Here is a 503,960-nt window from a genome sequence, read left to right on the forward strand (position 1 = left end):
TGCGGCCGCTTTCCCCCCGTCACGTGATATAGTTCAACCACTCAAGACGACCCTAGCCTCCCAAACGTTGTGCGAGGGGGCCACGACTCCCAACCTGCTGCACAGCAAAGGCACCCACCACCACATCCTTTCCCTCCCGTGTTCGTAGATGGTGCGCCTGTGACTTCGGACCGACGGAAGGCCGAGACGGAAAGTAGACAGGGTTAGCATCTGAGACTAATAACCGTGGACACCGCCAGGTGGCTGAGCGTGGTTCCTACTGGGAGATGTAGTCCCGGCGGGGGCGTGGGGTTCCGCTACCACGTTGCCGGGCCCACGCTCCGCCCCGCCCTCCTGCGCGGGAAAATGCCAACGGCCCGCGAAGGTTGCCGCAGCACCCACCTGGCTTCAAGCAGCACCTCCACTGGGCGGGAGGAGCCTCGCAGCGTCGGCCCTGTTGAATGTGGGCTCGAATTCTGCACCCCCAAGCCCCTTATGCCTGAAACCACATTTATGGAAAGCCCACTCGTTGTCGGTCGTTTATACAACCACTGTTATTAAATCACAGAATCAACTCTTTGAGGAAGGGATTGTCCCGGTTTTAAGCGTAGGGAAATCATTCGGTTTGCTGGCTGAAGAGACCCAAACCAGGTTTTCTATCTCCAAACAATGAATAACCCGCCTTGCAAAATGACCTCACCTGTTTTAACTCCAGGAATTAGGCATAAAAAGAAGATAATGGTTTATAATTGTAGCATAGTATTTTAGAGTTTAAAGTATTTTCTCATTTACTGCCCTATTTGATCCTCAAAGGCAGTATCTGAGACTGGTTAGACACACGAACTTTGGAGTCCACCAGGCCTTACCTCAATTCGAGCTTTTCTTTGTGATAACACCACTTCACCTGCTTGTGAAATTAAATGAGATTACGTGAACTACCACTTTGGCGCAGAATAAACCTTCAGTAAGTATTAGTAATTATTTTCACACCCTGTATGCATCCTTTGGGCACAACATGTCTAAGTAAAGGTGAGAAGGGAGTTAGCATATAGTGAGTGATCTTTGTGTAGGGCACTATGCTAATTACTAACTTGCTAGTTTCAATAATAGACTAGTTACAGATTAAATTACTTGATGAAAAACACTTGAAACCTTAATGTCCTGCTCAGTTCAGGGGAAGCCTTTGTTATTCATCTGCATTGATCAAAGAATGCTCAGGCTGTGCCTTTAACAAACAACTTATTATCATGACCATTCATGTGTAGATGTATCTTATCTCTCTTTTGACAGTAAGCTAGGATTTTGTCTGGTCAATTCAGTCTTTCTCCTTTTTGTATTCCTGCCCTACCGAAAGGTGTGGGAGAGTCTAAGATGAAAATTACCCTTGAGAAGCAAAGACTTGATGAAAAGAGCATAAGAAAACACTTCCAAAAGGATGTATACAAACCTGATAACAGCTGTATCTGAGAAGTGGGAAAGAGGGTTGTGATTGAGGGTGCTAGTCAAATCTATAATGTTTTAATTTTCTACACGGAGTAGTACTGGTGTTTTAATTAAAGATTAACTTTTAAGAAAAGAGAGACCAGGGACTTCCCTGGTGGCACAGTGGTTAAGAATCCACCTGCCAATGCAGGGGACACAGGTTCAATCCCTGGTTCAGGAAGATCCCACGTGCCGCGGAGCAACTAAACCCGTGCACCACAACTACTGAGCCTGCACTCTAGAGCCCACGAGCCACAACTACTGAAACCCGCATGCCTAGAGCCCGTGCTCCGCAACAAAAGACGTCACGCAATGAGAAGCACGTTCACCGCAAGGAAGAGTAGGCCCCTCTCACCACAGCTAGAGAAAGCCTGCACGCAACAACGAAGACCCAACGCAGCCAAAAATAAATAAATTTATTTTAAAAAGAGAGAGACCAGGGACCATGTGTTAGCTTGTACATGCTATGTTACCTCTCCAGACCTCAATTTCCTCTCGTTAATATATTTTAAAACATCTGTCTGGCTTCCCTGGTGGGGCAGTGGTTAAGAATCTGCCTGCCAATGCAGGGGACACGGGTTCAATCCCTGGTCCGAGAAGATCCCACATGCCGCAGAGCAACTAAGCCTGTGTGCCACAACTACTGATGCCACAACTACTGAAGCCCACGCGCCTAGAGCCCATGCTCTGCAACAAGAGAAGCCACCGCAAATGAGAAGCCCGTGTACCCCAACAAAGAGTAGCCTCTGCTCACCACATCTAGAGAAAGCCCACGCACAGCAACGAAAACCTAACACAGACCTAAATAAATATTTTTTTAATCTGTCTTTCTATTCCAGGCTTACTGCACTGGGTGCTTTCACTAAATTATCATTCATCAAGGAGGAAGTCCTACCTAAGACCTAGGATCAGTGGGAAAAATAAGGGCGTCAAAGTCCTAAAAGCTCACTGAATAAAGTTATTACCACCTGGATGCAATAGAACTATCCTCTCAAAATAATCTCTCCTAAGGGATATTACTACCACCCTGTTCTACCCAGCCTGACTGAGACATCGACTCTGAAACTAATTTCACATCCTGTAACTGCAAAGAACATCACCATCCCTTTCACTAGTTTTTGTTTAATTGCTCTTGGCTGGACTGAAGTGAGAGCATTTTAATGTGATGGAAAATACACTGGAGAAATTCTCAGAAGCCTGGGTTTTTTATTTTCAAGTCTGTACCTAAGGTAGGTGAGTGAAATCAGTCATTTTTAAATGAGGCCCATTTCAGAAAAAGTCAGTAATAGGTGGCTGACATTTAGGAAGGTAGAATCAAAGTGTATAAATTCCAAAGAATTGTCACAACCTAGATAAAGCTAATCACAATTCAAACCTAATCTACTCACTTACAGTAAAATAAATGGTCATAATCAAATACAGTACACCCTGCATGAAGAATGTGATAACTCGGAAAGAATGGTCTATATAGAATCTTTAAAAAAAAAAAAAACCTTAAGCAAAAATGTACACCATGCAGGGAAAAGGGTGACCTGACCGGCACATGGAATATTTTGGTCCCTTTGGCAGATCTCTGCATTTGGCAGATAGAAATGGGGGCTCCATGCCTATTAGTCATAAAGATGCCCTGAAATTTCCATGTCACCAACAACCTTCTGATTAAAATTTGGCCTCTCATGAAGATTTTTCCACAAGAGATGTGAATGTGTTATTAACCAGAGGACCATATGCTGTTTGTTTGGCTGAAAATTAGTACAGTGACAATGACAATTTACAATATACCGTCAGTTTCTGAGGTATGTTTATGCCCAGAGCCAGCTAAGCTGTGTGGGCATGCTGACCTTTGAAAGTAGTAAACAAACAGTTAATGTGTGAATGAGTCTGTGTGAGACCTGTGTGGAATAGCCAAAAAGACTCCCTGGTAACACTGTTGTGCCTTGTTTCTTTAAACCCAGTTCCTGGGCTTCCCTGGTGGCGCAGTGGTTGAGAATCTGCCTGCCAATTAAGAGGACACCGGTTCCAGCCCTGGTCTGGGAAGGTCCCACATGCCGCGGAACAACTAGGCCCGTGAGCCACACTACTGAGCCTGTGCGTCTGGAGTTTATGCTCTGCAACAAGAGAGGCCGCGACAGTGAGAGGCCTGCGCACCGCGATGAAGAGTGGCCCCGGCTCTCCGCTGCTAGAGAAAGCCCTCGCACAGAAACGAAGACCCAACACAGCCAAAAATAAATAAATAAATAAATAAAATTAAAAGTCCAGTTCCTTCCTAACTCTACTAATTAATAACTTGTCCTTTCTAAACTTGTTTCTTCATCTATATAAAGGAGCTAAATTCTGCTTACTTTATAATGCATTGTCAGGTTCATACAAGATACTGCCTATGAAAGTCCTCAGAAAATAATTGGACCATAAGAATTGTAAGGAACGGACTTCCCTGGTGGCACAGTGGTTAAGAATCCGCCTGCCAATGCAGGGAACACGGGTTCGAGCCCTGGTCCGGGAAGATCCCACATGCCGCAGAGCAACTAAGCCCGTGTGCCACAACTACTGAGCCTGTGCTCTAGAGCCCATAAACCACGACTACTGAGCCTGCGTGCCACAACTACTGAAGCCTGCGCGCGTAGAGCCCGTGCTCTGCAACAAGAGAAGCCACCGTAATGAGAAACCCGTGCACCACAATTAAGAGTAGCCCCCGTTCACTGCAACTAGAGAAAGCCCACGCGCAGCAATGAAGACCCAATGCGGCCAAAACTAAATAAATAAAAAGAAAAAAACAGTAAGTAGTGAGATGGGACTTCCCTTGTGGTCCAGTGGGTAAGACTCCGAGCTCCAGTGCAGGGGGCCTGGGTTCGATCCCTGGTTGGGGAACTAGATCCTGCATTCATGCCACAACTAAGAAGTCTGCATGCCACAACTAAAAAAAAAAAAAAGGATCCCCCATGCGGCAACGAAGATCCTGCCTGGGGCAACTGAGACCCGGCGCAGCCAAATAAATAAATAAATATTAAAAAAAAAAAGTAAGTAGTGAGACAATTTATTACCAATCTGGGGGAAAGATTTAGAGCTACACTGCACTCTGTACCAAAATGGTTTAAAGATAAGGCGGTAAATATTTATTGTCTTCAGGCACAGTGCTATATATATGTCCATCTTATTTTTATCCCAATTACAAATATTCAAGGTAGATATTCAGATTTTACAGAACAGAGAGGAGAGGACACCTTAAATAGCAGAGCCAGTATTCTAAACTATGACTTCAAAGCCTGCTCTTTCCACTAAACCAGGCCGCCACTCAGCTTGGTTTAGTCAAAAAAAACAGCCTGATTTAGTGAACAAGAACTGTCATATTTTTAAAATAGAAACCTTGGGACTTCCCTGGTGGTCCAGTGGTTGAGCATCCACCTTCCAATGCAGGGTACATGGGTTTGATCCCTGGTTAGGGAACTAAAATCCCACATGCCATGGGGCAACTAAGCCCACACGCCACAACTAGAGAGCCTGCACACTGCAACTAGAGAAGCCCACACACCGCAACGAAGACCCAGTGTAGCCAAAATAAAATAAATAAATTTTAAAATTTTAATTTAAATAAATAAATAAAATAGAAACGCTTGAAGGAAACAGAAATAAATATTCAAGCCATGGAGAAGCAGAAAGGAAGCAATCAACAGATAAAACAACTCTTAAATAGAAAACTTCTTTATGTAACATTAGAAAAAAGATAATAGATAGAGGAAACAAATTTTTGAATGTCTAATATTTTTACCATTAAAAAACCTCGTACATGGGCTTCCCTGGTGGCACAGTAGTTGAGAGTCCGCCTGCCGATGCAGGGGACACAGGTTTGTGCCCCGGTCCAGGAAGATCCCACATGCCGTGGAGCGGCTAGGCCCGTGAGCCATGGCCACTGAGCCTGCGCGTCCGGAGCCTGTGCTCTGCAACGGGAAAGGCCACAACAGTGAGAGGCCCGCGTACCGCAAACAAACAAACAAACAACCACGTACAGGGACTTCCCTGGTGGCGCAGTGGATAAGACTCTGCACTCCCAATGCAGGGGGGGGCCTGGGTTCAATCCCTGGTCAGGGAACTAGATCCCACATGCATGCTGCAACTAAGAGTTCACATGCCACAACTAAGGAGCCCACCTGCCGCAACTAAGGAGCCCTGGAGCCGTGACTAAGGCACCTGCCTGCCGCAACTAAGACCGAGTGCAACAAATAAATTAATAGGTAAATATATTTTTTTTAAAAAAGCTCATACAAATTGAGAACCTGAAATTTCTGTAGATAATAGGACAAAGCATACCAACAATTCCTAAAAGAGGGAATAGAGCCCATCAACAAACATATGGGAAGATGTGTGACTCACAATTCTTTAAGTTGAAAGTTATAACAATAATATGCATTTTGCCTACCAAATTAATAAAGAGTGAAAATAATGGTGTTACTTAATGCTAATCAGTGTTTCATAAAAGAGGCACTCTCTTATTTGCCTAATAGAAATATATGTTGGCATAAACCCTTTGGAAAGCAAAAAGTTATATTAAAACTCCTTCATCCAAAGCAATTCTGGTACTCTGCCCTAAGGAAATAATTTTAAATATGGAAAAATTGTTATGCGGAAAAAAACGTTTCTCACAGCTTTATTTATAACAGCAAAAAATTGGAAGCATCTTCCACGTCTGACTGTAGAGGAATGGTTAAGTAAATTATGGCATTCTTACTAGATCCCACACTATGCAGTCTTTATAAATAACATTTACAAAGAACATGCCAGGACATGGGGAAATGCTGGCTATATACTGCTAGGTATAAAAAGCCAGAACCAAATCTGCTGAGTGAATGTAACTATGTAAGAACACTGTGCATAGGAAAAGCTATAAAAATACATCAAAAGAATATTAATATGGACCATGTTTAGATAATGGGATTGTAGCTAATATTTTCTCATTTTCACTTCTGTATTTTCAAATTACCTTTAATACTCAAGTCTTTTATGATTTAAAAAATGTTTAAACAGGGACTTCCCTGGCAATCCAGTGTTTAAGACTCCACGCTTCCACTGCAAGGGGTGCGGGTTTGATCCCTGGTCAGGGAACTAAGAAAACTAAGGACTAAGATCCCTCATGCCCCGCAGCGCAGCCAAAAAAAAAAAAAAAAAAGTTTGAACAAAGCATTTAGAGCTGGGATATTGAAAGCTGTATGCTTTAAGAGAGGACTCCAAGATATATAAATATGAATATAATAACTGACAAGAGAAGACTGAATTTCTAGGGTGGTGTTACAGGCTGAATTATGTCTCCTTCAAATTCATATGCTGAAGTCCTAACCACTAGTAGTATTACCGAATGTGACTGTATTTGGAGACAGTTTCTTTAAAGAGGTAATTAAGGTTAAATGAGGTCACTGGGGTGAGCAGTAATCCAATATGACTTAGGTCCTTATAAGAACATTAGTGAGAGAGGAAAGACCATGTGAAGATAAAGGGAGAAGATAGCCATCTGTAAGCCAAGGAGAGAAGTCTCAGGAAAAAAAACAAAAAACAATGCTGCCAACACCTTGATCTTGGACTTCTCCTGAACTGTGAGAGTTCTGTTGTTTAAATCACCCAGTCTACGGTACTGTCCTAGAGCAGGCCTAACAAACTAGTACACATGGGATGTTAGAGCACTACTAAGCAGGAAGAATATGGACTGGCAAAGAATTGCCTTCCTTCCCCTTGGAAGAGATTTGTTTTCATTCTGGTAATTGCATAGTTGGGGAAGTAGAAAGACTTAGGACCATTACTGTCTGATGAAGAACAGGACACCCTGTTTGAATAAAAAAAAAAAAAAAAAAAGAATAGGACACCCCACACACACCTTGTACCCAACCTTCATTGGTCCTCAAGGTCAGAGACCTCACTTAATGCATAAATGTCTCCTTCAAAGACAATTGTATATCCATCCTTTATAGATTAAGTACGTTTTACATGTATAGAGAAATTATATTTTTAAAACACACTTTTTTGAACACACTCTGTTCAAAAATCAACACGGTACTTTGAAAATAAGCATAAAATAACTCTGACTTTTTCTCAAAGCCCTCCACAGTCCAGTTCGTACTACCTGCTCCACTTTATTTATCTCTCCTACCCATTGGAGCCCCTCCACTCCTGCATCGCAAGACCTTCATGACTCCCTACCTTCACTATCCGCCCAATACCTACACTTCCACAACGTAGATCTCACCTCCTCTCCAGGCCCACCTCTCCAGGGAATCCCAGCCCTCCTTAATCCAGTCTCACAGTATTATTAACTCTTCATATGTGTGGATCTTGCTACTCTAACAGACTATAAATTAGCAGAAAATCACAGCTGGTACTTGTTCTAAATTCCCTCATGGTCTAGCCCTCATGAGACTCAGAGGAGTGACTCTGTAAATACTTGTGGTTTAAAGAGAAAAGAAGGAAAACAAATATTTATTGAGCCCATGTGAAGTGCCCAGTGCAAGATGTTTTATAGAAATTACTTTACTTTTCCACAGCAACTCTGAAGTACCATCATCATCATCATCATCATCACTCCTCAGAAAGAGTTAATTCAAAACATACTGCTAACAAGTTGCAGAGTCAGGATTAAAACCCAGGTCTCCCTAACTCCAAACATAGTGCTTTATTTTCTCCAAAATCATTAGTGTTTTTGCCTGCCCCTCCCCATGGGACTGTAAGCTTCTAGAGACAAGGGGAGCATGTCTTTTCATGTCTGAATTTCTAGCTCATAGCAGGCATACTCAGTATTTTTTAAATGAAGAGTGATACTTTCAATGGTTATCTTTTAAAATTCTGTTTTTCACTTTTTTTTATATATTTTATTTATTTATTTATTGGCTGTGTTGGGTCTTCATTGCTGTGTGCGGGCTTTCTCTAGTTGCACCAAGCGGGGGCTACTCTTCGTTGCGGTGCAAGGGCTTCTCATTGCGGTGGCTTCTCTTATTGCAGAGCATGGGCTCCAGGCGCGCAGGCTTCAGTAGTTGTGGCTTGCAGGCTCTAGAGCACAGGCTCAGTAGTTGTGGCGCACAGGCTTAGTTGCTCCATGGCATGTGGGATCTTCCCGGACCAGGGCTCAAACCCGTGTCCCCTGCATTGGCAGGCGGAATCTTAACCATTGTGCCACAAGGGGAGCCCTTCACTTCTATGTTTTGCTTACAAGGGAGATGCAGAAACCAATACATACCCACCTGCATGTCCAAATTATAACTCAGCAAATTCTAGAGATGGAAAGAATACAAGGCAAGTTTGACCTTGGGTTTATTGTTTGCCCGCTATGTGCCTAGCTTTGCTCTGGGCTCTGTGAACAATTAAAAACAAAAAACCTGACACAGTGCTTCACTGTAGTAGGTGATAAATAAATGTCTACTGAGAAAAGGAAGAGAGGGACTTCCCTGGTGGTCCAGTGGTAAAGAATCCGCCTTCCAATACAGGGGACACGGGTTCAATCCCTGGTGCAGGAACTAAGATCCCACATGCAGTGGGGCAATGGAGCCCGTGCGCCACAACTACTGAGCTTGCGCACTTCAATGAGAGAGCCCACGTGCTGCAAACTACAGAGCCCATGCACTCTGGAGCCCACTCGCCACAACTAGAGAGAGAAAACCAGCACGCCACAACTAGAGAGAAGCCTGTGAGCCGCAACGAAAGATCCCGCATGCCTCAACTAAGACCTGACGCAGCCATTAAAAAAAAGAAGAAAGAAAAAGAAAAGGAAGAGAGACAGACTAGGGGAAGGTGGGTTGCCGAATATTCCAGGCAGGGGAAATTGTGTGAACAGCAGGCAGAGGGGGAAATAAACGCAAGGTAGGCTCAAAGAATAGTTTGGCTAAAGGGAGTGTTCTTTGGGGGTCAGTGTAGTGGATGATAAAATTATAGAGGTCAGTAGCATCTGATTGTATAGTATCTTGATGCTAAGCTAAGGAATTTATTTCTTCCTATTACTAATCCCAGCTAAAATGCACTTTCCAGAGGAATTGGAATGTCAAATGGGTTTCTAGAAGCAGAAAAGCCTCCTTAGAGACGCTGAGGAATTAAGATCTAATGGTGGAATGACAGGTGGAGGGGTGGATATTTTAGATGAGGAGGCCACCCCCTCAGATCCTCTGCTGATATGGTGCCAGTTCTGCCAACTTGAGGGTGGGCAGCTGTGCTCGCTAAAGAAAGAATATTTTCACTCAGCACTCACTTGCCTGTCAATTTTCAGTTCCTGAGTAAACTTAAGCAAAACTTTCCTATTGGGCTTCCAAGAACATGCACATGGTAGTCGCCAGGAGAAATCTGCTCTGACAAGGATGAGGAAAATTCCCAGCCTGGCTGTGGAAGAAAGTGCACCTCCCATAGCACACTGGCAGGGGAAGGCGGGGGCTTAATAACCTGTTCAGCCCAGACCTTCCCTGACATTCCGCCAGCCAAACACTAATCTCCCAGCAGCCTGGGCCTTGTTCCGGGCCAAAGATAGCTCAGTATGGCCTTTTGCAGGGACAGAATGGCTACACCTGTTGGCTTCTTAAAGTAAGATCAAATGTCTTTGGGGTGAAGGACAAAACCACAGTGCTTCTCAACATTTCTGATACCGGGCTCTGCTCCAGGGGAAATTGTGACGTTAGGTCATGGATCTGGGAAATGACTTGTGAGCTCATCTCCTTCAGCTTCCTGGCAGGCAAGGAAACATTATCCTTATTGTAAAAAGGAGGATCTGAGGCCCAGAGAGATTAGCTGTTATGCTTTCCTCTCCCTAGGCTGCCCCTTTGATGAACAATTATTGTTGCCTACTAAATAAATGCCTGAGACTAAATTGGACAATGGGAGACAATGAATCAGATTCTGTCCTCAAGGCTTTCATAATCTATTAGGGAAACAGATATGTCAATTCTTTTTTTCTCCAGCTTTGATGAGATATAACTGACATATAACATTGTATAAATTTAAGATATACAATGTGATGATTTGATACACATATATGTTGCTGAATGTTTACACAATAGGGTTAGATAACAAGTCCTTCACCTTACATTATTACCATTTTGTGGGGGTTTTGTTTGTTTGTTTGTTTTGGTGGTACTGTGTGGCCTGCAGGAGGGATCTTTGTTCCCCGACCAGGGATCAAACCTGTGCCCTGCAGTGGAAGCGCAGAGTCCTAACCACTGGCCTGCCAGGGAATTCCCTCTTTTGTGGTGTTGTTATGGTGAGAACATGAAAGCTCTACTCTCATAGCAGCTTTAAGTATACAAGACAGTATTGTTAACTGTAATCACCATACTGTACATTAGATCTTCAGAACTTATTGTCTTATAACTGAAAGTTTGTATCCTTGACCAACATCTCCTCCATGTAAATCCTTCCAGTGTAGGAAAATACTAGAGAATTAATTATGCCAGAGGGGATGGGGATGGGGTACCAGCTAAGACCTCAGAGAGGAGAAACTATGCAAGCAGGATGTGAAAAAATGGAGATGCCTCTGGGTTAGAAAGGAGTAGGGGGGCATTCCTGGTAGGGAAGGGACTCCAGCATGGTCAAACGTCTGAAGACAAGACAGTGCAGAGCAAGTTCAGGGGAAGGTAAATGGCCCCATGAGGCTGGATAGAGGGGTATAGAATGCAGTAATAGTGATTAAGCTGGAAACATGAAGGACCTAGATAAAATTTAGAATTTTATCTTGAAGGCTGGAAGATATGGCAGGGATTTCAGCAGAAATGTGTTGTTTTTTTGTTTGTTTGTTTGTTTTGCGGTACGCGGGCCTCTCACCGTTGTGGCCTCTCCCGTTGCGGAGCACAGGCTCCGGACGCGCAGGCTCAGCGGCCATGGCTCACAGGCCTAGCCGCTCCGCGGCATGTGGGATCTTCCCGGACCGGGGCAGGAACCCATGTCCCCTGCATCGGCAGGCGGACTCTCAAGCACTGCGCCACCAGGGAAGCCCAGAAATGTGTTTCTTAAAAATAATAAGTTATGTGGAGGATGACTGAACTGATAATGTTATGGACATTCCCACTCTTCATCCTCAGTCTGGAGATTTCAGGCCTCCCTGACCAATTTACCCCTTTATCTAACCTGCTCCCAGATTTCTTCAGAAAAGGCATGAGAGTCTGACAATAGCTCAAATAGTGCCCACCTCTTACTTCCCTCCCAAATTAATTTAATCAGGTTCTTTAGGTGGCAAGGAACTAAATAACACTAAAATTACTTTCATTCATTTATGCCAGAAGAATTTATTGAGTACATATTATGTGCCAGGTATTATTTTCATGGAGCTTACAATCTAGTAAGGAAACCAGGGTGTGCTGGAGCTGGCTCCTGTGGGCTCATGAGAGTCAATTGCTAAATTTTCAGAAATTTTGCAAGTCCTCAAAAATTAAATTACATAAACTTAAAGTTAAATAAGTTATATAAAAATAAAGATAATAAATATTCCAATTCATTGCCTTCTAATAATTTCACTATTATCTATGCTAATGTATCTGTGTGGTGGAAAAACTACATAATGGTGTGCTACTATGCATTTCTTCCTAACTCATGTTCAGTGACATCATTGTTGGCAGCTTGAGATAGGCTATGGTGGGAGTATTTACCCACAGAAATCAGCAAATGCTACAAATCAGGGCTAGTTTCGGTCATTGTCTAGACTTAAGAAAGTGATGGAGAAAATATGAATAATGCATATTAAAAGTGTGTCTATAGCTGTTACATTGTGGATACCACAAAAATTAAATAAATATTTTTCCACCATTCAAAAGCTATTATTCAGGGACTTCCCCAGTGGTCCAGTGGTTAAAAATCCGCCTTCCAATGCAGAGGAAGCAGGTTCGATCCTTGGCCGGGGAACTAAGATCCCACATGCCGCAGGGCAACTAAAACTGCATGCCACAACTAGAGAGCCCGCACTCTGCAACTACTGAGCCCGCGCATTCTGGAGCCCACACGCCACAAGTAGAGAGAAGCCCTTGCACCACAACAAAGATCCCACGTGCCGGCAACTAAAACAAATAAATAAATTTGTCAAATAAATAAATAAAAAGCTATTGTTCAATTCAGCAAGTAAGTTGCTCACGTCTCTGATGAATGAGAGACATTCCTACACTTTCCTCTTACTTACTGTGTGATAAGAAGTATACACATGTTGGGAATTCCTGGGTGGTCCAGTGGTTAGGACTCTGTGCTTCCACTGCACGGGGCACGGGTTTGATTCCTAGTCAGGGAACTAAGATCTCACATGCCAGGTGTCGTGGCCAAAAAAAAAAAGTATACACATGTAACGCAATTCTGCTCCTGGGTATATGTTAGAAAAAAACAAAAACACTAATTCAAAAATATACATGCACCCCAATGTTCATAGTAACACTATTTACAATTGCCAAGATATGGAAGCAATCTAAGTGTACATTAACAGATGAAAGGATAAAGAAGATGTGGTGTATATATACAATGGAATACTACTCAGCCATATAAAAGAATGAAATTTGGGGGCTTCCCTGGTGGCGCAGTGGTTGAGAGTCCGCCTGCCGATGCAGGGGACACGGGTTCGTGCCGCGGTCTGGGAAGATCCCACATGCCGTGGAGCGGCTAGGTCCGTGAGCCATGGCCGCTGAGCCTGCGCGTCCAGAGCCTGTGCTCCGCAAAGGGAGAGGCCACAACAGTGAGAGGCCCGCGTACCACAAACAAAACAAAACAAAACAAACTATTATGTATAAAATAAGCTACAGGGGCTTTCCTGGTGGCGCAGTGGTTAAGAATCCGCCTGCCAGTGCAGGGGACACAGGTTCGAGCCCTGGTCTGGGAAGATTCCACATGCCGAGGAGCAACTAAGCTCGTGCACCATGACTACTGAGCCTGCACTCTAGAGTCCAAAAGCCACAACTACCGAGCCCTCATGCCACAAGTACTGAAGTCCGTGCACTCTAGGGCCCATGCTCCTCAACAGGAGAAGCCACCACAATGAGAAGCCCACGCACTGCAACAAAGAGTAGCCCCTACTCGCTGCAACTAGAGACAGCCCACACGTAGCAATGAAGACCCAAAGCAACCCAATAAATAAATAAATAAAAATTACGAATAAATAAATAAAATAAGCTACAGGGGAATTCCCTGGTAGTCCAATGGTTAAGACCTGGGGTTTTCACTGCCTGGGTTCAATCCCTTTACAGGAAACTAAGATCCTGCAAGCCAAAAGTGGCATGGCCAAAAAAAAAAGCTACAAGGATGGATTGTACAACACAGGGAATATAGCCAATATTTTATAATAACTATGAATGGAGTATAATCTTTAAAAATTATGAATCACTATATTGTACAACTGTAACTCACATAATATTGTACATCAACTATACCTCAATAAAATTTAGAAACAAAAATTTTAAGGAAATATACAGTTGTCCCTTGGTATTGTTGATGAAAAAATTAATCAATAGTCAATCTAAAAAAAGTGGAAAATTTTACTAGAGCCAACCTGAGGATTATAACCTGGGAGACAGTTTTTCAGAAACTTTGAGGGCTGTTCTGTCCCTTGGAGGTCAAAGTACAATTATAGAAGTTCTTGAGACAAAGGGTTTACATCAAATGACATATTATTGATAGTTTACACCATCCAGATCTACAGGTACAAAGAAGTGGCTCCTGAGTCACGTTGGCCCCTTGCAAGATTAAGAAGGAAGGTTATCTCCTAATGAGTTGTGACTCTTGATGAGATTAAAAAGGAATGTTATCGCCTAAGGAGGTCTGGTTAATGCAGATGCACAATACACAGTAAAGGGGAGGGAGGAGGCCCAAAGGGGCAAAGAAAAAATTTATGTTTAAATATTTTTGTCTTGCCGTTAATTATGAATTTTATTTCATTAGCATCCAGAGGGATTGGTTCCAAGATCCCACCCCACCCCCGAGAGGATGTATCCACAGATGTTCAAGTATATTATATAAAATGGCATAGTATTTGCATTTAACCTAGCTATACACGTGTCCTCCCATATACTGTTTTTTTTTTTTTTTTGGCAGTGCCAGGGGCTTGCAAGATCTTAGTTCCCCGACCAGGGGTTGAACCCACACCCTAGACAATGAAAGCTCGGAGTCCTAACCACTGGACTGCCAGGGAATTCCCCCTCCCGTATACTTTAAATTATCTAGATTACTTATAATACCTAATACAATGTAAATGCTATGTAAAGAGTTTCTGGTGCACAAGAAATTCAAGTTTTGCTTTTTGGAACTTTGTGGAACTTTTAAAAAATATTTTCCAACCTCCCTTGGTTGAATCTGTGGATGTGAACCCACAGATACAGAGGGCTGGAAGACAAACTGTATTTGGCCCCTGGTTCCTGGCACAAAGCTCCTAAAATCTTTGTAATTATCTCAGTGGGAGGATTGTCTGTCTTTTGTTATTCATAATAAGCCCTTTCTCTCCCACCTGAGTTATCCTAATGGATGACCTGGAGGAGTTCCCTACACAGCCTCAGGATGGAGCTGGTTATCAGGAAGACCCAGTGATTAGAGAGTTGGAACTTTCAGTCCCGCCCACGGAACTCAGGGAAGATTTGATGAGCTTCTGGACTGGATGGTGGTACACCCCAATTCCACTCTTGCTCTCAAGATCCTTCTGGACCTTGACCCGTGTACCTCTTTATCTGGCTGCTCATCTGTATCCTTTATAATATCCTTTACAATAAACTGGTAAACATAAGTAAATATTTCCCTGAGATTTGTGACCTGTTTTAACAAATGAAGAACCCAAGGAGTGGGTCATGGGAACCTCTAGTTTACAGCCGGTTGGTCAGAAGTCCAGGTGCAATGTGTGCTTACAGTTGGCATCTAAATTGAGGGCAGTCCTGTAGGACTGAGCCCCTAACCTGTGAGATCTGACACATAGTGTCAGAACTGAGTTACAATGGAGGGTACCCAGTCTGTGTGCACCTGAGAACTGGAGAATTACTTGGTGGTGTTGGACAACACTCTATACACAAAAATATCAGCCAATTTTTATGCTGGAACTACACTTGTTAGCTGCAAAGATAGACTGGCCATGGATACAAGAGTTTGTCAAATAGCAACAAAAGCATTCTGTGAGAATATGGAATTTACAGTAAGAGCATTTATATTTTGTTATATGTAAATTGTGTTTTACACATCCTTTGTATCACTAAACTTATAAATAAAATTAGGTATGTAGGGCTTCCCTGGGGCACAGTGGTTACGAATCTGCCTGCCAAGGCAGGGGACATGGGTTCAAGCCCTGGTCCGGGAAGATCCCGCATGCCGCGGAGCAGCTAAGCCCGTGCACCACAACTCCTGAGCCTGCACTCTAGAGCCTGTGAGCCACAACTACTGAGCCCGTGAGCCACAACTACTGAAGCCCACACACCTAGAGCCCATGCTCCGCAACAAGAGAAGCCACTGCAATGAGAAGCCCGCGCACCGCAACAAAGAGTGGCACCCCGCTCCCCCCCTCGCCGCAACCAGAGAAAAGCCCTCATGCAGCAACTAAGACCCAATGCAGCCAAAAATGAAATAAATTAAAAAAAAATTAGGTATGTATATATATACGTTTGAAACTGAGAAGGGCTCTGTGGGGCCCTCCAGGATACAAAAGCCTTACTGTGTCCCCTATTTCTTGTTTGTAGGAAAAAGGTTTCATTAAGCTTCCTTGACCTTCCCTAAGTTTAAAAGGGCAGATTCAGAAAGTTGCTAATCAGGGAAGGGAGGGGTTGCAGAAACAAGGGAGGAACAGTCAAGAAACATTAGTGCAGCCTTGGGGTAGGGTCCTGTTTCCTCCTCAAGGAATATACAAAATAGGGACCTCCACTGCAAGGGGCATGGGTTCGATCCCTGGCTGGGGAACTAGGATCCCACATGTCTCGCAGTGTGGCCAAAAATAAAGCGGGGGGGGGGGATATACAAAACAATATCTTTGAGTTATTCTGTGAGAACTAAGGTCCCTGAGCACAAGATTCCTGGAGCTCTGCCCTGTTACCTCACCACCAACCAACTGGAAGAAAGTCACACACCCTGCAGCCCTCACCCCAAATTTTGCCTATAAAAACCTTTCCCCAAAAACCATTAGGGATTATAGCTGATTCACTTTGTTATAAAGCAGAAACTAACACACCATTGTAAAGCAATTATACTCTAATAAAGGTGTTAAAAAAATTAAAAACAAAAACCATTGGGGAGTTTGAGCGTGGCCCTGCAATAAACCTTTTTCTGCTCCAAACTCCGATGTTTCGGTATGTTTGCCCTCGCTGTCCGTCAGGCTCGTGAACTGTGTTCTGTAACACATTCATACCGTTACCAAAAGCTTGGCCTTTCTGTACACTGGTGACAAATCAAATCTCAGAGACAGAGTTTTGGGTGAAGTAGAGAAGGATAGCTTTATTACTTTGCCAGGCAAAAGGGGGCACAGTGGGCTCCTGCCTCGGAAAAACTATGTGTCTCAACCCGGGAGGATTTGATGAGGGTTTATAACAATAGTTCAAAGGTGGGGTCTCTGACAAGATTAGAGTGCGAGCAAGGCCTGCCCTCCTTAATCTCGTCTTGGTCTCCTAATCTTGATGAGCTTCTCTGATCCCTTTAATCTTGCTTGCGTGGTTTTTTGGCTACTCCTCCCTTGATGAGCAACCATTTGAATCTGCCCTTTGGAACTCAGGGAAGGTCATGGAGGCTGGTGTCTTGGCCACAAGAAGTGGGGGACAAAAAGGCCTCCATGCCTGGAAGCCCCACCGGGCCCCGCTCGGTTTCAATAGTTTTCAGAGAGCTAGTTGTTAAACATTTTACCAGCATACCCGTTCGAAGAAAAAGACAGTAAATAGACATAATATAATGTGAGGTTTTGGGACTTCCCTGGTGGCGCAGTGGTTAAGAATCTGCCTGCCAATGCAGGGGACACGGGTTCGAGCCCTGGTCCTTGACGATTCCACATGCCATGGAGCAACTAAGCCTGTGTGCCACACAACTGAGCCTGTTCTCTAGAGCCCATGAGCCGCAACTACTGAGCCCATGTATCACAACCACTGAAGCCCACGCGCCTAGAGCCCATGCTCTGCAACAAAGAAAAGCCACCACAATGAATAGCCCACGCACCACAACAAAGAGTAGCCCCCGTTCACCACAACTAGAGAAAGCTCGCACGCAGCAATGAAGACCCAACACAGCCAAAAATAAATTAATTAATAAATAAATTAATTAATTGAAAAACAAAACGTGAGGTCTTAAGGACTAGGAGAAATAATAAACAGAGACTGGGGTCAGAGTGTCAGGGAATGTGCTATTTTGGATGGGCAGTCGGGGAAGGTCTCTATAATAAGATAACAGCTGAACAGAGACCTGAATGAACTGAGGGAGTGAGCCACGTGAAGAGTGTCTCAAGTAGAGAAACTGAAACTGTGTAACTCAGACTGGGACTTGAACCCATGGGTTGGGACTTGAACCCAGCAAAAACCCAGATTGGGACTTGAACTCATGGTCTTTTAATGGACATCACACACCTTGTCTCAGTTTCTTAAGGTCTCATTACAGAAAGAATTCAAAGACAAAGTGATAGGTAAGAAGTGTATTTATTTAGAGAGAAACACACTCCACAGACAGAATGTGGACCATCTCAGGAGAGAGCAGCACCAGGGTATGGGTTTGTCAGTTTTTATAGAGGTGGGTAATTTCATAGGCTAATGAGTGGGAGGAGTATGCCAGCTATTTTGGGAAAGGGGTGGGGATTCCCAGAAATTGGGCCACCGCCCACTTTTTCACCTTTATGGTAGGCCTTGGAACTGTCATGGCACCTGTGGGTGTGTCATTTAGTGTGCTCAGGGTCTGGCGGAAGTCAATCATCAGCCAACTTGGACCTATTGGTTCTAACCAGTTTATGTCATGTCCTCAGACTATGTGATTCTTTTTTTTGAATTTTATTTATTTTTTTATATAGCAGATTCTTATCAGTTATCTATTTTATACATATTAGTGTATATATATCAATCCCAATCTCCCAATTCATCCCACCACCACCACCCCCCTGCAAACCAGTTCATCTGTACCATTTTTCTAGGTTCCACATATATGCGTTAATATACCATATTTGTTTTTCTCTTTCTGACTTACTTCACTCTGTATGACAGTCTCTAGATTCATCCACGTCTCTACAAATGACCCAATTTCGTTCCTTTTTATGGCTGAGCAATATTCCATTGTATATATGTACCACATCTTCTTTATCCATTCGTCTGTCGATGGGCATTTAGGTTGCTTCCATGACCTGGCTATTGTAAATAGTGCTGCAATGAATATTGGGGTGCATGTGTCTTTTTGAATTATGGTTTTCTCTAGGTATATGTCCAGTAGTGGGATTGCTGGGTCATATGGTAGTTCTAGTTTTAGTTTCTTAAGGAACCTCCATACTGTTCTCCATAGTGGCTGTATCAATTTACATTCCCACCAACAGTGCAAGAGGGTTCTCTTTTCTCCACACCATCTCCAGCTTTTGTTGTTTGCAGATTTTCTGATGATGCCCATTCTAACTGGTGTGAGGTGATACCTCATTGTAGTTTTGATTTGCATTTCTCTAATAATTAGTGATGTTGAGCAGCTTTTCATGTGCTTCTTGGCCATCTGTATGTCTTCTTTGGAGAAATGTCTATTTAGGTCTTCTGCCCATTTTTGGATTGGGTTGCTTGTTTTTTAATATTGAGCTGCATGAGCTATTTATATATTTTGGAGATTAATCCTTTGTCCCTTGGTTCATTTGCAAATATTTTCTCCCATTCTGAGAGTTGTGTTTTTGTCTTGTTTGTAGTTTTCTTTGCTTTGCAAAAGCTTTTAAGTTTCATTAGGTCCCATTTGTATATCTTTGTTTTTTTTTTTTTTTTTTTTTTGCGTTATGTGGGCCTCTCACTGTCGTGGCCTCTCTCGTTGCGGAGCACAGGCTCCGGACATGCTGGCTCAGCGGCCATGGCTTATGGGCCTAGCTGCTCTGCGGCATGTGGGATCTTCCTGGACCAGGGCACGAACCCGTGTCCCCTGCATCGGCAGGTGGACTCTCAACCACTGCGCCACCAGGGAAGCCCTATATCTTTGTTTTTATTTCCATTACTCTAGGAGGTGGATCAAAAAAGATCTTGCAGGCTTCCCTGGTGGCGCAGTGGTTGAGAGTCCGCCTGCCAATGCAGGGGACACGGGTTCGTGCCCCGGTCTGGGAAGATCCCACATGCCGCGGAGCGGCTGGGCCCGTGAGCCATGGCCACTGAGCCTGCGTGTCCGGAGCCTGTGCTCCACAACGGGAGAGGCCACAACAGTGAGAGACCCGCGTACCGCAAAAAAAAAAAAAAAAGATTTTGCTGTGATTTATGTCAAAGAGTGTTCTTCCTATATTTTCCTCTAAGAGTTTTATAGGGACCTGTCTTACACTTAGGTCTCTAATCCATTTTGAGTTTATTTTTGTGTATGACGGGAGTGTTCTAATTTCATTCTTTTACATGTAGCTGTCCAGATTTCCCAGCACCACTTATTGAAGAGATTCTCTTTTCTCCATTGTATACTCTTGTCTCCTTTGTCATAGATTAGTTGACCATAGGTGTGTGGGTTTATCTCTGGGCTTTCTATCCTGTTCCATTGATCTATATTTCTGTTTTTGTGCCAGTACTATATTGTCTTGATTACTGTAGCTTTGTAGTATAGTCTGAAGTCAGGAAGTCTGATTCCTCCAGCTCCGTTTTTTTCCCTCAAGACTGCTTTGGCTATTTGGGGTCTTTTGTGTCTCCATACAAATTTTAAGATTTTTTGTTCTAGCTCTGTAAAAAATGCCACTTGTAATTTGATAGGGATTCCATTGAATCTGTAGATTGCTTTGGGTAGTATAGTCATTTTCACAGTATTGATTCTTCCAATCCAAGAACATGGTATATCTCTCCATCTGTTTGTGTCATCTTTAATTTCTTCCATCAGTGTCTTATAGTTTTCTGAGTACAGGGCTTTTACCTCCTTAGGTAGGGTTATTCCTAGGTATTTTATTCTTTTTGTTGCAATGGTGAATGGGATTGTTTCCTTAATTTCTCTTTCTAATCTTTCGTTGTTAGTGTATAGGAATGCAAGAGATTTCTATACATTAATTTTGTATCTTGCAACTTTGCCAAATTCATTGATTAGCTCTAGTAGTTTTCTGGTGGCATCTTTAGGATTCTCCACATATAACATCATGTCATCTACAAACAGTGATAATTTTACTTCTTGTGTTCCTTTTATTTCTTTTTCTTCTCTGATAGCCGTGGCTAGGACTTCTAAAACTATGTTGAATAATAGTGGCAAGAGTGGACATTCTTGTCTTGTTCCTGGTCTTAGAGGAAATGCTTCCAGTTTTTTACAATTGAGAATGTTTGCTGTGGGTTTGTCATATATGGCCTTAATTATGTTGAGGTAGGTTCCCTCTATGCCCACTTTCTGGAGAGTTTTTATCATAAATGGGTGTTGAGTTTTGTCAAAAGTTTTTTCTGCATGTATTGAGATGATCATATGGTTTTTATTCTTCAGTTTGTTAATATGGTGTATCACATTGATTGATTTGCATGTATTGAAGAATCCTTGCATCCCTGGGATAAATTCCACTCGATCATGGTGTATAATCCTTTTAATGTGTTGTTGGATTCTGTCTGCTAGTATTTTGTTGAGGATTTTTGCATCTATATTCTTCAGTGATATTGGTCTGTAATTTTCTTTTTTTGTAGTATCTTTGTCTGGTTTTGGTATCAGTGTGATGGTGGTCTCACAGAATGAGTTTGCAAGTGTTCCTTCCTCTGCCATTTTTTGGAAGAGTTTGAGAAGGATGGGTGTTAGCTCTTCTCTAAATGTTTGATAGAATTCACCTGTGAAGCCATCTGGCCCCTTTGTTGGAAGATTTTTAAATCACAGTTTCAATTTCACTGCTTGTCATTGGTCTGTTCATATTTTCTGTTTCTTCCTGGTTCGGTCTTGGAAGCTTATACCTTTCTAAGAATTTGTCCATTTCTTTCAGATTGTCCATTTTTTTGGCATAGAGTTGCTTGTAGTAGTCTCTTAGGATGCTTTGTTTTTCTGCAGTGTCTGTTGTAACTTCTCCTTTTTCATTTCTAATTTTATTGATTTGAGTCCTCTCCCTCTTTTTCTTGATGAGTCTGGCTAAAGGTTTATCAATTTTGTTTATCTTCTCGAAGAACCAGCTTTTAGTTTTATTGATCTTTGCTATTGTTTTCTTTGTTTCTATTTCATTTATTTCTGCTCTGATCTTTATGATTTATTTCCTTCTACTAACTTTGGGTTTTGTTTGTCCTTCTTCCTCTAGTTGCTTTAGGTGTAAGGTTAGATTGTTTATTTGAGATTTTTCTTGTTTCTTGAGGTGAGCTTGTATGGTTATAAACTTCCCTCTTAGAACTGCTTGTGCTGCATCCCATAGGTTTTGGATCGTCATGTTTTCATTGTCATTTGCCTTGAGGTTTTTTTTTTATTTCTTCAGTGATCTCTTGGTTATTTAGTAACATATTGTTTAGCCTCCATGTGTTTGTGTTTTTTACGTTTTTTCTCTATAATTTATTTCTAATCTCATAGCATTGTGGTCAGAAAAGATGCTTGATATGATTTCAATTTTCTTAAATTTACGGAGGCTTGATTCATGACCCAAGATATGATCTATCCTGGAGAATGTTCCATGTGCACTTGAGAAGAAAGTGTAATCTGCTGTTTTCAGATGGAATGTCCTATAAATATCAATTAAATCTATCTGGTCTATGTGTCATTTAAAGCTTGTGTTTCCTTATTAATTTTCTGTCTCGATCATCTGTCCATTGGTGTAAGTGAGGTGTTAAAGTCCCCCACTATTATTGTGTTACTGTTGATTTCCTCTTTTATAGCTGGTAGCATTTCCCTTATGTATTGAGGTACTCCTATGTTGGGTGCATATGTATTTATAATTGTTATATATCTTCTCCTTGGATTGATCCCTTGATCATTATGTAGTATCCTTCCTTGTCTCTTGTAACATTCTTTATTTTAAAGTCTATTTTATCGATATGAGTATTGCTACTCTATCTTTCTTTTGATTTCCATTTGCATGGAATATTTTTTCTATCCCTTCACAGTCTGTATGTGTCCCTAGGTCTGAAGTGGGTCTCTTGGAGACAGCATATATATGGGTCTTGTTTTTGCATCCATTCAGCAAGCCTGTGTCTTTTGGTTGGAGCATTTAATCCATTCACGTTTTAGGTAATTATCAGTATGTATGTTCCTATGACCATTTTCTTAATTGTTATGGATTTGTTTTTGTAGGTCCTTTTCTTCTCTTGTGTTTCCCACTTAGAGAAGTCCTTTTAGCATTTGTTGTAGAGCTGGTTTGGTGATGCTGCATTCTCTTAGCTTTTGCTTGTCTGTAAAGCTTTTTTGGTTTTTTTATTCCTATCAAATCCAATATAATCAACTGAAAAATTTATAAAATAATTATTTAACATATAAAATGTCACTAGGAATAAAATAATCAGTTTGGGCTTTTCATCTGTTCTCTTTTTTAAAATTTTTAAATTTTATTTATTTTTTATACAGCAGGTTCTTATTAATCATCAATTTTATACACATCAGTGTATACCTGTCAATCCCAATCGCCCAATTCATCACACCACCACCCCACCTCCCTGCGTTGTCTGTAAAGCTTTTGATTTCTCCATCAAATCTGAATGAGATCCTTGCCAGGTAGAGTAATCTTGGTTGTAGGTTCTTCCCTTTCATCACTTTAAATATATTGTGCCAGTCCCTTCTGGCTTGTAGAGTTTCTGATGAGAAATCAGCTGTTAACCTTATGGGAGTTCCCTTGTATGTTATTTGTCGTTTTTCCCTTGTTGCTTTCAATAACTTTTCTTTGTCTTTATTTTTTGTCAGTTTGATTACTATGTGTCTCGGCGTGTTTCTTCTTGGGTTTATCCTGCCTTGGACTCTCTGTGCTTTCTGGACTTGGGTGGCTATTTCCTTTCCCACGTTAGGGAAGTTTTCGACTATAATCTCTTCAAATATTTTCTCGGGTCCTTTCTCTCTTCTCCTTCTGGGACCCTTATAATGTGAATGTTGTTGTGTTTAATATTGTCCCAAAAGTCTCTTAGACTGTCTTCATTTCTTTATATTCCTTTTTCTTTTCATTTTATTTTTAGACAACCTACATGACATGTTTTTTTATTTTCCTCAAAAACAGTGCCTCCGCTCCAAACAAATCAACATCAAAACGAAGAGCTCAAGTTGACATCAGTCCCATTTGTCTAAGTCTTGGTTTTATGTGGATGAAAAGCAGCAGCCAGCCAGTTATGATGAGCAGGTGATAGATCCAAACAGCCAAATTTGTTAACATTTTTCAATTTCTAGACCATCCTTAAAGAAAATCATATTTGGTATCACACAATCCTCACAGTAGTCCAGCAGAGCAACCATGCCATCTGGATTCATGTTTTCACCAATAAAGAACTGATAGTTTTTGAAATTACCAAGGATGTGCTTGATTTGTCCTGCAGTTCCTGTCATAAAAGGTTTTACCCTTTCTGGTCTCTGTTCTTCAAGCTTCCCTTTGATTGACTTCATGTAATCCTTGATGTAGTTCTTGTAGGCTTCTTTTGTGAAGCTGGTTTCTTGCACGTGATTGTTCATGACAGTATCCACACCAGTGATTACTGTGCTTTCAGTACCTTTGCCCTCAGGGCCTTCAGAGGAGGCATTTCCACCAATGAGCGAGTCATCAATGTTACCCTCTCTCCTACTGACCATCTTCCCCTCCACCTCCAGACACAGCCTATCCGCAATCTCTTGGATCTTGTACATGTCAGGGAACATCTCATCATGGTTGATGAGGTCCTGGTAGATGATCATGATGGCGACTGGAGGGAGACAACGGTGGCACTAGCTTAGTAGGAGCCCGGAGCTCAGAGAGAGCGCAGTGCAGCAGAAGCGGCACTTGCAGGGAGGGGGGAGTGGGCGGAAAAGCCATTCTTTTTTCTTTATTCTGTTCCAAGGCAGTGAATTCCACCATTCAGTCTTCCAGGTCACTTATCCGTTCTTCTGCCTCAGTTATTCTGCTATTGATTCCTTCTAGTGTATTTTTCATTTCAGTGATTGTATTGTTCATCTCTGTTTGTTAATTCTTCTATGTGTTTGTTCTTTAATTCTTCTAGGTCTTTGTTAAACATTTCTTTCATCTTCTCAATCTTTGCCTCCATTCTTTTTCCGAGATCTTGGATCATCTTCATATCATTATTCTGAACTCTTTTTCTGGAAGGTTTCCTATCTCCACTTCATTTAGTTGTATTTCTGGGGTTTTATCTTCTTCCTTCATCTGGTACAAAGTCCTCTGCCTTTTCATTTTGTCTATTCTTCTGTGAGTGTGGTTTTCCTTCCACAGGCTGCAGAAGTTCTTCTTGCTTCTGCTGTCTGCCCTCTGGTGGATGAGGCTCTATGTCATTCTTTGAAAGGTTGTGCCCTGCCCCTTCTCTCCTGTTTCAAAACCAGCAAGGACAGGGACTTCCCTGGTGGCACAGTGGTTAAGACTCTGTGCTCCCAATGCAGGAGGCCTGGGTTTGACCCCTGGTCTGGGAGCTAGATCCCACAAGCATGCAGCAACTAAGAGTTAGCATGCCACAACTAAGGAGCTGGTGAGCTGCAGCTAAGACCCAATGCAAGCAAATAAATAAATAAAACACACACACACACACACACACACGCACACACGAGCTGATTTAAAAAAAAGAACCAGAAAGGACAAAGTCTGTGAGGGGGGAATGTGCTTGTGTGTTCTGGGAATAGCAAAGAGGCTGGTTTGGCTTGAGCCTGGTAAGCCAGCAGGGAGCAGTAGATTGAGATCCAAAAATTGGAGACGACCTTACAACGGTAGAGATCTTGAGGTTGATTCTACTCTGAGAGATGGTAAGCATTGGGGCGTTTTACAGAGCAGTGTCATGATCTGAATTTACATTTTTAAAAGACTGCTCAGGCAGCTGTGTGAACAGACTGTATGAGGAGTGGAGGAGCTTGGGAAGGTAAGGAAGCTGGAGACCGGTCAGAAGGTGAGAGATGATGTGGCTTGGACCAAGGAGGCAGCAGTGGAGTTGATGAGAAGCAGTTAGATTTTAGATATATTTTGAAAATCTACCTGACAGGAAACACTGTGGATGTCGGGTGTGAGAGAAAGAGATGAGTCAAGGATGACTCTAAGGTTTTTGGCCTGAGCAACTGGAAGACTGAAACACCATATACATGAAAGAAATCAGAAAATGGCTGGGGGAGGGCAGGTTGGAAGCCATGGTGGAAATTTTACTGGTTAGAGGCTTGAACGAACTTTCTGGAATGATGGGGATGTTCTCTCATTTAGAGTGGTGGTTGCCTGGGGGTAAACACTGTAAAAACTCACTGAACTGAATTTTTAGTATCTCTGCATTTTATTTTATATAAATTATACCTAAACACACACACACCCTTTTATTGATAACGGGGAAGACTTAAGAAAAAAGGAGTTTATTTTAAAGGTTACACATGAGAGAGAATGGGATCCATACTGGAAGCTCGTTGAGATTGATCCTCCCAGCTCTCTCATGGGGGTCCCTGCATCTCCCCGTGCTTCGGCATTTTCATCACTTTCTCTTTTTTTGTTAATAATTTTATTTTATTTCATTTATTTATTTTATTTTATTTTATTTTACTTTTTTTGTCTGCCTTGGGTCTTCATTGCTGCGTGTGGGCTTTCTCTAGTTGTGGCGAGTGGGGGCTACTCTTGTGGCTACTCTTTCATTGTGCTGCGCGGGCTTCTCATTGTGGTGGCTTCTCTTGTTGTGGAGCATGGGCTGTAGGCATGCAGGTTTCAGTAGTCGCAGCACGCGGGCTCAGGAGTTGTGGCTCATGGGCTTAGTTGCTCTGTGGCATGTGGGATCTTCCCGGACCAGGGATCAAACCCATGTCCCCTGCATTGGCAGGTGGATTTTTAACCACTGCATCACCAGGGAAGTCCTTCATCACTTTCTTAAAGTGTGACAATCAACAAAACAAGCTGATTTGTAGTATTTGCTGATTTCTGTGACATGAATACTCCCACCATATTTCAAGCCACAGGCTACATCAAGCTACAACATCATCCTTGGAGGCGGTAGATTGAAGTAGTGGAGAACACAGACTTCAGTGCAGGCAAGTTCTTTACCTCTCTGGGACTGTTTCCTCATCTGTAAAATGAGAAGGTGCTACTAATGCTGTCTCCATAGGGTTGTTATGAGGATTAAAGGAGTTAATATGTGGCATCTTGTACCTTTTAACTGTTAATAGCTCTGCTGTTACTTTACTGTGTGTCCTTGGGCAAGACCCTTCCTCTCTCTGCATCTTAGTTCCTGTATTTGTAAAACATAGAGGTTTTGTTATAAATAATCTTTGAAGTCCTTACAGCTCTAGAAATCTTAGGGCCTTCTATGACTCCAGTTACAGAGAAATCTCAGCCTCCCTCTCTGGGTTTTAAGCTCTATTCCTGAAATCACAGGTACAAGGCACCTGAGTGGTGTGAGAAACAGCCAGGTAGATTCCAAAGTGGATTCAGTCTGAAGTGGAAAGTTAAAATTGTCAGGCTTAATTTCAGCCTGGGAAAACTCCTCCTAAGCCAAAAATTTCCAGCATTTGCGACTCTTAACTGGCAGCTCCAGGTGCTGGTCAGTTTGAACTGCTTCATTTGGATGCCTGCCAGGAGCCTTTGTTTAGGAACTTTCTGATTTTCCCCTGCTAAGTAGGTACTGAAGGGAATACCTTTTTTTTCTTTTCTTTTCTTTGTTGTTTGTTTTTTTTTTTTAATTTTATTTACTTATTTATTTTTGGCTGTGTTGGGTCTTCGTTGCTGCACGCAGGCTTTCTCTACTTGCAGCGAGCGGGGGCTACTCTTCGTTGCGGTGCACGGGCTTCTCATTGCGGTGGCTTCTCTTGTTGCGGAGCACAGGCTCTAGGCGTGAGGGCTTCAGCAGTTGTGGCACGTGGGCTCAGTAGTTGTGGCTCACAGGCTCTAGAGTGTAGGCTCACTAGTTGTGGTGCATAGGCTTAGTTGCTTTGTGGCATGTGGGATCTTCCTGGACCAGTGCTCGAACCCCTGTCCCCTGCATTGGCAGGTGGATTCCTAACCACTGTGCCACCAGGGAAGTCCCTCTTTTCTTTGTTTTAATGGAGAGAAACAGTAATAAAAAGAAGAAAACAAATACAGAGAGAGACTAGGTTAATAGAAATAGATTAATAGAAGTAGAGAAAAAAACACCAAGAGAAAGAGATTTTTCCTACATTTTCTAACAAAAGAAGACAAATACAAACAGAGCTGAAGACAAAATAAGAGCTGATTCCTACCACAAGTCTGGAGAATTTCTCGGAAAGGATCATGTTTAAAATAAATACACATGCAGCACAGGTGGAGGTATTTCTTGCCTTTTCCTCTACCAACTCTTAAGTCTGAGGTAACTCCTGTAACCCCTACTCCCAAATGCCCAATGGAATAATTTTACATATTTTTCCATTCAGACCCATATTCTCCTGGTTAAATTCTGTAGGACCTAGACTTATCACCTTAGAACCAAAGATTCTAAACTGAAAAGTGATCTCAGAGCATACCTCCTCTCCCTGCAGTATTTTACATATGAAGAAACCAAGGCTCAGAGAGGTTGAGTAACTTGTCAAGGTCCCACAGACATGTGACAGAGCTAGGTTAGGTGGTAATTCATATATCTCAGTGGCACTTGTCCTATCTATGAGGGTCCCAGAAATAAACAGATGAATAATTGAGAGTTTAATAAAGGAAAAGCAACAAGAAATGATGCAGTATCCCAGGGCCAATGACAGTGGGAAACTTGATCACTATGGGACCTGAGGGGAAAAAGGGAGGAAGCAGAGAGCGTATGAAAGGTGTCTGCAGAGACCCTGCTTTTAGGAAGGTGGGGTGTATGATGGGGAATAAACAATCTCACATCCCTCTTTTTCCCACTTTTAGCCTCCATTGGCTGAACCTAACTAGAAGCCAGAGGACAAGGAAGTCTGTTGATAAAAGAGCAAACGGAGGCACTGAACAGGGAGGGTGGAAAGCAGATCTGGAGGCTACAAGGAAGCAACCTATCACCATTCTATTCACTGAAATTTCAAACAATGCTGTTCATGCCCCATAATTTGGCCTTAAAGTGTGCAACACAGCAAGTTGTCAGGAACATAAGATACAACAGGAGTCAAGAAAGCTCCAAGTTAGGACACTGAGCTGTCATATAGTGCTGGAAGCAGAAGACTAGCTGGGTGGATGGAAGTTTCCAGGGGCTGCTCTGCTCCTCAGCCCAGTGCCGAACCCACACAGACTTGGCGGAGAGCCTTTCAACAGCCCTGCCCTCAAGGAATCCAAGTCTAGTCTGCAAAGGGTGAGGCCTGACCGTAGATGACTCCTCCTGGAGACCTGCATGATGCTGATGGGCAGGGAAGACTTCTCCACCAGGGCGACTTCCTGGAGAATCAAAAGTGATGCCAACTAGGGCCTCCCTGGTGGCACAGTGGTTGAGAGTCCGCCTGCCGATGCAGGGGACATGGGTTCGTGCCCCCGTCCGGGAAGATCCCACATGCCGCGGAGCAGCTGAGCCTGTGAGCCATGGCCGCTGAGCCTGCGCGTCTGGAGCCTGTGCTCCGCAACGGGAGAGGCCACAGCAGTGAGAGGCCTGTGTACCGCAAAAAAAAAAAAAAAAAAAGTTAAAAAAAAAAAAAGTGTTGCCAACTATAGGAGAGAGGGGCTGGCGTCTCTGTCCTGGGACATGTGAGGAGATAGTTTGGTGGAAGCTCAGGGAGACCTAGGGAAACTTCTCCTTCCTCAGAATAAAGTTACTTCTGCAGGCATCTCCTGATTTCACAGTTCCTTTTGGCTGTATCCTGTCTCCTCCCCTCCCACTCTTATACCTCTCTTCCCTGAAGCCAAAGGAGTCTGAGGTGGAGTTAATAAGATTCTCAAAAGCAAGTTAAGCCGGTTCCTGCAGGCCTGAACATGTTCTGTTGAGGAGTAGCCCCTGCAGAAAACTACTGTCCCCAACTGTAGCCACAGTCAGCTACAAATAGTGCAGAAAGAGGGGTAAGAGCTCAGAGAAAACACAAATCGGCACCTGACTCCAAACATAGATGAACCCAAACTGGACCTGTAGATGCTGGGGCCTTGCCTGCAGGGCAGAGCTAATGCTCATCGTGCCCTAACCCTGGTCAGCAGTGGCCACTTCTAAAAACATCTCTTTCCTTGAGGCCTTGCTCCAATTCTACCAGCTCAGCTTCTAGCAGAGTTCTAAGAGAAGCTGCATTCCAACAATGACTCAAGAAGCCCAGCTTTCAGCTTCTCTCTCTAGGGTTGTTCAGGTCCCCTGTGTCCTAGGGAAAAGCCACACATGGCTCCCTTTGGCAGGAGCAGCCTGGGTAAGCCTCTCACCTCTCTGTGGTTAAAAGGGGAGGATGCAACCAGGAAGTGTAAAGGGGCCCCTAGTTCTAGCTTGGGTAAAGGCCTGGCTGGACGCTTGAAGGCTTGGATCCTCTTGTCCAAGATAACTCCAGCTAGTTCCCATGCTCCTGGCTGTCCCATAGTCACAATTATTTGGACTGAGTTTAAGTGAGGGAGGTTGGCCATCTTCCAGGGACTGTGAAATCTACGAATGCTTCACAGTTGTGCCCTATTTCAAAGCACCTTCACATCCCTTATCGCAGAAGTTCACAATCAGCCCAGAGAGACTCAAACAGCCTACAGTCAAACAGCTGGTTAATGATTAGAGACAGGATACAACTAGGAACATCAACCTCAGATCCAGTGCTCTTTCTCCAAGCTGGCTCCTACCTAATTCCTCCAACCAATGCTCAGTTTATTGAATTTGGAGATGCCCTGGCAACATCCTGTTGTTCCTTGAACAGCAAGGTCTATCTGGCTTTAAACAACACACACACACACATACATACTTTTGAGAAATTGTGTGCATATATTTTTGTAAGTCAAATCTGTACATAAATGCATAGAGGAGCTTGGTTCAAGGATTGTCACTCTGAAAAGTTCATTATAGAAAACAAAACAAAAAGACCTCCTTAAAGACTTACATTACACTACAGCCCTGCCTACCTCTCCTCCCTCCCTTCTTAAAAAAATGTTTTGTGCATATCTTTGATCACACTCCATATGGAGTTTGTTTACACAGGGGTGGTGCCTCCAGAGGTTGGGAAGTAAGTTCTGGCTCCCCCTACTGGGCTCATGATGAATTCATTGGCCCAAAGGAATTTTCTCAGTCTCCCCAGAAGATTCTGGGGCTCTGGGGACGATCATGTTCCTGCCTGTGCTTGGAAAGACCCCAAAAAACAGGGCTCCCTGAGGAAGGGTGTGATCATAGAAGACTTTCTAAAAGAGGTCCTGAACTACACTTTGAAAGATTTTGACAGGAGGAGTTGGTGGTGAGCAATCTTGAGAAAGGGAAGTGCTGTGTGAATTAAGAGGATTGGATGAGCTGGCTGGCCTAAGCAGGATGTTTGTACCCCAGGAAAGGGAAGTGAGGAATTTTCGTTCTAGAATTTTTGAGCAAAGGAGCAATCAATATTCTCTCTCCTCCTTTATTACTAACTTCTTATTCACAACCAGCACATGTTGAAGAAAAACTGGGAGGGTGTATTTTAAGTGACACTACTAGAAAATACAGATAAGCAAAGGAATTAAAAAAATATCATTGAGGGACTTCCCTGGCGGTGCAGTGTGGTTAGGAATCCGCCTGCCAATGCAGGGGACATGGGTTCGAGCCCTGGTCCGGGAAGATCCCACATGCCGTGGTGCAACTAAGCCTGTGCACCACAACTACTGAGCCTGCGCTCTAGAGCCTGTGAATCACAACTACTGAGCCTGTGTGCCACAACTACTGAAGCCCATGTGCCTAGAGCTCATGCTCCTCAACAAGAGAAGCCACCGCAATGAGAAGCCTGCGCACCACAACCAAGAGTAACCCCTGCTCGCCACAACTAGAGAAAGCCCACACGCAGCAACGAAGACCCAACGCAGCCAAAAATAAATAAATTCATTAATTTAAAAAAATCATTGAAACTCTGCTGCCAAGAGACCCACTACTGACATTCTAGTGATAACATTTTAGATTTTTCCTGTACCTAAATGTAGATATGTATGAATTTTACAAGAGATCCTGCATTAGAAGCTGGCTTATAACTTTGTTAATCAATAATATATTCTATGTTATAATCATCCTATGTCACTACATATATATTTACTTGTTATATACCACTTTTAAAACTTTTATTATAAAAAAATTCTAACATTACATAATTAGAAATACTAGCATCATAAGCCCCCATATACCCATCTTGCAGCTTCAACAATTATAAAATTACCTCTTTAAAATAATCTAGGGACTTCTCTGGTGGCACAGTGCTTAAGAATCCACCTGCCAAGGCAGGGGACATGGGTTCAATCCCTGGTCCGTGAAGATCCCACATGCCGCGGAGCAACTAAGCCCGTGCGCCACAACTACTGAGCCCGCGCTCTAGAGCCTGTGAGCCACAATACTGAGCTTGTGGGCCTACAGCCTGCGCTCCACAAGAGAATGCAATGAGAAGCCTGCCCACCGCAACTAGAGAAAGCCCGTGCACAGCAATGAAGACCCAATGCAGCCAAAAAAATAAGAATAATCTAACCCTCTGGATTATTTATTTATTAGTATTTTTTTGGCCACACTGTGTGGCATGTGGGATCTTAGTTCCCCAGCCAGGGATTGAACCCGTGCTCTTTGCAGTGGAAGTGCAGATTCTTAAGCATTGGACTGCCAGGGAAGTCCCCCTCTGGATTATTTTAAAACATAACCTTGACATCATGTAATTTCAGCTGTAAATAAAATATCTCTAAGAGATAAGATTTAAAAAAACATAATCAGTAAAACAAACAAACAAACATAATCAAGGTATCATTGTTATACCTAGAAAAAGTAACAGTAATTCTTTGCTATTATCTAATACCCAGTCAGTGTTAAGTTTTCCCTTTTTTTTTTTAATAGTATTTTTTTCCCTTTTTTTTTTTAATAGTATTTTTTTTTTTCTTGGCCGCATCGTGTGGCTTGTGGGGTTGACCAGGGATTGAACCCGGGCCGGCAGTGAAAGCGCCGAGTCCTAACCACTGCACCGCCAGGAATTCCCTCCCTGATTATATTTTTCAGTTACATTGTTTTGAATTAGGATGTAAACACCCTCTACACATTACATTTGTTTTCTACGCCTGTCTCAAGTCTCCCTTAATATACAATAGTTCTCTTTTTTTTGTGCTAGTTGTTTATTGAAAAAAGTAGATCATTTTCCTTACGTTCAGCATTTGGTTGTTTGCATCCCTGCTCTACCATTAATATGTTCTTCCATCCACTGTATTTTCTGAGAACTGATAGATCTAAAAGCTTACTCATATCAAGTTTGATTTCCTGGCAAGAATACTTCTTAGGCAATGCTGTTAACTTCCTATTGTGACCCATCAGGAGGAACATAGTATGTAGTGGTCTCTCTCTGTAATAAGATTGAGCAGAGAATATTTAAAATTTTTATTTAACCACTTCCTTATTAATAGACTTAGGATACTTCCAGTTTTTTGTTTTGTTTTTTTTTGCTAATTAACGCTACGGCAACCATTCTTATACATCTGTCTTTGCATGCTTGCCTAGAATATTTCCTAAAATTCCCAGAAGTCTGGGTCAATGGATATAATCAATAACTTTTTTTTTTTTTTTTTTGAGGTACGCGGGCCTCTCACTGCTGCGGCCTCTCCCGCTGCGGAGCACAGGCTCCGGACGCGCAGGCTCAGAGGCCATGGCTCACGGGCCCAGCCGCTCCGCGGCATGTGGGATCTTCCCGGACCGGGGCACGAACCCACGTCCCCGGCATCGGCAGGTGGACTCTCAACCACTGCGCCACTAGGGAAGCCCAATCAATAACTTTTCAATGCAGTAAATACCAGTTTGATAGGCTAAGCCTTCCTAATAAAGACCACAGTAAATAAAATAAACCAGTAGCCCAGGAACAATAAAGTCAATGCTGCCTTTTTCTGCTGACTTGGGCATCCTTCTCATTCTGGCGAGCAGGTCCAGGTCTGCACAGGCAGGCACAGGGCAGATCCTATTGTAAAGCTAGTTTAGGTATGTTAGGCCTTAGCTAGATCTTCTATTTTCTCCTGGTATCAAGGGGGACTGCAGAGAGCTGTCCATGTTATTGGCTAATAAATTCAGGATGGGAAAGCATCCTGAGACTCTGCTGTCTACACTGTGAAAAGATGACCTAGGGTAAAAGTTAAAAATGTTGAGGCAGTTTGACACAGTTAGGAAAAAGCAACCAGAGGTAGGCAGTTTGGGGGATTACTGCCTCGGTCCTGGAAGGAACAGGTTTGTCAGACAGAAGCAATTAAATTATGGTTCTGAGCTTTAATTTTTGCGTTTACAAGTCTTAGCACTACTATATAAGTACATTTCCTCTTTGTATCATCATAAAAGAAAAAAGTTTTTCTTAAATCTCAAATGTGATTTCATAAAAATTGGTATCTGAAAATTCCTTAGACTACTCCTGTATTAATTTGCTAGGGCTGCTGAAACAAATTACCACAAACTTGGTGGTTTTAAAACAACAGAAATTCATTCTCTCACAGTTTTGGAGGCCAGAAATCCAAAATCAAGGTGTCAACAGGGCCACAATCCTTCGCAAGGCTCTAAGGGAGACTCTTTCCTTGACTCTTCCAGCTTCTGGTGGCTCCTGGCATTCTTTGGCTTATAAATGCATCACTCCAATCTCCTCCTGTCTTCAGGTCATCTTCTCTGTGTGTCCCTGTACATCCTTTTCTGTCTCATAAGGACACTCTCATTGGAGTTAGGCCCTAGCCTAACACAGTATGAGCCCATCTTAATCCTTCCCCTAATTACATCTGCAAAGACCTTATTTCCAATTAAAGTCACACTGAGGTTCTTCTGGTAGACTTGAATTTTGCGGCGACACTATTCAACCTACAATTCCCAATGTTTTACTGGAAACCGTTAGGAAAATAAGATTCATTTAACAAACCTGCTATATTTACCTGCTTTGAGGACAAACTGCTTGAGGATCACTGCTTATTCTTCTTAGCCTTCCCTGCACCACTAGAATAGTTGTTGTGGATCCAGGAAATCTAACGTCTAATTTGAACTCCTGTCCTCATCGTAAAAGATTAAAAAGAAAAATGATGTCCAGAGGGGAAAAGACTTGTTTAAAGTCATGCTCATGAGCAGCAGCAGTAGATCTATAACTGAGCCCACATCCTCCCCTTTCAGTCCACACTTTCCTTGCGCAATTGGCATTTGGGGGTGGCATGAATTTACCTCCTCCAGGGAAGAGCAATAGTATCTTTTTTGGGGGGGGGGCGTGCCGTGCGGCATGCTGGTTCCCCAACCAGGGATCCAGGGATTGAACCCCTGGGCTCCCTGCACTGGGAGTGCAGAGTCTTAACCACTGGACTGCCAGGAAAGTCTCTCTCTTTTTTTTTAGTATCTTTAATTAGGTAATATAACATCCCCCTTCCTCAAGAAAAAAGAAAGGGCTAATGGTGGGAACTTAAGCATGGTGATTGGCACAATAATTCTAGGGGGTAGAGAGCTGCAGTGGTGGTAGTTAAGGATGTTTCTGGGGCAAGCAACACATTACACGGCCCAAATGTACACTCCTCAGGCCAACGTACCCAGCACAGTGTTCTATGCATCAACAAATGGCCTTGACCCTGGAGACAAAAGAAGCTGCATTATTTTTTCCAGTCCTCTGTCCAGGCTGTCACCAGCTAAGAAAAATGTAGCTACGAGTAAGGGAAGTTTATTTTCTTTAAGATGGGAGTTGATCATTTGTTTTCTTCCTGTTCTTAGCACTAGGGATGTTAATTACAGCTCTGAATACTGCTTAACAAGAAACGCAGGAAACATGTGACTCTGAGCTCAGTTAATGAGTATTATTATCTTTTAAAAATTCTGATTTCGGCAATTACACACTAATCAAGTGTTCACATATGAGGCTCAACCCAGGGGGAGTTTAAGAGGACAGCTCATACCTGTCTTGGAGAGCTGAATCATGAGTTTACAGTCCCATCTTGAGTTCAGTTCACACCTCTGTCTTTAGTGGTAGTTTAGAAACAAATTTCTCACATTTGTTTCTCTAGATTATTCTTTGGAGGAGCTGAAATGAGGGCAGGAGAATCAAGCTAACAAACCCGAACTTTCTTTTGTCTTCATCAGTAATTCCAGAATTAGAAGCCCACGTTTCTACCTTCCCAAAGCTTCCAGCCATTTCAGCACAATAGCATGAAATGAGATGTGGCTAAAAGCAAGAAACATTGAGTGTTCCTCTTCTCCCTTTTCCTCTCCACATTGTTGTCTCCCAGACACCAGCCAACTGAAAAGGAAGGAAAAAAACACTTGGGTCATAGGATCTTACAAGATTGACCCCCACCCCAATCCTAAGCCATGGGTCTTGACACCCTGCTTACTTTTCCTGGGTACCTGCTCTAGGAAATGTATGGGATCAGAGGGCCCTGGACTGGCAATCTTTAGCTTTATTAGGAACACTAATAAATTTAATAGAAAATTAATAAGTAAAAAAAATAAATTTATTTATTTTGACTGCATTGGGTCTTCGTTGCTGCATGCGGGCTTTCTCTAGTCGTGGTGAGCGGGGGCTACTCTTCCTTGTGGTGCGCAGGCTTCTCGTTGCGGTAACTTCTCTTGCTGCGGAGCACGGGCTCTAGGCACGTGGGCTTCAGTAGTTGTGGCACGTGGGCTCTAGAGCGCAGGCTCAGTAGTTATGGCACACGGGCTTAGTGGCTCCACGGCATGTGGGATCTTCCCAGACCATGGATCGAATCTGTGTCCCCTGCATTGGCAGGCAGATTCCTAACCACTGCAGGACCAGGGAAGCCCTAGTTAATTAATTTAATGGACCAGATTAATACTAATCAACTTCGGAAGTGGCAGGCATGAGGGAACCTGGGGCATAAATGAGGTTCCAAAGACTTCTGCAAAAGGACCCAAAGGATGATGGGAGGAGCCAGCAGCCCATCTGGAATGAGGCATGCGCCTGAGAACAAGGAAGTTCTTTCATGGCCTGGGAGTAAGGACTGCTGGCAGGAAAGGGAGGGACCACATGAAGTCCACAAAGCCCTTCTGTGATACACACTTTGCTGCAAAGTTTGGTTGGAAAGTGAGAGCAGGGCCAAGATTCCACAGAGGCCAGAGGTCCAGGCTAGGCCCTTCCCACATCCTGTGTTGCCTTTCTCTGAGCATGTTTCAGGCACATGAGTCCCATGGTAACCCCAAACCTCAGGTTGTGAGAAGCATGTCTGTTTTCATCTGCATTTCCCCAAAATAATTTGACCATGGAGCATTTTGCAAACACCAATTACTGTTCCATGGATTGGGGATTCTGAAAATCTCATTTTGGGAAAGGCCAATTCCAGTCCTTTTCCAAATATTAACTCTTCTCCTCTAGGAAGCCCTCTCACTTGCTTCAACTCATTCACCTCCCCCTTCCTGTTTTGCAGCCTTTGATCATATAGGTAGGTGCCTGTATGAGTCATGTTCTGAATCAGTCTCTAAGGGCAGCTGTATTCAGCTTGCCTGGCTCTGTGGCCCAGCCCTGATGGGTCTCCCAGAGATGACTGAGGAGAGTGGTAGGGTTCAGCAGTCTGCCCTTCTCTCAGCTACAGCCCCAAACAGCTTCCGGGAAGAGCATCACTCACTATGGACACTGTATCCTCTCTTAGAGCTAGGATCTATGGTTCCAACTGCAAAAAAATGATACTGTTCCCAGGGCACTATCACAGTCATTCTCAGGGCCCCTCCACTGAAGCAGACGGGGCCTATCACCAACCCTCGTTTATGTTAGAGGAGCTGGTCACGTTGCTCACATCCACAGTGATTCAGAGCAAGGACTAGCACGCTCCCTCATCTTCAGTCTGTTTTTCTCTCCAAGTACCGCACGACTTCCCCCGGGCATACCCACTCTCAACTGGACTCCAGAGCAACTGATCTTGGGCCAGGGCTGGGGACAAGGAGCAAAAGCAGGTCTTAGTGTTTGTGTGTTTGCCCTTGACCTGCCTTTACCCTTGAGGGAACTCCTGTGTTCTTCTGCTCCAAGCAATCCAACCACCCCAAGCTGACCTTCCAACCAGTCATTTGGGGCCTTTTTCCTGCTGTCTCTTGGCTATACATACTCAAACTTTGCATTGGAATAAGATTTATTTATTTTTTTTACTTGGCAAAAAGTCAAGTGCTACATTTTTAAAAACAAAATCTCAAACAATCAAATGCATTACCCATCACAGAAGAGGGTCTGGCAACAGTACAAAACATCCTACTTAAGATTTTTTTTTTTATACAAGTAGGTTTAAAATGAGTTCTGTGAGAACTAAGAAATCTACAGCTTGTAGTTTAATAATAGAAAAAAATTAAGACAATTAAAAGATCTGTAGCATCCAGCATTTTGCTTAATTCCCTGTTTTATAGCACCTATTTCTCTAGGTTAGAAGATGAGAATTCTAGATCCTGTGGTGTATGCCTTGTACCACAGCAAGATAGGGTGGACCTGCTGTCTCCCCTCCCCACCAGCCCCCATCACCAAGGAGAAGACACTCTTTTTTTTCAATCTCCCCACTTACTCCCAGAGCAGAGGGGGATAACTGGGAAAGCAACTTAGAAATCAGAGTGCAGGAATATGACTTCCTTTCCCCAGAATGGGCTGCTGACAGAAGCAGAGTATGTGTTTAGAATGGTGGAGGAGTTTGTGGGTGGGAACAGCTATTATCTGCAACATGATGCATAAAAAGCAAGGAGTAACTGGACATCACGGTCAGTTGCCTGCAAGTTTAAAAACCTCAGACTAAACAGACAGTTCGAGGGAGGAACAAATTACTAATCACATAGATGCTTTACATGCACACCACTGTTGGCTGTAGGCCACCTCATCGCCATCCCAGGGCTGAGCCAACAGAGTGGCTCCACTGTACTAAGAAAAACAAACATTACACACAGGAAGCACTCACTACACACAGATAAATCCCCTGTTCACCCCCACCCTCCAGAACTGAACCCAATTTAGAAAACAAAAGCAAAATCCACTGGGGAGATTAGAAGAAGGGCAAAGAAGTTTCTCCCCAAAGCCAAGGGGACCGAGTATGTGAATTTTAGCAGACTTGAGGCCCCCAGCTCCAGGCCCCTGAGAAACCAGATCAGGTCTTATTTGAGAGGAGGGAGAGGGAGGTTTGGATGTAGATTCTTTTTACAAAGTCCTACCAAGGCTTCTGTAGCCTCCAGAGCTGCATCTTGGATGGAGACCCTGATGTTTTGGGGGGAGTGGCCATTGATTTAACCAGATGGGAAACTGAAGTGGAAGTGACACATACACAGAAATGTTCTCACCTGGGGGACACACAGATGGGAAGGCAGGTGGGAGATGGATTACTTTGGAGTCCTGGCATGAGTCCCCAGGAAGCTTTCAATCTAACTCAAAGGGTTTCCTACTGGTGATTTGTTTTCCTTTCTATTTTTACTTCCTATAATCAGTGTTGTTAGACTTTACAAAACAAGATAAAAACTAGTCCCAAAGCTGGACTCTGTGAATATAGTTGTTTCTTTTATAAATATTTTAATTACAGTAATCCTCACTCCAGATAATTTCAGTGACAAACGGTACTCGCAGGCACACAAGTTCTCACTCACACACACACACACACACACACACACACACACAAACACACAGCCCCCAAACTTTCACAGAAAGTCTGACAGCAACCATATAATTATAAAGGAGCCCCACCTCTCAAGAGTGAAGTAAGGGTGAGAATGACTATGTCAACCTAAAGAAGCCAGAGGGGAGACTGTGTGTCACTTAAAAAAAATATATAAACAGGAATTAACAATGTCTGATTGAGAAGCCAGAAAGAAAAAAAATAGTAAAGTAAAATTCTGCTTACCAAAAGGGAAAAAAGGAAAAAAAAAAGAGAAAACCCTTTAGATTTCTGTACAGAGGTTCTTCCTGTCAAGTGCCTAAACCATAGGCAAACTCTGGCATTCCCACTAAAATATGAGGGACTCACACCACTGGAAAAAAATCAAAATAAGAAATGGAAACTGAGGATGGAAGTTAGTGAATTTCTGTGCATTCTGGGAGAGACTTAGTTGCCGTTAACTCCAGAGCCCAGCGTAGTTTCCATGGAGTCCTGAAGGGAGGGGTCCTCCTGCCACGAAGAGCTTCGTTCCAGACGAGTCGTAGCAGTGTGTGTAGACAGCGTTGGGGAAGGAATCAGTGTCCGAAAAGTAACTCCTCCAGGTTTCGTCATGATTCTGTGGGAAATAAGAGACTCTGAGCACTCGCCGTGGGGCAGAAAAGGGAAAGAAGGGACAAGAATGCTTTCTGGGCTCCTTAAGAGGAGAGGGTCCTATATCTATACAGGAGACTGGTGCTCAGGGGAGCTGGAGCCCCATTTTTCCAAATGAACATTAGGGAGGAGCCAAGCAGGCTGAAGAATTGCTACACAAACCGAAGGTCTTCTCAGGACTGCTGGAACCAAATGCTTTCACAATTCACTGGCAGCCTCAGTGGGAGGTTCCTCTCCTTCCAGCTCTATTATCACCTGGGGGTTATTCTGGGCCAACCGGTGTGTCTTACTGGGCCTGTTTTCCCGCAGACATGCAGACACAAAAACAAAACCAAGGGAAAGTGCCTTTCTCTGCTCCAAGGAGTGTCTCCTACTAGTGAAAAACTATGTGGTAGGTGGTGTGTCAGTGGGGGTGGGAGTGGGTGGGTAGAGTGAATACAACTTTTCTGTCACTGTCCAGTAACCATGTGAGGCATGGGCTTACTCACCAGCCAGCCTCTGCCAGTCGTTAGTTTCAGATTCTCCCCTGCTAGTCTGGGCTTGGACCCATAACAAGCTGAGAGCCTCTCTTCCAGGAACCTCTGAGCTCGGATGTCATAGAATAGCAGGGAGCCCTGCCCTGTGCCCACAGTGATGATGTGCTCATAGAAGCTCACTGACCGGATACCTGAGAGAGAGAAAAGTAAAGGGCAATCAGGTCTGCTAGCCGGAACTTCTCTGACACTGAGTTCACATGGCACCCCTAAATACCACAGCGCCTTTCCCAAGGCAGACCTAGCTCATGCACAAGCCAGAGAACCCCGATGCCACACTGCCCATCCGCACACTAACAGGAACCTTCCCATAAGCCTCAGAAGTACCAAATGCCTGATGATGCCCAAGATGCTTTGGGCCCAAGACCGTAAGTATGCCCTGAACCTGCTTGCCTCCCCTCGACTCACTCTGAAGCCACCTTTCATAACTCTAAGTTCTCCTCCATTATATGTTTCCAACCCGTACTGAAACTGAGGGTAATCTGCATATTTACAAATCATGACATTAACAAGGACTTTCTTGTGTTTGACCTAAAACCACTACCATGGCACTGCAAGAGGTCTTTATCTGGTATTAAGTGTGTCATGAGAGTGGCAAACAGCCTAGAACTGAAGCACTCAAAGGTGCACTGTCTCTCACTGTGAATTTAAGACAAGTCACCTGATCACTTTGGGTCACAGGGAAAATACATCTGCTGCATCTGTGGATCAGATAAGTGCATGGGATGTGAAGATGTCTCTAAGTACAAAAGAGGTGCTCACTAATATCTGTGAAATCAGTATTTCCTTATTAGGTTTGCAAGCTACTCCTGTAACAGTAACCAAAATCTCTTAAAACTTCATTGCAGACATCATTCCGGCCAAGACTATTTATTCTTTCCCTTACTACTTTCCTTACACACAGTATTCTCTCTGTTCTGAAATGTATTTCAAGAATAACTGAAAACAAATCTAAAACAATGGCCAAAACTGCAGCATCTACACAAAAATAAATACTACTTGAAAGAGAAGATACTGTGCCTTTTAGGACTCCCAGGATAACGTAGCCACATTTTTGCATGAGAAGGGGGACAATGTCAGATGAAGAAGGAAACACATTTTGTTAAGTTGGACAACCTGGATTCTGGTCCTTGGCTGTTCCCCCACCAACCTGTGTGGTGTTTGGCAAGTTATTTAACCAATCTGGGTCTCAGTCTCCTCATCTATAAAATAGGGTGTAAACTGCTTCCCACAGGGTCCTTGGTAAGATGAAATGAGATGTCAGACAAAGGTATTCTGAAATCTTAAAGTACAGTACAAATATAAGTCTCTTTTTATTCCTCAATGAAGAATGAGGGTGCCCTCAGAGAGAATATGCTATTAAAGATTGGGAGGCGGGGGGGCCTGAAGCCTAATTCACCCAGTGGGTAAGAACTAAACTGAAAATTTTCTTCAGCTTTATTGAGGTATAATTGACATAGAATACACTGCACATATTCAAGGTATACAATTTGAAGTTTTAATATATGTATATATCCATGACACCACCACCACAATCAAAATAACATATTTATCACCTCCAAAAGTTTCCTCATGCCCCTCTGTAAAATCCTCCTCACCCCACCACATCATCCCTTAGCATAAAAGAATTTTATAGTTCAGGTAGGGTCCCAGCAAAAAACTACCACAAGGAGTAGGGCTCTGTGGAAGAACAAAACCACCAATACGCTGACTATTGGTTTCCATCAAAGGCTTCTGTGGCCACACGTTTGTGTGCGGTGTGCGAAGCTTTGCTGCCATATGGAGGTATTCAATCTCCCCTCTGTGTCACCAAACACCTCCACCAGGTTCCATAAAGATCACTATATTTGCTCCACCAGGTTCCATAAAGATCACTATATTTGTTTGGATCAATATTGAAACAAGGTCAAAACCCATTCACAACGCAGCTGTAAGCCTGAGGGGCACATGGGGGCCTCTTACCACTGCCTCGCTCCCTGGAGCAGACAGACTTGACGTTGTATGATGGTTGCCGTGGATCCAAGAAGGAGACATGAGCTTGGGAGCCCACTGCATACACTGACCACTCACTACCATAGGCCAGGCACACATTCTCACGGCAATATGGCAATTTGGTGGAGAGGAGCTGAAAACAGAGAGAGAAGAGATGCACCTATGGCATTACCGGAAAGCACACGGCAGGGCATTGTTCTTAGATGCCCACCTCTGTGGGCTTTCCTCATATACCAGACAAACAAAGTCACAGACAAAAAGACATGTACCAATTAAGGAAATAACATCCTGCTCCACCCCTACGTATGTAAGAGAAAGAAAGAATGATGATACTAAACAAGATCTAGGTACTGAAGAGGACCAGTTAGGGAAAAAGGTCAAGCTCGAATTAAATAATCAGAAGCAGAGAGAAAGGCCAAAAGCCACAGGCTGTTTCCAGGGATAACCCCAGGGCACTAAAGCCAAGGTCCCACTCTGTTCTCTCTGCTGGGAAGAGCCACTACCCTTCTCACTGGTCTTCAGGTAAAGGGGCTGATTTCTGGCTACCCTCAGCCTAACTCCCCAACTGTATGGGAGTTGTACACTATAGAAAGCACACTCGTGGGACTGCTCAACCCCAGGTAACCCCAATCAGCCTTAACCCTGGATCCTTGTCATTTAGCCAATCCTCAGTGGCTACTGCACGTAAGGGACCAAGCAAGGTCAGTGGAGCTCAAAGGCTGCTGTGACACGAAGGAAATCAATAATTCCTGGAGCTCTGCTTCCTCTTGAAAAAGAGTCTATCATAGAAGTTATAAGCAGCAAAGGCCTCTGGAATAAGAAGAGGACAAACGATCCACGGGTAGGTTTAACTTTAGGTAAAAGGTGCTTGCAAATACTGTAAATTAAATCCATACCTTACATGATTATTTTAGAGATGATTAATCTTAGTTTAATTGATCTTCGGTTGCCAATGGCTCCTAACATTTAGGTTTTTCCTGCCCTCACAATATTGCAAATAGTCAATAATCCATAAGCAAATACTTAAATGCACTGTGGATTGGAAGACTGCTAGTTAAAGGAGTCTCTCAGCAAGTCTTTGCAATGTGAAAGAATCACCCCCTCCTTTTTTTTTTTTTTTTTTTTCCCCAGTTCTGGACATTAGTTTAATCAGTCATTTTCATCTTCTCTGAAGAGCAAAAAAATTTACTCAGTTTGCCAGTAACCCTGTCATGAAATTGCTGTAAGTTGTTCTATATTAATTATTTCACAGGAAATAGACAGATCTCTTATTGTTGGGTAATGGAAATGCGTAGATTATCCTGTACATGTTACTCCGATCAACTGATAACATAGTTTCTGCTGGGTTCCCTCTGACTTCTTTAAAAGACTTTTAAGAGGGGCAGGCCAGACTCAGAATTTCATGCACTATGCAATCGCATGCCCAGATCCTTGGAGAATTCGTGCTTTAGACAAGAATGAAAAAGTTTAGGGAGGATTAAAGTATTTTAACTATAAGGTGAAACTACTAAGTCATGTTCATCATACCTTAGACAGTGTATTTTCAGCCTTCCAGAGATGAAAGTAGCCATCCAGAGATACTGCTCCCAATTCCTGCAAAAGCAATGAAAAACAGGTTATACTCACAGCAACTAATATATAACAGTAAGCAGGGGAAGACCCTGCAGGTTGGGGTCCTCCCATTACTCACTCCTATCCTATGATGGTGCCAGGGATTATCAGCCCATCATCTTACCCTACAAAATGCAGCTGTACAGCATATTAAAGCAAGGCTGCTTCTTGACAGAACCCAAGAAGCAAGTCCTGGTTTGAACATAGACACCCATGGTTAAAAAAGCCCATACTATACAATCATACACACGACATCCTGTTTGATAGTTAGAGCAGAGCATGCACATGAAAGACAGTTTTGTAAGTCTCAGTGTGAGAGCTTCTATAAGTAGAGGGTCTAAGCTGGGAGAGATAAGTCTACCCCTAACCCATAAATATGGATGAGAGATAGGAGGCGGCTAAGGGAACTACCCCTCAAATTGTGGCCCGATTCAAATTTTGGGAAAAGAGCCTTTCTTCTCTTCTGGCTCTGGGTCTCCATACTAACACTCTACTTAATAGCCCAGCAGTTTCAGATCTGACTCAAATGATTAAGTTAAGACTTGATGGCAGTGTTGAGAAGAGGCAGTAAAGAATGAAAAAAAACTGAATACAAGAGAGAAGAAAGTGATTGCATGTAGGAAAATCACACCCAAAACAGAGCACCGGCAGGGATCACGTGCAAATGAGACAGTCAAATCAGAGTGGCCCTGGGGAAACTCTGAGAGGCTAACAGATATAAAACATCCAGAGAATACTCAATGCAAGGGGTGGCTTTCATAATTTCAGTTATAATCTTTCTCAGAGAGAGATTATAACTAAGCATCCCTCAGCCTTCAAGAGATGCTCTGTGGGCTCAGAACTGAGTTATGTAGTAAGCTCTGACTTGGGGAAGGAGAAGGAGAAGGACAGTGCACCTCCCAAGACATAAGCCAAGAAGCTGAAGCAAGAGGAACAGGCTTCAGGGAACCTTTGGCAAGCTCATACCTTGTTCTTGTTGTTGAAGGCCAGAGCTCGGACCTTGCAGTTGTCAGGGTTTGTGTCCTCCTTGGGGATGTCCTTTAAGGCCTTGTGAGTGATGTGAGCATACACAGGGACCTGTGACACATTGTGCCTTGCGTCACTTTTTGTTAACACATCATCTGTCACCTCCCAGAGTCCCATAGAACCATCGCGTGAGCCTGTAGGGCAAGGAAACCACAGATGTCAGACATATCCAACTTTCCATGAGACAGTCCCACAGAAGCCAAATGGGATTTCTTAGCCTAGCTCTTTGTGCACCATGCTCATATGTGCTGAAGCCCGGCCAGGTAGCCCACACCAAAACAGAAAGCAGTATGTATTTTAAGAGCTACACCAAGAGGATGATTCAACTAAGGTGTAGGAGTTAAAATATAACCTTTAAGTGTAACATAGTTGGTGGGACTTTTGAAAAGAGAGAATACATTTGATAAAGCTCAGTAATTTTCCAAGCCAAATGCTTAGGTCACTTGGGCATGCATGCATAGGTGATTTCTACTAGGCAATAGGGTTTGGGAACTTCCACTCTAGATCAGTGATGCTTAATATTTTCTGAGTCATGTACCCCTCTGACAGACTTAGGAATGTTAAAGACCCCTTTCTCTAGAAAGATACACAAAAAACCTACCTTGCACACTCAGTTTCAGGGAGCTTCATGGGCCTCTTGAAGAAACCATAATCCCTGAATTAAGAATGACTGTTCTGGGCTTCCCTGGTGGTGCAGTGGTTAAGAATCTGCCTGTCAATGCAGGGGACACGGCTTCGAGCCCTGGTCCAGGAAGATCCCACATGCTGCGGAGCAACTAAGCCCGTGCGCCACAACTACTGAGCCTGCGCTCTTGAGTCCGCGAGCCACAACAATGGAGCCCGCGTGCTGCAACTACTGAAGCCCGTGCGCCTAGAGCCCGTGCTCCTCAACAAGAGAAGCCACCGCAGTGAGAAGCCCGCGCACCGCAACGAAGACGCAACACAGCCAAAAATAAATAAAATAAAATAAAACAAAATGCCTTAAGAATGACTGTTCTACATTAAGATGAATGCTTAAAAACATAAACAGTTTTCCTTAGGGAACATAATGAAGCACTTAAAAACAAGTCTATGGTATAGTCATAAAACAGTATATCAAGAACCAATAAAAAGAGCTTCCCTGGTGGCGCAGTAGTTAAGAATCCGCCTGCCAATGCAGAGGACACGGGTTTCAGCACTGGTCTGGGAAGATCCCACATGCCGCAGAGCAACTAAGCCCGTGCGCCACAACTACTGAGCCTGCGCTCTAGAGCCCGTGAGCCTCAACTACTGAAGCCCGCAAGCCTAGAGCCCATGCTCCGCAACAAGAGAAGCCACTGCAATGAGAAGCCTGTGCACCACAACGAAGAGTAGCCCCCGCTCCCACAACTAGAGAAAGCCCACACCCAGCAACAAAGACCCAACTCAGCCAAAAATAAATAAAAAAATAAAATAAAATAACCAATAAAAAAAATGTTTTCAAATTCCTTTCCAGTAGCATTATCTGCCAACACTCCTTTGAGACCAGAAGGTGCCCTTCTCACACTGCAAATCTCCTGAATAGTTCACGGTAAAAATTGTCTAACATGGGATAAATATCATCCAACTTGTTTGTATCATAAGGTTTGTGGACAAAGGTTCAAAGTAGAGGGCTCATCATGTGTGAAATCTAGAAAAGGCCAGAGAGTGAAGGGCACATCTAGAGAACTACGTACGGTTTATAATACAAATTAAAAAAATAAAACTATACAAGTCTTATGAAAAATTTCAAGCATATTGAAATGTTGAAAGAATTTTACAATGAATTGTATACTTACACCTATAGTCTACTATCAACATTTTCTTATATTCAGCATATCATATATCTATACATATATCCATCCCTCTATATGATCCCATTTTAACCTACTGATAATCCCATTTTAACAACTCAAATATGTACTGAAAAAAGACTAGCAGGATTGATTTCAAATTGTTAACAGTGACTATCTCTGGGCACAAACTGTGTGGGTAATTCTCTCCTTTTTTGTTTATTTGAATTAAAAAAAATTCTTACAATAAACATGTATTACTTTTACAGTAAAGAAAAAATTATTTTAAGAACTAATCTGGCAGCAACATGAAGATTAGATTGGAGGAGACAAGACTAGAGGCAGAGAGAAAATATGGAAGGACATTGGGGTAATTCAAAAGATAGATGATGAGCACTCAAGTAGACAAGATAGAAAAGAAATTGATGGATATAAGAGATATTTTAGAAAACAGAATCAACATGGCTTGGTAATCTAAGGATACTGAAGAGTCTTAGTTCTCTGGCTGTGCACCTAGGTGGAAGGTAGGAGAATTTACGAATATATGTCAATGGCAGGGGGAGGTGAGGTCCTGGAAGGGAGATGATGAGTTTGAATACACTGAATTTGAGGGGAATGTTCAGGGGTTGATGCTCATCATCAAGTCTAAACATTAACACTGGTTAACAAGTATTGAGCATTTTCAATATGGCAGCCACTAAGCACTACCTCATCTGATCTTCCCAATGACCCTGTGAAGTATATATAATCATTATCCATGTTACAGATGAGGAAATCCAAGTCTCAAAAGCCTTAAATAACTTGCCCTCTGTGCTAATAAGTGGTAAGACCAGGATTCAAATTCAGATCTTTATTATCAGAGCCAATAATCTTTTTTTTTTAAATGCAGCAAAAACTACTGTTAATGGTACATCAAACACTTTTTTATAAATAATAAAACCTCGTTTATTTCCAATTTAACAAGACATCTACATTGACTTAAAACTATTTCGACTTTCTTGCTGATGTGACCTCTCAGAGTATGAAATTCCTGATTTGGATGTGAACAAAGCAGAACTGAAAATTCAAAAGAAACTTTTTTTTTTTTGGCCGTACCATGCAGCTTCTGGGATCTTAGTTCCCTGACCAGGGATTGAACCCAGGCCCCCTACAGTGGAAGCATGGAGTCCTAACCACTGGACCGCCAGGGAACTCCCCAAGAGAAACACTGTCCCCTGCCCTCCTGCACAGCTGAACGTTAGAACTATTTCCAACTGAGCTGCTTACTGCAAAATTTTGAGGCAGTTTCTCAATCTTTGTATAGTATAACACTCCTCCAAATTGGGCTCCTGGTTAATTGTCTCTGCACATATTAGTTTTAAAATGTATACTGGGGACTTCCCTGGTGAGCCAGTGGTTAAGAATCTGCCTTCCAATGCAGGGGACGCAGGTTCGATTCCTGATCGGGGAACTAAGATCCCACATGCCGCAGGGCAACTAAACCCGGGCGTTCTAGAGCTCTTGCGCCACTAGAGAGCCCACGTGCTGTAACTGCTGAGAGGCCCGCGCGCCAGCGAATGATCCCGTGTGCCTCAACTAAGATCCAACACAGCCAATAAATAAATATTAAAAAAAAAAAAGACAGCACAGATCAGTAGCTAACACTTCCTGGGCTTCTTTCACTGTGGTTGTTCTGCCTTTGAACAAATGGGAAGGTTAAGCTGGGAGGATTTTTAAAAAATAAATAAATAAAATGTATACTGTGTTTTTACTGTCTTCCATAATTGTCAACAGTATGTCACACAGCAACTCCATCACTAAGGTAGGGAAGTGTACTAACTTACTTTGATGATTAGGAAACTGAAACACAGCTTCTTTCAACATTTAACAATTTGGAGAACAGAGCATTTGAAGATTAGTACTTTTACAAAGCTATATTTCCTCAATTTAGATGGCAAAATTATATATTAGGAACATCGATGGAAGGATTTTTGTTGTGTATGTTGATTTACAGTGATTCTACAGTTTATAAGGAAGGTGTATTCTATATTATCATAATTAAAGTCTCAGTAGAAGATGAGAATTATCACGAACATTTAGATCTTAATTTTTCATTAAAGTATAATTCACTTACAATATAATATTAGTTTCAGGTGTACAGCACAGTGATGCATTATTTTTATACTCTATTTAAGGTTATTATAAAATAATGACCATATTTCCCTGTGCCATACAATATATCCTTGTTGCTTATTTTATTTTTTATAAATTTATTTATTTTATTTTTGGCTGCGTTGGGTCTTCATTGCTGCACGCGGGCTTTCTCCAGTTGCGGCGAGCGGGGACTACTCTTCGTTGCAGTGCGCAGGCTTCTCATTGCGGTGGCTTCTCTTGTTGCAGAGCATAGGCTCTAGGTGCACAGGCTTCAGCAGTTGTGGCTCACAGGTTCTAGAGCACACGCTCAGTAGTTGTGGCACATGGGCTTAGTTGCTCCGTGGCATGTGGGATCTTCCCGGACCAGGGCTTGAACCCATGTCCCCTGCATTGGCAAGCGGATGCTTAACCACTGTGCCACCAGGGAAGCCCTGTTGCTTATTTTATACATAGTACTTTGTATCTCTTAATTCTATACTTCTATCTTGCCCCCTCCTTCTCTCCCCTGGTAACCACTAGTTTGTTCTCTTTATCTGTGAATTTGTTTCTGTTTTGTTATATACGTTCATTTAATTTATTTTTTTGATTCCACATATAAGTAGTAAAGTGTTTGTCTTTCTCTGACTTATTTCACTAAGCATAATACCCTCTGGGTTCATCCACGTTGTTGCAAATGGCAGAATTTCATTCTTCTTTAATGGCTGAGTAATAGTCCATTGTGTATATATACCACATCTTTTTAAAAAACTTATTTCATATTGGAGTATAGTTGACTAACAATAGTATGTTAGTTTCAGGTGTACAGCAAAGTGATTCAGTTATACATATACATGTATCTATTCTCTTTCAAATTCTTTTCCCATTTAGGTTATTATAGAATGTTGAGCAGAGCTCCCTGTGCTATACAGTAGGTCCTTGTTGGTTATCTATTTTATTTTCTATTTTATTTTTTTATGGCCACGCCACGTGGCTTGTGGGATCTTAGTTCCCTGACCAGGGATTGAACCTGCACCCTCTGCAGTGAAACCACAGAGTCCTAACAACTGGACCACCAGGGAATTCCCTGGTTATCTATTTTAAACATAGCAGTGTGTACATGTCAATCCCAAACTCCCAATCTATCCCTCCCCGCCGGTAACCGTAAGTTCATTCTCTAAGTTTGTGAGTCTGTTTCTGTTTTGTAAGTAAGTTCATTTGTATGAACTTTTGTTGTTGTGTTTTTTTTTTATATTCCACATGTAAGCAATATCATATGATATTTGTCTTTCTCTGTCTGACTTACTTCACTTAGGATGATAATCTCCAGGTCCATCCATGTTGCTGCAAATGGCATTATTTCATTCTTTTTAATGGCTGAGTAATATTCCATTGTATATATGTACCACATCTTCTTTATCCATTCATCTGTTGATAAGACACATAGGTTGCTTCCATATCTTGACTATTACATATGATGCTACTAGGAATACTGGGATGCGTGTATTTTTTCGAATTAGGGTTTTCATTTTCTTTAAATATATATCTAGCTGTAGAATTGCTGGATCATATAGTAGTCCTATTTTTAGGGGTTTTTTTCAATTTTTTTAAATTGAAAAAATATTTATTTATTTGGCTGCGTTGGGTCTTAGTTGCGGCACATGGGATCTTCGGTGCGGCATATGGGATCTTTCGTTGTGGCACACGGGCCTCTCTCTAGTTGTGGCACATGGGCTCAGTAGTTGTGGCACGCAGGCTCTCTAGTTGTGGTGCATGGGCTCTAGAGTGTGAGGGCTCAGTAGTTGTGGCATGCAGGCTTAGCTGCCCTGAAGCATGTGGGATCTTAGTTCCCTGACCAGGGATCGAACCCACGTCCCCTGCATTGGAAGGCAGATTCTTAACGAAGGCAGATTCTTAACCACCAGACCACCAGGGAAGTCCCTATTTTTAGTTTTTTGAGGAACATTTATACTTTTTTTCATAATGGCCACACCAATTTACATTCCTACCAGCAGTGTACTAGGGTTCCCTTTCCTCCACATCCTCACCAACATTTGAAGACTTTTTGATGACAGCCATTCTGACAGGTGTGAAGTGATTATTATCTCACTGTGGTTTTGATTTGCATTTCTCTGATGATTAGCAATTTTGAGCATTTCCTCATGTGCCTGTTGGCCACTGTATATCTTCTTTGGAAAAATGTCTATCCAGGTTTTCTGCCCAATTTTTAAATGGGTTGTTTATTTTTTTATATTGAGTTGTATGAGCTGTTTATATATTTTGGATAACCCTTATTGGTCATATCATTTGCAAACATTTTCTCCCATTCCATAGGTTGTCTTTCTGTTCTGTTGATGGTTTCCTTTGCTATGCAAAAGCTTTTAAGTTTAATTAGGTCCCATTTGCTTAATTTTGCTCGTTTCTTTTGCCTTAGGAGAGAGAGATGAAAAATATTGCTACAATTTATGTCAAAGAGTGTTCTGCCTATGTTTTCTTCTAGGAGTTTTATGGTTTCCAGTCTTCCATTTAGGTCTTTAAACCATTTTGTTAGTTTTGCATATTGGCGTGAGAAAATGTTCTAATTTCACTCTTTTACATGTAGCTGTCCAGTTTTTCCAGCACCGCTCTTCACTGGAGACTGTTTTTTCTCCATAGTATATTCTTTGTCATAGATTTATTGACCAGAAGTGTGTGGGTTTACTTCTGGGCTCTCTGTTCTGTCCCATGGATCTATATGTCTCTTTTTGTTCCAGTACCATGCTGGGTTTTTTAAAAAAATAATTAATTAATAACTTTATGGCTGCGTTGGGTCTTCGTTGCCGCACACAGGCTTTCTCTAGTTGCGGCGAGCAGAGGCTGCTCTTCGCTGCGGTACATGGGCACCTCACTGCGGTGGCTTCTCTTGTTGCCGAGCACGGGCTCTTGGCACGTGGGCTCCAGAGCGCAGGCTTGGCAGTTGTGGTGCATGGGCCTAGTTGCTCCGCAGCATGTGAGATCTTCCCGGACCAGGGCTCGAACCCGTGTCCCTTGCATTGGCAGGTGGATTCTTAACCACTATGCCACCAGGGAAGTCTTACCATGCTGTTTTGATGACCAAAGCTTTGTCGTTTAGTCTGAAGTCAGGGAGCATGCTATCTCTAGCTTTGTTCTTTTTTTCCTCAAGATTGCTCTGGCAATTTGGGGTCTTTTGTGATTCCATATAGATTTTAGGATTGTTTGTTCTACTTCTATGAAAAACGTCATGGGTATTTTGATAAGGATGGCATTAAATCTGTAGATTGCTTAGGGAAATAGAGACATTTTAACAATATTAATTCCTCCAATCCAAGAACATGGGATATCTTTCCATTCCTTTGTATCATCTTCAATTTCCTTCATAAATGTTTTACAGTTTTCAGAATATAGGTCTTTCACTCAGAGCCAATATTCTTTTTTCTTTTTAAATTGAAATATAGCTGATTTACAATATTATATTAGTTTCAGGTGTACAGCAAAGTGACTCAGTATTTTTGCAGATTACATTCCATTATAGGTTATTACAAGATACTGGGTATAATTCCCTGTGCAGCAGTCCCCAACTGCTGGGACTAGGGACCGGTTTCATGGAAGACAATTTTTCCATGGACCGGGGGGTTGGGGGGGGTAGGGGAGTGGAGATGGTTCAGGCAGTAATGCAAGCATTGTGGAGCGATGGGGAACGGCAGATGAAGCTTTGCTCGCTCATCCGCAGCTCACCTCCTGCTGTGTGGCCCAGTTCCTAACAGGCCATGGACCGGTAGTGGTCCGTGGTCTGGGGGTTGGGGATCCCTGCTATACAGTATATCCTTGTTGCTAATCTATTTTACATACAGTAGTTTATATTGGTTAATCCCATAATCCTAATTTGTCCCTCTCCCCTCCCTCTCCCCTTTGGTAACCACAGCTTTGTATTCTATATCTGTGAGTCTGTTCCTGTTTTAGAGCCAATATTCTTAAAACCTGCTATACTGTTCACAAAATGTAGACTTGGAAGCTATCAGCCTGAAAACATAGAATACTCACAGCCTATATGAAAAAAGAGAAGGGAAGCTCCCAGAATAAGCCACGTCCTGGCTCCTAACAATCACACTTAGTGCAAGTTACTGTCATACAGATACTCCCTATAGAGGTGACATGATTCAGCCTTTGCCTTCAAGGAGCTCTCATTTCTTGGGGAGACAAATGACAGGGAATCCAAAAGCTTCTGAACCACTACTGAATAATTCTGAACTGTGACTATGCTTGTCCATTAGATTTATTTTCCCTCCTGGCTGCTTTCTATTGCCTTGCAAAGAATCCAAAGAAGAAACATTTACGTTCCCTTAGCTTTGTGCGTAGCAGTTCTAAGCATGGGCTTGGAACTCAGAGCTGGATTCAGATCCTGAGTCCATCTCTCACCATCTGTGTAGCCTTTGGCAAATCATAACTTCTCAGAATCTACATTTTCTCATTTGTGAAATAAGGCTCATAATGCAAACCTTCTAGGACTGTTCTGAGGATTCTATGAGATAACACACATGAAGTACTTAATTTAGCAACTCTTACAATTTTTTTTTTAAATTTGGGAATCTGGAATGGGGGATTATATTTTTACATATACCTACCCAGCAAAACTGCTTGGCACTCTGAGCCTACTTTCTAGGCTGCTGTGGGTATTCAGAAAGCATTTGAGTATCTCTAGGTTATCTTCTCTACACTCATTTCCATGTATTTTTTCTGACTGTTCTACCACTGGGAGAGAAATTCCCCTAATCCTATATAGCTTTATCAACACTATATAGTTGTACAGAAAGTAACAGTTGCTCCTAATACTTTGCAGAGCACACCAACTTTTCCAAAAGCACTTTCACAACTATTGTCTCAGTGAAGCCCCACAAAAATGTTGAGGCTAACATGCTAATACACAGGCTCTTTGGAACAAGGCAGAGTATGAATAATAATTGTGCTAGTACTTCCACTTTGCAGATCAGGAATATACAAGGGGGATGACTTATCCAAGGTCACATGGTAAGTCAGGAGAAAGAGTATTAGAAACAAGGTTTCCTGGCCCCTCGCTGATGGTCGGTTTACTGGGCTATTTCCAATCACACTACTCTCCTTCTTCAAATTCTAGCTTCCCTCCCTCCCTGCCACACCAGAACTCCCTACAAAAGGGCAATTTTACCAGATACCGCCATAGTGTCACTGATCCATGCAATGGAAAAGATCCAGTCCTTGTGTCCATCCTTCAAGAGGAGGGAGTGACAGGTACAGAGAGAGAAAAAAAAAAAGGAAAAAAAGAAATCAGTAAAATAAGGATTACAATGTACACCCCTGAAAAGCTTACGAGTCTGACTGAAAATATCTTTGTAAAAATTACAATTCTAATCTCTGGTGATTTCAACCCAAATGGAATGATCCCACAATTTTTAACTTCTGTCTTGAGAAGCTCAAAGCTGGAATAAAACTGGCATTCTTGTGGACAATAAACATGGCCGGTGGACACACAGCTCTAGCATTCTATCTCTGGATGTTCTACTTGTGGTTCCTACGCACAATTACCCACTTCTCGTCCCTCCAACACACCCCCTCGCACTCTCCCCTTGCTTCCTGGGAGAATATAGCTACAACTGACCTCTATGCTGTTCCATCTGTCTGGTACTCTCTTCCTCCAGACATCAGCATATCTTGCACCCTCATTTCCTTTAAGTCTCCCTGCTCAAATGTCATTCTTATCAGAGGCCCTCCCAACTATCCTCTGAAATAGCGTTCTCCACCATGCTCTCTCCCTTTAGCCTGCCTTTACTCTTCTCCACGGCACTCATCACACTCTGACATACTGCTGGTACATTTTTGTTGGTTTATATGCCTCCCTTCACTTGAGTGCAGGCTTCAAGAGGGTAGGGGCTTTGTCTGTTTTATTCACTGCTATGTCCCCAGTGTCTGAAACAATGACCGGCCATAGAAGGGTCAAAAAATAGTTGCTGAATGAATAACTTAATAAACCCTTCTGACTGTGGGCAGTAGGAGATGTGTAACCACTGTGGTGTGGACTCAAACACCAACCCACCGCTGATGGCCTCTGAGGTGTACTGCTCGCCTCTTTATCAGACATACCCTCTGCCAACATATCTGATACTCCCTGTGGTGAGTGGAATACCAACTCTGAAATCTCCACCCCCATACCTCACCATTACGCACCCCCAACCCAAGTCCACAGAAGTCTAGAGGAAACTGTCCCTTCCTGGGGGGCTTGTGGGATGAGGACTGGGCTCTGTTAAAAAACAAGGCTACCTCTATCTACAATTATTGGGGAGACTTACATCTCCCACACACACAGGATCTAGTGTAGGCAGCCGGTAGATAGCAAGGCTGTTGGGGTTGTCTCCTCCGGTGGCTAACAGTGTTCTAGAGGGATTCAGCTCGATGGCATGGATACCACAGCCCTGCTGTGTCACACCGCCGGGCTCCCGGTCCTTCAGAATGGGGATCTTGGTGATCTGGCTTGTCTGGACATCCACTACAAACAGCTACAAGAGAAAAGGGATAAAGAAGCTGAACGCAGTTTCTCTTCAGTGTGGCTAACGCTGGGTACAAACATCCATTCATTCACTCAGTTACCCATCAAACATTTAATTAATGTCTACTACGTTAGACCCTGGGCATTATTAAACGCATGGTCAGGGCGACACTAGTCAAATGAAACATGTAAATAAGAAAACATCACAGAGATAGATATAATATGCTACATAAACACAGAGAGGAAGAAGTAAATTCTGCCTGGGATTCAAAGATGGCTTCAAAGAGGATTATGGATCTAATGAACCTGATGAAAGGTTTTCTACCAGTTCAAGCATATTTTATATAACTCTTCTTTTTTACTATTTATTTATTTTATTTCTTTATTTTCCTTAACTTTTTTTTGGCTGTTTTGGGTCTTAGTTGCGGCACACAGGATCCTTGTTGAATCATGCCAGATCTTTTCATCATGGAGCATGGTCTGCTTGGGTTTCTCTCTAGTTGTGGCGAGTGGGCTCCAGAGCACATGGGCTCTGTAGTTTGTGGCACGTGGGCTCTCTCGTTGAGGCGCGTGAGCTTGCTAGATGTGGCATGCAGGCTTAGTTGCCCTGTGGCATGTGGGATCTTAGTTTCCCGAGCAGGGATCAAACCTGTGTCCCCTGCATTAGAAGGTGGATTCTTTTTCTGTTTTGTTTTTTAAAGATTTTTTTAAAAATTTATTTATTTTATTTTTGACTGCATTGGGTCTTCCTTGCTGAGTGCGGGCTTTCTCTAGTTGCGGTGAGCGGGGGCTCTTTGTTGCGGTGAGCGGGGGCTCTTCATTGCAGTGCGCGGGCTTCTCATTGCAGTGGAGAAGGTGGATTCTTTACCACTGGACCACCAGGGAAGTCCCTATATAACTAATTCTTATCTAACCATGCACAGAAGCTTATAAACAAAACACATCAAAACCACTATTAGACATACCTATAAACATTACCACATTTGCAAGAGTGACCTGAGACAAGACAAGGTAAGAGATATTCATCTCACTGCTTATCTATTACACACACATTCTGTTTTGTGCCACCATGCCTTTGCTCATGCTGCTGCTTCTGCCTGAAATGCTCTTATCCACTTCTGTACCAAACTAACCCCTTTTCACTCTCCAAAATTCAATTCAGAGAAATACTTTATGGAAAAGATCAGTCTTAGACAAAGGGCATTCCCAGTGGAGTCTTTTTTTTTTTTTTTTAATATTTATTTTTTAGGGTGTGCTGGGTCTTAGTTGCGGCAGGCAGCTCCTTAGTTGTGGCTTGCAGGCTCCTTAGTTGAGGCACATGAGCTCCTTAGTTGTGGCAGGCGGGCTCCTTAGCTGTGGCACATGAACTCTTAGTTGCGGCATGCATGTGGGATCTAGTTCCCTTACCAGGGATTGAACCCGGGCCCCCTGCATTGGGAGTGCAGAGTCTTAACCACTGCGCCACCAGGGAAGTCCCTGGAGTCTATTATTATTAAACTCTTTATGTGATTCAATGATTCATTTATTCACTCACTGATTCAGCACCAACTAAATGCCAATAATTGTTCTAGATGCTAGAAATATAACTACTAGGAATGATCTCTGGCCTCATATACCTTATAGTCTAGGTAGTTCATTTAAAATCCTATCAGCAATTCTCAGAGTGAAGCCAAATCATGTTATATCGTTGTATAAAATAACCTACTGCTTGTACAGGAAGATCTATGAAAGGAGAAAGCAGGTAAGCCTTAAATTTAAAATAGAAAAAGGAAAGGAAGAGTAGCTAGAACAAGACCGCCAGGTAGAGACTGAGGAAAAATTTTAAAAGGGAAGGTGGAGAGAGGGGAACCACTCCTGAGTCTGTAGGCCCTGACAACTACTTAAGGCAGACCTCCTGCCTAACAGTCACAGTCACTGATGTGTCTGATGGGTCTGACAGGCATTTTTTTTTTTTTTCGACAGGCATTTTTAAACTCAATGTGTCTAAAACAAATACTCTTCCTCCCCAAATTGCTCATTTCATCTAATGCCACCAAAATCTCCCTGGTCACACAAGCCTGGGATTCATCCTAGACTCTTCCTCCCTCATTCCCACCATCCCAGCTGGTCCTGCCAAACTATCTCCTAAATATTCTTACAGTTGGCTCCTTCCTCTCCATCCTCTCTCCTCTAGACAACTGCAACTGGTCTTTGTGCCTTCAGGCAAGGTCACCATCAAAACTATCCTCCTGGGCTTCCCTGGTGGCGCAGTGGTTGAGAGTCCGCCTGCTGATGCAGGGGACGTGTGTGGGTTCGTGCCCCGGTCCAGGAAGATCCCACATGCCGCAGAGCGGCTAGGCCCGTGAGCCATGGCCGCTGAGCCTGCGCGTCCGGAGCCTGTGCTCCGCAACGGGAGAGGCCACAACAGAGAGAGGCCCGCATACCGCAAAACAAACAAACAAACAAACAAAAAAACCTATTCTCCATACTATAATCATTCATCTTCATAAAAATGGAAATCTTCCCATGTCAATTAAAAAAAATCCAATGGTTCCCCTTTACCTAAATTCAAGCCCCTCAGCATGGCATCAAGACTCTTCTCAATGTGGCCCCTACCTATCTCTCTAGCTTCAAATCCTGCCATGGACCTTATACTCTAGAAAGAACTGCTTATTAATTATTATTCACACAAATAATAATTATTTTATTTTTGACTGCATTGGGTCTTCAATGAAGACTCTCCAATGAAATATAATTATTTTGTTTCATGCTCATGCTGTTCACAATGCCAGAAATGCTTCCTCCTACTCTTTTCTTTACCTGGCCATCACGTCCTTACCTTTCATGATTCAGTTCAGACATGTCCTCTATGAATATTCCTTAATGTCCAGGCTGGTTAAGTTCCTCTCTTGTAGGCTTCCAAGACAGCCCTCTACCCACAATACTTAGATATTATCACAGTTTCAAAATCTTTACTTGTCTCGGGCTTCCCTGGTGGCGCAGTGGTTAAGAAGCCGCCTGCCAATGCAGGGGACACGGGTTCGAGCCCTGATCTGGGAAGATCCCACACGCCACGGAACAACTAAGCCTGTGCACTACAACTACTGAGCCTGTGCTCTAGAGCCTGCGAGCCACAACTACTGAGCCCAAGTGCTGCAACTACTGAAGCCTGTGTGTCTAGAGCCCATGCTTTGCAACAAGAAAAGCCACCGCAATGAGAAGCTCACGCACCGCAACAAAGACCCAACACAGCCAAAAAAAAAAAAAATCTTTACTTGTCTCTCTTCTCCATTAAGCTAATAATGTCCTTCCAATTCCAAGAGCAGGGGGTTTACCCTATTTGGTTCTATTCTCCTGCCCCAACCATGCAGAGCTACATAGTAAGTGCTTACAGTAACCACCTTTCAAGGGACCTGCCCAATGATGTTAGGGGGCCCCCACATCCCTGCACTCAGAGTGGGGGCCTGTAGCTGAGTTTGATACAGCCCAGATTTCCAGATCACAGCACTGTCCTGGGGTGGCCTCCTGGCTCAAGGAGAACCAGTCCAGAGGCTAGACTGGACTGGGTCATTCAAATTCTCTCAGCAATATGGAACTGGCTGGTGGCACTAAACCAAACTGTCTGGGTGGCCATTTTCTACCAAAGCCAGTCCCCAGAGAAAAGGAAACAGAAGACAGGAAGCATGGACATCCCTGGTTCCTAGGGGCTTTCCAACTCCTAGTTGTTTTTCTGAGATCCAGGGATACTTCCTGCTCTTCAGGTTTGCAAGCTAGCCCTTCCAATAAATGTGAGTGGATTTCTTACCCTTTTAAACAAACGATCTCTAACCAACACAGCCCCTCAAATGTTTAATAAAGCAAAATGTACTGCCCACTTACACTTTTGTGTTGTGTGGGACAGTGCAACCATAATATATTGGCTTCTAGATCAGTGATTCTCAAACTGATTATAATACAATATAATATAATACAATAACCTGGGGAATTTTCTTTTTTTAAAAAATACTACAAAACAAACACAACTCCCAAGGACTTCCCTGGTGGTCCAGTGGTTAAGACTCCGTGCTCCCAATGCAGGGGGCCTGGGTTCGATCCCTGGTCAGGGAACTAGATCCTGCATGTCACAACTAAGAGCCCGCATGCCGCAACTAAGAGCCAGCACAGCCAAATAAATAATAAATAAATAAATAAATAAATTTAAAAACAATTCCCAGGCCCTACCCTAAAACTCCTCCAATTAGAATTTCTGAGTTTGGGGCCAGTAAAAGTGAATTTTTTTCAAGGATCTCCAGGTGAATCTAATGACTGCCCATGTTTAACAATCACTGATCTAGAGCTTTGCTATTCAAAGGAGTATCTGGAAGCTTGTTAGAAACAAAGAATCTCAGGCCCTCACCCTAGACCTATTAAATCAGCATCTGGAGTTTCTCAAGATCTCCAAGTACACTGAAGTTTGAGAAGCACTGATGTAGAGAAATCTACTCTGTACACTAAGGACGATGCATTTGATAAGACACAACCCTATGCCTTAAAACAGGGCTCCATTTCTGCCACCCAGAAAAGGTGAAGAGAAAAAGCTTCATCTATTCATGTCCAAGAAAGTCTTAAGCCCAACCTCTCCAGTTTTGGACTTGGGAGAGACCTAGGTTTGAATTCCATTGGTTACTTAGTAGCTATGTGATCTTGATCAAGTCACTTTCACCTTTCTGAATCTTGTTTCTTATCTATAAAACTTGAATAATATTATTTATCTAATAGCGTTGCTAGGAGGTCTAATAAAATGTAAAGTATCTAGCACAGGGCTCAGCACAGAATAGGTACTTAACAAGTACTAGCTAATAGTAACATTCTATTCTAATGTTTGTTTCATTCAGTAGGTTATAATGGCTTCTACACTAGATGAAAAAGATTTCATACAAGGGAAATGCAAACAGCTGGCTCTGTAGAGGCCCAGGAAACCAAGAGTTTACCCCCAACCTCACCCTCATCCTTGCAGAGGAATGACTAAGCACCATGTGAAGGACAGAGCCTTTTTGCTTTTTCAAAGGAAGGAACAGGGATGTGGATGGAGTGCCAGAGACTATCTCCCCAAGCTGTCTGACAAAGGGTCAAGGCTTCAAACAGCTCCTGTAACGTTTCCCAGAATGAGGCTGCTCCACATTAACCTACTGGGATTCCTGCCAGAAACCAGCAGCACGGCAAGATAAGCTTGAGGCTTAATGGCTCCCTGCAACTTACAAGTTAGGACAGAGGGAAAAAAGAAAGCAAAGGCCTTACAATCAGGAAGATTGTATGACTAGTGAGTACACCTCTAAATGCATGTATCTGCATATAGACATATGCAATTGTGTGTATAGAAAGTCAAGGTGGCTTAATAAAATGGGGGGAGGGGAGATTCACAAAGTATCAGAGTGTTTTAGATGGAGGTTAATGGAGAAAGGAAAGCAAATCCACATAGGTAGCACAGAGAAGATGACTATACCAAGTCAGATGATAAAAGGCAAGAGGGCAGCTTAAGTATGGGAAAGGGAGGATAATTGAAATCAAGCAGAGGAATACATTTCCTCTCCCAAACGGAGATGGGGAGGAGCAAAGGAGAGAGCCAAGATCCAGAAACACAACAGGAAATGGTTAGACAATATGTATCTAAAATGAAAAATGTGTAAACTCTGCAATTTCAATTTTAGAAATTTATGATAAGGAAATAATGACAGGTGAACAATTTTAATTATAGTGAATTTAATTAATTAATTTATTTATTTGGCCCTGCTGTGCAGCACGCGGGATCTTAGTTCCCTGACCAGGGACTGAACCAGTGCCCCCTATAACGGAAGCACAGAGTCTTAACTACTGGACTGCCAGAGAAGTCCCAAATTAAAGTGAATTTTAAACCAGTGAAACACCACAGGGGATTGGGAATATCCACACAATGGATTATCATACAGCCTTTAAGAATGATGGAGTAGAGGATATTTATTAACATGGAAAGTCGGTCATGCTATGTTATTAAATGAATACCCTCCCTTTTAAAAACATGAGTCCAGGGACTTCCCTGGTGGCTCAGTGGTGAAGATCCCCAATGCATGGGGCCTAGGTTTGACCCCTGGTCAGGGAACTAGATCCCAAATGCATGCCTCAACTAAGAGTTTGCATGCCACGGAGCCGGCGAGCTGCAACAAGGAGCCTGTGAGCCACAACTAAGGAGCCTGCTTGCTGCAACGAAGGAGCCCATGTGCCGCAACTAAGGAGCCCACCTGCCACAACTAAAACACAGTGCAACCAAATAAATATTTTAAAAAAATAATAATAAATAAAAAATAAAAATGCATCCAGGAATGTTGATTTTTTTTTTCCCTCAGGGAACACATATGACGTGCATAATTAAAAGATAAAAGAAAAGGACCACAGGCCGTGAAATGAGCTGCACTTACTCAGGACTCCAATGATGTCCAAGAGAATCGGGCATTCTGTCCAGCCCATCTCTAAAAGCTTGCTGCCTACTCACCTGCATCCTGCTGTGCAGGAGACAGGGGTATGGCCGAGATCAATAAGCTGCTTGAACAATATCAAGACTCTATAGCTATAAATATTTTAGACTGTTCAGGAGCTAGAAGAGTTGTCACACCTAGAAAGTTGAGTCACTGTTTCTATTGCAAGTCTATTAAAGGAAAGACCCATGTGGTTGTTTAAAGTAAAATAACATGGTTGGGGTCCAAATTACAAAAGTAACACGTCATAAACTTGTAAAACATAGAAAAGGGGAAATCAGAAAATGAACACCACCACTACTACCACTTGGTGTATTTTTTTCAGGTCCTTCACTATATACCCAGTCAAATGCATATATATTTTTCTCCATTTATAAAAATGTGACCTCATATATATTATTTTATATCTTTTAACACCTTTTCAAATTAATCTATATACCTTTAAATAATTTTTAATGGCTTTAAGGTGATTCGCTGCATGGGTATGCTAGAATTTATCGAACACATTCCCTGTTATCGAACATTTATGCTGTATCCAAATTTTCAGTAATGCAAAACACACTGCAGTGAACATTCTTGTATCTAAATCCAGGAGCCTGTGCTATGCTAAGATCTCTTACTCTTTGAATTGTGAATCTAAGCTGCTCCTCCAAAAGACGGCTATAGGGCTGGCTTGCTGAAATCAGCAATGGTACTTGGTATTAGGTCCTGAGTTCTGATACTTTCCCACTAGAATCATGATTTTGTGGGAGGAGGACCAAATTAGGATTTACAATTATCCTGAATTTAAGTAACATAATAATTCTTTTTTTTTTTTGGTGGGGGGGCGCGTAGCTTGCAGGATCTTAGTTCCCCAACCAGCGACTGAACCCAGGCCCTCGGCAATGAAAGCATGGAGTCCTAACCACTGGATCACCAGGGAATTCCCAGTAACATAATTCTTTACAAGTGTTTAACATGTCCAGTAAACTGATTCTTAACCCCTGATCTTGGAGGGCTCTGTTGAAAATGGAATAAGTCCTGAGAGTCAGCTTTGGCAAGACACCTAAGATTTTGCCTGGTATCCGCCAAAGTCATCTAGCGAAGAGCCTCTGACAGTACACCACAGAGAGCTACCTCAAGCACCGTGACAAACATTTGGTAAAAAATTTCTCTTAGGTTGTAAAATCAGAACTCAACTGAGTGTTGCCTTTATCTAAATACAAAGCCCATGTCCTACTTCCAAGTGATATACCATCCAATCAGAGAATAGAAGGGTAAACAAAAGAATTGGTCAACTAGCCTGATTTTACACAGATCCTCATTTCTTCCTATGGAAGATGAAAATTAACTCCTATAGTACTGAAGGATACTAATAGTTAATGTATAGATTATTCAGAAGAAAACAAGATATTCTCAGCTTTTTGTTCCCCAGAGCATTTCAAGGCATAAGACCTTCTACTCAGAATTAAAAGGAAGCCTTATCTCTAAACTGCAAACTACTGGAGAGCAGATTGTCATTACACACTAATTAATTATCTAGTATATTAAGAGATTATAAACTTTTAATAATAACAGTTTAAAACAATAACATAATCCCTATTCTCTCATTCTTACTTCCTGAGCCTTACAGCACAAAGACTTAATGATAATATGATTATGTATCTGCCCACTGAAAAGCAAGAACTCTCTCCAGGTGTTATCTGGAGCTCCAAAAATCTTCTGTGACTTGAGAGGGGAACTCCTTTTGCCGTATATCCTACCACTGTATTTCCAAGCTCTTTCTTTACACCCTTTCCCTAGAGAGGAGGTATACTCCATGACTGCTCAATCTTCGTCAGCAAACAAGACAAGCATTGAATGGCAACCTGGCAAGGCCACTTTCACCATTGCTTTAGGCTAAGAAAAAACATCTAGCTTAAGTAACTTTTTCTTTTAATTATAGAGTTTATTGACAATACTTTACCTACAATACTGGAAATAAAAAATGCAAGAAAGATTGCTCAGAATCCTATCTCTTGGGACTTCGCTGGTGGTCCAGTGATTAAGAATCCACCTTCCAATGCAGGAGACTCCGGTACCATCCCTGGTCAGGGAACTAAGATCCCACATGCCACGGGGCAACTAAGCTCGCACGCTGCAACTACTGAGCCTGTGTGCCACAACTACAGAGCTCACACGCCCTGGAGCCCCTGTGCCACAACTAGAGAGAAGCCCACGCGCTGCAACAAAGAGCCCGCACACCACAACGAAAGATCTTGTGTGCCGCAAGACACGACACAGCCAAAAAAAAAAAAAAAAAAAATCCTATCCCTCTTTTCAAGTCTGTTTTTCATTTGTCAAGTTCCTGTTCAGTCCTTAATCACATGCATGTATAATGGTGCATAGCTATAATCAGCAGAGAGAATTCTGTATCTCATTACATTTAACATATCAAAAGCTCTACATGTTATTACAGTCTTCACAATTATGTCAATACCTCCATAATATCATGCAGATTTGATTTACCATAAATTACTTAAGTATTCTATTGTTAACATTTTGATAAAATAGCTTCCAATAATTATTTTGTTAAAAAAGACTTCTTTCTTCCTTTGGATAATTTCCAAAGTATGAAAATATTAGGTCAAAGGGTATAATACTTATTAGGCTCTTCATTCAACAAACAATACACCCCAGGTCTTTGAAACATAATGCCAAATTACTTTCAAAAAAGGGTTTTAGTGACAATAAATATATGACCTGTTCCACCACATCCTTATCAGAACTGGTTTACACTTTAATTTGTATACAGAAAAATATTTTGCTTTTATCTATATCCCTTTAATGATGAAATTAACTATAATTTCCTAATTGTATTTTTTCTTATATAAATTATATCTAAATGAATTATTTTTAAATGTTTAAGCTCCTTGGGATGTGACTGACATACAGAAAATAACCAATTTACAGGGTAGAAAAATGGTCACTTCTTATCTTATCTTATGTACCTGAATTTGGCCAGAAATACACCTAGAGGCTAGAACCATCAAACTACTGTTACCACTTCCTCCTCCACTGCCATTAATTACATCAACAATTTACTAAGTACATGTTCTAGGCACCGAGCTAACCAACATCTTATTTAATTTTCTTCATGACTGAGCTAGGCAGATACTACTCACTCCATTATTATTATTATTTTTTAAATATGTATTTATTTACTTATTTGGCTGCACTGGGTCTTAGTTGAGGCACGTGGTATCTTCGTTGCTGCATGTAGGATCTTCGTTGTGGCACGCGGACTCTTAGTTGCGGCATGCATGTGGGATCTAGCTCCCTGACGAGGGATCAAACCCGGGCCCCCTGCACTGGGAGCGTGGAGTCTTAACCACTGGACCACCAGGGAAGTCCCCACTCCATTTATTTTAAAGGTGAAAGAAAGGCTAAGGAGAAATTACCTGGCTTGTCCAAGGGTACAAAGCTAGTAAGAAATGGAGCCCAGATTCAACCCATGATTCTCTGAATCCAAATACACAATACAAAATGACTTAAACTTGTTGATATTTCTGACTTGTTTACTATAACTCTTCTAGTAAAGAGACCAAAAAATTGGAAAGTAATGACTTAAGCTAAGATCTGACTTAAAAAAAGAATGGGCAGGGTCTTCCCTGGTGGCACAGTGGTTAAGAATCTGCCTGCCAATGCAGGGGACAGGGGTTCGAGCCCTGGGCCAGGAAGATCCCACATGCTGTGGAGCAACTAAGCCCATGCGCCACAACTACTGAGTCTGCGTTCTAGAACCCGCAAGCCACACTACTGAAGCCTGCATGCCACAACTACTGAAGCCTGCGTGCCACAACTACTGAAACCTGCGCGCCTAGAGCCCGTGCTCCACAACAAGAGAAGCCACCGCAATGAGAAGCCCACACACCGCAATGAAGAGTAGCCCCCGCTCGCTGCTACTAGAGAAAGCCCACGCGCAGCAACAAAAACCCAACGCAGCCACACACACACAAAAAAAGAATGGGCAAATTTCTTGCTTTGTCTGTTGAGACCAGAACTGGCATATAAGGAAAATAATTATTTGTCAAGGGCTTCCTCAAAGTGCAGAAATAAGATCTGATTACATACTACTGGTTGCTGAACAGATATTAACCAAGATGCCTACAAGAAAATTCTTTCAGATCCATTAAACATGATGTTCCACCTATGCCCTGAGTGTGGTTTAGAAAATACAAGGAGAATTCAAATGAATGGTCTAGATTTAATAAGGTGACAAAAAAATTATTGCTATACAGCATAAAGTCTAAGCCAGTGATTCATATAAAAATTGCCTGAGAGCTTGTTTAAAATTCCAATTCCTAGGTTTCACAGAAGGAAAAATCCTGAATCAGTACTGGAGTGGGGACCAGGAAACTTGCATTTTAAACACATACCTCAAGTGATTGTGATGCAGACAGTTCCTGAGTCATGCTTAGGAAACAAAGGCCTAAGCAATCAGAAATCAAATATACATCAATTTAGAAGAAGGCTGACTGGCAAAAGAAGACTAAAGGAAGAGCCCAAGGAAAACAGGAACCAAATCAAGTAACCAGACTACCTCATTACTAACTTTCAGCAGGTAGTTAGCCTGCCAGGCACCTCCCAGCAAACCTCTGCTCTCAGCTACCCACGTTTCCCCATCCTCCAAGTCTACAGGGCTGCAGGAAGAGGCCATAAATTCACCAGGGGCCATGCAGCGAAGCATGTGACTCAATTCTCCAGATGAGAAAGGTGATGAACAGGATTATTCATTATTAAAGGCTAGACATGAGTCAGAAGGAAAAGAAAAAAAAAAGTTACCTACAGGAGATTCAGTTAGTCTTGTCAACCAAATCCCCAGCGACTTGAGTCGCTCTCCCTTGTTTCTTCCCAGCATCAGCCAAATGGGTCTATCCAGAGTTGCTCAACATTCCTTGTATATTCCTGACTCTGCTATGGAATGGACATCCCTGCTTCCTTCCCACAGTTGAAGACTCTTCCTCCTCTAGCAAATCCTCTCTGAATACCCTAGCTAGGAATGACTTCCTCTCGGGAGCACTCCTGGTTGGCGCGTCTAATGAGGCATCTATGTTGTTATTAACTCTGCACACAGCTATGTATTGTATCCCAGCCAAGCTAAGCAGAGGTCAGGCAGTCCTCTGCCATTACAGGTATTGCAGTGAAAGTTTGAGGAGTACTTGGCATAACATAAAGAATTCTGACAAGGAATAAGGAAAATTAGGACCCAAACTTAACTCATTATAGAATCTCAGGCAAATAACTTTTCTCCCTTTGGGTCTGTTTCTTCAACTCTAAAACAAAGTGGAGGCCAGTGGTTACAGTCCCTTCCAGCTCTGTCTGAGATTTGTTTCTATATCACTGCAACCCCACATGAAGCAGTGTCTTGCTACACATGGGAAAAACTCAATAAATGGTTATAAATTTAGTAAAAGCAGACACAAAACACAAAGTTGTCCCACTACATTCTAGCCAATGAAATGCAGAAATATTACTGCATTTCTTCTCACATTCAAAAACTGTCCTGATGAAAACATCCCCACCTACAAGTGAGAGGGACTGATGGCCTCCAAGGATCCAAAGGCATATAAGGGCATTCAAGTGGAATCAGCAGTTTAAGTAGCTGAATGTTGGGACTTCCCTGGTGGCGCAGCGGTTAAGAATCCCCCTGCCAATGCAGGGGACATGGGTTCGAGCCCTGGTCCAAGAAGATCCCACATGCTGCGGAGCAACTAAGCCCGTGTGCCACAACTACTGAGCCTGCGCTCTAGAGCCCGCGAGCCACAGCTACTGAGCCCGTGTGCCTAGAGCCCGTGCTCTGAAACAAGAGAAGCCACCCCAATGAGAAGCCCATGCACCGCAATGGTAGCTCCCACTTGCTACAACTAGAGAAAGCCTGCGCGCAGCAATGAAGACCCAACGCAGCCAGAAATAAATTAATAAAAAAAAAAAAGAAGAAGAAGAAGCCAAATGTTGCAGTCCAACCATAATCCTGGATTGAACCCGGTTGCCAATTCTGGGTCAGTTTCTCCCTTTTATCTCTACACCAGGAAATATATGAAGAATCCTGCTTAAGGTCAAGCTAAAAAGCAATACTCCTAGATACCACCAGGAAAAACTCTCATTCATCTTGAACCCGACCCGGGCACTGCTCCCATTCCAACAGAAAAAACGTCCATGTGTGAGCTTGAGAAGACCTTTTTCTCTGACTGTAATGTCTATCAAGGATCCAGCTAGAAAAAAAAGCCTGGAGTGCAAGAGTCACTATGTTACTCCTATGTTCATTCTCCAACGTCCCAAGCTTCCAACAGACTATACCTGAAATAAAGGGCTCAGATCACTTAAGAGAAAAACTGCCCGCCTCAAGCTCTGAGGTGGTTGTCAACTGAGGGCACAATGTTTGAAAATGCATGCATGTGTGCCTGCGTGTACACATGCATGTGCCTGATTGTCACAATAACTGAGGGTGCAGGGTAGAGGGGGACTGCTGGCATCTATGGAGCAGAAGCCAAGAATGTGAAATCTCCAGCAATACGAGGTAAAGTCCCAGAGAAGGAAGAAACCACCAAAACACCATCAATATTCTTGTTGAGAAAAGCTGCCCTAAAATTCTTGAATCCTTCCATAGGACTGCTGTTCAGGCCCTAACCCTTTTTTTTTTTTTTGCGGTACGCGGGCCTTTCACTGCCGTGGCCTCTCCCGTTGCAGAGCACAGGCTCCGGACGCGCAGGCTCAGCGGCCATGGCTCCGCGGCATGTGGGATCTTCCCGGATCGGGGCACGAACCTGTGTCCCCTGCATCGGCAGGCGGACTCTCAACCACTGCGCCACCTGGGAAGCACGGCCCTAACCCTTTTTATTAATTTTTAAATTTTTATTGAAGTATATAGCTAATTTACAATATTATATTCATTTCAGGTGTACAACATAATGATTCAAAATTTTTATGGCTTATACTCCATTTAAAGTTGTTATAAAATATTGGCTATATTCCCTGTGTCGTACAATATATCCTTGTAGCTTATTTATTTATTTATTTATTTATTTTTTGCAGTACGCGGGCCTCTCACTGCTGTGGCCTCTCCCGTTGCGGAGCACAGGCTCCGGACGCGCAGGCCCAGCCGCTCCGCGGCATGTGGGATCCTCCCGGACCGGGGCACGAACCCGTGTTCCCTGCATCGGCAGGCAGACTCTCAACCACTGCGCCACCAGGGAAGCCCCGCTTATTTATTTTATACATAGTAGTTGGTATCTCTTAATCCCCAACCTCTATCTTACCCCTCCCCCCTTCCCTCTCCCCACTGGAAACCACTAGTTTATTCTTTATATCTGTGAGTCAGTTTCTGTTTTGTATATACATTCATTTTATTTTTTAGATTCCACATATAAGTGATAACATACAGTATTTGTCTTTCTCTAACTTATTACACTAAGCATAATACCCTCCAGGTCCACCCATGTTGTCGCAAATGGCAAAATTTCATTTTTTATAGTTGAGGAGTATTCCATTGTTGTGTGCAAGTGTATGTATATATATATATGTATGTGTGTGTGTCTGTGTGTGTGTGTATATCTCACATCTTATCTGTTCATCTGTTGTTAAGACATTTAGGTTGCGTCCATATCTTGGCAATTGTAAATAATGCTGCTATGAACATTAGGGTGCACGTTACCTTTTTGAATTAAGAGTTTTTGCTTTCTTTTTCTTTGGCTATATACCCAGGAGTGGAACTGCTGGATCATATAGTAGTTTTACTTTTAGTTTTTTGAGGAACCTCCATGCTGTTTTCCATAGTGGCTGCACCAATTTACATTCCCACCAACAGCATACAAGGGGTCTCTTTTCTCCACATCCTCACCAACATTTGTTGTTTGTGGTCTTTTTGATAAAAGCCATTCTCACAAGTGTGAAGTGATACCTCACTGTGGTTTTGATTTGCACTTCTCTGATGACTAGGGATATTGAGCATTTTTTCACATGCCTGTTGGTCATGTGTATGTCTTCTTTGAAAAAATGTCTATTCAGGCCTTCTGCCCAATTTTTTTTTAATAAATAAATTTATTTATTTATTTTATTTATTTTGTTTTTGGCTGCGCTGGATCTTCATTGCTGTGCGCAGGCTTTCTCTAGTTGTGGCGACCGGGGGCTACTCTTCATTGCAGTGCGTGGGCTTCTCATTGTGGTGGCTTCTCTTGTTGTGGAGCACGAGCTCCAGGTGTGCAGGCTTCACTAGTTGTGGCTTGCGGGCTCTGGAGTGCAGGCTCAGTAGTTGTGGTGCATGGGCTTAGCTACTCTGCGGCATGTGGGATCTTCCCCGACCAGGGCTTGAACCCGTGTCCCCTGCATTGGCTGGCGGATTCTTAACCACTGCGCCACCAGAGAAGTCCCCGGCCCTTTTTTTTTTTTTTTTTTTTGCGGTACGCGGGCCTCTCACTGTCGTGGCTTCTCCCGTTGCGGAGCACAGGCTCCGGACGCGCAGGCTCAGCGGCCATGGCTCACGGGCTCAGCTGCTCCACGGCATGTGGGATCTTCCCGGACCGCGGCACGAACCCGTGTCCCCTGCATCGGCAGGCAGACTCTCAACCACTGCACCACCAGGGAAGCCCCTGCCCAATTTTTAATCAGGTTGTTTGTTCTTCTGATATTGAGTTGTATAAACTGTTTACATATTGGGGGTATTAACCCCTTATTGTTTATATCACTTGCAAATATTTTCTCATTCAGTATGTTGTCTTCTCATTTTGTGGATGCTTTCCTTTGCTGTGCAAAAGCTTTTAATTGGGTCCCATTTGCTTATTATGCTTTTTTTCTTTTCCCTTAGGAGATATACCCAAAAAATACTGCTATGATTTATGTCAGAGTTTTCTGCCTATATTTTCTTCTAGGTGTTTTACGGTTTCCAGTCTTAAACTTAGGACTTTAATCCATTTTGAGTTTATTTTTGTATATGGTATGAGAAAATGTTCTAATGTCACTCTTTTACAAGTAGCTGTCCAGTTTTCCCAGCACCAATTTTCATTGAAGAGACTGTCTTTTGTCCATTGTATATTCTTGTCTCTCTTGCTATAGATTAACTGATCATAAGTACATGGGTCACACCCTAACATTCTTGACCATTAATTCCCTCACATACAGAGGGTGACTAAAGTCTGCAACACACTACATGAAACAGGATTCCTGGAGCCCATACCTGCGTTAATCCAAGCAAGACCTTCTCAAGATGAAGACAAGTCAGAAAAGGGCAGCCAACTCTAGCACCATCACATATAAGAGGCATAAACTTATTCCTACTGCTCCTCTTCCTAAAGCCTTATAACATCAATTAACCTGACATAGTACTTTAGACTTTTTGAAGCATTTACACAATGATTTTCAATCTACAAACACTTCTGCACATGTGCCCAGCAGAATGAACTTGCCAAGATAGCAATTCTATCACTTCCACATCTAAAATCTTCCTCTCAAAAGAGTCAAATATTCTCAAAATAAGATAAAAACTAATTCTGGGATAACTGTGAACATTTCTTACTAGACAAAGAATAACCATATGCCATTTAAAAAACTAAAACCTAATTAGCAGGTTAATATCCTAACTACAAAATATAGAAGGATCATACAGATAAGAATGCTGTTGACAAAGGATTAATCTCTAAAATATATAAACAGCTTATGCAGCTCAATATTAAAAAAACAAACAACCCTGTCAAAAAATGGGCAGAGGGCTTCCCTGGTGGCACAGGAGTTAAGAATCTGCCTGCCAATACAGGGGACATGGGTTTCAGACCTGGTCCGGGAAGATCCCACATGCCATGGAGCAACTAAGCCCATGCACCACAACTACTGAGCCTGCACTCTATAGAGCCCTCAAGCCACAACTACTGAAGCCCGAGTGCCTTGAGCCTGTGCTCCACAAGAGAAGCCACCACAACGAGAAGCCCGCACACCACAATGAAGAGTAGCCCCTGCTCGCCGCAACTAGAGAAAGTCGGAGCACAGCAACGGAGACCCAACACAGCCAAAAATAAAAATAAATAAATAAAATAAATTTATATTAAAAAAAGGGCATAAGACCTAAATAGACATTTCTCCAAAGAAGACATACAGCTGGCCAACAAATACATGAAAAGCTGCTCGACATCACTAATTATTAGAGAAATGCAAATCAAAACTACAATGAGGTATCACCTCACACCTGTTAGAATGGGCATCATCAGAAAATCTACAAACAACAAAAGCTGGAGAGGGTGTGGAGAAAAGGGAACCCTCTTGCACTGTTGGTGGGAATGTAAATTGATACAGCCACTATGGAGAACTGTATGGAGGTTCCTTAAAGAACTAAAAATAGAATTACCATATGACCCAGCAATCCCACCACTGGCCATATACCCAGAGAAAACCATAATAATTCAAAAAGACACATGCACCCACTATTGCATGCACACACACACATGCAATAATTCATTGCAGCACTATTTACGAGAGCCAGCTCATGGAAGCAACCTAAATGCCCATTGATGGACGAATGGATAAAGATGTGGTATATATATACAATGGAATATTACTCAGCCATAAAAAGGAACGAAATTGGGTCATTTGTAGAGACGTGGATGGACCTAGAGACTGTCATACAGAGTAAAGTAAGTCAGAAAGAGAAAAACAAATATGGTATATTAACGCATATATGTGGAACCTAGAAAAATGGTACAGGTGAACTGGTTTGCAAGGCAGAAATAGAGACACAGATGTAGAGAACAATCATATGGACACCAAGGGGGGAAAGTGGGGTGGGGTGGGGTGGGGGGGATGTGCTGAGATGAGTTGGGAGATTGGGATTGACATGTATACACCAATATGTATTAAGTAAAGAACTAATAAGAACCTGCTGTATAAAAAATAAAATAAAATTCAAGGGCTTCCCTGGTGGCGCAGTGGTTGAGAGTCTGCCTGCCGATGCAGGGGACATGGGTTCGTGCCCCGGTCCGGGAGGATCCCACATGCCGCGGAGCGGCTGGGCCCGTGAGCCATGGCCGCTGGGCCTGCGCATCCGGAGCCTGTGCTCCGCAGCGGGAGGGGCCGCAACAGTGAGAGGCCCGTGTACTGCTAAGACAGAAAAAAAATAAAATAAAATAAAATTCAAAAAAAAAAAGAAGAATGCTGTTAACCCGAGATGTACACTTGGCCAAACCCAAGGAATTCTGCAAGCATTTTAAAGCATTTTCTAAAGGGCTGTAACCCCATTGGAAAAATAAAATAGTAATACGAGGAGGAATGAATAAAAAATCCAGTCAGAAAAAAACTCCCACATTTTTCCTTTGTTTGTTTCCATGTGTCTCAAATTGAGTTTCATATTCTGCTTTTATGATTTCGGGAGTTTGAATATGTAAACTCAAGTTTATAATATTATAGCTATTTTCTCAACCCTGGTAACTACTATTCCACCCCACCCCCCAAATTAGGCTTCTCCAAGTGCTTCTTCCTCTCATCTGGCAGCAAATTGCAGCCCAAGCCTCATCTTGTCTGCTTCATTGTGATCCACCAAGCCTACCTGTGAAGTCAGCAGTATACCTCTGACCATTACTTTGGGAATTGGTGAGAAAGATAAAAGCAGCTCTGGCAACAGGAGTTAGCCTGGTACTATCACTTAGGCTTTGGGGTCTTGCTGAAAATAATTCCACAGGAGATTTTCCTGTGAAAATCCTATCCACTTAAGCCTTTCCCCAAATCACCCTTGCAAATCCTTTCTAACACTCTCTTACTGAGTGGCTTCATGGTTCCCTGCGGTGGAGGTTCACCCTAGCTGCAAGGAGCAATTTTATCTATTATAGGTGAGTGAGTCCTTGAAAGTCAAAATATGGGAAATAAGAGTTGTCTAAAATTAAAAACCTCAAACTCTGCACACGTTATCACTCTGCCTATCACCATCCTTCCCAAACCAACCCCTCTCAAAATATCCACTTTCTTGAATTGTTTTTGGTACTCTCCTGGTTTTCCTCTGACCTCCCTGCTCCCCCTGTAGCAGATCTTCCTGCACCATAAATGTAGGTGTTCTCCAAGGTTCTGTTCTTAACCCCCCTGTCAATATCAATGGTTCTTACCCATTTTTGGCTCACAATGTTCCCTCCGAAAATGTAATGAAATCTATGGACTGCTCCCCTACACCACCCTCCCACATCATGCTCAGAAAATATACATCTAATGATATTTTTGCAATTTTAGGGAAGGTTTATGGAACCCAAGAGTGACTTCTCTACCCTCTCTCCATGGTAATAGAACAATTTTAATAATCCCTTATACATATGTGAATCCTAAACCACTAACTTCAATCTTTACCCCCTCTCAAACTTCAACTGATTGAAAGCACAAAACTAAACATTTTCTCTTTAAATGTTTTTTTGTTTCAAACGTTTTTCTGGCAAGCTTCTCTTATTTAGCTTTTCTGTATGGCTCTGTACATAACCTGAGTTTGTAACACTAAACCGGGAAAATATACCTACCCATCCTGGTTCCCAAACCCACATTTCAATTAAGGTTATACTACCTCTCCTTCTTTAAATAATTTAGTAAAAATATGAGTGTTGTAATGTTGTTAATGATTAAAACATAGGCTGGGGAATTCCCTGGCAGTTCAGTGGTTAGGACTCCGAGCTTCCAATGCAGGGGGCATGGGTTCGATCCCCGGTCAGGGAACTAACATCCTGCAAACTGTGTGGTGTGGCAAAAAAAAAAGCAAAAAACATAGGCTAGCAATCTTATTCCTGTGCTTATTAGGCCCAGGGAATTCAGAGAGGTTGAATGGACTGCCCCTAGTTTGAGTGTTAGCCCATAGCACAGGGAAATTCCCACCCCACCAATCAAGCTACAGAATAATTTACAAAACCTCTACTGCTTTTTTCACAGATGACCCACTGCCTCAGCAAATGTTTCTATACTATAGCCCCAAGTCAGTTAACTCGGAAATGGCCTAACTTTTTAGCATCTGTTAGTTAACGCTAACAGTTAAACGCTTAGTTAAACGCTCATGAATACCAACAGCAGCCAAGAGAAAAAGCACTTCTAACCCACAGATACATATTAAAAAGATTATTTTAGAATATAAACAGTTGTGGTATACCTTTCCTACTGAATACATTTAAATCATTTCACTGATGGTAAAATTTCAATACATCAAAACTTAATTTACTCTTGAGAATCCAACATGAACTCCTCCCTCCCCAAACTCTTCAGATACTATCCAAAGATAGTGCTAACTATTTAAGTAATTTTCCTTTTAAACTGAGGGAAGTCCCAGGGAGTGCCAAGAGCATTGGAAAAGGCTTTGGATTCATTATCACTACTACTATTTCTGAACAAGTAAGATACTGCTAACTTGAAATATTTCCCAAGATGTATACAGCTACCTTCTCAGCACTTGCATTTTACAGATGGGAAAACAAAGGCACAGATAAGAGAATCATTTGCCAAATATTACAAAGTTCAGAGAAGAACACTGTTCCTGATTCCCAATTTTGGTTCTGAAAGCTAAGCAAAGAAAAACACTAATTATAAAAAGAAAAGAAAGCAAGACTCTACTTAAATACTTTAAGTCATGAGGAAACAGGAAGACAGAAAGGCACGTATCAAGAGTAGGTTAAATTACTACTCAACATTATTCTCACCTTCAAAAGAGGGTAAATAAATTCAAGAAGCAGGAGATTATGATGATCAATTCAGTTTAAAATTCAGCAACATTTGCTGGGGCAAAACACTATGATGGTTTGTATGGTTATGGGGTGTGAAATGAATTCCTCTAAATGGAAGACTCTTTCTAATCCAAGTGACAAAGATGACAGTTCTCTTAAACCAAGACAGTTCTCTTAAACCTGAGAGACTAGGAAAAGGAAGTTTTGTAGGAGCTTGCCACCACTATTTACTTTTGAAAGCCTTCTTTATAACAAGCAACCTTCAACAAAAGAGGAAATGAAAGCTTGGCCTCAACCACCATGGTATTATATCGTTCCTTAAAACTCATGTTTAAACCTTTGCCTATGTCCTTTATAAATAAATACTTCTCCTAGTACTTAAGACTTTCTTGATCTAGAGCCATCTTCTCTTTCAATTAATCCAAGATGTGTTTCTGTCCAGGGTAAATTCACCCAGCCATTATGACATTTCTTGTCTATTCACCCAGGGTGAGGTGAAAACAGAGCAGCTGGACCTACATCTGATCTTTTCTCACATGTTAATCAGAATCACTTTGCAGGGCTTCCCTGGCGGTGCAGTGGTTAAGAATCAGCCTGCCAATGCAGGGGACACGGGTTCAAGCCCTGGTCCGGGAAGATCCCACATGGCGCAGAGCAACTAATCCCGTGAGCCACAACTACTGAGCCCATGTGCCACAACTACTGAAGCCCGCGTGCCTACAGCCCGTGCTCCGCAACAAGAGAAGCCACTGCAATGAGAAGCCTGTGCACCACAATGAAAGAGTAGCCCCTGCTCGCCGCAACTAGAGAAAGCCTGCGCACAGCAACAAAGACCCAAAGCAGCCAAAAATAAATAAATAAATAAATTTATTTAAAAAAAAAAAAAAAGAATCACTTCCCACCTGTAGGCCCTGTTTTTTCTCACTTGCCATTCCTCTGACATCATGCTATTTGTGCTCTTCTGTTCTAATCATATCCACAATATTCAATCATGGATTGATATTTTATCCATGCCTTTAATTGTTCTGGTTAAATTTACTGATAAAATTTCCCCTTCATTCACTTATAACTATCTTCTAAGTCATTCTACGTAAAAATACTCTCCTACTCATGTCATATTCAATTTTTCTTGCTACTGAATTCTTTTCAGAAGGCTACTTTGCAAAGACCAAACATTTATTGGGTTGGCCAAAACGTTTGTTCAGGGCTTTCATAAAATCTTATGGAAAAACCCGAATGAACGTTTTGGCCAACCTAATACATCCTGAAATATACCACCGAACATACTTCCCTGCCCTTTCTTATAGGAAATACATCTTTAGATTCTATCCCCTAAAAAGAAAGTGTTTGTCTTATTCCTATCTTTAGCCAAGTACGAGTTTAAATACTTCTACATATGCCTTTAGCCTAGCAGACAACACCTAGGTTTTCACTATCCTGTATCCTGAATGATGCCCAGATCATCATTCTTTCCTCTGAGGCCTCTGACTTAAAAGACAACATAAAAACGGGGGGAAAAAAATCAAGAAGCAGTGGCATATCCATATGGCAAGAGGCCTAAAGAAACAGACTCCTCTGAAGATTTACCAGAAAAGAAATGTGGAAGTGGGAAAAGGAATAGAAAAGGGAAGAAGTCATGAACAGATAGGAGGGAATGGAAAGGAGAATAAGGCAATCTCCTCCCCCAAAGAGCTAAAGGGGAAAACCAGCAGTGAGAGATTCTAGGACATGTGGAGCCATATATCCAGAACTAAGAGATAGTTCACATCCACCCAGAAACTTACCGTGTTGCATTTTGTGCCACACACCACTTGCCTATGATTCAGCCACTGAGATGCAAACACTTTATTAAGTGTCCCCAAGTGAAACTCTCTCTCCTTCAGGAGGCTGGGAAGTTGCTGTGCTGCATAACCATGCAACACTCGAGAGTAGTTGGTTTCATTCTGTAGCCTGACTTCTCGGTTCTTCAGGTAGTACACTAAGGATCTCTTCACTGGGGGGAGTCTTTTCCTTTTGTGAAGTGAGTGATCCCAGCCAAACTGTGGAAAGCAAAATTAGAAATCACTGCTTTGGCTACCTTTGTCAGAATAAGGGATCCTACTGTATTAGAGAAATCACTAAGAACTCAACCTGCAGGATTTACATACAACAGAAATACAAATACAATGGAACAGGAAAGTCAAGCTAGAAGTCCAGTTTAACTCTTCCAACATTGAAAAGATGCTGCTCATAGTGATACCTATGGAAAACAAGGGCTGAAAAGGAAAGGAATGTAAGCAGAAAAGAGTATGAAAGGTTTACTAAGGCCTTTTATAAGTGAAGGAATCAGGTACCTTAAAGCTATCCTTGATAGAGAAGGGAGTGAAGGGCCGAGAGATTAACATACAGACCTCGGCTGCATCTCTAACGGACCCCCTTCTCCCTCTCAGCCTGTACTCCCCGCGAAGCATGGACGGTGCAACCCAAGGAGCCCAACTGGGGTCCCAGGTCTTTCAGGGATGCCCTATCAGTGGCCGCCTTCCTGTCACCAGGTCTGCGCTCCAAGCAGTTACAGCATTCCAAAAATCAAACACCAACGGGGTGGGAGGCACGGGAAATCTGAGTCTGAAGGGACCCAGAGAGCAGGACAGGAGTGATACCTGGAACCTGCTGTTTCATCTAGGGGTCCAAGTGCCAAAAGGCCCAGCTCAGAGCTTGGGTATCCAAAGGGAGGCTCATTCCTATACGAGAGACGCAATCATTTCCCCTTCCCCGGGCCACAGGAAGGCGGACTTCACGGTCTCTCCCGGTATTTTACGGGAGGTTTTGTTCCCGATTCTCCTCGACTTCGGTTTCCCTTCCTCAGAAACCCAGTTTGTTTTCTCCTCAAGCCCCGTTCCCGGCTGCAGGCCTCCCCGGAATATGTCTCGTTTTCACATTCCCCTTTAGTTCCTCACCCCGGCTGCCTATCTGCTTTTCAGTGAACTCCTGCTGGCCCAGCCCGGATCCTATTGACCACGGCTCCGCTCTTCACCCGCCCCCCGTCCCCCCAAGACCTTGGACCTCGTTCCGGTTCCCTGATTTGCGAACCCTATCCTCTGGGTGCCTCGGCCTTATCACCCGGGGCCCGGCCTCTCAGCCCTCACCTGTGGGCCCTGAGCGTCGCTCCCAGCTCCCGGCGAGGCGGGCGCTTTCCGCTTCCTGCTAACTGCTTTCCGGGCCATAGTGGGCAGCGCCGCCGCGGCCCCGCAGCCACATGGGGCGGGGGAAGCGAGCGGGAGCAAGGCGGCAGGTCATATACTGGGCCCCGGGGCCGCGCACCGTAGTGCGCCCGGTCCAGAAAATGGCCCGGACCCCGGGCGGCAGTAGAAAAACAGGGAGGCAGGGAGGGAGGGAGGACCGGGGCCGGGAAAGGGAAGGGGAAGGGGAAGGGGAGACAGGAACCCGAAGCTTTCCGACGACCAAGTCTGGAAAGGACGGCGAGCGGCTGGAACCAAAACACCCTCTCCCTTTCGCCCGCGCTCCGTCATCCTCGCGCAGCCGCACTTCGTAGCGCGTCGCCACGGAGATGCAGTGCGGACAGAAGGATTGGGTTTAGGGCTCGCTGTAGAGTTCCCGGCAGTTGCTCAGCGGCCTCCAGCCCTTTTTCAAGGGCCATTTGACTGCCGCTGGAGGTGGGCGACCTGGGGGCAAAGGAATCTGGGTTCTGGCCCCCGACCTCGGAGCCCCACCCTCCCATCCGCAGGCACCCGGAAGTGAGGGCGATTACCCTCGCTCGGGGAAGGAATCCCTCCCAACACGCCTTTACCCCACAGTCACCGCTGGTTATCTCAAACAAGCGCTGCACGTTTCCCCAAACCTATGAAGCCGAGCCCTGGCGCCAAGGGCTGGACACTGTGGAGAGGAGGCATTAACTTCCTTTTCCCAACCCGCAAGGTGGTGTCCGACTCGAAATCCACGCTGGGCACAGTCAGCCCAGGTCCCCCCAACACCAGACCCAGGGCCTCAGGCCACCCTCTCCCCACTCCTGGGGAGCTCTCAGGCTTCATTTTCCACTCAGTCTTCTCCCTCTGCTGGCCTCCTCCCCGCCCCGCCTGACCCTCTGTGTTGCCCTAATCGCAGCAGCCTCTCAGTTACCTCTTCCTTAGCTGCAGCGTGGTACCTCGCCTCCCTTTAGAGTCCCGTGACCTGCCGGCCACACAGTCTTTTGTGCTCTATGAAATAGGCCTCCCTCCGTAATTTATGTTTCTTACGTCTTCCATGCAGTCCTAAGGTGAGGACTAGAACAGGGGACTGCTACTGCCTGCCTCTTCCTTGGGGCCCAGGTTACGTCTCCATAGGGCAGATTGGGTGAAATTCTGAACCACAAAGAGAGGAGCCTTTAACTTGTCAGTCCAGTTAGGACAGTCATTGGTCACCAGACAAGGGGGCTTCTTCAGGATCACCCTTGCCTCCATTTTCAGAAGATTCTGTACGGATTTGTGTGCCAGCTCCCACCTTTCCTCAGGCAAAGAAATCCTTTGAGGAAGCAGGAAGCTCTTCCTTGGGGCTGATGGCCCTCAGGCTGTAGTGCCCAGTTACCCGATGATCCCTTCAGGCTTCAAGCCTCATACCTCCAGGGAGCTCTGTTGGCCCATCTGAAGTTCTGCCTACGAGGAGATTTGGATTTGTTTTCCAATCGGAACCAAAGACCAGATTGAGACAGTGTCCTCCGCCATCCCAAGTCAGCACTGCCACTAACCCCTAATGCCACCTTGGGAAAGGCAGCTCCATCTTACTTGGTCAGACCTATCCCTTCAGAAACATACACGCAGTGAGTGGGTCAGTAGTGGGTCAGCTTCCTTTTTATAGCCTGTTGTTCCAATTCTGTCTTGCCTCACAATGCCCTGGATGACCTAGGACAAGAATCTGGAATTCCTTTGAGAATCTCTAGGTTTTTGTTGGGCTGTGCTTGGATCTTGGTCTCCTCTGCCAGTGTCACAGGCTGTAGGTTCATCCTCGAGGTTGGTGCACTTCCTTTTGACATCCCAGGAACTATCCCCTAATGCACCTTCCAGCAGAGCTCACCATTTCTGTGGAAATAAAATAGAATGAAGATTTATTTGAAAGTTTACAATTGTTTTTAAAAGACTGATAATATGAACTATTGGTGAGGAGGTAGAATGACTAGAACTCTTATATATTGCTAGTGGGTTTGTAAATTGGTACAAACAATTTGGAAGAAATCTATGGCAGTACCTACCAAAGCTAAACACGTGTACCTTGTGATGGAGCAGTTCTACTTCTGGTTGTAAACCCAACAGAAATGAGTGTTTATGTCCACCAAAAGGCATTTACAAGAATATTCATAGCAACTTTATTCATAATAGCCCTAAACTGGAAATAGTTCAAATGTCAATCAATGGTAAAAAAGATAAACTGGGGTTCCCATGACCTCTTCAGGTGCGATAATTTGCTGTAATTGGTCATTGAACTCAGGAAAATAAATACTATTACTGGTTTATTAAAAAGGATTTAAAAAAGGATGCAAATAAACAGCCAGGTGAAGAGGTACATAGGGTGAGGTCTGGAAGGGTCCTGAGCATGGGAACTTCTGTCCCCATGGAGTTTGGGGTGTGCTACTGTCATGGCACGTGGATATGTCCACCAACTTGGAAACTTTTCAAACCCTATAGTTTAGGGTTTATATGGAGGTTCCATTATATAGGCATGATTGATTAGATCATTAGCCATTTATTAACTCAATCCCCTGTCCCTCTCCCCTTCCTGGTGGTTGAGAGGGTGGGGCTGAAAGTTCCAATGCTCTAATCACAAGGTTGGTTCCCCTGGCAAATAGCCCCCATCCTAAAGTTACCTAGGGGCCCATCTTGAGTCACCCCATTAACATAAACTCATGTATGGTTGAAAGGAACTTATTATGAATAATAAGAGCTGCTCCTCTAACCATTATCATTTGGGAAAAGAGTTTTAGGAGCTCTTGTGTCATGATCAAATGTATATATTTCTTATATCACAATATCACAGTCATAGAAGTCAGAATAGTCATTATTCTTGGTGGTTACTGTAAGGCCAACTGGCCCGAGGCAGGGGAACACAATCAGATTCACAGGTTGCATCAGACCGAATTCTCCGGACCACCCAGTTCCAGGAACTGACCTGGGGACTTTGAGCCCAGCCCAGACTTCCCGCCTTTCGAGGGGCGGGACTGACGGTCCCCCAGGATACCCGAAAAGACCACCAAATAAGGAATACCCTGCGCCCTCCCAGATTCACCACACCCCTTTCCCTTCTTCCCCTGTAAAATCTTGCCCAACCCTCGCCCGGGTGCGACTTCTCTGGCCCCTTTCTCTCCGACCAGTGAGCCTCGCCCGGGAGCGCTCCCTAATAAAGCTCACTTGAAGCTTTCCTCTGTTTCGCGGTGCCGTTTGTTAAGATCCGACCTTACAGTTACTAGCTGGGAAGAGAACCCAAGGAGGCTTCTGGTGTGCTGGAAATTTCTATATCTTGACCTTGGTGGTGATTATACTAGTGTATACATATGTAAAATTTCATCAAGTTGTACATTTAAAATTTGTGCAGTTTATGTAAGTATACCTCAATATAAAGAAATAAACATTCTATGGGAATTCCCTGGTGGTTCGGTGGTTAGGACTCTGTGCTTCCACTGTAGGGGGCACAGGTTCGATCCCTAGTCGGGAAACTAAGATCCTGCATGCTGCACGGAACGGCCAAAAAAAAAAAAAAAAGAAACAAACAAACAAACAAACATTCTAGGGGCTTCCCTGGTGGCACAGTGGTTAGGAATCCGCCTGCCAATGCAAGGGACACAGGTTCGATCCTTGGTCTGGGAAGATCCCACATGCCGTGGAGCAACTAAGCCCGTGCACCACAACTACTGAGCCTGCGCTCTAGAGCCTGCAAGCCACAACTACTGAAGTCCGCGCACCTAGAGTCGGTGCTCCGCAACAATAGACGCCCCCGCAATTAGGAGCCTGCTCACCGCAACTAGAGAAAGCCCGCTCGCAGCAATGAAGACCCAACGCAGCCAAAAATAAAATAAATTTTAAAAATAAATTAATTAAAAAAATTAAACATTCTAAATTCTTTCACCTGGGTTCCTCCTCTGTACTTTATAAGAGACAATCAGGCTAGGAAGAGGAAAAATTTTAAAACCATACTGTAGGCTGAAATGAACCTGAGAGGACATTGAATTCATCACTTTGTCCTCAGCTCTATAAACAAAACAAAAATACTCTCCAGACATATGAAAACCTGGGAATCACCTTTATCTCTCCCATTCCTTTTTTAAAAAAATTTTTATTATTGTTATTTTAAAATTTATTTATTTATTTTTGGCTCTTTTGGGTCTTTGTTGCTGTGCATGGGCTTTCTCTAGTTGAGGCGAGCGGGGGCTACTTTTCATCGTGGTGCACAGGCTTCTCATTACGGTAACTTCTCTTGTTGAGGAGCAGGGGCTCTAGGCACAAAGGCTTCAGTAGCTGTGGCTTGCGGTCTCTAGAGCGCAGGCTCAGTAGTTGTGGCGCACGGGCTTAGTTGCTCCATGGCATGTGGGATCTTCCCAGACCAGGCCTCAAACCCGTGTCCTCTGCATTGGCAGGCGGATTCCTAACCACTGCGCCACCAGGGAAGTCCTCTCCCAATTCTTGTACCTTCTTCTCTCACACACTCACACATCTATTCCATCACCAAGTCCTAATTATTTTACCTTATTAGTATCTTGAGTCAATTCACATCTCTCCATTACCCTAGTCCAAGTCTGTCACCTATTGGTCCCACCATTTGTGAAAGTCTCCTAGAATAGCTACCAGCATCCACTCTGACCTCTTTTGTTATTCTGTTCTGCATTCTGCAGATACTTATCTTTTTTAATGCAAATTTGAACAAGTCATCCGCATTCTCACCTCCAGGTTAACTTTCTTCATTTCTCACCTCCAGGTTAACTTTCTCACCTCCAGGTTAACTTTCTTCAATGTCTTTCTCTTGCTCTGTGGATAAAGATAAAATCCTTAATCTGGCCTATAAGACCCTGCATGACCTGGTTCCTAACTTGACTCCAGCCACATCTCATACCATAGTCTTTTGCTTTTAGAAAATAAACACTCAAGTACTTAGGGGTTTCTAACTTTCCAACACTCTAGTGATATTTCCAACTTACTCTCAAGAGGTTCAGAAAAGAGAAGCAGGTTTGCTAATTTAGTAATCATTTCTTAGGCCCTTCTGTGTGATGGGTGTGGTGGATGGCAGAGATCTGACTTGGACTTCATCCCTGTCCTCCAGGAACTCATAGACTAGTAGAGGAATCCATCTACCTAAAATGCCAGACAGTCTAAGGGCCGTATGATGTGTGAAATGGGACCATGGGAGCTCAACGGAGGGAGAGGAACAGGAATGGCTTCTTAAAATGGGTCATATAAGCTAATTCTTGAAGGCTGTAGAGTGTTTCAAGGGAGACAGATGGGTAGAAGCTGGCTTTGTTTGGAGGGGTGAAAGACAGTGACTGCTAATTGTTCCCCAATACCCCCATCTTTCAGTTAGTAATGAATTCTCCCTAAGTTTAGCTGGGTGCTTGGCAGTCAGTTATAATACATTTTTAACCTCTCTTACAGCTGGCTATGACAATGTGACTACATTCTGGCCAAAAGGGAAGTGAGCCAAAGCGATGCTGGCAACCCCCAGGTCACACCTTTAACAGGAAGCTGCATGCCTTTCTCATCCTCTCTTTGGGATATAATAATGGTGAATCAACATTGACCCTGTGGATGAGTGTATTACCATGGGTGGAGTAGCAAGATGGCTAGAACTGAGTCCCAGGATGACCTTGGGGAACAGTGCTTCTGATCAGCCCTGCACAGTCTACTAGTTCAGAGTTTTACCTGGGAGAGAAACAGAACTTCTACCTTGATTAAGCCATGGATATTTTTGTCTCCGTCTAGTCAATATCCTAACTAATAAAAGCAGGAAGAAGAGAAGAAAGGCAATGAGGATATGGAACATACTTAGAAAGACAAACTCTCACTTTTTCCTTTCTTCTTTCTTTTTTTCCTTCCCTTCCCCTCTTCTAATCTATCCTTTGTTTCCTACAGTTATACATAAATGTATATACACACACAAACACACATATACACACACATTTGCTCTTCCATATCCCCTTGGTTCCAGATTTTTAGCTCTAGACATATCAACAGATTCACATCTTCTATGTTCTTCCTGCTTAATCTAGCCACCAGTGAAACAGCTCTAAGTATGGAAACCATTTCCTTCCTCAGAGGCTCCCCACAGAGCACAGTGAGGCAGTAGGCATCTGGACAAGCAGTGGACAGGACGTCTTCTTGATCACAGTGGGCAGAGGGTATTGCTTTCTTTGTACAAATCGATTTGTAGGGAATAGAGGAACTGTATTTTTCCTGGGAAGCTTTCTCTTTTACCATAAAAGGGTGTTTTGAGGAAGTCTTCAATGTGGGAATCACAAAAGCCTTATGTTCCTCTTTTCCAATCAAAATGTCTAACTTCTCTATGTTACTTTACAGAGTATTGTAAGTATTGTTTTGGTCTTCTCAGTATCCATGCTTTTGGTAACAGAATCCTGTTTTTACTTTCAGTTTCAGGTCATGGGGTTTGGCCTGGGGCTGACCCAGTCATTTGACCCTAGGATTGCATAAGTAATCCAGTTCTGGTCAAAGCTGGAGGTATTGGGAAAAAGACTTTCATAATGCTGGGGTTACTACACTAGAAGAGTATAAGGCTGGAGCTGCTGGGATCAGTTTGCCATGGGGGGAGCCTAACTAAAAATAAAGTCAACACTGAGGAAAACAGAACCAAGGGATAAAAGCCAAGCCTGATGACTTTGTCTGGGAATCCGCTGCAGTTTAAGTAGAGTTTCTCTCACTTGCAACTAAACAAGTCTTGACAATCCACTGGGCATATCAAAAACATCTAAGTGACACTTTGACAGTTGTTATGCCTACCCATATGTTTCTTTTTAAAATATTGACTTATGTTCCATCCTATTCCAGAAAGTATTGTTGGTCCCTTCTAGTAAGAAGATTCCTCCTTTGTGTTCTGTCCATTTTGCTGTGTAGGAAAAGGATCACCAACTGGAATTTAAGGTTCTTATTCCCACCTCTACCACTTCCTAACAGTAAGACTCTGAACAAATTAAGGGAATACATCTGAACCTTGGTTTCCTTATTTGTCAAATTGATGTATGATTACATACATGTATTGACTTATACTGTGGATCACATAAGATCACATATATAAATTATAAAATGCTTTAAACATGTTAAGAATTATTATAAAGTGGACTTTCAGGATCTAGGGAATCCTTCTTCCTTTCCATAGCCTGATTGTGTTGTGAAATTTGGGGTAGAGTAGAAAGGCCTCATCATCCTCCAAAGATTCTGCTATTTACACTTCCCTTATGAGAGTGTCTATTTTCCCACATCCCAGCCAACACTCAGTATTATCAATTTTTAAAATATTTGCTAGTCTGAAAAAAGCAGCTAATTGCTACATTTTAGCCTTGTGAATGGTGCTTTCCAGGCAGCTGGAGATATTTTTAAAAATCTTCCAAACCAGCATCCTAAAATCTGCACAAAGAGCAGAGCAGCAACTGCTTTTCTCCTGCCCTAGTACCAGCTGACTGTTCAGCATGGCAGTTAGATAAAATAGTTGGCCAGAGGCTTTTACAGGCTGTTGTGGCAGCAGAAAAGGACACCTTCACTTCTGCCTCATTTGTTGTGTGAAGGAGCGAACACACACCCTCAGTGAACCTGCTCCATCATGGTCCAATGATCCACATCTCTTCAAATCCATTTCGGTCCATGCTTGGTAACTTCTGAAATCATTCAGTTCAACTTTGTTCTCCCAGGAGTAAGTATCTGGGATGAGGGACCTATTCATACATTTAAAATATAAAAGAATGATTAGGGGAAAAGATGGATAAAATAATATTCTATTCTATTTTATAACTCTTTATGCTTTTCAAAACACTATCACAGCACTATTCTGATTAAGCCTTTCAAAAACCCTGAGAAATAGACAGTATCATCTCCATTCTACCAAGGAGGAATTTGAGGCCCAGAGAGGTAAGGCAAGTTGCAGAAGCAACACAGTGAATTATGGCAGAGGCAGGGCTAAAACCATATCAACTCTCACCCAATCCAACAGTCTTTCCCCTATATCACACCGTTAAGGACACTGTTCACCTTCTGTAGTGGTGAGATAATACTCACAAAGCCCCATCACAGTCTAGGAAGTTCATTCTAGGAACAGGTAGCTCTGTTAAGGGCATCTGTCCCTCTGGTTCTTTGTAAAGCCCTTTCTCCTTGGCCAGAGCCAAGAGGTACCTCTTACACTAGATCCTGTACACCTGTCACCATCAGTGTGTAGTCAGAGCTAGTGACAAAGGGTTCACTCATCCTTCACAACTAGTTAAGGATGGGGTCAAAATCAAGCAGTAATCACTATCCCAGGCTCCCAGGTCAAGTTGTAACATTACTGAGGATGTTGATAATGAAGTTTTTCTACTATTAATGGGAATTCAGCTGAAACAATCAGCAAGAACCTATAAGGGAGAAATTTCTGGCCTCAGCCAAGAGATTATATTTCAGCCAATTCTCCTAATTATATGAGCCGGATGGCAGAGGGTGGGGGCTAGAGGAAGAGACAAAGGATGAAACATGATTCAGGAAATTGTAAAAGAGGAAGATGAGAAACCCTAGTGCTTCTGGGAAGGAATATCAAGATGTACCCCTTTGCCCAAGCGATTCAAAGAGCCTTTCACCCTCCTCCCTCTCTCCCTTCCTTCTTTCCTCCCTCCTTCCTTTCTTTTTCTTTTTTTTTTTTTTTAGCAGTCTGGCTGTACAGGGATTAAAAAATGCTGGGGATTCAATTTCTCTAATTACTTGGAAGACCATCTGTGCCCTTCTTTGACACATAAGCCCCTGCTCTGGTGAAGGGACTGCCTGCTAATCTGGCCAGTCCTCTTCTCCAGACTTCCTTACTCCCCATTCCCTACCATCTGGCTATGGGATCACTTTTGTCAGAGAATAGGGCTGGGAGATGGAGCTCTAGGCAGAAATCCTTCCCATCCAGCTGTGCCCCAATACCCTGGGCATTGGCAAACATCAGGGGACCATTTGACATCCTCCCACTCTTGGCCACCAACCAATATCCAAGAGCTGCATCTGGGTGGAAACCGACTCTGGCTGAAGGAGTGTTTTTTTCCTCTCTCCATAGAGACTTCTGCACATTTATCTCCCTTTTGCAGACCTGACTTCAGTTGAAGCCTGAGTCATCAGGGTGAGCAAGGAAATATCTTTTCTGCACTCAAATGCAGTTTAATGACATTACAGCAGAATTCTAGTAACGATAGTATATTGATCTGGTTAAAATTGATTCTCTATAATGAAAAATCATGAGCAAAAATGAATTTTTCAGATTCCTATTTACCATTTAGAATGACACTGATTGTGGGCTGTTTGGGAAGAGGAGAAAGTTGGTTTAAATTATTGCTTTTTTTTTTTTTTTTTTGCCATTGAGCAGCAAACTCCTTTCAACTTCATCTACTCCTCCCTACTCTCCCAAGAATATGGGAAAGAAAGAAAATAGAGCTAAAGATGAGGGCAAGAGGAGTAGAAAATGAAGTTTCCTCAAAGGGTGGCCCACTTTTCTTAACAAATTCTCTTTCTTGTAGCTCACTGTTCACTCTACCCAGACATTTCTCCGACTGATCTGCAGCCTACCTCCCCACACCCAGCCTTCCGGAGCCCCCTTCTTTACTTGAATAAACCAAGTCCCTTGGTTCAGAGCTTGGTTCAGGGCTGGTCCTGGCACAAAGTCCATTATGTGGGACCTTGCTTTTCCCTCTGTCTGGGTTTTACAGAAACTTCATACTGTTTCTTTTACAGAAACGTCATCCTGTTTCTGAGTGTGACGTGTCCAGGGAATCAGCTGTGAGCTCAAGAGGTTAGAGCCCTGGTCCAGGAAGATCCCACATGCCGTGTGGAGCCGGTTTTCGAGGAACCACCATACTGTTTTCCATCGTGGCTGCACGACTTTAATATTTGCATGGGGTTCAGGCAGATGAGGGTCAAGAGAACACACACCCACAAGGGCCAGGTCCATCAGCATGCCCGTGGCCACAGGAGCCTGTGGGCAGAGCTGGGCTTGGAGTAATAAAGTGATAAACTACGAAGACTGGCTCCTGTGTTATGGGAAGAACCCCTCCTCTTGCTCTCCTACTCCAGTTACCTCTGGTGGCCCCAGAGATCTGGAGCCTCTGAAATGCTGAATGTAATCAAAAGCAACCAAAACATCGCCACATTAAAGCCTTGCTTAGAAGTAAGCAAGGCTTTAGTAAGTCAAATAGTAAGCATTTGAAAAATGGCTAATATTATGTATTTCATTACACCATGCTTTATTTTTTCTTCATCTTCTAATCAATGACAGAAGAAACAAAGGAAATAGGAGGCCACTCACTTCCAAGAGAGCCCTGGATGCTCTGCAACCCTGTTAGCTAAGATATCCAAGCTACTCAGGACACCCAGAGCAAGTAATTACTTCTTTCTACTGATGGGAAAACTGAGAAGGAGTAGAAATTTAATCTTCTACCCAGTGGAATAGCATGCTGTAACAGAAAGAGCATGGGTTTTGAAAGTAAGGTTTTGACCTGAGTTCAAATGCTGTTTACGCTGCCTAATTTGTTCATGATGTTGGACAAATTCCATCACATCTTTGAGTCTTTCTGAGAGATATTAATACCTATCACACAGGGTTATTGTGAGGAGTAAACAAGATTATGTATTTGTATGCCAAGCACATCTAAGTAGTGGTGGAATCTATTGCTTTTGCCAATTCCAGTATTTACTTTCTCTTATTCTAGTAGCATATTTTGATTTTTCTTTGGAGAGCTCCCTTTCCCCCACTGCACACTCTAATGGTGGATCTGGCAGTCAAGGTGCCCTTCTGCCTAGGACAAGTGGGCTTATGACCCAACTTAGGCTAGCCAGACCCTTGATTCCTGTAATGTGAACCCTTTGCAGAGTGAAACAGAGATGAAAACTGGTTGGATTTGATTCTTCCCAGGTGTCATCTAGATCCTTGGAGCCACCTGGTTCTTGTCTTTTCTAAGGCCTGGTGGTCCAGCTGTTCTTTCAAGGTTGTGAGCACCCCGTGTCCTCCTCCCAGCAATCCTCCATACTCTCATGTCCTCCTCACATACAGAATATTCCAGTGTTTCAGGACAACCTAAACAGTGGACTTCTGTTGTACTTAGGCTGGAATTAGGTCTAGACCATTGATTCAGTTGATGTTACCAATCCATCAGCAATTCCTTTTTTTTTTTTTTTTTTTTTTTGCGATACGCGGGCCTCTCACTGTTGTGGCCTCTCCCATTGCGGAGCACAGGCTCCGGACGCACAGGCTCAGCGGCCGTGGCTCACGGGCCCAGCTGCTCCGCGGCATGTGGGATCCTCCCGGATCGGGGCACGAACCCGTGTCCCCTGCATTGGCAGGCGGACTCTCAACCACTGCGCCACCAGGGAAGCCCCATCAGCAATTCTTATCAGTTCTACATTTAAAATCTGCAGGATCTTATCACCTTCAACTCTTTACTACTTCACTAGCATAAGCTACCATCATCTCTTGCCAAGACTACTGTAATCATTTCCTAAGTGCTCTCCATGTTCTCATTCTTGCCCATTACGATCCATTCACCACCTGGAAGCCAATGTGATCTTTTAAAATTATAAGTTAGATCATGCCACATCCAGCTCTCAACTTTCCAATGATTTCCCATCATGTTTCGAATAGCACCAAAGTCTTTCCGTGACCTTACAAGACTCTGTATGATCTGGCTCCTGGCCACTTCTTCGATCTCATTCCCTTCCACTCTCATCCTTGCTTACTGCTCTTCACCAACACTGACCTTGTGCCCTTTGAGCATGCCAAGCTTGTTCTCGTCTTCGACCTTTGCACCTGCTGTTCCCTAGGTGTCCCCCTTCTCATGAATTTGCATGGTTCTCTGCTCTCTTCCTCGCACAGAGTGGATGCACAAAAGATAGATACTTGTTGAATTAATGAATGGATAGAGTTCTGATATATCAATAAAATGGAATACTCTGAAACTGTTGGAAAAGAATAAGGTAGAATGTGCTAATATGGAATGACCTCTAAGATATAATGTAAAGTAATAAAAAAGAAAGAAAAAATATACAGTACATTGTGTGTAATAGGCTTCCTCCTGGTAAAAAGATGTACTTACGGAAATTTACATAAGAAATTGATAACATCACTCTACTATCTACGAGGGAGACTTTTCACTGCATATCCTTTTGTTCTACTTAATTTTTAAAATCATATTCATGATAAAATTGCTTCTTCAATAAAAACTAGTAATTACAAAAATTAGTAGTGAACTAGAGAAAAGAAAATATTTAATAAACCTAGGACAGAAATTGTTATAATTTGGTACCATTAAATTTTGTGATATCTTTTTTTTTTTTTTTTGGTCTGCTTGAGTTCATAGTGCTAACTGTAATAAAATGTGTTGACATATAGTGTTCCTTCACTTTTTTTTCTCTCATAACTTTTAATTTATCTAGATATAGTGAAAAATTAATGTGCAGTGATAACCTAGGTCAAAAATAAATTTAATCAGGAATGCTCTTCAGAAACACTTGCATATTTTTATAGTATTTTAATTTAATTATTTTGTTTAATTTAAAAATTTTAAATTTAATTTTGTAATGATTTTATGAAAGGAGTAATTACTTTAGGAACAGATAAACATTTCTCTTGAAACTTCTTTAGATATTAGTCAATTATTTTTCCCCTTTTAATTCAATTTTTTTTTCAATTCAGCTTTTTATGCTGAAGTATTTTAAGGTAATCTAGACATTACTAAATCTCTTTTCTTGCATCCCCAAACGATCTAATTCTCAGTTTCTATTCACATTTCTCCAGTTGTACCAAAAATGACTTATACAGGTGGTCTGTCCAAAGTAGAATCCAATCACAGATCAGATTGCAAATCTTTGAATCTGGTTGTTATGTCTCTTAAGGCTTTTTAAATCTATAAGAGTATTTTTTTCAAATAAACTTTATTTTTTAGAGCATTTTTATGTTCATGGCAAAATTGGGCAGAAAGTACAGAGAGTTGCTATGTAGGCCCTGCCCCTCCACATGCACTGCCTCTTCAACTTTCGACCTCCCACACTGGAGGAGTTTTCTTTTTTTAAATTTGATAAACAATATATAACATAAACTTTGCCTTTTTAACCATTTTAAAGTATATTTTTCTTTTCTTTCTTTTTTTTTTCCCCTTTGTTTAAATGACACTGGCTAGCTAAAGAACCCAGGCCAGGTTTCCTGTAGAATGTTCCACTTTCTAAATTATTCTGATGGCTTCCTTGAGCTGTCATTAAATTTGGTCTTCTATTTCCTGTAAGTGGGAGTTAGATTTAAAGGCTTGATTAGTTCAAGTTAAGCACTTTTAACCAAAATACATCATGGGTGATATTGTATATTGCCTCCCCGTCACCTCCCTGGTTTGTCCCACCATTAATGAAAGTGAGACTTACCTCAATCACTGGACTGAGGAAGTGACAGTTTGATCCCTCCACTTGAAAATTACATTTTTCTTCCCCTTACCATCAGAGTGGGGTTGCTTTGGACATGCAAATGTACAGTTCCCTATCAACCACTCACTAATGATTAGCACCAATTAATAAACTTTGCCTGAATTAATAATATGATTAAGTACTGGGAAATGATGGTTTTTCAACTACTTTCTTTTTATATACCTTTATTAGCAAGCCATCTTTGATATAGCAGAATATTCTCTCATTACTTGGGCAATTTAGTTTCAATGAAATACCTGGAAAGGTAGGATAAATGTTTAATTATTTCTGTTTAATTTGTAGCTGCTTCAAATGGTAAAAGTTCTTTTCTTCTGGCTTTATGTCTTTGGATTTCATTTTGAATTTTTAAAGATTCATTATGTTTCATTCAATAACAATCATTATATTTTCAGTTCTCAAATTGACCTAGCTTTGGCCAATAGGAACTCCTTCAAGATCAACTCCTGTGGGGACTTCCCTGGTGGTCCAGTGGTTAAGAATCTGCCTGCCAATGCAGGGGACATGGGTTCAATCCCTGGTCCAGGAAGATCCCACGTGCTGCCAAGCAACTAAGCCCGCGAGCAGCAACTACTGAGCCCAAGTGCCACAACTACTGAAGCCCGTGCACCACAAGGAAGAGTAGCCCCTGCTTGCTGCAACTAGAGAAAGCCTCTGTGCAGCAACGAAGGCCCAGCGCAGCCAAAAACAACAACAAAATATTAACTCCTGTGAGCTCTTTTTTTTAAAATAAATTTATTTATTTAGGCTGTGTTGGGTCTTCATTGTTGCATGTGGGCTTTCTCTACTTGCAGCAAGTGGGGGCTACTCTTTGCTGCAGTGCACGGGCTTCTCTTTGCGGTGGCTTCTCTTGTTGCGGAGCATGGGATCTAGGCACGTGGGCTTCAGTAGTTGTGGCTCGAGGGCTATAGAGCGCAGGCTCAGTAGTTGTGGAGCACAGGCTTAGTTTCTCCATGGCATGTGGGATCTTCCCGGACCAAGGATCAAACCCGTGTCCCCTGCACTGGCAGGTGGATTCTTAACCACTGTGCCACCAGGGAAGTCCCAACTCCTGTGAACTTTTTTTTTTTTTTTTGCGGTACGCGGGCCTCTCACTGTTGTGGCCTCTCCCGTTGCGGAGCACAGGCTCTGGATGCGCAGGCTCAGTGGCCATGGCTCACAGACCCAGCCGCTCTGCGGCGAACCCGCGTCCCCTGCATCGGCAGGCGGACTCTCAACCACTGCGCCACCAGGAAAGCCCTCCTGTGAACTTTTGATATAACTTCATTAATGTTTGAAAACTTCCTTGATTTTCCATGTAACATGTCCTAAGCTCACCTTGTAACCTCCCTGACACAGGAATGTAATCCACTATTTTTCTCTGTGTTAATATGCTCTTTAAACATATTTATAATTGCTACATTGCAGTCTTTGTTGGTGAAATCGGACATTTGGTCACTCTCATAGGCAGTTTCTGTTCCCTGATTTTTTCTTTTTTTGGCTCTCTCTGACTATCTCTCTGACTACACTCTGCTATTAAACTCTGCTAACTGTCTGCTGATTACTCTATTTTCCACAATCCTAGGGCGTAGATTGCTTCACAGAGCAATCCAGTCAAATTTGGGCTACTTTGAAGGGATGGTTCCTGAGGTCAGTGTCTGAGATTTGTTCTAAGCCAGGAAGGATATTTGCAGTTATCTCTTTTCCTATTTCTCTCTGGCATAGTAGCTGGTTTATATCTGAGCCTATTGTCAAAGAATCTATCTCCTCGTAGTTGTCTTTTGCCACAACTTCCACTGGTTTTGAGAGCACCCTTAGGATTGAATTTCTCCATAGTTGGTTGCAAATGAAGGGATTAGAACTCACTTATATGTTATAAACTACTGTTCTATGGTGTGCTTCTCCCCTGGTCAAAATCTGTGAGCCACATCTCTGGTGCTGGATGTGGACACAATGGTGCACTTCTTTCTGAGTGACAACCCCACTTTCAGAGCTGAGCGCTCTGTGGATGAGGGGAAGAAGCAGGCCTGGGTCTCCTTGGCTTGCCTCTCTGCCTGAGACCCCTGCCCATGAGCCACAAGAGCAATCAGTATTCCCATCTGCACCATGCGCAATGAGTGGGGGCTGGGGATAATAAAGGAATCCCACACCTCTTGGCTGGCCTCACCCAGAATATAGCCTCAGCAACAGGTAGCTGGGGGCAGAATGAGAAACGCTGATGTATTGTCCCTTCCAAGAAATACCCCTCTGACTGAGAGCACCTTGGGTTCTCGACTGTACAGTCAGGAGTAGAGTTTCTGTCTCACTGAGTTGGGAGGAAGGGAACAGAGAGTGAGGTGCTTGGTTCAAACACCACAGACTGTGACCACTCTTACTGAGTTTTAGTAGATTTTTTTTGAATAAATGTTTCTTCATTTGCTTTATGCTCTTAGGGCCATAATCAAATACTTTAATTTTTTTTTAAAATAATTTTCACCAGCTGCTACTGAGATCCTCATGCTCTCATGCCAGAAGTGGAACCTCTAGATCATTTATATTTAATGTAAGTACTGATATGGTTTAAACATACCGTACTGCAATTTGTCTTCTATTTGTCTTGTGTGTTCTTTGTCCTTCCTCTTCTCTTCCTCTTGCTCCTCCCCCTCCCTCCTCCTCCTTCCTTTTTCTCCTCTTGTTCTCTGTATTGTTATTGCGATATATTTTATTCTATATATGTTATAAACTACAAAATACATTCCTATATTTTTCATTTAAAGAGTCAATTATCTCAAATATATTTTAAAATGAGATATCTTTTGTTTGTATCTACATATTTACCATTTCTGGCTCTCTTTTTCCCTTTATGTAGATCTAAATTTCCATCTGGTATCATCATACTTCTAACTAAAGAATTTTCTTTAACATTTTTGGTATTATAGATCTGAAGGTGATAAAATTTCTCAGCTTTTTTTTTTTTTATGTACGTTTCAAGTGTATAGCATCACAGTTCAACACCTGTATATACCACTAAGCCTATTACTCTCCATCATCATACAGTTAACCACCTTCTTCCTTTTAGCCCACTCCCCAACCCCATCCCCTCTGGTAACCAGTAATCTGATCTCTGTATCTATGAGTTTGTTTTTGTTTTATTTTGTTCTGTTTGTTTGGTTTTTTTTTTAGATTCCACAGGTAAGTGCAATCATATGATATATGTCTTTCACCTTCTGATTTATCTTAATTAGCATAATACCTTCAGGATCCATCCATGTTGCCGCAGATGGCAGGATTTCATTTATTTTTATGGCTGAGTAGTATTCCACATCTTCTTTATCCATTCATCCATCAATGGACACTTGTGATTGTTTCCATATCTTGGCTATTGTAAATAATACTGCAATGAACGCAGGGGTGCAATATCTTTTCAAATTAGTGTTTTTGTGTTCTTCAGATAAATATTCAGAAGTGGAATTGCTGTATCATATAGTAGTTCTAGTCTTAATTTTTTGAGGAATCTCCATACTGTTCCACAGTGACTGCACCAATTTACAGTCCCACCAACAGTATATGAGGGTGAAATCTCTCAGCTTCTGTTTGTTTTTAAAAAGTCTTTATTTTTCCTTCATTTTTAAAATTAATTTTTAAATTTAAAAAATTTTGGAAAACACAGATAACATAAAACTGATCATCTTAACCATTTAAAAATTTTAAATTTTTAAAAATTAATTCTTATTGGAGTACGGTTGATTTACAATGTTCTGTTGAAAATTTTAAATTTTTAAGCAGGTAAAATACACATAACATAAAACTTACTATCTTAACCATTTTTAATTGTACAGTTCAGTAGTGTTACGTATACTCATGTTGTTGTATAACCAGTTTCCAGAACTTTTTCATCTTGCAAAACTGAAACTCCATTCCCTCATTCCTGCCAGCCCCTGGCAACCATCATTCTACTTTCTGTCTCTATGAATTTGACTACTCTAGATACTTCATGTAAGTGGAATCATAAAATGTTTGTCCTTTTGTGACTGGTTTATTTTACTTACCATAGTGTCTTCAAGGTTTATCCATGTTGCAGCATGTGTCAGAATTTCCCTTTTTTTTTTTTGGCTGCACTGTGAGACTTGTGGGATCTTAGTTCCCTGACCAGGGATTGAACCTGGGCCCTTGGCAGTGAAAGCACAGAATTCTAACCACTGGATTGCCAGGCAATTCCCAGAATTGCCTTTTAAGGCTGAATAATATTCCATTATATGTATAATCATTTTTCAGTGTGCTATTTTTACTTCATTAAAATAAAAATTATTTATTTATTTGGCTACGCCAGGTCTTAGTTGTGGTGGGCGGGATCTTTGAGTTGCAGCATGTGGGATCCAGTTCCCTGACCAGGGATTGAACCTGGGCCCCCTGCATTGGGAGCACAGAATCTTAACCATTGGACCACCAGGGAAGTCCCTTTCCTTCAATTTTGATGGATATTTTTTGTGAGTAGAGAATTATGGGTTGCCACTAAATGCTTCATCAACGTCATTCCATTGTCTGGCTTGCATAATTTCAGATGAGAAGTCTTTGACCTTTCTTATATTTATTCCTGTGGATTTTCTTTTTCTTTTCTTTTCTTTCTTTTTCTTTTTTCTGATTGCCTTTAAGATTTTTGTCTATATTACTGTTTTTCAGTAATATACTTTGGAGTGGTTTGTCTTTATCCTGATTAGGATTTATTGAACTTTCTAGATCTGTACATAAATGGTTTTTCAGAAAAATTGAGAAAATGTGGACATTATATATTCAAAAAAATTCCCCAACTCCTCCTTCTGGTACTCCAATTACACATATGTTAGAACACTAGATATTGTCTCACAGAGCAGTGAGACTGTTCACTTTTTTTTCTAGTCTTTTTTTTCCTTGTATTTTATTCTGTATAGTTTCTATTGCTATGACTTCAATTTCATTGATCTTTCCTTTTTATGGTATCTAATCTGCTATTAAGATCATCCAGTTAAAATTTTCTTTTTGAATATTGTAGTTTTCATGTCTAGAACATTTTGTTTTTCTTTTACATCTTCCATCTCTCTCCATTATGTTCAAACTTTTCTTTAAATGTTTGAGCATATTTAAAATATTTATAATAATTTTTTTAAAGTTCTTGCCTGTTAATTCCACTATCTCTGTTTCTAATGATTGATTTTTTAAATTGAAGTATAGTTGATTACCGTGTTGTTTAATTTCTGCTGTACGGCAAAGTGATTCAGTTATACATATATATACATTTTTTATATTCCCTTCCATTATGATTTATCATAGGATATTGAATATAGTTCCCTGTGCTATACAGTAAGACCTTGTTGTTTATCTATTCTATACATACTAGTTTGCATCTGCTAAGCCCAAATTCCTACTCCACCCTTCTCTCACCTCCCCTCCCCCTTGGCAACCACTAGTCTGTTCTATGTGTCTGTGAGTCTGTTTCTGTTTCGTAGATAAGTTCATTTGTGTCATATTTTAGATTCTGCATATAGGTGACATCGTATGGTATTTGTCTTTCTGACTTACTTCATTTAGTATGATAATCTCTAGGTCCATCCATGTTGCAGCAAATGGCATTATTTCATTCTTTTTTATGGCTGAGTAGTATTCTGTTGTATATATGTACCACATCTTCTTTCTCCATTCATCTGTCAATGGACATTTAGGTTTTTTTCATGTCTTGGCTATTGTGAACAGTGTTGCTGTGAACACAGGGGTGCAGTTATCTTTTGAAATTATAGTTTTGTCCAGATATATGCCCAGGAGTGGGATTGCTGGGTCATATGGCAACTCTATTTTAGTTTTTTGAGGAACCACCATACTGTTGTTCATAGTGGCTGCACCAACTTACATTCCCACCAACAGTGTGGAAGGGTTCCCTTTTCTCTACACCCTCTCCAGCATTTGTTATTGTAGACTTTTCAATGATGGCCATTCTGACTGGTGTGAGGTGGTATCTCACTGTAGTTTCTCTTTTTTTCTTTTGGCTGTGTTGGGTCTTTGTTGCTGCACGTGAGCTTTTCTCTAGTTGTGATGAGCAGGGGTCACTCTTCGTTGTGGTGCGTGGGCTTCCCATTGCAGTGGCTTCTCTTCTTGCAGAGCACGGGCTCTAAGTGCATGGGCTTCAGTAGTTGTGGCACGTGGGCTCAGTAGTTGTGGCATGTGGGCTCAGTAGTTGTGGCTCACAAGCTCTAGATCACAGGCTCAGCAGTGGTGGTGCACAAGCTTTGTTGCTCCGTGGCATGTGGGATCTTCCCAGACCAGGGCTCGAACCCATGTCCCCTGCATTGGCAGGTGGATTCTTAACCACTGCACCACCAGGGAAGTCCCAATCTCATTGTAGTTTTAATTTGTGTTTCTCTAATAATTAGTGGCGTTGAGCATCTTTTCATGTGCCTGTTGGCCATCTGTATATCTTCTTTGGAGAAATGTCTATTTAGGTCTTCTGCCCTTTTTTTTTGGCCACATGCACCACGTGGCACACAAGATCTCAGTTCCCCAACCAGTGATCGAACCCACGTCCCCTGCAGTGGAAGAGCAGAGTCCCAACCACTGGACTGCCAGCGAAGTCCCAGGCCATTTTTAAAAATATATTTATTTAATTAATTTATTTATTTTGGCTGCGCCGGGTCTTCATTGCAGCACACGGGATCTTTTAGTTGCAGCATGCGGGCTTATTAGTTGTGGCATGTGGACTTAGTTGCAGCATGCATGTGGGATCTAGTTCCCCCACCAGGGATCGAACCCAGGCCTCCTGCATTAGGAGTATGGAGTCTTACCCACTGGACCACCAGGGACGTCTTTTTGATTGGACTAATGGCTGAATTTTTTTCTCCTGGTTCTGGGTCACATTTTTCTGCTTCTTTGCATGTCTTGCATTTTTAAAAATTTCATGCCAGAGATTGTGAATGTTACATTGTTGAGAGTCTGGATTTTTTTTCCCCCTTTATATAGCATTGACTCTTGTTTTGGCTTGCTGTTAAATTACTTTCTGATAAGCTTGATCCTTTCAAGCCTTATTTTTAACATTTGTTGGGAAAGGTCTAGAGCAGCTTTTGCTCTAGGGCTTGTTCAGTCCCACTTTAAGGTGAGATCCTCTGGGGCTCTCTACTAAATTCCCCAGGTTTTCAGTGGGTTCTCTCCTCTCCTTCTGGCTGGAAACTGAACTTCCTTCAGCCCTGTGTGAGCTCTGGGACTTGTTCAGCCAACAGTTCTCTTATAGTCTGACAAAGACTCTCTTTGATTAAACTCTAGCCAGGCTCCTCTGAGCCCTCTTATTCATGGACTCAATTTTGGCCTATAAAATCTATAGACTCTCAGCACAAATTATTTTGTTCAGTCCCCTTCCCCCACATTAAAAGTCTTACACAAACACTAACATTGTTTCTAACAGCTCAAGGGTGCATCCTTAGAATAATTCTCCTTAAAGTGCCCTAGAAAGCTCAAAGTTACCAAAGGAATTTGTTTTATCCAACACCTGACAATAGGCCCCTGACCGCTCTTTCTTAGAGCGTGTGTTTCAGGAAAGGGGACCCCTTCCAGGGCCCGAGAGTGGGGTCTTGTCTAACACTCAGAAATGAATTGTCTGAGGAGACACACGTGCTAACAAAGCAAGAGACTTTACTGGGAAGGGGCGCCCGGGCAGAGAGCAGCAGGGGAAGGGAAACCAGGAAGACTGCTCTGCCACCTGGCTCGCAGTCTTGGGTTTTATGGTGATGGGATTAGTTTCTGGCTTGTCTCTGGCCAATCATTCTGTCTCAGGGTCCTTCCTGGTGGTGAGGGCAGCCGCTCAGCCAAGATGGATTCCAGCAAGGAGGATTCTGGGAGGTTGGTAGACCATGTGGACTGGCGTCTCCTCTCTCCCTTTGACCTTTCCAGAATTCTTCTGATTGGTGGTGGCTTGTTAGTTCCGCGTTCCTTACCAGGACCTCCTATTCTAAGATAACTTAGAATACTACTACCCTGCCTGGCCAGGGAGGGCGGTTTTAGTTAGTGTTTCCCCTAACACATGTACTAAAAAGGGCTTACAATTATGAGTCTTTCTTCTGTCCTTTTGAGATGTATCTATATCTTTTATAACCCCAAAGTGTCTTTCTCAAGGGCTGAAAGCTATTCCTTTGAAATGTAATCATCAGGATAGATAAGGCTCTGCCAGGCTCTGTTGAAGGATAGACTTAGATAATTGCCAGCTAACAGACACAGCTGACTTAACTGGCATTTACCCTGACCAGGCCTTTGTAATTTTTTAAGTCCCTTAGTCTTTTCAGGCCTCTACCTTTCTCCCTGCCTACTCCCTCATTCTCTCCCAGTCACCCCTGTACCAATCAAAATTAAGCTTGGTTCATGCTGACTCCCTTCCCTGTTGCAACAGTATGTTACAGATGAAAATTTGTCCTTCCCACTTTGGCTAGCATCTGGCTTTGTTTATCTTTAAAAAGGTATTTATCTAGCCTTACGGAGTTTCACCCTAGTCACACGCAGCTTAGTGTGTATTCAGCATCAGATTTAATGAGGCCACTATGTATATTTCTGGGTCTCCTTTTCCATGGTGCTTCTGATGGTTAAGTCCTGCCATCTGGCCTCTCATTATTTTGGGATCCTGATGAAACAGTGCACCTCAGATTGGGACTTGAACCGATGTGCCAGGACTCGAACCTGGCCAAAACCCGTAGTCTTCCAACTGAGACCACACAGCTGGTTTCAGGACTTAATGAAGCTCAGGTTCTTGATGTCTCATTGCAGAAAGAATTCAGTGAGAGACAAAGTGATAGGTAAGAAGTAGATTTATTTAGAGAGAAACACACTCCACAGACAGAGTGTGGGCCATCTCAGAAGGTGAGAAAGGCACCAGGGTATGGGGTTGTCAGTTTTTATAGGGGTGGGTAATTTCATAGGCTAATGAGTGGGAGGAATATTCCAGTTATTTTAGGAAGGGGTGGGGATTTCCAGGAATTGGGCCACAGCCCACGTTTTGATCATTATGGTTGGTCTTGGAACTGTCATGGCGCCTGTTGGTTTGTCATTTAGCTTGCTGATGTAAGTGTATACTGAGGCTCAAGGTCTAGTGGAAAAAGTTGACTTGTCTGCCATCTTGGACCCAGTTGGTTCTAATCAGTTTATGTCATGTCCTCGGGTTATGTCATTCTTTCAAATGTTGTGCTCTGCCTCCTTCCCTCCTGTTTCACTACCATTCCTATTGCTACCAAGGAGCCCTGTTCTGAAAATGCAGAAGTAGCCACCACTAAGCTTCTCAGTGATGTCAATGCCCCTTTCCCCAGAGCATTCCTCAGGGTCCTCCTGTGGAATGGTCATTGGTGAGTTTTCTGGTTTTTACATGCTATATCCACTTCAACTTTCCTCTTCTCTGAGCCTTCGATCCCTACTGGCACCATCTCCCATAGCGGTTCTGACATTTCTACTTCATATACATAGCTTTCTGCAAGAACCTTCCTAGCAACATGTTAGCACTGTCTCTCAGAGTCCTTGTCAGGGTGTTAAAGCCTGTGTCCTAGGAAATACTCCCATATTGATAACCTCTCCCTCACCTAATTTTAGGTTCAACTTCTCCCAACGTAGATGCAGCCTCAGAATTCTCAAAATGCATTCCCATTTATATTCTCCTGGCTTCTGTCAGATCATATTGGTTATGTTCTCCAGCTCTTTTAGGCTCCTTTACTCCCTTGTCAGGTCCTGGACATTTGTGTTGTTACTTAATCCCAGTTATTGGTCTAATGGCCGGGTTGGGATGTTGGGGTAGATCCAGATGGGGAGGCACATTTGTAGTAAGGCAGAGATTTCTGCATCATTTTCAAGCAATGGGGAGAACTAATCTTTAAGGAGTGGGTAACTTATAAAGGCCCAGAGGTACAGGGGTAACTGGAGGTTCAAGAGGTACAGGCAATTAGATTTTACCATCCTATGCCTCTGATTTCCTCTCCTCAATCAGGACTCTAACCTGGGTGTAGTCAATTTGCCATGGTTGAGATTTCAATTCTCTGGAATTCCTGAAAATCTTTTTTTTTTGTTGTACGTGGGCCTCTCACTGTTGTGGCCTCTCCCGTTGCGGAGCACAGGCTCCGGACGCGCAGGCTCAGTGGCCATGGTTCACGGGCCCAGCCACTCTGTGGCATGTGGGATCCTCCCGGACCGGGGCATGAACCTGCGTCCCCTGCATCAGCAGGCGGACTCTCAACCACAGCGACACCAAGGAAACCCTGAAAATCTTATAATTAAGTCCTTGGCCTGATCCTGATCCTCAAGTTTTTCTTCCCTCTGGCTACAGGAGATGATAGTCTCTTTATAGGTGGCCAAGAAGACCCTTTGACTTTCACACTTAACCTTTATAGTCTTTCTCCAAAGTATTTATTACTCTCAGTGACAAACATCCTATTCTCAAATGCCTGGTACATTGTTCTCCCCCACCCCCCACGTATTCCTTTCCTCAGGCAAAAACATTCCAATTTACTATTGGTGAAAAAATTTTTTAAATTTATTTAATTTTTGGCTGCGTTGTGTCTTCGTTGCTGCGTGCCAGCTTTCTCTAGTTGTGACGAGCGGGGGCTGCTCTTTGTTGTGGTGTGTGGGCTTCTCATCGCGGTGGCTTCTCTGGTTGCGGAGCACGGGCTCTAGGCATGCGGGCTTCAGTAGTTGTGGCTCGCAGGCTCTAGAGCACAGGCTCAGTAGTTGTGGCACATGGGCCTAGCTGCTCCGCGGCATGTGGGATCTTCCCCGACCACGGCTCGAACCCGTGTCTGCTGCATTGGCAGGCAGGTTCTTAACCACTGCGCCACCAGGGAAGCCCCACTATTGGTGAAAAATTTAACAATTGCATTACTACCACAGGCTACACAATGCTGCACCTACCACTAGTGATGGAATCCTCATTGCCAACAGGCTGGTGAGTGATCCATCTCTGAAATCCCATTTTAGAGTTTGCTTTCTTGGCTCACTCCTGGCACCAATTATTGTCAATCAGCTTCCCCAGGAAGCAGAAAGTTGAATCGTGGAAGCTTATTGGAGAAAGCTCTTGGGTTCATTGTGGGAGAGGGAAGGAAGCAAGGCTGGGCAGAAGTTAGGCTGCAATGTATTCACAAAAAAGCTTCAGTCTATTCCAGGCAGAGCACTGGAGCTAGGATGGCCCTGTGGAATTGTCCCTATTTGTGTTAGGGGAAACACTGACTGAAACCGCCTGCCCTGGCCAGGCAAAGACAGTAACAGTTTGCATGAGTTATTTTACGACAGGAGATCCTGGTAAGGAACGTGGAACTAAGAAGCCACCACCGATCAGAAGAATTTGGGAAAGGTCAAAAGGAGAGAGGAGATGCTCGTCCACATGGCCTACCAACCTCCCAGAATCCTCCTCGCTGGAATCCATCTTGGCTGAGTGGCTGCCCTCACCACCAGGAAGGACCCTGAGAAAGAATGATTGGCCAGAGACAAGCCGGAAACTAATCCCATCACCATAAAACCCAAGACTGCGAGCCAGGTGGCAGAGCAGTCCTCCTGGTTTCCCTTCCCCTGCTGCTCTCTGCCCGGGCGCCCCTTCCCAGTAAAGTCTCTTGCTTTGTTAGCACGTGTGTCTCCTCAGACAATTCATTTCTGAGTGTTAGACAAGACCCCACTCTCAGGCCCTGGAAGGGATCCCCCTTCCTGCAACATTTGAAGCCAGGGTAACGAGGCCTTTATTACGAGGCCCTTGCACCAATCAGTCTTTGAATGTGGGCTGCCCTGGGGAAGAAGGCATGATTTTAAATGAACCTCAGGTAAGGTTGTATGGGGAGCTTAACTGCAAACTATCAGTCATTAACACTGCTAGCAGCTGGGAGAATGAATGTTTCAGTTTTGAAGGGTGGAGATATGGGGAGCACACCAAAACAGTCCTAAAATATACTTCCTATTCTTTGAACCATTTACAGTGGGAAAGTATTTGTGCGTTTTGTGTAATAAAAAATGTTCAAAAGCATTTTAAAATAAGCAAGCAAAAAGAAATTAGAAATTACCCATAATCTTTCCACTGATTTAACCACTGTAAATATTTTGGCATATGTCCTTTCAGAATTTCAGATTCAAAATTATATTGTGCATGTGTGTATAATGTTACCAAAAAAATGAAACCATAGTGTATACATTGCTAGTAACTCTTTTTAAACTTAGTAAGATTTCATAATCTTACTTAGTAAACTTAGTAATGTTTTATAATAATCTAATACTCTAACATCCTTTTTTAGACTTTATTTTTTAGAACAGTTTTAGATTTACAGAAACAAATTGAGTAGCTAGTGCAGCGTTCCCATATTCCCCCAGCCCCACTATTATTTCCACTACTATCAATTTTTAAAAAATTAATTAATTAATTTTTGGCTGCGTTGGGTCTTTGTTGCTGCGCGCAGGCGTTCTTTAGTTGTGGTGAGTGGGGGCTACTCTTCGTTGCAGTGCACAGACTTATTGCAGGGGCTTCTCTTGTTGCGGAGCACGGGCTCTAGACACACGGGCTTCAGTAGTTGTGGCTCGCGGGCTCTAGAGCGCAGGCTCAGTAGTGGCGCATGGGCTTAGTTGCTCTGCAGCATGTAGGACCTTCCCGGACCAGGGCTCAAACCCGTGTCCCCTGCATTGGTAGGTGGATTCTTAACCACTGCGCCACCAGGGAAGCCCTCCCCTACTATCAATATTAACACACTGCATTAGCGTGGTACATCTGTTACAATTAGTGAATCAGTATTGAAGCACTATTACTGGCTAAAGTCCATAGTTTACATTAAGGTTCATTCTTTGTACAGTTGTGTGGATTTTGACAAACCCATGTCATGTATTCACCATTACAGTATCATACAGACACAGGCCTAATAATGTTATGTATTTCCCCTATTCATCCCCCTTCTCCAAGTCCTGGAAACCACTGATCTTACTTTGTCTATAATTCTGTCTTTTATAACACCCTTTTTGATGGCTGCATAACATTGTCTCATGTGGATTTGTCCAACTTACCCTCTATTAAGGGACGCTGATGTTACCGAAAGCTCTGCCTCTTTGTACACTGGTGCCGAATCAAATCTTGGAGACAGTTTTCTTCTGATTGTTTGTTTTTTTGTTTTTGGCCGCGCCGCATGGCATGTGGGATCTTAGTTCCCCAACCAGGGATAGAAGCTGCGTCCCCTGCATTAGAAGCACAGCGTCTTAACCACTGGACTGCCAGGGAAGTCCCAGACCGAGTTTTGGGTGAAGTAGAGAAGGATAGCTTTATTGCTTTGCCAGGCAAAGGGAGCAACAATGGACTTTTGCCTCAAAAAACTATGTGTCCCAACCCGGGAGGATTTGATTGAGGGTTTTATGACAATGGTTCAAAGGTGGGGTCTCTGCCAAGATTAGGGCGTGAGCAGGGCTTGCATGCCCTTAATCTCATCTCAGGTGGTCAGGTCTGCTAATCTTTTTTTTTTTTTTTTTTTTGCGGTACGCGGGCCTCTCATCGTTGTGGCCTCTCCGGTTGCGGAGCACAGGCTCCGGATGCGCAGGCTCAGCGGCCATGGCTCACGGGCCCGCCCAGCCGCTACACGGCATGTGGGATCTTCCCGGACCGGGGCACGAACCCGCGTTCCCTGCATCGGCAGGCGGACTCTCAATCACTGTGCCACCAGGGAAGCCCAGGTCTGCTAATCTTGATGAGCTTCTCTGGTCCCTTTAATCCCTTTAATCTTGCCTCAGGTGGTTTCTTGGCTGCTCCTCCCTTGATTAGCAACTTTTCGAATCTGCCCTCAGGAATCCGGGGAAGGTCGCTGAGGTTGGAGTCTTGCTTACAATAAACAGGGGACAAAAGGGCCTCTGTGCCTGGGAGCCCCACCGCTCAGTTTCACTGATTTTGTTACATGACTTAAAGACTAGAATGATAACACCAAACCTTGTATTCACACAGCAGCAAATCAAATTTTGCCAACCTTGGGCACATGATTGATTCACTTGCCCACATACTCACACTTAACTGTGTGTACTGATGTTTCATAATCGTTGGGCAAAGGAGCCTTTTAGATCTCACACACTATCTTGGAAACCAAAGAAAACATCTGGCATTCACTCTGATGGAAGAACCAAAGCAAAGCTGTAAACACCATCTGTCAATTTTGCCTTCCAAAGGAGCCTTTACAAATTTCTGGAGGTTTGCTTTGCCAAATCCTTGTCACAGCAGCACCAAAAACAAAATCATTGAGGTTTCTAATGATGTTCTGGGTCAGGAGGCTGGGCTCCCAGAGATTTCTGTTGCGCAGGTGCACATCCATATAGGCTACCTCTACTCTGCTTCATAGGTGCCTGTATCTACCTCCTCAAGCCAGTCAGCTATGCATGGATGTGCATTTTGTCCTCTGCACAGAAGTACCTGGCTAAAGATCCAGAGAGCTGAAATTCAGCTGCATTCAGCCTGCCAAATTGTCAACCTTGGCATTGCATCCACTCAGAGAGGGTGACTTTTTCCATCTTACACAAAGGCACAGTTTAGTTTAGTTGCCGGCCTTGTCCTTGAGCTTGCTGAAATTAACTCTGTTGTAGCTGTCTGTCTACATGTTTGTCTTCCTCCAAAAAAAAATTTTTTTTTTTTTTTGGCTTGCAGGATCTTAGTTCCCCGACCAGGGATTGAACCTAGGTCACAGTAGTGAAAGAGCTGGGTCCTAATCACTGGACCGCCAGGGAATTTCCCAAAGGTTCTTTTACTTTTTTTGCAGTACGCGGGCTTCTCACTGTTGTGGCCTCTCCCGTTGCGGAGCACAGGCTCTGGACGCGCAGGCTCAGCAGCCATGGCTCTCGGGCCCAGCCGCTCCGCGGCATGTGGGATCTTCCTGGACCGGGGCACAAACCTGTGTCCCCTGCATCGGCAGGCGGACTCTCAACCACTGCGCCACCAGGGAAGCCCCCCAAAGATTCTTGATGACTGAAACCTGGTCTTATTTAATCTTTGTTCCCCTTGCAGTGCAGGGTTTGGTTTATAGTTGACATCAGTGTATTAGCTAAATGATTACTAGGGACAGACTCTTTTAGCTCAGTGCCAGGACAGTCTACCTATACCATTAAGATTTTTAAAATAAAATTAATTAATTATATTTTACTATTTACTTTTACTCTTTTACAGAATGACTCTTCCCATACCTTCTGCTGTGTTTTTACTAGGTTTTCTCCTGTTTTTCACATCCATCTCTCTTACTGATTCTGTGAACTACACAATAACTTTTTTTTTTTTTTTTTTCCGGTACGTGGGCCTCTCACTGTTGTGGCCTCTCCTGTTGCGGAGCACAGGCTCCGGACGCGCAGGCTCAGCGGCCATGGCTCACGGGCCCAGCCGCTCCATGGCATGTGGGATCCTCCCGGACCGGGGCACGAACCCGCGCGCGTCCCCTGCATTGGCAGGCTGACTCTCAACCACTGCGCCACCAGGGAAGCCCCACAATAACTTTTTGAAGTTGGTCATTACTTTGTCATTCTCAAACCAATTCTCTGTTTTTCTCCTGAAAGCTACATTTCCCAGCTCCTTTGCCAACTGAATACTAGCTAGATTCACTGCCAGCTAGGCACTGACAGGAGAGGGAAGAAGGGAGAAGTCAGGGTGGTTCTTCCTCTTTCTTATAACTGTGGGAGCATTTTCCAGCAGGGCCTGCTGTCTTCTACACGGTTTCTACTTCCCTTCTCCCTTCGTTCCAGGTCCTGCTGCCCATACACCTCCAGACAAGTCCTGCTCCCTCCAGAGACACAGTTGATAGTTTGGTGTGTATCCTTTCAGGTTTTTATCTATGCATTTTATTTATTTGTTTGTTTTTGGCGTTGGGCCTTTGTTGGTGTGTGCAGGCTTTCTCTAGTTGTGGAGAGCGGGGGCTACTCTTTGTTACAGTGTGCGGGCTTCTCATTGCAGTGGCTTCTCTTGTTGCGGAGCATGGGCTCTAGGCATGCGGGCTTCAGTAGTTGTGGCTTACGGGCTCTGGAGTGCAGGCTCAGTAGTTGTGGTGCATGGGCTTTGTTGCTCCACAGCTTCCTGGACCAGGGATTGAACCTATGTCCCCTGCATTGGCAGGCGGATTCTTTTTTTTTTTTTAATTTATTTATTTTATTTTTGGCTGCATTGCTGGGCACGGACTTTCTCTAGTTGTGGCGAGCAGGGGCTACTCTTCATTGCGGTGCACGGGCTTCTCATTGTGGTGGCTTCTCTTGTTGTGGAGCATGGGCTCTAGGCACGCGACCTTCAGTAGTTGTGGCACACGGGCTCAGTAGTTGTGGCTCACGGGTTCTAGAGCGCAGGCTCAGTAGTTGTGGCACATGGGCTTAGTTGCTTCGTGGCATGTGGGATCTTCACGGACCAGGGCTCGAACCCGTGTCCCCTGCAGTGGCAGGCAGATTCTTAACTGCTGCGCCACCAGGGAAGTCCCTATCTATGCATTTTAATATCTGTCTATATGTACTTTTAATTTTTCAAAAATGAATACAATATGCATTGTTCTGCAATTTGCTTTTTTATTCCACAATATATTGTGATAGTCACTGCCAAATTGCTCTACAAAAATTTTTCACCAATTTATACTGTCATCAGGAGTGTGTATACTCACCATCGTTAATCATCAGGGCAATGCAAATCAAATCCACAGTGAAATATCACCTCACACATGTCAGAATGGCTATCATCAAAAAGAACACAAATGGGACTTCCCTGGTGGTGCAGTGGTTAAGACTCTGTGCTCCCAATGCAAGGGGCCCAGGTTCGATTCCTGGTCACGGAACTAGATCCCACATGCATGCCTCAACTAAGAGTTCTAGTGCCACAACTAAGGACCCCACGTGCTAAAACTGAGGAGCTGGCAAGCCGCAACTAAAGAGCCCGCCTGCTGCAACTAAGACCCAGTGCAACTAAATAATATTTTTTTAAAAAGAACACAAATAGGGCTTCCCTGGTGGCGCAGTGGTTGAGAGTCCACCTGCCGATGCAGGAGACACGGGTTCGTGCCCCAGTCCGGGAAAATCCCACATGCCGCGGAGCGGCTGGGCCCGTGAGCCATGGCCGCTGAGCCTGCACGTCCGGAGCCTGTGCTCCACAACGGGAGAGGCCACAACAGTGAGAGGCCTGCATACAGAAACAAACAAACAAACAAAAAGAACACAAATAAATGTTTGTGAGGATGTAGAGAACACTTGTACTCTGTTGGTGGGACTGTAAATTGGTGCAGCCACTATGGAAAACAGCATGGAGGTTTCTCAAAAAACTAAAAATGGAACTATCATATGACCCAGTAATTCCACTCTTGGGTATATATCAGAAAAAAATGAAAACACTAATTTGAAAAGATACATGCACCCCAATGTTCGTGGCAACACTATTTCCAATTAGTAAATTGTCATGAAAACAACCTAAGTGTCCATCAACAGATGAAAGGTTAAAGAAGATGTGGTATATATACACAATGGAATGCTACTCAGCCATAAAAAAGAACGAAATTTTGCCATTTGCAGCAACATTGATGGACTTGGAGGACCTAATGCTAAGTGAAATAAGTCAAACAGAGAAAGATACTTTATGATATCATTTACATATGGAATCTAAAATATACAGTGAATATAACATAAAAGAAGCAGACACGGATATAGAGAAAAAACAGTGGTTACCAGTGGAGAATGGGGGAGGGGCAACATAGGGGTGAGGCAGTGGGAAGTACAAACTACTTGATGTAAGACAGGCTGAAGGATGTACTGTACAACACATGGAATATAGCCAATATTTTGTAATAATTGTAAATGGAAAGTAACCTTTAGAAACTGTATAAAAATTTTTTTAAAGATACAAAAAAAAAGTGTATAAGAATGCTTATTTCTCCATCCATGCCAGCTTTGGATGTAATTAATCCTTTTAGCTCTTGCCAATCTGTTAGGTGAAACATGGGGCCTTGTTTCATTTTAAAAATGACCAGTGATACAGAAACAGAGTTATAGACATGGAGAACAAACAAATGGTTGCTAGAGGGGAGAAGAGTAGGGGGAGGAAATAAGCAGGTGAGGGAGATTAAGAGGTACAAACTTCCAGCTGCAAAATAAATGAGTTATGGGGTTGAAATATACAGTGTGGCAAATACAGTCAACGACTATGTAATATCTTTGTAAGATAACATATTGTAACTAGACTTACTGTGGTGATCATTTTGAAATGTATAGAAATGCCAAACAACTATGTTTTGTAACAGGAACTAACATAGTGTTGTAAGTCAAATATTTCAAAAACAAACAAACTCATAGAAAAAGAGATTTGTGGCTACCATAGATAAGGGTGTGGGAAGGGGGAATTGGATGAAGGCGGTCAAAAGGTACAAACTTCCAGGTAGAACGTAAATAAGTACTAGGATGTAATGTACAACATGATGAATATAATGAACACTGCTGTATGTTGTATGTGAAAGTTGTGTAGAGTAAGTTCTAAGAGCTTCATCACACACACAAAATTTTTTTTCTATTTCTTTAATTTTATATCTATATGAAGTGATGGATGTTCACTAAACTTATGATAATCAGTTCATTATATATGTAAGTCAAATCATTATGCTGTACACCTTAAACTTACACAGTGCTGTGTGTCGACTATAGCTCAGTAAAACTGGGGGAAATAAAGCATGCAGTAGAGCTAGATTTGGCCCATGACCATAGTTTGTCAACCAGTGAAGAGCTGAAAACTTTTAATGAACAGATAAATGGGACTTTCCCGGTGGTGCAGTGGTTAAGAATCCACCTGCCAATGCAGGGGACACGGGTTCCAACCCTGGTCCGTGAAGATCCCACATGCCACGGAGCAACTAAGCCCGTGCACCACAACTACTGAGCCTGAGCTCTAGAGCCCGCGAGTCACAACTACTGAGCCCACGTGCCACAAATACTGAAGCCTGCGCACCTAGATCCTGTGCTCCACAACAAGAGAAGCCACGACAATGAGAAGCCCGCGCACCGCAAGGAAGAGTAGCCCCTGCTCACTGCAACTAGAGAAAGCCTGTGCGCAGCAACGAAGACCCAACACAGCCAAAACTAATAAGTAAGTAAATTAATTAATTTTAAAAACAGATAAATGGCATATAACCTATTTCAAACTAAAAAAAAATCAGTGATATGGGCCATCTTTTCATATGTTCACTAGCTATTTGTGTTTCTTCTTTAGTGATTGCCTCTTAACAAGTTACACCCATATTTTTCTATTGAATCATTCTATTTTTCTTACTGATTTGTAGGGACTCTTTGTATGTGGGGAAAATTAACCCTTTTCCTATTATATAGGTCACAGATATTTTCTGCCAGTTTATCTTTTCACTTTGTGTAGGGGGTCTTTTGCCATTATCAAATCTGTCAATCATTTCCTTTATGTGTTCTGAATTTGACGTCATGATTAGAAAAGTTCTTCCCAATGCATGATTCAAAAAATATTTTTCTATATTCTCTTCTAATATTTTAGAATGTGTGTGTGTGTATGTGTGTTTATATTTTCATCCTTTTGGAATTTGAAATCATCTTTATCCATTCATGGTCATCAGGATAATTGCATCTTCATATGATGGTCATCACATAGGTCTTACAATCAGAAGGAACTCCAGAGGTCACCCAGAGTCCTTGAGCTTCTGGGGAAGGGCAGAGGGTTTCAACCTGACCTCCAAGATTGTAAGGACTCATCCAGACTTTTCTCTTGAATTTCCCAGGAGGAAAGATGTCAGTAATTTTATTTACAGCTTTAGAATTGTTAAACCCAAGCCAAGCCTTGTCCCCCTTGTCTCTCCAGCCTTATCTCCCTCTGCTCTTCTACATATACCCTTTGCTCTACTTATTAAATCTGGATTTCCTGGAACTTTCCTGCATCCATGCCTTTGCTCAAACTGCTTTGTTCTCATTGATTTGGGAACCCTTTGTTCTACCTGTCTGTTAAGGCCTAACTTAACTGCTTCAGCTCTCCATGAAGTCTTCTTTGATTTCTCAAGTCTGCCTGAATTCTCTCTCTTCTCTACCCCTCAGGCAGGAAAAGTGCTACCTAGGAAACTCAGGTTATTTTCTGCCAGGTACCATCATTATCTGTACACCTGTCTGATTTCCTTACTTAACCTTCTTTGGAGCATCTTTACAGACTCATGGTGCCTGGCATATAGTAGGATTTAGTCCATGTTGGATGGCTAAATGAATGAAAGATTCTAGGGCTGCTTGTATGTGTTTCCTGTGCCTGCTTTTAAGTACCCCAAAGCCTAGTGTATGAAGGGAGGGAGAAAAAAGAGGAAAAGTGGGAGAAGCACAAACTGGTGCTCCTTGCCTGGAGAGCTGCTTCTAGGCCAGCAGGTATGCTGGCACTGGGAGGGAAAGACACAGGGCAGGGAAAGTAGAGGACTGGCACCCTGTTCACCATCTTCTGGCCCCAGGTGAGCCAGCACTGGGATTCATGTGTGGAAACTGACAAGTATGAGTCATTCCTAGGAAGATGAAGAACTATTTGTTTTTCTAGGAAATATCCTCACTTCCTTTCCATTTCTCTTTTTAAAAATATTTTTTAAAAATTAAAAATGTTGAAGTATAGTTGATTTACAATGTTGTGTTAATTTCTTCTGTACAGACAAGTGATTCAGTTATACATATATATACATTCTTTTTTGGGTAATATTCTTTTCCATTATGGTTTATCATAGTATACTGAATATAGTTCTCTGTGCCTTTCCATTTCCTAAGGATGAGTTGTCTCCATGGGGGTTGGAGGGACGTGGCAGGCTGCCCCAGTAGTAGGTGGTCAGCAACTTGGTCCCCACTTAAAGCAAGAAGGCAGAGAAGGAAAAATTACTAGATCAGGAGACCTAGGCTTATGAGGAACCTCAGGAAGTCCCTGCCTGATGGGGGAGGTTTGTCTCTGGCCTCAGGGAGTCCTACTCTGAGAGGAGGCACAGGCCCAGTCCTCCAAAGAGTTTTCCTTCCTAATCCTCCCTGGCACCACAGTTCCTGATTCCTTTTCTACTTCTCTGGCCACCACTTTTCCATCTCTCTGCTTTATCTTCCCATGCTGTATTTGTCAGTGTTCCAAAGGGTCGTATTCCCAGAAATTTGAATTAATCTGATTTTCCATTCTTGTAGCCATACCTGCAAAAATTTGACTCAGGTCAAAAACTTTAAAGTCATCCTTGAGTCTTCTCATTTTCTCACACTGTGCATCTAATCTGTGAGCAAATTCTTACAGCTTTATCTTCAAAACCTACCCAGAACCCAACCATTTCTTATCACCTTCACTACTACTACTTCTCAGTCTACAGCACTATCATTTCCTGTCTGGATTACTGCAATAACCTTCTAATGGTCTTTCTTCTTCTGCCCTTGCCCTTCTTTAGCTATGCTCAGTGTAGTCACTACAGTGATCCTGCTAAAAATTTAGATCATTTTCCTTCTCTGCCAAAACTCTCACTTAGAGTAAAAGTCAAAGTCCTTAAAATGATCTACAAAACCCTGTATGATTTAGCACCCTGTTACCTCTGGGCTTTCACCTGCCTTATTCTCTTCATTGCTCACTCACTCCATGCCAGCCATACCTGGCTGCTTACTGATCCTAGAACATAGAAGGTGAGCTTTCATCTCAGGGTGTTTGTACTTTCTGTTCCCTTGTCCTGGCATTTTTTTCTCCTAGGTGTCTGCATGACTCATGTCCTCACTTCCTTCCGGTCTTTTCTCAGATGGCATCTTTCCCTGGCCATCCTTTATAAATTTCAACCCTGGATACTTTCTATTTCCTTTCCTTGCTTTATTCTTCTTTGTAAAACCTGTCACCACTATTATTATTTTCCTCTAGAAGGTAAGATTTGTGAGAGCAGGTTTTTTTTTGGGGGGGTATTTTTATATACTGTTGTATCCCTAGTGCATAGAACAGTGTCTGGTATACTGCAGGCACTCGATTAGTACTTGCTGGATAAATGAATGACAAATTTATTTGTTCAAGGAGTACCACTATGTTATAGCTGTGTACTCCTTATCTCTTTCCTGATTTCCAAGCTCACATTTCCTCCTGAGCATCTCTGCAGAAAATCTGCCATCATCTTAATCTCAGTTTGGCCAGCTAGACTCATTATTATCTCCCCTAGTGCTTCAGTAAACCTTAGGCCTTATTTCTGTTAATAAGACACCTCCAAAACTTGGCTCTTTCTTCTTTGTGATTTCTCCCTCCATATAGCAGGTCTCTAAATCTTGTTGAGTCCATTTCCTAAGTCTTGCTCCAGCTTATCTCCTAGTCTCCATTCCCACTGTCTATGCTTTAGTTCAGGTGTAAGTCTTTTACTCAGTGTAGAAGTCTACAAGGTAGTCTCCAATCCATTTTATTCACTGCTACCATTTTAATTCTCCTGATGAAGAGATTTGCTCAGATACTGCTCTCTCCACAAACCTTCTGTGGCTGCCCATTATCTGTTGAATTAAGTAGGAAAGCAGTCCAAAAGTGATGATTTGCTATTCTCTGTTCAGTTTATTTTTTTAACATGTATTTTAAAAAATGTTTTATTTATTTATTTATTTACTTACTTATGGCTACATTTGGTCTTCATTGCTGCGTGTGGGCTTTCTCTAGTTGCAGGAGCAGGGGCTACTCTTTGTTGTGGTGCGCGGGCTTCTCATTGCGGTGGCTTCTCTTGTTGAGGAGCATGGGCTCTAGGCGCGTGGCCTTTAGTAGTTGTGGTGCATGGGCTTCAGTAGTTGTGGCTCATGGGCTCTAGAGCGCAGGCTCAGTAGTTGCAGCGCACAGGTTTAGTTGCTCCGGGGCATGTGGGATCTTCCTGGACCAGGGCTCAAATCCGTGTCCCCTGCATTGGCAGGCAGATTCTTAACCACTGCGCCACCAGGGAAGCCCGGCAGGCACATTTGTAACCACTGTGCCACCAGGGAAGTCCCTTAATATGTATTTTTATTTATTTATTTATTTTGGCTGTGCTGGGTCTTAGTTGCAGCACGTGGGATCTTCCTTGTGGCATGTGGGATTTTTGTTTGTTTGTTTGTTTGTTTTGCGGTACGTGGGCCTCTCACTGTTGTGGCGTCTCCCGTTTTGCGGAGCACAGGCTCCGGACGTGCAGGCTCAGCGGCCACGGTTCACGGGCCCAGCCGCTCCGCGGCATGTGAGATCCTCCCAGACTGGGGCACGAACCCGTGTCCCTGCATCGGCAGGCGGACTCTCAACCACTGCACCACCAGGGAAGCCCGGAATTTTTTTTTTAGTTGCGGCGTGCGGGCTCATAGTTGCGGCATGCAAACTCTTAGTTGCAGCATGCACGTGGGATCTAGTTCCCCGACCAGGGATTGAATTCTGGACACCTGCACAGGGAGCACAGAGTGTTACCCACTGGATCACCAGGGAAGTCCCTCTCTGTTCATTTTAACTGCCCCCTTCTGGAATGCCCACTTTCTCTCATTGTGGATTAAAACTGCTGCACTCTTCAAAATACAATTAATCTTCTCTGGAGTTCTGGAGAGAAAACAGGGCTAGAGAATTAGACACCAGAGTGTACACATTCTTTACTACAGTGCCAAGAAAGTATAGAGATGTAAATCTCTCCTAATCCTTTAGCCAAAGGTCAATTTTTCCAGAGCAACTGATGTCATCATCACCCTGACTTTTTCTAGAGTTACTGTTTATGCTTCTATTTTTCCCACCAGTTAGGAACTTTTGGGAACAATGACTCATCTCATTCAGTTATGAACCTCAATGCACTTGATTCTAGGAGACATCCAATAAGTACAGAAGGCAGTAAAGGTTTGGGATTGGATTACCTGGTTTAAACCCGTTGAATGTCAGAACTGGAGGGAGATTTAGAGGTCACCTTTCAACCCATTCATTGTGTTGCTGAAATTCGGCCTCTGTTCACTGGTGCCTAATAGAAACATGGAGACAGTTTAGGGTGAAGTAGAAAAGAACAGCTTTATTGCTTTGCCAGGCAAAGGGGGTCACAGTGGGCTAATGCCCTCAAGACTGTGTGTCCCGCCCTGGAGGAGGTAGTGAGGAGTCTTACAGTGTTCAAGGAGCAGGGAGTGGTCAGCTCGTGGACATTCTTCTGATTGGTTGGTGATGAGGTAATCAGGAGTGCATCATCAACCTTCTGGTTTCAACTGGTCTGGGGTCTACATGCTTGTGGGCAGCCTACAGTTAACTTCTTCCACCTGGTGGGGGCAGGGGTTCAGTATCTGCAAAACAGCTCAAAGGACATAGCTCAGAATATTATCTATAGTCCTTCAGGAAGAACTAAAGGTCCTTGACTTTGTTTAATGGCTAAAGTATTATTATTGTGTCTTGCTTGACTGTTTTTCTTTTTTTCTGCATTTTTTTCAGTTCTCTGATTAAATTTATTCTTCGACTAAATTTTTTTTACAGACAAAAAGGCAGGCAGAGGACATGGGTGGGGGTCTGTTCTGGTAAGGCCTCATAGGGTCGTGCTCCCTTACAATTTGTAAATGGGGAAAGCGAGGCCCAGAAAGGATAGGACTTTGTACCAAGTCAATGACCCAGGAGGACCAGAAGCCAGACATCCTGATTTCCAAGTGGGTCTGCTTGGTAAGCCTTTGTGCTTCCCTTCGAGATTCAAGTCTCTCGGACTCCCACCTGGGCCCCTTCTCCAACCCTTACGCATTACCCTCTCAGTGACCCCCACCTTTCCTCCCTCCCCTTGGGTGTGCCGGGTTCACTGGTTCCAACAGCGACGCTCTCAAACCTAGCAATGTTCAGCCCTTGTGGAGATTAGTCACGTCACCGTTGACTCCTCCCATTGGCTCGAGGGATGGAGCGCGGCGCTATGACGTCAGACGCCCAAAGGGGAGGAGCGGTGAGGGGAAGGAGGAGGGAAGTGGGGCTTCAACATGGCGGCTGTGGCAGTGGCGGTGGCTACGGTGACGGCCTGGCCTGGGGAGAGCAGAGTTGGAGGTGGTGGTCTTCGCTCTCCCTAGGGGCCGTCAGGAGCTCAGCGGGGACCGAGCCTGGGAGGCCGGTCGGCGGCAGCACCTTTCGGCTTCTGGGACAGCGGCGCCGGCGTTCAGGTGAGGGGGCCTCCCGCTGGGGGAGGGGGAGAGGGGCGGAGTTGGGGGAGGGAGCAGGTACCGGGAGACGGATGGGGGAGGGATAGGGAGGAAGCTGGAGGCTGAGTGGAATGAGAGGAGCGGCAGCTCAGGGGGTGTGAAGGCGAAGGGGCCAGAGACGGGTGACTTGGAGAGGATTCTGGGAGAAGGGTCGGAGTGAGGGGACCAGAGTTGAAGGGGCGGAGGGCAGATGGGACGCGGGAAAATAAATGAGTTCGGATTAAGGGGACTAATACTCTACTGGAAAATAGGCGCAGTAGACGTCTATGTGGCTGGAGCGAGAGCTCGGTGGGAATTAGAGGATGTTGGGGAGAGGGACCCAGGTTTTAGTAAAGGTTAGTGATGGGGACGACTTGAGGGTGAGCTGGGGACGTGAGATACAGATTTAGTTTTCCCTGAGGCGATGAGGTTAGGGGGAAAGGGAGGAGACCAGATTCGGGGCGAGTGATCTTTGGGGATATATTTGGCCTTGCCTGGTCTTCTCCAGGTATGTTAATCTTGCTTCTTTTGTTTGTTTTTTGGGTGGAGACTTATCTGTACAGTTCCCCTGGGCTTCATAAACAGCCCCTAATCTTTCTTGTGGATCATTAAGTTATAGTTCATTTATTTGATCTCTGTCAGCGATCTCTGACCTTTGTGTTGTCGCCACATTTTTGTTTACAGACAGTTTCTTAAAAGTGTGGCTAGGCATAAAAATACATTTTATATTAAACTGAAATAAAATTTTGAGAGTTTTTAGACACCACGGAGTGTTGCAAAACCAGATTTGGTAATTTAGTTATCTATTAAATAGCTTCTGTTCTAACTCACCTTACTAGGGCTTCTTTCTTTCCTCAGTTCTAATTATTAGAATTTGAGAATTTGGATAGATATGATGGATGTTTCTCTTTAGAATTTTGTTAGATTTGATGATGTGAAAAACGGGGCACTTAGTCTTTAGTGATAGACAGCTCTTTCTAGTTAATGTCCCAAACTAGTTAAACTGAAAGTTTCTGTATTATTTTGTAGCAAAGAATGTAAAATGTCTGAAGTCTAAAAGAATTACATTGTCTGCATTAACCTACTTTTTAAAGTGGGATTTTATAAATTAAATTTTTGTTTCTAATCCATCCTATTCATTCTTTGTTACTTATTTATTCAACGTTTATTGACTGCCAAATGTGTGTTGCATTAATAAGTCATTATAATTATGGAAATGGAAAAATTAATATTTCTCTAGTGAGAATATAATTGCACAGCCTCATTAGAAGAAAAAGTGTTTTTTGGAAATGAAGACTAAGGAAATCTTATAAAATTATGTAAATATAAGAACTTACTGAATTTTTCTGTTGTTTAGTATTTGACTCATTATTTCATCATGACATACTTTATGTATATCTGAAAGATTTTATTTTTCTTTTTAATTTTGAAGAAGACAGTAACAGTATCCTAATATGATAATATTAGGTCTGTGGACAATTCTCATCAGTAGTTTTTAGTTCCCATTTCTCAGACTGGCAAACATCACTTTATCTTGGGTGACTTTTCTTTGATATCTTGACTGTGGTAAGGTATTTAAAATGAGGATTCCTGAAGTTTAATTCAGTGACTAAAATTCTCTGAATTTTTTCAGCATTATAAATGTATCTTCATTACCTCAGAGTGTAGTCAGTATTATACATTTTTCCTGTTATTTAATTATATTGTTGAATGTTTTGAGGTTTTTTTATATGTAGATTATTTTAAGTGTAAACATTTTCCCCACAGAGCAACCAAAACCAAAACCAGACCATCAGTTTATCATTAACCAAGTAATTTTCTTCAGACAGTCTTTCTCAAGAAATGCAAAAGGTAGCATACAGTACCTTAAATTAGGTATTAAATAAGCTTCTTCTTGGAGTCAAGAAAACCTTGAGTTGAAGCTTAGAAATAACTGGATTTAGTTTCCCACATAGCATGGGAATCCTTGCATCTGTATCACGAAGATAAGTGAAAATCTATCCTCTTTTCCAGAATCTAATTCATTATAGGAAAGAGCCTTTCAGTCAGAGAAAGATGTAAGCGGGGTGTTGCTCTTCTAACCTGTAGCACACAATTTCTTGTAATATTGGAAAATAATTTGAATGTAAGAATAATATTTTCCTATGAATTGAGAATTATAATTTCAGATTTAAAAAATTTTAGGTGAGGGCAGCTAGATTTACAAAGGGATATGTGCTAAAATTGGGTCTATATTAATGAGCTAGGCATTGTTAAACACTTTACATAATCTCACTTAATCCTTACAATTTGTTTAGGTAAGCAGGCCGTGAGAGGCATGGTTTTTAGGTGTTGAGGAAACTGAGGATTAGTAAAGTTGAGTAACGTAACCAAGGTTGCTAAATTTGTCCAATTTCAGTGCCTTTACTGCATCTGTTACATCATTTTGCCCCACTTAGATGGTCACAGGGCCATTTAATTCCTATCAAGTAAATTTAAAGTATAAGCATGAGTTTTAAAGTAATACCATTTTAAACTACTTGTTCTCACTGAAATAGTAGTGTAACTGGAATGATAAATAGTTCATTACAATTTTAGTCACTTAATATATCATCAGTATTCTAGGAGGAAGTAAATACCTGAATATTTTGTACTTTACAAAATAAACTGGATAAACTGGATAAGGGACTAAAAGTTTTTATACTTGTATTGCTGAGTCAGGTTGGACCTGCTTCAGCAAGGGCCAAAATTTGTATTTGGCAGTAATCCTCATGTGTTCTCAGAATTTTGGGTTGGTCATTGTCAGTTGCTTAATGCTTACCAAACACTTCCAGGGTTTGAGTCACTGAATTGGCTCATGGTAATTGTGAATCTTGTGGTTTACTGAGTCAAGAGCCAGCAGTGTGTGTGTTTTGGTTGTTTCATTTCCTCCCCAACACTTAATATTGTCAGAGTTTAAAATTTTTTTCTTATCTCTTGGGTTTGAAATAGGATCTACTGTGTTTTTATTACCATTTCCCAAAGTTGAGCATCCTTTTTGTATGTTCCTTGGCCATTTGTGCTTCTGTGATGTGTATATTCAAGTTCTCTGCCTATTTTTGAGTTTTCTTTTTTTCTTACTGATTTTTAAGAGTTCTTTATTTATTTTGTAGTTGATGGTTTGCAAATATCCTCTCCCAATTTGTGACTTGTCTTATCTCTTCATAGTCTTTTGATGAGAAAAGTTCATAATTTTAATGAACTGAACTTTTCATATTTAGGAAATCCTCTTCTACTAGGCATGCTGTTTTAATAAATAAGAGTATACGTGTCTGTCACGTGGCATCTAATGTGACATTTAGTACCAATATTTGCTTGATTAGAAAGGCCAGCTTCTCAAGAGTTGTGTTTGTATTGTCTTTGGAGTTACAGGGCCAGACTTTTTTAAAAAAATAAGTTTATTTATTTATTTGTTTAGTTTTGGCTGCATTGGGTCTTCGTTGCTGCGCATAGTTGCGGTGAGCGGGGACTACTCTTTGTTGTGGGTGTGTGGGCTTCTCATTGTGGTTGCTTCTCTTGTTGCAGAGCACGGGCCTTAGGCTCGTGGACTCAGTAGTTGTGGTGCACGGGCCTAGTTACTCTGCAGCACGTGGGATCTTCCCAGACCAGGGATCGAACCTGTGTCCCCTGAATTGGCAGGCGGATTCTTAACCACTGCGCTGCCAGGGAAGTCCTGGGCCAGAGGGTTTTAAAAGCAGCTTGAGTTGTGCCTTATACACAGGTTACATATATTTCCCCCAACTGGGAAACTAATAGATTTGTGAATGATGTATGCATTTTACAAAATGTTAATAATGTGGTATGACGGTGAGAGAGTTTTCTTGTGCGCACAATTCATGAGTCACTCATTCTGAGCAGTTAGGATTTCTACTAAAATATGTTCAGAAAGATTTTTTGATATCTAGTCCTGTCTAGTGTGGGCTTTATCAAGAATAATTGTGGGTCTTCCCTGGTGGTGCAGTGGCTGGGTGTCCGCCTGCCGATGCAGTGGACACGGGTTTGTGCCCCGGTCCGGGAGGATCCCGCATGCCGCGGAGCGGCTGGGCTCCTGAGCCATGGCTGTTGGGCCTGCGCATCCGGAGCCTGTGCTCCGCAATGGGAGAGGCCGCAACAGTGAGAGGCCCGCGTACTGCAAAAAAAAAAGAAGAATAAAGAATAATTGTGGTTTGTGAGAGAGCTGACGTGGAAACATTTTGGAAGAGTTTTTTTGTTTTTATTTTCAAGTAATACAATATTATATAATTAGGATAAAATTAGGTGGAATGTAATTACATTAAGTAAAAAGGAGAAATATGTAAATTTTCATAGTTAAACAACTTTGGACTTCCCTGGTGGTGCAGTGGTTAAGAATTCGCCTGCCAATGCAGGGGCCACAGGTTCAAGCCCTGGTCTGGGAAAATCCCACAGGCTGCAGAACAACTAAGCCTGTGAGCCACAACTACTGAGCCTGTGCTGTAGAGCCCACGAGCCACAACTACTGAAGCCTGCGTGCCTAGAGCCCGTGCTCTGCAACAAGAGAAGCCACTGCGATGAGAAGCCCGTGCACCACAACAAAGAGTAGCCCCCTCTTGCCACAACTAGAGAAAGCCCGCACGCAGCAACGACGACCCAAAGCAGCCAAAAATAAATAAAATAATTTAAAAAAACCCCAGAACAAAACAAAACAAAACAACAACTTGTTCCTGTGTGTGGGGGGGTGTTTTTTGGGTTTTTTTGCTCGTATGTTTATGGTATTTAACTTAAATTAGATACATTTAAAAGAATGAAATACTCTTCTTAGTATTGGAGAAACTACATCTGTTTAAAGTTATGATGGGGAATTCCCTAGTGGTCCAGTGGTTAGGACTCCGAGCTTTCACTGCCAAGGGAGCAGGTTCAATCCCTGGTCAGGGAACTAAGATCCTGCAAACCACGTGGTGTGGCCAAAAAAAAAAAAAAAATTATGATGAACATTGCAAACTGACTAGAACATATATGAGGGAGGATATAGTTTTTCTGTTTTGTTTTTTAAACTCCCTGCCCAGTTCTTTGGACTGTGTGGCTCCTATCCACCATTAAACCCTTATCTCTTAGGTTATTTTTATAAAAATCTTGAGCGATTTGATTTACTCTGTCATGTATTAAAGCCTCTAAAAACTTTTTTCTTTTTTTCATGAGAAGACTATGGAGTACTATGAATTTTGGGAACTGTTCTTCTAAGCAGTTGGATGTTCTGATCCTGGCAAAGATCATGTTGAAATATAAAACATCCACCAGACTTTAATTATACTGTAAATACTGTATAGTGATATACAGTACACCCTTGGTATTTGTGAAAGATATGTCCCTAAAGTTTTGAGAATCCTTGCATAAATACCATACTTTAGAATGTCTCTCATAGCTTATAGAAGAGTATAATGGAAAATTTTTAGTTACCATCAGATTTGATGGGTAAATAGAAGAGAACAACAAAGTTAGAGATTTTGATGCTAAACTCAGCCTTCAGCTACCTTTAATTCCCAATCTTTTGCTGTTTGTCACTGCTGGCTGGCCTATCCCCAGCCTCTTCTTTTTTTTTTTTTTGCGGTACACGGGCCTCTCACCGCTGTGGCCTCTCCCGCCGCAAAGCATAGGCTCTGGACGCGCAGGCCCAGCGGCCATGGCCCACGGGCCCAGCCGCTCCGCGGCACGTGGGATCCTCCCGGACCGGGGCACGAACCCGTGTCCCCTGCATTGGCAGGCAGACTCTCAACCACTGCGCCACCAGGGAAGCCCCCTCGGTGTTTTATATAAGCAGAATTTTAAGATAATGGAATGTTTCTTCTTTGAGAGCCCATGTTAAAATTATTGGTAGATTATTAAATGAGAATCTTTTATAACTATACCTTTTATAATGCAGTCAGTAATAATGTATGGCTTACTCCATAATAATGTAGGTCTTACTCCAAATGTCTCTAGGAAGCTATGCTTTTTGAGTTGTTGGGTCTCTGTTTAAAAAAAAATGTTTTTGGTCTGTATGTATTACTGGCAGTAAAATTTAATGAAAGAGTGTACATATTAGGGTAACTGAGGCTTATTTTATTTAGTATTGTAAGAAATTATATTTAGGCACAGTTCTAGTTTGAGACGTTCTTGATCTGTCCAACACGATAGCCACATAGTGCAGATATAAAACATTTTTATCATTATGGAAAGTTCTTTTGGACAGCACTGTTCTCGACAGATGCTTGTCAAATTTTATTGTGCGTGTAGATCACCTGGAGATTGTGGTAAAATGTAGATTCTGATTCAGTAGTTCTGGGTGGGCTTGCGATTGTGTATTTTTAATAAGCTCCCAGGTTATGTTGATGTCCCAAGGACCATACTTTGAATAGTAATTTAAAAAAATAATTTATTTTATTTTTGGGCTGCGTTGGGTCTTTGTTGCTGTGCGTGGGCTTTCTCTAGTTGCAGCAAATGGGGGCTACACTTTGCTGCGGGGCGTGGGGTTCTCATTGCGGTGGCTTCTCCTTGTTGTGGAGCACGGGCTCTAGGTGTGTGGACTTCAGTAGTTGCGGTGCACGGGATCAGTAGTTGTGGCTCGCCGGCTTAGTTGCTCCGTGGCATGTGGGATCTTCCCAGACCAGGGCTCGAATCCGTGTCCCCTGCATTGGCAGACAGATTCGTAATCACTGAGCCACCAGGGAAGTCCCTCAATAGTAAAGTTTTGAATTTACTTTAACGTGAGGTTGATTTGGGACCTTTTTATGAGATGTTTTCTAAATATATTATAAGCTTTTTAATTAACGTCTTTTGCCAGGAGAGATTATATTGTAATGGACAGAACTCTGGACAGTGAGTTGAAAGATCTAAAGTTCTAGTTCTGGTTTCCCATTTAAAACTAACCATCTCTTTCAGACTTGAACTTTTTAGTTTGTAGAATGGGGGTACCTGCTTACATCTCCTAGCATGTGAGGTTCATATAAGATGATGTATGTGATGGTCTTTTCAAAAGTACCTAAGACTTTAACATACAGTTTTAAAAATTATAAAGTTTTTAACATATACTTTGTTAGAAGCATAATACTTTTCCACTGTTAGCTAACATTCTTATTTTTCTAAAGCTAATATACTGCATTTTATCCAGGAATTCTCAGTAACTTTTATTTATTTTTTTATGCTTAATGTTTGTCTTTTTCCATTAGAATTAATTTTAATGAGGGATTTTGTCCTGTTATAGTTGCCACTTAGAGAAGTACCAAGCAATAATTGTAGGTACACCTTAAACAGATGTTGAGTGAATGAGGCATGAAGCCTGAGAAATTGCCTTTTGCTGTGACCAGGCAGGGATAGTTTTTCAAGTGAACAAAATTTGATTGGGAACCAGCAAGGGGGGAACAAAAAAGTAATTATTTAGGGACTTCTCTGCTGGTGCAGTGGTTAAGAATCCACCTGCAATGCAGGGGACACAAGTTTGAGCCCTGGTCCAGGAAGATCCCACATGCTGTGGAGCAGCTAAGCCCATGTGCCACAGCTACTGAGCCTGCGCTCTAGAGCCCATAAGCCACAACTACTGAGCCTGCGTGCTACAACTACTGAGGCCCGCGCGCCTACAGTCCATGCTCCACAACAAAGACAAGCCACCACAGTGAGAAGCCTGTGCACCGCAGTGAGAAGCCCGAGCACCACAAGGAAGAGTAGCCCCCACTCGCCACAACTAGAGAAAGCCCATGCACAGCAACGAAGACCCAATGCAGCCAAAAATAAATAAATTTAAAAAAAGAAAAAAAAAAGAATTTTCCCTTTCACCCAAAATGTGCACACACACACACACAAAATTTTAAAAAAAAAGTAATTATTTAGCTAGTTTTTCAATTGGGGGAAAAGAATAAAAGCCAGATAACATCTCTCTTCACTGTAGAATTCTATTTGCATATTCCTGTGTTTTCTTTCTTTTTATTATTTTTTGGCTGCGTTGGGTCTTCTTTGCTGCACGTGGGCTTTCTCTAGTTGCAGCGAGCAGGGCTACTCTTCATTGCAGTTTGCAGGCTTCTCATTGCGGTGGCTTCTCTTGTTGCGGAGCAGGGGCTCTAGGTGTGTGGGCTTCAGTAGTTGCAGCACGCGGGCTCAGTAGTTGTAGCTCGCGGGCTCTAGAGTGCAGGCTCAGTAGTTGTGGTGCACAGGCCTAGTTGCTCCGTGGCATGTGGGATCTTCCCGGACCAGGGATCGAACCCGTGTCCCCTGCATTGGCAGGTGGATTCTTAACCACTTACTACCCAGGAAGTCCCAACCTTTTTTTAATTTTTATTTTTAATCTTTAACCTTTATAGAGGGTTTCCTATTTGATCTTCAGGGACTCACTTTTAAGTCAATGTAAAAAATGAATGGGTTTCTTATTATGGGTGACAGTCTCTTGGTACCAGCTTTCTTTATTCTTTGGAGTATGTACAAGCCATTGAAGTGGGGAAATACTCTTACTAAAATAAGATTTGGTTTAGGAAGGTGAGGAGGTCCCAGTAGACAGTGGTAACTGTTGCTTGTGTTATCTTATTTTGTCCTTATAATAACCCTTTTGATTTACTTCATATTAACATTTCTTATATTATTAATCTTTGCTTTTACTTATAAGAAGAATGTGTTTGTTGAGTTTTGTTATTAGAGATATATTACAACCCGTTTTGATAGATACTTGTACAACAACTAAGATTTGTTGAAAGGTCTGCCATGTGCTTTTTGTTTTCCTTTATTAGAAATCATTTCATAATAAAATATATGAAGTTATAAAAGATAGAAGAAAATTCTTTTGTATATGTATTGTATGTACCTTTAGCTTTAGAAGTAGAGCTGTTTTCTTTCTTTTTTTTTTTTTTTTGCTGTACGCGGGCCTCTCACTGTTGCGGCCTCTCTCCCATTGCGGAGCACAGGCTCTGGATGCGCAGGCTCAGCGGCCATGGCTCACGGGCCCAGCCGCTCTGCGGCATGTGGGATCTTCCCCGACTGGGGCACGAACCCGTGTCCCCTGCATCTGCAGACGGACTCTCAACCACTGCGCCACCAGGGAAGCCCCTAGAAGTAGAGCTCTTAAGACAATTGCCAATAACCTTATTATGTTAATTGCTACGTTCGGTAATCTGAAGCAAATCTGTTAGTGGATAATTTTCAAAGGATGAGGAGCCTTTGTTGATTTTGTTTCCGAGACTCTAACCACACAGATATCTTTTCTATAACATTTCCTATCCTAATTTCCCATTTTCTAAAAGGCTTGTCTTTTATGCTTTTTCTTTTTTTGAACCCAGGCCGAATATTGGTCTTTGAAAAGGGGGAGTAAATTCTATCATATTATGTTTATAAATCTATTTAGTTTTATTCTTATTCTACGTTTTCTGTTTACCCTCCCTTTTTCTTGCTTTTTAAAATCTTTTTCTTCCTTTTGATTAATTTTCTGTATTTGACTTCTTTGCTTTAGTTATTTGAAAGTTGCTCATCCTATTCCTTTTTTTATGTTGGTTGTTGTTAAAATTTTTATATGTAATTTTAAAATTTATTTATTTATTTGGCTGTTCTGGGTCTTAGTTGCTGCATGCAGAATCTTCGTTGTGGTGTATGGTATCTTTAGTTGTGTCATGCAAACTCTGAGTTGTGGCATGTGGGATCCAGTTCCCTGATCAGGGATCGAACCTGGGTCCCCTGCATTGGGAGCGTGGAGTATCAGCCACTGGACACCAGGGAAGTCCAATGTATGTAATTTTTATGCATAAAATCCATGTGTACTGTATATGTAATCTCTACAATAAGACAAGTTTGTTTTGCTTCCTCCTCTCTCCCAAATTTCTCCCATTTTCAGGTCATCTCAGATTTTACTTCCAGATCACTTATTTACTTTTATGTCAGGAGTTGCCTTGGACAACGTATATTTTACTGATTTATTTGCCCACTGCTTTTTCTGATGTTTTCCATTTCTCCTACTTTAGATTAATTTTATGCTTTGGTAAACTATATCTCTGAATTCTTTTTTCAGGGAGGAATCAATGAAGAGTGAATTTTCAGTCTTTAGATCTTGAAATGTTTTCATTTTGCTCCCTTATTTGGATACTAGGGCTCTAATTTTACAACTGTCCTTAATCAGATTTTTGAAGATAATTGCTCCATAATTTTATAGCCTCTGTCGTTGATAGTGAGTTCTTGAAGCTAGTCTTATTCTCTTTCCTTTGTATATAACCACTTTCTATCTGGAAGCTGTTTGTTGTTCAGACTTTTAAAAATCTGGTGATGATCTAAATTTTTGTGATGTGTCTAGATTTCAGTTTTTACCAGTGCATTTTGCTTGGTACTCACCTCTTCTAGTTTCAAGACTGTGTTATTTATTTATTTAGCTCTTAGAGGTTTTATTTCTCTTTTTCTGTACTCTTAGTTCTCTCCTGAAAGTCCTGGTAGACCAATTTGAGAACTGCTTAAAACTATTGATCCTGAGCTTGAAACACTTTCACCATGGCATATTTTTTCCACCTTCTAAACTCGTCTGTATTTAGGGCTGGATTTTTAAAAATAGCTTTATTAAGGTATAGTTCATATATCACAAAATTCAGTCATTAAAAATGTACAGTTCAAAATAAAAAGTGTACAGTTCAGTGTTTTTTTAGTATTCACAGTGTGGTGAAACCGCCACTACAGTCTGTTGAAAATGTTCCAGAGCATTTTCAGTACCCCAAAAAGAAACCTCATGTCCATTAGCATGCACTCCCTATTCCACTCTCCCCACAGCCCCTAGCAACCACTTATTTACTTTCTGTTTCTGGATTTGCCTATTTTAGACATTTCACATAAATGGAAATATGTAGTCTTTTGTGACTTGCTTCTTTCATTTAGCGTGTTTTCTGTGTTCAACCATGCCATTTTTTTCCCATAAGTTTATTTTATTTATTTATTTTTGGCTGCGTTGGGTCTTCGTTGCTGCGCACGGGCTTTCCCTAGTTGCAGCAAGCGGGGGCCACTCTTCATTGTGGTGCGCGGGCTTGCAGTGGCTTCTCTTGTTGAGGAGCATGGGGTCTAGGTGTGTGGGTTTCAGTAGTTGTGGCATGCAGGCTCAGTAGTTGTGGCACATAGGTTTAGTTGCTCTGCGGCATGTGGGATCTTCCCGGACCAAGGCTCGAACCTGTGTCCCCTGCATTGGCAGGCACATTCTTAACTACTGCACCACCAGGGAAGCCCCATGCCATTGTTTTTTATTGCCAAATAATATTCCATTGTATGTATGTATCATGTTTTATTTATCCATTTGTCAGTTGATGGACAGTTGGGTTGTTTCCACTTTGTCTATGTGGATGTATGTTTTCATTTCTCTCAGGGATTAACATCTTAAATTTCAAACAGTCTAGTTTGAACTGATAACCGACTTAACTTCAATATCATACAAAGACTCTGATCCTGTATGGTTCTGTACTACCCCCTTTAAACGTTGTTGTCACAAATTGCAACTTATGTGCAACATGGATGAACCTGGAGGGCATTATGGTAAGTGAAATAAGCCAGGCATAGAAAGACAATAGCATAGATTTTTTTTTTTTTGGTTGCGTTGGGTCTTCATTGCTGCGGGTGGGCTTTCTTTAGTTGCGGTGAGTGGTGGCTACTCTTCATTGAGGTGTGCTTGCTTCTCATTGCGGTGGCTTCTCTTGTTGCAGAGCATGGGCTCTAGGCACGTGGGCTTCAGTAGTTGCAGCACATGGGCTCAGTAGTTGCGGCACGTGGGCTCTAGGGCACGCAGGCTTCAGTAGTTGTGGTGTGTGGGCTCTAGAGCGCAGGCTTAGCAGTTGTGGCGCACGGGCTTAGTTGCTCTGCGGCATGTGGGATCTTCACAGACCAGGGCTCAAACCCGTGTTCTCTGCATAGGTGGATTCTTAAGCACTGTGCCACCAGGGAAGTCCAGTGACATAGATTTATAATAATTTTTGTGCATTAAAAAAAAATCTGTACTAAATAAAAAGGGGAGTTGGAAACCAAAAACAATACTAGCTGTTAGCCCATTTATTCTTTTTTTTAAATAAATTTATTTAATTTTGGCTGCGTTGGGTCTTTGTTGCTGTGTGCAGGCTTTCTCTAGTTGCGGGGAGTGGGGGCTACTCTTCGCTCTGGTGCACGGGCCTCTCATTGCAGTGGCTTCTCTTGTTGTGGAGCACAGGTTCTAGGTGCACAGGCTTCGGTAGTTGTGGCACGTGGGCTCAGTAGCTGTGGCCTGCAGGCTCTAGAGTGCGGGCTCAGTAGTTGTGGCTCACGGGCTTAGTTGCTCCACGGCATGTGGGATCTTCCCAGACCAGGGCTCAAACCTGTGTCCCCTGCATTGGCAGGCAGATTCTTAATCACTGTGCCACCAGGGAAGTCTTAGCCCATTTATTCTTAGCAGAGGTCTTTATTTCTTCCTGAGGCTTTGAGTTACTGTGGTATTCTGCTATTTCAGCCTGAAGGACTTTTAACATTTCTTGTAGGCAACAAACTCTCTCAGGTTTATTTATCTGAGAATGTTTCAGTTTCTCCCTTGTTAAAAAAAAAAAAATTATCTATTTTTTTTGTGCTGTGTCGGGGTCCTAGTTGCGGCATGTGGGATCTTTCATTGCAGTGCGAGGGCTCTTCGTTGCAATGCGTGGGCTTCTCTCTTTCTGGTGTACAGGCTCAGTAGTTGTGGCACGTGGGCTCTCAGGTTGTGGCACGTGGGCTCCAGAGCACATGGGCTCTGTAGCTCTGGTGCAGGCTCCAGAGCACATGGGCTCTGTAGTTGTGGCGTGCAGTCTCCAGAGCGTAGGGCTCTGTAGTTGTGGCATGTGGGCTCTGTAGTTGTGGTGGGCAGGCTTAGTTGCCCTGTGGCATGTGGGATCCTAGTTCTCTGACCAGGGATCGAACCTGTCCCCTTCATTGGAAGGTGGATTCTTAACCACTGGACCACCAGGGGAGTCCCCCTCCCTCATTTTTTGTTTTTTTAATTAATTTATTTTTGGTTGCATTGGGTCTTCCTTGCTGTGCGTGGGCTTTCTCTAGCTGTCGCGAGTGGGGGCTACTCTTCTTCGTGATGTGCGGGCTTCTCATTGCGGTGGCTTCTCTTGTTGCAGAGCACGGCCTCTAGGTGTGCAGACTTCAGTAGTTGTGGCATGAGGGCTCAGAAATTGTGGCTCATGGGCTCTAGAGCGCAGGCTCAGTAGTTGCAGCGCACAGGCTTAGTTGCTCAGTAGCATGTGGGATCTTCCTGGACCAGGGCTCAAACCTGTGTCCCCTCCATTGGCAGATGGATTCCTAACCACTGCGCCACCAGGAAAGTCCCCCTCCGTCATTTTTGAAGGACAGTTTTTGCCAGATACAGTATTCTTGGTTGACAGTTTTTTTTTCTTTTGGTAATTTAAATATGTCATCCTCCTCTCTTCTGTCCTCCATAGTTTCTGATTAGAAATTGACTGTTAATCTGTTGAGGCTCCCTTGTAAATGATGAGTTGCTTCTCTTGCTTTTAATGATTCATTCTTTTTTTTCAACAGTTTGCTTATAATGTGTCTTGGTTTGAATCTCTTTGACTTTATCCTACTTGGAGTTCATTGAGCTTCTTGGATTTGTAGATTTGTCTTTCATCAAATCTGGGAAGATTTTGGCCATTATTTTTTATTTATTTATATTTTTTTATTATTATTTTTTTTGTAGTACACGGGCCTCTCACTGTTGCGGCTTCTCCCATTGTGGAGCACAGGCTCTGGACGCACAGGCTCAGCGGCCATGGCTTACGGGCCTAGCCGCTCCGCGGCATGTGGGATCTTCCCATACCGGGGCACGAACCCGTGTCCCCTGCATCGGCAGGCGGACTCTCAGCCACTGCGCCACCAGGGAAGCCCTTGGCCGTTATTTTTTAAAATAGTCTTTCTGCCCTTTTCTCTTTTCTGTGACTCCTGTAATGTGGATGTTGATATGCTTAATGGCATCCCACAGGTCTTTTGGGCTCAGTCTGCTTTTCTTTATTCTTTCTTTGTAGACATTGCTCTATATTCAAGTTTGCTGATTCTTCGTTTTGCCTGCTCAGATCTGCTGTCATACCCATCTAGTGAACTTTTTGTTTCAGTTAGTATATTTTTAGCTCCAGAATTAAAACTACTGAAGTATAGAAAGTTGAACATGAAAGCCTTCTTTTGCCTTCTTCCAGAACTAACCATGAATCCTTTCTGATTTTTGTGTACATACAAAAAGCCATGCAAATATAGGTGCTTGTTGAGGTTTTTTTTTGTTTGTTTGTTTGTTTTTTGTTTTTTTTTGTTTTTTGTTGAGGTTTTTTAAAGCTTTTTATTTTGATACAATTTCACATTTACCAGAAAACTTACAATGATAGTACAGAGTTCCTGTATACCTTCTATTGAGATTACCTACATGTTTCATATTTTTGTTATGTTCTTCACTCATTCTCCTTTCCTATCATCTATCTGTTCTCTATTTGTATTTACATATACATATTATTTTTTTCATAATTGCTTGAAAGTAAGTTGGGGACTTCCCTGGTGGCGCAGTGGTTGAGAATCCGCCTGACAATGCAGGGGATATGGGTTCGATCCCTGGTCCGGGGAGGTCCCACATGCTGCAGAGCAACCAAGCCTGTACGTCACAACTGCTGAGCTCACGTGCCACAACTACTGAAGCCCGTGTGCCTAGAGCCCGTGCTCCACAACAAGAGAAGCCACCACAATGAGAAGCCTGTGCACTGCAATGAAGAGTAGCCCCTGCTTGCTGCAACTAGAGAAAGCCTGTGCACAGCAACGAAGACCTAACACAGCCAAAAATAAATAAGTTAACAAAAAAAAAAGGAAAAAAAAAAGAAAAGTAAGTTGAAGACACGGTACCCTATTACTGCTTTACAGTGCGTGCTTCCTAAAAATAAGAACATTCTCTTACATAGCTACATACTAATGATCAAAATCAGGAAATTAACTGTTGTTGAATCACCCATTGTCCAGCAGCATTCTTATAGCAAAAGAACATCCTGGATCATGCATTACATTTAGTGGTTTTGTAGTTTTAATTGCCTTTCATCTGAAACAGTTTCTTAGTCTTTGTCTTATGACTTTGACATATTTATAGAGTACAGACCATTTATTTTATAGAATGTCTCTCAAGATGGGTTTGTTTGATATTTCTTCGTGATTAGATTCAGGTTGTTTGATACTTCCTCATGATAGTTTCACTTTTGGCAGGAATACCACAGAGTTGATGTGTTCTCAGTGTATCATATATGGACGTGTCAGTTTGTTCCATTACTGGTAATGTTAATTTTGATCACTTGGTTAAGGTGGTGTCTGCCAAGATAAAGTTACTGTTTTCTCCACCATACTTAATAAAAAATATATTGTGGGAGATACTCTGAGACTATGTACATATCCCGTTACCCTTGTGGAACTTGAACCCACTTGTTTTAGCATCTACTGATACTGATTCTTCAGATTATTGATATGATGGTTGCCAATTATGAGTTAGGTTTAATTCACAGTTTTAGAAAATTAAAATGTGATTATTCTGCAGCCTCTTTCATTTTACACTATAGCAGTAGCATCTTTTTATTTCTTTATTTTAGAAAGTTCCAAACTTATAAATGTAGATCTAGCCATAACAGCTGTCAATCTGCCTTTCTTCCTCCCTCTCTCCCTCCCTTCCTCTTTTTCTTTCTTTCTTTCTTTTTAATAAATTTCAGGTGTACAACATAGTGATTCACAATTTTTAGAGGTTATACTCCATTTATAGTTATTATAACAATCTTATTTCATATACATGCCCTCTTCCCAGTTATTTTGGAGCAAATCTCAGTCATATCATTTCATCTGTAAATATATTTTTGTGTATCCCTGAAAGATAGGAATTATAAAAAAACTGTAATACCATTGTCCTACCTTAAAATTTAACTTATTTAATATTATCAGATATCCAGTTAGTGTTCATATTTTCCCAATTGTTTTCACTTTTTTCTTCAGTGTGTTCGGATTGGGATCCAAATAAGATCTGTATGTTGTGATTGCTTTATTTATTTAAATAATATTTTTTAAAATTTTAATTTAATTTAATTTATTTGGTTGCGCCAGGTCTTAGTTGTGGCTCGCCGGCTCCTTAGTTGCAGCACGTGGGCTCCTTAGTTTCGGCATGCAAACTCTTAGTTGCGGCATGCATGTGGGATCTAGTTCCTTGACCAGGGATTGAACCTGGGCCCCGTGCATTGGGAGAGCAGGGTCTTAACCACTGCACCACCAGAGAAGTCCCTGTGATTGATTTAGATTTATTGCTTATGCTCTTTTTTAACTTACAGATTCCCTCCTTTCTATTTTTCTTTTTTTTTTCTTTGAAATTCTGTGTTGAAGGAAACAGTTTTTCCTGAAAAGTGTCTTACAGCTAGGAGTTTGCTGTTTAATTCAATTTACTACTATTTCAATTAGAATTTAGTGTCTATATATAAATACAAGTATACATATATACAAATATATGAGGTTTGTTTCTTATTTTCCTTTTTTTCTCCTTCCTTTGTCAAATTTTGGTATCAGTATTATGCTAATCTCATATGGTAACTTGGAAATTTGGCAACATTAATTCAATAGGTACTAACTGAGCACTATTTACAGACACTATGCTTGGTGAAATGGTGAACAAAACCAAAGTGGTTCTTGTACTCATAGTGCTTAAAGCCTAGTGGGGAAAGCTAGGCAATAAATAAACCCTGTATAAAACTACAAAGTGCAAAGCTGTGTTTGTTTCCATTTTACATGTTGGAATAATTTAAGTAAAATAGGAATAATTTGTTGCTTAAAGACTTGCTAGAACTTTAAATAAAATCATCTATTCTGATGCTTATATTTACATAAAATTATTTTATTTGCCTGTGGAATTACTTAGCAACCCTTACCTTCTCCCCTCAGATCCTTGATATTCTGTGAAGTTGTGCCATTTTTATATTGTTTGTTCCCTGGTATTGCCCAGTGTTCCCCTGGGGGTATGAGTTCTCAAGTTTGGTGAACAAGGCTCTGTTACTTCTTTGTTTCTATGGGAGAAAAATCATTGAGATTTCACATGACTGAAACAGTCAGAATGATGCAATCCACTGAGTGTGAAGACTCTTGAAAAGACAGAAAAATTATGTTTTTGATTACTTCTCTCAGGTCAGATTAATAGCCTCTGGTATGATAATTAGCTTTTTTGTATTTTAAATTGATCAATTATTTTGTATGGGCTTCTAGTAGAGTGAAATTGTTTTATTAGTGTCAAATAGTAAGCGTTTTCTTCTCCTTCAAAAAACATGGGTGTGGACTGTGTATACCTACTGAGTCATAGATTCAACAAGTAATTACATGTGTTTATGTGCCCTCATAACTAAGAATATGAAGTCTTGTGATATCTTTCTTATATATATTACTATAAAAACGATTGAAGTACTTAGTTATAAAAGAATGTGTCTAGACCCTTAAAGGTTTTGCAAAGATTGTCAGAGGTAATTTACTCCAGACCTCTCTTTTTACAGAAGAAGCCGTGAATTTTTTTTTTCTTCTTCTTCTTTCTTTGAAAGGTTTTGACTGGCTCTAAGCCATACCAAATTGATGAAAGAAGTGAGACTAGAACCTAAGTTTTTAACTGTCCAGAGTGCTCTTTTCTCGCTTGTATTCTGCCATAAGTTGTGATGTGGTTTTTGAAAGAGTTGGGGAGGAGATGATATTTTTGGTTCAGCAATTTCTTGAAATTATTTTTTCCCAGTTAATGTTTATTAATAGTTTAAAAAATTAAGTTGGATAGGTTTATGGCCTTATTTCCTCTTGGGATGTTGTGCTCTTACTTGCTGAACTCTAAATTACATTAAAGGGAATGTTAAGTGAATTTTAATGAATTGGTTAAGATATTGACTTGAAATTTTTAATTGGCTAATGCTTTATGTCATGACTCCCAATTCTAGTTTTTAGCTAGTCAGTACTTTCCTGTTCTTACATTATGTTACCCTCACAGGCCTTACCATTTCATACTATTTATTGGTAACTACAGGAAATCATTGTTTAACTTTTTTAAGGGCATTGTTTTGTCTAGTTTCATTCCCAAGTTACGTATTAGCGATATAAAATTATCATATTTTCAGAAAGTTTGAGAGGGCAAGAAGATATGAAAAGGCCACCTCTGCTAAAGATTAGACACTGTGCTTAGAGGATTAAGAGGAGCCCAGAGTCCAGGAAAATCCTTGTTTGGATTTTTCTTGACCCATTTTGGAATTAACTAGAGTTCTTAACTGCAGTTCTGATAAAATCACATTGGGTCAGTAACTTGCTTTGACACTACTATATTATCTTTTTTATGTACTACTTGTTGCTTTTTAAATTTTAGTGAGCTGATATTTAACTATAACCAGTTTTTTTTTTTTTTTTTTTTTTGCGGTACGCGGGCCTCTCACTGTTGTGGCCTCTCCCATTGTGGAGCACAGGCTCCGGATGCGCAGGCTCAGCGGCCATGGCTCACAGGCCCAGCCGCTCCGCGGCATGTGGGATCTTCCCAGACCGGGGCGCGAACCCGTGTCCCCTGCATCGGCAGGCAGACTCTCAACCACTGCGCCACCAGGGAAGCCCTATAACCAGTTTTTATTAAACTGTGAAATGAACTTTGCATTCAGTCACATTTGCTTGTTTTAAAGCCTTTAGTATACTATATGGTTAGTAGCTTTGGTAAAAACCTCATTTGCAAGAGAAATTAATGAGAAACCTTGTACAGTACCAGAATTTGACTTTAAAAATAACCTTTTGTTTTCAAAGTTTTTCATGAGGCAAGCACTTTGTTGGATTTTAAGTCTCAGAAAGTTGTTTTTGCCCACTAGCTTTCTGTATAGAGTGAAATAGTTTTTATGTACTTGGGCAGTTGTGCACTGTTACTGTACTTTTGTTTGTTTGGAATTTATTTTGGTATGGAAGTGTGAGGTGAGCATCCAACTTTACTTTTTTCTAGGTGGCTACTCAGCTGTCTCATCACTTCACAGATTTTAAATGGCACTTTATTTATTTATTTATTTAATTATTTATTTTTGACGGTATGCGGGGCTCTCACTGTTGTGGCCTCTCCCATTGCGGAACACAGGCTCCGGATGCGCAGGCTCAGCGGCCATGGCTCACAGGCCCAGCCGCTCCACGGCATGTGGGATATTCCCGGACCGAGGCACGAACCCGTGTCCCCTGCACCGGCAGGTGGACTCTCAACCACTGTGCCACCAGGGAAGCCCCACTTTATTTATTTTTAAAAAAATATTTATTTATTTGGTTGCTTCAGGTCTTACTTGTGGCACGCAGGATCTAGTTCCCTGACCGGGGATCGAACCTGGGCTGCCTGCACTGGGAGCGTGGAGTCTTAACTGCTGGACCACCAGGGAAGTCCCTTAAATGGCACTTTAAATGTCTACATTTGGGGTATCTTTAGGGATTTCTACTCTGTTCCATTGATCTGTTTATGTGCCAGTACAGCACAGCTTTAAGTGTTGTATTTTGTAATAAGTATTTTAATATCTGATAGGCTATTCTCCCTTTATTATTTTCTTTGGAATTTTCTTGGCTACTGTTAATTGTTATTTCCATATGACCTTTAGAGTCAGCTTGTCTAGTTAAAAAAATGAAAACAGAAGACTCCAGTTTTCATTTGCATCATGCCAAATTAATATAGCAACTTAGGAAGAGTTGATGTTAATGATGTTGTGTGTCCTAGCCAAAATTATTATATATTTTTCTGCAATTGTATAAGTCTTCTTTTGTGTCTCAGTAGCTTTAGTTTTCTTCCGTTACATCTTAGTTTATTCCTACTTCTTATCTCCTGTGGTATATCATGCTTCCTTTATACTTCTTATCTGGTCATTGTATATATGAAGAGTATTTGTTTCAGAATATTCATTTGTAATTAAACACCTTTTTGTATTATATTTGTAATAGTTTTTCAGTTTTTGGTCTTCCTTGGGAAAGTCTATCTTCTGACATTTTATACTTTTTACTTCTTTCATCTGATGTTAAATAAAGCAATTGTGATAATGGACATCTTTGTCTTGTTCCTGTGCTTAGTGGAATCTTTGTATAGTTTCCCCATTAGTCAGCATTCTCTGGCTTTGATATTGAGAGGGATGATTTTTGTTATTGTTTTAACCTTATGTTAAGGACATGGCTATATGATTTTTCTTCTTAGATCTATTATATATGGTGAATTATATCAACAGATTCCTAATGTTGAACTATCCTGTATTGATGGAATAAATCCCACTTGGACATGATGTATTCCTATAATGTACTACTAAATTTGTGTTTTTTATTTTGAGGATTTTTTAATCTGTATTTATACATGAGATTTTTCTGTAGTTTTTTTCTTTTATGGCGTCATATTCTTACTTAAAAAAAATTAGAAACCTTCCTTCTTTTCTTATGTTTTAGAACCATGAAAATCTCATTGGACTAAGGTTTCTTTTGGGTGGCGAGAGCTCTTTGATAATTTTTTTCTCTTTCCTCTTTGGTTATAGGTCTGGTTAACATTTCTGCCTCGTCTATGGTCAGTTTTGATAGTTAATATTTTTCTAGAAGATAATCCATTTTATCCAGGTTCTCAAATGTATTTGACAGAAGGGGAACAAAGCAATGACTTGGGATTATTTTAATTTCCTCTATTATTTTGTATACATATCCACCCCCCGCCCCCTTTTAAAATTAAGTTAGCTGGATGGTTATAATTTTCCAAAGAACCAGCTCTTGGGTTTATTTATTAGTTGATCTATTTTTCTTATTTTTTTTTTTTTTGCGGTACGCGGGCCTCTCACTGTTGTGGCCCCTGCCGTTGCGGAGCACAGGCTCCGGATGCGCAGGCTCAGCGGCCATGGCTCACGGGCCTAGCCGCTCCGTGGCATGTGGGATCCTCCCGGACCGGGACACGAACCCATGTCCCCTGCATCGGCAGGCGGACTCTCAACCACTGCGCCACTAGGGAAGCCCTGTTTTTCTGATTCTTAATTGATTATGTTCTGTTTATATCTTTGCTGTTTCCATTCTTGTGTTTTCTGTGGGTGTGGTTATTTATACCCTAAGTTCTCATGCTGTGAATTTTCCTCTGAGACTGCTGTGTGCTATAGATTTTCCTGAGTACTGCTTTAGCTGCATGTTGTAGGATCTCAAGTGCAGTATTTTCATTGTCGTTATCTTTTTGCCACGCGGCTTGTGGGATCCTAGTTCCCTGACCAGGGATCGAACCTGGGTCCCCAGAAGTGGAAGCGTGGAGTCCTAACCACTTGACTGCCAGGGAATTCCCTTTTGGTTCCTGCTTTGATCCATGAGTTCTGTAAGAGACAGTTTAGTAATTCAGGTAGTAGGACTTTTTTGTTTTCTGATGTAATTAAATTATAATTTTTTGCCTTTTGACTATTGGCTGTGCTACTGTTGATTTTTGAAATTCATTGGAATTTTCTTTGTGGCCTAATAATTACTCAGTTTTTTGTAAAGTGTTCTGTGGGTACTTGAAAAGGTGTATTCTGCTCTTCATCATGGATTGCATTCTTTATCGTCAGTAAAGTAGGACACCTATTACACTTCCATGAAGTCTGTTACCTAGAACCATTTGTATGTTTTCAGGTATTCTTAGTGGTCTAGAAACCTCCGATTTATTCTTTCTTCTGTCTCTGAGATTACAACCTTTTACTAGTTACATACTATATTGTTTCTCTTTTTGTTTTGTTTTGTTTTAACATGAAAACATCACTTCCTTTATTTTGGGTTCCCAAAGTCAAAAATAAGATTAGAACTAATATTCAGTCTATCACAGATATTTACTATGCTCAGTGCAATAATGCACTAACAGTTAAAAAAACCCACTGCAATATTGTACATCTTTTCTGTGTTTTACATCATTTTCCCCACAGCTATTGAAAATTCAAGTGTCAGTTTGAAACACAACCTACATGACAGGCTATAAATTGTTAATAGTTCTGCTTCTTTGGAAAAGCACTATTGTGGCATTTGCTCATTTTAGCAGACAGCACAAGGGGAAAAAAATAAGAAAAAATAGTTCTCTTATCAGTGTCTGGGGTTTGTTTTCCCTCTGTTGCTCACTATATTTTTTTCCCCTTAATTACAAAGTATGTGTATGTATGTCAGTTGGTAGATTTGTTCTCAATATAGGAAAGTTGGAAAGCAAATAGCATAAAAAGAAAAAACCAAAAGCCTCACCTGTAAACCCATCACCCAGATATAACCACCATTATAAGACTATGTCTTATCCTTATTTGTTTCCATATTCACATAGATATACTGCCCTCTTTTCCAAAATGGCAAGGTGTTTAACATATGGTTGCCAACTTTTAATTTTGCCAGTAAAGACATCTTTATTTATTTATTTATACAATAATTTTTTTTTTTTTTTTTTGTGGTACGCTGGCCTCTCACTGTTGTGGCCTCTCCCATTGCGGAGCACAGGCTCCGGACGCGCAGGCTCAGCGGCCATGGCTCACGGCCTAGCTGCTCCGCGGCATGTGGGATCTTCCCGGACTGGGGCACGAACCCGTGTCCCCTGCATCGGCAGACGGACTCTCAACCACTGTGCAACCAGGGAAGCCCCATAAATTTGTTTTATTTATTTATTTTTGGCTGCATTGGGTCTTCGTTGCTGCGCGTGGGCTTTCTCTAGTTGAGGCGAACGGGCTTCTCATTGCAGTGGCTTCTCTTGTCGCAAAGCACGGGCTCAAGGAGCGCAGGCTTCAGTAGTTGTGGCACATGGGCTCAGTAGTTGTGGCTTGCGGGCTTATTTGCTCTGTGGAATGAGGGATCTTCCGAGACCAGGGATCAAACCCGTGTCCCCTGCATTGGCAGACAGATTCTTAACCACTGTACCACCAGGGATGTCCCTAAAGACATCTTTAAGACGTTACTGTGTAAATGATATCACTGAACCTGAATACTGAATATTTAATTTGGAAACATGAATATTTTTCCTTCATTTTATTATACCATTATAGATTTATGGTATGTTTAGAGTTGGCTGATTATTCAGTCTACTACCCTTATCTTACCCATGAAGAAACTGAGGCTCCAGAATGTCTCTTGAGACCTGAGAGAGAAGAAAGCTTTTTGTCAATGAGTATAATATAGTCTAGTATTGACATTTTCATGGCATTTACATGTGTGATTTTTTTTTTCTTTTGGCTGTGCCACATGGCTTTGACATTTTAATGGCATCTACGTGTGTGATTTTGTTTTCTTTTTCTTTGGCCATACCACAGGGCTTGTGGGGTCTTGGCTCCCCGACCAGGGATTGAACCCGCGCCCTTGGCAGTGAAAGCTTGGAGTCCCAGCCACTGAGTCCCAACCACTGGACTATGCCAGGGAATTCCCTACACATGTGATTTTTGTCATATATATGTTGTATGGGTGTTAACTTGGTTTTCAGACTTGAAATTTGATGATTTCCAAAGCCATCTTTCTCTGTAAATTGGAGAATTTCCAGGATTAATTTGCATCTTGGGAAATTCCTGATTACAGCTCACATTGTGTGATTGGGATAGCTTACTGAGTTGTTAAATTGCTGTTTTGTATTGGGAAGATGTTTGTAGTGTGTAATTTAATGATGATACAAGAAAGGGAAGAAAGAAAATTAGAACATTAATATTAAATTGCCCTTGGGCTTTCTCTTCCCCTTACGAAGCTGCCTGGGCCTTGCTAATATGTTTTCATTCTCCTGGTCTCCTACCCTTACTTCCTTTCCCCTACCCTCCTCACCTTTCCCTTTTTTCATTCCTTACTCTATCTCTCCTGCCTCTTGCATTCTAACTCCTTCTCTCCCTGCAGTTCTATTCTTGTTACCTATTTCCCCATCTCTCTTTGTTCTTAGATGTCTTTAATCAGTGATTCAAAATTTTAAGTTATCCAGTTTTCTTCCTGTAGCGTATGAACTAAAGTGGCATTGAACCAGCAAAATAAAACATTGCTTTTAATTCTTGGTTGCTTCAGGGAGTTCTACACTTTATTAGTGTAAAGTTTATGAATTAAAAATGTGTGTACGGGGCTTCCCTGGTGGTGCAGTGGTTGAGAGTTCGCCTGCCGATGCAGGGGACATGGGTTCGTGCCCCGGTCCGGGAAGATCCCACGTGCCGTGGAGCGGCTGGGCCCGTGAGCCATGGCTGATGAGCCTGCACGTCCGGAGCCTGTGCTACGCAACGGGAGAGGACACAACAGTGAGAGGTCTGCGTACCGCAAAAAAAAAAAAAAAAAAAAGTGTGTTATTGTTAGTAGAAGCATTTATATTTAATAGAAGCATTTATATTTATTTTAGCGGAAATTTATGATGCTTAAGATTTTTTTTCTCACGTGAGCATTTGTAATTTTACATTTGGGGCAAATACATTTTTTTCAGTCTTGTTTTGTGTACATTTGTTACTTAGGAAAAGCAACTTGTAAAAACATTTTAAAACTTATACTTATTTCCCATCACTTATATGCTTTTAATGAACACTCTTTGTGCCATCACAACCTATTTTCTGAATTTTCCATAATTTAATCATTTTCATGATTGAACATTTAGATTATAGGAAAGTATTATAAAATAAGTATTTACAATTAAATAAAATATAGGAAGTTTATGTGGTAGCTCATACACACACACAACACACACACACACACACACACACACACACACACACACACACACACACACACACACACACACACACACACACACACACACACACACACACACACACACACACACACACACACACACACACACCACTTAATTTTGCTCAGATGTTCCAGGAAAAAAAAGTTGACCCTAAGTAGCTATTAAAATGCTTTTTTTTTTTTTGTGGTACGCAGGTCCCCCACTGTTGTGGCCTCTCCCGTTATGGAGCACAGACTCCAGACGCGCAGGCTCAGTGGCCATGGCTCACGGGCCCAGCCGCTCCGCAGCATGTGGGATCTTCCCGGACTGGGGCACGAACCCGTGTCCCCTGCATTGGCAGGCGGACTCTCAACCACTGCGCCACCAGGGAAGCCCTAAAATGCTTTTGATACTTCAGAGATAGTGAAGTGTTACTGCATAGCAGACATTAGAAAAATCTTTAAGTGACCAAATATGGATGGATTTCTCATATTCTTATGGTTTGTGGAAAATATAATAGGAGTTACATTCAGTGAACTCTTTTAATATTTAAAGAAAACCCCTAGATAATCTGCATTTTATCAGCTCTATTGAGGCATAATTTTAAAGAATTTTCACCTGTTTTTTAGTAATAAGGGGTACTGTGTTTTAATTTTCATTTATTAGTCTTTTCAACAAATTTTGCTTTGTTGCTGATAATATGCATGTTTCTTTTTTTAATTTAATTTTATTATTTATTTTTGGTTGTGTTGGGTCTTCGTTGCTGCACGTGGGCTTTCTCTAGTTGAGGTGAGCGGGGGCTACTCTTCGCTGTGGTGCGCATGCTTCTCATTGTGGTGGCTTCTCTTGTTGCGGAGCATGGGCTCTAGATGCGCAGGTTTCAGTAGTTGTGGCATACGGGCTTAGTTGCTCCTCAGCATATGGGACCTTCCTGGACCAGGGATCAAACCCGCGTCCCCTGCATTGGTAGGTGGATTCTTAACCACTGCACCACCAGGGAAGTCCCAATATGCATGTTTTAATGGGGTAGGGTGTAGTTATTGATTTGCATTTCCCTGACTAGTGAAAAATGTGTTAAACATCTCATGTGCTTCTTAGTCATTTGTGTATCTTCTTTGGAGAATTGACTATTCAGATTCTTTTGCCAACTTTCTAATTGGATGTCTTTTTATTATTGAATTGTAGAGTTATTTATATATTCTAGATACAAGTCCCTCAGATAGATAATTTTCAATATTTTCTCCCTTTCTGTGGGTTTTCTTTGGTTGAGGCGTTTTTAAAAAAGCCATTAAAAATTCATTTAAATTTGATTGATATATATACACTAATATGTATAAAATGAATAATAAGAACCTGCTATATAAAAAAACAATAAAATTCAAAACTCTTCGAGGGAAAAAAATTCATTTAAATTTGGTGGAACTTCTTTAAAACATTCCTGATGTTAGCTTGTTCACAGAATTATTTATTAAATCAGAGTCCCCCCCTCCAAAAAGAAATCAGAGCCTCTCCCAAGCCATTTACCTCTCAAAAACAGCTGCTGCTTCAAACAGCTGATATCCCACAATATCAATAAATATTAGGAACACAGAGATGAAAACACTGATTTCCTGCACCTGTCTGTGAGCATATTCCCAGGTCTCATTGCTGGATGCTTAGATTCTGCTGCTTTCAACAGAGATTTAGAAAAAATACATTTCTGGTCTGTACCTCTGTGGGAAGATTGAGGCTGCCAAGAATCTTGCTTCTGGGTTTAAAAGTTTCCCTGTATTATTGTGGTTTATGTACATTATGATAACTCTGAAGCCTGTAAGAGTCTATGAAATGTCTTCTATACATAGAAGAAAGTTAAATCATTTTCAGTGTGGTTTGTTGGTTCTTTGAAAATTGATGATCCATATACTTTAAAATTTTAGCTCTCCATTAACTAGTAGAATATCAACCAGAATGTTTCATGCCAACATCATGCTGGAAAACTTTTAAAGTAAAGCGTTGAAGAGATTATAAAATTAATATTTGTTTGCCATACAGTGTTCAGAAACTGTAGAAAAATTTTATGAATTATTCCTAGTGCTACCACTTAGAGGTAGCCACTTTAAATATGTTTAATGTATTTCCTTCCGATGTTTTTCTTTTCACAAATTAAAAAACGTCGTTTCTTTTAAAATCTGTGAATACTTACTTTTTCCATAATACTTTTTTTCCTTAAAGGGGTTGAGCACAACACTGAGTCTTCTACTCAGTGTTGTGGTTAAGTCCATAGCAGTTAACTAACCAGTAACTTTCTGTGACTAATGGAAATGGCACAGTAATTGTTCGCTGTTGACACTTAAAACTATACTTGAATGACATTTGCTGGCTATTAGGCCTTAATATGGGGTCACCTACACTACCTACAATGTGGCATCACTGGACGTCAGGACAAATATATGCTCTTGCTACTGTTATAGTATGACTTTCTAACCAATGTAGGACAGATAAGTTGGGATGTGAAATAAGCTACGGAAATGCCTCTGTGAAGTGGCCTTGGCAAAGTTAGAATCAAGAATGGGCTATTGGAAGTGGTTTGTTTTGTTTGTTTGGTAGCTGCTTCCCCCCCCCCCCCCACTAAAGAGAGTTAATTTATTATCCTTCAGATTGTAAAAATTAATGAATAAATTTCTCTTTTACCAATGACTGAAATTGTTACTTATTTCACTCATAATAGCCATTATGAAAGTGAAAAAATATCACTCATCTTTCCTTTCCCTTCCTCTGTACCTAAATAATCATTCTTTAGTTTGCATACCTTATCAAATTCAGAGCTACTTTTTTTTTTTGGTAACAGCTTTATTGATATAATTCATATCTCATACAATTCAACCATTTAAGAATACAATTCAACAGTGTTTAGTATATTCACAGAGTTTTGGGACTATCACCACAGTCAGTTTTAGAACATTTTCATCACCCCATAGAGAAATTTGGTTCCTGCTAGCCATGATGACTGCATTGTAAAAATGGTTTTAGCCTTGCTCTTTGCGAAGTTTAAAAGGTATTTTACCAGTTAAAGACATAATGTTAAAATAATGTTAATTGAATTTGTAATTTTCAACTTGTGTTTCATTCTTTCTTTCTAAAGGAGCCTAAGCTAAGAGAGAGATAAACTGATTTACTTGCACTTAAAATTTTTTTTTTGCTTTTAAATTGGGAAGAAATCCATTGTTAGAAACCATACTTCACTGTAGAAAACCCTTGTCATCAGGCAGAAAGCATACTAATAGAATTTGGTACAGCCATATAATATGTTATTTTGAATTTTGGCATTTTAAAAATGAAACTTTATTCTACTCCTAGTGGAGTAGCTTAAAATATTATTAGTGTTATTCAGTGATTCTATTTTATCTAATTTCAATGTGATGGGTATATATATATACACTTTTTAAAAATTTGAAGGTATAATTTACACAAAGTAAAATTTACCCTGTTTTCAGTTCTGTGATTTGTGACAAATGCATATAGTCCTGTAACCATTAGTGCAATCAAATATAGAAGTTTCAATAACTTCAAAAAATTCCCACATTCCCTTTTATATAGTCAGTTCCTTCCCCCACTATTAGTGTCCAGTGGCTAGATTACTTTTTTGTTTTTGTAGTTTTGCCTATTCTGGAATATTGTAAATGGAATCCTATTCCATACATATATGTATGTAACCTTTTGAGTTTGGCTTCTTTCACTTACCATAATGCATTTGAGATTCATCCAAGTTGTTGTAGTGTATTAGCATATCACATACAGTCCACCCATTTAAAGTGTACAATCCAGTGGCTTTTAGTATATTCACAGAGTTGTGCAGTCATCACCATAATCACATTTAGAATATTTTCATCACCCCCAAAAGAAACCCTGTAGTTCTTAGCCATAATTTCCCCATCCCCCTGAGTTAATTTTTATATACGGTGCAAGGTATGGATTGAGGTTTATTTTTTGCATACAAATGTCTGGCATCATTTGTTGAGAAGACTATCCTTTCCCCTTTGAATTGCCTTGCACCTTTGTTGAAAATCAGTTAACTATATGCATATGGGTATATTTCTTTTTTTTTTCACTGTCATTATTTTAATTTCATTTTGAACAAAAAATCCACTTGTTGCATACTTCACAGCACGCAGCTCTTCTGATCTACACATATCTGGGTCAGTTTGAATTCTTTTCTCAGTGAAGTACAGCCTAAAGTACTTGCGTGGTTGGTTGTTATGGTACATCTTCGGGACATTTTTTTCATATGGGTCTATCTGTACTCTGTTCTGTTGGTCTGTGTGATATATTTATGCCATTTCCATACTGTCTTAATTACTCTAATAGTAAGTCTTGAAGTTAGGTGGTAAGTTCTCCAGCTTTGTTCTTTTTCAAAATTGTTTTGGCTATTGTTTCCTTTGCCTTTACATGTAAATTTTAAAATCAACTTGTCAGTTTCTTAAAATCCTGTACAGATTTAATTATTTTGAATACTTTTCACATGATAGGTGCAATATACTCGCCTTCTTTAAAAAAAACTTACAGTAGAACATACAGGCATACCTCAGATATTGTGGGTTCAGTTCCAGACCACTGAAGTAAAACGAATATCACAATAAAGCAAGTCATGCAAGGTTTTTTGGTTGCCCAGTGCATGTAGAAGTTATGTTCTGGTGAGGGGACTAAGATCCCATATGCTGGGGGGGGGGGTGGGCAACTAAGCCCGAGGGCCACAACTACCGAGCACGTGGGCCACAGCTAGAGAGCTTTGTGCCGCAACTACAGAGCCCACGAGCCACAACTAGAGAGAAGCCTGCGTGCCACAATGAATTTCCCACGTGCTGCAACTAAGACCTGATGCAGCCAAAAAAAAAAAAAAAGGTTATTGCTAAAAAATGTCATAACAATTATAATAGTAACATCGAAGGTCATTGATCACCATGACAAATACAATTATAATGAAAAAGTTTGAAATATGGTGAGAATTACCTAAATGTGACACAGACACGAGGTGAGCAAATAAATGCTCTTGGAAAGATGGCGCCTTAGGCCTCAGACTTGCTGAATGCAAGGTTGAGCATACCTTCAATTTGCGCAGTAAAGTGAAGTGCAATAAAATGAGGTATGCCTGTAGATCATTTTAAGTATGATGCCTTGCATTGTACTGTAGGTAATACAGACTAGTAGAAATCATACCATATATTCATTGTATGCTTATGTCTCAGGCAAGTTAAAGGTCTAAACATCATATCAAGGGAAATAAACTTTTAGGTTGAAGGTCTCAGATTGTCTTTGCAAGAAAAGGACTTTGTACTGCTCAAAGTGCAAAGATAATACTAAGCTAGATGTGTGGTTTTATGGGTTTTTCTTCCTTCCTGTTTTGGATTTTTTTTTTTTTGGCCACACCACACGGCTTGTGGGATCTCAGTTCCCCGACCAGGAATTAAACCCAGCCTGGCAGTGAAAGCTCCGAGTCCTAACCACTGGATTGCCAGGGAATTCCCCTTTTTTGAAATTGTATACAAAATTAAAACAGTACAGAAGGTTGTATGTCATTGATTCCCTAATTCAGAAATGTCAGTCTTACAGTTACATTTGTCAGTAAAAGGTCTATATTTACATACTGAATAAAATGGGACATATAAAAAATCTTGACAGAACTACAAATATTGACATTAGTAGCTTATATCAGGAAGATAAATGTTTAGTAATTTTTTTTTGACAGTTTGTGTATAAATTGGTCAATGGCCAGTTTGCTGTTCTAATGTTTTTATTTTCCAGAACATGCAGATTCAGAAATGTTTTTTTTCTGGAAAAGTGGTTTCTCCCCCTTTCTGCTTTCTTTTTTGAGACTTTGGGACTGAGAAGTTTGAGGGTTATGTCAGTCCTGGAACCTTTTAGTCTTCTGGTTTCTTTTTGTAGTCTGAATTTTCTTTTTTTAAGCTATTTATTGATTGATTGGCTGCGTTGGGTCTTTGTTGCTGCCTGCGGCTTTCTCTAGTTGCGGCAGGCGGAAACTACCCTTTGTTGCAGTGCATGGGCTTCTCATTGCAGTGGCTTCTCTTGTTGAGGAGCATGGGCTCTAGGCACGAGGGCTTCAGTAGTTGCGGTGTGTGGGCTCAGTAGTTGTGCTGCATGAGCTCAATAGTTGTGACTTGTGGGCTCTAGAGCGCAGGCTCAGTAGTTGTGGCGCACGGGCTTAGTTGCTCCGCAGCATGTGGGATCTTCCGGGACCAGGGGTCGAACCCGCGTCCTCTGCATCGGCAGGCGGGTTCTTAACCGCTGCGCAACCTGGGAAATCCTCAATTTTCTTATAATGGTTTGTTTGTATCCCCTCAAGGCATAATGCGCCTAAGAAATATTTCTTTGTTTTTCAGGTTCTAAATGGCTTCTAAGAAGTTGGGTGCAGATTTTCATGGTAAGTGGACTGTTAGATATCATGGTTTAAGTTTTGATCTGATCAGAGAATTTGAAATCACATTAAGTAAGTGTCCCTTTTTGTTTATTTAAATGAGCGGCTTGAGGAAAATAAAGTTGTACAACAATGTAACATTCATTCCATAGGACTTCACATAACTTTAATGTGAAGTTCAAATGGATAAACTTCAGAGTATCTCTGTATTTATTGTACTTGAAACTGCTGGAGGTGGATAGGGAGTCTGCCTATTTTTGTTGTTTTTCAGCAGTATTTTGAAGTAGTTACCATTCCTTCTCCATCAGGAGAAGGTCCATCTCTTCTCCATCAGGTGTGAAAAATCCATCTCTTCTCCATCAGATGTGAAAAATTCTAAGCCTTTAGTTAACGTTTTATGATGTTTTGGTTTAGGTTTCTCCTCCCATAAAAAGAAATGATTTACTACAAATAAGACATGATTAGCAGATCAATATATTCCAGAAGTATCAGTAGTAGTAATTACAATTTTGCGTTTGTAACTAATAGTTTATCATCTTTTTCTAAGATATGGCCTCCCAAAATGGAGTACATTAATAAACTTTTATTATCTGCATTTGATAGGAATGGAGGTGCCTAAGAAGTTAAAATTAGACCCTCTTTTTGTACAAAGATAAGAATTAAACATCAGAAATATCCAGACAACACAATTATTTTAAAAGGGGTTTTAAAACTAATGTTCCATTTAAAAAATCGTGTCATTGTAAGAATGATTTGTTAGACTGTGTGGCAACATGTATCGTTATACTCTTCTGATCTACAAATGGTTACTTGATAATATCACTTTTCTGAGTCAGGGTGGTGCAGCAGTTCCTTGGTTTTTAACTTGCTTGTATATTTTTATACAACAGCTTTAATATTTTGAACTGCCACTGTGCATATACTTACATACATTGCTTGCGTATGTTTTGTTAAATTCTTTTGGAATTAAGTCATTCAGACTCTGGAATTTGCATTCTGTATAACCTGTCAGGCATCAGATCTTCAGGTAAGGTATCTCCTGTTGTTTAAGGATTATTACAGGGCTCTTTCAAAGTCTTCAAATGATATAGAGAGGCAGATCTGTAGTTGCCTCTGATCACTTTCTCAAGGGAAAAGAGAGGACAGAGCCAAGGAGAGAGGAAAGACCTAGGGAGAGAAAAGAGCAAAAATGAAAAACTTAAATTTATAATCTTATTTCAAAAGATATGTTTTCTATCTTGAATCTTTAGAAACTCCTTTTTGATAGGAGTCAAAATAAGTTGGACCCCAGTTTATATGTTCCAGCTCAACAATCCAGAGAGAAGATTATAATTCTGAAGTTACCTGATCAATGATGACTTATTTTTTTAGGCCTTCCTCCATCTCTTTACATTCCTAACCAAAATTTTATTGTTTAAATGAAATGCTCTACCTGAGTAAAATTTGAGAAGGATTTTCTCTTTCTCTCTTTGGCTGCTTCTGCTTTAATTTGCTAAGCTCCTACTTGAATTTCAGTGGCTTTAGTTGGGCTGTTAGAATAACGAATCTTATTTTTAGATATCATGTAGTTTAAGGAATAGAAATTAAAGGGAATAGGTGGAGAATATTTAATAGGCAATCTTGTAGGCATCTGCATGCAGGAAATCAAATTCAGACTGGCCTTACAAGGCTGAAATTAGAAAGCCAGGAAACTGAGGCTACTACTCCCTCCATCTTTCACTGCTTTTCTCTGCAGATGTGCTCCATTTTTATTCTTCTGTTTATAGACTTGCTTTTTTGGCCTACTTGCGTAGAGTGCACAGGGCTAAAAATGGCCACCCCAGTTATGGTGCTTCTTGCTTGATCATATAGTGGCTAGCATCATATAGCTGAAGTTTTTGTATCTTTTGGTCAAGGGCGTATCTGACGGGAACATTTTAGTTTATGAGCCTCTGGGTTGGTTCCCCCTAAGTTAGGTGTTATCTGACTCGGGGTTAGAGAGAGAGAGAGAGAGAGAGAGAGAGAGTGTGTAATTCTAGGGCACTTGGGGTGTGGACAAGGAGGTGACAACTGCTCTCATGACTGGATATGAAAATGCTTTTTATTCTGTTTAAATACTTGGGCTGACTATATCTTATGCTGTGCTGTCTTAGCACTAGTATTTGATTTTTCTTCAAGTTCATTCTTTTCAACTGAGGTTGAACTTCTTCCACTGTCATTAATAACCACATACCCCTAAATAATAGAATAAGAAATACAAACAGTTACTTTTCAAAGGCCTTTAAAAATATTGTCCTTATATCATGCAAATTGCAAACCTTTGGCTTAGTTTAAAGCACGCCTTTCCGACTGTCAATTCTCTTTAATTTTTGACTCATTTTCCACTTGTTTAATCTAAGAAAAAAGTTATTTTCCAGAAGTGACTTTTAAAGGATTTTTTAAAATGTTTCAGCAAACAGATAAGTTACTCTTTTAATATCTGGAAAAATGCCCTGATATTCTAATTTGGGAAAAAAATAAGTCTCTGTAATTGGACTTAATAAAACTAAACTCCCTCCTTTGAAATGCCAAGCTGTCATATTTATGACCATTTAGCTAACTTCTGGAAAGGTTTATTTTTCTCTTGGTTTAATTTCTACTAAGATATTGAAATACTTTTTCTATTGAGTGATAGAAAAAGGTGTTTTATTTTAGATTGTTTTCTTATTTTTATTATTGTTTTTTAATTTTTTGTTCACACTGTGCGGCATATGGGATCTTAATTCCCCGACCAGGGATCGAACCCGTGCCCCCTGCAGTGGAAGTGCGGAGTCTTAACCACTGTACTGCTGGGGAAATCCCAATCTGTTATTGCTTTTTAAGTACAGAGTAATGTAGAGCAGTCAGCCATCATTTAATCATTGTTCTCCTGTATGTCATATGCTGCCCATCCCCCTTCTTTTAAGACTTTCTTTTGTTTGCAACATTTTAACTATGATGTACCTTGGTTTGATTTTCTATGTATTTATCCTGCTTGGAGTTAGCTAAACTTCTTGGATCTGTTAGTTGATGTCTTTTACTACTTTTGAAAATTTGCAGCCATAATCTCTTCTCACATTTCTTTTGCTCCATGTCTCTCTCTTATCCTTTTGAGACTCTAATCACATATGCATAGGCTGTTTGATATTGTCCCAGAGATCTCTTAAGGCTCTGTTCCATTTTTTTTTTTCTTTTTTTCTCTTTGTGTTTCAATTCTTTTAATTTCTTTTGACTTAATTTCAAGTTCTTTGATTCTTTCATCTTATGAGTATTGTCTTCTGATTAGCATAGCCTGGCTTATGAACTATCAAAATTTTTTTTCTATGATACTTAAGTTTTCATTTTTAGCGTTTCCATTTGTCTCTTTCTATTTCCATCTCTCTGTTGAAATTCCCTACCTGCTCACACATGTTCACCTATTCTATTAGATCCTTTAACATATTTATTATAGTTAGTTTAAAGTTCTCTGATAATTCCAGTATCTTGGCTACCCCTGAATTTGGGTCTGATGACTGTTTCTTCTCTTGATGATGGATCACATTTTCTTCCTTTTTTGTGTGTCTTTTTTAAAATTTAATGCCAGATACTGCATATTAAAAAGCTGTTTTTGTAGGTTATCTTGTTTTTTGTTAGGACATGAGTAACATTTTCTTTTGACTTCACATCGTGTATTGATATCTGTATAATTGTGTGTGTGTGTGTGTGTGTGTGTGTATGCGTGTGTCTCGCTCTATTTATCTATTGATGTAATTTTGCAAGTGTTACCTGACTTACAGCTTTAAGGTAATGATAGTCATGGGATTGCAATTTTCAGTTAATTTTGAGTTTGATCTGTTTTATTCTTCTTTTTCAAAAACCTCAATTTGAACGCACAGTAAAATCTGAATTAAGCATAATCCAGTTGCTACCCTCTATTAGGAATTTCTCTCCCCACATGGAATTACCTTTTTTCAGAAAAACAGGCAGGTCACAAGATCATAAACATTATCAGCAATTTAGAAAGAAAGGAAACAGAGTGAAACCTTCCCAGAATTTATCCTGAGTCATTACACGTTCAGCCCAGTTCCTTCCACCATAGCATAATGGCGAGCAGTGTGCAGAACCTGACTTCAAGGAACTGCCACAGCCATCAGAGATGTACTTTCTTTTTTCTAAATGGAACTGAGGAAAATGGGCTCAGACATCTTAGAAAGATTTTCAGTAATAAAGACTGAAACTAAAAGGTACTTGGGGGTGAGCCAGAAGATTGTTAACCACAGTGCTTAATTCTCTGGGCCATGTGGTTGAGTTTTTATTGAATCTATTTAAAAAATAAAATGTATTGAGAAATAAGAGAAATTGATGTCTTTAAATAGATATTCTGATATATTGGATTAAAATGAATAGTTCCTAAGGCATAGTTGGTTATATTTGCAAAAATGTTCTTTTTAATCCTCACAGCAACATCATTCATTGTACTTATGGTAGTCTCTGGCCATCATTCAAAAAGTTGCTTTTCTTGTTGCCGCCTCTTAATGCCTTTTGCCCTTTAGCCCTACCCCCTCCTCCCAATAATCACAAAACTGTTTACTCATTCCCGGTTAACAGAGCTTAAAGGGGGGAGGGGGAAGGTTAGAAGATGTGCTAAGTCACCTTGGCATTGGCTTTGTTAGTGAAATGAAACTGCTTTTTAAAGCAATTACCTGTAATTGGTGCTAATGAAGGGAAACAGCAGTTGTTTCAAGGTGTTCTACTTGATCTGGTCTGTCTCTAAGCCAGGGCCTAGTTCCATTTATAGAATATAAATTGTCAGTGTATACAACACTGTCATAGTTTCCTAACTGAAAGGGTAGGCAAGGAAACTGAACACCCTTCTTGAAAGATATTATCATTTGGCTCAGCTATCTCAAGTATAGTACTTTTTAACAGATGGTTTTCTCCCCTCAACTCCCCATTACCAATCTATAATAGAAGTATTCAATTAAGAAAATTTTGTTAGTATTAATGTGGATAGGTTTTCTTAGATTTGTATATCATATATGCATATAAGTATTATTATAGATAGGATTTTTCTAATATGTGTGCGTTATATAATGAACCTACTTTGAATGTATACTTGAAATTTTCTTAAACAAAAGACTTAATTTTGTGATTATTAACTTGACTGTAAATCTTTCCAATGCTTCCTAGAAAATGCTAGTTCCAGCTTTGTTTCCAGTTAATCAGGGCACTAGCCAAAGTTAGACTCTAACTTTCAGTAACTTTTGAGCACCTGTTTCCATGGAAGACGGATAAAAGTTCTCTACAATTAAAAAGAGCGTTGCTTTTGATCTCTATAATATAAAGCATTTTACAAGTGGCAGAAGGTTTTAGTGTTATAACCAGAGTTTTGTTGGCAAGCTGTGATGGTACCTGATACTTTTTTTTGGTACCTCTGGTACATTTTTGTGACTTTCTGCAGAACCTTAGAAATGTGCTTACATCTTGCATGAGTACTCTGTTAAAACATTTTCAGGACTAGCTTTGCCATTTTAGGTAAATCATTTTGAATTTTAATAAATACTAATTGAGTGTGAGTTAGTGTGAGAGTTAAATACAAGAGAAGTGTAAGACCATGTCTTCTTTATTTATTCTCATTGAGCAAATCTCATCTGCTGGATGTTATGCTGAGCTTGGGGGGGTGTGGATAGGAATTTGATCAAATCCTTGATCAAAGTCTCTGGTGCAGGGTGGGGAGTAGTATAAGGAAACAAACTATTAACAATACAGAATGGTAAGACCTATTCTGAGATTGAGAAGGGAGTTGTTCTTAAGCTCATTCTTAAAGGGCAAAACATAATTAATCAAGTAAATAAGGGTGGGAATGTGACAGGCATTGCCAGCTGAGAGAACACTTACAAAGTTATGACCAACTTGGAAACTTTGCTAGAGTGTTAACAGTTATGGTTATGCCTCAGAAAAATTATTAAATTGAACACAGTTGTAGATTTAATTTGCTAGCTGAGTGAGAGATAGTTAAAATGTTTTAATTCTAGCTAGAAGTTATATGGGAAAGAGGTAGACGCCCTCCCCCAGGAGTGGGAGAGGGGGCCTATTCTTCTTTCTTTTGGAGGATTTCAGGTATATCAGAGCAATATCTACCTTGGGAAATGGGAATGATGACAAGATTACAAGTATATCCTGACCTTGCTTGATAAGTCTTGAAATCTACAGAGTTCTTAAAAGGAAGAGAAATCTCTTTATGGAAGAGGTGTAATTGTCTTATTCTGGACATGAGCACTCAAGAAAATATACTAGTGTGAGACCCAGAAGTAAGCCTTATTTTACTAGCTGCTAATACTCAAAAAGCAAAATTTATTTTATGAACTATGTTTCATTCTCCCTGATGCTTCTGCCAGTTAAGTTAGCCCCAAACCTGGTCCAGAAAAGAAATCATGACCTGATTTGGAGTGTATACCTAGTGAGAGTCACATACAAGAACCACTCTCATTTTTGTCTGACCCTATAAATCGATGATAATGTCCCGATCTTTCTGTATTATGCATCTGTGATGGGCAGAGAACATTTAGGGAGTTAAAGCAGTTCAGTTGTGTATGGTTTGTGTCTCCTGATAATCCTGGTCTGATTCCCATGGTCTTGTCTGGTTTTCCTTTTTTCCATAAGTGCTGTACTTCTTAAATATTTCCATATCTCTAGAATGTAGCTTAAAAAAAAAATCTAGAGTAGTTCTTTGTGTTAATTAAAAAATGATTCTTACTAAAGAAATCCTAATCAAGGAGGTTCTTTTGTGAAGATTCTATCATCAATATTTAATAAGTGCCTAATATGTACCAGGAAGTGCTGAGGTTTTGAGACTACATCAGTGAATAAAACAGACTTAAATACTTACCTGCAGGGAGCTTATATTCCACTGGGCAAGACAGACAATAAATATAATTAAAAGGCAAATTACATATATGTTAGAAGGTAATAAGTGCTATGGAGAAAAGATAGATGATAATGTGGGATTACTGCGGTGAGGGTGTAGTAGTAATTTTAAATAGGGTGGTCAGGGTAAGCCTCACTTAGAAAGTGCCATTTGAGCAAAGACTTGAAGGAGGTGAAGGAGTAAGCCATGTGAATATCTGAGGGAAGAACATTCCAGTTAGAGGAAGCAGCCAGTGCAGAATTTTTGAAGTAGTTTTGACCATGTCATAGTTGAGGAACAGAGGATCACTGTGACTTAGTTCAGTGAGCCAGGAATTGAGGGCAAGAGAGGTAATGGGCGTTGGGGAGGACTTTTAGGCTACTATGAGTACTTTGGCTTTTATGCTAAGTATAAGTGAATATAAACCCTAATAAGATCAAGTAACCTCAAATAGGAGTCCTTATTAGAGATCTAGGGTCAGGAGAAGGTGTAAGCAGTCAGAGAAGGAACTCTGTAACTTCTAGTCTTAGGATAGCATAAATTAATGTTGTATCCTAGATGTAAGATTATACCAAAACAAATAATAAGTTCTTTGCTGATATTTTGTACTTTATTTTTGATTGTAGGGACTTTCAGTTACCTTGATGATGTCCCATTTAAGATAGGAGACAAATTCAAAACACCAGCTAAAGTTGGTCTACCTATTGGCTTCTCCTTGCCTGATTGTTTGCAGGTTGTCAGAGAAGTACAGGTAAGTGGTAATTTTTAGTTAAAGTTTAGTACATTTAACATTTTAAGGAGTAAGAATTTGCTGTATAGTGAAATAGAAAAAAAATTTCTCCTGTCTCTTATTTGTGTTTCTGATAGCTCCTGTTATCGCTTGGCTCACACTGTCTCACTCACTCACACACAGGCGTGCGTACACACACACGCACATTTATATATGTTTATATATCTGTTACAGATTTTGTGTAATCTGATTGTATGTTCCTGGGATTCTGTGCCTTGTCCAAAACAAATCCCCATTGCTCATCTGACGTGCTTCTTCCCCTCTTTCCTTCTCTCTATTAATGTCCTCATTACCTTCTTGGTCACTCAAGTTACGTAGTATTTTCTCTCTGCTGTGTCTTCCCTTTGCCATTCAGTTATTCCTTACCTTATTTTTTCACCTGGGCTATTTCAGTAGCCTCTTTAATGGGCTCCTCTGCTTACAGCATTTTCCTTCTATTTTTCATATTGTTTCTAGAATAATATTCCTGAATTTAAAAACTTACAGTGATTCACCAACCTTACTGAATCAAGTCTAGACATAAGGTTATGGTCGAGTACCTTAGCTCATCATCTCCTCTATATTCCCTCCAAACCAGGATACTGTAGCAATTTGTTGAATGTACTGTGTGTATTACCTGTCTTTACCATGCTTTTCTCATGAGTTGTTATCCCCACTTGAAATATTATTCTCTTTCTCACCATACTAAAAGCTGTCTGCTTGTTAAAAATTTATCTATTCTAGACTGTGCTTAAATGCCATCTCCTCAGTAGCTTCTTTTTCAGCCCTTACATTTTTAAAGCTCAGTTATTTATAAATGTATAAAATTACATCTTGAAAGCAGCAAATAGCGCCATGTTACGTGACTTCCTACACACTTATTGACTGCCTGCTTTTGAGTGACGCTCTGCTAGGGTTGAGGATAAAGATAAATGCCTTAACCACTTTCCTCAAGGAGCTTACAGTTTAGAGAAGGAGTTACATGGAAAAACAGAAAGGTACGCTACTCACCCAAACACTTCTTCCTGTGACTCTAGATTTTTTAAAATACAACTTCCTGGCAAAGAAGGGGGATTTACTAAGGAATTACCATGTTACTCTAAAATGTATTCTTTGAAAAAAAAAAATTGGGAATTCCCTGGTAGTCCAGTGGAAAGGATGCCGTGTTTTCACTGCCAAGGGCCCGGGTTCAATCCCTGGTTGGGGAACTAAGATCCCACAAGCCAGGCAGTGTGGCCAAAAAAAATAATAATAATGAAAATAAATAAATAAATAAAATAAAATGTATTCTTTGTTTTACCTTCCAGTCTTTTTTAGGAAATAATCGTAGTGGGAGAACTTCAGTTATATTTTTTAAATAAAAGTTTTATTGATATAATTCACATACCACAAAATTTTCCCTTTTAAGGTATGCAAATAAATTTGTTTTTAGTATATTCACAGTTGCATAACTATCATTACCATCTCATTCCAGAATATTTTCATCACCCTGAAAAGAGACCCAGTGTCCATTAGCAGTCACTCCCTATTTTCCCCTTCCCCCAGCCCCTGGCAACCACTAAATCTACTTTCTGTCTCTCTGCATTTGCCTATTCTGGAATATCATATAAGTGGAATAATACAATATTTAGTCTTTTATATATAACTATTCATAAATATATATGTGACTGGTTTATTTTACTTCAGTGTTTTCAAGTTTTATCTATATTGTATGAATGAAGTATTAGTACTTCATTCATTATTATGGCTGAATAATTCCATTGTATTGATATATACCACAGTTTGTATATCCATTCATCAGTTGATAGACTTTTTTTTTTTTTTTTTGGCTGTGTGGCTTACGGGATCTTAGTTCCCGACCAGGGATCGAACCCACGCCCCCTACAGTGGAAGCGTGGAGTCTTAAAACCACTGGACCACCAGGGAAGTCCCCAGTTGATAGACATTTTTGATGGTTTCCAATTTTTTGGCTTTTAGGAATAATGCTGCTGTGAACTTTTTTTTTTGGCTGCATTGGGTCTTCATTGCTGCGTGTGGGCTTTCTCTAGTTGTGGCAAGCCAGAGCTACTCCTCCTTGTGGTGCATGGGCTTCTCATTGCGGTGGCTTCTCTTGTTGCAGAGCATGGGCTCTAGGCGAGTGGGCTTCCGTAGTTGCAGCACGTGGGCTCAGTAGTTGTGGCGAGCGGGCTTATTTGCTCCGCGGCATGTGGGATCTTCCCTGACCAGGGATCGAACCCATGTCCCCTGCATTGGCGGGCAGATTCTTAACCACTGCGCCACCAGGGAAATCTGTGTTGTGAACATTTGTCTACAGGTTTTTGTGCAGACATATGCTTTCAGCTTTCTTGGGTATATACATAGGAGTGGAATTGCTGGGTCATATATTAACTATGTTTAACCTTTTGAGGAATTGCCAGACTAATTTCCAAAGTGGCTGCACCATTTTACAATCCTACCTACACTGCATGAAGTTTCCAGTTCCTCTACATCCTTGCCAACTTTTGTTATCATCTGTCTTTTTAGTTATTTATGTACATCCTAATGGGTGTGCAGTGGTCTTACGGTTTTTGTTTTTGGTTTTTTGGCCGTGTGGCATTTGGGATCCTAGTTGCCAGACCAGGGTTTGAACCCACGCCCCCTGCAGTGGAAGCATGGCATCTTAACCACTGGACCGCCAGGGAATTACCCCTCTTATGGTGGTTTTGATGTACATTTCTCTAGCTACTAATAATGTTGACTATCTTAGATGTTTCTGAATACTGAATCGATACTCCTTTTGTGTATGGAGACTTTATTGGGCCAGAAGAGATAGAGATTTCCCTTATGAAGTTTTACCTTGTTCTGTTTCCTTGGTGGCTTTTTTATTGGCAGCAACAAATATTCAGTAAATACCACTCTGTGTGCAGAATACTGCTAGCAATATGATTTAAATAACACCTCCATTTTATTTCAGTAGTCCTCATATTATTTGCTGCCTCATTGATTCATTCAGAAGGCTTGTTTGGAATCCCACATCGTTGCTGTTAATAGGCTTTGCTGGGAATTTTCTGTTTGATCAGTGTGATGCACTAATGAGTGCCTGGTACTGTGCCTGTCATACTCATCACACCCACTAATAACAAAAGAGGAGATCAAGGCTCCAAGCTCCATTCCTGTGTGGGCTGGCTGCAGTGTTTTTGTTCTCTAATTGCAGATAGCTTCCTTAAACTTTGACTGCCTAGGGTCTCCAGCAGGGGATTTGGCTGTGGTATTGGTGTGGTGTTGGCGCTGGCTCCCTCTCTATCCAGAGAAGAGTCAGACCTAGAGCCCTAGACAGCTTGAAGCTTCCTGTAACTTTTTCATATTTGCCCTTGCATGACAATACAAACTTGAGATTTCAGATTAAAAATCATCAAAGTGAGCCCGTAAAACATACATAAACCTTTGCACCCAGGTCCGGAAAGTTTTCACTGAAATGGTGGTAGTGGCCACAGTAGTGGAGGGTGGCCTTTAGTGTCACGGTTTAGAGCAGACTCTGGTTCAGCGATTCATGGACTGGAATTGCCATGTAATAGCTGTGTAATCTTGTACATATTTTAAGGTTTTTATAAGGATTAAGTAAAATAATGCATTTATAATGCTTATTCTGGTTCCTGGTACTCCATAAATGTTAGATGATGTTATTATTTATTATTGTACACTCAAAAATCACATTCTTTTTCACTGTAATATTTCTGCTGTTTTTTTCTTTCTGTTTTTTCTTATGTTCCAAGTATTCTACATTACTTTGGTAATTACAAAAAAACAAAAAAGCACTAAAGAGGAAAGAAATTTACACTTATTTTTGGGAGTAAAACTTCAGAGATCTGTGTTTACAGGCAGTGGGAAGTTGGTCACAGCCTCAGTTTTTGATGGAGGAAACCAGTTGCATAATTGGATTTCCTCCACAGTTAGAAGCAGCAACCTTTGCCCAGTGCTATTTTCTCACTATTCAGTTAGTGGTAGAAAGGAAGCCCTGTGATCCCCCAAGTGTCTTTTTGGGGCCCAGTAACTGGCTCAGGGTGTGTAAGTGAACTTCTTGACATGTGCGTTTCCAGGCTTCTTTTGTGTTGTTTGAAGCTGAAACGTTTAGGGATGACCTGAGGCACTTTATTATGTTTCTTCTACTCTAAAACTCTAGGCCTACGTGGCTCTAGGTCATGGTAGGCCTCCTTCCTCTCCCTTTCTCCTCTTTACTCTTATCGCGCCTCCAACCTTGAATGTGCACACATTGTTTAGCTTTTACTCTTTTCCACAGTGGCTGCGCCAGTTTACACTGCCACCAACAGTGTGTATGAAGGCTCCCTTTTCTCCCCATCCTCTCCAACACTTGTTATTTCTTGCCTTTTTGATAATAGCCATTTCGCTGGGCGTGAGGTGATATCTTATTGTGGCTTTGATTTGCATTTCCCTAATAATTAGTGATGTTGAACATCTCTTCATGTGCCTCTTGGCCATCTATATGGCTTCTTTGGAAGAATGTCTATTCAGATCCTCTGGCCATTTTTTAATCAGGTTGTTTGCTTTTTGTTGAGTTTGTATCATAAAATCTTAATTTGGTTATGTCTAGATTTCTTAATAAGCAGTTTTTCTACATTTAGAGTACAGTCTGTTCACTGTAATTTGGTAGTGGTTTAGAGCATAGAATCTGTTGTCAGACTGCCTGGGTTCAGATCCAGGCTCTACCGCTTAACAGCTTTATGACCTTGAGCATAGCCCCTGTAATTGCTGAAAAAATCTAGAGAACTAATATATAAAAAGTGCTTAGAATCATGCATGGCACCTTGTAAGTGCTTAAATACTAGGGGCTGTTGTTTTTATTGAGTGCGGGATCTATTTAGGGCATTGTGTTAGATAATGGAGACCTTAAGAGGGTCTAAAGCCCAGTTGCTGCCCACAAGAGGCTTGTGATAGTGTTGGGGAAATGTTTAGAGGAAGACTAAAGCTACTTGTGGTCACATGTGCTCAGCATCAAATGATAGAGACAGACACTATGTAAGAGTTCAGAGGAAGGAATGGGCCATCAGGAAAGCTTTATAGAGGAGGCAGCTGAGTTCTGCCTGAGCCACCAATGAAGAATTCTAAGAAGGGAAATAGCCTGAGGGGAGAGAAGCAAGGGAAGTGGCAAGGTACATTTGGCCTGGTATGTAGGATTAGAGGTGAGAGGAGCCCTTTCTAGTTAATTTCTAGAAGTAACCAGGGAGCATAGTTTGATTAAATCAAGTAAGATTAGGAAGTCTTAGTTTTCCTGAGTGGGGATCCTCCCATACACCTTAATAAATGCTGCCTTGCCAGGGTGAGGAAGAAGTGAATTGGGTGGAGGAATTGGGTGGGGGAGGGGCAGCCACCTGGGTTCACACTTCCTTTATCTGATATATCTTTGCAGTATGACTTCTCTTTGGAAAAGAAAACCATTGAGTGGGCTGAAGATATTAAGAAAATCCAAGAAGCCCAGTGGGAAGCAGAGCGCAAGGCTGAGGAAGCAGAAGCTAAGGTGAATTCTAAGAGTGGCCCAGAGGGTGACAGCAAAATGAGCTTCTCCAAGACTCACGGTACAGCCACAATGCCACCTCCTATCAATCCCATCCTTGCCAGCTTACAGCACAACAGCATCCTCATGCCGACTCGGGTCAGCAGCAGTGCCACAAAACAGAAAGTTCTCAGCCCACCCCACACAAAGGCAGATTTCAATCCTGCTGACTTTGAGTGTGAAGAAGACCCGTTTGATAATCTGGAGTTAAAAACTATTGATGAGAAGGAAGAGCTGAGAAACATTCTGGTAGGAACCAGTGGACCCATTATGGCCCAGTTATTGGACAGTAACTTGCCTAGAGGTGGCTCTGGGTCTGTGTTACAGGATGAGGAGGTCCTGGCATCCCTGGAGCGGGCAACCCTAGATTTCAAGCCTCTTCACAAACCCAATGGCTTTATAACCTTACCACAGTTGGGCAACTGTGAAAAGATGTCGCTGTCTTCCAAAGTGTCCCTTCCCCCCATCCCTGCAGTAAGCAATATCAAGTCCCTGTCCTTCCCCAAACTTGACTCTGATGACAGCAGTCAGAAGACAGCCAAGATGGCAAGCACTTTCCATAGCACATCCTGCCTCCGCAGTGGCACGTTCCGGAATTCCCTAAAGCCTTCCACCCAAAGCAGTGCCAGTGAGCTCAATGGGCATCATGCTCTTGGGCTTTCAGCTTTGAACTTGGACAGTGGCACAGAGGTGCCAACCCTCACCCATTCCCAGATGCCTTCCCTCTCTGTCTTGTCTGTGTGCACAGAAGAATCATCACCTCCAAATACCTGTCCCACGGTAAGCCTTTTATAAATTTATTTATTTATTTTTGGTTGCGTTGGGTCTTCATTGCTGCGGGCAGGCTCTCTCTAGTTGTGGTGAGCGGGGGCTACTCTTCATTGCGGTGCGCGGGCTTCTCATTGTGGTGGCTTCTCTTGTTGTGGAGCATGGGCTCTAGGCACGCGGGCTTCAGTAGTTGTGGCACACGGCCTCAGTAGCTGTGGCTCGTGGGCTCTAGGGCTTAGTAGTTGTGGCACATGGGCTTAGTTGCTCCACGGCACGTGGGATCTTCCCAGACCAGGAATCAAATCCATGTCCCCTGCATTGGCAGGCGGGTTCTTAACCACTGTGCCACCAGGGAAGTCCCACGGTAAGCCTTTTAAATCCCCCTGAATTAAAGCTCCACAGATTTCTAAATTCTACCCAGCAGTTGCCACCCTCACATTCTTCTTTGCAAGGTTTAGGGCAGGATGGGGCATGACCAAATTGACCTTGCTTACATTAAGTATATGTAGTTCTGTTTATTTTTCTGAGGACAGAGATTATTAGCTTTGCACCTAACCTGGTTAATGTTGGCTTGTTCCTCCCTGCATCTTTTTGGTCTTTTCCTTCAAAAAGATAATGTGTATCATGTGAATGATGTTTTCCTGCCTAATCAATTTGTTCTTTTCTGTGCTGCCATGTCTTGTGTTTGCATTTTTTAAAGGCTTTCTTTCTTTGTACCTTTTTACTTTTTCCTATTAGCTTTCTTAATTTTTTTATGGTTGCTTGGTATTTCTCCTTTTATCTTCTCCCTACCTCCCTCTCCTTCCTCTTTCCATCTCACTCTGCCTTGAAGTTTGGCTCTTTTGTGTTTGACTAATTTGGGGTTATGTTTTTCAAACTGGGCGGTACTTTAGTAACTGGGGCATAATTTGTATTGGAAGTTTCAGCAAAAGATAGAAATTTGTCATTTTTAAACCTATAGGTTTTGATCCTGCAATTACTTTTTTTTTCTTACTACTAAGAATTGTGCAGTTTTCTCCAAAGGGAGGGAGAGGGGAAGGTTGGAAGTCAGATTTAGTGTTGAAGGGTGGATTGATACGAAAGTTGTAATTTGTATCATCTTGAAGAAAATCTGATTTGTCACACAAGAGAGATGCATACATATATAGGGAGGTTACTTTATGTGGTTGTTTCAGCCCCACAGAACAATTGCATTATAGAATAGAAATCACAGAAGACCAAGAACCTTTTGCTACACCAGTTCAGATTTTTTAAATGACAGCATATCAAGACAGTATTTAGAGCCAGAAAGGAGCCTGATTGTATTAGTGGGAAATCTCTGAGAGACCATAATAAGCCTGCTATTAGCTGGTAGAAAAGATGAGCCTTGGCCTGCCTTACAAAGAGTGCAAGTTCCCAGCAGTGACATTCTTGGTAAATGATTTTCTCTGTGTGAGTGCTTCCATTGTCAGAGCTTACTGCTGCCCGTAAACTTCCATGGACCCTGGCCCAGAGAAACTAAATAGAATGCATAACATCTCCTAGGGTGGACCTTATCCTAATTCCTCCTGGTTTGTGGTTGGACTTTGGTCAGTGGGATACTCCTCTTCGCTTTGTGACTCATTGTGTGCTTTAGAGGAATTAAAAGCACTCTGAAAGGTTCCCCCACCCCCACCGACTTAGAGTGTCAGCGGAAACCATGCTTCTCCCTGGCCTGGGGACTGACTGCCTTTGGGGGGCAAATATAAACAGAGTTGGAGTTCTGATGATCTTTTTTTTTTTTTTTTGCGGTATGTGGGCCTCTCACCGTTGTGGCCTCTCCTGTTGCGGAGCACAGGCTCCGGACGCACAGGCTCAGTGGCCATGGCTCACGGGCCCAGCAGCTCTGTGGCATGCGGGATCCTCCCGGACCGGGGCACGAACCCGCGTCCCCTGCATTGGCAGGTGGATTCTCAACCACTGCGCCACCAGGGAAGCCCAGAGTTCTGGTGATCTTTTAAGGAAGTCATGACCCTTACCTCCAGGGAGCAAAGCCTAGTTCCCATCCTGGCTTTCTATCCTTAGTGCGAGTCTTTGAGGCCCACGGTAGGAGCTTCCCAGTGAGAGAAGCACTTCTCTCCAAGATAGGGACTTGAGGCAGGTGGGTGGTGATGGTGGTCAGCTGGACTGTATACATCCTTCAAATAGGAACTCCTAGGGAAGTGTTCCTGGAATTTGGTTCTTGTCGGCTATTTCAGGCCCAGTGTTTGGGTCTCATTTTTTAGATTTTGATTTCATGTTTCACTGTTTTATATAAACTAATCTTAGAAGTTGAGAACTCCATGGGATCATGTTAAGAGGAACAATCTTGTGATGTGCCCTTATTCTGTGTCCAGCATAGACCTGCCTGACCTAGCACCAGGGCCTCTTCCCACTGCCCTTCAACCCTTCAAGGAGTCTTGCTCTGCTCACAGGTTAGGCTCATTCTGCCATTGGGTTCTCTTTCTCCGGCTATGGATATCTATTTCCCACTTTTTCACAGTTACTTCAGCAAAATATTTGCCTTTTTCCTTATACTTCTGAGTTCTCAATTTACTAATTTTGGCCAAGAAGCATACGAGTAGTGCCAGTTTGCTTTTAAATTGTATCCTAAATAATTTTCATTACATACAATCTCTTAGCTTTCCGGTGTTTGAATCTGTTGATCGTTTCTTATGTTGCCATTGCTTTAATACTTACAGTAGAGTCCTTCTCCATCTCTAGATTTAAAAAATGAGGGACTTCCCTACCAGTCCAGTGGTTAGGACTTGGCGCTTTCACTGCTGTGGCCCCAGGTTCGATCCCTGGTTGGGGAACTAAGATCCCACAAGCCATGTGGTACAGCCAAAAAAAGAAGAAAAAGAAAAGGAAGAAATAGGAAGCCTCAAAAAAGAAATAAACAAATGAAAAACATTTTTAATAAATAAAAATAAAAAATGAATTTATTTTTATCAAAGTACTACAAACATATTTTAATGAAATCAAGTAGCATTTAAAAGGCTTGTATTGAAAAACAGTAGCTCCCTGCCTCACCTCTCCCCAGTTCCAGTTTTGCTTCCCATAGTCAGGCACTTTTGACCTTTAAACTGTTTATGCTGGGATTTATCTCTGTATTTCTGAATTAGATGCTTACATTTTTCTAAATTTATCAATTTTAGACAGGTTTATACTTCCTGTTGCAGTAGTTGAGGATTTAGCTCTGATAATAGCCCCTTCTCTACCTTCTTCCTGTACCTCCCATCATATTTATATCACAAATTTCGGTTCAGTTAATGTTATTGTTCATATTATTATGGTTGGGTAAATATTTATTACTGAGTTCAGATGGTGTACTCTGGTGATGATGATGATTTTTTTGGTAGCTTTTTGTTTCTCTAGTTTAACTGCCCCATTAAAAAAGTCTGCATGGTTTCTTTGTGCCTGTTGCTAATTTTGTCCAAATGCTCCAAAAGAGCTGCCAAAGACCTAATGATAATTTTCTTGTTCAAATACATTCAAGCATGTTGGTCAACCTGTCTGATTTTGTCTTTTTGGGGGGGGGGTTCTTTGTTGCTGCGTGCGGGCTTTCTCTACCTGTAGTGAGCGAGAGCTACTCTTCGTTGCGGCGCGCGGGCTTCTCAGTGCAGGGGCTTCTCGTTGCGGAGCACGGGCTCTAGGCACACGGGCTTCAGTAGTTGCTGCGCATGGGCTCAGTAGTTGTGGTGTGCAGGTTTCAGTAGTTGTGGCTCGTGGGCTGCAGAACACAAGCTCAGTAGTTGTGGCGCGTGGGCTTAGTTGCTCCAGAGCATGTGGGATCTTCCCAGACCAGGGATCAAACCCGTGTCCCCTGTGTTGGCAGGCAGATTCTTAACGACTGCGCCACCAGGGAAGTCCTATTTTTGAGTCCTTGAATATCTAAAAATGTCTTAATTTTACCCTCACATGTGAATAATACTTTGGATTTAGATTTCTTAGTTGAAGGTCATTTTTCTTCAAGAATTTTTAAGACATTGCTCCCTTAAAAAAAAAAATTCAAATTTAAGTATAAGCTCCACTGATTTCTAGCAATACAGTGCTATTCTGATTTCTTCCCCTACTCCCACAAGCTTTCTTTTCTTCATTTCTGGAGATTAGAAATTTACCAGTGATGGGCTTTGTTCATTCATTGTGCTTGGCCCTCCTGGATCCAAAGGCTCAGCTCAGTTTTCAAAATCTGGTTGATGTGGTTCGTTGCTTTGTATTTTCTTTTTTGTATTTTCTATCTCTTTGACTTTATGTTTTACTTTCTGGGATATATCCTTGCCTGTGTATAACCCTTTTTTTTTTTTAATATAATCTTTTAAATAAAATTTTTACTTTATTTTAAATTTCCAAGTGTTTTGTCTTTTCCCTCTTCTGGTTTGGTCTTATGTTGGTGGCTTTGGCTTTCTATTCACATTTAAGAGTGAGGCACTAAAATAAATCAAAACGGAGAATGTGTATGTTGGGGTGTGCTTGCTGATCATGAAGATTCACTATAGGCTGAAGGTTAGTTGGCTTTGAGGGGAGCTCTGCAAAACATCAACATGTGAAGGTCTTGGGGGCTATTAAAATTTATCTAGAGAGTTCTGCTTGAATGCTAAAGAAGGTGGGGAATGCTGGTGTAGTTACTTAGTCCCTTTTGGTTCTTGCACCTCACTCTGCCATATGCTGTGCTTGGTATCCTTAGTCCTTTTGGCTCACGTTTTCTAGAGACTTAATGTTCTGCCTCCTGCAAAGGTGAGGTGGGGAAGGTCTGCCTGAGGGTTTTCTGCTCTGATCACTGCCTTCCTTTCTTGCCTTATCCCAACAGTACCCGATGCTTCCAAATGCTGAACCCGTCTCTCTCGGGGTCTCCAGGGGCGTGTAACGTCATTGCCTCTGCCCATTACTCTGCCTCCATTAGCATTCCACCTTCTAAAATTTCATTGAAATATATTGTCCTCTGCTGTTCCCTCTTTTTCTTTGACCTTAAAGGTTAATACAGTTTTAATTGTTTTATTATCATTTTAGTGGGTTTTGGAGGGGAGGAGAATCAGTGTCAACTTATTGTGTTAAATGAAAATCCCCCCTTTGAAATCCTAATAGAGCTCCACTTATTCGGTAACTGATTAGGGGTAAGTTTCAAGCTCAAAGCCAGGCCTTAGGCATCTAGAAATGCATGTGTCATGGAAACTAACCTCTAGGAGCTCATACTGTGTGTAATAAGTACTGTGCCAGCAGTGCGACCAAAATGCTGTTTGGCTATTGGTATTCTCAAGCCCAGGTAGAGCCTGCCCCTGAAAAGAGAGAGACAATCTTGGGGCCTGCAGTGGCCAGAGGGTGTGATGCAGTTCCCATGCCCTGTCGTGACTCCTGTAACCTAATGACTGAGCCCCACGATTGGACTGCCTGGAGTATGCTGTGGGTGAGATGGTTAAGCAGAAACTACTGGCTTTTAGGCCTGTAGAATCTTCTTGGTTTTTCCCAGCTGACTTGGAGGAGAGCATCCGGTTATAGCTATATAATTTGTTTTTAATATTTTATTTTTAGTTTAATAATATATTTTAAAATATTTATTTGTTTGTTTTTGGCCACTTTGGGTCTTCATTGCTGCACACGGGCTTTCTCTAGTTGCGGCGAGCAGGGGCTACTCTTCATTGTGGTGCGCGGGCTTCTCATTGCTGTGGCTTCTCTTGTTGTGGAGCATGGGCTCTAGGCACGTGGGCTTCAGTAGTTGTGGAGCGTGGGCTTCAGTAGCTGTGGCTCGTGGGCTCTGGTGCACAGGCTCAGTAGTTGTGGTGCACGGGCTTAGTTGCTCTGCAGCATGTGGGATCTTCCCGGACCAGGGCTCGAACCCGTGTCCCCTACATTGGCAGGCGGATTTCAAACCACTGCACCACCAGGGAAGTCCGGAGCTATATAATTTTGAACATGCTTTTAGGATAGCAGGCTCCTTCCCCTCCTCCCTCCCCCACCCCGGCCCCCCGCAAAAAAAAAAAAGAAATAAAGAAAATTTTGTTGAAAAACTTTCCCTGGTTCTTCAGAGCTGGGCCAAGCTGTCAAACAGCTTGTGACCTTGTTCCCATGGTGGTTCTGTCCTTTGGCCTGGGAGTGAGCTGCCTTTTTGCCTTGGGGCTGACTCATTATCAGAAGTGGTGGGAGGATTTAATCCTGGGAATCTGTCCACCAGTCAGGCTGGGGTTAGTAAGGTGCAGTAGCAGCAGGGCCCTAGAGACCACAGTCCAGTCCTTGAGGGCACAGCCTGGAGTGGGTAGCAGTCCTTCAGTCTTGGCTCCGTACAACAGCAGCTATTGCAGGGAATCAAAGCACAGTGCATGGTGTGGGGCAGAGATGGAGTGCCCTCAGAGCACGGGAGCCCTGAGCTGGCCAAGTGTGGGAACTGCGCTGGCAGTCTCTGCCCAGCCAGCAATAGTAGAAGCGAGGATGGACACATTACTGGCAGAGTCTGTCCAGAGTGGGGGTGTTTGAGGTTACTGATCCCTTTAGGACTCAGATACGGCAGCCTACGAAAGGGATAAAGGAGCCTTGGAGAGAAATAACAGCAGCCAGCTTGGGCATCAGTCCCGAATGTAGTTTTCAGAACTTCTTTCTCCACCTCAAGCCCAGGGGGTTTGGGCATGGAAGGGCATGTGGCTCTTGTGGTGCTTCCTCACTCTGCAAGGTGGGATGAAGGCAGAGGACAGCCACAGTTGCAGGTGTCTTCCCAGTTTTTCTCTCTCTCAGCTGGAGCTCCCCTACCACTCTTCAGTCTTCTTCAGGATGTCTGGCCAGAAACCTGGCCCTTGCTTGCAGGCAGGTTGCTTGACTGGGAGGTTTCATTAGGTCAGAAACGACAAGCCCCTGGATTGGGCTACATGTCTTTCTTCTTGCCTTAATCCTTTTGTTTCTCCACCACCAGGTCACACCTCCTAATCTCTCAATGTCACAAGTGCCCAACACTCCCAGCTGTCCCCAGGCTTACTCTGAACTGCAGACGCTGTCCCCCAGTGAGCGGCATTGTGTGGAGACGGTGGTCAGCATGGGCTACTCATATGAGTGTGTCTTGAAAGCCATGAAGAAGAAAGGAGAGAATATTGAGCAGGTGAGCGGTTAGTCAGCCATGGGGCAGGGCGGGGGTAGGAGAGAGGTCCCACATCTCTGGAGCTGGAATAGTGTCTTGCCTTTATCCTAGAGTCCCTCAGACTCACAGCACCATTGTCTTTTCCTGTGACTTGAGGGGGTGTGGGCAGGACTCAGGGTGCTTTGTTGGGCAAACCAGCAGCCTCAGCAGCAGTGCTTTGCAGCTTCTGCTTTGGGGGCTGCTCTGAGACCTAGGCTGAAGGAGAGCTTTGAGAGTATTGGAGTTGTTGACTGTTACCCAGTTATCCCCTTCTCTGCCTCTCCTGAGACAGCATTCTAGGCTTGAGGTATGGTCAGATGTCTTCTTCCAGAAATGTTTATCCTGTCAGGACTGCCCAGGGAGTTCCAAAATAGTGTACTGGAGTCCTAAACCTTGGGGGCACTTTCTGACTTGGGTGGTTTCTTAGAAGAATATCTTGGGACTTCCCTGGTGGCGCAGTGGTTAAGAATCCACCTGCCAGTGCAGGGGACACGGGTTCGAGCCCCGGTCCGGGAAGATCCCACATGCCACGGAGCAACTAAGCCCGTGCGCCACAACTACTGAGCCTGTGCTGTAGAGCCCATGAGCCACGAGTACTGAGCCCACGTGCCACCACTACTGAAGCCCATGTGCCTAGAGCTCGTGCTCTGTGACAAGAAGTCACTGCAGTGAGAAACCCGCACACCACAACTAGGGAGAAAGCCTGTGCGCAGCAATGAAGACCCAGTGCAGCCAATGATGATAATGATGCTAATAATAATAAATAAATAAATTTAGAAAAAAGAAAAGTCACCATTAAAAAAAAAAGAATATCCTGCCTAGGCTGTGGAATTGACATCAGCTGGGAGATGTGAGTCAGCTGTGACAGGAACTCCTTTGAAAAATGGCTATGCATGTTTAGAAGGGTGTACCTATCAGCAAGTAGCCACTGAGGTACTGCTGTGTTGGACACAATTCAAGGCACAAAATCAAGTCCTATCTAGGATCTAATAGCCAGGGTGGGGAGCAGATGTCACACTTGAAGGTTTGTGTAAGACTTTTGGGAAGCGCAGACAAGAGTGGCAATAGGTGCTTAAACCTTTCTCTTTTCTTAGATTCTCGACTATCTCTTTGCACATGGACAGCTCTGTGAGAAGGGCTTTGACCCTCTTTTAGTGGAAGAGGCTCTGGAAATGCAGCAGTGTTCAGAGGAAAAGGTAGGAACCTTCATGCTTCACGGGAACCCTCTGGAAAGAAGGGACAAAGTAGTCTGTCTTGGTCCTCCTGGACTACAACCTTCATCCCTTCCAGTGACTGTAGGCAGAGGTAGTTGAAGCACAGAATTTCTCATGTCCAGAAAGGCATTTGGCTAGTTTGGCTCAGATAAAGTATCGGGTTGAAGACTATCTAGAATCCCAGGGAAGAGACGGGAAAAATGACCTGGGCAAAAAGCCATATTTTTGGATGTTGGGGGAGATTGCTAGTCACTTCACCTAGGCTGCTAGCCAGAAAGCAGCCATTTCTGGGTTCAGTATCCTGCTGGGTGGGAACACAGATGTGGATGGTGAGACCTGAGTGAAGGTCAGCAAGGTTTGGGACTGGGCATGGCTCCTGATGAACGATTGGCCATGGCATCAACCTGTCTTCCTCCACAGCCTCGCTTCCTCTACGGCCCTCCTCTGCTTGCTAGGGGACCTCAGAGAGGCTCATGAGGCTCCGGCAAAGAACGCTCCCCCAAGCAGCCCCCTTACACACATATTCCTCCACTCAGCTGTGCTGTGTGGCTTGGACCCCTTTCTTGAGTCTGTATTCTCTTATTTCCCTTAGATGATGGAGTTTCTTCAGTTAATGAGCAAATTTAAGGAAATGGGCTTTGAACTGAAAGATATTAAGGAAGTTCTGCTATTACACAACAATGACCAGGACAATGCTTTGGAAGACCTCATGGCTCGGGCGGGAGCCAGCTGAGACCAGGCCCTGCCACGGAGCCCCCCCCCCCCCGCCGAAGGCCCTGAGGAGACCACCTGTGGGGAAGAAGGGGCACGCTTCCGGATTTTCTTTTGGGGGTGGAAGGTCAGGTGTAGAGACTGTGTTTGCCAAGTCTCTATGAGCCTAGGTCCTGAGCTGGGGAGAAAGTGAGGAAGATTTGGGCGTGCATATGCCCCCGGAACTGTCCCGGCTCCTTCCACAGTAAAAGTATTTGTATTCTGAGAAGTGTCCTTCCCACCTTGGCCATCCAGAGAGACTTCTCTGGTCTTTCTGGGGTCTGTATGGCCTCAGCCGAAACCTGTCCCAGCTGCCAAAAGGAGTTGGGGAGAAGGAGGTGGGAGGGCCAGACTCAGTGCTGCTCTGGGGCTAGATGTTTCCCTTCTCTGCAAGGGTGGACTGACCTCTAATCCAAGTTGAGTGCAATTGAAAGGTTCTTCCAGGGTTTTGTTTTTTTCCCCCTTTAACGATGTCACTTAGTGTTAACACTGGTTCTGCAATGTCTCTGAGGTGCAAAGAATGCCCTTTTCCCCTTGGGGCCCTGAGTTTGCCTTTTCTGCCAGGCAGTTACCATACTTCCCTGCCCCAGCCTGTTTCTTTTGGCCTGGTTTGGACCACAGTCTTCGGCTACCCGAGATTTTAGAGCCCCCTGCTCTAGAAAACAGTTGTCAGTTTAAGAAATCATTGGCCCCTTCCTAGCACATCAAGTGGGGAAGAAAGAGGCTGTGATTTAGTCACCCAGCACTAACTCCACCTCAGTTCTCCCTGGAGAACAGCCTCTCCCTCCAGCCCCCTGCTCTAGGATGACACAATGAATAACACCTAGTCATAGAAATTAGTCTTTGGTTTGTTTTGTATTATGTTGTACATCATTAAAGATCTAAATACAAAGGATATACAGTCTTGATGAATCTAAAGTAATTTGCTAACTATTTTGATTTTTCAGAGAGAACTACTAATAAAAATCTAAAAGGTATATCCTGCTGTGATAACTTCTTTATTGCCAAGGACTGTTATACTGCAGGGTGGAAGTGAGTGAGTGGTAAAGGGATTTGCTGGGGATGGAACAGGAGCTAACCATTTTCTGTCATTTCAGTACTTTCTTCCAACTCTTAGGCCCATGGGACCCAGGAGCTGGCCCCCCAGTCTGCCCTGGTTTTCGGTTTGTAAAGGCAGGTGTAGACAAGGGTCTGTTTAAACTTGACCTAGCCCAGTCTCTGGGTCAAGGACATAGACATATGCCTTCCTGCAAGACTGACTGTGGCGGTGAGACAGGCTGGGCCTTCAGTGGAATCACTCAGAAATGAGGAACAAGCCCCTTGTCCTCTGAGCAGCATCATGCATAATTATGTGTTCCACAGGCAGGACTGGGATTCAGACTGCTTTATTAGCTCTCAGTAGTGCTGATGTAGCTGATGGAACTAGATTTATCCCTAGAGTTTCTTGTCCTTATACTTAATACTGCCCCACAGTCCCTCCTGTGCTCTTGGCTTGGATGGGTCTCTAATTTTTTTTTAGTGATCACGTGAGGAGCGGGTACAGAACCTTTGGGCTGGGAAGCACCAAGCTGGAAAGAGGCTGCCCTCTGGTGGTCAGGTCAGGCATGGCCATTGTCTCAGAAAGCCCCTCTTCTGGCCTTTAAAATTAATTAAACCCTTCTTTTAAAAACCTGTAAAAGTTATCCTTTACCTGTAGGAAATCAAAGTTTCATACCAAAATGGTGCCAGGGCCAAGGGCTTTGACATGAATTTCAACTTGATCCAGGGTGGCCTTGGTTAAGTGGGCCACCTGGAGGCCAGTTGGTATTTCTTAAGCTTCTTTCTGCTAAAAAGATACAGAAGGAACTCACATGAAGGTGTGCGTGTATGTGTGTAGAACTGCTTTACTCCTCCCTTCTTTCACTCTCATCTCACACTACTGACCAGAGCACTCAGTGCCAAGACCCTGAACACAGGCCATTGAGGGGGGAGTAGATTGCCAGGGCAGTCCCGGATGAGGGTGAGGCTAGGAGACAGACTTGCCTGAGATAACTGCAGCTCTTCCACTATTCCGTGAGGGCGTGGGGGTGAGGATTCACAGACAGGAGCCAGAGCATGACGCAGGTGGATGGTCCCAGCACAAGGTAGAGATTGGAAAAGAATAATGCAGTGACGCGAGCACCCTCTTCTGTCTAAATACTGGATTGCAGGGAGGGAGGGGAACTGGAAGCATAAAGCCTGTCCCACATCTGCTGCTATTAAAGACATCAAGGTTTATTCATTTTACATTTTCAAAAGCTAACTAAAGTCCCAAATCAATCTCCAAGGGCTGATGGGGCAGAGCTCACCCTCCCCCGCCCCACTAGCACCAATGTTTTCATTTTTGACCAAGTCCTGGAGAAAGGCACAGAATCCAGCTGATAAAACCTCTGGGCTCAGCATGTTATCTTCCCTAGCTTGTGACATCAACACAACCTCTAGGTTACCACTGACCATCCCCCCATCCACTGATCCCCAAATTTAGAAACATCTACAGGGTTATTAGACCTAACTGTGTTTCCACAGACAAGGGGTCAGTAAAGGCAAATCCTCCTCCAGTCCCAAAGAAAAGGGAGGGGCCTATTAAGTTTTTCAGGCTGATCTGTCCTTCCTTACACATGCTCCTGTGCTTAGAATTGAGGGAAGGATGCTTGGCCCTGAGAGAGGGGCTGGGGCCCAGCCAAGGCCACATGTGGCTAGGGAGAGGCTAGCATGGGCAGGACCAGGGAGTGGGTTCTGATATCTGTAGGGGGACCTGGCAGAGGCCCTCCAGCTCTTGAGAGCCCAGCCACCACATACTGGATCTTGTTCTAAGACACCGCTGTCCTCTCAGGGGCCGCAGCTGGCCTGTGGCAGGCCAGGTATAGCTGCAGCTGGCTCCTCAGACTCTGGATGCACTTGGACTTCAGAGCCATGATTTCATCTAACTGGGTCACAAAATCTTCAAAATCCTGGAAAGGAAACAAAGGACAAGTGGAGCTTTTGCTGTTGCTGCCAGATCAGCTTTTCTAGTCCCTTCTCTTGTATGAAGATTTCAGAGCCCAGGCCCTTCCTCCAGCTGGAAAATCTGCAGGACAGTCACCATGGCACAGTGTGGGACCACTTTTCTACACAGAGAGGTATTTCGCAGGGCAGAAGGGTGGTTTTGTAGAAGTACCTCTGGTCTGCATAAGGCAAGTAAGTCACTGTTACCATCACAGGGAGGGGCACCAACAAGCCACTAGGAGGGCAGAATGGCAAAGAACAGAGGCTGGAAACATTTTGGCCTGGGAATGGGGAGTGTAGCACCATCTCCCACCTGTCCTTGCACGCCCTCAAGCCAACTCAGAGGGGTGGCAAGAGCAGGTCCAAGGCCTCAACAAGGTTAGAGTGTGACAGCAGACCCTTTCTGTACACACAGCTGCATCAAAAAAGGATGACTGTCAAACTAGCTGCAGGCTAATTCCCAACAACCCCTGAGAGTCCGGCCAAGACCACTTACATTAGGAGCCAGCTGGCTCATCAGGGTCTCCTCCTTGAAGCCCAGCTTGGCCATTTCATCCAGCTGTTCCTGGTGTGCTCGGATGAGTACCTGCCTGGGAACCAGAGGGAATGCTGTGGTCCTCCGGGCCTCCCATCTCTCCTGGGCAGCTTTCTGGAAGTGAGCCTCATTTCCAGGCCAGGAGCTGCTTCTGCCCAAAGAGGCCGAGGCTGTGACCAGGACCAGCTCCCCAGCACCTCCTGCCCCTCACCCATTCTTTTCAGGCCTTGTCAAGGGACTAGGGGGGTACAAATGAGATTCTGAGAAGAGATGGGCTTCTGGAGCAGCCCCCTGCCTCCAGATACACTGAGGCACAGGGCTGGATGCTGCTTCTCCTCCACAGGAGCTGCCCACATCTTCCCTGCAAGAAAGCTCAAGGCTGTGCCACTGCAGCTGGCACACTTGGCACAAGGTAGAGCCAGCCACCTAGCCTGCTGTGATTTCTACTTTCTTTGGGGAGTTCAGGGACCAAAGCAAGGGGGTTTGAGCTAGAAGCTGGAGGATCTGCCTTCTGTCAGAAGAATCCAGCTAATAAAACCTCTGGGCTCAGCATGTTATCTTCCCTAGCTTGTGACCTCCAACCTCTAGGTTACCACTGACCATCCCCCCATCCTCTGATCCCCAAATTTAGAAACATCTACAGGGTCATTAGACCTGACTGTGTCAGACTCCACTGATGGATAGAGACCACGGAAACAGCAAGACTGTCTACCTTGTAGAGGTGCACATCCCTACACGCCCTTCTCTTCGCCCAAGGCCCAGGCCTGAGCCCCAGCGAGCAGCTGGCAGACGGTCTGCCCAGGTATCAGGAGCCCTAGCAGAGGGCCGCAGCCTCACATAGGAAGCATCTGTTCCCATTGGCCTGCCTTGCCTTCCTGCTCCTGGGCCTCTGATGCTGCTAGACCTCTTGCCCTCCTTTCTCTCACATTCTCAAAGGCTCTCTCATTCTGCTGTACCATCCACAGCCTCCTTCAGGGAAAGCAGCACAAATCACCAGCCCCTGTTTTTTACCTTCACCATCTTGGAAGGTGACCAGCCAGCCTTGGCTCTGGGGTCACAAGGCTGCTGCTGCTGTGTCCCTGGGGAGCACTTCCAGGAACACAGGCCCAACAGAATGAAGAAGAGGATTCTGATCTCACCATAGGTCTTAGGCTTACTTATAGGGTCAGATCCTCCCTTCTTTCACTCACATCTCAGCTTTCCCAAGCTTCTTTCACTCACATCCCACCTACCCTACCTGGCAGGCCTGCTCCAATACATTTTATTCCTGCTGTTCATGTCAGATGCATCTAGGCAGGCTCCCTTGATAAGGTGGACAAAAAGCCTTTCTCTGAGCCAACCACAGCCATTCCCAGAACAGACAAAACATTCAGCTGTAGTAGGAGTAGGGGTGCCAAAGGGGCTCAAGTCTAGGTAGGAAAGTCCAACTTACTGTGCGTGCCCCAGGATGGGCTGACGGAGTGTCCTGGCAGTCTTGGGAGAACCTAGCCTTGCTAAGTACCTTGGGATTGGCCTGCGTTTGAGCCACGTGATGTCCTCATTGTAGCAAGACAGCTTGATGGGATCTGTGGACAAATCCAGCTCCTGCCAGCCAAGCCCTGCCAGGTGCTTTCTCTCCTGGGCCCAGGGCTGGTCAGCCACATCACTACTTCCTGTTTGGGAGGTGAATGTAGGCCCAGAGTGGGGTCCCCCAGTATGTATGGTGAGGCAGGGTTTTTCTGGGAAACCCTGGGAGCAGCCCAGCTCTGTCTCAGCATCGCCATCATAGTGCCCCTGGGAGAAGAGTGCAGTCTCTCTGCTTTGACAGGGCTCCCCCAGGTCAGCCTCCCTGTTGGGCAGCTTGTCAGGTGGGTGCTGATGGATGGGTGACAGGGACAGAGCTGGAAGATCACCCCCAGGCTTACTGTCGGGGGGAGATGATGAGAGCCACAGGTGCTCAGTTGCTGAAGACATTGGCAGGTCTGCCTCTTGATCACCAGATGACACTGTGTGGCCCACAGCTTGCCCCCCTGTGTCTGCTGCCACTAGACTGTGCGCAGCTCCATCCTGGGCCGACTGCTCCAAGGGAGGAGAGCCCTCATCATCTGGGCTCTCCAGGAGAGACATGGTGAGGGGAGCCATCAGTTCAGAAGCATGCTCAGAGCATGTGCCTAGTTCCCCTCTAGAGTCTTCTCCTTGGAAAGGGTTACTGTTTTTCATTGTTCTGGTTGCCACAGTTGGGCTATCTTCACTGACTTCTCTCAGAGGTGTGCTCACTGTGTCTCTTTGGTCTGGGGATCCAGGAACTGTGATGTGGGATAGTGAGAAAGTGCAACCATCTTCCTCCAGGGATGGTGAGCTGCCCTCAGCCTGCCGAGGAACCTCATTTTTGAAGGCATCCTGTCTGAGGTCAAAGGCTGGGCCGCCCCCCCTTTTCTGGTTATATACAAAGTCTGCCTGTGAGCAGTAAGGCTTCTCTGCCAGGTTTTCTCCAGGAGGAGGCCCTGAGGAGGTGGAGTCCTCCTCTCTGCTCCAGTCCAAGGGCACCTGACTTGGGCTGTGGCCGTGATCAAGTGCTATCCTGTGGCTTGCGGGGTCCCTGGAGTACATCCAGCTTCCAGTTAGACCCTTCTCGTCACCTTCTGTCCTGGGGCTAAAACACAGACTCTGCCGCCTTTCGGCTACCTGTTCCTCAGGACCTTGCTCCCTCTGATGAAGGAAGAACGAGCCTTCGCTATTCTCCAGGGTGTTTCCCTGCTTTGTGGTCCTCTGACAGGAAACATGTGAAAAAGAATCTTCACTGAAATCGCTGTCATCAAGGTCCTCAGCTTGGGCTCCATCATGGCTCTCACAACAAGAGTGGAAGGGAGGAGGGGTGTCATTCTGGAGCTGCCCCTCTGGAGGCCGGGACTGGCATAAAAACCTTTCCAGTGGTTGGTGCTTTAACTTCTGTTGGAGGAGAGGTGGCTGCTGGAACTGCTGGTGATAGAAGCGCAAATGTTCTTCCCTCTCCTTCTGATGTGGAGGGATGTCTGTCCAAGCTTCAGGGGCAGGCCTAGTAGGTGTGCCCCCCTTGCTGCCCTGACTGTACTCTACTAAGTGATGGACGTTGCCAAAGGAGAGTTCAACTCGTGACACAAGCTGCTTTTGCACTGGCTGCACAGTCTGCACCTTCTTGCACCGGGAAGGCAGCTTACCACGGACTGCTTCTTCTCCTGGGCCAGGGGCCCTGCTTCCCCACCCGAGGGCAGTTCTGTTGCCGATTGGATTTTTCTCAGAGCATGATGCAGCTGATTCTTCTGCCCCTTTTTTGGCTAAATGTCCAGGCCGCATGGTTCCTTTGATAGAGCTAGTTTGAATGACCCACTCTTGGGGAGGACTCCCTCTAGAGCCACCCCTTTTACCAGGAGCCTTAGGTACAGAAGCAAAAGGGATATTGGCTGGGTGACTGGCCAGAGGATGGGCCTTCGTTCTCGTGGAGTCAGGTGCCACTGTGAGTGACTGTTGGAGCCCCAGCTTGACTTTTTTGGGAGAACACTTGTCCCCTGGCAGGGCCACAGGAGAGCTCTGAATTCGTTTTGGAGAAGAGTTTCCAGATGTTCGATTTCGACTGCTAGCTGAAGTGCAACATTTAATGCCTTTCTTTAGTTCTTTGACCCTGTAAACGACCATTTTATGTTAAATGTGCATTCTTGCATGTTCTGTAACTTCTTTCCTATAGCTTTCAGGGAAAACAAAAACCAAAGAAAACTATTACAAGGACTGGGAATTACTTTTTTTTTTTTTTTTTTTGCGGTACGCGGGCCCCTCACTGTTGTGGCCTCTCCCGTTGCAGAGCACAGGCTCTGGATGCGCAGGCTCAGCGGCCATGGCTCACGGGCCTAAGCCGCTCCGCGGCATGTGGGATCTTCCCAGACCAGGGCATGAACCCGCGTCCCCTGCATCGGCAGGCGGACTCTCAACCACTGTGCCACCAGGGAAGCCCCTGGGAATTAGTTTTTTATCTGGGAGAGAAATGGAGGAAATGGGGAGATTCTATTTCAGCATGAAATACCTCTCTTTACCTGAACAAAGAAGACCAGTGTCTTCTCTCAGGATAGTAGTGTGCATCCAGTATTCCATGATCAGGAGAGTTCTGGAAATACCACAGTCCCATGTGAGGGCCAGGCCAGAGGAGCTAGTCTCAGAACTATGCCCACGCAGGGCCCATGCCACGCTTCCTGAAGATCAGCCAACTCAGGAGCCTAGTGTCTACCCCTTACCCAGTCTTCCATAATCAGAGTCTTCTTTTCCCTGCAACCACCTCCTTTCAGGCTTCTCTGAGAAAATGAGTTCCCTCGAACCTGCTGGGCACTTCAAGAAGCAAAAGCCCTCTGGAAATAAGCAGGCTTGTGCTAATTCCGTTAAGGGAAAAATGACCTGTCTATTCACAGGGTTTCTCAACCTTAGCACTAGTGGTGTTTGGGGTCAGATAATTCTGTGTTGTGGGGAGCTGTCCTGTGGAGTGTTTAGCAACCTCCTTGGCTTCTACCCGAGATCCCAGCAGCATTTCTCCCCAGTCACAACAATCAAAATTGTCTCCAGACATTGCCAAATGTCCCCTAGGAGGCAAAATCGCACCGTAGATAGAGAAATAGAGAACCATGCTCTATTTTACAAGGGAATTTTAGAGAGCATGGAAAAATCCAGAATTAAGTCTCTGCTAGGATTCAGTTGCCAAGATCAGAGTCTCTCACTCTGTGATACCTAAAACAAAATACAAACAGTGTAAGAATTTGGATTTACAAGGAGACATCAAGTAAAATGTGACTCTCCAGTAGTTTGTTCGTAGATTCTGTGTTGAAATCCCCTAGGTGGGAGCAGTACTTCTGCCTGGGAGCTCCCAGAAAATGTCTTTTCCATTGTTTTGATTTTAATCCACTCAATAGTAGCCAAATGACCCCTCTGGCCATTACTGAAGACCAATATAGTAAACCTGACACTGAGACTTGACTTAAATCTTCCTTTTAGGTCTGGGAGGCAAGGCAAGCAGATAACACAGTAAGCAAAGAGACATAGGATGTGACTAAAGACACGTGAATTGTGTCCTTGGGCCTTTGCTGAGGTATTGCAGTAGGGCATACATCCACGGAATGGGTCGAGAGGTCCCACAGCAAGTCTAGATGGTTCCAAATTACTTCCTGTTATAAAAATCTGAGCTATTAGTTTTGTTAAAAGAGAAACACCAAAATCTCCTCCTAGCAGTCATAGTAAATAATTCTTGAAACCTGAGGGTGCCGGAAGAAATCTTACAGATAATTTTTGGTCGTTGATGCTAAAGGCTTCCAGGGTACTCTACCTTTTACCAAAATCACTCCTGTTACTGAGTTCTCTTCTGATACACCTGTTAGGGGTCCAGCTGGAACTTTATTTTTGGACTATTTAGCAACATTCTTCTAGTATGTGCAGAGATGAAAATTTTAAATCAGAGGAAAATTTTAAATAAGCAATACAATCATCCTCATCCTGTGTGTGTATGGATTGTTACCAACAATTAATTTGAACACATAAAACAAATGACTTTCATATTTATTTTCAATAATTTGTCAGACTGCTTTAAATGAAAGAGATTATTTCTATTATACTTATTCTATTTTTTAACCAAAATTATTTCAAATAATTTCCCAATCGTACTCAATGCATCCCCTCTGAGAAAGGGTTACTTTCATCCTCCGTTACTGAGGCACTGAGAGGAAAGTCTTGTTCTCTGCTCCTTAGTGATGTTCTTACTTCAAGTACTTGATATGTCTGTGATTTGGGGAGTGAATGGGGTTATGAAACAAGACTGACTTAGGGTTAATAATTGTTGAAGCTGGGTAATGGATACATGGGGGGAAAGAACCTGAAGCCATACTGGTTTTTGGGGAACAATTTTGGATCATCCCATGTCTTCTATCTGATCTCAGTCTTCACTGTCTTCTAGTAGTGCTAGGGTGCTGGCATTAGGAAACCATGCAACAAGAAAACCTCCTCGAGGAAACTTATGCCTATTATAGGCATACTTCATTTTATTGTGCTTTGCTTTTTGGATAGTGCGGTTTTTTTTTAACAAATTGAAGGTGGGTAGCAACCCTGCATAGAGCAAGTCTATTGGTGCCATTTTTCCAACAGCATTATTTTTAAATTAAGGTATGTATATATATATTTTAAAATCACTTTACTGTGATCTTTGATCTATTGTGGTGGTCTGGAACCAAACCTGCAATATCTCCACAGTATGCCTGTAATATTACTATTGTTAAAGTTAACATATAATGAGTGCTCACTATTTGCCAGGTGTGGTGCTAAGCCCTTCAAACATATCGCATCAGTGATTCCACATAACTGTTATATGAGATAGGTGCTATCATTATCCCTGTTCACATTAAGGAAACTGGGGCCCAGAGAAGTTGCAAATTTGTCCAAGACCACTCAGCTAGCTAGTGGCAGAGGCAGGGTATTGGCCCAGATAGTCTAACTCCAGAGTCCACTCTGGTAGCCACTTTGTAAATGATCTCTCCTATTTAAATGAGATAAGGTACACAGAGAACCTCACTCAAGCCCCCAAGCCCAGGAGGAGCTCCTCCTTTCATTCACAAATATTTATTACACATCTACTAGGTACCAAGTACTGTCTGGGCAGGAGAGATACAGTGGAGAAAAAGATAAGGTTCCTGTTCTCACGGAACTTAGATGGTGGCTTCTCTTTCCTTCCCAATGAGTTTCATTAAATGCCATGGATACTAAAGATTCTTCAACAGTAATTAAAAAAAAAAACCCAACAGGTTCCCCTCAAATAGTTTGTTATCTTTGGAGATGGATTCTTGGGAGACTGAAGAGGAGGTGTTGTAAGACAGGACCAGCAGCAAAGCAGCCAGAGGAAAGAATGGTAATGAGAGCATTTTCACACGTGAAGGAGACACGTGACCCCAGGGTAAGAGATGGGAGGGACCCTGGCAGATACCAAAGTCACTAGAGCCCTGACCTGGCAATAAGAGGTGCTAGTTCTGCCACCAACTCCCAGTGAGCCCTATTAATGTTTCCACCCTTTTCTGGGCCTCAGTTTCTCCTTCTATAACACAAGGTTGGTCTCTTCTGGACCTACACAGCTCTGAGTACTTCTGCCTTGACAAGTAATAGGTATTCTATCCCTAATAATTAGAGCTGAGGCTAGCAGGAAGAAAACCTCACTAAGCCTTCTACTCTGGAGAAATATTTCATCCCCCGCTAGCCATTTAAACGCCACTGATGGGGAATTCCCTGGCAGTCCAGTGGTTAAGACTCCACGCTTCCAATGCAGGGGATGCGGGTTTGATCCCTGGTTGGGGAACTAAGATCCCACATGCCACGCAGCGTGGCTGGAAAAAAAAAAAAAAAAAAGCCACTGATGGAGTTGTCTCCTAAACAAAGGAGCGTGTCACCTTCCTCTTGTCACATTCACGCTTGTAAAATGGCAGGGCCTCCTACGTCACATTCTCCAAATGACCAATTGCACATTCCCCTGGCAGTAGAATTACTGTCCCAAGAACAGGCTTGTGGAGCTCAAGGTCAGATCCCTGTGTGTGTATCACACACACATACACACACGACCCGCCACCTGAAGGGGACTCACCGGTCAGCATAGCGCAAGGTATTCAGAGTGTGTTCGGTGGCCACATGGCTTGGCGAGATGTTGGCGATCATGCAGGTTTTGGCATTGCCAATGAAAGAGTCCTTCAGAACCTGTTTGAAACAGAAGGCAGGTCAATGAAGTCAACTAACCAAGGGCCTACTGACTACTTACTGTGTGCAGGACACTGGGCCACAGTCACCCTCACCCGCTTCTACGAAAAGGTAATTCACAAAAGGAGAAACACAGTCAATAAACAAAAGGTACTCACTTCACCACTAATCAAAGAAATGCAAACAAACCATTTTAAAAAACTAAAATTTTTGCAACTATAAGATTAAGACTCATACTACCCTGCTCTGCTGAGGGTCTAGGGAAAGGGCGCTCTTGTACACTGCTACACTGCCTGTATACCGTGTAGCATGAATTGGTACATGCCTTTGGGAGGGCAGTTTGGCAATATGGTAAAAATTTGGTAAAAAATGTTCACACTCTTGGTTTGGCAATCACACTTCCAGGACTTTATCCTAAAGAGATAATAATTGCTCAGTTGATCCCCCCCCCAAAAAGTATACACAGGATATTCGTTACCTTATTATAATAGTAAAATTTGGAAAATCTACAAGTCTATAAACAGGTAACAAACTAAATAATTGTAAACTGCATACAACCATAAAAAATAATTATGTATATATGTACTTAGGTACCTGGAAAGATCTAAAACTTATGTTTGAGTGAAAAAGGTATATTATTCTGTAAGTGGATCCATGTGTGGAATTATTTTTTTAATTAAATAGGACACAATTTCTGGGGATGGAGGACATGTTTTGAAAAATAACAAAGCCAATGTCAGAATCAGGACTAACCACCTATAAGAAGGGTTTCCTGGATCCCTGGTTGAAATCATGTTTGAGAAGAAACAATCTAACCCAGTTCTGACTAGTAAGGAGCTATGTTATTATAGGTTCTGCCCCAGGTCCTGTGGGGCTGCCGATCTAGCTGCACAGGGTGAAAATCTCTCCCAGAATACAAAGATCCTCACCTAGACTGCCTTCTACCTAGTCTGTCCCTACTGTGCATAGGATTCGGTGCAGAAGGGAACCAGGGGCACCCATAACTGTCTTCACAGCTGTTTGTACCTAGGCAGACCCCTCCGTGGGCCACTCTTCTGCAGCCATTACAGATGCACACTTATTGGCGTTTCCCATTAATAAAGAAGCACATTTTCGTGACAGAAAAACGGAAGAAAAAAATTACTTATGGTTCTACCACTCAAAATAATCAGCGAACACATGCATAATTTCTGTGAAGTTTTTTCTTCTCATTTCATATTTTTAAACTATAGATCTTGGTCATCTTTCCTGTCAGGACATGTCAAAAATCTATCTCATTCTTTTTAACTGCAGCTATTATTTTTTGTCTTGAAACACTGGTCTAAGTCTTACAACTAAGAAAGTACCAAGTACAGCTGCACTACCATCCCCTTCAAAGGCTCAGAGACTCCACTAAATCAACAAGGTTTCTTTACATTAGAAATAAGCAGAAAGCTGGTGACCACTGCTGCCCCGCAGGGAGCCTGGCTGCTTCGTAGTGCAGGTATCCCTGCCCGAGGATGCCCCTTTCTTCTCCAAGACTGAGAGCTCCTGGAAGGAATGTGACTCCTCCCCCTCCTCTCTCTGCCCCCTCCCTTCCCCCTCCCCCCTCCCCCACTCCAGGGAGCATCACGCCTTGCTGGCAGTGGATGCTCTGCTGAAGGAATAAATGAATGGAAGAAGGAACACATGAGTGAACCAGAACTCAACGCTCATATATAACTTTACCTGAGTTAATTTGCTTTGCCTGAAAGGAGTGTGAGTGTGTTCCTGATCCAATGCACGGATACATTCCTTCAGCTGCAAAGTGGTAGAATAATAAGCACATCAAATATCACATGCAAAGTGAGAATAACAGATCATATTTTTCTTAAGTAAATCACAGTCATGCAATTCCCAAAAGGAAGTCAAAATGCCGGGCTAGTTTCTCGTTCGACAAGAAAAATCAAGCTAGACTGGGAAACATCATCCTGTGCTAGCTGTGCCTAGTTAAGCACCCCCCCCCCCACCAATTTAAAGGCTGTGATCCTAGAATTAGCCCTGATAGTGTAGAACAGACAAACCCAGGGACATTCCCACAGGTCCCAGAGTCCAGCTTACATGGTGGCAGTTCTGGCTTGCCAGCTCCCTTTCTCTCCTCTTCTCACACTCTTCCCAACTACAAGATGCACTTAAATAGAAAGATACTATACTACTCCCCCGCCTCCCTGCTCACACATGCACACCTACAGGTATGGACTCAAGTGCAGATTCAAGTTGTCTGGATGGGACAGGAGAAATTCTAGAGTCAGAGCTGGGAAGGAACAGAGAAATCATCTAGGTCTACCTCCTCATTTAAAAACAAGGGGGGACTGTGGCCCAAAGGCAAGGGCATGTCACTTGCTCCTGGGCAGAGCCCCTCAAAGAAGTGCTCATTGGATATCACTAGTGCTAGCAGAAACCTGCATATGTAGATCTCTAGGGGCAACATGCCTATCAGAAAGAGCAGGGGTTGGGGGGACAGGATCAGGGAGGAGAGATCTTCTATTTCTGAGTCCTGCATCTCCGCTAGGCGGCAGTAAATGAGAAGAAAGGCAGGGAAAAGAATGGAAGGAATCCCTTGGCAGTGCCAGTTCTGGGAGTTCACCAAGAACAGGTAATTAGCTTTGAGAGTCTGCTGTGGCAGCAGCTACAGATGCCCACAACTAACTCCTCTCTATCTAAGAAGCTGCCGGGTTATAAGAAGGTATAAGGGAATTTCCTCTTTTATTACAAATCAGTCCAATATCCCCAAACTTTAGCACTGGGAAGATTCTCTAGAAGGGACGAGCAGGTACCCAAACCTGGTCCCTGAGTTACACCTGCCCCTTATGTACTCAAATCCAAGTGTGGCTATCAATTCTCTATGAGCCTTTGGGTCCCTTTAGCCTTGAATCAGAATGGAAAGTAGACTTTACTAAACTCTAAGGGAAAACCAAGGGAAGTACCCAGGAAAGAAAAAGGGGCACCTCTGTGCACCTCACAAAGCACAAGATTTTGATCCTATTCTATAAGGCTTGTTCTCAGGTCCCTTTACATGCTATCGCCCATGTGAGACAGACACAGTCAAGCCCCAGAGGGTTCTCCAACTTCACAGGTACTTCTTGGGTTTCTTGGTTAATTCCTGGACCATAAATTTAAATATGAGAATCAAAGATTTCTAGCTAGAGGCTGTGGACCCTTGGCCAATTCACTTAACCTGAGCTTCAGAATCCTGATCCATAAAGTGGGAATAAGAGAACCTGCTTTGTTGTGAAGGGTAAACTGACTAGCATATAGTACATGCTCAAATATATTGGTTCTGGGGCTCCTTGGAGAAATGGTTGATTCCAGGGCTAGGGCAGGGAAGAGTGTGTGACACCTTATAGTGCCAAAAGACAAGGAGCTGCTCAAAAAATGATGGGGGCATGTCAAAAGGATACAGAAACCAACCTGAAAGAACTCCCAATGGCCATCTGGGATAATTTGAGCAAGAAAATAAATAATGATAGAAATGGATTCTAATTTAGCAAATAAAAGAAATATCCATTTACTATTATAACTAAATAACCAAATAAATAAATTAAAGAGAAAAAACAGCTCTTTCTTACAGTAGCATTCTAACTAATTAATGTAGAATGATGAACATAGAAAATCCCATCAGGTAAACACCACAGTAATAATTGTTGCAGGTAAGAATCATCAATGGATACTAAAATTAGGCAGCAAAAGTGTGATGTAAACAGGATATTTGCATAGTTTCAAAGTATCTCTCCATAAGATACTTATTACAAAGGGAATAATCATAACTTTACAGTGGAGTAACCTAGCACAAACCACCTTAACTCAGTGATCAAGTTTAACATCACCAGTAATAAGACATATTGACTGATACAATACACTGAGAAGTATACAACTTCTGTGGTATTCTTGCTAAAAATTCATTATCTCAATCTAATAATGAGAAAACATTACGCAAACACAAATTCAGAGACATTCTGCAAAATAACTGGCCAGCATTCTTCAAAGGTGTTAAGGTCGAAATTGACAGAAACTGAGGAGACTACAGACCCATGATAACTAAATGTAACATAGAATCCTGGACCTGAAAAAGAACATTAGTGGGACTATTGATGAAATTCAAACAAGGTCTGTAGATAGTTAATAGTATTATATCAATGTTCATTTCCTGATTTAGATTACTATAGTTATGTAAGATGTTAACATTAGGAAGGCTGGGTGAAGGAATGCTACATGTTTATTTCTGTAACTTTTTTAAAATCTAAAATTATTCAAAAATTTTAAACAATAATAAAAAGATGCTGATTCTCTCACCTCTCTCAGCCTCCCAATTTATCCCTCATGAGGCCTGGAAATAATGTGTCTAGCTGGAGATTTCAGTTCTGATCAAAAGGACTTAAATACTGTGGAGGGGCACAAGACAGGACTATGCATCTATAAGAAGGAATGAGGGTCTCTGTACACAGCCATGGAGTGAGCTCCAGGATACTGTTAAGTGCAAAAAGTAAAGTGTTTACAGTATGCTACCTTTTATTTTTTCCCTCCTGAGAAAGGGGTGAATACAAACATATATATTGGTAGAAAATCATTATCTAAGGGGAGGGAGGTAACAGGATTGAGAGGACAGGGTTGAACACTAGACTTTTCTGAATGTGGCTTATTTTATAACTTTAACTCAATACAAAATTGGTAAGCTTAAACACACAGAGAAGAATTATTTAAAGTGACTTTGCAACACAGTATTATGACTGTACATCCCTAGTGGGATACAATTTAAGGGTAAAAAGGAAACTGCAAAGAAATCTTAATCTGAATTCAGTAATCATATTATGAGTAATATTAACATGATTTGGGTATACATATGTATTGAAGTAGAGCAAATAAATTATATTAATGTTGTTAGGAACTAAGAATTTTAGCATAAGAGAAAAGGGAGGGAAATATAAATTTTAAAAAGTTAAGCAAAAATCCTGCAGTCTTAATTTTGAATTAATTTATTAGTATGAATCCCTGATATACTTTTACCTTTAAAAAAAAATATCTAGGGCTTCCCTGGTGGCGCAGTGGTTAGGAATCTGCCTGCCAATGCAGGGGACACGGGTTCGAGCCCTGGTCCAGGAGGATCCCACATGCCAGGGAGCGGCTGATCCCGTGCGCCACGGTTGCTGAGCCTGCACACTGGAGCCCACGAGCCACAAGTACTGAAGCCTACGCGCCTAGAGGCCCAGCTGCGCAACGAAGAGTAGCCCCTGCTTGAGGCAACTAGAGAAAGCCGCGCGCAGCAACAAAGACCCAATGCAGCCAAAAAAAAAAAAAAATTCCAAGCTCTGTCCACCAAAAAGGCCTAGTAGCGAGGACTAACAGTGGTAGTAAGTACCACTAGCACTCTAAATGGTCTCTAAATACCATTTCCCTCTAAAAACCAAGGCTTGTTGAAGAAATGGCTGATTCAAGGTCTGGGGAAAGAAATGTACAAGATGAGCCTACAACATCTTGTCATACCAGAAAGCCAGAGACTAGTAGGAACATATTTGAAAAGACTCCCACTGGCCAAAAATGTGTAATTTAAGAAGAAGAAGAAAAAAAGATGACAATGTTTATAATAATATGAAAACAAACAAAAAAATAAACAACAACAACAAACTCATGGTCATGTTTAGGTTACCAGGACATCAACTCATTCTGAAAACTGGTGAGTGAAGGCAAAATATCAAGCATTTATCTTGCCTCTGTTGTATGAATTATATTTCAGGATAATCAGATAGTTGGGGGAAAGTTCTTTCCAGTTAATAAATAAATACAGAAGGAATATTAGAATTAGAATATCACCATTTTGGAATCCCTAATGAAGCAATGGATAAAGGTAATAATGCTCATTGACAGCTGCTAAAACCATAAGGTGAAAAAGGTTGATGGGAAATAGTAATGGAGGAATTAGAGTGATAACACTTCAAAATCACAAAAAGAGATAATCAGACATTCTGTACCTCCTGATGTGTTCCTATAGAAAGTGTAAGAACTACTCATGAATTATTCTTGCCAAAAAAACAGAACTTAAATCTGATCAAGGCTCTAGATCAGCATTTTCCCAATCAAAATCTGTGAGCCACAAATACAAACCATATATGTAATTTTATTATAATAGCCATATTAAAAAGAAATATAACCATATTAAAAAGAAATAAAACTAGTATGTATAAAATAGAGAATAAGAACCTGCTGTATAGCACAGGGAACTCTACTTAATTTCGCTGTACAGTAGCAACTAACACAACATTGTAAGACAACTATACCCCAATAAAAAAAAAAGAGAAAAAAATAAAAAGAAATAAAACCAGATGAAATTATATATTAAACATATAATCTTAATTGTATATTATATTAAATATATAATCTTAATTATATATTTTAGTTAATCTGACACATCCAATAATATTTTGGCATGTAATCAGTATGAAAAAATATTAATGATATCTTACATGCTTCAACGTGTAATTTACACTTAGAGCACATCTCAATTCAGACTAGCCACATTTCAGGTACCCAATAGCCACATGTGGCTTAGTGGCTCCCATTTTGGACAGCACAAATATAAATCTTAACCACTTTATAGAAAATAGAGGATAGAGTACCATGTTAAACATCAACATGGAATGCAGATAGCCTAATCCAGAATGTAGGAAATCTCATATGTCAAGTGACTGAGTTTTCTTCAACAAATACATTAATATTAAAAAAAGAGAGAGAGGGGGAAGAACTGATATAGCATGAAAGAGGAATATCAACCAAAAGCAATCCGAGGATCTTGTTTGTATCTTGATTTGAATAAATCAACTGTAAAATGACATTTATGGGACAACTGGTAAAATTATAACACTTACTGGATAACAGGTATCATTAAATAATTATTTCTTTAGGTGTGCAATGGTATTATGTTATATTAAAAGATAAGAGTCCTTATCTCTGAAATACATCATTAAATATTTGTGGAAGAAATGACATGATGACAGGATTTGTTTTAAAATAATCCAACCAGGAGAAGGAAAGGGTTGGTTAGATTTTTCACATGTTGAAGCTGGGAGACAAGTATTTGGGAGATCATTATACTATTTATTCTACTATTATATGTTTGAAAAAATAATTTTAAGACTTGATGAGAGGGAGAAAGTGTACCTAAGTTAACCATTCAAGCAACTGCAGAAATACTTCTCTGTTCCTAATTGTCAGGGATTGACCAGAGGAAGAGAAGGCAGGGAGAGAAAGAAGAGTTGTCGAGAACTGCCAAGAATCTGATTGGGCACCCTTCGTCTCCGTCTCCAGCCTTGGAATTCCACTGCCTTATTCCACCCCACCCTCTCCTACTTTGTCTGCATGTAAAGAGGGGCAAAATCTCTCAAGAATGATTTTTAGATTAAAGGTTTTGAACAACTTACAGCCAGAAGACTCTGGTTTATTTCCGCACCTTCCATCTTTGTCTGTCTATCTGAGTCTCTGGCATCTGCTGCTCTTTCACTGCCAGCCAAGTCAATAAAAGAGATCCTAGAGAAAAGACACAGCAAGGATGACTTCTTTGGGGCTTTGGTTTATTTTTACATCAGCCAGCATTTTGTGAACCCAGCAAGAAATCAGCACTGACCCATCCTCAGGAAAGTAAAAGATATTACTGTCAGCTTTCCAAAAGTATTGCAAGATTCTAATCTGTCAGTTACTGCTGGCACTGTTCACTTAGATCCTTCTGTTGGTTTTAATCATTTGTGAGAAAGTATGACTGAAATTAATTAAACATTCTTCCCATAAGGCTAAATGACCACAATGCAAATCACTTAGGTGACCACTTAGATAATTAAATAGAAACTTCCGTGGGCTGCTTTCCAGCAAATCCCCCCTCCCCGTAAAAAAAAAAAAAAAGACTCATTACTCAGAGGTGAGATAGGTTCATCCATCACTGTGGCAGAGTTTGCTAAGATAGCACCAGAAAGGCAATGAATGTACCCAGTTGTCTTATGGCTTCTTTCAGGAAGGATGGATTAATTTTCTTTCTTTCTTTTTTCTTTTTTTTTGCCTGTAAGCTCTCTGAGATGCATTTCCTACTATTCCTCTGCTGATACTGTTTTTCACATTAGAAGCAATCAATGTCCCTTTTAATAACTTAGGGTTGACCAACAATAGGTCATTACTTCATGGTTAATCAACTGATGGCACTTTAGTACAATGATTTATTTCAGAGTTAATAACTCTACTGTGTATCCCTGTAAGATATAAATAAAGAACTCCACAGTGGCAGGATGTCCTGTTGTTGACAACACATATTTCAAAGTCACATTAGGGAAAGGCACACAATGTGATTCCCTGTGTATTTCCAGCTCACCTGCCAAATGTCCTCTTGGCTGAATCTTTGATCTGAATTTGGATGATAGCATGAGAGCGGGAGGAGTCTGCATTAACTCCAGTGGCCCCAGTGCTGCGCTCCTTGCTGCCCTTCAAGATCACCTGAAAATAAAATCCACAGGGTGACTTCTGCAAGGAGTAAACAAAGCCCTCTGGCTCCTAAGAGTCGGCTGAGAGCAGTAGAGACCAGACATATAGCTTTGTCAGTAGACTGCAGTCTTTTCCCTCTATGAGGAAAGTTGCCTAAACTCTAAATCATATAGAATAAGTACCCAAGAGCAATGAAAACAATGTGGAATACTAATCTTGGGGGAGAACATTCAATAGCTCAAGAGCTAATTTACTTCTTGATCTCATATACTCTTTTTAATATCTTTGATGGATTTAACCTGACTAAAATCCCCAGGGCATAACTTGGCTCCAAAGTAAGGTCCCATCATACCCATCTGTTGTAGTAACCGAAGCAAAGGACAGAAATGTGCATCACAGAATGAATGATCACATCCACCTCTTCCACCACGATGCAGTCATAAAGGAGACCAGGACTGATGTGTGGGAACATGGAAGTGATGAGTTATCACAATTGCCATGAGCCCATGATTTCCCTTGAGACCACTGCCCCTCCAAATGGGAGTAAAGGCTAACTCGGGTCCCTCTGGCCACAAAGGAATGGGGGAGAAGAGGTGAAGCCTCAGGAATGGCCTCAAGCCACTGAAAACACAGCCATATAAGAATATCCTAGGGAGGGTGGGAGGAAGGGAGACGCAAGAGGGAAGAGATATGGGAACATATGTATATGTATAACTGATTCACTTTGTTATAAAGCAGAAACTAACACACCATTGTAAAGCAATTATACTCCAATAAAGATGTAAAAAAATATATATATATCCTGCCCTGGTTTGGGGGAGTGTTGATTATTGAGAATCAAGAAGGTGAAGAACTTTAAAAATATTTGACAGGATCCTCACAGTAGCCTAAGGTGAGGTGAGTATGATTATTATGCCCAATTTACAGCTGAGGAATAAATTCAAAGGTTGATTTGCTCACAAACAGCTGTTTTGTGGCAGAACCAAATTCCACATCTAGTATGTCTGATTCCAAAGCCCATGTAGCTTCTACTACACTGTGGGGCACTTAGGACAAATTCATCTATTTTGCAGTGAATTAGACTAAGAAAGTCCTATTTAATTTTTTTCTCAATCTCTCAGAAGTTTAGTTTTTATCATATTGAACATAGCTACAGCTTCCAGATTAAAGAGTCCAAAAGTTGACAGAGTCAAACCTTCAACAATAGTCCATAAAATATCTTAACAAACAGGGGTAGGTACTTTTTAAAAAATTAACTAATAATAAATTCCTCCATGGCCTAAGCAATAGTTATGTCTCTAAAGATTATCAGTGAGATTCAGAATTGTATTTTAGAATCAAATTTAGAATCAAATTTTAAATGCACTCATTTTGTATATAGCTTGCTTAAAGTTTAAAGGGACTATCTGATGAATCCTTTTGTAAAGAGCAGAAATTGTTAATTTACAAAACTGGATTATCAACTGCATGGATAGCATGTTGCTGCTAATCAGAAATCAGAAGAATTAGAGCAGTAATCCCTTATACTGGGTGGGGCAACTGCCCCCCCCCCCCCAAAAAAGCACTGATAACTAAACCTGGATGCTGGCTAGGTCACTTAAGGCCAAATCTATGACTGAACCATCTAGTTTGTCTGGCTATCTATCTATCTATCTATCTATCTATCTAACCACCCATCCATCCATGCCTCGCTGCAAGGCTTGCCGGATCTTAGTTCCCCAGCTAGGGATTGAAATCGGGGCCACTGCAGTGAAAGCACAAAGTCGTAATCACTGGACCGCCAGAGAATTCCCATGAACTATCTAGTTTAAATGCACTTCCTCATCCTGGCCTTTCTCTATCACTCTGATTTCATATTTTCATAGATTACAATGCAATGATGAGGGATTATTTTAGATTTGTATTAGTCTTTTTTATCAAACTTCTTTTTCATTAGAAAAGAAAGACATGCTTACTGGGGAAAACTTAGAAAATACAGGAAAAATATAAAGAAGAAAATATATACCTTCCATAACCCCAGAGTTAACAAGATTCTGGTGCATTTCCTCCCAGGGTTTTAGGGGTCTCAGAGCTCTTTTGATATATATATATGTCTTTTACAAACCCCATGAAGAGACAGGGGAGATCTTTTAAATGCCTACATTTGTGAATTGTGTAAGCAATATGCTTGATGGATAAAGGAACAATCACAGAGAAGTTAAGTGGCTTATCCAAGGTCACACAGGCAGAATATGGTCAGGCTAGGGATAGAAGCCAGGTACCCTCTGCCACGTGTAATCAATGATGCTACTTCTGCTGGAATATGATGAGAGCTCAGAGAGGCCTTAAGGCCATACCTAGTCAGGAACTGTGGATACTAACAGGAAGCTCAAGGGGTGACCTTGTGGTTCATCCCCAGTGGAGTCAAGAAAGACTGTCTTCTGAGGTTCTATTACAGAGTTTTATACTTGGCTTTTCATTGTGCCATGATGTACTAGATACCTGTGAGTGCATCTCAGAAAATCTAACATGTTGAGGTGACTTTTCCTGACTAAATGCCTTTTAGAGAAAACATGAAGGAATTTTTGGTCTATGGTCCAGTTTCCTCAGCTTCAGTAACAGTCTGCAACCACCATGTTTTTCAGAAACTGTGGTATAAAGCAGCTGAGCTCTGAGGAGTAAAAATGAGGCAGTCTGTGAAGATCATTAGATAGACTTTTGTAAATGATATACAACTCAAGTGTAGCAGTTAAGAGTGAAATCTGAAGTTAGACTGTCTGGGTTTACATGCCAGCTCTGACAATACAGTTGTTTAAACTTTTGCATTGTGAGAACTTTTACAAATCACTTAACTTTTCAGGGCCTCAGTTTCTTATCTATAAAATGGTAATTTCATAGGTTACTTTTGAGGACTAAAAGAGATAATACGTAGTATGTAAAGCACTTAGTACTACGACTGGCACATTATATGTTCTCAATAAATATTAATTAAAGAAAATATACTGGGCTTCCCTGGTGGCGCAGTGGTTGAGAACTTGCCTGCCAAGGCAGGGGACACGGGTTCGAACCCTGGTCTGGGAAGATCCCACATGCTGCGGAGCAACTAGGCCCGTGGGCCACAACTACTGAGCCTGCGCGTCTGGAGCCTGTGCTCCACAACAAAAGAGGCCGCGAATAGTGAGAGGCCCGCGCACCGCGATGAAGAGTGGCCCCCGCTCGCCGCAACTAGAGAAAGCCCTCGCACAGAAACGAAGACCTAACACAGCCAAAAATAATAAATAAATAAATTTTTTAAAAAAAGAAAATATACTAAAGAACTAACATATTTTTCTTTTTTTAATGTATTTATTTATTTTTGGCTGCATTGGGTCTTCGTTGCTGGGCGCGGGCTTTCTCTACTTGCGGTGAGCAGGGGCTACGTTTGTTGCGGTGCGCAGGCTTCTCACTGCGGTGGCTTCTCTTGTTGTGGAGCACGGGCTCTAGGCGCGCAGGTTTCAGTAGTTCTGGTTCACGGGCTCTAGAGCGCAGGCTCGGTAGTTGTGGCACACGGGCTTAATTGCTCCGGAGCCTGTGGGATCTTCCTGGACCAGGGATCGAACCCGTGTCCCCTGCATTGGCAGGCGGATTCTTAACTACTGTGCCACATGGGAAGTCCCAAGAACTAACATCTTTGTGTAAACTTCCAAAACTTAAACTATTTCTTTTAAAAAATGTAGGGACTTCCCTGGTGGTCCAGTGATTAAGACTCTGTGCTTCCAGTGCAGGGAGCATGGCTTTGATCCTTGGTCAGGGAACTAGGATCTGCACAGCAGGAAGCGAAGCTTCATCTGCCGCTCCCCATCACTCACATTACGCATTATCACCTGAACCATCCTCCCCCCACCCCCCCATCCCACCCATCCATGGAAAAACTGTCTTCCATGAAAGCGGTCCCCGGTGCCAAAAAGGTTGGGGACCGCTGCTTTAGACAAATCATGTTATGTGAGTAGTAAAATGGGGACCTGCTACAATAGAAAGTAGAGACAACTATGGAATTCTGTGGCACTGGGAAATATTCAGGGACTTTTTTTTGGGGGGGGGTACGCAGGCCTCTCACTGTTGTGGCCTCTCCCGTTGCGGAGCACAGGCTCCGGACGCGCAGGCTCAGCGGCCATGGCGCATGGGCCTAGCCACTCCGCGGCATGTGGAATCTCCCTGGACCGGGGCACGAACCCGTGTCCCCCGCATCGGCAGGTGGACTCCCAACCACTGCGCCACCAGGGAAGCCCCAGGGACTTATTAATAAGAATAATAGACATGACAAATTTAACTAGCATCACAGTAAGCATTATATGTATATTATCTCATTTCCTTCTCTGTCACACAACCCAATCGTCTGCTAACATCCACATATTTCGGGCTCAGAAAGGTAAAGGATGTGCTCAAGGACACACGGCACTGGGACCCAGCTCCATCCAGACTTTAATCACGAAGCTTCCTGCACAAATACCAAAGACAGGCTATGAGCACTTCAGTAGGGTAGGCACTGTGTATAGACTAAGTCTCTATCACCGGCATACAACTGAGGCTTATCTAGGGGAAGCTCTTACTCTGTGGGCCTCTGCTACCAACTACAGCCAAGGCAATGTTAAAACACGAAGCAGATTTATTAGAAGTTCACGAATGGATACCTATAAGTACATGAACTGTCTGTAGGAATGACTTAAAAGCCCAAAAAACTCTACAAGGGAAAAAATGTCCATCATTTATTTGCCTGACAAGCAAAACCTTGATTCCAAATCTGGTTGCATCAGCAAGTCCTCTGTAAAGGCAGGGAAGTCCTGGTCCCTGCATTGGTAAGACCGGGTAATAAAATACACCTGGAAGGAGAAACTTCTTGGAGGAAGGACAATCCTGTGTGAAAAATGAAGCTGCCAGTTGTGCAGGCAGGTAACAAGTAGCCATGCCTGAGTGAGCCTGAGGGTGATCTGCGATGGTGACATACATGAAGATGACACCTGAGGGTGACACTTGAGCAAACACATAGGTGATACCTGAGTGAGCGTGAATGGTGACACCTGAGAGAGAGTGAAAGTGTGACACCTGAGTTGGCAAGTGCTGTTGTTTCAAGTCAGTAAATGTTTATGAGGGTAACCATGTCAGATATCCATAATTTATATCAACTTTCCACCTTGATCTCAGCTGGCTTCCTTCTTGTACAACCTCGTATGTATTACAGACTGAGGGTATCAATGGCAATAATATGTCCACTAACAAGAAACTTCTGCTTGTCTTAGAAAACACACCTTAGGATAGAGCAGTGCCATAAACTCTTCCAGGGTGAGAGTGATTTGACACCAGATTGCCCACTAACATAGTTATGACCCATAGCCAAGGAAAAGGGACTTCTTTTTAGTGTTTGATCACTTCCCATTCAATTGGTCTAATTTCCAAGGACAACAGCATCATGAGGACCAACTCTCCTGAAACTCCCAGCCAAATGAAGGAACGACTAGGGGAGGTAGCGGCAAGAGGACCACAGGGAATAGGTGTGTAAGAAACAATTTCCTCAGGACTCTGCAGTGGAGGGAGCTCTGGACAGGTTAAGAATGGTCAACAGCCTCGGAAGAACCCTTCAACGTGTCCCACACACCTCTGTTCTGTGCCTGCCTTTGCAGTCACTAGAAAGGGGCTCTTAGGTGCCTGCCTAGAACAGCCACACTAAGGTGCCATCCTTGGATTTTGGATACCAGGATTCAGGAATCTGATAATCACATAAATACAAGGTTCCAGCCCTTAAACAAAATTTACCTATTTGTCCCAAGAAAAAGAAACTGTTAGAGGGCTTCCCTGGCGGCGCAGTGGTTGAGAGTCCGCCTGCCGATGCAGGGGACATGGGCTCGTGCCCCGGTCCGGGAAGATCCCACATGCCGAGGAGCGGCTGGGCCCGTGAGCCATGGCCGCTGGGCCTGCACATCCGGAGCCTGTGCTCCGCAACGGGAGAGGCCACAGCAGTGAGAGGCCCGCGTACCGCAAAAAAAAAAAGAAACTGTTAGAAAAAGACACGTATTAATGGTGGGCCACCTCACCATTTCACACACCCAAGTCCCTGGAGGGATGTACTGTGAAGCTGTTCTAAAGATGGGTATTGTCAAGTACCCAGCCTGTCCTTCGAGCCCTCTCCCTTTGACTCTAGCCAGGCTTGTTGGATATACTAGCGTGACTATGATGGCTGCATGTTAGAATAACCTTGGGAGCTTTTAAAATAATACCCATCTTCATACATTGCTGGTGGGAATATAAAATGGTGCAGCCACTTTAGAAAACAGTTTGGCAGTTCCCCAAAAAGTGACTCAGCACTTCCACTCCTAGGCATATACTCAAGAAAACTGAAAACGTACGTCCATACAAAAACCTGTACCTGAATGTTCATAGCAGCATTATTCATAATAGCCAAAAGGTTGAAACAACCCACATGCCCATCAACTGCTGAATAAAATATGGTATATACATACAACAGAATATTATTCCGCCATAAAAAGGAATGAAATACTGATACATTCAACAACATGGATGAACCTTGAAAACATTATGCTAAGTGAAAGAATGCAGAGACAAAATGTTGCATATTGTGTGATTACATTTATATGATATGGCCAGAATAGGTAAATCCAAAGAGATAGAAATTAGTGGTTGTCAGGCACCAGGCACAGGGGAAATAAAGAGTAACTGTTAATGGTACAGGGTTTCATTTTGGTGTGATGAAAATGTTCTGGAATTTGATAGTGGTGATAGCTGTACAACTTTCTGAAAATACTAAAAAAAAAAATCACTAAATTACATATTTTAAAAGGGTGAAAAAAGCAGATTTTAAAATACCTTTGGAATGATACACAAAAAACTAAAAAATATATCAGGAAAAGGGAATGGAAGGAATATTTTCATTGTACTTTCTGAATTTTGAATCCATGTGAAGGTATTACCCATTAAAATTTTTATTGAAAATAGAATATTTCTCTCCAGCAGCCTTTACCAGAGCCCACTACCATAAAAATACACATTAGCAGCTTTTGAAACTGGCTCAGAAGTATCCTCTCATGCATTAGGCTCTCCCACATGCCTTACTTCCCACTATCAAGGCACTGAGACAACAACCTTGTAGAGAAAGGAGCCAACCTCTCAGAGGAGGATTCATATTTTATAAGTGTGAAATGGTATGTTTGTCATCGCCCTTTGCCTAAACCTGAGTCCATTATATTTAGGAGATAGCAAAATGAAGTCTTCCCTGGTACTTAGGCTGCTACAGGGGGGTAGTAAAGGAGGAAGAATTACCTCTAAGAGAAGCTCCACACTATCCACCTGAAGTTCTCGCAGTCCCACTATCTGTACCACATGCTTGCTATCTTCTCTTGCGAAGAGCCTGTGGGTGCAAGAACATGGTTGGTTTGGCAGAGCTTCAGTAACAGACTCCCCAGAACCCAACCCACCACTCCCCATTAAGTAGCAGTTTTTCTGTTTGTGTGGGATTGATATGCATTCTCCTCACCACCCCCCACACCTCCTGATTCCAGCCCCAGGCTTCAGAGGCAGTCTTTGATTGTTTTAAACAAATCAGCATCTTTGTCTACAATGAATAGAATGAGCATTTAAGCCAGACCTATGCCAATCAATGGATGGTGTATTCCTGGCTACAGTGATTGGTTCAGGAGTGGATATGGGATCTTCGCTGGTCCCATCAAAATAAAGTCCTAGTCTCTGGTTGTTAGGTGCTCTCTTTTTCTCTCTAGAAGTGAAAGCATGTGGCCCTGGGAGCAGTGGCAGCCATTCTACATCCACAAAAGAGACAGTTTTGGAATGATGCTAATACAATGGAAGGTAGAGCAGAGAGATGCAAAGAAACCGGGTCTCTACAACATCACTGAACTGCTAGAGTATAAAGACCCTAAGGCTTGACTGTCCTCTAGGCTTTCTAGTTACACGAGCCAATGGCTTCCCTAAATGCATAAGCCAGTAAGAGTGGGGTCTTATTTTACTAAATACTTGCAACATAAGGAGTCCTGATACATTTTCTAAGGAAGCAAGGAAGAGCTGGTGTTGCACCTGAAAGTCTCAGGCCTGCGTGTAACAAAATGAATGGTTACGGTCTACCATCATCACTGAACCAGATCCACCAAGGGGCATGTATTGAATCTATCAAAGACTCTAAGATTATTTTCTCCCTTAATAAGATACTGATTGCCAAATAAAATAAAATAAAGTAAAATAAAATAATGGAGTTTCACTTCACAGCCAAAAAAAGATTTTCTCAAAAAATTTTTTTCTCCATCTAAACCTTACCCCAAGTTTCCAAATTTTTACAGAAGGATAGGAAAACAGCCTCACCAATGCCCTTGATCTCTTAGAAGACAACTCTATTGGAACAGTTAGGCTTCTGGAATAAAAGAAAGATCTAACTTTCAGAGCCTTCACATCACTCCTGAACATACTTCCCAGGCCCCAGAAAAGTTCCTAATGAATAGCCTAAACTGCACTGCTGTATTTTTAAATCATAGAAGAAAGAAGTATATTTTTATCACTTTTTATGCAAAGATAAAGACAACTTATCTTCCACTTTAAAGAGTTAATTTTAAGATCTTTAAACTTTGGTTTCTAGTTTAAGAGGTAGACTGAGCACATATACTTCTATCTACCTTTGACAAAGCCCCTCTTATAGAAAATATATTTTATTTTAAAAACAACAGGATAAGTCATAACAGCTCTAGGCAAACAAGAAAGAGTATTATCAATGGAGCAGGACATTTCAGAAGTCTCAGAAAAGCAGGAAATAAAGAGATATTAGCCAATTAACCAGAGACATAAAAATTAAAAAATCCCACAGCTCAAGACACTTGGAGAATAAGTGTGGGTATTCCCTAGTGAGCCCTAGAGAAGCTTTAAACCCAGGAGTTAGCATATTCCCATCCCCTTGGCTATAATTAAAGAATGTAGAAATAACAGGACAGTATATTGGGGTCATTCACTAAAGAACTGCACTCGAAAACAGCTGGATATCCTGACTGTCCCTTCACACAAAGAAAAAAAAGGCGCGCGCACGCGCACACGCGCACACACACACACACACGCACACACACACACAAACAGTGGCTTTTATTTTCATGCTAACTGTTCTTTAAAGGAAGTGGCCATTCTGACTGGAAAGGGCTCCTAATAAAAGGGTATTGAGGCTTGAAAGAGAAGCTGTGATGGAGCTAACTTGAGGCTTCAAAACCAACACAGAGAGAGTAGAAAAGAAAAGCAAGTCTTCCCCAAAGCAACCCCAAAGTAGCACCCTTCTTTATCTGGCAATTGTGTCATGACTGAACCCCCAACACCTGTACATTCTCTGAATTGTGGCATACTGAAGGTCCCTTTTGTTGAAATAGTCCATAAGATGGTGGCCTGCCTAAGCCCACTCCAGTGACTTCTCCAGTTATGCTACCCAATACTCTAGTGCCCCTCTATGACGGGGGCCGCCCTATCAATGCTCTCCACGAACCGGAGCTGCTCCTCCACCCCTACTCCCCATTCCAGTGCTTTCCTGGAGCACACTAAACTTGCACGACCTTTTGGACAGCTCTGTAGGGGCTTAGATATCTTTGCTGGGGGCTAGTCTCTTTCACTGATTTGGTTTCCCCAGACTTCCACCATGCTCAGCCTCAACTCACTCCTCTTCACCTGGTGTGGCTGCTCCCAACATGTCTCAGGTCTGGTTAATTCTGTCCTGACAACCTCTTATCCTTCCACTTCCCCTGTTCCCTCTCTCTCCTCCCTGTTCTCCCAGTCAGTTGATACCTCCACAACTTTGTGGCCTCCTACTCAGTTAAAATCATCTGTTTCAACCTAAACAAAACTTTATGCCAGAAAAATACAATAGGGATTTAAAATCAGTTACTCAATTTCCAAAGTATTGTATTATGTGGCAAGGGCAATAGGTTAAGCCTTATAAGAGTTAATGTGAAGAAAAGATTTTCTTTTCTTTTTACTGATATCAGAAAACTATCATTAAGTTTACCCTAAGATTATTGAGAAGAAAAACAAGAGGAAGTGGGAAACATTATAGTTCTTCCAGTGCAACAATAGGTCAAAAGAATAGGAAGGGATTTAAGTATATGTTGCTTTCCTGACTTCCTGAAATTATAATCTTTTTCACAGACCAAAATAAAAGGGATATAGTTTTTTTGATGAGCATTAGGATATTGATCACTTAAAAAATACTAATGGAAGGCTAGTTTATATTCTTCTTTAGCTGAACTGACAGTTTGAAAAAAATATGCATCTGATTCAGGAGACTCTCATTTCACAAAAGGGCATAGTGTACCAAAGCCTCTGATTAAATCCCATGATTCAGTGGGACTCTGGCTTAAAACAATAAAGAACAGATTTACAGTTTCCTACTCATATCCAATACCTTTTTCTTCTATTTAGGAGGTCATAAAGCTGTCCACAGTAGATTTCATAGAAGCTGATCCACACAAAACAGTGCCTTCTTGGCTGGGACACTTCTAGTTGTCTGAAGATATCTTTGGCAGCCAGAGCATACAGTCCTGGGTTCTGATGAGTTCCTATCATGGTATAGGTCTTTCCGGCACCTGTCTGTCCATATGCGAAGCAAGTGGCATTGCCTCTGGGGGAAGAATCATTTGTATTTACTTTTAAATATTAAGAGAAATGCTAATCTACACACAGATTTTTTTTTTTTTTTTTTTTTGTGGTATGCGGGCTTCTCACTGCTGTGGCCTCTCCCGTTGCGGAGCACAGGCTCCAGACGCACAGGCTCAGCGGCTCCGTGGCATGTGGGATCCTCCCAGACCGGGGTACGAACCCGTGTCCCCTGCATCAGCAGGTGGACTCTCAACCACTGCGCCACCAGGGGAGCCCTACACACAGATTTTTAAATGACAAAAGTCAGGTGGAAAAAGAATCCTTGACAAAATTCAGCTAGAAAATATAGAGCCCTTTAAGGAGAAGAGGGCTTTACATCATAAAAACAAGGGAGGAGGAAAAAAATTCTCAAAGCAGTACGTGAGATTTTTTTACTAGGAATTTTTTATGGAACTGGTAAGACCATAAGACAACTCTAGAAAATAAGGAAACAAAGACCTCATGTTAGGTGCTTTAGAGGATCCTAGAGAAAAAAAAAATTGTGTTAATCCTGAAAGATAAGTTTGGTGAAAGAATTAAGAATTAAATACAATAAATAATAGAAGATCATACGATAAACAGGATGGTAGTGACCACTCATATGAATACTAAGGAAGTTTAGACAGAGGTAAAATCAACTTAAGTAAAATATTCGAAGGACTCAGAAAAGAGATCTTAGGGCCTCAGTTTTCACTTTCATTGATAAGTTACTGGACTACTTGATTTCCAAGATCCCTTCTAGCCCTGATGTCCTATGATTCAAAGTGGGAGTCACTATTCTTGCATGTGGATACGTGCATGTACACACAACCTGTATGAGTGTGAAAAAATGCAAAATAAGAGATGGACAGAAGAGTTGGGAGGCCAACCTGCCAGCCAAAGTATGTTTTAGGAGGAGATGAGGCCAAGATCACCTGAGTACTGTGAGGTCCTACGTACTATGTAGCCCTAGTACTATGTAGTACTAAGTAGAGAGTGAACATAACATTATGCAGTCAGTAGCTATTGCAGACTATTGAACAGGAATCACATGGATTAATGATAAAAGTAGCTACTTGCAGCAAGAAAAAAATTCTATGTATGGACACAGGGGAGGGAGGCTGGAGGTGGGCAGAGAGAAGAATACATAGAAGGACATGAAGCCAGATAGAAACCAAAGAAAGAATGATATGACAAGAGCAAAGTAACCATGGAAGTGTGAGAATCAAGAGATGGGAGCTAATCAGATTTAAGCTGTTAAGAAGCAGAGACCGGTTTACTCCTTGTGTTTTAAACCATGGCTCTCAGCAGTGTGGGCACTTGAATACACTGGCAGACACAGTTAGGAAAAGAATTACAAGAGGAAAATTTGAACACACTGAAGAAAAGCTAGCAAAATGAGAATAATAAAGAATAATATCCACCTTATCTTCTGAACATTTTCGTGATGAACTTTTAAAAAAAAAGATGAAGAAAGCTCTTATTACACTTTACAAGAACTAACCTAATAATTTCACCTAACTTGCAATTCTCTTTTTACTAATGTCTTAACATTCTAACTTATTTTAGAAACTTGCTCTCTAAAAAAGCACTCCCTAAATTTGGTGCATAGGAATTGAATCTGAAAGAGATTTCACTTTTTTAAAACATTTATTTTAATTAATTAATTTATTTTGGCTGCACTGGGTCTTAGTTGCGGCATGAGGGATCTTTTACTTGTGGCATGCGGTCTTCTTAGTTGCGGCATGCAAACTCTTAGCTGCAGCATGTGTACAGGATCTAGTTCCCCGAGCAGGGATCGAACCCAGGCTCCCACTGTTGCAAGTGTGGAGTCTTACCCACTGGACCAGCAGGGAAGTCCCCAGAGACTTCAGTTTAACCTGCTCATGGAAAAAAAAAAAGTAACTTCTACACAACAACAATAAAGACAACACAGGGATTTCCCTGGTGGCGCAGTGGTTAAGAATCCGCCTGCCAATGTAGGGGACATGGGTTTGATCCCTGGTCCAGGAAGATCCCACATGCCATAGAGCAACTAAGCCTGTGCGCCACAACTACTGAGCCTGAACTTTAGAGCCCACGAGCCACAACTACTGAAGCCCGTGTGCCCTAGAGCCCACGCGCTGCAAAAAGAGAAGCCACCGCAATGAGAAGCCCACGCACTACAACGAAGAGTAGACCTCTCCCGCTGCAACTAAAGAAAGCCAGAGGGCAGCAATGAAGACCCAACACAGCCAAAAAAAAAAAAAAAAAAAAAAAAAAAAAAAAAATTAGGGACTTCCCTGGTGGTTCAGTGGTTAAGAATCCGCCTGCCAATGCAGGGGACACGGGTTCGAGCCCTGGTCCGGGAAGATCCCACATGCCGTGGAGCAACTAAGCCCGTGTGCCACAACTACTGAAGCCCGTGTGCCACAACTACTGAATCCTGTGAGCCTAGAGCCCATGCTCTAGGGGAAGCCCTAGAGAAGAGAAGCCACTGCAATGAGAAGCCCGTGCACTGCAACAAAGAGTAGCTCTCACTCGCTGCAACTAGAGAAAGCCTGCGCGCAGCAATGAAGACCCAATGCAGCCAAAAATAAATAAAAATAAATTTATAAAAAAAAAACATCATTATGCTATGCAAAAGGAGCCAGGCATAAGATACATATTGTAATGATTCTGTTTCTATGACATTCTAGAACAGGCAAAACTAATCTATAGTGACAGAAAGCAAGTCAGTGGTTATATAAGACCTGGGGGTGAAGGTGGGAGGATTAACTAAAAAGGGACACATGAGAACTTTCTGGGGCGATAGAAATGTTCTATATCTTGTTCCAGGTATTGGTTACTTGGATACGTGCAACTATCAAAACTCATCAAACCTGAGTACTTCTTAAGATCTGTGCATCTTAATGTATGTAAATTATACCTCAACTTTTTTAAGTTATAAAAGTTATTTTAAAAAATAAAAGTAAAAATACTCTGAAATCAGTTACTCTAGCAGGCTGTTCAACATTTTCTACCTGTACCTGACTACATTTTAAATATACAACAGAGGCCCCTAGTACCTACTCTGTCCCATTTAATGTTTATGTGTGAATAATTATTTTAAAATTAAAATGAAACTATAGCTAGAATACATAATTCCTATTATCAAAAGTTCAGACTAACTACAACCACTTACACCTTCTTATTCTGAGGACTTTGATAAAATAATATTGTTGACAGGGACTTCCCTGGTGGTGCAGTGGATAAAACTCTGTGCTCCCAATGCAGGGGGCCCAGGTTCAACCCCTGGTCAGGGAACTAGATCCCATGTGCATGCCATAACTAAGAGTTCGCATGCCGCAAATAAGGAGTCCATGTGCTGCAACTAACGAGCCAGTGAGCTGCAACTAAGGAGGCTGCCTGCCGCAACTAAGACCCGGTGCAACCAAAAAAATTAAAAAAAAAAAATATATATATATATATTGTTGACAGCTTATATTTTTCCACTAAGCACAGAGAATCAATATCTTCAGTATAAATGGAAATTTTGCTGAATATTTCTAAATGCTTTGTGAATCCTATAAATAGAGACACTGAATTTTCCAGAAGAGTCTAATTTAAATTCATTAGGTCAAAACACAATTTCATGTTTAATTCAAAATAACTGAAAAACATAAGTAACATTTATAAAGAAATAAAATTTATGGAAAATAGAAAATAAAAGGCAGGAGGAGCAAATAATATCTATCGTACCCATTGAAAATATGCTGAATGAGTGGGTGAGTAGTTTTCATGTATACATCTTGATTGGTGCACGCCTCATCAAAGACTTCATCAAAATAAAAAACATGCTGAAAAAGAAATTTGGTTTTTATAGAAAGAGACACTTTCTTGATTTTCTTCATCACTATTCTAGTTAACACACGATAACAGCGCAAATACATTTTTAACTAATAGTAATTGTCCATGACAAACTTAGAGATAATAAGCAATCATTAACTGTCAAATGACAGGGCCTTCTTTTACTTGAAATCTCTGTAGACATGTTCTCACAATGTAAAAACTAAACCACACAATTTTTGTTCTCTCTTAAGGGAAGTAAATTAAAGAGTCCAACAGTGAGCCAATCTTACTTAGGTCTAGGAGAGGAACTGAATTCTATGGAAATTATCCTCATAGCCCACCTAGAGCCAGCATATTTGAAATTTGGGGGAAATTCTAGAGGAAGATCTTTATTCCATAGGTTACATAGCTTAATTTATAATTCCATAAATATTTATTGCTCAGCTGGTAGCATGTATATTGCAGTAGGCACTTCAAGGGGTCCAAAGAAACAGACATTACCCTACCATTACCCTACTCCACAACCTAAAGATGTTAATCCGGACAAGTATACAAATGACCACAAGGTAGAAAAAATTTGAGAGATAAAGCACATGTGGAATTCAAAAGAAAAACATAATCTCTCTGATTGGGAAAGACATTCTGAAAAAGCTTGTACTAAGAATGGGCCATGGGGGAAGAGGAATTTAAGAGGTAGGGACTGAGGCAGGGAAGGTATTCTGCGCACAGGGGAAACATGAGCAAAGAGTCAAAGCAGGAAAGCACAAAGAATCTTTAGGGGACAGGGAGGATTCAATGTGTTTGACATATAGGATCTTGGCAGGTAGAAAAGTGAAATAGAAGGTGAGAATAATGAGTTAGGACTATGTTGTAGGCGTCTTGGGGCACCAGCCTTAAGGGAAGGGGTAGAATGCTTATATTTAATTCAGTAAAAGTGGAAAGACAAAAAACTGTGCAAAGGAGAGGGATGACCTGAGCCATTTTATTGGAAGACTAATCTGGCTGAATACTGTGACTGGATTGGAAACAGGAACACTAGTAATTCAGTGGTGAGGTTAAGAAGGGTCTAAATTAGACAATGACAATGGAAATAAAAAGGAAATGGATGCATAAGAAATTTGGCAATGACTGGTTGTGATATCTGGGGAGAGAAAGGAGTCCAAGATGACTCCCAAATGAAAAACCACGGTAATCTGAAAGAGGTAGGAAATCCCATTAAATTGGGTCTGGAAAGCATTACTTCAGTAGCCGTAATAATTTCCATAATTTAGAGGATCACTATGTTGGCAGCCCAACTATATCTGAGTAAGAAATCCTAATAATTTCAAGTGTGACTGTAGCATAATAATGGCAGTCTACACATAATGAATGAGAGATGAGGCCCTATCTTCTGCTACCTTCTGGGCCTGCTCTAAATATTCAGTTAAGAAAAAATTTTATGGGCAAGTCTGGAAAAGTGGACTTGATCCAATTTGTCGTGGGTCACTGTACCCCAAATTCAATTCTGTTTCCTGTACCATTACATTAGAATGGAAATTTGTTAGGTCATCTGAAAAGAAATTGGGTCCACAAAGTCAAATTTATCAATTAGAAAAAATTTCCAGGGAATTTTCTGGAGGTCCAGTGGCTAGGACTCCACGCTTCTACTGCAGGGGGCACAGGTTCAATCCCCAGTCAGGGAATTAAGATCCCGCAAGCCACACGGCATGACCAAAAAAAAGAAAGAAAGAATAAAAAATCTCCAAAAGTTAGGAATTGAGAAAAAAAATGAATCTGTGCAGCATAATAAAGAGATCTGTGAACATTTAGTGCTCTGAAAAATATGATTGATTTTAAGAACAGTTAAATGTTTCTGTTTTAGCTCGATCATAGGTAGATGGGGGTTCATTATACTTTTGATTAAGCTTGAAAATGACAATAATAAAGAGTAAAATATATTTCTAAAATCTGACTTTAATGGACATGATTTATATCTAACTCATAACTGGTCTTTAAGCAAGGAGACAAATCCATTCTTTGCTCAAATATCACTGTAGGTTTTTATAGTTAAGTACGAAGTCAAAAGCACTTTTGGCATTTCTCAGGAAAATAAAAAAATGAACGGAAGTAAATGTGGATATACATTTTTGGGGGGTTTTCTTTTATTTCGTGAGTATATGGCTATTCTTCTCTTTCTATAAGTGCTCTTGAGTAAACACCTTTGAAAGCATGTATTGACTAAAGGAATGAGTATCTTTCCTTCCAATAGGATTTAAGTACTGATTTTCCCAGTAATTTTGTATGAATCTTTCATGAAAGATATGTAAACATACAAGATTACTATTATAATTCATGTGCATCACATATGCTTTCATTTGATCATATTTTATCAATGAAGTTGGATTAACATTCACTTTAGGCAGTTCCCTGGTGGCCTACTGGTTAGGATTTGGACTTTCACTGCCGTGGCCTGGGTTCAATCCCTGGTCAGGGAATTGAGATCCTGCAAGCAGTGCAGCGCAGTCAAAAAAAAAAAAACAACTCACTTCAGCTTTGATATGATCAGAGTTGCATAGTTTATTTTTTAAAGAAGTTTTTAAAAAAGTTATTAGTGTCTTTAGAGAATATCTCTGGAAAAAAACACTTAAGTAATACTGGTTGTCTTCAAGGAGGAAATGGGACTAGAGACACTCTTCATTGCATACCGTTTTGATTTTGAAATAGGTAAATCTATCCTATTCAAAAGTTCTTACTTTTTTTTTTATAAGAGTAACACTGCTGATTGCATAAGAAGATTTTAAACATGGATAACAACAGATAAGAAAAGCAAATTATCTGTAAATCTTACTACTACTAGAGATGGCCACTATTGACTTTGATATATTTCAGTACCATCTTTTTTTCTCTATATATATTTTTTTTTCTTTAAGAAATTGGAATGAAACACATACAGATATGTCTCCTTGTTTTTTCACTTATTACGTTGATATCCTAAAATTTAATGGTAAGTAGGACAGCACACTATATGTATATGATCACATAAGTAACAAAAGAAGATTTGAAAGGGTAAGATGTTTAATTAAAGGACACATAAACCTATTTGAATTCCTGAATAAGTTTAAAAATAAAACCCAAAGAATCTAGTATCAATATTTATTTGCTATGTTTGCTATGAACCTCCCTTTTCTTCTTTCTACTTAAGAAAAAGGGGGCGAAAAAAGGCCTCTCAACACATATATTATAAGCATTGACAGGTAAGGACTTTGACCTATGAGAGCGAAGGTCCAAAGTTCAAACAGCAGAGAAAGTGCTAAGGAACCTATGGGTATTCAATAAGTATTGACCAATGGCAATGACAAAGAAGTAAGGTTATTGTGTTTTGGGATAATGGAAAAATACAAAAGATAAGATGATGCCTCCTTGAGGGAATTACTGCGACAGAAGCATCATTAAGACAGTCTTGGGTAGATGGTGATTGGATAGGGCTATTACCATGGCTATAAGTAGCCATGGAACTGGATAGTATTACAACTAATTGGCCATCTGGACCATCTTCAATATAAATACCTCCCACCCAGACCTAATAGACTGTGCATTGACCAGCAATCAATAAGGCTGTTAAAGTGACTGGGCTGGTTATACAGTGGCCTAGTAATTTAGTGCCCATAGAAAGACACAGTAGATTGCTTTGAATGTTACTGTGAAAGCCAATTTTGGTAAGCAAAGAAAAAAAAGAACAATGCAAGTGTTAAAGAGGGGAGAGTATTAACAATTTGACATCAGTGTTAAAGGATTTATTCCAGTAGAGTAATATCTCAGCTGACTAAGGTGAATTGCTTGCACACCAGATTACTCACCACTTTTTTTTTTTTTCTTTCTACCTGTCACTGGGTTTTGTTTTGTTTTTGTGCACCACGTGGCTTGCAGGATCTCAGTTCCCTGACCAGGGAATGAACCCAGGCCACGGCAGTGAAAAACACCAAATCCTAACCACTAGACCACCAAGGAACTCCCAGTCACTGGGTTTTGAAGCGAGAGAGAGAATAGAATGAACATAATATGAACATGCAGGGAGGAAGATTCAGATAAGAGAAACTCTGAATTCCCAAATCTTAACATCTGGTGGATTATCCCCTGTTTAAGATTATTCATAATTGTTTCATAATTTTAAGAGTACCTAAATTATGGTATCTTCGATCTTTGGGGTTTGCTGCTTTTATAGAGACTGAAGGAATTATCGCAAGGGTACCTATCAGCTAGGAATAAATTCCTTTCAGTATCAAACACTTTGTCCTTGGACTCATCATGATCATTCTGGCAGGGAGTGAACATTTTTTAATGTGTTTGAACTACAGTGTTTTATTTAACTCCTTACATGTTCGATGTAAAATCACATCCCTGGGTTATATTTACTCACTGCAATCTACCTTGTACAAAGTGGCCTGTTCAGGAGCCCAATGTCCACCAAATTAAGCCTAGGCCCAAATACAAGTGAGAATCAAAATAAGCAGTTGGTTGGCAATCTGGGGTCTTTTTGCTCAAAAATATACCCTCCATCATTAAACTCCAGACTCGCACTCAGCAGAATGAGAAGTTCACACTGTGAGAGACAGGAGAGAACTGAGACTGTGTGACTATCTCATAGTCGCTCTGGTGCATACGCTCAGTGACTGGCCCTGCTTACCACCAGTTCATTATTTAAACTCTTTTTATTCCCTCATTCGCTCTTTTCTGACTGAATATATGTAATTAAGTTCACATAAAGCATGTTAAGTGACTGAATGATGCAACTCTATTGCACAAGAGTGGAGGAGTTACGTTTTTGTATCCCCCACGGCGCTATATTTTTTAAAAATGAAGGCTAAGGTTTATCAATGATTTAATGCAATGTCACATCAGGAATGAATGCCAGCACCCAAACCCAGAACTGGATTTTAGAATTTGTACTGCTACTCAAACAAAAAACAGAAAATTGACACTTGATAATGTTAGTTCCAAACATAGAAGGAAAGCATCATACCTGCAGAATATATTGTGTGAGGTCAACTGCTTCTTTCTTCTCATGAACAAGTAGAGTTTCTTTGTCTTCTACAGTAATAATATTAATTTCTCCACGACGTACCTCCCTCATGCCCAGAGGGCGTTTTCGAACACAAACTCTGATTTTCTCCATCTCATTCCAAGGATTCTCTTTCTCTGAGGTGTTCTGGCTGATATATAAGTGGGCTTTAATTTTTAATAATACGATAAAACTACTTAAGAGGTCAAAGTATCAGTACATTTTGTTACATATTAGGTGTAATACACGCACACACACATATACACACGATATGTTACATACTGAAGTGTTGACACTGAGTTCTTTTATTCACTATAAATCCTCCTGATTACTTCTATCTCCCTCTCTACTCCACCCCACCCAAAAGCAGGTTTCTTGCTTCCTTTCAATCCAGTTATTATTGTACATTTACTGTTTTCTGGACCATTCAATCTAATTTCTTTTTTTAATCCTACCTGGGTTTATTAAATACCTTGAATTTGGTGGTAGGTTTCAATGTATTTTCCCCCTGTTTCTCCCAGGTATATTCTGGTACTCCCTTTGTCTTGTTTTCTTGCATCCTCTTTTTGCCTACCCTGATATATATTTATTTGTTAGAACACGATCCTATATTTCCTCTTCCCTTTATGACTGGTGCTAATTCACCACTGGTGCTAATTCACCACTAATTCATCTTTCTGTTCAGATACATTTCTTCTCTGGCTGACTTCAGTGAACTCATCAACCTTAACACCCAGAATATTGAGGCAATATTCCTTGGGTTAGGAACATGCTGTGAAGCACAGGAAGCTCAGCTCAGTGCTCTGTGATGACCTAGATGGGTGGGATGGGGGGTGGGGGTGGGAGGAAGGTCCAAGAGGGAGGGGATACAGGTATACATATAGCTGATTCACTTCATTGTACAGCAGAAACTAACACAACATTATAAAGCAATTATACACCAATTAAAAAAAAAGACTACTCAAGCCCTTTGAAACATGTTTTGTTTTTTTAACCAATGTAGAGTAGACGTCTAAAAAAATGTACCATTTTGACAGTAAGTGTGGCAAAATCTTGACAATCATTGAAAGTGAATGATGGGCATGTGGGGGCTCACTGTTCTATTTTCTCTTCTTTTGCATATGTTAGATTTTTTTATAAGAAAAGAACAATTTTTTTTCTTTTTTGGCCATGCTGCATGGCTTGCAGATCTTAGTTCCCCAACCAGGGACTGAACCCCGGGCCAGCAGTGAAAGCGCTGAGTCCTAACCACTGGACTGCCAAGGAATTCCCCGGGGGGGGGGGGAAAGTTTTAATGTATTCTAAAACGCTCTGGTTTTACTGCTCAACCTTCCTTAGAAGAAATAAAATATATCTGTTTGACATGCAGAGTTAATACATCTAGAGTTAGGTCTGTTCAAGATCTTAAATAAGTCAGGGCAGCCAGTTATCTAAACGCCTTAGACTTTTATTAAAGTTCTGAGTCCAGTAATTTATTTTGAACTTACCTGATTTGAGGTGTCCAAAGAGAATGCTCTTTGGACAGGGATGACTCACTAATAGGAAGCCTTAAGTTGGTGAGGGAGTTTCTCAGGGTTCTGAAACTCTGGCTCCTACTTAGGGTTTGGGTGAGAAGACAATATTGAGAATTATTGGGGAAAATGTACTTTCTTACCTCTATTTCTCTAATATAAAAAGGAATGGGAAGAGTATGATAATAATGATATAAAGTGAGAAAGCTCAATTGAATAGCTTTCGTTCTGGGTTTGCCACGTACAAACCTCTGTGAGAGCTCTTATCTCACTATATGGTTGCCTGTCTTCCCACTTACCCTGCCCCCTATGAGTCTGAGAGTCTCCAGATATCCTAATTATCTTTATATCTAGGATCAGGGCAAGCAGAGGTGGTACTTTATATTTGCCAAATAAATAAAACAGCAATATTTAAACTAAAATATCCATTCTATCTAAATAAATAATGCAAAGTCACATCTTAGTCTATTTATAAATAATTCCAATTTAGATTTTTATGTGTTTTTCAGTAAAAGACTAACATTCAAGAAACTATTTGTTCTTTCACCACTGAGCTCACCAATAGGACAGCAACAATCCTGGCATTGATGATCATAGAACAATCTAGTCCTTTGACAACTGAAAGAAGAAAACAGTACTATATGCTCTGTGCTTTGCTAAACCAAACCAAAAAAAAAAATTTTTTTCTTCCAAAAACACTATCGAATTCACTTATGTATTTCAAATTACTAAAGGCATTTTTACCTTTAAAATTGGGTCTTCTATTTTTTTAGAATAAAAGAACTAGTTGGTTATGAAATCCTCTGAAACCTTAGCCAATATAAGACCAGAGGTAAATACTTTGTTTTAAGGTATGAATAATAGCCTTTATTTTTTTTTTAAAAAAAAGTGGCTTAAGAATGTATTTTATTTCTCCACAACTCACCATCTATAACTTTTAAAATAACAAAACAAACAATACACATTATTTTTAAAAGAATGTATTTTCTATCATATACCAAGGTTGGTATTAGGGATTACTTGATATTTCACCTCTTAGGGACCTTATTTCAAATCCTAACTCAAAGCACTGTCACTCTGACAACCAAACTCTAAACTCCATCAAAAGGGTCTTACTCTTTGAAATGACCAAAATCATCTGTCCTTCCAGGGCTGGAATTGTAGAAAGCACTCAAAATCAGGACCATATTTCAATATGTGCAGGTAAATCAATTGCTCCAAAGACCTATTTAATTCAACTAGTCGAATTAAACAGTTGTTTTTAACTAAGCTTCATGCCTTCTGGCTGAAGTGAATTTGATAGCCTTAAAAAAAAATCCTGTGAATTGTGTAATTTTTTTTTCACTGCAGAGGCTAGTTAACTACTGATATTTTACCTTCATGGATGCATTAGATGTATTATGTTACATGCACTATAATAATAAAAATATGTCTGCTATAGGAATAATAGCAGACCCTGGTAAGTAGCAGCTGCTTGATGCATATGAACAATATCATCTGGAAAGTCCAAATTCTTCATTAATTTTGCCCTATCAAGTTACTTCCATTATCACCGCAGAAGCTGTTCACTATCGTTTTCTGTAAATATGGAATAGTTGGTCTCCTCTGGTCATGGAGAAGCCTGCCCTTGCCTAAGGCTACCCTCCCTCCAAAATTAAAGAAGAAAAAAATAAGTTATTACCTGATATAGGAATGAGGGATTCCATAGTTATACCCTGAAACATGAGAGACTCTTCGTATAACGGGACTATCACAATCTCCCTGTATTGGAGAAAAGTGATTTGATGAAAAGAGTGAAGTGTTAGTTTCTTCTTGTAGGTAGGAATCAGCAGCTGTGGCATTCAGAATTCTTGTTTTTGTACAGTACTGGGAATCATCTGGTAGCAAATGCTCTAGTACTTTTAGGTAACTAGACTTTTGTTCACTTGCAGATAAATGTGATAAATTGCACAGTTCAAACTGATTGCTGCTGGTAGTTCTGTCTTTGTTGTCAGCAGGAGAATCAAAATGCAGTTGCCTTCGAGGGCCAGATCTAGATTTCTGAGGCTTGATGCACAGACTGCTTGTCTGTAGAGGATACTCTGGGCTACTGACTGCTTTATCTTCTTCCTGCATAATCTTAATGATTTTGATAAGTTGGAAGAGACGTTTGCGGTCGTTCATGTCATGGACTCCCAATTTGGAGTAGTCCTTCATTGTAACATTGGCTAATTCATCTATTTTCTGAAGGCCAAGGGCAGTAAAATGAGGATAATACTGTGCTAGTTCAGCTTCACAAAGACATTCATATAACCAGGATGTCATTTTTGTGAATGGGTTTCTATAAACTCTGAAGAGAAAAAAAAAATTCATTCACTTGAAATATAGTATATGTAATACAATTATTCCTTTAAAAACTGAAAACCACAAAAGAAACATCCAGAAAAATCCATTCTAGCATACCAGGTTTTCAATAAATATATTTTTCTTCTAAAATGATTAAACAGCATAGTGCATAAAGATGCTTATAATGCATTTGTAGTAACAGATGTAATTTGTCCATCTGCTTAATAAAAAGAGACTTTCAATTGTGTATACACACAGGTACATGCACACACACATAACACAAGTCACTTACTTATTTCTAGGGAGTTCCTTCCAACCTTGCAATGTCTACTTAACATATACCACAAACTACTAAAACCTTGTTCCCAACTGCTGATTGTTACAGGACTAATTTTAGATGTTCAACTTAATGTCAAGGCATGTTGCACAACTGTTTCCCATGATTAATGAACAAAGGTTAAGAGCTCTTTCAGAATGGAAAGCAGAATTAAATAGTGGACCACAGAGGATCATAAATGAATATAACTCAGAGAAAATCACATTTGTGTTTGCTGAGTATTGGCAGAAGTTAGTTGAATAAAGAGATAAAAACATGATTAATTTAGAACCTACTAATTCAGGATTTCAGATTATTCTAAAAGGTAGCTGGTTGTAGATGTCCATCTATACAGAACATAAATAAAAGAATTCACCTAGGGGGACTTCCCTGGTGGCACAGTGGTTAAGACTGTGCTCCCAATGCAGGGGACCTGGGTTTGATCCCTGGTCAGGAAACTAGATCCCACACGCATGCCGCAACTAAAAGTTTCGCATGCCACAACTAAGGAGCCCACCTGCCACAACTAAGACCCAGTGTAACCAAATTAATTAATTTATTAATTAAAAAAAAAGAATTTACCTAGGCAATTAATACTATGGTCAAGATTTTAAATGGTTATACAGTAAAATCCTTAAAAAAATTTAACACCAAGCTATTTAATTAAATACTAACAAATGATGTGGTAATAACACATAATCCTGGACTATTATTAAAATCCTGGAGAACTCCCTGATGAGTTAATTCCTGTTAATCACTGTTAACAGTTAATCACTGTTAATCAGGTTCGAGAATATTCAAAAGTAAGTAAACTACATTTTTCTCTTTAAAATTTTAAAAAAATAATTCAGAGTTTTGGGGGCCTTCCCTGGTGGCGCAGTGGTTGAGAATCTGCCTGCCAATGCAGGGGAAACGGGTTTGAGCCCTGGTCCGGGAAGATCCCACAGGCCGCGGAGCAACTAAGACCATGTGCCACAACTACTGAGCCTGTGCTCTAGAGTCCACCAGCCACAACTACAGAAGCCTGCGCACCTAGAGCCCGTACTCTGCAAAAAGAGAAGGCACTGCAATGAGAAGCCCGCGCGCCGCAATGAAGAGTAGGCTCTGCTAGCCACAACTAAAGAAAGCCCGCGCGCAGCAATGAAGACCCAATGCAGTCAAAATTAAATAAATAAATAAATTTATTTATTTTAAAAAATAATAATTCAGTTTTCAAAATTCTATTAGTTAGTTCTTGGTAAAGCTTTTTTGTTTTTCATTTTAGTTTATACTTTATCTTCACTCTAGGAGAAACAGAGAAAGAGGTCAGGGCCAGGTAAAAGTGATGATTAAAGGACATTGTGTTGGGACTTCCCTGGTGGCACAGTGGGTAAGACTCTGCACTCCCAATGAAAGGGGCCCGGGTTCGATTCCTGGTCAAGGAACTAGATCCCACATGCCTGCTGCAATGAAGAGTTCGCATGCCACAACTAAGGAGTCCATGTGTTGCAACTAAGGAGCCCACAAGCCACAACTAAGGAGCCCGCCTGCCACAACTAAGACCCCATGCAACCAAATAAGTAATTTTTTTTTTTTTTTTAAAAAAAGGACCCTGTGTAATAAATGTTGGAGGAAATGCTACTTAAGCTAAAGAAAAGGCCAAAGGGGCTAATAAGTAACACATTCTAAACTCATCCTGCCCTTTTCCATTTGTGGTAGATTAAAAAAAAAAAAGTCACAAATTCTTTGCAGGTCCTTCCATCAAGAGATGGAATTTATTTCTCCTGTTGCATCTAGGCTGGCTATTTTTTTTAATTAATTAATTAATTTATTTATGGCTGTGTTGGGTCTTTGTTTCTGTGGGAGGGCTTTCTCTAGTTGGGGCAAGCAGGGGCCACTCTTCATCGCGGTGCGCGGGCCTCTCACTGTCGCGGCCTCTCTTGTTGTGGAGTACAGGCTCCAGACGCGCAGGCTCAGTAATTGTGGCTCATGGGCCCAGTTGCTCCGTGGCATGTGGGATCTTCCCAGACCAGGGCTCGACCCCGTGTCCCCTGCATTGGCAGGCAGATTCTCAACCACTGCTCCACCAGGGAAGCCTCTAGGCTGGCTTTGTGACATGTTTTGGCCAACACAATGTGGTGGAAATGACACTATGTGACTTCCATGCCTAGTCCTCAAGAGCCCTTGCAGCTTCTACTGTTCTCTAGGGACTCTTCTGCTGTCATGTGAAGAAACCCAGCCAACAGCCATATTCAAAGCCAGACACATTAGAGAAGCCATCTGAGACTATTTAGCCCCAGTGGCGCCACCAGATGACTGCAGCCATATGATGGTCCCAGGTGAGACCAGAAATGTGAGCAAATAAAACAGTAATTGTTTCAAGCCACTAAGTTTTGGGGTAGTTTACTACACAGCAGTAGGTAACTGCAACACTGACAGCTTCTATGCCTTTTTAAATGCTGTATCTTTGCCTGAAATGTTCCCAACTCCCTCTGCCTACTAAAATGAGCCATGTCCATTCTTTCAAGAGAGCTCAATAGCTTCTCTTCACCCCCGTGAAGCCTTCTTTCTTATCTCAGCCTCTTCTACCATTTTACCACCAAGCACCCTACGCAGTAGTTAAACCAGGCCACCAATCAATCCCTTTACTACAGTGTCTTCTACCTGGAATACCCGTTTTTCCTTGGAAAAACCCTATTTACATTTTTCTTCTGTGAGGCATGCCCTAGCAAGGGATAACTGGTATTTACTCTGTGCTTCAGTAATAACAATAATAGCAGCTGGTACGTACTGAGCATTTATTATGTACCAAGCACTGTTCTAAGCACTTTGTTAACCTCTAAACAATCCTATAAAATAAATGTGTGACCTTCAGCAAGTTACTTATTTAACATCTCTGAAACTCATTTTTCTCAACTGTAAAATGGAAATACAATAGTCCCCACAGTTTCTAGGGTTAGGATTCAATGAGAAAATACTTGTAATAATGCAATTATTAATCAGCAATAATGCCCAGTATGTACGTAGTACCCAGTAAGTGTTGGTAGCTATCACTACTGAGATTGTTATTTCTGTATTACTATTACTGTATTACTGCTACTCACCCAGAACCTAGAAAAGAATAAGCCTTCAATGTTTTGGTGTGTTTTAAGTTATTTCTAAAAAGTTATATTCCCTACTTGGCTCAGCCTAACCTAGGGGAAGAGGTTAAGTGCTATGCAGACTTCTCAATTTCCACAGGCTGTACAAGATCCTGTATTTCACATACTTATTCCCTCAGTGACATACCCAACACTTCCCAATCCAACTCTGATAATCATGGCTTCTATTGCATCCCTTAATCAGTACCTTCAAGACCAACATATTTATATTGTGATGCTTGGATATCCCATAATATCACGGGAGGGGAAGATACCGGAGTTAGCAGTAATCTGGACATGCAGATTATAGCAGCCAACAGCATGCTTCTACATAAATTGGCAGCATAGTACCTTTCTGAGCCCTATAGTTAGCCTATGTTCTTTTGTTTTAAAATTGGATATGCTTCCTATATATAAAATAGATAACTAATAAGGACCTACTGTATAGCAAAGGGAACTCTACTCAATACTCTGTAATGACCTATATGGGAAAAGAATCTAAAAAAGAGTAGATATATGTGTATGTATAACTGATTCACTTTGCTGTACAGTAGAAACTAACACAACATTGTAAATCAACTATACTCCAATAAAAATTTTTTTTAAATTAGATATGCTTCTTTGTACCACATTTCATTTCACAAAGGTCCAGCCCCTCTCTTCTTCTGGGATAATCATCAGAATCACTCCAGGAACTTTAAAAAATATAGATACCTGAGCCCATCCCAGATCCATAAGAAAACAAAACAAAAAAACCCTCCCAGATCTTGAGGGGGAACAGACATAAGAACACTGAAAAGGTTTCCCCAGGTGATTATGATTGTACTGCATTGATATATCTATCAAAATTACAAATGCAAATACACTGACCTAGCAATTCCACTTCTAGGAACATACCCTATAGATACTACGTACAAGTATAAAATGACATAGGTACAAAATTATTCATTGCTGCACTTTATATAATAGCAAAGAAATGGAATAGAGACTGGTTAAATAAATTATGGTACTCCATTAAACATAATACTATGTAGCAACTATAAAGAATAAACTCTCAAAATATTACTGAAGAGAAAGAAAGCTCTACAATATATTAAGCGACTAAAACAAGGTACAGAACAGTTTGTATAGTAAAGGTATCATTTGTTAAAGAGAAAGAGATAATTTATCTATAATAGACCTATATATTCGCTTATCAGGCATAAAATATCTTTGACAGGATGCACAAGAAAGTAATAATACTGGTGTGGGGGGACTAGTTGGTGGAAGGTAAGCATGGGAAGGAGACTACTTATGCCAATAAATGTGGTAGTTATTATTACCTTTCCTATTGTTATTTCTATTTCACTGCTGTCTCCATCACCCAGAGCAAGACCTCGAAGAGCTGTTTTGTAAATTGTGAAACTATGTAACTATATTACTGATTTTAAAATATATATTTTTAATTTTATCTACTTCCCTTCTTCCCAATCTCCCCAAATTGATCTGATACAACTACTTGTTACTATTTTGGTGTTTTTCCCTCTAGCCTTTTTAAAAAATATATGGTTGATGTACAATATTATATTAGTTTCAAGTGTATGACATAATGATTTGACATTTGCATAAGTTAAGAAATGATTACCATGATAAGTCCAGTAACCATCTATCCTCAAAGTTCTTACAATATTATTGACCATATTCCTTACGCTGTATACTATATCCCCATGACTACTTTATTATATAACCAGAGGTCTGTATCTCTCAGTCCCTTTCACCTATTTCGTCCACCTCCCCCCCACCTCCCAGCCTTTTAAGTGCACTATTTTACACTGTACTCATAACTATACTGAAATCTACTTTTCTATTTAAGCATTTTCATACCTGTTTGTTATAGCCATTAAAAACAATCCACACTATTATAATGTTTGCTGAATAGATGAATTACCCCAGGGAGATGTGATTTCTCTCTTCCAGCTATAGTGTTTTAATTGTAAAACTTACAGGGTATGTATTACAGACTTATATTTTTTATTTTTTAATTTATTGCCAGCCTTGTTCCAGAGACGATAAGGTGGCTCTGCCTTATACTATAGTGAGCTTTTTTTTTTTTTATAGTGAGAATTCTTAAAGAGAAAAGGAATACGATCCCACCCAGCCTAGCACTGTGCTAGCAACAAATATTTGTCAAATGAACAGAATCTGCTTAGATAGGACACAGGACAAAAGGTTCTACCATTTCTACTTTTTACCTAAGGCAACTAAATGATTAAAAGACTCCATTAAGGGACTTCCGTGGCGGTCCAGTGGTTAAGACTTCACCTTCCAACGCAGGGGGTGTGGGTTTGATCCCTGCTTGGGGAGCTAAGATCCCACATGCCTCATGGCCAAAAAACCAAAACATAAAACAGAAGCAATATTGTAACAAATTCAATAAAGACTTTAAAAATGGTCCACATCAAAAAATATAAAGAATACTCCATTAAGCCTGCTTATGTGGCTATGGAGCCATTTTTTCTATTTCCTAACTCTCTACAAGACCCATCATCCAAGGTAATGGACACAATCTCAGAGTCCTTACAACCAAGAAGAGCCTAACATATACAGTGTCTTTACCAATATCACCCTGAATACTTCATATAGGTCAAAGAAGCATTTTATATAGGGATTTCCCCTGTGGTGCAGTAGTTAAGAATCCACCTGCCAATGCAGGGGACATGGGTTTGATCCCTGGTCCGGGAAGATCCCACATGCTGTGAAGCAACAAAGCCCATGTGTCCTGGAGCCCACGTGCCGCAACTACTGAAGCCAGCATGCCTAGAGCCCGTGCTCCACAACAGGAGAAGCCACCGCAATGAGAAGCCCTCACACCGCAAGCTCGCCACAACTAGAGAAAGCCTGCGCACAGCAACAAAGACCCAACACAGCCAAAAATACATAAATAAAAATAAATAAATACCCTGTTAAAAAAAACACATTTTATATAACAAGGCCAATCCCATTATTTCAGCTGATGGTCATACTACCTTGATGATCTGATGAAACTAAAATTTACTAAGTTTTATTTTATGCCAAGCGCTATGCTTAAGTACTTTACATAAACTATTTTATTTAGTCTGGTTATACCAGAATTCTATTTTAAAAACCCTGTTGGGGCTTCCCTGGTGGCACAGTGGTTAAGTGTCCTGTTTTGTGTTGGCTTAATCTGGCAACCCTATATTAGAATCAAGTTCCACATTTGGGGCAAAAATACTTCATAGGTGTTATCATGTGCTTCATAATACATCACATCAGAATACATACAAATGTCTGCAAATTGCAGACTGATTTCCTTCATTGTAAAGTTCTCTCATCAACCAATCAATCCAATGGTTTCATCCTCTGTTGATCGCTACCTGCCTCAATTATTTCACTGGGGTTGCAAAACGGTGATTTTCTGAATCTATCATTCTTTGTGGAATTTTCCTACAAAGAAAAACTTTCTGTCAACAACTAGGGCTCTTTGATTATCCAAAGTAGAGTTTGCACATGAAGGCGGGCATAAAAGTATTCTTTCTTTTAATTTCTAATTTTCAGAGTTAAGTTGTAGTAGTGCCCTATTTTGGATGGTGTCCAATGAGTTCTTTTGGGGTTTTGTTTTTGCTTTTTTTTGAGGGGGCGAGGCAGGTTCAAATTCATTATTAATTCATGGGTTTTATATATTTCATGTGTTTCTATCAATTGCCTTAGTCTTTGAGAGATTCATCTTGTATATTTCCTGGCCAAAACCTAAAATCAGCTTTCTTCCAAGAAACACATATCTCTGTTTTAGAAGTAGCTGCCCTTTGTCCCACATCCAGCTAAAGGTTACATATTCCTGGCAAGTCTTAAGCAAAGAGGGCCTGGGCATTAGGGAAAGAGGGGACAGAATAAGCACAACCACACCGGCCCTTCTCTTCCCTTTGGAGATCAGGAATAACGCTATACAGCTACAAGTAGCTAATCCAGGAAAGTCACTACTCACTTCATATTTGAGTTACTGAATAGTATTTCTAGATCAAGTTCTGACTTCAGTGTCAACCCCAAACAGTTAGTTGTGGCTTCTGGGAGGCTTTATTAAGAAGGACATTGAGGCATTTACAATCACTAATAGAATACAGGATGAGAATTTGGGGGGCTGGGGAGGGCAAGTCATTTCCATTTTATTTCTTGCAGCCCTCCCTACATACTGGAGTTAAGCATTTACAATTGACATCTTTGTCGCACTGTGACTATAAGGATGTCAATAGAGTTCCTCAACATAAAGGTGATAGGATATAATAACCACTAAGAAGCAGAATGACCGGACAATGGAATATAAATAAAAATTTTTAGTAAATTAAGTATTTCAAATATTTTAAGAAATCTGATTTCAAATGTCCCCTATTAATAGTTCATAAAAATTCAGATAAAAATGACAAAGGGGTAAAGGAAGAGTTAGAGGTCAAGATGGATGATTGTTGATTTTGTTTAGTATTGGAGAATTCCTATTATATTAGCTATAACTTTACTGGGTAACCTAGAGCAGAAAGGGTAAATATGCAGCCTATAAATACACAACACAAATACCAATCTGTGCTGCTTCTCTCCCCTCCTGTACAAATGGTAAATAATCCAAATCTATTTCAAGTTTTTCTTTCTTTCTTTCTTTCTTTTTCTGGCCGTGCCACACAGCATGCGGGATCTTAGTTCCCTGACCAGGGATGGAACCCATGTTCCCTGCAGTGGAAGCGCTAAGTCCTAACCACTGGACTGCCAGGGAATTCCCTCAATTCTTTCTTATTAAGCCCTGAAATAGCTTCAAGATCCCCTTTTGGGTGTGTGTGCACAATAGGGTACAAATCCATGCGTTTTGACAGTTGAATACACCTGTGAAACCATCACCACAATTAAAATACAGAATATTTCCATCATCCTCAAAAGATTCCTCACGCCTCTTTGCATTCCATCCTTCCCTCTGCCCCTGGCCCTAGGCAACCACTGATCTGTATGATGTTTCTGCCATTATACATAAGTTTGCTTTTCTAAAAGTTTATATAAATGGAATTATACAATATATTCTTTTTTGTATCTGGGTTCATTCACTTAGCATAATGATTATGAGATTCATCCATAATGCACATATTATGCCCTCATTTTACTTAGGAGGAGAAAGACTGGAATGAATTGAGTTGCCTGCCCAAGGTAACACAGCTATCAAGTGACAGTTCTAAGATTCAAACTTAGGTCTTCTCATGGCTAGTCCCATGTTCTTTGCACTATTCCATGCTGCCTCCTTCAAAAGTAGCTGCAGACAGCTCCTTGCCAGCCCCCCTAACAGGCCCTCTATCTACCCTGCTCAACAGAGTGGCTGTCTCCTGCAGATCTGTGCTGCAGCATGGAATCTTTCACAGTTGCCACCACCTGGAAAATGCCCTGCAAATCAGCAAAATCCAACGGAGGCCAGATGGGCAGGTTTTTACATGTAGGGTCCACTCACGTTCAATGTCACTAGTATGCAGAGTGCTCCTTTGTGACAAACCCAGAGACTGCTAGGTCTCAGCTGTTGGGGTAACAATCAGAAATAGGGTCTTGGAAGAAATCCAGTTGGCAGAAATTCAAACTTTCTTATCCTGGTGGCAGAGAAGATAAACTGGAAGGGGAATACATGCAACTTTATACACAATTAAGGAAGTTTATTCAAATTCCAGGATGTGGATAAGATCCAACTATTTAACATGTCCCCTCAAATTTTCCATTCATCCACCTAAACTATGTAACTCTACCCACCTAAACTGCCTGAACCTGAATTTGGAATCAGATAACTCTCAGTCATTTAGCTGTGTAAACTTGGACAAAGTCACTTAGTTTCTCTGAGTTTTATTTCCCTCTCTCAAAGGATGTGATAAAATTATTTATGTAAAACTAGGGCTTCCCTGGTGGCGCAGTGGTTGAGAGTCCGCCTGCCGATGCAGGGGACACGGGTTCGTGTCCCGATCCGGGAAGATCCCACATGCCATGGAGCGGCTGGGCCCGTGAGCCATAGCCGCTGAGCCTGTGCATCCAGAGCCTGTGCTCTGCAACGGGAGAGGCCACAACAGTGAGAGGCCCGCGTTCCGGAAAAAAAAAAAAAAAAAAAAAATTTATGTAAAACTAATTTTAAAATTGTAAAGTACTCCATAAGGATGGAGCTATGCTCTCTTATTCAGCACTGGATCACTGTGCCTGGCATGTAGGAAGTGTTGACTTATTAGAAACAAATAGATAAAACATATTAAAAACTTTTAACACTATTAAAAGATGGTTTCTATTATTCGACTGATGAAAAGCTGAATACATAACAGAATCTAAAGGTAAGAAATTAGATATACTGAAGTAGATGTACTATACTTGCAAAATATACTAATTAATTAATAGTAATGCTATGTGTAGGCTTCTACTAATGTAATACTGTTTCATCGATGACAATTGTACAAATACTTTTCTCTCCTTCACTGGCATAAATAGTTGACATAAGTGCCTGGTTACTATATATAATGTGCAAACACTAGATGATGCTACTTATCAAAAGACCAACATTTGATACAAATATAAGTCATGTGTATGTGTGGTCATTTTAATTGATTTTCTTTTAATCAACTTTACTGAGGTATAATTTATGTATAACAAACTAGACCCATTTTAAGTGTACAGTTCCATAAGTTTTGACAAATATATAACCATGTAACCACCACATTAATCAAAATACAATCAAGACAGTCCCATCAGAAAAGTTCCTAAGGCCCCTTGGCAATCAACTCTCTCCTCCACCCTTGATCCCAGGTAATCTTTGACTCGCCTTCTGTCCCTATAGATGAGTTGTATTTTCTACAATTTGTCGTAAAATAAAATCATATACTGTCATTGTTAGTTTAAATCTATTTAACATTTAGTGACTGAAAATTTTGTGATTTTCCTTTCTTAGGCCTTTGGAAAAAAGTTAAAATGATCATACTATTTACCGTAGCTCTTTTTTCACTGACCTAAATGACATCTGCTAATAAAGGAAAAAATTTCTTAAATCAGTCTAATTTAACTGAGAAAAACAAGTAGTGAAACAAATTTGAAGAAAATAGCATAATCTACTGTTGCTTGTATAATTGTCAAGATTATTCAATATCTCTAATAAAGGTTTTTGATCACTATAAAAGTAGAAAACTTAAATCTAAGGTCTATATATTCCTTGCCAATCAGAAAAACAGGGGGAAAATGGCCCAAGTTCTAAAGCATCCAAGCTATTTTTAGTTTCTCAAATTTATGTGACATTCCCAAAACTTCAATTATCAAAGAGGAAAAGGAAAAAAAGGGTCAATAAATCCCTCTAGGACATCATTAAACTTTAATAACTTTACTGAGATATAATTCACATACCAAAAAACTCACCCATTTAAAGTGTACAATTCAATAGTTTTTAGTATAATCACAAGGTTGTGCAACCATCACCACAATCCAATTTTAGAGCACTTTTATCACTCCAAAAAGAAACACTGTACCATTAAATTTTAGATGTTACACTAGTATCTAACAGAGAAAAGTGCTTTTCCTAAAACATTCACTTCTATAATTATCAAAAACAAAATTAACCATGGAAGAAATTGAGAAAATGTATTGAAGTTTTCTGGGGAAATGTGAGCTGTGGTCAAGAGCTATTAAGAATGCACAGGCTGAGTTATTTTTTACACTCTTCTAGCACAGAATGAAAATTTCAAGAGCTTCAGTTGAATAAATTAGAAGGGCATACCAAACATGTTCTAGGTGGGTGTGATGCCAATAATTTTCAAGAAGTAATTCAGTATAAGTCTAATAATGCATAAACCAAAGCCAATTTCATTCTATGAAGAATCTTAGGAACTCTACCCTTACTTATTTTATTTTATTTTTATTTATTTATTTATTTTTTTGCGTTACGCGGGCCTCTCACTGTTGGGGCCTCTCCCGTTGCGGAGCACAGGCTCCGGACGCGCAGGCTCAGCGGCCATGGCCCACGGGCCCAGCCGCCCCGCGGCACGTGGGATCCTCCCGGACCGGGGCACGAACCCGCGTCCCCTGCATCGGCAGGCGGACTCCCAACCACTGCGCCACCAGGGAAGCCCCCTTACTTATTTTAAATAAAATAAACCAGCCTGTTTAAAAAAAAGAGAAAAAAGTCTGACTCGTTTGTACATGGATTTCATAGTATCAAATAATCTTTGTTATTTTTATAATGGTTAATTAAATAATTCCTCTTTAAAGGTGTATTTATTTTTGTTACAAAGAATATAATGAAGAGGAAAGTAAAATGTGGCTTTGGGTAGCATTTATAGTAGAAAAAACAAAAGTTGAAAGCATCTGTGTGTCACAGCCTTTTTAAAAGAAAAATATTCAAAGTTACTTCAGAAATAATTCATGTTCCCAAGTTTAAAAAAATCCTCTCCGTTCGAAAATAAAATTTCAAATTATTTATGCTGAGCAACCCTGGAAACTAAAAGTTCACAAATGCCAGAAATAACCTGATCATTTGTGAGGTAATTAAAAAAACCACACAGTAAACAGAACTTAAATGTAATTAATCTTAGATCAAACCTGACAAATAAAACTTACAAAGTTCTTTAAATGACCATTAAATTTTAAAATAAATATTTCTGCATGGAAAAGCATTTAAAAGGCATTTTTAACAAGTTATTTATAATGTAACTGTAAAAGTGTAATATTTATTTCTAAATATGATTCCATTATGTTAGAGGAAAAGTTCTTAATGGCAGAGAACATATGGTTGTCTAGAAAGAAAATAAGGGGCAGTGAGGCAGGTTATCTTCACTAAGGGGAAAAAGGTGTGGAAGGAGAGAATACAATAAATTAGAGAAGGCAGAGAGTTATGGAGAACTCTCAGGGTAAAGGATCATGGGGCTAAATCAGAAACACTGAAAAACAGTTTGGCATTATCTTACCAAGTTGAGTGTTCATAGAGTATACAACCAAGCAACTCAACTCCTAGGTATATACCTCAGAAAAGCTTCTGCATGTGTGCTTCAGGAGGCACATACAAAAAAGTTCACAGAGGGCTTCCCTGGTGGCACAGTGGTTGAGAGTCCGCCTTCCGATGCAGGGGACACGGGTTCGTGCCCCGGTCCTAGAAGATCCCACATGCCGCGGAGCGGCTGGGCCCGTGAGCCATGGCCGCTGAGCCTGCTCTCCGCAACGGGAGAGGCCACAACAGTGAGAGGCCCGCGTACCGCAAAAAAAAAAAAAAAATCCAGTTTCTGCTTTTCTTGAAAATTAAAGATACAGTTACATTGGGCCTACAAGATAAAGCAACAACGGATCAAAATTGAGTTATAGCTGATCTCTTTAGAAGAGCATATACTATCCATACGCCATGGTCCCCTGCTCCCGGTTCCTTTATACCCACCAACTTTATTTATTTACTTTAATTGGTTAGCCCTGTGGGCATCAGAGTTTGAGAACTAGGATCTGATCCAACACCTTCATTTTGTGTGGTAACTGAGGCTCTGAATGATTAAGTGACTTGCCTAAGGTTACACAGCTTTGATACGCTAAACCTCAGTGGCCTTTTCGAACACCTTACTATTTTCCACTTTCTACTTCCTCAATTATACATGTTTTAAATGAATATACTGCTCCTGAAAGTAAGGGACTACACGGGAAGGTCAGCAGGCATTAGAACATATTATACGCTCTCATTAATACAGAGGTAGTATGAAATACAAGGACTAAAATAGCTTCTGATTGCCAAGAAATATTTCTTCAACTGAGTTCCCCTAAACTGTGACAAGGACCACTTAATAAAATAGGGCTTCCTTGGTGGCGCAGTGGTTGAGAATCTGCCTGCCAATGCAGGGAACACGCGTTCGAGCCCTGGTCTGGGAAGATCCCACATGCTGCGGAGCAACTAGGCCCGTGAGCCACAACTACTGAGCCTGTGCGTCTGGAGCCTGTGCTCCGCAACAAGAGAGGCCACGATAGTGAGAGGCCCGCACACCGCGATGAAAAGTGGCCCCTACTTGCCACAACTAGAGAAAGCCCTCGCACAGAAACGAAGACCCAAAACAGCCAAAAATAAATAAATAGGGCTTCCCTGGTAGCGCAGTGGTTGAGAGTCTGCCTGCCGATGCAGGGGACACGGGTTCGTGCCCCAGTCCGGGAAGATCGCACATGCCACGGAGCGGCTAGGCCCGTGAGCCATGGCCGCTGAGCCTGCGCTCCACAACGGGAGAGGCCACAACAGTGAGAGGCCGGCGTACCACAAAATTAATTAATTAATTAATTTTTCAAAATATACATATATAACAACTTTATTGAGATATAGTTCACATACCGTAGAATTCACCCATTTAAAGTGAATTCAATGGCTTTTAATATATTTACATACTAAACCCCCAACCCATCCAGCCCTAGGCAACCACTAATAATGATAACTTTTTTAAAAAGTCATCGAACCCACTGTACCATTAGTAACAGATAAAATACAAACCCAACATTCTCAATGAATTTGCATTAAGATGTTTGTGTACCCCACATTAGGCATAAGACCCCTAATTAAGAACACAAGAAATGCATTATTATCAGTGAGAGATTAAAAGGTGGATAATAAAGTATACACTTTTCCTCCAACAAGGGAATTAAGTTATTTCAAACTCCAGGGATTATTCTATCTATAGACCACTGGTCTTAAAAGACAAGGGATACTAGACAGCTGCTTAAAACAACAGCTGCAAAGAGTGAGAATATATGATACCTAATGTAATTCTTAAGGCTGGATGTGAATTTGTGGATACAAATCATGTGAGTTATACCCAAAAGTAGTTTTTGAAAGATTGTTTCTTTTTGTAACTGAAAAACAAGCTTCACCTTTGTTTATGGTTAAGTAGCTAATGCTTTGCAATTACTGCAATTCCTTTCAAGAGCCCCACTATGACATTTAAAAATTTCTAAGTCTGGTGCAAAACATGGGAGCAATCACCTAAAAATAAGCATAACAAAATTGTTGAACCCAGTTATCTTAAAACAGTTCAAGTATTACCTCTCTAAATATAGAGGTTTAATTTTGAAAGAATTCCCACGAACAGGTGGTAACCAATATTGGGTTTAAACTCAGTGTTTTATTTTTTAAATCTTGGTCTAATCCAATTGCAGAAGTTGTCATTTTCAGATTTTTTGCCATTTTGCAGTTATAAAATACTTTCAACAAAATATATCTCACATGTTTAATTGGAAAAATAACGATTACAATCAGTTTTTATGAATTATTAAGATGACAGAGATGCTTTTACTCAGGGTTACATCCTCTTGGGAACCGTTGCCACAATGGCACCAGAAATTATTTCTAAAGGAGTGATGCTGAGAAAGCAAAGAACGATTAAAACAACAATTCCATTCACTGGGATCTAAATTATTAATACATAATTATGCTACCTGATTAATCTTCCAAGACTTTTTGTGAGAGATGGACGTTGTCATCACCTCACTTTATACAAATGAAGAAACAAAGGCATAATTTATTAAAAACTACATGAATTTGTTTTTGAAAGTGATTAGATATCTATTTGTTGGCTACATAATTCTACACCACTAGTTTTAACCAATCAAATCCCAGCATAAGCAGGTAACTTAAAAGACTATAAGAGGGCTTCCCTGGTGGCGCAGTGGTTGAGAGTTCGCCTGCCGATGCAGGGGACACAGGTTCGTGCCCTGGTCCGGGAAGATCCCACATGCCATGGAGCGGCTGGGCCCGTAAGCCATGGCCGCTGAGCCTGCGCGTCCGGAGCCTGTGCTCCACAACAGGAGAGGCCACAACAGTGAGAGGCCCGCATACCGCAAAAAAAAAAAAAAAAAAAAAAAAAAAGACTATAAGAGACACAGTACTGCTCCTCATTGCTTGTGAAATCTCAACTAGTCTTTTTGGCCTGGATATTGCACAATGTTATTAACTGAGTACTTTCAGAATTCCAGTGTAACTTTAGTTCACCTCACAATAAAACTAACAATCTTACAGTTGTCTTGCAGCAAAAACATGCAGGTATCACTATCAAAATGTCCTCATGATTAAGCATCTGAACTACTTGTCAATAACCAAACTCATTAACTCCCCACAAAATCTGTTCCTCCATCTCTTTGTTCCTTGGGGAAGTGAGGGCTGAGGTAGGGTAAGTGACAAAATACTATCTATCCAGTCACTCAGAGCTAAACTAGGAAGCATCCTTAGACTCCTCCTTCTCCTTTAATCCCAAATCTGATCAACAGGTCCAGTCAATTTAATCTCCTAAATATCTGTCAGATTTCCTCTTTGCTATCCTCATTCCTACTACCACAGCCCTGGTGGTTCTGCCTCAGATGGTGGTTCACCTAGATCATTACATGTCTCTTAACCGCTCTCCCTGCCTCCAGTTTTGCCCCCTCCAAACCATCCTCCACACTACAGAACCAGGTCATTGTTTTGAAAGCACAGTTATGACCATGCTGCTCCCTTATTTAAAACCTTTCAGTGGCATCCTGTCACCTATCTAAAGGACAAAGTCCAAGCTCCTTAGCATGTCCTACAAAGCCTTCTACAGTCTAGCCCATTCCTCTCTCTCCCACCTACTCTTCAGTTTAGTCAGCTTATCTCTGTGCATTTATTCACATTGTGCTCTTAAATGGTCTCCTCCAACTCTCATCAAACCTCACTTTACCTGTCTACCTCTTACCCATTGATTAAAACACAAATGAGTTCTTTTCTGGTCTCCCCAGATGTGGTTGGATTTCCCTTCTATGTTCATATCATACCTTTTGCATATCTCTATCATTGCAGTTACATTCTGTAATAATTATCTATGAGTATGTCTATTTCCTCCATTAGAATATGATCTTGTGGTCAAGGAATGTGTCTTATTGATCTTTTTATCCCTGGAATCTAATACAATGTCTGGGAATAATAAACATTCCATAATTATTTAACGAATAAATATCCCTACACTATTTTTAGAACTATACAAAAGCATTTGATACCATTTGCAGTCATAGGTGATAGAAACTTTTGTATCAGCGTAGTTTGATTACTCAAGAAAACTAAAGCAGAGTTGGTGGTGCCCTGACTCACTGCCCCTGAGCAAAAAAATGAAGGAAGTTTCTATCACTCAAACGAATTGCTATGGGCACAGTTATGGTCACAGTTACAACAAAAACCTTTCATCCAGTCATTCAAGAAATAGCTTGAGGGACTTTTATGAGCTGGGCCCTTTCTAGACATTGAGGAACAAAACAGATAAGGTCACTGCCCTCAAGGTGCTATTATTCTAATGGAAGGAGATAATCAATAATCAAATAAGCAAGATAACTTCTGATGGTGATAAACGTGTTTCTCTGAGTTCTGGGAGCTGCTGTAGCAAATTAATCAAACCTGAGGAGGGGGACGTGGGAACCTCCAATTTGTAGCCAAATCTGAGAGAAGTTTGGGTATCTGGGGACCTAACTAGTTGTGATTGGCATCTGAAGTGGTATGGGAGCAGTCTTGTGGGACTAAGCCCTTAACCTCTGGGACCTGACACTATCTCCAGGTAAACTGTTAGATTGAGTTAAACGGTAGGACACCCAGCTGGTGTCACAGAGAATTGTGGGGACCCCGCATATTTGGTTTTTCCCTACACAGGAAAAAGACAAACTTGTGGAAAACTGAATTTTTCCAGTACGAATGGTACCTATTAGTTTATGCCTATGGAAAAGTCTTCTTGTTTAATAGGATATGAACATCAAAATCCTTGAGACAATATCTCGGAAAGTATACAATGACCACAACACTCAAAAGTACAAGAAGTAGAATCCTATTACTCATTTAACAAAATCTGTTGAGGGCCTACTCTGAACAAATTATGAATAGGTTTGCTGAGCCAGCGCAGGAAACTGGATTAATTCATCAATTAAACTGAAGGGATCTGAGAAGAGTGGTTCAATCAACCCCTCACTTTACAAACAAAACTGCAGCCCAGAGGAAGAAACTGCTGTTCCTCCTAAACTGGAAGATGAGAGAATCATGCCCTAGTTTACCCCAAGGACATACTATGAATAGCCAAAGATTTTCATTAACAACATAAACCAACAGTTTTTAATGAAATGTTATGTGGGCAGTAGATTAATGTCTTATGCTAAGAAAAATGTAATATTTATGTAAAGCCCTTGATATGATATAGTGCTTTGCACAGGGTAGATGCTCAATAATGGTAGCTATTACTTCCAGCTATATGGTCTTTGGAAGGCTGAGTGCATGATGTCTACCTGGCATCAGCCGCTTGACTAAATTGATAATAGAGCCACATGACTTCTAATCTAATTCAAACATTTGATTTTCCACATGGAAAACGTGAAATCTAAAAGGGCTAAATGACCTGCAAAGCCAGCCACAGTGAGAGAGACAGAGCCAACACCAAACCCTGAATCCCCAGTCCGGGTTCCATTACATGCCACAGGTATAAAGTTTAGCTATAAGGTTATGTTCAAAGTTTTATAAGAAGGTAATAAGAACAGAGCTGCTATACCTGACTTTTTTCAATCCTTTCATTAAAGTCATCATTGAGCTATGATTTTGATATAAGAATCAACAAAGCATATTGGGAATACAGCCTTAGGAGTTAACAATGAAACAACAGTCTTGGTAATGCAGTTCTATCACGGACACCTGATAAACGGATAGGCTACCGGAGCAGCTGTTATATGTGCCGAAGTAGAGAGACTACAAGCAGAACAGAAATACAACAGAGAAAACACTTAAAATGTGACAACAGCTGTGGGTCATTAAGAAACTGATATCAAGGCTTTTGGCATACAGCAACAACAGAATGGTTTGTTTTAAGCAAAGACCAACCGGGAGTCTAATAAAAACACTGGGAGACCCAGACTAAAAGCCACAATGCGGGAAGAGTTGTAGTAAGCAATCTAAAAGTTTTCCCTTTCACGAAGAGTGGAAAGCCCAACCGTAAACTTTCAGGTCCTTTTGCATATGAGATCAGGATGCCCTCCCCCTTCCCCCATAAAGATAAAAAATAGTCTCTGTATGGAGGGAAAAAGGGGCAGGGCATAGAGGGGAATCCAATTTATTTGTGGTGAATTAAATTCAACTCAACAAATATTTCCTGAAAACTCTACTATGTGTAAAACATTGTGAAAGATGCTTGCCTTGCCTCAAAGACCTCAGAATTATATGGTAGAAGGGAAGAGAATGGGGTTCACGGCAGTACCCAAGGAGGAACAGAAGCTCTCTAAGAGAAGTTCCAGTCAGGGCTATAGGTTCAAAGGGATAAAGAGGACTTCGAGACTCAGAAAAGGTTTCACGGGAGAAGTGAGGGAGAGGGTAGGCGAGTGGGTGAACGTTCGGACCATCGGGAGAGGTCAACTCCCAGTTCCCTCCCAACTGCCCGCCTCCTCACGCGCTTGGCGGGCGCCCTGCGCACCCTCTCCCGCGGGGCAGGCAGCAAGGCTCCCGAGCAGCCCACCCCGCCCCGGTTCTCCCCTGCCATTTCTCACCTCGGAGGCTTCCAAATTCCTCCTCTGTCTGAAGACAGGAGAAAAAGCTGACAGCAAAGAGCCCCAAGGCGGGCGACCGAGGCGTGCTGTCAGCTCACTAGCTTGAGCCTGCCGCCAGGCCGCACCCCCATGGTAACGCCGCCAAGCGCCGGTTCGAACGCCCGCGCCGACGCCAGCGCGCTGGCAGTCCAACACCGTTCACCAATGGGCATCCAGGGAACTCGTGGACGTGGGCCGCCTTCTCTTCTAGAAGACCAATCAGGGAACTAATGAAACAGTGGGCGTATCTCTCAAGTTCAGTCTTTCGGTCTTTCAACCAATTACTCCACTTAAGTGAAGATCTCGCGATGTTCTAAGCGAGAGAACCTCACCTTTGAGGCGGGTCCAGAATCCTAATGCCCGGAGCTGTTGGTCGCCCAAAGCGCAATGGAGCTCTCCGGATTGGTCGACGTACCCCAGGTCTCCGTTCAAGGTCCGCCTCCTGCCTGCTTCCACTTCGGAAGGTGAGTAAATCTTAGGGAGGGACCACTGGCTTTAGTTCTCCGCGGCGGAACTGAGGCTCGGAGATATGGGAGTTTGCAGTTGACTAATCTCCCGTCGCTGTAGGGTCAGAGGTGGACGTTCCTTCCTCCAAACTGGCAGTGGGGCGTGGTTAGGTTAGACCCCAGACGCTCGCAGGACCTCAGTTTTTCTGTATGCGTAGGGAGAAGGGATCAGTGGCCCAGCGAGCTTTGCTTGCCCTCATGCAAGTGGTGATCGGGTGGGTCGTCAGAAGCCCAGAGTTCCGTGTGTAGGGTCCAGCGACTCGAGGTCCATTCCTTCCCCTCCTTGGGCCTCAGTTTTAACATTGTTGTTAAAATACTTTCCAAAAGAGGTTTTATATTTTCTAATAGCTTCATTTATTGAATGGATAATATCGTGGCAATTATAGCAGAAGTAAAGAAAGTCACACGAGAGTCCCACTACCTAAAAAAATAACTTCCTTTTTCCTTGTTGTGGCTTGGTTTGGACCTTATGTATTTATTATATCTCCTAAGGGGAAAATATATGAATGACAAATTAAAATAAACTTAATGCAATCAAATAGGCAAATGTAGCTAACGTAGAGTCGAGGCTGAGAGCAGTGATGTTGGGAGGCAGGCAGATCTGCTTTTGAGTCACTACTCAGACACATGTCTGAACTGTAAATTCCTTTTTCCTCTTCTGAAAACTGTCAGTAGTGCCTCGTGGGCTTGTTGTGAAGATAAAGTGAAATAACAAAGGTAAAGTACTTGGCACAATGCCTGACAAGTAGTAACTCTTCCAAAAATGATAGCTATTATCTTCATAATAGAAACAAGCAAATATACTAGCCAATGGAGCCAGCAGATGTACTGTAACTGAGTACCCAATTTAGTTCAAAACTTGTCAGTTAAATAACTAATAATTCAGGAAGCGATACATTCTTCAAAAGAGTGGAATTTCTTCCTAGTAGCTATATCAAGAGGAATTTATCTTGTCGGGCCATCAGGGATATACATGGTGTGATCACCAGTAGTTTTGCAGAAAATGTGAAAAGCCATTTCTTGATTCAACTGTCAATAAAAGCTAAGAGCATGCCCTTAAAACATAACATAGAGAAGCTTTCTGATAATCTTGTATGATAACAGGGGTAAGCGAGACTCGTATATTCAGTACATCTGTGTCAGACCCTACATATACATTATTTATTTTAAACTCTACAGCAACCGTGAATAGTAGGTTGTCGTTTCCTTGTTTGTAAGATGAGGAAAGTGAGGCCTAGAATAGTTAAGTATTTTGCTCAAAGTAAGACACTGTTAAATTAGGGAGCTAAGTCTCACTGTGAAGCCAGCCATGCTTCTGTGTTGTGCCGTGCTGTTTCTGACTGAAAGAGGATGAAAATACTTAGAATACCAGATGTACAAGCAGCTTTACCCAAATGGAGGGAGGTGGGCTGCAGAGATACCTACAGTGGAAGCAAAATCTTTCTCTAACAGGAAATTTCAGCCTTGGGAAATGAAGAGATGGGATGAGGTGATCACTGAACTCTAGACGCATGTGTCCATTTACTTCGTGGGTAGTCTATCGCACTTCAAATTCAACTTGTCCCAAACAGGAATCATTTGCGTACATTCTCCTCCTACTTCTACCTAGTCCCTCCCTTTCCCTCTCCCTTGGACAGTGAAACAGCAAATAGTGTTGATTTTCTCTTTGAGACCTCTCAAATTCATCCCTTCCTCTCCTTTCTCACTGCGTCTGCCTTAATTTGACTCTGTATCATTTGTCATCTGGACTGTTTGCAACAGGCTTGTAACTGGTTGGCCTCCTTACCTTCTAATTCTTTCTCTACTTTCATTGCTGTCAGAATGTCTCTGTAAAATGTCAGCCTAACCATATTACAGCCATGTCCAAAACCAGTCCAAGGCTCCTCATTGCCTACGGGATAGAAACTAAGTTTTATCAATGGCATGTCATCTTGTGCTTGAGGGTCTTTGCTCACACTCCTCCCTTGGCCTGGAGTGCCCCTTGCCACCTTTATTCTGCTTGGTTAACTCCTAGTCATCCCTCAAAATCCTTATGGCGTACCCCTTGACCTAAAGATATCACCCCTTCTTTGCTACATTTACATCTTACACATACCCTTGTGAGGCAAAAAACACATTTGGTAACTTGTCTGTTTAAACATCTTCCACTTTCACTAGTATTCAGCTTCCCATCTCCTCTTCAATCCTGTTACCACTGCCTGTCGCATGGGACACACTCAACAGACATTAGATGCGCGAATGAATCCTTTCAGGCTCTAGCATTAGAATTCCCCATGTTGGCTTTCCAGAAGTGTACAGCAGATGGCACTAATAGGCCATTTAACAGATCTCCTTCACTAGAAATGATTTTTGTCCCAACCTTGTCTGACTTGGCTTCATCCTAGAAGCCAATATTCATGTCATTACAGGTGAAATCTCCTGTTTCCTCCCTCAGCCAAATAGCAAAGATAGCAAGATGACTCAGCAGCTTGGTCTCTGAGAAAAGAGAGTGGCAGATGTCCAGGGAAAGGTGCAGTTGAGGGAACATTTTCTTTGTCAATTTATTCAATTTATGGTAGTTGGGAGCTTTTTTCTTTCTTTCTTTTTAGTTTTATCTTTTTGCTATTGTTATAAGAGAGAGCTTTATTCAAAGATGGGAGCCTCATTTCTGTCCACTCCTTTCAGAGACACAAAGTTTAGGGGCCTCAGACTACACTTTACCCCTCCAGGGTTGTCTTTGCGTACCAAGACCTTCATCTATACCACCCTCCAACTAAAACCTCTTCTGTGGAAAGGAGTCCAGTTAGACAACTTTAAAATCCTCCATATGAATATAGATCAAAGGGTGGGAATTCTGGAACTGGAAATGATTTTATAAATCATTTTCGTGTCCTCTCTCAGGGCCACTTGTGCCCTAAGTCCTGCTCTTTCACAGTAAGCAAAGCAGTATAAAGGGGGAAAAATACAGATTTTGGAGTTAGACTTACTTGAATTCAAATCTCAGCATTCACAGACCAGCTATGCCTTTGGGCAAGTATTTTAAACTTTCTGAATCTCAGTTTTCACATCGTAAACTGGAGATAATAATGCTTATTGTGAAGAGTTGTCTTGAGCATTAGAAAAGATACACGTGAAGAACCTTGCACAGGGTAGATGCTTAATTGATAACATGGTGGGATGAAATACTGTTTCTGCTAGAGGGATTTTACACTAGGAGGAACAAGTCGGGGGGTAGGATTTGGAGAGCTCTTTCTGTCTGTAAAGGTACATTTATGAGGGCTTTGAGGGTTGAACTATGCTTGCAGTAGCACTCTGATTAATTTGATGAAAATATTGGAACACAGCACATCAGTAGAGCCATTTATCTGTGAATTATTTTTTGGCACCTAAGTCCTGAACCTCGTATCTATAGAGAAAGCCAAGAGTATTTTTCGTTAGCTTCTGGAACCTTCTGATGACATTGAGGGTTTTTTTGTTCAGGTTTTTTTAACCACCTAAGGCACTTTGCCACTTTTCTGAAGTGTGAATTGCCTGCTGTCAGCCTGGAGTTCTCACCTCCGCAATCCTGGCTGCAGGCATCTTTGCATATTAGACGCTGTGTTCTTTAACCCCTGAGGTTTGAATCCACTCAGAGTTTGTGCGTGCCAGAACGTGTGTGTGTGTGTGTGTGTGCGTGCGTGCGTGCGTGCGTGTGTGTGTGTGTGTGTGTGTGTGTGTGTGTGTGTGAGAGAGAGAGAGAGAGAGAGAGAAATCTGGCTACTTTCAAACCCCAGGACAGTTTCAGCTCCGTGGTCTCCAGAAAAACAGAAAGCCTCCAACAATAGCTCCATTGACTTTTATGTAAATGGCACTCCTCAGGAAAACACTGGGCTATTTCCCAAAGTCCCAGAACGTACCCTGAACATTTGTTTGAGTGGGAGGTGGGGAGACAGTTCTGTTGAGTCAATGAACATCTGTTGAGAGCTGCTGTGCTGGGTCCCAGGAGACAGCTCATAGTCTGGCTCTTCCCTGCCAGAGGTACAGACAGAGATTTACCATACTAGGCGTGCGTGCTTGTGGTGGCTTTGTACTGTGTCCACTTAGCTGAGCTGGAACCGAGTTTCCCAGGATTCCCTTCCTGTATGGTTCCAGTTGGGGTTGACCTCAAGAAAATTTTGTGCAAGATTTGGAAAACTGAAGTGAAGTAGCAGCCAGTACACTGTGAAGGACACCGGGCATGGTGGCATACCTTTTGACCCTGACCTGCTGGCTCACCTTGGTTGTGCAGGACAGCACCCAGGCCTGCAGCCCTCCAACTCCTGCTGAATCTCCTCCTTCAGCTGCTCTGAGAGTCCTAGGCTAGATGTACGTTCAGCTCTGTGGCAAAGGGCCCTTGCTTCTCCTGCAACTCACTGGAGTCAGTGAGCTTGGAGACAGTGAACAGAAGTTGATTTGTTCTCACAGGTTCCAGTTCTTTCTCTCCTCCACAGCCAGCTTTCCTTCCCAACTGCTGGCCTCCCCGACTTACAGAGACTTCAGGCCTAACACCAGATGCAGAAGTGACTGAGTTGTGTGGATTTCTCCATCAACTTCCTAATTGGACAAGGTCTAATCCCTATACTAAATTCTTACTTTACTGTGCTCATAGTGTTCTGTTTCTCTTATCAAACCCTACAGTAGAAGATTATTCAAGCCATGTTAAAGGCCCAGAAGATGGAATGATTAGAAGCCAGAAGGCTTCACAGGAGAGGTGACATCTGAGTTGTTGCTGAAAGGATGAGGAGGTGGTTAAATGGATGGGGAAGGAAGGAGAAATTCTAGAGGACGGCTGGCTCAAGCCAAGCAATTGAAGGGCAAATAGGAGTTCTGCCTTTCTGTCCTCTCTGTGGGTGCAGAGCATAGAGAGAAAGTGAGCATCTATCTGATCCTAGCTCTTCTTGTTGCATCAAGATGAACTGTTGGTCAGTCTGCTTCTTAGATGTGGTCACTGCTGAATACTGGTATCTACTGAGATACATTTTTGCTGGGTGCACCCCTGTCAGTAACCTAAGCCTCCTCCCCATAGGAAAATATTGGCCTGCTCCCCTCTGCCCAGTAGTTCCACATGGCCACCCCAGGCCTGTCTTTCTTGGCCCACCCTCCCATGCAGCAACTTTGTTTCCTCATGCTGTATTGGCGATAGCAGTGGTGTGGAGGGAGGACACTGTGCCCACTAGTCTGGGATCCCTAAGCTTATTGAGGGGTTCCAACATCCATTCCATGGGACTCCACTCGAAGCAGGGGCAAGGTGCCCTATACCTATAACTTGCTAATACTTTCTGAGCATCTTGATAGGAAAGCATGGGATCAGGTACCTGTTTCAGCCTAAACCTGGAACCAGTCATTTGAAATCTTGCTTCACGAGTTCTTTGGTGACAGGGTTCCTTCTGGCTTCCAGAGTAAGGAACGTTCTCAGCATAAATGGGGAGACCAGGGAAACAGAACACCATATTTAGTAAAAGCCTGATACCAGTTTACATATGAATTTTAAACTCAAAAAGAACCATACTTTACATAGTTATGAGCCATTCTTTTTCCACTGAAAATCTTTTTACAAGCAGCACATTTGACTCTACCTCACTTTTTTAAAGGCCTCATACTCTTCCATCATATAGATGAAATACTGTACTTATTTAACCATTCCCATATTGATGGATATTTGTTTCTGCCCTTTTTTTCTTTTTTTTTGTGTGTGTGTACATCTTAAACATGTATTTGTATATGTCAGTATGCCTAGAATTGGAATTCCTGGGTCTAAGGGAATGTGCATTTTATGTTTTGATAATTATTACCAAATTGTCCTCCTAAGGGGATATGCTAATTTAATCTCCCACCAACAGTAAATGAGAGCACAGACCATTTCAAAAACCCATTTTGAGATTATTTCCAATCCTTAAAAACTCTCATTACAGGTATAGAAAGGTTTGGAAAGGTCACAGTGTTGGGTGTGCTTGGTTTTTTGAGTAAGGAACCACTGTTCTCTAGAGTAACATTACCATCTGTTGGTAGCCCTGAGAACTGCCCTGGAACAGGTTGTGATTTGGGTCTGATTTTTATGCCTTTGACAAATGCAAGCTCATCTTGATTGAGCACCAACAAGGGGGCCATGGAGAAAATCAGCGTCTACTCCCGCCACACTTTTAGCATCAGCTCTGCCACCTATGAGCACCAGCTCCTTCTTTGGCCCTGGAATCTTGGAGATGAGACCCTCCGACTCGGGCCTCTCCCTGCCTGGGCCACTCTCTCAGGCCTCCGCTGCATTTGAGACACCTGGTTTTCTTTCAGTTCTGCTGTCTCACCTCAGAACCTTTGCCCATGCTGTTCCCTCTACCTGGAACACATCTTCTCTCCTCTTTCCCTTTGACAGCTTACCTTCTACTCATCCTTTACTCCTCTGCTCAAACATCCCTTCTTCCAGGAAGCATTCCTTGATCCCTCAGTCAGGGTTAAGTTACCAATCACACATTTCCCCTTTGGAGCACATACCTTACTGGCAATTACTTTTAAATTTGCTTAACTATTTGATTAAAGTCTGCCTCTTCCACTAGAATATAAACTATATTCTATATTCTTGTGAGGGCAAAGGCCAAGCACAGTACTTGGTACATAGTAGGTACTCAATAAATATTTGTCGAGTGAACAAATGGTACAAGTTTTTCTTTTGCAGGGCTTCACATAAAGGATCTTCCATATTTTTTGTTACTTTGATTACATGTCCTCCTTCAGATGATGAATTCTTTTTTCACTTCTGCAGATATTCCTACTCCCTTCCTGTCTTTTGTTGTCGTTGACATTTTTTTCTGAAATGGAAAAAAGGCTAAATGGAAAAGACTAAAAAAGTCTGTCTTCACTGTATTTCTGATTATAAAAATAATAAATGTTCTCTGTAAATTTTCAAATAATACAGATATATATGGAGCAGAAAATGGAAGTCTCCCCATAATCTCATCCCCCCAGAAAACAGGATTAATGATGTGTATCCTTCAGACATTTTTCTGTGCATAATGAAATGTATTGAGATTACATTCCAAGCACTGTTCTAAAGCACTTTACAAAAGTTAAGTCATGTAGTCCTCATAGCAGCTCTTTAGAGTAGAGCTATTACTATCCTGTCTTACAGCTGTGGAAACAGGCTTAGGAGCTAATCACACAGTGAATAAGTGGCAGAGCCAGAACTTGAACCCAGGCTCCAGGTTCACACTCTCGACTACTCTGCCAGTTCACTTCTGATGGGGTAGGAAAGAGACTTTCTACCATGTGTTCCCCTTTATATTTTGAGTTTTGAACCATGTGAATGTATAACATTCCAAAACGGATAAAAGATTGAAAAAAAATTAATAATAAATTTTTAGTACACTAAGCTACCCTTTCTAAGTGACCCCTCTGAGCCATCAGAAACCACATTGTTGGGGTCTCTTTGCTCCAGAGACTCAGGTTGGAGGCTGAGGGAAATGGGATTGTGAATTTGATGATAATATTGTACTGCATCTCTCGCATTCCCCGCACCTCTCCAGTTTCAGTGGGGTTGCTTCTGAGGATCTCCAGTCTCTACATACACATGCCAGCCCTGTTTTAGCTGGGAGACCTAGAGGAATTGGGATAGAGCTACACTAACAGGTAGGGACCAAGGTCCTGCAGTTACACACAAAGGCCTGTCTCAGCAGACCAGCTGACCACACAAAGGCCTGTCTCTGACTCCTGGTTTCCCCCCATTGGTTCTCAGCATGCTGCCTCTGTCTATAGGTGATGAGGTCACTGTTAGCTGGTCTGTGCTACTCCGCAGCACCAGAGTGCTGCCCGCCAGTATGGATCTTCCTGTTTTGTGTAACTTCGAACATCTTTTTTGTTACGCCTTCAGATAGACCATGGCCCTGAGAGCATGTGGCTTGATCATCTTCCGAAGATGTCTCATTCCCAAGATGGACAACACTGCAATTGAGTTTCTACTGCTGCAAGCATCAGATGGCATTCATCACTGGACTCCTCCCAAAGGTGTGAGGCCAGAGGGGTGGGCTTTGGGGAAATACCAAGCACTGTTCAGAAATCCACCCTGCCAGGCACCCTGCTAGGCTTGCTTCCCAGTGATTGTGTAGCAGGAGGGGGTGGGGTGGGCAAGAGCTCTTGATCCTTTCTACATACAAAGTCTCCATGCCAGGCCAGAGAAGAACTGGAAATAGAACTCTGTGGCTGAATTCCAGGGCAGAAGCAAGACCTGGTTTTCTTTCCTTTTTTTTTTCCTCTTCTCCGTGCCATGCAGCATGTGGGATCTTAGTTCCCGACCAGGGATTGAACCCGTGCCCCCTGCAGTGAAAGCACGGCGTCTTAACCACTGGACTGCCAGGGAAGTCGTAACACCTGGTTTTCTTGCATCAGTCACCAGAGCCTCTGTGGTGAACGGCTGGGTAGGGGAAGAGGCACTGGGCTGGGAATTGGGGACCTTGGGGTCAAGTTATTATTGGGCTACAGGTCAGGAGCCCATAGTGAACAGCCCCCAGACAGAAGGGAGCAAGTGGGGTCGGGGAGGGGTGAACAAGACTCCAAGGTTGGAAGAAAACAAGGAAGTGGGAATAGGAAATAAAATTTGCACATTCAAGTTTCACTGAGGAGAAACAAGGTGAAAAAAAAAGAGAAGTGTCACAGATACTATGAATAGGAATATTCACACTTGCCTCCTGATCACCAGAGTCACACTGCACGGTCCCTCTCGCTGAAAGATTTCAAAGGACCTCTCTGAATTTTTCCCTGCTTGGGCCTGGGGGAGAAGTTACCCTGTTAACACCGATGGGCAGAGTGCTGAATAGATGCTGCTGGACAGGGTGTGCTCAGAGACTCCCACACAGTTCTGAGGGAAGGTCGGGCATCCTGGATCAGCGTCACCTGTCTCACCACCAGCATCCCTCCCACCTTCCTCCCCTGGTGCATTACCTACCTGTCTTTGTGTCCGTGGCTATATGAGGTGCTATACAGAGAAAATTCGCTAGCAGCTGTGAATGAAAATGGGCTTTTAAGTCCAAGCTCCTGGCTGCTTTCTGTGGGAGCTGTGCAGCAGCAGCTGACTCGGGGCAGTGCTCTGAGGACCGCTGGGAAGGAGGAGGCTAGGATGTAGCCCTGTCTTTGAACTAGGAAGAGAACAGCTAAGAATTCCTGCTCTCTATGAGCTCCTGAACCAGGAGGCTCCCAGCAACTTGCTGGAGCCATGTGTTGACCGAGGCTGCCAGACCCCTCTCAGGCCTTCTTGGCACCCCCTGGGCAAGCTGAGAACTTGCAGGGAGGGCTTGAGGCAAAGCTGAGGGCTGCTCGCAGTCTGCAGAGCTTCAAGTTCTCTTACAACAGTTTCTTGGCAGTTGTCTGATTGGGTTTGGGCCTTGCCAACAAATTTTCTTAGAACTGGCTCTCAGCTTGTCCTTAGTTTAAGTTCCCATCAGGACTTTCCCTATGAAACTGGAAACTGGCCTTGCTCAGTTAGAAAGATGAAAACAATTTGGAAGAGCCTTGATAGCTACTTGGAAACAGCTGCTGCCGGTGCCTCGGTGCAGGGTTCGGAGACAGACCATTGGCCCTGGGACTTCAGAGACCAACTGCAGACAGTGTTAAGTCTTCACTGTGCATTGTAGGTGAAGTGCTCCCTCTTCAGCCAGCTCCCACCTGGCAAGAAAGGACTGCCCCTCTTTGGGAAAATCACGTTAAGGTGTCCCAGGGAAGGGTCTCCCTGAGAATATGGGATGAAGAGAACTCCAAAGAAAAATAAAGTAGAGGTCTGAGGGAGGCTGTCTCTCTCACCATCGAAGGGCAGTATTCTAGACCAGACTTGCCAAATATATGTTTTGTTTCACTCTCTGTAGAGAAGATGGGGTGGGGAAGAGGGATTGCCCAGACACCACAGAGCCAGACACTGCCTGCCCTGTACCCCATCCCTAGGCATGTTAGAATTTTGCCAAAGCTTAGCAACACCTAGAAAAGTCGCCAGAGACCCCAGCTTTAAATCATCTGACCTGGAAAATCCAGCTTTGTTGAAGATTATATCCACCTCCTCTTCTTTTCTCCTAACCAGGCCATGTGGAACCAGGAGAAAGTGACTTGGAAACAGCCCTTCGGGAGGCTCAGGAGGAAGCAGGCATAGAAGCAGACCAGCTGACCGTCATTGAGGGATTCAGAAGGGAGCTCAATTATGTGGCCAGGGAGAAGCCTAAAACCGTCATCTACTGGCTGGCGGAGGTAAAGGACTACGACGTGGAGGTCCGTCTCTCCCACGAGCACCAGGCCTATCGCTGGCTGGGGCTGCATGAGGCCTGCCAGTTGGCTCAGTTCAAGGAGATGAAGGCGGTGCTCCAGGAAGGACACCAGTTTCTCTGCTCCACAGTGGTCTGAACTGACCAGATCAGGGTCTTTTGCCTCCGTAGGATCCTTGAGGGCTTCTGAGGTGAACTACCTTTGCTTCCAGGGAAGCCTGTGCTGGTCTTTGGCTCATTATAGCAGATTGCAGACAGCCTGGTAAAATCAGCTGAGGACCCTCAGAGAAGAGCAAGCAAAAATCTCAGCTGGGTGGAAAGGAAGGGAAAGGAGTTTAAAAAAAAAAAAAAAAGGCCAAGCCCAGTGAGTGCATCCTTATACTTTATGAATAAACCTCAAGCAGCTTATCTCTCCTTCTAACCTGCCGTACTTATTTCATGGGCTCTTGCCTTGGGTGGGGAGAAAAGCTAGAGTTAATCAGAGCTCTGACCTTAGCTGGAGGGAATCCTGTGTCCAAGCACTGTACCCCAGAGAAGCTGAGGGACGGAGTCAGAATCAGAGAGACCCAACGCTACCGGGTGGCTCTCCTGCCTCTGGACCTCCAAGCACCCTCACGCCACCCCACCGGTGTACCTGAGACATAATGACTTGTAGCGGACAGGATATACAAGCGAGTGGGACTGGAGCGCAGGAATGGAGTCTGCTATACAATCGGCCCACCGTATCCGCGGATATCGAGGGCCGAAGGCGGGACTCAAACATCCTCAGAATTTGGTATCCTCAGTGGGTCCTCAAACCAATCCTCCGCGGATAACGAAGGACGATTGTACTCGCTAATGTATCATTCCCTGGCACCAGGCACATATGTTATAGGTTCTCAGTAAATATTTCCTAAGGTAATTCGAGACCCAAGGAACATTGGAACAAATCCCCAGTCACAACAGGGAAAGGAAGGACAGGCAACCCTGGGCCATCAGGTCAGTGACACATACACTCCAACCTCCCAGCCCAGTCCTGACTCCCAGGGTCAGCGTGGTTGTCAGCATGACTGAGGCCACTGGCAAGGGGCAGGCCTGAGCCTGGGGGGCTCAGCTGGGCCACCCGGCAGCCCTGTCACTACCCCGTGCATTCCTCGCCTGCCGCTGCCTTCCCCGCCTTTAGCAAGCCCTCATCATTGGCATTTCTCTCTTCCCACCTGCTCCCTTTTTCCACAATTCAACTGTAAGATCCAGAGCCGCAAGAGCTGGGTCTCAGCCCTGTTTCCCCTTGCTACTAGGGCTCAAGGAATGCAGGGCAGGTGTTAGATCCTACAGCCCTTCCAGGAGCTGTTAGCAGCTGGATTCATGTGGATTTCATTAGAGGGTTGTTGCCCAATGAAGTGCAGAAGCTTGGATGGGAAGGGGCATTGACAAAGGTCAACCTGGATTACCAGGGTCAAGAACAGCCACCCCCAGAGGAAGGAGAGAGAAGTCACCCAGGTCTTCGATTAGGCCTCCAGATGTTTTCAGTCACTGGTTCTCCGTGCAGACAGGGCAAAAGTACTAGCGAACAGGATTTTGGAGCACTGCCAGGGACCTGAATGGTTTTGTTCCTCACCCCTCGGAGCAGCACTCCCCTAGGAGGCCTGCTACAGGAAGTTTTTGGAGCTTAGTGCTCTCCTTCCAGGCCAGCAGGGACCACATCCCACTGATTTAATAAGTGCCTGCTGGGCAGTGGTGCCAAACCACAGACTAACAAGGGCTGGCTGGCCCTGTGCACTCAACATGGGAGTCTGTGGAATCTCAAAATGTTAAGACCTCATACATCAGAGTTGGAAGGGACCCAGAAAATGACCTGATTCTGCTGCTCACTTTTTTAGCTGAGGATATTGAGGCTTAAGAAGGTAGATGGCCCTGGCAGTTGCCTATATGTGAGGTCCTTTGAGGATGAGGTGCCAGAGGGAAGACTCTGCCTTAGAATATCTTGTACAGCTTTGGAGTCATTCTTCTGGGACTTACAAAGTTTTCCATTAAAACACAGGTACTTTGGAGAAGGTGGGGCGGCGGCGAGGGGGGGAAGCCCATAAACTGCGTTCAGATGTTCACTTTGTAGGATGAATTGACAGAAAGGTGGGACTGGGGCATGTTATGGGCAGTGGATGAGGGAGGGAGAGAGTGGAACTGAGATTGGGATGTAGCAGGTGAGTAGGCTTTGTTGTCATCACCACTTTGCTTTCGGCCACCTGGGCTTGTTCAAGGGCTATAGGGCTAAGACTGAAATTTCCCCTTCAATCTGAGGCCCTCCAAGCTCCAGAGCATCTCCTCCTGGAAGCTTCCCCTAATAACTACTCACCCTATAAACACCATCCTGTTCCCACCTACATCCAAAAAGACTTCTCTTGGAATTCCACATGTCTTCCCCACTACCACCTGCACCACCCCAGGGTGAAGAAGCATCTAATGGGGCTTCCCTGGTGGCTCAGTGGTTAAGAATCCGCCTGCCAATGCAGGGGACACAGGTTCGAGCCCTGGTCTGGGAAGATCCCACATGCCGCGGAGCAACTAACCCCATGCGCCACAACTACTGAGCCTGCGCTCTAGAGCCCACAAGCCACAACTACTGAGCCCGTGCGCCACAACTACTGAAGCCCGTGTGCCAAGAGCACGTGCTCTGCAACAAGAGAAGCCACTGCAGTGAGAAGCACCGCAACGAAGAGTGGCCCCCACTCGCCACAACTCGAGAGAGCCCGCGTGCAGCAACAAAGACCCAACGCAGCCAAAAATAAATAAATAAAACAAATAAATAAAATAAAATAAAAAAAGAATCATCTAATGAACTAATCCCCACAAGGGCGGTCTTAAGTTGCCCCCTCCTGGGGGCATTTTTAAATATTTGGTTGCTTTGGGTCTTCGTTGCTGCACACGGGCTTTCTCTAGTTGCAGCGAACGGGGGCTACTCTTCATTGCGGTGCGCGGGCTTCTCATTGCGGTGGCTTCTCTTGTTGCGGAGCACGGGCTCTAGGTGCGTGGTCTTCAGTAGCTGTGGCGCGTGGGCTCAGCAGTTGTAGCTCGCGGGCTCTAGAGCGCAGGCTCAGTAGTTGTGGCACACAGGTTTGTTGCTCCGCGGCATGTGGGATCTTCCCGGACCAGGGCTCGAACCCGTGTGCCCTGCATCGGCAGGCGGATTCTTAATCACTGCGCCACCAGGGAAGCTCCTGGGGGCATTTGAAAGAGGCTCTGGAAAACCAAAATGCCCTCTTGACACCCAAAAGCAATACCTTACACCCCCACAGTAAGCAGTTGTTTGCTGAATTGAAGACCCAAAGGAATGAAAGTATAAGGGTGGTTTTAATGGTAGAATTTAAATGGAAATGCTCGTGCTGGTGTGGGACCCCAGGTGGGACCCCACGTGTGAGGAGCAGAGGCTGACTTCTCCATCAGTCCAGCCGGTGGCCCAACCGGTCCCTTACCTTCTAGAGGAGGGCCGTTCCAGCCCCGCCGCTGCCCCCTGGAGGTTGTGCTACAGGTTTCCAGTGAGGCTTGCTCTCAGCCTTCTTCCTAACCCTCCCCCTTCACTTCCTTTCCCCTCCTACCCCGCCTCCAGCTCCCCATTGTGTAACAGGAAGTGCTCAGCAAGACCCCCTGAGGAGGGGAAAGGGGGCTATGGAGGGAAAAAACAGCACTAGGATACTGAGTATAGAGGCACAGCCTCTTCCTGTTCTTCAGACTGGGAATCCCCAGGGACAGAGCCTCTTCCTCTTCAGTTTTTTCCCACTCCCCTGACCCCACCCCAGCCAGACTTAGGGCTTGTCTCATAAGGCCAAGAATCCTCCCCTCCCCTAATGGGTGAGGGGCGTCAAAAGGTACAAATTTTCAGTTATAAAATGAATAAGTCATGGGGGTGTAATGTACAGCATGGTGGCTATAGTTAATAATACTGTAGTGCCTATTTCAAAGGTAGGAGAGTGGGTCTTGAACGGTCTCATTACAAGAAAAATATTTGTTTTTTAACTGTGTATGGTGATGGCTGTTAACTGGACTTACTGTGGTGATCATTTAGCAATATATACAAATATTGAATCATTTATGTTGTATACCTGAAACTAATATAATGTTATGTCACTGACCCCTCAATTAAAAAAAAAAATTCAGTCTCTCTTTTCCCCTATAGTCCATTAAAATGGTAAAGTACATTGAAAACAAATTCTCTCCTCCCCTCAAGCTGCTGGAAAGATCCTTGGACATCATAAAGTAAATGGCCAACCTGAAGATAAAAGCCATGTTGCTCCTTGGGAGCTGGGGTGTGTACCAGAGAGGGGAGGGTGTCAGCAGAAGTCCCACTGAGTCGGACAATGGCAGGAAAGGAAATCACCCAGTTGCCCCTGTGGTTTTCTTCAAGGCTGGGTCTGGGCAGGCCTCCCCTTGCAGGGATGGGCTGTGCAGCTGTTCCCAGAACAGAAGGTAGTACTTCTTCAACTGCTTTTCAAAATATGCTCATAAGTATGTGTGTGGGGGCAAAACAGAAGCAGAAGTGGATTTAGATCTCCCCTATTCGATATTTGTATATATTGCTAAATGATCACCACAGTAAGTCCAGTTAACAGCCATCACCATATACAGTTATAAAAAAATTATTTTCTTGTAATGAGACCATTCAAGACCCACTCTCCTACCTTTGAAATAGGCACGACAGTATTATTAACTATAGCCACCATGCTGTATATTACACCTCACTGACTTATTCATTTTATAACTAAAAATTTGTACCTTTTGACCTCCCTCACCCATTAGGGGAGAGGAGAGAAGGATTTAGATCTTAGAAGTCTTGAACATCAGAGCTTGAATTTTTTCCTAAATGACCTGATTGAATTTCAGAAAGATTTCCTTGGCTGCTATATGGATTGAATTGAAGGGTTCAAGAGTAGAAAGGTTTAGGAGTCCACTGCAATGGTCCAGGCTAGAACTGATAAGATCTGACATGGGGTAGTGGCCAGGGGATGAGAGGTCAACATTGGCCTTGGACTTGAGGAGGAGTGAAGGGACCAGAAATCTTGGTGAGGGGAACCAACAAAAGAAGACTTACTTGCTCTGTAGCCAACCAGGGTGTGGGATACTTTGCCCATATCCGGGGGAACAAGAGCAAAGATCCTCCCAGAAAATTCACATCTTGGTCTTAGAGAGGGCTTGGCCAGGGTTTAGCTGATTCATAGAGTGCTAAAAGGGAAACGGAGGCAGACTCTTAGGGTACACACAGTCACAGAATGGGGATGTTAGGCCCCAGTCCCAGATTTCCTGCAGTGGCCACTCAGTCCCTCCCCATTACCTGTGGAGAAGGAAGCTCCCTGTTCCAGCATACCAGCCTCCTCACCCCCACCCCCAGCCCAGGGGTACAGAAAAGACCAATGGGGAACTCTGGCCATGACAAAGCTACTGGAAGTTCCATGGAGGAGGGGCAGCCCTCCCTCCCCACCCAGATGTACAGAAAGAGAGAGATAAATTTGGAATGTACAAGAGGTGCTGGCAGAGATGGGGGTGTTGGACAAGGCTCTAAGAGGGCAGAGTTTCTGGCAACCTAGCAAACAGGGGTAGAGGTAGCTTCTAGTCCACTTCCCTCCCCTTCCCCATCCCAAGACCAGCTCTTTCTCATGGTTCCTACCATTCCAGTCACTGCTGCCCAACTTCTTGAACCTCTCTTTTTTGTCATCAGTAGGGGAAGGGGAAACACTTGTTGGCTTAGAATAAGGCCCATTGGGTGGCAACTTCAGAGACACACATTTCAGTGGCTCCCCAGCCTCGGATATGTATAGGCCGGGGCTGGCCCAGGCTGTTGAAAGATGGGTGAAGACTGGGCGGGAGATTCTAGGCTTCTAGATACAGACCACCAGGTTCCAGTCCAGTCTTGGGTACTAATCTTCTGTGTGACTCAGGCCAGTGCCCTCCTCTCTCACTGTTTTAGCTTGTTCATCTGTGCTTTCGTGATTAACAAGGTCAATGGCAGAGGCCAGATTAGAAACCAGATTGCAAGCCAAGGGCTAGTTTGCTGGGATTTGGCCAGTCAAGGGCACTCTTCCCTTTGGCCCTGTCCCAGCACACAGTGAGTGTTCAGTGGGCATCGTGTGTCCCCTCCTCCATCTAAGCTGCCTGCCCTCAATGCCCTTCTAAAATTCTTAACATTTTATTTGACTTCACTTCAGATCTTTTTTTTTTTTTTAATTGGCCACACCGCATGGCATGTGGGATCTTAGTTCCCCGGAACTAGGGATCGAACCCGGGCCCCCTGCAGTGGAAGTGCGGAGTCCTAACCACTGGACCTCCAGGGAATTCCATCAATGCCCTTCTAAAGGGTACTCCTCCTCCATGCCAGATGACTTAGGCCTTCCAGATTACTTTACCCAACCTCAACCCCCATGCCATCTCAGCACACACTACTTGGTCCTGGGGTATAGAACTTTATGCAACTATGGAAGTGTTCTATAATCTGCACTGTCCAATATGTGAGCCACTAGTCACACATGGCTTTTGAACACTTGAAATGTGGCTAGTGTGCCTGAAGAACTGGATTCTTAATGATGTTTAATTTTAATTAATTTTAAAATTAAATTTAAGAAGCGACATGTGGCTAGAGGCTACCCAATAGGGTACAGTATCAGTTTTAGGCAGAGTTTTTCTTTGTTCCTTGTTTAGAATTAAGAGTTGATAGGAGTTACCATTTATTTAACACTCTTTGCCAATTTTTGCATAAGTACTTTACAGACACATCTCAGTGAGTCCTAGAAATTCTATTTTAAAGATGAAGAAACCAAGCCTCGAGAGGTTAGGTCAGCTGGCTTCAGACTGCATAGCAAGTGGAGGGCCATTCAAGTGTGAGTCATGCTCTCCAGCCATTTAGGGAAGTTTCCAGGACCCAGCCTGGGTGCCCTCCTTCTACAGTCACTCCACACACAGCCCATGGCTGTGCACCAGGGCCCAGGGAGGCTCATCACTGAATACTGATCAGTAAATGCTCTTGACAAAAAGGAGAGGGAAGCTAATTCCATTTACTCCCCATCTCCTGGCGACTCCTGGCTCCTGACATTCCACTTCAGATGTCTCCTCTCTTGCCTCTCTCCTGGATCACAGTGTCCCTCGGGTCACAAACTCAGAGTTCAACTGGGTGCTACGTGCAGAGGTTTGGGAAGAGGGTGTCACATGCAGGCCCAGAGGAAGCCAGCTGGGCTGGGAGCTGGGGCCTGGAAAAATCCATGTTATTTTTAAACAAGAAAAAAAAAACAAAAACATTATATTAGCTTTTATTGAGCACCTACTTGTGCTAGGCACCTTATATAAATCTGTGCTTATAATTCCCTTAACAACCTGGGAGGTAGCATTATTATCACCATTTTACATATGAAGAAACTGAGGCTCAGTGAGGTTAAGCAGCTTACAGCTTGCAGATGAGTGGTAGAATCATGGTTGAGTGCTCCTAAACTTTCATTAGCATAGCATTCTTCACATTGAGAAAATAGAGGGGGTGGAGGAGTGGGCAAAGAGGTGCATTCTCTAGGGGGTGAGGGACTGATTCTGCTGTCCAAGCCATTCAGGGAAGCTGACCCCTGCCCTGTTTCCCACCTCCCTCATCTGGCAAGCCACTCCTTCCCCAGACTCAGCTGCAAAGTCAGGAGAAACTCACTCTGGCTGAGGTTGCTTTTCTTAGAAAGGGAAAATGGCTAAAATAAAAGACCTTACCCTGTATGTATATCTGTAGGTGTCGATGTGCATGGTAGTTTTTGTGCTAAAGCACACCACTACCAGAATAAGAACATCGCTCCCTCCCCCTATTTTTTTCTATTTCTGGCTGCACCCCCACTTGTGGGGTTCCCAGACCAGGGATCGAACCTGTGCCCCCTGCAATGGAAGCACAGAGTCCTAACCACTGGACTGCCAGGGAAGTCCCTAACATCACTCCCTTTTAAGCCACACCTCACGTGTGCAGAGAGTGAGGCAGCTGAGGAATCTGGAAAGGACTGTTTATTTCCTACTAGAGTCCCAGAGACATCACCCAGGAAGGAACCAAATCAACAATCAAAACCTCAAATTTGCTCCCTGCCCTCTCCCTCCAGGCTTAAGCAGCCTCGGAGGTACTGCACCAAGGACATATTGTGCCTCTCTCCCTCTCTCTCCTTCTCTCTCTCTCTCTCTCTCTCTCTCTCCCCCTCTCCCTCTTTCTCTCTCTCTCTCTCTCACACACACACACATTCTTGAGTTAAGGCATCAAGTCTGGCCTGCATGGCTTTGCAAGTCTTTGCCCATCAGGCGGTGGCCCTGGCCCAGGGCTGAACCATGTGTGTACACAGATGCATAAGTGCGGTGTTAGGAGCTCTTCACAAATGAGGGACAATGATGATGGCTCTGTGCTAAGCCTACTCCACCTGTCCTTTGGGAGGGGACCTCCTGCCTCCTTGTCAGTTGGCCAAGTACCTCTGTCTCTTCTCGCCAGCTGGGGTGGGACCAGGTCAGCCACAGGTCAGGCCAGTGCTGGGGACTCAGGACCTGGCTTCCAACACTGAAAATGTGCCCTTTCTAAGTGTGGCTAGGGGCTATTTTGGGACCTTAAAGAGGATCAAGTCACCACCTCAGAAGGACAAAGATGGCCACTCAGGCCAGGATGGAGGGTGAGGTTTCTCTCTGTGCTTTTAAAACCCAACCGTGTTTAACAGGAAGAGAGCTGACCTTTTTCCTCTGTGCTCTCTTGCCCCCAGCCCAGGGAAGAGGTTTCTGTAGACTGGAGTGAGTATGGAGAGAAAGAGGGCTGTTAGGACTGTGCACTGGAGTGGGAGGTTGCGTTAGCATCTTCTCCCCTGGACCTACAGGAGCTGGCTCCAGCACATTTACTTCAGTACCCACTTAGTGGGTGGTACAGAGGTGGGGACTTCCTGGGGATACCCGGTGTGGCTGCGATGCAGGGTTAGAGGCCTACATGAAGACTGGGGTTAGGGCTGTGGGGTTTCTGGGTCCTGGGCTGGGTCAGGATGCCCAGATGAAGTAGGCGACCTCGTCCAGGTCAACGGGGTAATCCGTGAGTAGCACTGGCGTCTTGTCGAAAAGCTCACCCTTATAGCTGCGCCACTTGCCTGCGGGCAGGTAGACGTCCCGCTCCTGCTTGCCTGGCTCCAGTACCGGCGCCACAAGCAGCGTGTCTCCGATAAGGAACTGTGAGTCGATGCGGTGCGCCGTCTCGTCGCCGGGCGCGATCCACCAGAGGGGGCGCACGATGGGGTCTCCCGTGTCAGTGACCTCACCAGCCAGCTCAAGCAACAGCGGCGCCACAAGTGAGGCCCTCAGTGCAGTGAACTTGTGCGCGATGGCCACCACTTCGGCGTCGTACCGCCAGGGTGGAACAGAGAACTGCATAGCTGGCATGAAGGCGGCCACTTCCAGCCAGCGCACGTAGAGCTCGCGCTCGGGCACATCGCCGCCGCTCACTGTGCGCTCAGACACCGCGTTGCCACCCACCATATCGGGCAGGATGAACGGGTAGCCCAGCATGCTGACAGTGAGCACGGCGGGGATGAGCGAGCGCAGCCCCAGATCGTAGCCCCACACCGAGTCGCGGTCCACCAGGCGGAAGAAGCACGAGATGTTCTGTGACTGGTAGCCCACACGGACCTCGGCCAGTGAGAAGAAGGGCAGCGCCATCTCTGTGTAGCGCCGGCTCCATATGTTGGGGTCAGACAGCGGCCTGTAGGTGCTGAAATCCCGCGGCAAATAGCTGACCTCTCCAGCGTCGAACTTGAAGGAGGCCACGGCGTAGCGCGAACGCAGTTGCCGCAGATGCCCCTGAAACCAGTCGCGGGCCTCCGGGCGCGTGAAGTCGAGCACGGCGCCGATGCCATTCCACCAGCGCACGAGAGCAGGCAGCCGGCCCGTGGGTTCACGCACAAACAGCTCGCGCTCCACGCCTTCGCCAAAGCACGATGAGTTGTAGTTGACAAACGGGTGCACCCAGAGCGTGACGCGAAAGCCAGCGTCGCGCAGGCGGCGGAACATGTCGCTGGCGTTGGGAAACTTGGTCTCGTCGAAGTCGAAGTCGCCATAGGCAGGCGTGTACATGTCGTCGATTTCCAGATGGCTGCTGTTGAAGCGGTGCTGGCGGATCTGCTGAGCGAAACGCTGCACCTTGTCCTGGTCCACTGAGCGCCCGTACAGCACCCACGTGGACCAGATGGGGTCCCGGAAGGCCTCAGGCGCTGGCACCCTCGATGGCTTGTTGAAATAGCGCCGCACCATGTACTTGTGGATGGAAGTGACATCGGAGCCGACGCACACGCGGTAGCTGAGCTCGGGTGCAGCAGCGCGGCCGGCGGGCGGCTTGTAGGGCGTGTCGTGGTAGCGTGCCTGCAGCCGCAGAGAGCGCTCCGTGCTGTTCCAGCCCAGGTGGAAGGGCACTGAGTCGTTGACCTTGATGGCAGCCGCGCGCGACGACAGCCAGTAGCGCTCGAGGATGCCTCCAAATGCGGCGTCGGAGGAGTAGACGTCGCTGGTGACGAAGGGCTGAGGCTCCTGCTGGCCGTCCAGGCGGATGGGCCAGTGCTGGGTCTTCATCTCCGCGCCGCCGTACCAGTGCGCCCCCGCGTCGCCCAGGAACATGGCGTGCTCCACCGCGCGCCCCGGCGCCGCCTCCTCCCAGCGCACGCGGTAGCACATGACCGTGTCCTTGGGCCTCACAGTCTGGATGAAGAAGTGCAGCGGGCGCCCATCCGCTGTGCGAGAGCAGCCAAGCCGGGCGCCATCGCGGCTGCAGGAATCGAGGTCCAATGCGCCCGAGCGGAAGGCCAGGCGGAAGACCTGCTCGCCCTTCTGGTTGCGAATGGAGAAGCCGCTGCGGTTGAGGTCCAGCAGCTCGGCGCGCAGGCGTTCCGCCTTGCGTAGAGAGGCGCTGTAATAGCACCAGGCCACCACCGCGGCCAACACCAGCAGCAGCCCCAGCACTGCGGAGCCCAGCAGCGGCTTCAGCTCTTTGGACGGCTTGGGCTTGGTAGGCGAGAAGCTGTCAGGCAAGAAGGTGTACATGGTTGCAGCTGCGACGGCCTCGGGGCTCTTACGACCTGTGTGGCTCCCAGGGCGGCGGCGGGGGTAGGCCTGGCTCTTTTCCTGAGGATTCTGGGACATCAGCCCCCAGTTAGGGAAGGAGCAGGCAGTGGGGCCACCCGACAAAGCCCATCTGAACTTGGCCTGCCTGAGTCAGGAAGGGGAAGAGAGAGGTGGAACTGAGCTTTCTCATTCCATAGTATTTACATTTGCTGCCGCAAGAAAGAAGTGTATATTTTGGGAAAGTGTATACTGGGACGTAAGGGCTTTACTCTTACCAGGTCGTTCTGTCTGCATTTTACCTAGCCTTTCTCATGGGCCCCACTGCTTGTCAAAATTAGGACGCTGAAGGGGAGGGGCAGATGATATTCATCACCATTTTCCTGGTGGAGGAACAAACCCAGACAGGGTCAGGGAGCTGTCCAGGATCACAGAATTAATCAGGTCTCCTTGGATCACACATGGGGGCAGTTCAGGCTGAAGAGAAGGGGAGGAATCTGGAGAGGGCCTGGTTTCCCAGAGATGTGGCCATGGTGGGAGAGGGGGGATAAGCAAGCCAGCTCCTTAAGACCTTTGACACAGCAGGAGGCTGGCTTCCCTGTGCGGGGAGTGGGAGAGGAGAGAGGAAGGGGAACAGTTCAGGCATGGAATTTAATCTTGAGTCAGAAGCCATATTAAATCTGGAGATTAGAGAAGATACTCAAAGCCAGACTCAGTCCAAGGGCCTGGTTTGGAGGGGATGTGAGGTTGGGTTTGGACTTTAGGACTGGGGTCAGGAGCCTAACATGGGGGCTTGGTGGCTTCTCACATTTCCCTCTCTTTGCTCTCAAACTCCATTCTGCTCTCAGCCATCAGGATCACCAAGTCCATTTCCCTGCCCACCTTCCTGCTCTGCTCCCAGCACCACATCTGTGGGCCAGCTACCTTCTGGCTTTGTCTCTAGCACTCACCCACTGTCCTGTTTGCCCCTCCCCTAGTTAGAGCACTGTCATTTCTCCCCTGCATCGTTGCAACACTTCCCCTATAGGCCTCCCTGCTTTCAACTTGTTTTCCTCCAATGCCTTCTGCTCACAGCAACTATACTGATCTTTCTAAAACACTTATCAGATTACATCTCTCCCTAGTTTAGGGAGCTGCTCATGACCCCCATGATGAAGTTCAGAAGTGTAAGCTTTGCAAATTGAAGTTCAAGGCATACATGGTCTCATCTGTCCTTCTGATTCCATTTTCAGCCAAGCCTATCCTATGACTACCAAGCTCTGTTCTTTCCTAACCTCAGTCCTCAGCCACCTGCTTTAGGAAATTTCACCCACCCATCTTGGGCCAACTTCTCTCCCCCACCTACCAGCTCTCTGGCAATCAGACACCCCCTACTACACAATCCACTCTTATATACTGTATGCTAAAGATTCAGATATGACTACGGAGAAACACAGACTTGGGAGGAGGTGTGTGTCCAAACCTGCTGTTCAAGGCTACTGACCCTTCCTGTCTCAGCCCTCAGGGCAGAGTCCAGCAAAGAAATAGCACCAGCCACGTGCATACACAGACATACACTGCCAGCCTGTCGGCTGCCCATCTGCTCCAGCTGGAGGGAAGGAGAGAGGGAGATTGGCAAACAGTAATTAGACTCCTCCCAGATGCCAGTCCCCAGCAATTTCCAAGGAGACACCAGAATTGCTCAGCGTTCTCACTTCCCCCACCTCTCCCATGAAGAGATTATCAAGAATGCCAGGTGCCAGGTGCAGATTGGAATTTTTATCCCAGATGTCAACATACAGCTCCCCATAATGCCCCCCCCACCCCAGTGAGGTTCTATCTCAGTGCCTTATTCTCTGAGCTCCCTCCCCCAACTCCCTAAACTGGTCAGTTCCAGCTGGTCTAGAACAGCCTCTTATTCCCTTCCTCTCATCCCATACAACTTAGCCTTCAAAATTCCCCCAACCTACTATGGACTTCCCTTCCTGTAGGTATAGGCTGGAAAAGCCTTCCTGGAAAATGCAGGCATAGCCTTTAGCTGATGCCCTTAAGCTAAGCAGGACCCAAAGAAGGCCTTAGGTGGCCCAGGCCAGACCTGCTGTACATTTATATTCAATTCATTCGAGACAACCAAGGCCCCATTCTGGGCACTAAGGGAATAGGGAGAAAGGGTCCGTATCTGAGTAGGACAGAGGTTGCTCATCCTCAAAACTTTCATATTAAGTCAGCCTATCTCATGACCCCTGGAGGCATGGCCAGCCCACCAAGGTGACCTCAAAAGCCTTTTCAAACACTTAGGTCTTGAGAATTTTTACTTTCTAGGGTTCTGAGGATCTTTGATGAAGGACAAAAACCCAGAGGCCCTCTGTTGGTCTCCCTAATGCCACCATGGCATCCAACCCTAACAATAATGCTGAATAGGAGGCACAGCTGCAGTGCCCATTTTATAGATGAGGAAACAGTGGCCCAAACAGAAAAAGGAACTTGTTTGAAGTCACTTAGGTAGCAGGGTTGCCTGAATCCAAAATCCCAGCTTAACCCTGACAGGGAGCTAATGGCCTGACTGGCTATCTGAATGCAGGAGAGAAAAGGAGTTTTGTGGCCAAGAGGGTGGAACAGGCTTCCATCAGGGGGCTGTGGGCATGGTGAGGCCTGTATTCCCAAGGGCTGGTGCTGCTACTTGCCCCAGGAAGGCTTCTTGGGGATGGGAAGTGGCGATTTTAATGGCATCTGGTACAGGGGCTGTAGGGGAGGAAGTGTGGTTCTGGTGTTAACGGTGGCGCTAGAGACCCCTGTAATCTGCCGCCTCCACCATCTGGCCAGCCACAGGCTAACGCTGGCAGGTAGGGTTTGCCCTAGCGAAGCCTCTCCCCACTTGACAGTCAACCTCAGTGTTGGCTTCCAGCCCCTAGCCATGTCTAAGGGGGAGGGTCGGGCCTAGCCAACTAGGCCATTCCACGTTGGGTCCTTTGTCCAACACACTTCCCAGGGGTAGGGTGGGGGGTGGAAATGCCAAAGGCAACTCTATCCGGGCCCTCTCCCCGTCCTGCCCAGCGAGCGGATCCGGGGGTATAGAGTGACTGAGCCTACAGCCTGGAATACTCTACACCCACTCCCAGCGCTGCAGCTATAATGTCCGAAAAGGACAGACTGAGGTCAAGAGGGCGGTCGCCCGCTGGGAACCGCGGCCGAAGAAGGGGCCCAGGTGTCCAGGCTCGCCCCACCTACTCATCTGTAGGAGCGAAAGTTCAGGAAATATTTTCCCTCAGCAACCCCCCAAGGTCTTCCCGCTGGGCGAACTCACGGAAGTGACCCCAGAAGTGGGGGTGAATGGAGGCTCCTGCAGATCCCCTCCAAGTTAGCCGAAGTTGAGCTGCCACGGTGCGGCGCGGGGCGCTGCCTAGCTGGGAACAGCTGAGGCCGTCCTCGAGCCCCGCCCCCTGGCTGCTCGGCCACGCCCCAGTCATTCGGTCTCGTCAAGTCTCGGAGTCCAGCTCCGCCCCTGGCGCCCGACCATCCTCCCACATTGTCACGCGCACTTGAGGTCACGCCCCTTACCTCCCACCTTCCTCTTCTGTTCTGTGCCCAGCTCCTGGCAGCTCAGGCCCACCTCCAGCCCGGTGCCTCCCGGTTCCGCCCCCCGCCTGCAGGCCCGCCCCCTCTGGACCTTTGCTTACCCGCACGCGGGCGGGGCTCTTCCCCAGGTCTGCTGGGAACTGTAGTTCTGGAGGGAGGTGCAGCTGTCGAATGTTAGGGTTCTCGCACCTGTCGGCTAAATTTGAGATGTGTATGAGAAGGAGCGAGCCGCAGGGTAAAGGGACAGAGTTGGCCCTTGGGATTCCTTTTCCTCCAGATTTGGGGAGGTTGAGGCCGTCTCGGTATAACGCTCTCATTAGCTCTTTTCCCATATGGAAAAAGGGTAGCGGAATTCTGGGAGGATCTCAGCGGTTCAGTGCAGGTCGGATCCAATCAAGGACCCCACGGAGTGGAGCCTAGTTCCATCAGCCGGGAGGCCCAAGCTGTCAGCTCCCACCGGATCAGATCAGCAGTGCCTGAGATCAGGGACTGAGAAGACCGGATTCTGCTCCGTATTTTGCAGTCTTCCCCCACCCACTCCCCTTGGTGGCAGCCCTTAGAAGTGCCCCTGCTGCGAGGAGGTGGGCGTGCCCCGCTATACACCTGCACCCAGGAGGAATGGGGTGCAAAAATACTGAAGATCCTAGAGGCTCCAGAACACCCCACAGCTTGCTCCCTGAGGGACAGAGAAACAGGGCTTTTTTTTTTTTTTTTTTTTTTTTTTTGCTGCGTTGGGTCTTCATTGCAGCACGTGGGCTTTCTCTAGTTGCAGCGAGTGGGGGCTACTCTCCGTTGCGGTGTGCGGGCTTCTCATTGCAGTGGCTTCTCGTGTTGCGGAGCACAGGCTCTAGGCACGCGGGCTTCAGTAGTTGTGGCTCACGGGCTCTAGAGCACAGGCTCAGTAGTTGTGGCGCACAGGCTTAGTTGCTCTGTGGCATGTGGGACCTTCCTGGACCAGAGATTGAACTCATGTCCCCTGCATTGGCAGGCGGATTCTTAACCACTTAGCCACCAGGGAAGTCCCCCAGGGCTTTGTTTTATTTTGTTTGTTTTTTAATTTTTGAATTTTATTTTATTTATTTTTTTTATACAACAGGTTCTTATTAGTCATCAATTTTATACACATCAGTGTATACATGTCAATTCCAATTGCCCAATTCATCACACCACCATCCCCACCCCCCCCCCCCACGGCTTTCCCCCCTTGGTGTCCATACGTTTGTTCTCTACATCTGTGTCTCAACTTCTGCCCTGCAAACCGGTTCATCTGTACCATTTTTCTAGGTTCCACATACATGCGTTAATATACAATATTTGTTTTTCTCTTTCTGACTTACTTCACTCTGTATGACAGTCTCTAGATCCATCCACGTCTCAACAAATGACTCAACTTCGTTCCTTTTTATGGCTGAGTAATATTCCATTGTATATATGTACCACAACTTCTTTATCCACTCATCTGTCGATGGGCATTTAGGTTGCTTCCATGACCTGGCTATTGTAAATAGTGCTGCAAGGAACATTGCGGGTGCATGTGTCTTTTTGAATTATGGTTTTCTCTGGGTATATGGCCAGTAGTGGGATTGCTGGGTCATATGGTAGTTCTATTTTTCGTTTTTTAAGGAACCTCCATACTGTTCTCCATAGTGGCTGTATCAATTTACATTCCCACCAACAGTGCAAAAGCATTCCCTTTTCTCCACACTCTCTCCAGCGTTTGTTGTTTGTAGACTTTCTGATGATGCAGGGCTTTGTTTTGTAATTTGAAATTTCTTGATCATGAAACCCTCCAAAATTGTTTTGGACCTCTTGGACTTGGGTGGGGGAGGGCAGCAAGGGTATCTGAACATGGACTTCGGAGTCGCTGTGATGCAGACTCTGGGAACAGAGATCAAGAGCTTTGAGTATACGGACATGGCTCTGACTGCAGGATGGGCGATTCTGGGTCCACTGAGATAATGGGGGTGAAGGGACATCTAGGTTTGGGGGATATTGGGGAAATGGCAGCTGTGGGGCCCTCATAGGATGGGAGGTAGATGGGCCCTCCTGCGTGGCTAGGTGGGCCCATTATTTTGGGCTCTGGGATGGAAAGGAGGAGGTCATGCCTCTCATAGGGCTACTGCCATGTGTCAGGAGGGCACTCAGGGCCACCCAAGGGAAGTACTGAGATGATGGAGTGGGGAGGGCTCAGGGCAAGATGACTTTGAGAAACTGTATCTCAGTTGAGGGGGCTTGGCAGAGGCCTGAGTGACTGGCTCCTCATTGCCAGATCCTGCTGGGTAAGGACATGAGAGGCAGCCTTTAGGATGAAGAATTTATTTATTGTTCAGCCCCCTTGGCCCGGCCAGCCCGGGCTCTACCGGCAGTGGTAGTCAGGATAGGTCTCAGACACAAACTCAGGGTGGACGACGTAGTTGTTTCTCTGGGCACCACCGGTCTTCTTGAAGTGACTTGTGTCCCATCTGTGGGGAGAGATGGGTCGGCCCTTTTGGACCCTCATACGTCTGACTCCAATTCTCAATGCTAATCTTATCCCAACATTTTGTCCCGAATAATGGCCCTAGGCTCCAACACTGACCTCTTGACCTCAGGTTCTACTGTTAAATTTTTGACTCCCGATACCCGCTCCCTAACACTGACTTTTTACTCTTTAATTCAAGCCCTGAACCTAACGCCCTGATCTCTTGACTCTAAGCCCCACTGCCAACATGTAAACCCTCAATGCCACCTCCATGCCCTCTCATTTAGTTGCCAGCTTTGACTTCCCCATGGCACCATCGCCCCCTGGTGTCACCTTCCAGTCGGTGCATCGCAGCGGTCAGTTATCCCAACTAGTCCCTGGGTCCCCCGCCATGCCAAGGTTACAGCTTCTGTGTGGGTGCGCATTTGCATGTGTGAGCGCCAGATTTACCTAAGGTTCGGACAAGGGTAGTATGACGGCGGGGGAGCTATAACAGCACATTGCATTCCCGGCCGGTGCTTGCAGGGCGATACACTCCTGGAGAAGGAAGCAGTGGGCAGGAATGGGTCGGGCCTTTTGAGTTCCCTCTACGTCCCAACCCAGACCAAGACTCTGAGCTGCACTTCAGGTGTCAGTCCTACTGCTCGGAGATCCTCCCTTCCGGCCTCCTGTCCCTTCAAGACCTCGAAACGTCGCCTCTGGGAAGACACCTGAAGTCCCTCTCCCCCTAAGGCCTCGTTTCTGCCGCCCAGGCTGGGCGGCGGAGAACGCTGTACTCTGGGGAGGGTTGGGGTACAGTCATTGAGGACCTGGGAGCCCCCGGATCCTCAACATGGGACAGCAATTACTCCAGCTTATCGACGAGGCGACGTTTCTGAGGCTTAGGCACTTTCTCGCTCCTCCACGCCCTTGTGAGGGATAAGACCCAGTTTCGCACAATGAATCAGTCTCTCTCAGCCTGGGGAGGGACGGGGTATCACCACGGGGTTAGGGACAGCGTTCAGGATCTCCCTCCCCCTTTCACAGCTCTCTAGACAGACGCGGACATTGGAGTTCTCCTAGGCTCAGCCAGCCTTGTCTAACGCCAAGTGCAGGGAAAAGGCCGCGTTGCAGTCTGGGCTTCTGCTGAGCGCTCGAGCTTCAGTTTCCTCCACAATAACACGCGAGGCTGTCTACCTCCAGAGGTGGTGCGGGGCCCCGAGGAGGCCAGGGCCCTTCTGGTAATGCGGTCACCACTTCCTTGCCTTCTTAGAACCCAGCGATGACCCTGCCCATTACCAACGGTGACCCGAGGCCCAGGAATAGGGGACACTGTTCTGAGGACACATGGCACTCCGCAAACTAGAACCTGCGTCTCCAGGGTCGGGTGACCAGGTAGGGGGCGGGGCCGGCGGGTGTGGGAAGGGGGAGCAAACTGGTGTGCGGAGTTTGTTCCTCAAAGAAACCCTCGGGCAGAGCCTCCAGAAGACGTACAGGAGCCAGGTTGACCTTGAGCCCAGTTCAGGAGGGATAGAATCAGGAACTCGGGTATCTCCGTGCAGGTTCTCCCGCCTCAGCCGTACGTTCAGGCCGTGAGGCCCCAGGGCGGGACAGGGAGGCGCCAGTAAGCGGACCGCGCGGGCTGGAGGCGGGGTGAGGTCTGGCACAGAGGCAGGTCAGAGCTAGAAGTGGTTCGGGATGGAGCGTCCGCAGCTGGGGTAGGGGGGACTCTGGGGGCGGGGCTTGCTTGGGGGCGGGGCCCGGCTACTGCGCGCGCGGCCCTGCGAACCTTGCAGTCGGCCGCTCCGTGCGCAAAAGCCGCAGGCGACGTTCGGTGCATGGTGGCCCGGCGACGCAGTAGTCCATGCCAAGCAGACAGTTGTGGCGGCCCGAGCAAGCGCTTTCATAACCCTGGCAGGGCAGGCGGCCCGGCAGCGGGTCCACACACCCACAGCGGGGCGTGATCTCTGGCAGCGGCTTGTTCCGTGACAGCGAGTTCAGCATGTTCACCACTACCTCGCGCTCTGCGCCCGCGGGCCCCGAGCCCGGGAGACCCAGACACAGAGTCACAGGAATGGGAAGAGACAAGGTCAGAGACAGGAAGAGATGGAGACACAAACAGAGACAAGGTTACAGCCTCTCCAGGGCCCTCGGCCTCCGCCCCGTACCTCGGGTCTCCATCCCTCCGTCCTTCTGGCCTACACATTTCCCTCCACTGTCCCACCATCCGTTACCGTAGGCGTTGAGTCGCTCCGGCTTAGGAGGGTACACCAAGGGCATTCCTCGAACTACTGTCTCCATCCCGGCCTCCTGGAAGTGGCACACACGCTGCCTCAAGCTCTGACCCGGAAGAGTTCCTCCTTTGGGGGTTCTCCCAGAACACGCAGACTAGTCCCAGGCCACGCCTTCACCCGCCCTCCAGAAGCTCCCCTACTCTCCCACGTTCTGAGTGTTTGGGGTTGTCGCTGGGCAACGCGTTTTACTCCGCCTCCCAGGTGGTGGGGGTGGGGGAAGTGGAGCTGTAGGTGGACCAGGTCTGGACCTGCACCTCTGACATCCCTGTCTCACCGTTTGCCTCTGATTTTACCCTTCTTTGTCTAGCCGACTCTGTGTAGCTGTGTCTTCGTGTCTCTCTAATAGGGATTTTTCAATATTGCAGTGTTGCCTGCCCATCAGAATCACTTGGGGAACTTATGAAAAATTCTGATTCTGATTCTTGAAGTTCTGATTCAGAAGGGTTTGGTCAACCTGAGGTCGGCCATCAACCTACAGTTAAGAGCCCCTACTCTTGCCTGGTATCCTTACATCTTCCCTCTTTCTTCATGCCTAGGGCCGTGGCTGGACTCCTTCCTGTCTCTTTGGAAGACTCTCCTGTATCTATCTGCTCTGCCTCTGGATGGCCTTGTTCTCCCTCCTTTGTCCTTGCTCACATCACAGAGGAGGGGAGAGGAGCAGGTAGACTCAGCCTATCAATGACTTCTTGGCCAGACCATGTGGGAAGGCGCCAGGTGGCAAGCTTCAGGAAGGTAGCGCCTCAAGGAGTGCGCACCAGCCATGTCTCCACAGAGCCTAGCCAGAGATTGGGACCCAGAGGCCCAGCACAGCTTCACTCCTGAGCTCCCTTGTTTCCTAGAAAATATAAACCCTAGTCTCACAAATGGGAAAAGGCCTTGGAGCATTGTTGGTGGGAAAGGGATGAGAAACTAATGGTGAAATATCAGACACTGTGGTTTGGGAGGCAGATGGGGAGTGCGGGGTGGTCCCAGGCCCCAGGCATCTTTGCTGGGCACAGTAGATACCTTAGGCAGGCGAGGAAGGTATGTGGCACATTTGTTCCAGCCCGTACAGTTGTAAGGTCCCATCTTCCATGTATTGTACTGGTTACCGCACAGGTGGTTTGGGTTGCATTTGTCTGCTTGATCATAGGGGTGGAGACATAAGACAGTATTACTCCTTATTCTGCCCCAGGATCTGGGACCCCTTCGATATTTTTCCTCTGATCCCCAGCACAAAGCTGGACGCTCACTCATCTCCCTTAGGCCAGAAAAGCCAAGCCTGGCCCCATACTTGTCTTAGACACTGAGATGCAGCCTATATCCCACCTAAGACAAGCTTCTGAGTGGAGCCTGGGTCCTTTGAGCTGATCGCTTTTCATCCTGGCACCACCCTCTCTGAATCAGCCAACCTGGAAACCCTGGAAATGGGCCTCCTCCCAAATCCTCCCTCTCATCTTCCACATCCAGGCTCAAAGTTTGCTTATTCTGCCTCCTTAAAATCACTTGACTCTATTCTTTCTTCCAGTCCCCCATGATATCACTCCTGTATCTCTGCAGTGCCTAAACCAGGAGACAAGAATGTCATGGTTAATAGGATGGACTCTGTAGACTGACTCCTGTGGTTCAAATTTCAGCTCTGCCATATATTAACTGTGTGTGACCTTGATCTAGTTAATTAATTTCACCTTGTCTCTATTTCCTTAATTTTAAAATGGGGGTAATAATACTATCTACCCCATAGGGTCCTTGTGAAATTTAAATAAGTTATTATATGTAAAACATTTAGAACAATGCCTGGCACAGAGAAAACTATCATCATCATCATCATCATCACCATTATTATTATTGTTTTTATTATTGTTATTAGCCTACTGGTCTTCCTGCCTCATTCTGAAATCCTACAATCCGATCTCTACATAGAAACTGTGGCACTTATGATAAATGAAAATCTGACCAAGACAGTTCTCTACTTAAAACCCTCCAAAGCCCCACCCATCCAGTCACCTAAGTGTCCTGTAAGTTCCTCTCTGATCCACCACTCTAACAGTGTGAAAGAATACATGTGAGAGATTAGGAAAGGAGTTCTAGGAGCCCTAGAGTAAGAGCAGGTGCGTGTATGTGTGGGACAGTGTGTTGGGACTTGGAGTTCTAGGTTGGTGGGTTGGACATACTGAGTTTAAAGTGTTTGGGGCCATTCAGGTAGATTTGATCATAATCAGATAAAGGAAAGTGGAATCCTGGTAAGAGGACAAGACTAGAAATAAACACTTAGAGTTGTCAGTAATTAAAGATGTGGGTTAGATTAAACGGTCTCAGGAGAGGAATAAGGAGAGAGGAGGGTCCGATCAGCATCCCGAGGAACCCCATGTTTCCAGAATGATTAAACAAGAGACCCAGCAATTGAGGCATCAGAGAAGCTGAGGAAGGAAAGAGTTTCACAGAGAGTGGTCAGAGTGAAATACATAGGGTAGGTCTCATGAGGAAAAGACTGAAGAGTCCCATGGATGAGGTAATTAGAACCATACAAGATCAGTTTTAATAAACATTAAACATGAGTGTAGGAGATGCAGACTCCCAATTTCAATTGAAGATTAATCATCAATTCATTCAACAAATACTTATGAAGCCTGCTGCTATTCTAGGTGGAGGGGGCACAGCTCTAAATAAAACAAGACTCTCTGTTCTTTTGGAATGTACAGGAAGACATAATAAACCCCTAACCAAATGAGAAAGATAATTTCTCATAAGGCATAAGGAGTGAGGAAGTAGAGACATAGACTCTATTTCCAAGAATCTTGGCTGTGAAGGGGAGGAGCGAGAGAGAATTTTTAGACAGGAGGAAATTAGAAAAGTCTTCCAGGTTGAGGGGAGAGAGATGTGGTGAGGCAGAGGGATGCAGGAGAGAAGGGAACCTGATGGAGCAGGGTCACTAAGAAGATTGGAGGAGATAGCACCGGAATACACATGGAGGAATTTGTTTGGAGGAGGTTAATGCTCCCTCCCTCTCTCTAGGGATAAGGCCCAGGCCCCTTCCAATTCTTTGGCATAGACTGGGAGCTCCCAAAAGGCAGAGCCTGGATCTCCTCCTCCAGGGTCAGGGGTCAGGATCCAGGTCACACCAGGTGGTTGGGAATCAAGCTGGAATGGGGGTAATTAGAGAAGAAGCCCTGGTCGAGGATGGGGATAAGGTTTGTATAGGATCAGGGTGGAGGTCAGAAGTCAAGTTGGGTTCAGGTGTAGGGTCTTTGTTGGGGTCACTGAATGGGGTCACAGTTGGGTGATGGGTGAGGCCCTACCTTCCTCTTGAGACAGCCAGTATTTCTCAGGCAAGTAGGGGTGGCCTGGTATGGAACTCTTATAGCGGTAGTCCTGCACAGCACACTTGACCGTCTTCTGCTGGGCTTCAGGATCCACGTGGCGCTGCACAGTCTGAGTCAGGCCCTGGCAAGGAGAGAGGGGAGGAGATGGCTAGGTGCATGGAGACCCCAGCCTTGGTATCCAGCTGGACCTAGATTTAGCCCCTATTGAGGTCAGCCCAGGTGCGTCTCCCAACCCTCTCCCTATGCCAGAGGGATCCCCAGGCCAGCCTTGGTTCCCTCTGCATAGTTCTTTTGCTTGAATCACCCTTTTCTCCTTTTCTTCCATCCAAGGCTCGGACTTGGAACCCAACATTTTCCCTCAGTCAGAGTGGTTTTCTGATGTTCTTCTCATTTCTGTCCTTTCCTTGACTGGGACCTATAAGGGCAGAGCTGGGTGTTCCTGTCCTCTTTCTTCCAGACTGTGTGCTGCCTGGGAGCAGGGCCTGGGTCTTCCCCAACAGAGCAACAGGCCCGTGGAACAACCTCAGGAAAGGCTGGCTGCCCCGGGAGCTGGCTACCTTAGGCAGGTGTTTGGGACAGGAAGGGCTCTCTGTGAATCTGGCATCTTGAAGGAGATGAAGGATGGGGCCAGAGGGGCACCTACTTTAAAATCTAATTCTCTGACTCCAACCTGACCCTAATTCTGCTGTGGCTCTCGTCTTGACACCAATATTACCCTTGACCCTGACATTTATGTTGTGCTGGTCCACATCCTATCCTGATTTTTTCCCTGATCTTGGTTCAGGCTCTGGGCCCCTCTGCTTCTCGGGGTTCACCTCATCTTATCCCAACACCCCTTGTTTGGCTGGGTCTGTAGAAGCCCAGGTCAAGGGCCCCCTTGTCCTCAGCTAAAGGCCCATTGCCAAGTTAGTTGTGGGCCCATGTCTCTGTAGGCAGCTAGGATGAAAAGGCAGCTGGGTTCCAGGGGTGGGACACCCAGCAAAGTCAGACACCAGAAAGGACTTTCTCATCATAGTGGGCAGCAAGGTGCTGGGATGACGCTGTTGCACTGCATTTCACCCTTATGATCTGAAGAGCAGAGGCTTCTCTTGGCCTGGGATGAGACCTTGCTGCTTCTACTGCTCCTATTCCCCTGAAAACCCCTCAGCTGAGGGGCTTCTTGGATCCTCCGTGCCCAGCTGAGGTTTTGTTCTGTGGGCAGATCCTACACAGTCATACTCCATATGGGTGGAGGGGCCCCATGACTTAGCACTCCCCTGAGTTTTACATACACACAAACACATGCACATCCAGACATACACATAGATCTGTGCGCCCAGATACACTCATAGACAGATGTACATCTATACATACACACTCAGACACGCTCACACACACACACACACACACACACACATAAATAATCATTTAGAAGAACTCACAGACTCTTCAGTGTTTCCATTCGAGGCTTTCCTCAGATGTCTGTAATCTTTGACTGCTCATGTTTATGAGTAGGAGACTAAAAAGGCTCATTGGAGGCTTTGAGCTGTGGGTGGGCGTCATTGTAGGATGCTCTGGCTAGACTATTTGTTGCAAACTCTGTCAGTATCTGTAGGTCTTTTCTCTTGGGCTGATCAGATCCCTCGGAAGAGACTCTTTCAGTCTTTGGCTTGAGAGTAGTGACCTAGCTGCCATTGTTCTGAGAACCTAGTGGAGAAGAGGGCTGCTGGGGGTTTAGCATTCAGCATATGGAGGTTCATCAGTTTTCAGTATGGTACCCTGACCTTAACTGGAATCTCCAGTCCTGAGATCCTTGCTAAAAAATAAGCCGCCTGACTTTTGCAGAGATGGGTGAGCAGTCACCCTACGGCGTGGAATAGAAGAGGGGGTTTAATTGCTTCTTAGCTTTCAAATCATTATTGTTTCAGCCTTGGTCCTGTCCCATCTTCTGTTCCAGAGAAACCTAGTATTACCAATTTCTGAGCCTTTTAAAAATTCTGCAGTTTTAAGTTGAATTATGTCTTGTGTTTCCCACTGCTGGCTTTGGATTCAGCTTTCTCAGATCTGCTGTGTCAGTTACTACTTATCTATCACACTTTCCAGCTTCTGAAATTTTGTCATTGTCCTTCCTTCTCACTATTCTTGCAAATTTATGTCTTAAATATGCATTTATTGTAGTTTTCGAGGGGTTTTAGGAAGGAGTCAAAACGTGTTCATTTCAACCCAGAGAATTATAGTTCTTTATATATTCTACATATTCCTTTGTCAGTTACATGTTGCAATTATCGTCTCTCAGTTTGTGGCTTGTAACTTCATTTTCTTTTTGGTGTCTTTTGATGAACATAAGTTCTTAATTTTAACATAGTTGAATTTATTCATCTCTTATGTAGTGCTTTTGTGACTTAGGAAATCCATCCATAATCTAAGATAATGGAGATAATGTCATAATTTTTTCTAAAATTATACAGTTTTACTTTCCATATTTGTGCCTTAATCTGTCAGGAATTTGTTTTGGGGTTTGGTGTGAATTAGGGGATCAATTTAGTTTTTATCCACATGGATAACCAGTTGTCTCATTGAGTAATCTATCTTCTCCCACAGATTTGTAATGCCACCCCAAGCCTGAAACATCTTTTCCCATAGCTTTACTTTCAGTCATCTCTGTTGTATATCGTTTCCATATATGTGTGGCTCCATTTCTGGTCTGTTTTATTCCATTAATCAATTTGTGTATCCCTACAGTAATATTATGCTTTATGAATTTCTATAGCTTGGTAATAAATATTAATATCTGACTGGACAAGTCCCCTTCTTCTTCAGGTGTGTTTTAGCTAGTTCTTGGGCCTTTGCTCTTCTCTATAAATTTTAGAGACAGCTTGTCAAATTCTTCAAAAACTCCTGTTGAGATTTGAATCAGAATTGCATGGAATCTTTATGTTAGTGACTCTTCCTATTCATGAGCATGTTACGCCTCTTCATTTAAGTATTTTTTTAAAGTATTCAAAGTTTTATAATATTATCCATACAGTTTTGCACACATTGTTAGATTTATTTCTACTTACTCTCACTCTTTGTTGCTAAAATGACATATATATTTTAAGATTATGCTTCCTAAATATGCTTTTTATCTTAAATTCATCCAACTTTCTAAATTCTCTTATTCTAATAATTTGTAGATTCTATAAACACAACTGTATCATCTGTGAATAATGACAGTTTTTGTAAAAATTCCTTTCCTATCCTTGTACCTTACATGATATTGTTTTCTAATATACAATTTACATGATATTGTTTTCTAATATTTTGGTTCTTTCTTTAAATTTTACAAGTTAAAAATTATTATAATTATTTTCTATGGACAATGTTTAAATTTATCTCATGTTTACCAGTTTCTTAGCTCACTATTCCTTCTTGCATCTCAGACCTTCCTTTTGTTATCATTTTCCTTCTCCCCAAAGTGTATCCTTTAGAAGTTCCTTTATTATAAGTCTTTTAAAATTTTTTATTTTTATTTTTGGCTGTGTTGTGTCTTCGTTGCTGTGCGTGGGCTTTCTCTAGTTGAGGCGAGCGGGGGCTACTGTTCGTTGCGGTGCACGGGCTTCTCATTGCGGTGGCTTCTCTTGTTGCGGAGCACGGGCTCTAGGTGCGAGGGCTTCAGCAGTTGCAGCACGTGGGCTCCGTAGTTGTGGCTCGTGGGCTGTAGAGCGCAGGCTCAGTGGTTGCAGTGCACGGGCTTAGCCGCTCAGCAGCGTGTGGGATCTTCCCAGACCAGGGCTCAAACCTGTGTCCCCTGCATTGGCAGGCGGGTTCTTAACCACTGTGCCACCAGGGAAGCCCCCTATTATATGTCTTATTGTAGTAAATATTTTAGTTTTTGTCTGTGTCTTTATCTTTCTTTTGTTCTTGAAAGGAAGACACATTGAAAATAATTTCTCTCTGCATGTTTTTAAGGTCATCTCTTAAGCTGGTGTTGTGCAGTTTCACGTGTTACCTAAGAATCTATGGATTCATTTCTCTTGTTAGTTGTTGAAAATCAAGAGCCTTTGTGTCTTCAGATAATGACTACTCTCCTTTCTGCTCTTTCCTTCTGGAACCCCGAGTAGTTGTGTGGGATCTTCTCTTTCTTTCATATTGCTTAATGTTTCTTCCATATTTTCTATAGCTCTCTGTCTGTCTGTGCTGCATTCTGGGAAATTTCTTTTGCTCTGTTTGTTTTTTTTCCACACTGCACAGCTTGTGGGATCTTAGTTCTCCAATGAGGGATGGAACTCGTGCCCCCTGAACTGAAAGCGTGGAGTCTTAACCACTGGACCACCAGGGAAGTCCCCCTGCTCTGTTTTTCATTTCACTGATGTTCTTAAGCTGTGTCTAATTTGCTCCTTAATCCATCCATTGAGTTTTGGTTTTGTTTTTTTTTAATTTTTTTTTGAGTTTTGGTTTTAACACATATATCTTTTATTTCTAAAATTTCGTTTCTTTAAAAAATCTGTCCATTCTTTTAAAAATATAATCTCTTGTTGCATCCTCATTTTGATGAGTTCACATTTTGCTCAGAAAAATTCATAATTATTTTGTGTTCTTTAACTATTATTTCCAATATCTGACATCCTTGGAGGTTTAAGTCTGCTGTTTGTTGTTTCTGTTGACTGTCATATGGTGGTTTGTTTCCTTATGTCTTTTATTGTGAGCTCAGATCTGATTGACCATACTCTAAGGATACCTGGAAACCTACATTGAGGATATTTTCCACCATAGAAGATATACATTCATCGTGTGTGTGTGTGTGTGTGTGTGTGTGTGTGTTGGGGTAGCGGGGAGGAAGGGAGCCCGAGATCACTGGACTTTCTGGTTCAGTTGCTCCATCTTTCAGCTAGCTTAAGGCTTAAACTCCTGCTTGTAGTACTGATAGTGGCGTTTGTCCTCAGGGCAATCCTGTCTTCTTAGTATACTTACTACTCATCTCCACTGACAGTCCAAAACAAAATGAAAATTAATTTTTATGCAGGACCTAGTTGTTTGGAAGCAGGAGGGCCCTTCAGAGTTTCTAGACCACCATACTGCCAGAAGCGGAAGCCTTTTCCTTCATTATTAATCCCACTGCTATCTGACTTTCATTCCTCACCACTGGCTGAAGCTGTTTAGCCAGGTGGCTAAGTGTTACTACATCCAAGAGATCCCTTTCTGTGCTGACAGCATTTGACACCGAGCTTTGTCTAATAATGCTGTCTTTGTTGGTTTCTCTATGATTTTCGTCCTATCACTGTCTCCTTTTATGGCTCTTCTTCCTTTACCTACTCCTGAAATATTGACATTCTCCAAAGTCCTATCTTTGGCCATTTTCTTACTCTTTTTTTGGCAATCTCTATGACTTCAGCTACCACCTATATGTTGATTTCAGAATTCATGTCTGTAGCCCAAACCTCTGTCCTTTGCTTCAGGTAAGTATATCCAGCTACACAGCAGACATCTTTTCCTGGAAGTCCTTGAATATTTTTGTCCCCAGATGAACTCCTAATCTCTCTCTAATCTGCAATTCCAAATCTCAGTTGGTAGCACTGCCCTTCCTCCAGTTTTCCGGAGTCCAAAACCCAGAAGTCCTCTTAATCTCTCCCCTCTTCTTTATATCTAGATGGTGACCAAGGTGTGTTATCTGCTTCCTAAAAATTCCCTCCTATTGAGTTTAGAAAAGCAGGCAGACACTCTCATCTTTTGCTGGTGGGCATGTATATTATTATAACCCTTATCACAGCAATTTGAAGTGTATATGCAAAGTTTTTAGATTCACATATCCTTTCCTGCAACAATTTCTATCTATGAATTTATCCTAAGGGAATAGTTGATATATACAAAGAATGTACAAGAATAATTATACTAGCAAAATTTTATAAATAATCTAGATTTCCGATAATATAAGATTCCTCAACCATATTTTGGTACATTCATAAAATAAAATACTATAGTCATTAAAATTACATTATAGAATATTTTTGACACAGGAAAATGTACTTGATATATGGTTTTGTGAAAAAAGCAAGATTCAAAATATTAGTATACGATATGACACCACCTTCATAAAAAAATATTTGCTTCCTGAAAGGGCATATAATAATAAATTAACGGTAGTTATTTTGGGTAGTGAGAATTATTTGCCATTTTCTTTGTGCTTCTCTGAGTGATTCCCCACTTTCTGATTGAGCATATATTTATTTTGTAATTATAAAAATTATTTTAAAAAGACTCTCCTATTCAACAGTAGGAGAGTACTATTGAGAGTATAACAATAGTCTCCTATTCAAAAATACTCTCCTATTTTTCACTGCTACAGTCTCTCCTTATCTCCCACCTATATCCTCTTCCCTCATCCTTCACCACCTCACTGGGCTTCCTGCCCTCAACTCCAGCTCCTTCAATCTCCTGCCACAGTGGCCAGAGTGTGTCACTCACAATCCAAGCATGACACTCCCACGCTCAAAAGTCTGGACCATTATGACCACATTTCTCAACACAACCTGAAGCCCTTCACGGTCTGCAGGCTTCTCTCTTACCATAGAGCTGGCCTCTCCCTCTGCTCCAGTTCTCAGTTCCTGGTGGGTCCCTGCCCCTGGGCTGCCCTTTCTCACATTCCTCTTCTGCTCGAGTGTCCTTCTTCTGGATCTCTTAGCAGACCTGCCCTTCAAGTCCTGGGAGTGGCTTTCTGGCTGTTATACCAGCACAAGCCTCTGCTGGTGCATGTTCTACACTGGGCAGTCCTACTTTGTTCACTTTCTACCGAGAGATCCTCAAAGGCATGGCTTGGCCCTTCACTGTAACCACATTGTCCCTGACACATGTAAATACTCAGCAAAGTTTTGTTGGGTGGTACACACAGATAAACTCCCTTGGGCAGAGTCACAATTAGACTTACAGATCTCTCCATTTTGTGAAAGCCGCACAGCCCCACTTGGCCACCTGTCTTCAAGTACAGACACAGGAGACTGTAATAAGCATGCATAAAAACATTCTTGTAGGCAGAGCCCACAGGCAGCCTCAGGGCCTTTGCACTTTCTGATCACTCTGCCTGGAGCCCTATTCTTTCAGTTCTTCACATGGCTATTTCTCACTCACCTTTCCAGTCTCAGCTCAATGTCACCTTGAAAGAGAGAGCCCTCTTTCATTACTTCTATTTAAGTAGCTCTCCCTGGTTACTTTCCATTTCCAGTACCCCGTTTATGTCCTTTACACAATTTGGGACAATTTACAAAACTCTTATTTATTTCTTGATTATCATCTATCTCTCCCCATCTCCTACCCTGGTGGAGTAGGAGGGCACCATGAGGGCAGGATCTTGTATTACTTTATATATATCATGATAAATTCCATGCCTAAGCAAATGAATCACACACATACACACACAAAGCTACAAATAATTACAAACACATAATGACAACCACACACTGTCAGTGATCCAGACACCCACAGCCGTACACTCTGGACTGCCCGCCCCCCAACCCCCGCCCCAGCTCGCCACTTACCGGAGTCACAAACCTGTTGGCTTCCCAGGCCCACAGAGGTGGGTCCTTATAGCCCTCCTTGATGGAGGTAGGATCCTTGTAGGAGTCACTGTAGGTGCTGATGGGGGTCTTAGTCTTGTGGGAAAAGAGGAACATAGTGGGGTCTAGGGGATGCCGTGGTGGGCTCTACCTACCAGGGGCTCCTGCAATACATCAGTGACCACCCAACCCCCTTTCCTAGACAGCTAGGCAGGTGCCCCAGCTGCTGCGACCCCCCTCCTGTGGAGGGTCTCTCAGCTTCCCTCCCTCACAGCCTTCTTGCTCCTACCCCACCCTGATTCCCTCTCTAGGATGGGCAATGCCCATTATGATATCACCTGGCTCAGCCCCAGCCCTGGAGAGGTGAAGAGGTCTGATTTCCTCCCTACCCCAGTCTCTTCCTGCCTCAAGCCTCTCAAAACAGCCCAATTTCCAAGAGTTCACAAGGTCCCTGGAGATCTTCTAGGCGAAGCTTCTCACTGTGATGAAGAGAAACAGAGATTCTGAGGGGTCAAGTGAGTCATCCAGAGCCGCTGCAGCTGGTCGGCGGCAGGCCTAGCCTGGGAACCCACAGGTGGAGGTAGGGTGAAAGGCGCATTCAGAGGATTGGTCCTCTGCCCTTCCCGGCCCATCTGCCCCTTGCCCGCACCCCAGGTAGGGAGCTGAGGCTGGCTTGTTTGATGCTTTTAATATCATTATTTGTGTTACACGATACACAACCAAGGATGATGGTCAATACTGCGATGGAAATGTTAAAAAAAATTTTATACACGGCTCATGTCTTCCACACACCTTCCTGGAAATAAATTAGTGAGCACGGAGAAACGGCTGGCTGGCAGCCAGAGCTGAGGGTAGAGGGAGTGTTAAGGCAGTATCTACAAGGGGCAAGGGTGGCAGGGGGCAAACTAAGGCCTCGATTCCTCCCCTCCAACCTCCCCCACAGGGAAGGAGGGAACCATGCACTTTCCCTAGACCCAGAAAGTGCTGGCTGCCAGCTTCGTACTTCTCTCCGCTACACTTGCTACACTGCCTCAGCTAGAAGCCCTTGCCTGCCAGGGAATTAGGTATATCTTGTGGGGAGGGAGGCTTTCCCTTATTCCTCAGGGCCAGAGAGGTTAAGCAGTGGGCCAGAGTCACACAGCATGTCAGCAGCAAAGGCAGCAGTCTAAGTGAGCCTTGGCGGGGGCCCTGCCTGGAAAAGAGGAGGTACCCATGTTCTCGAAGGGTGAGTCAAGGAGGCGGGGGGTGGTGGTGGTAGTAGTAGTAGGAAGCTTGGTTTTGGGGCCCAGATGACAGGGGGTGGGTATGCTGACCGGGGCGGGGGGGGGCGGGGAGAAACAGGCTCAGGTGGGGGCCAGTACGGGCCGTGTGAGTCCTGCAGGTGTCTTCTCCGTCCTTGCCTCCCTTTGGCATTTTCTCATCATCTAACCGGGGTTCCTGCACTGGAGGAGTTAGGCGTGGGTTGGAGGAGTTGAGGGTGGAGAGCTGCACCTCAGCACTCAGGAGCTGGCAGTCCCTGGGTGTGGTGCAGGGAGAGGTGCTACCCCTCCTAAGCCAGCAGCCTTACTCTCTCTTCTCACTGCCCTTGCCCCCTTCCAACTCCCACCTCCCAGGACTGGCAGCCAGGAACTGGGCTGTGTGTGTGTCCTGTGCATGCTGGCAGCATGTGAGTGGTATATATTAGAGTGGATTGGCCAGCACGTGGGGGAGGTCAGCATGGAGGAGTGGCCCTGGGATACGGGGTTTGTGCGGCATAGACCTGACCAGGCGTGGGCTATCTGTGCTTTTGCTTTCCTTTGCACGGGGCAGATCTATACTGCCCAGGCCCAGGGGAGGGCCTTGGTCACCTTCTCCCTCTTGATTTTCATCCTCAGCTTTTCTAGCCACCACCCCCACCCCTGCCACCACTGAGAAACAGCAGCAGAAGCAGTAGTACATACATTCTGACTCTCAGACACCCACACAGCTACACACACCATAGATACTCATATACACGTGCACAGACACACACAGACACACACTCACACATTTCCCAAAAGATCCGATTGTACTCAGGCATACACAGGTCCCACAGGAACTTCCCCCTCTCTTTTCCACCATAGGAGGAAGCAATGAATGATATGCAACTCAGGAAGCCACCAGATGTACTCAAAAGACAACAGAGACCTCCTTATCCACCTCCACAGAAATTCCTATGAAGAAATGCCTTCAGGTTTGGAAGAGCCTTAAAAATAATTTCAGATGCCGCTCATTGTACAGTGGAGGGAACTGAAAGCCAGAGAATATAAATGGCTTGTTGGAGGTAACGGGGAGAGTGCCGGAGCCTTCTGACCGCCAGCCCACTGCACTGCTGAGCAGCCTCTCACACCGTTAACAGGCCACACAGTCACTTCCCCACCGCAGACGCCACAGACATCTGGAGACACAGGCCCAATGCAGAGATGCAGACACACGCCCTCACAGCCCCAGGCACACACACGTTCTGCCAAGCTGTCCCTGCCGTACACATGCAGCCACTGTGTTCTCTTAGGCTTGCTTCCTTGAAGATTCTTCCTGGGAAGCAGCCTCTGGGATCTTGGGCTAGAGTGAGACCGGAATGGGGCATTCGAGGCCAGCCTTAACTCCTGCTTCCAGCCCGGGACAGAGACCAATGAATGGAACAGAAGTGTAAGTGTGTGTGTGTGTGTGTGTGTGTGTGTGTGTGTGTGTGTGTGTGTGTGTGTATGTGTGTGTGTGTGTGTGTGTGTGTGTGTGTGTGTGTGTGTGTGTGTTGGGTGGGGGGATGAGGCAGGGCACAGAGAGACAGATGCATTAGTTAGGGGCAGGTGAGGGCAGATCATACCACCCTAAACTCTGGCTGTCTGTAACGCCCACCTCACCCTCCACACAATCCAGAGAGCAAGGAAGGGGGTGAATGAGGCAAAGAGGAGAAAGAAGGCAGTGATCCCCAAGGGTGGGGGACAATATCCCACTGGGCAGCTTTATCAGGCTTCCCATCTAGAGATGAGGGTAGAAACGCAGATGGTACGTGGGCCAGCAGGGGGGCATGTGGAGGTGGCTCTAAGGGGCTGGGCCCTGCCCCTACTGCCCTGGGCCTTTCTCCTTCCCAGCCCCTTTCCTTGGCTGGTGCTGGGGGATTCATGGCTTCACGTGGGTGGGTCCAAACCCCTGGCTTTGTGATCCCTCCCCCACTCATTACTGTTGGCCTCCTTGCAGTCCAGTCACCCCTTTCCTCTACTGGGCTGCAGCTTTGGGGAGGGGGCAGGATGCTGGGCGAGGTCCCCCAAGTAACTGAACAAACCGCCCCCTCCCCTTCTCAGCACTCCCGGGGGTGGAGAGAGACCCGGTTTTGGTTTCTCCGGCTCCATGAACACACAGAGGTACACGTCCTACCATAGGAGGAAGCAATGACTGTTACGAGGTTGGCGGCTGTAGGGTGCGCGGGGGCCGGGGGCAGGTGGATGAGCTGGGGAGGGGTTGGCCCCTGCCTGGTCCAACCTGGCCCCCGGCGGCCCCACCCCGGCCGGCCGCAGTGGCCCCGCCAGCTACTGAATGTGGCAGGCGGTGGAGGACGTGGCCTGGCAGCACATGCAGGTGGGGTTCACAGACTTGGGGGGGATGAGGTCCAGGTCCTCATCGTCGGGGATCTCGTCTAACCGGTAGCCGTCCTTCAGCAGCTGGATGTTCAAATCTTGGTTGATCTGCTGTAGGCAAAGGGGAGGGAGGTCAGGCTCGGGACCATCTGGAGGCACCACGCAGGGCCGGGGCCACATGCCCAGGCCATCGGCGCCCAACCTGTTGCATCCTAGGTCTCTCCAAAACCCCAGGCTTTGCACCTCCTCGGCCCCAGCCTCAAGCACGTCCCCCTGGGGCCCCACCCCGCTACACACCGCACCCCATTCTAAGGGCAACTTCACCCCTTAGGTCCTGCCTCTATTCGGGCCCTGCCCTCATTTCAGGCCCACTCCCGTAAGGTGTCGTCTAGGTAAGGGCCCTGTTCCTGCTCCAACCCGGGTCCAAGCCCCGTCCCTAACCCTGGGCCCCCGGCACTAGAGGCGGAGTCCAAGGCCTCACCTTTCTTTCCGGCCAGATCTTATCCCAGGCCCCGCCCCCGCATGGGCTCCGCCTAGCTTTGCCCACTGCTCCCCTCAGGGTGTGATTTGGCGTTGGCCCCACCCCTTCTCTTGGAGGTGGGCCTGCTTACGTGTGTTTAGGACAGGAAGGGATGGGGCCTCACCTCAGCAGAGGAGTAGCCAGAGGAGGAATATCTGGACATGTCAAAGTCATCATCACTGGCCGCAGGGGAAAGAAGACAGAGAGGAAGTGACTCCCAGATATTAAATAGAAAACTCTCTTTACCTTCCCCCACCGCCATCAGTCAATACCTCACCCCTCCCCAACACTTCCAAATAAACAGCACGGTCTCAGTAAAAACGGTGCTTGCTGTGCGAATGCAGTTTCAAGACAGGTTCCCTAGCTCCACCCTTCTAAATTAATTGCCCCCCTTAGCCTCCTAAATCCCCCAGAGCCCTCCCTCCTTTTTTTTCTAGGCTCAAATTACCCTGGTTTGTTGGGTTTTCCCAAAGTCCAGATCTAGCCAGGTATGTTCCCAGCAGTAGGGCGCCTTCCTCAGAGGGGGCAGGGTGCCATGCAAGGCATCAGGGCCCATTTTAGGGGCAGCCATTGGATCAGCTGTCCCAGGACAGCAGCAGATTGCATAGTTGCCTTTTCCTCTCTCTGCTCTCCCCCACCTCCAGGTAAAAAGTTCCATTCCTTGCGGGGGTTCACAATTGGAGAGGTCCGGGCTGAGGAACACCCCAATTCCAACAATATAGCAAGTACGTCCTGTACAGCCCACTTGTGTGTTTGCACAGGCTGCTGTGGCTTGCCCGGCTGCCCCAATGTCTCTGTACACACCTGTCCGTGTCAAGGGCTACCAGTGGCTTCTCGTCTGGGCTCTGGTCAAGCGAGGAGTAGCCTTTATTGGGGACGACCAGCCTGGGTGGAGAATTGTGGGGACTGGATTGGCAACTGAAGCACACAAGCCTGGTGAGGAACTGGGTTAGGACGTGCCGACCACCTCCCTCACCCCTACGCCACCCTCGCCACCTTGGATCCTGGGAGGCCCTCTCCTCTCAGAGAGGAGCTGAGCCTGAGGAGGGAGGGAAGATGGGAGGCTCGGAACCAGCAGAGATAGGTGCTGGCTGGCAGGGCCCTGGTAGGGTGGAGCGGGGCGGGGGTGGGGCCTCTACCTTGTCCGGGCCATGACATTGTTCTTCTTGGGTTGCTGGTTGACGGGGCTCCCCATGCTGCCATTCTTCAGGGAGCCCTTCCGGGCCAGCTCCCGCTGCTTCTCTGCAGGGGAACATGGGAAGGAAGCTGTGTCCTGCCCCCAGGGGCACCCTGCCTTACTGTTCGGGGCAGCCTGGGCTGGGCCTCCATGGTGAAACCCCTTGCTTCTCTAAGAACTGAGGCAGGGATCCAACTCCAGGCCCTGCTGCTCGGGAGAGACAGTACTTGGCTCTGCACAACCTGAGGCAGATAGTGAGGGGGCAACATGAGGAGGCTGACCCCTGTCTTCCAGGAGCTGTACTCCCAAGTTGGGCAGCTAGTGTGTGCTTGATTCCAGAGAAAGGTTGGAGCAGGAAACATAGAGCAGAAGGATGACAGGGCTTCCTGCAGGTGACACCTTGAGATGGAGAGAGGAGGGCATTCTAGTAAGGAGGGAGAGTGTACAGAAAAATGCACTTAGAAGTTGAGTGTAATAAGTGTGGATGTGGATGGGATGGAAGGGTGAAGATGGAGGGAGGTCAGTTTAGAAAAGTAGGATACATTTATTCAGTCATTTATTTATTCAGCAAACATCTGTGTCACCAGTCATGTCTCAGGTCCTGTGCTAAGCGGCTGGGGGCTCCCTCTGATTACAGACTCAGAGCATGAAGGCCTTGAATGCCAAACAGATGAGTTAGGGATTAATGCAGAAGGAAAAGAAGCCACTGAAGGTTGTAGAGTGGGAGGGGCAGATGGGGCTGGCAGGGTAAGGGGCAGGAGGCTGGGGGAGCCCCTCTGCCTAGACTACTTCTGACTCATCTGTCAGCCTCTGAATTCTCTGAGGCTCCATAGCCTACCAGATTCATGGGGCTGGCAACCAGGTGACCCATTGCCTCATGTGTGGCCCTGTTACCAGTAGCCAGTTGCTGTCTGGGCCCTAGAGGAGGCCTGGCTACCCATTCCTCCTTGTCATTTCAGCCCCGATGTTGGAAAAAGGACTGCCAGGGGAAAGCTCTCATAAAATAACCACAAGCTCCAGAGAGGAAGGATGGGATGGGCATTTCCAGCTACTGTGACTCTGGAATTTCCTCGACCTCCATGTCTCCGTGTCTCTCATCTCCCAGTCTCTAACCCTCTTTCTTTGCCACTGCTCACCTAACTCCCTCAAACCTGCCTCCACCTCCTTTCCAGCAGGCAGCACCTGCCGTTACCACCCCAAGCCTCTAGGGGGTGCAATTCGCCTTAAAGTTCCTGGTGGGGATTTTCCTCAGTGCAACTGGAACGAGGTTGTGAATTTTCTAGAGGAGCTTTGGTGGTAATGTAATGGGCAGGACAAAAAAGTGTCATTTTATTTATTTTATTTTATTTCTTAAGTGTTATTTAAAAAGCATGTTGGAATTGTTTGAAACAAAAAATGCTAACAATAAACTGGGAAAACCAAACTACAGACTACCATGCAACTATTTAAAAGAATGAAGTCATTCTCTATATACTGATATTGGAAGGGGTTCTAACACATTAAGTGGAAAACAAAAACAAAAACGAAAAAAGTTTCAGAAAATATGTACAGTATGATACCTCTTGTGTTAAAATAAAAAATAAAATGAAAAAACTAAAAAACGCTTGGAATGATGATCTCTGGGGAGGAGAATATGACAGGCGAGAGTAAAGGAGAAGTTATACTTGTTAAAATATTTGTATTGTTAAATTAAACAATAATAAGCAAATAAAACTGGCTACTCAAAAACAGTTTGAGTTTGGTGTCCTGGGACAATGAACAAATTCCACTGAGAGGATTGCTCTCTTGTTTAGAAAAACAGCCTGAGGGGCTCCCCGGATTTGGTCTGGAAGGAGAAAAACAAGGTTAACAAAAAGCTGAATAACATAACAGGACTCTGTGAAAAGGAGTCCTGGCAGCTGCAGAGGGAGAATGTTTTAGAACAGATGGGAAAAGGTTCTCAGGACTAAGGAGGGGTCCAGTATTTGATGGGCAGCTGGAGCCTGAGGAGAAAGATGGGCAGGAGGGTGGCAGGGATGGCAGAGAAGTTTTGAAGGTAAGTGACAGCCTGTATTTAATTGTTAACTCTTTCCTGGATGCACTATGTTATAACTTCTCTTCGTGAAAACAAATTTTTATTTTTTTATTTTTATATTTATTTATTTTTGGCCGCACCTTGTGGCTTGCGGGATCTTAGTTCCCTGACCAGGGATCAAACCCAGGCCCTCGGCAATGGAAGCACGGAGTTCTAACCACTGGACCGCTAGGGAATTCCCGAAGGCAAATTATTAATTACAAGCCTGTTTATGCATGGCAGCCTTGGGTGAGTGAAACTGGTCCCTGAAGGGAGAGACGCAGTGTTCGGCGTAGGGTGAAGTGACAGCAGCAGCTGCAGGAGCTCTGGGCAATGGTTGGGAGACATGTGACTTCAAAGGAGCAGGCTGTAGGATAAACTGACTTTGGAGTGGACATGAGATAAACCCCCAAGGGAAAGGTGACCCTGGAAAGTGGGGGAGAGATTTGGGTTTATTAAGAAACTATGGGAAAGCTCCCCCAAACAGGAGCCGATGAGATCCTGAGATCTCCAGATAGGCTGACACAGGAATGGGGAGAGGGGCTCAGCTTCTAGGTTTGGGGAGCCTCATTCCTTTCTACCCCTCAGACACAGCAACTGACACCCCACCTCTAAGGCAGCTTCCTCTTAGCCTGGTCCAGTGTTGGATGGGACTGCCAACCCACTCTCTGGGGTTCCATGCTTTCACCCCTGCAGCTATCCCCTGGAATACCTGGAGCCTTCTTGGCCTCAGAGATGCCTCTAGAGTTCTGGGCTCCTGTAGAGAACTGTAATTTCCCTCTTGGCCTTGCAGGAGATAAGGTGCCTGGCGGTGCCAATGACTTGGTGGCTGGAGTCTAGGAATCAGCTAGCCTGAGTTGGTTTATTTGTGGTACCTCATTGTAAACCCAGCCCAGAGCACCTTGTCTGTCCACTCCCCACATTTCCCTCACCCCCCAGACACACTCACCCAGCTTCACTTGGAGCGGGGATGGTTTGTAATTCATGGCTACTGACTCACCCTCCCGGGCGTCACAGTCTCCGTCTGAGATGGAGGCGGCGGCTGGGTCCTGGGGGAGAAAGCAGAGAGATAGGGAGCTGTTAGGAAGTGAACACAGTGGGCTGCTCTCACCTGTCCTCTGGAGGTATTTTTCCCTGGCAGCAGGCAGGGTATTCAGGGAGGGAGGGACAGACCCATCTACCACGGGAGGAAGACACTGAGCTGGGTGGAAGAGCTACTTACGCCCACCTGGGTGTCTACCTTTTAAGTCCTGTGTGATCCACCTCCCCCAGGAAGCCTACCGCAATTCCTTAAACCCAAAGGACCACCTTCTCCAACCTCCCATACTCGTTGCCCTGTTCCTCAGGGCCCTTCCTATGTACTTGTTTGGAAAGGTCTTTCTAGATTCCTGTGAGTTTAAGTCTGCATTAGGTCAGGGTAGGTGCTCCCTGAGACAGGCCTTCTCCCTCTGTTTCCCCTTCACAGGATCCAGAGAACTGACTGTCCAAACCAGGCTAGACTTCAAGGCTGCAGCCACAGCCGTTCTAATGAGGACTTCTCCATTTCACAGATGAGTGCTAAAGAGTGTCTCCTGCGAGAACCTAAATGGTTGGCTGGGAATGGTAGGTGAGAAGACAAATAATGACAAATCAGCTGGTGGCCAGTTAGTCCTGTGTTGCCCACACAGGGCTTGACGCTACAGATGACAAGGAAGGTAGGAAAGCATGTATCCTGTGCGTCGTCCAGGGTCTGCAACTGTTTCGATCTCCCTCACTGCCCTCCTTACTGACTTCTTCCCATTGCGATGGGCGCCGTGCCGCCCAGAGTCCTACTCTAGCCTCACTATTCCCTCCCAAACACCCCAAATCTCTGCTACAAGATCCAGGGCCTTGGCCCACCCTGCCTCAGTCAGTTGGAAGGGGCTGGAGCCATATACATTCTCCCTGAGAAACTAATGACCAACCATTGATACAGGTGCTGCCACCCTAACCATCTGCCTAGGGTCACAGAGTGGTATGCCTAAGGTCTAAGGATTGCAGAGAGGATCCAGGGCTGTGCCTGCTCTGCCTCTGGGGACAGGGAGCGCAGACAGATAGGCAGGCAGAATGCTCCAGGCCCAGGGATCTGAGTGGCTTCTGGTGACCCATCAAGGGAAGGGTATATAGCCATTAGGGTGATTTCTGTTCCCTTTAGAATGAAGCAGTGGGGATGAAAACATGCTTGTCACTAAGGGAAAAGGGAAAAGTCTAGAATGTTTGGGAGGGAAATCCTGGCCTTGTCTATGTTTCCTTAGGCCATTCAGAGTGCAAGGCCCAGGCTGGGCTGTGTTGCCATAGTGGTTTGTGAGTTCCCGAGGGCAGAACCTGGGCCTGTGTCCTCTGCTTCGACTTCCATCCTTAGCTCTCCTTGAGGGGGATGGGACAGGAAGGTAGAACAGGTGTGAGGGGGGGCGGGGAGCTGCAGTGCCTGTATCCCAGGCAACTTCCCATGCCACAGTCTTTCCAAGTCCCTCATCCTCTGCCTCCCTAGCTCAGCTCCTTCTTGGGAGACTGATTACTGGCAGCATCTATCCCCTGCAGCCCTGGAGCAGGAGGCCTCTAGTGGCCTTTACATGCCTCTCTGTGGTCAAAACAGCCTCGCAAGTGCTGCCTGTAGGGAATGTGGAGACATGATGGCTGAGCCCTAGGCTGCAGGGAAGGCTCACTTCCAAAGCAGCCTGAGGGCGGGCTTCTCAAAGGGTAAAACCCATAAAACGTGCCTGTGGAGCCCTACCAGGGAAGCAGTGGCAGATTTCCAATTTCCTCTACTTTTTCTGTAGCATTTGTCACATGTCACACATACCACATCCATTTGGAAATGGTTTCCTCCACTGGCTTCCAGGACACTATGCCCCTTGGCTCATCTTGCCTCTTTGACCATCATCCCTGCCTCCTCCAACAGCTAACTTTAAGAACTCAGGCTCTCAGGCATTTGGGGCTAACTTTCCCTCCTCAGTGCAGATGAGTTCATCAGAGTTTCTTCTCTCAGGCTGGAAGTACTAGGTAGCAACACTGGAGGGAGGTGGTGCAGGAAGGATGGGGGGCTGGGAAGCTGTTGAGCAACTCTGGTCACAGGGACCCACGTGTGGTCCCTGCGGCCACTGGGCAGGTCCTAGTGGCATTTGATCCTTGAGTGAAACTGCCAGTCCCTTTGGGTCAAGAGCCAGGGTGCAAAGCCCTAGACTGAGAGGACCCATGCAAACTCATCATTCAGCATCTCCCCGTCATTGTCCATGATAGAAGGCCATCTTAGTGGCAGGAACAAAGATCTCTGGCACTGTGCCTGCAAACTCAATCCTTTACTATGGGCTTCCTGTATGTCTTTCCTGAGACATGCAGCCAATGCACCATGACCATCACATGGAAATGTAATCAGGGAGATTAAATGTGAAATATTCATGAATATAAGTATCAGAGAGGAGTCCGGGCAGAAGGAAGCATCTGGCTCCAAGAAATCAGGGAGAATTTAAAATGCCCCCCAAGGACACCTGACAGGAGTTAGCTAGATCCAGGAACTAGAGTGGCGATTAGCAAGATTATTAATAAACACTCAGCAGAGACAGACATTGAAATGCATCTCTAACAGCAACCTGTGTTTCTACAACCCTGCATACAAATTCTCCAAAGACTACAGAGATGATTAATAGCTCAGTCTCACTGTTTCTGAGACAGAATATATAGGCTAATGGCCAATGCAAAGCCAGTATAACTAGAGGAAGGAAAAAGTGCCAGAAGAATCTTTAAGAGTTAGTCTGGTCCAGTGCTTTTCATTCAACTGTGTTTCCTGAGCCCTGTGCCTTGGGCAGGGCTGAGTGAGAGAGGAAAGTAATAGGAGGGGATCTGGCTTGCCTTCAACCAGAATAGATCCGTTTTGATTTCATTTACATATCAGCCTTTCTTCAAGATTTTGGTTGAAGAAAGGGTTTTATTGCTTTTTTAAAAAGGGTGGGGGAGGGGTTTAAAACACATTGATTTAGTCAAATCTTTTAAAAATGCTTTACTATAGAACTTATTAAATTTACGGGAAAACAGAGAAAACAATACAGGGAGACCAGTTTAGACTATTCTTTTAAAAAATCCTGGGGACTTCCCTGGTGATCCAGTGGATAAGACTCTGCACTCCCAATGCAGGGAGCCCGGGTTTGATCCCTGGTCAGGGAACTAGATCCTGCAATGCATGCTGCAACTAAGAGTCCGCATGCTGCAACTAAGAGTCCACATGATGCAACTAAGAAGTCCGCATGCTGCAACTAAAGATCTCTCATGCCGCAACAAAGATTCCGCATGCCAAAACTAAGACATGGTGCAGCCTAGATAAGTGTTTTTAAAAAGTTAAAAATCCTCTAAAATTTAAAAAAAAAAAAAAAGATCCCTCTTTAAAAAAGAAAATCCTGGCTCCTCCGTTTACTAGCTGTGTGATCTGGGATTTAGTTTCCTCATCTGTAGAGTGGGACTAATACTAATACCTATGTCAAAGGTTTCTGTGAGGATAAAGTGATACTATGTAATCTAGTGCTTACTATGTAAGCATTTAGAATAGTAGTTAGTATACTACATACTGAGCACTACATTTGTGCTAGCTATAAAGTTTTTATTAGTACAGGCTCCGTGGGACCCACACAATCATGAACAATGTGCCCTGGCAGTGACTGATCCACAGCAGCAGCCCTGGCACCACACATGTGGGGGCCTGGCTTATGTGCGAAGGTGTCTGTGGAATAGATGCTCCCTCCACAGAGGGAGGAGGGGCCTGATCAGGGGGCATTCTGTCTTCTCTCTCGCCTCACTTCATTATGCTGCATTTCTCTCACTTATTTAAGAGTGGTAGGCCTGGGGCTCATAAAGATAAACAGAAACAGGCCCATCCTTGAGGAACTCCCAGTAATTATCAGTAAATGTAACAAGGGCCATAAAAGTAGAGGGAAAGGAACAAAGAAGTCAGAGAAAACTTCACAGAGGAAGACACTGGAAAAGATCTCAAAACATCAGTTCACCAGTTAGCTTAAGAGGAAGGAGGAAGGATGTTCAGGGAACATCTGCAAAGGCTCAGAAGCCTGAAACAAGCATTGTATATTCAAGGAACAGTATTTTGCTATAGTTGAAATCTAGAAGGCATGATGAAAAGTGGCAGGAAATAAAGTTGTGGGGCCAGGAGGGCTCAGACTGTTGGAGAGGATGGGTCTTGATTTTGTTCTTTACTCAGAATATGATGGGGAGGGCTTCCCTGGTGGCTCAGTGGTTGAGAGTCTGCCTGCCGATGCAGGGGACATAGGTTTGTGCCCCGGTCCGGGAAGATCCCACATGCCGTGGAGCGGCTGGGCCCGTGAGCCACGGCTGCTGAGCCTGCGCGTCCGGAGCCTGTGCTCTGCAGTGGGAGGGGCCACAACAGTGAGAGGCCCGCGTACAGCAAAAAAAAAAAGAATATGATGGGGAAGCCAGTGAAGCCTTGAGTGGGGGAGTAACATGATCAGATTTGAGGTGGAGAAGGACCCTCTCATAGCCATATAGAAGATGGAGGGGAAGGGAATGAGACTGAAGGTCAGAAAACTACTGCAACAGTGCCAGCAGGAGATGACAGGGACCTGAGCTAAACAGAAGCAGAAGATAAAAGGCCAGAAAGGAGGATGTTAAAGAGGGTAGAGTAGCAGACTTTAGAGATAAGATGTAGAAGAAAGAGTCCAGACATTCCTAGTTTTCTGTTTGGAGTAATTGGGAAAGGGGCGCTAATTACTAAAACAGACAATGCAGGAGAAGGCATAACTACACTCAGGGAAAATTAGATGAGCTCAGTATGGGACATGTTGAGCCTTGAAGTGGCTTTTGGACACTTAGATGGCATCATTAGTCAGTAGGAACTGAGGTTTGGGATCTCAGGAAAGAGATGTGGACTGGTGGTGGTGGAAGCCCACAGAGGAGAATAAGTCTTCTCAGGAAGAATGAGCACAGTGAAAAGAGATAGGAGCCAAGAATGGAGTCCTGAGGAGCATCCAATCTTAGGGAATGAGTGGAAGAAGAAGACTGAGTAGGAGCAGAAAGACGAGATGTAGAAAAAGATCTAGGGAGACCTTCAAGTAGTTTCAAGGTGGAAGAAATCAACAGGGTCAAATAAACACATGAGTCTATAAGATAAAGACAATATTTAGAAATAAGGAAGTCACAGGTGGCCTCAGCAAACAGAGTTTTGGTTGAATGGTAAGAACAGAGCCCAGATTCCAGGGGATTTAGGAGGGAATAGGAGATGAGGAAGTAGAGACAGTGAACACAGGCTATTTTTTCAAGGAGCTAAACTGAGAAGAGAAGGAATGAGAGTGAATGACTGTCAGAGGGAGCTTTGGAGCTGAAGGACTCTTTGGAGCTAGGGAACACCTGACCACTGTCCTAGACTGAAGGGAAGGAAGCTGGGTCAACAAGGAGATGTTTGATGGAGCATGGTCTTTGAGGAGTCAAGAGAAGATGGAACCAGAATCAGACCAGAGGAGGAAGGCTCCTTGCTGAAATGGAAGGGAGGTGAAGATGGGTGGGGGATGCAGATAACATGGAGGCAGAAAGGTGGGTGGAAAGGTAAGGGAGTTCATTCCTAAAAGCCTAGTTAAGTAAAGAAGGGGGTGAATGCTAAGGGATTGAGGAAAAGAGGGACACTTGGTGGCTAGCCAGGAGTGGAAGGAGATCAGACTGGTGGGGGTCCCAGCTACACAATCCTCATCTTTCACCCACCCTTGATCTCATCTTCAAGATGAAAGGTACTCTCCGTGGTGCTGAACAATTCTGCCTTTGTCTTGTGGACTGAGCACAGATGATTCAAACGACATGATTCAATTTTCACTTTCCCACAGGAAAGGTAACTTCTGTCCTCACCTTCAAGCACTAATTTTCTGGAAGATGGAAATTGAAATGGATTTAGAATGAGATATGAAGAGGGAAAGCGCTTGCACCAACATTATCTAAACTTTCTTCCCCTAACACACATGAATTTTCCTCTAGTTTTAGGAGGGAGTTGGTGGAGGCAGTTCTGGGTTATGAAATACTGAAAGGCTACCTCTGGAATAGAGTCATGTCTGTACCTTGTTCAATTCCCCTGGGTGAAAGCAGGAAGCAGGACAGAATTAGAGCAGGAACAGGGCCAGGAGGAAAGGTAGTGCTGACAAGGAAACGGGAAAACAGGGAAAGATCTGGAGATCAGGCCACTCTCTGACAGGTAGATGATGCAAGATAGGGTATCAAAGACCAACTCTGTTTCTGTCACAACTTGTTCGGCTCAGAAGCTACCTGGGGCTGTGGTCCCCTGCAGGGTTATGCCACTCCCCAAAAACATCTCTTGGCAATGGGTGGTAATAAGCATGTTTAGACATCAGTATTTAGAGGGAGATCCCAAAAAGGCAACACTATGCCTTTGTATCCAATGTCCATGGCTTGGCAGAAACCTAACCTCCAGTCCAAGAATATTCAGTACCAGTCTAGGCATTGGTTAGACCTCTCTACTTCCCTGAAGATGGCTGTTCATTCAGCCTCTAAGGCATTCATCTCTCTCTGACTCAACATCTCAACATGAGAATTAATTGGCCAACCTCACACTGGTCAGAATGGCCATCATCAAAAAAATCTACAAACAATAAATACTGGAGAGGGTGTGGAGAAAAGGGAACTCTCCTGCACTGTTGGTGGGAATGTAAATTGATATAGCCACTATGGAGAACAGTATGGAGGTTCCTTAAAAAACTAAAAATAGAACTACCATATGACCCAGAAATCCCACTACTGGGCACATCATATACCCTGAGAAAACCATAATTCAAAAAGATACATGTACCACAATGTTCATTGAAGCACTATTTACAATTGCCAGGACATGGAAGCAACCTAAATGTCCATCAACAGATGAATGGATAAAGAAGATGTGGCACATATATACAATGGAATATTACTCAGCCATAAAATGGAACGAAATTGAGTTACTTGTAGTGAGGTGGATGGACCTAGAATCTGTCATACAGAGTAAAGTAAGTCAGAAAGAGAAAAACAAATACCGTATGCTAACGCATATATATGGAATTTTAAAAAGTGGTACTGATGAACCTAGTGGAAGGGCAGGAATAAAGATGCAGACGTGGAGAACGGACTTGGGGGCATGGGGTGGGGGGAAGGGGAGGCTGGGATGAAGTGAGAGAGTAGCATTAACATATATACATTACCAAATGTGAAATGGATGGCTAGTGGGAAGCTGCTGCATAGCACAGGGAGATCAGCTCGGTGCTTTGTGATGACCTAGATGGATGGGATAGGGAGGGTGGGAGGCAGGCTCAAGACGGAGGGGATATGGGGACATATGTATACATATAGCTGATTCACTTTGTTGTACAGCAGAAACTAACACAACATTGTAAAGCATTTATACTCCAATAAAGATGTGGAAAAAAAAAGAGAATTATTTGGCCAATGACAGTTCCTGCTCTGCGGTACGATCTGAAGTCCTGAGTCCCATTTCCTGAGTCCAGTTGTTGGGCAGCTCCCACTTTTATTCCCTATCTCCCCCTTCACCAGGATTTCTCCAGGAGCTGCCTGAATTGCCAGGCAATTGGCCAGGACTTCAGTCCTTTTAGGACACATAAGTGGGCCCTTAGGGGCCCCACTTATAGGGAAGGACAAAGACCTCTCTGAGGCATAAGGTCTTTTGGGGGATATCTGAAGGAGAATCAGGGAAACAAGGGAGACAGTCTTTCCAAGTACTGTTCGTAGCTCTTACAAAGAGGGGAAGAAGAACAGAAGAGCTGGGAAAGTCTGTGAAGCCTGAATTTGGGAGAGAGGGCAGAGGATCCTGTCGAGCTCAGGGAGGCCTCTCTTACCAGTCTAAATCCCCTCAATCTTCAAGGTTTTTCTCTAAAAGAAGACTCAGTTCAAACAAAGTCAACACACTGAGTGTCCATTCCTTTTCAGCTCTGGACTGGGTGCTGGTAGTAGAGAAGGAAAGCACACTTTCTCCACACACACCACACTTCTGCACAGCATTATGGGATAAAGAAAGTTCCCCAGAAAGAAGTGGAAAGGATTCTTATGGCTGGGCTAGAGTTCAAGAACTCAAGTTAGTCCTGTGTGTAACTGAAGATTTTCTGTTTCCTTAAACAGCTCCTAGGATGGAATTCATTACCAAAAACAAGCACCACCAAGCTTTAGTATCTTTGTGGTGGCTGTCATTGGGAGAACCAAAATGCAGAACCCCATGGCTAGTAACAGCTTTAGCCATGGTGAGTTTAATAGATTTTTCTATTATAAAGTAATACATGCCAAAATTAAAAAAAAATCACCTTGAGTTTTACCACTTGGAGGTAATCTTTGTTAATGTTCTAGTGTATTTGAGTCTTCTGTGTATACTACAGTAGCAACAATAGGGGGTTTCCCTCTCTGGGAGCTGGTGTTTCTCTTGTCCTCATGGTCACAGGGGTGGGCTTCTAGGTACCATGTTGGTTTTGTGTGGTCTTGCCCTTGCTTAGACCAGGCAGAGCCAATCAGAGCCTCCCCCAGAATTGGGAAGGGGGATGATGAGGAGATGTAAAGCTCAAGACTGTAGATTAGGTAGGAGAGAAGGCCATTGGGCAGGGAGACAAGAATAAAGCTGATGTTCAGAAAGAAGCAAACACAAGAGACAGAGAAAGCCTTCCCTAGGTTTCAGGTTCTGGTTCTAGAACTTGCCCTACCCTTCTAAGGTTTGACGTCATGCCTGTCCTTAGATACTATGAGAAAATCTAGTGTCCTTACTGTCTAGTTGCCTTTTTAGCTTATACTAGCTTGAGTTGGATTTTGTTACTGTAACCAGTAAGTACCAACTAATAAATAGGCATAGAACAACATTTTTAAAAAAACACACTGTATCTTATACTGTATTTAAAAAAATTAGTATTAGGACATAATCAACTCTCCATAGTTTTATATAGCTTTCTTAACCATCAGCTTAATGACTGCATAATAGCCATAGAGGGGATGTACAATAACTTTTTAACCATTCACTTATTTTGGACATTCAGGTGGTTTGTACTTTTTCACTATTATAAATAATGCTACACTGAAATCCATACATATTTGCATTTAGGATGATTTCTTAAATAAAGTAGAATTACTAAGTAAAAAAGCATGAGCACTTTTAAGATTCTTGATACATATTGCCAAACTGCTTTCCCAAAGGATTGTTCCAATTTACAATGCCTCCAGTCATGACCAAGAGGTATAGCGGGCCTCTTAGTATTTTATTTTTTGCTGTGTACCGAGGCATTTCAGGTCATCACATCTACCTATCATCTTCCGAGAGCTCTGCTCCAGTCCTTATTTACCTGGTTCCCTCTGGGGAATCTTCTTTCAAAGAATAGAATTTCCTCAGGGCATCATCTGCCAGACAAAATCTCCTGACTTGAGGCCACCAATTAAGAACAAAAGGAGAGAAGACTATAACACTGCAGCTTGGGAAAGGCTCTAAGTGGAGCACCAGTACTGCCTAGTTAGTAGCTGGCCACCATGCTTCAGCTGGTCCCTGGCCTGTGCCAGCACATCAGCTGTAGGAACTGTGGCTGAAATTACAGAGCCAGGAGGCAAACCTCACAGAGTAAGTCTCCCTTGCTTTCAGACTTGGGGTGAGCCAATTAACCAAAATGGCTCTGGAGTTATTCCAGAGAGAGTGGCAGTTCCTACTCTCTTATGCATTATTGAGTTTTCAAAAATAGCTACTCAGAAACAGGGAGAGAAAAAGATGGTGAAAGATACGAAGCTAGTACTGGGATGGCAAAGAACTGTACTCATTTTTTAAATGGGGAGACAAGGGACCAGTGAGTTTTTAAAAAGATTTAGAATCCTGCTTTGCCTTCTTCATGGTTAGGACTGCTTATCCTAGATTGATGTTCTACTATTCATTCCCATTTCTACTCACTTGGAAACCCTATGACCAAAAAGCCTTTGTTTGGGAGACAGGACAAGTGCCTCAACTCAGGGTCACCCACTGTAGCAGCTACGGCATGGGGGAAGCCTCTGCATAAAGGCCCAGGGGACAACCCTCGTGACCCAGGAGATAGGAGCCAGGGCCAGAAATTGAGAAACCTTGGTTCCTCTGGGAGGCTTGACTTGGCCTAGTCCCTGACCTTCATCCCTACCCTCAAGCTCATCCTCTGAGCCAGATGTTGAGGAGGCGCCTGTCTTTCCTTGGACCAGCTAGAGACACAGGTTTTGGCCTATACAGTACTGTGATCTGAAAGGTTTTTGAGCCCCAAATCCTGCTTCCTCCTCACCTGCTCCCATTTCAACCTCTTTAGGGAAAGACCATCTCACTTAATGAAGAAACGGGGGAAGGTGTAAAGATCTTTAAAAAGTAGATCAACAATGGCTAAAATGGTAAATTTTATGTTATGTATATTTTACCACAATGGAAAAAAAAAAGATTGACTGGCAGGGCTTGAGGCAGGAGGAGAAGATGGGATGAGGGTGGTCAGTGAAGAGGAAGCAGTCCCTTCTCTTTTTTAATTCAGTTTCGGCCAACACAGACTTTGGAGATGAGACCTTTCATAGAAATGATTCTAAAATCAAGGGAGGGCTTCCCTGGTGGCGCAGTGGTTAAGAATCTGCCTGCCAATGCAGGGGACATGGGTTCGAGCCCTGGCCCGGGAAGATCCCACGTGCCGTGGAGCAACTAAGCCCGTGCGCCACAACTACTGAGCCCGCAAGCCATAACTACTGAAGCCCATGCTCTAGAGCCTGTGCTCCGCAACAAGAGAAGCCAACCGCAATGAGAGACCAGCGCACCACAACGAAGAGTCGCCCCTACTCGCCGCAACTAGAGAAAGCCCACGCACAGCAAAAAAGACCCAAGGCAGCCAAATAAATAAATAAATAAATTTACTAAAAAAATAAAATCAAGGGAGTGGGGCAAGGCAAGGGAATCTGGGGTTCTGGAAGGGCCCAAAGGAGGGAGAAAAAAGGGGACCAGATGTTCAGGGATACTAAAGCTTTAAGGAATGTGGTCCAGAGGATCCTTCAGTTTCTTTCCAGGATGTGGATTCTAGTTCCCCAGTGTAAGGTAGGAGGCACAGAACACTGAGGAGAGATGCTGCCAAGGAATTGACAGAGGGCATTTGGTTGGAGAGTTCTTGAGATTGGTCCTTCATCCAGTCAGCACATGGTAGGAAGCTGAAGCAAGAGAAATGTCAACAAACGTTGACATTTGGCCTCGGCCCAGAATACTTGTGGATCTCATCTGGATCTTGGCTCCAAATCTCACTTGAGGATTTTTGATAAGCTTCAATTACTCAAGAGACTGAGTGAGCCAGGACGGCACTGGTTCTTGAATCTTTTGCACTCCTTGATTTCCCAAGAAAGCAAAGTAGTAGTCTGAAAGTCTATGGGAGGCCTTCCCAGAGCTGCCATCTCTGATTCCTTTCCTCTGGCCTTGGAAGAGTAAAGAGCTACTCAACTGCGATGGACAATGGACTTGAGGGCTGGTATCAAATAGCTCCTCTCTGTGGCATTTCCTGCCCCTGCCTTTCCTCTCCTTTTCATCCTCTTCTAACTCTCTAACCTCCATTATGCCTGGCAAGCACCACTTTCTGCTCACACAGACACCTTGCAGTTCTAAAACTCAGCTCTCTGGCCAGAGCAGTCTCCTGTTCTTTCCTTTTTGTCATCCCAATAATTAAGCACTGGAGAGCTTGCAATTTGTTAAAAAAAAAACTTGATGTTCACTGAAGACCAACAAGGGGCAGGCAGGGCACAATGCATTTTGGGGAGGGAAAAGCACCAAGACCTGGTTCTTGCCAAGAGGACTTTAGTTGAAAGGTGGGGAGTTGACAGACACACAAATTAGCCTATTTTATGCAGAGAGAGGAGCATGGGAGGTAGGAATACATGAAGGGTGGTGGGAGCACAGAGGAGAGAGTGATGGCAGTGGAGGTTTGTTATCCTCCCTGACAAAGAGGGTCAGGCCTGGGAAGGAGCTTGATCAAAGCAGAGGCTCAGCTATTGGGTCAATGGGTACTTTGGCAAGAGGGTTTAGAGCAATGACTGGTGAGGCTTAGCCCTGGGACTAGGATGCTATTCTTACTACTTTTTTTAATCTTCTTTTTAAAAAATATTTATTTATTTATTTGGTTGCACCTGGTCTTAGTTATGGCCGGTGGACTCCTTAGTTGCGGCTCACCAGCTCCTTAGTTGCAGCACATGGGCTCCTTAGTTGTGGCATGCGAACCCTTAGTTGCGGCATGCATGTAGGATCTAGTTCCCTGACCAGGGATCGAACCCGGGCCCCCTGCATTGGGAGCGTGCACTTATCCACTGTGCCACCAGGGAAGTCCGTATTCTTACTACTGTTTAATGCTGCTGCTAGTACAACCCCTACTCTGCCAGAGGGCACTCAGCCCACCCCATTTCTGTGGGTCAAGTACAGAAATGTAGTGGGTTGAGTACCTCAGGGGCTTTTCCTTTACTACTGAGATGCACAGACAACTCTCCCACAGGGAAGGGTCGAGAGGATCTAGGTGGGTGGCTGGGAAGTGTTTTTATTGGGAAGGCAAACAGGGATTCAGAGTCCTAAGAGAAAGATATGGTAGCTCTGGTGAAACAAACCCTCACTGCCTCAGGCAGTCACTCTCACCAGGCCTGCTTTGTGCAGCAGGGAGGTCAATGCTAAGGGCTCCTGGCAGCTCATGGCCCAGCTCAGAAGTGGAGGAGGTCAGAGAAGGGAAGAAGAGCCATAAAGGCTCATGAACCCTATCTGAGTTTCCCTAGAGAAGTCAGTTCTTCGAGTGGCCAGTTGGTGGTGGAAGAGTAGGGGGAAGGGCAGATTCCAGACTAGCACAAGCTCAAGGCAAGTTTTCAGCTGTGAAGCCAGCCAGTTGCTGGTTATGCATCTTTCCAGGGAAACAATACTCATCTGCAAAGTTAGATGGTCTTGGGGTCCCTGCTGGAGGGCTCCCCAGGCTCAAGGTGGGACAGAGTCTTTCCCTGCCCACCTGTCACTCCCTGGCTGGTGCAGTGACACTGAATGGATAACTCAAGGGTACAACCTCATTCCTGAGGCATCCACCAGAAGGGACCCTGAAACGACAAATAACCAATACCTACTCAAAGACCCCCTGTAGCTCTGAGCCCACACCTCTGAGGAACACCTCTTTTGCTCTGAAGACACCCGAGCAGGCTTCATCTCTTCTAGACAGTTCTGACACACCTGTACAGCTTACATCCTTCCATACCTGCTGAGCCTATCTGTGTACCTCTAGGATAGTACTTCTTTTTTTTTTTTTCAGTTTTAGTGCACTTTAATGACAGTAGCTTCCAAAATTTTATGTACGCTGATAACAGGGAATAAAATTTAGGGTAGTACTTCTTAAACATTAATGTGCACACAGATCACCTGGGGATGTTGTTTAAATGCAGATTCTGATTCAGCAGGTCTGGAGTGGAGCCTGAGTATACACATTTCACAAAAGCTCCTGGGTGATACCAGTGTTCTTAGTACAGGGACCACACTTTGAATAGCAAGGCTCTAGGCCAGCCCCTCTACACCTACACCATGCGCAGGCAGCCCCTCAAAGAGCTCTCTGCCCCAGCCTTAATCTGGTTACATTCTTAGTGTGAAGACAGCATGATGGCTTGGTGGGGGAGGAGATTAGGGAGACTGCCCAAAGCTCATGTTGGGGAGGCAGCTCTGCTAAGAGCTCTGGCTGGGCCCAGGCAGGGAGCTGTTCAGAACAACTTAGCCCAGGTGTGGTTCTTCTGGAATTTATCAAATTGTTTAAGATCTCTTGGACACCTGATATATGTATAGCTATGGTGCTAGATGCTTTATGTATGTTATCTCATTTAATCCTCCTAAAAGACCAAGTAAGGTAGATATCATTCCTGTTTTTAAAATGAAGAACCTGGTTGTATAAAGCAATACGTTCAAAGTCACACTTTGAAGGTGGTAGCACTAGGATTTGAATCTAATTTGCTCATTTAAAAATATCCCAGCCCCTCCTCAGAGACATCAGATAAAGTCATGAGATTAACAACACACTAGAACTTCCATAGCCGTGGGACTGTGGTCTTGTAAAGCAGGCACTTTGAAGGCTGGTACTAGTCTAATCATGTCTCCAGTGCTCAGCCGATACTTGGAGCCCCTCTTTAGAAAATGGCATGCATGCTTTCTCATCACCAGCCTCCTGCTCAATGAGTTCTCCATAGGAAGAAAATATTAGAGCCACTGAAGCAGTCAATAACTCAAGATGGAGAGAGAGAGAGACTGGCAGGAAGCAGCAAGCAAGAAAAAGCACTGGGAACTGTGAATGCTGAGCCCATGAGAGAAAAGCAGAGGGCAGCACAAGAAAACGAAATAAAAAGGTCGCAGCCACTAATTCAGTTCTGGTCCCACATTTTCTATTATATTATATTCTAGGCACTGTGCTGGGTGCTGCTGATACAAAGATAATGTGGTCTTTGCCCATGAAGAGCTCATAGGCCAGTAAGGTAAATGAATAAGCAGATAATTTTAATAATATGCCAAGGGCTAGAACAGAGGTTTGTATTGAGTATTTTAGATACACAAGATAAAAGCATCTATCCCGCCCTTAGGAATTAGGGAAGACTTCTTCAAAGAAAGCTAAAGCATGAAGGGTGAGGTAGAAGTGAACCAGATGAAGAAAGGAATAGAGAACAAAAAAGAAAAGAAAGTAGTGGGGAAGAAGACACGCATGACTATATGGCAAAAGGAATAGCTCAATTTTGCTGGGATGTTAAATGGTAGAGGGTGAAGTGGCAGGTGATGAGACTAGAACGGGATGAAGGCTTAAAATCATGAAGGGCTTTGTGAGTCATGTTCAGGGCTTTGGACTTTAACTGGAAATAATGGGGAGGCATTGAAGGATTTTAAGCCCATCGTCAGATTTATAGAGACAGATCACTCTGGGAGCAGTGTGGGGAGAATGAGAAGGAATGGTTAAACTAGAGGCAGGGCACTAGACAAGAGGCATTGCAAGAGGTGATAAAAGCTGGAAAAAGGCAGCGTCAGTGGGGTTGGAGAAAAGGGGATGGAAAAGAAAAACATGTCGAGGTCAAACTGCCAGGGCTCAGTGGCTGATTGGATCTGTGTTTGAGGGAAAGACATAGGCAAGGATAACTCCCAGGTTTCTTCCTGACTCAGGTGCCTGGGTGAATTGTGATGCCACCAAATGACAGAGAAGCAGAAATAAGAGTAAGTTTAGTGATTTTGTTTTGGGCAGGGGTGTGTGTATGCATGTCTATAAATATGAAGGGTTGGAGAAAAGAATTTGGCCAACACCAAAAGTGAAGTGGGGGGCAGAAGAAGACTGACAGCTGCGGTCAGAGAGGCAGGGCACCAAGGAGAAACTGATGTCATGGACGTCAGGGAAGGAAAAGGTTTTGAGAAGGAAAATGTGAAACTGGAGGATGGTTGAGGCTGGGGGAAAGAGCCAGCAGAGAGGGGCCAGCTGTTCAAAGACCTCGAGAAAGAGAACTCAAGACATACCGTTCGTTCTCTGGTTTGCTGACATTTCAGCAGAAACAATTTTCTCAACAATTATGGCTTTGATCCTTGGCAGGCTTGAGACTCCCCACAGAGAGAAACCCTTCAATAGAGAAGTCCAGCCATGGTCCAGAGATCAAGGCAGGTCTGCATTTCTTAGGAAGTGTGGGCAAGAGTGGGCTGAAGGCAAGGGATTCTGACCAGGGTCTGGCCAACCTCAAAATAACAGCAAGCAGAGGGGTGTGCAGTTGCCCCAAGTTCTGGCTGCACCACAGTCCTGACTACCTTGGGTCATCACCCCCAGAAGATGGAAAAAAGCAGCAAAGACCCTCGGTTTCGGGACTTCCCTGGTGGCTCAGTGGTTAAGAATCCACCTGTCAGTGCAGGGGACATGGATTCGAGCCCTGGTCTGGGAAGATCCCACATGCTGCGGAGCAACTAAGCCTGTGCGCCACAACTACTGAGCCTGCACTCTAGAGCCCACGAGCCACAACGAGTGAGCCTGCGTGCCACAAACACTGAAGCCCAGGCGCCTAGAGCCCGTGCTCCGCAACAAGAGAAGCCACCGCGATGAGAAGCCCGCGCACCGCAAAGAAGAGTAGCCCCTGCTCACTGCAACTAGAGAAAGCCCACGTGCTGCAACAAAGACCCAACGCAGACAAAAATAAAAAATAAATAATTTATTAGGAAAATGAAAAAGACCCTGGGTTTGTAGTCCTTGGGCAGGAAGCCTGCAGAGACTTAACAGGAGCAGCCTGGGAATCCAGAACAGAGGGATTCCCAGAGGAAGAGCTTGCATTGAGATCTTTCTAGAATCTGGAACACCTGCTCCACCAACCGCAAACATCCAGCAGAGGCTCAATCTTAGAACCTATACTCTGAGTGATCATGATTATTTAGTGATCATGATTTCTCACTTTTAAAACCTTCAATAATACTTTTCTGCAAAAATAAACAAAGTAAAACTGAAGAGTCTTTTGACTTACTTATTAATCAGATACAGTCATGGAGTCTAAACTGCATGTCTCCACTGTGAGAAAAGTTAAGAAATGGTACAGTTAGAGTTGGTGTAGATCCTAGTTTTTCTGTCTCCTGCATCCAAACATCAGAACCCATGGGTGAGCGGGCAGGGCATTGAGGTATAGGAAAGCCAGGCCTGCGCTGGGGCAGAGGACTGGCAAATTCAGTGAGGTCAGACACAAACCTTGACTTTGGGGGCCTATTGCATTTTGAAAAAAATTATGTTTAGAAGATGAAGAGGCACTTCCCTGGTGGTGCGGTGGTTAAGAATCCACCTGCCAATGCAGGGGACGTGGGTTCGAGCCCTGGTCCAGGAAGATCGCACATGCCATGGAGCAACTAAGCCCGCGGGCCACAACTACTGAAGCCCGCGCGCCTAGAGCCCATGCTCCACAACAAGAGAAGCCACCGCAGTGAGAAGCCCGTGCACTGCAACAAACAGTAGTCCCCTCTCGCTGCAACTATAGAAAGCCCGTGTGCAGCAATGAAGACCCAACACAGCCAAAAATAAATAAATAAAATAAATATATTTTTTAAAAAAAGAAGATGGACTGTGTTTGGCTATTTACAAAAATAGGTCTATGAATGCTGCCAGAGTTGAATGGACGTTTTATGCCATTTGATGCATTTGAAACAACCCAACAAGCTGGAAATTTTTTGCTGTGAAAGGGATGCTTGTTCTGTAGAGTTAAATCTTGGTTCCAATTAGAAAGGAAACTCCAGAAAGTTCCTATGTCCCCTGGCAGGAGAACAATGCTTTTTCTTCACTCCACAACCTTGTAGCAGTCAGAAAGTTAGTTACAAGGCCTCACATCTGGGCTTCTAAGAAGCCCAGAATAACCATTTCCAGGAGTATTTTGGCTTCTATACGGACACCTAATTTCATAGGCAGTAGGAATCTGCCTTGTTCATATTATAACTTTCACTCTTTCCCCTACTCCCTTCTATCTTTCACTCCAATGAAAACCTAAGCATTGGATCCTTGGTGATTTTATCCTACTGCAATGTTTAAGAGAGTAATTATCAACTCCCTGTTACATGTAGGTGGAACTAAGACAAGTCCTCTCTCTGTAGATAGGAGAACTGACGGTCTATGGAGAGAACCCGAGAATCCTGGATCCCAGTCTACAGTCAACACAGGGCTGCTTTGGATTCTGAGAGAATTTTGCCACCCACCCCCCTCTGGCCCAGCTCCAGCCAGCTGCAAATTGTCTGGATCCAGCCGCTTCAACACACTGATGTTATCGGCCTCGCAGTGCCTGGAGCATGCAGATAGGAACAGGCAATGGCGCCGTCTCACCGGACGCAGTAATGTAATTTAGTTTCTGAAATCCAAGTATAAAATCTTGAAAGCTGACTTTTTTTTTATCTACCTCAGGAGGGGGGGCGATGGTGTGGAATTCCCAGCAGAACCATCTAAATAGGGAAACGGCTTCTGTCATGTATTAATAAATAGTTCAAAGCAATGGAGAAACATACAGAGAGGTTTCGTAGGGAAAGTAAGTGTCTAGTCTTTCTTGCTTCCTCTCTCCTACTTCCTCTGAGCTGTGAGGACCACTCCATTTGTGTGAACCCCAGGCTGGGGCTAGAAGCACCTCTCCCGAGCATTCCTGTGAGCGTCCCCTGAGCTAGGGAGATGGAACAGGCACCAGCCTCCCCTGGGGGCATGCCATGGCAGTTTGAGTGGGTCTCAACTAGCCCTTTTTTTTTTTTTTGAAAGAAGTTCCTCAGACCAGGATGAAGGCAAATAAACAGTCACTTGCCTTTCCTTCCGTTTCCCCAACCTCACCTCTTCCCCTGGCTTACTATACTTTGCGTCACTGGTCTTCTTTGCTCCTAATGGAGCACCAAGATCCTTCCCCACCTCCTGCTCCTCTTCTGGCTAGATCTTGTCCTTCATGGCTGAGCTGACACATCACTCCTTAAAAGTAGCTTCCCGGGCTTCCCTGGTGGCGCAGTGGTTGAGAGTCCGCCTGCCGATGCAGGGGACACAGGTTCGTGCCCCGGTCCGGGAAGATCCCACATGCCGCGGAGCGGCTGGGCCCCGTGAGCCATGGCCGCTAAGTCTGCGCGTCCAGAGCCTGTGCTCCGCAATGGGAGAGGCCACAACAGTGAGAGGCCCGCGTACCGCAAAAAAAAAAAAAAAAAGTAGCTTCCCATGAACACCAGGCTACGTTAGGTCCCTCTACAACATGCTCTCATAGTCCTTCCCCTCATACATTTCAACTCCAAGTCACCTTCTCGTGGGGACTGATCACTGCTAGCTGAGCAGACACAGCTTTCTTTGTGACTCAAGGGTCAGGCTCGGATTTTGCTTGATAAACACTCCCATCACTATATAAGTAAGGCCCAACTCTTATTGTCAAGTATCAGAGGAGTGGGCAGCCCGCTTGGAATCCAAACCATCAGAAAACCCTTTGGAGGGAGGTAGGGGTTGGGCTGCTCTGATCCTCTGTTCAGAGTGCTTTCTGACAACCTGGGGCTTGCAGCCATGTTTACCAGGCAGTGAACCACCCGAGGTAGGGGAGTTCTTGGGAGTTCAGACATAAGGGCAAGGAGATGGCAAAAAGAAACAAAAAACCACAAGAAATCTCCCCAAACAGTAAACACAACCTCTGGCTGAAGAGTAGGACCTGGGGCTTCCAGTTTTGCCTGTAAATTGCACTGAGAGTCTAGACAGGTCGTTTCACTCTCTGAGCTCCCAGATCTGTTTTTATTTGGGCCCTGAGATTCTAGAAAGAGCCTCCAGGCCAGAGAGTAAATGAGTTGTCCCAGGTCAATGCCAGACGGCAGCCCTGGGATTAGAATTCATGGGCCCTTCTTTCCAGCCGGCTGCTCCCTCCCCTGAGTCCTGAACTGTTTCTTCTTCTAAATGCTCAGGATTGTATTCAATTTAGTAAGGTTTGTGGTCACATAATTACTGCTCCTAAGTAAAACAATAACTACAGAGCATCCGCTGTAAGGAAGGCAAACATGGGGGCGCCTTTGACCTTGAGAGAACAGCCAAAAGCAAGCTCTGGCTGAGGTTAGGCCTGCTCTACTTGAACAAAAACCAACGCAAACAACTCTCTTGGGATCTGGCAGAGACCTCATCTGTTCTCATTTCTTCTCCAGGCTTCCTTGTTTGTCAAAAGCTTGTGCTTAATACCATAGTAAGGGCCTCTCCTGGAAGCTGGAATACACTATTTTCAGGCGCAAGAGGGATGGTCTAGGATCCAGATCCTCTGAGCATCTTTTCATCTATAAACTAGTTACTACATTGTTAATGCTCCCATCTCCAGGAGTACTAGACAGCTATACCTCTTCAGGTGAGGCTGGGGCAGCCCTAGTCCTAGCCCAAACTCTGCCAGGTCCACTCAGGCCTCAGGGAACATTGAATGTTCTTTTCTCCTCCCTGCCTTCCACAGTCCCATTATGACTGGCTAGTGCTAAGAGAGGGAGCCTGCAGCTGTTCTCTGGTGGTTTCACTATTGCTGTAGCACCTGCTTCTTTGACCAGAAAGTTCTCTGAGGATAAGGCACGTAATGGCCTTTGGGCTCAGACACTGCCTTCAATCAGGGACCCAGGAGCCTATGAGAGGTGGAGAAAGCAATGGAGGAGATCTTTGCACAAGGCCCAGAGCAAGGCTGTTGGAAGGGATTGGATCCTGAGTGTTTTCACTCAGGCTCAATGCAGGCAGACTTACCTTCCCTCCTCAATCACCAGCCCAGGCAATCAAAGTGCACAGTAACCTCATTTGCTGGCTCTGATTCATTTAGACATGGACGAGGCCTGGAGGTAGAGGAGGAATTTCAACTAGAAAATCCAGGCCCTAGTAGATGATTATGATTCCTCTGTCCTTCTAGACTCCTCACGTACACCCCTCCTCTAAATGATTTGGGGAATGAGGAAGGGAACCCCTTTATAGTGCGAATTTAACTCTCCTCTACCTAGAGGCCATGTGCATGTCTAGGGTTGGGGCGACAGGCTGTCTCATTTCTGCTTCTACTTGCTACACCTGCCCCCCCGACTTTATGTCAATGCCCTTCCCCTAAAAGAAGACGTCTTTAAATTCAGTGTACTCCCACTGCCAGGCTGAAGGTACACTGACAGCTCGTGAAAGGTTCCGGCTTCAAGCCTTGAAACCTGCTCAATGCTTCTCCTCAGTTTCCCCTGCCTCATACCCCCCACTCTCAGATTGAAGAGGGGAGTACAGGGGTATTATAGACAAAGGCTCTTTTAACACTTCTTGTTCCACTAGACTCTTACCACCCACCCCCTATCCCTACTCACTCAGAGTCCTACAGCCCTGAGGTAACAGGATGGCAGATCCTGACCAGGGACAGCTCAGGAAATGACATGGTGGTCTTGAAGGCTTATTTCACTTTCACAGTGATGGTGACCTCAACAGAGAGCTCAGTCAGGATAGATGCGTATGGGTGTGGGGTGGGGCAGGGGTTGGAGGGGATAAGGGGGAGTCCCCAGATCCATAGGACTAATCTTAGAAAGAGAAGAGGCCAGGCCCCTTTCACAGCTAGAGACGTGTGCAGGAAAGCTATTCAAAATCAGATAGGTAAGGGCCTTAAGGACTGAGGCACCTAGCTTTTGCAGACCTGGCAGGGACCGGGCTCCTTTATTTATTTATTTATTTATTTATTTATTTATTTATTTATTTATTTATTTATTTTTGCGGCAAGCAGGGCTACTCTTCATTGTGGTGCGCAGGCTTCTAACTGCAGTGGCTTCCCTTGTTGCGGAGCATGGGCTCTAAGTGCACAGGCTTCAGTAGTTGTGGTGCACAGGCTCAGTAGTTGTGGCTTGCGGGCTCTAAAGAGCAGGCTCAGTAGTTGTGGTGCGGTGCATGGGCTTAGTTGCTCTGTGGCATGTGGGATGTTCCAGGACCAGGGCTTGAACCCGTGTTCCCTGCATTGGCAGGCGGATTCTTAACCACTGTGCCACCAGGGAAGCCCGGGACTGGGCTCCTTTAGGAGCTATCCAGGGTCCTGAACTGCCTCCACCTGAAGACCTTGGTGGCTCTGGACAACAGCCCTGCCTGCCAATTAATGCAGAACTTAAATGTCCCTGGCTCCTCTCTGCTCACCCCTGATACCAGCTGCCTGCTTGGACCCATGACCCACACGGCCTGAAGTAGTTCCAGAATGACTCTAATCACCCTCTATAGCTGCAGCCTGGGCTTCACGCCAGCAGCCTGACTCCCTGGCCAGCTTTTCAACAAGAGGTGAGTTTGAGGATATCGGTGTGTGTGAAAAACTATCTCCCAGTCCCTGTGGAAGCTCAGGACTAAACGAGCCTGGCTCAGGGACAAGGTGACCATAGGGAAGGGAGAGAGTTCTCCATGTGACACATCCTCAGACAGCTCAGCAGCTCCTCCCTTCACCTCAGCGGTTGCTGCACACACTCAGTTCACACATGCACACGCATACACAAATGCCAGATTCTCTGTACTGTCACTGCAGAGCCTGTATGCTGCAGAAGAGGTAGAGTCTTCTTTGTCTGCACTTGTGCAGAATGCACTTGCTTTGTTCCCATCATGGACATTACAGAAATTTGGCAAAGAGCACCGAAACTTAAATAAATAAAATAAAGTATTTCTTTCTTTTTCTGAATTGAAGAGGAATTCATGGTCATTGTAAAAAGTCCAGATAGGCAGAAAAGAAGAAGAAAAAAGTCATCACCCTCAATCCTACCATCCAGAGCTATATCCTGTGTTAACCTCCTGGCGTACAGCCTGGATTCTTGTGTGTGTGTGTGTATGTGTGTGTGTGTGTGTGTGTGTGTGTGTGTACATGTGCACACACATGTGAGTCTTGATAAGAGCAGTATAGTGCAGTGGTTAAAATCATGGGTAAGTTCTGCCTCTTCCATTTACTTACCTGTGTGGTCTTGATCAAATTTCTAACATCTCTGGGCCTATTTTTCATCTTTAACATGGGGAAAATAATAGTACGCACCTCACAGGGTTGTTGGAAGGATTAAATGGGATAATGTATATAAAGTGCTTACCACAGGCCCTAACACATGGTAAGCAGTCATACACCCTCAGAGAAATTATTCTGTAATACTATTTAATGCCTAATTAAAAAACACAGATTATTCTCCATCTCAGATAAAAGCTGAAGAGAAGATGAATAAGTTCAGTTTACTTCATTTCTTGTCTGGCCTGACTTTCTAGGCCCCCCGGGGGATAAGCTGGGTCTTGGGAAAGAGAATGGCCGTCTAGCTCAGAAAGGTAAAAAGCAGTCCTTGGTCCAGGGCTTCTAGCTTTTAGCCTGAGTTCTGCAGCCAGGAGATGGCAGGGGCTTCCTTCCGGTCAAGGTCCTCTCCTCTCCTTGAGCTTTGGGCCCCAGCCCTCTGGCCCACTTGCTCTGGCCAGCGCTTTCTGCCTCTCTGCCCTGGAGTATCCGACTCTCCTCCAGGGGCTTCTTCCTCTTGTCACCCACACAAGTCCATCTGCCTGGCTGAGCCTGCTCTCTCACTGTCAGGGTCCCAGCCGTTTGATTCCTATATCTATCCCAACCCACCACCCCACCTCTCCATGCCTGCTCTCTGACACTGACTTCCTAGTTAAAACCCAATGGTCTTTTCTCAGGTGATCTTCCACCACCTTTCAGTATCATTGGGCAGTGCTGACCAGGTCTTTCTAGAAATTCTGTTTTCTCTTGGCTTTTATGAAAACATTCTATCCCTGTTTTGACCACCCTTCCAATGGTTCCTCCTCTCATGCTCCGGACATAGATGTTCTTCTCAGTAAGGCCACTGGCTCTCTTTCTACATGGTCTCTCCTGGCATGTGGAAATATAATAGTAACATAAACTTATTATTTCAAGTAATATCTCTCTGGGTTCTACTCTCAAATCTATATCTCTATCTCTGACTGCTCTCCTAAGCTCCAGGCCCACACTTCTAACTGCCTACCACTTCTGATGTCATACTCCTCCCCCAAGCCTAGTTCTTCCTTTTTTAACTATCTTTATTTTGTTAATGACACAACCACTTTCCCAGTAAACTAAACTCAAAAAATAAGCGGTCATTTCAAAATTTTTTTATTTTGAAATAATTTTATATTTATAGAAGAGTTATGAAGACAGTGCAGAGAGTCCTTGTATGCCCTAGACCCAGCTTCTCCTAATGTTAGCATCTTACAGAACCATGGTACATTGATCAAATCAATACTATTCACTAAACTACAGACTCTATGCAATTTCTCCAGTTTTTCCATTGATATCCCTTTTTCTGTACCAGGATCCATATTGCATTTCATCGACATGTCTCCATGGTCACCTGAGTTTCTCAGTCATTTCTTGACTTTCAGGACCTTGACTTTTGAGGCATACTGGTCAGGTATTTTCTAGAATGTTCCCTCAATTTGGATCTGTCTGCTGTTTTCTCATGATTAGACTGAGGTTATGGGTTTCTGGGAAGAATACCACGTAAGTGATGTGTCCTCATCACAACATATCAGAGGGAACATGACTTATTGCTAGTGATGTTAACTAATCACTTAGGGTGGTGTTTGCCAGATTTCTCCACTATAAAGTTACAATTTTTCTTTTATTCTGACTGTATTCTATTAGTTGTAAGCTAGTCACTAAGTCCAGGCCACACTCAAGGGAAGGGGAATTAAGTTCCACTTCCTAGAGGGGGGAGGATCAAAGAATTTGTGGACATATGTTAAAACTACCACAGTAAATAATACATATTTTGGGAGAGATTCTGATAGGCTATGCAAATATCTTGTTTTTCCTCAAAGTTTCATCCCCTAGTTTTTAGCAATCAGTGGATCCTGCTAGCAACAATTATTACTATGATGTTCTAATGGTAATTTTAAAATTTCCCTCATTCTTTCTATAAATAAATGTAAACTTTAAATTTTTATAAGCTTTTCTATACATAAAAATTGGAATTCTTCTGCAAGGAAGATTTGTCCCTTCTCCCCAGTTTATTTATTTATTTATTCAATCATTTATTTTTATCAGTATGGATTAATATACATTTATGTCCCTGTGGGTGGTTATAATCCAATGTAATTGTTATTTATTTTGTTACTCAAATTGTTCCAGCTTTGACCACTGGGAGCTCTTTCAAGTTGGCTCCTGTCTCTTTTTGACCAGCCTATGGGGTCATTTTGACCCACTTCTTTTCCCTTTATCTTTCTGGCAAGCTAATCATGAACCTATGGTAGCACTTTCTTCAAAATATCTAACATTTATCTTTTTTTTTTTTTTAAGCCTTCTCTCAGCCAACATCCTGCTTCAGGTCCTTATCATCTTATTCCAGGCCCACTGCAGTGGTGACCCACTCATTACCCCAACGTGTCTCTCCTTCCTCCAACTTACCCTGTGCATTGCTCTTAAATTACTCTTCTGGGAATTAAACACTGCTCTGATTACAGTATTCCCTGGTTCAAGAGCCTTCAATGGCTCCCATCACTTAAAAACTCCTTGACCTGACATTCAATAGTTGTAACAACGTTTTGCCAATCTGGCTGCTTCTCCAATTGCTCATCCAATTGCTTCTCCAATTGCTCATCTTTCTAAATCCTTTGTTCTCTTTGCTCCAGCTGTCAGCCCTATATGCAGATGCCTTCCAATTTCTGTCTCTAGTCCTAACTAGTGTATCATTTTAAGCCATTAACAAAACTATATTGGTTTCTATAACTTACAAAAGTAATACATGTTCAATGGGGAAAATTAATACAGAAGCAGTTAAGACAGAAAATGAGCCTCTACTCTCCTCTGCCCTCCCCCTTCCTCAGGTTGTTTAAGAGTGAAGTGACCTTTCCAGATTGTTCAGTATCTCTCCTATCTCCCTATTAAGTTGCTATATCATAGCAAACAGATTTATAGACATGCTTCTTGCCTTAAGGGTTTATAATGCAAATCAGAAAAGGTTAAATTCAGAAAAATACAGATCTTTATGTTTGTATTGCACTTATGCTTTCAAAGCTTTTCCCTAAATATTATCTCATTTAGTCTCTGACAATCCTAAGAGATAGAAAACAGCATCTTTATATTGTTATTATTATTAATATTTTTTAAGAGCAGTTTCAGGTTCACAGCAAAATTGAGGGGAAGGTACAGAGATTTCCCATACACCCCCTGCTCCCACATATGCAGTCTCCCCCTTTATCAACATCCCCACTAGCATGATACAGGCTTACCACTTTTATTGTGCTTCGCAGATATTGCATTTTTTACAAATTGAAGGTTTGTGGTAACCTTGCATCAAGCCAGTCTATTGGCACCATTTTTCCAACAGCATTTGTTCACTTCATGTCTCTGTATTACATTTTGGTAATTCTCACAGTACTTCAAACACTTTCATTATTATTATATTTATTATGGTGATTAGTGATCTTTAACGTTATTAATGTAATTGTTTTGGGGCACCACAAACTATACCCATATAAGATCATGAACTTAATAAATGTAGTATGTACTCTGACTGCTCCACCAACTGGCCATTCCCATCTCTTTCCCTTTCCTCAGGCCTCCCTATTCCCTGAGTTACAATAATATGAAATTAGGCCAATTAATAACCCTACAATGACCTCTAAGTGTTCAAGTGGAAGGAAAAATCGGATGTCTCTCACTTTAACTGAAAAACTGGAAAAGATTAAGCTTAGTGAGGAAGGTTGTCAAAAGCCAAGATAGGCTGAAAACTAGGCCTCTTGCCCCAAACAGTTAGGCAAGTTGTGAATGCAAAGAAAAAGTTCTTGAAGGAAATTAAAAGTGCTACTCCAGTGAACACAAAAATGATAGGAAAGTGAAACAGCCTTATTGATGATATGAAGAAAGCTTTAGTGGTATGGATAGAAGATTAAACCAACCACAACATTCCCTTAAGCCAAAGCCTAGTCCAGAGCAAGGCCCTAACTCTTTTCAATTCTGTGAAGGCTGAGAGAGGTGAAGAAGCTGCAGAAGAAATGTTTGAAGTTAGCAGAGGCTGGTTCATGAGGTTTAAGGGAAGAAGCCATCTCTAGAACATAAAAGTGCAAGGTGAAGCAGCAAGTGCTGATGTAGAAGCTGCAGTAAAGCATCCAGAAGATCTAGCTAAGATAATTAATGAAGGTGGCTACACTAAACAACAGATTTTCAATGTAAATGTAACAGTCATATTGGAAGAAGATGCCATCTAGGACTTTCATAGCTAAAGAGGAGAAGTCAATGCTTGGCTTCAAAACTTCATAGGACAGGCTGACTCTCCTGTTAGGGGCTAATGCAGCTGGTGACTTTAAGTTGAAGCCAGTGCTCATTTACCATTCTGAAAATCCAAGGGCCCTTAAGAATTATGCTAAATTGGGCTTCCCTGGTGGCGCAGTGGTTGGGAGTCCGCCTGCCGATGCGGGGGACACGGGTTCGTGCCCTGGTCCAGGAGGATCCCACGTGCCGTGGAGCGGCTGGGCCCATGAGCCGTGGCCGCTGAGCCTGTGCGTCCAGAGCCTGTGCTCCACAGTGGGAGAGGCCACAGCAGTGAGAGGCATGCGTACTGCGAAAAAAAAAAAAAAGAATTATGCTAAATCTACTCTGCCTGTGCTCTATAAATGGAACAACAAAACCTGGATGCCAGCACATCTGTTTACAACATGGTTTACTGAATATTTTCAGCCCACTGTTGAGACCTACTACTTAGGAAAAAAGGTTCCTTTCAGAATATTACTGCTCAGGAATTCCCTGGTGGTCCAGTGGTTAGGGCTCTGTGCTCTCACTGCCAACAGCCCAGGGTTCAATCCTTGGTCAGGGAACTAAAATCCCACAAGCCGCACTGTGTGGCAAAAAAAAAAAGAAGAAGAAGAAAAGTACTGCTCATTGACATTGTACCTGGTCACCCAAGAGCTCTCTGATGGAGATGTATTACAATGAAATTAACGTTGTTTTCATGCCTGCTAACACAACATCCATTCTGCAGTCCATGGATCAAGGAGTAATTTTTTTTTTTTTTCGGTACACGGGCCTCTGGCCTCTCCCGTTGCGGAGCACAGGCTCCAGACGTGCAGGCTCAGCGGCCATGGCTCACGGGCCCAGCTGTTCCGCGGCATGTGGGATCTTCCCGGACTGGGGCACGAACCTGCGTCCCCTGCATTGGCAGGCGGGCTCTCAACCACTGCACCACCAGGGAAGCCCTCAAGGAGTAATTTTGACTTTCAAGTCTTATTATTTAAGAAATACATTTTGTAAGGCTACAGTTGCCATAGAGAGTGATTCCTCTGATGAATCTGGACAAAGTCAGTTGAAATCTTCTAGAAAGGATTAACCATTCTAGATGCCATTAAGAACATTTGATTCATACGAAGAGGTAAAAATATCAATATTAACAGGAGTTTGGAAGAAGCCGATTCCAACCCTCATGGATGACTTTCAGGGGTTCAAGACTTCAGTGGACAAAGTAACTGCAGATGTGGAGGAAATAACAAGAGAACTAGAATTAGAAGTGGGACTTGAAGATATGATGGAATTGCTGCAATCTCATGGTAAAGCTTTAATGGATGAGGAGGTGCTTCTTACGGATGAGCAAAGAAAGTGGTTTCTTGAGATGAAATCTACTCCGGGTGAAGATGCTGTGAAGATTGTTGACATAATAAAGAACTTAGAATGTTACATAAACTTAGTTGATAAAGCAGTGGCAGGACTTGAGAAGATTAATTCCAATCTTGAAAGAAGTTCTACTGTGGGTAAAATATTATCAAACAGCATTGCATGCTTTGGAGAAATTTTTCATGAAAGGAAGAGTCCATCAATGCAGCAAATTCTTTGTGGTCTTATTTTAAGAAACTTCCACAGTCACCCCAACCTTCAGTAGCCACCACCCGGATCAGTCAGTAGCCACCAACATCAAAGCAAATCCTCCACCAGCAAAAATCTTACGACTTGCTGAAGGCTCAGATGGTGGTTAGCATTTTTTAGCAATAAAGTATTCTTAACTAAAGTATGCAAATTGTTTTTTTTAAGACATAATGGTATTGCACACTTAACAGACTACAGTGTAGTGTAAACATAACTTTTATATGCACTGGAAATCAAAAAAAAACTGTGTAACTCACTTTATTGCAACCTTTGCTTTATTGCAGTGGTCTGGAACCAAACCCACAATATCTCTGAGGTATGTCTGTACATTTGTTACAATTGATGAACCTCTATTGATATATCATAATCACCCAAAATCCATAGTTTACATTATGTTTCACTCTTGGTGTTGTACATTCTATGGGTTTGAACAAATGTAAAATGACATGTACCCATCACTATGGTATCACACATAATATTTTCACTGCCCTAAAAATCCGGTGTCTATTATTTATCCCAATTTGATAGAAAAAAAAGCTGATACCATGTAACGCTGAGCAGCTTCCCTTAAGTCCCCTAGCAAGGGCTTCATCCCAAGTTTCCTGACCCCTTTCCTACTTTACCACATAAAAAGGCCATACTGAAAACCACAACACAATGAGCGGCAACACTAATGGGAGGAAGGCCAGAAGCCAAAGAGAACCACTCAGAAAGTTGACACATCAGTGATCATGTCTTTATCTTGGGGGATGTGAGAGTAATTTTGTCCCCATGCTTCTCTTTTATGGTGAAGGTGAGACTGCACATATCTAAACAGGAGATAAGAGACAGGAATGTATCTGATCAATGTGGATGGCTTTCTCTTCCCAAAGAAATGCCCAGCCTCCCAAATCCTGAGGGTTCTGCAGAACTTGAGAAGGAAGTGAAAAGAAATGAGTCAAGTACGGAAGTGAAAGATGGAGGTGCCCAGCAGGGACAAGATTGGCCAGACAAGTGGCATATAGGTATCTGGCAGCATTTCCATAGCCAATTTATCTCACCAATTTGTTGGTATGCATACCTGATTGGAGAATGTGGGAATTATGAGGCAAGAGCTAATCTCCTGGGTAGGCATGATACAGTAGAAAGAAAATGATTTTTCACCATTTGTTTCCTAAGATGGGGAAAAAATGATTAGAGAAAAAATAACGTTGGTTTGTTATAACAAATTCAAATACATAGAAGAATGTGAAAGTTCTCCTGTTAAGTCAGAACTGTTACCAGTTTATTGTATATTTTTAGACTTTTAAAATGTATAATTGTATTTATAAATTTAAACATAGATGAATCAGATCATCCATATTCCAAATGTATGTGAAAATGTTAACTTTTATGTTATATGCATTTTACCAAAATAAAAATATATATCTTGAACATCTTTTCATGCCAATCCATGTTAGATCTTACCTCCTCTTTCACAAGGCTGGCCTGCATGTATGCTGTGGGGTAGATGTACCATGATTTATTTAATCAGCCCCCACTGATGGAGATTTATGTTGTTTGCTTTCTTTTCTTTTCCCCCCTCACTATTATAATGTTGCAGCTATTATAACTACTATAATGTTATAATATTATATATATTTATTTGTAACTATTATAGTAACTTGGAGGGGGGGAGTCTTTATACACTTGTCTATTTCTTCAGTTTAATACATTCCTAGAAGTAGAACTGCTGAGGGGGTCAGTGGGCATGCACACATTATGTTGCCAGTTTTCTTTCCAGAGAGGCTGTGATAATGTACATTTTCACCAAAGGGGTATAGGAGATACTCAGGTTTTGAAGTCAGAAGACCTGGATTATATGGTTGTAAGGCCAGCTGGCTGTATGAGCTTTGGCAAGTTACCTTTCTTAATATCCCTTTACTTTCCAGGCCAGTGTTAGAATTAAATGAAATAATGTATGTATTGGGTTGGTTCATTTGGGTTTTTCATAAGTAAGATGTCATGGAAAAACCCAAACAAACTTTTTGGCCAGCCCTATATAAAACACTTTGCAGAATGCCTGACACCTATAGCAAATGGTAGCTCTTTTTTGTTTTATGTTGTTCTCTCCTCATTTACTTGGTTTCCATCTAGTCTAAAGTATTCATCAGTCCCAATTTCCTTGGCCACCAAAGGGAGCTTGGGATACTAACTAACTTGAGATTTTCTCATCAGCAGCAAGAGGTATTGCCCCCTTACTGAGTCTGAATTTCCCAGGAAAGCTTTGAAGCCAATTTCCAGAGCTCTATCTTTAGTGACTAAATCACAAAGAGACAAGCTCTCCGCCTCTCAGTGACCTTTCCTAGGATCTTAATCAGGCCATGCTTTACTTCCCAGGACGTGGCCAATCAGGCCATTTCAACAGCTGCCCTTCAGCTCTCCAAAACAGGACACTGCATTAAGCCCTGGAGGCTACAAAGAGCACATGGAAAACAGATAGGAGACAGACCTTAAGACACCTGTACCCCGGGACACTGGGAAGACCAGCTTAAATTCCCATCCCTATGTCCTTCCACAGTCTGGCCCAAAAGCAGGAGGGTTGGAACTGGATTATGGCTTCTTGGGGCTTTAAGTTCCAAAAGTATGGGTTTAGGCTTGAAATTAACCAGGTCCCAGTGACAGAAGGTGCTCAGTGACAACTCTCCAAACTGCCAAAAGGGGGCAGTGTAGTGTTATGGTTAAGAGCATGGGCTTTGACTCCACACACCTGGGCTTGAAACACGGCTTTGCCATGAATTAACTGTGTGACTTTGGGTTTCACTTGCCTTCTCTGAAGATTAAGGGTATTCCTTCTTCATACTGTTGAAAGGATGAAATTAAGTGTCTGTCTGGTAGCAGACACACAGTCCTCATAAAAAGCAGGACACCAATCTGTAGGGTGTATATGATTGAATATGATAGTCAGATATGACATGGCGTTACCAAATAAAAGAGAGAAGATTGACTCCATTTATTTATTCATTCATTTGTTCATTCAGCCTTTCATTCAACAGATATCTAGTGAATGTTTACTATATGTTAAGGAAAACTGTGAGGCACACGAGATATAAAGGGAAATAAAAATAGATATGATCTCTGCCTTCATGAAACTTGGTCTTCATAAGGACCCATGTGAACAGAATAATCATACAAACAAATGTAAAGTTATAAGTGTAAAAAGTGAAATAAGGAGAAGGCCATTGACCAAGTCTAGAGGTCAAGAGAAGCCCTCTGTGATGAAATTATAGCTGAGCTAAGATCTGAAGGATGTGTAAGAGTAACCAAAAAAAAAGGCAGAAGGTGCAGGAAAGGCATTTCAGGCAGGAGGAAAAGCCAGTGAGGTTGGGTGCGGTCATGGGGTATGAGATCAGCTGGAGAGGAAGGCAGGAGCCAGACCACACAAGGCCTTGCAGGCCATGTTAAAGATTTGAGTCTTCATAGTAAGAACAAGGGGGAAGTTGTTAAGATGTAACGTGCTGTATTGGACATCCTTGCTACCTGGCAATGCTTTCCTGTGATATTTCCTTTCATGGGGATGAAAAGGATAGGGCTTTACACAATTCCTGCTGCAGCCATCCGGGAGAAAGGAGCAAAGAAGGACTCTGCAGCAGGTCTCTTCCCAAGACAGAATGAGTCCCTCTAGATCCTCACTGCCCAAGGAAGAACTAGACAGGAAGAATGTGAATGGGGCAACCAGGGCTGTGAGACTCATCAGAAATTCTATACTGGGTAAATGGGCTGTCACTACAAAGCTAATGTTTTCTGGCTGCTGCGTAGCCAGCTTCCAATTCTCAGCTTCCCTGCACTATCAGATGCTCCTTTGCATTGGACAAAATGACTAAGGCACTAATAGCTATTAGGCTGGGTGGTGGCGGTGCAGCACTCCTGGGGGCGGGGGCAGGGCCCAGGGGTGGGTTCAGGTTGGCAGGAAGCAGCTCTCAAGTTCTGTGTGCCTTTCTGGTTAGCGGGCTCACTGTACCCGTGGGGCTTGCAGTGTTTGCTTGGGGCATATACACACTTAGAAGTGCAAAGTCTTTCCAGTCTCTCCTGTGTGAGGAGAGACACTGGGAGTGAAGACACTGGGCAGCACAGGAATGCTAGAAGTCCCAGAAGGTGGTGGTCATGTTCTAGCCCTCAGAAGTTTTTGAACTTGGTTGGAAAGAGAAAGGGCCTAAGAGTGCTGGAGCTGCCCATCCAACCCCTCCTCCTGCCTCTCCCGGCCCACAGTCGGGCTAAACAGGAAACCAGGCTTGGGTGCCTGCCAGGGCCCAGGCTGGGGCAGGAAGTTCAGGAAACAAGTGAGAAAGACCCTCCTCAGCATAGAAGAAGGCTGCTCAGAAATCCCTGGGAAGGTAAAATCAACCCAGCTCCTGCTGAACAATCTCCCAGGGGAGGAAGAGACTGGAACTGCGTCTACTCTCCAGCATGGCCAAGTGTGGCCCTCACAGGATTCACAGAGCTCAGACCTAGGAGCTTCATGAGGAAAGACAGTGCTGCCTCAGTGAGAACACACTCCAAGTAAGGACCCTCCCCTCAGAACCCAGGTCCACTCTGAAGCGGGTTGGGTACATGTGGTCTAAAGACATCCTAGGGCCATCTTGGGTTGATAAGGAAGGAAATGATGGAATAGGGTAAGGGCAGTGGTAGAAAAAGTGTACCTAAAAAGGAAAGGGCTGGGCTTCCCTGGTGGCACAGTGGTTGAGAGTCCACCTGCCGATGCAGGGGACACGGGTTCGTCCCATATGCCGCAGAGTGGCTGGGCCCGTGAGCCATGGCCGCTGAGCCTGTGTCCAGAGCCTGTGCTCCGCAACGGGAGAGGCCACAACAGTGAGAGGCCCGCATACCGCAAAAAAAAAAAAAAGAAAGAAAGAAAGGGCTAGTGATATCTGTAATATCTCTGGGGACAAAGGGAGAGAATTGACAGGGGTTCTCTCTTGTCCAAATTTGAAGGAAACTCCTGATGAAATAATGGACTGAGTCACAGACAGAGAACAGACTTGTGGTTGCCAAAGGGGAGGAGAGGTGGGGGAGGGATGGATTAGGAGTTTGGGATTAGCAGATGCAAACTATTTTATATAGAATGGATAAACAACAAGGTCCTACTGTATAGCACAAGGAACTATATTCAATATCGTGCAGTAAACCATAATGGAAAAGAATTTGAAAAAGTATATATATATCTGAATCACTTTGCTGTACAGCAGAAATTAAAACATTATAAATTAACTATACTTGAATAAAAATAAATTTAGAAAAAAAGAAAGAATGGACTGAGGCGATAGCCATCAATGGCTGCTAAAAGCATTATGTGAAAGGCTGATGGAGGGATCAGGCTAACTACACAACTAATCAATCTGAACAACACAAAAAGTAGGACAACCATGTGTCCTGTGCCTCCTGACATGATGCAATAGGAAATACAAAGCACCACCTTGGAAGGATCCTTCACAAAAATGTTGAATCAAAATCTGATCAGGGGCTTCACTGGTGGCGCAGTGGTTGAGAGTCCGCCTGCCGATGCAGGGGACACAGGTTCGTGCCCCGGTCCGGCAAGATCCCACATGCTGCAGAGCTGCTGGGCCTGTGAGCCATGGCCGCTGGGCCTGCACATCCGGAGCCTGTGCTCCGCAACGGGAGAGGCCACAACAGTGAGAGGCCCGCGTACCGCAAAAAAAAAAAAAAAAAAAATCTGATCAGACCTTGAGATTTAATTACCACTTTGCAGAAATACGGGAGATAGAGGACTATAGATGAAATAATTATTCAGAGTAATCCAGTGGATGGGTACAGGTGAAATAAGATTAGCCCTAGGTTGATAGTTATATAAGTTGAGTGGTTCACTTTACTTTTTTCTCTATATGTGTTTGAAATTTTCCATGACAAAATGTTTTAAAATTTTGAAGAAGGTCTGCAGACAGGAAACTGCCTCCTTCTCTAGCCCACAGACCTGTGGGAAGAGTAGTTGCAACGTGGACTTGTTCAAATGTTTCTTGAGCCCTGAGAGTTGGCCTTTGAGAGCGGAAACAGCAGCAGGACATCCTCCACTAGCCTCAGTAGTGGGGTTCTCCAGGAAGGTCTACCCCGCCAACAGGACTCTGCAATAGCCGTGGCTGGGATGGGCAGGGCCTCCTCCAGCCCAGGCCCACTCAATGGAACCCCCTCTGGGAATCAATGGGAGCACAGAGCACTTCCATCTCTAGCCCGGCCTGATCAGGGCCCTGTCAAGGAGGCCAAGGACTCTTCTCATTTGGTGATAAGTAGAATAAACCATCTTCTCACCCTCTCCTGTAAGAGCTCCTTGGGAATCACATGCAAAAAACGGAAATCACCAACCCCTTAATCACTGTCAATTTTTAGATCAGAAATGGTACAGTAATTTGCAGTTCATTTTCATGTACATGATCTTCTTTATTTATAAAATAAATAAATAAAATAAACAGTCTGAAAGATTAGGAGCCTGGCCAAAGGTCATAACAAAAGGGCTACAGCTAGAATGGACCCAGCTGACTTCCTACCAAGGCTGTGCATAGCTCCTGCCCTGGGGCCCATGTCCTTCACTAGCTCTCCCTGATCTCTGTACCCGCCTCAAGGATACTCAGACCAATTCCCCTCATGAGAGTTCCCTAAGACTACCTGGCTGCTGTAGCTCAGCCCCTGGCGAACAAGGATCTGAAACATGAAGTTCCATCAGGAAGTTGATAAGCAGGCTGATAGATGAGCAAACCCTGGGGGCTGACTGGTTCCATTTGGTGCCAATGTTTTCTACCATCCCCCAATTTGGTCTCCCTCCTTGACTCCATGTAATTTTCCCTCCTCTTCCCCAAACTACTTACTAGCCACCACCACCTCCCTACATCATTATCACCACTTGGCCTTTCTCTAAGCTTATGATCTCTGAGCCGGGGCTGGAAGCAGCAGGCCCGCTGAGAGCAAAGAGGACTTTCTGGAAGCTGAAACCCTCAGGGAACCCCTCTGGGATTTGCAGGAGGCCCAATGGAGGCCCCTCTCACCAGCTGCTGCAATTTACATGCCAATGTGACTGCTGGCTTTCCCACCAGAAGTAGGCCTGCTCCTGGACAGAACAGCTTGTAGCATTTGGTTTTTGTGGTAAGGAGAACGTGAACCCCATGCCTGCCACACAAAGAACAGGACATCCAGGGTGGCACTCTTGCCTCCCTCTAAGCTCCAGATATATATATTTTTTCATCTCCAGGAGGATGTGTGCAAGTCATCCAGTGGTGGAAGATCCAGGTAGGAGTTCTTCATCAGCAAAGTGTTTTGCTCACTAAATATTACACATCACAACTCTATTAACAGCTTTTCCAGCCTCACAACAAAGTGGGCAGCACAATCATCGACTGTGCTACCAACAGGAGAGCGGCTGGATTGGCTCTCCCATGTTCTCCTGTGTCTTTCTCTCCTGAAAGCTGACCTCATGGTGCAAAGGGAGAGGATGGAGAAAGGCCAGTTTGTAAGGGACTCAGACTGCAAACTCAGCTGGGAGCCCCCACCCCACTTCTGGGAGCAAGGAGCAAGTCCCTCCTTGTCAGAGCACTCAAGTCCTTTCTCACCCTGTGGTCTGAGCTCAAACATCACTTTCTCATAGGAGCCTTGCCTGACATCCCCAATCTAAGATGGGAGGCTTTATTATTCTCTCTCATGTCTTTTCTGTCACTTGTCATAGTTTGTCATTGTAATTTTGTTTGTGTGCTTTATTTGTTTAGTATCTTTCTTTCCCACTGGATTGCCAGTTCATAAAGGCAGGGACCATGTTTGCTTTATTTATCATATTATTCCTTGTGTCTGGTATAATGTCTTGCATATATCAGATGCTCAAAAGATATTTTTTGAGTAATAAATGAGTGCCCCAATCCATGTATCCCCCTGACTCTCCCACAATTCCCCACATGTACCTTCTGCTCTGCTAACGAACTCCCGCCCAGTCATCCCCCTATGGGTCTCTTCTGCTCCCCTCCTTTGAATCACCTCCCCCCCCCCCTCTTTTTCTCATTTTTAAAGGATGCAGCTGTAGTCTTCTGTAGTTCTGTTTCATGAGAGCAAGTTTCTTCTTTGTCAGACTGTGAGCTTTGGGAGCAGAAGCTATCTGCCAAGGAGTTAAAAGAGGAGTTGGGGTGATGAGACTTACAACACAACACATCAAAGTGGACACTCCAAATCAGGATATCATATGTATCAAGTTATATGCCACAGGTTATAGAGGCTTTTGGGCTTGGTTGAGAACTCACTAGGATAGTCAGAGAAGGCTTCCTGGAGAAGGGGAGTTTATATGGACCTTTGAAGAATGGGTAGGAGTGGAATAGGCAGAGAAGAAGAGGGGAGAGAATAGTTAAGAGGAGGCCTCAAGATGCCAATAGGTGAGAAGAGGTGAAGGGCCTGGCTGGACCTACCAGGAAGAAAGTTGGCATGAATGGTAGAACGTATGGCCACCTGGAAGGGCAAACACCTAGTGTAGATGCCTCAAAAGCCAGTGGAGAAATTTAAGTTGATGCAGAAGAACTGAAATTAAGTCCCAGATTGTGAGGGAAATATCATGGGCTTGGGAATCAGGATACCTGGGTTTTAGTCTAGGCCATGCCAACCTCCAGCTGGACAATGGCCAAGCCTATTTATCTTTGTGGAATTCTGCTTGCATATCTGTAAAATAGGCAAAAATTATTTTCCCAATCTATTGCACAAGGTGGAATTCAGGTATTGGAAACATCTTTGCATCTACCTTGGAAAGAAATTTAAGATAAGGATAAGACAACTGCATCCATAAACTTCACACAGAGACAATGTATTAAGGTCACAGGACAGGTAGAATGGAGAGTTCACACCTTAGTGAAGGAAAAGAAAGGATGCATGAAGAATGGGGCATTTTTGTGATTGGCCTTGAAAAATAGGAAAGATTAGCAAACACATACTAACAGAAAACTAGCAAAGTATTGCTCATACTAAGTTCCACAATGAATTTTTTTTTTTTTTCCGGTACGCGGGCCTCTCACTGTTGTGGCCTCTCCCGTTGCGGAGCACAGCCTCCGGATGCACAGGCTCAGTGGCCATGGCTCACGGGCCCAGCCGCTCTGCAGCATGTGGGATCTTCCTGGACCGGGGCACGAACCCGTGTCCCCTGCATCAGCAGGCGGACTCTCAACCACTGCGCCACCAGGGAAGCCCCCACAATGAATTTTTTGGGGCATGTTTATATTGCACATACTTAACAGAGCCATGTTTATTGCTAGAATGTTGTTCCTAGCTCCTGCTTTACAAAGACTGTGGCATTTTGCAAAGAGCAATGGGTCTTCTAGGTGCCTGGCCTTTGGCCCAGTTTAGGAACTGCTACCACAGGAAACGAGAGGCAATGGAGTCCAAAGATAGAAGCATGTCCACACTCCCACCTAACTGCCCTGGTTCCTCCCTGTGAAGCCACAGATAATATGAAGTCTAACCATCTTTCCTTTCTTAGCTCCAGTCCTTTAGGCATTTGAAAACCTTAAAATGTTTTTTCTAAGACTGTTGTTGTTTTTATTTTGTTTTGTTTTGTTTTTGCAGGCTGAACAGCCTCAGTTTTTCCAACTATTCTCACAGGACATGGTTTTGACTCTTTCATCATTCTAGTCCTTCCATCTTTTGAATAATGACATCAGCACAAAATGCAGGACTTTAGATGGCACTGACCAGTGCAGAGTAGGACTATCACCTCCTAGGACCTGAAATCCAAATTTCTATTAATGTAGCCTAATAGCACATTGTCTGGTGTCTGTATCACATAGTAGACTTCCATTAAGCATCTGTCCACATAAGCACTAGCTCTCTTTGAAGGTCTGCCGTAGTCTACCCACTCACACAGCCTTAGCCTGATTCCTATTTAAATTCCACATTGCTGAATTCAGCCAGCTACATCTCTGAAAATAAGAGTCACATTACACACATGTGGTAGAGTTTCCACTAAATATGAAACCATCACCTCACTAGCCCCAGTGGACTCTTACCTGTATTAGCAGCCAGCCTAGACCAAGATGTCACTCCAGGTTCTTGCTTTGATTCTACATTGCTAAGGCAAAGGGCTATCCTATTTCATATGTGTCCTGAGTTCCATATAACAATATGTACAGCTACTAAATATGATCATGAAACCTCGACTGATGATAATGGATGTACAATATCAATATTTTGGATAGTGGCAGCCCCACCGTAATCTGTACTGGTCAGATCACATGGAGAGGGCTGTGTCTACTTCCAGGGGTGAGAAACTCAAAAGTACCCACTAGAGCAGCCAGGATGACTAGGGATTTGGAAACCAGACTCCAGGAAAATGGTGGAAGGAAAAAGCAAAGCGTTTAGCCTGGGAAAAAGAGTGCTAAGGCTGTATAGCCCACGGTAGGGCCTTTTCCTCGCCAGGAACTGCTGGCTTAAGGATCTCCTCTTGTAGCCTACTCCTTCTTCTTGCTCCTTTAGCCAAGGGCTTATAGTTTCATCCTAAGCATGGCCAACACCTTATGAGATATTTATGAGATCTCTTTATGAATCTGCCTCTTTTCCCCTCTTATCTGCTCAGCAGAGTCAAGGTTCTTCCCTCTTACATGGCCTGTTTCCAAAGGATTATTTACTTTATATCAAGTCAATACTTCAAAAACCCACACTGAAAATCAGGGGAGGAAAGTTCAGTTTTCTCCATTCATTTCTTAAAGAACCATATCCTAAGACTCCAAACCTCAGTGAAACAGATTGCTAAGCTGGCTAACATCTCCAAGAGACTTCTTTTCCTGTGTTCTTTGCCTAGGATAACTCTGATGATTCAGGGCTGCAAGGATGGCAAGCAGAAGCCTAGAACTGATGTTTCCCCCACTGAAGACTATGGCAGACATGGAAACTCAACAATGTCATTGTTTCTCATTGAACCAGGACTCAGCCTCAGGATCTACCTTAACATGTGCTCCAGGCAGCCATTACTGATCAATGGGCATTGGCATAAGGGGTGAATAGAACTGAGGCATGAAGCAGCCATACCAGGATTAAAAGTAAAATACGAAATGGGTAAAGTGTACAGTATATGAATTACATCTCAATGAAGCTGTCAAAAAAAAAAAAGAAAAGTTAATGGTGAAAATGCTGATTTCACCAAAGCAGTGTTTAGTAGAGGGACTTGGGAAGTAAACCCCCCTTAGCATTGTCTTGAGAAAAACAAAGCACCTGACCTCGTTTGGTCAGAAGCAAAAATATTTGCTTCTGCACCTGCCAAAGTTCACTAAGAACTTCCTACTGATGGCAACAAGTTCAGACCCTGACACAAAGCAGCAACATCCCATTAGAAACTAGCATAGGGCAAAATGGCGTGGGTTATAAAATAGGCTCAAAAGAGCTGGGAAGAATAGAAATCTAGACCTGATCAGAAGAGAGACTAATTTCTAAGTCAGGGTTTCCCAAAGAGTATTGCATGAAACACAATGGTTCTGTAAGACGTTAATAGATGTAACATGAAAAAAGGTTCCATAGTTCTGTAAGTTTGAGAAACACTGGATTAAACAAAGCTGGAAAGATTTCTTTATTGCAGGGCTTCTCAGTCTTTAAAATGCTAGTAAACATTGTGATAGGATGGAGTTATAGGGTTTCCCAAAGGAATTTGTCTATAGGTACTTTTTTCCCCCCATAAAGTATCTCAAAGGACAAATATTCCTAAGAATATACTATAGGAAATGCTGGTCTGAACCATGCTTGATTGAGAGCTTCACTAATTCCTTTATAAGGATAAAATTGGGAATTAATATGGGAACTATAAATCATTTATAGCTTGTACATAATTATGTTTAAGTTAACTACATAGTAAAATATATATGGTTCTCACTCCATAGTTTGGGTGCAGTTAATTCACTAAAACTTAGTTAAAGTACCCCTTCAGGTATTGTTATAAATAGATAGATGGGGTGGACTTTGGTTATGACAGCCAAGAGTCTGGTGATGAAAACAGGTAAAACCAGGACAAGAACCACAGTAGCTGGGCTCATTTCTGCCTGGGTGTGGCTTCTTGTCATACTTAATACTTCCCAGGGCTAGAATGGTCATTCAGAGAACATTCTTTATGGCCATTAGTCCCCTCTTACTTGTGTACACACTCACATACATCATCATCATCACAGAAACTTAAAATTCACCCTCAAGAAACACAACCATCTGATCCTCAGTTTGACATCTCTGAATAACAACAACAAATTCAAGTTCATATTTGCTTGAACTGGCTCCTAAGAATGTAAAATCCAGAGGGATCTCCTACTAGCCCCCATCTACCTGTTCCCCAGCCCAGACCCTCTGGGCCTTCTTCCTAGACAACCTCCTCACTCCCTAGAGCCCAGGAGTTCACTCAGCTGCCCCGCAGCGAGGCTGATGGGTCATGTGCCAATTTCTGAACTCCAGAGCAGAGCCAGATCCACAGCTGGCTCCAGCTCTGCCCGCTTCCTGCCTTCCTTTCTCCACCCAGACGGCCAGATTCCCACCAGAGTCTCCTAAGAGAACAATGACTTGCGAGCCTGCTGAGCCACACCTCTTGTTTCCTTCAACCAGCACCTCTGGGTAGCTGCCCTGAGCCTGATTCTCCGCTTCCTGCCTCCTCTGGGGCTCCCTGCACCAGTTCTCCCAGGGTCTGCTGGAAAGCATGAAGCGGCTAAGCCAGGAAGCTGAGTCTCCCATGTCCCCTTTCCAGACACAAGGCTCCATCTGCCCTCACAAGGAGGGTGGAGGGTCCCTGAAGCTAATCAGGTTCAAGTGAGAAAGGCTCTGTTTCCCATCTCTGTTCACTCTGAGCTATAGTCAGTCAAGGGCAGCAGGCAGTTGGGGGCTGGAAATGACTCAGCTTGACTCCCAGCTGACATGGAGTCAGGTAGCCTCCTGGTACCATGTGCCTCCCTGCAGCGGCTACACTTGGGGCGTCTGAGAAGCCAAGTCACCCCTGAGCGATCTCAACCCAGAAGCCTGCTCCCTTGGCACACCTTGCCTGGAAGATAGCACCCTGGGTGCTGTTTCTACACCAAGTGCAGCTTTCCAGGCTGGTCTCAGAGAAGGGAGGTACATGTCCTTTTCCATTCTGACTTTTGCAAGTAAAGCAGTAACTCATATATCCATTCTAGAAGAAATCAGTGAAAGGGCCCAGCTCAACCAATCAGCCAGAAAACCATAGGTTTGACCAGAATGATGGTAAAAGCAAGGCCAGAAACTGCAACAGAAACACTCTCTCAGCCAACAAAGGATGTTATTTTTCCTTTATCAAAGTGCTGCGGGGCGGGGGGCGGGGTGTGGGGGGACAACCTACCATGGCTCCTCACTGCCACCAATTCACTTGCATTCATCAAAGCAGGTTACAGAGGAAAAGTATTCACTGGCAGATGAGCACACTTAGCATCCTTTTGAGGCTGTGGGGCTAGTTTCACTCTGCTCTTCGGTTTTTCAATAACCCCAAGACTGCGGCTTCAGAAGCAGAGCAAAGGAAAACAGCAGCCTTATCCCATATAAGCAGTCCCTGAAGCCAAGAGGTATACAGACCCCCTCAAATTTCCTGGGGTGGTGATGGTACCTCTTGCCATCCAGACATACATGCCAGAAACCTGGGAGTCATTCTGGACTCCCTACCTCTCCACCCCACCTCCAAACAGGTACCACATCCTGCCTATTCCACTTTATTAGTCTCTGTACATATGTCCCCTCTCTCTTTCTGCTTTAGTGTAGGCCTTTGTCATCTCTTGCCTAGATTATTATTATACCCACCTTCATATTAGTTTTCCAACCTCCAATCTCACCTTTTCCAATCTCTCAACCACTCTTGGAATGATAGTCCTAAACTCAAATTTGATCATGTTATTTCCTTAACTATAACACTTTATTCATTCAAATGCACCCTTTCGATTCTGCCTCTATGCCCTTTGCCTGGAACTCTTGTCCTCACCTCCTCTTATTGGTCTGCCAAGTTTCTAGTCCTCTTCTAAGAGCCAGTTCAGCAATGTCTCCTCTGTGAAGCCTTCCCTGACTACTTGATGAAAGGCCTTACTGTTTTTCTTCGGCGCTGCTGGACCTGGTTCTTACTTCTTACAGTGCTCGTCACCCTGTCTTGACTGTGTATATCCATCCCTGGAGCAAGAGGCTGTGGTATCGAGCTCAGCACAACAGTTAGCAGAAAGTAGGTTCTTAGTGTTTGTTGACTGAGGAGATGAGCACTAAGGGAGGAGCTGGAGGCCTGAGCAAACCTGATCCTCACTTTGCAATATAGGAAGAGAGAGAATGGTGTGCCTCTTCCTAGAACCTGAGAAATGCTACTGGGTCATGAGTTACATGGACCATTAGGAGAATCCACCCTTAAACTGAAGAGTCATTTTACTACAAGGAGATGACTTAAGGCTCCCAGACCACAGAATACATGTAGGTCAATTTTCCATAGTGGCTTCTTGCTAGCTTTACAATGTTCCCTCTGCCACTTTCAGGAGCTGCTATGACCCACTCACTAAATTAATGTCCTGACCATCTCCATCCCTGAGTGCAAGGAGTCAGGAGGAGTCTGAAATTCCTTTCCAAGCTTACGTGGTCAAAGAGTCAGAACCTCAGCTTTCCTCATCTTCTCCCAAGCAAGGTGACACTCTTTCCTAGGAATGCCCTACAGTGATCACCACTCTTCCCTAACATGTATCTAAAACCTTCCTGTAGCCATTTGAGCCCATCTTTCTCCTGGCCACCCCCTGGAGAGATCTCACGTATCTTTACCTGTAAAGTACCTGGAACTGAGCATATGCTCGTGAACTATACAACTGAGTTAACAGATAACCTGGGTTTCAGTGAGGCCAGACTAGTATTTCTCTCAAGAGCATAGAGACCCTGTCCGGTGCCATATGCTTTTTTTTTCCCCCACCAAATCTCTTCCTCTCCGTTACAGCCAAAGAGAAGACATAGACTGTGACGCTGTACCAACCAGCCCAGCAGACAGACAGTAGGGCCAGAGAGCCTATCCCTGCTGCTCATACAAACAATAGCCCAAATTCAACACAATTGCTCAACAGAGAGCCTTGGACAGCTGGGAGCTTCCCTAGATCAGTAAGGTGTGTGGCTTGGCCATAGAACTGACATACAAGGTGCGCCTATCCCTGTCTTTGCAAAAATCTGTGCTCAGAAACACTCAGGATTGTAGGAGATAGACACAGCAGGAGTGGAACCCAGGGACTAGGTCTCCCAGAGGAGCTCTCATTCCTTTCATAAGGAGACAGAAAGAGACCTTGGGGAGCTCTAGGGATAGGCCCAGGCCTGGTTCAGCTGCTGCGATGCAGCCAGGCCAATTAAATAATTGGTGTGATAAGGAAAGTAGGGAGGCAACTCCCTTCAGGCAAACTCCACCCCAGACAGGAGGCTCCGTGCAGCTGTGGCAACAGCAGCAGCAACAACAGAGCAGGGATCTCTTCCTCTTCCTCCCACTAGCTGAGAACTATGCTTAAATTAGCACCTTGGAAACACCCAGATCTGCGGGCTGTGCCTTCTCTCCTACCTTCTGCCGCTCCCCTAGGCCTCCTTTTCAAGTGCAAGTTTCTCTTTCAAGTAAATTTAAAAAAAGATGTTTTCCACCTAGAGTTCATCTCTCCAAGTAAGGAATGGCCTCTGGATTCTTCCAACCACTATGGGTGGGAGAGTGTTATTTGATGATCAAGCCCATGTGACAGGCCACTATCGGTACAGCTTGGTCCAGAAAGGGGCAATGATACTAACACAAGCATTGCCTTGTTTCCCTTAGGGCTTAAGGAGACAGCCCCGCCTCTGCCCTCAGAGGGACTCACACTGAGAGGGTGAGCAAGAACAATAACTTCTGCTAAACTGTGAGCTCCAGGAGGCAGGGCTATGTCTGTCCCTATGTTGCTAACCACTGTGTCCCCAATACCTAGTACAGTACCTGGAACAGAGCTGATGCTCAATAAATATTTGGTGAATGAATTTGCTGAATCAATGATATCAGGTCACTATGATATTCTTTGGAAGAGTGAGGAGCTATTGTTTAATCTTTAAAGAAATAGTTTATCTTCATTTCATAACTGGGAAACTGAGTCCAGAGAAGAGAGATTTCCTAGAGGTCTTAATAAATAATGGCAAAAAACGAAATAGGTCACAGCTGAGTCTGAGACCCTGGTTTTTTGTTTTTTGTTTTTACGGTACCCGGGCCTCTCACTGTTGTGGCCTCTCCTGTTGCAGAGCACAGGCTCCGGATGCGCAGGCTCAGCGGCCATGGCTCACGGGCCCAGCCGCTCCGCGGCATGTGGGATCTTCCCGGACCGGGGCACGAACCCGTGTCCTCTGCATTGGCAGGTGGACTCTCAACCACTGCGCCACCAGGGAAGCCCCAAGACCCTGGTTTTTAAGGTCTACCCAAACACCCCTAAAGGGCCACTTTGCCCTTCTCTTCTGCAGTATGCCACCTTGATTCCTTATGCCCCGAAATGAAGACTCTTGGGGAAACTCCACACAAGATTCTGCTGGTCTCAATAACACAAAGAGCATTTAAGGAGCTCTGGGGATCCTCTAGACTTTGACCTGGGAACAGTGGTGGAGAGGCAGAGATCTGCAGGGCAATGGCTATGACCCCCAAATGGCAGATGACTGTATTGCTACTTCCATAAGGCTCTCATTCAACCTCAACAAAGTATCGTCTTGCAGAGAAGGGCTCCTTTAGCCTTCAAGAAAAGGGTCTGAAGGCGGTCACAGCTTTTCTGATAAGTGCCTCCTTGCCGTAAGCACTTCTACTTCAGAGCCACACAGATCAGAAGCAGCCCAGGAGTCTTCTGAGGACACTACTCACTCAAACCATCGTTGAAAACTTCAGGCAAAAACAGAGGCATCAGGGACAGCTGAGAGAACCTGGTGACCCCTTCCTTCTCCCCTCTCCATGGACAGCTATTGCCTCTCTCCTTAGGAACCCCAGATGGGAGGCAAGAACCAACTCATTGCTTTCTTCTCATTCACTTGGACCTTCTCCTTCATCTGCCCTCCCTTTTGATTCTTGATTAGATACGTACAACTGGAAGGGCAATCTAGTTTGACAAGCCAGGTTAGCTGGAAAGATAATTCAGAAAGGAGTGTTCTCTTAGCCCAGCCCAAAGTTCTTCAAGTTCATGGGACAGACTTCTCAACCAGGATTTTCTGGCCCTCAAATAACCCAATGATGGCATCAGGCTAGGAAAAAAGTCCAGCAGCATCTCTCTCCCCAGTTTAATATTACACTTCTGTAAAGCTTCTCTGTTTGGGCTTCTAGAACTAAGTAGTCACAAAAGGGGAAAAAAGACACATCTCCAGCTAGGTGGCCTCTGATGATTCTCTCTACCATCCCCCAAAAGGTGTGGCTTAGAGTTGGTCATGGGTCCCTGCCAAGGTCTGTCTTGGCTGCTGTAATGGAGAGATTACTTGCTCAGAAAGCCACAAAGCACATCTGTCAGCCAGGGGCGGGGGTCCCAAGGGTAGAACCTGTTCCTCACCTCCGCTTAACACAGAGGGAAGAGGGTTAGGGAACCCCAGAGCTTCAAGACCTGGAGAGCTCTGCTCAGCTCTAGCTGAGCTCATAGAATAGGGCATCCACACCTTCAGGTTCCTGGCCTGCCTTGCCTCCTTCCAGCTCCCATCTGGGCTCCAAGGGGGAAAGGAGAAGGAAAAGCAAAGCGAACAGAGCCGGGCACTCCCTCCCTTCTCCCTTTCCTTCTCCCAGTTGGAAAGACGCCGCCGCCAGGCCTCGGCGTCTCTCGCCCAGCGGATGTGCAAGCCAGTCAGGTAGACGCCCCGGGACGGTGGCCAATGGGTATGGTCTCCCCTAGGCCGGCCTCCGTGCATCGCCCTCCCCCTTCCATCCCCTCCGCGCCGGCAGCGATGACATCATTCTTCCCTGACTCCGGGACCGCGGACAGGAGGCAGGATCGGCGCCCAGCAAGGACTCCAAGCACGTAGGCCTAGGATGCTGGAGGCTCTTCCGAACCGGTGGGCACAGGCGGCTCCAGTGCGGCCCCGCCCCCTCTCCTGCCGGTTCCCCAGCTCTCATGTGCGCTCCGGATTCTCCATCTCGCCACCGAGCTCTTTCCTTCCCGGCTCCAGCACCCCCCAGCCTAGATTGACTGCACTCTCTTCCGGAGAAGAACGGAATTCCCGGGTCCTGCATGGATCCCCTGTCCCCACTCGTCCTCTGCCCAGGCCCTGCGTTCCCATCCATAGCCAGAACTGGAGGGGAGGCCTCTCCTCCTCTACAAACCTATTCCCGTCCCTCAGACAGCCTGCTCCTGGCCCCCTCCCCCGCTCTGAGCATCACAGGCCTCTAGGTCTAAATGCCTCCCTACCTCTCATCCCAGCCCCCTGGGCCTACCACCGGCGGTGCCCCAAGACAGTTCCCTTCCTTTCCCCGCTTTCCCCTCCACTAACGGTGTGCACCATTGTGCCCCCGCTCGGTTCCATCCGACGGCACTCCCCGTAACTCCCTTGGCCTGCCTCCGCTGGCAGTGCTCTCCGCCCTTACAGGCCCCTTTGCTGTCATCCCACGTATCCTCCCACGGTTTTCTAGTCCTGCAAGTCCCCCTCCCCCGGCGATGCGTTTTCACGGCTCTCTACTCTATCCGAGGCGCCCCCTCCGCACAGTCCCCAAGGCTTGACTCTCTCCCTCCCCCTCAGGCAGCGTCCCCTCCCGGCCCTGGCCTGCCCGCCGCCCGCCGCCCGCCCCCTCACCAGCGGCTGCATCTCCGAGTGCGCGGTGGGCACCTGGAACCGGTCGATCTCCTCCATCATGGTGCCGGTGGGCTAGGGGGCCGGGGGTCGGGCGCGGCCAGGGACGCCGACGGGACCGCGCGGGGCGGCGGCCCCAGGAGCCGGGTCGGTGGTGCAGACTAGGCCGCCCCGGACCAGTCGGGCAGATGCAGGGTGGGCACGAGGCGGGAGGTTTGCAGGTGGGCTGAGGCCGGCGTGGCTCCGTCAGCTTGCCTAGCGCTACAGCGACCGTGGCCCTGCAGAGCCGCAGGTCTTGCCTCGCCTCCACCTCCGCCGCCGCCTCCTGTCAGCAGCTCAGCCACTGCCGTGACTCTGCAACTCCACTTCCGGGTCCGGGACACCGCCTGATCCTGCATTATTCATGAGGAGGCGGTGTCTGGGCTCACTAGCCCCTCCCACATGCGGGAGTTCCGAAAGGCGCGGCAGCCGGTCGTCTGGCCTTAGGGGGCGGGGCTTAGTGGAGCTGGTGGTTCCCCGCGCGCCCAGCCACGCCTTCCCCTCGGGCAGGGAGGAGGCATCAGAGGCGCCTGCGCCTTGGCTGCAGGTTAGTTGCTGGGTAACCGCGTCAGGGAGGAGCCGATTCCATTCTGCGAGGGCGCGGGGACCCACAACGTCGGGTGTCCCCAAAGAGCCCCTGAGACTGGGAGTTGAAGTGAAAGAGAATCCGGATTTCCTGTGCATGATTGAGGGGACGGACAAACCTCTTGTCCTCAGGCGGGGGAGCGTTTTGTAGGCGCTCCAAGTGTTGAGGTGCTTCCTGCTTCTTCGAAGATGCCCCACAAACCACCGCCTCGTAGGCAGGTAACACACACCTCGACCTGCTCTATTCCGACGACCTCTGACCTTCGCTGCCAGTGACCACTGATCATACCTCTGCTACTGACCCTTCATCTTCCTTTCCCTGTTGACTTCTGTCCCCCTGTGATTCCTGGCCTGTGTTCCCAGTGACTTCTGACCCTGTCCTGCTCTCTCCCACTAATCCTAGCCTCCTCTCCCACACTGCCCCCGACCCACTGTTTCCTACCACTCTTTCACCTGTCCTCCTCTCACCATTCCATTCCCTCACTCCACAGACCCAGCCTGACGGGCCCATCCTCCTTAAACCCCCATCCCCACTCCTACCAATATGTTCCTCATCGTCCTCACAGTCTTGTCACAAATAAGTAATTTCTCCTGCCCTTTGCTGAGTGCCCAGTGCTGGGCTAGGTGGAGACACTGGCCTTTGGGAACTCACAGGAGAGTACAGGAGAACTGTACCAGAGACACAGAACAGATTGTGTGTGGGAGTATGGTTCAGATCTTCTGTGTTGGGAGACTTGTGAGGAGAGAGAGTTCAGGCAAAGAAGAAGAGGGCAGAGACCCCTTTCCCATCCCCTTTCACACACTCCTCACTCCAAACTGGCCCCTCCAAACTGTCCTCGTTGCCACCTGGACAGATGTCATCCCTTCTCACAGGAAACCCAAGAGTCACCCCTCTTAACACACACAGCTTCACCCTGGAAGGAGAGGTAAGGCCCAGCTTCTCGAGGAGCTCTCTGTGGTGAAGCCACTCAGTCCTTCAAGAATCACTTTTCCAAACCGTTTATGAATTATCATCTTGGGACTAATATGCAGTTTCTTGCTTTGTGAGGCAGGGTTTCTACTTACTTGTTCTTAAATAAGCACTATCTCAGGCCTAGGTGTTTTGAGGTTTGGAGACCAAATCTGTGTGCATGCTGTTTGTGACTTTACATATTTGGGTCTGGCCTCCTCCGTATTATTAGCCTTTGCTCCATTGCTTCTTTCACCTGGCCTTCCTTAGCAGGTGCACCCGTCGTTCTTAGATCTCTGCAACCATGGGGAAGCTGCTATTCCCATATGGCCTTGCCTAGTTTTATGTCGGGGTTGAACTGTGTTTTGAAGCTCAGGTACTGGGCTTGGGGCTACCGACTTTTAATTTACATGCAGTTTGTTTTAAATTCAGCATTGCTGAGGTCTGGTTTACATACAATGAAATGGACCATTTTAGTTGTACATGTTGACAGGTTTTGACAGATTCATATACCACCACAATCAAGATATAGGACGCTTCCTCTACCCCCAAAAGTTTCCTTGCACCTCGTTCTAGTCCATTCTCCCCAGGTAACCACTGATCTGCTTTCTGTCACTCCAGATTAGATTTTTCTAGCAGTTTGAACAAACTTGGGAATCAGTTTCTCCAGCCCATTAGGGGAGACATTAGAGGCTAGGTAAACTGAGAAGAGAGAGAGGTGACAGCAGACAGGAGACAGAAACCCAGGTCAACTGGCCTTGCGCACATCAGCACTGCCCCTTGGAGGGAAGGGTTGTTTTGGAGCGGGGTAAATATCGGTGTGTGGAGTGTGAGCACAAGCTGGGTTGTGCTGGGTTGTATTCATCACCCTCTTGTCTCATTGAGGCCCAGTCTGTGTCAGTGGTGAGCTGGGTGTGGGACTGCCTTGAGAGCCTTGAGAAGTCCCTGTCGTCTGGGAACTCAGTTGGGGAGACAGAACACAGGCATATAAAGATAAGGGAGGATGGGATCCCTGGGGCTGAGAGGGAGAGAGACATGCAGGTTGGAGCAACATAAAAGCTTCAGGGAGTGGGCAGCTATGACTTGGATGCCCGCAGTGGAGAGGGAAGGTCAGGATTGGGTTTGTTAGGGGGCAGAGAAGAGTTTAAACTCCATTGTTTGTATCGCTGATCAAACATTTTATTGGCTCCCTCTCACTCTCAGAATAAAGTTCCAAAAGTCCAACTTGCTTAGTATGGCCTACAAGGCCTTGCCAGGTCTAGCCTTTCCTACCTACCCTACTTCAGATCTCATCGTTGCTCTGTGACGATTCCACAGTCCCAGCACACCCTGAACTGCCCTCACTTCCTGGAAAGTGACATCCACACTGTCTTTCTCCTCTAGGCCTTTGAAATTGCTGTTTCCTCTGCTTGCCTGGTACAGTCTTTTCAGTCTGCTGCCACGTGCTCCATGCCACCCTGCCCCAAATCTCTCCTTCATCTCCTGTTCATACATCACATCTCAGTTTGCCCATCATATTCTCCTATAAGGGATTAAGTCACCTTTCCGGAGGCAGGATAAGGTGATATCCCCACTAGACTATAAGCTCTGATGGCAAGGATGGTCTGTCTCATTCATTGTTGATTCTCCTGAACCTAGCACAATGCCTGGAATATATTAAATTCTGAAAATGAGTTGAATATGAATTCTGAATGCTTCCAATTGTTCTTTGGAAATTTTGATCTGAGTGAGTTTGAAGGATAGAAAGGGTTGAGGCTGGGATGAGGAGATTGGTGGGGAGTGATAACAAGGAAACGTCACTGTAGAAGCATACTTTTCTGGGTTTATGTTTATATCTGCTTTGGTAGCAGGGCTACGAATGGTTCACATTTGAACCACATGTACCCATGCCTTAAGAGCTGGGTGTTGGAAGTTAAGAGGACAAAAATTCTGATGATATAAATATTCTCATTTGACAATTATTTATTGAGCATCTACTATATGCCAGGTACTGTGCTAGGTATTGGTGATATAGCAACAAAACAAACACAAATCCCTGCTCTCATGGAGCTTATCTTTTAGTTGGAGATAAATTGTCAATAAACAAATAAGTAAAATATATAGTTTATAAGGTGGTGATAGGTGTCAAAAAGAAAAATAAAGCAGGGAAATGGACTAGGAAGTTCAGGGAACCAGAAGATTATGATTTAAACATAACGGTCAGGGGAGGCCTCACGGAGGTGACATTTGAGAAGGATCTGAAGGAAGTGAAGGAATTAGCTATGTGATATCTGGGGGGGAGGCATTCCTGACAGAGGACATAGCAAGTATAAAGTTCCTGAGATGAGAGCTTGCTTACACATGTTCTGGATCAGCAAGGAAGGGAGGAGGAAAATGGCAGGAAATAAGGTTAGAGGCATGTATCCCTCTACTCCAGAGGGTTAATCAAATAATCATGGCATATTAGATTGATCATGATGAAGCTCCATGAATCATAATTTGTAATTAAAATTCATGAATGTCAGGCACCATAAACCATGACCAGCTCAAAACATCACTGCTAATATCCCAATAAAAAAGTGTCCTTCCTGAAAATTTCAAGAATTCCAACTGGCTGCATGTGTATATGCAAAAGGAGATTTGCATCATTGCCAAACATTGCCTGGCAGTCAGACTTCTTAGTAGAGGACTGAATTAGAGTCTTCTGTGAACTCCAGTTAAAGGCTAATTTTAGTTTATGACTAACAAGTTTTAGTACTCCTTTATAACTCAGTTACCATAAAAAAAAAAAAATCAAGTCTGGCATTTTGCTTCAGTCGCCTGTAGGAGCCAAAGAAAAGACTTGCATTTTTGGATCATTTTGTGATCTCTCCAGAAGCCCTCTGGGACAATACTTTTAGAAATATTGATCTTGATGAGGTGTGACTAGTGTAGGGGTAAGTGGGCAGGAGTCAGTGCAAGGCCAGAAGAGAGTCTTAGATGATCCAGAGATTTTGAATCTGATGACTGGTCCTGGGATCCACAGAAGAAAGGACAGGAGGAGGTGAGCAGAATCTAAGGGAAGTTGATACTTTGTCCAAAGTAAGATCCCTGCTCTTGTGACCCTTCTCTTCCGTGTCATCCTCACTCCCTCACATCCTTCCTTCCTCAACCTCTTACCTTCTTTAAGCCCTAGATATGATCCTGTGCCCCTTTACTTCCTAAATCTCTCAAATCAGACCACTTTTTTCCTATTCACTGCCACCCTGCTAGCCCTGCCTACCATCATCTCTCACCTGGAAGGCTGTAAAAGCCTTGTAACCAGTATTCCCCTCGCCCACTCATGTCCCTTCCAATCCATTCTCTACACTGTACCAAGTGATCTTTTCAAGCTGTCAATCTGATTATGTCATCCCTCCTTCAGAACCCTTCAGTGACTTCCTACTGCTCTTAGGAGAGGGACCAAATTTTTAGATAACCCTTCAGGAGCCTGTATGGGCTGAGGCCTGCTTGGGTCTCTAAGCCTTAACTGGTTAACGCTCTTCCAGTTATTTCTGTATGTCTGTTCTATGTGTTGTCCCTTCTTTCTGGAACACTCTTCGTGCCCTCCCTCCCTCACACATGTACTCACTCTTTAAGATTCCAGCCCCAGGGTCAATGCCCACAACCGCCTTAATGCCCCCTGCCCTGTTAAAAGAGAGTTAAGATTCCAGCCCCAGGGTCAATGCCCACAACCGCCTTAATGCCCCCTTCCCTGAAAAGAGAGTTAAGTTTCTCTATTTATAGTCTCATTGCCCTTGATCCTTTCGTCCACAGCATGCATCCCAGGGTGTAATTATTCACTTGTTTGTGTAATCATTGGATTATTGTATGTCTCTCCCATTAGACTGTGAGCACCTTGAGAGCAGGGCCTGTGGATGTTTTTGCGCACATCTGTATTCTCAGCTCCTAACACAGCGGCCATCACGTTCGAAGCTCTCAGTGAGCGATTGTTGGATGAATGATGAGATGTGGTTGAGGAAGTAGCATTGGGTGCAATGGAAGTGTGTGGGAGGAGATCCTAGTACTGATTCTCAGGGAATCAGGGAAGATTTCTAGGAGGAACAACATGATTTAAGGTTTGGAGAAGAGTCCAACATGTAGAATAAGAAGGACTGACCCCAGAGAGGTTAGAAGACTACAAGGAAGAATAATGTCCTTTTGGGGAGGAGTGTGTTTATAGGGAGTTTCTAGTATTTATAGGTTACATGGTCAGTCATATTGCATCTGCTAATGAAGGTAAGAACTAGATACAACCATTAGATTTAATAATTAATAAGTCATTGCGGGACCTTGGAAAGAACAATTTTAGAGACAAAAGCCAGACTAAATTGAGCTAAGAAGGTAGTAAAGACCATGTAGACAAGGATTTTTTTTTTTTGAGATGAAATTAAGACTTGAATATGTTAAATGCTGAGGGGAGGCATTTGCCTGGCATAGATAGAGGGAAGTTGAAGATGAAGGAGATAAATGAAGACTAGAGCCAAGTGTCTGAGGAGGTGGGCGTGGATCAGCTGTGGACAAGAGGTGAAACACTTTGTAACAGAAAAGGAGAAAGGAGGAAGGGATGGATGCAGATGATGATAATTTAGAGGCTTAGTGACAGGAAGTTGAGAGAGTTTTCTCTGCTCTTCCCCTAGTAGTGTTACAGAATTCCTTCTGGAAGTGATAACTAGAAAACAGATCTTGCCAATGGCTGTTCCATTTTGTTATGACTACAGTCATGCTATTTTGAGAGTTATGGTCTGAGGTCTGTCATGCACAATTATCAGATTACAAAACAGCTGTGAGCATTTGAGGCCAGAACTTGGTCTCCTCCCCTGTTTACCGTGGAGCCTAGCACATTGTTAGTACTCAGTATATGCCAGGTACTTGAATAATAATGGCAAAGGTGTCTTGTGCTTATCCCTGGGCTTTGCAACCTGCAAGCTGATGCTGAAGAGTAATTTTGGTTCCCTGGCTCCAGCTGTGAACAAGCCATATGAAATTGTTTTCTGCCAGTTAGGAATTGTTATGGAGTGTTCAATCTTCCCAATCGCTGAGACAGAGTTGTATGGAAGAAACGTGCAAAGGACGTGGCTGTTGATCAAACTTTGGTTTCGCTTCTTTGTATCTCACAACACTTTGTCCTGTTCATAGAGTCGCTGTATTCTGGTTTGTATGGTGTGTTTACGTCTTCCAGTTATCTCACTTCCTAGATGTGAGAACCTTGGAGTGGGACTAACTCAACCTTTATTCTTCTTTAGTTGTCATTCTAGCATCTGGTACATAGTAGATGATTAACAAATGAATGAATTAGTTGATGAGTAAATACGTGACTGAGGGAAACGTATGTACTGTAATACTCTGAACCCTAACTTTTCCTTCTGGACCTGCAGAAGAAGCAGCTCATGCCTCCTTTGTTCTAGCCAAAGCACCACATTCTGCTAACATCCCTACTCCTGATGTTAAGTTTATTTTCCTATTTCTATTCTTACCTCACATCCATTTTCTCATTTACTTATTTTTTCCATGTGTCATACATTCAGCCTCAAATCTTGCTTTGGAACAAATTGGAATATAAATGGATAAAACAAATCTGCTAATCCCTGGACAGACACTTGGTTCCAGGCCTCTGTCTCTTTGTTAAAGATTTTGTTCCCTCTGTCTGGAATGCCTGAGCCCATCCTACCTCTCCTGCCTTTTATGAGCCTGGCAAACTAAGGCACATATATTTTAGCTAAGCTCTGTAAGTTGCAAAGAATAAAGGCTCACCCAAGTTACCTCAAGTAAAAGGTGGAAAGGGTGAAAGGGAAGGTGTGTATGTGGGGGGTTGTGGGTAGGTATTACAAATACCTAGAATTAGAATTGGAAAACTATTGGTTCTGAAACAGATATAGGTACTAATTACTTTCTCTATATCTCTCATGGCCTCTCTAATTTTCTTAGCAACTATACTTCATTCCCTATTTTCATTTCCCAGGCAGCCAACTTTTCTATGGTTTCAGCTTCCTCATAACTTAATGTGTTTTCAGCTCATCATGGCCCCTCTGGCCTCTTCTATCTCACAAGGATCTCCATCAATGTCTCCATCCACCCACGAGTTCTCTCTGTAGTCCCAATTCAAACCCTTGGAGAAGAAATCTGATTTTCCCCAGCTTACCTGTTCGTGCTAGGCTGTATCAGGGAGGGATAAGATCCTATGACTCTCCAAGCAGCCAAAGCTGTGAGCAGGGCAATTTCCTTAGAAGGAGGTATTGTCTTTCCTTGGCTCCTCCCATGCAAGGTATAACCTGCTTTATTCCAAAATAACTTCTACATTGCTTCTGATAAACCTTTCTCATACATTGTGCAGAAAGGGCCTCAGATTTTTTTCCAATCCATTGCCTCCATTCAGGGCAGATATTTATATTACAAAAGGTTCTGTCCTTTACAAAAGATTTTTGTTTTTGTTTTTTTTTAATAGCACATTTCGGCAATGAATTTTTAAATGTATCATACTTTATGTATAACTTTTAAAGACCTTGATATAGGAGACATAGTCTGGCCATGATGGAGCAGTTCATGCTGGACTTGCCATCCCACTATGAACAACTGTAATCCTGGACACAATACATGAGGCAACTGGTTTAGGCATTCCTCCATTCCTAAGGGAAGGAAAACACCCAACATGAGTCACATGTTTATCCTTGCTTTCTGCCTTGGGTCAATTTCTTAATCATGGCTCAGGGAGAGTGATCCCAAGGAGAGCACAGTGATACCAGCGAGATAACCCAGTGTTGGAATTAGCAGGCAGTGACTTTAAGGCAGTTGTTGTTGAAAATATATTTATGGACTAAAAGAAAAGATTGACTTAAAGGATGGGGAGGGCTTCCCTGGTGGCACAGTGGTTAAGAATCTGCCTGCCAATGCAGGACACACGGGTTTGAGCCCTGGTCCGGGAAGATCCCACATGCCACGGAGCAACTAAGCCCGTGCGCCACAACTACTGTGCCTGTGCTCTAGAGCCCGTGAGCCACAACTACTGAGCCCACATGCCACCACTACTGAAGACCGCGTGCCTAGAGCCCATACTCCACAACAAGAGAAGCCACCACGACGAGAAGCCCACGCACCACAACGAAGAGTAGCCCCCGCTCGCCACACCTAGAGAAAGCCTGTGCGCAGCAACCAAGACCCAACACAGCCAAAAATAAATAAATAAAATTTTTTAAAAAAGGGTGGGGAATCTAAGCCCCAAAAATGGAAACAGTAGAAAAATAAATATCAGAAATGAAAAATTTATTGGCTGGGCCTAATAGTGAAAGTGAAGATGGATCCATTGAAATTATCCAATCTGAAGAACAGAGAAAAACAAGATTAAAAAACAAAAAAGACACAGATATAGAGAACAAATATATGGACACCAAGGGGGAAAAGTAGGGGGCGGAGGGGTGATGAATTGGGAGATTGGGATTGACATGTATACACTAATATGTATAAAATAGATAACTAATAAGAACCTGTTGTATTAAAATAAATAAATAAGAAAAACAAAAAAGAGGGACTTCCCTGGTGGCGCAGTGGTTAAGAATCTGCCTGCCAATGCAGGGGACATGGGTTTGATCCCTGCTCTGGGAAGATCCCACATGCTGCAGAGAAACTAAGCCCCTGCACCACAACTACTGAGCCTGCGGGTGCCCTAGAGCCCACGTGCCACAACTACTGAAGTCCAAGCACTCTAGGGCCTGCATGCTGCAACTACTGAGCCCACATGCTGCAACTACTGAAGCCCACATACCTAGAGCCTGTGCTCTGCAACAAGAGAAGCCACTGCAATGAGAAGAGTAGCCCACGCACCACAACGAAGAGTAGCCCCACTTGCCGCAACTGGAGAAAGCCTGCGCGCAGCAACAAAGACCCAATGCAACCAAAACATTAAAAAATAATAAAAAAAAACAAACATAAAAAGAGCCTTAGCGACCTGTGGTAATATGTCATATATGTATCTGTAACTTGTAAGTAGTTGGAATTCCAAAAGGAAAAAGAGGAGGGGGAAAATTAGTTGAAGAAATAATGGTCAAAAATTTCTTAAATTTGGTGGAAAACATATAGTATTATCAGAAGCTCAGTGAGCCCCAAGCAGTATAAGTACAAAGAAAACCACACGTAGTCCCCTCACAGTCAAAATACTGAAAGCCAAGAATAAAAATAAAATCTTGAAAGTAGGCAGAGAAAAAATGACATAATGCATAGAGTGGGATAATATGATCGTGGGTGACTTCCCATTGTACACAAGAGAAGTCAGAAGACAATGGAATGTCATAGTTTATGCACTGAAAGAAAACTACTGTCAAACCAGAATTCTATATCCAACAAAAATATCCCTCAAAAAGAAGGGTTAAATAAATACATTTTCAGATAAACTAAAGCGGACAGAATTTGTCATCAGCAGACCTTCACTACAAGTAGTACAGAACAAAGTTCTTTAGGCTGAAGGAGAATGACACCTAATGGAAGCTCTATCTATGGGAAGGACCAAAAAGCACTGGTAATAGTAAATATGTGACTAAAGATAAAATACTAGATTTTTTTTGCTTCTATTAATTTTCATAAAAGACATATGACTGTTTAAAGCAAAAATAAAACCAATTGTAAGGTGAAGCTTGTAATATATATAGAAATAAAATATGTGAAAACAACAGGGCAAAGATGAGGTTGTGGTGGTAAATAGAATTAAGATGTGATAAGGTTATTACATTGTGAAATATGAAGTGGTATATTATTTATTCTTATAGACTATAACAGGTTTAGGATGCATATTATAAACCTTAGAGCAACCACTAGAAATTAATACAAAAAGGCACAGCTAAAAAGCCAATGGAGAAAATAAAATGAAATACTAAAAAACTCAGTTAACACAAAAGAAGACAGAAGATGAACAGAGGAAAAAGCAGATGAAAAATAGGAAACAAAGGGCAATATGGTAAAGACAACCACACCAACACTTTCAATTAAAAGGCAGAGTTTATCAAGCTAGGGGGGAAAAAAAGCAAGACCTAACTATATGCTGCTTATAAGAAATATAGTTTAAATGTAAAGACATAGAAAATTTGAAAATAAAAGAGTGGAAAAACACACCACGTAACTAGCAAGCATAAGAAAGCTGCATGGCTGTAGTATTATCAGAACTAAGTAGGCTTCAAGACCAGGAGTATTTCCAAAGACAAATAGGGACATTTCATAATGATAAAGTGTCGATTCAAGAGGTGATATAAAATCACAAAGAGTATGTACCTATTAATAGCACTTCAAGATACATAAATCAAAAACTGACAGAGCTAAAGGGAGACATAGAAAAATATACAATGACAGTTGGAGATTTAACACTCTTCTCTCAGTACTTGAAAGATGTAGATCTGTTAACCAACTTGGCCTAATTAATATAGAACCCAAGAACTGCACAATGTTCACAAAAATAGACCATACATTGGGACGTACAATAAGTCTCAATACATTTCAAAAGATTAATATCTTACAGATTTTCATTCAATTCAAATTCAACATGCATCCATGTCAAAAAGAATCTCAGCAAACTAAGAATAATTTGACCAAAATGGAATTAAATTAAAAATAAATAGCAGTATCCTTAAAATCCCCAAATATTTAGGTATTAAAGAATGCACTTCTAAATGTAAAAAAAAAAGTGCAAGGGAAACTAGAAAACATTTTTAATTGGATGGTAACGAAAATATAACATCACAAATTGGGGGGTCATGCTGAAGTTGTACTTAATGAAAATGTATAGTTTTAAATGCCTATTTCAGAAAAGATTTAAAATCAATGTTCTAAGTTTCTATCTTAAGAAAATAGAAAAAGACGAGCAAATTAAATCCAGAATAATAGAAGCAAAATCTATTCATCAATTCTATTTATTTTATTAATTTATTCATTTATCTTATTGTTTCATAGAAACAGTGAGGAAAAACAATAGAGAAATCAACAAAGTCAGAAGTTGGTTCTTTGAAAAGACTGACAAAATTGAGAAAACTTAGCAAGGCTCATCAAGAGAAAAAGAAAACACAACAGCCAATATCAGGAATGAAAAGTGAGATATCACTACAGATTGTACAGATATTAAAAAGGATAGTAAAGGAATATTATCAACAACTTTATGGCAATAACTTCAACAACTTGAATGGACAAATTTATTGAAAAACACAGTTTGCCTTAATTGACACAAAAAGAAATGGAAAATATAAAGACCATACTTACTTAAAGAAATTGAATTCATAACTTAAAACCTTCCTACAAAGAAACTCCAGGCCAAATGGTTTCACTGATGAATTCTATCAAATATGTAAGGAATAAATAACACGTCTTACACAAAGTCTTAGAGAAAATAGACGAGAAGGGAACGAGTCCCAACTTACTTGATGATGTTGGTATAACTCTGATATCAAAATCAAAGCTATTTCAAGAAAAGAGAAGGATAGGCCAATATCCCTCATGAACATAAATGCAAAACAATCTGACAAAATATTAGCATATCTGTTCCAGCAATATATAAAAAGGATAATATATCTGACCAAGTGAGGTTTATCCCAGTAAGACAAAGTTAGCTCAACAGTAAATACCCAATCAATATATTTCTTCACATTAACAGAAAAAAAGGAGAAAAACCATATGACATATCATAATAGATTCAGAAAAGAAGTTGATGAAACTCAACATCCACCCACAGAAGATTAGAATAAGGGCCAAATGAGATGATGTACTCCAAAGTGTTTAGTAAACTGAAAGGTGCTCTATGAAGGGGAGGTATTTTTTTTAAATATTTATTTATTTATTTTTGGCTGCGTTGGGTCTTAGTTGCGGCATGCGGGATCTTTCGTTGCAGCATGCGGGCTCTTCCTTGTGGCTCACGGGCTTCTCTCTAGTTGTGGTCTGTGGGTTTTCTCTTCTCTAGTTGTGGTGCGCAGGCTCCAGGGCACGTAGTTTGCGGCACGCAGTCTCTCTATTTGAGGTGCGTGAGCTCAGTAGTTGTGGCGCATGGGCTTAGTTGCCCCGCAGCATGTGGGATCTTAGTTCCCTGACAAGGAATCAAACCCGCATCCCCTGCCTTGTAAGGCAGAGTCTCTACCACTGGAAAACCAGGGAAGTCCTAAGGGAAGGTATTTTTATTTTCATCCCTCTGTTGTGACACCCTGAGATTTATAGCTTCCTTTCTGATAAGGACTTCATGGGACCCGGACAACACTCTTTTCAGCTATTCAATAAATTCCCTCAGAATGAGATTCAATTGCCATGTACAGCAAACCATGATAGAATGGTAAAATAATAACACTGCCACTGTTACTTTAGCGCTTACTGAGCGCTGGGCTCTGAGTAAGGTTCTCATCATGCATTGTTTTATTTTATCCTCACAGCAAATCTGAGGAGGGCACTAATATTTTTCTCTACCTTACAAATGAGAGAATGAGGATCAGGGACTAAATACCTTGCTCAAGGTCACACATATAGTTTGTGGCAGAGTCAGGAATCCAGCCAAGGCTAACTCTAGAGCTTCAGATTTTAAACCCTAACCTGCCTTGCCTTCTGTAGCCTTATCTGGGAAGAGTCCCATAGCATCGGCTTCTTCCCTCTCGGGCTTCCAGGAAGGCATGAGCTTGGTCTCATGTTCCTTTGTCAGCATTCTGAGCACTGTGCTAACATTGCATTAATAGGAAAAAAAAAAAACAAACCCTCTTTAACTGTATTAATTTTTTAAATTCTTAATTAGCATTTTAAATTATAAAAGTAATGCACATTCACTTTTAAACTAGAGAAAGCCCACGCACAGCAACAAAGACCCAACGCAGCCAAAAAAAAAAAAAGTAATGAACATTCACTTTTAAAATATTAAAACCATGAGAATGAGTATAAGGTGAACAGTATTGGTTCCCTTCCCCACAATCCCCGATCACATTCCCTGAACCCAACTACTGTCAACAGAATCTATATATTCTTCCAGAAATTTTGTATGTACATCCAAATACACATACACACACATTCTTAAAGTAAGCAGATGGGTCATCTGTTTATGTAACTTGCTTTTTTATTTAACAATAAAAAAGCTTGGAGAGCTTTCCATAATAATACATAAAAATTTACCTCATTCTTTTAAAAATATGCATAATATCCCATTGAATGGCTATAGCATAATTCATTTAACTAGGCCCCTATCAATGAATATTTAGGTTTTTTCCCATTGTAAAAATATCACAAAGATGGTTCCGCGAGCAGTTTTGTACATACATCTTATGCATATGTATTACTATTTCTATAGGAAAAATGCAAGAAAGCAGAGTTGCTGAGTTGAAGGGTATCTGCATTTGAAATTTTGGCAGGTATTGCCAAATAACCCTATAAAAATTTTGTGTCCATTGGCATACCCACAACAGTGTATGATAATGCCTGTTACCCTTCATCTAGTGTTTCAAAACGTTGAGATCTCTTTCAACTATACTTATTAAGCACCTTCTGTGTGCTTGAGACACTGCACTAGGCTCAAGGATTTGAAAGGCAGTCGATGTAGCTGGAGGAAGATTTCTTGGTGAATTACTGTTCCTTTGGGACTACGAGCTTTTTCCCTTTTAGAAACGGAAACTGCAAGCTGGTGAGGTATTTAGTTTCAATTTAGCTTAATGGAATCCTGTTAGTGAGTTTTAAAATAAGGACCAAGACAACTGAAATGGTAAACAGAGTCTCCTGGGCCCCAGGAAGGAGGATGCAGCCTCTGTGCGTTTGCACGATTTGAAGAGCTGTTCTTTCCAGGAACAAACAAGTTTCAGCATTGAACTCTTGGGTGGACATGTGAGCTGTTGAAGCCTTTTAGTCATCCCTAGGGCAAGTGCTTCCTAGTAAGCAAAGGGCCACACAGATCCCCTGTGGCTGATGGCAGAGCAGGGTCTATAAATGGGAATAATAATGCTACAAACTATCATTTATCGGGCACAGACTCTGGCCAGGTACCACACTATGCATTTTATGTGTGTTGACTCATTTAACCCTCATAACAGGCCTATGATTGTCTTCAGAGGGTATTTTTATGATGCCCATTTAAAAGATAAGGATACTGGCTTCCCTGGTGGCACAGTGGTTAAGAATCCTCCTGCCAATGCAGGGGACACGGGTTCGAGCCCTGGTCCGGGAAGATCCCACATGCCGCGGAGCAACTAAGTCTGTGCACCACAATTACTGAGCCTGCTCTCTACAGCCCGTGATCCACAACTACTGAGCCCTCATGCTGCAACTACTGAAGCCCGCACGCCTAGCGCCTGCGTACCGCAACAAAGAGTAGCCCCCTGCTCACCACAGCTAGAGAAAGCCTGCACGCAGCAAGGAAGACCCAATGCAGCCATAAATAAATAAATAAATAAATAAATTAAAAAAAAAAGATAAGGATACTCCCTTGCTGGAGTCTCCCAGCTGCCTCTGATGTGCACTGCAGTATTATGTTTCTTTTCATAATACTATCCCCTTTTGTAGACCAAAACCCAGAGACAACAGAGTGTCTATTTGAAGTTACATTTCATCCTTCATCTCACAACAGCCAATGCTTATGGTGGTGACGGGAGGCGGGGCAGAGCCTTGCTCAGAGTGAAGACAGGAAGAATAGAGGGAGGTAGGAGAAAGGTCAGGAGTAGATAATGGACTAGGAGGCTAGATGGGTAGGGTTTGGTTAGGCAGAGATAGTGGGAGCAGGGAGAGAGAAGGGGAAGATGGCATTCTTGGCAAGAGGAAAGGTAAAAGCAAAGGTGGGAAAGCAGAGGCCAAGCTCAGGAAATGTGAGTAGCCTTGCTGGGCTGCATCTCAGAGTGGCGGGAGAGCAGGCTGGAATGGAGACGTGGAGCCGGATGACAGAGTTCTGAGGGCCAGAGGAGGGACTTTGGGCTTTCTTCTTCTGTGGTTTGACAGCTTCAGGGAAGAACCATCAAAAGCTTTTCAGGAATTCAGCCTTGTCTGTCTCAGACTTCTCCTTCTGAAAGACCAAGGGCCCAAAGTGGCAACCTGACATTCAATCTCCTTTGCCATGGTTGGGAAGTCAGGGCTGTAGCTGATTTCATTGGCCTGTTTTTCATTTATTGTAGTGTGGCTTTTATAGTATGTTAATTGAAATATTTCCAACTGCCAAAAACAATTACACTCAAATTGCCTTGTCAGTTCTTTTATTGCCAGATAAATGTTTTACAGACATATTTACGGGGGGCAATGGTAACTGGATCTCGTTTCCTACTTAAGGCTGGCAGCTTGGGCTGGGGTTGGCCCTCCAGTACTCTGCTGTGGGCCAGAAAGCTGTTGGATGTTACGACACTTCCATCTCGTTACCTTAGGGATCAGAGGCTCTTCAAAGGAAAGCAGCTTTCTGGCTCATGTGGCTTAGCCCCAGAGAAGGGTTCTCATCTCTGGAAACCTTGGCAACCTGGCAGAAATCTGAATCCTGCTGCCTTCCCTACCAGCAACAATCCCTGCCCAAGCTGAGACATGTCCTTCTCTCCCCCTGGAATCCTTTTCCCCTCCTCCATCAAAGCCTCTCCCACAGACCCTGCCACGGAAGAGTTGTGAGGCCCTTTCCATCTAACTCACTCACTTTGCATTTGGGAAACCAAGGCCCAGAGACCTCCCCAAGATCACACAGGTGGTCAGCAAGATCTGGGAGCCGAGGTCTCTGCCCAGTGTGCCATGCTGCCACCAACATGTGCTCTTTGGCTTCTCTGCTAGCTTGACCCCTCCTTCAGGGCTCTAGACCTGCTTCTTCCAAGAGCCCCTCCCTCACATCTCCAGCCTCCACTGATCTCCCTCTTGCTCCATCACCTGAAACAACTGTTTGTTCAGTGCATATACTGCAGGGTTTTGGTTGGTTTGTTTGGGGGAACATTTTACTATCTCTGTTATTGTTCTGCTCTTGCCATTGTACATGCTTCTTTCTTCGTCTGAAAAGCCTTTCTGAAAAACATTTTCTCCACTTGGATGACCCATACTTTTCTTTTGATACTGAGCTAAGAAATAGCCACCTCGGGGAATCTTTTTTGTGCACCCACGCTGGGTAGGTGCCTCCGTGCATTCCTATAGCACCCTGGTCACACGTCTCTACTGCTGGCACAGAGCAGACTTTCAAAAGAACATATGCTGAGTAAGTAAGCGAGTGAGTAAATAAGGAGCACTGATCACACTTATCGGACCTTCACGGACTCTGAGCAAACGTGGGTAGAGACCTCATCTCTTGTCATTTTGTCCCACTGCTTAGGTTAGTCCCCGACCATAAGTAGATGCTCAAGAAATGTTTATCAAGTTGAATCAAGCATGCTGTTCTTGAGAACATAAAATTTTAGCATATTAGAATTGGAAGGTCATCATATCCAATCTTATGCATTTTATTGATGAGGAAACAGGCTAAGGAAAAATATTTTTCCCAGGGTCATGATTACTAATGGGTTTGATGGCATTCATGCATGTATTCAATAAGTATTTTGAACACCTACTATATTCTGAGACAGCAGCGTACAAAACAAAGTACCCAAACCTTCATCATAAACAAACGTTTATGAATATAATCTGCCTTCAAAATCCTCTTAATACCTAGTACAGAGCTGAGCACTTAGTATGTAGTTTTAAAAAATGTTTGTTGAACTAGTTGCAAATAAGAAATGCCAGGCGCTAAGTCACCTGGTTGCTCTTCATGGGTCAGTCCCACTGATGCTGCAATCAGGTTCCCTCAGATATAGGACTTCCTTGGCTGGGCACCTGTTACCAAGTCTCACTGTTTGTGAGACTTGGGGAAGTTCAATGTCCCTTGTCTTTGAGGTCCCTGGGCAGAAGCCCCCCTGTGATACTGTTTTTGACATTCCCATGGAGATTCACTTATGACTTACCTTCTGTTTCTGTTCTTTTTTCAGAGCATCAATGTGGGCAGAGGAGCCAGGAAGAGAGTAAGTGCTGACACCACACAGTTTCTCAGCAAGAAGCTAATAGCATTTCTTCTGTTGAAATATTAGCTATATATTTTTAAAGAAAAGCAAAAAGAACATTAAAATCACCCTTAAGCCTATCACCCCGGGAAACCTCTTAGTTAACGTATGATGCTGTATCCTCCCAGATATTTCTATGCATATGTAAAAATTACATTTTTTAAAATAACTTTATTTATTTATTTATGGCTGTGTTGGGTCTTTGTTGCTGCGCGCGGGCTTTCTCTAGTTGCGGCAAGCGGGGGCTACTCTTCATTACAGTGTGCGGGCTTCAGTAGTTGTGGCACGTGGGCTCAGTAGTTGTGGTTCAGGGGCTCTAGAGCGCAGGCTCAGTAGTTGTGGCACATGGGCTTAGCCGCTCTGTGGCATGTGGGATATTCCCAGACCAGGGCTCGAACCCATGTCCCCTGCATTGGCCGGCAGATTCTATTTTTTAAAAAAATAAATTTATTTATTTATTTTTGGCTGCATTAGGTCTTCATTGCAGTGCGTGGGCTTCTCATTACGCTGGCTTCTCTTGTTGCAGAGCACGGGCTCTAGGTGCGCGGGCTTCAGTAGTTGTGGCTTGCAAGCTCTAGAGCGCAGGCTCAGTAGCTGTGGCACACGGGCTTAGTTGCTCTGTGGCATGTGGGATCTTCCTGGACCAGGGCTCGAACCCGTGTCCTGTGCATTAGCAGGTGGATTCTGAACCACTGCACCACCAGGGAAGTCCCTTTATTTTTAAATAGAATCAAACTGTATGTTATTTTACAATCTGTTTTTTACATAATATATTTAGAGTACTTTCCATTGCCAATAAATATACTTTCATAGCATCATTTAAAATTACTGCATATGTAATATTGTAAATAACTGGACTCAGGAACTTTCGTTAGGAGAAAATTGAGAGAACTTAAGTCTCGAATGTAATTGGAATCTTCACCTTGGAGTGGAGTTGAAAACGCTGTATAGCCCAAGTGGCTGTTTACTGCTTTTCATTAGCAGTTGCTCACATGTCTCAGGGTGGGGGGCAAGGAAGAATCGGCTATCATCAAAAGTGGGTAAAAAAGCTGGGTTAAGGATGTGTGTTCACCTTGAAAATGTTCTATTTAACAATTGGGTCATATGCATCTGGTGTAGGAACTTTCTTCTACCATAAGTGACACCAATAAATGTTTGTTATTTAAAAAACTAAAAAATAATAAAATTACTGCATAATATTTTACCATGTGCTCATTAAGGCCGTTCCATAATTTTGTTCAACCATGCCCCACTGTTGGATATTTAAATATTTCCTCTTTTCTACAAGTATGATCAATCCTCCAACAAACATACATGCATTTAAATCTTTAGGCATATCCTCGGTTATTTCTTAACATAAATTCCTATACATAGAAATTGGGGTCAAAAAGTATAAATACTTGTTAGGCTTTTGATAAATATTTCCAAATTGCTCTTTAGAAAGGTTGTACTAATTTATGGATGTCCATTTTCCCACAACCTCACCAACGCTGGATATTGGCTTTGTTTGTTTTGGATTTAGTTTTCACCAGATTTTGTTTTGTTTTGCTTTGTTTGTTTGTTGTATCCAAAATGTATTGATTGGGATGGTTTCCCATTCATCTTGATTCATTCAGGGTGCTTTTAGCGCTGCTTCCGTCTGAAGGCGCATCCTTCTGTAAGCCTTGCTTTTCCTCCTGCAGGCTGGCAGAGGACAGTAGAGCAGCCAACTCACAAAACTACTGTGTGTGCATGTTGGCTAAAGACGGTGGGTGATTTTATAGCATCCTGGGCATTTCACATCCATGAAGTAGGAATTTGGGCTCTGCACCAGGTGCTTCTTTTTGCGTTTCCTCTTCTCCTCTTCTAGAGAGGGATGAAGGAGATCCTCTGCCTGTTCTCGTGGGGAGGTGGTCACCGCCCTTCACCAGTTTTATAGTGAAAAAATTGCATTGTTTTATTTTGCATATCTTTGATTGCCAGTGAGGGTGAATATTTTTTATTATGTCATGGGCCACTTTGGCCAGGTATTTAACTGTCTATCGGGGTAGGGGAAAACTTCTAGTTCTAGATTTTTTTGCTCCAAGGTTTTGATGGGACTATGAGGCTTAAAGTTACCAAGTACTGGGAGTATTGCTGTAAGAGTAACCTTAAGGTGGCAAATTGGAAGGTAAAATGTGAATTAGAGTTGAAGTAGCTTAAAGAACAGCTGGGTGTCATTTCACAGTTGGTCCTGGCTATTAGCATCCAGGCTGTATGGGAAGCAGTAAGGAGGAACCAGCTCTTCTGGCCCCACTACTGGGGCCAAAGACCCACCACAATGTTCCAGCTAAGTCCAGAACCCCAGGGCTGAGGTGGCCATGATCTTCCAGGCAATGAGATCTCCGGCCTGAGCAGTTCCTTCAGGCTCTTCCATGAGTGGTCTGTTGCATGTTTCGTGTTCTATGTATTGGGACAGAACTTGGCTTCTGGGAGGATTTGCGAATGAAAGGGCTTTCTGCAGCACTGCTTGCGTGTCTAAGCAGGTCAGGCACTCTTGATTCTCACATGAGGTTTTTGTCCAGGATGAAGATCCAGGGACTGAAGTAGGGGAAGGGACAGATGAATGGGCCCAGTCCAAAGCCACCGTTAGACCCCCTGACCAGCTGGATTTGACGGATGCAGTAAGTAAGCAACATCCTACCCTCGCTCCTTCCACCTCCTCCAGCCTCAGAGATGTATTGTGCCCAGAACCAAGGTTGTGAGATGTCTGCTGACATCCAGGGGAATCATCAGAGGGGCTGGGGGGGCACTCTACATTTGACCCTGTTGGCTTTTCTCTCCCTTAGGAGCTAAAGGAGGAGTTCACCCGGATTCTGACAGCCAACAACCCACACGCACCCCAGAACATCGTCAGGTACAGCTTCAAGGTAAGTCATCCTCTCTGGGGCAGGGGCCTCTAGGTGCTTCTTGCCTTGGTGACTTGCTGTGTTGCAAAAGCCTCTCAGCTCTCATAGAGATCACCTTTAAAATGAGGTCTTTGGCTGGAACCCTGAGACTGTACATGGAGTTTTCCAGAGATTTTGAAGTTTCTTGATGAATCTCCCTTCATTCTCGCTAAAGTGCCCTGCAGAGCCACTCTTTTCAGGAATCCTGAAGTGAATAATTTGGTAGGAAAAATACTTTTCCAGTGTATACAGTGTGTTTGTCACTAACATCAACTATTGGGTCTCCAGAAGCCAGTGTGCCAGTGTCAGGTCCTATATTAGAACTTTTATATAGGATATCTCATTTAATCCTCAGGTTTCTTTGATATAAGAACTATTTTTATCTTTATTTTATAGAAACCAAAGAAAAATTAGATAAAACAAATTACAAAAGTCACACAGCCAGGATTCAAAGCAAAATTTGAACTAGTTTGATTGACTCTAAAGCAACATTACACTGCTTTTTTTAAAAAAAAGTATACATATATATACACATACACATATCTATACATACAGACACACACATACAGAGTTTTGAATATATAATAGAAATCTAGAAACCCATGGTACTAATTTTAAGAGTCAAAAGAGCAATGAAAATACAATGGAAATTAAACCTCCCTCTCCTGTCCCTTTCCTTGGGGACAACTACTATTAGCAGTTTCTTTCTCTTCTTTAAAAACAATTTTATTGAGATATAATTTACATATTGAGATAAAATCACCCATTTATTTTTTTAAAAGATGGTATTTAGTTTTTAATTATTAGTGTTTAAGAATTTTATATTTGCTGAATTAGCAGATATTCTCTAGTATTAGAAAAATATATTAAAAGATCATTGTGTCTTATCCAGTCAGTCATCCATTTTAAAGTGTATAATTCAATGGCTTTTAGTATATTCACAGGTTATGCAACTATCACCACAATCGATTTTAGAACATTTTCATTTCCCCCAAAAGAAACCCCATACCTCTTAGCTGTCACTCCCCAGTCCTCCATTCCTTCCAGCCTTAGGCAACCACTAATCCATTTTCCAGCTCTACAGATTTGCGTCTTCTGCCAGATTCTCTTTCATAAAAAGAGAATCAAACAATATGTCACCTTTTGTGACTGGCTTCCTTCATTTAGCATACTGTTTTCAAGGTTCATCCATGTTGTAATATGTATCAGTACTTCATTTCTTTTTATTGCCAAACAATATTCAATTTTATAACTCTACCATATTTGATTTATCCATTCATCAATTGATGGACATTTACATTGTCTCTGCACCTTGGCTATTATGAACAATGCTTCTATGAACATTCATGTACAAGTATTTTTGGCCATGCTGCATGGCTTGTGGTATCTTAGTTCCCTGACCAGGGATTGAACCCAGGCCCTGCAGTGAAAGCACTGAGTCGTAACTACTAGACCACCAGGGAATTCCCTTGTGAACTGTTTTTTTAACACACTGCTTCTTATTCAAGACTGAGTAGTCAGCCCCCTCCACAAAGAGGTTAGGACAAATCCAGCGTTATTTCTTGAGAGGTTCCACTCCTGAGTTGTTCTAATGGCATCCCTTAGGCAGCCTGTAAAGGGGCAGGGGATGGGATGGGCAGAGAGAAGTTGCCTCGCCCCCCTGAGCTTATGCTGGAGTGTGATACACTCTATGGGCTCCAGTTCTCCTGACCTCTGAAAGAGAGTCTCTTCAGGACTCAGTGTGCCAGCCATGGGAGGCATGCTACAGGCAGAGGATTGGTGTCAATGCACCTCTCTTGGCCCCTGGGAAGCTCAGTTATTAGAAGAGATTCCTGTGAGTCAACTGTCAGCTGGGTAGCCATAGACTCCCAGGCAGGCTCTCCTCATGAAACCTTCTAACAGCCTCCGAGGCCTGCCTGGCATCCTCCCACAGAGCTGGCCTCCATCTCATTGGTCCTTCACTGAGACCCAAGAGCTGTAGGTCTCCAAAGCTATTACTTTCCCTTGAAGTGCTGGCCTGAAGAGGCAGATGGTTCGGATCTAGGCATGCCTCTCCTCCTCGCACAGAAACAATGGGATCTGAATTCCATCCCTAAACTGAAGAGGAAGGTCCTAGTCACCACTGGGGACAGGACGACAGTGAAATCTCAGATGATACCTATATGGATAATTTATTCCCGTGGGACCCTCCATCATCATCATAATAATAGCTACTATTTTTATTGAGCACTTATTATGTGTCAGGCTCTGTGTTAATAGATTGCTTTCATTATTTTCAATACTCAACTATCCTGCAAATTAATTATTATCCTCATTTTGCAGATGAAGAAATTAAGGCTTAGAGTGGTTAAGCCCAAGATCATGCAGATAATAGGGAGTAGAATCAAAATTTGAATCCAATTCTGCCCACATCCGTAGATCATGCTCTTAACCACTGTACTGTCCCATCTTCCCATCCATCTGAGTTACTGAGAGAAGAAGAGCTTTGTGGTGACTTTTTGAGGCAGAACATCCCAGTCTGTGTGCAGAAATAGTGATTCTTGCAGTCCTCCAGGGATAGCTGTGTCTGGTACCACCCCATGGGTTGGTTTCCTCTCTGGTGAGTTTACCCCAGTGTGCCATACAAATGTAATAATTTTCTCTATGACTTGCAAAGGGTTGGAAAGAACTTTTTTGAAAAAGGAAGTGACCCCTGGTCTCAAAGTCAACTTTAGGACTAGGATGCTGATCAAAGAGGGGACAGCCTAGGGCTTCCCTGGTGGCGCAGTGGTTGAGAGTCCGCCTGCCGATGCAGGGGACACGGGTTCGTGCCCTGGTCCGGGAAGATCCCACATGCCGCGGAGTTGCTGGGCCCGTGAGCCATGGCCGCTGAGCCTGCGCATCTGGAGCCTGTGCATCCGGAGCCTGTGTTCCGCAATGGGAGAGGCCACAACAGTGAGAGGCCCGCGTACCTCAAAAAAATAAAAAAATAAAATAAAAGAGGGGGCAGCCTAGAGGAACAAAACTATAGGCTCTATGAAAGCAGGGATCATATCTGCTTTTGCTAAGCTTTGTATCTCTGGAACCTAGAATATACTTGACACATTGTGTCTATTCAAAAATTATTTGTTGAAGAAGGAATGAACCCAGTTGCCTGGGCAAGTGCCTTGTGTGACTTGACAAGTGCCTAACCCAAATCTTTTCTAGATTTCTGTGATCCTCTTGTATGGAACAGGGGGACTGGGGACTTGGTGTCTCTGAGGATCTATCCAGCCCTGGCATCCATTAAATAGAGTGGAGAAAAAGCCAGGCCAGGTGTGTTTGATGACTGTGACCTCTCTGAGGTCTGGTTAGACAGGTGAGACAGGATCCCTTGGCATGGATGTAGGAGCCAGTGATAGGTAAATCCAGAGCTGCTCAGAGTTGGAAGAATGTATTTTAAAATATGTCTTTGACAGCTACATATAAACTAATAATGAAATTAAAACATTCTCTAACACCATATATAAAAGGAAACTCAAAATGGATTAAAGACCTAAATGTAAGACTGGAAACCATAAAACTCGCAGAGGAAAACATAGGCAGAACCCTCTTTGACATAAATTGTAGCAATATTTTTTTTTTTGGATCTGTTTCTTAAAGCAAAGGAAATAAAAGCAAAAATAAACAAATGGGATCTAATTAAACTTAAAAGCTTTTGCACAGCAAAGGAAACCATCGAGAAAATGAAAAGACAACCCACTGAATGGGAGAAAATATTTGCAAATAATATGACCAATAAGGGGGTTAATATCCAAAATAATTAAACAGCTCATACAACTCAACATTAAAAAAACAAACAACCCTGTTAAAAAATGGGCAGAAGACCTGACTAGACATTTTTCCAAAGAGAACATGCAGATGGCCAACAGGCACATGAAAAGATGCTCAACATCACTAATTATCAGGGAAATGCAAATCAAAACCACAATGAGATATCACCTCACACCTGTCAGAATGGCTATCATCAAAAGACCACAAATAACAAATGTTGGTGAGGATATGGAGAAAAGGGGACCCTCGTACACTGCTGGTGGTAATGTAAATTGGTGCAGACACTGTGGAAAACAATATAGAGGTTTCTCAAAAAACGAAAATAGAACTACCATATGACCCAGCAATTCCACTCCTGAGTATATATCTGAAAAAAACAGAAACACTAATTCAAAAAGATATATGCACCCCAATGTTCATAGCAGCACTGTTTACAATTGCCAAGATATGAAAGCAAGCTACGTGTCCATCAACAGATGAATGGATAAAGGTGTGGTATATATATACAATGGAAAACTACTCAGCCATAAAAATGAAATTTTGCCATTTGCAACAACATGGATGGACTTGGAGGATGTTATCCTAAGTGAAATAAGTCAAACAGAGAAAGACAAATACTGTATGATACCACTTAATGTGGAATCTAAAAAACACAACAAACTAATGAATATAACAAAAAAGAAGCAGATTCACAAATATAGAAAACAAACTGGTCGTTACCAGTGGGGAGGGGGAAGGGGAGAGGGGAAATATAAGGGTAGGGGATTAAAAGGTACAAATTATTAGGTATAAAATAAGCTACGAGGATATATTGTACAACACAGGGAATATAACCAATATTTTATAACAACTATAATTGGAGTATAACCTTTAAAAATTGTGAATCACTATATTGTACACCTGTAACTTATATAATATTGTATATCAACTATACTTCAATAAAATTTTAAAAGAGTAATGGAAATAAAAATAAACAAATGGGGGCTTCCCTGGTGGCACAGTGGTTAAGAATCCTCCTGCCAATGCAGGGGACACGGCTTTGAGCCCTGGTCCGGGAAGATCCCACATGCCGTGGAGCAACTAAGCCCGTGCACCACAACTGCTGAGCCTGCACTCTAAAGCCTGCGAGCCACAGCTACTGAGCCCGTGTACTGCAACTACTGAAGCCCACATGCCTAGAGCCCGTGCTCTGCAACAAGAGAAGCCACTGCAATGAGAAGCCTGCACACCACAACAAAGAGTAGCTTCCCCCTCGCCACAACCAGAGATAAGCCCGCATGCAGCAACAAAGACCCAACACAACCAAAAATAAAATAAATAAAATAAAATAAAATAATTTTAAAATAAAAATAAACAAATGGGACCTAGTGAAACTTAAAAGCTTTTGCACATCAAAGGAAACTATAAACAAGACAAAAAGACAATCCTCAGGGCTTCCCTGGTGGCTCAGTGGTTGAGAGTCCGCCTGCTGATGCAGGGGACATGGGTTCGTGCCCCGGTCTGGGAGGACGAACCTCTGGGAGGTCTGGGAGGATCCCACATGCCGTGGAGCGGCTGGGCCCGTGAGCCATGGCCGCTGAGCCTGCGCGTCCAGAGCCTGTGCTCCGCAACGGGAGAGGCCACAACAGGGAGAGGCCTGCGTACCGCAAAAAAAAAAAAAAAAGACAATCCTCAGAGTGAGAGAGAATATTTGCAAACGAATCAATGGACAAAGGATTGATCTCCAAAATATATAAACAGCTCATGAAGCTCAATATTAAAAAAACAAACAACCCAATCTAAAAATGGGCAGAAGATCTAAATAGACTTCTCTCCAAAGAAGACAGATGGCCAAGAGACACATGAAAAGCTGCTCAACCTCACTAATTATTAGAGAAATGCAAGTCAAAACTACAATGAGGTATCACCTCACACTAGTTAGAATGGGCATCATCAGAAAATCTACAAACAACAAATGCTGGAGAGGATGTGGAGAAAAGGGAACCCTCTTGCACTGTTGGTGGGAAAGTAAATTGATACAGCCACTATGGAGAACCTTATGGAGGTTCCTTAAAAAACTAAAAATAGAATTACCATATGACCCAGGAATCCCACTACTGGGCATATACCCAGAAAAAACCATAGTTCAAAAAGACACATGCAGGCTTCCCTGGTGGCGCAGTGATTGAGAGTCCGCCTGCCGATGCAGGGGACGTGGGCTCGTGTCCCGGTCCGGGAAGATCCCACATGCCGCGGGGCGGCTGGGCCCGTGAGCCATGGCCGCTGAGCCTGCGCATCCAGAGCTTGTGCAACAGGAGAGGCCACAACAGTGAGAGGCCCGCGTACCGCAAAAAAAAAAAAAAAAAGACACATGCACCCCAATGTCCACTGCAGCACTATTTACAATAGCCAGGTCATGGAAGCAACCTAAATGCCCATCGACAAATGAATGGATAAAGATGTGGTACATATATACAATGGAATATTACTCAGCCATAAAAAGGAACGAAATTGGGTCATTTGTAGAGACGTGGATGGACCTAGAGACTGTCATACAAAGTGGAGTAAGTCAGAAAGAGAAAAACAAATATCGTATATTAACGCATATATGTGGAATCTAGAAAACTGGTGCAGATGAACCAGTTTGCAAGGCAGAAATAGAGACACAGATGTAGAGAACACGCATATGGACACCAAGGGGGGAAAGTGGGGTGGGGGTGGTGGTGGTGGGATGAATTGGGAGATTGGGATTGACATATATACACTAATATGTATAAAACAGATAACAATAAGAACCTGCTATATAAAAAAAATTTTTTAAACAAAAGAAAAGCATAAAAAGTCTTCATGAGAACTTAAAAAAAACTTTATTTCATTTGCTTTCTCTTCTTTAAACTGGCAATGCAATGAAAACTGCAGGTTAACTGAGGATTTAGTAAGTTATAATTCTGTTAATAGATGGACTATCTTAGGCCTTTAGAATAAAGGCAGACTGTATTCTGATTCCAGCCGTTTCAGGGACCCCTGGTCTGACTCAGCCTCTTTCTTCTTAGGAAGGCACATATAAGCTAATCGGCTTTGTGGACCAACTGGCAGTTCACTTCAGCCAAGTCGGAAACCTGATCCCCAAAGACTCGGATGAAGGACGGCGACAGCACTACCTCGATGAGTTAGCAGCAAGTAAGCTTCTGGGGCTGCAGCCTAGAGCGTGGTCCCCTTTCTCTGGTCACTCTAGGGAGGAGATGGCTAAGCCAGAACTTTGCAGAGCCTCTTCTTACATAAGACTAACAGCTGGCTGTCCTGGGTAGGTCTGGGAGCTAACCCATGAGGCTCAGGCCAAGGAGAACCCTGGGGAAGGCGAGCTCTGAAAGGCAGAAATCAAGAAAGCCTTACCCCTCCAGGGTATGGGGGAGTGGGCTGGACTTTGAGCTCAACACCAATATCCTACCAAGGTTCTCAGGAGTTCGCCAAGGTGGTGACTTCAGAAACAGAAATCCTTGAAGAAGAAGAAGAACCCAAGGAAGCTGAAGCTGGGAGTCAAACAGATGTGCCTGCCGCTGAGGTTCAGTATAATATTGCTCTCCATCCCACCCCTTTTCCCCTCCAGCTATGGCTGGAGGCTTCAGGGGTGACTCACCGGGGCTGGGGGCTGAAAGTGAGAAGTCAAGAGACCTCAGGTGCCAACACCTCTGGCATAATCACTCTCTCCCACTTCCATCCTATCCCAGGACACGACTTCTCCCCACTCCTCATCCTGCACCACCACCTTCTCACAGCTGAGTCCTGGTCCTGTGGCCTTTCTTTCCAGGCACCTGAGAAAATGGCCGAAGAAGAATCGATGACTCCTAAGCAGCCCAAGGAACGAAAGCTCACCAACAAGTTCAACTTCAGTGAGAGGGCCTCACAGACCTTCAACAACCCCCTCCGGGTAGAGCAACCCCCCCTGCCCCGAGCCCCTTCCCCTCGCAGCTCCACACTGTGCATAGCGGGGAGGGAGCAGGCCTGACCCAGCAGCAGCAGCCCTCAGCCTGGCAGGCGACAGGGCGGATGGAAGAGTTTTGCTCTTCCGAGGGAGCTGGGAGCATGTGTCCAGGTCCCAGTAAGTCATCCAGGCAGGAGTTCAGAGGGAGTAACAAGGAGGCTGGATTGCTCTACTGAGAGCCTGAAACTTGAATTCGGCCTTGAAGTGAAGGTCAGGATTTGGGGAAGGAAGGGGAGGCCAGAATGTGCCAGGGAGTCAAGATTAGGAGCCAGTCTGACTGAAGTTGATGGTCTCCGTGATAGACTAGCTGGTAGTTCCCTGGCTCATAAGTGTGGAGGACCCTGAGTACCAGGCTGAAAGAATCTCTCAGGGTTTCAGGTGAGAGACTCACGTATGTTAAGGCAGTGTTCTCCACAAATCAACCTGAAAGGAGGGCAGCAATCTACAGGGTGGGGTTTCGGTGGCTCCTAACCACCCTCTGTAGTCCCTAAGCTGACGTTCAGTAATTTGGGTGATACACAATGCGGAGGGGGTGCATTCCCCTGGTGGAGTCACAGACCCAACTATTAGGGGGAAACCTTCTCAAGGTGAGGAATATTAGCCCAATGGCCTGCCAGGGGTTGACCTCTGGTCCAGCATTGGAGGCTGGCCGAGGGCTGAGTTCTTACAGATCTGTTCATCCCCCTCTTGGAGTTCTTCCTGGTTGAAACTGGCACAATCAGCCTTCACTGCCCCTACTTTCTAGCTTAGGCTTCTTCTGAAGGAGCCCTGGATGGAAATTTTAGGCTTTCACCATGTCATTTTGTCCTTTGCCCAGACCATTCTTTCATTCCCCAGTGCTGTGTCCCACCCCTTCCTCAGCTCCAACAAAAATGCTTCTCCTGCGGATATACCATTGGGTTAAGTGAGAAGGAGTTGAGGGCTTTCTGTGGGTCACCTGTTGTCACTGTTCTCTAGGACCGAGAATGCCAGATGGAGCCTCCTCCCAGGACAAACTTTTCAGCCACAGCCAATCAGGTGAGACCCTGGGCCAATCTAAAAGCCATCACTCCCTCCCCCTCTGTATCCTTGTCTATCTCCCTTGGCAACAAGGGAGACTGGCGTGGTCAAGGATCCCTCTGGAAATCTGCCCTCCTCATCCACCCACCTCCCTGCTCCTTGTCTAGTCTCTGAACTCCAGGCACATGAGACAGTAGGTCTCCACCCAGAGAGCTCTATATCAGCCCAGGGCAAGACTGTCCAAGGCGGAAACAGGTATGGCTTCTGGAAGTTCCTGCAAACTGGGAAAAACATTCATTCCCCCGGATTCTCTACAGCCTGTGGCACCTCACGGCTGACTCTGAAGTGCTAGCACTCTGACCCTGCCCATCCAGCAGCCTTCAGTGTTCCTGCAGACGCTCCTTCCGCCTCAAGTCCCACTGGATAGCCATGCTGATTTGGGCAGGATATGGTGCCAGGTGACCTGAGCTCAGCGCCCAACTCTGCTGCTCACACTGCAAGATCCTAGGCAAATCATGTCACCCTTAATGCCTTAGTCTCTTTCTCTGCCAAATGAGGATGACAACAGCCTCACAGGGTTGTTGGAGGGCTCTGAATAAACACTGAAGTACAGTGCAGTGTGGAGAACTGGCCCATGGGTGAATTATTCAATGTAAGGTGTGCCTATCTGGCCTCCAGGGAGCAGTGACTGTTCAGATCTGGGGAGCACACAGTGCGGCCGGGGGCATTTGCCCAGCCCCAGATCCATGCTGCTTCCTCTGCTACTATCCTTGGTCTTCTCTTACTGTCAGAGACAGTTAGCAGGGGTTCCCTTACTTTTGGTTATCTTTTATGCTGATAAGTTTTGCTCAGGGCTGTAGACAGCCAGCCTGAGCCAATACGTTTATCCCATCCCTACAGGGGGAGTCCTTTTTAAAATTTTCTAGTTCAGAGTCTCATAAATCCCTAAGAAAACTGTGAGCTAGCTGATCTCTGCCCACTTGTTCTGCCCTAGTGGAGGTGGTAGGCTGGAACGATACTGCATCTCCAGCTGACAACTGAGCCCCTGGGTTGCACGGTGGAAAGCCCAGCCCCAGGGTGCTCTGAGAGCCCCTTCATTCCTGTCCTAGAGCTGACAGTTAGCAGGGAAGACAGACACTGAATACATAATTAAGGTGGGCCAAGTAGAGGATACTATGAAGACCTGTGACGGACTGAAGATCGACTCCTCAAGCCCTAAAGGCTGAAGAGGAGCTGGCTGGGTGGAGGTTTTGCCCTAAGATGATCTTCTCATCTCTCCCTTGCCTAGTGGGAGATCTATGATGCCTACATGGAAGAGCTTGAGAAGCAGGAAAAGACTAAGGAGAAGGAGAAGACAAAGACTCCAGTGGCTAAAAAAACGGGGAAGATGGCGATGAGGAAGATGACAGCTATGGAGTCCCAGGTTTGGTGAGGGCTCCCATGGCTCAGTCACAGAGAATGACTGAGTGGTACCTTGGCTCCTGGGTAGACAGAAGCCTGGCTGTCTGTGAGGACTTCACAGACACTTAAGGCAGGATGCTAATGATACTTATGAACAGTTCTTTCCTTGTGGGAAGGTGTGAGGAGAGCTATAACTGCCTCTGGCATTCCACAGATCACTCCAATTTTATATAGGTCTGGAGGCTAGAAGGAATTCAGGATTGTTAGGCTAGGGGGCAACAGAAGACATGAATGTTATTAAAAGCCTGATGTGCACCCTGGAAGAGCTTGGGAGTCTTCCCACGGCAGAGTGGCATGTGAGGATAAGGCACCACCTCCCTGGCCAAAAGTTCATGGGGTTTGGGAGGGTGATTTTCTCTTGGACCTTCAGTCTTTGGGTTTACTTGCACTCAATTCTTCATGTCCAGGAGCCAAGTCAGAGCTGATCACAGCTGATCATAGAGTCCAAGCCAATGGGTATTGAAACCCTGTGTTGGATTTGCCATGAAGAGCTATGCAAGAGTCATAATAGAGGTCATGGTTGGGAGCTCACTGTGGGTGTAGCCAGCATAGGTTTGGAGATCATCATGGAAGTTAACAGTGATAGGTCACTGCAGGGAGGGTCACTACAGGGAGATGCTGAGGGGCCACATTTGTCCCTTCAATAGAGAGAGAGCTGGGTCAGGAGCCAGAGTTCCATTACGGAGATCAGGATGAGTTTGACGTGCAATGGGGAGGGAAGGACAATGTCCACAAGAAGCCAGGGTCAAGTTCAGCACCTCGGAGAGCTCCCAGACAGCTCTCAGGGAAATGGTTCTGCTCCACTCCAGAACAGAAGCCAGATTGTACTCTTCCTTTGTCTGAAGTCTGTCCACTTCCACTCAATTCCATGCCCGTGAAAAGTCACATTTTAGGGGAGGTTTGAGGGTTCCCGGCCCTGGCTGCCCAATTCAGTTTCATTTAATCACAGAGCAAGCGCTTGGTGATCATGACCATGCTGAGTACTGGAACCCTGAGGTGAAAGATAAGTCCCTGCCCTGAAGGTTACCCTGTTCAGACCCTTAACTTTCCCTGCACCGTTCCCTAGAGGTTAGGGGCTTCAGAGGGGCTGTTGGACTGGGTCCAGTTTCGCTTGAAGGTCCATCAGGGGGTTGGCTATGGGCTCTGGCTCTTAACTGCAGTCACCAGGACCCACAGACCAGAAGAGAGATCCCTGTGACTGAGACTGAAAACTGTCCTTGGGTCTCAGCCCTACCAGAGCTGGTGTCTAGGGAGGCAGGACCACACTGGGTTCTTCCAGCTTGGCTAACATGAAAGGCTGTGATGCAGGCAGATTCCAGCCCTCTGAACCAAGAAATACAGTGGAACAGGACACTGGGGGTATAACATAGACAGTTAATACTTTAGTATTCTATTCAACCTCCCCCCAAGGGAACTGATCTCTAACTGGGAATCCCAAGTACTGGGCAAGGCTATCTGTAGAGCAGATTGGGGGTGGCAGTTGCCTTCCCCTTTGCTGAGGCCCAGCACATGAACAGAGTGATACCCCTTTCTCAGAGACCCAGATCTGATTAGGTTGGTATAAAATTCCAGTGTGTGGGAGGAGAGAAAGCAGAATAACTTCATGATACTCTGTCAGAAGGTCTGCAGGGGTAGATCTCAGGTTTCTGTCTCACTAATGATTTGGGTGAATGTAAGTTTGTCTTATCTGAGAGATTAAGACAGCGAAGGGGGAAAGGGCTCAGAGGCCACAAGTTCAGTCAGAACCAACAAAGAGCTGTGTCTGCTCAAGTAGCATAGCTTCCGGAACCATACTCTCTCCTCAGAGCGCATGTGGATCCCTGAGTCTCCCAGGACAAGGAAAGGGTGGTCAGGCTGGGTAGGAACTGGCTCTCTGTGTGGGGCTGAGAACACAGGCCCTAGAGTCCACAGATTTGAGTGTACATCCTGGCTTTGCTGTGGAGCTGGATTTTTCTAAAACCTGTTCCCTCATCTGTAGACAGCCTAATGATACCTGATTTGCAAGACTGTCGTGAGAACCCAAGATAATATATGCACAGCCCCTAAAATAGTACTTGCTTGATACTGGTTGACGGGTGGTGGCTGTTAATATGCCATGCATGGCTGATGGAACTGGGAGGGTTCGCCTGAAGGAGTGCTAACTCGAGGAATGAGGCGCTGTCCTCCTACATCAGAGGACCTGGCATCTGGCACACAAGTCTCTATGGCTGGAGGACAGAGTTAGGACCATGGGTATAAGACCCAGGGAAGTAGGTTTCAGCTAACACACTGTCTTACCGTACAAGATACTGCCTGACTTGGGGAGAGGTGTTTGCCAGGAAGCTGCTGAGGGGGAAGGATTCCTGCTTTGGGTCAGGGAATAGGGGGTAGTGGCTGGGACCAGGTGAACTCTGAGAGTTGTGATTATAAGACTTCAGTGAATGTCCTTGGTCAGTTTTCTGAAATAAGCTTGGAGTCGGTTTGAAAACTGATGAGAGAGTCTCAAAGGCAGTCCCCCATGTGTGACTTTGTAAGTAATCCCCCACCACACTGGGCCGCATGTTTCCTCTGACACCACCATCACCATCACCACCGGGCACTGGGCTACTAACACCATGGTGCTTATTACATTTAATCCTACAACGACCCCATGACGCAAGTGGCATTATCCATCCCCACTGTATCAGAGTACTCTAAAACACAGAGATGTAACTTACCTAAAGTTGCCACTCGGCTCCTAATCTGTGGGATGGGATGGGGATGCAGGTCCGTGTGGTCCCAGAACCCGTTCTCTTAACCACTGCCTGACACTGTCAGTCCTGGGAAATCTCATCTTTGAGAGCCATGGGCCTGGCCCTCTGGAGCCCCTCTGGAGGGCTGTCCACTCCACTGGTTCATTCCTGCCACCTGCCCTAAACTCTTTAGGCCCGTCTTGCTAGCCCCAAACTCTTTGCTCCTCTTTTAACCTGTTAAATGGTTTACGTTATGGAATTTCACATAATGATGATCCTGTTTTTTTGTTCAGAATGAGTCATTTTCCCCTGACATGAAACTTCATGCTTTCTTCTTGGCCTGGGCCGTGGACAGGGCCCTGGGTTAGGAGTCAGTTCTGCCTTGTACTCCCTGTGTAAAAGCGGGTCTCTTTCCTCTCCCTGGGCCTCGGTGTCCTCCTCAGCTCTTGACTAAATAAGTTGGACCAGAAGATCTCTGAGAACTTTAACAGGAGCCCTTGTTGCTCAGGCTGGTGAAACTTCTGTCCCCACCAAAGAAGTCTCCTACCTACCCTGTCTGCTGTCCCCTCCAATACCCCTCCTGGGCTCTCTTCAATGCCCTGTCTTGTGCTCAGAGATACGCCTTCCCCAGGATAAGCTCAGGATGAAAGAGCAGGAGGCAGGCTCTGCTCAGGGGCCAAGTATGGCAGTGCAGACTCCTTGTGCCACTTGTGAGCTGGGCATTCCCAGAAGAGGATGTTGGGGAGAACTGGGCCTTGAGGCACAAAGAGATACCTTTACAGAGCTATCTGGGGTGGGTGGTGTCAAAGAGGCATCGCTGAACCAATTGTAAGTCAGGGCTGTGGCTCAGGGCACGACCTTCCAGATGCTGGCTTAGGACCTGTGGCTCCTGTATCTCCACAGAGTGATGACATCATCAAAGTGACCCAAGCTGCTAAAATCGTGGAGCGGATGGTCAACCAGAACACATATGATGATGTTGCTCAAGGTGAGACTTAAAGTGCTGGCAACTACTATTATTACCTGTATTAAAAATCCCTCATACAGGGGCTTCCCTGGTGGCGCAGTGGTTGAGAGTCCGCCTACCGATGTAGGGGACACGGGTTCGTGCTCCGGTCCGGGAAGATCCCACATGCCGCGGAGCGGCTGGGCCCGTGGGCCATGGCCGCTGAGCCTGCACGTCCGGAGCCTATGCTCCACAACGGGAGAGGCCACAACAGTGAGAGGCCCGCGTACCGCAAAAAAAAAAAAAAAAAAATCCCTCATACAAAATGAGTATTTGAGTGTCCCATGCTAGGTCCTACAGGTGCAAGGGGAGAAAAAATAATCCCTTCTCTGGATGTCACTAGGGAGGTAAGGCTTAACACAGGTCAAACAGGAACAATGGCGTAAGAAAAAAATGGGTGTGGTGATGAGATCTGACAATGGTGCAGCAAAAAATCTGCACATTAGTGATTTAATAGCATCTTTCTAACAATCCTGGGAGGCGGCAGAGCAGAGATTTTTATCCCTTCTTCATACACGACAAAGCTAAGGCCAAGGCCACCTGACTAGTGAAAGGCAGAGAGGACCCAAACCTAGGTCTTAAGCCACCTAATTCTGTGCTCTGTTCTCTACTCTGTCCAGCTTAGGGACCATATAAGTGATAGAACGCAGACAGAAACTGCTCTGGGGATCGTCAAGAATGGAGGAGGGGAAGTGAGGAGTGGCAGCAGTCAAGGAAGGCTTCAGGGAGGGCTGAGCTGGATGCCAAGGGATAAGCAGAGTTTGAGTGGGAGATTAGCAGAGGGCAGGTGTGCTGGGCAGGAGACAGCACGAGCAGTGACTCAGTGGTGAAAATGAATTGGAAAGGACTCTGGGAACAAGGGGCAGCAGGCTCAGTGACCCCGACAGGGTCTCTGTTGGAAAGTGGTGAGAGTTCAGGCTGGAGAAGTGGTCGGGGCCACTTAAGAAAGGGCCTCGAATGTCGTGCAGGGAATCTGAGCTTTCTCTGCAGAGTTCAAAGATACTGTCCAGGCAGGGACACAGCCCAAGGAGAGCAGGGCTGGAGGAGGGTACCACTGGGCAGAATACAGCGGCAGAGGCGAGGGTGAGGTTCCAGTGTGGGTAGAGTGGGCCTCACTGCACCTTACCCAGAATGCATCATCAGGGTTGGAGAAAAAGGTGCAGTTACAACAGTGAACAGCAAGCACCAGCCTTCCCTGGGAATGGCCTATGTACCAGGCGTTGTACTGTGCAGTTTACATGTATTATTCTATTTCATCCTGACAGCCACACTGTCAGGTGAAAACCACTATTATCTCCATGTTATAGATGAGACATTCAGGCTGAAATGTCACCACTTGTTCGAAAACACAGCTAGTGTGAGGTGAGAGCGGCACAATCAGGACTCGAACACAGGCCCCCTGGACCCATAGCCTAAGCACTTTAGCACGAGGCCACAGAGCCACTGAGCTGGAAGAGACATTTCAAATAAACACTCAATAGGTCTATGTGAGTGATTAATTAGTGACGAGGTGAAGAAAGAGATTGATTCAGAAACGCTTAAATCCTGGGGGCCTGGGAAATTCTGGTGTCTTTGACAGAGCCAGGGAAACGGAATCCTTCCCATGGCATGAACAGCACATTCCCAAGTGGCTTGTATTTCCCTAAGAGGTTGTGCATTTATCTGGAGCAGCTGCCTCCCCAGAGCTGGCAGCTCCCCACTGCTGGCTGGTCTCCTCTGCTGACAGCCCAGGGCTCTTCTTGGTGACTTGATGCTCATTGCTCACCCATGGGACAGAGAAACCAGGGCTGCCAAGACCAGCAGCCTAAACAAGCCCCCTTGTTATCATTCAGGCTGGAAAACGACCTTGAGTGCTTTTCAAAGCTGTCAAAGTACACGGCGGCTGTGAATGAATTTGTCACTCACACAGCTTGGCTTCCTGAAACCCAGACTCTGCAATCAGCCCACCAAAGAGCTGCAAACATGATTAATATCCATGGAGAAATTGGCCTTGGTGAACCTTTTTCATCTATGAGAACACAGTCACAGAAAAATGCATTGAACCTTGATTTTTTAAAATTGCATACACTTTTCCCTTTGGGAAGAAGTGAAAACAGAGAAGTGTTACCAATTAATCTCCTCTCTGAAACGAAGTCTTTTCAAAGATAGTCTGAGCTCAGGGATCTCTGATGTGATCAAGGCTCATGCCTCTGACCACTCTAATCTTTTTTTTTGTCTGAGCCATTTTTGAGGGCTGAATGTAGTCCCCAAGCCTCGAAGTGTGGGGCGTTGTGAGAGAGGCTGGGGCCGTGCCTGGGCACGTCCTTGACCACGTTGGATAAGAGGATCATTTTCTAATGGGTTGGAAAGAAGACCGAGAACCATTTCCCTTCTGTTGATCTATTTTGTTGCCCTTTTTGAACAGTCATCAGGTGTCTGCTCTGTGGCTGGCCCCTGTGCTAGGGACTGCGGGTCCAGAGATGAAAATAACGTACTTCCTGCTCCCCAGCAGCCGTCTGCCGGAGCGGGGAGACAGGCAAAAGGATAAAGAGAGGCAACGCTGTATGACACACGTTTCAGCAGACGAGAGGCAGGGCTGGGACGGAGGAGGAGGTGAACTCTGCTCAGCAAGAAAGTGAAGGCCTCACAGAGTAGGGGGAGTTTGATCTGGATCTAGAGTGAGTGGGAGTTTTCAGGAGGAGGAGGACATTTTAGACACTGTTTGATACAGAGGGTAGGTGAACAGTTGGCTGGAAATGACATGGAAGTAGCGGCCAGGAGCCTCGGTTTGACCAGGGAGCCCCTGTGCAAGGGGAGCCATTGAGGGGTTTTCAGGGCAGTAGGGGAGGTGGTTTATTCTGCAGAATGTGGACTGGAGGAGCGTCCGGAGGTAGAGAGACCAGCTAGGAGGGTGGCGTAAGAGTCTGGGTGATGGCTTTTGGGGCCTGAACCTAGGAAGTGGCTGTGGGTCTGGAGAGAAGTGAATGGACTAAAAAGATAATCAGAAGGAAAACATGAGAAATGATGGGAAAAGATCAGTCAAGGTTTACCAAGATTTCTGGTTTAGACAAGTACAAGGATGGAGGGGGCTTCTACCTAAGTTAGAGGAAACGGGAGGTAGAGACAATTTAGGGCAGGAGATGAACTTGAGCTCAGAGGACCCATGAGGGGACCAGGCAGCTTCACTCCAGCGGGGCTTGGCTGTGGATATGAAGATGGACAGACGTGGAATTATTACCCTCAAGGACATAGCCTCTTTAGTGTAATTTACCTCCAAAAACAACAATGACAGTAACAACAACATTGTAGAGAGCTTACTCTGTGCCAGGTATTTTTCTAAGTACTTCACATATATTAGCAATTAATCCTCACAACAGTCCTTTGAGATAGGTACTATTACTATTCCCACTCTGAAATACAAAGAGGTTAATTGTTTGGGCCAAGGAGGTCCAGACAGAAAGTGGCAGTCCCAGGGCTGACTCAGCCTGTGTGTGTTTAAGATTTTAAGTACTACGAGGACGCTGCTGACGAATACCGGGACCAGGAGGGTACGCTGCTGCCTCTCTGGAAGTTCCAAAATGACAAAGCCAAGCGCCTGGCCGTCACCGCCCTCTGCTGGTGAGTATAGACATTGCGGAAAACCTGGAATCCCTGAGCGCCTGCTGCATGCCAAGCCCTGAGCAGGGCGCTTCTACCGCGCTTAAGCACTTTGAAGGTGACGCGTAGCATTACGGAAAAACGTGAGACTGGGATTCTTATGGGATCGTCCCAGATCTCTAAGCTCAACAGTAGATGTCTACAGTGCAGTTAAGGCACCACTGTACAGGGGAGAGCCATGTCCATTTCCTGGGCCAAGGGGTTCTTATTTCTCTTGCAGGAGTCCAAAGTACAATGATCTGTTTGCCGTGGGACATGGCTCCTGTAAGTAATCCGGCTATTTGTTCATTTTCTCACTCAACCAGCAAACACGAAGTACCTACTCAGTGCAGAGCTCTTTGCCAGGTGTGAAAGATACAAAGATGACGAAGTCTAGCGCCCTCAGGGTGCTCACAGTCTAATGGAGAAGACCCACTCTCATACTGGTAATTAGTGCTGGATGAAGGAATATGCCAAAATGAGCCTCGAAGGAGTTATTATGGTAAAGGGAGCAGCATATGCAAAGGTCTGGAGGCATGAGCAATATGGGAGGAAATGAAGCTGTAGAGGGGGCCAGGGTTAGCCCCCAAAGGGCTTGGTAAGCCATTCCAGGAAACTTGGACCTTCTCCGGAGGGGAAAACACTGAAGGAATTTGACAAGGGCTGGGACACAACCACTGCAGGGGGGATTTGCAGGCGTGAGACTGGAGGCTGGAGACCAGCTAGGAGACTGGGGAGGCATCCCAAGGAGAGATGGCAGGATGTGAACCACCAGCGTGGAGTGGAGATGGAGAAGTGGATTTGAGAAGGATGAGAAGGTAGACTGGACCAGACCTGGGGAGGGATTTGGTGGTGAGCCCTGAAGGAGGAGAGCTTCCTGAGCAGGCCCTGGAGCAGGTGGGGTGGGGAAGGGGGGCAAGCACTTGATGTTCATCACTGGCCCCGAACCCTGGGAGACCACCGCCTTCCGGGATGCTCCCATCCCCGCCAGTTTCCATCACCCCACAGCAGGAGGCAACACGGTGGAAACCGTGTGGCACTTTGCTTTCCCTTCGTGTTCCTTGGTCCCTGCAGAAGCCCCTGCCTCTGCGCTGGCCTGGGCGTTCCCTCTTCCTAACGGGAGAGGGCCCCATACTTCGCGCTAGCCGCAGCTCCCTAGGCGAACAACATGTGCTCTGGCTAGGAGGATTAGCTTCTGCGGACAGAGAGACCTTCCCATTCTCTAAGCTGCTGCTGGCTGGCAGGCGTACAAGCTCCTGGTCTCTGCCCCTCAGACCGCCTGTCGGCCCAGCCCATTCTTTGACCAGTGTCGGGGAGGGAGGGGAGGGCCAGGAGGAGTGGGTGTTTGTCATTCCTCTCAGGGAGAAGCCCTTGGAGCTGCGCCCAGTCTCGTGGTCTGGGCCGCCTTTGAGGATGCCCTAAATGCCCGCTTTGTGTCCCCACTCCTGAGGATGGGCTACTGCCAAGAGGGAAGTGCCCACCCCCTCTGGCAGGGAACTAGCACATTCCTCCCCCTCTGCTGCAGCTACTGGGCCGGGAACAGGGCAGGGGGCTGAGCAGGCCCGCCCAGGAGTGGGTGTGGACCCGTCTCTGAGGCTGATCAGCCCAGGCTCTCTGCCCAGGACTGAGGTAGGGATGTGGGCTGCTCCCCAGCAGGTGGGAGGAGAAACTGCTTCAGCTCTAGCCCTATCCTCCTCTCGCCGAGGGCCAGGAGGGGCGTCAGCTGGTTGGGGTCATGTAGAGGTTGTCCATGGGGGCAGCCTTAGCCAGGAGCGGTGGAGAAGAGTAACCCACCCCACAGGAATCGATGGCCCCAAGCCCAACAGGCCCAGAGGCCTCCTTTGGGCAGGCACACACCCAGGAAGGGTCTCTTTGTCCTTTGTTGGCCACATCCACGTCCCTGGATGGAACTGCTATCAGCTGCAGACCTTCTGGCTGGAAGGTCACTTCCCAGTGGTGTGACCTCGGGCCAGAAGCTGCTGTCAGCCTGGTGTTTTCACTGGTGACCTGGAGAGGCTGACACCTGCGGGCCCTTTGTCCCAGGGCCGTCATGAGACATGCGTGGAAGAAAAGCAGCAAATGTGCCCCATGAGCTATAGGAACCACTCTCACATAAAGGACAACCATTGCTGACTTGTCTGGCGTTCTGTCTCCTAGCTTTCCTGCAGGACCCTCCGGGGCCCTGAGCAGAGAGCGGGGGCTATAGGGACAGAGGGGTATCAGACAAGGCCCCTACCTCTTCTCTTAGAGAGCTGGGCCCGGCAGCGGCGGCGGCGGCGGCGGTATTTACTGTCACTGGTATGGGAGCTGTTGACCAGTTTTCCAACGGGCATCTATTCTCCAGAGCCTTGTACATGTCAGCATCAATCTGCGAAGGCCTGAGCAGAGCCAGGCTGGGCTGGAATGCAGAGGGGCCCCTGCATTCACTCCTGAGGTCACCCCTGGGAGTCCCATGCTCTCAAGTGCCCAGGTGCCTCCCTGGAAGAAAGAGGGACAAAGCTGAGGCAGGCAAAAGGTACCCTAGTTACTGGACGGGGTCATTGTGAGGGGCAGCTGGCTCACCAGCGTCCATCACACTGTCTTTGGAAATTCCCAGCAGCCAACCTCCCAGGATCAGACTCGGCCTCCTGTGGCCAGACTCTAAAGTGAGAATTTGGGTTTGTTGTTGGGTTTGACCCTGATGAGCTCAGCCCAGGGCTCCTTTTGCCTGGAATTCCCAGATGTGGGTTCTCTGACCCAGCCAAATAAGACTTGGGCAGGGGTAGGCGTGCACCCTAGGAAGGACTGGGGCCAAGGGTGGTCATCTGGAGCCAGGCCAGGAGCAAGCCGGTGAGGAAAAGAGCCCGGGCAACTACCTGCAACCGCACAGAAGCGATCACACCCGCCTCCCCTCGTGGCTGCTGGGTACCAGATGGTGGACATGTCAGGCTGCATATAGGGCAGAGACTGGGGTGCCCTCTAGGGCCAGGCTCCATGTCTCAGCAGAGTGAAGAAAGGCTGTCAGCAGGTGAAAGCAGGTAGAGGAACACTGGAAGGCAAAGGAGGTAGTCTAGGAAGAGCTGGCCCACGGGGCAAAGCTGGGATGCAATTATATCAGTGCACCTGCTGCACTGAAGGGGTGCTTTCCAGCCCATTAGGCAGTTCACAGCAGGGAAATGGGGACTCCTCGTGATCTGCTGGGCAGGGATGGTGGAACACATCCTAGACACTGTGTGGTGCTGACTGGCTATCACACAGGAGACAGGGAGGAAGCCTCCCAGCAGGACACATCTTAGAAAGGCAGAAGAGCCAACTGTCCCTCAGCCCAGCCTCTGAGGAACAGCACCCTCAAAAGGGGCCAGAGTCAGGCCTTGAGTCCCAGTGCTAAACCCACTCCCACTCTGCCCCACCACCTCCTGGCCGGTCCGTCAGCCTGCCCAGGCCAGGGATGCACTTGTAGGGATTTAAATCTTTCCTGATCATTTATTTGTCAGCTTCACTAATTAAGCAGTGTTAATTTCATTTACTGAAAATGGAAATTCATCCACCTCATTTCTCCCTGTTCATCCTCCACACACAAAATCCATCACTCCTCAGCTGCAGGCTGTGTAAAATTTACAGGACTAATTATGTTGTCAGGTCTCTTTGTAAATACAGTCCATAAAGGCCACTGTGCTCACTGGGTTGTAGTGCAAGGGCATTCCCATTGTTAGTTTAATTACTGGTTAGTTATTTAGGTTCTCAAATGTTTGCCTCATTTTCCCTAAATCAAATTAAATGTCCCGCTTGACGTATTCTGTCTCCAAGGCTGTGCTCTTATTTCCCACACTGTTTAAATATGACTTCTAATCAGGTGAGAGCTCTTGGAAAAGCCCAGCTACCTGGAAGGCTGGATCCAGCCTGGCACCATGGTCTGTGGGCCACACTGGAGGTCTGGAACACTCTAGCACTGATGTACTTTCTTGGGGGCAGCCTTGGGCCAGTCCCCTGCCTTTGGAGACTGAAAATCCTAATCCAAGGGGCATATCTGTTCCTGGAGTCCAAGGTGGCAGGGCTAGGGTGTGGGAAGCTGAGGGAGGGTTTCATTCTTGTCATCAGAAGAGCTGGGGATCATTGCCTCTATCCCCCCGACTTCTAGAGGGATTGCTTCCAAACCACCGCAGAAAAAGGTACCATCACAGGCCTGCAAGCCTGGTAACCGCCCAGCTGTGAGACCAAAGAAGGAGCCCAGAGAAAGTGACAGAGACACCCGCAACTTATTGGATAGGGAATCTTACAAGTCAGAAGCAAAACGTCCTGGAGCAACACCCACACCGTGTATGGCAGACTGCACACAGGACATGGCCACAATCCTCACTGCTGGGGGAGAAGGAGGCTACCATTTATAGGGGGAATTGGCATCAGGTTGGCTCATCAGTCGCCAGGGAAACCAGCAGCTGGGGCAGGGGGCAAGCACGTAGGTAGTTACTGATTAAGTCCTATGATTAAGAGAATTAGATGGTCATGTGAGTAAGGTGTAGGTGAAGCAGGGACTGGTTGATCAGGGGATGCGCAGAGAGCAAGAGAACAGCCATCCTGAGTGGCCTCTCCCTCTGATTCCTAACAGTAGAGTTTGGGTCAACCTTCCCTGAGAGCCTACTGTATTAGTTTCCTACTGCTGAAGTAACAAATTACTGTGAACATGATGGCTTAAAACAACACAAATTTATTATCTCACAGTTCTGGAGGTCAGACATCTAAACTGCGTTTTGCTGAGCAAAAATCAGGTGTCAGCAGGACCATCCACTTCCCTGCCTTTCCCAGTTTGGAGGCTGCCCATATTCCACGGCTTGTGGCCTCCTTCCAGCTAGCAATTGCATCACTGCGATATCTGCTTCTGTTATCACACCTCCTTCTCTGACTCTCCTGCCTCTTTCCTTCCCTTATAAGGACTCTTGTGATTACACTGGGTCCACCCGGATAATCCAGGATAATCTCCCCATCTCAAGGTCTTTAATTTAATCACATCTACAAAATCCCTTTTTCTGTGCAAAGTAACGTATTTATGGGCTCCGGAGATTAGGACATGGACATTTGGGGGGCATTATTATGCCTACCGCAGCCCCCTCCGAGCGCCTTTTTCATGCCTTAAAAAGGGAGTCATTAAACAGCTGCTGCCTTAGAGTCAGTTCTGGGCTGGGTTCGTTTGGGAGCCACAGGAAGAGAGGAGGAGGCCTGCTGACCGACACTGTCTTGGTATCGTTGTCTCTGCAGCTTGGCATCTACTTCCCTCTGACCACGGACCTGGCTTTAGCCAGATGCCCCAACATGCCCTCTGTCTGCCTTGCCATCCCCGAATCCTGAGCCGAAGCCCAGGCTTCTCCTGACAGCCAGAACTCTCCAGAGTGATCTAGAGCTCTTCCTTGTAGGGCAGGGGTAGAGCTGTGAGGCGGAGGCCCACACTGGTGATTGCCAGTCCAAGAAGGCATCCATCCATGCTACTCACTGGGCACTACTCTGCTAGGGCCCTGGCAGAGGGAGCTGAGGGCAGTGAGAGCTTTGGTCTATGGTGGAATTAAGCCACCCGTCCCCTGAGACCATGGCTTTCTGAGAAGCACCAGATCAGGCTCTATTAGGGAGTTGATTCTCCTCCCCCAAATCTCGTGGATCATTGAAGGTCAGAGTCAGGGAGGCCTTAGACATTATCCAGCAGAGCAGGGTTAGCAGGAGGCAACTCTCTCACTGGAGAGAGTAAGCCTGCTGGGCCACGCCAGGGCATGCTCCCTCACTCCATCCTTTGGTGGCAGGCTAAGGAAAACACCTGCTCACAGCCACCTGTAATAATGCGGTACAGGTAGAGGAGTTCCTGGGGGGAGGGTGGGCACTCACAGAGGAGAGGCTGAACAGTCTAGAAGGCTTCCTGGAGAAGGGCAAAAGTGCAAAGTGGAGCTAAGGCCAGGCCAGCAGCCCTCTCCCCCTGTCTTGGAGTCACACACCACGTGGTTTCTCCTCCCCACCTCCCCTCCGCCCTCCCTCTGTCTTTCTCTCCCTTTCCCTTCCTCTATTCCTCTTTCCCTTTCACCCAGCCACACATACTCTCTGAAATCCTATGGCCTAGAATAACCTGGAATTCCTTCACTGGCCCCAGACTTCAGGGCTCCTGCCTGTTTATGTAATGGAGTGTGGAGTCGGGGGGCTCCCATCTGTGTCACTGGGCCCTCCGGTCCTGCTGTGGGGAGCCAGGTAGTCTGTGGGATTCAGGACAAAGTACCCCAGGGCCCAGGGCCCAAGGCTCTGTGAGCCTTGAGGCTGATAGGATTCTATCTCTCACTGGGAACTGAGACACTGTAGGTGACCTTGATGCCAATGTCTTACTGGGACTGCTGGTGACCTGGCTGGCGGCATCGTACTGGGAATGATGGCAGGCTGGGCGATGATGTCACTAGGACTGCTGGTAGCCTGAGCAACGATATCACGTGGAGACCATTGGTGGTCTGAGTAGTGATGTCATTTTAGGACTTCTAGAAGACAAGATGATGCTATCATGCTGGCACCGTTGCAGGTTAGGGCAGTGATGTCACGCTGGGCACACTTAGAGAGTGGAACAGTGAGGTCTCATAGGGGGCTGGAGATGGGCATGAGAAGATCATAGAATAAGACAGAGTGGAGAGGAAGCCCCAGCTGAATGAGAATTTTTCTCTGCTTTCCTGGTGAGGTTTGGCAGACAAAGCCTTGAACTGGAATTCAGGAAACACATGGTCTAGCCATGATTAGAAGCTGTGATCTTTTTTTTTTTTTTTGGCTGCATTGGGTCTTCGTTGCGGTGCGTGGGCTTCTCATTGCGGTGGCCTCTCTTGTTGCAGAGCACAGCCTCTAGGTGCACGGGCTTCAGTAGTTGCAGCATGTGGGCTCAGTAGTTCAGTAGTTGTGGCGCACGGGCTCAGTTGCTCCCCGGCATGTGGGATCTTCCCGGACCAGGGATTGAACCTGTGTCCCCTGCATTGGCAGGCAGATTCTTAACCACTGCGCCACCAGGGAAGTCCCGAGAAGCTGTGATCCTTATGTCGGGAGGGCTTGTTTGGTTGCAAATAGCAGAGACCCCTAGGGCCAGGTTAAGAACAGGAGGCTTATTGTCAGGATGCACGTGGCCTGGGAACGCAGGCAGGACCTCAGGCCTTAGTGTGGCTGGTTGCTCTCTGTGTCCCTGCCTCGTGAAATCCACGCTTCTCTCTGCCAGAAGTTTTCTCTCGTCATGCCTGACTGCCCTGGCCCTTACTCATTCTCTAGTCCAAGATTCTGGAAGGATTGGCTGTGCCAGTCGCCCCACCACCCCAACAGGTCTGGTGCCCCCTTCTCCTCCTTTCTCCACCTCCATGTAAAGATCAGATTAGTGCCACTACCCTGAGCAGAGTAACTGCAGTGATAAACAGGCTATTGGGTGTGGCAAACACCAAGCAATGGGTCTAACGCACTAGGGGACACCATTCTCCCCTCTGGCCTCAGTTTACCCAACTATAAAATCCAGGGGCCATGGTTCAGTGTCTAGTCCCAGTGGTTCTGTGAGTGGGTCAGAGATGTCCTCACTGCAGAGTTACTAAGCCGACCTAGGGTTTCCAACCCTCCTTTCCTGGTTCCACTGGTCATGAAGGCTCTGTGTGAGTGCAGGGGCACACAGTGCTGGAAGCGTGTCTAGAGAAAGTCATCACTGCTGTCCCTCAAGGGGCCAGATACCGTGGCACAGTGAGAGCGAGTGTGAGGTCATGCCTGCCTTTGCCCCTTGGTGCTATAAGGAGAGCATCTGAGAACTCAGCCTGAGCGTCACTCACCCAGCCACCCTGCCTTTCATTCGCCCTCTGGCCCGCCCACTCCCATTCTGCCAGTCTTGCCCAGCATCAAGGCCAGATTGGATGTCAAGGGCATCTACAGCTCACCTCTGGCCTGGCATTTAATACTTTGATTACCCAGCAAGGGCTTGCCCATTCAGCCACAGGGTCTGGCTCCCTGTCACCACACTAGGGGCTGCTGAGGGCAAGCCCACGTCTCCAGTGGGGTGTGTCTGTCCCTGCCAGGCTCAGCCCAGGGGGAGGCCCAGATCAGGTGCTCAGGATTTGGGTCATGAATTAAAGGAACGGCAAGTGACTGTCACACTGCCCGGTTCAAGCCCTTCGTGGTCTGGGTGGGAAAGACACTCCCCTCAGCCAACTGCAGATCTCTCCCTGAATTCAAGAGTCAGCCCTTGGGGCCCAGCCTGGAGCCCTACGCGGTGAGGTACTGCCAACTTCCATCCCCCACCTCAAGGCCAGTCTTTGAGATAGTGCCGGGCACAGGGTGACCCAACCTGGCTTTCCTCACTTTCCCCAGAGCAGAAGCATTTTCCTTCCTGAACCACTGCGTGCCCTCCCCGTGGCTCAGGCTGGACCCTTGTACCTTCCACTCCAGGGGCAGCCCCCTCCTTGCACAGGAAGACTCCCGTGCAGTTGATCAGGGGAGGGGTTCCTGACAGGAGTCCCAGAGCTGGTGACAGTTAGCCACGGCAAGGGAAGGTGGGCTCCCCCACAGACAGCTGCGCTGGTGGGCAGGCCGGCTGGCCTCAGCTTCCAGCTCTGCCCACCTAAGGCCAGCCTGGCTCCTGGCTGCTCCCTGCTCCCTAACCCTGGCTCCCAGGAAGCATCCGCTGTGCTTGCAGAGTGCCCAGGGTGAGGATAGCTGGGACCTGGTCATAGCTGGGCTCACGCCCAGAGCCCAGGGAGCCCAGCCCAGACTGTCCCTGAGCCCAGCCCAGTCACCTGCTCCCTCAAGAAAGGGGCAGTCTTAGACACAAGACAGAGAGAATGACTCAGCAAAACTCACCAAGGGCTTCCCTGGTGACGCAGTGATTGAGAGTCCACCTGCCGATGCAGGGGACACAGGTTCGTGCCCCGGTCCGGGAAGATCCCACATGCCGCGGAGCGGCTGCGCCCGTGAGCCATGGCCACTGAGCCTGCGCGTCAGGAGCCTGTGCTCCGCAACAGGAGAGGCCACAACAGTGAGAGGCCCGCGTACCACACACACACAAAAAAAACTCACCAAGTTGGGGCTGCTTACCTATCCTTCCCGCCCATGGGCTCCTCACCTCAGGACTGGCCACTCTGGGAGGAGGGCCCAGGCCTGCAGTGGCCAGGGGCAGAGGAGATAGCCCTGGGGGGCCGGCAGAGCTAAAAGGCTGCCTTAGCATAGGGCCCCCAAGACGGGGCTGCTCTAGACTTCCACCTCTCCAGCTCTGGCTCTTCTGAGCTTGGGAAGGGTCCTGGGCTGGTGGCGGGAGAGCGGGAATGGACGGCTGGGACTGTATTCCATCCAGTGACTGCATTATCAGGATGGGCGCCAAGTGCGCGGAGCATGAAGGAGTGTGGGAGGCATTCCCTTGCCATGGGGCGGGCCGGGAGGAGGACGTCTGCTGAGCGGTCCACTGTTGATCACCGAAGGCTGCGCCCAGGCCAGAGGGATAGCACTGTGGCCTATGGAAGCCTGACTGGCTGGCCTGGGACCTTTCGAATCTGGGAGCATGCTTAGAGCTAGGGCTCAGGCTGCAGCTGGGGACTGTGGGACCAGAGGGTCTGGGAAGATGCCCACAGGTGGCTAGTGTGGGACTCCTACAGGCAATTCCATGTTAGTCCAGACTGAACCCCTGTCGCTGGCTGGGGACGAGGGGTACATGGCCATTATCCCAGCACCTAAGGGCAGGAGATGGGCTGGGCATCTGGACCCTCTCTGAGGATACTGCTCCTTCCCAAGCCCACCCACATTCTTCACTTAACAACTCTTTGAGCCTGCAGCCCCCCCCCCTTTCCTGTACCCCAGGGAGACTAAAGAGAATGTCCGTCCCTCAGATATGCCTGGTCACCTTATCTGTTGGATCCTCTCGTGAACCCTGAGAAGGGGGTGGGTCAAGTCGCATGATTCTGTCTCACGGACAGAGAAGATGAAGCCCCGAGAGGTCTCCCACGCTCTCTGTCAGAGGCAGGACTGGGCAGGGCTTGTCCACCCTGTGAGGGAGGGGCCGGGGCTTCCCCAGCAGGGACTGTCCGATCACCGCCGCCCTCTTCCCTGGGCCAGATGACTTCAGGAAGCAGAGCCGGGGCATGCTGCTCTTCTATAGCATGAAGAACCCCAGCTTCCCCGAATACACCTTCAGCAGCGAGAGCGGCATCCTGTGCCTGGACGTGCACGTGGACCACCCCCACCTAGTGGTGGTGGGCCACTACGACGGCAACGTGGCCATTTACAACCTCAAGAAGCCCTACTCCCAGCCCTCCTTTCGCAGCTCAGCCAAGTCTGGCAAGCACACAGACCCCGTGTGGCAGGTCAGCCTTGGACCAGGGTGGGAGAAGTAGGTGGGACTGAGTAGCGTGTGGGCCTGGGAGCCACCGGACGAGGGGCCTTGGGGAGGAGAGGGCCACAGGCAAGGGCATGGGGATGACAGCTACTAGCTTAGAGTCCAAGGAGCTGGGTGTGAGAAGGGGCAGAGAAGGGCACAGGCGAGGCATCAGGAGGCAAGACGGTTTGTGGTAAGAGCTGGGGTCCGCTGCTTCAGAGCTCCCATCAAGCAGGGCCCATCTGTCTGCTAAGGATCTCGGATCTCTTAGAAGTAGTGGTCAGTGACTCAGAGCCCGTGGTGGGAAGCCCCCAGGGCCTGATGGGCCTCTGCTGAGTGTGTCAAGGGCTCCAAGGGTCTATGATCTTCCTCAGCTCCCCACAGGGGCTCTCTTCTGCCATCTGGGCTAGATTTGGGGAACTCCCAGATAGGGGTAGGCACTGCCCGTTCTCTGCCTTCTTGGTGGGGCTGTAAGGCCTGGTAGGTGATGTCTGTCCCTGAGGCTTCTGTGTAACACCCATCTTCTCCAGTCAGGCATATAATGGGACCATTACCTAGTCACTGGGGCTAGATTTCACCCTGACTCTGCGTCTCCCATCTTATTGCGCTGGGAGTGGATTTCACAGTTTCATTCTCAGAGTCTCTTAGCTCTGGCTTTGCAGGCCCTTCCTCACTGTGTTCCAAAGGTCCCCCTCCTTCTGAGGCTGTGTACCCTCACCCCATGGGCAGGCCTGGGAGAGTCTAAGCATAGATTTCTGCCTCAAGTTGCCCAAGGCCTCTGGGCTCCTCAGGCAGTGCTGGGATCTGTCTTCTCACCTTCCTCTCCCCCTTGCCCTGACAGGGTCTGCAGGCGGGCTCTGCACCCCTGCCTGTCTGGCCCTGAGCTTCCTGAGTCATGTGGACACCCCAGGCACTGGCTCTCAGCTCCCAGACAGGCCTGAGCAGAGGGAGGGCTGTCCAGGCACAGGGGATATGGTGGCCTCTCAGCTTCATCCTTTACCCAGAGCTGGGGCACCCCCTCCCCCTAAACACCCTCCCCACAGTTCTCGACCAAAGCAGGAGCCCGACTTGCAGCCTCAGGAGTTCTCTCCTCTGAAAAGCCCACCTCCCCATTCATCACGTCCAGGCCCGCAGAAGTCTCCAGACACGGGGAGGGTGTCTGCAGAGACTTTAAAGCCCAGGGCGAGGAGAAAAGACTCGCTTTGATCAAACTGAACCAGCACCAGCCCCAGCCCGGCTTTCCCAGCACGGGCAGACAGCCCAGGGCCAAGCACGGAGCATCTCCGGGTGGCCTGACTATCCTCCTCAAGCCCAGGAGAGGGCGAGGGGCCAAGGCCAACTACCCTACTCCCACTCTGCTCTGTTCTCTGAATCAAATTGCAGGTTGGAGAGAGAAGTAGGGTGTGCAGGAGACACAGTTTCCCCTTCACTGGGCGGGTGCCAGGGACACTGGACGGGGTGGCCTTCTGTTCTCCCACCATCCTGTCAGGAAAACAGGGCTGCTGCCTTTGCAAAACCGAAGACTCAGAGTTCTTGGCTGGAATCAGGGCTTGCGACATGGGAGGGGCCTGCCTCTCACTCCTTTAATGACTTCCTGTTCTCTTCTTTCGCTCTCATTCCCTCCCTGCCTCCTCATTCATCCATTCATTCATCAACTCCTGCCTGTTCTCTTCTCTGGGAGCTGAGGATGCTCAGGGCTTGGTGTCTGGATACGGCAGCCACAGCTGAGCAGGATACGGAGTGTGCTAAGGAGGGCTCATGGGGGCGCTGAGGATTGTCCAGATTGTCTGGGATGGGGACCAGGGGCCAGAGGGCCAGAGAGGTCTTCCTAAAGGAAGGAACACCTAAGCTGAATCGTGAAGAATGAGGAAGTATCCGTTAGATGAAGAAGGGTACAAAGGGGTCACGCGTGCACCGGAAAGACACGGGCAAGCAGAGGGGCCTGCTGGGCAACAACACACCGCGTGGAGCTCAGCGTCAGGGACTCCTGAGCTCAGTCGTGAGTGTGCTTCTCTAGCAAGTAGGAAGCTTGGACTTTGCATGTTAGTGGTCTCAAATGAAGTGTCAGTACAGAAGCCCGATGTATGAATAAGACGAGAGTGGGGCTGCTCTGGTAGGGTCAGGGGCCTGATTGCTTGAGGGTCCCCTGTTATCACTCCCCACGTCCCCTGAGCTATTTTCACAAGGCTTCTAAGAGTTTGTCCCAGCAGAGTTTGAAAATCCCTGCCCAACCATCAGAGGGTTTGGGGCAGAGAAGTCCCACAGTCAGGTAGTGTCTCGGAGATGTCCTCTGGCCACAGCATGAGAGATCTTGAAGCCTGAGCTACAACAGGGGCAGTGGAGATAAAAATGAGGAGGTAGAGCTGTCGAGGCAGTCAAATCATGAACAGGAAACGACTGATTGGATATGGGGAAAAGGAAAAATTGGTGACGGTGCCTGGGACTCCAGCTTGGGGGACCCAGTAGGAAATCCATGGATTTCTGGCCGTAAGTTAATATAAGAAGCCAGAGGAGGAGACGTCCTACCGGCAGTTGACTGTATATCCTGGAGCTTGAAGAAGAGCCAGGCTGACGAATGAGGCGTCAGAGACATCAGAGTCTAAGTCCTTCTCAACGGGACTGTGTCTTGGGAGGAACGAGATAGGTTGTTTTAGATCTCAGATGCCAGGCTGGGGGCAGACGGACTTTGTTCCGTTGGCAGCGGGGAGCCATGGAAGGTTTTGGAGCCAGGGAGAGAACCGTCTGTCCGAAGGAGAGTGCAGCCCTGTTCAGGCCCCGCTGTGAAGCCTCAACCACGACACTCTGCAGGGTGTGTGTGTGTGTGTGTGTGTGTGTGTGTGTGTGTGTGTATTCTGTGCTACACGGGGGAAGGGAAGGGGGCAGGAAGGATATGAGCAGACCCCTGGGGTCAAACATGCCTGCCCTAATCAGATAAGGCAAAAGAGAAGGAATTGGTGAAACAGGCCTCCGTCTCCTCCCTACCACCTGCTTCCTGGGCATTCATGCATTGTCTTAACCCCACTTCCACCTGCCCCCTCTTGGCCCTCTTTATTCCTACCCTCCCACCTGGACCCCAGGAGCACGTGTGTGACTTGCACACACACACGTACATGGCTCATTGCATATACACACACACACCACCCCCCAGCTGGGCATCAGGCTGCTAAGTGGGGTGTGAAATACAATTTCCGTGCACGCTGGCGCTGCTCATTAAACACTTCCCTTGGCAGCTCCCTCGCGCCTCTTACAGCCTGGCCTTTGACACCCCCTGTCCCCTCCCCCCTTTAAAGGGACTGCCTTTACACAGAAGAGGAAGCGGTCTCAGCATCAGGGCTGCTATGACTTGTGCCTCACAAGCTCTGTGGTGTTCTAGGCCCCCCACTGAACGCACAAAAGAGCAGCCTGCCCAGACAGACCCAGGCGGGACTGGGTCTGCACTCCTGCAGCTCTGACCAGTCAGGCCTGGGGCGTGGCCCCGGAAGAGCAATCCCCTCCCCGCTACACACACCCCTCAAGGGCCAGGTGACAACTGTGGTTACAGGCAGCAGCCCTGGGTTCCTGTCCTCCCTCACTGGGCCTCTGCTTGTGACAGGGGGAAGGGACAGTGGCCCCAGCACAGGAGGCCTGGAGGGAACTGGAGGGTGGGAAGATCTGGGCACCCAGCCCTGCCCCAGCTCTCCCGGACGTGGCTTGGCCAGGCCTCCACATCTGGCAACAGAAACTTGAGCCTCAAGCGTGTCATCTTCATAAGACGACAGCTCTGTCTCCCAAACACTTTCGCATATGTTTGCTTCCAGCCCAGAGAAGATGGGTGGGGCAGGATTATTAACCCCAATTTGCAGATGGAGAAATGCAGCTCACATCTGAGATCTGGGAGCAAGATTCTGGAAGCAGGGGCTAGTGGTGAAGTGAAGTTGGGAACAGAAGAGAGCCGCCTAGAGAAGGCCAAGCCTGGATGGGGAGGGTGGTGGAGGGAGGCTGTTCCTCCCCACTGCCCAAGGAAGCAGGAAAAAGCCTCCCGAGAGCCTTGCCACCCTGATTCCTAGCATGATGGTAATACTGAGGATATCAGCTAATAATATTTATTGAACACTTCATATTTGCAATGTTCTGGCCTAAGGGCTTCACACTCATTGTTTCATTTATTCCTTACAACAAGCCCGTGCTATCGTGGCTCCTGTTTTGTAAATGAGGAAGCTGGTTGATGGGCTCTGTCCTTCCCAGGCTCTGTAAGGAGGTCAAACCCAGAGCCACTGCCTTCTTACAACTGGGCTCCTAAAACTCAACCCAGGGAGGAACCGGGCACCTCCAGTGCTGAGCCCGGACACTGGGCAGCGCCCCGACTGGCCTGCTGCCTCAGGATGCTCAGGGAGAGAGAAATGAGTGGAAGGAGGGAGGGCGGGGAAATCAGGGGATTCTGAGATATGGGCTCCCAGAACTGGCTTCTGGACCTCAGACGGGTTCTTGAGGGGCCCTAACCCAACACCCTAGAGCTCACAGTTTGGGATGTTTCAGGTCAAGTGGCAGAAGGATGACATGGACCACAACCTTAACTTCTTCTCTGTATCATCTGATGGCAGGATCGTGTCTTGGACGCTCGTGAAGGTGCCTGTTTCCCAGAAAGGGTCATGCCGGGGTGGAGAGAGGGAGTGGGGGGAGATGAATGACAGAGGGACCGCCAACCTTGCCGGTCCAGCCCCACCCATGTGCTTCCCCCTCCCTGTGTGACTGCAGAGCGAGCTGGTTCACACAGATGTCATCAAGCTGAAGGTGGAGGACAGCACGACCGAGGGTCTCGAGGGCTTGCAGATACACACAGTGGGTAAGAGCCCCAGCCCCTCACATCCACGCCTGGCCACGTCACCCCAGCCCATGAGGTGTCTGGTCCTCCCTCTTTCTGCTGCACCGTGCCTCCACTTGTGCCTGACCGGAGGTAATGAGAAAGCCTGGCCCAGTGCACCCAGCCCTTGGCCATTTGCAGACCCTCCCTGTTTATGCAGATTGGGTGCTGTTATGCAGATCCAGCCCTGTTTATGCAGATCAGGTCCCTGTTTGCCCAGATCCTCTCCCTGTTTACTCAATTCCTCCCCTGTTTATGCAGACTAGAACCCTGTTTGCACAGACCATATCCCTGTTTGCAGACCCTGTCCCTGTTTACCCTGACCCTGACCCTGTTTAACTCAATCCCTGCCTTGTTTATCCAGGCCCCATTCCTGTCTGCAGAAGCCCTGGCCCGTTTGCAGAGTCCCAACTGCCCGGGACAAGCTGCAGGCCAGAGACCCAGTTTCTGTTTGCCTGGCTGGCCCCAGCCGTCCCTCACAAGCACCTGGGCTCAGGCCATCCTGGGTAGAGGAGGTGCTGGGAGCCTCCCTCCCAGAACTGGCCTAAAACTGTTCCCTCTTCTCCCAAGGCTGTGGCACTGCCTTTGACTTCCACAAAGAGATCGACTACCTGTTCCTAGTGGGCACAGAGGAGGGGAAAATCTACAAGGTGAGGCAGCACTGCCCTCAATGCCAGCTCCTTACAGGGCCTCTTAGACCTGGGAGCTTATCGTTCTCAAAAGACCCTCGGACAGATCTTAGGGCTCATCAGTTCTGGAAGCCTTCTTGCGGGAAGAGAATGCATTTCTTGACCTGCTTGGGTGGCGGGAAGAGTGGCCGAGTGCAGGAAAGGGGATGGAGAATCTAGAAGGTGACTTTGGCCCAGCCCAGCATCCTTCCCTCTGGGTCCTGCTCCCTTCCTGGGAGTGGAGGTTGGGGGGCTTGGAACATTCTGGGGAGACTTCCTGGAGGAGATCTGAACTTGAGCTGAGCTTCCAAGGCCAGGTAACAAGAAAATTTATCTCTGAATACCGGGTCCATCCCAGCCGGCAGCGGGATGGAACTTCAGGGCCAGTTTCTGCCAAGTCTCAGTGTTAGTAGGTGAACATCCTTCTGAACCTTCATCCACCCAGAAATAGCTCTGCCGCAAGCTTTTCTTAGGCTCTGAGACTCAGAATGTTAATTACAGGCCGCCTCCGGGAGCCCCTGAGGCCCAGGCAGAGCTGGTCTGAATGTAAAAGAGGTCCCCACCCCCACCCCCCTCCCAGTGGCCGTGCGGGAGAGAGGAAGAGGCTAGTTGGCCACTCAGTCTCCTGGAGGGAGGGTGTGAGGGGCCTGCTGGTCAGGGCAAGAAACCGAATGAGAAATCGTGAGATTGGGACTTGCTGCAGGCTCTGTACCTGCTCTCACCTGGGCAAGGTGGAATGTTTATCACTGCTGCAAGGCTTCTGTCCGTGCAGGTGGATCCAGCACTCTGTCTGCCCGTCCACAGGCCTTGGTCTGGACACAGGCGAGACACCACACCTCCCCCAGGGCCCCTTACACCTGCTCTGCCTGGGTTCAGGGAGGGAAGGCCTTTTCTGCCAGACCTGGAATCCTCTGGGCAGACTTCCCTCACCCTCCAGGAAAACTCCCCTGCCCAGCCCCTTAAGCCCCTCCTTTCTCTCTGGTTGCTTTGAGGGTGAGAAATGCAGCCGAGAGCTTGGTCCCAGCTCAGCTGTGACAGTGATGTGGGGCGAGGACAGAAGAGGAATCTCAGGGCCTGACCCTTTAGGGCCCCCAGGGAAGTGGTGGCTGCTGGCCTCTCTCACTCCTGAACCCCGCTTCCCCACCCTCACCCCAGTGCTCCAAATCCTACTCCAGCCAGTTCCTCAGCACCTATGACGCCCACAGCATGGCAGTGGATGCTGTGTCCTGGAACCCCTACCACACCAAGATCTTCATGTCCTGCAGCTCCGACTGGACCGTGAAGATCTGGGACCACACCATCAAGTGAGGGGCCTGCCCTCCCTCAGGCACCACCCTGGGCTGGGGCCGGCGGGGCTCTGGCACCGTAAGCCCTCTGTGCCCTGAGCTTTCCACCCCTCCCCACTGCAGGACCCCGATGTTCATCTATGACCTAAATTCAGCCGTGGGCGACGTGGCCTGGGCCCCATACTCTTCCACTGTGTTTGCAGCAGTCACCACCAATGGGAAGGTGAGTGCCCCCTTCCTGACCCAGCTGACCCCCTACTGAAGGTAGGATGAGCTGTCTCAAGGTCTCCCTCCTGGAGAGCCCACGCCATGCCCAGGTCAGGTGGGGGAAGGCAGAACATAAGGACTGTGTGTCCTCAAGGGCCAGGCCACCCAGGGCCCTGTCAAAAGAAGGATCATTCATCCCATGAGGCCTGGAGGAGAGAGTGGGGCTGTTCACCTTGAAGGAGAGAGCACTCTGGGGGTTAAGGTGCCATGAGGAGCAGTTATCCTCTCTGAGGGCCCTGGGGAGGGAGCTACAGGGTGGCAGGTGCCAACCTGATGTAAGGAAAAACTTCTGAGCCAGAGTTGATCTGTGACGGAAATAGTGTCTAAAAGGCAACAAGGTCCCCATCCCTGGGAGTGTGCAAGCTGAGTCTGAGAAGGGGAGATGGAAGGGGCTCTATGCCGCAATGAGGGTTGGTGAAAGTTCAGAAACAGTTTGTGAGAAAATTGTTCTGCAGTACATTTTCCTTTTGGACTTTGATATACACTGAGAAGCACCTACCAGAAAAGAATATAGTGATTAACGCATCACCCTCGAGTCAGTCATCTATTTGCTGAACAAATGCGTAACCAAGGGTCAGCTGTGGTTCCCAGCTCCAGGCCAGGGCCTGGTGATTCAGGTTCCTGCTGTCACAGAACTTACGTTCCAGTGAAGGGGAAGAGACAAAAGGAACAACAACAAAACCCCCAATAGAGTTAAGTGCTAGGCAGAGATTAAAAGAGGATGATGTATGTACACCCATGTTTGTAGCAGCATTATTCATAACAGCCAAAAAGCAGAAACAACCCAAATGTCTGTCAACTGATGAATGGGTAAACAATAGGTGCTATATCCACGAGGAGTATTATTCAGTAATAACAAGGAATGAAGTACTGATGCATGCTATATCATGAATGAACCTTGAAAAATGCTTAGGTTAAGAAGCCAGTCACAAAAGACCAAACATTGTATGCTTCCATTTATATAGGTCTAGAATAGGCAAATCTATAGGGACAAAGTAGATGTGTGGTTACCTAGGGCTAGAGGAGTTGGGAGAAAACGGGGAATGACTTGGTAATAGGTATAAGGGTTCTTTTGGGGGTGATGAAAATGTCCTAAAATTGGTTGTGGTGATGGTTACATACTGTGAATATACTAAAAAAGAGGAATTGTATACTTTAAATGGGTAAATTTTATAGTATGTGAGTTATATCTTCATAACACTGTTATATCTTTAAAACGAGAGAGAGTGATGTAAAAGAAAAGGACTCGGTGGTCTCTTAGATAGAGTGGTCAGGGAAATCTTCTTTAAAGAGGAGACATTCAAGCTGAAAGCTGAGTCGCAAGAAAGAGCCAGCCAGGTGAAGATGCGGGGATGCATTCCAGACAGAGGAACAGCTAGTGCAAATGCCCTGAGGGGAGAATTAGCTGGAAGGGTTTAAGAAACAGGCAGGTAGGGTGGCTGGGGTCTAGTAGGCAAAGGGGTGAGAGCCTGAGATGAGAGCAGACAGTGCAGAATCTAGAGTAAGCACATCTGGATTTTATGTAGCGTGCCCAGGGAGACTATCGGAGGATTTTAGATTTTTTAAAGGTAAGTATGGCTGCTGCATGAAGGATGGATGATAGAAAGGCAAGAGCTGAAGCAGGAAGACCAGTTAGGATGCTGCCACAGTCGTCTAGGCAAGAGTTGCTAATGGTTCAGACTTAGGATGCGGTAAAAATAAGATCAAACATTTATTGAGCACCGTTTTTTTTTAAACAGTTTTATTTTATTTTATATTTATTTATTTGGTTGCACCCGGTCTTAGTTGTGGCAGGCGGGCTCCTTAGTTGCAGCTCGCCAGCTCCTTATTTGTGGCATGCGAACTCTTCGTTGTGGCATGCATGTGGGATCTGGTTCCCTGGCCAGGGATCAAACCTGGGCCCCCGGCATCGGGAGTGCGGAGTCTTATCCCCTGTGCCACCAGGGAAGTCCCTGTTGAGCACCTTTATGACATGCACTGTCTGAACACCTGACATATATTAGTTGGTAGAAAACCTGGCTCTGCCACTTACTGGCAAGTTAGCCTTAAGAGCCTCTTTCTCGTCATTTATAAAATGGGGATAATAACAGAACCTACCTTATAGAGTGGCTGTGAGGATTATAATTCGATGATGCAACCATGTGACACGCTTGCCCAGAGTCTAGTACATAGTAAGTGCTCCATAAATGGCAGCTGCTCTTACTGTTAATTCTGCATAGACTTAAATTTTTTCCTAAACATTTTATCCCCATTCCCTCAACCACAGGAAAAACAGAGACACAAATTGCCTCTCACACTGCCTAGGCTTCTGTCGACTTTCCCCAGAAAGTTCAGGGGCAGTTATTCTGAGGTGGGCGACAGGGGTCTCATTTCCCCGAGTGTGCTGACACCCACCTCTTCACAGACCCACGTGTTTGACTTGTCCATCAACAAGTACGAGGCCATATGCAACCAGCCTGTGGTGGCCCGAAAGAAGAACAAGCTCACCCATGTGCAGTTCAACCCCATCCACCCCATCATCATTGTGGGCGATGATCGTGGGCACGTCACCTGCCTCAAGCTCTCACCCAATTTGCGCAAGATGCCGAAGGTACGGTTTTGGGGAGTTTGGGCTGCCGTGAGAGAAAGTCTCCAGGATGGCAGGGGGTTGAGAGAAAGGGGAGGAGCCAGGGGGTGGCCCCCAGGTTTCTGGCTTTGGGGGCCCAGGGTAAGGGTGGTGTCATTGCCCAAGTGAGGAGCACAGGGGAAGCAGGAGACAGATCAGTTCTGACATGCTGAATCTGAGTTACCTGTGGGGCCCCCAGGTGGAGACATCAGGTAAGCAGGTGACTATGAGGACCCAAAGCCTGGGGGAAGCACACGGGCATCATTGGCTTGTTTGGTGTCATGCAGGTAGGGGCGTGAGGCTTAGTTTCTGCTTCATTGGCTGGGCTCGCACAGGGCTTCTGAACTGGGAGCTCCGGGTCCACACGGGAAGTAGGAAATGAGCCATGAGGAGGGTAACTAGGTCAGCAGCTAGGCAGTCCTCCTTTTGAGCTCTGGTTCCTTTCTGGAATCTCTAATGGTCCGGAGGCCCTGCCCAGAGCCCAAGGGCCCTGAATACAGGCCACCAAGCCCAGAGCCATGACCTCGAAGTCTAGCTCTCAGAGTCCCAATTCAGACTTAAGAACCCAGGCCTTAGAATCCAGCGCCCAGAGGTCCAACTTAAAAATCCAGCGTCCAAAAACCTAGAGCCCAGTCCTGTCCATTTGGGCGCTAGGAGAGAAAATGGAATTTGCTTCCTGCCAGGTTCTGGGCCAGCATCAGAGCTGGGCCGGAGCTGGGCCATGTTGCCCTGATGACTGTACCCCCTGGTTGCAGTTTGAGGCATTTACTTGCAGTTTGAGGCAAGAGCAGGGGCCTGTCTCTTTCAACTGCTGCCTACCAAGGCAGGGGCCACCGCACTAACCCTCTCGCGCCAGCCTGGCCTATTCCCCACCAGGGCCAGGGAGGCAAGGGCTGGGAGTTTGGCCCGGCCTGTAATTGTAGCCAGCTGGGGGAAGGGGTGAACTTGGCTATAAATACTCAGAAGGCTGCTGAGTGCCTGCAGCTGTGGCCCAGAGGCCGTGGTGGGCTGGGGGTGGGATGGGATGGGATAGGATGGGGGGCGGGGGGGGGGGGTTGGGTGTGGTCTAAAACTCTGCTAAGCCCAGCTAGCTGGCCTCAAGGAGGGGGAAGAAGGCAGTATAATTTGTGGAACAGATAAAATCTGCTCTTAATTTAGTGAGGAGAGAAACCCAGGCTTGAGCTAGGAGAGCTGGACAGCCCTGTGGGAGGGATGGTGGTGACCCCTTGGGGCTGGGGTATGACCATCACACCTTGAAGGCAGTAGATCTGGGTGGGGGCCTGCCCTGCCCACTTTGACCCAGGGATGGAAGGATCTCCCACAGTCCCAGCTCCTCTCAGAGCAATGCTCAGCATCTATATCTCTGAGGACCTGAGGACACGGGTACCTGGGAATCAGAGGACCTGGGCAGGTGATAGCTGGGGGCTAGTTCTTGGGTGGATTGGCAGTTCCTGTGAAATCGCCACCTGACTCTACCAGCAGCCAAGTGATTCGGGCCAAAGGAAGTCCTCTGGGCATCCCTACCGCCCCTCTCTGCAGGCTGCAGTCTCCCTGATCTTCCCAAGAGGGCTTGGCCACAGAGGCCCGACTTCCCAGCCCAAGGAGCTTCCCAGGATTGGTGTCAGAGCCCAACTTGTCAAAGGTCAAGGCCTACTTTCCCCAACTGCAGTATAGATAGAAACAGTTTGGGCAGAACTTGCCCAAAGTCATATAGGGAGTTAATGACAAAGCTGGAACTAAAAGCCAGATCTCCTGACTCCCAGGAGGTGAGGTGAGGGCAAGAGAACGTGAGGTTAACTTGGGAGGGAGAGGGGGGTGAGAGAGAAAAAGACATCTTTGTCCTCTGCCTCAGGAATGCAGAGGTGAGCCGGGGAGTGGCAAAGGCACTGGGCCGCACGGGGAGGGGGAGACAGATTTGGGAACAGGCGCAGGGGTCACACCAGGAGGAAATCTGAGTTCCACAGGGTGGCAGCAGGCAAGATGGGGCCAGGAAGGGGCCTGCTGGCCCTGCATTCTCCTTCCACCTCACAGCCCGGGCCAGATCCACGCTGGGCCCTCAGCAGGCAAGGCTGGGGCAGGTGCCAGTGAGCAGTGGGCACAGGTGGCTGAGAGGGTGGGGGCCCGGGCACAAAGGGAAGGCAGGAAATGGCAGCTGCCCCAGCCTAGCCCACACCCCACCGCCTGGACAGAAGGGAGGATGGCACTGGTGCTGGTCTGCCAGCGAGCTCTCAGGGCCTGAGTGACACATACCCCAGTGTCCCAGCTCTCTTCTTCTCAGGGCCCAGCTTACCAGCTAAAGGATTAGAGTGGCCTGTAGGCAGGGGTGAGGGGTCATAAATTCAGGACCCGCCCTTCTGAGGGACAGTCCCAGCCAAGGACATCTGGAATCACACGGGATATCCCATCAGCCCTCCTGGGTCTCCTGACACCTGCCCCCACCCTGGGTATGTCTGACACAGCGGGCCTGGCCCCAAACGGTACCCCACTCCCAACCTGACCTGAAAGTGCTAGGTAACAGTACTAGGTGAGGGCACCTGTGGCTTTGTCCACACTCTTTTCACTCCACAAACACACACCTCTTAGCTCCGTGTTAGGACTCAGCCAGGGACCTTCCTGTGGGAAGGGTGCTCCCAACAGGTAGAGGCCCTGGGCTACAGCTCTTCCTGGCTTCCCCCACTCCTCCCAGCATAAGGATCCTACATTGATCGGAGGTTCAGAAACACAGCTGGATGTCTCTTGCAGGCCTCAGCTGGGCCCCTGCCACCCAACCTGGGATGGGGAAGGATCCTTGCAGGGGTTGGGGGCGGCAGGTAGGGGTCCGGAATCTAATTGGGCAGGAGAGAGGCGTGGCACAGCTGCCTAAGCTGGGCACAGGAGGTGATGCTGGGAAGTAGAGAGAGGTGGCCCATCCCTCACCATTCCTCCCCCATGTGTACTTCCCTTCTCACCAGGAAAAGAAGGGCCAGGAAGTGCAGAAGGGTCCAGCTGTGGAGATCGCAAAACTGGACAAACTGCTGAACCTGGTGAGGGAAGTAAAACCCAAGACCTGAGGGCCTGGCCCCAGGGCCTGGCCCATGTCTTGAACCCTGTACTTGTAGCACCTGACCCTGGTACCCCAGCCCAGGCTTAGCACCCAGTATGTGTGCGACCACACCCCTGATCAGGTCCCAGCACCTGCCCTTAGCACCCTGCTCCAGCCCTGGTCCCAGCACCTCACCCCAGGACTTGGCCCTCAACCACCATTACCCCCTCCTTCTCTGTGCAAATAAACTTGTGTCTGGAAGCCCACCCACAACCTTTCATTTTGCTACAGCAAGGCCCCCAGGAAGAGGAGAAAATCTCAGGGTAGAGCCATAGTTTCATTTATTATCCAGCAAACAGTAGGAGGACCAGAGAAGGGGCCCAGCCTGGACACCCTCCCATTATTGCCATGGATTGATTCCCCAACCTCGAGGGCCTGGAGGCGCTTGGCCTAGGGGGCGGTGGACCCAGCCCCGACCACTGGGATGGAGCAGAGTCCAGATGGCCCTGGCCCTAGCACCAACTCATGAATCCCCCACCCCAGGCCTGTCTACCGAGGGCCAGCAGAGCCCCTCTTGCAGCCAGGCCGACCAGACTCTGGGCTGCTGGGTCCAGCTCCAGACAGGCTGGACTCTGAGTTCTGGACCCCAGGCTGGCTGGACGCTGGGATCCCGATTCCAGGTTCCAAGTGGGGTGGACTTAAGTCCCAGACTCCGGGCTAGGCCAGGGGCCTTCAGGGCTGCAGCAGGTAGCTGCCTTCATGGCTGAGCTTCTGGGGCGGGGGCGCCTTCTCGGGACAGGGGCCAGGGCTGGAGTTGGGACTGGATTCGGAGAGGGAGTCGATGTTGGCAGAACGGGAGTGGCAGGCCCAGCAGAGAATGACCCAGAGCAGCAGCAGCAAGAAGCCTACGAGGCCGTTGCAGATGATGGCGATGAGGGCCCCCTGGGAGATGGCTGCCCCCATGACGGGCAGCACCCTCAGACAAGCACAGACTGAGAAGCTGCCTCAATGGCAAGGCCCATGCCGACGCGGAACTCCGGTACACCCGGCCTTCCAAGGAGGCTGTCCTGTCCACACACTCAATGATTCCCGGACAGTGAAGACGTCCACCTGCAGTTCTCAGCCTGTGGGGAGTACAGAGCAAAGGCAAAGGGTGGTGAGGAGGAAGGGGTGGGGTTAGGCCTAGGAGGAGAGGCGTAGGGAAGACAGCCCGCTCATACACCTCTGGCCTCCCAGCAGGCCTCAGTACCCCGCAGAGCCAACACCTGCCTCTGGGCACCTGGATGGGGGTGTGGCTACTGTGGGGAAGCTGCATTAGGCAGCCTATAACTCATTCTCCTTTTGACCAGTGGGCATGGCGTGGCCCTGCCCACTGAACATCCAGCCCTCAGAAGAACTGTGTGAGTGGTTGGGATTGAGGAAGCCCAAGGCCTTGAAGGATGGGCACTGTGACCAGCTTCGACATGGCCTGGGCACGTCCCCTGACTCAGGACTCCAGCCAGCCAGCCCAGGAGACCTCCAGAGGCGCCAGCTCACACAGAGGGAACTTTGTGGAGGCCTGGCAGGCATGTGTGGGTCTGTGTTATCTAAGCCTGTGTACCTAGGTGCACCTCTCTGTGAGACTGTCTCTCCAGGTCAGGTGCGTGTGTCTGTGTGTCTGGCCCTTACTCTGTCCCTTGGTTCCCTTGCCTGGATCTGTGCCTCTGCCTCTGTATACCCACCTCCGTGTGTACCTGTCTGTCTCTCTGTAGCTCTCTTTATATCTGTCTCTCTCTGTGTCCCCATCTCTGAGTCTATAAGGGTCTCTCTTGTGTCTCGTTTCTCTCCCAGTCTATTTCTTTGTGTATCTCTGTATCAGTCTCTGTGTGTCTCTTTCTCCCTGTCTCTGTGTGTATGGGTCTCTTGTGTCTCCGTCTCTCTTCCCCGCTGTGTGTCCGTCTGTCCCCGTGGACGTGTCTCTATCCCCTCTCCGTGCGGTCTGTCTCTGTAGTTCTGTGCGTCTCTTGTGTGTGTCTGTCTTTGTGTGTGTGTCTCTTTCTCCCCGGCTGTGTCTCTGTCTCCGTGTGTGTCTATGTCTCTTCATCTCCGTCTCTGGTTTTCAACGCCCCCCATGCCCGTGGTGGGAGGGCCCCTCTTACCTGAGTTGAGCCCGGTGCGCGCCCGCGGGAGGGTCCGGGGCAGCGGGATGCAGGGCGCCGACTGCTGCTCGAGAGCCTGCGGGCGGGGAGCAGCGGGAGGCGGGCAGGGGTGACTTCCCCTCCCCCCGACCCTCCCCCTCCGCAGCGCAGCCTCCGCCGGCCGCTCCCGCGGCGGCGCGACCGGGGCGGCCTCTGCCGCGGGCGGTCTGCGGCGAGCAGGGACCTCCTCCCCCTGGGGCGGCGCCTCCTCCGCGGCCGAGGCCGCTCGCCTGCTCCACGGCGGCGCTCGGGCGGCGGCGGCCGTTTGGGCGCGGGGCTCGGCTGGGCTCGGCTGCGTTCGGCTACGTTCGGCTGGGCTCGACTGGTCTCCCGGCTGGGCTCGGCCAGGCTCGGCCGGCAGCAAAAACAGGGAAAGAGCCCCGCCTTCTCGGAGGCCAGCGGCCGGCGGCCTGTCGGAGGAGGAGCCATCCCTCGCAGCTGCCGCCAGTTAATTGGCTGGCCGTGCCAGGCTCCCTTGCCATTGGTTGTGCGCCGGTGTGAAGACTGGCCCGCCCCTTGTGCAGGCGGGGCGGGGGCGGGAAGAGGGCTGAAGGGGCTACTCAGTGTGGATCCCTCCACTGGGGGGAAGGGGGCGGGGCCCACCTACTTGAGGGGATTTCTTGCACTTTCAACACTCGGAAGATCTGCACACCCAACATGTGAGAAAGGCCAGAGCCGCCGTACCCCTCTACCAGGAGACCACCCTTCCATATCTGCGAGAGGTCTCTGTCCCCATCATCTGGAGGGAGGCACTGGGATACAACATCTGGGAGGAGACCGAACCTCCTGGTCTTGGAAGTCCCCTATACTCCCGCACGTCCACTCCCACCGGGGTGTGGACTCTGCATCCCCACTTCAGAGGGTCTGTAGTTGGTTCCACATTCCCTGGCCCCAGGAGGTGTGAGCAGCTCTGCCAACATAAGTTGTTTTGACACATTTATTGAGTTCCCACCCAGTACTGGTCAGGGGTTTGTACTTTACCCTGCTATGGGGGAGCCTAGGACAGAGAGGAATGGGGTATTCCGAGGGATGGCTCAGCCCTGGCTGGAATAGGACCAGGCATGACTCTCCATCCTAGAAGCTCCTGACTCCTCCATCCTAGAAGCTCTCCTAAGAGAAAGGTCACCTTGGGCAGGAGCCCTCAGGTAGGGCTTCCTACCCTACTTCATATGCAAGTGATTCCTAAGTGTTCTGAATGGACCCTTCTCTCATTCCACTGGACATATTCTCCCATGGATAAGCGCAGCTCTAAAGCTATACCATGAAGTCTCTCAGTGCTCCCAAATCCGATGTTAACTTATCTCTGGAATTCTAGACGCAGATCCAAGTGCCAAGCAGAATCAGGGTGGTGTTGATTACTGGTTCTGCCACTTAACTAACTTTGTGATCTTGGGGCAATTTACTCAACCTCTTTTAGCCTCAACTTCTTTATCTGTAAAATGGTTTTAGTAGCAGCTACCTCTCAGGATTGTAATTCACTATTTATACCAGACCAACCATAGCTCAGCAAATACCAAGTGACACAACTCCAAGGACCGCATGGGTAAGGAGCCCCTTCCCCCAGTGAGATCCCTATAAAACCAAGTGCTATCTTGAAAATGAGAAAGGGAAGGGTAAAATAACCTGAAAAACTGAGTCATCCAAACCTACTGAATTTCTTAGAGACTGACTAAAATAAATTTTTAGACCTGCCTGAGTTTACCAGAGTGGATTAATTTTAGTTTCCCCTGCCCCTGTTACTCAGCAGGGTGGGGGCATTGTGAACAAGATCAAATCAGTTCTAGGAAAGAGAGAAGACTAATAATATTGCACATCTGAGTGTAATATGAGTGAATTTGTGACCCAGCTGCTGGAGTTCAGATTTTATCCTAAAGACAGTGGGGAGCCACTGAAGAAATTTTGAACAGAGGAGTAAATGTGATCATATCCAGAAATTAGAAGGATGATTTGGGCTGCTGGGTGGAAGGAGGGATTGAAGGCATTTGAGAGTAAAGGCAAGAAGTAATGACAGGGCATTGAAATGAGGTAGGGGAATAGGATTAGAGAGAACAGGAAAGCATTGAGAATATTGGAGAGTTACAACTGGCAGGACTTAGAGACCTAGACCTATAGGATATGGGGGGTAAGAGGGAGGAAAAAGTCTGGGATAACTCCCAGCTTGGTGATAGGGATACCGTGATGCTATTTACTAAGATAGAGAACACAGGAGAAGGGGTAAGTTTCAACAGAGGGTTGGGGTGGGGAGGTGATGAATTCTCTTTTGGATATGTTGAATTTGAGGTACGAATTGGACACCCAAGTTGAGATGTTCAATAGGCAGTTGGATAAACAGGTCTGAGGTTCAGGAGAGAGGTCCAGGCTGAAGGTAACATTGTGTGAGTTTCAGCAAAACAGTAGTAGTCAAACCAGAAAAGTGGAAGAACTCACCCAAGAAGAATAGGAACTGGTTTAAAGAAAAAGATATATTTATAATCAGATACCTGAAACCTAAAGACAAGGATGCCTGAAGAACAACTGGAACTAATAGACACAAAAGCCATTAGGTTCTCTCTCCACTTATCTCTCTTACTTTCTGCCTGTCTCCTTCATTTCCGTCCCCTGCCCTGCCCCAGCATTGTCATCCCCACCCCCAGTCTGGCTTCCAATGCTCTTCTGGTCCACATGGTGAAAAACAAGACTTCAGACAATCCCATAGCTTAAAATCTTAATGTCTAGGCATCCAACAAGACACTGGCTTCATTTTCTTGGTTGCAGTTTGCAGATTTCTCAGGAAGTACTCTGATTGGCTCAGCTTAGTTAGATGCTTAACTCTGGACCAATCAACTGGGGCCAAGGGATCGATGAGGATCAGATTGCCTAACATGACCCACATCATAACTGCATGGACACTGGGGTGAGTGGAGGAGGAGAAGAGAGATTCTGAAAAAGCAGAACGGCAGTTGTTCACTATAGTCCATCCTTTGCCCAACACAAACACATTTTTTCCCTATATGTATGATTCCCCAAATGCCCTCACCTATATAATCCAACCATCTCACTGTACATATGCCAATAAATTCATCTCCTTTTCAGTGGAGGGCAGCTCAATGACACATCCAGCTACTGCTTCTGGAGGTTATATCATAGGACCAATATTCTTCGTGTATAGTTTCCCTGGGTAATGTCCCTTCATGTTCTAGTCAGGTCTCTATAGGGTGTGAACATGGCTTCTAATAATCCCATTACCTTTGTTTGAACTGCCTTTGAACTACCTTTAAACCACTCCTTCCCACGCCCCCCAAAAAACCCCTGATATTTAGAGATGGAAGAAATAGAGAATAAAATGGAGTAAAAAGAAAGCATTGTATGGTGGTCACTATCCAGAACATTGTCTATAATATTTTGGCCACGAATAACAATGACGATGATGGGACTAGGAAATCTCCTGGCAGCTGTGTGTTGACTCACTTCTTTGGCTGCAGAGTTCCTCCATCAGCCAATCTGGCTGCCGCAGGTTTTGCCCACAAAGACAAGATTTCTTACCCAGTGGTCTGAGAGCACCATTGTGGAGGATTTCTCTGTGGGGTACTCTACTATTTAGCACTACACTTTCTGGTGGTGTCTTAGGGATTTTCCTGGAATTGAGCAATCACAGATCTCTGCATTTATGAGGATTGGGTATGGTTTTATTTTTCCTCCCAGATGATACAATTCTTTTACAACTATTCTTTTAAAATCAGCCATCTGTTAGTCTCATCTGTGGGGGGGTGGGGAGAATTCCTTTGGCTAATACTATATTTCATTGATCCTAAGGCACATTTTTTTCTAGTTTAAACAACTCTGAAATCAGAATATGTCTTACAATTAATGGCATGTAATAGTTTTTAAGCCTCTTTTTTTAGTTATTCATTTAGTAATTCAAATAACTTGCCTCTTATAATTGATGGAACGTGATTTACTAAATACAGTAATTTTATCAGTCAGAGTTCTTTATCACAAATAATAGAATCCACTGGATAGTTGAAGCATAAAAGGAATTTGTTAAAAGATATTACTTAAGGGGCTTCCCTGGTAGCGCAGTGGTTGAGAGTCCGCCTGCCGATGCAGGGGACGCAGGTTCGTGCCCCGGTCCGGGAAGATCCCACATGCCACGGAGCGGCTGGGCCCGTGAGCCATGGCCGCTGAGCCTGCGCGTCCGGAGCCTGTGCTCCGCAACGAGAGAGGCCACAACAGTGAGAGGCCCGCGTACTGAAAAAAAAAAAAGATATTACTTAGCTCAGAATCGTTAGGAGGGCTAAGGAAATGGACTTGAGGATAAGTTTCTAGGAACAACACCCAAACCATACCATACAACCTGATGAGGAAATCACAGTCATTACCACTCCAAGCACTAAGCTCTACGGCACTTCTGTGGTAAGAACTCGGTTCTGCAACCACTAGGAAACCAATGCTGTTACTACTATCATTCCCAAAAGCTAGATACTTGCGCTATACGAAAATGAAGTCCTATGTCCAACCTGCTTCCTTTCTTCATCAGCCAGAATTCGTTAGGCAACACAGTAGTTACAAACAACCCCCAGATCTTACTGGCTTAAAATAGCAAAGATGTATTTCTTGCTCAGCTACAGTTCCAGCATGGGTGAAGTGGGGAGGAAGAGCCTTGCTCACTGCGGTCACTCAAGGATCTAAGCTTTTGGAAGCTCCACCATCTTACAATGATGCCACCTTCTTGATATGAACCTTCAGAGTTGGCTGTGGCAGAAGAGAGTGAGGGAAAACGTGTACTGGCTTCTGCTCGCATTGCATTGATCAAAACAAATCTCGTGGCCACAAGTGCAATCCTCCTGGTGCTTAGAAGGAGAGGAGAACCAGAAATATTGGTGAACTTTGGTGATATTTACCTTGCTCATATCGCTCACTTCCAATCAAAATCTCACGTGGGGGAAGTCGCATGCCTATAGACAAGCTGCAAGGGGTGCTGGGAATTTTAGTTCTGACTTCTGTACTGAGGAGGCTAGGTTTTAAAATGGGAATTTTCCCATGTAGAAAAACTATTTAAAAGTTGAACACATCCATGAATACAACAGACTTCCACTTCCATAATCAATACTAGAATCTTGTAGGACCATGCTCTCTGAATCTTCAGGTTTGCCAAGAAGGTGCAAGGTCTGTGCAAGCTCTTGGAGCAGTTTCCCTTTTGTAGCACTACATCTGGGGGCTCTTTCAATCTCTCTGACTATGGCTTCTGGCTTCATGGGACATCTTAGGCTGGAGGAACAGGACTGGAAACCTTTCTTCTTCAACCTGCCCTTGAATGATGCCTTTGCGTCGCCTACATTCCATTCAACTCATTTTACGATGAGAGGCACCGTCACATGCGCCTGGAAGGGTAAATCCAAAATGGTGGTCTGCAAGCAGTTAGAGGACAGCAGAGTAAGTGTTAACTTATTTAACTTGGATAACGAAATGTGTTTCATTCTTGACCTCAGACTGCTAGGAGCTAGGTCATTATGCGCCTGGCTGAACTGCAGACGCTGAGTTATTGGCCGTTCACTGATGTTGATGCCCTGATTAGGAAACTGAGAGGTCCCAGAAATCAGGGTGGAGGTACGTTGGAAGAGCCAGAGGAATTGAACAAGCCCTGCTTTTTGTCCCCACCCTGCCTTCTCTCTCTCCTTTTTTCTCTCCTGACAAGCTTCTGATGCTTTCTCAGTCCACATAATAATAATAATAAACCCAGCTTCTTACAGTTCTCAATTTTATAGCTTAAATCCAGGTACCTAACAAAATGTTGGCTCATCCCTTTCAGTTCCAGTTCAGGCTTATTCTTCTCAGTTCCAGGTCCAAAATTTCTAGGGACTGGCTCTCATCAGCCTGGCTTTGGTCAGATGCCATTCCCTGCACCAGTGACCTGTGGAGGGGGTGGGCGGTGGGGTCATAGGATGGTGACTCCCCTGATAACCATATGAGTTCCCACCAGATGGGAAACAAAATGTAAAAAAGGATACCATACTAACGTTCATGGGTGCAGGGGAAAAGATAAATATTCAACATAAATAAGGAAGAAGCTCTCAGAGAGAAGGAAAACTGGAAGGGAACATAGTTTTAAGGAAGCCAAGAAAGGACAGAGGTTCAAGAAGGAGGGAGAGGTCAGCAATCCAAAATGTCATAGAAGGTCCAGTAGTTTATAGAAAGGAACCATTGGATTTAAGAACAAGGAGGTTGTTGATTATCTTGGCAAGAAGTAGTTGCAGTGGACAGTAGAGATGGGGTATGTGGTGGACGCCAGCTTTTAGTGGTTTCATGAGTAAGAAGTGGATGCAGTATAGATGATTGACTGGAAAAGTTCGGTGGAAGGAGAATAGATACAGAAGGATGTAGGATTAGAGGAAGTTTTCTTTCTTTTCTAAAAATTTCTTATGTGTTTCTTACACAGGCATGTTTAAATACTGGTGAGAAGGAACCAGGAGAAAGGATATAATTGATAGCTATTTTTATCATGACTCTCCATCTCCCCTGGGCTGTACAGATCCAGGCATGCAGGGAGAGGGATGAGGGATGGAAGCTAAGGCCCTGGCAGAAGATGTGAACCACTTCAACATTTGCTAGGCCACACTGGAAAGTAGGGCAGAGAGAGGAGGTGCCTGGCCTCAGCATTGGGTGACCCAGGTTGGGGCCCAGGGAGTACCCAAGGCCCTGGGATCGTACCATGGTCTGTGCCCAGACAGAGAGGCCTTGTGTAGAGAACAAAGGGGCCCAGGGCTGCAGCCAGCAAGTGGGGGCAGGGTAGACACAAAGCAGTTACACTCTGGGACAGGCAAACTTGCCATGTGCTGTGGTTCCTATCTCAGAACCGTGCCTGTCGCTGCCCCCTCCGCACTTACTCCTTCCTCCTCCTGCTTTCCCAGCTCCCCTTCCCCGCCTCCCATCACTCCTCAGCCGCTGCCCCCAACTTCTGCTCTCAGCATCCCTGAAGCTGGCTCACCAAGGTCACTTTCATCTCCTTGTCACAGCCAATGAATACTTTTCTGCCTTTATCTTTGTTGACTTCTTGGCAGCAGGGAGGCTGTTGAGCAGTGAGGCCCTTCTTGAAACCCTACCTTTCCTTGACTTCCACGAAGCCACTCTCTCTGGGAACGTTTATTCCTCCTCCTAAAATGACAACTATTGTTTATGAAGCACCCAGAGCTGTACGTGCACCACAGATATCCCTCACCTTCATACAGACCAGGTCCATGGAGCAGATGAGGGAACTGGGGCTCAAGGCAATCAGGGGGCTTTCCTAAGGCTCTACAGCAGCAGTGATAGCCTGGATTATAACCCGAATTTGCTGCATTGCCCCCAGCTCCGGCATGCTGCTTGGCTGCCTCACCTCTCGGGTCCCTCCTCAGCCTCCTTGGTGGGCTGTGCTCTCTGCACCCACTCCCCTCCCCTCCCCTCCTCTCCCCTCCCCTCCCCTCCCCTCCCCTCCCCTGCTGCTGCTGTTGTTACAATATTAAGAGCTAAGATTTATGGAGTGTTTACAACATAGTAGGCACTGTGCTAAGTTCTTTATACACATCATCTCATAAAATCCTTACAGCCCTATGAGGTAGGTGCTGTTTTCCCATTTTCCACTTAAGGAAACTGAGCCTTAGAGAGATTAATCACCAGGTCAAAAGGAGCCCGGGTTTGTCTGACCCCAGAGCGCATTCTTGTAACAACTGGCCAGATGGTTTCGTGCCTTACACTTGACATGTCTACATCTGACCTCGGCTACCCCTTACGTGCTATGTAACCGCAGGCAAGTGATTGAATGTCTGAGCCATGGTTATTATCAACTTCCCCAGAGTCTGTACTCCTTCTGTGCTCACCAGTTCAATAAACAGTCCTACCATCTTCCAAATCAACAGGGGTTGCAAGTGACTCTTCCCTCTCCACCCCACATTCATCAAGACATGGGGTGGAGAGGGAAGGGAGAGGGCAGACTGTGTGCTCTTCAAAGCACAGTTCTCCAAACTGGTGGTTACCAGTGGGGAAAGGGAAGTGGGGAGGGAAAACAGAGAGGTAGGGGAGTAAGAGGTACAAACTATTAGGTATAAAATAAGCTACAAGGATATACTGTACAACACATAGAATATAGCCAATATTTTATAAAAATTATAAATGGAGCACAACCTTTAAAAATTGGGCTTCCCTGGTGGCGCAGTGGTTGAGAGTCCGCCTGCCGTTGCAGGGGACGCAGGTTCGTGCCCCGGTCCGGGAAGATCCCACATGCCGCGGAGTGGCTGGGCCCGTGAGCTGTGGCCGCTGAGCCTGCGCGTCCGGAGCCTGTGCTCCACAATGGGAGAGGCCACAACAGTGAGAGGCCCGCGTACCGCAAAAAAAAAAAAAAAAAAAAATTGTGAATCACTATATTGTATGCCTATAACATATAATATTGTACAGCAACTATACTTCAATTTTTTTAAGAATGGAAAAAAGGCCAGGAAAAGCTCAGTAGTCACTGCCCCAGCCCTAGTCCTTCGACCTGCTCTCAGGCCTCACACATCATTCACTCAAAGCGCCTCACTCAGGCCTGCTGCTGCTCTCATCACCATGGGTTCCACATTCTCTTCCTCCTTCCCATCCTCTGCATGGCCCCCAGAGCAATCTTTCCCAAACACAAACCTGGCCAGGCCTCCCCAGCCCCCAGGGCCCCCTGACTCTCAGCAGAAGCCCCTGAACCTCAGCCTGGCTTTCAAAGCCCAGCCTGCCCAGCCCCACCTCCTCTGCTACCCCAGCTCCCGCAGGAGGGGCCTCACATTCCTGCCCTTACCACCCCCCCCCCGGGGCCGTGTCCCCTCCCTCTCCACAGTCCTCCCCACAACTGGTATGTGTTCCTTCTGGTGACACGGAGCCCAGAGGTGGGTGTGCTCAGGTGTGCAAAACTGGTGATGTTTCTCTATTTTAGAAACTAAATAATTATATACACGAAATATATATTTATATATAAATTATATACATTTACATAAATATATAACTGTATTTTATAAACTAAATATATGGTTGCACAACAATGCGAATATACTTAACAGCACAGAACTATACACTAAAATGGTTAAAGTGGTAAAACCAAACCAAACCAAACTAAATGTAACTCCTCTCCAAGGTCCCAGTCCCTGGAGCAGTAGGAAGGTCATTTTGGGGGCCCCTCCTCACCCCATCCTCTCTAACTGTGCAGAGGTCCTGGGTATTTGATGCTGTGATTCACATGGTCTCTGCTGAGATTCCCAGGCTGGAGCTCAATGTCCAGGAGCCTCCCTTCCCAAGCCCACCCTGACCCCTCTCCTAGGGCATCTTTAGGGAGTGTTTATGGGTCCCATCTGCCCATGCAAACGCAGACCCCCTCTTCATTTGGAGGGACTCTCTGGATGGCTTTGCCCCCTCTCCCCTCTCCTTAGCAAAATCCCCGCAAGAAGCTTAGGCCTTCAGAAGGCAGAGTCAGGAAGATGTCTGTGGCTGGCTCAGCCTCGGGCCTGAGATCCTCACCCCACGAGACAGGGAGAAAAAAAGGCCCAGCCTTCTGCCTGAGACAGGAAATAGAAGACAGGCGGCAACTCAGCGAGCTAAGCCGGCACACCAACACCTGCCTCAGGCGGTCAGATCTCTAGGGGGCAGCAATCAAAAGGTATCTTTTCCTGCTTGTACAGACACACACTAACACACAGACACATAACCCATAATCAGAGACACACAGCATACAAGCAGAGACCTGTATGCAGAAACAAGCTTAGCCACAGACACGGGCATGTGCATGAAAACACACATCCACATGGGACACATGTGTCTAACACTCACTACACACATATTACATATCCAGGAAAACACACTTAAAGAGGTTCACAGGTCTCCATAATGCACACACACACACACACACACACACACACACACACACAGACGTGCCCGCCCAAAGGTAAACCTACCAACAGACTCAACAGTTGTCAGCAAATGTGTTTTGGACCAATGACCGAGGAAAGAAGTCAGAGAGAAAGACCCAGATCAGTTTTCTAGAGATTGGAAGAGTGTGTGTTATGTGGAGGAGAGGCTGGTGGGAGAGAGCCAGGTAGAAACAGGGAAGGAAGAGATCCTGACACCAAGGAACGAGTGTAATGATTATTTATATGGTTCCACCTACTCACCTAGCCCTCATTTACCCATCTGTTCATTTAATAGTTACTGAGCTGGGTTCTCTGCTGGGCTTGGTAGGCAGAGAGCCTGGTCCCCAGCCCTGTCCTCGCAGGCATGAGCTGTGAGGGAGAGAGGCCTATCCGTGAGCAGCTGTAACAGAGATGGCAAGTGCTGTGATGGGGGATACACACTCTGGGCAGCAGTGGAAGGTAGGCAATGTCAGGGAAACTTGAATTGAATAGTGAACAAGTAGGAGTTGGGGGGATGAAAGAGATGGGTGAGGAGGTCAACTTAGGCTAAAGGAACAGCATATAGGAATGTCTGACATTAGTTTTCTGTTGCTGTTTTAATAAATTATCATACATTTAGTGGCTTCAAACAACACAGATTATTCTCTTACAGTCTGAAGGTCAGAGGTCTGAAATCAGTTTCACTGGGCTAACGTCAAGGTGTGGGCAGACTGGGTTCCTTTTGGAGGCTCTGAGAGGACAAGCAATTTCCTTGCCCTTTCAGCTTCTAGTGGCTGCATGTGTTCTTTGGCTTGCGGATGCTTCCTACACCTTCCAGCCTCTGCTTCCATCATCCCATCACCTTCCCCTCTGACTCCCACGACTCCTGCCTCGTTTCTATTTGGATGGCTGTGATTACATCCACAGCACCTGATAATCCAGGATAATCTTCCCATTTTAAGAGCCTTAACTTAATCACAGTGGTAAAATCCTTTTACCATGTAAATTAACATTCCCAGGTTTGGGGAATTAGGATGTGACTTTATTTGGGGGCCGTTATTCGGCCTACCACGGGGTGGGGGTGGGGTATATGATCTCACAATTTTCAAAACATCCTCTAATGTAAATCTTGTTATCTGCAGATTGAAGAGGAATCTGAGGCTCGAGATTAGGTGATTTACCTTAAACCAAAAGAGATAGATAGATTGATAGATAGAGGATAGTCTTTTAAAACTGAAACAAGTTACATGCTTATTATTTTTAAATGATTTATAAGCCATATAAAAGAATACAGAGAAAAATGCAAGAAGTCACTCAAAAATCTCACCACCCAGAAACGGTCAGTATGAACATTTGTGTGCAAAAAGCATTGAGAGATTGAGAGAGAGAGGTAGAAATAGAGCCAGACAGATAGAAAAATGAAGGAGACATACTACAGAAGCTATTTTCTTAACCAAAGTACAAAGTGTACTGTTACTTGAATTTAATAGAGGGGAAAGAAACTAAAGTGAAAATGAAGGAACAGCTGAACTTCAGCTAATATTCCTTCACCTCAAAAAAATATTCATTCTTAAAAGACCCCTCTCAAGAAAAACGATTTCAGTTAAGAGATTGGAGTAGGAGTTTTACAATTATGTTTCAGTTTTATACGCATATGAGTCGCTCTGAACTGTGAAAGAAAATGTGATTAGCACTTCTGCCCTCCTTCGCACTCCTTTTCTCCATTCCAGATTATATTGCCAGTGTTGTTTCTACTTTATCAGGCTTTATAATATTTACATTCTGTTCTGCAACTAAAATTCCTAAGGTTGAATCTTAATCTAAATGGAGTTAAGTCCTTTTACCATGAATTTCCCTTTCTCAGCCCCTTGTTTTGATTCATCTCTTGGCCGATTGGATTTTGTCATTGAGTAGTTTTCCAGAAGGGCTCACGAGTTCTGTATCCCCAAATTCATGATTGAGAGCAACCCCTTGGTTGGTTAGGTTTTGGGGTGATACTTTCTACCCTCAGAACTTTGTAGATTTTGATTCATTATCTTCCTTTGATGAATGTTATCTTGGAGAAATCTGAGATCAGACTGAATTTTCCCCCTGAGATGACTTGCCTTTTCTGCCTAGATTCCTAAAGTATTCTTATTTTATCCTCTAAGTTTGGTTACTAAATCAGTGTGTCTTAATGTCAGTGCTATTCCGTATCAATTCTTCTAGCATATGGTGTGCACTTCCAATCTGAATATTCAGTTCTTCCTTCATTTCAGGGAAAGCTTTCCTGTGTTTCATACCTTAATAACTTTTTCTGTTCCATTTTTGGAACCTCAACTTTAGGGCTGCTAACAGTTATGCTTATGGTAGCTCGTCTTTGTCCTATCTATTAACTTCACTCTAATTGCTTTAATATCTTTACCTTTTCCCATCACATTTACTCGATCTCTCAAGCCTTTCCTACACATTACTTTGGTGTCCAGTCATATCCATTCTGTGTTTTGCTGTTCCTGGTTTATTTATTACATCTGTAATGGTATTGTTTTGGTCCTTTATTATTTTCCCTTAGTTCCGTGATCTCCCTTTTCATCTCATTCTGTTGTTTTTATCTTGTCTTTGAGTTCTTGTTCTATTGATTTCATGCTATTATTAAGGCCTTTTATAACAGGAAGAACTTGCCAGGAATCTGCTTTTATTCCTTTGGTTGTGTTTTCTTCTAGATTGGGCTCTTTATCTATTTTTGCATTCTGTCCTCCTTGTTCCTTTCCTTCCCTCCCTCCCTCCCTTCCTTCTTTCCTTCCTTCCCACCTGCATCGTGGCTGTGGTCTCTGTGCCTAGAGGCCATGCCCTTTCCTTCCCTCTTACATCTGCCACGGCTCACATTTAGCACACCTCTTCTTGCTCCGGAGTTGAGCCCCTTCCCATCTTGTCTGGACCAGTTTATCTTCCCCTGGGAGCTACGGTTTAAACGTGGACTGTTGCTTTCACACCCACCCGCCCCATTTCTGCAGCCTGAGGGTGGCTTGGCTGGGGCTGCCTGCTGACCTTGATGGGGCCTGAGCGCTGCCTCTCCTCTGAGGCCCTGTTAGACATGCTGCTCCAGCTGGCGGGTGGGGCACATCCCATCCTGTGGGCTTTGGCTTGCCGCCCTAACCTCAGCCCAGCACCCTGGAAGATGCAGAGCCAAGGCAGCTCTTCCTGCCTCTCCCGAGGTCTCGGGGAGGAACACAGGAGCTTCCATTTACAAAGGGTTTTTTCCCTCAGATTTTTTCTAAGGCTACCTACTTACTCAACAGTCCACATCTCTCAGATTACAGTATATTAGTGAGAATTCTTGGTGTTCTGTTGACTTGCCTTTTCTCAATGCTACTTGGGGGCATGGGGTTAGGAGACACACCACTCACTCATTGCACCAGAATCTTCTGTTATTTTCCTTGGCTATCACATTTTAAGGTTTATAAAAGGAATTTCCAGGCTTCCCTGGTGGCGCAGTGGTTGGGAGTCCGCTGCCAATGCAGGCGACACAGGTTCGCATCCTGGTCCGGGAAGATCCCACGTGCCGTGGAGAAACTAAGCCCGTGCGCCACAACTACTGAGCCCGCGTGCCTAGAGCCCGTGTTCCGCAGCAGGAGAAGCCACCGCAGTGAGGGGCAGGCGCACCGCAGCGAAGAGTGGCCCCCGCTCGCTGCAACTAGAGAAGGCCTGCGTGCAGCAACGAAGACCTAACGCAGTCAAAAATAAATAAATGAAATAAATACATTAAAAAAAAAAGAAGAATTATTTCCTTGTTTGGTTGGACTTGAGCTGGTAACAGCATTTTTGTTTTGGTTTGTTTTGGCTTTTGTTCAGTTGTTAGTGGGTGGGTAGGATGGAGTGGAGTGATTCTGTGACTGTGGCGTCACTTTGCCGTCCTGTCTCCGAGATTCCCAGACTTGCTCAGTCCATACCTCCGCCCCTCAGAGCCCTCCTCTGGGCAAGATCCTAGCAGCACCGCCCCCATCACTTTCAGGTCCCAGAGGTGAGACAGGGGCCCGTCGGACTAGGCCTCAGCACACAGTGGGTGCCCAGCCCACGGTAAAGCGGAATGAGCAGGGAGTGTCTCATGCGGGCAGCATCAGAGGGACCTCAAATGCTTCACAGGAGCACATCGGGCAGGGAACAGCATGAACCAGGGCACGGTGATAGGAGAGGTAGAAACAATGATCGGGGATCGGGGTAGGGTGGGGTGAGGGTGAGGTGTCCAGCTGAAGGAGTGCCAGCTGAAGGGAGCAGAAGGAGAGAAGCTGGAGAGGAGGGCAGGCAGGGCCTAGGCGTGCAGACCGGCCTGGGGGCTGCCCCTGTGTGTGACCAAAGCCCTTAGTGTCTGGACTCTCGGGGATACTCTAGTGGGCAGGGGCGGGCACAGGTAGGGGAAGCCTGGTCCCACCTCTTCTCCCCATCTCAGCCCCTGCCAGGGAAACTTCTCTGACTGAGCCACTCCCATGGCCTCCCTGTCCTGGTGTCCCAAGAGGCTCCTGCTCTCTCCGCCACAGCCACAGGCAAGGCCTCCGCCCAGCCACACTGGGCACACACGGACACATCACAGACATGCCCCCTGCTCACCCAGTCACACAAAAGCGTAACCGCATGGCCGTGCACCATCACACAAACTTGCCCGTGATGGCGCAGTGACACACGCTATTGCCAGCACACTTTGCACACAGCCCCGCACTGTCTGGCTCCCTCTGGGGCCTTTGGCTCTGATTCTCCTGAGAGCTTGCCCTGCCCCCTGGTGGCCACTCCCCAAGCCACTGACCTTCTGGAAGGACCCAAACGGTCCACCCCCTCCAGGGCCTGGTTCCTGTGCAGAGAAGCTTCTAGCCTTAACAACCTCTCCCCTCAGACTGGGGCCGTCTGACAAGCCGTCTCGGACCCACTTGCTCCCAGGTAGGCCTCTCCTATCAGGCCAGCGCTGTTAGGTGAGGCCTTCTCAAACAGGCTGACCAACTCTCTCAGTCTCCTGGGGCTGAGGGGTATTCGGTGCTAAAACTGGGCAAGTCCCAGGCAAACTACGACGAGTTGGTGAGACTATTCTGGGACCTGTCTGCCTCCAGAGTAGCTTCTCCTGAGACTGGACCCTTCAGATGCTCTCTGGATCAGCCTATCCCCTCAGACTGGCCCTCCCAAACACGATCTCTTCAGCAGTGTGTCCCGCACCAGTCTCCCCTCAAACTAACCCTGTCACGCAGGCCCTCTCAGACCCGCTCAACTTCAGGTTAGCCTTCCCCATCATAGTGGCTCTGTCAGATAAAGCCCCTTCCAGCCTCTCTCCTCAGACTGGCTCCATCCGACTCCTCTCCTCAGACCTCCTTCCCCTCCACCCTCCTCTGAGGAGAGGAGAGGGGTGTGAGGACTACACTCCAGCCCTTCTTGCCCCCAGGTCTTTAGCCTTACATCCACAGGCAGGTGCTACCACCTGAAGGTCCTTTCTCTACCTGTCCACATCCAGTAGCTCTGGCCTGTGGGCACAGTGAACACGTGGGCCCCAAGACATAGAGACACACAGGTGCAGGACACGGGGCTGGGTTTGCAGCCAAGCATTCCGTTCTCACCATGTGACAATGAACTTTCTCAGAGTCCCAGCCTAGGGAGTTGAGTGAGCTCACCGGCTCTGGGGGGTTCTCAAAGCCAGAGGCTGCACGGAGGTATTCCTGCCTGCTGTCTCCCGACCACCTTCCCTCTCCTGGCTGGCTGCTGGGAGGCAGACGTGGGATGCATGTGCTGACAGCTGCCTGCCCGGGAGACTGAAGGGCAGGCAGGCGGCCGAGAGGGGGCAGCAGAAGCCAGGACAGCCCCCGGCTCAGGCCAGAGAGGCACAGCAGTCACAGGCTGGGGTCTGCACCAGGGCAGGAACACACAGAGGGAGGCAGAGAGGGAAGGACTGCCAGACTCAAGGAAGAGGAACAGAGACACAGAGCTGGTGATGGAGATACACACACAGAGAGACAGAAACACAGAGAGAGACAGAGAGACTCCGAGATGGAGATAGACCCAGAGAGACCGAGGGAGGAAGGCAGAAAAAGAGAAGACTGAGAAATAGGAAGGAGGGACAGAGGCAAAGACAGGGATGGCGACAGAGAAAGAGACGGCTAGAGAGACAAAGAGGGCAGCAGAGAGGAGACATAGAGAGAGATGGGAGAGGGACATGCAGAAACACAAGGACAGGGACCAGGACAAAGACATGTTCAGTGATAGGCATGGGACGGAGACAGAGACAGGAATGGGTTCAGAGAGAAGAGGATGGGGCAGAGACAAGTTAGTGTTATAGGAATGGGGCAGAGAGGAGGGTTCCCATCCCCAGTGCCCCTTGAAGGAGGAAGGAGAACTGTAGTGAGCTGAAAGGCTGGGCTGCTGTGCACCTTGGGCCTGGGATCCAAGTCTCCCCCTGCAGTGCCCCCAACCCCCAACAGCAGTGTTTTCATTCTCCACGTTCTGATCTAGCTCCAAGAACTGATGCCTATAGTTGTCCCCAGCTCCCCAGAACCGCGGTGAGCTACAACGGATGTGGAAAGGACAGCAGGCAGAGGCGGCAACAGACAGACGGCAGCCAAGACCCTCCAAGGCGAGCAGCCCCTGTGAGCTCGAGGGCCAGGACCCCCAAGGAGGGATGACCACCTCCGGGCTGAGGTCCAGTCTGGTCAGAGGCAATGACACTGCCCCTCCGGCCACCTCAGGGCTTAGGATGGGGCTGGGTCTCTCCCTTGGGGTTGGGGGCAGGGAGACAGCCCAGTCCTCCTCTCCATCGGCCTCTGAGGCTCCAGCAGTCCCCCTCCCCTCCATCTCCTCCCCAGGCCCCACGTAATTGCTTTCCCATGTTGCTAATGATGCCCGAGCCCTGGGTGGGCGGCGGGTGGGTCAGGGCTGACCAGGGTTCTCAAGGCAGGAAGGCAGCACAGGCCAGAGACTCCTTAATTCAGCCCTCCTACCGCAAGGACGGGGAAGGGGGAGGTTCAGACCCACCCCGGGAATACAATGTCCTTCGTGAGAGTCGGGGACCCACTACTCCCTCCACCCCTGCTGGACCTGGAGTGCAGGTTTCAGGCCCGAGCCACACCTCAGAGACCAGACAGACAGAACTGGGGGTCCAGGACACAGAGACAGGTCCACAGCCACTGCTCAGGACGTCCATCCCGGGAGCCTCTTCCTGTGGATGAGCCGTGTGCTCCCACAGCTGGGGCCAGGCTATTCGGCTCGAAACGCCACAGGCCTCTCTCCCCTGACACCGGCCTTTGCTTTCCATGGCCTCTCCCGCCTGGAACACCCGTCTCGTCCTCTAGTGCCCGGCCTGGAGGAGAGCCAGCCACCTTCGCTCTCAGCCCCTCACCCGCCTGGAGTCCTGTCCAGGCCTGACTCATCAGTACTCCTGGAACTGTGAACCCCTCCTCCCAGGGCATCATCCCAGGCTGGCAGCGAGACCAGCAAAGGAATGCTCATTTCCTGACCCTGGTCTGAGGAGGAGGGTTTGAACCGGGGTGCACGTGTGACTCGGGGGCAGCAGCTCAGTGGCGGTGCGCGGCTCCGTGCCTGCCTGGGCGGTGGGGGCTTGGCTGTGCGTGGACCAGCGTGTTCTGGCTTCGACTCCACTTCTCTTGTTGCTCCAGCCGCCTGGAGCGTGGCCAAGCCCGGCTCCCGGGTTGGGGCTGTGGCCTAACCCTTTGCCCCCACCCCCAGGCCAGAGGTGCCGGCCAACTTGGCCCCAGCCCCGGGTATTCTCAGCCAAGGAGCTGCAGGGAGGCGGCTCTGACAAGGGGGGGTGGACCTGAGGCAGCCGGGGGCCTCTCCTCCGAGGGGAAATCAAAGGGATCCTGGAGTCCTGGTTTGGGGACCGGAAGGGTGTGGGCAGAGGGTGTGGCGCTGGCCCAGAGCCTGAGTACCCTGTAAAGCCGAAGCCCGCTCCCCTCCCACTCACACTGAGTCCTCATTGCAGTCTAACCCTGGGGTAAACCTCGCACTCTGCGCCTCCCGTCCTGAAGCACGAGGCCAATGCCTGGTCACGTGCCAAGTGGCCTCCTTCGGGCAACCTCCCTGCCTGCCCAGGCTACTCTGCACTCTCAGCCCTGGCTGAGCTCCAGGCCTGACCTGCTGGAACCCCGGCCTGTGTCTCCTGAATGGCAGGGATGACAACCCCTCCACCCTGAGGATGAAACCCGGCCTCCTCCCCTTCTTGCACCTCTGCCCCGTGGGTAAAGCCAGGCCTGGGCACCCGTGGAAGGCAGCTCCGGAGATGACCCCTGACAGACCTTGGCCCTGCCAGGATTCAGTAGCCCCCGGCGATGACTGGATGCCCCCGGCGTGGGACCTGCCTCACTGGCACCCCTCGTTCCCCAAAACTCTGCCCGTGGCCTCCAGGGAGCTCTACCCTCCAAAGAGGCGGGAAGCCCCGTCCACGGACACACCTGCCTGAGAGCTGAGCTGCCTCTCCCCACCTGTCTGGAGAGGGCTGTCTCTCTCCAACTCTAACTGCTTCCCTTCTCCAGGCCTGGAAGGGGAGAGGTCCTTGGACAAGGGCTACCCTCCCAAAGTGGGTCCGGTCCAAGGACTCATGAAATGGTGACGTTTAATGAGAACCCCCCACCCCCGTATATACATCTGTAAAAAATTCAAATACAGCAAGTTACCACTGAGTCAGACTACAGGGGACTGACAGGGCATTAAATACTGCGGGGCAGGAGCAGGAAAAGGGGAGGGTCGTACAAAACAGGGGCGGAGGCGGGGCACTGAAAAGTGTGGGTGCCGGGGGAAGGGGATGGCTGGGCCCCCCCAGCGCCAGGAGCTTATAATCTGATGGTGGCAACAGAGACCCTGGAACAGACAGGAGGCTGGGACAGGAGGCGAGACTGTGATGTGAGGGGCTCCCCTCAGGCCCCCCAAGGGCTCCTGGGAGTCGCTGGCGTTGGAGGGCCCAGCCCCAGGGCTTAGGACGGAGGTGTGGGTGCTCTTTGGTGGGTGGGTTAGCTGCATGGCCCCCTGCCCTGAGCAGGGAGGGGGGCCGGCGTGGTGTGGCGGGGCTGGGGGGCGGCAGGCCCGGGCCTGCCGGGGTCTCTACAAATTGTGTCTCGAGAGAATGCCGAAGGTCCTCCTGCCCGTGTGCAAAATAGAAACCAGGGTCTTCAGGCTCAGCTCCGGCCTCCTGCTCCTCTGCAGGTGCACTGGCATGTCCTCACGGGATGCCGGGCTCTGGGGGGACAGGGCAGGAGGCTGTGAGGGAAGAGGGTGGGGTCGGGGTCCCCTCGGGCTCCCCTCCACCACCCAGCCTCACTCCACTTACCAGATCAGGAGACTGCCGGCAGCGGCGGCAGCGGCAGCCAGGGCCAGGGTGACAAGGACACTGATGAAGAAGGGCGCCGAGGGTCCTCCGCCGCTGCCCAGCTCCCCGGGGTCACAGATCTTCGTGGTAGGCGGGGGTGCCAGGGAGCTGGTGGTGCTGGCCGTGGTCTCTGGGGAACACGGGGGAAACTCAGAGCCGGGCCGGGCCGGGGCTGGAGTCCCACCTCCATCTGGGGTCCACAGGCACACTGCTCCTGCTTCTCCTGTCAGACCAGGGCTGCCTCTCCTGTCAGACAGCCCCTGCCTCACCCATCAGGCAGGTCTTTGCTTCCCCAAGGCACCCAGAGGCCCCCTCCATCAGAGGCCCCTACCGAGAATGTGCAGACAGCAAGGACGAGTGACAGCAGGGGCTGGACAGACCGACGGGAGTGCGCCAGCCCCACAGACTGTGGAGACCCCTGGGGCAGGTGCTCCAAGTCCCGGGAGGAGAAGGAGGGAGGCCAGGGGGCGGGCTCACCGGGGGCCTGGGCCTCGGTGGTGAGGTGTCGTGGCTCCTCGGTCCAGGGTGTGGCGTGGGCGGCCACACTCCAGTCACTCCACGTCCCAATCTCATTGTCCTTGGCGGCCACCTGGATGATGTACTCCTTTCCAGCGTAGGCGTCCGTGATGGTGTGCGCCGTGCCATCCGACAGCTCCACCTGCAGCCAAATCACGGGGTGGGAGTGTATAGGGACGGCGGACCCTGGGGGGAGGACACTGAGAATATCCCTGGGAGAGTGAAGACTTCTCCGGGAGGAGACCGCACCCCCCCCACCCCGCCCACCAACAGGGAGCAAAGACAGTCCTGGGGGAGGAGATCTTTAAGGAGATGAGAAATGCCCCGAGGGGAGAGTGAGGAGGACTTTAATCAGTGTCTTCACTCTGCTGTCACCCCAGCTCTCTCACTAGCCCCAGCCCAGCCCCGACTTCAGTTCCAGCTGGAGGCGACAAGAGGAATGGGGTGAGACAGGCGTAATGTTGTGCTGCCCTCTCCCACTCCATCAAGGAGCTGTTTAAAGGGAAGGTTACAAACGCAGGCATGGAGCTAGGCTGCCAGAGTCCAAATTTTAGCTCCATCCCCTACTAACTAGGTGACTAAGTTACCTAACTTCCACATGCCCTGCGGTCCTCATCTGTAAAATGGCGTTAATGATCGCTCTCACAGGGTTGTAACGAGGACTCAGGCACATGGTGAGCACCAGAGAGACTTCAGCCAGCTCTGTCGTTACCATGGGTTCCAGCTCAGAGCCTGGGCTCCCAGATGCCCGGTGCACCCACCAGCCTGGCCCCGGCGGGGTTTCCCCCTCAGGGTGGCCTCACTTACAGTCATCGCCCTGCCTGAGGTGGAAAAGGGGTGGGGGGGCAGCTCCTGGCGCGGCAGGACAGCAGGACAGCTGCTCCATTTCCTCCTGGAGGCATGGCCACCCCACCCCTGCCCTGGCCGGCCCCATCCTGAGGGTCTCCCCGCACCCTCCAGGCTGGCCTGCCTGTCCGGCGCCCCTCCCAGGCCCAGGCTGGGCTCTGGTTCATCTCAGCGGCACCCGCCGCCTCATTAAGGCGCCTCGTAAACAGGGGCAGCCGGCAGGGGCGGAGGAGGGCCCCCCCCCGCCCCTGCTCTGGGCCACGTCTGGCTTCAGGGCATTTTTGGTCCCTGTTACACTCTTCCCCCAAGAAAACCAGGGTCTAGACTACCTGACCTGACAGTCTGTGAGCCCATGTGCGTGTGTGTATGTGGATTCGTGTGTGGGCAGCTGGGTCCAAGTGGGGCAGGAAAGCCTCCCAGTTCCTCCAGGGGTTGTGAGCCTGAGATAGGAGGTACTGGTAAAGGCCAGAGTCGGTATGAGAGCCATTTTGGGCCCAGATCTGGGCTCAGTTAAGTTCTACTCCCAGCCCTGGAAGATCGGTGGGCCCCAGAGACCCCCCTCTCCTGGAGTTGGGGCCCAGTTCCACCTCTGGTTCCCCAGGCCCCTTCTGCTCTGCAAAAACCCCCTCTGGCTAAGTAGCCCTAGCTCATTCCGCTCCTTCTCCCTCTTCCCAGGATTTGACCCTCGGGCCTCCTCTTTTGATTCTGTCCCCCGGATCTCCACATCTGTCTTTCCCCAAAGGGAGAGGGCCATGGGGAGCAGATCAAATTACCACCTCATTGGTGGGCTTACGGTGGGCAACCAACCATACCTCTAGGAATGTAGCCTAGAAGCACAGTGCCCTCCTGGAAGCCACATCTCCCAGGCCTGGGCCCTTCTTGTTAGGTTGTCACTGATCCCTTAATCCACCCCCTTAAGAGAATGGCTCCACAACTGTCAGGAATTCCCTAGTTGCTGGCATCCGCCTTTCCTAGGAGTCCTCCATCCAGTCTGTGGCAGCAGACATCAAACATGCCCTCCCAGCCTTCCTGCTGAGTTAGGCCCAGAGCAGAAGATGCAGGGAACCCATGCTGGGTCCCAGTACTCACCTCCCCCTTGTCCATGCTGAGACAGCCCCTGCCAGACCTCACGGTGCCCATTCTTGTGTAATTCCTGACCTGTATCTCTCACATCCTCCTGAAAATCCAAGTGATGTTTTTCTCTGCTCTCCCCTCCACTGCCCCTCCCAATCATACACCTGCCTCTCTCCAAGCTTAAGGACTAGGGAGAGTCCATTCTGTTCAGAGCAAAACTCAAGTTCAAAAGAGCCATAAATCTAGCCAACCACAATACCAATGTGACATGGAGCAGGGATAACTTGTGCCACAGGCCACTCATGTTCTTGCCACAGAGCCCACATATTTTGCTCTGCCCGCCTCAGCGTTGGGGTCAGCTCTGCCCACGGTGCAGGCCAGTGGGTCGCCTTGGCATGTTAGTCACACGCACGTAGGGAGCATGGTTCCTGCTGGGGGCCACGTGTGTGCGTGCATGTTCCCGTGTGTGTGTGGTAGGCAGTGTGCCAGGTCCACTGCAAGGCGTGTGCACTGCGACGCGCAGGGCTGCTGCCTGTAGCTAGTTAGCAGGAGGGGGGGGCTTGTGAAACTAGACCCTGGTTATTAGCGATGCATTAGTCGCGGGCAGCTGGCCAGGAGGGAGGGACTCCGGACTCTGTCAGGGAACATATGAGCATGTAAGCAGCCTTTGTGGGAGCCAGGCCTGCAACCAGGACAGGCGCCCTGGAATCGAATTACGCGCTTTAAAGGCCAGCTGGGAGAGGCGCAGGAGGAGATGAGGTTGGAACCAGGTGGATGCAGTGGGGGCACAGGTTGACCCTGGGTGCCAGCCTGGGTTGCCCCAGGGCGCACCTTCCCAGCCCCAGACCTAGCCCACAGCCCTATGGGCCACATAGAGCCCACAGCCCTATGGGCCACATAGAGCCCACAGCCCTATGGGCCCAGGGCCCTCAAGGAGAGAGAAACTCAAGTCTGCCCCAAGCCCCTGGCTGCTCCCCAGAGCTCACTCTCGTAGCTTGATCAATATCCCAGACCACAGCCCCCTGTCCACTGCTTCGTTCCCGGTCCAGACCACCTTCTGACCCATAACTTTAAGCTGACCTCTAAGGTGGACTTGACTTTGGGGAGCCATGACACTAATCACGGCCTGAGCTCACACCCTGGATTGAGCTTGACTCTATTGCCTGATTCTGACCCCTTGAGCCCATCTGTGAGTCCTTGAGGACAGGGACTATCGTGCCCCTTGGGTCCAGCACAGGCTCAGAGCCTGGCCCAGAGTGTAAGAGGGAGATGTCTGATCAGGGCTGAAGCCAGAGGTAAGAAAAGGGAAACACTGCCTGCCATCTGCCTCCCAGCATTTCTCTCCACTACCATGCGGCGCCACAACGACAGATGCGTTCCTGTTGCCCTAATGGGGGTCACCAGGAACCCCTAAGGACCTTAGATCAGGACACCTCCCTCAGCTCCATCCATCCTTCCAGGCCCACCTGGTCCCTTCTTTCCCCCGGAAAGCCTCTCTGACTGCCCTCAGGCTTCACATGGGAACAGCCGGCAGCAGGGATACAGGGGCCTCCCACACCGTGTGGCTCTGATTCAGGCTCTCGGGATCTGGGCAGGGTACTCACATGCTGCCACTGGTCCAGGATGAGGGGTCGATAGCGCAGAAAGAACTTGAGAGGAAAGGACTCGGGGTCAGGCCAGGTCGAGGGGGTCTGCCATGTCACCTCTAGCCGGCGAGGGTTGCTGGGCACTGGCCGGGCTACCACGTTTTCTGGAGGGTCAGGCTTCACTGTTGAGGAAACACAGCTTCAGCACCACACTGATCTCTTGGAACAACCCCGTTTCGTCAACCCCAGCCACCATGTCAACCAATGCACATCAGTAATCATCGCTCTTCTCTGTTGTCCATTTTGGCAACCACCATTAACAACCATCTCATTACTTCCACCTTTCACATCCCTGTCATCACCAATGACGGTCACTACAGTCACTGTCACCAGCTCATGCTATCAACATCCTAAATTTCATCCCATCATCAACCCCATCCTCATGATGACCAGCACCCCAATTACCAGGCCTATGTCATGCCCTTCCACTACCCTCGTCATCACCTGGATCGCCCCAGCCTGTACCAGCATCATACACTGCCCCAAGCCTGGCTTTTCACCTCAACTTTTCCAGCTCCAAACTGAGACACGGCCTAGCTTGGAAGAGGCTGGGTTTGAAGCTGCTTTGTGGGTCAAAGGTAAAAGACACTCCACAGGTGTTGCAGATCTGGGTTGGAAGTGGGCTGAGAATCTGATGAGAGCATCTAAGGGCCCAGCTCACATAGCAAGAGACTGGCTGGGGATCCAGCCATGCTGGGGTGGGGGCAGGCGGAGGCACAGGGTCTGGCTGGGATGGGGCAGGGGCGGGCAGAGGGTCTGGCTGGGATGGGGGTGGGGGGAGGGCGGTATCTGTCCCAGTCCTGTCTCCTGTTCTGACACCTCGTTCATCACAGGCCGTAAGGAAGCCATTAACGTGGAGGGGGGGGAGTGGAGGCTGCAGCTGCACAGGGGTCTGGCCCAGCCTGCCCCCCTCCCCCTCCTGCATGCTCTGGGAGCCAGAGAGACGATGGGAAGAGCCGCTGGAGAGGTCTCTTGGCCCCGGCAGGTGAAGGACATCCACTCAGATGTTCACGGGTATATGCATGCCACGCACATGTGTACACATTATACGTTCCACATATACCTGGGCACACAATGTGGACACCCCCACCAATGCTCATATACACGTTGGCAAACATCCACTTACTCCCACTGGAGCATGCAGCGGGGACCCGCCCCCTCCCCACGCACCAATGGTGAACTCATCGAAGGTGATAGCTGTGGTGTTGTGGCCCAGAGCGTTGCTGACACTTATCGAGACCTTGTACTTGACGGTGGAGAACAGGTGCATGTAGCGGATGTGGCAGCGGTTCTTGAGGGCCGGGTCCTTCTCACAGACCATAATCTTGGAGCCATGCCTGGGGAAGGATGAAGCCCAGGCACCGTTACCAACGTCAAGGTCGGGTAGGGCAGAGGCTGGGGGAAGGTCAAGCCCAAGGCTGGGCTAGGGTCTGGACTGAGGGCATGGTGGGGGGCCGGGGGAGAGGTCAGAGGTCAGGGTCGGAACCAGGTCACAGGTGCATCTACTCACAGCACAGTCACATTGAAGGTGTTGGGGATGTAGGTGGGAGAGGGCAGATGCCAGCTGCAGTAGAAGCCCTTGGGATAAGTGTTGGAGCGGCAGCTGAGTACGGGCTCCCGCGGCGGCACTGGGGGTGAGGACAGCACAGTCAGGACATTCTTGGAGCCCCCAGTCCCCTGCGTTAGTGTGGGGACAGGTGGGCCCCAGAACCCCAGCTCTCCCCCTTCAACCCATCAGCAATGCCAGAGATGGCGGGGGGAGAGTGCTGTCAGCGAGGGTCTGAGGCTTCCCAGGCCACAGAGAGCCAGATGTTTAATTAAAGGAAAACAAGGGCTGTATGGAGAGAGCCCCCCCACCTGCTCAATGGAGGCGGGAACGTGGGGAGCAGGGGGCTGCAGGCCTCAGCTCATCGATCACAGGATGGAGGTGATGTCTGGGGGAATCGGCCCCAGCCCCAAATCTCCTGCCACACTGCGTCCATTTCCAGAGGAAGATTGTGCAACAGAGGCCAAGGGGGGTTCTTGACCGGGTCCTCTGGTTGGTGGGGTGATCAGGGTGCACTCCCTGGAGAAGAGACATCCCAGGCTTCCCCTCGGGAGAGAATGAGAAACACGAGGACAGGCCTGGTGGCTCCACATGAACGACAGCACTGGGCGGCTGTTCATATGCATACATGTCACATATGTGTCTGTGTGTGACGTGAATGAGTGACGTGTGATGGAATGTGGGTACGTATGTAGGAATGTCTATGTGTGTGGCTCTCAGAGCACATGTCTATGTGTGACTGCATGTGTGTGCAGAGAGGAAGCTGCTGTTCCCTTGGTGTGTACCTCACCCCAGCCCCAGCCCCCAGCTTCTCCATCACAGACCCCTAAGGAAGCCCTTTAGGAAACTTCCTTGGTGATGCAGTGGTTAAGAATCCACCTGCCAATGCAGGGGACATGGGTTTGAGCCCTGGTCCGGGAAGATCGCACATGCAGCAGAGCAACTAAGCCCGTGCGCCACAACTGAGCCTGCACTCTAGAACCTGCGAGCCACAACTACTGAGCCCGTGTGCCACAAATACTGAAGCCCATGACCCTAGAGCCGGCGCTCCGCAACAAGAGCAGCCACTGCAGTGAGAAGCCCGTGCACTGCAACAAAGGGTAGCCCCCACTCGCCACAACTAGAGAAAGCCCGAGCGCATCAACGAAGACCCAACACAGCCAAATATAAATAAATAAATAAATTTATTTTAAAAAAGAAAAAAGCAGCCCTTTATGTGGTCAGCACCTGCCTTTACTCTGGGGAACGCGGAGGGCCAGAGAGGGATGGGAACCTACCTGTGGTCACACAGCAAGCCAGAGCTGGTACTAAACACCAGGACGGGGATACCCACCAACACGACCACACACACATACTTGGGAAGTCCTCTCTGCTGTCTTACCACTCTTTTTGCTGCTGTGAGCACTTAGACCAGCTGTCCCACCCTCGGGCATTCGGTAAGGCATGAGGACAGCCGGCTCAGGTTCCTGGAAGGAGGCAGCTTCTGTGATCTGACCCAGGCAAGGCATGTCCGTCCACGGCTCCAGGGACACTGACACCTCCCTCCTGTGCCCCCCCACCCCGCCCTCTGCCTGACAGGTGGACAGGAAATGGGAGGGGGGCAGCTCAATAAGCCAGGGACGGTGAGGGGGAGTGCATGTCCACGCTTGCTGAGTGGCCGTGGTGATACTTGGGGAGCCGTGGGCTTCCATCCAGTGTGCACGGGATTGTGAATGGCTGTGTGTGACTGCATGTACACGTCCAGTATATGTGAAGTATGTATGTATTGGGGCCGAACCCCCAGGGCCCAATCTGGCTTTGCAGCAGGAGAGATGAAGGCGTCAGAGAGGCATGAGGGGAGCTTGTATGTGGCAGGTGGCGTGGGCTACGCTGTGGGCAGAGGTGGCTCCAGCCCCTGGCCTGCAAGGGAGAGCTGGAGGCCAGCTGAGCCTGCACGAGGGGCAGCCTGCTTTCTGCCCGCTGCCGCCTGCCTCCCCCGGGAAGCCTTCCTGGCCCCACGTCCATCTTGTGTCTCTTCCATGTTCATTCTGCGCGCCTCACGTACGCCGTGCCTATCTGCCCAGGGACACAGAGGCATGGTGGGGGGGGGGCAAGGACACAGGAAGCGCCTCGTGGGGGCCTGTGGGCCAGGCCGGAGTTGGCAGCCACCCCAGGAGGAAAGGACATTCCAAGGTTGGCTGAGAAGCCTCCACTGCCCCCTCCTACCACCACCCTCCCTTACCCCCAGCTTCAAAGGAGAAGGGCACTGGGCGGGGGGCGGGGGGGGGACTGAAGCCTGCAGAGTCAGCTCCCTGCCACCTGGGACTCTTCGGAGGGCAGAGCGGGCCATGGCACTGGACCCGCAGGCCCCCGCCCCCGCCCAGCCTCCCCACTGGCTGGTTTCCTCCATTTCCCTCTGACCGTCCTCTCTCCCCTCGGACCCGTCTCCCCTCAGACATCCCCCCCAAAACCAGTTCCCCTCTCTGACTGGGCAGGTCATGGGGGGCGGGGGGGAGGGCAGGCAGGGCTTTGTCTGTCATCTGGCTACTCTTGCCTGGCCCTGGGCCCTGAGTAGGGAAGGGCTTGGGTTTCCTGACAGGGACCAGGTTTCTCAGAGGGAAAAGGAGGAAAGAAAAACAAAGAAAAGGAAGAAAAGGAGTGACTTGCTGCAGCTGGAGCCCAGCTGAGCGGCCGGGTGGGCGGAGGTGGGGGTGCTGAGAGAGACCAAGTGTGAGGCTGTGGGACAGTATGCAGTGAGGAGGCCTGCTGGGAGCGCGCTGCAAGTCAGGGGAGAAGCTGTTTGTAAGAGACGGCCATTGTGAGGCTGTGTGCGTAACTCCGAGAGGCTTCCTGTGTGTAACTGGGACTCCGCAGCAGCGTCACTGCGATTGGCTGTGCGTGGCCGGGTGACTGCATTTGTGTGGGGCTCGGGGTGAGGCTGTGTGACTTAGGGATTGCCTACACGTGTGAGGCTGTGTGGCTGAGGTCCTCCGTGCAAATGCGTGTAAATGCGCTGTTGTGTGTGAAACGGTGACAGCAGGACTACAAACCTGAGACCCTGCGTATGAGACGGAACTTAGGTCTGAATGCATTTTTCAAATGGTGGGTGTGGGAAGGTGCCCAGAATTCCAAGTGTGTGCACACGTATGAGCTGAACACCGTGTGAGAGTGTGTTAGAGGCTGTGTGTGAGCAAAAGCCCATACGCATACGTGTCATGATATCACATACAGGCATGCTCCTGGATGCCCAGACTTCCTGAGTTGCCCCCATGGGGGCTCCTGAGATGCCCAAGTGACAGCATCAGCCCGTGGCAGGGTGTCCCTGAGTCCCACACGGGGCTGTGTGTGCGTGTGCATGCGTGCGTGTACCCCCGCTGGCCCAGGATTTGTTTGTTTTCCTAACTGGCTTGTTTTTCCATGTCCAGCCCACCAAACCGCATGTTTTTCCTCTCATCTCGCCAGCCCGCCTGGGCTGGAGCCCCCGGCATGCACGAGACCTGCCCGCCGGCTCAGAGAGGAGGAGGGGCAGGCTGCCCACACCCCTGGCCAGGCCAGATCAGGCCAGGCGGGGTGGGGTGACCCTTGCAGCTCCAGCCCTGCCCGGGCCGCACCCACACTCCTCCTCCTGCCTGGCATTCAAGGCCCACGGCCTGTGCTAACCTTATCTCGTGACATCCCTCAAGGCACCCCAACTTCTGGACTCCTAAATGCCCGCCTTCTACCCGTCTTTTCTCTCCAATTTCTTCTTCAACCACAGGCTGCTCTCTCCTTCCCCACCAAACAGAGCTGAGGAGGAAGCGATGCTGAACCAGGGGTTCGGGAGTTCCTGTCCTGACCCATCAAATACAAATATTTTAAAACTGGACAAAGAACTGTCTATTTAAAATTAGTCACTTAATCTCTGATTTATTTCAGCTTAAAATCAGAATGACATGGAATTAGCAGTGTCTAAGGAAACAAAAGGATGCTACTAAAAGGAACCTTGCGATCCTGTTTCCTAATGTGGGGGATCCTTTCATCACCCCGGGTAGGGGCCTCCTTGCTGGTTGTGACCATCTGCCTGAGGGCAGGAAGGTGGGTCAGGAGGAAGCAGTTCAGGGATCAGCCTGGTTAAGGGGACTTCCAACGGAATATTTTTATGATCAGGTTCCCTTGGAAATAGAGACATGAAAATCTTACATGTTTAGGATAAATACTGAATAATTTTTAGTTTGAATGGCCCACAAATCAGGGGTAGCTCTGTCCTGTTCTCTGAGCACTGGCGAGAAGGATAATTTGATATTGAGTGTTGCCAAACCCAGTCTCTTGTTACTAATATAAAGTGACTGAAACAATCATGGTTAATGTCCCCTGTTCCTCTGACCAACTCTTTAGAAGGAAACAAGGCAATGAGAGATAAGTATCTGTAACTAATGCTACAGCCAACTCATGGCCAGCTCTCCTCTGACAGGCAGGGCCTGGGGAGTGGTCAGCACTATATATAAAAGGTCTGGGGCTTCCCTGGTGGCGCAGTGGTTGAGAATCTGCCTGCCGATGCAAAGGACATGGGTTCAAGCCCTGGTCTGGGTAGATCCCACATGCCGTGGAGCAGTTAGGCCCGTGAGCCTCAACTACTGAGCCTGTGCGTCTGGAGCCTGTGCTCCGCAACTAAGAGAGGCCGCGATAGTAAGAGGCCCGTGCACCGTGATGAAGAGTGGCCCCTGCTTGCTGCGAAGACCCAACACAGCCAAAAATAAATAAATAAATAAATTAATTAATTTAAAAACTTATAAAAAAAAAAGGTCTGGGCTCTGGTCACAAAGGGCAACTGTGGGTATGGCTGCAGGCATTACATCTAGACCCAATCCCCTTCCAATGACCTCTCAAAGAAAATCGAGTCATCAGGAATGGGGGCCCAGAGCCACCAAGGCCCAGCCATCACATCCAGCCTTGTCCATCCTGAGGACTTCTGGGACTCGAACTGAGAAGACAAGGGTATGGGTGACTTGTACCAAGTTGGCCTCATACTCCTTGCATGCCACTCAATATATGGCCTTTTCCCCATGTAAGGGCCCAGGGCTAGGCTGCGTGGTCCACTTCTAACACACCCTGTGGTGGGCCAGGGAGGACTCTGGTGGGCTGATCCTGCATATCTCAAGCTGGCCGACAGGGGTCACTCCACCCTCGGTTTGCAACTAAGGCGTTTCGTGATGCTGCCATCTCTCCAGTTTAAACACATAAAAAAGCTTTTCTGTGGGGAAAGGAACATCCCTACCAAAACATACGTGTACCTCTCCTCTAGCCCCACTGACGGGTCAGTGTTGTGGCGGACCCCAAGCAACACTTCAGCCTAACATTTCCCACGGTTGTCCACACCAGTCTCCTGATAGTGGGGAAAGGGCCTGCTCCCAGGTCCCTCAAGCATCTCCTCCCCTCAGTATCTCCCAGGAGTAAAGAAACCATCTTCAGACAGTGGGGTGCATCACCCAAGTGGGATGAGGCCGGAGAAGCTTGAATCCTTGGCTCAAGAAGAAAAGAAACTATTTTCAGAGTATTTACTCTGTCAGTTGGTGCCCCTGGCTGAGCTCCAGAGGCCTGCCCAGACGACCGCCAGCAACACTGATAACCTCACTGTCCCGATTCTGCAAATGCCTCCTCGGAATCACACTCACCTGCTCTTCCTTCTACCTTCCTGCTGGCTCCTTGTGATCTTTCATCTCTTTTTGTGGCTCGTTTCTTCCATCAACCCCTTTTACAGTGATGGTCTTCAGGGCTGGGTTCTGGGTCCTCTTCTCTCCTTACCCCACAATCTCACCCTTGGCCATCTCACCCCCTCCCAGAGAGTTAATGCTGACAACCCCCCCCCAAATTCCCATCTCCAGCACAGGCCTCTCTCCCCGAGTCCCAGACCCTTAGATTCACTGGCTACCAGCCATCAACTCCCGGCTGTCCCCCGGGGACCACAACCCAACATGTCTACAGCAGATGGTGGTGCCGCAGATCCCTCACCCGTACCCGCTGACCGCTTCTGCAGTTATTTGCCTCAGAGCTTTCTTTGGCCACCAAAACCTGCATTGCCTGTCAGGGCATCAGGCCAAAAGTGCTGGGGAATTAAAGCAGCCCCACCCTGACCCCTTAGTGTATAAGCATCTGAGGCCCCGCACTCCCCAGGCAGGAGAACTCTGAGGCACACATTCTGCCTCGGCTCCCAGGGCTCCCCCAGCGGGTTAAGCGCCAGTTGCCCAGAAGCAGTGGCTAGATAACTCCCCCTTTAATGGCTAGCTTAACTTCCTTTTCTATCACTTTCCCATTCCCTTGTGATGTTTCTGTCACCTGCCAAATAGACCACCTGTATGCAAACTCTCACCTGATTCTAGGGAAACCAAAACTGAGACACCGTGTAAACGGAACACGCCATCTCCTCCTCCAGCTGACCCTTCCACCTTGTCTCTGTTGCAGCGACTGGTACCACCAGCTGTCTTGACTCCTCCCCCTTTCTATTCTCCTGTCCTCCCTACCTCCAATCCATCACCAACTCCTGGAGGTCCAATCACCCCCTCTCAACTTCCCCAACTCTATGCCCCGGTCCTAGGTCCCCCTCATCTCTCCCGCATCCCAGCAACAGCCTCCTTCCTGGCCCTGCCTTTGCCCATCCACCTGCCTCCCCTCAGCACAGAGAGAGGGACCTTTTAACATGACTCTGATCGTGTCACTCCCCAGCTTCTAGGATCATGATCTGCCCCGTCCCCTCCTTCAGCAACCTTCTGCCATTTATACCAACCCAAGTGGCCTTTTCATGCCCTCCCAGCCTCTGAAACCTATGGTCACACTCAGCTCTCTGCCAGAAAGAACTTTTTCAGTGTTTCTTCCAAATCTTCCAAGTCTCCATGTGCTTCACACTCCAGGAAGCCCTCCTTCTTCCCTGGAGCTTCCCAGAGTGCCACACCTCTACCTGCATAACCGTATACCCCATTTTCTTCCCTAAGGTCCTCAGGGCCAGACCCTGTGAGAGGACACAGTGGAGTGAGGCCACTCCAGCTCGGAGCTGTGACTCTAGGATTCTTCCCCACCAGGCCCCAGGTGGGCCATGCCTGCCAGCCCTCCTGTGCCCATCTTGTCATAGGGAACAGGATTTTAGGATCTCAAAGATCTCCAGTGGGGGTGGATACAAGTGCAAAATGCCAGGGGTCCGCACTCGGGGTGAGACTGGGCTCAGAGGTCAGAAGAGCAGGCTCAAATAGGATCAGAGGGCAAGGGTCAGGGCCTCCACCACTACCACCAGGAAGGGGCTTTGAACCGGGCCAAGGGTCTGGGCCTCGTGGACAACGCCCTTGAGTGAAGTGGGAGGTCAAATGAGGGGTGCTGGGAGTAACACTTACAGCCCACATTTAGGAGGACTTGGTGGCGCAGGTGCCAGGAGTCGCGGTGGAAGCAGGCGTAGAGGCCGCTGTGGCCCAGTTCCAGGCCACGGAGCACGAGCTGAGAGCCGTTGAGCAGGTCAGGGGCCAGGTCTGTCCCATTCACCCGCCACGTCACAGCTGCATCCCAGTTCGCCGTCCCACACGGCAGAGTCACGTCTGAGCCCAGGCGTTCGTACTGCACGTGGGGTGTCTCTGTGGGGGCCGGGGAGGGCACAAGGCAAAAGCCACAGGTCACAGCCCCGCCCAGGACCCCCAGGCAAACGTGCACGGATGAGAGCCCGTGAATGTGCAAAAGTGAGGAGTCCAGGCCGAGACGCTATGAGTCTCACGGTGTGAGTGTCCTGGGGAGATGAGGGGTATGCAAAATTCCTGTGCGGCCGTACAAGGGTACAGGCATGTGAGTGCCTCCAAATTCGTACGTGTGTGTGCACGTCTGGGGACTGTGTGTGTGTGTGTATGTGTAGAGAGTTTGTGTAGCATGCTGGGAGAGAAGACCCAGTTCACCTCCAGTCCCCAGGTCCTTTTAAAAGTTTTCCTGACCCCCATGACCCCAACGTCTTGCCACCAACAGGCCCAGCTCCAGTCACTGACATCTGCTACCCAGGCAAGCTGGGGCTGAGGGGCCCCTCTCCTGAACTCCTCCCTCTGTCTCTTCCCATCTCTTCATCTTCCCCATCCTCGTCTTTCTGTCCTGCCTCTCTCCCTCTCCCTGACTCTGAGTCCCTGACAAGTCCCCCGCTCCCAACCACACAGGGCTGGGGCAGCAGCAGGAGAAGGGAGAATGGGCAGGGTCCTGGACAGGAGCCCTAGGGAACTCCTAGCAGCTGTCAACATCATCATGAGGCAGGAACTGCTCAGGGTGTGGGTCGGGGAGTGCTGGGACTGAGGGAGCTCTCTGACCATTCCTCTCTTGCCCCCAGGAGGGGCCTGTCAGAGGCAAAAGCAAACCCCAGCCCCGGCCTCGGCAACCCAGGCGTGATGGACAGAGCCCAGGAGACTGGAGTGGAAGGGCCGGAGGGAGCACCTGTCGAGAGGCAGCGCTAGGTGGGGGGGGCGAGTGGGACAGAGGAAGTCTAAGGCACCGGTTCTACAGACAGCCCCAGAGAAGCGGGCACCAGGAGATGCGAACCTACCCTCCTCATCCTGCCCCCCAGGCCTGGAAGGACAGATGCTTCCCTGGTCCCAGCCAGATCTGTGGAGTGAGGGTGGGCGGGGCAGAGCGAGGGGGAGGGGGCGGGGTGGTGGTGGCAGCTATGCCTTGTTAACACTCCTTCACATTTCCCCTCCAGAGAGCCACCCTGCCTAGCTGGGGGATTTTCAGAGGCAATTCCTGTTAACGAGCCAATTAAGTTGGGCCAGTGGCCTCTTAATTAGACTTGTTAACACCACCAGGACTGCAGGGGGTAGGGATACCCCACCCCACCCCGCCCCCGGCCCCATGCCGCCGCCCCCTTCCCTCCTTTATAGACCCCTCCCCAGTTCTGCTTTTCTCTGTGCTGAAACATCTGTCCCTGTTTGCTGCCTCGGTCACCCTCCCTGGGCCGGGGATCTCTCTGTATCTCCAGCTCTCTCCCCCGCTGCCTGTCTCTGTCTCACCCCTCTCTGAGCCTCTCTGTCCCTGTCAAAGGAGAGGGAAGCAGGAAACCCAGCCAGACCTGACCACTCGTCTGTGGGGCCTGGACCAGCCGAACAGAGGATGAACAGGCGGAAGGGTGGTGGCCGGGGGGCCTTGGAGGCCACAGCTGTGAGGCTGGACCAGAGACTGACTGGGGGCCTCCCTCTGACCAGAGGCCCAGTGTCCACGGCTCAAGCCATAGAGCCCCCCCAGTCCACCAGCCCTAGCCACGGAGCCCCCCTCCAGCCTCCCTCCCAAAAACCTGGAGCTTCCAGGAATCACGCCAAGCCCCTCTCTCTGCACACACACCGCCCGCCCCCCCCACCCCCGCCCCAGCAGAGAGACTGCATCCAGCGGCTGACCGCTGTGGAGGGGGCGTGGCCAACACGGTCCCAGCAGCAACACATCGACACTGACCAACAGCAGCTCAGAACTAACACGGCCCCAGTATGGGCCTTTAATACTGGGGGGCAGGTACAAGCCGCAAGATGAGGAAACCAACCCAACAGCACAACGAATGCAATGGCAGTGGGGTAACACGTGGGGAACCCTGTCTGCCTCACAAAGGAAACGGAAACACAACCTGACAACAGTGACAAACCAACCATGTAAGGGCAGGGCTGGAATGAAAAAATGACAACACAATGACAGATGACAACTACAGGCCACAACGCAGAGGCAGAGGGGGTAATGTGACATGACAATCACACAGTGCCACAACTGCTACAATACACACAGCCATGCAACAGCTCCAAAGATGGCAGTGATTTAATCCTTTGTCTCTGGACAGCTTTCCTCCCACCCCGTGGGTGCCCCTACTGATGTGCTGTCCATTTCAGAAATTAAATCAAGCAGCAGGGGGAGGATGGGGTTCTTGGCCCTGACGCGGTGACAAATGCTCCAAAGGAATCAGCTGTGAAAAGGTTGTTAGAAGCCAGGATAAGAGACAGAGACAGGATGAGGTCATGGACATCGAAAACACACAGGGATAGAGCTGACAGCTCCCTCACACCTGTGCACATGGGCTCACATGGGGACCACACGCCGGAAACAGTCCCCCCAGGCGTCCTAAGCAACTTCACATCACCACACACAGGATGAAGACAGTCACCACAAAGAAGAAAAAGCACACCCAAGACAACCATCCACAAGGTCACAGCTACGCAGGGACACTGTCCCACTTCAGGGACGGTAACACCTGATAAAAGGTCACGTGCATGCACAGGAAGGGCACTGTCACATGGGGACATGGTCTCACACACAGAGAGACAGTTTAACAGGGACACGAACACACGAAGAGACAGAAACAAAGAGAAACTAACAAACTATCACACATGGGGTACAGTCTAAACCACAAGGACACAACCCCACAAAGGCCACGGTCACACATCAACTATGTCACACACAGGGCACAGCCCACAAGGATATAACTACACAGAGAAACACACCCAAACAGGGACAGTCTCGCTCACACAAGAACACAGTCTAACGCACAAGGACAGTCTCACACTCTCAGAGATGCTGCCTACGCCCACACACAGGGCAGGGGCGAGGCCAACGGGAAAGACCGCTGGCGGGCCTAGGCTGGTCTGGTCAGCACAGAAGCCCCAGGCAGGCCGACTGCAGGTGGGGGTCGATGGGCTGGCCTGGTGGTCCCTTCAGTCCCTGCCCACTGCGGAGCAGCCCTGGGGCAGGCCAGGCTCTCTCTGGGCCTCGGTGCTGGGCTCATGAGGAAGAGGCCACAGGAGCCTCGACCTACTGCTCTCCTTGAACCCACAGCCTTGAGGGTCATGGAGCTCAGCCATTAGGGTCTGCTCTGCGCCTGGGCCCCAGAGATGCCCCCACCTTCTCTGCCTCTACCTGAGCCAACTGAGGTGGGGGGCAGGACACAACCAAGGGGGAAGCTCCCTACACTTGGAGCCTCCCTCGTTCAAGGAGTTTCGAGGTCAGACCTCGTACTGACGTGGCTGTCTGAGGTGCTGCCTCAGACGCAGAAGGGCTAGTGGTAAAGTTTCCCAGCAGGGGTGCAGCTCCTTGCCCCGTGGAGTGTGAGGACTCAGTACTCACTGGACAGGTGGTAGGGGAAGGGCAGGAGGCTGCCAGTGGCGCAGCCTGAGCGATCCCTGCCCCCTCCAGCCAACCCAGCTCACTGACTGGGCCCCTTCCTCGATGTGCCAGCCCTCTCCCACTCGTCACCCTGCCCATCCCCACACCTTGTTCTCAGTCTACCACCTCTGTCCCTGTATTCCTTCTGGGATAGGAGAAATATTCTTACCCACTGTCTCAGTGCCTCCCACTGCACCCCCATAAATCCGAGGGGACCCCATTTCACCAGATACCGTACAGGGCCCTACCCCTAGCTGCCCCCAACTCCCATCCCACCCACCTGTACCTTGTATCAGTGCTAGTGGGCAGAGGGACAGATCATCTCAAGCCAGAGATACCATCAGCATGAGACCGCCCAGGAGTGACTGGGGGACTGTGTTTACGGGACGACATCAGTGGGTCACCCCGTATATCAGTGTCACATGACTCATGTTCACGTGTGACGATGCCAGCCTACGGCAGTACGTGGCTCTGGGGTGGGTGAGTACAGCTATGCTGGGGAGGGTTCACGCTCAGTTCCCAGAGGGGGTCAGCAGGGAGCTCCCCCACCCAGCACTCACCCTGTGGACTGTGTCTCTGGGCGTAGACCACGGCAGCGGCAGCAGCAAGCACGGCACAACAGGCCCACGGGACAGGAACAGCCATCTGTTGGGAAAGAGTGGGCGGCGGGGAAAGGGGCAGCATCAGCCGAGGCAGGAGCCTCCTGGGGAGCCCCCACTCCTCTCAGGCAAGACTGGGAAACCCCAGTCCCAGGGCCAGGGCACCTTGACCCCAAATGCTCTTCTTTTTTTTTTTTTTTTTTTGCTGTATGCGGGCCTCTCACTGCTGTGGCCTCTCCCGTTGCGGAGCACAGGCTGCGGACGCGCAGGCTCAGCGGCCATGGCTCACGGGCCCAGCCACTCCGCGGCATGTGGGATCCTCCCGGACCAGGGCATGAACCCGCGTCCCCTGCATCGGCAGGCGGACTCTCAACCACTGCGCCACCAGGGAAGCCCCCAAATGCCCTTCTTAATGGGGCTCAGGATCCTCTTCAAGCAACAGAAAACATTATTGGCATCTGTAGGCAGAGGTCTGCGAAGATGGTAGAAGGCAACCTACAATGGTTTGTTGTTCATTACAGCCGCTGGAGGCAGGATGGGTTACAGATCACTGGTAATGCTAGGGCCATTTTTCTAGGAAAAAAATAACTTCACTGGTAAGGTTAGCTAATTAGCTATAAACATCACAAACTGAAAGGGTGATGTTCTAACTTGATTGGAGGTCTACACTTCTCCAAATTGCCTTGAAGAAAAGGCCGCCTGCCACGCTCCTGGGGAGAGAGCCCCTCGGATCTGCCCCTGCCATGTTCCCCCCACCCACCCCCATCCCCGGGTGAGTCTTGCCCCACTGGGCTCTGGGAAGTTCACAGAGCAGCAGGGTACCAGGGCAGTGGTACATTGTGACCAGGTCAGATGTGGCTTTTGCTTTAGTGGACACTAAGGATCATGAGAAGGATGAGGGGTTTTCCCTGTCAGGGACCACAGCCCGTCCTTCAGCCCAGGAGCCTGGGAGCCCCAGCCCAGCAGATATGCATCAGTGTCTACACGCTCCCATGTGGGAACACAAAGCACACTCAGGACATGTTCCCAGAAGCCAGGATGGATCCAGTGGCCCCCCTACCTGCTGTCCTGCTTCCTGGGATGGGTCCAGCTGCCCTCACCCCACTCCACCCCAGCACATGCCCATACCTGAGGGCAGGGAAATAACTATTTCCTGCAGGAAAGGTTCCAAACCTGATTCTCCTGCCCCAGTCTGAGGAGAGAGGGGGACTGTCAGCAAGACAGAAGCAGAGATCCAGAGAGGGACACTGCCAGACACTCAACCACGGCCACTACCAGAGGTACAGCCAGACACACAGCAAAGACACTAGCCAGAGACACTGCCCAAAACAAGAGACAGAGCCCCAGGAAAAGAGCCCACACACAGACTGGAGAGACTGTGTCGGGCACGATCAGACAAAGCCAGAGAAACAGGTAGACAAACCAGATAACCGGCCAGAAACACGGCCAACACACAGCCAAAGGGCCCGCAAGAAACCCTGTGAAAGACTCGGCCAGACGCAGGCAGACATATCAGAGAAAGAGTAAGCAGCACAGGCAGAGAAACCATCAGCAACAGAGCCGGAGAGCCAGAGACACTGTCAGAAACCATGCCAGAGAAACTGCCTGACACACAGGCAGAGAAATACCAGAGGAACTGATAGACACAAACAGGCATACACCCAGGAAAACTGCCACTGAGAGAGCCAGAGACACAGTCAGATGCTCAGTCAGGAAGTAGCCATACCACTCAAAACACTGCCAGGGGCATGCAGGCACACAGTCGGACACACTGCCAGACAAACAGCCAGAGACACTGCAGACAGAGCTACAGCAGGGGAGACGAGTGTGGCCGTCAGCCTGGAGTGGCGGGTGGGGGAGCCGGAGAGAAATCTGACTTCCAGGGCCTCCTTTATGGGAAGGGCTCCTGCCTACCCACTGCTACACTCGCCCCTCACCAGGCGAGCCCTCCCCTCTGCACCTGGTGCTCCTCCAGCTACAGCCGCAGGAGCTCTGGCTGCCCCTCCCTGGCACAGCTCATCTCTCTAGGCCCCAACTGGCCTCGGCTACCCCTCCCACATCTGTGACCCCTGAGGCCTTTGCTACCACCTGGCCTAGCTCCTGACCCTCTGCCACTCCCCCATCTTTAGCTACTCCTCAGGCCTAGGAGGGTAAGACAATGGCCAAAGTCACAGTCAGCAAGTGGTGGGGCGAAGAAAGGAACCCAGAATGAACCAGTGCTAAACTCAGAGCAAATGAACCCAGGATGAACCAGTGCCAAACTCAGAGCAAACGAACCCAGGATGAACCACTGCTAAACTCAGAGCAACCGAACCCAGGATGAACCAGTGTTAAACTCAGAGCAAACGAACCCAGGATGAACCACTGCTAAACTCAGAGCAACCAAACCCAGGATGAACCAGTGCTAAACTCAGAGCAAACGAACCCAGGATGAACCAGTGCCAAACTCAGAGCTGGGGCTGGAGAAAGGGAGATAGGAGGCTGGAGGCCTATGTGGTTCCCCAGCTCAACCCCTGCAGGGCGCCCTCAGACCCTCCCCGACCCTCTCTGCCGTCCACCCATGCCGTCTCCTCAGAGCCAGCCCACTGCCCACCACATGGGAGAGGAACCAGGCAGAGTGGACAGAGGTTAGATCACAGAATGGGAGTAGAGGGACAGGGTGGTCCTCTGCTCCCTGCTCCTTCCTGGTCCCAGTTGGGAGGGCCATGTGGGTGAGGAGATGGCCTGGCATGAGTGTAAGGCATACAAGCAAACACACACACACACACACACACACACACACACACACACACACTCTCGGGTCCTCACAGGGGGAGGGGAGGCTTCTTCATCAAAGTCGCCTCCATCAGCCCGATGAGTTACTGTAAGGGCCGGGCCCCGGGCCAACGGGGCTGCAGCCATGGGAGACGGGCGCTGCTGAAAGCAAGCGCTGCAGAGAGGGGGGATGGGGTACCACGACAGATGCTGCACGGTTGGGGACACCCAGAAAAGGGAGAGACCCAGGGAAGGGGGAACAGAGAGGCAAGGAGAGAGGGAAAGCAGTGAGCAGAGACCCTGAGGGACAAGAAAAGAACAAGACAGGGAGAAATGGAAGAAGAGCCACAGGAAGAGAGACAGGGAGCATAGGAGATGGGCAGAGATTCAAGGACAGAGGGAGAGACAGACCCAGAGAGAGTGACAGAGACCCCAACAGGGTCTCTGTGCCCACCTAGAGCATCTCTCCAAGCCCACCCACCTCCTGCAGTGTGAGGAGAGGATGCCATCAGTGCAGCAGTGCTGCTTGATCTGAGACAAGAGCAGGGCTTCCTGGGGGCGGGAGGGCTTCTGCCTATGAATCCAGGAGCCCAGCCCCCAGGGCATAAGGGCGGACAAAACCCCCATCCCATCCCACCTGCAGGTCCAGGGGGCCCCAGGCCAATTCACTTCCCTCTTCCCTCCAAGTCCCCGCTGGACCCATTCCCTGGTAGGGAAGCTGAGGCCAGAGGCATCCAAGCTACACCTCTGCCCTACCCTGGCTCACCTCAGGCCACCCATCCCAGGGCAAAGAGCATCTTTCCCAGGAACGTTCCAAGTCCACACCCCATGGCTCTGGGATAGATCTGGAGCCTAAATCCCATAAAGCCCCAGATGAGGGCTATGCAAACTGGCCCAGGCTCCTTGCAGACCCTTCCAGAGGCCCAGCCTGGCCGCCAGCCCCAGACGCAGAAATGAGGAGGGAACAGAGGGCACCCCACTAGCAAGTGCCCAGCAGCCCAAATCCCTTGTAAACAGAAGCCCAGCACCTCTCCTGACACAGAACCCCACAGTGTTGCCACACACATACACACACACATGTGACACATCAAGAGACAACCCTGGGCCCCCAACTTACTGTCACTGTTCCACCATGACACAAAGACATTACACACTGACAACACCACCCAGTGAAAATTACACAGTTGCACAGTTGACAATGACACACAGGGATAATGACAGTCACCACAGTGACAATGATGCAGTGAGTGACAGCCACACACAATGACATCAACAAACAAGGCAATGAAACCTGTTGACACTGACACAGTCACAATGACAGTAACCTCAGAATCAAAGATGCAATGAGACTGACAGTCACATAGGCTAACAATGACAGTGACATCCACAGTGACACAGGGATGTTGGCAGACTCAGTAAGATGGACAGTCACGCAGAGTAACACCAGCCCTCAGTAACGCTGACACCACGGAGGCTGACAGTCGCCAGCAGGGACACTGACACAGTGATGTGTTCCAGATCAAGGACCTCAACTACCCAGTTTCTGGCTTAGGATCCAGGGCCCAAGACCCCTTTTGCCAGCCCCAGCAGGAGCTCAGGTGCCCTGCACCTCAACCCTCAGCCCCTGCCCAGCTGAAGGCAAAACCTAAGAAAGGGAAGTGTGAGTCTGGGAAAGCCTCTATTCACCCCCGCATTAAGTTATTCAGCCCAACCCTGGGGAACCCCTGCCACATCCAGGATGGGACTGGGGGTTCTGGGCACCACTGCCTGGGGCCCAGCTCTGACTGTGTGTGTGTCGACGTGCAATAGCGTGTTCTGAGCTTCGGGCTTCAGGGTGCTGGTTGGTGTGGGTGTGTTGAGGGTCAGGTAGGTTCAATCTGGCCTGGACAATGAATGAATGGGGAGGCCCCACGTGGTACCTCCGAGAAACTGAGATCCAATGAAGGTCACTGGCCTGGACCCCACCCCCCTCGGCCTGGGGCTGGGGTGAGGTCAGAAGCATCCCTCTGAGGGAGGGCATCTGGCCCACAGCAGGGGCCAAGGTGACATCTCCATAGCTTCCAGTCTCCCTTGGCAACCCCAGACTCCAGGATCCCCCAGGGTAAGGGAAAAGGCACTCTGTGTTGGGGCCTCATCCCCTTCTTCTCTCCCTACCACAGCCCTAGAAGATGCATCCTGGGAATGAGGCAAGAACCCAGGGCAGGACGACCCGCTGATTCAAAGGCCTAGGAAACTCTAGGGGCCTCAGACCTGCAGAGGAATTAGGATGGGGGAAGACAGACACCTACACTTGGAGACAGAGAAGGAAAATGAAAGACAGGGCAGGGGCAGAGACAGGGACAAGGACATGGTGGACAGGGAGGAACAGTGCTGGCTGAGGGGGCGGCTGGGAGAGACAGTCTGGGCGGGCAGGAAGCTCCAGGATGGGGAGGAGGGGCTGAGGCCAGGAGGCCCCCAGATCCCACCAGGCCTAGGCAGCCTGGACAGCGTGGGCGGTGGGGGGGGCAGAGGCCTGAGCGGTCCAGAGGCTGGGGGTGGGGCGGAGGCCAAGGATGGAGGCCTGGCCCCTGGCAGCTGGCCCAGCAGGCCCCCCATGGGGGAGGGGGCGGGCCTGGGTCAGGGGCCAGCTCCTGGGCTGGGGCCGGCTGGCCACGGGGCAGCCTCCTACTCCCCACGGTGTCTCCCCCTGTCTCTTCCTCCTTTCTCTCTGAATCCAGACCTGGCCCTCCTCTCAGCTCTCAGTGCCCCCACCCTAAGTGGCACAGGACCCAGAAGCCATGCCTGGGTTTAGGACTCAAGCCGTATCTCCTCCTGGGCTACCCATCCCCACCCGCTCCAGGAGCAAGCCCCCATGCTCAGGGGAAAGGACCCCACCCAAACATATGCCCCCCCTCCCCCGCAGAAGGGGGCAGGAGAAGCTGAGCACCAGCAGGAGGGGGGCCAGGAGGGAGGCAGGGGGAGCGGTCCCCCAGCTCCAGCCTCTGGCTGAGGCTGTGGAAAAGGAGGCGGCCCAATGTGAGTGAGTTGGGGGGGGTATCCGCACCTGCTGTTGTGACCTCCACAGCCGGAGATGGGGGCCTGGGGGGGGGACAAGATTCCGATGGATTTTGGCAGCAGCCCGGACTCTGAGCGCTCAAACCCCCCACCCCCCAGCCTCTTGCACCGTGGGGACCCTGAGATCAGCATGTGCGTGCCCTGCTGCACGTGTGTGCGGGCGTGTTGCGGGCCTCCCATATGACGGGCCTGGCTGGGCAGCTGGGAGGTGTCCTGGGGAGATGGGTGTCTGAATCCCACCAGCCGTGCGCACATGTGGAGCCCCACTCGGGGCCCTGCATGCTGCCTGATGACCTGGGCACCGGCTTGTATATGCTCACATATGCAGGCCTGGACTTAAGCAGCCCTCTCGGTGCAAAAGGTCTGGGCTTTCTCCCTCAAAAGTCATCTGATCCAGCCCCCTGCCTCTCAAATGGGAAGCAGGAAGGGGCAGATAAGTTCATATCCTCCCTTTGGGCACATGGGCTCTGGATAGCTTCACAGCACCTGAGGTGCAAGCTCCAAATCCCTCATCCCGTAACCCCAGTCCAGAATCCCTTGTGGCTTCTAGAAGAATCAGGAGGATCCCTCTATCCAGAAAAGGCCCACACACCAGTCGGGTTAAGTCTAGGGGGAGTGGGGGCTTGGGGGCTGGCCTTCTTGGAGGGACAGATGCTGCAGCAGGAGGTTAGACAGCTGGAAGAACTCCATGAAAGGCAGGGGATGGGCAGAGCAACAGGGTTGACTGAGACCTCCCTCCGCCAACAGGGGAGTGGGCTCGCAGCAGATGAGGCAGGGGCAGGAAGGAGGCTGCTGAGCCCTCCATGGAGACAGAAGGATGGACAGAATAGCTTTCCAGACTTGGGGGCTGGGACAAAGACCTATTTGCCTCAGCATCTCCCACTACACCCCACCCCTGGCCCCATCACTGCTATGGTGCAGACACACCCTCGAATATAGACACAGAGGTTGATGCTTTGCAAGCTTGTGTGTACACGTGCGCGCGTGCACACGTGCGCACACGAACACACACACACACAAAGGGGGGGTGGGGGTGGGCAGTGCATGTGAAGCATTGATGTGTAACGAAAAGAACTGAAGATGGTCTTTCCGACAGAGCCAGAGGTGAGCAGGGGAACAGAAATGTCAACTGTCTTCACGTGCGCTGCTCTCCCTGCCCCCCCAACATGCACGCACACTGCACACACTACTTCTGAGGAAGCTTCTGGTCTGCTGGGCAAAAGCAAGCCGTCCTTCCTCCCCCTTCCTCCCCTCCGCACAGTGGGGAAGCCAGAGCAATCTGTTCCTGATGGGTAAACACAGGCATGAGTATGCGCGCACACATGCTCACACACACACCCGCGATTCAGGGGTGCGTGACACCCAGTGCTCACTTCACCCCAAGATGGGACGCACACTCGGGCTCTCACTACCACTGGCAGAGCCTCCCAAAGTCCCCCACCTCCACCACACACAGCCAGAGCTTCACAGACACACCCAGGCAGCCTCTCACTGACACAGGCACTTGGAGTCTCCCATCACAGCCACTCGTCACGGCCTCCCACGTGGACACCCGCTGCCACAGCCTCGCACATGCTGGTATGCGCGCACACACGAATCACAGTCACAGTCACACACAACAGACTCTCTCACACGCACTCAATCAAAACAGTCCTGGTCTCACATATGGATACCAGCACACACTCAGAACACTCACCCTTCCACACAGATAACAGAGCACCTCCAGAAACGCAGAGCGCGCCCCCCACCCCCCGGCACCCTCAGCCCTCACACCCCTACACTCGGCAGTGGGAAATAGATACACACTCCATGCTGGGACCTTGGGTTGCCTGGCCTGTGCCTGGGGGAAGACAGGATAAAGCTCAGGGTGGCCTAAAGCAGGAAGGGAAAGTTCCTGAAAATCGAGGAAACAGATTATTCCTACTCGGCTCCTTCCTCTCCTAACCCTGCTTTTGCCAGTATTTGGGAATGAGGGGAGATCCTGGCCAGAGCAGAGGGGTGAGGGAGCCCCCGGGTGAAGAGATGATGGCACTGGTGGCAGCAGGAGCCAGCAAACCCCAGAAACCAGCCTGCCCCCAGGGCCCTCCTGCCTCACCTCCTCACCCCCTCTTCTCCAGGATGAGGAGAAGCAGCAGCTCTCAGCCTAGCCACCTGCTGAGTGACCCCAGGCCTCTTCAAAACCTCTCTGTGCCTACAACTGTCTATAGGGCACCTGAATGTCAGGCCTGGCTGCAGGAAGGGAGGCAAGGGGAAGGAGATGAGGCCTCGACCTCAACCCCCAGCCCCTGCCAAAGCCCTGTCATCACTGTCAGACCCCAAAGAGAGATGGGGACAGCACTGGCCAAGCCAGTGCTCCTCTGACAAACCACTGAGGACAAGAATCCTAAAGTGTCCTTGGACCCTGCAGCCCCACCTCCCATCACAAGAGAGGACGCTGTGTCGCTGTCCAGGCAGAAAGGAATCCAGGCTGTGCCGGCAGGGCCCCAACTGGAGAACAATTGGCAATGCTGTTGACATCCTCACCACTTGCCACTCCAGGTGTAGCTTGAGCCCTGATGCCCCATCCTAAAGTGAGTCTGAGAGGGCTCCATGGAAGCCAGGCGGGGGAGCAAACACCGGGCAGCAGAACCTAAGGGAACCAGGCAGGGCGACCCCATAAAGCCAGGTGATGGGGACTTAGGAAAAGCAGGCCGTGGGCACAAAAGAAATCAGGCAGCAAGGTCTGCGGAAACTAGGCGACAGGGCCCAAAAGAACGTAGGCTGTGGGGGCCAAATGAAGCCAGGCCGCGGGGACTGAAGTTAGCTAGGAGGTGGGGACAAATGAAGCCAGGCGAGAGGCCCACAGGATGGGAGAAAAGAAAGCTATCAGGAGCTCATGCCCTCTGTCTAGATGTCCCCCACACCCTGGGCCTCTCTCTCAGTAGCCCCCTTCCCACCCAGGTGCTGGTCCCCTCCCCCAGGCCAATGCACACAGCCAGAGCCCCCTCCTCGCTCAGAGGCCTGGTCCAGTTGCAGCCACTGGGCCCCGGCCCCATCCCTGGGACCTCAGGAAGTCCCAGCCCCTCCCACCGGCTGCAGAGGAGGGGGGCTGGGGGGGGAGAAAGAGAAGAGAAGAGAGACAGCTTGGCAGAGGGAGGGCCGAGCAGCCGCGGGGGGCGGGGGCCGAGAAAGGAGCGGGAAGCGGCGAGGCGGGCTGGCGGGCGGCGCGGGCGGGGGCGTCTCTGCCGCGGGAGCGGGGGTGACAAGTTCTCCGGCCCTGCGGCTGCGCGGCCACTGACCTGGGTCCCCGTGCAGGCGCCCAGTCGGTGCCTCCGGCGCTCCGCGGGTGCGCCCGGCCGCCCGCGGTCATCGGGCCCCTGGGGTTCGGGGCTGGGGCCCGGGCGGCCCGGGGAGCAGGCGTGTCCCCCCCCCCCGCCTACCCCCACCCCCGAGAGTCCCGGCGGGCGGGCGGGCGGGCGAGGCGGCGAGCGGGCCGGGAGGAGGGGAGGAAGGAGCGCGCGGCGAGCGAGCGAGCCGAGCTAGCGGAGGGAGCGAGTGAGGGACGGCAGGCAGTGAGGTCATCCTTTGAATCTAATTGTCTGAGTCAGGAGGAGATGTGGCACTCGATGCAGGGGGAGGGGAGGGGGAAGGGACCCTCCCGGCTCCGGGCCGGGGCCCCTCCTCACACCCAGGGCCGGCCGCGGCCTCCCTTCCCCCGCCCAGGGCCAAGTTGTCTCGGGCCAACTGGGACAAACCCCTGCCCGTCTCATTCAAGGCTGACCTCTGCTGCCATGGGGGCTCCAACCCACATCACCCCCAGAGAGCGGCCACCTTTCTATTCTCTGGGGCTGATGCGGACCCCCTCCAGGCCCAGGTTGCCCTCCCGCATGTCTGAGGGTAATGGGAAGCCCCCATCCCACCCCCAGGTCGTATTTCTGCCGTGTGAGAATAAAGGGGGAACCTCCACCAGCCTTGCAAGGGACCTTCGTGCACTCTAGAAACGTGGAGTCCCCAACTCTATTCCCCAGGTGACTTCTTGCACTGGGAATTTGGGGGAATCTGGACATTGAACCGAAGCTCCCCTTCCTGCCTCCTGAGAATGACAGTGCAATGCCTCCCAGTCCTGCACTTTGGGGGGCATAAGGACCCCCAACGGAGCCCAGGGTCTCTACTCTGCATGCCCAACTCTTCAGGAGGGGCAGGAGCCAGGCCAGAACCCCAAGGTCCCCAGAGGCTGCTCAGGGGAGCAGGTCACTCAAGTGGTGGGAGGGCAAGACGACAGTTGGGCCCTGGGCCCGTCAGGTGTGCACGCACAAGCACATGCACACATGTGTACACGCACATGGGGGGAGACCAGGCGGCTGGGGACACTCACGCCGAGGGCCACACACCCCTCCCCTCGCCCCCATGGGGGAGGGGTGATAAATATTTAAGCGGCTTTTAGCTCTGAAGGGGATGAAGCTGGGGGAGGGAGGGGGATCCACAATGCCTGATTAATGGGGTTACCGGCTTGGATCAATCCATCTGCCCGCCGCTCCCTCTTCCCTCCTCCCTCCTCCTCCCTCCCTCCGCCTAATGTGCTTTATCAGGAGACGCTTTTCTGACTTGGCAGCGTCGGGTGTTTTAAATAGACCCATTTAGAGCAGGGGTTGGGGGAGAAAGGAGGGGGGGAAGGGAGACAGAGATTGAGACAGGCTGGGAGACAGAGATGAATCAGGAGAGAGAGACAAGCCCCGGAAGAGAGAGACTGGGAGCGGAGAGACAGAAGGAGATACTGAGACACGGAAATAAGAGGCTGCGGATGACACTCCCACGGAGGCTGAATGGGGCCGGGGGGTGGGGGGGTGATGGTGAGGCCGAGGGGAAGCTGGGGGGGCTGAAGAGTAGAAACAAACAAACTAACAAAAGAGACAGACAGAGAGAGAGGAAAGGAGTCACCGACAGCAGGAAGAAACCCAGAGACAGGTTCTCTGCAAGGGCTGAGTGCTAGCCTGGGAGACAGCAGATATCTTTTATTTCCAAAAACAGTTTTTCATCCACTTTGTTAAATTAAAAAGCTGTCTTTAAAGTGGTGCTGGAGGTGCTGCTGCGGGAGGGTGGACGGAACTGCCAAGTCCTCCCTCTCAGCCTCCTCGTCTGCCCCCACAGAAGCTGCCTCAGCCCTAGCCCCCAGGGGTATTCTCCAGCTCCCCTGCTCTCTGTGATCCTCTGGGATCCCCAGGGACAGGGTCAGGGCATCTGAGCTACTGTTCATTGGCAGAAAGTCCTTCCTGCTGTCTGGCCTCAGTCCCTCCTGCTGCAGGGAGCCCATTCTCTTGCCTGACCACTAGCCTTCTCTTCTCTGGTCCCAGTTCCAACTCCCTAAGATGTCCCCAATCGGAGGGAGGATGATGGCCCTCACAGCTGAGCAGCTCACTTTCCCAACCGGCCATCACACTCCTTCCAGGTGTGCTCCCTAATACTGGGTAAATCTGAACTTCTGTCAGATACCCCACTCCAAGTCCCTAGGTCTTCTGGGAACAGTGAGACAGAAGCTTAACTCTCTCCAGCCTTCTGGAGCCTCCCTTCCTCCTCTTCAGAACCCCAGCTCCATTTTGTCCCTTTTATGGCCATGTTGTCAGCCTGGATACCCCCCCGCACCCTCAACAACACCCCATTCCTAGTTCTGAAGGGTCAGCAACCCACCCCACCCCCCCCAACTCCCAGGCCAGGAAAATGGCCAGTCTGTTTGGGAGCTGAGATGAAAAGCCTGGCCGGCCTTTGTGGGCCTCTGGCGGGTTTCGGACAATAGGCCCTTCCGTTCCGCTCCAGCGCGCCTCGATCCCATGGACACCCCCACCCTGGGGGCTGCCAATCCGGGGGCCTTGCCTGGCCGGAATGAAAGGCGGGGAGAGTCAGGCCCAGCCTCCGAGGCTGGCCTCAGAAGATTCTGGGCTTTCTGACCCTCTATCCTGCCTCCTCCAAGCCCAGCTGCTCCCTGTTGTCAAGCCAGAGAGATGCTTTGGGGGCAGAGAGGGAGCCTGACAATGAGACGAAACATACTCCCACATCCAGATTCAGCTCCCTCAGTGCAGAACCCAATTTTCTGACCTGGCTTTGCCCTTGCCTGTGTGACTGTGGGTAAGTCTCTTCCCCTTTACTGGCCTGTCATGAAAAGCCTCAGGAGGAAGGAGGAGGGGAGAGCAGGAAGAGATCTCAGGCCCTCCTTCACTCACATCCCCAGACCTACAGCCCCAATGCACCTGCCAGATGCCCTGAAACTGACCCGCCTCCCCTGGGTCCCCAGCACATACCTCTTCACCGCTGGCCGCACACGGAGCACATCAACGTCCTCCTCCTCCAGACCAAACTCTTCCTGAGACTTCCAAAACCAAGGGGGCGGGATGATGTGACAAGGCTGGATTCTAGAAGGGCAAAGGGCACAAATCAGAGGCTACAGAGGAGACCTTAGTCCAACTCAGAGCTCACTTCACACTCACAACCCCACTGTGAGAAGGAGAGACTGAGGCAGGCAGCAGGTAAGTGTCTAGAAGAGAAAAAGTTGGGAGTGGTCCAGACTCCCTGCAGCACCCTTTGCAGACCTTAGGTTCTGAACCACAGGGACAAAAGTAGGCCAGAAGCCAGTGGCCTGACACCACACATAGATACACACCCAAAGACAATCCAAAATCCCCACACAACCAGTTCACAGACACAAGCACCTCCATGTCACACACATTCTCCCATGCATACTCATACAGAGACCCATGGCCCCCAGGAGGGCATAAACACCCACCATCATACTGTTTTCTCCTCATCACCACTACGATTTATTGAGCATCTGTTACGTGTCAGGAACTGTTAGGCACTTTATATGCATGACCTCATTTAATCTTCATGACTTCTCCGTGAGGTAGGTTCTACTATTATTCCCATTTGACAGCTGAAAAAACTGAGATTCGGGGAGGTTGACTTGCCCAAGACCACACAGCTGATCCGTTCCAGAGCATAGATATGAGTGCAGATCTAGCTCCAAAGCCCTTCTGCTATACCAGTTTGCCTCTGCAGATCTCTCTCCCACCAGCACAGTGCCTTTCCCAATAATAATAGGAAGGGCTAACACTTGCTCGGGGTCCTTGATGAGCCAGATACCATGCTGAGGACTTAACACACAGTTTTGGCAGATGAGAAAACTGAGGCTCGGAGAACAAAAGCGCCTTGCCCAAAGTCACATGACTGGTAGCTGGTAAGAAAGCTGGCTGTTCTGAAAGTCACAGTTGCTTCTAGGACTCCACTTACTTAACAGAGCCCTCGGCTTCTACAAGACCCCGGGAGACTCTCAGGGTTCAACTGCTCCTCTCCCCGCCAAAACAGGTCCCAGATGTGTCTGCCAAAGGCATGATCAAGTGCCTAAACACAGACCCATGAGAAAGGGACTCCATGTCATCCAACCCTGCCCAGAGAGGCAGAGGTACCACCAAACAGGGAGAGATGGCCAGAAACGAAAACAAGGTGTTAGAGACAGGCTGGCTGGTGGTAACAGATACAGACACACCAAGAGATAGGTAGGCCCAAAGAGAGGAAGACAGAGACAGACACACGGGACCAAGGAATGACAGAGACAGTGGGAAAAGGAGACAATAGAGGGAGAGGAGGATACAGGCCGACGTGAAAAAAACACAGAAGGATAGACACAGACATACAGACACGTATGGAACCATCCCACCTTAACAAGAAGAAAACTGTGAAAACAAACAAGACTCAGGCAGTGTGTGGTACGTGTGTAAGTGTGCATTCGAGTGTGCCTGTGTTGGGGGCATGCAGAGTCTGTATCGCTACACACATTACACCAGCTGCTTCCAGCAATTTCATCTGATTAATAATAAATGCCCCGTAATTACAGCCACTCCCCCAGCCCTTCTTCCTGTTTTTTGTCAGCTGCCACCAGGCCAGCCCCCTGTGGACCCCATGGCCCCCTCCATCCTCACCTGCTGTCTTCTACAGGGCTGAGAGGACATGGGCTAGGGAAGGAGACCAGACTCCCAACCTGAGGGAGAATACCCATTTCTCTATCTTGGATTAATGCCCAATGCTCCCAAGCAAAAGGTCATTTCCCTTAGGTCTCACTCAGAACTCTCCCCCCTTCCCTGGGTATAACCTGTAACCCCTAATGTGGCCTAGAGGCCCAGGTCTGGGGACACAGAGAGAAATGAACTCTGGACTCCCCTTGCCCACTCTTCATCACTCACTGGCTGAAAGAAGTCTCCATTCACAAAGCTTCCCCAGCCTTGGAACCCCACAGGCTCAAAGAAGGAAGGGACCAGGACAGCCCCCCTTTTCCCACCCCATCATTCCAACCCAGGCAGCCCCAAAGTCTCTGCCCACTTGTGTACTCTCACGCTTTGGACACGCCATGGCTCCGCCTCCATTCCTGAGCCCCCCCAGGTCCACCTCCTTCCAGGCCTCCCACCCTAGCTCTCCAAGGCAGCTCTATCAGAATCAGCTGCGGGTTTGTGCTGATCTGTTTCTAATCGCTGGGGCCTGGTTCACGCTGGCCCCCACCCCCCAATATTGATTCCATTATTTGGAGAGTCATTGACGTCAAGGACCTGGATGGGTGCCAAAACCGCCTTCTCTCAGGGCCTGGGCCAGGGCCCAGCCCCTCATCTCGCGATTTCACGGAGGGGCCCAGAAAGGTCAGCTCACGGGCCAGGGTCACGTGACATCTGCCCTCAGAGGCTGGGGCTCTTCTTACCTTTTGGGGCCCACTGTGCAGTTCCTTTCTCCTGGGGGAGAGGGGCTACACAGAGGCATGGGGGTCAGAAGTGAGGTGGGGACCTATAGAATAGGGTGTGGAAGAACCTCATTGGGTCTTGGGCTGCAAGGAAGAGCTCTAGGAGGTAGGGATGGAGGCAGTGGCTCAGAAAAGGCTACTTGGGGAAGATTTTGTTCTTTGCCACACACTATTTTGGAACATCCTGAAGCTGGACTTGAAATGACTATTAGAGTACTATTGACTACTCGATTTTTATGTCTGATATCAGATGCACCTCCAGGCTCTCTGAGAAAGAAATTCTCTGCAGTGCAGGGTAACAGTTTACCCTAAATGTTGCCATCATTTGACTAAGTGGCACCACTATTTTATAAACCTTTGTTCCAGATAAAACAAAGGCTCTGTCTCCTGTGCAACTCTCGCCCATGCTGCCTCAGTTTCCCCACACTCTCCCAGTCTCTCGTGCCTCTGTGCCTATCCCATCAAGATGCAGCCACTGCTACACTGACCCACACCAGCAACTCCCTGGCTCTGGCTGGACAGGGTATTTTTAGGATCCGAACCCTGTGTTCTCAGACAGACATTAATAACCAATACAGACAGTCCGTGGTGCCCACAGCAGCTAAACAAACTCGGAACCCAGCCTCAAAGGCTCAGACATGGGGTCCACTGCCTTAGCTACAGTCCAAGAAACCCAGACCTAGAGAGAGCAAGGGACATGACATGCTCACAACCACGTGGGGAGAAAAGGACTTTCCCATCTTCTGAAAAATCCTGAAGCTGGGGAGAGGACAGAGGTGACCTCTGACCTCTGCCACAGAAGCAGGGTCATTGCCCTGCCCCAGTCTCACCTAGTCCAGACCTTTTCAAGGAAGAAGCTGCCTATCCTTTGCACTCCTTCCCTGAAGGCAGGGAAGTCCTTCCTTTAGTCTAGCTGCAAATCACTCAGGGGTCCTTTGAGCCAAACAGGGTTATACAACAGAGGCTGTTGGGTCTCAAGACACAAACCCCAGAGAGTCCCCTCTCCCCATGGTCTGTCCCACTCAATGTTCATTCCTCAACATTTCCTGAGTACCTAATCCCTGCCAGGTCCTGTGCCAGGAGTTAGGGACATGGTCCTGCCCACCAACAACACTCAGTCTGGCAGGAGAGAAAAAGATGTATTATTTACTCAGCAGTGCCCTCCCACTGTGCCCCTGGTCTGTGACAGGGGCAGGGTGGGTGGGTGGTAAGCAAAGCAGACCCCAGTCCCTAGGTCCCAGAGTTCACAGGCAATTACTATGCAGCCTTGGTGAGTACTGTGAAGAGGAAGTACAGGTGGCGTACGGTGGGGCATGCTGACTTCTTCCAGGACTGAGGATGCTTCAGTCCATTCCTACACCCCAGGACGGGCCCTTGGACTGCCCAGAAGTCACCACCGTGGTCTAACTTCAGTTCCTTCCACTGTAGCTCCAGCCCCAGCTTCTGGGAGCTGGTTCCCCGCAGCAGCAGGGTCTAACTCTTCCCCACATCTGCCCCAGCTCTTCCTCCCACTCCTTGGCTCTGGTGACCCCAAACCCAGCATGCCCTACGCTTTGGGGGTTCTCTTTGCCCTCTGCAGAGGTAAAGGGGGGTGACGACCTCAGGGCTCTCAGCTCACAGGGACCACTAGGCTCCCCAGCCCCTCCCCACAGGAAGCCAGGAGCCGGGGTGGGTGTGGTCACCCTGGGCCACGGGAGTTTACACAGCTGAGGTCTCCACCACTCCCCCCAACCCCACAGCGGGTCTGGAGGAGGGGTCAGCTCTCTCTTCTTAGCCTCCTTGTTCTCTGGGACGCCCCCCCTCCCAACCAGGCACACAGGGTTCCCCCCCACAACCATCTGCATTTCAAAGAAAATACGCTCCATCTGTTTCCGATTCATTTACACTTCAGCTCGCCATGGGGGGGCAGAGCAGGGTGCTTTGCCTTCGAGCGCATCACCCCCATAGGGGGGCTGGAGAGCACGTGTCCCCCTCTGGGACAAGGAGCAGTTAACAGCCTAGCCATCTGAGCCTGAGGGCCAGGTCCCTACTTCTTGGCTCCCAAGGGGTGCTCCTGTACTTCAGCAGCCCCGCCCACTGGCCTCCACAGCGGGAAGGTATATAAAGCCCCCGGCAGTGTCTCCAAGGCAGGTGGAGGCCTAAGGTTGGTTGCAACCTGACTCAATTGCCCCCCCTCCCCAGGGCTATTGCTCTTTTGGGAAGAAGCAGAGTGGAGAACGCTGGGCATACCCTGGAGACAGGATAAGGACTCAGGCATTCCAGGAGACACTGTGAGATATAACATAACTTGGTCCAACCCCTTTCCAGCCAGGGCAGAGGAGAGAGAGGCAGGTGGGTTCCAGTCCAGTCTCCTCCTCCAGCCACCTTCTCACCACAGATCTGGGGCTACCATCTCCCTTAGAATCAGAGATTCACCAACCTGGAAAGGTCAAAGGAGCCAGAGGTCTACCCCTCACCAAGTCAATCTTCACACCTCTCCCAACCTAAGGATGATTGGGATGGGGGAGATGTCTTGGGAGGACATGAATCTCATTTCCCCATACCTGACCCTCTCTATCACAGGAAGGGTACCCAAAACTATTTAAGGGGGATGTGCATGTACATGGGGAACTCTAAGGGTACATGTCACCCCTGTACCAAAAAAGCCACTCAACCTTCCTGCTGTGAGAGCCTAGTCTCCTCTGGAAGAAAAGGCAGAAAAATTTAACTGGGTCAGTGTTTCCCACCGCCCCCTCCATCAGCCCACAACCCAAGTAAGAGATGTGACCAAACATGTATCTCCTCCCCTCCCCACCTTTGGAGAGGACAGATCTTGTTCCTGTCCCCAACTTCCCTGAGACACACCTTAGCATAGGTGTATTTAACTGTGAGTTCTAAGTTACACTGGGAGTGTGAACACAATCCTAATGTGGGTTTGAATGTGAGCCCCAGATGGAAGGGTAACTGTGTGTGATTCTAAGTGTGAACCCCAGGGCTCCCATGTGAATATGAAAGCCTCAAGGTGCAAGCATGAGTCTGAGTGTGAGCCCTAGGTCCCTAGTGTGGGTCTGAGCACAAGCCCCAAGATGGAAGCAAGTTTAATGTAATTGACAGGGATGTCAATCTGAGTGTGAACTCCAAGAGGCAAGTATACGTTTGACTGTGAATGTAGGTCCCAGTGTGCATGTGACTGTAAGCCCCAGGACGGAAGTAGGAGTCTGTGAACCCCAGGATTCCCAAACAAGTCAGTATAGGCATTAGAGACTTAGTGTTCGTGTGAATGTGAGCCCCTGGTCTTCACGGCTTTCTGAATGTGAGCTACGTTTCCCCATGTGAGTCTGAGTGTGAGCGCTGGGGTCCCTTTATAAGTCTGGGTCCCTAAGTGATCCCAGGATGGAAGTGAGAATCTTGCATGTCCTAGTGTGAATCTGAGGGTGAACTGATGTGAGCATGAGTTCACATCACATGAGTGTATCATCCCCAGTGTCCTACGTGAGTCCTTGAGTTCAAATGTGGGCCCCAGGTTCTCCATGTGAGTCTGAGTGTGAGCCTCAGAATGCGTGAATCTGAGAAAGCTCCAGGGTCCTAGTGTGAGTCCCACTGTGAGCCCTAGGACTCCAGTGTGTTCTGAGCCTGGGCTCTAGGTCTCAATGTTAGCCTATGAGCCTCAGGACAGAAATGTGAATCTAAAGTGTGAGCCTAGAGTCCCAATGTGAGTCTGCGTGTAAACTACAGGACTGAAGTGTATCACTGGATATGACAAGAACATAAGTGTGAATCTGAGTGCAAGTCCATTGTCCTGGTGTAATTCTTGGTGCGCGTCCATATGAGTTTAAGTGTCCCAGAGGAAAGCTGAGGATGAATTCCAGAGCCCCTAGAAGTCTTGAGTGTTAACTTTAAATTCCTACTTTTCACATAAGGCTCAGGGTCCCAGTTGGAGTATTAACTGTGATGGAGTGTGAACTTTGGCTGCATGTCACTGATCCTGACCAGGAGCCCTACGAACCAGTCCAGAAGATTTGTGTGGGTTTTGGCAGTGGAGCAGGGATGCGCAGTTTATTGAGACACAGCCCCCTCCACCCGCCAAGCCCCGGCTAGCCCTACAGCCGTAGGAATATCCAATTGTTCAAGTCCCACCACCCCCATACATACATTGGTACACCATCACACCCAGAGTTAGACACACAAAAATGCACTCAGTGTTTCAGACCCCCTGGACAAACAGCAGTTACAGATGCACAAACACACCCAGCATTTCATACTCCCACCACTTCAGTGATTACAGCCACACGAATACCCTACCGACACAGACACAAATATACCAAGTATTACAGGCAACACAACTAGTGTTGCAGACACACTCCTACAGCGGCATGCAGACACACACCCAGTGTTGCAGACAAGCTGCCAGACACACAGACACACACAGAGGCTTCTCAAAGAGAGAGACTAGACGGAAAGAGAAAGAAAATCCTGAATTTTCAACAAGGCGTGAAATAGTCCTACCCGCCTGAAGCTACTGAAGGGGGGGAGGGGGTCTAGGGAGCGCTAGAGGAGAGGCTCGGGAGAGGAGAGAAGAGGAGGCGAGGAGGAGAGCTGTCCGTCTGGTGACCTCCCCGCGGCCCAGCCCCCACGCACGGGGAGATACACTCCTCCGAGCAATACAGGGATACCCAGGCCGGCTCATGTAGAGCCGCACTGTGGGAGACACACACCGGCGGACTCACAAAGAGACGGGGATACACCACAGGCGGACCTACACGGACACACAACACAGGAACACTTACAAAGAGATACTGGAGGAGACCCACTAAATGGAGATACATCCAGGCGGACTCACGAGAAAACCACAGGCGGGCTCACGCTGACACACACACACACAAGCGGATTCACACGGACATACATACACTGGCAGACGCGCAACCGTCCATTCACACCCCTGGGCGCTTTGAAGTCCAGATTTCTGCTGGAGAAAGAAGCCGCCTCTGGGCGTGCGGGGGTCACTGCGACCCCCCAGCTCCGTAATTTTCCCAGACCCTGCGCGCAGTGCTGAGCGGTGAGGGAGAACAGGGAGGCTAGGGCAGTTGGCCCCTGCCACCTCCCGCCAGCCGATTGTCCGCCCCCCCCTCCCACCACGCCCAACCCCCGGCGCGCCCGGACGTGGGGGGCAGCTTCTCCTGCGCCCCCGCCCCCGAGTTTACGGGCAAAGTTTCCCGTGAACTTTCCTGTCCCCTCCCCCCCGGTCTCGGGCCCATGCACGTCCCCTCCCTCTTCCCGCGCGCACGAGGGCCGCGGGTCTGTAGGTCAGCCGGAGGGTTTGAGGGTCCGGCCGCGCGCGCTCCGCGCTGGGTACTCACCGCGCCCTCGGGCCGCCGGGGCTCCGCGCCTCGACCTTCGACCGCTCCCGGCAGGGAGCGACGCAGGGAGCGCGGAGCTAGCACCGCTGCCAGATCCTGCCGCCGAGCCCCGCGCCGCGCCGGCTGGAGCCGCCGCGTCCGCTGCCGCCGCCGCCGCCCGCTCTGCACCGGCTCCCCGGCGCTCGGCGGCTTTAACCCCCCCATCCTCCTCCCTCCCTCGCGCGCTCCCTCCCTCCTTCCCTCGCCCATGTGACCGCGGGCGCCCGCTCGGCCGCGCGCGCCCTCGCTCCCCTCCCCCTCCCGCCTTGTCTCCCCGCGCCTCGGCGGCCGCGCGCCACGACCCCCTCCCGGCCACGGCCCCCGCGTGCCCCCGCCTTGGCACGCTCCCGCGCCTGGCACGCGCGGCCCGCTCGAGCGGGCACACTCATCCTGCGTAGGCCTGTGAGCCCCCGCTCCCATTCGCCTCGTGCTGGCACGCACCCTCCCCACCGCGGGCACACTCGCCCGCACTGGCACGCTTGGCCCCCTCGCATTCGCCCTCTCTCGGAAACGCCTTCCAGACTGCTGTAGTCCCCGCGCTTCATGTGCAGCCCCGACCGCGGGTCTCAAAAACGCGCACGCACACACACCCACACCCACTCCGCTGGCTCCCCCAGGGCCGCTGGGCGCACACCCAGTCCCCCCGGGTCGCTCATTCACACTCACTCGCTCACTCAGCCTTGGCCAGGTCTCCGCTGCGCACACTCCCGCACGTTCAGGCCCTGACTGCCTCGCACCGACACCCTGGCACACCCCGGGCCAACTCTCGGGGTCCTCTGGCCGGCATCTCCGTGAGAAGAGCGCGAGCCAGGGCCCCCAGGCCCCACTTTGGTCAGGGTAGGCCATAGGTCTCCGCGCCTCCCCTCTTCCTATCGCCCCCCAACAACGACCCCACCTCACATCCCGCCCAGGCACAGACACTTACACCCCTCGCGCTGAAGGGAGGAGGCTATTTGCTCGCATGACCCAGCATGGACCAGGCTGGGAACCTAGGCCCTTGCCTCCCACCAAGTCTCCGGTGACACGCCACAATTACCCTCTCCTTTTTCACCCCACCCCCCACCCCTGGACACACGGCCTGAGGAGTGACCGCCAATGGGATGCGGGTCTTAGGGAGGGTGCGCCCTTTATGCCTGGACCTGCAGTGCCGGAGCGCGAGTGCCAGAGTTTGGCGCTGGAGGTTCACCCCTCGAGTTTCCCTTCGCAGCCTGGGCCTCTGAGGGGCGGGTGTGCTCACTGCACTGGCCCCCGCGCCTCCGGTCTGGCTATTACATGGGGGATTAAGGTTAGACAACCTGACTCCTTGTGAGGCCACAGGAGAGCGCAACAGAAAGGGTGAATGCCAGCGGCGGAGAACGAGTGACCCGCCCCCATTCCCACCCCACGGATTTTTCACCTGACCTTTGACCCATAATCCCTGCTCCTAGCCCCTCCCAGGAGCTGCGCAAGGCCTGGGGGCGGGGAGCGGGGAAGGAAGTATCTCGCTGCTTCCTCACACCCTTCCCTAGTAGGCTGCCCAGAGCGCCCGGGCCCTTTCCCAACAAATGCCTCAGGGACTCCCATTGCAGAGGAAAAACCTTCTTCCCGCCACTGCCCGGGCTTTTCACTTTCACTTCCGTGGCCGCAGAATCCCCTCAGTGCAACCGGCAGGGGTCAGTCGGGGCTGTGGCTCAGAGAGAGCCGGCTGGGGCTTAGGGACACACAGAGAAATAGTGGCGCCCAGCTGAGATCCAGCTCACCCCCACCCACAGTAGGTGTCCTTTATCTGGTCTCCCCGGGCCCGGAGCTTCCAAGTGCCCAGGCCGCGGGCGGGGACGAGGTGGTGGGCACCAGGAAGGAATAGAGACGGTGCGACAGAATCTGTGTTGGGGGGGGGGCGGAATTACCCCTCCCCCGGCGCCGAAACTAGGCCTGGGAGAGGTTGGGTTCTGGGGCGGGGAGGCCCCTCCCCTCGAGGCGCCGACGGGCGTCGAGATCTGCGGGTGGGGTGACTTGACCTCCGGATACCCCCGTGTCCTGGACTCAGCCTCTTTCTGCCAGGTTGAGAGCAGTGGGGAGTTCCGCCCCGGACCAACGTCACCTCTCCACCTGGGGACGCCTGGGCTGCCGACGGCAGTGCCCAAGTCCGCGGGTGCTGGGGCAGGGTCCATGCGGGGCAACCGGGGTCTGGCAGCCGGATAAATCGGTGTGTCAGAGGATTAGCCAGGACCAGAGGCGTACGTCGGACCGGATCCCGGCGTCGGTCGATCTCTAGCTTCTCCCGGCTCAGTACCCGGCGGCCGCGCCCGCTTCCCCAGGGCCGCAGCGACACCTGGCGGGCGGTGCGAGACGCGCGTTCTCTCTCAAGCTGCGGCTCCAACATAGAGGCAGCGCCCACCTACTGAGCAACCGGGGTGCGGCCCCCCTCTCCCTCCCTCCGCTACCGCCTGGTCCAAAAGCGATTCTCCTTGCATCTCAGCTGGGGCAACAGATTACTCGTGGGTTTCTGCTCCTGCTGGCTCCAATGCTTTATCTGCACATGAGCTTCTGAGCTTTCTAAGCTTCCGTGTTGAACCCTCCTGGACCCCATTTCCCTGGGGCAAAGCCAAGCCTTGTTGGCGGCTCTTCAAAGCCTTGCAAGAACTGGCCCTGTCTCCTCTCCAGCTTTATTAGGCGCCCCTATCCCCAGTATCCCCAGCTCTGCACCAGCCCCCCTCTGTCTCATGGCACCGCTATCCTTAAGCCAAACCCCAATTCGCTGACACCCTCTCCCAGCCCTACCCCATCTTCACCATCTGCCTCTCCTATGAGGGGCAGTGGGAAATAACGCCCCCAGTTCAGAGCCCTAGTGTCCTGCAAGTGATGGTTATCCCAGATTTGATAATTCTGGAAGGCCTTGGGAAATTGGGGAGGGGAGAGGTTCCCTGGAACCTTGACTTTGTAAAACTTCCTGGAATTTTACACCCACCATGAAAGACTTTTGGCTCCACCCTGGCAAGTGACCTTAACTTGAACCACCTCCCATCCCCCTTCCCCAGAAGATAACTGTGCCATCCCAAGCCTTTGGGTAGCAAGGACCCTTCCCCATTCCTGCTGTCCTCAAGGAAAGAGAGCCCCCACCCCACCTACCTTTTCCAGTACTCCTTCGGGAAATGGTGTTTATTTCTAACCTGCTATGCCATCAAAAAGGTCCACCGTGAGGCACGTACCTGGCTACCCAGCATCACAAACACTCACACGAGCCTCTATCTCACCTACAAATGCCAGGCATAGGCTTCCCTCGTGGCGCAGTGGTTAAGAATCCACCTGCGAACGCAGGAGACACAGATTCGAGCCCTGCCTGGTCCGGGAAGATCCCACATGCCGCGGAGCAACTAAGCCAGAGCGCCACAACTACTGAGCCTGCGCTCTAGAGTCCGCGAGCTACAACTACTGCACCTGCGTGCCACAACTACTGAAGCCCGTGCACCTAGAGCCTGTGCTCCGCAACAAGAGAAACCACCGCAGTGAGAAGCCCGTGCACTGCGATGAAGAGTAGCCCCCGCTCGCCGCAACTAGAGCAAAGCCCACGGGCAGCAACAAAGACCCAACGCAACCAAATATAAAATAAATTTTAAAAAAAATGCCGGACACACATTATGTAAAGTCACACACCTGGCCTCAAAGAGTCAAACTTGTATATTGAACCTCACTATGGCACACTGGGAGTCAGGGACCCCAGCTTGGGGCTGGGGGTTAGAGGTCTCAGAAGGGCGGGACTCCCCGAATCACGCACTTATACACCATACCACACATAGACACAGTCACCCACACAATCATGTACTCAGTCACACCACGTGTCACACAGGCACACACGCAGAGTCACACACGCTCTCAATCACACGGAGTCCCACACTGGGGTTTGGCGAGTCCGGGCGGGCTCCAGGAGGCGGTTACGTAAACGCCCTCACAGCCCCCCTCCTCGCTCCCCCTCACCCCCCTCCTGCTTCCTCATGCAGTGCCAGCGCCCGGGGCTGCTTGGCTGGGGCCCGGGAACAGCTCGGCCTCGCAGAGGCTCCAGGCGCCGAGAAACCTGATCCGACACAGCCCCAGGCTGAGCCAGGGAGGGGGACCCAGAGCACGCCCCCCCAACACACTCAGGGTCCAGCTCAGCCCCCCAGAGACGACTCACACACATCCCGGGACAGCATCTAGGCCCCACTTACAACACTCCCTGCAGACCCCCTTCTGGAATCCTGTCATCTGTATCGCCACCTGAGTGTGCCCCGAACCCTCTAATCTCTGGCACCAGAAAAGGGCAAAGATCCCCTAAAGGTAGAGAATGGGTGAGAGCTGAAGCCATAATGTTGGTGCCTAAGTAGTCAGCCTGGAATTGCTGAATACTCCAGGAGTTCTCTGGAGCCATCTCCTCTTCCTCCCTGGGGTTCTCTAAAGCCACTGAGAGATAGAGATGCTTTCACTCCTGCTCTGGGCCCCCTCAGATTTGCTGCCTACCGATCCCAACATATTCTTTCAGAATTCTAAATTATCTGGATAGTTCCAAGGCCCCCCTCCCTCTCTTTGATATCTTTCCTTCCTCCTTAGTTGGAAGTTCTAACTCCAGTCTAACCCCAGTTCCTCCTGTTTTGCTAAGAAGGAAGTTTGAGGGCAACCTGAGACATTGGGAATGAAATCCCTGAAAGGAGGAAGGATTAAGGCTCAGGAAGCTCCTGAAAGTCAGGAGTCTAAGAGAAGGGGAGAGACCCCCCACCCCCACCCCAGCATAACCCTCACCCCACTCTGCAGCCCAGACTCAATTTTTCACAATAGCTTTTATCTGCCTGGGCTGCCCAGGCCCAGGCAGAAAGGGAATTTCCCCCTATGTTCTCTGTTAATGAACAAAACATTTCATGTTGAAATTCCTCCTCTGCCCCAGCCCAGTGTCTCCAGGGCCCCCCAGCCTGACCAAGCAGGAGTACCACTAAGAGGTGAGTAACAGAGTAGGGGGCAGCTCCCAGGGGAAGTGTAATTTACATTGAGGGGGCATCTTTTTCATAAATAATTAGGGTGGCTTTTTTTCACTTTTGGCTAAAATCAACCACTCCTGTGGCAGCTTCCCAGAAAGGGCGGCGGGAGGGCAGCCGGAGCTGTCCCAAAGCCCAGGACATGGCCCCCCTCCCCTGGGCGAGGAGCCTTCCCCAAGTTGTTTTCCTGGTCTCTTCTTCTTGGATGTTTTTTTTGATTATTAATCACATTTTCCATCTGCAGGCTCAGTCCAGAGCCCCTCCCCCTGGGGTCAGGGCTGGACAGAGAGAGGACGAGCGGTCTCCAGGAGGATGAGCTGGGGATAAGATGGGCAGTGACCCCTGGTCCTGGCTGACTGACTCGAAAGAGGTTGTCCGTGTCACGTCACAGATCACACCTTCACCACCCTGGTATATAAAAGGATGTTCGTCACTACAAGTGGAGTGAATGAATGAACAGGTGTCCAGCTTTCACAGCACCCAGCTGGTGCTGGAAGGCAAAGCCCCCAGGGTCCTTCCCCTTATGCTACAGACAGGCAAACAGCTCAGAGGGGGGAGTCACCTTCCCAGAGTCATACAGCAAGTTAGTGCCAGAGCCAGAACAGGACCCCAGGAATGCTGATGGCTCCTCCATTCATAAGGCAGTCAATAAATATGTATTGAGCACTTAGCATACGCCAGGCATTGATCTAAGAGATGGTATATAGTAATGAACCGAACAGACAAAAATCCCTTCCCTCTCAAGGATGTGGAGCAACTAAAACTCCACACACTGCTGGTGGGTGTATAAGTCGTTACAACTGCTTTGGAACACTGTTCGGCAGGATCTACTAAGCTAAACATATGTATAGCCTATGACCCAGCAATTCCTCTCCTAGATATATACCCAAAAGAAATTATTGTGTATGTTCACCAAGAGTGTTCTTAGTAGCTTTATTCATTATAACCTCAAACCGGAAACAACCAAATGAATGAATAGATTGTGATATAGATACAGCAAGGGAAAAGGACCAGCTATAGCTACACACAACAAAAATGGATAAAGCTCCCAGCCGAATGTTGAGCAAGGAAAAAAAAAAAAGAGAACCAAACACAAAAGAGTATGCATTGAATGATTTCATTTATATGAAGCTGAAGAACAGGCAAAACTCATTTATGGTGATAGAAGCTGGAATTGCAGTTACCTTTGCTGGGGGAGTGGGAGGTTTCCAAGAGTGTACATACATATGTCAAAATTTAAGTTGTGCCCTTAAGATTTGTGTGCTTTACTGTTTACTTTTTGCCTAAAAAAAAAAAAGTTTAAAAATCTCCTGCCCTCATGAGACTCACATTCTAGTCAGGTAAGATGGATACTAAAAAAAATAGGTAAGTATTTAGTTTGTCCATGTGACAGTGCCGTGTCTGACTCCACAGGCCCATCAGGGAAGAGATGACAGCCTAAATGTCACCTAAGAGAAGCCTAGACTAAGCCCCTCTGCCCTCCCCCAGAGTGCCATACTTTTTCCTTAGAACAGTTTGTGTGATGTTCACCTACCTAGTTACTTGCGTGGCACCTGTGAGCTCCATGAGGGCAGCCCTGTGGCCTCCACCTCCAGGCACCTAGAGCTGGGTCTGGCACAGAACAGGCGCTCCTACCATGTGAAATAGGTCTAAATAAATGTTGAATGAGTGAATGAATGAATGATGCAAGCAGAACCTGGGGGAGTAGAGTCCCAGGATACAGGAGAGGGAGCCTATCTGAATGGGTCACAGCCTCGAGGGATAGGAAACAGGGTTTGGTATCCAGTAAGGGTTTAAGCAGAAACCTAGAAGGCAGAAGGATGAGGCATCCTGAGTGGCTCAGAGACCACATCCTGAAGTGCCTTTGGTGCCAAGGTCACACAGGCCTGGAAAGGCATAAAGTAGGTGAGGAACAGAACCAGATTTGCCTTCTAGCGAGAAAGTTGAGTCTGCTGGTAGAGGGTGGCGAGAAGGGCTAAGGCTAGAGGTGGGACAGCTGGGGAGGAGGTGTTTGCAGTGACCCGTGGGAGAGAGACCTCCAGCCTGATTGGGGCAGGGCCATGGGGCTGAAGAGATGGTGCAGGGCTTTGGGGGACAGAGGGTGGGCACTCAGATTCATCTTCTTCATCTGCTCCCATGGCCCCTGGAGGCACCCCCATGTTGCCCTATACACAGGGAACAGGACCCCTGGACACTCAGTCCGGGGTCGGCTCTCCCAAGGCCCCTCACCCCAGGTGATCCCAGGTTCCGGGCTGTCTGGAAAGAGAAGCAGATGGTCAGGGAGGGGGTAGAGGATCCAGAGGTGTTGGGGAGAGAGGGACAGGGGAGGACAGGGAAACTAGGGGTTAGCAGCTCTGTGTGTCGGAAGCTGGAAGCAAGAACACAAACTTACACAATCACAGATGAAGTTTTTCATCTTGTGTTGCAAAAATTTGCATGAAACTAATTCCCTGCTCAGAAACACGAAGTCCCTCCCTCCCTCCCTCTCTCTCCCTATTCCTGTGAGCCCTGCTCTCCCTCACCTCCCATTCTTCATGGGGGAAGCACATGTCTTTAAAGGATTGTCCCTGTCCAGTGCCAGCACACCTTGATCCCTGCTGCTGTAGAGCTGCCTCCCTCATCAGAAGTCTGGGATTTCCAAACCAGACTGAGGGCCATGTGGCCCCAAGACTTCATCTCCCACAGCTCCATTCCTGGATACCCTGTGCTTCCCTGGGGCGGAGGGAGAATGGAGAAACTTCCCCCCAGAAACTCAACCGTGGTGATTCAGAAGACAAAGATTAGAGATTTGGAGACTGAATGCCAGAGACACCAAGCCCCAGGGAAACAGACAGAGGCAGCGGAGGAGTTCAAGAGGGAAAATTGAGTTAAATTCAGCTCAACAGCCATTTATTAGCACCTACTGTGTGCCAGGCCCAGAGGGAACACTGTGTACAAAAGCACAGAGGACTCCCAGGTTTTTGGCATGAGTGGCACAGAGCTGGAGAGGGGATTGGGGCTTGACATGGCCAGCTGAAGCGTCTGTGGGATGACAGCCAGCAGGGGCGAGGATGGAGAGGGCAGAGAAGTTGAGAGAGGGCGGGCGGCTGGAGGCGTGCAGTCTCTCTTCCACAGCTCCCAGGGCCCTCTACTCTGGCTCGTGCTGGTTGCACGGACATTCATCAGCATCTCAGACTGACCTGAGCACTATGAGGGTGCTGGAAGATGACAAGATAGATCAGGCAGCAGGGAAAGGGAGTGATGAGGGGGAGGGGAGGAGAAAATTGAGGCTGAAACCCTGGGAAGCATGATTAAAAGACAGAGAGGGCAGGGAAAGGGTTAGCCCCAGAAGCAGAGGGAGAGCCAGGAGTCAGGGTTGTCACGGGACCAAAAAGGAGTCTGGTGAGGCTGAGAAAGAGCCCTGGGCTTTAGCAGCCAGGAGTGGGATGCGGCCAGCGGGGCCAAGCTGGTGCTCTGGAGCTGGCTGAGGTAGCCCCTCCACAGGGGCCTGCGAGCAGAGGGTGGGCCCCCCTCCCCCAGCCTCCCTGCTGTCCCGGAGCCCTACTTGGTCTGGCACCTCTCAGCCAAGCGCAGGGGAAGAAGAGAACGGAAAAGCTCCCCTGCCTCCACACTTCCATACTGGAGTCCCTGGTTTCTGGTTTTCTCAGAAGGGTCCTGAGCCTTCTTGAGCTCGGAAGCCCACAGAAGTCAGGGAGCCCTGGAGACCCTGGGGGTAATTGAAACCAGGGCTAAGACATTAGAAACCATAACGCTGACTCCCCAACTCCCCCGGGATAGCTCCTGATTTCTTTCTTGCCAGATCCTCCCTGCCGCTGACAGCTCAGCCCTCTAGGTCCCCACGGGCTGGGCCGATGATCCTCTTCCCCATACCAACCAGAAAGGGCATCCAACCAGAAGGCAACCAAGGCCAGCCCTCGGGGACCTCCCCTGTGTGCTCAGGCAACCTCAGTGTATACTAGGCTGACCCCCCATATCAGAGCATCCCCAAATTCTAATCTTGATCTCTTATTGCAAAAGCTATCATAGGGGGCTGAAGTAAGACAATGGGAAGGATTTCTCAATAGTGAAAGAAAAGAGAGAGGTAGAGATGTGGGGCAGAAGTGCCTCTCAACTAGCATGCTCCACGAGGACATGAGAAAGAAAGAAGGAGTCTTCAAGCCTGGGCCCCACCAGAACCAGGTGTTGGCTGGGCTGGATGTGAAGCAGGAGCAGGGCAGGCTGCACCCCAGGGTGGCAGGGAGAAGGAAGGTCCCATAAGTTCTGTGGCCCGGAGTTCCCCTTCCATCTCTCTCCCTGCTCTGATGTCTCTCTCTGCCGCAGTCCTTATCTCCGACAACAAGGACAGGAAGCCGCCCGCATGTTTGCTGGCCTGATGGGAAGGCCCTCGGCCTGCACAGCTGCCTGATGATTCCAGGATTCCCAAATTCCCTGGGAGTGCTGCTGTGGGAATCTGTCTCCACCTGTCACTAGGTCTGCCTCTCTCCTTGGCTCTTCAGAGGGACTGAAGGGATCAAATACTTACTCCACCACTTAATGGCTTTGGGGCCTCAGGCAAGTGACTTAATGTCTCTGTGCCTCAATTACCCCAGGAGTGAAATGGGATCATAATCATTTTTTTTTTTTATAATCATGCCTAATGCCTAAGACTGTTGTGAAGATTCAGTGAAATGAGATAATCCAGTCAAGTTATAAGCACCAGCTGGTGGGTACTAGAGCTGCCTCCGGCTCTGACTTCACCCCATCCCTTCTCTGTGTCTCCTCTGTCAGTCTTTCTCTCCATCTAGCTAGCTACCTCATTCTCTGTCTCTCAGTCTTTGTCTCTCCACCTTTCTCCTGACCCCTTGTCCTCTCCCCGTGTCCAGCTCTGCCTGCAGCTCCCCAGACAACTCTGTTTGACCCTGCTCCAAGCCGGGTTGGCACAACTGGCCCAGGTCGAGTGGGGTGGGGTGTCCGGGGAGGTTTTTAATTCACACATGGAATTCCTGGCAGCGGGATCACACCCGGGCCTGAACGTGGGTGAATCACAGTTAGTGGGAAGAGTGATTGTGTCTGTGTCCTTTCTGGAGGGGCAGGATTGCTGGGGGCTCAGCCTGGCAGCCTCTTGGAGGAGGGGGGACTTGCCCTGACTGCTCTGGCCACCCCTGTACTTGGGCCTAAGCCAGATCCGCCATATATAGAGCCTGCTTGGAGGTAAGGCAAGCTGCCCAGAGCCCAGGACCAAAAGGGGAAGCCCTCCACCTCTACATAGGGTGGTCTACCTGCCCTCAAAACACTCTGGCCCTCCCTCACCCCAAGTCCTGTTCTGAGCTTCCCATACCCCATTCCAAACCCTGTATGGAGGCGTGTCTCTGTCTCTCTTAACCTTGATCCATGACTCTTGCACCCCCAAACTGAGGCCACCAGGGATAGGAAACTGGGGGTTGAAGAGTCTAGGCTCCTCACTTGGACCAAAGAGCCCCTTCTTGGGAAGGCAGGGATACAAAAAGTCCAGATGTCACTTCTATATCACTGTTTATCTGTGAAGGCAGAAGGCACCTGTGAAATAGGTATTCTATAAACATAAACCAAATGAAGGAGAGGCAAACAAAAGACCCCAAACAGGGAACTGGATGGCTGAGGCTGCAGCAGGCAGGAGCATGGATAGGCTGTGGCAAGGCTGCTGTTTGACTCTGTGGCTCAGCAAGGAGTCTTCTCTGGGGGCCAGGATTGGTCTCAACTAGCCCCAGACGCCCCCATACCTGAGGCCCCACCAGGTCCCTCAAGTCAGCCCTTGGGCAGAGGGCCAGATGGGTGAACCACTAAGACTTGTCTCTCAATTCCCTATTCCCAGCACATCATTGCCTCAAGGTGCCCACCAGCTTCAAGGAGAGAGAGCTGTGGCTACAGATCCAGAGAGGGAGAAACACAAGTAAGGGTCACACAGCAGGCAGAGGCTGGGAGCCCTGGTGTCCTGGCAGTCAGCCTGGGTCTGTCACGGGGATCCTGTGGCAACACTGTGACAGGGCCAGACCAAAAACAGGATTTTATGTGGGGAGAGCGCCTAGGAATCCTTGAACATGTGGGCAGCTGGGCCAGGGGTGGAGCATCCCATCAGGGAAGGGCAGATGTGCAGCTTCCTGTCCTTCCCATCAGATGGAGACAAGCACTGGGATAAGAGGTTCAGAGAGACAGAGCAAAAGAGAAGAGAGAGAGAACCTGGGAGAGAGACCAAGAAATAGACAGAGTCAGACACAAAAATAGAGCTGCAGAGAAATACAGATGTGAGTCAGAGACACAGAGAGAGAGAGATGCAGAAGGAGGGAGAGTCAGAGACACAGAGAGAGGGAGACGCAGGAGGGAGAGCTATGGAATTAAAGACACAGAGACAAAGATAGGGAGAGACATGGAGTCAGAGAGAAACAGTGTCTGAGTCATAGAGCAACTGTGACATGGAGTCAACAATATACAGACACAGACACTCAGAGACTAGGAGACAGAAAGGAAAAACAGTTAGGAGGGAGAAGTAGAGATGGAGAAGACAGAGAGAAATATCGAGAGAGGCAGAGAGATGGAGAGAGAGCAAGGCAAAGGGAGACAGACTGAGACAGAAAATGAGATCAAAACAGCAGGAATGGGGAAAGCAGGCGACAGAGTAGAGTCTCCAGGTCTCCAGTCTCTCCAGCCTGGTCTCCCTAGGGTTTGGACCCCCCACTTGCTATTCTTTGGTTTCCATAGCAACGGGGGGGGGGTAGCACCAAATTTGCACATACATTTACATCCTTTCTATCTGCATAATTCAACAGGTCCGTGCATATTCATGAGACTGAATGAAGGTGACTCTCAATCCCTGCTCAAAACCTGGCTGTGGCTCCCCCTTCTGGCAGTATGCAGTCATGGCTCCAGGCCCAACCTCGCAGGCCCTGACCCGTCCCTGCCAGACCCTGCTAACAACATCCCCCCTGCTCCCCAAACACCCCCCCTGTACTTCCTACCTCCAGACCTTTCCTCAGGTGATGCCCCTCTGCTTTCTAGGGATGCCCTTCCCTCGGCATCAGTCCTGCCGACAGTACACATGCATGCACTTGCATACACACTCACATGTGCGCACATGAACTCCGGTGGAGGGGGCATGGCAGCGAGTGACCAGTGCTCACCCTGGCTCCCTGGTGGAGGAGGCCCCTCAGTCACACTCCCATCTGGAGTCAAAGAAGAAGGTGCATGAAGGGATAACACTCAGAGGGACTGGCGTGTATGCTGAGCTGACGGCTACAGATCTACCAACTGAGAGGGACCTAGGACATTGCGGCCTCCACGTGGAAACTGACAGAGACCTGGTTCCAGCCAGAATAACCAGAGGAGCTAGGATAGAGCCCAAAGGAGTCTCAGGAACAGAAGGGCTGAGGTGGCTCAAATGGCAGGGGAGAGGCTGCCTAGGGCCAAGAACCCTTTCAAAGTGCCAAGCCTTGAAAGCTTTTGTGGGCTGGGAGGGGCTTCTCCAGGGCCGTCTCCAGCCATAATTTTGGCTTCACCATCTCCCCCTGGATCCCTGCAGCAGCCTCCTCACTGCTCTCCCTGCCCTGTGTCCCCAATCCACTTTCCACACTGTAGCAGCCAGAGCTCCCTCTGAAACATCAATCTGATATCCCACATCACTCCCTCCTTATCGCCTTCAGAGACCTCCATCACTCTCAAGAAAAAGTGCAAGCTCCTTGGCCGGGCACTCAGGCCTTTCCAGTCCAGCACCCCACCCTCCTCTGAGCCTCATTCCTCATACTCCCCGCTTTGAACTTCATGCTCCAGTGATCATCTCTAAGCTCTTCTCACCTCTGTGCCTTAGCTCATGCCTGCCCTTCACCCCGAATGTCCTTTCCACTTTTCTTCCAGCTTTTTTTTTTTTTGTCCGTGCCGGCATGCAGGATCTCAGTTCCCCCAACAGGGTATGGAACCGGTGCCCCCTGCGTTGGAAGCACGGAGTCTTAACCAATGTACCGCCAGGGAAGTCAAAGCTCTTATTCAAGATTCAACACAGGCATTACCTCCTTCTCTTTGAAGATTTGCCTGTCCCTAAGGACTGGACGAGGGATTCTGAACTCCTGAAATCTAATGAGCTTCCCTAATTTCTATACTTACCGCACCAATAATGAAATCACCTATATACATGGCTTATAGCCCTCATGGGGCTGGAGCTTCCGAGCCCAGTGATTATATTTGTCACATTATGGGTGATAATTAGCTATTTGTTGAATAACTGAGAGGTCACTAAGTCTACTGAAGGCCAAATATCAAGCCACTACTACCCTGTGTCCCGACTCTGCACAGACCCTACAAAGGGAAGGGATGGGCCATTTCTTCACAAATGCTGTCATCTTGTGGACAGACTCAGAAGTGCAGCCAGACATCACCTGGGAGTGGTGATGCCTTATAGCATCAGGCCTGATCCCAGAGTTCCAGGCAAACAAGAGGAGAGTGAGGAGGTAGGCCCTGAAGACGGAGTGCCACTGGCATCCTCTGAACAATCTTGATGAGTTCTAAGCAGACAGAAGGCAGAAAAATCTCATGGCAAGTGGGAAGAGTGAGGAGTTAGTGTGGCCAGAGCCCAGAGTCCAAGGGGACCAAGCTGAAGATGGACTGTGGCATGTAAGTGACCAATAAAGGGGATCCTTTAAGGCCATCCAATGAATAAACTTGGATCTTGTCTTCTAATCTGGCCATGGAGAGACTAAGGGAACAAAAGAATGACAGATGTGGGTATGGCCCAGAGGCTTAGCCTCACACTTGGAGACTCAATATTCATTCACTTATTAAATACTTATGGGGCACCTACTATGTGCTAAGCAATGTTCAACATCCATAGGTTATGTCACTGAACAGAACAAAGATTCCTGCCCATCTGGAATTTACATTCTCATCAGGAGGAGACAGACAGTAAACAAAAACATTAAAGAAGTAAATTATATTTGAAAGAAAGAAAGAGAAAGAAGGAAAGAAAGGAAAAAAGAAAGAAGGAAAGGAAGGAAGAAAGAAAGAAAGAAAGAAAGAAAGAAAGAAAGAAAGAAAGAAAAGAAAAGAAAAGAAAAGAAAAAAGAAAAGAAAGCAAGCAGGGTAAGGGATATCAGAAGTACTTGACTGCAGTTTTAAATGGAGTGGTCAAAGTTGGCCTCATTGAGGTGACATTTGAGCAAAGACTTAAAGGAGGGAGGGAGACAGCCATGCAGGTATCTGGCAGAAGGGCATTCTAAACAAAGGCAACAGCCACTGGCTTGGTTTGGACAGCTCAGAGGGGAGTGAAGCAGGGAGACCAACAAGGAGACTGTTTTAAGACAATGATGGGCACAAATCAGCAGAGGCTGTGGGAATGGAGAGAGACCTAGGAAGCAAAATTGTCAGGACTTGGTGCCTGTTTGCATATGGGAGGTATATAACTCCTTGTCATATTGTTCTGAAGGCCCCACTTCAAGGGGACTCGCTGTACGTGCCACCTCCAAGGCAGGTAGTGAGAATGCTCAGCACATTCTATCCTGGCTGCTCCCTGCCTCCTCCACATACTGTCCTCCCCAGCCTCTTAATTCCTCAACCTCATCTTCAGTGACTTTCCCTCCAGGCCACCCAACTATCTACTCTCATGCCCGCTAGCAAGTCCTGTCAGCTCGTAAAACTCTCAAATTCACTGACTCCATTTCATTCTTCAGCTACTGTTGTGTTGAATTGCGTGCCTCCATAAAAGTATATTGAAGTCCTAAGCCCTAGTACCTCAGAATGTAACCTTATCTGAAAATAGGATCTTTATAGAGGTAAGCAAGTTAAAACGAGGTCATTGGGATGGGCCCTAATCCAATATGACCAGCATCCTTATAAAAAGGAGAAATTTGGACACAGAAACAGACACAAAGGGAAGACAGTGTGAAGATGGATGACTGGAGTAATGCAACCAAAAGCCAAAAAGGCCAAAGGCTGCTGGCAAACCAGAAGCTAGGAAGAGTCAAGTAAAGATTCCCCTGCAGGTTTCAGAGGGAAATGGCTCTGACACCTTGATTTTGGACTTCTAGTCTCCAAAACTGACAGTACAGTTCTGTTGTTCTAAGCCACCCAGTTGGTGGTACTTTGTTATGGGAGCCCTAGAAACTGGTACAGCTATGATACCCTATCCCAGTTCTCTCATCTACTCCACCTCACCCCACCCCACCCCACCCATTTTCATGGGGTCTAGGCCACTGACCCCTACCCCTGTCTATCTTCACTTCTTTCCTGACTCAGTTTGGATTCCTTGGGCCTTCACCACATACACTTTCTTGCTAGTCTCCTCACTATTCTTCCATCATTTCTGCCCACCTTAATCTAGTAGAAGAATGCAACAGTGCTTCCTCTGAGTCTTCACTTGTCCCGTGGGTGCTGCTGGAGCGCACACACCCTGACTGATATTACAAGTTCATGATCATCAGCCTCAACTGGGCTTTTAGCCCTGACTGGTCATCCTCCTGTACCTCCCTAGGTATCTTTCCCAATTGCAACAACTATCTCACCAGCCTCCTTGCTCTACTCTCAGCAGCAGAGCTGGACTCCTGCTTCAAGAGATTAAAAGCCTTCTGAACTCCGAATTCTCTTATGTCCCACCTTTACCTCTTCACCCATCTGCAGGCATAGCCATCCTCAACTCCTTCCCTCCTGTTCCAGGGAGTCTGCTCTCCTCTTCCCTTTGTGACGGCCATACCTCCATGCTCCAAGGCCCACTCCCTTTCATCTCCCCCAGGAGCCTCACTCTGAGTTAGCCACAATCTCCTGCACCTTTAATCCCTTTCCCTATTGGCTTCCCCCATCAGCCTACAAACAAGTCTCTGCTAATTCATTAAACAAATAAATAAAACTCTCTCTGTATCCCAGTCACCTCTCCCCTCCCATCACAATAGTTTCTTGAAAAAGCTATCTCCACTTCCTTACTTTTTGTGCCCTTACCTTTTCTAAGAGATTATGGAGGAAGAAGCCATACTACAGTGAATTAAGGAGAAAGTGGGAAGTAAAGAAATTGAATCAGCAATTATATGTAACTCTTATGCTCCCTCCCTCCTAAGCCTGGTCAGGCTTTCTGACTCTAAAGGCCTCACCTCTCTCTGGCTCCCTCCCTTCAATTCCTCCTGTAGGCCCCAACTAGGCCCTGTAGAGGTCAAACAGAGAAAAGGCCCCAGAACCTAGCCATCTCTCCCTCAGCCTGTGTCCTATCTCCTGATTCTCTGAACTGCAGATCCTGTTCTTCCCAAGGGATTCTGACCCCAGCTCAGTTTCCCTCCACACTACCCCTGCCATCACCCTGGAGACCCCAGGTGGTGCCTTAATGATGAGCTGCCCAATTGGGAGCCCATCCTAGGACTCCCAGAGCTTGTGATGCCACCCTACTGAATCATTCCCTCAACACAGGTCACTATGCTTATTCCATTGATCATTCCACCAGGCCACAGCAGGCTAGGTCAGGATGGGATGCTGAGCCACAGATCAATAGTCTGCAAGAAGCCTGGTCCCAAAGCTCTGGAGACCAATGATACTCAGAGAGGTGTTGACGGTAGAAGACACTCAAGTGGAGATGCTCAGCGAAAAGGCACTATGCAGAAGCTGGGTGAGAAGAAAAACCCTGAATTAGCCACAAAGAGAACGGGGAGAAGTCACACAGTTGCTGGCAGCAAGACACCGAAGTCATGACCACAGCCCCAAGGAGTGTGTTAGATGCTTCGTGGCCCTCTGCAGTTGAGAGGCCCAGCTGGGCAGCTGCTGAGAGGGTTTCCTGTCTCTCCTAATATCCCCTGAATCTCCATCACCCACTCCTCCACTCTGGGCAACTGACCTCAGAAAGCAAAAGATGCAGTGTTCAAAGTTTTGACCACCGCCTGCTGGCCCTGTGGTCCCCTCATCCCTGCTCTAAGCCCCTATTGGCCCTATCCCCTCAGCCTATCACTTCAACACTCAAACTGCTGTGCCCACCCTGCCACATGGGCCCAGAAGAGCCCGAACTTTGTGCTTTCCTGGTGACTGGACACCCAGGCTACTGGACACAACGGAGAAGACCTTAAAATCCAGTGGGAGACGCAATTCACTCAACTCTTCACTGAGTCTACTACTGCCCACAATCCTGTTCTGGTTCCTGTACCCCACTGGCTACCACTGCAATCTTCACCGCTCTCCTCAGGCCCCTGACCTGACCATGGTGAACCTGAGAGTCTATGGCCAAGATGAGACAGAAAAGGAACAGCAAGGGGTAAAAAGGAAAGGATGAGACCGGAAGGGAAAACGTGGGACTGAGGTTACGTTTTTAAGGAAAAGGCATATTTGTAAGCTGAGTCATTAATAATGAGAGCAATTAACATTTAGTCATCCCTCGGTATCCTCAGGGAATTGGTTCCAGGAGCCCCCATGGATTTTTTTTTACCAAAATGTTTAAGTTTCTTATATGAAATGATGTAGTACAGTCAGCCCTCTGTATCCATGAGTTCTGCATCCACAGATATGGAGGGCTGAGTGTATACAGGCCCAGGTGGTATCTAAGAATCATATGTATATTCCTACATTTAATCCTCCTAACAAGCCTATGAGGTAAGCACTATATCTTGTTTCATGGATGAGAACACTAAGGCACAGAGCAGTAACTTGCCCAAGGTCACATAGCAGTAACTTGCTAGTGAGTGGCAGAACCAGGATTAAAATCCAGGCAGCCTGGTGCCCAAGACCATGATTTTAACCACTATACTATAATACAGGCATACCTCAGAGACATTTTGGGTTCACTTCCAGACCACCTCAATAAAATGAAGATCTCAATAAAGCGAGTCACATGAATTTTCTGGTTTCCCAGTGCTTACAAAGGTTATGTTTACACTACACTGTAGTCTATTAAGAGTGTGATAGCATTATGTCTAAAAAAACAATGTACATACCTCAATTTAGAAATATTTTATTGCTAGAAAATGCAAACCATCATCTGAGCCTTCAGTGCGTTACAGTAGTAACATCAACGATCACTGATCATAGGTCACCATAACAAATATAATAATGAAAAAGTTTGAAATATTGTGAGAATTACTGAAATGTGACAGAGATAAGAAATGAGCAAACGCTGCTGGAAAAATGGCACTGACAGACTTGTTCAATGCAGGCTTGCCACAAACATTCACTTTGTAAAAAATGCATTATCTGCAATGTGCAATAAAATGAGGTATATGCTGCAGATGGAGAAAAATGACCTGGCAGAGTCCTTAAACCAGCCCAAAACAGGAAGCAGCCAGCCACCCAGGGGTCTAGACACAGTCAGGTTACTGCTTGAGGCTTCTTATCGACTCTTGATCCTCCCAGCACCAACCTGAGCCTACCCTTCCTGTCTCTAGCCTGTGAGCTCCTGGGGGTCAAGAGCAGGGGACTCCCACTCCCTTAATCCCACCTCCACACAGCAGGCCAAGCACAGGCTCATCAGACGAATGGGCAGAACCTTTATTTCCTAACCCACTCCTTGGACCTCTGTCAGAAGGTAGATCAGAGGCACTGTAGGTAGAAGGCAATCCAGAACCCGGCAGAGACACCACACCTGTCACTCTTCATAGCAGTCCCTTTCCACAAGCCAGAGGGAAGTGGAAGCAGGATAGGGAGGCCCACTTCTGTAGGCTCAAGTCTTGTTGGGGGTGTTGAGCAGTTACACAGGCTTCTCAAAGAAGGCCCAGCCATCCTAGACATTCAGGCCTGGAGAACAGCTTGCCAGCAGGTCTTCAAAACCGGGTGTCTCGAGCCCTTCTTCGGGGTCGGGGGCCAGAGCTGGAGGTAGGTGTGGGGCCCAAGCCAGGGGGTGCCCCCGGGGGCTGGTAGCCACACTCATTGGGGTCCAGTGGATCTCGGCTGAGCAGTACCCATACCGCAGGCACATGGCGGCGTACCGTGAGGGGATCTAGGCCTGCGTCGGGTGAGGTTGGCACCCAGCTGTCCTCGGTCTGCAGGAAGCGCAGCTTGGTAAGCTGGTGCAGGCCTGGTACCCGCCGTTTGACAATCTCAGCACAGCTGACAGCCTTGCCTGCAGCCCGGCCAGAACCTGAGAACACCACATGCCGAGCACTGCCGCCCTCCAACCGCCCCAGCGCCAGGCCCAGCAGGTTGCGGATTTTGCTGCCATCTCGGACCCGCATCTCCAGGGTATCAGGCGGTAGCTGGGGCATCGGGGAAGGTGCTGGGAGTTCCACAGAGCCAGCCTTCCGGTAGTGCTCCATCCGGCTGCTGTCGTGTCTGAATCTTGCTGCCCACTGCAGGGAAGTGTCAGAGGAATGCTAGGCAGGGTGCCCTGGGCCACCCCCCACCCCCCACCCCGGCTCTCTAGGACGTGGGCCCACTCCTCATCCCAGATTTCCCAGACACAGGACCATATGCCCTCATCCCCAGGACAAGGGGCCACGCCTGCCTCACCCTGGGAGGGGGCTGTACCCCATTCCTCTGGACAGGGCCATAACCCTCCCCCGACCCCGGAGTCCCTGCGACAGGACCAAATTCCCCAAACGCTGGCCAAGCCCCCTCATCCCAAGCTCCTTAGCACTGGGAATGAACTTCCCTCATCTGGGGCTCCTGGGGACAGGGCCCGGGCCCTCACCCGAGACTCCCTGAGAACAAGGCTGAGTGCTCCTCACCCTGGGCTCTCCAAGCGGTGACAGGGACCCTCACTTCGAGCCCCCAGAGGAGAGGACCAAGTCCCTACGCCACAAGCTCGCCGACACAGAGCCAAGAGCCCTCATCCAAAAGCTCCTCAAAAACAGAAGTGACCCCCTCCCCCACTCCGGGACCCTTAGGACAGGGCCGAGCACCCCTCACCCGGAGATTCCCAGGGTCGATCCCCCCAACCCAGGTCACTCAGACACCCAGGAACAGGGGCTTGACGCCGAGGGCTGCTCGAGCTAACCCTGGCGTCGAGTTCGCCGGCGGCCGGGCTCGGCGGTCCCCACCGCCACGGGCCGCCCTCAGTGCCCGGCAGGCCGTAGCGGCCCAGCAGCCGACCTCCCCTCTCCTCCCCGTACCTCCAGGAGCCCCCACCCCACTGGGCTCCTGCTCTCACCACCGCATCCGAACACTCCTCAACCTCGATCCGAAGCCAAGATGGCGTCTCCCGGGAGCGCGCCGAGGCCGCGAGGCCGCGCTCGCCGGACGGGGCGGGGCCTGAGGGGCGGGGACCCCGGCGCCTCCGCCCGTAAACCGAGAGGTGGGGGGACGCCGGAGAGTGAGCTGGGCCAGGACGCGGAGACTCGGAGCGCTCGGGCTGTCTCAGCTGTTCAGCCCCGGGCAAGGAGCACTCCTATTGGGGCGGAGAGAGCCCTGTGGAGGAGAGGAGCGGCCGTCGGAGGAGTCCCGCGTCCGAAGGATGCGGAGGATTTGGCCCTTAGAAGATGACAGGGAGGGCGTTACCCGTTGAGCACACCGAAGCAGTAAAGGCGGAGCAGCGGCTTTCACTTTGGACAAGAGCAAGAGGTGCCGTTTGAAGTGGCCGCTGCTGCGCGGGCGAGAGCCTTGGCCAGCGAGTTCTGAGCTTGGACCTCACCCCGTGGGCACTGGCGAACCACGGGGCTTTTTCATCAGGCGCAAGTCAAACCAGTTCGTGTGCACAGCGCACTGTGGCTGCAGCACAGGCGGGGGCGGGCCGCAACCGCTGGTGACTCCAGCCCGCAAAATCCCGGGGGCATGTCCATGGAGATTCGTACGTTGCTCCGCGTATAATAAGCGCTCAAATATTTGTTATAAATCATTTATTGAAAGAATGAACCAGAGAAACAGCAGTGGGAATGGGGAAAAGTAGATTAAGTTGGAAGATACCAGGAGGTAGATTTGACGACTGTTCGGACGAAGAAGGAGGGAAGAGTCTAGGATGACTCCCAGTTTCAGACGTGCTGAATTTGAGATGCCAGTGAGACCCTGCTGGTGGGCTGGTGGGCTGGTGGGCAGGCCAGATGGAAAGGGGCCTGGAGCTACAGCAGTCCCTGAGACCACAAGGGGGCAGCAAACACTCGGTGGAGTGAGGGACCATCAGTTTCTCTGCTCTTTAACATGCTCTCCTTTCCAACCGTACCACCGCTCCCCACGGCCCACCCCCTAAAAGCCCCCTGCATCCAAACCTCTTTTAGTCTCCCCTTCTCGGCTAATAGCACCAAGTAGGCTCCCAAGAGAGAAACTTAAAGGCTCCCCTCTGCATTGCACATGCTGCTCCCTTGGCTCTCAAAACCCTGCATGTCACCCTCCAGGGCTGCGTCCCACATTCCTTTTTCTTCTGTGCCCCCAAAGAACCCTGGTGCCACCTGTCCCTCCCCTTTTCCTTGACTGTCTCCTCAGCTAGCCTGTACAGGGTAGGAATCAGGTGGACCCTACCTGTGTCCTCCCCACCTGGTATGGCATCTGACATTTAGAGTGTACTTGGTAAATGCGGGATAAATGGATACATAAAGGAATGTTCCACTCACATCAAGCAAATGAGAGCATTCATCCTGAGAGCTTTACCTCTCCCGGAAAGCCAGACTAGGACGAGTATAGCTCTCAGTCCAACTAGGAGGAAGGCCAACAACTCTGGCCTATCAACCTCATCCCCACCACCATACCCATACAACATCGGGAAGCTAACACACACCTCCAGTGATCTGTACAGTTTATTGTCTTTGGAACAGGACACTGATGAGGGGGGAGGGGGTGCAAATAGCAAATCTCAAGTAGCCAGACCTCTGACCCCAGAGCCCCACCTGAGTGCAGACTGGTAGGCTGTGAATCCAATAAATACAGAGCTGCCTCTGCTCTGTCCTGTTACAAGGGCAGGTTGGCATAGGGCCTGGAGCCTGGCTGCCCTGGCCCACCCTAGGATGGGAAGCAGCCATCACTCCTCTGCTGGCTTCACTTGCTTGGCAGCCTCTAACTGGCAAAGTAGCTCATCCCACTGCACGAACTGCTTGGAGAGAAGCATTGTCTGGTCGCAGGTCAAGGTGAGAACGGGCATCTGAGAGAGGGAGTGGAGAGGTTTGCATCTGCCTAAAGTGTCGGGGAGCAGGGGGATAGGCAGGCTGGTTGGGATGGGATGAGAAACAGAGCGAGAAATGGAATAAAAGGACAGGGCTCCGGACAGCACTCCTCAGGGGCCTGGCTGAGCAGAAAGGATACAGTCTTGTTGTATTCCTCTAGGAGAGCCTTGGACTCCTCAGTGATCTCCACACACTGGTCCTGTGGAGCCAAGGTGTGGCAGAGAAAGGAGTTGGACAAAGCCCCGCTTCCCACTGCCCACCTCATCAGGGACCCTAGCTCCCCATAGAGCCTAGAAAAGATAATGTTTAACCCCAGTGCCAAAAGGAGCAAATTTCTAAAGAGGCACTTTCAGGCTCCAGTGTGGGTAGCCTAACTGCAGTCCTAAGGCTGACAGAAGGGGGGGGGGCGGTGAACCACACATATAAGCAAATACTCCTGCTAGAATATGCCTCCTTCTCCCTGTCGCCTATTTCTGAACCCTCCTTGACCTTTACATTAGGGCCTGGGAATAGTGAAAAAACAGCTCTTCTACCACAGTTAAGGACACATCATCCCCAGGAATTCATGGGTACCTCCCAACATCAATCTGATACCTCCGGGTAGCCCTACTCTGGGAGGCAGGAGACCTGGATGTGACCGTAGGCAAATCCCTTCCCTTCTGGAAGGCAGATGGAAGACAAAGGATAAACCCTAAATTCCCCCTGAAGCTGACATCAGGGAGGCCTGAGGCTGCTTCCCCAGGAGGCAGGGGTGGGGACTAGGAGCCTCACCACCTCTACTTTCCCCTCCAGGCCTCTCCCCTCCCATACCTGCTGCTGGATGTGGATCTGGGCCAAGCGCTGCAGGTGGGCGGCATGCTCAGGAACGGCTGTAAAACACAAGGCACACTGCCTAGTGATGCTTGTGCCTTCCCCCGGGACTGCTCAATAGTCTATTAGGTCTTCGGTAGGATTAGAGTATTGAGTGGAGAGGCTAAACAAACGCCAGCTTCATCGACCACTGCTTCTGGACGTGGTGGTGGGACTCCCTGCCCACCTCAGTCTTACTCTAGGACCCAAAGGGGAGGGGAAGATGCAGGCCCCTAGAAGAAGACAAAACCCTGGGGTTCCCAGAGTTGCCCCATACACCCACCCCAGGGCTGTGAGCAGGGCCAAGTAAAGGAAGCTTTGATTATCATGGGATCTGTTCCTTTGCTCTCAGCCCAGCGGGACCAGGTCTGCCGGGCCTAGGGAACAGGGAGCCTGCAGGTGGACTGAGGATGAGTGCCAGGTCCCTAAGCTGGCCACCTGGAATCCAACACCCAGAGCCTCAGCCACCATGCTGGGCCCACAGCTTAAGGGTGTCAGATGCTCAGCAGAAAGCTGATCAGGGGTAGGGAGGGGGAGCTGGGAAAAATACCTCTAGAGACAGACAAGATGGCTATCTGGATTCAATTAAAGTCACTGTCTGCTTGTCAAAACCCAGGCCTAGGGACTGCACTAGGCAGTGCGGCAGGAAGAATTCACACACATTGACACACCTGGCAGGAACTCTTACAGTAAAATCTGGGCTCTGCAGCACCCTGAAGGACAGATGCTGAGGGGTGGGGTAGAAGACAGAAGGAATCCCAGAGTTGGAGGTCGCTGGCCTTACATGAGTGTCCTTGGTGCCAAACTGCCTGACATTCTGAAGCTGAGCTCTCTGCCCTGGAAATTTTAATCCCAGTGCAGGTGTCTGGTACCCCCAGGGTGAGATAAAGACAAGGAGCAGAGCTAGCCTGAGCCCAGGAAAGTCCTGCCCATCCACCCACCTCCCCAAGTAGAGTAGTGGAGCTGCAGCCCCAGAGAGGTACCTTTGATATGAGTGCTGTCCAGCATGGGCACCAAAGCCTCCACCTGCTCCAGAAGCGCAACCTGGGAGAGGATAAACTGCTCCTCTGAGGCATAAACAGAAAAAGCAGTGGCAGTGAGGCGAGCCTGGGCACAGCCACTCCCATGCAAGGGGCCGATGAGATGGCTGAGCCTGGAGCTTGGGGCAGCTAGTCTGCCCACTGCCCCCTTCGCTATGTGCACATTCCCCCAATCTGCCTCCACCTCTCTTGGATGCCTCTGGTCTGACCTATCTTGAGCCCAAGGAGCCTCTAAGTTCCTCCAAATCCTACCTTTCTCCAAGTTTTAACTCTGAGGCCCCTTCCTCTAGCTTCCTATCAACAAACTCAGAGCCCCTCCTAGGCCACAGGAAACAAAGTACTTCAGACTTGGGTACCCACATGCAAGGGCTCCTGGGAAGGTCTGAAAGAGGAGACGTGGAAAACTACCAGGCAGGTTCTGCTCAGTGGATCTGAGAGGCACAGACAATTACAAGTTCCTGGAGAGCTGGGACACTAACAGGACAGTCCAGTGAGGAAAGCAGGACTGGAATGACCCTGTGCACAGGGGGTTTCAGTGGCTGCAGAGTGGGAAGGGCATTCAAGAAGGGAGGACTGTTATGTCAAACATTTGGAGGGAAGAATGCTTGTCAATTAGTCGAGGAAAAAGAATTCATTTGGATGAACTGGAGCAAGGAGAGCACAGGAAACAGCTAGATGGGAGGGTAGATCTGGAAGTCTATAGAAGGCTTGGAATGGCATGCTAAGGAATTAGGAATTTATCCTAATAGGGAGAGAGACACACACACACTGAGGTTCCAAACTAAACAAAATGGCATGTTGGAAATGTGCTTTGGGAAGATGACACTGAACCACATGCAAGAAGGGGAAGACTAGGGTCAAGAAGAGGACTTAGGAGACTGCAACTATTCATGTACAAGGGGATGAACACTGAGGCAGTGGCGACAGGGAGGCATGGAGAGGCTGGACTTAAGAATCAGTGCAGGAGGGACCTCCCTGGTAGCGCAGTGGTTAAGGATCCGCTTGCCAACTCAGGGGACACGGGTTCGAGCCCTGGTCTGGGAGACCATGCCGCAAAGCAACTAAGCCCGTGCGCCACAACTACTGAGCCTGCGTGCCACAACTATTGAAGCCCGTGCGCCTAGAGCCAATGCTCCGCAACAAGAGAAGCCACCGCAACTAGAGAAAGTGCACGCGCAGCAATGAAAACCCAACGCAGCCAAAAATAAATAAATTAATTAATTAAAGAAAATAATAATCGGAGCAGGAGAAGACCTCCTGAACTTGGTGTCTAAGCCACAGCAGTGGCTCAGGTATGTTCTGGTTCGCCATTGTATACCTCACACCTAGGATAGTCTGGATCACAGTAGATGATCACTTTTGAATGCATGAATAAACACAGGTGCTTGGCAAACCATACCTCGTGGAGTGGCTAACTAACTGATAAGCAGACATTGCTAAGACAATAGTTCCTGCCTAGAATTCTGAAATCCCAGCGCTTTCTCACATGAAAGAAAGATGTTGAAACTCATGCCTATAACCTCGCCTCTCCCAAATGCAATGCTCTCTGCCCCTACCCTTTCTTAGAAGCTCCTATGTCTACTGAGCAGAAGTAAGGAAGGTTCCGAAGGAAAATCCTAGAGGCAGGCCACAGATAGAATACCGGAGTAGCTTCCACTGTGGCAGGCACCATGGTCTGTAGCTGGCTCTGAAGTATACTGTACCCAGTGCCTACTAGAGGACCACAGGACCACCTCCAGCCTCAGTCCAGAACCAGGCCAGATTCCAGAAAGCAGCTTCCAGGGCTGTATCCAGGAGAGGGCGGGCAGGGAAGCTATCTCTGTGCCCGACTTCCCCCACAATCCACATCCCCAGATGCATATGCACATACTGTCCAGCACTACCTGCTAAGATGAACTGCAGCTTAGAGGCATCAGGTATGGCAATGCGGTCAATGTACTCAGGATCCAGGTATTTGATCAGGTCTTCAACTAGAAAAGTAGCAAGATGGAAAATGGAATAAGGTTGGGGAGTGGGGATCTGTCTTGTGAGGGATATTAGGGGAGGTGTCAGCCTTGGGGAGACCCTTGAGTGAGGAGCTGACACCCTCAGCGTCCAGCAGGCCTCCACCAGGGCCCCTATCCCCACTTCCCTGTCTCTACCCTCTGATCACCTGCTGGCCAGCCTCAAACTTTAAAACCCTGGGGCCCTCAGCATTCCCACTGATCTATCCTCAAGGCTGGAAGGCACCTTGCCCCTCAGTGCCACCAAGACATGCCAGAGCTTTATCTGATTTCTAGTTCCTCAACAGGTTGCTAGCTCTGACATAATCAAAAAGGGCTGGTTGAGCCAAGACTGGGGCTCTCAGTGCCTGATTTCTTTCCTGCCTCTGAACCTTGCCTGTGGAAATTGCATACCCCTCGTCCCTCCTTCCCCCAGGGGACCTTTCAGGCAGAGCTCTTATCCCATAACTTAGGACATTGCCATGGGCTTGGGGTTTCACCACAAAGTAGAAAGCACACCCCAATTCACCATTTCATCAGGGCAATGTCTTCACCTGCTATCCCCAAAGGGCAACTCTAGTGACCTACTAGGCTGAAGAGCCTGGGCAGGGAACCAGGAAGCACAGGCTTGGGAAGGAGAACAGGCAGACACCTCATGGAAGCACTTACTCTTTTTGTACAGAATCTTCACCCTCTCCCTCTTGCTGGCGATGTTCCCCAAAGCCACCTGCACCTTGACCAGGCCATCGGCCACCTATTGGGGGAGTGGAAGTTAATTCCATGATTTACCACTTGGCTCAAGTCTTGGAAGACATAAGGAACCCTCATTCCCTCAGACTCCCAAACCTCCTGGTCCCAGCTATCGTCCCCTTCTCTAGTATTAAAAGAGATTCAACCCTACCTTCCGGGAATCCTCAGTGTGAAGGGGGAGATAATCATGTACTCCTTGGGGAGTTTCAAGTGTGACTGGGGAGGTGATGAACTACCTTAGAGTTTATGGGGCACTAGCATATACTATCTATTCCCTGATTCCTCCTCTTGGATGAACCTACCTAGGCTTTAAGGGTAGAGGATGAGGAACTCCAATATTAAAGGGTTGAATAGAGGGAGAGGCTACGGAAGTGTATGATATCACACAGGTTTTAGGTTAGAGGGTAAGGAATGACAATATTCAAGGGTCAGATATATGGGGAGGCAAATAAGACTGCGTAGAAGCAGCCAGAGACGTAGGAGGAAAATCAGGAGGATCTGCGTCATAGATGTGAAAGGGAGAGAATGTTCTGAGAAGTCAGTTCTCACATGGGACACAATCTGTTAGTGACAACTAATTCCACAAGAAGTGTACAAACAGACATCATTACCTCTGAGGCACTCAACTCCAGGGTGTGCCTGACACTCCACCTTCAGTGAAAAGTCTTTCCATAGTTAAAAAGGGGATGGAAGGGAAACTGAGCTGCACAGTTGTCAAAATTCAGTCACTGGTGGGAAGGAGTGCCAGTCCATATCTGAACACTCAGTACCCAATCCCTTCCCCTCCTAATCCCGGCCCTCCCAGACCACACCTCTAACCCCCTGAAGCCTTCTTTATCCACCTCCGGTCTGCCTCTTTTGGGGTCCTATGGACCTCTCTTTACACAATTCACTTAGCAATTACGCAGGGCTCCACAACGGCCCTTCCGGGCTTCAGCTCTTACTGAAACTCTGATTAGTCAGTTTCTCGAATGTGTCAGGTCTCCCCAACTACCCCGCGAGGGCAAAGGTGGAGTCTCCACAGTGAGCCCACCTCAGACTCACAGTGCCCTCCGTGGGAATGGCCTCCGAGGGCCCGATATGCTCCGGGAGGTCTCGAACCTTTGTTATTTCAAAGGTCGGGCTGCGGGCAACGGGACTCTGGAGCGGTAGCATCCATCTCGAGGACCAGGCCAGTAGACGGCTGTTGCTTTGCCCCAGAGAGGGACCATTGGACCCCAGATAGCTCACCTTCCGCGAGCCGCGAGACCCGCCCGGCCCGTACACCCAGCGCTCCAGCTCCTCCACACGGGCCTGTAGCCGCTGCACATCTGTCACAGCCGCCATAGCTCCCGCCGCTCCGCCTCAGCCAGGAACAGCCAGAGGGCGGGACGTCCGTCCAAATAGAGAAGGCGGGCCAATCCGAGTGGATGGGCTCCCCTGCTTACAGGAAGTGATGCCACGATTCAGCCCTTCGATGCCGGAAGCGGCAGGCAGGGCCAACGAAAGTTGTCAAAAGCTGTCTTGTAACCTAGGCGACGGCTACCCGTCAGGCTCTACCTTAACGTCCAGCCCCTGCTCGTCAAAACAAACTTTGCCTTTATTCCAGGGTACCAAATTCCAGGGTACCAAAGAGGTTTCCCTACCCCATTCTCCGAGGTTGCATATATAAATATACCCATTATTCTAAGATTGGTCCATTCCCATAGAATAGTAGGAAGCCCCGTGAGTCTTCCTAAGGTTCAAGTTGGAGTCTTCTAAGGTTCAAGCGATTAAGTGTCGTGCCAAGGACACTCAACATTGTAGTGGCAGAATCGGGATTTGAACTCAGGCAGTCTGATTCATGAGACTGAGCTCTCCTACTCATGGCCTTTGCTATTCTGTCTTCTCTGAGAACCCCTGGCCCAACACAGCCTGTGCATACCACATAATTCCTCCCCGACCCACAGGCCCGAACAAGAAGGAAAGGAGGCACTGGAGAGGGAGGGACCGCAGCTTTATTATGCAGATGTGACCTGAGGGACATCTTCACAACACCCCAACTCAACCCTTCACCTGGCTCCTGAAGAGAAGCAGGTCTGACTTGAAGGGGTGGAGTCCTAGAGATGATATTGACACAAGGGAGTACATGAGGAGATGATGGGGGTTACCGGGGGAAGAACTCTTTGGTAGATGCTGCTGGAGTTGGCCAGGGAGGAGATGCCCTCCTTTTGCAATGAGGTAGATGTAACATCAGAAGAAATCTCTTTGGCTTCAAGTCCACATGGCATGGTTGAGGGGGGGAGTGGCCATTCCCAGGTCCTAGAATGGGCACCTTGGAAGAATGGGTTGGAGGGGTGTCTCCTCCCCCCCTCAGCAATGGGGTTGGGACTCTCAATTTCAGGTGTGAGCTCTCAGGGTGAGGCGCTGGAAGGGGGCCCCATCAGGGGTGGGGGTGCAGGGTTGGCTGGGCCCTGGGAAGCTGGCACGGGCTGGCAACGGGCAAAGAGGACGCCTGGCAAAGGGGTGAGGAGATGGTAGAGGGAAAACACAAGCAGAAAAAGGCGAGGCAAAGAAACAGAAGAGGGAAAAAAAAAGTCAGTATCCTGATTGCTAGAACACCACACACAGAGCCCTGCCGTAACCAATGACGAAAAGCCCCTCGAGTCAGTTAGAGACTCCTGTGCCAATACAGATACCCTCCAACAACTAAACAAGAAATATTTACACTGATACATAGGCCCATGACAAGACATCCCATGGTATTCATGCCAGAGAGGTCATGCCTTGGATCCCATGCCATGTAGACACCCCCTTTAATCCATGCCAGTGTAGCAATCCCCTGAACCCCATGTTACCCATGCAAGTTTGGATATCTCTGAACCTCATGCTAGTAGAAAAAGTCTAAAATCCCCATGCCAGTGTAAATACCCCTGACCTCATGCCAGTATAGACAGCCTGCAGTACCCATACCAGTGTAGACCACCCCGTTGATCTCTAGGGCCATGTTGATACTGCTGATACCACTGCCTGCCAGATTGAGAGGCCCATCCAACTGCTCTTCTGTCCAGGAGGGGGCAGGGGAGTCACATTTTGGGGAATCAGACTTCAGACTTACAAGCTCCCCCCTCCATCCCTATAGAGAGCCCCCATTCCAATTCCGCCCCACACCTGTAATCACAGAGTTGTCTACTGAGGGATCTATCTGCCCCACCTCCAATGCCTATGGGGTGATGGGTCTGTCCTCCCTCATTGTACAGGCCCTAAGCCCTCTCAGCAACAAGCCCCTCCTCACCCCTCAAGGGAACCTTGCCACGGGGCAGGAAACTGGGGGGTGCGCCGTGTCGAGGTGGGTCCATGGGCCCCATCAGCACAGCCCTCTTCTCTGGGGGCTCCTCTGGTGCCACCTTCTCACGTGCAGGTCCAAAGGCTAGGCCCACAGGCAGTGCCAGTCGAGGGGTTGGAATTCTGCTCTCCTCTGAAAAAACAGGTCATTTAGCTCCCCTGACCCAACCAACCCTGTCTCTGCATCTGGTTCTCCCCACAGGCCTGGGACCAAGGGAGGTCATCCAAGCTCAAGCACCAAGTTCAATCTCCCCTCCCTTCCAGTCTCCGAATAGAGGCTCTGAAGCTGGAGAGCCCCAGAAGGCCAATATATCTGACTAGGTTTGTCCCAGACAATTTGGGGGATTTCCTTGCTTTCGGTTGTTAAATAAGCCAGGAGAAACAGGAGGCATAAACCACATGCAAATAGGAGCCCTGGTGTTGAATGAAGCTGCTCTGGATAAAGTACCTTTTCCTGAGCTTCAGGCCCACACCGCAGTAACCCATAACCCAGAGCTCCCAAGGCTTCATTGACCCCAAACATCAGGACCCCTAAACCTAAGCATGCACCAAACCTCAGTGCCCTGTCAGTCCTTACTGTCCCCATACTTCGATGCTCCCACACCTCAGAGTTTCCACGTTTTAATGTTCCCTATATCTCAGCCTCCCCCTAGGTCTCCGAGACCCTCAAAGTTCAGCCGCTCTCCCCTCACACCTTTCTTAACGGGGCTCGGGCTCAGCTGCGCGCAGGCGTGCGCCGGCAGGCCGGAGGCGGAGCCCCGAGCAGTGCGGGGGCCGGGCGTGGGCGCGGGAGGGGCGGGCCCGGAACCCGAGGCGGGGCCAAGAGTGCCCCAAGGGGACTGCCCCGCCAAGCCGAAGAGTGGGGCGTTGGTGTAAGCTTGACGACGGCCTTCCCGCCGGTTGCTGTCGATGGCGGCCTGGAGCTCCCCCGGGGAGCTGAGCGCCCGCGTCTCGCACTCGTACGGGTACAGATACTTCATGTACCTAAGGGCGGACGGGGTGGGGTGGGAGGCTGGGCCCAGCTGATCAAGCCCCACCCCCGGACACGAACCCCCGGGGCCCTCCGCGCCCCGCGCCCCACCCCCGCTCCCGCGCCTTGCTCCCACCGCTCGCGCGCGCGCGCTTGGCCTCACTGGGTGCGTAGAGTGAAGGCGGCCGACGTGATGGTGGTGGGCAAGCTGAGGCCGCGCGTTACCTCCCGCCACACCTTGCGGTTGATGACTTCCACCAGACCGCCCTTGGCCGTCACCAGGCGAAACAGCGCGTACAGGTCCAGCACCTGCTTCGCCATGATGGGCACACGGTTCACTGGCGTCCCTGGTCGGGGGGTTGGCAGAAAGTCAGGACACTAAGACGGAGACCCTGTCTGCGGGCATCCTCAGGGACTCGAGGAGTCGGCTGCCTGGACCTGCCTGGGTGAGCCCCAGGTACAGGGCGGGACCGTCAAGAAAGGCGGGGAACAGGGAGGGATGGGGAGGTGGGATTGCAGGCAGAGCCCACAGAGCCCCCAAGGCCTCCATTGTAGTAGGAAGGGTGGGAGGCTAGACCAGGGGTTGGCAAACTTCTTCTGTAAAGGGCCAGATAGATGGTAAATGTTTTAGGCTTTGCAGGCCAAACAGTCTGTCAGAACTAATCCACTCTGCAACTGCAGCCTGAAAGCAGCTATAGAGGATATTTAAAGGAATGAACGCGGCTCTGTTCCAATAAAACTTTATTTACAAACTCTGAAATTCGCATTTCACACGTCCAGAAATGTTATTCGTCTTTTAATTTTTTTCACTATTTAAAAATGTGAAAAACATTCTTTTCTCATGGGCTGTTAGATTTGGCCCGCAGGCTTTAGTTTGCCAGCCTCTGGGGTAGACCATAGGAAGGACTTCCTGACTGTGCTGAAGAGCCAGACTCCCCTAAGCAGCGGCCCGGGGTGGCTGCCAGAGGCGGGAGGATGGTGGATGGGAGAAGAAGCAACCCCCGCCTCGGCTCGCCGACTCCGCAGTCCCCGCCGCCCCCGCCGGCCAGTCCTGACAAAGGGGCCTGTCTGCGCTGAGCGATGGGCCCCAGTTAATTCCTTACCGATCCTGTCCCCTTCCGCTGCCGCCTTTGGACCCGAACAATTAGCTGCGGCCTGATTAATGGGGGGAAATTATCGGTCCCGCGGGATCCCCTCCCCCCGCACAGGGAGCAGAGGAAGGCAGGGACCTGAGGGAAGCAGAGCTGGGAGGAAGGGGGCGCTAGGATCTGCTGAGACCACCCTACCCCACCCCCCAGTGGAGGGGAGACCAGGAGGAAGGGGCAGGGAGGGGACGTTGGGACCAGAATGACCGGGCCTTTCTGGGGAGCCAAAGGACCTGGAGCCCCACGGAGGGTTCCTGGTTAGGAAGGGACCCGAAAGGGGTTCTGGGCCTGCGGTGGGGGCCTGAGAGACTTTGGCCAGCAGCTGCACTAAGGGAGGGGGGCAGTGAAGCCAGTTAATTAGCAGCTTATCAGGCCGCACTCGTGGAGTGAGTTAATTAGCTTTGTAGAGAGAGATAATGAGTCAGTCTTCCGACCCATGAATCTGGGGAGAAGCCTAAGTGATGGACTGCCGCCCAGCCTGATCCCCTCCTGGACCCTTCTTGCATTCACTTCTGGCTCTGAGATTCCCGGAAAGGAATTCCTTCTCCTCCACAGCCCCTGCCTACCCCTTGAGAAGTCCTCCCTTCAGTCTAATTCCAGTCCTTCCTGATGCAGAACACCTTGGGTGTTTCCTGCCTGAAGCAAGGGGAAACTGAGGAGAGACGAGGCTGGAAGAGGACCAAGGCATTCCAATCCCACTCCCCCAATTCTGGGAACCCCCCCCCACCCCAGGCCAGCCTCCTGCCAGTTCCCCCTCCCACCCTCCCAATTGATCCCACACTCATTAACCTGCCAGTGGGCTGGCCACTAATTAATCCCTGGGTGGAGAAGGGGGGCAGGGTCAGAGGTTAAAGACACTGTTGAGGGCCCAAAGGATACATGCTGCCAAGCCCAGGCCTCTGCAAAGAGGACCCAAACTGAGGACTAAACCCTGGGGTTTCCCTTCCTCAAGCCTGGTAAGTGGGGGTCCTTCCCTTACATCAACCCACTCACCCCTCTTCTGCATGAAGCTAAACAGGTCATCCAGAAATTCTTTCCTCTTGGGGTCTGCATCGAGCTCGTACAGCTGGGGAAAAACTGAGGTCATTTTCCAGCTCTGCTACCCAGCCCCCACCCCACCCCGGGACCCTTTGGACTCCAACCCCCAGATTAAGGATCCCCAGCTGAAGGGGTAAGTAAGTTCTGAAATGTAGACTTCCTGAGAGAGCATTGGGTTCTCTCCCCTGGGGGCAGGTGTGGGCACTTTTTTTCCTGATACACAGAGACCCCTCTACTGGCCAGTGGTGCCCTGGGCAGCTCAAACCACCCATCTGGGAAGTAGGGGAAGAGAGAAAGCTACGGAGGCTTAGCCTGCCTTCCAGAGCCCCTGGGAGGAAGTCAGGCTGGCGCTGTGTTCCACATTGAGGAAACCGAAGATATATCTGAGCCACTCGTTCACTCATTCATACCTGCAAGGGCTTCTTGCTGTTCACATGTTTGTGTGCCAGGGGTGGGGATGAGGGGCAGAGATGCCTCTAACCCATCCCTCAGGCAAGGTGGATGCTCAGAAAAGCTCCTGGATGGAAACCTTGGGCCCCTCAGCCCACATATCTTCCAGGAACAGCTTCCTGCACTACAGAAGCTGCCCCACAGAGGCAATGGCCCTGAACCACCCAGGATCTGTAGGGTCAGGACTTGAAAGGTCCAGGGGTTATCCCACCTATTCTCAGTCACCTGGAGCTCTACTTCCAGTATCAGCTCTCAAATACCCCCCAGGAGGGACAATCCCTAAAGTAACAGAGTCTTTTACCCAGAGTGACAGTCCCTGCATAACACCCATAGGTAACACTCCACCTGCCAATAAGAACTCTCAGAGCAAAAAAACACCCATGAGTAACAAACCCCAAAGATGCACCTTTAGATCTACACTCCCACAAGAACTGAGCCCTACGTCTTAAATGGATACCCACAAAAAACACACACAGTCTCCAAGTAATAATCCCCAGAATTACACCCAGGAGAAACAGTCGCTAGAGTCACATCTCCACGGTAACAGAGCCCCGAGTAACACTATCAGTTTTACACTAACACCACAGAGTCTAAGCATAGATGAACACTTCTGGAAAATACCCAAAACCAACACCCTACGAGTAACACCACCAGAATAGCACACCTAGAATCTCAGCCCTGCATAACATCTTCTTAATGACAGCCTAGAGTAGTGCCTTCGAATAACATCCAGATGGGTTCCGCAGGGATGAAGAACCTCAAATTAAGGCCCTGTGAGTAAGGTCTTATCATTCCCAGCTGTACAGGAGCCCTTTAGTCACACTGCGGCTGTAGTGGCCATCACAGGCTGGGAACTGTCACCCATAGAACTCAGGCCAGGGAGAGGACATGGGTGGGGAGAATGTGACAAGGAAGAGATGAGGTGGGTATCAGCTTGCCAAAGGAGCGGCAACCTCCATTCCACTTCCAAGACAGAAGTAGACAGCCCAGGACACCCCCACTGGTCACTGGAATATGACCTTGTGACTTGATGTGTGAGAAGGTATGGTAGTGCTGGCACTGGAATCCCCAGATCCCCCTCCCTCAGAATCCTTGAAGGCTCCTGCACCCCTCCCACTTTCCCTTCCAGCTTCACCAAGAGCCTCCAGTCTGTCAGCCTCCATGCTTCTGGGCGTCTCCTGCACCTCACGGTGTGTGCCTACGCACTTCTTTCCATGTCTCAGTATGTCTGTCTCTCCCTCCCAGTCCCCGTCTAGCCTTCAGTCTTCCCACTGTCTCTCTCCAGGTCTCTATGTCTCTGTCTTTCCATCCTGCAGAGCGCAGTGGGGTGGGGGTGGGGGTCTACTGATCACCTTGCTCTGCTTTTGCCCAGAGAGTAGGAAGGGGGAGGGCCTGACACTGAGAGGGTCCTACCTGCTTGAACTGCTCCTCATAGGTCCACTCATGGGGATGAGGTCCAGGGGGCTGGCTGGAAGGTGAGCTGGTGCCCCGGGTCCCTGGGTGGCTCTCCTCGGCTGCCTCCTCTTCTGTGCCAGCTTCCTCTCCTTCCTCATCCTCTTGGGCATCCTCCTCTTCCTCAGCTCCAACCTCCCCCAAGCCCCCGTCAGGGGCCTGCAGGGTCCGGGATCCAGGAAAGGAAGGCCGCGGCGGTGGTGGTGGTGGGCGTGGAGGGGCCAAAGGCCCCACCCCCTGGGCCAGTCGGGCTGCCTGCTGTCTCTGCAGGGCCTCCATTACAGCTTCCAGGCGCAGTCCCCCCACTGGTGGGCCGGCTGGCACCAGGCGCTGCCCTGAGGAAAGGGCTGCCTGTGGAGGAGAGAATTATGCGTGTTGCACCCGCTCCCCCAAAGCCCCCAACACAAGGGGAGGTGGTTATGGATTCAGGGAAGTGCAGGGGGGCCATAAGGAAAAAGACAGAAAGACAGCTTTCTCAGAGGTGGACAGAGAGGTAAAAAGAGCAGGAGAGGCAGAGACCAGACCCAAAGAGACAGAAACAGACGTTGACCGAGGACAGGTAGAGACTGAGCAGATCAAAGAGGGTGACAGGGACCAAGAAACAGAGAGAGATGGAGGAGAGAGAGATCCAACAGAGAGGGAGAGAGACAATGACAGGGAGATATGGGGATAGAAATGAGAGATGGCGAGAGACAAGAGACTGAGAGGGACCAAGGTGGAGGGTGACAGAAATATCAGACAGAGACAAGAATGGAGAAACAGAGACGGGGAGAGGTGAGATTGATAGAGATATCCGGTAGAGAGACCGGGAAGGTAAGAGAGATAGAGGAGCAAGAGATAAATATCAAAGACCTGAGTGACAAGCAGTCCAGGGAGACTGACAGACAGAGGCAGAGGGAGACAAATACTGAGGCCGGGGTTGAGAGAGAACAGGCAAAGACCGACGCAGCAGGAGACAGAGACAGAAGAAAGAGATTAGAAATAGAGACCGGGCAAGACAGTAAATAGAGAGGGAGAGAGACAGGGAAAACAGACGGAGAGACGGGGCAGAGACGCAGAGGACTAGAACCGAGGAGGAGAGGGAACAGAGGATGCCGGGGGTAGAGCCCGGGACGGGGACAGCAGCGTCTCCACGCCCGCTCTCTGGCTCCCCGCGGCCACACTCACCAGCCTGGCGCGGCCCGCTGCCCCCGGCGTCTCCACGGCGCTCCCTCCTCTCAGCCCGCCTGTCGGGCGGCCGCTGTCTCAGCTCGGTTCCCTGTGCGGGGCCCCTGCCGTGCGCTCCTGCAGTCGCGCGCTCCTCTGGCCGCGGGGCGCTCACTTGCTGCTCTGCCGGCTGCGGCCGCGGGGGTGGGACCCGCGAGGGGCAGGGCGGGCGGGGGCGCAGCGGAAGAGGCCCCGGTGGGCTCTGACGCTTCCAGCCCCCCAACAGGTGTCTCCCACCCTCCATACAGCCAGATTCGGGGGTGGGGGGGAGAGGGCGCTGGAGTGCTGCTGGGAATCGTGCAAAGGAGAGTGAGGAGTCCACCACCACCGAACTCCGGAGCAGGGCCCCTCCCAGCCTCACAAGTCGGGGGAGGGGGGGTCCCCACACCCTTACTCAGTGCCCGGCATCCACATACAAACATTCGTGTTCACACACCAACACACCCTGTCACAAGTTCAAGGTACACAGCCGCCCTATCTCACATACTTGGTTACATAAATACTACAGCGCCAAAGGCCTGGACAGGCTGTGATCTGAGGGGACTCACTCTGTGGGGTGCTGGGATGAGACTGGGATGAGAACAGAAGCTTCTCCCCTGCCCTGCCCAGGTGCTGTCCCCAACTGCACGCACGCTGCAGTTTGCACAATACGCGCACATGGTGGTGAACTCACTTCTGCACCCACACACTCAGAGGTCTCTGAGCTCATTCCACACCAGCAGCAGGGCACACATACCACCTGCAGGTACAAAGCCACACGGCTTTTAGCTCATTTGACGTTCTATTATGGAAATTTTCAAACATATACCCAAGAAGAGTGAATAATATAATGAACCTCTGGCAATCCTCAGAATTTCAATAGTGATCAGCATTTTGCCCATCTTCACATACATCCTCCACCCATGTTTGCATGACTCCCCAATCTCTAGCTCCAGACACCTTTAGCCAACTGCTCCAGGCCCACCCTACTCCCAGTTATCCTCCAGATGCTGAGATGCTGTTCCTCAGCAGCCCTGGACCCCACTCCTCTTAAGCACCCTCATCCGTTCCCCAGTTTCTTCCTGTGCGGAAGGGAATCGACCTACTAAAAGCATTGAGAGTCACCGGGAGGTGATGCCAAGTGTGTGAGTGAACAACACGCCTCTGTAGGAGTGATACCTGGCATAGGTGTGAAACTCTGCTGTATCAAACTCAGCACCAGGGAGCACCACCTGACCTCATTCATACCCAGTGAGGCACACTGGTCTCAGGGCCAAGATTCCTCTAGGGGGCAGAAATTCAGAGGTAACTTTTGCCTCCTCCCCAACCCTCTCCCAATGAGTCTGCTCCTCTCAGACCCAGCTTGCCCTGGTCTGGACCACCAGCTCTTCTCACCAGGATCTTGTGGTGGGTGACAGCCCCCTGTTCTGTCTCCAGCCTCCACCCTTGTCCCCAGCCCAGCTCCCACTGTGGCACTAAGTCCACATTCTCTGTGGCCCATCTCTGGCCAGCCACACTGAGGCTCAGTCCTGCTCACACTCCAGTGCCCACCCGCTCAGATTTCAGGTCTGACAGCCAGTCAGATCCCTCTTCCATCAAGAGGCATTGGTGATCCAACCACCTTCAGATCCAATGCCCCTGCCCCCATAGCTTGGCGTGGTATAAGTTCTCCTGGGGCAGAGTCCAGCCTCCTCCGCTGCCATCCCTCTCCAAGGCAACTCCTGTGCTCAGCTTGCCTCCCCACTGCGCCCCCCACCCAGCTTCCCTAGCTGCTCAGAAGAGAGAAAGTGCCTGGAGAGAGATGAAGGTAAGATTCCTGTTGGAAAGGTAGGAACTGGCTTGGGGACATTCCAGTTGAGGGTTTGGAGATTGCTTTGGAGGGGGTGGAGAGGGGCAAGGGACTTGGACGCTACTCCCAAAAGAAAAGAATCAATCAAGCATAGTAAATTCACCTTTGGGGTCTGAGCCAGGAGGGTACAACTGGGGAGGGCAAAGGGGAAGGAATAACCTGACTGGAACCTGGTTTCTCTCTCTCTCCATCTGTGAAGAGGAAAGGCTGTCTCAAACCCACACACAGCCCCCTCTGATCCTATACCTCACAGAGACAGACAGACTGACCTAGACATCCATTAATCCAACACATACTTACTGAGCACTTACTTTATGCAAGGCACTGTTGGACACAGGAGTAAATAAAACAAAGTCCTTATTATAATGGCATAATTCCAGTGGGGGAAATGTATATTGTGTCACATGGTGGTAAGTAAAATGTAGAAAAATAAATCTGGGTTGGGGGGAATAGAAAGGGAAGGGTGCCATTAGTTACCTATTGCTGTGCAACAAATTACACTCAAACTTAGAAGCTTGAAAAAACATCTATGTTTTCACAATTCTGTGGATAGGGAATTCGAGAGTGGCTTAGCTGAGTGGTGGTGTCTTTCATGAGGTTGTAATAAACATGTTGGCTAGGGCTGCAGTCATCTGAAGATTTGACTGGGACTGGAAGATCCACTTTGCTCACATGCTCTGTTGGCAGGAGGCTGTTCTCCCTAGGTGGGCCTCTCCATGGGAGAGGACCTCATACCAGAGTGTCCTCCCAACATGGCAGTTGGTTTCCCCCGGAGAGAGTGACTAAAGAGGGAAGAGTGCTTTTTATGGCCTAGTTTTAGAAGTCTCACACCGTCACTTCTGCCATATATTGTTAAAAGTACATAACTAAGTCCAGCCTGCACTCAAGGGGAACGGAATTAGGCTTCACTTCTTAAAAGGAACAGTATCAAAAATTGTATGGAGGTATTTCATTTTATTTATTTATTTATTTGGTTGTGCTGGGTCTTAGTTGCAGCAGGTGGGCTCCTTAGTTGCGGCTCGCTGGCTCCTTAGTTGCGGCATGTGAACTCTTAGTTGAAGCATGCATGTGGGATCTAGTTCCCTGACCAGGCATCGAACCTGGGCCCCCTGCATTGGGAGCTTGGAGTCTTAACCACTGCGCCACCAGGGATGTCCCCTGGAGGTATTTTAAAACCAACACAGAAGGGCTGATATTACCCAAATGTTAAGGGAAGGACTCGCTGAGCAGAAACTGAAGGAGGGGAGGAAGAGCCATGCAGTCAGGAGAACAGCAGGTGCAAATATCCTGAGGTGGAAGTGTGATGTGTCAGAAGAAAAGCAAAGAGGCCACTGGGCTAGAACACAATGGCCAAGGTGAACGGTTGGATGTTTGGTCAGAGGTAACATAGACCTTGGAGCAGGTTCTTGGAGGCAGTGAAAGGCCTGAATGAGATGGGAAGCATTGCAAATGTCTGAGCAAAGACTGAAAGTCTGACTCTGGCTGTTGTGTGGAGAACCCTCCACAAGGGATGCAAGCATGAGGCTCAATTAGGAGGCCTTTGCAGTAATCCAGGCAAGAGATGATGCTGGCTTGGACCAGGGTGATAGCAGTGGGGGTGGCAAGAAGTGGTTAGATTCTGAATATGCTTTGAAGATAAACCAGACACGATCTGTTGATGTCTTGAATGTAGAATGTGACAGAATGGGAGGTATCCAAGATGACTCCAAGGTGTTTTGGCCTAGGCAGCTGGGTAAATGGAGGTACCCTTAACTGAGGCAGTAAAGACTACAGGAGGTGCAGGATTGGGAGAGAAATCAGTTCGCATTGAACACTTTAAGTTTGAGATGCCAATTAGATGACCAAGTGGAGATGTCAAGTGGAGATGAAAGTGGTCAGATATCTGAATCGAGCTCAGAGGAGGTTTAGACTGAGACAAAATATTAGGCATAAGATACATAGATGGTCCTCAAGATCGAAACATGTTGTTGCAAATAGCAGGGTTTCCTTCTTTTTCATGGCCGAATAATATTCCATTGTAGATATATACCACATTTTCTTTATTCATTCATCCTTGAGGGCATTATGCTAAGTGAAATAATCAGATAAAGACAACTGCTGTATGTTCTCACTTATATGTGGAATCTAAAAACAAACAAACAGGGCTTCCCTGGTGGCGCAGTGGTTGAGAGTCCGCCTGCCGATGCAGGGGACACAGGTTCGTGCCCTGGTCCGAGAGGATCCCATATGCCGCGGAGCGGCTGGGCCCGTGAGCCATGGCCGCTGAGCCTGCGCTCCTCGACGGGAGAGGCCACAACAGTGAGAGGCCCGTGTACCACACATACACACAAAATAATAATAATAAAAATAAAAACAAACAAACAAAAAGACTCAAGTCACAGAAACAGAGAACAGATTGGTGGTTGCCAGAGGCCAGGGGTGAGGCAGGGCCAGGGGGAAAATGGGTGAAGGTGGTCAAAAGGTAAACTTCCAGTTTTAAGATAAATAAGTCCTGGGGATGTAACGTACAGCATAATGACTATAGTCAACAATACTATATCGTATATCTGAAAGTTGCTAAGAGAGCAGGTCTTGAAAGTGCTCATCACAGGAAAAAGCTTTGTAACTATGTGAGGTGATGGATGTTAACTAAACTTATTGTGGTAATCATTTCACAATATAGACATATATGAAATCATTATGTTGTATACCTTAAACTAATAAAATTTTACATGTCAATTGTATCTCAGTAAGACTAGTATATAGACATATAGATGGTATTTATCTATTTATTTATGGCCACACCGTGGGGATCTTAGTTCCCTGGCCAGGGATTGAACCTGGGCCCCAGCAGTGGAAGCATCCAGTCCTAACCATTGGACCTCCAGGGAATTCCCTAGATGGTATTTAAAGTCATGAAATGGTTGAGATCACCTCAGAGCAGTGTAAACCTGGGAAGTGAGAGGTTGAGGAAATGAGCCAGATCTAGCAAAGGAGGCAATGAAGGAAGAGAGTAGTGTCCTGTAAGCCACAGGAGTCTTTTAAGAGTAACTGTGTCAAATGAAAGTGAGAAGAAATAAACACTGGACTTAGCAACAGAGATGGGGAGGGGCCTGGGAGCCTAGTCCTATGTGAAAGGTAGGGATGACAAAGGGAGCTGAGGCATCCGTAACAGGTGGGGGCTCTAAGCCTAGAGGCAAAGCTGGGTTACAGGGTGGGAGAAATCCTGAGGCTTGGCTTTGCAACCTGTGATCAAACGGAGAGGCCCCAGACAGGACCTGTCATGGCCAACACTGTGGTGGTGGTAAGGTGTCAGGATGGCCACCTTGCCTGGGCCTCACATTCATTCTGAGCCACATATTTAGACTTTTGATGTTGCTTCCAGATGGTTATACATGTAGTCTTTTATATTTTTACTCATTAGAATATCAAATTTTTAGAATGTACATTTTTTTATAATCATGTTCCTTCCATTTTTAATATAACAGAATCCTAAGAAGTGAGAGGCCTGGGCCTTGCTCATCTTCAGAACAGGGCCAGGAGGAGGGTGAGGCAAGTGCAGGACCCTTGGGAGTGTGTACTTCAGGCACCTCTCTGGCCTCATCCTAGCCCCAGCCCCCCACTACCTTAGACACCACCAGATAGTGTGCCTGCTCCCCAGCCCCGGGAGCCTCCACAGAAGTGGGGGGTCCTGGAAAAGGCAGACTGGAGAGAAAGAACTGCTCTGGGTGGACGTGGACATGATACCCTGGAAACCTAGAAAAAAGGAGTTGGAGAGTGACTATGCCTTTCAGCCCAAAAGTGGCTGCACACTGCCACCCCGTGGTCATCCAGGGCAGGAGTCCCGGGACTGTGCCCAGAACAGCACTGGCAGAGAGGAGACCAAGAGCAAGACACACACCACCTCACCCAGCCATGAATTCCTGAAATTGTGGCATTCAAACTTGGTGGAGAGAATCTTATTAAACATGCAGATCTCAAGGCCTCAACCCAGAACTGATCTCTGGGGATTGGGCACAATAATCTGTAGAGTCAACAAGCCTGCCAGGTGATTCCTGGGAACACTAAAGTATACAGTAAAAAGCTGCTGTCATAAACTGAATCACACAAGGGAGAGGCCTTCCTGAGGCCCCCAGGAGTTAGAGGTCCTCCTGCTGCTCAGACACGAAAAGAAATGAAACTGTTCAACAGGTCTTTATTGACAGACACAGATAGATGGACAGAGAATGCAGCAAAGGCAGTGTCTGGAAGCTGTAGTAAGTGTCTGTGTGTGTGCGTGCAGAAAAGGCTTTCTCTAGGCCAGCGGCAACCCCTTGGACCTGGGCCCACCTGTCTAGGTCCTCACCCCAGCACTGGGCCCTCAGCTGAGGCCAGCCTCCCCATTATACCCTGGAGGGAGGTATAACCTCAGCATTTGCCACATTCTTCTGGTTCTCCAGCTAACTTGGTTGCGAGGGTGGGGACAGGCCATGAGGGTACTTGCATAGCAGGGGAACAGAATGGGGTAAGGCATATGGTGAGGACAAGGAGATGAAGGGGAAGGGCATCACAGCTGCAGGTGAAGGGAGCCTCCACAGGCAGCTCCTCTTCTCCCTCATCCCCCCCAATGGCTGCTGGGTTGAAGGGTCAGACCCAGGCAGTTTGTAATAGCCACCCCCATCCCTAACTCCAGAGCCTGACTAGGGGCAGAGAAGCTCTGGAAAGGCCTGAGTTAGTGAGTCGAGCTTGTGGGATATGTGCTCGAACATGACTGGCCCCTTTGGTATACGTGGGGGTCCCTCTCTGCATGGGTGTGAATGCGTAATGCTGCCGTACACACAGGATTCAGTATCTGAATGTGTGTCCCATGTGTTCCCATGACTATGTTTGGTTGTATGCATGTGTGTCCCTGCTCATACACCAGGAACTCAGTATCTGCATGTTGTGAGTATGTCCATGTCTTTTCACGTGGGCTCCAGCAAGTGGATGTGTGCAGGCCTGCCCGCTCCTGTCCATCCACAGGTCCTCCTTCAGGCCTGGCTGGTCAGGCGTCCTGGCCAAAGAGGTAGGTGGTGAGTTCAAGCCGGAGGCCCCGGGCATAGGCTTGAAGAGTATAGAAGAGGGTGAGGAAGTCCTGGGTGCTGAAGATTGTGTCAGCCAGCGCGAAGGCCAGGGTAGATGGGATGACACCCCGGCCGTACTCCACCATCCATGTGTTTGGCCCCCACTCCACAGCCGTTGCCTCACCAGGCCCGTGCACCACTGTCTCCCCTGGGGGGACAGGGAACACCCACATGAAGAGCCTGGCCCTGCCCTCTCATTGCCACCACCTCCCTAGCCTGTGGGCTCTCTAGGGGTAGGGAATGGAGAGGGAGCTTCAGGAAAGGAAAAGCCTTACCTCACTGGCCTGGCTGCCCATCTGCAAGGGTACGAGGCTAAGGTGGCCACTCTTAAACTTTCCTGTGTGGCATCACCTGGCTCATGTCCTCTCTTGGGGGAAGCTTCACCTGGCCCTGCACCATTGTTTGGGAGTCATGGAGGTCTGCATTCCCAAGCCTAACTCATGTCAAGCAGAAGTTTAGCTAAACTTGGGCCTGTTAGATAGGGAGAGGTGAATATAAGACCTGCCAGGCTTTCTGAGAAATGTACCTGTTCAGTGACAATGTCGTAACTTGTAATATGCTTGTATATTCGTAACTTGTAATATGCTTGTCGTAACTTGTAATATGCTTGTAATATTCAACCTCAAACTTACTTATAAGTCCAAATGTTTCATTATACGGAAGAGGGAAGACAACTGTCTGCCTTGTCTTTGGGGACATGAGAGCATTTCTGATCTCCCCAACAACTGCTGGAATACTGGATCATTAAAATCAGACGTGGTTAACAGGGAGCTGTTATGTTTTGTTTCCATTTGACAGAGGAAGGCAACAGAGACCCTGAACCCTGCCTCAACCAACCACCTGGGGCTTAACTAGAGGGCAAAGGAACTAGGACGAGGGCCCTTCAACGCACCCCTTTTCCATGCCATGGCTCTTTCCTCCAACTATAGACACCCAAGAATGAAGAGACCCACCTCTCTAACAGAGCCACCTTACCCACCTGGGTAGAAGACCTCGCTTTTGGTAGTGCCCTCTCTCCACTGGTGGAAGGTGCCAGAGATGATGGTATCCGAGATCTCAGCCCAATAGCGCCCTGAGAGACAATCAAATGGACACTGAATATCAGGGTATCCGCTCCACTCGATGGCCTGGCCGAACATCAGGAAGGAGGGCATGGGCCCTTGTACAGCCCCAGCCTCCCAGTCCGGCCCGCCGCCAGCACTGACCCGAGTGGCCGCTAGAGCCCAGGGCGGTGCCGAAGAGCAGCACGTACTCGGACAGGGAGGCGTGCAGAAGGCACATGGCGCCCATCCAGCCTCCCGCGTTCACGAACACCCACTGCAGCTCCTCGTCGGGCAGCACGTGGCCTGGGTGCAGGCGCCGCAGCTCCACGATCAGCCGAGAGAAGGCCAGCTCGTGGTCCAGCCCTGGCGGGGGCAGAGGAACAACCAAGTCAGGGCCAGCATCGGTCACGAACTGGGGAACGGTGCCCCCGGAACCTCCAGCTACGCCCGGCCCTCCCCAGCCCCCTGCCCTCCACCCGCCGCCTCACCGGCGTACTGCCGAGCCAGCTGCGCGATCTCTTCATGCTGGAAGACGAAGCTCTGAGTGCCCAGCCAGTGCCAGACCACCTGGGCCAGCACAGCCGCGGCCGCCAGGAGCAGCGCGGCCCACGCCCACCGCCGGCCCACGGCCCACTGCATCCCAGAGGGCGGCCTGGCCCAGCGCAGCGCAGAGAGAGGTGGGGGCCTAAGGCTGTGACCCTCACTGCCTCCGTGTCTCTTGGCGCGCCGTCTACGACCCGTTCCCCCGCCACCGCCGTGGTACGGCTCGCCCTGGCCAATCGGAACTGCCAGGGCACCGGGGCACCGCCTCTCGGGTCGAACCATTATCTCTCGGGGAGCCGGGTGCGCCGAAGGGCGGGGCGGTGCCGCGCGCGTCAGGAAAGGGGGCGGGGCCAAGCTCTCCTAGCTGCAGGCGTTGGGGTATCTAGGCACGCTCTCGCCTAGCGCCGTTCTACTTGGGGTTGCGGGGGTGGCGGTGAGACCCAGAATGGACTGGCCCGCCTGGGCTCACTGACTGGTGAAGCAGGCAACCCGGAAGCAGGGCCTTCCGGACTTGTGATGGTTAAGGCCCGCCTTTGCTAGCACAGGAGGTGGGAAGGAGGCTCTTCTACTTGGGAACGTTACGGACGGCTTTTGGAGGCGGTGACACCTGAGCAGTGTCTTTAAGAGCGATGGGAAGGGCATTCCAGTGAGCCAGTGAGACCTACTCCAAGAGCAAAGGCACCAAGGAGAGACAGCATGGGGTCTTCCGGGGGCCAACAATTCATTCTTTATTCTGAAGTACAAAATATGAGAGGAGGGCCCTGTAAGCCAACTGAAGGTTATCGGCGGCGGCGGGGATTGGGGGCGGGGAGTGAAAAAGGAAGAGAAGCAGAAAAGAAACAGAAGAGAAAAGAGGCAGCATAGTGCAGTGATAAGAAAGACACTCTGGACAGGATTTACTGTGTTAAAAGCCTGGCTCCCGCCACCTACTGGTTGTGTGATCTTGGGCAAGTTACTTAAACTCTTTGTGACTCAGTTTTCTCATCTGTAAAATGGGATGAATAAAAGTACATACCTTTATTGTGATGAAGACTAAATGAGTTAATATTTACAAAGCAATTAGTGTCTGGCATGTGGTGTCATATGTGTTAGTTATATCAATAAAACATAAAGCAGAAGAGAACTGGAAGAGTGTAGCCTCACATGTGAGAGTAATGGAATGGTCAACACAGTCAAATATAATTGAGTGGCCCTATGAAATGACTGGAAATGGTCATTGGGTTTCTCAGTATGGGCATGTAGCAGAGATTATGCTATACATTCACAAATCCATTCCTTTTGCTCTTGGGCAGCCAGTCTACTTTGTAGTTAGGTGAGGCCATGTGATTGTGTTCTGTCCAATGAAGTATAGGCAGAAATGACATATGCCATTTCCAGGTCTGGCTCGTAAAATCTGTGAAATTCTTGACACTCACTTTCTTGTCTTATCTAATATAGTTACATACAATTAAGTAGTGGAGAATTCCAAATGCTGCATGGGACAGAGCTCTCCCTCTCTCCCACAATGGACCATGGTACTAAGCCACTGAGTTTGGAGGTTGTTTGTTACAGCAGCTAAGATTATTTACGCTGACTACTACAGGGCAAAAAACATGTTATAGTGTACTGTGCGGGTAAGAGTAGAGGCTGGGAAGATGAACTAATTTTTGAGAAATTTGACCAAGAAGGGAATGATAAAAAAGGGATTATTTAGGGCTTCCCTGGTGGCGCAGTGGTTGAGAGTCCGCCTGCCGATGCAGGGGACACGGGTTCATGCCCCGGTCCGGGAAGATCCCACATGCCGCAGAGCGGCTGGGCCCGCGAGCCATGGCCACTGAGCCTGCGCGTCCGGAGCCTGTGCTCCGCAACGGGAGAGGCCACAGCAGTGAGAGGCCCGCTTAACGCTAAAAAAAAAAAAAAAAAAAAGGGATTATTTAGAGGAAAATGCAGGATTGAGGGAACATGATTTTGTATTGGCTCTGGCTTCTGTGACACTCCTGAGTTGACCATTCTTTAAGAACCCTGCGTAGCAGGGACTAGCAAATCTGGTCTCTACCCCCTTGTTTCAGACAGAGTCCTCTGGGACTGTCTAGGTCTGCAGCTCCCCTACCTGGTCTTTCAGAAATCTTCTCCAGCACACACTTTAATTTTTGTTTAGTTTTATTTATTTTGTACTGTTTTGTATTTTTCTTTTTTTAAAAATATCTTTATTAGAGTATAATTGCTTTACAATGTTGTGTTAGTTTCTGTTGTACAACAAAGTGAATCAGCTATAAGTATACATATATCCCCATATCCCCTCCCTCTTGAACCTCCCTCCCATCCTCCCTATCCCACCCCTCTAGGTCGTCACAAAACATTGAGCTGATCTCCCTGTGCTATGCAGCAGCTTCCCACTAGCTATCCATTTTACATTTGGTAGTGTATATATGTGAGTGCTACTCTCTCACTTCATCTCAGCTTCCCCGTCCTGCCCTGTGTCCTCAAGTCTGTTCTCTACAACTGTGTCTTTATTCTTGTCCTGCCTCTAGCCTCTTCAGAACCCTTTTTTTTTTAGATTCCATATATATGTGTTAGCATACGATATTTGTTTTTCTCTTTCTGACTTACACTCTGTATGACAGACTCAAGGTCCATCCACCTCACTAAAAATAACTCAATTTTGTTTCTTTTTATCGCTCAGTAATATTCCATTATATATATGTGCCACATCTTCTTTATCCATTCATCTGTCGATGGACATTTAGGTTGCTTCCATGTCCTGGCAATTGTAAATAGTGCTGCAGTGAACATAGTGGTACATGTATCTTTTTGAATTATGGTTTTCTCAGGGTATATGCCCAGTAGTGGGATTGCTGGGTCATATGGTAGTTCTATTTTTAGTTTTTTAAGGAGCCTCCATACTGTTCTCCATAGTGGCTGTATCAATTTACATTCCCACCAGCAGTGCAGGAGGGTTCCCTTTTCTCCACATCCTCTCCAGTGTTTATTGTTTGTAGATTTTTTGATGATGGCCGTTCTGACTGGTGTGAGGAGATACCTCATTGCGGTTTTGATTTGCATTTCTCCAATGATTAGTGATGTAGAGAATCTTTTCATGTGTTTGTTGGCAATCTATATGTCTTCTTTGGAGAAATGTCTATTTAGATCTTCTGCCCATTTTTGGATTGGGTTGTTTGTTTTTTTGATATTTAGCTGCATGAGCTGCTTGTATATTTTGGAGATTAATCCTTTGTCAGTTGCTTTGTTTGCAACTACTTTCTCCCATTCTGACGGTTGTCTTTTGGTCTTGTTTATGGTTTCCTTTGCTGTGCAAAAGCTTTTAAGTTTCATTAGGTCCCACTTGTTTATTTTTGATTTTATTTCCATTATTCTAGGAGGTGGGTCAAAAAAGATCTTGCTGTGATTTATGTCAAAGAGTGTTCTGCCTATGTTTTCCTCTAAGAGTTTTATAGCGTCTGGCCTTACATTTAGGTCTTTAATCCATTCTGAGTTTATTTTTGTGTATGGTGTTAGGGAGTGTTCTAATTTCATTATTTTACGTGTAGCTGTCCAGTTTTCCCAGCTCCACTTATTGAAGAGGTGTCTTTTCTCCATTGTATATTCTTGCCTCCTTTGTCAAAGATAAGGACACACCGTTTTAAAAAAGAGAAAGGTGGGCTTCCCTGGTGGCGCTGTGGTTGAGAGTCCGCCTGCCGATGCAGGCGACACGGGTTCGTGCCCCGGTCCGGGAGGATCCCACATGCCGCGGAGCGGCTGGGCCCGTGAGCCATGGCCTCTGAGCCCGCACGTCCAGAGCCTGTGCTCCGCAACGGGAGAGGCCACAACAGTGAGAGGCCCGGGTACCGCAAAAAAAAAAAAAAAAAAAAAAAGAGAGAAAGGCTAATTATTAGATAAATGCAAATCAAAACCACAGTGAGGTATCACCTCACACCAGTCATACCGGCTATCATCAAAAAATCTACAAACAGTAAATGCTAGAGATGGTGTGGAGAAAAGGGAACCCTCCTGCACTGTTGGTGGGAATGTAAATTGATACAGCCACTATGGAGGACAGTATGGAGGCTCCTTAAAAAATTAAAAATAGAACTACCACATGACCCAGCAATCCCACTACTAGGCATATACCCTGAGAAAACCATAATTCAAAAAGAGACATGTACCACTATGTTCATTGCAGCACTACTTACAATTGCAAGGACATGGAAGCAAGCTAAATGTCCATCGACAGATGAATGGATAAAGAAGATGTGGTACATATATACAATGGAATATTACTCAGCCATAAAAAAGAATGAGGGGCTTCCCTGGTGGCACCGTGGTTGAGAGTCCGCCTGCCGATGCAGGGGACACGGGTTCGTGCCCTGGTCCGGGAAGATCCCACATGCTGCGGAGCAGCTGGGCCCATAAGCCATGGCCGCTGAGCCTGCGCGTCCTGAGCCTGTGCTCTGCGACGGGAGAGGCCACAACAGTGAGAGGCCTGCGTACCGCAAAAAAAAAAAAAAAAAAAAAAAAAAAAAAGAATGCCATTTGCGGCAATATGGATGGACCTAGAGATTATCATACTAAGTGAAGTAAGCACATAATGCTGGGACTTCCCTGGCGGTCCAGTGGTTAAGACTCCACGCTCCCAATGCAGGGGGCGCAGGTTGGAAGCCTGGTCGGGGGATTAGGATCCCACACGCTGCACAACGTGGCTAAAAAAGAAAAAAGAAAAGAAAAAAAAAGCATTTACAAAAGTAAATAAGCAAATAGTTAAAAAAAAAAAAGCTGATAATGCTTCCTGTTTTTCTCCATCTTGAATTCCCCTCAGGGCGCACCACAGTTGTGGGGGCAGCTGCAGCGCTGATGCTGTAGCAAAATTTGTTGTTTACTGAAATAGCAAGGCAACATTCCCTTTCCACAAAAAGTGTATCTTTTATCCCCCTTACATCCCTATTACACGTGCAGCCAGTGGGACATGTAAAACTCTGGTTTCTTAGCTCCCTGCTCCCTGCCCTCTACCTAGTGGCCTCTTTAGATTCCAGTCTGAGGCCCCTGGGCAGAGATAAGGTAAATGACCTATGACCCAGTTTTTACATCTGAGCTCAGCAAAACACCTGGCTTGTCCTGGCCTGGTTTGGGGGAAGGGCCCTCACTGCTACTTCCCTAGCTCCTAGCTCCTAGCTCCTAGCTCACTAGGTTTCTATCTTAAGGCTCACTGAGGGAGTTTCCTGGTGGCCTAGTGGTTAGGATTCTGGGTTCTCACTGCTATGACACAGGTTCAATCCCTGGTCGGGGAACTGAGATCCTGCACACGGCATGGCCAAAAAACAAACAAACAAACAAAAACTCACTGAAGTCTCAGAGGCATTTCAAAGTATCAGGAAGAGCTTGGAAACTTGGGTTGAAAGCTCAGCTTGCCACTTATCCTCTGGGTGATCTTGAGGCCTCGGTTCTCCACTGTGACATGGGGAGGAGGTTCAGACAATATTTAGATGGCTCTATAAAGTGTCAGGGGAGGAATTAATTTGAAGTTTATCCTAGTGTTAGCCAACTGGTTTGTTCCAAGGAAAAGTTGGAGAAGGGACAGGGGTGTGCAAAGGAAACACCTCTGACCCCACCCAGATGGTGGTTGGAGCTACTGATAGTCCTGTCCTCCCCACATTTTCAGATTTCTTATAGCCCTCTTACCCTGACCACTTCTTGTGCTTTGTGTGTGTGTGTATATGAGAGAGAGAGAGAGAATATGATTACTTAGCCCTTTTTTCCCAAACCCGTTTCTGCTGCCTGGTGGGGCTAGGGCATGGTTACGGTGAGGTACCCACTCCTCCAGATAGTACCTGAAGCCAAGGTTTAGCTGAAGCAAATCAAGCCCCACAGCCCCTCCCACCTCCTTGCCTTTCCTCTGCCAGAGCCACCAAGCAGGTGAGTGAGGTGACTGTGGATCCAGAGTTATACCCTGACTTACCCTAGAATGTAAGCTCTGGGAGGGCTGAGTCTATGCCTGACTCGTGCACACAGGGACATCCCTTTGCGCCATGTGGAGCCTAGGGGCCTGGCACGTGGTGGTAGATAGTAAATATTTGCTGAATGACCAAATGAATGACTTTAAGAAAGCAAATAACTCTTGTAAGCATCCTGGAGCCGAGGGATCTGTGGTAAGCAGCTTTCACAGAGGTTCTTCCAGGGTAGTTAGTGGCTTTGGCCCTAGAGTGGAATCATCAAAGTCGACCCCTGTAGCTGTAGGCAGTCCTGAACTCCGCCCCTAGGTGGCCGGGCCGGCCCTCAGACAGTCACGTGCTTGCGGCTGTCCAATCAGCGAGGGCGGGGCGGAGCCGGGCCGACTAGGCGGTGGGGGCGAGGTGAGCAGGTAGAAGTTACCGAAGGTATCTCCACCCGGTGGCCTCCTGGCGCGCAGGGGAGCGTGTCCTGAGCAGCGCCGGCAGGCGTCGGAGGCGGACGCCATGGCCGCAACCTTCCGGGCGAGCGGTAACCGCAGGGCGGCCGGGACTCGCTGGGAAGCAAAGCTGAGCCCTCCCCTTCCTTAGGAAGTTGTCGTCCCTGACCGCAGGTCGGCGCGCCCACCCGTCCAGGCACGCGCGGCGAAGGGACACGCCGGTGTTGGGGCTGCAGGCTGATTGGCGCTGGGAACGCCCAAGCTCTGGCCTTTAGCTCCTGAGTAGGGGGGGGCGGGGACAACAGGGCCGAGCTTGGGCCTGCTGGTGGGTAAGACCCAGGGGAGAAAGGGGCATAGGGCTTTGTGACTGATCTTGACAGTTTGCCTCCAGAGCATCAGCATATCCGCTACAACCCGCTACAAGATGAGTGGGTGCTGGTGTCAGCGCACCGCATGAAGCGGCCCTGGCAGGGGCAGGTAGAACCCCCGCTTCTGACGACAGTACCCCGCCATGACCCCCACAACCCTCTGTGTCCGGGGGCCACACGGGCCAATGGAGAGGTAAGTCTTTAGATCCTACATCTGCAGGCTGGGCCCGGGGGGAGTAGTTCCCCATCCACTGCCCTTAGAGCTTCCCTTCACCCTACAGGGAAGTGGACCCTAGCCCTTCGCCCCACAGGGGAGTGGACCTCTGAGTCATATCCCACCAAGTCTTTTTGACCTCAGAGTGGCCTTCTTCCCGCCTTGTAGCCTTGAAGCCCATCAGATGACTGGTGTTATGGGCCAGCAAATGCTTCTAGCCCATCCTTGTCTGTAGGTGAATCCCCACTATGAAGGCACCTTCCTGTTTGACAATGACTTCCCAGCTCTGCAGCCTGATGCCCCTAGTCCAGGTAAGTTGGATCTAGCTGCTGTTGGGGAGAAAAGAGGCTGGACCTTGTTGGGGGACTTCTGTTGCAGAGAGTGATACCCCTTTATCTTAGGACCCAGTGATCACCCCCTTTTCCAAGCAGAGGCTGCTCGAGGAGTTTGGTAACTATGAATTTCCACTCTTACACCCTTCAACCCGAGGCCTGGACTGAGCACTGGGGTTGGGCCCTGCCCCCAGCTCAACGAGCCCTGTATCTCTGTCATCTCTCCCTCCTTTACCACCTAGTAAGGTTATGTGCTTCCACCCCTGGTCGGATGTGACACTGCCACTCATGTCAGTCCCTGAGATCCGAGCTGTCGTTGATGCATGGGCCTCAGTCACAGAGGAGCTGGGTGCCCAGTACCCTTGGGTGCAGGTCTGTGAGGTCGCCCCCTCCCCTAGATGGGCAGGGAGGGGGTGGTGCAGTTTGGTTTTGGGAAGTGGCATTTTTATTTCCACGGGTTGTGTTTCAGAGGGGTTGACTTGCTGTCCTTTTGGCTATAAAGCTCCCTACCCCTACTTCATAGATCTTTGAAAACAAAGGAGCCATGATGGGCTGTTCCAACCCCCATCCCCACTGCCAGGTATGTGTGTCAGGGGCTTCAGTGGATATCTGGACTGAGTCCAAGACAGTGTGGGGTGGGGAACTGGAGTAAGGGAAAACAGAGGAAGTATGCTAGTGATGTGGAGGCTTGGAGGTGAGGGATACTGTCTGCTCTTCTCCTCCCCCTTGACAGGTGTGGGCCAGCAGTTTCCTGCCAGATGTTGCCCAGCGTGAGGAGCGATCTCAGCGGGCCTATCAGAGTCAGCACGGAGAGCCCCTGCTAATGGAGTACGGCCGCCAAGAGCTGCTCAGGAAGGTGGGAGAAAGCTGGATCTTGTGTCCCCAGGAAGCCCGTAACCTCACCCCAAAAAGGAGAGGTGTGTGAAGGAGGAGGGTAGAAGGGAAGTAGCAGAGAGACTTGCTACGAGGACATAGCAGTAAGCTAAAGGAAAGGTGATGATGGCTTAGACTAGGGTGGTAGTGGTGGAGTGGTGAGAAACCATCGGTTTCTGGGTACGTCTTCTCTTCTCCTTCCCTTGCCTATTTGCTGACCCCCCCTCACACCCACCTTGATGACCTCATCTCCATTTGGTCGGCCTAGGACCGTCTGGTCCTAACCAGTGAGCACTGGTTAGTGCTGGTTCCCTTCTGGGCAGTGTGGCCCTTCCAGACACTACTGCTGCCCCGTCGGCATGTGCGGCGGCTGCCTGAGCTGACCCCGGCTGAGCGTGATGGTGAGTCTCCCAGGTGGGACCCTGGGGCCAGGCTTTGGATGGGGATGGTTCTGGTGGGGCCAGCATCTGGGCCCCAGACTGAGAGTCAGGCTCTGATTCCAGATCTAGCCTCCATCATGAAGAAGCTCTTGACCAAGTATGACAACCTATTTGAGACATCCTTTCCCTACTCCATGGGCTGGCACGGTGAGGCTCTTTGAGTACCCATATCTAACCCCAACACCATTTCTGGGCTCCTGGGTCCCAGCTTAGTGGACTGCAACTCCCAGCAGGCCTTGGAACACTTGCTGGGGAAGTGTTCAGGGCAGGGATGCTGGGACTGAGAGTGGAGAAGTGAATGTGGTGAAACTATGTCTCCCAGTGGGCTTTCCAATGCCTTGTCTCCTCTCTGGCAGGGAATGCTGGAAGATGTAGTTTTCAGGTACCTGCTATGGTCTGGGGGTAAGAGCTAGGCTGAAGAACTAAGAAAGAACCCTTCCCAACTATCTCTGCCTTCTTCCCACCAGGGGCTCCTATCGGATCAGAGGCTGGAGCCAACTGGGACCACTGGCAGCTACATGCTCATTATTATCCTCCACTCCTGCGCTCTGCCACAGTCCGGAAATTCATGGTTGGCTATGAAATGCTTGCCCAGGCCCAGAGGGACCTCACCCCTGAGCAGGTGTGGACTTGGAGCACCCTGGGTCCTTGGGTCCCCTTTTCCCTCCTATTTCCTCAAGGGATCCCAACAATCATGACCCTGAGAATCCCCACAACCTGGGTATTTCTAGGGACTCAGGAGCTGACTCCTTCATCCTCTGGCTATTCCAGTGGTCCTTCTCACCAGCCTCCCCACCCTGCATGCTCTCCCCCAGTGTCTAGCGTCTCCTAGCACTCACCATTCTGGGCAGCCCTTACCCTCTCTGATTATCCCCTTCCCCGCTTCCAGGCTGCAGAGAGACTAAGGGCGCTTCCTGAGGTTCATTACCGCCTGGGGCAGAAGGACAGGGAGACAGCAGCCATCGCCTGACCACACTGACCACAGGGCCTTCTGCCTGAGGGAACTAGGGCCTAGGGTTTGGGCAGATGTGGGATCAATAAAACTGTGCTTCTCAAACTTTAATCACATATTCTAACACCAGAGGAGTGTGAACTCTGATCCTTGGGGGTCTGGGGTTAAAGGCCGAAGGCGTAGCTCCAGCCACAACTTTTCTTTGCCAACAGATGTGCAAAAACTTAAGGGCACAACTTCCCCACCTCTTTGCCCCAAATCTCTGAACAAAATTAATACTCAGTGTCATGTCTGGCTTTTACTCCTAGAGTAACAAAGGCATCCCAGTTTAAAATGGTTTTAGAAACCTTTGTTCTTGTCTCTGGCTGAGGCTTTGGGAAGGCCAGAGTCCCCTTTACTACCATCCCTAGGGTGTCAGCTCACCAAGCTTGGGACTGAAGGTTTGGTCGGAGTGGGTGAGCAGGATCCTTGTCCCATTGGTCAGTGGCTAGACCCTAGGCTCCTGGCCAGAACCCTGGCTTTGTGAGTGGCTGCAGCTTGGCTCTGCTCCAGCCCACAGAGGCTGAAGGGGCGGGTAGGGAACGTGTACGTGGCTTTGTGTCCTTGGCCTTTCCAGACTCCCACGTGCAG

General features: G+C 46.7%; 15 protein-coding genes across 37 annotated transcripts; 4 read left to right on the forward strand and 11 right to left on the reverse strand.

Annotated features, from left to right (window-relative positions):
• Positions 1 to 23,376: 23,376 nt before the first annotated feature.
• On the reverse strand, positions 23,377 to 24,357 carry LOC309824603 (translationally-controlled tumor protein-like). Its single transcript, XM_082657581.1, has one exon. It carries the CDS (start codon positions 24,319 to 24,321, stop codon positions 23,803 to 23,805), a length of 519 nt encoding a protein of 172 aa, XP_082513707.1. The 5' UTR covers positions 24,322 to 24,357; the 3' UTR covers positions 23,377 to 23,802.
• A 10,949-nt stretch (positions 24,358 to 35,306) lies between these two features.
• On the reverse strand, positions 35,307 to 79,022 carry DCAF12 (DDB1 and CUL4 associated factor 12). 6 transcript variants are annotated; one of them, XR_014296945.1, is made up of 11 exons: positions 78,709 to 79,022; positions 77,368 to 77,622; positions 55,241 to 55,447; positions 54,103 to 54,163; positions 44,962 to 45,155; positions 43,912 to 43,977; positions 42,355 to 42,517; positions 40,348 to 40,526; positions 39,455 to 39,824; positions 39,298 to 39,337; positions 35,307 to 35,880 (listed from the first exon to the last, which is right to left on the reverse strand). XR_014296945.1 is itself a non-coding variant. In XM_082657539.1 (9 exons), the coding sequence occupies exons 1-9, from the start codon at positions 78,784 to 78,786 to the stop codon at positions 39,666 to 39,668; spliced, it is 1,362 nt and encodes a 453-aa protein (XP_082513665.1). In that variant the 5' UTR covers positions 78,787 to 79,022; the 3' UTR covers positions 37,713 to 39,665. The 6 variants fall into 6 exon arrangements, 1 of the variants encoding a protein (XP_082513665.1); XR_014296944.1 differs by lacking the exon at positions 39,298 to 39,337; XR_014296946.1 differs by having other exon boundaries at positions 39,298 to 39,824.
• A 38,067-nt stretch (positions 79,023 to 117,089) lies between these two features.
• UBAP1 (ubiquitin associated protein 1) lies at positions 117,090 to 172,261 on the forward strand (the record flags this gene model as incomplete). 3 transcript variants are annotated; one of them, XM_082657245.1, is made up of 7 exons in its annotated part: positions 117,090 to 117,228; positions 148,222 to 148,262; positions 155,766 to 155,890; positions 161,313 to 162,236; positions 169,120 to 169,302; positions 170,415 to 170,516; positions 171,127 to 172,261. In XM_082657245.1, 6 exons carry the CDS (start codon positions 148,229 to 148,231, stop codon positions 171,265 to 171,267), a joined length of 1,509 nt encoding a protein of 502 aa, XP_082513371.1. In that variant the 3' UTR covers positions 171,268 to 172,261. The 3 variants fall into 3 exon arrangements, with proteins under 3 accessions (XP_082513371.1, XP_082513372.1, XP_082513370.1); XM_082657246.1 differs by lacking the exon at positions 117,090 to 117,228 and adding an exon at positions 117,340 to 117,754; XM_082657244.1 differs by lacking the exons at positions 117,090 to 117,228; positions 148,222 to 148,262 and having other exon boundaries at positions 155,684 to 155,890.
• A 1,376-nt stretch (positions 172,262 to 173,637) lies between these two features.
• KIF24 (kinesin family member 24) lies at positions 173,638 to 233,396 on the reverse strand. The gene is made up of 13 exons (XM_082657243.1): positions 233,260 to 233,396; positions 213,674 to 214,321; positions 210,443 to 210,632; positions 205,354 to 205,451; positions 201,422 to 201,637; positions 198,307 to 198,394; positions 190,907 to 191,028; positions 189,972 to 190,077; positions 184,249 to 184,320; positions 182,432 to 182,541; positions 176,255 to 178,459; positions 174,784 to 174,877; positions 173,638 to 174,253 (listed from the first exon to the last, which is right to left on the reverse strand). The coding sequence occupies exons 2-13, from the start codon at positions 214,294 to 214,296 to the stop codon at positions 174,113 to 174,115; spliced, it is 4,065 nt and encodes a 1,354-aa protein (XP_082513369.1). The 5' UTR covers positions 214,297 to 214,321; positions 233,260 to 233,396; the 3' UTR covers positions 173,638 to 174,112.
• A 252-nt stretch (positions 233,397 to 233,648) lies between these two features.
• NUDT2 (nudix hydrolase 2) lies at positions 233,649 to 244,426 on the forward strand. The gene is made up of 3 exons (XM_082655971.1): positions 233,649 to 233,762; positions 241,660 to 241,793; positions 243,853 to 244,426. Exons 2-3 carry the CDS (start codon positions 241,667 to 241,669, stop codon positions 244,167 to 244,169), a joined length of 444 nt encoding a protein of 147 aa, XP_082512097.1. The 5' UTR covers positions 233,649 to 233,762; positions 241,660 to 241,666; the 3' UTR covers positions 244,170 to 244,426.
• Positions 244,427 to 251,289: 6,863 nt separating this feature from the next.
• Positions 251,290 to 274,292, reverse strand: MYORG (myogenesis regulating glycosidase; the record flags this gene model as incomplete). Of its 3 annotated transcripts, none has more annotated exons than XM_082655970.1 (7): positions 251,290 to 255,224; positions 261,543 to 261,629; positions 262,861 to 263,095; positions 263,306 to 263,381; positions 264,371 to 264,483; positions 266,644 to 266,788; positions 274,158 to 274,292. In XM_082655970.1, 7 exons carry the CDS (start codon positions 274,290 to 274,292, stop codon positions 253,013 to 253,015), a joined length of 3,003 nt encoding a protein of 1,000 aa, XP_082512096.1. The 3 variants fall into 3 exon arrangements, with proteins under 3 accessions (XP_082512096.1, XP_082512094.1, XP_082512095.1); XM_082655969.1 differs by lacking the exon at positions 251,290 to 255,224 and adding an exon at positions 260,988 to 261,093 and having other exon boundaries at positions 264,371 to 264,486; XM_082655968.1 differs by lacking the exons at positions 261,543 to 261,629; positions 262,861 to 263,095; positions 263,306 to 263,381; ... (1 more) ...; positions 266,644 to 266,788; positions 274,158 to 274,292 and adding an exon at positions 258,360 to 258,482.
• A 562-nt stretch (positions 274,293 to 274,854) lies between these two features.
• On the reverse strand, positions 274,855 to 329,867 carry FAM219A (family with sequence similarity 219 member A). 6 transcript variants are annotated; one of them, XM_082656058.1, is made up of 6 exons: positions 329,540 to 329,867; positions 282,519 to 282,567; positions 279,428 to 279,530; positions 279,093 to 279,173; positions 278,413 to 278,467; positions 274,855 to 277,876 (listed from the first exon to the last, which is right to left on the reverse strand). In XM_082656058.1, the coding sequence occupies exons 1-6, from the start codon at positions 329,597 to 329,599 to the stop codon at positions 277,721 to 277,723; spliced, it is 504 nt and encodes a 167-aa protein (XP_082512184.1). In that variant the 5' UTR covers positions 329,600 to 329,867; the 3' UTR covers positions 274,855 to 277,720. The 6 variants fall into 6 exon arrangements, with proteins under 6 accessions (XP_082512184.1, XP_082512183.1, XP_082512182.1 ...); XM_082656057.1 differs by having other exon boundaries at positions 274,855 to 277,879; XM_082656056.1 differs by having other exon boundaries at positions 282,468 to 282,567.
• A 482-nt stretch (positions 329,868 to 330,349) lies between these two features.
• On the forward strand, positions 330,350 to 390,553 carry DNAI1 (dynein axonemal intermediate chain 1; the record flags this gene model as incomplete). The annotated part of the gene is made up of 20 exons (XM_082656054.1): positions 330,350 to 330,379; positions 347,003 to 347,035; positions 349,618 to 349,716; positions 349,882 to 349,962; positions 356,805 to 356,931; positions 357,204 to 357,313; positions 357,560 to 357,679; positions 358,691 to 358,750; positions 360,021 to 360,155; positions 363,808 to 363,892; positions 367,390 to 367,507; positions 367,767 to 367,810; positions 377,579 to 377,826; positions 382,353 to 382,442; positions 382,572 to 382,659; positions 383,248 to 383,327; positions 384,501 to 384,649; positions 384,755 to 384,854; positions 387,303 to 387,488; positions 390,455 to 390,553. The coding sequence occupies 20 exons, from the start codon at positions 330,350 to 330,352 to the stop codon at positions 390,551 to 390,553; spliced, it is 2,082 nt and encodes a 693-aa protein (XP_082512180.1).
• A 296-nt stretch (positions 390,554 to 390,849) lies between these two features.
• On the reverse strand, positions 390,850 to 392,842 carry ENHO (energy homeostasis associated). Its single transcript, XM_082657151.1, has 2 exons — positions 392,664 to 392,842; positions 390,850 to 391,649 (listed from the first exon to the last, which is right to left on the reverse strand). The coding sequence occupies exon 2, from the start codon at positions 391,486 to 391,488 to the stop codon at positions 391,258 to 391,260; it is 231 nt and encodes a 76-aa protein (XP_082513277.1). The 5' UTR covers positions 391,489 to 391,649; positions 392,664 to 392,842; the 3' UTR covers positions 390,850 to 391,257.
• Positions 392,843 to 411,136: 18,294 nt separating this feature from the next.
• CNTFR (ciliary neurotrophic factor receptor) lies at positions 411,137 to 450,453 on the reverse strand. The gene is made up of 10 exons (XM_082657426.1): positions 450,289 to 450,453; positions 441,295 to 441,405; positions 429,176 to 429,260; positions 424,853 to 425,086; positions 417,480 to 417,597; positions 417,140 to 417,306; positions 415,928 to 416,091; positions 412,365 to 412,545; positions 411,849 to 412,017; positions 411,137 to 411,757 (listed from the first exon to the last, which is right to left on the reverse strand). Coding segments are annotated over exons 3-10 (1,119 nt in total). The 5' UTR covers positions 441,295 to 441,405; positions 450,289 to 450,453; the 3' UTR covers positions 411,137 to 411,756.
• Positions 450,454 to 467,071: 16,618 nt separating this feature from the next.
• RPP25L (ribonuclease P/MRP subunit p25 like) lies at positions 467,072 to 469,243 on the reverse strand. Its single transcript, XM_082657443.1, has 2 exons — positions 469,175 to 469,243; positions 467,072 to 468,374 (listed from the first exon to the last, which is right to left on the reverse strand). Exon 2 carries the CDS (start codon positions 468,339 to 468,341, stop codon positions 467,850 to 467,852), a length of 492 nt encoding a protein of 163 aa, XP_082513569.1. The 5' UTR covers positions 468,342 to 468,374; positions 469,175 to 469,243; the 3' UTR covers positions 467,072 to 467,849.
• A 1,489-nt stretch (positions 469,244 to 470,732) lies between these two features.
• On the reverse strand, positions 470,733 to 477,087 carry DCTN3 (dynactin subunit 3). Its single transcript, XM_082657196.1, has 7 exons — positions 476,965 to 477,087; positions 475,654 to 475,738; positions 474,886 to 474,972; positions 472,946 to 473,029; positions 471,924 to 471,982; positions 471,253 to 471,312; positions 470,733 to 471,061 (listed from the first exon to the last, which is right to left on the reverse strand). Exons 1-7 carry the CDS (start codon positions 477,058 to 477,060, stop codon positions 470,972 to 470,974), a joined length of 561 nt encoding a protein of 186 aa, XP_082513322.1. The 5' UTR covers positions 477,061 to 477,087; the 3' UTR covers positions 470,733 to 470,971.
• Positions 477,088 to 478,079: 992 nt separating this feature from the next.
• ARID3C (AT-rich interaction domain 3C) lies at positions 478,080 to 484,386 on the reverse strand (the record flags this gene model as incomplete). 3 transcript variants are annotated; one of them, XM_082656800.1, is made up of 7 exons in its annotated part: positions 478,107 to 478,207; positions 478,666 to 478,755; positions 478,988 to 479,170; positions 479,732 to 480,021; positions 480,171 to 480,354; positions 482,146 to 482,218; positions 484,054 to 484,386. In XM_082656800.1, 7 exons carry the CDS (start codon positions 484,369 to 484,371, stop codon positions 478,107 to 478,109), a joined length of 1,239 nt encoding a protein of 412 aa, XP_082512926.1. The 3 variants fall into 3 exon arrangements, with proteins under 3 accessions (XP_082512924.1, XP_082512926.1, XP_082512925.1); XM_082656798.1 differs by lacking the exon at positions 478,666 to 478,755 and having other exon boundaries at positions 478,080 to 478,207; positions 484,054 to 484,371; XM_082656799.1 differs by lacking the exon at positions 478,988 to 479,170 and having other exon boundaries at positions 484,054 to 484,371.
• A 6,911-nt stretch (positions 484,387 to 491,297) lies between these two features.
• On the reverse strand, positions 491,298 to 494,112 carry SIGMAR1 (sigma non-opioid intracellular receptor 1). 3 transcript variants are annotated; one of them, XM_082656367.1, is made up of 4 exons: positions 493,739 to 494,112; positions 493,413 to 493,613; positions 493,187 to 493,279; positions 491,298 to 492,225 (listed from the first exon to the last, which is right to left on the reverse strand). In XM_082656367.1, exons 1-4 carry the CDS (start codon positions 494,073 to 494,075, stop codon positions 491,966 to 491,968), a joined length of 891 nt encoding a protein of 296 aa, XP_082512493.1. In that variant the 5' UTR covers positions 494,076 to 494,112; the 3' UTR covers positions 491,298 to 491,965. The 3 variants fall into 3 exon arrangements, with proteins under 3 accessions (XP_082512493.1, XP_082512492.1, XP_082512491.1); XM_082656366.1 differs by having other exon boundaries at positions 491,976 to 492,137; XM_082656365.1 differs by having other exon boundaries at positions 491,994 to 492,355; positions 493,739 to 494,110.
• A 5,984-nt stretch (positions 494,113 to 500,096) lies between these two features.
• On the forward strand, positions 500,097 to 503,454 carry GALT (galactose-1-phosphate uridylyltransferase). Of its 5 annotated transcripts, none has more exons than XM_082657493.1 (11): positions 500,097 to 500,273; positions 500,543 to 500,712; positions 500,969 to 501,044; positions 501,135 to 501,183; positions 501,308 to 501,437; positions 501,589 to 501,645; positions 501,799 to 501,921; positions 502,207 to 502,339; positions 502,442 to 502,525; positions 502,846 to 503,000; positions 503,268 to 503,454. In XM_082657493.1, exons 1-11 carry the CDS (start codon positions 500,219 to 500,221, stop codon positions 503,346 to 503,348), a joined length of 1,113 nt encoding a protein of 370 aa, XP_082513619.1. In that variant the 5' UTR covers positions 500,097 to 500,218; the 3' UTR covers positions 503,349 to 503,454. The 5 variants fall into 5 exon arrangements, with proteins under 5 accessions (XP_082513619.1, XP_082513615.1, XP_082513618.1 ...); XM_082657489.1 differs by having other exon boundaries at positions 500,097 to 500,243; XM_082657492.1 differs by having other exon boundaries at positions 500,097 to 500,116.
• Positions 503,455 to 503,960: the final 506 nt, after the last annotated feature.

Source organism: Grampus griseus (genome assembly GCF_964374135.1).
Source record: "Grampus griseus genome assembly, chromosome: 6".
NCBI lineage: Eukaryota > Metazoa > Chordata > Mammalia > Artiodactyla > Delphinidae > Grampus > Grampus griseus.

Excerpts from the sequence above, each read along its gene's own strand:
- LOC309824603 (XM_082657581.1), bottom strand. The coding sequence starts at position 24,321 with ATGATCATCTACCAGGACCTCATCAACCATGATGAGATGTTCCCTGAC.
- DCAF12 (XM_082657539.1), bottom strand. The coding sequence starts at position 78,786 with ATGGCCCGGAAAGCAGTTAGCAGGAAGCGGAAAGCGCCCGCCTCGCCG. Across the intron at positions 55,448-77,367 it reads GTGGCACAAAATGCAACACG|CTGTTTGTAGTGGATGTCCA; the intron begins GTAAGTTTCTGG and ends TTTCTCTTGTAG. Across the intron at positions 42,518-43,911 it reads CTGAAAATACACTGTCTAAG|CTCCTCTCCACCAAATTGCC; the intron begins GTATGATGAACA and ends CTCTGTTTTCAG.
- KIF24 (XM_082657243.1), bottom strand. The coding sequence starts at position 214,296 with ATGACATCCTGGTTATATGAATGTCTTTGTGAAGCTGAACTAGCACAG. Across the intron at positions 182,542-184,248 it reads GGCAAAGCAAATTAACTCAG|GTTCTGAAGGACTCTTTCAT; the intron begins GTAAAGTTATAT and ends TGTTTCAAACAG. Across the intron at positions 174,254-174,783 it reads TGAGCCAGCTGGCTCCTAAT|GATTTTGAAGATTTTGTGAC; the intron begins GTAAGTGGTCTT and ends TTTCCTTTCCAG.
- NUDT2 (XM_082655971.1), top strand. The coding sequence starts at position 241,667 with ATGGCCCTGAGAGCATGTGGCTTGATCATCTTCCGAAGATGTCTCATT. Across the intron at positions 241,794-243,852 it reads TCACTGGACTCCTCCCAAAG|GCCATGTGGAACCAGGAGAA; the intron begins GTGTGAGGCCAG and ends TCTCCTAACCAG.
- FAM219A (XM_082656055.1), bottom strand. The coding sequence starts at position 329,599 with ATGATGGAGGAGATCGACCGGTTCCAGGTGCCCACCGCGCACTCGGAG. Across the intron at positions 279,174-279,427 it reads AATGTCATGGCCCGGACAAG|GCTGGTCGTCCCCAATAAAG; the intron begins GTAGAGGCCCCA and ends TTCTCCACCCAG. Across the intron at positions 277,880-278,412 it reads CTGGCTACTCCTCTGCTGAG|CAGATCAACCAAGATTTGAA; the intron begins GTGAGGCCCCAT and ends CTTTGCCTACAG.
- ENHO (XM_082657151.1), bottom strand. The coding sequence starts at position 391,488 with ATGGGGGCAGCCATCTCCCAGGGGGCCCTCATCGCCATCATCTGCAAC.
- CNTFR (XM_082657426.1), bottom strand. The coding sequence starts at position 429,260 with ATGGCTGTTCCTGTCCCGTGGGCCTGTTGTGCCGTGCTTGCTGCTGCC. Across the intron at positions 425,087-429,175 it reads CCAGAGACACAGTCCACAGG|AGACACCCCACGTGCAGTAC; the intron begins GTGAGTGCTGGG and ends CGGCCCCCACAG. Across the intron at positions 412,546-415,927 it reads TCCTGGACCAGTGGCAGCAT|GTGGAGCTGTCGGATGGCAC; the intron begins GTGAGTACCCTG and ends ATTTGGCTGCAG.
- RPP25L (XM_082657443.1), bottom strand. The coding sequence starts at position 468,341 with ATGGAGCACTACCGGAAGGCTGGCTCTGTGGAACTCCCAGCACCTTCC.
- DCTN3 (XM_082657196.1), bottom strand. The coding sequence starts at position 477,060 with ATGGCGGCTGTGACAGATGTGCAGCGGCTACAGGCCCGTGTGGAGGAG. Across the intron at positions 471,313-471,923 it reads AGATCCACATCCAGCAGCAG|GACCAGTGTGTGGAGATCAC; the intron begins GTATGGGAGGGG and ends TTGGCTCCACAG. Across the intron at positions 471,062-471,252 it reads TAGAGGAATACAACAAGACT|ACAATGCTTCTCTCCAAGCA; the intron begins GTATCCTTTCTG and ends ACCTGCGACCAG.
- SIGMAR1 (XM_082656367.1), bottom strand. The coding sequence starts at position 494,075 with ATGGTTCGACCCGAGAGGCGGTGCCCCGGTGCCCTGGCAGTTCCGATT. Across the intron at positions 493,614-493,738 it reads GCTGGCTCGGCAGTACGCCG|GGCTGGACCACGAGCTGGCC; the intron begins GTGAGGCGGCGG and ends TGCCCCCGCCAG. Across the intron at positions 493,280-493,412 it reads GGGCTCTAGCGGCCACTCGG|GGCGCTATTGGGCTGAGATC; the intron begins GTCAGTGCTGGC and ends ATTGTCTCTCAG.
- GALT (XM_082657493.1), top strand. The coding sequence starts at position 500,219 with ATGGCCGCAACCTTCCGGGCGAGCGGTAACCGCAGGGCGGCCGGGACT. Across the intron at positions 501,438-501,588 it reads CCCAGTACCCTTGGGTGCAG|ATCTTTGAAAACAAAGGAGC; the intron begins GTCTGTGAGGTC and ends CCTACTTCATAG. Across the intron at positions 502,340-502,441 it reads GACCCCGGCTGAGCGTGATG|ATCTAGCCTCCATCATGAAG; the intron begins GTGAGTCTCCCA and ends CTCTGATTCCAG.